The sequence below is a fragment of the Pan paniscus genome, chromosome 1 (genome assembly GCF_029289425.2).
Source record: "Pan paniscus chromosome 1, NHGRI_mPanPan1-v2.0_pri, whole genome shotgun sequence".
Lineage (NCBI taxonomy): Eukaryota > Metazoa > Chordata > Mammalia > Primates > Hominidae > Pan > Pan paniscus.
Window position 1 is genome coordinate 123,843,374 of NC_073249.2, and position 576,716 is coordinate 124,420,089.

Below are 576,716 nucleotides of genomic sequence, written 5' to 3' on the forward strand. Positions count from 1 at the left end.
GTGGATCACATGGGTTTTATCTACTCTAAACTCCTACAGTCCTCATCTGGACCACACAGTTGAGCCGTTGGTTAGCTACCTATTAGCCACTCTATAAATATTTATTGACTCATCAACTGTGTGTGGGATTTTATTGTTTGCTAAGCATTTGCCTTCTGTAAGTCGTATTTCCCCTAATGAAATGTAAATGATGTGATGTTCAGAACATCGTTTTCTCTGTTGATATGTTATCCTTTAATTTTCTCTTCTAAAATATTCAGAAAAGTGGGGAAAACTTTATTTTTTTATTTTTCACCATGATAAAATTTATAGGAATATCTTGAGATCTCTTTTGAGATCTACAGAGAAATGCAGGGTTTATAAAAGTAGTCATCGTGAGAAAAAATGCAATTTTAGTCAATGAAGCTAATTCTAGCTTATAATTTTAATATATTTTCTATTTTTTAAAAAGAATTATTGAAAAAAGAAAGAAGAAGGGTGATGAAAGAAACACAGGCAAGATTTAGAACAGTTCAAGAGGATGACATAAATCACAACAAAAAAAAAGATGTATACTTGAGGTGGAGAAAGAGAGAGAGGGAAGAAAGACCTTGTTATAAAATCTGTTTTAAATTAGAGTGCGGCAAAACAGCCTTGTATACATGGGAAGGAATCTGACTTGCTTTATAAGCAAATACCTGCTATACTTAAATAATATAATATAGGATATATATATTGTACAATTAGAAAAAGTATTTTTATGATATTTAGAAAAATGTCAGAGTGAACCATTATCTAATTTATCAAAAAAAAAAAAAGTAGAAACCGATGCTGAGAAGATTAAGTAGCTTGCCATATTAATTATTGCCCAGATTAGTAGCAGAATTGTGTCTAAAACTCGGGCCTTCTATTATTCAGTTCAGTACATACATATGATTAGCTTTTGGTAGAAAGGATTGTTTTTAATCATATAGTAATTTGCCAGGATAAAGCAGATAGTGATACACATCAATAAAACTGGGTGTGTGGCACTCACATATTTCAACATTTTGAAGCATAACCCCCCAAGAAGTAGTAGGCCAAAAAGCATCCTTGTGTTTTCTTTCTATAATTTACTATAACAGGAAATATGAAGAGTTTTTTTTGAATAACAGACTCTTTTTTAGAAGAATATTTAGAAAATAATTCCCCCCAAATAAATATAAATATTTTTCAACACTGAATTTAAAAAAAGACAAAGAAATTCAGGAGTAAGAGTAGGAAGAAAGCTAGCTCCTGCTTTTTTATGCTCTCTAAAGCAAAATACAACTCAAAAGCATTAAAGAAATTAACTATAAGTCTAAATATTTTTAAATTTTTCAATAAATCTAATTTAATATTGTTTTAATTCTCATAAAAGAGACACACTTTGAAGTAAAGCTTTCAATTTCTTTCTTATTCTTTGCCTATTTGTATCCTGTGACTTTTCTCTAACTTCCGTCTTTTTTGGAGGGGTTGCTCTAATTCTATGGAAATAAAATCAACTCATGAGGAAAAAAAATTATGCAGCTCAGTTCTTTTGAAGTATAAATGTGTCATAAAGATAGGAAATAGCAAATGGCAAAGTTTTTTTTAATTTATTTTTTGCCATCCAACGTGTCACTTTTTTCCCCCTTCTTCTTGCTGGTTTACTAGAATTAATAACTAACATTTGTATAGTGCATTCCAGCTCACCAACTGCTTTTTCACAAGGATTGCTTCATTTATTCTTCACAATAAGTCTTTGGGGTAGCTATTTTTATCATCACTATGCTGCAGACAAGGAAACTAAGATTCAAAGAGGCTAAGCAACTTGTAAATAGTTTTAGAATTCATTATATTAATTATGCAGCCATAAAAATCAAAATTTGGTTGATAATTTAATGACATGGGCAAATACTCATTGAAAAAAAATGTCAAGTTAAGAAAAAATAGCAGGCCACAAACTACATTGAATGAATCCAGTTACCTTCTTTATGCACTTCAAATTTTCTTCAAAAAGCATGCACCAATTTTCACAATATGATTAGGCATCAAATGATTTTTTTTAAATTAATTAATTAATTTATTTATTTTTCTTATACTTTAAGTTTTAGGGTACATGTGCACATTGTGCAGGTTAGTTACATATGTATACATGTGCCATGCTGGTGCGCTGCACCCACTAACTCATCATCTAGCATTAGGTATATCTCCCAATGCTATCCCTCCCCCCTCCTCCCACCCCACCACAGTCCCCAGAGTGTGATATTCCCCTTCCTGTGTCCATGTGATCTCATTGTTCAATTCCCACCTATGACTGAGAATATGTGGTGTTTGTTTTTTTGTTCTTGCGATAGTTTACTGAGAATGATGATTTCCAATTTCATCCATGTTATTGTCTAGCAAAGTCAACATTAACTCCTTATACTATGTTCAGTTCCACCCACTGACCACCAATTTACAGGAAAAAAAATTGATGCTGTAGCTGTATAACCATAAACATACATTTTGGAAAGAATAAACTTGCGTTTGCATATGAATAGGTTAGTTGCTGAATAAAATCATCAATGCTTTCTCCTCCTCAATTATTTTTTCCCAAAAGTCATCTGATTAAGTGCTTGTCAACAGGGGTAGACTAACCAGAGGGTATTCATTTTCTATAGGGAATCATATTTCCCTATTTTCCTGGGAAGTATGCAGGATTCAAAATAGCTAAGATTTACTGAGTAGTTAATTATTTTGTGGTAGGTATTTTATAAAACTCTGTGTATATATGTATATATATGTATATATGTGTATATATGTATATATGTGTATATATGTATATATGTATATATGTATATATGTGTATATATGTATATATGTATATATGTATATATGTGTATATGTGTATATATGTGTGTATATGTATATATGTGTATATATGTATATATGTGTGTGTGTATATATATATATAGCGCCAATAAATCTCATGGCACGACTACGAAAGTAATCTTATTTACTATCTGCTTTTATAGCTGAGGAAATTGAGAATTGGAGATGCAAGATGACCAATCCATGTTTATGGCAAGAAAATGTCAGTGACACAAACCCGGATATTTTTTTCTCCATGTTCTCAAGCTACTAATCCTGCTTTACATAAACTGAAGAATGTATGAGTGACCTTAACTTCTGTGGCCTGAATCTCGGCTAGTAATCTTTATCCACCAGCTCTACTTTGTAATTCTCCTTTATTATTTATTTTAAATGTTTGAATCATTTTCAGTTCTTGGTTCTGTTATGAACTAGATCATTGTTATATACAGATAAACTGTGAATGCATATGTTTGGTGACATTCATTAACTAGTCATTTGGAGAGCAGCAGAATGGCCTGGGGATTAAAACAAATAAAACATTCACATAGTGATACATTTACAATTCTTTGGGCTTAGTGAATCTTGAAATTTTAAGAGTCATTGCATTTTTACATCTTAATTAAATTCATACTGTGGAATGTATAAATAGAAAAAAAATTCTTCAGGCTAAAATATTCTTTTACTCATCAAATGCTGCAGATCATCTTTTATACCATGTGAGTGGACCTTTTTGAAGATGTCCTGCATTCGAGTTTTTAAGGTTGGTGATAGGTTGCCTTGACATTTATCCAAACCATAGTTGAAGAACAATTATCTCCTTATTTTGTAACAGTGACGTTTGACTCTGCTAAACCCTCTCAAAGGGGATAGGTTTAAGAATGTAATGTGTGAAGATAAAAAATGTCAACTGTCATGCAGGAACTCAAACAGAGCAACTGAGGGGAAGTAACTAATCTAAGGAAGAGCATTTTCTTGGCCACTGTATTTTCCTTTCTGTTATTCATGCAAAAATATGTCTCATCGATTTAACTCATTCCATATTTTAATGAATAATTAATTGGCTTCATATAATAATATATTCTGTTATCTACATTAATTTGATATAACATGTGACAAGAATAGCTTTAGAATTGATAACATTTTTCTAAATATTTTACTCATGTTTTTTCTCTGCCTTGGTGTGACTGGCTATGATCACACCTGTTGTTCCCTCACATGCATTCATTTAAGCAGAATAACATAAGTTGCTCAATTTTATGCTTTATAGAAATTGTTTTACTTGCATAAAATGAAATGTTACACTATACCCTGGGACTACTGGGGATTTAAAAATGCAGATGCAGATGTACAAATGTATAAAGTTTCTCATATGTGAGCATTCTTTGGTTACAAAGTAATTCACTCTAGGTTCCATTAAAGAATTAAAGATAACGCTTTTTCTGTGTAGAGTTAATATTTTTGCAAACTAAACATTACAGGTCAAACCCAAAGAATGTGTAAAAGTAAAAATATTCATTGTAAAGAATTGCAAATTATTCATTGCAAGTATTTACTGTGAATAATTTCACTTTTATTACAATGAAAATATTCATTGCAAAGCTATGGAATGCCTTTAGGAGCCAGATATAATAGAAGGGTAGTGAAGTTAGGGCCAGAAAATATGGGTTACTATTTTTTCCATTTACTAAATGTAGGAACCCGGATTTCCTCTGCAGTGTGCATTCTAAAGGCATCTTGCAAATTTTAATAGGATTAATGAGACAATTTATTCATAAACCCTTTGTGAAATATAAGAACATCTAAAGGAAATTAAATATATGCTTTTTGTATAGTAAGTATCATTATTAAGAATGACACTCCAAATGAATACTTATTTGAAGTTTCTTATATTTGCTGAGTTGATATTACGTTTATTACTGAATGTACGCTGTAGATCTGACTTCTTTTTCAAGAGAACAAATTTATGTCTAGCCTCAGAATTGTTATTTTGTTTTACATAGCTTATTTAACCTTATGATGCTATAAGCATTATACTTATTCATATTATTCTCTTTGCATTGGTATCAAAGTATCCTGGAGTCACATTCCCTATTCACCTCTAGCCAGCCTACACTGTCTGGCATGAGTCTTGTATACTTCTATCTTGGCCTTATTGAGTTTGTCTTGGTACTGGTACTTGTAAATTTTTTTCTCATTAGTGGTTTTTTTGTTTTGTTTTTCTTTTAAAATAATTATAAATTCAATGGAAGATCCAAAAATAGAAGAGAAGTCCCATGTACCCTTCACATTTCCCCAAATGGTAATATCTAACCTAACTGCAATAGAGTACTAAAACCAGAAAAAATTTTCATTGGTACAATACTCAGACCTTATTCAGATTTTATCAGTTTTACATGCACTCTATTTTTTCGTATGTATAGTTTTATACATGTCAATTAAATATGTAGAATTATGTAACTACCACTAATATTAAAATATGAAGCTATTTAGTTGCCACAAAAATTTCCCTCAAACTACCTTTTCAGAATTACAGCCCTTCTCCCCTCTTTCGACACTAATCTGATTGTCCTCCTTACAGTTTTATTATTTTGAAAATGCTATATAAGTTAAATCATACAGTATATAATGTGTTGAAGTTGACACTTTTCCTCAAAATAATTTCCTTAAGATTCATCTGTGTTTTCTGAGTATGTTAATCGTTCATTCATTTTTATTTTTATTACTGAGTAGTATTTCATGGCATGGGTGCACCACAGTTTGAAAGATATTAGGGTTATTTGCAATTTTGGGTTATTTCAACTAAAACTGCTATAAGTGCTTGTGTGTACATTTTGGTGCAGATATAAGTTTCATTGCTCTGGGACAAATGTCTAGGAATGGGACTGTTGGGATGCATCATCAGTATATAGTTTTTCAAGAAAATTTCCAAAGCTAGGCTCTGGAATGAACCTGTATGGTCAGCCATTGGAAATGTGAGAAGATCACTTGAGCCCAATAGTTTGAGTTTAGCATAGAAAACATAGCAAGACCCTACCTCTTAAAAAAAGAAAGAAAGAGAAAAAAAAAAGGAAATGAAAATTCCCAAGTTATTTTCCAGTGTGGCTGTGCCATTTATATTCCCACCAGCAATTTCTGAGTAATTCGGTTTTTCCATATTCTCACCAGATTCGGTATTGTCACAAGTTTTTTTCTTAACTAATCTAATATTTGTGTTGTAATATCTCATTGTGGTGGGGTTTTTTTAACTCTTTCTTTTGGATTTTTTTTATTATTATACTTTCAGTTTTAGGGTACATGTGCACAATGTGCAGGTTTGTTACGTATGTATACATGTGCCATGTTGGTGTGCTGCACCCATTGACTCATCGTTTAGCATTAGGTATATCTCCTAATGCTATCCCTCCCCCCTCCCCCCCATCATTCTCATTGTGGTTTTAATTTGCTTTCACCTAACAGTACATGTTGTTGAACGTTTTTTATGTGCTTATTGCTATCTATATGTTCTCTTTGGTGAAATGTTAGTTAAATGTCTTTTGCCCATTTTCTAATTGAAGTGTATGTGTGTGTGTGTGTGTGACGTTTTAAAAGGTCCTTATACCTGGTATGAAGCTGTTTTTCAGATATATGGTTTGAAAATATGTTCTCTAATGCTAGCTTGTATTTTTTATCTTTTTAATGTGATCTTTTCATTTTAAGTTTAATTTATCAATCATTTTCTTTTATGACTTGTGCTTCTGGTATAATGTTTAAGAACTCTTAAAATTTGTATTTCTGTGTGTCTATTTCTATTTCATGTATTCAGCTCTATTGGTCTATGTATATATTATTTTTTAGTGCCACTCTGTCTGATTTCTGTAGCCATATAGTAAACTTTAAAGTTGAGTAGAGATCCATACTACTTTGTTCGTTTTTGATTTTTTTTTCAAAATTGCTTTAGCTATTCTAGTTCTCTTGTCTTTGCATAGAAATATTAGAATAAGCTAATTAATATCTACAAAACACATCGTTCAGATTTTGAAAGAAGCTGCATTATACATATAAGTTAATTTGGGGTAAGTATCAACATCTTTATTGTATTGTCTTTTCTAAATCATAAAACCATATATCTCTTTATATAGTTATATCTTCTTTATTTTCTTTTGTCAGTGTTTTGTAATTTTCAGCATACAAATACTGCACGTGTTTTGTTAGATGTAATATCTATTTCATTTTTTGAGTAATTATAAAATAAATTGCTTTCAATTTTGGTTTCCCTGTGTTTATTTTTATTATATAGAAATATGATTGATTTTTTAATATTAATCTTGTTTCATGTGGCCTTACTAAACTCATTATTAGTTCTAAGAGATTTTTGTTTGTGTTTTGTCTCTTTGAAGATTCCTTGGAATTTTCTATGTAGACTACAATGTCTTCTGCAAATAGGGAACGTTTTATTATTTCCTTTCTTATTGGAATACCTTTTATTTCCTTTTTATTTTTTTCTTCATTAACTGCCTAGGAATTCTAGAACTAGGTTAAATAAGAGTGATGCGAGCTGACATCCTTGCCTCACTCTTGGTTTTGGAGGTGATGCATTCACTCTTTCACTATTAAGTATGATGTTAGCTATGGGTTATTGGCTTTCTTTTTAAACTTAGTTTAGATTATTATTACTATACTGTATGAATCTGTTTTATAACAAGAAAATGCTAAGAAATCTTAAGTTTCAAATTCAGGATAGTAGAGAGTCACTTGCTTCATGACAAAAATTCATTCACTTCCTGATACATGTTGATTTCCTAGTTTCTGAAGAAGCACGATAAAGTAGGTGGTTAAGAGTTTCCATCATAGAGTCAATCTGTCTGTACTTATTCTCAGCTCATATCACCCAGCTTCATCTCTCAAGAGGGATTAAGAATCAGTCTGTGATCCTGGGAAATATATATATATATTATATATTATATATATAATATATAGTGTATATCTAGTATATAGATATACTATATATAGTATATATAGTATATCTATAGTATATATAGTATATCTATAGTATATATAGTATATCTATACTATATACTGTACTATATATTACTATATATACTATACATATACTATACTATATATAGTATATATATAGTATAGATATACTATTTATAGTATATATAGTATAGATATACTATATATAGTATATATAGTATAGATATAGTATAGATATACTATATATAGTATAGATATAGTATAGATATACTATATATACTATATATAGTATAGATATACTATATATACTATATATAGTATAGATATACTATATATACTATATATAGTATAGATATACTATATATACTATATATAGTATATCTATATACTAGATATACATTATATATTATATATACTACATATTATATATACTATAGTATATATAATATAGTATATATAATATAGTATATTATATATACTATATTATATATACTATATTATATATAATATAGTATATATAATATATAGTATATATATACTATATATACACTATATATAATATATACACTATATATAATATATATACTATATATTATATATAATATGGTATATTATATAATATAGTATAGATATACTATATGTATCTCTGTGTATACATATTCTACGTATATCTGTGTATACATATATTATATATATATATCTTAAAATTCACTAGGATTTTTGCTATTAGGTTCTTAATCTATAAAGTATAGAATTATAAAGTAAGAAATTCAGTAAAATATTTTAGTATTTTTTGTTTACAGTTTTTATTTAAGATTACAAAGATATGTACGGTTTAGGTGAGTGGTAAGAAAATCTAATTTATGTAAGTATCAAATATGGTTATGGTTGTAGAATCCCTTTTTCTTAGCAAGAAGCTACTGCTATTACTTGGCTCTAAATAAAGTGTCTTAAAAAGTTATGTTAACTTTTCTCTTGTTCTGTTTTTTTTTAATAGTTTTAGGATGTAATTTTAGGAAGCCAATTAATTATATTCATGAGAAAAGTTACTAACTTCCAATTGGCATATAATATTTGATTTATGATAATACAGACCTATATCCAAAATACCTTCTAGATAGTATATGATTGATTGCCTTTTGTCGATTATGAGCTATTCATTTGGCTAGAGGTCAACAGTAGAACACACAATCTGTCAGGTCTTCTTGCAAGACTTTTATTTTCTGATATGCACATATGACTTTTTTTCCTCAAGGCAAATAATCAGTGAATATGAATGGAATTAAACAACGCTTTTAATAATCTTGTAAAAATTTTGAAATATAGCAGAAAATATTATATGATCATTATAAAAACTATAATATTAGGTTGGTGCAAAGGTAATTGCAGGTTTTACTATTAAAAATAATGGCAAAAACCACAATTACTTTTGCACCAATCCAATACTACATATACTATTGCTGTGTGGAACATTCTAGAAAGCTTAGAACTTTTTAGAACCAAAAAATGTTTGTGGTCATTCTGTTTCTCCCACCAACAATAAAGTAAGAGGATCTGGAGGAGGCCACTCTCCCCTTCCACCAGCAAACAATTGCATATCCTGGAGAAAGAAAATTAATTTTAGGGTCTAGTTATTTCAAAAAATTTTTAAAGATTGGATAAAATTTATTGTTTGATACTCTTCAATCAAATAATTTATTAAAACTGTTATATGACATTGTTTTCCTGACAGATTTAATAAATCTGAGAAATATCCAGAGTGTCTGTAAATTCATAAGTCTTTTGAATTTCTAACTAACTTTCTAACTCATGCCAGTTGGATAATTAGGACAAGTCATGGTAATGCCATTTTGAATATGTAAAAATGAAAAAGGACTTTTTTTCTACATTAAAAAAAAATTCACCAAAGAGAATTAACATAACATGAACTATAAAGTAAGCATTAAAAAATTCACCTCATAGTGATGTTTATCTCTCTTGTTTGCTAATATCAATATTGTATGCTCAATAAAACACTTAATGAAGAATGTTTCCAGATATTTACCATATTTTATAAACACTATGCTAAAAACTTATGTAGATTACTAGTAAATTCTCAAAAACCCTTTGATAGTCTTTCATGCTACATCCAGGATTTTTGAATCTCTGGTTTCCAGAAGCATGGTAAGAATGCTTTTTTACATGCCACCAAGGTTGAGGTGGTGTCACATGATGAGTGCTGGTCAATGCTCTGTAAGTGGAAATGACGTGTTTCACTTCTGGACTGAAGTATTTACTTATGGGACATCTTCCCCTCTGCTGCAGCTCATTACAACTTTTGATAAAATGATTTCTCTATCAAGCTATGTCACAGAGTGAGAAGATAGTATGGAAAGCCCCAGCCAACTCATGACAAACAAGTACCCTGAGGGAAAAACAAACTTTCTTTTTTTAAGCCTGTAAGGTTTATGGGTTGTTTATTACTGCAATCTAAACTAGACTGGCATTAACTGTTCCACTTTGAAAACAAAAATAAATTCCACAGCTAGTAAGAGGACGAACTGAGACAACCTCAGGTCTATTGCAAAAAATACATATTTTTCTCTACAACCTCTTTCCACTCCACGTGTTTTTGCACCAACCCGTGGACTTTCCATCATTAAGTTTTAGAGCCCGTGGGAATACCTCAGTTCTTTTAGTATTGTTGTAGAACCCTAAGGGCATTTCTCTCAGAATGCATTAAAATGTGCTATTTATCTACAGCTTAAATTCATAACTCTGCTACTGTTACAATTTTGCATAAGGAGAGCATTGGAAATTATGTAGAACATTTCATGGTTTTGATGTTGCATAACTTCCAGCTGCTGACCATATGAAGGAGCCACATAAACAATTGCAAACACAAAACAGAGAGTTTTATTACAAAATGTGAACTCTGAGATTGTTCTATTGTGTGAATTCTCAAACTTTTTTGTTTGATTTAGAATACATAATAAACTTTGGCATCGGGTGCTAAGTTATAATGTACAATTCCACATTTTCAGTTTAAAATAATATTTTCATAATGCAAAGATGTTTCATTGCTCCTTTTATCCATTTTTTATTAAAATCAGAAGTTGGAAGAAAAAGTGATTCCTTGTATTGCATCAGTCAACCTAGTTTATACGTAGTCTTTATTCATTTTGCACTGAAATCCTATATTAAATAATGAACTTTTAGAGGTTACTTGGAATGAACAATGATCCAGTTTTCACCATATTTTATAAAACAAAAAATAAAGCTTGGGGCTTACTTTCATAGTTCTGACATAGATAAAGTGATCATTACAATTATGCTGTTTGAGTTTTGTATTATAGCTGTAACTATAGATTTCACTGATTTGTAAAGTATTTTGGTTCCATGCAAAATTATTGATTTTACTTGTGGAAGTGCCAAAAGGACACCTTAATTCAAAATCTAGTCAACAGATTCAGTTAATGTGTTGAATATTCCAAGAAATAAACTAGTTGGATCCAGCCTTCAAACAAGAAGATATATTTATACTAAAAGGAAGTGCTCTAAAAATGGTGTGTTCTAAACCACTATCAAAAGCATGTCTGAGCCAGGCATGGTGGCTCACGCCTATAATACCAGCATTTTGGACGGCTGAGGTGGGAGGATTGCTTGAGCCCAGGAGTTCAACACCAGCCTGGACAATATAGGGAGAACTCGTTGCTACAACAAAATTTAAAATATTAGCCAAGTGTGGTGGTGGTGGTGGTGTGTGCCTGTAGTCCAGCTACTCAAGAGGCTGAGATGAGAGGATTGCTTCAGCCTGGGAAGTCAAGGCTGCAGTGAGCTGTGATCACACCACTGTACTCCAGCCTCGGCAACAGAGTAAGACCCTGTCAAAAATAAATAAATAAATAAATAACATTAAAAATAAATAAATAAAAAGCATTTCCTAGAAGGTAATTTGGATTTTACAAACAAAGATGACTGACTTTGTGTCTTTTGCCTTGTGAGTGATTCTTTTTCTCCCTTAAAAATGCCATAAAATGTTACAATAATAACATCCCTCTAGTATTATTGTATCAAATATAAATATTCTTGGGCAACTAAAAAGGACTATAATCACATGTTTTTTTCAGAAACTTTTAAATATTAAGGGAAAAAGACAGACATAACATAACCTAGGAGGAGACAACATCAAAACATATAACCAACAAGGGCTTAATATTCAGAATTTATAAAGGAAACGTACAAATCAATATGACAAAATACAGGAAACTCCCAAAAAGAGAAAATAGAAATGGTCCTTACATAGAAGAGACCACACAGGTCCAATAAACATAATCATAGAATTCCAAAATTAAACCACAACAGATATCATTTTACACTTACTAGCATGGGATGAAATTGAAAGATGAGCTAATATTATATATTCACAAAAATGTGACCAACAAGAATTCGTGTACATTATTGGTGGAGTGTAATTCATAACACTAACTTAAAAAACAACGTGTCATGATTTTGTAAAATCGAACATGTACATATCATACATTCAAACGATATCAGTTCCAGATATAAACCATAGAAATCCTCTTGCAATATGTTCCAGGAGACATGTACAAGAATATAGAATTGTTTATAATACTAAGGCATTGGAAACAACCCAAATGTATGTCAACCTGGGAAATAATAAATACAATGTGGTAGAGTTACGCATTATGATACAAAACAGCAATGAAAATAAATGAGCCTCATCTACATATATCAAGAACTGCATCTTATAAAATGTAAAGTAAAAAAAGATGCAGAGAATGCAAACTCTCTGATGTGATTTAAATAAAATTACAACACAAGTAAATTAAGCTACATATTATTATGGGACACATATATGTGTTATTAAAAATACAAAGAAAAGCATTGGGAAGGAGAAAAAGTAGTTAAGGATTATGTTTTCAGCTGGGAGGAGACTGGGATATAGGAAATTTTAGAGCCATCAGTATGTTCAGGCTATATATATATATATATACACATATATATGTGTATATATATATGTATATATATTCACACATATATGTGTGTATATATGTATATATATTCACACATATATGTGTATATATACACACACATATGTATATATACACATATATGTATATATATGTGTGTATATATATACACACACATATATATAGTTTTTTTTTTCTTTTTTTTTTTTGAAGCAAGATCTTGCTCTGTCGCTGAGGCTAGAGTGCAGTGGTGTGATCACAGATCAATGCAGCTTCAATCTTCTGGGCTCTAGCAATCCTCCCACCTCAGCTTCCCAAGTAGCTGGCATTACAGGAGCACACAACTACACCTACTATGTTATCATTCTTAGCACACACATAATCCCCAACCCGCACACACACACACAGACACCATGCTGCTTTCTAATAGCAGGATGGTAGAAGAGTTATCAATAATATTTAAAAACGTTTTAAGACCCAACATGTAATTGCACCCAATATAGATCCTGTTCTCTCTCAGAGTCATTTGCTCTTTTCTTGGCTCATTCCTTTTTATTTGCACCGGCCTTCTTTCTATGCTGCCAGTAGTGCTCACACTTTAGGGCTTTTACACATGCTGTTTTCCTCTGCTCAATATTTGCTTTCCATAGATGTTTCAAAGGTTTGCTACCTCATCTGCTTTGAGCACTTACTCCATTATCATCTTCTCAGCAAGGCCTTCACTGATCAATCCAACTAAAACTTCAACTCATTATTATGTGTATGTGGGTATAATTGTTTAAATTACCTATTTCATTTATTCATTGTCTTACTGCTAAACTTTTAGAATGTAAGCAGTATAAGGTCAAGGGCTCTTCTTACTTTTTTTTTTTTCTCCTGTATTACCAGTGCTTATGTCAGCACCAAACACATAGTAGCATTCCTTTTGAATGAATTATTCCTTAATTTCTTGTATTGGCTTAGGTATTAACTTCAAACAATTGCTGCAAAAAAGGAAAATATATAATGAAAAGGAAACTATATGAAATACTTAAAACCCATTGATATTTGTGATTTTAGGAGGAGAAAGGCCCTGTGGGAATGCTTTTATGTGGTATACAAGCAAAAAGATTTCATCTGGCATATAGGGGCATATGGGGCAGAGGGGAAATGAGCAGCCTGCCAGTGTAGTGTGAAGACATTAAAAACCCATTTTGTCTAATTCATGATTGTATATATTACAATATATTCCATGTACTTTTGGGGATGTGCTTTTTGTAAAAGCAGAGCACATGGCCAGAATATTTAACACATATCTAACACAATTTAACACAATTGTGTACATATTTAAAGCATAATTAACACAAAAATATATTTCTCAATAAAAGCAATATATATTGTAATATATACAATAGGTAATATATATCTATATGTAACTTGCAGAAAGCTAAGGATTTCTAATAAACTTTAAAAAAAAATCTCCACACACTTCAGGAGACCCATCTCATGTGCAAAGACGCACATAGGCTCAAAATAAAGGGATGGAGGAATATTTACCAAGCAAATGGAAAGCAAAAAAAAGCAGAGGTTGCAATTTTAGTCTCTGCTAAAACAGACTTTAAACTGACAAAGATTTAAAAAGACAAAACAGGGCATTACATAATGGTAAAGGGATCAATGCAACAAGAAGAGCTAACTATCCTAAATATATATGCACCCAATACAGGAGCACCAAGATTCATAAAACAGGTTCTTAGAGACCTACGAACAGACTTAAACTCCCACATAATAATAATGGGAGATTTTAACACCCCACTTTCAATACTAGACAGATCAACAAGACAGAAAATTAACAAGGATATTCAGTACTTGAACTCACCTCTGGACCAAGCAGACCTAATAGACATCTACAGAACTCTACACCCCAAATCAACAGAATATCCATTATTCACAGCACCACATATCACTTATTCTAAAATCGGAAGTAAAACACTCCTTGGCAATTGCGGAAGAACGGAAATCATAACAGTCTCTCAGACCACAGTACAATCTAATTAGAACTCAGGATTAAGAAACTCACTCAAAACTACGCAACTACATGGAAACTGAACAATAGGCTCCTGAATGACTACTGGGTAAATAATGAAATTAAGGCAGAAATAAAGAAGTTCTTCGAAACCAATGAGAACAAGAGACAACATACCAGAATATCTGAGACACAGCTAAAGCAGTGTTAAGAGGGAAATTTATAGCACTAAATGCCCACATCAGAAAGCAGGAAAGATCTAAATATTGACATCCTAAAATCACAAATAAAAGAACTAGTGAAGCAAGAGCAAACAAATTCAAAAGCTAGCAAAAGACAAGAAATAACTAAATCAGAGCAAAACTGAAGGAGATAGAGACATGAAAAAGCATTCAAAAAATCAATGAATCCAGGAGCTGTTTTTTTAAAAAAATCAACAAAATATATAGACTGCTAGCCAGACTAATAAAGAAGAAAAGGGAGAAGAATCAAATAGACACAATAAAAAAACGATAAACGGGATATCACCACTGATCCCACAGAAATTCTATGAAAATAAACTAGAAAATCTAGAAGAAATGGATACATTCCTGGACACATACACCCTTCCAAAATTAAACCAGGGAGAAGTCGAATCCCTGAATAGACCAATAACAAGTTCTGAAATTGAGGCAGCAATTAATAGTCTACTAACTAAAAAAAAGCCCAGGACCAGATGGATTCACAGCTGAATTCTACCAGAGGTACAAAGAGGAGCTGGTACCATTCCTTCTGCAACTATTCCAAAATATAGAAAAAGAGGGACTCCTTCCTGACTCATGTTCTGAGGCCAGCCTCATCCTGATACCAAAACCTGTCAGAAACACAGCAAGAAAAGAAAATTTCTGGTCAATATCCCTGATGAACATCGATGCGAAAACCCTCAATAAAATATGAGCAAACCGAATCCATATCAAAAAGCTTATCCACTACTATCAACCCAGCTTCATCCCTGGGATGCAACACTGGTTCATATATATAAAGCAATAAATGTAATCCATCACATAAACAGAACCAATTTGAAAAAACCACATGATTACCTAATGCAAGCAGAAAAGGCCTTTGATAAAATTCAACACCCCTTCATGCTAAAAACTCTCAGTAAACTAATTATTGAAGGAACATATCTCAAAATAATAAGAGCTATTCATGACAAACCCATAGCCAATATCATATTGAATGGGCAGAAGCTGGAAGCATTTTCTTTGAAAACTGGAACAAGACAAGGATGGCCTGTCTCACCACTCCTATTCAACATAGTATTGGAAGTTCTGGCCAGGGCAATCAGTCGAGAGAAATAAATACAGCGTATTCAAATAGGAAGAGGGGAAGTCAAATTGTCTCTGTTTACAGATGACATGATTGTATATTTAGAAAACCCCATCATCTCAGCCCAAAAACTCCTGAAGCTGATAAGCAACTTCATCAAAGTCTCAGGATACAAAATCAATGTGCAAAACTCATAAGGGTTCTTATACACCAATAATAGACAAGCAGAGGGCCAAATTATGAGTGAAATCCCATTCACAATAGCTACAAATAGTATAAAATACCTAGGAATACGAGTTACAAGGAACATGAAGGGCATCTTCAAGGAGAACTACAAACCACTGCTTAAGGAAATAAGAAAGGACACAAACAAATGGAAAAAAAATTGCATTCGCATGGATAGGAAGAATCAATATAGTGAAAATGCCTATACTATCCAAAATAATTTATAGATTCAATGCTATTCCCATCAAACTACCATTGACTTTCTTCACAGAATGAGAAAAAAACTACTTAAATTTCATATGGAACCAAAAAACAGCCTGTATAGCCAAGACAATCCTAAGCAAAAAGAACAAAGCTGGAGGCATCACACTACCTGACTTCAAACTATACTACAAGGCTACAGTAACCAAAATAGCATGGCACTAGTACCAAAACAGTTATATAGATAAATGGAAAAGAACAGAGGCCTCAGAACACCACACATCTACAACCATCTGATCTTCAACAAACCTGACAAAAATAAGCAATGGGGAAAAGATTCCTTATTTAATAAATGGTGTTGGGAAAACTGGCTACCCATATGCAGAAAACAGAAACTGGACCCCTTCCTTACACCTTATAAAAAATTAATTCAAGATGGATTAAAGATTTACACATAAAACCTAAAACCATAAAAACTCTAGAAGAAAACCTAGGCTATACCATTCAGGACATAGGTATGGGCAAAGACTCCATGACTAAAACACCAAAAGCAATTGCAAAAAAACCAAAAATTGACAAATGGGATCTAATTAAACTAAAAAGCTTCTGCATAGCAAAAGAAATTATCATCAAAATGAACAGGTAACCTACAGAATGGGAGAAAATGTTTGCAATCTATCCATCTGACAAAGGGCTAATATCCAGAATCTACAAGGAATTTAAACAAATTTACAAGAAAAAACAACCCATTCAAAAAGTGGACAAACGATATGAACAGACATTTCTCAAAAGAAGACATTTACGTGGCCAACAAACATATGAAAAAAAAAAAAAGGCTCATCATCACTGGTCATTAGATAAATGCATATCAAAACCACAATGACATACCATCTCACGCCAATTAGAATGGCCATCATTAAAAGTCAGGAAACAACAGATGCTGGCTAGGGTGTGGAGAAATAGAAACACTTTTACACTGTTGGTGGGAGTTTAAATTAGTTTAACCATTGTGAAAGGCAGTATGGTGATTCTTCAAGGATCTAGAACCAGAAATACCGTTTGACCCAGCAATCCCATTATTTGGTATATACACAAAGGATTATAAATCTTTCTACTATAAAGACAGATGCACACATATGTTTATTGCAGCACTATTTACAATAGCAAAGATTTGGAATCAACCCAAATGCCCATCAATGATAGACTGGATAAAGGAAATGTGGCACATATACACCATGGAATACTATGTAGCCCGCCTATAATCCCAGCACTTTGGGAGCCTGAGGCGGGCAGATCACCTGAGGTCGGGAGTTTGAGACCAGTCTGACCAACATGGAGAAATTGTGTCTGTACTAAAAATACAAAATTACCCGTGTGTGGTGGTGCATGCCTGTAATCCCAGCTACTCGGGAGACTGAGGCAGGAGAATCCCTTGAACCCAGGAGGCAGAGATTGTGGTGAGCCGAGATCTTGCCATTGCACTCTAGCCTGTGCAACAAGAGCGAAACTCCATCTCAAATAAATAAATAAATAAATAAATAAATAAATAAGTTAGTGTCATTTACAGGGACATGGATGAAGCTGGAAACCATCATTCTCAGGAAGCTAACTCAGGAACAGAAAGCTAAACATTGCATGTTCTCACTCATAAATTGGAGTTGAACGCATGGACACAGGGAGGGAAACATCACACACCGGGGACTGTTGGCATGTAGGGGGCAAGCAGAGGGATAGCATTAGGACAAATACCTAATATATACAGGGCTTAAAACCTAGATGACAGGTTGATAGGTGCTGCAAACCACTGTGACACATGTATACCTACGTAATAAACCTGCACATTCTGCACATGTATCCCAGAACTAAAAAAAAAAAAAAAAAAAAAAAAAAAAAAAAAAAAAATCTCCACATACACAAAACCAAACATTTAGGTTTTGTGATTGATACCTTTCAAGGTTTTATTTGGATGAGCTGTTATAAGAGCAGGCCTCTCAGCTACTGTGAAATAAGCACAGGAAATGCAACATAATGATAAGGATCTAAATGCCGTAATGGTTATTCTTTTGCACCTAAATTATGTAGTCACTAGTCATTCATAGAGTCTGCATTCACACATGGCAAACCATAATTGAGAAGCTAGAAGGACTTGTTTGGAGGGTATACGATGAATCATTTCAGGGCTGTAATGATTGAATTGCTGGGCTCAGCACCACCTGCTTCAGTTATCAGAGGAGTCGAGGTGAAGGCACAGTCAAATACAATCAACCTTCTGAAAATTAAATATATGTGAAAAATTACTGACCACAAAGCAGTCTGAACTGTGTAAGTGTTATATAGTTATTGGTGTAGACTAGTGAAACTCTTTTTTTTAGTGACTCAATAGCTCTTTTGTTGGAAAAGTTGCATTTTGCTACAATCATCTTCCAGCGGAGAACTGAGCTTCTGTCCTAAATTTTAAAATGCAATCTTGGAAATGATGTTATTACTTCTGTGTATACTAGTTAAAACTAACTCCAGCAACATTCCAATGACACAATGACTGTATCCACATAATTCTAATATCTACAAATAAATGAAAGCTCTTGATTAATGATTCATGCAGCTAGATACTCAATTTCCAAATATTTGTTGTAAAAATAAAGATAATTGATGATATTTTATTTCATTTTTGAGTCACTTGAACACAATCTAAAAAAAAAACTTCATAAGAAAAGACCATGATACAATTTTTAGTTAAGTGATTGGTAAGAAAGGATTTCAGGACCATATTGTTATTAAAAACTAGAAAGTAAAGGCCCTCTTCTGGTGCTGCTATAAGCCATTCTCATTTGGTGGGAAATCGAATTTCATATTCCTACATATATTTTTTCCTTTCTATTTAAACAAATACTGTATTTGAAGAAAAAAAATCAAGTGTACAATTATTCTCAAGGTAAAATTAAATATTTAAAATCAATTTTTAAATGTTGAAATGTAAAAACAAATATTTAAATATTGGCTTTTTAAAATTAATTATTTAAATACGTTAATTTTTTTTCTTTTTTCTTTTTTTTTTTCTTTTTTTTTGAGGAAGAGTTTTGTTGTTGTTGCTCTGGCTGGAGTGCAATGGTGCAATCTTGGCTCACCGCAACCTCTGCCTCCCAGGTTCAAGCGATTCTTCTGCCTTAGCCTCTGGAGTAGTTGGGATTACAGGCATGCACCACCATGCCCGGCTAATTTTTTATTTTTAGCAGAGACAGGGTTTCTCCATGTTGGTCATGTTGGTCAGGCTGGTCTCGAACTCCCGACCTCAGGTGATCTGCCTGCCTTGGCCTCCCAAAGTGCTGGGATTACAGGCATGACCCACCACGCCCGGCCTTAAATGTATTTTCTAAATTGAAACAATTCCATAAGCTATTGACCAATTTACTAAAGGAACAATTATATTTAATGATGTTTTCCTCTTACTTTGCCCTGATTATGGGATTAAGACTGTTTAACTTAATTCTCCTCTTTTCAAATTGACCTGCTAACTTATAAGATGTTGCAACAAATGGCATATTACTTTCAATAGCAAATATTTTTAATTGTATATTTTTACTAAATTATCATCAAACTAGTTGATCATTTTGAAAATATATAGAAAAAACTGATCCTGTCCTTGTTATTTTTTATTTTGACATTAACTTTCAGAGCTTTATTCTGTCCTTCTCTGCACTAATTTGTTCCCAAAAGGCTGATGCCAATATCATTTAGTCCCCTTTTCCTTTGGCTTCCAGTTAGATTTGGTTAATTCAACCAAATCTCTCAACCTGGACACTATTGACATTTTCAGCTGAATAATTATTTGTTGGGTGGTGGGGATGAGAGGCGTTTTATTCTGTGCATTGCAGGATGTTTATCAGCACCTCTGTCCTCAATCCACCAGATGCCAATGCTCTCATTCCTCCAGTTGTAGCAATTAGAAATGTCTCCAGACACTCCCGAAGATATCCCCACTGTGAACCACTGGGTTAACAAATAGAAGCAATGAAAAGGAGAAGTGGTCTATTGACCATACCCTAGCCCTTGCTAGGCAATAGCTTTTCAGTAGGTCCATTTGTGGCTTCCATCTGGAGATCCTCTTCCAATACTCTGTTTCTCTCTGGGTTCCTGTTAATAGCATTCCCTCCCCTTACCACATCAAGCCTAAGATGGTAGCAGCTTCCCACTGTTGCTACTCTCTGGGTGATTCACCAGCCCTTGTGGATTCCTTAAACCCCCACAATCCTGTAAATGGTTCCTTCATTAAATGCTCTTTAACTACATCCTGTGAATGAGCCACCTATTTCCTGCTGAATTCTCAACTAATAAAATATACCTTTTAGGAGGTGCCTTATATGTCCGGTAAGTACAGTATCCTCTTATTGCTAATTTCAGATTTCTTTCTCTCTCCCTTTTAAAATGCACATTCAATAGAGAAAAGAGTGCTTTAACAACATTTTTACTGCACTGCAGTCTGTACCAAGATTCCTTTTCGGCTTTATATCTTTTTTGTCTTAAGAAAATAGCCATCTTTCTATTCCTTACATATGTGCTAGTGTTCTTGCTCCACATGGTTAATTTCCTCCACTCTATTTATATCCACCTCAAAAGGCTTAGGGTTAATTCTCATGTCCAGAGGAGGTTCTTTTATACCCTCTAACCTACACTGATCTCTTGTTTATCTGAACCTCGAATTGGTCTACAGATAATTGTTATTTTAAACTTAGATATACATGTTACTCACATGGTTCCTTAGCTCCACAGAGGCAGAAATAATTTCCTTTTAACTTATTTATCTCCTTCCCAGGTTCTAACAATGTACAAGGAAAAGATGTTTAATAAGTATTTGTTGATTTTGTCTTTTAAATGATAGCTATCTAAAATGTATTAATTCAGATAAGTAATTCTAAAATTATATTCTTTATTCTTTTTTGCTGAGCACATTGATAATATTGATTGCTTTATTCAAAACTTTATTAAGACTACTTAATGTAAACTAAAATTGCCTGTTGAAAGTTTAAAATGAGTGTCGTTGACGGGAATGCTGAGAAAATAATATTATGAGCAGTGGATATAGGACTAAATAAAATTATAATAGCTTTTAGAAAACATAGCTTAAAATTAGAAATACTAATTTCAATTAGCTGGAAGAGAATAACTTGAAGTTTTCTAACGTAAAGAAAGGACAAATATTTAAGGCCATAGATGTCAAAATTACACTGATTTGATCTTTACTAATACATGAATGTATTAAATTATCACCTTTGTCTTGAAAATATGTGCATTTATTATGTGTCAGTAGAATAAAATAAAATAATTTCAAAATAATCATGATTAATCTGAATTATTACTGAACAGAAAAATTAATGCTCTATCATATTGCATATCAGAGAAAAATTGCTAGAACAAAAAATGTTTAGTCGATGAACAAGCATTTATTGAATATATATTATAGCCCTAGCATAGTAGTCAACAAATGGATTAAACAAAACAAGAAAATCATTGCTTTTGAAGAAGGTATTATCTAGGGAAAACTTTAAATACATTAAGTAATATAAAACACTGCATAATATCTAATAGGTTTCGTATGATGAGTAAGGTGTGGTAGTTGATATCCCTAGCAAGATAACAAACCAATCAGTTGCTAGAACAAAGTATGAGTATGAGCCTCTGTGGCAAGAAGATGGGGTTAGAATGAAGATCAAAAGTTCACTCATTAAGGTGGATCTCTGATCCTAGAAGGAACTTACTCATATGGACCTGATTTATGCAATGGAGGCTAAAGTAGAAATGTGCTGCTTAGATGGTTCAGGAGAGCTTAAAAGCAAATCACAGGCTTGTGGAGCACCTAGACAGGGCCTCAAGATTAATTCTAGACTCTACCTACAAATGAAGATGAAGCTTCTAATAAACTTCCAGATATGATCTGGGTTAGTTCAGAAAATGTGGTGTGAATGAGTTTAGACATAGGATTAGCTGAAGTTGAACTTGAAGACAGAAACAAAAATTAGTTTAATCACTCATTCATTTATTCACATATTTAACTTTTATCAATCAGTAATTTGCTAAATGACCAGCACTTTTCTGGGCACTAAACTTCATCATCAAATACTTTGACACTTACATGCTTATGGATATGGATAAGCATAATTCTTACATTCACTTCCACAGTGCTTTTCCTGTAAGAAAAATTAATTGAAGAAGACTTTAGCTAAAAATATCATATTGAAATTTTTGATATGTCCTTAGTTTGCTCCTGAATAATCTGTGACTTCTGTTTATTTTTTATTATTCTTTTGAGTTTTGAGGGCTATATGAAATCACTATGGAAAATTCTAAAATAAGGCAAATTTGAGTTTTGGTGCTGTTTATTGCCATTTTAGTGGATCCTTGTCTCTATCTTCCATTGAGGCATTGTCCAGTGGGAAGCCAGCATAATGTTAAAAACCTTACACAAATTAAATTTAACACAGTTTATTTTAGCAAAGAACAATTCATGAATCTGGCAGCACTCAGAACCAGAAGTTTAGTGAGCTCTACCCAGAAGCATGAGCAGAGAACTTTTACAAGCCAGACATCAGGCAGAGTAGAGCAATCACCTGATTGGCTAAAGCTAGGCATTTGCCTTATTTGGGTGTGGTGTGATGAGGCATTTACCTTATTTGGTTATGATCTGATCAGTTTGTTGTCTATGATTGGATGAAGCTTACCTGTCTGTGATTGAAAACCTAGCTAATTTATATATATATATGTAATTTATATATATATAAAATTTATATATATATGTAATTTATATATATATAAAATTTATATATATATATATATATATATCCTCCTAAGTTAGGTTTTGATGTGTTTACATAATAAGTTAGTTACAGAGCTTTTATTGTTGGTTTGTTGTTGTTGTTATTTTCCCTATGGGAACTCAAAGCATAGAGACAGCCTCAGCCCAATTACTGCTTATTTAATTTAAAAATAAGAAATAGAAATATTGCAATTTGGGGGTTAAGGTGTATTGGATTTGAATCTTGAGTCTGTCACTAATAACATACCTTGATACTTAAATGCCTAGAGAAATAGATTTGGAAGCTGAGACCATTGTTGAGGAGAAATAAGCATAAGAGTATGTTACTCTGCTCCTCCCAGCCTCTGGAGGCTGCTGGACTCCCTTGAGAAGTCCAAAGACATTAGGGAATCTTTGGGTACCAAGACAAATTTGAATTTTTAACAATAACTTTTTTTTAATAGTGGAACATCCTTTTTTTTAGCTCTGTAATAGGAGCTTTAAAGAATGAAAAGGAAGACTATTGGGAAGAAAGTGTTTTTCTAGATTTTCCAGGAACTATTATGTATCTCTTCTTATTGTTACCCACGATACAACTTCATTGAGTTCTACTCCGCGCAGGCATCTCCGAAAAAGTTTGCAATGCATTAACAAAAATGAAAGTCTTCTTCTGAAGGTGAGGTTTTCCAGACTAGCTCATGTATTTTGTGGCAAAGATTATTATCACACGTCCAGGGCTTTGTTTGCCTAGAGTTAATTCCTGTGGTTCCTGTAGTTGGAAGGCAATCAGAAGAAGTGGGAAAGAGAGATATTGGTCAAGGCTAACCATTATTCAGCAGTAGCAGCAGCTTCATGTGTTTGAAATCACTTTGTGGTTTTTCCAGTTTGATTTTTATTTTCTGTTGGACTAAACACTTGCCACTCTTGTTTTGAAGTTAAGGATAATAAAGAGTAGCGTTCTTGGACATCACATTACTTTAATACCTCATTGTTATAATTAATGTCATCCAGAAATCTTTCAAAAGAAGGAATATATTATAATAACACTCAGGAAAAGTTTACTGTTCCAGGGTCCATTGCAGATTTTTAAGAAGACCATCCTTAGAGTTTTGCTTGCTTTAAGGGAAGGTAAAGTTTCTTCTTCCGAAGTATTTATAGATAATTTTTAATAACCATGCCAATGAAAGCCTGATATATCCTATGTGAATGTGTTACACAGATAACTTCCCCCATCACTAAATCCTTTTTACTAAGATGTCTCGCTTATCAAATAGTTAACTCAAATAACATATCTGTTGGTGAAGTTGGAGTCATATAGGCAGGTTCATATCTGACCTTATGCTCTGTTAGTTATGTGACCTTGAACATATCACCTAACCTTGTGAGCCTTGTTTTCTGATTTGTAAATATGTGACCATTAAGAATTATGAAGGGGCTGATATTTTGCCCTAATTGCAAGCTAACACGTTAACATGCCTCATTTTCATGAATGTTGGCAGAAAACACAAGACTAGAGGATCCAAGAAAAAAGGACATTTTATTGCTCATAGCAATAACAGTAGACAGAAGATCTTCATTTTCTTGTGCCTCATTTGGCACAAAGCAATGCAATTAGGAATATTGAGAATCCAGAGGTATAAGGGACTTTAATATTAAAATTTACTATTTTCCACTATTTTTCTTAAGAACCGTGTTTCATGCCCATTCTTTTTTATCCCTAAATACCATTTGTCTTATTCAGTCTTTCCATATTCTTTTGCCAGAGGTCGCCAGAAAATGTGTCTGTTTTTTCAAACAGAGGAAAGGCTTAGAGGATCTACATATTTCTTATAAACTTCAAAATTTATTAATGTTTATTTTCCAGAGGTACCTGGTGTCTCTAAGTACTAAGACTTAGTGGATTCTTTGACATGAAGGTCTTACTTGTTGGCTTGCTCTCTGAACACTTAGATTTTATTTTTTTACCATCTTCTAAATGAAAGTATCACTTTCCAACCATTTTCTGGCTTCTAGAATTTTATTGATATGAAATGTTTGTTATATCTACTCTGTTTGTTTTTTTCTTTGTAGGTGGATGTCTATTTTATTCCTTCACTCTAATTTAAATAAATTTTCAATAGAATGCACAGATTAGGCCGGGCGCGGTGGCTCATGCCTGTAATTCCAGCACTTTGGGAGGCCGAGGCAGGCGGATCACCTGAGGTGCAGAGTTCCAGACCATCCTGACCAACATGGAGAAACCCCATCTCTACAAAAAATACAAAATTAGCTGGGCGTGGTAGTGCATGCCTGTAATCCCAGCTACTCGGGACGCTGAGGCAGGAGAATCGCTGAACCCCGGGTGGCGGAGGTTGCCGTGAGCCGAGATTGCGCCACTGCACTCCAGCCTGGGCCACAAAAGCGAAAGTCCGTCTAAAAAAAAAAAAGAATGCACGGAATAATAAAAAGTTTCTACAAGCATGAGGTCTATGTTCTGAGACATTACTAGCATTTTTCTACCCTCTCAAGTTCCAAGGTATGTTTGTAACTACAAACCTAACACAAATGGCTCTGTGGTATTTAATTATTTTATCTTAACTTGTTCTTTCTTTTCTAGAGATAATAACAACAAAAAAACTTGTTTCTTTTGCTGTGGAGAACTTGTGACACAAATGTATTTTTTTCTAAAATTTTTAAAGGGCCATAATTACAATATTAAAATATTTAATTGATCTATATATGCACACCCACACACATATGTATACACACACATACATACACACACATATATGCACACCACAATTTCTTCATTCATCTGTCAGTGAACACTTAAGTAGTTTCCATGTCTTGTCTATTGTGAGTAATGCTGCAATGAACATGGGAGTGCACATATCTCTTCAAACTATTGATTTTGTTCCTTCAGATATATATCCAGAAGTGAGATTGTTGGGTTATACGGTAGTTCTATTTATAATTTTTTGAGGAAACTCCATACTGTTTTCCATAACAACTGTATCAATTTGCATCACCACCTTCTTCATAGTATACAAGCGTTCCCTTTTCTCTATCTCTTTGCCAAATTTGTTATATCTTAACTTTTTCATAGCAGTCATCCTAACAGGTGTGAAGTAATAATTCATTCTGGGTTTGAATAACATTTCCTGGTGATTAGTTGAGCATCTTTTTCATGTACATGTTGGTCGTTTGTATACTTATTTTGGATAAATGTCTATTCAAGCGCTTTCTCCCATTTTTAGTTGAATTATTTGTTTTTGATATTTGTTTGTTTGACTAATTTTTGCTATTGAGTTGTATGAGTTTCTTACATATTCTGGATATTAAAACCTTATTGGACATATGGCTTGCAGATTGTATTAGTCTGTTCTCACACTGCTATGAAGAAATACCTGAGATTAGGTAATTTATAAATGAAAGAGGTTTAATTGACTCACAGTTCCACATGGCTGGGGAGGCTTCAGGAAATTTACAATCATGTTGGAAGGTGAAAGGGAAGCAGGCGCCTTCTTCACAAGCCAGCAGAAGGGAGAAGTGTGAGTGAAGGAGGAACTTGCCAAACACTTATAAAACCATCAGATCTCACGATAACTCTCTAACCATCATGAGAACTGCATGGGGGAAACAGCCCCCATGACCCAATCACCTCCCATCTCTCAAAATATCTGTGATGTGGTTTGGCTTTGTGTCCCTCCCAAATCTCATCTCTAATTGTAATCGAGGTGTTGAGAAAGGACTACAGTTTGAGATGAGATTTAGATGGGGACACAAAGCCAAACCATATCACAGATATTTTATTTACTCTATAACAGTGAGGTAAAATTTATTTTCTTTTCATTTAGTTGATTGTTTCTTTGCCTTGCAGAAGCTTTAACTTGATATAGTCCCACTTACTTATTTTTGCTTTTGTTTCTTGTGCTTTTGGTGTTGTATCCAAAAGGTCATTGCAAAGAGCATTGCCAAAAGCTTTTACCTTATGTTCTTTTCCCCTGCTTTTATAGTGTCAGAGCTTGCATTTAAGTTTAATCTATTTCAAGTTAATTTTTATGAGTGATGTACAATAGCCATCTAATTTTATTTATTTTAATGAAGATAGCCAATTTCCCAACACCATTTATTGAAGAGATTATCATGTCCCCATTTTCTGTATTGTTGACACTCTTGTCAAATATTAGTTGACCATATACGCCTGAGTTTATTTCTGAGTTGTTCATTCTGTTGCAATGGTCTATGTGTCTGTTTTTATGCAAGTACCACACTAGCTTGATTACTGTAGCATTGTAATGCACTTTGAAATTAGAAAGTGTGATTACTCCAGATTTGTTCTTCTTTCTCAAGATTGCTTTGGCTACCTTGAATCTTTCCTGATTCAATACAAATTTTGGAATTTTTTTCTTATTTCTCTGAAGAATGCCATTGGGATTTTGATAAGGATTGCATGGAGTCTATAGTTCTTTTTGAGTGGAATGGCCATTTTTATAATATTAATTATATTACAATGTTAATAATGAACACAAGCTATCATTCTATTTATTTGTATTTTCTTCAATGTCTTTAATCAATATCTTATAGTTTCCAGAGTACAGATCTTACACCTCCTTGGTTAAATTTATTTTTAATTACATTATCTTGTTCTGAGTCTCTGCCCACAGTATCTCTGAGTTAAGATCCAGGTATTAGGTGGTCTGCCCAAATCTTAGAGCCAGAATGTGATAACAGTAAGAACTTGATTCTGAATCTTTTTAATTTAAATTTCCTGCTTTTTATGTTATTAAAAAAAACCTATATCACAAAATCTCCTTACCTCATCTTTTTATCTACCTCTACCTCTTTCCATGTATTTTTTGACGTATCTCTCAAATTACATGTGAATTCTGTCTGGGCTACACTCCATATTGGTCCCAGGTTATACATCTAAAATCTTCCATTCTCCATGAAGTACTGAAATTAAGATATTCTGGTAAATACGTATTCCCACAAAGATTCACTGCACAGAGTTTAAATTATATGTGTGATTCTTCTATCAACAGCTTCACTAACTTACAGAGTTAAAACTGTCAATTTTGCCTTCAAAACATCTCTTGAATCTATTCATTTATTTCCATTTTTACCACCCTTTATCTTTAGGCTCACATTATCTCTGCAATGGATACTTCAATTGCTCCTTAAATGGTCTCCAAACACCACTCTGATGCAACTCCAAACTGTTCTCCATACTATATCCAAGGCAAAGATTTTGAAATATAAGTATGATAATTGTTATATTCTGTCTAAAATATTTTGTTGGGTTCTCATTGCTGGTGTAATAACTTGACCAAGAGGCTTTCACATAATTTATCCCTAAGTTATCTCCAAAGTCTTATTGCCCTTGTGCCTCCTCATTCTCTCTCAGTCAAGATACACCAGTCTTCTTTCAGTCTTTTCTACTTTTTTTCTCCCTCCATCTGTGTGTTGATCTCCCTTTCAGAAATATTCTTCCTTGTTCTTTTTGCGTTGATGATTCAGACTCTGAATTCCATTCATTTGAGTATCACTTCCTAGGGACACTTACCCTGGCAAGTGGAAATGTTTCCATTTTTAGCTGTCACAATAGCTACATCTCTTGTGTAGCTCTTACATTTATTATGTCATATTTTCAAGAGATCTGTTTTCTCTAACAGACTGTAAGCCCCATAAAGACATCAGTAGTGTCTTTTGAACATTTGAAAGTACCCAGTGCCCAGGTGAATATATTGCTTAGAGTAGAAATTATTTGATTGCCAAAAAGTATTAATATTCCATGTTGACACACCAATTCCGATCTCATGAAAGTGACACTAATTATATGGCTCTTGCTTCAGAATATTTGGAAGGTCCTCTCTAATCCTGTATAGCACAAGTTTTTGAGTTTTGACATTTCACAAGTTATCTCTGAAGCCTTTGAAATAACAGGAAAAAAATTCAAGACTTCCAATACAGGGGATTTCTCCCAGAAGTAGCTTCTTTTAGAGGCTCTTACCCAAAGTTTCAGAGCTGTTTATTGTACTAGACAGTGGTCTAAATGTACAATTACCATTATCTACCATACTCAGTGTATAGAAAATGTACAGTTCATTTCAAGTTACATCACACCAAGCATCCCTACACTTTGAATAAAGTAGGAGATAAACCTGCCTATACCAACTATTAAATCTATTCTCTTCATTCTCTGATCACATGCTTAAATAAATATCCAGTACCAAAAACAATAATGACAACAAGAATCAACAATCTTCAGACTCTGGACAAAAAGTATCTTAATTCAGACTTGTGGAAAGTACATAAAACACATTTCTCCACTTTTCCAGGTCACAATTTTGGAAAAATAAATATATAACCAATGTGCACTTTAATAACATAAAACTACATGGAATCTGAATGTGGCTCCATAAGACTTTCAGGACTTCCAATGAATAAGCATTTGACTTGTATTTATATATTAAGAAATAATGAGAGAATCTGTTTCTCACAGACTCAGTCTTAAAAAGGCATGAATCCTCAAGGTTGTGCACTTAAATGACCCGGAGAATGAATGCCTCATTAAATTTTGCACTCTAGATGATTGCCTTGCTTCACACTAGTGCTGATGCTGCCTGAATGGCGTCATCGAATGGTATTTTGAGGAGTTTATAAAAGCTAATTGATAGAATTAGTACAAATAGGAATATTTACATTTGAAATTATTCTTGAAGATATAATTTTACTATGTTTGATGGTGAAAGTCAATGTGAACAAGCCTTTTAAAGATAGATAGTTTTAAAAGTCAATAGAGTGATTTCTGCTTCCAATATAGATAGTGTAACAATGATTCAATCTACTCTAATACCTGAAACAATTAAAAACTTAAAAAAATACATGAGGCAAAAGTTTTAAGACATAAAGCATCAGGCAAGAAAGGATAGTGATCGCCGAAAAGTGAAAAACAAATGAAATATGAGTTATTATTATTTCTTATAATTGCTGGGAGAGTTTTTCTGAGCAATGCCATGAAAGTGTAAAGCCAGGTAGAATGAGGAAGGCCCACTAAGTTGAGAAGAAAAAGCTGACAGTCCACAGAGAACGTGACATTAGAGTTTACAGGACAGTACTGGAGATGAGAGATATTTAGAGAGAAAGTGTCTGTTCCTACTAGGGAAACGTAGATCCATGGGACATTGGGTAGAGCATCCCCAAGAGTGCCTTATCTTGGAAGTGGTACAGTGATCAACTATTGTATTGTGACTGGAAGAGTTTCAGGGATATGAGATGTTTAATACTAAAAACAGGACAGTCACAGACAAACCGGGACACTTAGTCACTACAGCTGTGAGGGAATAATTTGCCCCCAACTAATGATAATATCTTATTGCTTAATACATTTTAAACACAACCCCAAATGGTTACACTGTTTCAAAATTACTGTGTCACAAATCAAATCTCAAGAATAAATATATATGGAAATCCTATATCTGACAACATAAAATTTATAAAATTAGTAATTGGAAGCAATAATAACTGATTGTCCCCAAATAATTGTCCCCAAAACAATGTTAGATACCAAACTGCAGGTTGAGAATGCTCAGAGAACACTGAGCAGGATAAAAACAAACCAACAAAAACAGAAACAACGACAACAGCAAAAGTAAGACTACACCTAGGCATATCATATGCAAAGCACAGAAAATCTAAAGTAAATAAGTCTTGAAAGAAGAAAGAGAAAACAAAGCATTAGGTATAGGGAGTCAACAATGAGAATAACATCTGACTTCTGCTAATCATGTAAGCAAGAAGAGAAGAGAGCAAAATATTTAAAATGTTGAGAGACAAAAACAAACAACAAAAAAATCCACCTAGAATTCTGTATTCTGTGGAATTATCCTTCAAAAGTTAAGGAGAGATGAAATCTTTCTGAGACAAACATTGAGGGAATTTGTTATGAGTAGACTTATCTTGCCAGAAAATTTTAAAAAGTTCTTCAGGGATAAGAATAATAGGGAAGAAATATTTCTACATAAAGAGAGGAAGAGAATTAGAGAAGGAATAAGTGAAGGTAAAATGAAACTTTTTAAAATTCTTAATTGATCTAATAGATAACAGTGTTCACAATAATAATATTAATAGCAACAATGTTTTCAATGATTATACAATGTCAATGTATACAAATGACAGCAATGACACAAGGGTTGAAAAGGAGGAATTGGGAATATTTGTACTTGCACTACATATGAAACCGTATGGTGTTTTTTGAAAGTAGATTCTCTTTAGTTGTAAATGTCTATTGTAAACTCCAGGGTAATATTTTTCATTTTTTTGTTTTTCACTTTAAAAAGTAAAAAATAAAGTTTAATTGATATGCTGAGACTGGAGAGATAATGGAATGTTATAAAATGCTCTATTAAAACCACAAAAGGCAGGAAATGAGTGAAAAAAATAGAAACAAAGAAGGGCAACAAAGAAAACCATAACATATACAGAAGATATTATTCCACCTACATTAATCACCATTTTGAATGTCGATGAGCTTTACCAGTTAAAAGACAGAGATTTTTGGAGTGAAAAAAAATAATGCCCAACTATATGTCATCTAAAAGAAACCCATTTTAAATATAGATACACACAATGATAAAAAGGAAAGTAATGGACCAAGATATGAGGTAACGCAATTCAGAAGAAAGCTGGGTAGCTTTATTAATTTCAGAATTAAAGTTGTTATAGAAATGGAAGAGGCTAGACTCTTGTATTAATCTGTGGTTGGGTCTTTTCTAGAATGTTACAAAAAAAGCTAATTGAGTGATAGTGTTGAGAATAGTGGTGAGACGGTGGTTCAGATAAAGAACTATGAAATTTAAGCTAGAAAAGGGAGTATTGCATTGAACAAGAAAGGATTAATGGACACAAAATAAGATGATCTAGGGAATCAAGGTTGGTGTGAAGTAAAATAAACTATAGGAAGAATAGCTTTAAGGAAGAGACAAAAAAACAGAAGCTAGTAGTTGAGATGTTTAAAGTTAACATTTCAAAAAGTGAGCAGTTTGAACATTGAGAAGATCAAGGATCTAGCCATGAAGTTAGTCTCTAGAGATTGAAAAAAAGTAATAAGATTTATTTTTGCCTATGTAGCAGGTGCAGTGCTGGATATATTTATTATATTTTTTTCTATTCATGACAAATTTGTGAGTTTAGTATTACTATAATATTTTTAAAAATTTATTTTGAGGCTGGTTCTCACTCTGTTGTCCAGGTTGGACTGCAGTGGCACAAGCATGGCCCACTGTAGTCTTGATCTCCTGGGCTCCAGTGATGCTCCTGCCTCAGCCTCCTAAGTAGCTTGGACTATAGGAGCATGTCACCATACTCAGCTAAATTTTTTTAGTTTTTGTACACACAGGGTCTTGCTGTATTGTATAGGCTGTTCTTGAACTCCTGGGCTTAAGTTTCCTCCTGCCTCTGCCTCTCAAAGTGTTGTGATTACAGCCATGAGCCACTGTGCCAAGGCTAATATAATATTTATACTTCATTAAAATAACATGATAACATATGCTACATATTATTATATAACACTATATATTAATTATGATAGTTATTATACTACCAAAGAAGAGGAAAAACTGAAAACTGAGAGCAGTATTTTAGATCAGCTGTTTATTTGGATATTACAGTCCTCTAAGATGAAGGCAGAGAGTAAAGTGGAGAGAGAAATCCTAAATTAATTGTGAAATATTTGGTATTCAGGGTGTGTAGCAGTAAAACAAGGAGGAGAGTTAGAAAACCAAGTTGCTAAAAAGTCTAACGCCTGAAATGTGTATGAGTTTTATGTAAGGATGGAGAAGTAATAATCCCTAAGCAGTGGTTGAGAAACAAATAGGAAGTTAACCTCACCTTTTGGTCCTAAGGTATGGAAACTTATTTTCAGTCAGGGAAAAAGAAGAGGACATTCTATGAAGAGGTTGAGGATGAAGGGGAGTTCTTATATCATAAAATAGACTTCATAAGAGCACAATGTAAAGAATATGAAGGAGAGGAGGTTCTGCAAAGAAATGTGTAATGTTAGCATAACACTATGTGAATACAACTTGGAAAGTTAGCAGAGGATGCAGGAAGAACAGCCAAACTCCCTGCAAGGTTGTAGAAGGGTTTCCGTAGTCCCTTAGTGTATGGGTTATCAGTGATATGGCTTCTAAAGTCTCAAGGAAACCAAATACACACCTTTTCTTATTAAAGCCTCCTTTACATTTATAATTGATCCGTGGACGTGAGAAATAAACAATTTCCAGGTTTTGCCTTCTTTATTAAAAAATACAAAAGAAAAAACATAAAACAAAACAACAACAACAACAAAAATAGATTTAGCTCTTTTATAGAGCGAGTTCCTTCAGACTTCTTGTGATTATAAGGAAAAGATCTTGACATCATTCACAGAACTGCAGACCTAATGTGAATAGCCAAATACCTTTGGAATTCTTACTATGTTATTAAGAAAAAAAAGCTACCTTCCTTTGTTTAGTTTGGTTTTTTGTAACTTGCAACCTGAGGTAATTCTTTCCAGTAGAAAAAAACAGAAACAAACTTGCAACCTACATAATTGTATCCAGTATAATTTCCAGTATAATACTTTTTATCCAGTATAATTTCCATGCTCTTTTTAGGGAGTTAATTGTTCCCCCTTTTATACTTTTTCATCTCATATAATTATTTTTTCATACTTGTCTTAGAGTAGTTGTACAATGTATAGTTATTTACCTTCTTGCACAAATAGACCAGGCATTTTTCTAAGTCCTTATCATAGTATCTAGTAGGTTATAAGAAGCCTGTAGATTTGTTGAATGAGTAGATAAATGGTGAGTATAATGGAGACCTATAGGTTGGTCTCCAAGACTCACTTTTGAGAATTGTCTTTCCTGTTACCCATATATGGCTACTATATCAGTTATTCTGCTAAAGAAAATAATCTCAATCCTACACCTCAAATAACTAATCCAGAGATGAGACTCTTCATAGTTTCAGACCTATCATAGCACTTATCTGGGAATTTATAGCATGAAATTGAGACAAAAGGGCATGTGGAATCGTAGATGCACAATCATACTACTGACGTTAACCCAGTGGAACAATTTGTGAATTCTTTCTACTAAGGACCAGAAACTAGCCTAATTCCCATGTTTCCTAGTGCTTGGCTGATTAATATGTCTTGGGATTCGGTGAAATACTGATGACCCTTTCAAGCAAATGTATTTGTGGTCTAAGTTGGCCAGAAGACATTCCTATTCTTCACAACCAAATGAAATTTAGTAATTAGGATAAAATGAGGTACAGTCTGAATATGGGAGAACATGTATAATTTCAATATCTAGTCGTTATTGCACATATTAAGTACAAGAGAACATTGTGAGTAGACATCTGGAAATAAAATATTTTAAGAATTGTATCTCAAGAAGTGGGGTCAGGTGACAAGTTTGAAATACAATCTTAGTTCTAGTTGGGTAAGGAATTTAATGCAAGACTCTACTTAACACCACTTCTTAGAAGTGGAGAGAACTCCCAACACCCAATCCTCAGATAGGCAAGCCCATATATGACCATATAAGCAACTATCACAAAACCACAGGATTTGCCAGGCATGAAACCCAAAATAGAACTCAAGAAATTGAGCTATGAGGCCCACACTCTAACCACTAACACCACTCCCTTCCTAAAGTACATTTAGTGTGAAATAGTTTTTTGGTTTTCTTTCATGCTTGCAGTCAACTAAAGTAGGCTGGAAAAATTAAAAACAGCTCACACACTTAAAAAATGCACTTTTCCTTCCCTTTAAGGACTTTGAAACTAAAAAAATAATAATAATTTAAGAAATTTCATGGACATTAGAAACCAAAAATGTAGTTTTCTACTAATGGAGACCTATTATCTGTACATGAAATTAGACTATTTTTCATCTCTTTGAAAAATAGCGTCTTTTAGAGGTACTGTTCGTAAGGAGCTTATTTTCTTCAGATTCTCTGGTGAGACAAACAGTGACAGGGTAAAATTATTAAAAAATATACAACTAACTTTTACATTTTAAGTTATCTCATACTATTAATGTGTAACATAGTTTTTAGTTTTCAAGAGTAAAGGTAAATAAGCATTTTTCCAAGCAGAGAATTCAGAGGTTAAGGCAGTTTGGTGTCTAGAGATTCAGTAATTCATGAAAGAGCCTCTTTTTTCCCTTTCCATTTCCTGTTTTCAAACTCCTTCCACTAGCACCATTCAACCAAAGAGTAATACTGTGCTTCAGCACAAATAGCTAAAAGTGACATTAATTATTTTATTTATTTACTTTTTGTTTGTTTGGGCAGACTGCCTGCAGACACAGGGACTTGGCGAGCTTCATTGCCTTGTAGATGTGCTAACTTTAATTTCTTTTTCTAACAGAGATGATAGCTTTAATGACACTGACTTAAGTTAAGCAAAAGATTTGACTCCCTTGTGTTAATTGAAAATATTTGTCTAACTCAAGGCTAAGAATTCCAAATAAAATTTTCTATGATCATTTATATATTTATCACATTTTAAAACCTTAGTAGGAAACAAGTGATTAAATATATATTTTTAAATTTCAACAAAATACCAACAACGAATAATTTTGTTTTAGTGTTCAAAAAGACTATGATATTTTAAAATGCTGTTTAGCGCCCATCGTTGCTTTTATTTGTAAAATGTATATCATGTTCTTGTAAGTATACTTATGCTAATATTTAGTAGGATCAAGTGTTAGTAGTCAATTGTAATGCATTTCCTTACTGAAAAATAATGAAGTCTTTTCAAACTAAATATTTTCACCCAAATGGATTTTGTATAGTAGAAAAAGATGTGAATAAAAAGTAACAGATATGAAATTTAAGTTGAACAATCATAAGTAGTAATATTTAGTACATCCTAAACCTGAAAAGGGTCGTTCTAGGGTATGGTCTTTGATTTCCCAGAGTTCATGCCTAGAGTATTTGACTTTGGTGTTTCAAACCTCACATTCTTTTCCTCACCTCAGACCAGCTGAGCTTTCAAACTTTTGAATTCCTCTTTCATAATTTCAGCCTTTCATGGTGCTTTGAAATGCATATTTTCCAGAAATTGAGTATTTGTCACAAAGAAAGAAGTTAGTTTGGTTTCATGATCAGAATTTTTCTGCCATATTTAGACTGTCCTATAATAACTCATCCTTGAAGCAATGGAACTGAATTTCTAGACCCACTTCATCCTAGGTGGAATTTTCCATATCCTTTTGCCTGCTTAGATTCAATAGTTTTTGTAACAACTCTACTTTATTAATTTTAAGGCTTGCCCATTCATCAGGATACATTTAATTTTAAGATAACATAATTTTTCCATTGCAGTTTATGCCTTTATAATATTTTCCACTGTGTCATATTTTGACAAGAGTTTTTCTGAATATGGTAAAGTTAATTTGCCAAACTAGATATCAAAAAACTGAACATTTATTGACAGAGATTTTGTTTTCCTATTTTCTTTTTTAAGTCTAGGAGGTAATGTAATGTGTGGCACATAGTTGTATGTCTGCAATGAATATTTGTTCAATGCCTGAATTAATAGTAAAAAAAAATCTATGGTTTTTTAAAGTAAAATGTATTTTAAAGTAAAATATAATTATTTTTAGTTAAATTTTATTATCTCCATTCCTGTAAATCAGTATCTTTCAATCTTTTCACTCCAAGATCCATGTATGAACTTTCCAAGGCAAATGTGAGAGGACAATTTTATTCCTCAATCTCATTAAAAGACAACTGTGGTATTGGTAGCTTCAGCTAAAACATATTGTACACGTATAATCAACTCCATGTCCATCCTACATGTCTCCAACATAGTTTACAGCTTGTTTTTCATTTCTCCTTCAAACACTGGCAAAAGATATGGGAAAAATACATAATATCACTGTATAAGTACAGTTAGGAAGTACTTCAGTTATTAACCTAGAGATGTACTCTGATCAAAAGGGAAAAGATGATCCCAAATTACACCAAAAGAATGAAGGAAATATTCTAAAATCTCTTCATTTAAAAGGAGTAGTGATACTGTTCTGAAAAATATAGTTAAATTTTCCACACATTTGGTAATATTATCCAAGAAGCTATGCTTCTCAGCCTGATTCTCAAAGGCTTGATTTTGAATGAGTTATTTGTCTAGCCTATAAATTAAATGTCATTCTGCTTCTTTCCTGGAAGATTAGATGAGTTTTAACCATTCCAAGTATTCATATTCTTATAAAATGTTAAGCTTTTCAGCTGAAATGTATTATTTATTTAACATATAATTGTACGTAGATTTTAACGTCATTTATTATTTTAAAGCATGTTTGATACGCTTGGTATATCTAGATGAGACAGAATTCCTTCATGCATACTCACATTATTATCTCCTCATTCAAATTGCAAGTCATGTGTCCTCCCCAAGGTAGTTGAAAAAAGCTTTTATAAAATAGTCTTTATGTCATATATATAAAATATATATATAATATAATTATCTTGTATTACCATATCTGTAGCTTAGTATTCAACAAACTTAATCAAGATGCCTTGATGATCCAAAGTCCTCATGTCTTCCAGGAGTGACCCTATATTTAAATATTCAAAAACATAAACAAGTACTGCCATCTTCCTTGCATATGGAGAAGGGCCTCCAAATATGTATATGGATATCCCTCTGCAAATATTTTATTGGACAGAGAGGGAGTGTACATGGGATACCTCTTGTATCTAAGCAGCCCACTCTCAAACTCTTTTCTAAAGTTCTCTATATTCTCATCAGTACTCCGAGTTGTGTGGCTTTTTCCTTTTCTCCAGCTTTCTTTCCAAGAACACATACCACCTCATTGCCTGCTATGATCAGCAATTTTTAATGTAATATTTCTTCCTTTTTTAAAAAATTAATTATTAGGCATCTTTTTCTTCTTTCTCTCTCTCTCCCTCGCTCTCTCTCTCTATCTCTCTCCCTCATTATACTTTAAGTTCTAGGCTACAAGTGCAAATCAAACAACCCCATCAAAAAATGGGCAAAGGATATGAACAGACACTTTTCAAAGGAAGACATTTGTGCAGCCAACAGACACGTGAAAAAATGCTCATTATCACTGTCATCAGAGAAATGCAAATCTCTCTCTTTTTTTTTTTTTTTTTAAGAGAAAAAGTTCTCACTGTGTTGCCCATGCTGGATTCCATCTCCTGGGCTCAAGGGATCTTCCTGCCTCAGCCTCCCAAGTAGTTGGGACTATAGGCATGCACCACCACGCCTAGCTGACATCCTTGTCTTTTTAAAGGTCCTAACCAGTTCCACCACAAAGAAATATCATGTTGCCTGACATCACCTCATTCTTTGCCTATCATTATGTTGCTGAAGCCTCCACCACTTCTTCTTCTTTCAGGTATAAATCATAACCCCAATTCTTTACTTGATAAATATCTGAGGAAAACCTACTACCACATCTCTGTAGATTTATTAAGAAGACCAAATTAACTCTGTTTTTCTTTAGTCTAAATTGTGTCCAGAAACCTTGGTTTTCAAAATTACAATTTATCTTTATTGTTTTCCTTAAGAAAAGAAACAATCTTACCAGCAAAACTGTAAACTTCTCAAGAGAAATATTTCTTATTATAGATATGGTTTGTTGAATGCCAGGTAGATAGTTATGAAGAATTTATAACATTCAACAATACTTTTTTGAGATAATGGCACAAAATAAAAGGAAACAAAGTAAGTAAAATTATAACTTAAATACACTGAAAGAATATGTTGTGTATTAATTTGCTTTCTTTCCATACTATGTCCAAATAATTTCTGAAATATATTTATTAAACCAATGTTTAATGATTGTCATTAAACATTTTATGTATTTTGATGTATTCCAGTATTTTACAACGTTTATGTAAAATCATATCAAAATTGAAGTTTCTTATTTTGTAATTTGTGAATGTGGAGAACAATGGATCATTAACATTGATAAAATCATTCCATAAACCACTTCATCCTCAGAAAACTGCATTTTACTGAGTAAAATAGACTCAGTTTTTCAGTGTCTATATCTTACAGCAACCCAGAAAATCACTGTGATAATTGCCAAAGTAGTTTCTGGCATAGGGAAATAGACTTGGAATCAAACATTACTCTGTACACTAGAAGTATTGCCAAATTTGTGAGGAAATATTAATAACTGACAATACAAATTTAATGTATTTATTTGATATATACAGTCCCAAGAAGAAATAGATGACTTTTTAAAATATTTTGACTAATTTCACGTTCAAGGGTATATTGCAGGTTTGTTATATAGGTAAACTCATGACTCAGGGGTTTGGTGTACAGATTGTTTTATTACCTGGGTACTATGCATCTTACCTGACAGTTGCTTTCTTTTCTTTCTCAACCTCACCCTCCTCTCAACTTCCTCCCTCAAGTATACCCCAGTGTCTGTTGTTCACTTCTTTCTCCATGCTTTCTCACAATTTAGCTCTCACTTATAAGTAAGAACATGCAGTATTTGATCTTCTTTTCCTGTGTTAGTTTGGTAAGGATAATGGCCTACAGTTCCATCCATGTTCCTGTAAAGGACATGATCTCATTGATTTGTATGGCTGCATAGTATTTCATGGTGTATAAGTACCACATTTTCTTTATCAAGTCTACCATTGAGTAAAGCAGTGAATTCATTTGCACTCCTGCCAGCAGTGTATAAGTGTTCCCTTTTTGCCACAACCTTATCAGCATCTGTTATTTTTTGACTTTTTTATTAATAGTCATTCTGACTCATGAAAGATGGCATCTAATTGTGATTTCCATTTGCATTTCTCTAATGATTCGTGATATTGAGCATTTTTCATATGTTTCTTTACCACATGTATGTCTTCTTTGGAAAAGTTTCTGTTCATGCCCTTTGTCTACTTTTGAATGGGTTGTTTATTTATCGCTTGTATGTTTGTTTAAGTTCCTTGTAGATTCAGGATATTACACCTTGGTCAGATAAATAATTTGCAAATATTTTCTCCCATTCTTCAAGTTGCCTATTTTACTCTGCTGATAGTTTCTTTTGCTGTGCAGAAGCTCTTTAGTTTAATTCGGTTGCATTTGTCCATTTTCATTTGTGTTGCAATTGCTTTTGGCATTTTCGTCATGAAATCTTTGCCAGTTCCTATGTCCAAAATGGTATTTCCTAGGTTATCTTCCAATTTTTTATAGGATTATATTTTATAATTAAGCCGTTGATCCATATGGAGTTGATTTTTGCATAAGTTTTAAAGAAAGGGACCAGGTTCAATCTCCTGCATATAGCTAGCCAGTTATCCCCACATCATTTATTGAATAAGAACTTCTTTCCCTGTTGCTTATTTTTATCAGTTTTGTCAAAGATCAGATGGTTGTAGGTGTGTGGATTAATTTTAAGGTTCTCCATTCTGTTCCATTGGTCTATGTGTCTGTTTTTGTACCAGTACCATGCTGTTTTGGTTACTGTTGCCTTTTAGTTCAGTTTGAAGTCAGGCAATGTGATTCCTACAGCTGTGACACCATTGCTTAGGATTGACTTGGCTATTTGTGCTCTTTTTTTGGTTCCATATGAATTTTAGAATAGTTTTTTTTTTTTTTGTAGTTCTGTGAAGAATGTCATTGGTAGTTTGATAGGAAGAGCTTTGAATCTATAGATTACTTTAGGCAGTATGGACATTTTAAGGATATTAATTCTTCCTATCCATGAGCATGAAATCTTCTTTCACTCGTTTGTGTCATCACTGATTTGTTTGATCAGTTTTTTGCAATTTTCATTATAGAGATCTTTCACCTCCCTGGTTTTCTGTATTCCTAGGTACATTATTCTTTTTGTGGCAATTGTGAATGAGATTGCATCCCTGATTTGGCTCTAGACTTGGGTGCTGTTAGTGTATAGGAATGCTACTGATTTTTGTACACAGATTCTGTATCCCAAAATTTTGCTCAAGTTGCTTTTGGGCTGAGACTATGAGGTTTTCTAAATATAAAATCATGTTGTCTGCAAGCAGAGATAGTTTTACTTTCTCTCTTCCTATTTGGATGCCTTTCATTTTCTTACTTTTGCCTGATTGCTCTGGCCAGGACTTTCAATACTATATTGAATAGAAGTGATGGGAGTGGGTATCCTTGTCTTGTTCCAGTTTTCAAGGGGAATGCTTTCAGCTTTTTCCCATTCAGCAAGATGTTGGCTGTGGATTTGTCATAAAAGGTTGTTATTATTTTGAAGTATGCTCCTTCAGTGCCTGGTTTATTGGGAGTTTTAACATGAAGGAATGCTGAATTTTATTGAAAGCCTTTTCTGCATCTACTGAGATAATCATGTAGGTTTTGTCTTTAGTTCTGTGTAAGTGATGAATCACATTTAGTGATTTGTGTATGTTGACCCAACCTTGCATCCCAGTGATAAATCCTACTTCATCATTCTCAGTATTTTGCTGAGGATTTTTGCATCTACGTTCGAGGTTATTGGCCTGAAGTTTTCTTTTTCTGTTGTTGTTGTGTCTCTGCCAGGTTTTGCTTTAAGGATGATGCTGGCCTCATAGATAGAATTAAATGGGGAGGAGTCCCTCCTTTTCAATTTTTTTGAATAGCTTCAGTAGGAATGGTACCAGCTCTTCTTTGTTCATCTGGTAGAATTTGGGTGTGTATCCACCTGGTCGTCGGCTTTTTTTGTTTGTTTGTTTTTTGGTTGGTAGTCTATTTATTACTAATTCAACTTCAGAGCTCATTATTGGCCTCTTCAGGGATTCAATTTCTTCCTGGTTCAGTCTTGGGAGGATGTATGTGTCCAGGAATTTATCCATTTCTCCTTGATTTTCTAGTTTGTGGGCATAGAGATTTTCATAGTAGTCTCTGGTATTTATTTGCATCTCTTTGGGGTCAAGGGAAACGTCCCCTTTGTCATTTCTAATTGTGTTTATTTGGATCTTCTCTTTCTTCTTTATTAGTCTAGCTAGTGGTCTATCACTTATTAATTTTTTCAAAAAACAAGCTTCTGGATTCATTGATCTTTTATATAGTTTTCATATCTCTAGCTCCATTAGTTCAGCTCTGATTTTGGTTATTTCTTACATTCTGTTAGTTTGGAGTTGGAATTTTTTTTTTCTTTTTTTGACGCTTAAACTTTATCTTCATTTAGTTCTTTATTATAACATTTCATTTGCTTTTTTGTTTTCTATATTTAGTTTTCAACTGAAAATCTAACATGTTTATTGCATGAGAGATATACAATTTGCATGCATTTTTTCCTAGGATGTATCTCATGTGTTGTTTACTGTCTACATCACAAAATTGCCTACATTTGCTATCACTGTATTTTTTGTCTAACCTGGCTGGTGGATTTTCTACTTTCCAGATAAGAATAAGCCTTAGGATTCATCAATAAGCTCTTTACTCTCTACTTATAGAAGGTGTTTAGTCACTTATATTTAGAATTTGAATAAAAATCTTCAACTTTAATGTCTAAATTATGTATTAATAATTTCTGAGGCATTTATGACATGATTGAATAACTTTATATTGAGTAAAATTTAATCAATTCATGAGTGAGTTGACAGGAACCACCTATGACGCTTAAAGCAGTGTTTTGCTTTATATTTTGGCTGTTTTTAAACAGGACCGGAGGCACCCAATGCACACCTAAGTATTTACATATTTCACTTAATTTTTTTGTAAACTTAGCATGGGTGGAACTTCATTTGTCAATATCAATATTGACATTAAAATCAGTATAATTTTAAATTTGTAAAGGTGGAAGATCTGTGAAGCTCAATAGGCATCCCAGAGATTGGCAGCCATTCATGGTACTGTCTCTAATGCCAGGGGTACCAGCAGAGAGGGGAGAAAAGATACACTGGAGTCTCCCTATAGTTTATCTCTCAAGCTCTACTAATACCTATCATTGGCTATACCAGCCAAAAGCTGTTTAATAAAGGAGCTTGAAAAATGATGCCTACAGGGGTCATTTACCACATGAAAGAAAGAGCAGCCAAAGAAATGGATCTGTAAGCAAACATGCCAGAACCAGCACAAACAGAAAGAAGAATTACAGATTTGGAAAGGATGAAACAATGTCATACCTTCATAAAACCCAAGATATCAGTTGAAAACCCATTAAAACTTATAAAACAGTTCTATATTGATGAAGGTTAACAACTGTTGTTTTGTTAATGAATACTAATCAGGGCAATCAGGCAAGAGAAAGAAATAAAGGATATTCAATCAGGAAAAGAGGAAGTCAAATTGTCCCTGTTTGCAGATGACATGATTGTATATTTAGGAAACTCCATCGTCTCAGCCCCAAATCTCCTTAAGCTGATAAGCAACTTCGGCAAAGTCTCAGGAGACAAAAGAATGTGCAAAAATCACAAGCATTCCTATACACCAATAACAGACAAACAGAGAGCCAAATCATGAGTGAACTCCCATTCACAATTGCTACAAAGAGAATAAAATACGTATGAATCTAACTTACAAGGGATGTGAAGGACCTCTTCAAGGAGAACTACAAACCACTGCTCAATGAAATAAAAGCGATGCAAACAAATGGAAGAACATTCCATGCTCATGGATAGGAAGAATCAATATCATGAAAATGGCCATACTGCCCAAGGTAATTTAAACATTCAATGCTATCTGCCCAAGGTAATTTACACACTCACCGCCATCCCCATCAAGTTACCAATGACTTTCTCCATAGAATTGGAAAAAAAAAAAAACTACCTTAAAGTTCATATGGAACCAAAAAAGAGCCTATATTGCCAAGACAATCCTACGCAAAAAGAACAAAGCTGGAAGCATCATGCTACCTGACTTCAAACTATACTACAAGGCTACAGTAACCAAAATAGCATGGCACTGGTACCAAAACAGATATATAGACCAATGGAACAGAACAGAGGCCTCAAAAATAACACCACACATCTACAACCATCTGATCTTTGACAAACCTGACAAAAACAAGAAATGGTGAAAAGATTCCCTATTTAATAAATGGTGCTGGGAAAACTGGCTAGCCATATGTAGAAAGCTGAAACTGGATGCCTTCCTTACACCTTAGACAAAAATTAATTCAAGATGGATTAAAAACTTAAATGTTAGATGTAAAACCATAAAAACCCTAGAATAAAACCTAGGCAATACCATTCAGGACATAGGCATGGGCAAGGACTTCATAACTAAAACACCAAAAGCAATGGCAACAAAAGCCAAAATAGACAAATGGGATCTAATTAAACTAAAGAGCTTCTGCACAGCAAAAGAAACTACCATCAGAGTGAGCAGGCAACCTACAGAATGGGAGAAAATTTTTGCAAACTACCCATCTGACAAAGGGCTAATATCCAGAATGTACAAAGAACTTAAACAAATTTACAAGAAAAAAACAACCCCATCAACAAGTGGGTGAAGTATATGAACAGACACTTCTCAAAAGAAGACATTTATGCAGCCAAAAGACACATGAAAAAATGCTCATCATCACTGGCCATCAGAGAAATGCAAATCAAAACCACAATGAGATACCATCTCACACCAGTTAGAATGACGATCATTAAAAACTCAGGAAACAACAGGTGCTGGGGAGGATGTGGAGAAATAGGAACACTTTTACATGGTTGGTGGAAGTGTAAACTTGTTCAACCATTGTGGAAGACAGTGTGGCAATTCCTCAAGGATCTATAACTAGAAATGCCATTTGACCCAGCCATCTCATTACTGGGTATATACCCAAAGGATTATAAATCATGCTACTATAAAGACACATGCACACGTATGTTTATTGTGGCACTATTCACAATAGCAAAGACTTGGAACCAACCCAAATGTCCATCAATGGTAGACTGGATTAAGAAAATGTGGCACATATACACTATGGAATACTAAGCAGCCAGAAAGAATGATGAGTTCATGTCCTTTGCAGGGTCATGGATGCTGCTAGAAACCATAATTCTGAACAAACTATAACAAGGACAGAAAACCAAACACTGCATGCTCTCACTCATAGGTGGGAATTGAACAATGAGAACACTTGGACACAGGGTGGGGAACATCACACCCCGGGGCCTGTAATGGGGTGGGGGGTAGGGGAAGTGATAGCATTAGGAGAAAAACCTAATGTAAATGACAAGTTAATGGGTGCAGCAAACTAACATGGCACATGTATACCTATGTAACAAAACTGTACATTGTGCACATGTACCCTAGAACATAAAGTATAATAAATAAAATAAAATAAACCTCCAAAAAAAGAAAAAAAAATTGGAAGAGGAAATTCCATTACATGGCAATAACTCCTACTGCTTCCATGCTAATTCCAGCACTTATGACTTTTATTCCTAATCCAACTTTACTCTTATTCTTCTTTTAATACTACCATATGAGTGCGACTACTGCTTCTCTTACCACTAGCCAATGATGGCAATAAAGAGCAAGGGGTGATGAATGAAAAAAGCCTCAATGAAAAAAACAGAAAATCACCTAAAAATTAGAAAAAAATAAAATACATTAAAAACATATCATGTTCTTGGATTTTAAAAACTAAATTTTGCAAAACAAAAATTTAAACTAAATTAGTTTTATTTACTATAATTTCAAGCAAACTTGAGCAAAATGATACCAAAATTTATCTGGAAGAATAAAGGAGTAAAAATTCAAGACACATTTGTTTTAAATGTTGCTGTGATAAGTGGCTAGCCACATGTAGGAGAATGAAACTGGATCCTCATCTCTCACCTTATACAAAAACCAACTCAAGTTGGATTAAGGACTTAAATCTAAGACGTGAAATAGATAAAATTCTAGAAGATAACATTTGAAAAACCCTTTTAGACATTGGCTTAGGCAAGGATTTCATGACCAAGAACACAAAAGCAAATGCAATAAAAACAAAGATAAACAGGTGGGACATAATTAAACTATAGAGATTTTCCACAGCAAAAGGAACAGTCGGCAGAGTAAACAGACAACCCACAGAGTGGGAGAAAATCTTCACAATCTATACACTTGACAAATAACTAATTTCCAGAATCTACAACGAACTCAAACAAATCAGTAAGAAGAAAACAATCAATTCCATCAAAAAGTGAGCTATGAAAATGAATAGACAATTCTCAAAAGAATATACAAATGGCCAACAAACTTAGGAAAAAATGCTCAACATCACTAATGATCAGGGAAATGCAAGTAAAAACCAATATGTGATGTCAACTTACTCCTGCAAGAACGACCATAATGAAAAAACAAAAACATAAATGTCTTCTTTTGAGAGATATCTGTTCACATCCTTCACCCACTTTTTGATGGGGTTGTTTGTTTTTTTCTTGTAAACTTGTTGGAGTTCATTGTAGGTTCTGGATATTAGCCCTTTGTCAGATGAGTAGGTTGCAAAAATTTTCTCCCATTTTGTAGGTTGCCTGTTCACTCTGATGGTAGTTTCTTTTGCTGTGCAGAAGCTCTTTAGTTTAATTAGATCCCATTTGTCAATTTTGGCTTTTGTTGCCATTGCTTTTGGTGTTTTAGACATGAAGTCCTTGCCCATGCCTGTGTCCTGAATGGTATTGCCTAGGTTTTCTTCTGTGGTTTTTATGGTTTTAGGTCTAACATTTAAGTCTTTAATCCATCTTGAATTAATTTTTGTCTAAGGTGTAAGGAAGGCATCCAGTTTCAGCTTTCTACATATGGCTAGCCAGTTTTCCCAGCACCATTTATTAAATAGGGAATCCTTTCCCCATTTCTTGTTTTTGTCAGGTTTGTCAAAGATCAGATAGTTGTATATATGCGGCATTATTTCTGAGGGTTCTGTTCTGTTCCATTGGTCTATATTTCTGTTTTGGTACCAGTACCATGCTGTTTTGGTTACTGTAGCCTTGTAGTATAGTTTGAATTCAGGTAGCATGATGCCTCCAGTTTTGTTCTTTTGGCTTAGGATTGACTTGGCAATGCGGGCCCTTTTTTGGTTCCATATGAACTTTAAAGTATTTTTTTCCAATTCTGTGAAGAAAGTCATTGGTAGCTTGGTGGGGATGGCATTGAATCTATGAATTACCTTGGGCAGTATGGCCATTTTCATGATATTGATTCTTCCTACCCATGAGCATGGAATGTTCTTCCATTTGTTTGTATCCTCTTTTATTTCATTGAGCAGTGGTTGTAGTTCTCCTTGAAGAGGTCCTTCATGTCCCTTGTAAGTTGGATTCCTAGGTATTTTATTCTCTTTGAAGCAATTGTGAATGGGAGTTCACTCATGATTTGGCTCTCTGTTTGTCTGTTATTGGTGTATAAGAACGCTTGTGATGTTTGCACATTGATTTTGTATCCTGAGACTTTGCTGAAGTTGCTTATCAGCTTAAGGAGATTTTGGGCTGAGAGGACAAGGTTTTCTAGATATACAATCATGTCATCTGCAAACAGGGACAATTTGACTTCCTCTTTTCCTAATTGAATACCCTATATTTCCTTCTCCTGCCTGATTTCCCTGGCCAGAACTTTCAACACTATGTTGAATAGGAGTAGTGAGAGAGGGCATCCCTGTCTTGTGCCAGTTTTCAAAGGGAATGCTTCCAGTTTTTGCCCATTCAGTATGATATTGGCTGTGGGTTTGTCATAGACAGCTCTTATTATTTTGAGATACGTCCCATCAATACCTAATTTATTGAGAGTTTTTAGCATGAAGCGTTGTTCAATTCCCAAAAGAAGACATTTATGCAGCCAAAAAACACATGAAAAAATGCTCATCATCACTGGCCATCAGAGAAATGCAAATCAAAACCACAATGAGATACCATCTCACACCAGTTAGAATGGCAATCATTAAAAAGTCAGGAAACAACAGGTGCTGGGGAGGATGTGGAGAAATAGGAACACTTTTACACTGTTGGTGGGACTGTAAACTAGTTCAACCATTGTGGAAGTCAGTGTGGTAGTTCCTCAGGGATCTAGAACTAGAAATACCATTTGACCCAGCCATCCCATTACTGGGTGTATACCTAAAGGATTATAAATCATGCTGCTGTAAAGACACATGCACACGTATGTTTCTTGCAGCACTATTCACAATAGCAAAGGCCTGGAACCAACCCAAATGTCCAACAATGATAGACTGGATAAGAAAATGTGGCACATATGCACCATGGAATACTATGCAGCCATAAAAAATGATGAGTTCATGTCCTTTGTAGGGGCATGTCTGAAGCTGGAAACCATCATTCTCAGCAAACTATTGCAAGGACAAAAAAACAAACACCGCATGTTCTCACTCATAGGTGGGAATTGAACAATGAGAACACGTGGACACAGGAAGGGGAACATCACACACCAGGGCCTGTTGTGGGGTGGGGGGAGGAGGGAGGGATAGCATTAGGAGATATACCTAATGTTAAATGAGGAGTTACTGGGTGCAGCACACCAGCATGGCACATGTATACATATGTAACTAACCTGCACGTTGTGCACATATACCCTAAAACTAATAAAAAAAATAAAAAAAAGAAAACAAAACAAAAGAAAACAACAACATAGATGTTGGCATGGATGCAGTGAACAGGGGACACTTCTACACTGCTGGTGGGTATGTAAACTAATACAGCCGCTATGGAAAACAGTGTGGATATTCCTTAAAGAAATAAAAGTAGAACTAACTTCAATCCAGCAATTCCACTGCTGGGTATTTACCCAGAGGAAAAGAAGTCATCATATGAAAAAGATTCGCATGCTTGTTTACAGCAGCACAATTCGCAATTGCAAAAATATGGAACCAACCCAAATGTCCATCAATCAATGAGTGGATGAACAAACTGTGAGAGAGACATATATATATGCATATATGTGTATATATATGATGGAATACTAATCAGCCATAAAAAGGAATTAATTAATGGCATTCACAGTGACCTGGATGAAATTGGAGAGTATTATTCTAAGTGAAGTACATCTGGAATGGAAAACCAAACATCATGTGTTCTCACTCATAAGTGGGAGCTAAGCTATGAAGAAGAAAAGGCGTAAGAATGACATAATGGACTTGGGGGACTCAGAGGAAAAGGGTGGGAAGGGTGTGAGGGGTAAAAGACTACAAATAGAGTGTGGTGTATACTGCTCGAGTGATGGGTGCACCAAAATCTCACAAATCACCACTAAAGAACTTACTCATGTAACCAAATACCACGTTCCCCAAAAACCTATGGATTTTTTTTCATATAAAGACACAATTTGTTTTAATTGACTAAGTATATTAGGGACTTATTCCAAATGAGACTAAAATGGAATATTTATTCATTCATTTATAAAATATTCAATGAGCCTCTTATTATATGATGGGCAGTCATGACATAGCAAAAGACAGGAAGTTTCTTCTTTTCATGAATCTTGCAATCTGACAAGATAGAAAATAGGCAAGTCAAGAAAAAGTGAATAGTATAATTACAGATTATGATAATTTCTATGGAGTAGATTGTAGGACTCTACTGTAGATAGAATGATCAGGACACTTCTTTTGAAGTAAGTGACATTTGAACAGAGACATCAAGATGAGAATTGAGAATTAGCCAGCCGTTTGCATAACCAAGGGAACAGCATTTTCTTAGTTTTAGCTACATAGTCTCAGACAAATTTCTCAATCTCTCTGTGTTATTCACCATCTAGAAAGTGAGGATGCTATAGGATAGTAACTACCTCTTAGAAATCTTAGGAAAATGCATTATGATATGTGGGGCACATAAAGCATCAAAATAAACACATTGAATATTCAAAAATTATTAACAAGATTTGATAAGAAAATCTCTGAAATTCCACTAAAAATGAAGACATATATGAAAATATACCAAAAAGAAGGAATTAAAAATTATACTTTATATACAATTTATTCTCATTAAGCCATTAAGTATTTAGTTTCAAATGTTGTCAGAATAATTGAATGGGATTATCTCAAATTTTGGAGCAATTGATATTTTGTAAAAGAATTCAGTTTTTATGAAGGCATGTTGGAAACCAGAGAAATCCAGTTTTTGGAACATAACAGATTGGAAGCAGGTATCTGGGGTCTATTATGATCCTTAACACTGAATTTCTCTGCCTATCACCTTGAAATTCATTGAAGCATTCTTTATTTTATCTGCAGAAAAAAAATATGCTGGAAGACAATATTTAGAAACTTGTAACATTTCTCAGTTTTAAATTATTTTGCATACCTCAAGTCTGAATTAGTATCTGATTTGTTAATAAAGTTTTTTTATGGTTTGCCAAAAAGTATTATGATATATACACTTGGAGAAACTAGAATAGGTTATTTTAATGGGAGGTCAAAAACCAAATGTCACCATGTTTCAAGGAATGCTGATATTATTTGAGACATTATTTTGAGATTTTTTTTCTTTGAAGTTGCTAAAATAATAATAATTAAAGGAAAATAATAATATTATATATCCTCTTAATTACAACTGAGAAATCAAACACCAAAAGTAATATACACACAATTCATATATCATTAGGGATTTTTAAGACCCCAGGTCCAGAATGAGGCTTTATGGCATGCCCTTTGCAAGATTTCTGCCAATTTCTGAGGGTCTTTGCTGGCATGATTTCTCTGACACCCAGAAAAGAATTTCTTCTTCCTGTGGGCAACCTGAATCCAATAACATTGATACCGAAGGGATGCAAATGTCATACTATGTCAATTCTGGGCAGTTCACAAAGTCTGAGCCAGCTCCAGAGCTCCCTGGAGAATCATCTGAGTTCTTTACTGCAGTTGCAGAGTAGTTTAACAACTTTGTCAGCCCAATCTCGTGGCCTTCATTCTCCCACAGGTGTCTATCCTGAAGGTAGTCTCCAAAAAACATGGTATAAGCAAATTTGTTTCAATCTGTTGCCTAGGAACTTTAAGAAGGCTGAAATCAGAAATGGTTCAAGGAAGTGGAAACTAAAAAGGGATTTTGGAGTTGAATCATCAGATAGTCATCTGGAAATGAGTACTTTATTACTAGTGGTATGGAAGGCATGATCAATCTCTGGCATGAGAGATATAATTGTTAAAACTTTCACTTGTGATAAACTGAAATTTGAAACTGATGGAAGCAAATACACAGGCAGGTGCAATATCTCAGGTATATCAGATATTCAAGATATGTAAGAACTGTGAAATTGGATGGTTATTGCTGATATAATTGATGTATTAGGAACAAAAGTAAGTCTAAGTGTGAAATGATTAATCACACATTAACCAATTAGGCACAAAAGCCAGAAGGCCTCCTTAGTAATAAATAAAATACTACTATCTCTTTCAAGTTTATGGCAGAAAAAACTGAGCATCAAAACCACAATTGCAAGAGCAGCAGAGTTCCAGAGGAGGTTGAATACTCAATCTGGGAAAGTCTGTTATGCCAGACAGGGCCCTGATTGAGAAAACGAGAAGTGATGAGACATGGGATGGGTATGACTGACTCAATATACCAGATAATTGTGAATCCTCAGATTCCTGCAAATCCTGGCAAAAACTCAAAGAAATGGTGCTGGGTGGATCCTGGAAGCATGAAGAAATATCATCCACATTAAGTGAAATAGAAGTGCTAGAACATCTAGTCTTTGTGGAAGACGGTACAAGAATGTACCAAAAGGCTCAGAGAAATGGAATACTGAAATAGATATACTGCCTGAGACTGGAATACACACCAGATAATCATGTTCTATGTAAAGACACAAGGGACATTCCGTTTACCAAAGCAGTAAGAAATATACTGCTAAGAAGGGCATCGGTATTGCTGAAAAGCTCAACAATAGCAGTCTTCCTTTCAAAAATTTATTTATTTTTTTAACTTCTAAGTTGAGGGGTACATGTGTAGATTTTCTACCTAGGTAAACTTGTGTCATGGGGGGTTGTTGTACAGATTATTTAATCAGCCAGGTATTAAGCCTAGTACCCAATAGTTATTTTTCCTGATCCCCTTCCTCCTTCCACCCTCCACCCTTCAACAGGCCCCAGTGAAAAGCATAATTTCTTAATATGGAAAATACTACATTCTTCATGCTTCCAGGACCCATAACAACACCATTTCTTTGAATTTTTGTGCCCCTCTATGTGTTCAGGTGTTCTTATCATCTAGCTTCCACTTATAAGTGAGAACATGCAATATTCAGTTTTCTGTTCCTGTGTTAGTTTGCTAAGGATAATGGCCTCCAGCTCCATCCATGTGCAGCTTCTCTCAAAGGACATAATCTCATTTTTTTATAGCTTTGGTGTATATGTGCCATATTTTCTTTATCTAATCTATCATTGATGGGCATTTAGGTTTATTCCATGTCTTTGCTATTGTGAATAGTGCTGCAATGAACATACGTGTGTGCATGTGTCTTTATAATAGAATGATTTATATTATTTGAGGGCATATACCTAGTAATGAGATTGCTGAGTCAAATGGTATTTCTGTCTTTTGGTATTTGAGGAATTGCCACACTGTCTTCCACAACAGTTGAACAAATTCGCCCTCTTCAACAGTGTATAAGCATTCCTTTTTCTCCACAATCTTGCCAGCCTTCTGTTATTTTTTGACTTTTTAATAATAGTCATTCTGACTGGTGTGAGATGGTATCTCATTGTGATTTTTATTTGCATTTCTCTAATCAGTGATTTTAAGTTTTTTTAATGATTGTTGGCTGCATGTATGTCTTCTTTTGGGAGTGTCTGTTCATGTCCTTTGCTCACTTTTTAATGCGGCTGTTTGGTTGTTTTATTGTAACTTTGTCTTAAGTGCCTCGTAAATGCTCTATATTAGACTCTGTCAGATGCATGGTTTGCAAAAACTTTCTTCCATTCTGTAGGTTTTCTGTTTACTCTGTTGATAGTTTATTTTACTGTGCAGAAGCTCTTCAGTTTAATTAGATCCCATATGCCAATTTTTGCTTTTGTTGCAATTGCTTTTGGTGTCTTTATCATGCAGTATTTGCCCATGCCTTTGTCCTGAATGGTAACTGAATGATGGCAGTCTTCTATAGTCCAGTACTGATAGCAAAAGATGCTATTACAGATAGTTTTTGAGCTGAGTTCCTTAATACCAGTTTGGTAAGATGTGAAGATAATAGAGGGGAGGTAGTTGTATCTAACTATGAAAAGCAAGGTGAGTACAATTTTGTGACAAGTGGCATAGTTGGAGTTTCTAGTAGAGGTCTGGCCTGCAGAAAGCTATGGAGATGATTAATAAAATATAGCATCCCTAGAGTCAAGACAGAAGGGTTTCCAACAAGTTTATTACCCAATCTATAACAACAACAAAAATCAAGGACGGATGAATGATGACCTCGAGACTAACAACAGCCCTCTCAATAATTCCTTGGCTGGGTTACAGAATAAAACCAATCCACAGACTTAAAATCTCATTAATTCATGAATAGATCAGGACTCCAGGAGGAGAACCATGCAGCACCATATGGAGAAAATAAAATATCAAAAATATTTAAAATATTTATACCTTGGAAACCAAAGTCGTGGATTCCTCCTGCCCCCCTTTAAGAGTGGGAGTATATAGGAGCTAGGTGGTATATGGATATGTGGCCCAGGTCTGAATCCCCCTGAAAGCACTCTGGTAGCCAGTTACTCTATCCTTGAACATGTAATTGTAATGGATATACTTGATCCTTGGCACAACGTCCATATAGGTTCCTTATTCTGTGGTACAAGAGCTATTATAGTAGGAAAAGTCAAGCCCAAGACTAGGAAACTAATACCCTCACAGTCAAGATTATAAAACAAAAGCAATATTGCCTCTTGGTGGTGGGGCTGAGGTGGTTGTAGATGTCCCAAAGCATGCAGTTAGATCTTGGAGAAGGATACAAACTCAGGCTGCAACTGCTGTTTCAGATAGGCATTTTTGTTACAGTAGATTAGTGTGAACCTCAGATACACGGTATGCAGTCATTGATTTTGTGAATTCATTTTTTCCATCCCTATCAGGAAGAGGATTAGGAACCCTTCAAATTCATTTGGGACAGAAAGTAATATATATTTACAGCCTAGACCTAGGGCTTTATGAACTCTCATAACTTCTGTCATAATATAGCCAGCCAGATGATGCTGTAAAATCTGACCATTCTGCAGAATTATGCATTTGTCCACTCTATTGATAACACCATATTAAACTGAGTAACCATAGTGTTAACTATGTTGGAGATCTTGACAAGTCATATGTGCTACAGAGGGTGAGGGATAAAAATATGGAGATTCAGGGCCTGCTGTATCAGTAAAGATTTTATGGGTCTAGTTGCCTGTTTCATGCCTGGACATTTCCTCCAAAGTAAAAGAAAAATCATTTCATGTCATATCTTCCACCACTAAGAAGAAAAGATAACACTTGGTAGGTCTCTTCAAATTTTAGAGGCAGTATATTCCACACTTATGAATGCTGTCCTGGTCTATTCACTGGGTGATAAAAAAAAAAAAAGGCTGCTAGCTTTGGATAGGGCTCAGAGCAGGATAGGGCTCTTCAGTACATCTAGGCTGTGGAGTAAGCAGCTCTGATGTTTCAGCTATAGTAACCAGAAGCCCTTATGGTATTAGAATATCAGTAGTGGCAAAAAAAATGTATGACTTACATAGAAAGCTTTAGTTGAAGAATCTGGAGCCATTTGTGTAGGAATGCAGTTTAAAGATCTTTGTATTACATGTTAATATGTTCAAGAGAACATTCACAGTGAGAGAGACACTAACCTAATTAGACAAAATGATTTGGCCAGTTGACAAAAGCCAGCATCTATAATTGGCTACCCCAGTGCTGGCACAATGAGCCTAATAATAGAAGTACCATGATGACAGAAATTGAGGCTATGTATGGGCCCAACAGTGGACTCCCACTAAAAAAAAAGCAGATAAATTACTTCCACTGATGGTATTCAATCAAAAGCATGACCAGCACTGAGTCTCTCATATAGAACCATCTTTGAAAGAAACCAACCAGCCACTTGGTGGTAAGTTGATAACAAACCATCAGAGTGGCAGCAATTCATCTTGACTGTATTAAATCACATCCATAGGTATAAGTTATTCTTTCCTGTCTACATGGATTCAGCTAGATTACAGAGTATTTAATTTACCAACACAGTATGCATAACATTACATCAGACACAGAAATCCACTTTTCAGCAACAAAGGAGGCTTAGCAATAAACATATGGCAGTGGAATCCACCAGTTCTACCAAATATTGCATCACTAAAAGTTGCTGGCCTAAGAGAGTGATGGAATACCCTTTTAAACTAAGGTACCAACTTGGAATTGACATTTACTGAGTCATAGTAGCATATATACAAAAAAAAACCTAGTAATGTGTGTATGTATACACATACACACGAATATTAATACATAAATCTTAATGCTATATATTCATGTATTTTACATTAAATATATTAAAATATATACAAAAATAAACCTGGAAAAATGGATAAACATAGACTAAACAATAAAATTAAACCTTATTATTATTTCTTAATGGTAAATTTCTTTCCTATGGTATTGACATTTGTTCTCTAAAATATAAAAAAATGGACAATGTTGTCAGTGAGAAATATGTGGTAGAAACTGGTTCATTATTTTTGAAAATCTTGACTTTACTTATTGATATATGAAACATCAAAGATACTGCTCCACATTTAATTTATCTTGATTTCAGTTGTTGTAAGTGGACAAGATCTACTCTCCATAATCAATCACGATTTTCATTTCTTAGTCTTTCATGACCTAATTGTTTTTCTTAAAGTTGGAAATGATCTTGAAAATTTTAGGAAGTTTTGACTGGTATTTTTTAAAAAATGATTTCCAATCCACTAAAAATATTTATTTGGAAGATTTTAGATAGCTAAAAAATTGCTTTCCATTTTTAGGGGAATAGCAATATGATAATTTTGTAAGTAACATGTAGTTTGGGCCATTAAGATTGCATAATAGCAGAAACATTTCCAAAATTCTGTTTTCAAAATGCTCTCTCCATAGTATAACTTTCTTTCTATTAAAAAGCTATTGCTTTCTTAGTCATTATTAAAATGTCCTTTTTACCTTGAAGGGATATTTCAATATGTAAAAATTGATTAAAAATTTTCTTAGATTAAACAGTAATGACAAACTACTTATCATCAAAAAAGTTCAGTAAATTTGAGATGATTTGGGGTGCGTGATAACAGAAAATTATAATTTTAATTGTGCTCATCAATCTCTTAAATACTTTAATACCTCCAATCTTATGAAATATCATATCAGGTGTATTTTTTGTATGTTCAAATAAAACTTTATAAAAACAGGTGGCCTATTGTTTTATTATCCCTCCATATTTGGATGATTCAACATGTTTGTTTTGCACACATTGCAATCAAAGGAGAGGAAGAGATGGTATATTATAGTTCACTATATTTAAACATATTTAAACAGTAACATTATTCTCATTGATGACATCCTTGTGCCTTTCATTTACTACTGCTTAACTGCAATGGTTTCTTTGTGAATAATTTGGCAAACGAATGTTTCATATAATAATATTTCTGATTGTAACTTCAGAATCTTTCTTTTCCTTTATTGATTTCATAACAGGCACACTAAAACAGTTAAACTGTTTTGTTAATAAACATTATTTTATTAAAGAGTATTTTAAATTGTTTCCAATACATCTTGCTTTTATTGACCACACCCACAAAATTCATCCTTGCTGTTTTATTATTGAGGCAGTTCATCTACCAAAATCATAACCTGAGACGTGTTAGAAACATCTGTTCTTTCTTTTAACAGAAAACCTCTGGTACTATGCAATTTGTCTATTTTTTTCTCCAAATCTCTGGCAATATTTTATGTTTTTTTTAAAGTAGTTTCTGTTAAATAAGTACATGTTAGTCTTTGTGCCATATGTTTTCCTAGAAAAATTTGAGCCATTTTTACAAAGTGAGAAAAAAGTTGTACCCAATAGTAAGAGTCTTTTAAAAAATTGAAGTAAGATTCATATAACATTCAATCATTTATTTTAAAATGAACAATTCAGTGGCATTTAGTACAATCACAGTGTTGTGCAATCACCATATCTATCTAGCTATAAAACATTTTCCTTGCCACAAAAGAACATCCCATACTCATTAAGCAGTTACTTCTTACTCCTCTCTCTCTCCAGCCCTTGCCAACACATTTGCTTTTTGTCTCCATGGACCTAACTATTATAGATACTTCATATAAATGAATCATATAGCATGCAATCTTTTGTGTTTGGATTCTTTCAACTTAGCATAATATATTCAATATTCATCCATACCGTAATATATTGGGATTTAATTCCATTTTATGGTTGAATAATGTTCTATTTTATGTATGTGTCACAATTTGTTTATCCATTCCTCTGTTGATAGACATTTGGATTATTTTCACCTTTTGGCTATTGTGAATATTGCTGCTATGAATATATGTATACATGTTTTTTTTAGTACTTCTTTCAATTCTTTTGTGCATATCCTTGAGGGTGAAATTACTGGCTCATATGTGAATTCTATGTTCAACTATTTTAGAAACCAGCTCCACAGCAGCTAAAAAATTTTACATTCTCCCCAGTTAAGAAAGAAGCTCCCCATTTCTTCACACTGCTGCCAATATTAGTTGTTTTCATTAAAAAAAATTATCTGGACAGGCATACACTTTGGGAAGCTGAAGAGGAAGAATTGCTTGAGTTCAGGAGATAGAGACAGCCTGGGCAACATAGCAAGACCTTATCTCTACTAAAAAAAAAAAAAAGCCAGGTGTGGTGGCACACCTGTAGTCCCAGCTACTTGGGAGGCTGAGGTGGGAAGATAACTTGAGCCCAGGAGGTTGAAGCTGCAGTGAGTTATGATTGTGCCACTGCAGTGTGATTGACACAGCAAGATCCTGTCTCAAAATAAAATAAAAATAAAAATAAAAATTATCACCATTCTAATGGTTGTGAAGTGGCACCTCATCAGAGTTTTGATTTGCATTTCCCTGAACGCCAATAATGTTGGACATACTTGTTTGTTCTTCTTGGCCATTTGTACCTATTCTTAAGAGAACTGTATACTCAAGTTATTTGCCCATTTTAAAATTGGTTGTTTTAAAATGGGTTGCCCATTCAAAATGGGTGAAAACTGGGTTGTTTATCTTTGTTGTTGAATGTAAGAGCTCTTTATATATTCTATATTAGATGACAATCAGATATATGATTTGCAGATATTTTTGCTCATTTTGTAGGTCGTCTTTTCACTTTCTTGATAATGTATCTTTTGATAAACAAAATTTTTTATTTTGACAAAGTCATATTTATTTATTTTTTGTTTTGCTGTTCCTGGTTTTGGTGCCATACCTAAGAATGCCTTGGCAAATTCAAGATCCTGAAGCCTACCCTTATGTTTTCTTCTAAGAATTTTTATTATTTTAGCTGTTATATTTACTTGATCCATTTCAAGTTAATGTTAGCATATGATGTGAGGTAAGAATCCAATTTCATTCTTTTGCACATGGATATCCAATCATTTCAGCACCATTTGTTGAAGATAGTACTTTTTCCCTAATGAATGATCTTGGCATCCTTGTCAAAATTAACTGTTTATAAAATATATGGATCAGTTTCTGGATGATCAATTTTATTCCATTGATCAATATGTCTAATGTCACACTGCTTTGATTAGCAAGTTTTGAAGTTGGGAAGATTTTGAGCCCTCCAACACTGCTTTCTCCATATTGTTTTGGCTATTTAAAACCCCTTGCAGTTCTGTATGAAATCTGAGTACCAACCTTTCCATTTCTGCAAAAGAGGCCATTGGAATTTGGACAGGGATATTTGTTTAGTGTCTTTTCTAAACTATTTTTAAAGGTCTGTAACTTCTTTATGTTTTGCCTCTTAAATCCCTGTTTCTTTAGTTTGTGTACAGCTAGTGTTTTGTCAAAGACTTTCTGATAAACCAAGAGGAGACAGAGAGAAATAAAGAGAGGAAGAAGGAAAGGGAGCCAGAGAGATTGTCATCCCAGTCTTTGCAGATTTCTTCTGTGCTGGGATACTCTTTTATTGCTTAGCCAGCCCATTTAAAACTCTACCTTAGCCTTCCCTTCCTTCAAACACTAAGACTAGATGTCAGCCAGGGATAAATGATTTGGGTCTTCTCTGGTCTTTTTCTGAGTAAATGTTTTGCCCAAATTATACGCTGTTGCTTTCTAAATCTCCCCCACAATGTAGAGCTGCTTAAAATTGTTATAATTATTCAAAGAAACACTTTCCTTAGCTTTTCCTTCCAGACTTTGGGCACTCTTATTTTCTTCAACCTTAATTTTTTTCCCTAGGCAGCTGCAGTTTTTTATTGTTCATTTTCTTTGTTTGTTTATTTGTTTACCTTACAATATGCTTGAGGAATGCCTGCTGTTTTTCAGTCCAGTGCGAGTTCTGAGTTAGATAAAATAAAGACAAACACTTCTCATTAATCCTTCAAGTAGCTCCCATACAGGATAACATTCTTTGAGAATGAGATCTGCTTTGCTCCCTCTGCCAGGCACATTGGGAATAGAGGCTGTGCCAGTGGGAGATGAAGCAAATGCAAATAAAAATGCTACACATCCTTCTTTTAATTTTTATGTTCCCTTTCTCTTGATTCAGCATTCTCCTGTTTCTGTAAACCTTTATTTTTCAGTTTTAACAAAGTTGATTCCAACAGTTCTGCTTGGTTTTTTGATCTCTCTCTAGAGAGATAGGCCATTAGATCTGTTTACTCTGCCTTATTTGCTATCATCTTCTAATTCTTCTATGGGTTTTTGTCTTGAGCTATTAAATTTGAAATGTCAAAAGTAGTTTTTAAATATGAGGTTTTTTTAACTTTTGGTAATTACATAATTATCACTAGAAATTAAACATCTTTGACAAAATTGGAGGTTTTTCTTCCCACTACAGATGCTTAACTTACCATGCTTTGAAAATTGCAATAACAAGATTTTAGTTTGCAAGGATCATTATTTAAAAGCAGGAGACACAGGCTTCAATTTATTTGAATGATACATAGTCTACAGGATATTTTACAAGAGAACCAAAATGTGACTTGGTTTACTTTGCTATCTAATAGGTGTAAAAAAATAACAGTTTTCTGGCCGGGCAAGGTGGCTCACGCCTGTAATCCCAGCACTTTGGGAGGCTTAGGAGGGTGGATCACTTGAGGTCAGGAATTCAAGACCAGCCTAGCCAACATAGTGAAACCCCATCTCTACTAAAAATACAACAATTAGCCAGATGTAGTGGCAGGTGCCTGTAACCCCAGCTACTCAGGAGGCTGAGGCAGGAGAATCACTTGAATCCGGGAGGCGGAGGTGCAGTGAGCTGAGATTATGCCACTACACTCCAGCCTGGGTGACAGAGTGAGACTCCGACTCAAAAAAAAAAAAAAAAAAAAAGTTTTCTCTAAACCATATTATTGCTGTTCTACTTGGAGTTGTATACATATGCATGACTCTTGTATTTGCAAATAAAAAGTGTTCTCATTCCTAAGCTTAGCTTGTCGCTACTTTTCTTATTAATGTTAGAATAGATCTATCACATGGATCTATTGTTACATCTATATCATACAGCTATGCATCACTCTTAAAATGCCACGTTAGAAGCCGGGCACAGTGGCTGATGTCTGTAAACCCAGCACTTTGGGAGGCCAAGGCGGGTGGATCACTTGAGGTCAGGAGTTTGAGACCAGGCTGACCAACATGGTGAAAACTGTCTCTACTAAAAATACAAAAATTAGCTGGGCATGGTGGTGCATGCCGGTAATGCCAGCTACTTGGGAGGCTGAGGCACAAGAATCACTTGGACCTGGGAGGCGGAGGTTGCAGTGAGTCGAGATTACACCATTGCACTCCATCATGGGCAACAAGAATGAAACTCCATCTCAAAAACAAAACAAAACAAAACAAAAACTACGTTAGAGAGTAGAGTATCTGTTTGTTGTACTAAATTGGCCAACGTAAAATTTTCTTTGTGTTTTATTGTCATCATAGTTTAATTATATGTGGAAGATTAATAATTTCATGAATTTTTTTTTGACAGAGTTTTGCTCCATTGCCCAGGCTGCAGTGCAGTGGGATGATCTCGGCTCACTGCAACCTCTGCTTCCTGGGTTCCACCATGTTGGCCAGGCTTATCTCAAACTGCTGGCCTCAAGTGATCCCCCTACCGCGGCCTCCTATAATGCTGGGATTACCGGAACCAGCCACTGTGCCCAGCTCATGATTCTAATATTTGTTATATAAATATTGATTTCTCTACATGGGCTCTTTAATTCTTTTTTTGCATCATTTAACAAATATTGGTTATAATTCAGTCTTTTTTTAAAAGCAAATATTTTGGGTAGTATGTAGAAAGAGAATACTAAATCTGTTTGAAAGAGCTTCCAGAGCAGTTGAATAGATTAAAAGTTTAAAATGTAACCAGAATCACCAAAAAATTGGTTTTGTTTCAAGTGGGAGATTGCCATAGTGTTGAGAGAAATGAAATTGAAAATAGTTAATAGGGAGGCATAACAAATTTTAAGTTTTTGTTGATTTTTAGCCTTATATTTAGCTACAATTGGACACTGTCAGTGATGAGTTTAACCCTCTTGAATGAGGTAGACATACTCAGATGTAATTATTATTATTTATTATTATTTTTGAACTATGAACCAAGAAGCCAGTCTTCAGGGCTCAGTCCCACAAGAGTACCCCTCACCTGTAGATGCTGACCACAAGCATAAAACTATGACCCATGCTTCTGGTTAAACAGCTAAAAATTGGGGTTCCCATGGCCCCTTCCTCAGTTTTGATTAATTTGCAAGAGTGGCTCAACAGAACTCAGGAAAACACTTTAATTTACCCACTTATTATAAAGGATATTATAAAGGATACAGATAAACAGCCAGAAGGAAGAAATGCACAAGGCAAGGTATGCATCAAGAGGCATGGAGCTTCCATTTCCTATCTGGGGTGCTACTCTCTAGGCACCTGAGTTAAATGAGGTTATCTGAAAGCTCCACTGCTCCCCAAACTCAGTCCTTTTGAATTTTTATGGAGGCTAAATGAAGGAGGCTTAATGAAGAAGTCATAATTGATTATGTCATTGTCCACTGGCAATCAACACAATCTTCAACTCTTCTTTCCTCTCCAGAGGTTGGGAAATGAGAGTAAAAGTTCCAATCCTCTACTGACATGGATGTTTTCCCTGGCTGACCATCCCCCATTGTGAGGCTATCAAGAAGCCTAGTCCCCACAACCAGTTATCTCATTAGCATATATAAAGGAACTTATCACTTAAGAGATTTCAAGGGTTTTAGAAGGTGTGTGCCAAGAAATGGAGATGAAGAACAAATATGTATTTCACAATATCAAAATTGGTTAATGAGATTTTCATTAGAATATTGATACTGGCATTTGATTCCATTGTTTTCTGTTTAACAGTATATTTTAAGAGAGACATAAACTAACTAAAACACTATTTTATTTCAAACAGAATTCAGAGGAAATATAGATGGCCTAGGAAACATAGATGGCTTCAGCAAAAAGATTTTCAAGATAAGAGAGGATCTCAAGGAAAAAATCAAATCAATAATTCAGCCAATTGCATGGACCTCAGAGTGAATCAAGAAAAAGTCAAGGCTATACCTGTAAAAAAACTTTCTGAAAATCTCATAAACATTTAGGGTATGTTTTATATAACCCCTCAGCTAAACAAAACACTTCCTAAGGGCATGGTTTCAGAAAGTAGAATTGCCAAAATTAGGTAAATGTTTGTCTTAGAAGAATTGTGGATATGGCTTTGAACTCCAATAAGATTTATAGGAAATCCACAAAGGTTTTAAGAACATTTTATTAACAAATGTAACATCAGTTGATTAAAAGGCACAAATATAGGTCAAAATGAAAAAAGGCCATTAAAAGTCTCAACTATTTATGAATAGGAGGAAAGCTCTGAAAGCTACTGAGCTATAAACACAGACCTTTTCTTATGGAAGAAGTTCATCTCACAGGGCATATACAGAACCCAGAAGGTTGAACCAATAACTGTAAAGAATAACAAATTATCAAACAACTCTAAGATAGCATAATTTGGTTGTAACAAAAAAAAATCTCCAGCTCCCATAGAGAACTGGCAAAAGTATCAGGCTGAATTTCGTAACTTATATGGACTGTGATTTCTGTGCCTTCCAGTTCATCCCTTTTCGAATGAGATTGTCCTTTGTGGATGACAGATAACTTGTCATTTTAGTTCACAGATTTCTAGATTAAGAGGAGATGTACCTCCACATCTCATCTACATCTGGATCTTATTCAATCATGAGACACTGTACTTTGAGGCTGATGACATAATTGAATGAAGTTTGGGGGAATTATGAGGAGGTAAGTGTACTTTGCATAGGCTGTGTTAAATTATATCCAAAAAAAGGCTGCTGATAATTCTTGCCATGCCTGTAATTGTATATTACTCTTTTCCTCCTACTAAATCTGGGTTTTCATCATTATTGGTTTTGACCTATGAAATGCTGCAGAAGTGAGATTATACTACTTCTGAGCTTAGCATTAAAGAGGTCTCCTGCTTCTGCTTCTGATTATACTGTCTTGCAGCCCTGAACTAACATTTAGCAAGCCAAACTAGCCTAATAGAGAGATGGGTTCAGTCAGAGTTCAGCACTTCCAGCATTTCCAGCCACCTCAGCTGAGGCACTAGACATGTGAATGTACCTGTCTTTTATGTATCAGGACTAGCCAATCTCCCCCAAGTTCAATGCAATTGCTCAAGTGCTTGTATGATCCTGGCTGACACACAGTGAACAGCAGGACAACTTAGCTCAGCCTAAAAAATCCACAGAATTATGAGAATTTTTTTAAATGTTAGAAACCCAGAACATACGTGCCGAGTGTCATGCTTCTTAGATAAATGACACAGAATTTTATTGGTTACACACACACACACACACACTGAGATGCTGGCAATTTCTCACCTGTAATTCCTTTGTGATGGGTGATAGTTATCCATTGGCTGTTTATAGACCCCCACTCCCCAACTGAGTTTTTGTATTTTATGGTACATCTCCAGATAGTTTTAGTCAAGGTTACCTGTCTCCAGAAGGAAGACCCCAAGTTCTGTAGTGGCCAAACTACTAAGCAATTAAATGGTTCTCCTTGAAGCAAGAAAATAGATATACTTAAGAAAACAAATCATAGAGCAGCACTCCCTTCCTTCAATATTTCTCACTTATAAAGACTGCTAAGAGTGTTTTCTTTCCTGTTTCCATATACCTTCTGCTCATCTTTTTCTTCTACCAATGCCTAGCATTTTCCCTTGAGAGGTGCAATTTTCTCCCATGTTGATTAGTTTTCTTGAAAAAACATTGATATTTTTATCCCCGTTTTAACCTCTAAGATTTTGAACAATAATGTTGTCTGGCAACAATATTCAGGAAAATGTCTTGGCAATAGATTTGGAATAAAAATAGAATAAAAATATCTATAAATGATGAGAATAGAAAGTAGCAAAGGCATTTATACTGAATATTCCTCAGAAATATTGCTACAAAGTAGGTTGGAGTAAAGACTGAACCAGGTTTTAAAAAATAACAAGTATCATTTCTGTTCTGTGGTTAGAGACTAAAATGTTATTTAAAAACAATAAAAAAGTGCTATACATTTGTTCCCAACACTATAATATATATCATTAAATTTTTGGATAATGTTTACATTTCAGTAAAGTGTTTATCTATGTTATCTAGTTAAGTGTTTCTGTGTGTGTGTTTAAAATATTTTCTATCATCACATGATAAATTTTTTTTTCTTTTGAGACAGGGTCTCACTCTGTCGTCCAGGCTGGAGTGTAGTGGCGCGATCTCGGCTCACTGCAAGCTCCACCTCCCGGGTTCATGCCATTCTCCTGCCTCAGCCTCCCAAGTAGCTGGGACTACAAGCACCCGCCACCACACCTGGCTAGTTTTTTGTATTTTTTAGTAGAGATGCTGTTTCACCGTGTTAGCCGGGATGATCTTGATCTCCTGATTTTGTGATCCACCCGCCTTGGCCTCCCAAAGTGCTGGGATTACAGGGGTGAGCCACCACGCCTGGCCAATTAAATTTTATTTAAGTTATAATCTCAAAGATCTGTTGAAGACAGTACTGAAGAATGTAGATTTTATTTTAAAAGTCGTCTTCTGTAAGAAATCACAATTTGCAAGTGATTGCTTACAGAAAGTGATTTTTCCTATGTAATTAATTCACTTATTAATACATTTCTTAGGTAATTGATTTATTAATATATTTTCTTCCTGTGCTAGAATATAAGGTTCTAGAATTTAGGACAATGTCCTATTCAAATATTTATGAAATCACTATCCGTGCATATATATGACTTTTTAGTATAACTATTTTTACTCTTACTACAACATAAATATGTTTACATATAAAATATACACTTTTGAGTTATTATTTGTAACTCCAAAATTTGAAATTCTAAACTGAATTTCTTGATATTTTTTCTGTTGTTATCCACTTATCAAAATGTATTCAGATATCCTGTTGCGGAATTATTGTGTAGAAATAACAAGGAAAGACAATGGAGAACACGGGAAGTAGTGCTTTTTGGTTGTCAATATCAGAGCTCATGTAAGTTTACACACAAACTATACAGGATCCTTATTTTCATGAGATGGTGGAGATGAGGAGGAGACCTAAATTTAATACATCCTATCAACAGAATTGGTCCTGAAGTTTTCAACTGTGACTTAGTAAAATATTGCAATGAACTCCACCCCATGAAATATGTCAAACTTTGTCTTGATAGTTTCACAGGTGGTATAGATGTTTAGTCTTCCTTCTAAATTGGTAGAAGCCCCATGGTATTATCAGTAACATCCTGGAGTTTCAATCCAAGCTTGGGTCTTAGGTACATAGTAATTCATATCTGAAGATCTAATGCTTTAAAATGATGGACAAAATCATTTTAATTGGCACTTTTGTGTTTTAAATCTAAATGAAAATTAAAGTGAGCAACTAAGATAAATGTTACCAAATTCATATGGAGCACAATAAGAAGGGGAAACCAAGACATTGAAAATATAGTATAGAATGAGGATTTCTGCTCTCAAAGAATTTATGTTATACAAAAACAGTTATGTAATACTTGATATGTTTTCCAATTTAGAGAGTTATGCTTTGCAATAGAAGTCCTTGCTTAGTACTTACGGCTTTCAAGATGTTCATGTATTTACAAAATATTGATATAATTATGATTTTATTTCACCTCTTTAACACATTGAATTCCTTTTTTTTTCTTTTTCTTCTTGGAAAATAAAACATGACTTCGGGTTAATTCCAGCATTATTTTATCTTTGGAAATGCATATAAAGCTATAAAATGATTTTAAAATCCTAAGAGAAAGAGAAACCTGAGGTTTGGCATCAGGATAAAAATTGCTCATTATTATTTATCTTTTTTATTCATAAAAATTCATCCACAGATATAACTCGACATTTTGAAAGCTTTAGGTACAATCGATGGCATTATCTTTTAATTTTAAGCTTTATTTAAGAGATTTAAAGAGATTTCATTCATTTTAATATTTAACTTATAAAAATATAAATCAAATTCTAAAATGCATAATTTATAAGAGCAGAATTAATAATGAGAGCAGATGTGTAAAAATATAAATGTTTTCACATATAAAATCTGTTTTGGTATTCCTAGTTTGAACTTTAAGTATCCCAGACCTCAACATTAAAATGAAATCATTAAAATTGCTACATTCCTATCTCATGAAGATGTTATGAAGACTAACAAAAAACCATTAAGTATTTTAAATAAAAGGAATTTTCCTATGCTGGAAAATGCATTTTGTTTTTAACAAAATACTCTTATACTAAATGTTTTTTTTTTGGAACCCAACCATTTATATTTATATGTAATTTTCCAGTCTTTGTAAATTAGACTGTGAAAGCTTTTGAAATAGTATCTATTGTTTGTCCAGCATTTGAAAGTGCAATAATTTCACCATACCACTACTGGCAAAAAGCATAATATTGGGAGGGTTATTAAACACTGAAAATCTGCAAAACAAATTAAGTTGAAGTTATTTAATACAGATGTTTTAAAAATCAGATCTATTTCAATATTTAACCATATTTGCCGGCCTTAAATCTTGTATTTGGCATTTGTTGTGGAATGTATAAGACTCATATAAAAATAACAGAAATATTGCATATGTTTCAGAAAACTATCTGGTGTGAGTCTTCAGATTTTTGATGCACATGCATTTGGTTTCAGACTTAAATGATTAGGTGCGAATGGTGGAGGCATAAAACAATTACGTACGATGTCTAGAAATAATATTCACTTCAAGTCAAGAATACTGTCAAATGGTATCGGGGTGGATCAATCTGTGAAGAAATGATAGAGGTGAGAAAGAGGATCCTACCTATTTTAGAAATAATGTAATGATGTATTTGGTATCTTGTTGCCTTTTGTTATTTATAAAGTAATGTCAAAGGAAAATTAGTGGTACATTCTCATTTAACTATGAAAATTAAATTTAAAAAATTATGAAATTGTTATGAATAAATTCTTAAATTATCCCTTTAAAGATGCTAACATCTCTACCTTCAGCAAACTTATTTTGTTAGGAATAACCAATGTGAATCAAGTCAATACTACTCAAGTGATAGTTGGAACACTATAGAAAGTAAAATATCTTGGTTATACATTAGTAGTGTTGTGGTACTTCCTTTAGTTAACCATTTAGAAAATGGTTTACTAAAACATGTAAAATCCATTCTTCTACCTCTAATAATAGAGGTATTCCTGCTGCCCTATACAACTTGGTAAAAAGCCATGTTACATTTTTTGCTGACACACATTCCCAGGATGCCCTAAGAGCTTAGTAAATGCCAAATGCATTCATTTGAGAAAAAAAGAGATACAGAGAGTAAAGGTATGTTGACAAAAGTCCAAAATATATCTAAGTTTTTACCTTGAATTATTCCATTCTCTATTTCTCCCTTCTATCTTTGATTGGACAATTATGAAAAGGAACTCTAACAGCTTCCTGTGAATATAGCTAACTAAAATATATTTTTAACAGAAATAACATGAACATACAAGGCCATATTCCTTGTTTGTTTGGTGTTCATTTAGATCCAATTTTATTTTAGGTCCTTTTAAACAGGATACATCTGTCATCTCTGAGATGTCTCTTTCAACACTCCAACAGAAGAAGGTAAAAATCTTCTTCATCTGAAGATATTGTTGTATAATGGAAATTGGGCTAAATTTGGATTCCCCTAATGTTCTATAAGTTATTTCAGAGTAATGTTGCCAAAAATTACCCAACCCTTACTGTAAGGTTTTTGTGAGCTAGGCTAGACTATGGAAATAAATTTCTCTGTCCCTCTTCCACCACCACGCTACAATACAATGGCCCATCTGTGAGGTCAGAGAGACTAACTTTACTTTTAAACAGAGACTAATTTCTAGCCACTCATGTATTAGAAAAACTATAAAATGAATGTCAGACGGCTTAGTCATTTCCTTCTCAAAATAATTGACCTAAAGTTCAGAAAAGGGCAAGAAAGGCAAACCTTTAGGCACATTAAGAGAGGGATTACATGCAAAAGCAATTTTGTTTTAAACATTTTAAGTATTTCTGGTGTGTGCAAGAGCCCTCACCCCATAATTTCTCATTCAACAAATCACATTTGATGATGTAATTTTAATTAAAGTAAAACGTTTAGAGAAAATACCTAATTTATATCTATCTATCTATCTATCTATCTATCTATCTATCTATCTATCTATCTATCATCTATCTATATCAAAAATAGGGGGATGAAACATCAGTATGAGAAAAAGGGAATACATGCCAAGTGACTTAAAAGATGATGCACTGTTTATAAAATCATGTTACCTAATATACTTCTTCTTTCCCCTAATTCTAGCTGTAGTAATTTAAGGATTGTTATAGAGCTCTGTCAATATTTTAATACTATTCGTATTAGGGGCATCCAGCTATTGTCAAGGTGTCTTCAGTCTCCCTTTGGTTGTAGAGGTCTTAATGTTTCAAACACTGGTTCTGAGTCCAGCTCCCCTGATTCCTAGAGATTTGTGAAGATGTGAAGGATGGTTTATGGGCTTTTTACAATGTTTCATAAAGTTCTGTGGGCTCTGAAGATTGTTTAGAACTTTAAGTTTCCTTACTTTGACCTCCCAATCCATTGTCAAATTATTATCTCAGTTTCTCTGACAAGCCAATATGGACGAATGGTTAATTTAAAATGCTGCTACAGAAAAATTACTATTTTTTCTCTACTTTTCAAATCCTGTTTTTGAAAATCTTGCCAATAACAACTAATTCTACAAAGCTGAAAAAATTACTTTAAACATCATTATTTGTAAATGTGACAAAATAGGAAAATATCACCGATTGTGCTTCAAACTAAAGACTTATGTCAGGAAAACTGCCTGTTTTATTATATTTTGAATCTACACATAAACAATTAGCAAGGACTGGTTGAAAGATGGCCCAGGAAATGATGCCATTGGAAGTTCCCCTGTGTGAAGTTGAAGTTAGCTAAGGTGCCTCTCTTCTGGCCTTCCCCTGCTCCCATTGTTGTGTAGTATTATCCTTTCTTTCACTGAGTTAATCTCCTATAAATCCATGGGCTGGTTCCTAGGGAGGCTCTAGATCTGGCATCTAGCAACAGGCTACAGGGCTTAGATATAATTATTCCTCACCATGAATTTGCTATGTTTCCTTCTAGAGGCATTCATTGAGACCCAGATTATGCCTAGCTGGGCAGTGGCCAGAGGAATTCAGACCACAAAGTACAGAGAGCATAAGGTGGTAATAACTCTATTCACCCAAGATGCTTTGCCTGAAAGGACCCTTTCACAGCAGTGAGAAGGTCTGAGTTGTGACCAGAAAGTAGGGACTGCTAGATTGACTGCATCATTTCTCACCTTCTAGAACAGTATCAGGCCCCAGAACTCTCAATAAATTTGAGAGCTATTAAGAGACAATTTGGAACACCATTTGTACATGTTGCTACAAGCACCGTAACTCTCTCTGGCTATTGAATTGATTTAGAATTCTGGCAGCTTCACAAATACGTATTTCTAAATTTGCATTCATTTCACTATTTTACATTTGAGAGAAGATGTAAAAAGTAATTTTTAAAATATCCGAAGATTCGACAGAAAAATCAGTTTGTACACAAGTTTGGAAACAGCCAATATATACAAATTTTCCATCTGTGAGACGATGAGGGATAATGAAGATGGTAAATACATATATTTTTACTGTAAGGGTCTTAATTTGTAATTGTGCATTTCAGGTTCAAATGCAATATGATATTAAATTATTTTAACCAACAGTTTAAGGTTGTAATCTGAAGAACTAGTTGATGATATTTCTCTGCAGCTGATATGAGGCATCCCAAACATTCTGCCAACAGCATTACAAATGTCAAGTATTTTTTTACCTGTGATCTAAGAGATAGCTTCTTGATAAGGGAGTAGTTCTTTGTTATGGAGAGTGATATTTATATTGAAGGTATTTTCTAGTTGCTTTCTTCAGTTTATATGTCTCTGTTCATGCTGTTATACCCCTATAAGGGCTCGATCTAGTCTTTGATCACCTTTCTTCCAATTTTAAACTGCATGAAGAGATTTGATATAATCTGATAGATCATGAGGCATATTTTGATGACTAATAGAAAACTGAGTTCCTAAAGATTAGTGGCAGCTGTAGAATTGAACATATGTACCCAGTAAACTTAGTTGAGGGCCTTTAAGCATTTAAATGACTTAAATACTCAAAGTAGGCCCTGGCCAATGCTTCTAGTCTTTGTCAACAGAAAAATGTGTTCATTCATCCAACCCATCTCTATTGAGTGGCTAATGTATGCTGGCACCCTGATGGGCACTGTTCCAGAAAATCTTTGAGAGAAACATCTTAGGAATTATTAACGAACAAAAAGGAGTCAATAGAATGGAATGATTTTAACGTGGAAAAAGTGACTTGGGAATCTATATTCCAGGTGTAAGAGGATTACTTTGAGGATGGGTTAAGTAGAGAGGGAATTTAGAAACCTGCCCTCTTCATTACTCTCACTGTGGAGTGACCACGTTTTTGGCTCCTGAGGCTGAGGGCCAGGGCCAGGCCCTTAATGAGGAGCTGTGGGCCGAGCCTCTTGGAGATTTCTGCTAGTTGCTTTCCTCGCCTTTTCTACACACTCCTCAGTACCCCCTCATCCAGGATCAGAACAGAATCAGCTGGAAAATTAAATTACTCACCCTCTTAATGTCAGCTCCCATAAATTTTTTCCTCCTTCTCCCTCAGAGTACAGTTCAACTCTTTTAAGAGGAAAGCCACTGAATGAACCTAGTGCTGAATTTAAACGTTTAAGAGGTAAACCTGTCAGTTTCAGATCTCCAAAGAGGACTTCCCTACATGCTCTAGGTTTTAACTTCTAGGGTCCCTCCATTCCATCTTCATTCCTTTCTTCTAATTATTGGGTTAAAAAAACAAAAATAAAAACACTTTTCAGAGTAGGCAGCGCAAGGAGTCCACTGGTTCCACGTCTGCCATACGAAGCAGATTTTTGCACAAGGATAAGGTTACCGCTGCCAGCCCAGGACTCCAGCGGTGTGGCCGATCAGGCGCTGGACTCCTCCCCTCTCCCGCCGACCAGCGAGAGGCTAACAGACGGGTGCAAGTAGACAAGTAGCTGTTTTTATTGAATACAGAAGCTCCTTGAAAACTCCGTGTGCTCTGGGGCTCTCCTGCAATTCCTTTCATTCCCAAAGTGCTGGAGCCAAGCACGCGTCCCCCGTAACTCCCTCCCATTTTTTCTCGGGGATTTGGTAGGCGAGGAGGCAGGAGAGGAGTGGGGAGATGGGGGGTGGTTGGTGGGCTGGGCCTGCTCGGAGTCCTCATTCTTGGGCTGAGGGAGGCGGGGGCGGGCTTGGGGCCGCCCCAGAGGCGTGTGATTGGGTCTGACCCTCAGCCTGCTTGTCAGTTTCGCCCTGGGTGGGGGAGCTGGGAGCAGGGAGGGGAGTGGGCGGAGGAGGGGGCTGCCCGGAGCCACTCGTCCAGCCCACTGACGGCATGAAGCCTTTAGGGGCACACAGTACTCTCAGCTTGTTGGTGGAAGCCCCTCATCTGCCTTCATTCTGAAGGCAGGGCCCGGCAGAGGAAGGATCAGAGGGTCGCGGCTGGAGGGTCCCGGCCGGTGGGGCCAACTCAGAGGGAGAGGAAAGGGCTAGAAACGCGAAGAACGCAAACCACCAAATTTAGAAGAAAAAGCCCTTTGACTTTTTCCCCCTCTCCCTCCCCAATGGCTGTGTAGCAAACATCCCCGGCGATACCTTGGAAAGGACGAAGTTGGTCTGCAGTCGCAATTTCGTGGGTTGAGTTCACAGTTGTGAGTGCGGGGTTCGGAGATGGAGCCGTGGTCCTCTAGGTGGAAAACGAAACGGTGGCTCTGGGATTTCACCGTAACAACCCTCGCATTGACCTTCCTCTTCCAAGCTAGAGAGGTCAGAGGAGGTAAGAAAAAATGGATTTGGGGAGGTGGGAGATTGCCGTCGGTCCTACTGCTTCTGTGCCCCTCCCCCCACTTTACCCTTCCTCCCCGCTCTTCAAGGAAAAAAAAAAAAAAAAAAGCAATTCCCTTAAATACAATCCAGATTGTAGCTGCTACCAGGTTGGAATTGGAAACTGGAGAAAGAGATGAATGTAGGCGGGACAATAAAGGGAGAGGAGGTAGGTAGCTGGAAAAAAAGATCTGTCAGGAGGAGAGCCTGCTGAAAATGCCCTTCACCACTTTCCAGCCTCTTTGAAAAGAGGAAAAATATTACCTTGAACACAAGGGCAGTTATACAAAGCTTTTGTTTGAGGCACAGTCTTTAGACTGCCCTTGGAACACATCTGGTTTCTTCAGATTCTAACTAATGGGAATATCTTTTTAAGGGTGAGCTGAGGAGAAAATATAAAGGGTATAAAATGAACCTTGATAAAGTTCTTTGTCTGCAACCAAGTGAGAAGCAGGCTGTTTTAGTTTTGGGGATATAAGAGAAACCAGGGGGCTGAATCTAGAAGATTAGGAACACTCTGTGTGTTTGGGGGGCGGGGGAGGGTCAATCTATTTTAAGTGGACAAAAATTGGCAGATTATTAGGAATAGGTTCAAGATAGGGAGAACACTTTCCCCTGAATTTCAGTGACTCCCCCCACCCCACCCCTCCGCTTCTTCTTGCAGGTTGGACGTGCAGTTCTCTTGGAGAATGATGAAAGTCGCCAAGCAAATGGGGTGGGGGCGGAGGACTAGGGATTGGGAGGGAAGGGGAGGCGGTGTGGGTAGGGTGGGAGGGGAGAGGTAAGGAACAGTTCCTACGTGGCACCACCAAATATTCAATGGCCAGACCTGCTCGGAAGTCTGCAACCCTGTCAGTACCCACGGAGGGAGAGCGACTTCACTCCTCCCCTCCGCCTTCTCCCTCCCTCTTTCCCCCGCCCTTTCCCGAAAAGGCATCTGGCTGGAGCGGTCCGTTAGGTGCCTTAGAATCGACTGGCAGGCGAAAGCCTTTGGAGGTCAGGGAGCCCAGGCAGCTTAGAGTAGAAAGCAAGCTTTGTGAGGAGTGCAGAAAGAAGCTGGGGGATAGGAAGGAGGGTGACTGACGAGGTTGGGTCAAGGGAGATAAAAATGGTCAAGCCCAAATGCGTAGGCTTTAGCAGAAACTTGAGTGTGGCCCTGGGTCTAGATGCCAAGATCTGAGCTCTCCCTAATGAGAGTCAGCCCTCCCGGAGGCCGATCTCTGCGACCAGGTTATTCCTTCCACACGCTTAGTGGCTTTCAGCTTCCCGAGTAGCAGGCAGCGCTAGATTATTCCCTGGGGTGACTTTTCCTGCTAAATACAGCGAAAGTCCTATTAGGACTATATTTGAATTTTGAAAGGAGTTATTATGTTGATTAATTATGTTGATTCATTCATTTCCACATTTTCAAGGATAGATAAGAGTGTCTTTGAAAGTGAAATCCATCAAAAAGTTTGTATTTTACTTTTGGTACCTGGTCACCGGTTGGATTGGTCAATTCTGTCAGCAGTTCTGCCCTCTGCTGGTTTTGTTTATTATTTAGAATTCCTGCGTCTACCGTGGGACATGAGGCCTCTGTAAGTCCCTCTTAACTACAGTGGTACTGGAAAAGGACCCTTGATTAAGGAAAAATGGATATGCCATTTCTTTTTCAGCATGTCACACACGCATGTAAATGAGAATATTGTAATGGCAGCTATTTATTGAAAATTATAGGAACTGAGAATTTCTTCGGCGATGGATGAAATACAAGCTCCGAGAGACACTTTTGCATGGATTCAGGGATTATTTTACTGAAGCTATTTATTTTTATTTTCCACATTGAGCCTTTCTGTGGCGATATGTGAATATTTTTTAATATCAAATTTCTGTACTTTTCATGCATAAATTTTCTATTTTCAGTCTAGCAACATACCTGAAACACTTTTAAACAGCATTCCAGTACCACATCAAATAAATGGTGGGAAAACAACTTTCCCTATTTTTATGAAGCCAAGTAATGATAGAAATAGCAAAGTATAAGGATTAGATTTTGTTGGGTTTCTTCTTGATGAAATGCCCTGAAGGTTAAGTGGTAGTTTAGATATTTATATTTTAAGATTTTGTTATGTGTTTTATCAAGCTGTTTAGTGCTCATTTTTCCTGGGAGGCCACATATTAACATAAATCCACTTTTGTAGGCATTCTTATCCCTTAATTAACTTCAAAAAGGGAATAATAGTATATTAATGCTTAAAAAGAAAACATTGGCTACAAATCCTGAATCACCACACAAGGGAAAAATAAACCCAGTGTCCACTTCTGATAATAACCTTTAGATTTGTGGTTGAAGTAAGATTTTATACCAATTTCTAAATAAAGATATTATATCCCAGCATCATACTATGACATTGATTTCATTGAGGTACAGTGATAAGATTTGGATATTAAGCACAAAGATAATTTAAAACAGATACTACTTTTATATAAAAGTAAAACATTAAAACCTTTAAACATCTGGGTTCAAAACAAAGTTAGACTCTAAAGAAAATAATATAGAGAAATTTCTTGGAAGTGAATGGATTAAAGAAAATTTATGACTTCATACCTAGTCATATTATTTTACTTTGAAAAATCAAACTATAACTTGGAAATATTTATTATACTCATTAAAAATCAATCCTTGCTGTGATTTAGAATAACAAGGTTAAGTGTGATTTTTATAAGTATTTATTTACATTAACTTCAATTTTATGTTTCATATATATGTTTATTTTTAAAGTAAATGATGTATCTCAGCGATTTATTGATATTCTTTGGCAGTTAGTCCATTACTTACTATTCACAGGAGGTGGGGTTTACCTGGAATTCATAGTGACCACACTATGATTATCTTAAGATAGATGAGTTTATGTAAGTGTTTTAAGTAAGAGTTAGACTTAGCTATAATCAACCACTAAAAAAAAAAAAAATCTAATTGAATCACTTTTTACTAATTAAAATTACATTTAACCTTTGGCAGTTAAGCCAATACTGTATCTTGTAAGAGGCTGATCAAACTTGGAACTTTGGAAGCTTGTCAGGAATCGATAGTGAGCCCTGAAAAAGTGTAGTTTTGAGTGCCCAGGATCAGCAGGTGAAATGGTCCTGGCTTCCAGAGTATGTGCTAGTCCAACAATGCAAAGAGATCGAATTTGTCCATTTCGTTCCTTAATCAGAAGTCAGAAACTCAGATATGCTTCTGATAAGAAATGCAGTGTTTGCTAAACTCATTAATATTATGTCTTTCCATTTGTTTTTTAAATTCAAAATTGATCAGGACTATAATAGAGAAAGAATATAGACTAAAGAGAAACACCTTTCTGCATGCTTTACACACATAGCTTCAGTTTAGGTGGCACAGATTCTTTTACCTAGTTGTCCATTCGTTTTGAAATTAAGTTTCTTAATATCTTAAAGTGACAATTTGCTTCATAATTAATACTTAACTGAGGGGATACTTTATAGAAGTTATTCTCTAAAAGGTATTTGTATAGTTTTAAACAAAGTTATGCAGTAGCAAAGTGAGAAATGTATTTGCATAACATAATTGGTAAAAAATTAATATTTTTTCGGTTTTTTATTTTCTTCAATTTGTGACTAAAATAGAACCACACGGTTGTTCATGTTAAGTTATCCTTAAAATACAGCAAAGCAAACATCTCTTTTCAAATTTATGGGTTGGCTTTCTAGCTAAGAAAATTGTATAAATAGTCACCTTTCTTTTCTAAAAATTTGCTTTTTCCTAGGATAAATTCTCTTCACTCTGATTAATTTAGTGAGATGCTGCCTATTTCATGATAACAAGGATTTAAATCAAGTTTGGTTGAGAGTCTCTGTGTAATACAAGCTGAATTTTTAAAAGGTTAAAAAAAGGTGTTTATATACGATTTTTAAAAGAGAATGCTAGCACTAGAAATTATAGAAATTGCTAATCAATCTTACCTTCTCAATAAATGAGGAAACTAAGACACAAAAAGTTGTCAGCTGAATACTCTTCCTCATAAAAATATTCTTGTAATAATCAAGGTTTTTCTGAGTAGAGTGAAGATCTGTAATGGTGATCAAAAGAATTTTAAATAATAGAAGTCTGAGACAATGGAATGAGAGGAGAGAACTTAGTAGTGCAAGTTCGAATTAAAGTTTTATTTTGGATTGTCAAAACACCTGAAACTAATGTAAGTACCTTTTAGCTCAGGAAAAAATTGACATTTAATTTATGGGAAGTACTCACTCTCAATGGACTACCATGGTATCTGTTGTGCAATCAACAACTATTACAAATTTAATTACCATATGTGAAATTACAAGGAAGTAAAAGAGAAAGAATTCCATATACTATCGCTATATTTATTTCCGAAGTCTGAAATTATTAGACCATATATTTGCTAGAGTTTAGATTAGTGAGAAGGTAGATATAGTGAAAATGTCTTATATAAAGAAATTTAAATAGAAAATAGTTACAGAATGAATTTTTAAAATACTCTATTTACTACCTTTGAAGAAAGGTAATTTTTGATCATTTGTATTCTTAATTATGTCATTTTATAAGATTACATCAAAGTAGAAGGCGTAATACTCTATTCATTGCTGGATTAAGAACATAGTTTTGTATGCTCTCTAAAGTTGTTAATAGAAGACTAGGTCCAACTTTGAATTTCTAAGAAGCTTAGAAAATTATATATTTATTTCAAATAAAAAATGGCAAATTTCTGATATTTTCAGGTTAATTTCAATTGATTGGATGACATATATTTTATGTATACATATAGTATGACTTTTATTAATGTCAGATAATCATTATGACACACTTGTGTGTTGTTTGTTTAACAGTTTTTTTTTTAAACAAGTGGCAAACTGAAGAAAAAAATAGGAGAGAAGGTAGTAGTGCAAATTCTAATAAAGGTTTTTATTTTGGATTGTCAAAGTATCTGAAATTACATAAGTATCTGTTAGCTTAGGCATAAATGGGCAGTTAATGTATAGGAAGTAGTCACTCTTAGTAGGCTACCATGATATCTGTTGTGTTGTCAACAACTATTACAAATTTAATTACCACATGTGAAATTGCAGGGATGTAAGGGAGGAAAATTTTGATTTTCTATCTCAAAATTTATTTCTAGAAGTCCAGTCTTCAACTAGTATTCCCACCAAATTAAGAGTCTTTCTGTTTTTAGGGAAAAGCAATACATGACCATAGGGTCCTAAAGATTATACTGTGAAAGCATTTATCATGAGTTTTTATACTCACAATTAACTGTACCAATTTATGTAAATATGGAGTTTAAAAAATGCTGAGATATCTCCATCATTGTATACAATTTTTAAAGATTATGTTTAGGTATTTAAAAGCCAGAATTTTATTAGATACACTTTTATTTTCTCCTTATTTTTGGAGAAGTAATCAAGCGTGGTTGGCGTAATCATTAGGAATTCAAGGCAACTGCAAGTGGGGACTGAGCGTTGGTCAGCATTTCTGCTTTTACTCCTTCACTTCCCTCATGTAATACTGGGGAAATGTGACCTGAGTTGGGAGTGGTGAGAGGAAACCAAACTTTTTCTTTTTTGACCATTCAAGTTTTGTTCCTTAGCAAAGAAGAGAGATAAACGCTGATGTTATAAAAAGTTGCAATGTTCCCTAAGTTCTTTCACTAAAGAGTCAACTTTCAATGCAGTTTTCAGTGTAGCTTTCAGTATACACTAATGCACTTTCTACATGAGGACATATTCCTTCTAAATTCTCTTGCAATTTAATTCAAAACCTAAAGGTATTTTTTTTTCCATTTTAAAATACTTTCAGTTTGAGAATGCATCTAATGTATTTCTTTCTCCTTCCTTCAAAACCCTAATATGGTTTTATTGATATAGGTAAGTGTATTCTTTTATATGTTCACTTGTGTCAGAACTCAACATGAATAATACTAGCTTGTAGCAAAGATGAAAGACAATTTTAAAGTGATTTAGTGAGTAATATCTATTTATCAGTTGCAGTCTTTGGCCTACTACTGACTTGGCTAGTGGTTCTTTAGACATTGGCTGATCACCAGACCTACTGTTATCTGGTAAAATAAACTCTTTGCTTGCTGCGCATGGAATTAGAGACAGTGCTATTAATTTAGGAGAAAGAACTTAGAGAAAGGAAAGGTTATCATATTTCAGAGTAAGAGACCAGCTTAAATACGACTTGACAATTGAGAACTAAAACAAACCTGTGTAAAAGTGCTTTAGCACAATTAACTTTTGCAATCCCCTCAAACCTTCTTTTTTTTTTTCTTAAAAAGCATTTCTTTCTTATTTTAACCAAATTTAATTGCTCTTGAATGGCTCTGTACTGTACAGGCAAATGAAGGTCCCTATTCATAGAACTTGAGCGCACAGAGTATCAAGGGAAGCTTCCTTCCTCTGTTTGACTGGTAAACTGACATCCGGGCTTAAAGGAGTGAACCTTAGACTGTGTGAGGTAGTTGGCTTTCCTTCCTCACTCAGATTTTCACATAGACTTCCTGAAAGGATGACTGCCAGAAAGAGCAGTAGCTGGCTAATAAGAACTCTAGTGCATTTTCATACTTGGTGCTCTTAGATAGCTCTGCACAGAAAGAAAAAAATGTAAATATTGAAGTGGTGTCTGTCTTTCCTTTACTTCTGTCTTTAGAGTCTAAGAGTGGAGCTCAACCTACTGCTGACTGTTACTCTTCCTTTTGCATGCAAATGAATCTTCGATTACTTCACTGGCTTTTAGGATAAGTTTGTTGTCTAAATGGCTTAGAGTGCCCTTCAGGATGTGGCATAACTTTATGTCCAGGCTCATGACCAGCCATTTCCCACCTCCCCAAGCCCATTTCCATTTACCTTGCACTTTAGTGATGTTAAACCTCTTGCCTGTGTTCTCCCCTATCTTTGAACACTCTCCCTGGAATGTCTATCTCATTCTCTTCCATCAGCAAACACCTTCTCCTACTTTATACTTCGAAATTTAAGTAAAATATCATAGCTCCAGAAAACTTTCCCTTATATCTCCAGGTGAGCCCTAATACCAAATACATGCTCAGTATGTATAAGGTTCTGTCATATGCACTTTCATAGAGAATCTTATTTAATTGTGACAGTTTTCCTGTAAGTAAGCGGATATCAAAATACTGATTTTACCCATGAGATAACTGAAAAACAGAGAAGTGAAAGATTTTGCCTAAAGTCACACAGCTAGTAAGTAGTAGACCCAGAATTTGAATGCTGCCAAGCTTTCTCCAAGGCCCTTGCTTTTGGCCACTTGTCCATGTTCACTTTGCTGGGTGTTCTAATGCTTCTACACAGCCTCCTAGGCTTATCTTATGATTATGGTGCCCTGGGGCCTAATATTAATGTACACATCATGCAGCTAAACCACAGAAAATACCAGGTCATTGGGTGAATAACTTGACTGCCTTCAAGGAGAAATAAAAAGAGGTTCTGGTAAAAGGTGATGTTAGAATCCAGATAACTCTTCAGCCTGCACTTAAGTTCAGTGGTAGAGACCATATTACTCTTACCATTTTATGGAAAAACCTCAGCCTCAGTGGTAGTGGAGGATTGAAAGGGGAGTTTCTGGGAGTCATCAAATATTACTTTTGTTCCTTTGATTAACTTAAGGAGAAGCTGACAGATGTATCTGTTAGTATTCAAAGTTCCAGTTGTGGTTGGCTTGGTTTCATTAAGTAAAAGAACTCTTATAGATCATTGCTTGTCCTAATCAGGATCCATTGCAAAGATCATCAGGACTTATTCTACTTTTGGGGATTGGTGTATGGAAGTTCTCTTAACTGTCTTCAGCATAAAAAATGTCAGACTTGATTATCCAAAAGCTTTTTTGGAGTGTAATCAACTGAGAGAATGTAACATCATTATTTTTAAAATTACTCACTTATGTCAGTCTTCTTCTAGGAGTTCCTGGGTGGGTAGTGACTGTGATCTAGTTTTATTTGTGTCCCCAGTGTCTACCATGGTGACAAAATACACAGCATTGATATAGTAACTATTTAGGTTAATTATATTCTTTTTTTACCCAGAAGACTGGAACAAGATTAAAATTGAGTTAGCTTGGAATGGTGTGAACTGAAAGTTTGAGGACCTCCTCAGATTATGCTGTTGGTAGTGACATGAGTAGTGACTCCTCTTTTTTAAATTCATTTGCTAAAAGTAAATAAATTTCAATTTACCTCTAGCTTTTTCATATGGAAAACAGTTTTGCATTCTCTCCAAAGGTGCCGCTGAATATTTGTAGCTACAGAGTGACTATATTACCTCCAAAACTTTGTTTTGTTAATACCTTAAGATATGTAGTGGTATTGACAGTAGCATAAATCATCATTTTACTTTTCTACTAGTGAACAAGAAAGTTTAATCTGAGAATAATATCAATCTGTAAAATCGATCATTGGAAATAGTCCTCTCATATATTCATTATTGAACCTTTCATCTCAGATTGGTATGCTATTGGGGATTAGTTGTCTGACTTTGCTTATTAGCTATCAGAAATAGCAGTTTATCCATATATAATATATATATATATATCCATATATATATAATGTATGGATGTGTGTGGGTACATGTGCATGTGTGTATAAATAAAGTGCTTTATGTTTATTTCAATAAACTCATTCTTCAAGTTAGAAAGTAAATTATATGTTTTATGTATATTGGAATTATTATATTATGAAGTACCATCTCCAAACAAGAAATATATAGAGCTTCAAAATGCTTAATAAGATTAATAGACAATAGTTGTAAAATCCTTTTGGAATATAGTTACATAGTTTTTATACTATATTGCTATCCATGGTATATTTTAGTTACACTAAAATCACTGGTATAGGTATGTTTATCTGCTTTATTTCATCTAGAACAGAATCCATCTAGAACAGAAAGCATCTAAAACAGAATCTACCACATAGTAGGCATTTGATAAAACATTGCTGAATGAAGTGAGGGCGTTGTTGACATTGCTAATGACTTGATTGTCCATAACCTAACCGCCTGAGATGTGATATATAGCTATGTGTATCACCTACTCTCAATGTCTATGGAAGTATCTTGAACCAATTTCTGCTGATATTATTGTGATTTCCTGAGACTATCAGTCTCTGTTTTGGTTCTAAGCCAACCTATGACCTCTACCCTAAGCACTCTCCCACTTTGTTATTTCTGAAAGTAAAAATCCTCTTTGCTTGAGATTTAGATATTGTCTCCCTCTAGAAATAACTTTCTTCGAGCATTGAAGATTGGGGTAGTTAGCCTGGCATAACATTATAAAGCACACTATACTTATCCAAAACTCAAATACTTATCTCAAAATATTTTTGATGGTATAATGAAAGCAAGAAATACATCTTTTTCACCGATGCAAAACATTCTGGCATCTGTCACCATATCTAGAGGAAAATAGCCAGTAAATATTTTTTGAATGAATGAACTCATAAGCAAGATATTTTCAATAAAGTCAAGAGGACTGGGGTCCGTGGCTTAGTATCATAATTATTTCCAATCCTGATGCTGGAAATTTTGATGAAATAGATTTTGTATGACATCAAAGCATAGATGCTTTATAAAGTTTCATAGATAATGTTGATGCAGAAGCAGGGGTTTACAAACCTTCTGTAACAGGAAACCAATATATAAATAAATAGAAATGTATCTGGCCTGTATAACTAGGCACTGGAAGTCAAGTGAAAGGCTATTCATCATAATGTACAAATTATTTGATAAATATGCTATTGCTAAGCAGTAGTGGCTCTGCAATAACTGAGTTGGGGAGATCAACAAATTACAATATAGAAAATGCTTTCTTTTAATCCTTCTCTCCAGAGCATGTAATAAACTAAATGCCAATAAATATTGCTCTTCTCAGTATTAAAGTCAAATGGTTATATTGGAAGTATAATTTTAGTTTTATAATACATCTTTTTTTTTAACAGCCTTGGCTATTTGTAAATTAGAAATGCTGTACTTTTAAAATGTCGTACTCTCAACTAGTTTTTGTTCTTTTCTTCACCATACTCAGAGTTGTGATGCCATTTTTGCTTTCCACTTTCAGGTCAAGCTTTTATGATATAAAAAAGTTCAGGATTGAGTCTGTTCAATAACTGTAAAAGTTAAATGACTATCTTCTATGTTAATCACTGTGTTAAGTGCTGTGGCTACACAGACAATATGACGATCTCTATTCTCATGGAGTGAAAAGCTAATTAATACCTGCAATCATTCATTTACTTATTCAACAAATATCTATTAAATCCCTATTAAATGCTCTTCCTGAATTCTAAACTAATTCATTCATTTCATTGCCACGTTCGACAAGTACAGGTTAAAAGCTCATTATATGCTAAAGGTAGTTGGTGGGCAAAGATAGTTACAATCCTGCCTCGTAGTGATTATGGTCTACTTGAGGAGACAGTAGTTAATCAAATAGTGGTACAAGTAAATATAAAACTACAGCTATGCTAGATGCTTTGAAGGAGAGGTGTGTGGTTCCTGGAGAATACAAAACAGAAGTTTAGTAAAGTCAAAGAAAACTTCCCTGAGAAAGTACCAATCGAGCATTGAATAATTAACTAAAGTGAAGAGGAAAGAGCATTCCAGGAAGTGATGTGAAGGCCTTTATGAAGGGAGGATGACACCATAAGAGACTTGAAGATAGGACTTGGAAAATGGCAGTATGTCTGGAGAAGCAGCAGTGGGGGTAAAACGTGAGATGGTGCTGGGGAAGAAGGCGGGGGACACATAACACAAGATCATAAAGATAGATTTTTCTGCATAGCATGGAAACGTGTCACTAATTAAAAAGTACAAGGAAACTGCCAAGTTAGCAGGGTCAGTGCATACTTCGATATCAACACATAACTAGGTTGTCCCAGTTGATTCCTACCATTGGATCCTCTGACAGTCAGTGAACTGGGGCCATGCTGTTTTTTCTGGAATAGCCAACCCTACTGTCAAGTCACCTGGGGTTCTCAACAGTAATTAGTACATTTAAGTCACACTTTATATGGAGCTATGGTCATGTAGTCTTGCAAAATATACAAGTAAACTTCCACTTTATAAGGGAGTATGAGAAAAATGTTAAAATAAAATCTGCTATAAGACAAAAACATAACTTAGCATTTCTAAACCTTATGTGACTGTTCTTGTTATTACCCAAAGTATATCAGCTTTTAGAACAAAAATTGCAAACAATGATTTTTGTTTCTTAGGATTAATATATGAGGTCATGATCTCTATTTTGATTATTTGAGATGACCAATTGTTTATTGTCAGCATTTTTTTAAGTCTTAAAGTTCTCTTTCAGTGGAAATTATTCAAATAGAATTTTAAAGTAATCATGTCATTGATTGATTAATTGTAGCTCTGGATAGCATTGGTAGGCTGTCAACTCCTAAAGTTTTATTTCTATCCTGCTTTACCCTGAACTTAAGACTTGCATACTTGACTGCCTACTCAATGATTTCTAACAGTATTTATTAAGTCATCTCACATTTAGTATACCCAAAACTGAATTGCAGAACTCCTCTCCTGAAACCTGTTCTTCTAACAGCCTTCTCCATCTCACTCAATGGCAACACAATCAATCATGATGTTCCAGCTACAAATCTTGAACTAAGCTTTACTCATTTTCTCTCTTATCTCCTTTTCTACCTATCAGCAACTCCTATCTGCTCCGCTTTCAGAATATATGTAGAATCTGACCCTTACTTTCTGTCTCAGTCTAAGAAAGCAACATTTTATATCTGGAAAATTGCAGTTACTTCCTCACTGCCTCCTGATTCCACTCCAGTGCGCCTAGAGTTTCTTCTCAACACAGCAGACCCAGTGGTCTGAAAGCATAAAATGAATGGAAACTATCTGCACCTTCCTCTGAATTTTTCTGTAAACCTAAAACTGGTCTAAAAAAAAAAAGTTGATTCAAGTCATCCTTCTCCCCTAACCTTCCAATGGTTTTTAAATCTCATTTAGAATAAAATCCAGTCTCCTGAACATTCCACAGGACCTATACAGCCTGTTATCAGTGTATCCTCACTTTTACTTCTCTGACCACAACTCTTTCACTCTTGTTTTGTCCATGCAGTCAATCTTTTTTATAGCAGTATTCACATGTTCACATAGAGTACATAGAAAGATTTTGGCTTTTATATAATACAGAGTTTAACTTTACAGAGAACTAAATTTCTTCAATCTGAAGTTCAGCTATCTTTTTTTTTTTGTTAACTTTCCATGCTCTCTATCCAAACTGAACAATATTTTCTGTTACACAAATTTACATGAGAAAATATCCAATGTACAAATGAAGGGACTTGAGCAGGAAAGAGAGCCAAAATATTAGGAAGTGGGTATGGGGGATAATTTTTTGAAAAAAGATCCCTTTGTTGAGACATATTTGTCTCCTTGCATTTCCTTCAACATTCTGGGCCAACTATTGTCTCGGGTTCTTTGCACTTGTTTTTCCTTTTGCTTAGAATTCTGTTCTGCAAGAATAGCAGGATAGAGGAGCTTCCTATGACTTTCTAGACTTTGCCCAAATATCATTTTCTTATTGAGGCCTTGCCTGTTCTTTTTATTTGATATTATTTTCCAGGCCTTTGCAACCCTCCCCATAATCTTTTTTCTGATTCATTTTTTCCTTAGTACTAATCAAATATTTTTCATATAGAAAATGGTGGTGCATTTAAAGATACTGAGTTTGTGTTAATTTTCTATGTAAAATGTAAAATTAGATAATTTTAGAGTATAAATGTTGCCTTAAATTATTCAAGCTTTTAGATGTTAGCAGCATCTAGGTCATCTGTATCCAATAATTCCCATAGTTTGTTACTCCATTTTATGCAGTATTAACATACATACATAGTACAGTCAATATAAGAGCCAAATTCTACACAGTAAAGCATTTTTTCTTATTTGATGGACACTATGCATGTTAATTCAGGTGTTCTGAGAAATGACAGCTGTGTAGAAATGGTAACGGCATTTTGTACTTTGTTTTGTTGGTTTAAGAGAGCCATGGTGATGGCTACCTAGAAAGTAGTATTGCCCTTGATCGAAGATAAATTCAGAATCATGTATTTTATGTAGAGTTGACTTTTGACCAACATAAGGGTAAGAGGAGCCAACTCCCTGTGCATTGAAAATCCATGTATAACTTTTGGCTCCCCCAAGACTTAATTACTAATGCCTACCATTCATGGGAAGCCTTATTGACAAAATAAACAGTTGATTAATACATATTTTGTATGTTATATATATTTTATGCTGTATTCTTACAATAGAGAACAGAAAATGTTCTTAAGAAACATAAGGATGAGAAAATATATTTAGTATTCATTAAATGTAAGTGAATCATCATAAAGATTTTCCTTATCATCATCATCATCATGTTGAGGAGGAGGAGGAAGACAAGGGGCTGATCTTTTCTCAGGGATGGCAGAGGCAGAAGAAGTGGAAGGGGAGGCAGGAGACGCAGACACACCTGTGCAACTTTAGGGATATACATTGTAATTGGTGTCTGACTTTTTGCTTTTTCATATCTCTAAAAAATGTTTTCATATGGTACCAATCCTTCCTCCACTGTTTGCTTTAATTTTAGTTACCATATCATAGAAGGGTCTATGTGATAAAAGAAGGCAAACGCAGTCTTGAATAATCAGACCACTTCTGCCAGATTGTCTAATGTCAATTTGTTTTCTGACACTGCCTCTTCTATTTCTTCTTCCCCATCTTCTGACACTGGTTTGGAAGCATTCATCCTCATCAAGTTGTCTTCTGCTAATTACTCTTGTGTGGTGTCTATTAGCTCTTGAATTTTTCCAAGATCCATATCTTGAAACCCTTTGCCCCCACACCTCCACATTTTTTTTCCATATCCACAATCTCTTTCCTGATTTCCTTTATTGGCTCTGCTGCAAATCCTGTGAAGCCATGGATAACATATGGCCACAGTTTTCTTCAGGAGGAATTTATTGCTTCAGGCTTGATGGCTTTCAAGTCTTTCTCTGTAACAATGATGACATCTTCAGTGGTGTAACCCTTCCAGACTTTCATGATGTTCTTTCCATCAGCGTTCTCTTCCATAGCATTGACAGTGCTTTCCATACAGTACCATGTGAGTGAGCCTTAAAGATCCTTATGACCCCATGACACAGAGGTTGAATTAGAGATGTACTTTGGACAACTAGACCACTTGAACACCTTTGTCATTGAATTCATGGGGTTATGGGTGGCCAGGGGCATTGTCCAATATCAAAAGAACTTTAAAAGGCAGTTTATTACTGGCAATGTATTTTCCAACCTCAAGGACAAAATATTGACAGAACCACTCCAGAAAAAGGGTTCTTGTCCAAGCCTTCTTGTTGTACTACCGAAAGACAGGCATTCCTGTTTATCTTTTCCCTTCAAGGCTTGGGGTTAGCAACTTTATAGATAAGGGCTGCCCTCCTCATAAACCTGACTGAATTTGTACAACTGTAGAATTTGCCTATTTCTTCTTACCTTAAATCCTGGTGCTCACTTTTCTTTCTTACTAATAAATATCCTTTGTGGATTTTTTTTTCCAAAATAGGGCTGTTTCATATGCATGAAAAAACCTGTTCAGGCAGCTATTCTTTCTCCTCAGTGGTTTTTCCAATGGTATCTGGGAAATGGTTTGCTGCCTGTTCATCAACGAAAGGTGCTTCTCCTGTTATCTTGACATTTTTAAAGCAGACCTCTTTCTAAAATTATTGAACCACCGTTTTTGGCATTAAATTCTTCAGCTTTAGATTCTTCACCTTGCTTTTGCTTTAAGTTGTCATATAATGACTTCACTTTTTCTTGAATCATATTGAACTTCATAGTTATATAATGGCTTTCTCATAGCCACCCTCACCCACATAAATCTGCATTTTCAATATAAGATTTTAAAAAAGATGTTTTGCAAAAGTTCAAGGCTTTTGCACTTACTGGCATAGATGCAGTGATGGATTCATGGATTTCCTTTCTTTTCTTTTGTCTTTTTCTGTTTTTTTTGTTTGTTTGTTTTTGGAACAATGATCCTTATGCTGGACTCATTTATCTTGAAATGGCAGGCAACCACAGCAGATCTCAATCTACAGTACATATCAAGCAATTCAACTTTGTGTGTGTATGTATGTGTGTGTCATGACTTTTCTCTGCTTCTTGGGAGTATGTGAAACATTAATGGTACTTCAGATAGGTTCCCTGGTGCTTTTCAAGGTTTACAATATCGCACTAAATGTGATGAAAAGCACACAAGAAACGTGAGAGATCACTTTTTACAGAGATAGGCAATTTACTAGAGAGATCCACTGCTCATGTGGAAATGATATTTAAGCAGATACTTGCCACATTTGGGTTCACCACAATAGCAACAGGAGGTGGCTAACAAATGATTACAGTAGTACAGAATGCACTACACTTAATCTTATGCAGTTTTCATTTATTGCTGAATCTTTACGTTTGTTTACATTTCTCTCCACTATGAATGGTGCCATGTGTAATGGTGCCATGTATGATCTGTGTTTGTGTGCATAAGATTTGACAAATTTTGACTTTTTATACTTTATTTGTGTCTATTTTATGGTAGTAAACCATAAAAGACTTGTATCTACATATATTTTGTGCATTCATGACATACTTAACTTTTTCTTAATGTTTTTGATATTTTTAGCCTACTTTGTTCTTCTGGAAGGTTTCTCAAATTGTCACAAATCTCCAAAAATGTGTTTTAAATTTATGTATTGAACCATATTCATACATAACTGGACCTATACATTTCAAACTAGTATTGTTCAAGGGTCAACTATTTCTCTCAATCCCTAAATAGGTTAGAATTATAAATAGGCAACAATGGGATGCTGATACAATTGATTTTGCTGGAAGTCACACTTTTTCATTAATTACACTTCAGAATATTTTACTATGTATTTTTATTGACCTTTCTAATTATGAATTTCACTATGCAGTTCATTTTGTTTTAAACTGGAATTTTCCTGGAATTGTAAGAAAATACATTTACATTTGTTCACTGGATTTCTATTTTCTGAAAAGATAGTACTAATGGGCTTGTTATGTGTTTGGTTTGATGAAATTAACTCTAAAATTCCTAAAACTCCAGGTTACTGATATATATTGTCTTTCTTATGTCGTTCTCAGTTTGGTGCTCTTCACTGTTTGAATATGAAATACGCAGTTTTTTTCAAGGTGCCTATCAAAATCTTAAGCCATTTTATGCCAACATTTGTTTATTTATAGTATTTGTGTGTATATTAGTGTATATGTGGAGAAATATATTAAGTAAACAGAGCATTATTAATGACAATACATCTTAGTTGATTATAAAACCCTTCGGGGAAAATTGAACTCTAAATAGTATTATGGAACACTTACCATGTCCTGTAGTAATTAATGTAAACTATACAACTGTAAGGGCTTCATATATAATCTTACAATTTACTAATGTATTTTAGTAGTTTATTTCTTTAATTTTGCAATTGTGTTGACTACAAAGATTAGATTGTAGCATACAAGTCAAACATCTGGTAATTTCATCCAAAAAGGGTTCTACTGAGGGTAGGAAGTTTATGTAATTTTTATTGGCATTATTTGTGTCACATCATCATTTAAATGTGAACTTCTGTATCTTTTCAAATATGGGAGTATTTAAGTCAATGTGCTTAATTTTCTAATATTTTATATTCATATGTAATTCATGGTTGGTATGTGGAATATATGTATTTACAATAAATGAAAGAACAGTGTCAGAGGAAAGGGTCTACAATATTACATTTTTAAATCTTTAATAAATAGCTTAGATGAGGCCCGCTGTGTTTAAGCTATAGTTATATCAATTTCTATGCAATGCAAAGAAAAAATAATGAAAAGAGAAAAATGCTAATGATATCAGTGTATTAATGTCCGTTTGTACTACTAGGGGGTAATGAAGTGCTGAGCATGAAAATATAGATTTAAGATCTATTTGGTTGCTTAAGCTAAATTCCAGGAAACCTCCTGAGGTTGTTTGCATCTGGAATACAATATGAACATGCTGAAGAGATTGCTAAGCAGTACATAATTTTTATGGATGATTTTGAATGGACATTTAGAGATCAAAACTGTTTAGTATTCTACTCAACTGCAGAGAACTTTCCCAAGGTAGTCTGAGGAAGCAGGTAACAGGAATCAATTTAATTATAGCTCTAGGGAAATGTGGATGGTATTAAAGATGTTCAGAAAGGTAGACATTTTCATGGAATAATAATTTTAGATAATATTTTTATTGAATATGTATTATGCATTAGACACCATTCTATGTTTAAAATTCCTTACAGCATTTAATTCTCAAAATGAGGCTAAATTGAGAAAACTAAGTCTTGGAAAGGTAAATAGCTTATCCAAAGTCATAGAAATAATAACTACTGAATTTGGATTAGTTGTTGGGCAGTTCTTACTGTGGAAACTAGTTATCAATTGTTGTTTATAGGCTTGGCATGTCCCAGTTTTTAGACTCTTTCTTAAGAGCCATCATGATTTTGAAATATAGCAGAATATTAGTAGTAGGAAAATTATAAGAAATAATCAATTTTCTATCCTTTTCTCTTTTGTCAGTCCTACATCTCACTACCACATGCTCATAGTAGCAATACTGGTTTTTTGACTGAGTGGAAGATGGCTGAGAACTTTCTTCTGTATTATTTTATTTTTATTAGTTCCATAATGGTATGCCTCACATATAGTCTGTCATGTGAGGTACGGGTTGAGAATAAGTGACTCTCAAGAAGTTGGGAAAGTATCTACATTAGGAAGGCTACTTTATTATTGTTACTTATTTTATTTTATTTTATTATTTATTTATTTATTTATTTATTTATTTATTTATTTATTTTTGAGACAAAGCCTCGCTCTGTCCCAGGCTGGAGTGCAGTGGTGTGATCTCGGCTCGCTGCAACCTCTGCCTCCAAGGTTCAAGAGATTCTCCTGCCTCAGCCTTTGGAGTAGGTGGGATTACAGGTGCATGCCACCATGCCAGGCTAATTTTTGTATTTTTAGTAGAGACAGGGTTTCGCCATGTTGGCCAGGCTGGACTTGAACTCCTGACCTCGTGATCCACCCACCTCGGCCTCCCAAAGTGCTGAGATTACAGGCGTGGGCCACCGCGCTGCTTCACACCTATATTCTTCCCACACCTGAATCAAACAATGGCAACAAACAAACTTGGAAACCTCTTCAAGTTCTTGGTAAAGGTCACTTGCAATCCTCTTCCTTTCCCATCTCAAACTGGTAGGAAAAATGCTTCAACTATGAGACAGGTTGTGGCTACTCATTTATTCATCCATTAAATATTTCTCCATTGATTATTTACTGTGCTTCAGCTGCTATGTCTTTGCAATTTGATAGTGAATATCAATAGCACTGATGTTCACTGTCAGAGGGTTTACAGTGTATCAAGGGAGGCAGATGTTAAACAATAAATTACATGCTTAACAGAGAGAGAGAAATATTAGCTGATATGAGTATGTAACAAGAAAATCATGACCATAATTTAGACAGATGCTGTGCCTGAGAGCATACAGCCTAGAGCCAAAGACATAATTAAGCAAGCAAACAAAATAGTGTAGGGTGATCTAAGGGGAAATACAAGACACTGGGATCATATAAAGAGGTCACATCATCCTCTTGGATGAGCTAAGAATAAATCTCCTAGAATAAGGCATGCTTAGGTTTACACTAAAAGTTTGACTAGGTCTGAAGCCACCAAGTTTCAACCCTGGCTGCACATTAGACTCATCTGGGAAACTTAAAAAATATGGATGTCTGTACCCAATCATTCTAGTTTATTAGTTCTGGGGTGGGTTCCAGGCATTCATAGGTTTTATAAACTCTTCAGATGATTCTATTGACAGGATTGAAAAATAAGTCAACTGTCCTTAACCAATTGAGGAAGGACTGGAAAAAATCTACAGATAAAGACAGCAAGGTACATTTTAGAAACTGAAAATTATTCCAGTTCTAGTAATAAATGTCAGGATGGGCGAGTCGATAGTTTTTATTGGAGATGGCTCTTGGAGTTTGTGGCAGTGAATGCATGATGAAGATATGATTTTTCTCCAGTGGTCCTCAGCAGCCATGGTGCATCCAGGGATAATCTGGAGAGCTAAATTTTCTCAGTGTTGATGTCTCCTTGGGCAAGCATGGCTGGTTTCCTTGAACTCTTTACTCTCTTTGTACCTGTGCTACCATATCTGCTGTTTCTTTCCTTCTCTTCTTCACTGAGGAACTCCTATTTATCCCTAGGGACTCAGCTTAAAAGGGCTAGGTAGTAGATATTTTAGTTGTTGTAAGCACACAGTCTCTGTTGCAGCTACGCAACTCTGTTGCAGTACAAAAGCAGCTATGGACAATATATAAATGAATGGGTGTGACTATGTTCCAATAAAAACTTTATTTATGAAAGCTGAAATTTCATATAGTTTTCCTGTGTCACAAAATATTGTCCTTTTATTTTTCAACATTTAAAATGTACAATTATTCTTATATCATGTACCATATAAAAATAGGCAGCAAGGAGGTCTATGGGAGGTCTATACCCACAGGCACAGATTTCCCCACCATCATTCGAAGGCATTGTTACAAAAACCAGTTTAGTTCTGACAAAAAAACTCTTTGAAGTAAATATTTTTGTTATTCTCATTGTACTGATATAGGAACGGAGGCCCAGAGTAATTAAGTAATCTGTCCAAGTCACACAGATGCTAAGAGGCAGAGGTGGACTTAAGAAGCAGTCTTGCTCTTTAACACTGTAATGATGCGGTTCACTACTGGTCATGGGAATGTGCAAAGAAGCTTAGAGAAGGAATTAGAGATGAAACAATCAAAGTATTATGATATGTTTCATCAGTAATCTATATGGGTGGTGAAGGCAACAAGGGAGAAAGGATCAAAGACTTGGGATCAAACTGATCAGTGAAAGGGTGGTGGTGTTTAAGAGGTCAATAGAATACAATAAAAAGTACATATTAGGACCTAAAAAAAATTTAATTTCGACACTAGATAGCCTGAGGATTTCAGAGGAAGTTCCTTCCATATATTTTCACATTATCATGTTTCACATTCAACCAACATTTTCATAATCTCTGTGTGTTTGTGTGTGCATACCTGTTCCTTACTAGTTTGCAAAAATTGGCAAAGACAAGGCAAATAATTTTTAAAAAGTATGAAAGGTGCTATAATAGAGGTTAGCAGATCTAACCCAGCTTAGGGAGACAGAGAATGTTTTCTGCAGAAGATGCATTATCAGGTATATTCTTATCCTTCAGGTGAGGTGGAGCTAAGTGTTTGAAACAGAGAGTAGGGTTTATAAAGGCCCAGAAGCAAGCCAGAGAACATGGTGGATTCTGGAAAGACTGAGTTTAGTATGGTAGAACACTGAATGAGGACAGAATGAGGGACTCATGAGAGCTAAGACTGTACATTCAGTGAGCTTAGAGTGGTAGGATAAGTGGGAGTGTCCAGATATCCAAGTTGTATATTCAAGGAATGTGGAAATCATCTGAGAGTCAGTGGGGTTCTTTGAAGGAATTTAAACATCAGAGTGACATGAGACATGGATTTTTGGAAGCTTAATCAAGCTGGTGGAATGAAGATTGATGGGGAAAAGTATGGAACCCAGTTAAGTGGCTATTTTAGTAGCACATTGGGCTCTGATATTCTATTCTCCCGTTTAATAAACCTATAGGTATGCAATAAAGGACAGGAAAATATAATTGAACAAAACATTGTGCTGAATTGGATACATCTGAATTGCATACACATGGTTTGTGCCAGCAGTTGGCAACATAGAGATAATTAAAATATTAAGGTCATTTAAGAATTGCTTTGAATATGGACATTTTACTTTTTTCATATATCATATTTAGCCATAAAATTACTTCTTTTAATCTTTGAACAGTTGCAGTTAGCAAAATATAAAGAATAGCTTTCCCACATATATGTATGTATGCGTATAAAACAGTAGAATCCATTTAATGACAATTTATTAAACGCAATATCTATGAGGATTATGAGATCAAATAACAGGCAGAATTTCAAAGTAGCTTAATTCATTATTTAGTTCACTTGAAATAAAATAAACTTAAGGACTTAATTAATGGAGTTTTACTTTTTTGTAACTTGAAATGCCTTTTTGGGGAAAAAAAAAAAGGCTTGGTTGATACCTTTATTATATGTCTCTACTTGTATTGTTTTTTGAGGAGTGAACACTTGGATAAGGTCATGGTGTTAAAAGATAACGTTGTTGCCGGGCGCGGTGGCTCATGCCTGTAATCCCAGCACTTTGGGAGGCCGAGGCGGGCGGATCAGGAAGTCAGGAGATCGAGACCATCCTGGCTAACACTGTGAAACCCCGTCTCTACTAAAAAGACAAAAAATTAGCCGGGCGTGGTGGCGGGCGCCTGGAGTCCCAGCTACTCAGGAGGCTGAGGCAGGAGAGTGGCATGAACCTGGGAGGCGGGGCTTGCAGCGAGCCATGATCGCGCCACTGCACTCCAGCCTGGGCAACAGAGCAAGACTCCGTCTCAAAAACAAACAAACAAACAATCAAACAAAATAGATACGTTGTAGACTTTGCAGTCCATTTTATGTATTATTTACCTCTGCCCAATTGTGATTATGACAGTGGGGATGCATTTATTTTTCCTTTTCAGAAAAATTACAGCCTTCACAGATGTGTTCATGTCTATCCTCAAGTCTTTATTCAGTTCTACTTTGGAGAATGGCTTCAGAGCAAAAATATAAGATAATTTAAGCAGATAAAATGCTGTGGTTTTCAGGAACATTCTTCTTCAGAGTCATTTATATACTAGAACAAGTAATGAGTTTAGTTTAAAATAAATATGAACATCAGGAATCAATTAGCTGGCCCAAATAACACAAACATATTATTTGTATGTTTTAAGTTTATTTTTGCAGAGTTTTTATTTTGGGGTATAGCAGGGTGAGTGGTGCAGTGGAAGGAGCATAGAGTTGGTATTTACACAGATCTTAAGAGTAATCTTAGTTTGTTCTCTGGTTCTCAAATCTCAATCTGCACAGGAGGGATAAGAACATATGGTTTGTGAGGGTTAATCCCTGTAAAGAACTTAGTCCAGAGACTGGCACATATTAGGCTCTCGCTGGCAGTTATTATGATTAGCATTTTCTTAGTTATGAGGTAAGAGAAAAGAACACATATAAGACAGATATCCTACTGGCTTAAAAACATAGCCATTGCAAGCAGGACTAATGCAAAAAAATGTTCTCGAACATCATTATAATTTTTATATCTCAGGCATGCTGAATGATATTTGGCCAGCATATGGTCTACTCTGAATGTTTTGCTTGTTTTTGAATATAGGTATGAAGCCAATAGAATATAAGTCAAGCAGGTCCCCAAATACTGTTGTTTTGTTCAACTCGTTCAGCGATAATGTTGATAAGGAAAAAAAAAAAGTCCGTTCCCAGTCAGGGCCACTATGTGGCGATTACATGTTCTCCCTATGCCTCCGTGGGATTTCACTGGGCACTCTGGTTTCCTTCCACATCCCCAAACTGTGTACAGAGAATTGCTGTCTCTAAATGGTCCCAGTCTGGTTGAGTGGGTATATGTGCCCTACCATGAGATGGTGTCCTGTTCAGGACTGGTTCCTGCCCTGGGTCCTGAATGTTTGGGTTGGGCTCCGGCCATCTGGATCCCTGAACTGGGATAAGCAGGTTGGAAATGAATGAACAAATGAATGAATGAATACAAATTGTTATCAAATAAAAATCTGTAAACTCTACCATAATTATCCAAATGCACATAATAAATAATGCAGTACAAAAGCACTCAGAGCTCATCATATTTGTGATTGATTCTGAACTGCATGGTGGGAGGACATGCTCGTTACAATTTTCACTTTTCAAACGTTTATACCTTAATTTAACCCAGCACTGCTATGACCACCGTCATTCACTGATTCACCAAAAATTGGATAAATAATTATTTCATTTTTCATTAATCTTTCTTAAATGTATGTGTAGCTCACATTTAGTTCAATGTTCAGTATGAAACGTGTTTTCAGTCTTTATTTAGAAGTTTGGTGGTGTTTTTTGTGATCAGAAATGGACTGTAGGAACTTAACTCTAGTTTATATCAATGAGCCTACGGTCAAATTGGTTTCATTAAAGTTGATTTGCTCAATGTCGAAGTTTCCAAGAGCCTATCGAGGACATTAAGTGAGGACTTACTGTACATTGAGTAATATGGGTTCTAAAGTCTGTTTTAAGATAATACTTGAACTGCATTATTCATGTCCTGACTTGCTTAGTGACTTAAATATATATGTAATTATGGACCAGACAACTTGAAGATCTAAAAAAGATAAAGTGTTTTGTTTTTTTTTCTAAATGGCATATTTCATGTAGTGTACTGTTTTGAAGGTTGATCCGTGTTGTAGCATGTATCAAGACTTCTTTCCTTTTTATGGCTGGATACTTTTGGTTAATCCATTCATCTGTTGAAAGAAACTTGGATTGTTTCCACCTTTTGGCTATTGTGAATAATGCTGCAGTGAACACTGGTGTTCAAATATTTGATTGAGTCCCAGCTTTCAATTATTTTAGGCATATATGTGGGAGTGGAATTGCTGGGTCATATGGCACTTCTGTATGAGTCTACTTAAATGAAAATTCTCGAATGAGTAACTAGAGACAGAAAGTATATAAGAGGTTGTCAGGGGGTAGGAGGTGGAAGGAGTGAAGAGTTATTGCATAATGGTGACGAAGTTTGAGTTGATGAAAAATGTTCAGAAATAGATAATGATAGTTGTACAATATTGTGAGTGTAATTAATGCTACTGAATTGTACACTTAAAAAATCTAAAATGGCAAATTTAATGTTATATGTATTGATCACAATTAAAAATAATAATAGTACAATGTACCAAAAACCACTGTTTGCTTTTAAGTGGGTGTTTTGTATGGTATGTGAATTATAACCTGATAAAGCTGTTTATACAAATGGGTCATACTTACAAAAGGAAAGTTTAAGGTTCCAAACATATTTTATATTGACCACGTCACAGTAGCTACCAAGTACCTGGAATGAATTAGATTTGGGAAATTTATGCTTCCACTAAAAAGTAGCCTAGTTTTACATACCCTAAGACTACAAAAAAAAAATGTGGAGGGGCACAATTACTAAAGTACTCATCTCCAGGGACTTTCAGTCTAAATAATGAAGTATGGAGTAATATCCATGAAGTGACTGGTAAGTTGAGATAATAAAAATCGATAAATTACATATAGATAGATACATACATACACCTTTGTGTGCATATATAAGTACCTGTATATAATTTGTAAATAACTAACTCAGGAAAGCACTGGAAAAGGCATTGTATTGTGCTACCTACTTTTTTAACACCTTTCTTTCAACTTCTCTTGTGTATACAAAATGACTAAGTAGGTGCACATTTTACAGAGTTTACATATAACATCCATTGTACATTTGAATCTTCAAAATCACCTCTGTTTAGATTATGAGTAGTTTATTAGTAACTGTTGGAAAATGAAATATTTACAAATGCTGGCTTTCACTTTAATTCTACATAATGTTATTACTTGGAATTATTAAATATTTTATAAATTGTAATTGAGATACATATGAATGTTTATAAATCATATATAGGAAACTTTAAATTCCAGATGCACATATGCCTATGTACACACACACACACAGACACCCCTTCTGTGTTGCTTAACCATAATTTGATTCCAGATTTGAGATATTTTGAATTTGAGAATGTTGTTATGGTTTATATTACTACCTGCTGCCCCACTCCCCAAACTCCCACCTAAATGTTAGGGAAGCATGGCAAGTGATAAAGAGATTCAAAGTATGAAATGACATACTATCCTGTGTTAAAAATACTCATTGTTATATCAGATCATTGTTCAATTCTGGTTTTTTATTGTTTGCTTATTTTTCAGCTGCTCCAGTTGATGTACTAAAAGCACTAGATTTTCACAATTCTCCAGAGGGAATATCAAAAACAACGGGATTTTGCACAAACAGAAAGAATTCTAAAGGCTCAGATACTGCTTACAGAGTTTCAAAGCAAGCACAACTCAGTGCCCCAACAAAACAGTTATTTCCAGGTATGTTCACTTTATTATTATTATTGTTATTATTACTAAAAATTATTACACTTTTGTTACTACTAAAACTACTTTTAGTATTTCTTTACTAATTTGTATTTTTATCAGGTTAGATAATGCCCAATTATATGGTAAAATGCAATTCTTTCATATATCAGACACCAAATACATTGTGGTCACCAAAGTAATGTAATGAAAATAACAAAAAAATTGATAATTGCCAGTCTTAATTCAACACAATCACATTTCTGTGAAAATATTCTTATTTGAACATTTAGTACTTCATTACTTTATTTGTACATAATATATGGAGACAACATTTTATATCTAGCCTATTTCTACTTGTAATTAGGTAGAGCTTATTCATCGTGACTGGGGTATAGGAGGGAATCTTTCCCCCTAATTAATAAGTTAATTTAATGGGCATTTGAATTTAAACATGCTTAGTGCATGTTTTCCTAACATTAAGGTAAATGTTTCTGTTGAAAGAGATACTTTTTCTTTGCAAATAATTTTGCATTATTTTTTCATGCCGTTCTTATCTAAAATATAAGAAAAGTTAGTCACATCTCACAGTTATCCCTCCTGAAACTAGAGATTTTTTAAAAATATCAGCTGGCAGTTTTTCATAATGGTACTGAAAAGTACTTGCTGAATATTTGTTTTTCCTTCCATGAGAGCACTAATTGACCTAATAACACTAATTATCTAGAAATCATGATAATGTGGAGACAGGGAATTGAGTGGTGAAATGACAATTTTCGAGCCTCATATTTTCAAAGCAGGTAACTTGTTAACTATGCTTGCCTCCATTTGATACATACCAGTTATCTATTGATTGGTCAATTGATGGGTGTTCTCATCCTTATTTAACAGAGGAGGAAACTGAATTTCACAAAGGCTCTCTGACTTGACCAAATTATGTGCAGTCAATATTTAATCTAGGTCTGTTCTGCTCTATATATTTTATATGTCATCAAATGGTCCTTTCTGGCACTTTGGGATCTTCTCAGCAGCAATTTATCATTTAAATTCTTCATATTATCCTATATTATCTCTGCTTGAGAAAATTTGAGTTTCCTATCTTCATATGAAACTGTTTTCTAACAAGAGAAAACAAATATAAATCAAGGGGTTAAAACATTACAAAACAGCACAGTACACTTTTCATAGAAGGACATTTTAAAATATATCGAAATACATTTATTTTGATTGTTCACTGATTCTTCCAATATATTTTCTGTTTTGCAATACTTTGTGGTGAACAAGAACAAACTGAAAATATAAAGAATAAAATGAACTTTTTTTCTGACTTTGAAAATAAAAAAGTTAAAATGATTATTAAATCCATAAAACATTTTAAAAATAGAATTAACAAAATTAAAAGTAAAAAGATAAGCTGCTTTTTCTATTTATGTGCACTCTGCTGCATTTCCTAAAGCATCCTTAATAGAAAAAGGGATGGGAATTTTGAAGAGAGGAAAACAAAGAAAAATATACCAATTAAAAACCTTTAGAACTACTCAGATTACAGGTTACAATTTTTATACTTTGGCTCATTATCTCAGGGTCAGTGTGTTCTGCATTCCATTGTGGTAGTTACTTAAAATCATTAATTTTATATAATTAATTTTAAATACTATATATTTAATTGATAAGAGCCATATAATCAACATTATCTGACTGCTTTCTTTATGATACAGTCTCATATAATTTCCACAATAGTTCAATGGGACAGATTAAATTATTAGCCCAGTCAATGGATGGGAAGGGCAAGTAGGATTTTATTTGCCAAGAACACATAGCTAGGAGATGGTGGGTTGATTCCATATATTGGCTATTATGAATAATATTGCAATAAATATTGGACTGCAGATATCCCTTCAACATACTGATGTCATTTACTTGGGACATATACTCAGTAGTAGGGTTGATGGATAATATAACATAGGAGTGCAGTTATCTCTTTGACATACTGATTTCATTTCCTTTGTATGTATACTCAGTAGTGCGATTGATGGCACTAGCTCTAATTTTTTGAGGAAATTTTTTACTATTTTCTATATGGCTGTATTAATTTACATTTTCACCAATAGTATGAAACAGTTCCTTTTTCTCTACATCTGCACCAACACTTATCTTTTGACTTTTTGATAGTTGCCATTCATACTGGAGTGGGGTAATAGCTCATTGCAGTTTTGATTTACATATTCCTAATGATTAACAATGTTGAGCATTTTTTTCATATACCCGTTAGCCATTTGTATGTCTTCTTTGAGATATGTTTATTCAGACATCTTGTCCATTTTTAATTGGATTACTTGTTTTTTTCTATTGAGTTGTTTGAGTTCCTTACATGTTTTTAATATTAACCCCTTATCAGATGTATAGTTTGCAAATATTTTCTCCTGTTCTAAAGGTTGTCTCTTCACTTTGTTAATTTTTTCTTTTGCTTTGTAAATGCTTTTTAGTTAAATGTAATCCTATTTGGATGTGGTAGGGCTGGGATTTGAGCCAAATGATCTGACAAGATTCAGAACTTTCAATTGAGATACTGTACTGTCTTCCACTTAGTCTATGCCTACATTTATAGCATAAAAATGTATTCATGCCTCTTGCTGTTTTTTCTTTTGTAATATGTTTTAACAATTTCCACTTCATAAAACATCTTTCTGCTACATTAAGTGGCTGCATACGATTCTATTACATACATATTTGTATTTTATTTAATCAGTTTCAATCATTGCAGCTTATTATAAAATTTTATTATTATAAATAGTACTTTGGTGATTTGAAAGTACAATACATTTACACATAAGCATCCTCTCCCCATACATTCTTAGAGGTAGAATTGCTGATCTCCTACAATTGTTTGAACTTGAATCCAAGCCAGACATAATCATATTTCTTTTATAGATTTATACTACTGCCTGTAATAGAATTTGGAATGAATGGATTGAAAAAGGAAGGCCTTGATATTAGGCTAGATATTGTTGATTACACATGCACATACACAATGGTTTTGCAAAAAGACAACTTTTCAACTAAAGGCATCTCATTTCTCAAATAATAATGCTTGCTTTATTTATATGCCAGAGTAGTAAGAGGCTCAAATAAGATATATTTGTAAAACTATTTTGAAAAATAAAACCCACAACTTAATATATGCTGTTTTATAAAAATATAAGTACTCATTACTTAATTATTTGAGATATACTTAGGGTAATTGTTTAACCGATATATTTATATAACAAATGCTTAGTAAGGACCAATGTAGATCAGACTGTATGCTAGATATTTGGCATATGATTGAGAGAGAGAAGGAAAGAAAAAGAGTCTGCCTTCTTGAATTTAAAATCAAGTTAGCCAATTACCTAATTGTTCTGGCTCATAATGACATATGCTTCTTTAGTAAGAAACAATATGCAGTGAAACTGCATATTGTTTGATATTAAGAACTAATCGAAAACTCTTAAGCTTTTAAAGAAACAACAGAAAGAATACGTTTGTAAATTGGGTCATTACAATGCCTCTTTAAAGTGGGAATGTATGGCTACAGACTAGACAAAGACAAAAAATACAAACTTTACGCCAAAATTAGCACTTAAATAAGTGTTTTAAGAGTGGTGGTTATGTGTTTGATATTTACTGGTATCATAATCCTGTTGCCTAAACCAAATTTAATTTCACATAAACATTGTGCTTTAAGTACTTCAAGTGAGTGGCTTTAAAGTTTGACTATAGCTTGGATAAAAATTGAAGAGAAACCTTAATGGAGGACCCCTATTTATTTATTAATCTGTTTACTATTCAAAGTTAGTTGATTTATAAAGGCCATGTAGAAATTTCAAAAATACTACAGTGATCTAGGAATAAAGTAGAAATTGGAAATTGGAAATTTCTAACTCTTTGGCCTTTTCTTCTCAGGTGGAACTTTCCCAGAAGACTTTTCAATATTATTTACAGTAAAACCAAAAAAAGGAATTCAGTCTTTCCTTTTATCTATATATAATGAGCATGGTATTCAGCAAATTGGTGTTGAGGTTGGGAGATCACCTGTTTTTCTGTTTGAAGACCACACTGGAAAACCTGCCCCAGAAGACTATCCCCTCTTCAGAACTGTTAACATCGCTGATGGGAAGTAAGTAACAAAATAATACAATGTTTTAGCTATGCTAAAATCATTTTTTTATTCAGTCGCTTAACAAATATTTATGAAGTGTGATAAGGTTTTTCTAGAGGCTGGTGATAAATAAATGAGCAAAAAATACATAAAGACATAATTTATAGTGTGTACAGGGAAACAATAAACAATGTTTTCAAAATAAATTACTAATAAGTAGTATAGCAGGTGGTAATAAGTGTGAAAGAAAAAGAGAGCAGTAAAGAGGATAGGGTGTGGCAGTGGGGTGGGTAGTTTTAAGAAGTGAGATCAAGCCAAATCCCACTAAGAAAGTGATATGTAAAGAAGGTGAAGTGCATGCCATGCTGTTCATTAAAAGCCTAGTGTTCCAGGAGAAGCAGGAAGCAAATACAGTCTCTGATTCCAGGGTGTGGCCAGTTTGTTCCAAGCAACATCAAGGATACCAGCATGGCAGGAGAAGAGTGGGATGATGAGGATGGAGAAGCAGAGGGAGGCCAGATGGTATAACACATTGTAGGAGGTCGTAAGCACTTTGGATTCTACTCTGAGAGAAACAGGAAGTTACTGGAGGCTTTTTGAGCAGAAGAATGATCTAATTTGACTTACGTTTTACTAATAATATTAATATTGGAGATCAGAGGAAGCATTATAGAGTGCTGATATGTGCCATGTACTAAGGTCTTTATACATTGTTAACTCATTTAGTTTTATTGATTCCTTTAAGAAAGTAATGTTAACAAACTAATTTTCCTGGTAAGGGAACTGAGGCTCAGAGAGTTTAAGTAACTTGCCTAAGTTCATATAGTTGGAAAGTGATAGAGATGGGGTTTGAACTCAGGAAGTCAGGCTTGCACTGCGCTCTTTTGCAAATCATGTCGAATTCTGAATTATGTATTGTGGTTGTTTCCTTTCACTTATGGAGCAGCTAAATAGAAATTAATGCTTATTAAATTTACTCAGTATTTTATCACTGAATCCAGACCTCTAAAAACAGCTTTATCCAAAATAGCACATTTGGTTATAGCTATAAGAAGGAAGTAGCAGTGATCATTGACACTCATTATATTTTTGTCAGGACCACAGAGAAACTCTCAAGTCTCAGTTTTACTGAGACTTTACAACTTTAGGCTTTTACAACTAATTTACATTATTATCCTATAAACAAATTAGATATAATAGCACATTGTGTTTCTTTTTTTGACTGTTAGCAAACTCCACGCTAAGATTTTAATCTATATTTGGTAAATGTAGAAAATATTTTGAACTCATCTTATTATTCACACCTTATTTTTCCTTAATCCTGCTTTCCTAACTGAAAAAAAAACAAAAACAAAAACATCAATTTATTACAGCCCAGCCCACATCCTATTCAAAACTAGCAGGTAGTGTTTACTATGAATGAATCCTTAAAGTAAAACATGAAAAAATAAAAATAAAAAAATGGAGAATGTTCAATAAATATTTTTAATTATCAAACAGAAGTTATATTTACATATATCACAGTAGTAAAATATTATCTTGATAATATGTTGAATACAATTAATACCTAGTAGTATTAATGTTTTTTCATTTGTATATTCCTTCAATACCAATTTATTAAATGCTTACTGTGTGCTACGTAGGTCCTATACTTTTACTTGAGACAGTTAAAACGTGACATACTTTTTGAGCTCAACTGACATAATAATTTAGATGCAAAAATATTGGTATTTAAGCACACTCTGATGTTTTTAAAGAACAATCATGACATTCATCATGAGTGAACATTCATTCCATAAGTATTTATCTATTAGCCACCGCTTGGCTGGCAGTCTGTAGAGCACAGCAGTTGTAGCAATGAACAACCCAGGTGAAGTTCCTCCACTCCTGGAGCTTAAATATGCGAAGTGCTGATAGTTCTTTGAATGAAAATAAATCAAGGTAAGAGATGTAGAGTGTACTATTTTAGATAGGACAGTTTAATATGAATGAATCCTCAAAGTAAAACATGAGGTTTCACTCATGTTTTTTTGAGTGAGGTTGCATTGAGCAAAATCACAAAGGAAGTGAGAGAATAGCCATGTAGGGATGTGGAGAAAGAACAATCCTGCCGGGGTGAAGAACATGTGCAAGGGGCAAAAAAGAGGCAGCCTTGTGGCTGGGATCCCGGGAGTCCAGGGGGCGTCTGAGCTCATGAGGTCGTAGAAGGATAGGGGACCCTCCTGTGAAGCAGAATAATGGCTTCAGCTTTTACTGTGAGTATTGTATTTGATAGTTTTTAAGAATGCAGATCCTTGATCTGACTTAGATTTTTAAAAGGTGGCTCTGGATGCATAAGAGTAGAAGCAGAGGCCAGTTAGGAGTCTAGCTGTGAGAGATGGCAGCTTGTACTAAATTGAGAGATATTGGATTCTGTTTATACTTTTGAATATATGAACTGATAGAATTTTCTGACTATAGGAGTGTGTAGTATGAGAAAAAGAGAATAATTAAGAATGCCTCTAAGGCTAAATGTTAATTTGGTATTTTGAATATTATATATGACACCATGATTATGACATATCATTATCAAAGCCTACATTAATTAAACAAAAATAGCAAGTTTAGAGTTCTAATCAGTTTTAATTATTGAAATTGTTTTTATTTTCTGTTAATGAAAAGAACATACCTATAATACTGGGAATGGCTTAAGTGAAGACCCAGATTTCTTGGCATGAAGTATGTGTAAATTTTACTCTCACTATATTAAGTAGCTCCTTATATAAATCTTTGCTCAATTCAAACCAAGCAGACACCTATGCCAGTTGAATGTTCTAGTGGAAAGACCAAAGATTAAGTGTATATGGAAATACACTTGGTCACCATGCCAAGTCACATGAAACAGACATTTTAGGAAGGCTCCTGCAACTTTTTGGGTATTTTATTTTGTGGATCTAGTCCTAGACACTTCTGGAATATTAATCTAGCACTTTTCATTGGGAAAAAAAATAAAATATAAACCAGACTGGCTTGCAGAATTGAGTGGGCTTCATTTAATGGTTTATGTTAGCACCATACATTGTTAATAAAACCCACCATTTTACAGTATGGTTAGGGAATGTGCGTTTCCAAAGGGCTGGCCATGTCTCCCCAGCCAAGCCTGTCATCACTGCTCTGAATTAGTTGGAGCAGTAGCTGCAGAGTGAATTGAGAGTCTCATTCCACACATGCGTTGACTATGTTTTCTTTCAGTTTTCCACATCTGCCAACCCTGAAAAGAAGGAAAGATACTGTGTCTCAGTCTTGGATCCTGCCTACAGTAGTGATCTATAACTGTCTTGAAATTAAAGTGGAAAAATAATGAAAGCACTTGAAATAAATGTGAATAAAGACAGAGAAGCACATTGTGTTTTACAATTAGGACGTTGACTTGCTCTAGATGGAGCGCTCATTCAATTAGTAGACATACCCTGTTACAGTCAATCTCAGGGGATCACTAGAGCGGATTTTTTTTAAATGGAATTCCACTTTGGAAGAAAGCATTTACGTACTTGGAAACTATTACTTACCCCATATCCCACCCTAATCTCTATCAAATACCTTCATCAGGACACAGTGAGATTAAGCTTTTGTTACTACAACACAAAGTGAAGCAAAGGATGGGCACTTCCTTATCAGCACAGACAGCTAATTCTACTGTGCATTTTATGCTGCTTGTGTCCTTTTGGGTACCTAGTACTGTTGGGTAACGAGTAAGTAGTCACCTGTTAACTGGCTGCTTAATAAATGAGCCTACATTTTTTGTATGATTTTAGCTCATTTTTATAATTTAAAATACACAGCATTTTTATGTGAATACTGCTTTGGCAACCACTGTTTCTTTGAAGCTTACAAAAGAATTACTTGTCTTTTTTAGGTGGCATCGGGTGGCAATCAGCGTGGAGAAGAAAACTGTGACAATGATTGTTGATTGTAAGAAGAAAACCACGAAACCACTTGATAGAAGTGAGAGAGCAATTGTTGATACCAATGGAATCACGGTTTTTGGAACAAGGATTTTGGATGAAGAAGTTTTTGAGGTAAAAATAAATCCAACTCTAAGCTGAATATTGACAAATCAGATGAACTGGGTTAACAACAGTAAAAATATCGCTTTATAGCAATACATTATAAAGCAAAGTTGAAAACTCTAAAGGGTGACCTAGTTTCTTCCTCTGTGAGTATAGTGGTGATGTTTTCTATTGTTCAGTAAGAGAATGACCAGACAATGGTGACCGTAACGCCTGGGAAACATTTACAGGGATTGGTTGATTTGAACACAGACATGCTATTCTCCTGGAAAGGACAAACGGCTTAACTCTTAGTAGTTTGTATTATTTTCTTTGTAGAAAAGAACATTTTCTTCATTTCATTCTATGGGAGGTTAATTTAGAGAGATGCGCAAGTCATATGTTTTGCCTTCCTCTGTTCTTTGTGAATGTTTTTTAAGGTAAAATAGAGATCATATTGCAAAATATAAATTTTAAGTGTTTAAATCCTTTAAAAAATAATGTAAAGATCATGGTAAGATATTTCCATCAAATTATATTTCACTAATTATGATAATCACATTCTTTTAGTCCTCCAATCATTGGATATGACAACTTATGCTTTAACTTTCATTTAGTCACTTTTTAAAAGAACAAATGACCTGAATTCTGACACCATTAAAGGATGCACTCTCGAGACATTATTTATTATTTTTGTGATTGTTTTTAAACAATTTGAGTCGTTTCTTTGTCAAGGTGTAACAAAGTAAAGCTGTGTAATATATTACAAATTAATAGACAGTTTCACCTGGAGATTTGCTGTATTTTTTGATGTGTGACTATACATACACAGATGTGTACACACACATATATATATACAAACATACAGACAGTATGTATTTTTATAAACAGAACAATGTTCATTCAGAGCATCAGCTAGACTATTTCATTCCTGTACTTATAAATATATCCTACAGTTTAGTTTTATTTAAAATTATTATTATAATAAACATTTGTGAAAGTTCCATGTTATTTATTTGAGATGCTATCGTTTCTGACTTTTATCCACTAGTGTGTACCAAAGCCTTTAATTCTACATAAAATATTTTAAACTATCATATCATGCTAGATTATGTAAATAATAAACTGATTCAGGTAGTTTATAATGGTAATATACTCTCAGATATCCCAATATCCAACACTGATTGCATGCACATGATGATAAACAATTATTTATTCATTAGGCAAATAAATATTAATATAATTTCTAATCTTGAAAAGCATTATTTTAAAAATAAAACTATTCATAAACATAAGTTGCATGTGAATTATGAATAAATTATAATTTATTTTTGTAACCCACACCTTATTTTCCAGGAACATAAATGTGTAAGACAAAAGCACAGTATCAGTGGAATTTCTTTCCTTTTTTAAAAATTGATGCTTAACTTTGTAAAACTATATCCCACATTCTGAATCCTGGAGTAACTTCAGCTCTTTAGTTGGAGAAGCTATTAAAACATTAAGAAAAGTAATGTTGAAAGGATTCTTTAATGAAACCCTTAGTGAATATGACAGTGAGTAGTGAAAAATAAGTTTATTAAGCTACTTCGCATCCTAGAGTTTCATGAAACCCTATGAAGTTTTAAATAAAACATTTATTTACTATTAAGTGTAGTTAGTTTTTAAAATGTTAATGAATAAAGAACTTACTCTCTCAGTTTATCTTTTACAATATTTGACCAGTTAAAGGGGAAACAATTTTTACTTAATAAAATATTTAGAAGTCTGTAGAGTAGGAATCTTTGAATTGGATGAAATTTAGTATTTATCTAATTCATATACTCAAACAGCCATCAGATATAAGATTCAGGTCTTACTTTCTAAATTATATTATTGTATGTATATATGAAATTTCAAAAACAATTTGGTCTCTTTCCACTTGAAAATAGCGCATGAAGAAAATAAGTAATTCAAATATATGGATGTTTAGTCCGAATTTAGAAATTTCCACCATTTTGTAAAATTAGTTCATTCTACCTGATGTTAATATCTATTTTCTTAAAAACTTATTCGAGTATGTTTTTCCTTTTATTTTTGGTTTATATTATACCTATATACTTATGAATCTTTGCAAGTAAACACATAGAATTTAAACAAAAAATGACAGGAGATAGAAATTGTACTGTCTATATATTATGTTAGTGTTTCATAAATAGTTGTGACGATGAAGATAATATGATAATACCAGTGATTCATTAGTCTGAAAACTAGAAATGTCACTTTTTCAGACATAGCATAAGTCAGATTTAGTTGCAGATTTGTTTGGTGTATGTAATTTCATGTATACACTGCCCTACATTAATAGAATGGTACTACTATGGTAAAACTATTAAACATGGTCATATTTGAATTTCAATCTAATGACATTTTAGAATTCAACTTTATACAGATAAATGCAAAACTGAAGATGATTTTAAAGTTTGAACAATTATAGTTTACATATTATGCTCATCATATGCTCACCACAAGAAGAGCATATAGACTCATAATTCAGATTTTATAATTTCAGCATAGCAGAGTGAGTATATGAATTGATTTGGGGATGACAAAAATCCTATTTTGAATCCCAGCATATAGCTTAATATTCAACCTTCTCTATATAATTACTCTATATCAGTTTCAAATGGGAAATATAACAGAATCTTCCTCATAAGGATTTATAGAAAAAAAATGAGCTGATGTATGTACAGTCTTTAAGATACTAGTATAAATATATATATATATACACAAACACACATATGTAATATAAATGTGGTTGTATGTTGTTAACTTAATTATCCATTAATGTGTAGTTTTACAAACATTATTATTACTTCTTTTTCTTATGATTTTACAACCATGACATTTCAAGTACTTTTGATATGGGCAACTAACAGTGACCCATCTGTCAGTCAGAAGTCCTCGTGGGTCCCTCTGTCTGTCTGCTAAAAGTCCTCATGGGTCCGTCTGTCTGTGTTCTAAATGAAGTACTTCTTTTCTGGGCTACTGCAATTTTACAAATTACCTTGTAGAGATTAGATACATTTGTCCCCTCTAGACAGAGGTTAACACCTGAGTACAGACCTTAATAAATGGAGTGTGGTCTGATTGAATGAATATTTCCATGCAGGCAAAAAAAAAAAAAAAAGTCCTACCAACACAAATCAACAGCCTTGATTTTTTTTTTCCTGCTAAATAAGATTCAAAGATGTGAGGAAAACTAAATTAGAAAAGTTGTATTGCTTGTATTTATTGTCAATACAATTATTTTTGGAGTCTTTTAAACAGGAAAATTTCCTTATTAAATAGCAAGTTATAGCCATTGCTCAAGTTTTCAAAACATCATTATTTCTGTTTTCTAATATTTTAAAATAATCAAAACAGATTATTGCAGGTCTTTCATATTTTTTAACAAATAGCCATCTTTGGGGAGATTATTTATTTCGTGGAAGCAATGAGTAGAATATGACATATGATGGCTATTTGAGTAGAAAAGCTTTGTGATGGACATTTTGCATTTTTTCAAACTCCTCAGAAAATATTTTGAATTCAATTTTCTGTGGAGAAATCAATGAATAATAATTTATAACAACTATGCTATTTGATAACTGTACAAGGCCTGAAAAAAGTAAGATTAGCAAACTTTTTTGAGATGGCGTTTGAGATGGCCAATACTAAAGCCATCTCAAAAGCCATTAAGAGCTTGATTATTGCTTTATGGTGTCCATATATCTTTTTAATGCATATATTATCCAATATACACACTTAAAAGTTGAATTTTAGTAGACATGGTTTTCCTATAGAACAATGTTATAAGATGGAGATAACCTTTCCATTTATCCACTTTACCCAGTCTAGATGCATTTAGTTCTTGGTCCTTGTGATTTTTTTTCTAAATTTATTGAGTTACAATTGAATCACAATAAACTGCAAATATTAAAAGTATACCATTGGATCAGTTGTGACGTATGTATACAGCTGTGAAACCATCATCATAATCAAGAAAATAAACATTGCCATCTCACCCAAGAGATTCCTTATCATCTTTTTTAATTCATTCCTTCTTCCATCCTAACCCCGGATAATCATGAATTAGCTTTTTATCACTGTAGCTTTTCTGGGACTTTTACAAATGGAATTATACTGGGTGCACTCATTTTAACTTAACTCGTTTTAACTCGTTTTTTTTTCCCTTGTTATTAATAGTATGTCGAATTACGTTGATTGGTTTTTCAAATATTTAAAAACAACTTTTCAATCTTTAGAGGTCTATAGACTGTACTGGTGATGTAGTATGTTGTCTTATTTATATTACATACAATTCAGTTCTTACTTAGTATAATGATCTTAAGATTTACCCATGTTTATTATATTTAATATTATTATTATTATTTTGCTGAGTAGGATTTTAACACATGGCTACACCAAAATTTTTTCATCCATTCTCCCTATTAGTGGGCATTTGTGTTGCTTCCAAGTTATGGCATCTATAAAGCCACCATAAACATTCATGTCTACATTTTGGTTTGTTTGGTTGAATACCTAGATGTGGAATGCATGGGTTATTTGGTAGGTTCATGCTTAACATTAAAAAAAAGAAAATTATCAAACTATTTTTCAAAGTGGCATTAACCATTTTATACTCCCTTCAGCAGTGTATGAGAGTTCCAGTCATTATGTATCCTTGCCAACCTCTGATATGCTCAGTCTTTTTCATTTTAGGCATTCTAACTAGACGCATTGTAGTGTTACATTGTGGTTTTAATTTGCGCTTCTCTCTTGACTGATGATGTCTGCATTTTGCCAGGTTCTTGTGGGCCATTTATGCATATTGTTTTGTGAGGTGTCTTTTCAAATTTTTTGCCCATTTAAAAAATTGAGCTGTTTGTTTTAGTTTAAGGAGTTTTAAGAGTTTATATCCTGCATAAAGATTTTTTGTCTGATAGATGTTTGCAAATATTTTTTTCCAGTATGTGACTTGCCTTTTTTGTTGTTTTCTTATTGGTGTCTTTCCAAGTGTAAATGCTTTTAATTTTGATAAAGTTTAATTTATCAATTTTGTTGTTATGTTTGACACTCTTTGTGTTCTAAGAAACTTTTACTCCAAGATCACAAAGATTTTCTTCTATTTTTAGTATCAGAATGTTGTTGTTTCAGGATTTGCACATGGGTCATGTCCCATTTTGAGTTAATATTTGTGTATGATGTAAGGTAAAGGTCAATGTTCACTGTTTTCTACATAATCATATCCAGTTCACTCAGCACATTTTTCTGAAACGACTTTCTTTTCATGATTTATATTGCCTTGGTCTTTAAATCAGAAATTAATTGACTACCAATTAGTGCACCTATTACTGAACTCTCTACCTTATTATTTATTCATTTTTTTTACTACTACCATAATATCTTGATTACTGTAGTTTTAGAAAACATTTTTAAATCAGGTGGGTAAATACTCCTACTTTTTATTCTTTGTAAAACATTGCTGTAGCAATTTTGGGTCATTTTCATTTCTACACACATGTTAGAATAAGCTTATTAACTTCTACAAGAAGTTGTGGTTTTAATGGGGATTTCATTTAAGCTACAGATCATAATGAAGACAATTGAAATTTTTAAAAATCATGGAGTTTTCTATTTCCTGTACATAATATAACTCCATTTATTTTGGTCTTGTTTAATTTTTTTTTACAATGTTTTCTAGTTTTCAGGGTAAATGTCTTGGACATCTTTAATTTTTTCCTAAGTATTTTTTTTTTTAGTGCTAGAGTAAATGAATTTGTTTCTAATGTCATATTTGAATATTTTCTTCCTAATATAGAAAACACGATTTTTTATATTAACCTTGTATCCTATAGCCTTGTTAAATTCATTTATTAGTTCAGGGTTTTTTTTTAGTGTAAAAAGTTATATAATCTGAAAGTAGGGACCATTTTGCAAGTTTTCTATCTTTATGCTTTTTACTTATTTTTCTTACGGCAATGAATGGGATATACATCGAATATAACTTTTATATATATTGAATATATCTTGTGTAAGCAGGTATTCTTACTTTTTTTTCTGACCTCATGTGGAAAATAATTCAGTCTTTCAGCATTAAGTATGATGTTGGCTGAAAGTTTTCATTGGATGCTGTTTATCAGTTTGAAATTTACTGTTAGTCTTAGTTTCCTAAATATTTGTTATCAAGAACATGTACTAAATTTTATAAAACGCTTTTTCTACACCTATTGAAATGATCATGTGGGTTTTTTTTCCTGTTAGTATGTTGAATTACATTGATTGATTTTTCAAATATTTAGAAATAACTTTTCATTCCTTAAAGGTGTATAGATTCCACTGTAGTCATGTAGTATGTTATCTTATTAATGTAACATATAATTCCATTTTATAAAATATCTTTAAAAAGTTTTAGTCTATATTAATGAGGAATACTAGTCTATGAATCTCTGTATTTATAATGTCTTTGTCAGGTTTTGATAGGGTTATACTGGCTTCATAAACTCATCTGTGCAGTGATCTCTCCTTATCTATTTTCTGAAAACTTTCTTATATTACTGATGTTATTTCCTTCTTGAATACTGGATAGAATTAACCAGTGAAAATTTCAGGGCCCTGAGTTTTCTTTTTAGAATTTCTTTACTCGATACAGGTTAATTCAGTTTTTCTGTTTCTTCTTGTGTTGATCATGTTAAGTTTTATTTTTCAAGAAATTTTTCTAGTTCAACTAAGTTGTTGGATTTGTTCATATAAAGCTGTTTGTAGCATTTCATTATTTTAAATTTTAATATCTTTAAAATTTCTACTGAAAACTACTTTTTATTCTTTATATTAATAATTTGTATTTTCCCCCCAGATCAATAATTTGAACAGGTACTTGAAACTTTTGTTGATATTCTCAACAAACCAGTTTCAGGCTCTGTTAATTGTCACTCTTAACAGACTCTTTTCTATTTCATAATTATTTTTTCCTATCATAGATTTGAAAAAGAAAAATTGTTTCTCTAGCCTCTCAAAGTATAGGGTTATTACTTCGAGACTTGTTTTTTTCCCAGTATAAAAATTTTAAATTACACATTTCTCTCTAAACACAGTTTTAGCTGCATAACACAATTTTACTATGTCATTTTTGATGGTTATTTAGTTAAAATAATTTTCAATTTCTTTTTTTATTTTATTTCCAGCCCACTAATTATACAGTGATGTTTAATGTCTAGATACTTGAGTTTTTCTTAGAGAGCTTATTGGTATTGGTGTCTAATTCTGTTGTCTTCTGAGAATAAATTTGGTATGATCTCAATCCATTTAGATTTATTGAGGTTTGATATATGGTCTAACATATAGTCTATCTCAGTTAATGTAATAATGCCCTTAAAAAGAAAGTGCGTTGTGAAATTGTTCGATGCAGACTTTTATAAATGTCACTTAGATCTTTCCTTATATTTCTTATTTTTTTGTCTACTTGTTCTATCAGTTGTTGAGGAGTGTTAAAATTTTCTACCATAATTGTGTAATTAGGTATCTTCCTTTTCATTTTGCCATTTTTTGCGGCATGTATTGCATTCTCAGGCATGTGCACATTTATCATTGTTAGATCTTTCTGCTTGTCACTTTTTACTGTGAAATAGCTCTCTATCTCCACTAGTATTTTTTGCCTTGACGTCTACTTTATGTGATATTAGAATGGCCACTCCTTTTCTTGTTAACCTACAATTTGAGTGCTATATATATTTTTATGTCCATTTATTTTCAAATTATGTGTCTGCATAGTTAAAGTGTGCCTGTTAGAGTCAGGTTACTGGGGGGCCTTTTTTTATCCCCTCTATAAATTTCTGCCTTTTAATTGGTGTCATGAAACTAATAACATAATTTACATTAAATGTTATGCTAAATGTCATTGATTTATTATTGATGTGGCTGGATTTAAGTCTGCATCTTATTATTTGTATTTTCTTTGTACTCTCTGTTTTCTGATTCTTTGTTCTTCCTTTCCTGCCTCCAGTCTTTTTTTTTTTTTTTTGGTGCTGAGGGTTTATTTGAATATTTTGTAGTATTCCATTTTGTTTTACTTATTGGATTTTTGCTATTTTTTTATTTAAGAAATACTTTTTATAAGAATTGTAAAATTTGTACCAAAATGTTATGATATATTTCTTGCTAATATTGTATCATTGTATGTATGTAATGCAGAAACATTTCAATCTCCTTGTCATACTGATCTTTGTGGTACAGTTGTCATACTTATTAGACCTGTATATATTGAACATACCACCAAATGTTATTTTTGCTTTAAATAATCGAATATTTTAAAGCTTTTAAGATAAAAATATAATTTTATATCTAAGTAAATATTTGTTATTTCTGTTTATCTTTTATTTCTGAAGCTCCATATTTTTCTAGGATACACTTTTCCATCAGTCTAAAAAGTTTTCTTTAACATTTCTTATACAACAGATATGCTACTGATGTATCTCTTAGTTTTCTTATATGTGAGAATGTTGTTCTTTTGCCTTCATTACAGAAGGATATTTTCACTGACCATAGAATCCTGGGTTGACAGTTTTATTATTTTAGGACTGTAAAAATGTTTTGTCTCTGGTCCCTGTGTTTTCTGATGCACAACTCACATTCACATTGTTGTTATCATGTACTTGATGTACCACTTTAGCTGCTATTAAGATTTTTTTTTTCTCCGTGTTTGCTTTTCAATAGATTGACTTCAGTAGATTGTCATAATTTTGTTTTAATTTATTCTGTTTCGGGTTTATTAAGCATCTTACATCTGTAAATGAATATTTTTCAACAAATTTAGGAAGCCTTCACTCTTTAAAGTTGCTACTTTGCTGCTAAATATTCTTATATTTTCATTCTTTTCAATAGTGTATCACTTGCTTCTTGGAGGAGAGTTATAATAGCTGTTTTAAAAACTCTTCCTGAGAGTTTCAATGTCCACCCTATCTCAGGGTTGGCATCTGTTTATTGCCTTTGTTGCTGTTTTTTTTGTTTGTTTGTTTGTTTGTTTGCTTCTTTTCTTTTTTTTTTTTTTGAGACGGAGTCTCGCTCTTCTGTCGCCCAGGCTGGAGTGTAGTGGCGCGATCTGGGCTCATTGCAAGCTCCGCCTCCCGGGTTCATGCCATTCTCCTGCCTCAGCCTCCTGAGTAGCTGGGACTACAGGCGCCTGCCAACACGCCCGGCTAATTTATTGTATTTTTAGTAGAGACGGGGTTTCACCGTGTTAGCCGGGATGGTCTTGGTCTCCTGACCTCGTGATCCTCCCGCCTCGGCCTCCCAAAGTGCTGGGATTACAGGCGTGAGCCACCGTGCCTGGCAAATTGCTGTTGTTGTTAATAAACAATCTTTATTTTAGAGTAGGTGTAGGTTCACAGCAAAGTTGAGCAGAAAGGACGGGGAGTTCCCATATACTCTTTGCCCCACCCCAACATATAACCTTCCCTATTATCAATATCCCATATGAGAGTAGGAATTTATTACACCAGATGAAACTACATTGACTCATCATTATCACCCAAAGTCTATAGTTTACATGTTCACTCTTGGTGTTGTACATTCTAAGAGTGTAGACAAATATGTAATGACATGTACTCACCATATTAGTACCTAAAAGAATAATTTTACTGCACTAAAAATCTTTCTTTCTCTACCTAATCTTCCTTTCTCTACCTATTCATCCTTCTCTCCCTGATTAACCCCTGGAAGTTGCAATTTTTTTTTTTTTACTGCCTCTATAATTTTGACTTTTCCAGGATGTATATAGTTGCAGTCATACAGTATGCAGCCTTTTCAGATTAGCCCCTTTCGCCAAGTAATATGCATTTAAGGTTCTTCTATGTATTATCTTTTTTTTTCTTTTTTTTCTTTTTTTTTTTGAGATGGAGTCTGGCTCTGTCTCCCAGGCTGAGTGCAGTGGCGCAACCTAGGCTCACTGCAAGCTCCGCCTCCCGGGTTCACACCATTCTCCTGCCTCAGCCTCCCGAATAGCTGGGACTACAGGCACCCACCACCACGCCCGGCTAATTTTTTTTGTGTTTTTAGTAAAGACGGGTTTTCACCGTGTTAGCCACGATGGTCTTGATCTCCTGACCTCGTGATCCACCCGCCTCAGCCCCCAAAGTGCTGGGATTACAGGCATGAGCCACCGCGCCTGGCCCTCTTCTATGTATTTTCATGACTGGTAGGCTCATTTCTTCTTACTGCTGAATAACATTCTACCAGCCGGATGTGGTACATATTTATCAGTTTACCTACTAAAAGACATCTTGGTTGCTTCTAAATTTTGGAAACTATGAATAAAGCTACTAGATAATTATGTGCAGTTTTCATGTAGGCATAAATTTTCAAATCATTTGGATAAATACCAAGAAGTGTGATTGTTGTATGAATATGCTTTGTTTTATGAGAAATTGCCAAACTGTCTTGCTAAATAAACCCTTTTGGATTCCCGCCAGCAAGGAACGAGAGTTTTTTTGCTTCACAACTTTTCCAGGAGTTTTTGTCATCACTGTTTTGAATTTGCCCCAAAACAGCCCTATTTTCTTTTGGTATGTTGTGGTTTCTCATTGTTGTTTTAATTTGCAATTCTCTAATGACATATGATGTTGAACATATTTTCATAGGCTTACTTTCCATCTGTATATCTTCCTTGTTGAGGTGTTCAACATATTTGTGCATTTTTAAGTCAGATTGTTAGCTTTTTTATTGTTGAATATTGAACTTTTTGTATGTTTTGGATAACAGTCCTTTATCAGGTATGTCTTTTGCAAACACATGCACCTGCTGTGTGGTGTATTTTCTGATTCTCTTGATATTGTCTTTTCAGAATAGAAGTTTTAAATTTTAATAAAGCCCAGATTATCAATAAATTCTTTCATGGAATATATCTTTGGTGTTGTGTCTGAAGAGTCATCACCATACCCAAGGTTATTTAGGTTTTCTCCTATATTGTCTTCTAGGAGTTTCATGGTTTTGTGTTTTACATTTATGAACCATTATGACTTAATTTTTCTGAACAATTTAAGGTTTGTATTTAGATATTTTTTTGCATGTGGCTGTCCAGTTGTTCCAGCACTATTAGTTGAAAAGATTATCATTGCTCCATTGTATTTCATTTGCTCCTTTTGTCAAAGATCAGTTTAGTATATTTATATGGATCTTTTTCTAGGATCTTTATTCTATTCCATTGATCTACTTATCAGTTCCTCCAATACTACCTTGTATTCATTATTGTAATATTATATTAAGTCTTAAAGTCAGATAATGTCAGTTCTCTGTCTTTGTTCTTTACCTTTAATATTGAGTTAATTGACTATTCTGGATGTTTTTCTTCTTATGAATTTGGAATATGTTTGGAAAGATCCACAAAATAACATGCTGGGAAATTAATTGTGAGTGTATTGAATCTATAGATCAAGTTGAGGAGAACTGACATCTTGACAGTATTGAGTCATTCTATCCATGAACATAGAATATTTTTATTTTTAAAGTTGTTCGATATCCTTCAACAGAGTTTTGTAGTTTTCTTCATATAGATCTTATATTTATTTTGTTACATTTATACCTATGTATTTCTTTTTTGAGTGCTCATGTAAATAGTGTTGAGTGATAAATTTCAAATTCTTCTTAAGAAAATGATTGATGTTTTATATACCTTGTATACACAACCTTGTAACAATCATTTATTATTTCCAATTTTTTTGTCAATTATTTTGGATTTTTTACCTAGACAATTATGTAATCTGTGGAAAAGTTTAATTTTTCTCTTCCCCATCTGAATACATTTTATTTCCTTTTCTTGTCTTATTGCATCAACTAGGACTCCCAGTATGATGTAGAAATGCAATATTAACAGAGGACATCCTTGCCTTCTTTCTGATCAGTTTGAGAAAATTTCCTTCTGTTCCTAGTTTTCAGAACATGTTTTAAAATCATGAATGAATGCTGTATTTTGCCAAATGCTTTCCTGCATCTATGATATGATAATTTATTTATTTTTTCTTTAGCTTGCTGATGGTGATAGTAATTTATTTTCAAATATTGAAACAGCCTGGCATACCTGGGATAAATTCCACTTGACTATGGCATTTACTTATTTTATATACCTTGGGATTCAATTTGATAATATTTTGTTAAGGATTTTTGCATTTATGTTCATGAGAGATATTGGTCTGTAGTATTATTTTCTTTTAATGTTTTCACCTGGTTTTGATATTAGGGTGATGTGACCTCATAAGATCAGTTAGTAATATTCCTTTCGCTTCTATATTCTGAAAAAGGTTGCAGAGAATTGGTATATCTTTTTCCTTAAATGTTTGATAGACTTCAACAGTGAACCCATCTTGTTCTGATGCTTTCTCTTTGAAAGTTTATTAATTTTTGATTCAATCTTCTTATTGGACATAGACCTTTTCAGATTTTCTAATTCTTTATTTATGAGTTTTTACAGATTGGATCTACCAAGGAATTGATTTATTTCATCTAATTTATCAAATTTGTGGGCACAGAGTTTTTCATAATATTCTTTTATCATCCTTTTAATGTCCATGGGATCTGTGGTGATATCTCCTCTTTTTCCTGCCAATAATAATTTGTAACTTATCTCTTACTTAGTTGGCTTAGCTAGAGGCTTATAAATTTTATTAACATTCTGAAAGAATCAGGTTTTGGTTTGGATGCTAATTCTATGGTGACTTTCTGCTGTCTGTTTTATTACTTCTGGTGTAATTTAATTTTCTTTTGTTCTGTTTATTTCAGATTTATTTTCCTCTTTTTTGTTTCGATTCTTAGGATAGAAGCTTAGACAGTTGATTTTAGATCTTTCCTCTTTTCTAATATATTCATTCAATGCTATAGATTTCCCTCAAAGAAAAGTTATATTTTGATTTTTATTTTGTTTATAATATTTTTAAATTATTCCTGAGATTTTGTCTTCAATCCATGTATTAGTTAGAAGTATGTTTTCACATTTCCAATTATTTTGGGATTTCCCAGTTATCTTTCTGTTACGGTTTGAGAGCAGTTATTGGATTATGTATATTTGTTCAAATTTTTAAGAGTTCTCTTTTTGGCCATGAATGTAGTATATCTTGGGGAATGTCCATGTGAACTTTAGAATGATAAGTAATCTGCTGTTATTGGTTATAGGAGTATATATATGAAAATTATCTTTTTTGATTAATAGTGTTTTTAGTTCAACTTTGTCCTTACTAATTTCTGCCTGCTGTAACTTTTTATTTCTGTCAGAATGGTGTTTACCATTTAAATGTAATAGTGGATTCATCTATTTTTCCTTCCATATCTATTAGATTTTGCTTCATGTATTTTGTTAGGTGCATATGCATTAAAGATTTATGTCTTTTTGGTGTACTGACCTTTTTACCCTTATTATCATGTAATGCCTCACTTTATCTCTAATAATTTTCCCTGCTCCAAAGTTTGCACTGTGTGAAATTAATTTAGCTACTCCTGTTTTCTTTTTATTAGTTTTAGAATGTTATACCTTTATACCCTTCCTTTTACTTTGTATGTGTTTTTATATTTAAAGTGTGTCTCTTGTAGACAACATGTAATTGAGCCTTGGTTTTTTTTTGATCCACTCTGACAACCTGTCTTTAATGAGTGTATTTAAATCATTCATATTTAAGGCAATTATATATATAGTTAGAATAATATTCACCATATATGTTATTATGTTCCATTTATTGCCCTGGGCTCAGGTGATCCTTCCAGTACCACCATGCCTGGCTGATTCTTTTCTATTTTTTTGTAGAGATAGGGTCTCACTGTGTTGCCCAGGCTTGTCTCAAACTCCTGGGTTTAATAAATCCACCAGCCTTGGCCTCCCAAAATGCTGGGATTAAATGCATGTGCCGCCTCACCTGGCTAGGTTTTTAAATATGAACTTACACCTATTCCAAGTCAACTTTTAAATAACACTATACTGATTTATGAGTAATGCAAGCGTATCTTATAAAATATTTCAAATTTCTCTCTCCTGCCTTTTCTGTCATTGCAATCATTCATTTTACTTATACATAAGCATATATGCAGTGAAATCCATTATTGCTATTATTATTTTGAAAAAACTCTTATACCTTAGATCAATTAATAATAATAAAAAATATTTTACCTTCATTTATTCATTCTCTGAATAGTTTATGTAGATTTAAGCTTCTCACTTATATAGTTTTTATTATTTCTGAAAAGCTTATTTTAACATTGCTTGCAAGGCAGGCCTACTGGCAACAAATTCCTCAATTTTTGTTTGTCTGAGAAAGTCTATATTTCTCCTTCACTTTTGAAGAATGATTTCTCAGGGTACAGAATTCTAGTTTGGTGGTATTTTTCTCTCAACACTATATATTTCACTTTAGTCTCTCTTTCTTGTATGATTTCTGAGAAGTCAGATGTAATTCTTATCTTCGCTTGTATAGGTAAGTTGGTTTTTTTCCCCTCTGGGTTCTTTTAATATTTTTAAATTTATCTTAGATTTTCTGATATTTGAAAATGATATTCCCAGATTTTTGGTCTGATATTTGAATATTATACTTCTGGAATTTTGGTTTGATGTCTGACATTAATTTGGGCAAATTCTCAGTCACTATTGCTTCAAATGTTGGTTCTATTCTTTTCTCTCTTTCTTCTGGTATTCCTATTGTGTGTAATTACATATTTTGTTGTTGTCCCAAAGCTTTTAGATATCCTGTTTAGTTTTGTATTTCCCAGCTTTTTTTCTCTTTGCTTTTAGTTTTGGAAGTTTTGATTATCACCTCCTCAAACTCAGATTCTTTCCTTAGCAGTGTCTAATTTACTAATGAGCCCATCAAATGTATGCTTCATTTCAATTATGGTGTTTTTTATCTACAGCATTTATTTTTGATTCTTTGTTACAGTTATCATCTTTCTGCTTACATTAGCCATTCTGTTCCTGCCTGTTGTCTACTTTTTTATTAAAGTTCTTAGCACGGGAATCATAGTTTGAAAAATTCCTAGAATGATAATTCCAACCTTTCTGCCATATCTGACTCTGGTTTGATGCTTATTCAGTCTCTTTAAACTGTAGTTTCTTTTCCTTGCAGTATGCCTTTTAATTTTGTGTTGAAAGGTGAACATGATGCACTGGGTAAAAGAAACTATGTTGTTTTATTTTTTTTAATAAGCCCTTAGCTATGTGTTGGTAAGGTGAAACGGGAAGGACTCATTCTATGATTAGGTCTCAGATTTTGGTGAGCCTGAGCCCTGGACTGTGAATTTTATCAGTGCTTCACAGTCCCTCACCCCATGACCTTAGGTGGAACAGGATGGCTGAAGGTGGCTGGGGTTATTTTCCTTCTTCCACATGGAAGACCAGAGGGAGCAGTAGTAGGGAATTTCCTTTCTTTCACACTGAAGGATAATGCTGCACTGCAGTTAGGCACAACATACATTGTTATATCATGCTTTTCTTTATGCTTTGTGGATATTGCTCTTGTTACAAATTGAAAGTTTGTGGCAACCTTGAATCAAGCAAGTCTCTTGGCATCATTTTTTCCAGCAGCATGTGCTCACATCATGACTGTGTCACATTTCAATAATTCTCACAATATTTTAAACTTTTTATTATTATTATAAGTATGGTTTATGAGACCCCAAAACAATTACAACTGTAACATTAAAGATCCCTGATCACAGATCACCATAGCAGTTATAACAATGAAAAGATTTGAAATGTCATGAGAATTACCAAAATAAGTTACAGAGACATGAAATGAGCATATACCATCTTATATATAATAATAATGTACACAATAAGATGGTAAACTTAAGTGATAAATGTTTTGTGTGTTCTGACTGCTCAACTGGCTCAACTGACCAGCTATTCTCAAATTCTCTCCTCCTTGAGGCTCTCTATTGCCTGAGACACAGCAATATTGAACTTAGGTCATTTAGTAACCCCACAATGACCTATGTGTGTTCAAGGGAAAGGAAGAGTCACAGGTTCAAGTGTTCAAGAGTCACTTGAGATCAAAAGCTAGAAATGATTAAGCTTAGTGAGGAAGGAATGTTGAAAGCTGAGATAAGCCAAAGGCCAGGCCTTTTGTGCCCTGTGAATGCAAGAGTTATGAATGCAAAGGAAAATATTTTTTAAAAAATTAAAAGTACTACTCTAGTGAACATATGAATGGTAAGGAAGCAAAACAGTCTTATTGCTGATATGGAGAAAGTTTGAGTAGTCTGATAGAAGATCAAACCAGCCACAACATTCTCTTATGCCGCAGCTTAATCCAGAACAAGGCCTTAACTCTCTTCAATTCTGTGAAAGCTCAGAGAAGTGAGGAAGCTTCAGAAGAAAAGATCAAATCTAGCAGAAGCCAGTTCATGATGTTTAAGGAAATAAGTTGTCTTCACAACATAAAGTGCAATGTGAAACAGCAAGTGCTGATATAGAAGCTGTAGACAATTATCCAGAAGATCTAGCTAAGGTAAATTGTTGGAAGCTGCTACACTAAACAACAGATTTCCAATGTAAACAAAACAGCCTTCTGTTGGAAGAAGATACCATCTAAGATGTTCCTAGAGAACAGAAATCAATGCCTGGCTTTAAAGCTTCAAAGGACAGCTTCAAACTCTCTTGTTAGGGTATAATGCAGCTGGCTACTTTAAGTTGAAGCCAGTGCTCACTTACCATTTTAAAAATCCTGGGACCCTTAAGAATTATACTAAATCAATCCTGCTGTACTCTATAAATGGAACCATAAAGTCTGAATGACAGCACATTCATTTGCATCATGGTTTACTGAATATTTTAAGCCTACTGTTGTGACCTACTGCTGAGAAAAAAAAAGATTCTTTTCAAAATATTACTGCTCATTGACAACAAACCTGGTCACCCAAGATCTCTGATGTAGATGTATAAGGAGATTAATGTTGTTTTTATGCTTGCTAACACAACATCAATAGCCCATGGATCAATAGTAATTTAAACTTTCAAGCCTTCCTATTTAAGAAATACTTTTCATAATGCTATGGCTGCCATAGATAGTGATTCCTATGATGAATCTGGACACAGTAAATTAGAAACTTTCTAGAAAAGATTCACCATTCCAGATGTCAATAAGAACATTTGTGATTCATGGGAGGAGAAGTTTGTTTCAAAATGAGTTTGAAGCATTCAGGATGTCAGTAGGGAAGTCACTGCCGATGCGGCAGAAATAGCAAGAGAACTAGAATTGGAAGTGGAGCTCAAGGATGTAACTGAACTGCTGTAACCTCATGATAAAACTTGAACAGATGAGTTGCTTCTTATGGATAAGGAAATGAAGTGTTTTTTTCTGAGATGGAATCTGCTTCTGGTGAAGAGGTTGTGAATATTGTTAAATGACATCAAAGGATTTAGAATATTATATAAAGTTAGTTGATAAAGCAGCAACAGAGTTTGAAATACTCCAGTTTTGGAAGAAGTTCTACTGTGGGTAAAATGCTATCAAAAAGCATCACATGCTACAGAGAAATCTTTTATGAAAGGAAGAGTCAATTGATGTGGCAAACTTCATCATTGCCTTATTTTAAGAAATTGATACAGCCACCTCAAACCTCAGCAACCACCACCCTAAGCAGTTATAGACACAGAGGTGAGACCCTCCACCAGCAAAAATATTACAGTTTGCTGACGGTTCAAATAATCGTTAGTATTTTTTAGCAATAAAGTATTTTTATATTAAGGTACATACATTTATTTTACACTGAATGCTTTTGTACATTTAATAGACAACAGAATAGTGTAAACATAACTTTTATATGTACTGAGAAACTGAAAAAAATCTTGGCAATATTTTCTTTATTGTGGTGGTCTGGAACTGAACATGCGATATCTTCAAGTTATGCTTGTATTTCCCTTTCTCAAGTTAGGTTAAACTATGATGAAATCCCAGCAGGTTACTCTGAGGGCATGCTTTTTTTAATAAGAACAGAATGTTCTGGTGTTTTCAACATGATTCCTTTTCTCCTCCCACTTCCAGAAGCATGAGAGGAAGTCTTTATGATATTCACTTACAGGCCTTATAGAGCTCTTCCAAGTAAAACTCACAAAAGTGCAGGATTCCCCCATGACTGAGTCTCCTTGGTGTTTTTACCTCTTGGAAGTTTTAACTGTCAGAATATTGGTATTTTCTCTCTCACATAACATAAATTCAGAAGCTATTAGGAGACTCATATAGGTAGTTTTAATTTCAGTTCAATTCCTTAAGTTTTTCCTCAATTGGTTTGGGTCTGTTACACATGCTTAGTTCTGGAGATAGCCTGAGGTTTTTATGGTTCATACAAAAATTAGGCAATTCCCCTCTTCATTTTTCTCATCTCAGATTCCCGTACACTTTCTAACCTGCATTTTTCCCCTAGTTCCTATGTCCAAAAACACAGGGTTTCTTTCAAAGTTTTAGGCAGACAACAGTTGTTCTGCTCAGCTACTGGATTCCACCCTTGGGACAAAACCTTGATAAAATATGAAACAAAAACAAAAACAAAACAAAATAAAACACAAGTAAGTTATACCTGTAGGCTAATTTCTCCAAATTTTGACTCTCTCCTATAATCTGCATAATTTACAGAATTGTCAGCTAGTTGTTTATTGCATTTTGTTCAGAGTTTATAGTTTTCAACAGCAAGAGAGTTGGGCTGTAGCGGGCTTACACAGTCATAGGAGTATTGGCTTTCCCAAGATACGAACGTTTGAAAAGTGTTCATTTCTTATGAAAAATATATACCAGAGGTGTCCAATCTTTTGGCTTTCCTGGGCCACATTGGAAGAGAAGAATTGTCTTGGGGCACACATAAAATACACTAAGACTAATGAAAGCTAGTATTTTAAGAAAGTTTATGAATTTGTTTTGGGCCACATTCAAAGCCTCCTGGGCCTCATGTGGACGTGGTTCATGGGTTGGACAAGCTTAATGTATACCATTAAAGAGATAAGCATGGTACTTGCTCTTGCCTCATCTTCCAAATCCCTAAAATTGGTACAATTCTATTATCTCACAGTTAAGTCTGAATCCTCCTTGCTCTGTCTTCTCTGTGGAACTTCTTTAATTAAGAAAGAAAACAAAATAAGCTATCACTATTTTTAAAAATTAACATATGTTTTCTATCTGGATTTTAAAATATAAAGGTGTGTTCACTAATTATTTCTCTAAATACTATCTTTGTAAATGTGTAGAAGGTCTTCCATAAAATATGAACTTAACAAGCAGAATGTTGGATGTGAGTAGGCACAGATGATAACATAATATTTATTGTTTAATTGAGAAATAAAAGATGAAGGTAAAGGTATCATACAGTATCTAACAAGTACAGGTATGGTTGAATGAAAAAGATTATAATAATGATGAAATGATGATAATTTAAGTATTTGCATTTTAAAATCACACACATGGTAATTAACAATGTTGACTCTGGAGTCAGACAGCCCTGGCTTGAATTTTAGTTTTGGAAATTAACCAGCTCTGAGATTACAGACAAGATATCCAGTCTCCCTGTTTTCTTCCTCATCTGTAAAATGGAATAACAGTGCTATGCATCCCATAGAGCCGTTTGGAAATTAAATTAATGTTTGTTAAATACTTTAATCTGTGTGTTGCAGTATTGAGTGTTTTATGAGTGTTTGCTTTTTTTCTTTTTAATTTTTTTTGAGACAGAGTTTCACTTTTGTTGCCCAGGCCGGAGTGCAATGGCATGATCTTGGCTCACTGCAACCTCTGCCTCCCATGTTCAAGTGATTCTCCTGCCTCATAGTCCAGAGTATCTGGGATTACAGGCATGCACCACCATGCCTGGCTAATTTTGTAATTTTAGTAGAGACAAGGTTTTACCATGTTGGCCAGGCTGGTCTCGAACTCCCGACCTCAGGCAATCCATCCACCTCGGCCTCCCAAAGTGCTGAGATTACAGGCATGAGCCACTGTGCCTGACCTGTGGGCTTTTTTTTTCTTCTTTTTTTTAGAAAAAACAACAACAACAACAACAACAAAACACCCTTTTTTCATTTATTATTGCTGAATTTAAGTGAAAAACACAGATATGGTTAACATAGGAGCCACATTTGGCTTTGTAAAAGACTCAGGTTTATAGTTTATTATTTTAAAGAAGTCTTCAATACCTGAAGGCAAAAGCAAAATGCCATTCGAACGTGGTACTTTATCACTTACTCTTGTTAGAGTAGCATAGAGTCAGCAAAAGAGAAAAGCAAGGAAACTTTGAGTTTACTTATGGGTGTTAAGTTTAATTCTTGTCTGTAGATCTTTGGTTTGCATGTGCATTTCGCAGTGTAGCTGTGGCTTTTTAATTATTGAAAATATTGTCTGGAATCTGTTTCATGATTCATTTTTTGTATAATGTATTAAAACAACAAAATTACTTTCTGAAATCAGAAATTAATGTACAATTTTAACAGAAATAAACTGTGGACAACAAACATTAGGTAAAAATGTGGTAGACTTGATATTCAAAAACAATCCAAGTCCAAATTCAGTGTGACACACAAATTCAATGCACATTAGTGTGAAAATCTCAGGGGATACCACACACCCAGGTAAATTAGAGTTTTGTAACAAAACTAATATAAAGCCTCACTGCATTCACAAACATGTTGAATTTTTTTAATATAGAACAATATGTGCAGTTGTTTTTTCTAAAAGGAGGTTTTATAGTTTTCGTGAAGAAATAGTCAAATGTATTTACATGATAGTATCTTTTAGCAGTATTTAAAACGTAAGATGTTTTTATGGCAATAAGTTTAGCATTTGTTAGATTTTATTAGACTGTGTTAATAATCAATTATTTACCAAATTGAGATTCCACATAAAAATTTTTCTCTTTTGATTTTTGTTTTTAGGAGATATTTAAGTTCCACTACTGACCACTTGTATAAGAGTAGACAGAGCCACGACTTTGATGTAATTCTTTTTTGAGAGTTATCCTTAGCTAAGACTCAAAAGCACATCTGTTTTTGGCTGTTTGGTGTATAATTACATTCTTTATTGCTGCACACTGAATTTGTCAAGTGTAGTGAAAAACAACAAACAAAAATGTGCCACATTATGTATGACCAAGCTTCAGTGATTCTGTAGGGCTGAATTTGAAACGGATTTTCTCAGTTCTCCTTTCTAGATGCTACTGTACTTTACTATACAACAGCCTCAAGGTATCCTGTTGCCAGTCACACCATCTGGAATCAGATCAGCACCATTGTATTGTGATATGCAAATAAAGTCCCATAATTTGGGACTTTATTGGCCTTTTGTTATAATTTTATATTTAGTAGGATTTGTGGCTAAAACTGTTTCAAGAAACTCAATGACGCATTTAAGGCAAATTTAGATTTCTGAGCTCTATAGAGATCCAAAGTACCACTGTTTATATAGGATGCTACTTGTCCTCTAAAAGGGACATTGCCCTGTTTAATTTGGATTTCTGTTTTGCTGATTAGTGCATCATTGGATTAGCTACTGCCGGCAATGCACGATAGTGTTTCATACATTTTATGTTTCCTATTTTACAAATATTGTCTCTGTATTGATGACCTTAGTTTTATTTCCCCCTTTTATGGTCTATTATTAGCCTGCAGTACTTTATTAACTTTTCAAAGAAGAAATCATCTTACATTTGCATTCTTGTTTGTCTGTAATTACCAGGTTGTTTTAGAATTACCTATTAATATACAGCTTCCTTATTGGACTACGTATTTCTTGAGTGCTGGATTTTTATATTCCATTACTTTACCATGCCAGGAGCAACATCAATCCCAAAGTTTGTCATGGTGTTTATAGTTAATAAAGATTAGTAAATGCATGAATGAATGCTTTACCCAGAAATGGCTAAGGCTTTGTTAGAAGTATCAGGGAGAATAAAGGATTGGGAAAGCTGTAAGATAGCGTATGTTATTCAAAAGCTAGGTGTTCACTTAAGTTGATTATTCTCTGTTGAAATAAAATAAACATTATGTGTCAATTGTTGTGCTTAAGTAAGGGATATAGAAACATAGTTGTAATAAAAGACTTGTGTTACATAATAAAGACATAAAAATATTCAAGGGGGGAATAATAACTAAACCCAGAGTAATAAAAATAAAAGGACATTTAAAGGTGAGAACACATGTAAAAGATGAACATTTGTAATAAGCCCAGCAGTTCTGAGAAATGTAATGTGGTTTGGGGGTATTTGGGAGGAGACCTGGGTAAGTGTGTAAAAGCCCATTTGTCTTTTATACCATACTAAGGTGGTTGAACTTTAAACTATAGGCTATGAGAACATTCCTTAAGTAGAGGAATTAAACATTAAGGTTTTTTTAGAATTCTTTTTGTGACAGTGAAGGAGCTAGTTTAGAATTGGAAGAATCTGACTTAAAAAAAAGAAAACATGAATTGTTGAATATTGGTTCAAATAAAAGGTACTTAGAGTAGAGACAAGGCCATAGCAGAATAAATGGAGAAAAGGGTCTTATTTTCAATATGGAATAGAACTGGTAGGTCTTGGGGACTGTTAGGATATGAGAGGTAATGGGAGGGAGGAACTTAATATTTTTGGCCTTTAGCACATAGGTAACAAATAGGTGATATTTACTTTTTACATATACAAACTGTTTAAATTTGAGCTGAATGTAGAGGACTTTAACTATCTTTCATATTACTTATGAACTATGTGTTTTAAACCATGCTTTAAACTAGTAAAAGGCTGTGGGACTATCCTGAGCCAAAGAATCATTTCACCATCTTTTCTATACTTCTTGAGTTTTATAGTAAACACACAGTTAATGTGAGATTGTTATTAGCTAAAAGAAGTGTAATAAGAATATTGATATAGGGAGGAGCCAAGATGGCCGAATGGGAACAGCTCCAGTCTACAGCTCCCAGCATGAGCGACGCAGAAGACAGGTGATTTCTGCATTTCCAACTGAGGTACCGGGTTCATCTCACTGGGGTGTGCCAGACAGTGGGTGCAGGACAGTGGGTGCAGTGCACCATGCATGAGCCGAAGCAGGGCGAGGCATCACCTTACCCGGGAAGCACAAGGGGTCAGGGAATTCCCTTTCCTAGTCAAAGAAAGGGGTGACAGATGGCACCTGGAAAATCGGGTCACTCCCACCCTAATACTGTGCTTTCCCAATGGGCTTAAAAAATGGCACACCAGGAGATTATATCCCGCACATGGCTCAGAGGGTCCTACGTGCCCACGGAGTCTCACTGATTGCTAGCACAGCAGTCTGAGATCAAACTGCAAGGTGGCAGCCAGGCTGGGGGAGGGGCACCCGCCACTGCCAAGACGTGATTAGGTAAACAAAGTGGCCAGGAAGCTCAAACTGGGTGTAGACCACCACAGCTCAAGGACGCCTGCCTGCCTCTGTAGGCTCCACCTCTGGGGGCAGGGCACAGACAAACAAAAAGACAGCAGTAACCTCTGCAGACTTAAATGTCCCTGTCTGACAGCTTTGAAGAGAGTAATGGTTCATCCAGCACGCAGCTTGAGATCTGAGAATGGGCAGACTGCCTCCTCAAGTGGGTCCCTGACCCCCGAGTAGCCTAACTGAGAGGCATCCCCCAGTAGGGGCGGAATGACACCTCACAGGGCCAGGTACTCCTCTGAGACAAAACTTCCAGAGGAACAATCAGGCCGCAGCATTTGTGGTTCACCAATATCCACTGTTCTGCAGCCACTGCTGCTGATACCCAGGCAAACAGAGTCTGGAGTGGACCTCTAGCAAACTCCAACAGACCTGCAGCTGACGGACCTGTCTGTTGGAAGGAAAACTAACAAACAGGAAGGACATCCACACCAAAAACCCATCTGTACGTCACCATCATCAAAGACCAAAGGTAGATAAAACCACAAAGATGGGGAAAAAACAGAGCAGAAAAACTGGAAACTCTAAAAATCAGAGGACCTCTCCTCCTCCAAAGGAACACAGCTCCTCACCAGCAATGGAAAAAAGCTGGATGGAGAATGACTTTGACGAGTTGAGAGAAGAAGGCTTCAGACGATCAAACTACTCCGAGCCACAGGAGGAAGTTCGAACCAATGGCAAAGAAGTTAAAAACTTTGAAAAAAAATTAGACGAATGGATAACTAGAATAACCAATGCAGAGAAGTCCTTAAAGGACCTGATGGAACTGAAAACCAAGGCACGAGAACTACGTGATGAATGCAGAATCCTCAGTAGCTGATGCGATCAACTGGAAGAAAGGGTATCAGTGATGGAAGATGAAATGAATGAAATGAAGTGAGAAGAGAAGTTTAGAGAAAAAAGAATAAAAAGAAATGAACAAAGCCTCCAAGAAATATGGGACTATGTGAAAAGACCAAATCTACGTCTGACTGGTGTACCTGAAAGTGACGGGGAGAATGGAACCAAGTTGGAAAACACTCTGCAGGATATTATCCAGGAGAACTTCCCCAATCTAGCAAGGCAGGGCCAACATTCAAATTTAGGAAATACAGAGAACCCGACAAAGATAGTCCTTGAGAAGAGCAACTCCAAGAAACGTAATTGTCAGCTTCACCAAAGTTGAAATGAAGGAAAAAATGTTAAAGGCAGCCAGAGAGAAAGGTCGGGTTACCCACAAAGGGAAGCCCATCAGATTAACAGCTGATCTCTCAGCAGAAACTCTACAAGCCAGAAGAGAGTGGGGGCCAATATTCAACATTCTTAAAGAAAAGAATTTTCAACCCAGAATTTCATTTCCAGTGAAACAAAGCTTCATAAGTGAAGGAGAAATAAAATACTTTACAGACAAGCAAATGCTGAGAGATTTTGTCACCACCAGGCCTGCCCTACAAGAGCTCCTGAAGGAAGCACTAAACATGTAAAGGAAAAATCGGTATCAGCCACTGCAAAAACATGCCAAATTGTAAAGACCATCAAGGCTAGGAAGAAACTGCATCAACTAATGAGCAAAATAGCCAGCTGACATCATAATGGCAGGATCAAATTAACACTTAACGATATTAACTTTGAATGTAAATGGGCTAAATGCTCCAATTAAAAGACACAAACTGGAAAATTGGATAAAGAGTCAAGACCCATCAGTGTGCTGTATTCAGGAAACCCATCTCACCTGCAGAGATACACATAGGCTCAAAATAAAGGGATGGAGGAAGATCTACCAAGCAAATCGAAAACAGAAAAAGGCAGGGGTTGCAATGCTAGTCTCTGATAAAACAGACTTTAAGCCAACAAAGATCAAAAGAGACAAAGAAGGCCATTGCATAATGGTAAAGGGATCAATTCAACAAGAAGAGCTAACTATCCTAAGTACATATGCACCCAATACAGGAGCGCCCAGATTCATAAAGGAAGTCCTTAGTGACCTACAAAGAGACTTAGACTCCCACACAATAATAATGGGAGACTTTAACACCCCACTGTCAACATTAGACAGATCAACGAGACAGAAAGTTAACAAGGATACCCAGGAATTGAACTCAGCTCTGCACCAAGTGGACCTAATAGACATCTGCAGAACTCTCCACCCCAAATCAACAGCATATACATTCTTCTCAGCACCATACCACACCTATTCCAAAATTGACCACATATTTGGAAGTAAAGCACTCCTCAGCAAATGTAAAAGAACAGAAATTATAACAAACTGTCTCTCAGACCACAGTGCAATCAAACTAGAACTCAGGATTAAGAAACTCACTCAAAACCGCTCAACTACATGGAAACTGAACAACCTGCTCCTGAATGACTACTGGGTACATAACGAAATGAAGGCAGAAATAAAGATATTCTTAGAAACCAACAAGAAAAAAGACATAACATACCAGAATCTCTAGGACACATTCAAAGCAGTGTGTAGAGGGAAATTTATAGCACTAAATGCCCACAAGAGAAAGCAGGAAAGATCCAAAATTGACACCCTAACATCACAATTAAAAGAACTAGAGAAGCAAGAGCAAACACATTCAAAAGCTAGCATAAAGCAAGAAATAACTAAGATTAGAGCAGAACTGAAGGAAATAGAGACACACAAAACCCTTCAAAAAATCAGTGAGTCCAGGAGCTGGTTTTCTGAAAAGATCAACAAAATAGATAGACTGCTAGCAAGACTAATAAAGAAGAAAAGAGAGAAGAATCAAATAGACGCAATAAAAAATGATAAAGGGGATATCACCACTGATCCCACAGAAATACAAACTACCATCAGAAAATACTATAAAAACCTCTATGCGAATAAACTAGAAAATCTAGAAGAAACGGATAAATTCCTCGACACATATATCCTACCAAGAATTAACCAGGAAGAAGTTGAATCTCTGAATAGACCAATAAAGGCTCTGAAATTAAGGCAATAATCAATAGCTTAACAACCAAAAAAAGTCCAGGACCAGATGGATTCACAGCCAAATTCTACCAGAGGTACAAGGAGGAGCTGGTACCATTCCTTCTGAAACTATTCCAATCAATAGAAAAAGAGGGAATCCTCCCTAACTCATTTTATGAGGCCAGCATCATCCTGATACCAAAGCCTGGCAGAGACACAATCAAAAATGAGAATTTTAGACCAATATCCTTGATGAACACTGATGCAAAAATCCTCAATAAAATACTGGCAAACTGAATCCAGCAGCACATCAAAAAGCTTATCCACCATGATCAAGTGGGCTTCATCCCTGGGATGCAAGGCTGGTTCAACATATGCAAATCAATAAAGGTAATCCAGCATATAAACAGAATCAAAGACAAAAACTACATGATTATCTCAATAGATGCAGAAAAGGCCTTTGACAAAATTCAACAACCCTTCATGCTAAATACTCTCAATAAATTAGGTATTGATGGGTCATATCTCAAAATAATAAGAGCTATCTATGACAAACCCACAGCCAATATCATACTGAATGGGCAAAAACTGGAAGCATTCCCTTTGAAAACTGGCACAAGACAGGGATGCCCTCTCTCACCACTCCTATTCAACATAGCATTGGAAGTGATGCCTAGGGCAATCAGGCAGGAGAAGGAAATAAAGGGTATTCAATTAGGAAAAGAGGAAGTCAAATTGTCCCTGTTTGCAGATGACATGATTGTATATCCAGAAAACCCCATCGTCTCAGCCCAAAATCTCCTTAAGCTGATAAGCAACCTCAGCAAAGTCTCAGGATACAAAATCAATGTGCAAAAATCACAAACATTCTTATACACCAATAACAGACAAACAGAGAGCCAAATCATGAGTGAATTCCCATTCACAATTTTTACAAAGAGAATGAAATACCTAGGAATCCAACTTACAAGGGATGTGAAGGACCTCTTCAAGGACAACTACAAACCACTGCTCAGTGAAATAAAAGAGGATACAAACAAATGGAAGAACATTCCATGCTCATGGGTAGGAAGAATCAATATCGTGAAATTGGCCATACTGCCCAAGGTAATTTACAGATTCAATGCCGTCCCCATCAGGCTACCAATGACTTTCTTCACAGAATTGGAAGAAAACTACTTTAAAGTTCATATGGAACCAAAAAAGAGCCCGCATCGCCAAGTCAATCCTAAGCCAAAAGAACAAAGCTGGAGGCATCACACTACCTGACTTCAAACTATACTACAAGGCTACAGTAACCAAAACAACATGGTACTTGTACCAAAACAGAGATATAGATCAATGGAACAGAACAAAGCCCTCAGAAATAATGCTGCATATCTACAGCTATCTGATCTTTGACAAACCTGACAAAAACAAGCAATGGGGAAAGGATTCCCTATTTAATAAATGGTGCTGGGAAAACTGGCTAGCCATATGTAGAAAGCTGAAACTGGATCCCTTCCTTACACCTTATACAAAAATCAATTCAAGATGGATTAAAGACTTAAACGTTCGACCTAAAACCGTAAAAACCCTAGAAGAAAACCTAGGCATTACCATTCAGGACATAGGCACGGGCAAGGACTTCATGTCTAAAACACCAAAAGCAATGGCAACAAAAGCCAAAATTGACAAATGGGATCTAATTAAACTAAACAGCTTCTGCACAGCAAAAGAAACTACCATCAGAGTGAACAGGCAACCTACAGAATGGGAGAAAATTTTCGCAACCTACTCATCTGAGAAAGGGCTAATATCCAGAATCTCCAATGAACTCAAACAAATTTACAAGAAAAAAACTAACAACCCCATCAAAAAGTGGGCAAAGGATATGAACAGACACTTTTCAAAACAAGCATTTATGCAGCCAAAAAACACATGAAAAAATGCTCATCATCACTGGCCATCAGAGAAATGCAAATCAAAACCACAATGAGATACCATCTCACACCAGTTAGAATGGCAATCATTAAAAAGTCAGGAAACAACAGGTGCTGGAGAGGATGTGGAGAAATAGGAACACTTTTACACTGTTGGTGGGACTGTAAACTAGTTCAACCATTGTGGAAGTCAGTGTGGCAGTTCCTCAGGGATCTAGAACTAGAAATACCATTTGACCCAGCCATCCCATTACTGGGTGTATACCTAAAGGATTATAAATCATGCTGCTATAAAGACACATGCACACGTATGTTTATTGCAGCACTATTCACAATAGCAAAGACTTGGAACCAACCCAAATGTCCAACAACGATAGACTGGATTAAGAAAATGTGGCACATATACACCGTGGAATACTATGCAGCCATAAAAAGTGATGAGTTCATGTCCTTTGTAGGGACATGGATGAAGCTGGAAACCATCGTTCTCAGCAAACTGTCACAAGGACAAAAAACCAAACACTGCATTTTCTCACTCAGGTGGGAATTGAACAATAAGAACACATGCACACTGGAAGGGGAACGTCACACACCGGGGACTGTTGTGGGGTGGGGGGAGGGGGAAGGGATAGCATTAGGAGATATACCTAATGCTAAATGAGTTAGTGGGTGCAGCACACCAATATGGCACACGTCTACATACGTAACAAACCTGCACGTTGTGCACATGTACCCTAAAACTGAAAGTATAATAATAATAAAATTTAAAAAAGAATATTGATATATTATTTAAATTATTTTTTAAGTAAGTTTTTTAAGACCTTGATGTTTTTAAAGCATAAACTACTCTTATTTCTGTTTATGGTTTGACTGTATATAGTTCTTAGAAGAGTGGCAGGTATATAGTGAGTGCCAACTAAGTATTGTCTATTATTATAACTATCATTATTACTTGTTCCTTGGATAATTGCAAGATCCTTTTAATTGATCTTTCTGCTTTTGCCATTTCATCTGTTCTCTAAGCAGCATAACTAGAAAAGCAAGTCTATTTCTTTTTTTTTTTTTTTTTTTTTTTTTTTTTTTTTTTTTTGAGACGGAGTCTCGCTCTGTCGCCCAGGCTGGAGTGCAGTGGCGCAATCTCAGCTCACTGCAAGCTCCGCCTCCCGGGTTCACGCCATTCTCCTGCCTCAGCCTCCCGGGTAGCTGGGACTACAGGCGCCCGCTACCACGCCCGGCTAATTTTTTGTATTTTTAGTAGAGACGGGGTTTCACCGTGTTAGCCAGGATGGTCTCGATCTCCTGACCTCGTGATCCGCCCGCCTCGGCCTCCCAAAGTGCTGGGATTACAGGCGTGAGCCACCGCGCCCGGCCAAAAGCAAGTCTATTTCTTTCAAGTAGCACCTGGCCAAAAGAACAAATGAATGAATGAAGTGTGCCACCTCTTTGCTCATAATCTTCCAGTAGCATTTTATTTCATTTGTAAAGTTATTCCAATAGTCTGCAGGACCTTATGTGACCCATACCACACCCTCTGCCTCTCCTGTTAGAGTTTATCAGTGTCTCCTCTCCATGTTGCTACCTGTGGATTGTTGGTTCACAAGGTGTCCCTCACTTGAATATATTAATTAATCTCTTGCCTTGGGGCTGCTTGTGCCATGGGGCCTGGACATTCATTAGTCCTTCTGCCTGGAAAGCTCTCTCTTAGATATAGCATTTTTTATTTCCTCAGTTCCTCAAGTGTCTCTGTCTCAGTGTCTCTTAATCAGTGAAACTTTCCATGATTGCACTTTATAATAGAGTATCCTACTTTCTGACATATATTCCCTATCCTTTATTACTTTATGTTCTTTACAGCATTTATTACTTTCTGGCATACTACATTATTCTTATTTTGTTTCTCCCTCTGGAATATAAGCTCCTAGAATGCAGGAGCTTTTTGCTGTGTCCACAAAATCTAAAATAGTACCTGACATGTAATACTAGTATTTTTTAGTGAATGAATAAATATATTTTCTAGCACTTATTAATTCAAAGGGTATAGGTCATCTATAGCAGACAAGGAAGTGGGAAGCAAGATCTGTTACCTTTTTGTAACCTTTTAATTAATTAAATTTATTTGATGCAATAGAGTCATATTGGTAGTTATGCTTTAGTAAGAATCCTTGTTTAACATTGATAACATAGAAAGTATAAGATAAATGTACAGTTTTTTCGTAGTGTTTTATCCAACTTTTGGCATTTTCTGTAGTACTTGGTAAGCAGATGTTGAATTAGAAGTACATTCAAGTAATATAAGACACTGCTAATTTTCTTAAAGCTGGTTTCTTAAGTTAGTTTTGGGATTCTGCGCAATATAAGGGCTGTGTGGGAAGTAGTTATGTCTGTGATTATATGGTTTCCCTCATTTTTTCCTTTGAATTATGGTTCAAATGCAATCTCTGATGCATTTTTCAATTACACTAAACTTCTAAGCATTTTGGCAACTTTCCTTTATCACAGAAAACAGTTGAGAAAAAAAAATCATTAACTGTATGGGGTGTTTGAAAAAAAAAAACTGGTAAGAGTTAATGCCTTGGCAAATTCAGAATTCTAAGTAGACAGGAAGCATAGGTTTTCAATTAATCTTCTGATTATGGTAGTTACTTCTTAAGAATTTTATGCCACATTTAAGATTTAATTTCAGCCTTGTATATGCAATCAAAAACTCTGCCCAGAGCCACCAGGCTTTTCCTGAAAGCTCTAATATCAAATGTGAGCAGAAGTTTTAGGGTCTAGGGGCTATCTTATGAAAATATTATAGAATGTTGTTAGGCTATTTATTTTACACTGGCACATACTAGGCTACTTACCTAAATGTATTTTTATTTTCTTTCTATTACATTTTTCCTCATGTGTTTGATTTATAGAATAATGACTTTAAGACTCCTGAAACTGGAACTTATTTTTAGAAAAATTATAACTAGAAGTCTGCCACTTAAAGGTTTGTTTTCCTTTAATTGACTCCAAATACTGGAATAAAATATCTTATATTTGTATATACTTTACAGTTTATAAACAGCTTAAATCTATATTAGTTGTGTTTAGAATTTCTGAGGAAATACAAGTAATAGTATTCTTCATTTACAGGTGTTGAAATAAAGTCTTTCAATGGTGAATAAATTATTGGCCAGGAGATCCATTTATTGATCATTTATTGAGTACTCACTATGAGAAGGCCTAGTCCAGGAATTGTGAAAATCTCTGACAACAAAACTGAAAAGTCCCTGCTCTCATGAAGTTTATATTCCAGTGAATTTAATTGAACAAAATAGATTGACTGGTTAAGTAAGGAGCCCAGGCTGTAAACTATACCTTTTATTGTCTTGTAGAGATGCTATACCTTCCTGACATGTGACACACATACTGGTTATTCAAATCCTTAAACTTACTGGTTGGTCATCCAGATATACATATAAAATATATATTTCATATATATGATGTATTTCATATATACATTATATATATTTCATATATGTGATGTATTTCATATATACATTATATATATTTCATATATGTGATGTATTTCATGTATTCATTATATATATTTCATATATATGATGTATTTCATGTATTCATTATATATATTTCATATATATGATGTATTTAATATACATCATATATATTTCATATATATGATGTATTTAATATACATCATATATATTTCATATATATGATGTATTTAATATACATCATATATATTTCATATATATGATGTATTTAATATACATCATATATATTTCATATATATGATGTATTTAATATACATCATATATATTTCATATATATGATGTATTTAATATACATCATATATATTTCATATATATGATGTATTTAATATACATCATATATATTTCATATATATGATGTATTTAATATACATCATATATATTTCATATATATGATGTATTTAATATACATCATATATATTTCATATATATGATGTATTTAATATACATCATATATATTTCATATATATGATGTATTTAATATACATCATATATATTTCATATATATGATGTATTTAATATACATCATATATATTTCACATATATGATCTATTTCATATATATGATGTATTTCATATATATATATATTTATATACATGATACCAATTTCTATTTTAGGTCTTCAAGTAGATGGTGTTTCCCCAACTTCTCATATTCTTTTGGGTTCACTCTGAGTTCCCACAGAAAACAGAACTCTCCTCAGGTAGTTTCAGAAGTTTGAGCAGCGAGGCTGGGAAATCTAGTAATTAGCATTACCTTCCTGAGGACTAAAGGGGCAAGGGGCATAAATACTGGTACAGTGCTCAGTGAGGAGCTGTAGTTCTGTAGAAGTACTTTCTAGCAGTGTCAGTAGTGATAAGGGTCCCAGACTACTGTGACAAGCTAGGAAAGTATGGGGGTAAACGATGCCAACCTTTTTCCCTTCCCAACTTCCAAACTCCTGGTTGTAGCTTCCATGTCTGTCCCGGAAACCAACCTGTGGGAGAGTCTGGTGATGCAGACTTTAGGGGTCAGATTCTTGCAGGCACAGAGTAAGAGACAGAAATGTTAGTAATAGGAATTGGGGTGCCAACAGAGAATAACAGGTATTCCTTTATTTAAAAGAAAAACTGACCACTTTCACATAAATTATGCCAGGAAATTCTAGATAAATCCTCTAATTTTCTCAGGTGAAAGTTATTTCAAATTTCTTATATCTTCATAATTGGAATATAGCAGGTAGTAAAGAAATATGTGTCTCATATCTTATTTATTTGTGTATAATAATCTGAATAACCAGACTATAAGTATTTGAAAAGAGGTTTACTTTCCTCCTATTCATAGTGTCGGCATGATACTTTGCCTCCATAAATATTTATTGAATTAATTGATAGATGAATGATTGGTAAACAGTCAAAGACAAATATTCTCAAAGTAACCTGGCTGTTAAAATCCTTGTACAAGTTAGAATTAAAAGTTATAGGAGAAATATAAGTACTATCTTATTTATAATATATCTTAGCCTATTAACTTGTTATAATACATACAAAAGAAAACATTTTGTTTTGGGAAAAAATATAGCTTTTCCTAAAATAACAAACCTATATTGTTATACAACAATGTTGTATAACAGATTGTTTTTGCCTTCAACCAAAATACAGTTTTTCCAAAATATACCCATATCAGTAGGGAATTCTAGCTTTCAATTTTGAGCAAGCCATCCATCGTTTACTGTTCAACGGATATTGCATGTTCAAGGCACAAACTGACTATATTTTGTAGAGGAAACAGGTTTTCACATTTGACACTAAAACATAATTTTTGTTTTCAGAATTTAAAAAAAATAAAAGGTGTGCTGATTATATTATCCATATGCATACTTTAAAAGTCCTCTCCGAATTACATACTTTATAAAGTAGCTGATTTAGGTTTAAAGAGACTTCAATTCTCTAAAGAATGAATGTATCATTCATTGTTATAGAGGATTGCAACAGAGCAAAAATAAGGGACTATTTTAAAAAGACCTGTTATTTCTGGGATAGTACCACTTTATATAAAATTAAAATAATAAATATATAGAAATGCAATTACCAATTATTTATTTTTATTCTCTGACAGGTATTTTCTCTGAGGGACTTAGAACAGGCACCAAAAAAAAAAGGATGATGCTAAAAATTGATATGTAAAAAGCTGATACCCAAATATCTGGTATTGTGTTGGAGGAATAAACGTGTCAGTTCAACTGTTAACTCTTTATGAAATAGTGAAAATAGTCTATAATTTCTTTCATATTCCAAAAATAACAATTACTTTAAAAATAAATCTAAAATTTACTGCCAAGTTAAATACTATGAAATAAAATGTAAATGTCAAATTCTAATGCTAACTTTGTGAAACAGGCAGTGAAAGTACTACCTAATGCAAAGGCCATATTTGACCTTCACAATGATATTAATTATATGAACTTGTCTTTTGAATCTAAGTGTTAAAATAAAAGTTAATCATTATATGTCAATTCAAAATAAAAATATAAAAATTAAAAAGCACATTAAAAATAAATACTGATTAAGAATTTATCATTAATAATTAGCATTCAAATTGAGATGTGCTCTAAATGTAAAATATACATAATCTTTCAAAAACATGGTAGGAATAATAATTAATAGCTTTTATGTTAAATACAAATTGAAATTATATGTTTTGAATATATTATGTAAAATGTATGATAAAAGTTAAAGAAAAATAAAAATATTACATACTTGTTTCCTTACATATGAATAATTTTTCTCAAATTGATTTTTTAAAAAGAGGTCTCAAAGTGATTTTCGTTTTGTTTTAAAATCCTCTTTAGTATTTTAAATGTTAATTTCAATCATATTATTTTGGACAACAAATGTTTTTAAATGTATCAGATGAATTTATTTTGGGAGGGGGATCAAACTGTGGTAACATTTTAAATGTTAATTATTTAAAGAAACATTGATATGAAGAATCCTTTTGTAATCTGAGAATCATCTCTAAGTATTTTTTAGAATTGTAATTTAAATTTTTACATAAGAGTTTCCTTAAATCAACAAGGAACTAAACATGTTTAGTCTTGATTCACGTTAACATAAACTGATAAAATGAAACAAAGAATACAAAAAAGTATATAATCTGAGATTATCAGAACATATACTTTAATATATATTTTGAGATTAATATCAGAATATGTACTTTTTGAACTATATATTTGAACTCTGTCTATATATAATATATATAATTGGAATATATATAAATGTATACACACATAGTTCAAATATTAGGGGTATGTTTTTCTAGCATTTTTTGTTTTCTATTGTTGACATGAAGTAGGATTACAATATAACTTTATTAAGATGGAATTAATGATACAAACAAAATTATTTTAATCTTTTACTAGCACAATAAAATGTATTTTAAAAATAAGACTATTTTATGGATATTTCTTAAAAATTTGTCCTCTTTAAATTCTTTATTTGTAGTTGGAATGATGCTTTTTTACATTTCTTATTTTCTATTTTCTCCAGTGGGCTGAGGGGTGTCTATGATGATGATACTGTCAAGTGTTTAACTTCTGATTACCCTGTATTCTAGCTACTTGCCAAATTAAATCAGCCAATATTTCTACAGCATCTACTTAATACCGGACCCTGGATATAGTCAGTTATTACTTTTGTTATAAATAAACAAATATCCATTTTGTATTTTTTTTCAATTGAAATGACCTTTGCTCTGTTACAAAGACAGAACTTCAGACGAATTAAAAAAAAACCCTAGTATTAACTGATTTATATTAGTTTTTTAGGGCTGCCATAATAAATTGCCACAGCCTCAGTGGCTTAAATAACAGAAACTTATTTTTTCAAAGTTCTGGAGGCTACCAGTCCAAGATCCAGGTGTTGACAGAGTCGTTTTCTTCTGTCCGAGGGTTCTTGCCTTGGCTTGGAAATGGTTGTCTTCTCCCTGTGTCTTTACATGGTCTTTCCTCTGTGTGTGTTTGTGTCTTCTTACTCCTTTCTTAAAGGAGACCAGTCAGATTGAATCAGGACCATACTAGTGGCTTCGTTTAACCTTAATTACCTTCTTAAAGACCCTGTCTCCAAATACAGTCACAATGTGAGGTATTGGGAATTAGGATTTCAACATACAAATTCGAGGGGACACAATTTAACCCTTAGCACTCAGTCTGGGCAAGCTCATCCTGTTCTTGATAAACAATGAAAAAAATAGGTATAAGATTGCTACAGAAAGAAGTACGGACTGTCATATCAAAGGGAAATTTTCTGCCAATTATTACTGATTCTTGAAACTTGGTTTGGTTTCAATGATGCAATCTGATAGTCTGCAGGTATAGGAGAGATACAGTTCAAAAGTAAATAAAAGTTACTTTCTTAAGTGATAAACTGAACTTACTCCAGAAATGACTGTTAGTTATTGTTCTACTTCTTAGACTTAAGAGATTGATCCTCCAATTTTTTCCTTTTATTGTAGTTCTATTTGAGTAAATGGCTTTGCCATCCTACCATTGCTTACTTGAGAAACTGCAGAATTGCTCTACGTTCCTCTGTAACACTTTGCTCCATCTTTCCTTATCATTCTCGTCTCACTCGATCATCAGCATCCAGTCAGTTTCCAAATCTCACACATATATTTTTTACTAATATATGTACTGTCTGTTCCATCTACTCCATGCCTAGTATGGCTGACTTGGCTTCAATTCTCAACACTTTTATTGAAATCAACTCCTAATTGATTTATCTGACTCCAAACTGGCTGCTTCCAAATTATCCTCCCTTTTGCTGTCAAAGTGATTTTTTAAAAATACAACATTGATCAATCTATTTCATTGATCAGAGTCCTCAAATGACACTCAAATGACATCTTTTGAGTTTCAGTTCACATGTAAGGCTTTTCTTAAATTGGTTCCTAACTTAAAAATAAATATCTACTCTTTACCCTCACTGTTTATCATCACCATATAAGTCCTTCCCTCTAATGTGCTGCATTATATATACTTCTCTCTCTCTCTCACTCTCTCTCTTTTTGGAGAAAGAGTCTGGCTTTGTCGGGCAGGCTGAGTGCAGTGGCAGTGGCGCGATCTTGGCTCACTGTAACCTCCACCTCCCGGGTTCAAGCAATTTTCCTGACTCAGCCTCCCAAGTAGCTAGGACTACAAGCATGCGCCACCATGCCCGGCTAACTTTCGTATTTTTTTTGGTGGAGAAAGGGTTTCACCATGTTGGTCAGGCTGGCTTTGAAGTCCTGACCTCAGGTGATCCACCCACCTCAGCCTCCCAAAGTGCTAGTATTACTGGTGTGAGCCACTACACCTGACCTACGTCTCTGAATTCGTCATACAGTTTCATCCCTCAAAAGTTTTGTTTAAGATGCTTTTTATGTTTAATGCTATTTTACCTCCATCCCCTTCATTAGGCTAATTCCCATTTGCTTGTAACAAATCAAGATTTTTCCAAGAACCGTTTCATAAAAATGTTCATTCTCATTGAGATACCTGTATGTTGCAAGTTAATGGAGACAAGAATGAACTATAGGAAATTTGGAATCTAGTTTATGGAACAAAATTATAGCTGTGTGATTTACTCTTGCATTTAGGGAGATGAAATATCTAATCTTAGATATTTCTGTAGTTTAATAAGGTATATAGTCAATGGTTACATGTTATTTTCCAGATCTTACAAAAAATTGCTCTCTTAGAATAAAAAACTTTAAATGTTAATATTAAAAGTTTAGATCTTGCGAGATTCAGAGTAGAATTGAAAGCCTTGTGGAATTGTGCAGTCACCAGTTGTTAGATTAAAATTTAAGAGAGAAGATCATTTTTCAGTTATAATTGAGCACTGATTCAACATCTGCGTTAACTATTTTAGTTATATCTAAATTTCTTCTGCCTTTTTTGTGATCCTATTAAGTTCCAAACACGTAATCCATCTACAAGTCACATTATTCAATCAGATGGAATTGAACAAGACAGTATCACAGGCTGGTTTTTCATTGCTCATTCTCTAGAGGCAGCTGCTTTGCTGTGCAATTCAGTGGACGCTCAGGCTGAGAACTAACATAAACCAATCACTGGTTGGCTTCACATAAGACAAGGAGTTCAATCTGAAATTCAGATCCTTAACACTAACACATTGACATGTGACCTTAAGACATTAGACCAATATTATTTACCATACTTTTCCAATAAATGTGATTCTTTACACACACACACACACACACACACACACAAAATCTAAATGTATCTTTACTTGTGTATTTCATAGACCATTATGTAATTACATTCATAGCACAGAAAATTGAAACAGCTATGCCTTATATAGACTTTATATATATATATATAAATAAAATTATATATATGCAAACCAAAGTAAAAAATGAACAAAAAAAGTTAGGATATGTGCATTATTTGTTTGGTTTTAAAAGTATGCTATTACTTATATAATTTGATTTTGATAAAAAAATAGATCCTTTTGCAATGCATGTGACATTCACAAGAACATCATCTGTGTAGACAGTTTCTATATAGTTTTCTTACATTTTATTTGCTTTCACTCTACACCCATACTGTCTATAGGCAAACACTATAGTATAAACCCAGTTGACACAGCTGGAGATCACAAAGTAATTGCATCAACTGTACCTTAATCTTGGTTTTGTGGACCATTAAAGGAGGAGGATGCCTTGTATGCTAAAGATGCCAGTTTTACTCAATAACTTTACCTTTTTTAGCTGTGAAAATTTTTATGGCACTATTGAATCTAAATATTTATAGTTCATTCAATCTGTAACAATGCACTTGTTTACAGAGTGTCTTAAAACATGTCATATGATTAACATAAAACACTGTAAAATGCCTTCTGGGAAAAATAGGACTGTAAGTTTTTTATTGAATTTTTCCAGTTTCTTTCTAGTATATTTTATGACTATTAAACACCTGAAATAGGAATTTGTATTGGAAAAGTTGGCAGGATTCCATTTAGTCAAGTTAGGACTGTAAATAGAATAGTAATTACTTAAACCAGCATTATTTAAAAATATATATTATTTAAAAGTACTATAAACATACATGATGCATATATAGATATATATTTATATTATATATAATATATATTTATATACATAAGTATCATATATATATACGATAGCAACTTTTTTGTTTTTCAGCAATAGATTCACTTGATTCATTATAATTTGTATATGATTAAGTATGGCATTCTAGAATTTCTATCCCTGGAAAGGAACTTAGCTATTATCTCTCAGTGCATTCATTTTACAAATGATAAATTAAGTGATGCACAATTCCAAGTAGTTAATGGCAAAGCTAGGAGAAAATTTAGGAAGCAGAGTTTCTAATCAAAACCCTCAGTGATTCCATTACTCAGTCATATTGTCATGTACTCAATAGTGCCTCCTTATTTGTTTTAAATATTAATAATTTTGTATTCAAATTTCTCTTTGCTATTTTTCATTTATAACAATTCAGGTATGGTTACTCAGTGTTCTGAATTGTTCAGTTGGAATTTGAGAAATACTATCAGTATATTTTAAGAACTTGTATTTATTTGCTATGCATCTATTTAAAATTAGTAGGTATTAGACAATATTAGAGATGCTCCTACTTAAAAATAATTTACAAAAAAACTCAGAAACTAAATTTATTAGTTATTTATATTATCTCATGACATGTAAAAATAAATATTTTCAAGTTTAGAAGTACTAATAATACTTATGATGATTTTAAATATGGTTGTCTAGATGAATATTTTCTACTTTTGCTTTATGTTATGCTTCATCATAAATTAAAGAAGATGTTTCCTTATTTGGGTGTTACTAGGACATAATAGCATATTACATGTATTTTTAAAGCACTATTTGAGAGAGTGAATGAATTAAAAACGATTAAATAAAATGAGTAAAAAACTTGCATAAATATAGCACAATCTGAGATATCAGTGGAGATATTTCTGAAGTCCACAAAATTTATCATGAAGATGAATAAACATAATATTTCATTTATGTCAGCACAATTTTTATTAGTGGATGTGTGTTTTTGAGTCATTTTTGTGATGTAATGTTGCTCATTTTTGTGTTGATAATGAGACATTCTAGATGAAGATTAACAGGTAGTTGGCAATAAGAATTTAAATGTCAAAATATGGATCAAAAGGGGATCAGGTTAAAACACTAAAAAGAAGATTTAAAATGAGATGCCCATAAGGAGACTTGAAAGGCTCAAACATTAATCTGATCATGTAGGATACCTGTGTGACTGTCCAGGAAAGACCTGAGGAGAAGGCCCTGCTATTTCAAATATGGTTGACTTTGAGGATCTACCTAGCAAAAAGTGAGAGCTAAGACAGTGTTGTAAACTGTAGGAGTGTTGAAAGTGTTTGCCAAGGCACACAGAAAGGCTCTTGGGATACTAATTGGTTCCATTCAATTCCAAGATTTAAGGAAATCTCACTCTAATCATTTACTCATCATTAACCTAACCAAACAGAGACCTCGTTGGCCACAGGCAGCAAAGACTACTTACTTACAGAATTACTTCAAGGAAATCACTAAATGAACAAGCACCAACAACTACAAAGAAAAATAACAGTAGGCCTGGCGGAAGGCGAGGATAGTATCTGATTTCAGGGTTGTTATTTAATATGTTCAACTTTCAACAAAAATACTTCAACATCATGAGACAGAAAAAAAAAATGAAAATTATGTGCCATACAAAGTAAAAAGCAAAGCAAAACAGTTAAGAGGATCTGTCCTTGAAGAAGCACAGACACTGGACTTCCCCAACAAAGACATTAAATGAACAATTATGGATATGTTAAAAAAACATAAAAAAGATGACTAAATAACTAACAGCAAGTATGATAATGTTGTCTTACCAAATAGAAAGTAGCAATAAAGATATATACTACTAAAAATACTAAATTGTAGTACTGTAGTTGAAAAGTATAATATACAATGAAAAATTGACTAGAGAAGTTCAACAAAGAATTTGAGCTGACAAAATAAAGAATCAGTGTACTTGAAGATAAATCAGTTGATATTATCTACAATGAGAATAAAGGGAAAAAAAACACTTTAAAAAAAGTTGACAGCCTCAGTGCGGGACACCACCGAACATTCCAAAATAGGCATAGTAGGAGTCCCAGAAAGAGTAAGGGCAGAAAACATATTTAACAAAGTAATGACTGAACACTTCTCAAAGTTGATGAAACACCTTAATCTACACGGTCAAGACTCTCAACAACTTAATCTGATAAACTTGTAAAATCTACATCCAGATACATCATAATCAAACATCAAAAAACAAAGACTGTGAGAGAATCTTCAAAACTTCAAGAGTGAAGTGACTGATAACATATAAACGATTCTCATTTAGATTAATAGCTGATTCCCTACCATATACTGTGGAGGGCATGAAGTAGTAGGGTAACATATTCATAGTTCTGGGGGGAAGGGGGAAAGACTTCATCAAAAAATTTTATAGCCAGCAAAACTGACTCTCAAACGCAAAGGAAACAGCCAGGTGCAGTGGCATGCTCTTATAGACCCAGCTAATTAGGAGGCTGAAGTCGGAAGATAGCTGGAGTCCAGGATTTCAATACCAGCTTTGGGCAACATAATAAGACACCATCTCTTAAAATAAAGAAAAATTAAGACATTCCCATATTTAAAAGAATGTTCACTAATAAAGTTCCCTTTCAAGAAATATAAAGTCTCTTAGATTGAAATGGAAGATTACTGGACACTAACTCAAATAAAGAACACTGGTACAGTTATCTGGGAAAGGTAAATATAAAAGATTGTTCTTGTTTCTAATACTTCTCTTTTTAGATTAAAAACAAAATTGCATAAAACAATAATTATAAAACTGTGTTGATAGGCTCATAGTATATAAAGATGTAATTTATACAACAATAATAGCTACAAGGTGGGAGGAGGGATTAGAGCTACATAAGATCACATTTTTGTGTAGGATTGACATGAAGTTAGTATTAATTTGAAAAAGGTTGTAATAAAGTAATAATAATTCTACGAGTAACCACTAACAAAACCTATGAGGCTATAGTAAAAACATAAGAGAAGTAAAATTTTAAAATAGTAAATATCTATTCAACTCAAAAAAAGGCAGTAATGGAAGAATAACGTAATATTAATACAAAGGCAGAAAACGTAGAAAACAAATAGCAAAATAATAAATGAAAACAACTCAAATTTCCAGAAACTGATAAATAGATAAACTGCGGCATGTCCATAAAAGGGAATGTTACTTGAAAAGAAGAATGAAGTACTAACACATGGTACAACGTGGATCAATCTTGAAGACATTATGATAAATGAAAGAAGCCAATTGAAAAAGGCCACATGTTGTATGGTTGAATTTAGGTGAAATGCCCAAATTTTACAAGGGGCCGGGAAAAGGGAAGGATAGAGAGTGACTGACACTGGTTGCAGGGTAACTTTTAGGTGTCATGAAATTTTTCTGCAATTAGTAGTGATGGTTGGACAAGGCTGTGACTGTACTAAGCCCACTGTATTGTAAATTTTAAAAGAATGGATTTTATATTTGAATTAATTAAATCCATTATAATTGATTTTATATGTGAATAGTGTGAACAGCTCAATAACTGTTATTTTTAAAGAAGAGAAATGTAAGCATAGAAATATAAATTTTTGAACCTTAAAAATAAATCCTAATTCTAAGGGTGAGAATGAACACAGTTTTAGACAGAAGAAAGAATGATACAAATAAAAATAAGTGCCAACCACACCACAGGTAGTAACCACAGTATTTACTAAGAAATTGCCTGCTAGGATTAAACATCTTAATTCTGATTAAATAACTTATACTCAATTCTAATTAACTAATTAACTTATTCCTTTCTTGGCACTTCTCACACTATTTGGTTATATCTTTTCAAGTTATTAATTTTATTCCACCTTATGCTATAGTTTAAATATTCTTAACCACTAATTTGCACTCTCCAAAGTGCAAAGATTATATCAAATATGTGTTTCTACACCCACAGGTTCAATATTTTGTGTATAATACTTTCTCAGTAAGTATCTGTTAATAAAAAAATGAATATTGTGGTATAAATGTAGAATGAATTATTTCCACATTCTTTAATTTTTAAAGATTTTTGTAATTTAATTTCCATATTTTTATCAAGTTCTAAATAATCCCTGTTGATAAGATGCAAAGAAAGCTAGAATGACTTTTAAGTTATTAAATATGGAGTTGGGAGTTTTATGAATCAGATTTATGTGCTCAAACTTACAGGGAATTGAATGCTCAAGTTAAATGGCTATCAGCCCAGATATTACTCTAGGCCTGAGTGTAATTCTGAATTAATATGGTCATGACACACAGATTTATATTAAATTAGTTTCATGATGAAATAAAGTCCAGATGGAAGTAGTCACATTATGTCAAGAGCAGAATATTTGGATTTTTCTCCTGTTAGCACAGTTTCCAAAAGCTCTTGAAATTAAAACTCTTTAGGTAATTCTATTATTAAATATTACTAATGTTTTGATTTTATTGAAATCATACAAATTTATTGATAGGTGATGTTTAATGTATCCTTAGGAAATCCTTTTTTTCTTAATATAAATGCATCAAACTCATGCTTTTTTTATTTTTAATTTGGATTTTTCTAGTGTCTTCATTTCTCATTCATCTTTGTAGGTAGGGATTTCTTTTGGTACTAATTTTTCTAACAGAACATAATAGTTGGATCTATATATTTACTCTAAAAATTTCATATAAATTTCCTAACAATAATTCCTTTTAAGCCTATTGAGCTTTTTACTTATTTAGTATTACTATTACGTTACTGTCTTTATATATGCACAGTTTTTAAAATGTGTACTTTTAATATTAGCCTTTTGCTCACATTTTATTTGTTCTTTACCATGCAGTATAAATTACCAATGGAGTAAAATTGAGTTTTGAAAAATGAATGAATGTAGTATAGATTTCCTGAGCCAGAAGATAACATAGAATAACAGCCTAATATTTGCAGCCAATTTGTAAAATAGGTGTTTCTCTTTCAATCCTATAAGACTCTTCTTAACATTGAAATATAAGTAGGTCATTTTTCTTCTTCAAATATTTAAAAATAAACCACATCTCGCTTTGGTATATGTGTACTTTAATATGCTAACTGAATCTGTGTCTGTTTGTTTTTGTTTTTTTTTTTTTTTCCCCAGGGGGACATCCAGCAGTTTTTGATCACAGGTGATCCCAAGGCAGCATATGACTACTGTGAGCATTATAGTCCAGACTGTGACTCTTCAGCACCCAAGGCTGCTCAAGCTCAGGAACCTCAGATAGATGAGGTGAGGAGCACAAGACCAGAGAAGGTCTTCGTATTTCAGTGATATGGACATAGCAGTGCAGTTTTTGAACTTACACTTATTTATTCCATTTTAATTAAACTATGCTTTGTATTTTAATTGTGTTGTAGTATTTCCAGGAAAAAGTGACTTGAATATATTTGGTACTTGTTTTCTTGCTGTTTAAGCATTTTATTACATAAATTTATTAGCAATAGTGGTGCTTCACTTGTATACTGTGTATATGCACATATTCCATTTTGGAGGGGGTGAGAAGAAGATAATATCTAATAGCGATATTTCGACCATTAGCATTTAAATAATTAACAGCCTCAAGATAGAGTAACATATTTTCTGGTGTACATGCCATCTCCCTAGGCCTTTGGCAATGCATACAAATGAGAAAGTGACATTAGAACTATCTTAAAGTTTTCAGGCTGTGTTGAACAATTAGAGGGTTTTTTAAAAAAATTTTCTCATAGGAAAATTTAAAAGCATGTGAAATGGAAGGAATTTAAGCCTCAGTTGGGAGCAAAACTATATTTTTGGATTTTTTTTTGGATTTTGAATTTTTAAGACTTAGAGTTTTAAAAAGGAAGTAGAAATTTGAAAATATCAAAACTGTTCTAAAAATGAATCAGGTAGTATTTTTCTTCCCTTTTAAATGTACTATTAGGTGCCACCATTTGAGTTTTACTGTTTACAATGGGTCAAAATCTTTTATCTTATTGTTAGCTCTGCATGTGAATTCAGGTTGGATTTTTCACTTTCAATGCTAGAAGTATGTTTTTGACACTACTTTACTTTTTAAAGTTTAATAATGAATTCTGTTGCACTGATATTTTCCATGACTTAATGTTAGTTTTTGTTTAAAAAACAGGGTAAAAATTTTAAGAACCTAACAGGAAGGCAAATATGAGAGTGTAAAGATAAATTACTGGGATATTTTATTTACCTGTTTCACAGTTATCATGTACTTCATTCTTTTTATTCTCTCATGATTCACCAAATATGTTTTCTGTGAATTCTGAAGTGATAGATAAAATAATTATCAGGTTTAGTGTTTTTATATGTTAGAGGTTATGTGCTGACTTAATATTAAAATTTATAGCATTTACTGTATATTTTCAAGGTTGATGAGATCTGTTTTGCTCCTTTATAAAGAAAGATAAGGCATTTTATTCTTTTTAGCAACAGATATGGCTCTGAGTTTTGGAAGAAGGGAGGTTTGCATTCTTAATATATCACTTTGAGGTGTTTTGTTCCCATGTTGTAATGCTGTTATGTCAGGTAAGCTGTTATTTTATCAGGGTAATTTGTATCCATCTTCTTAAGTTCATTTAAAAATGAACTTGCCATTTACTATTTTAGTTGTTGACATGTATATTTAACATTCTGTTGAGATGTCAAACTTGGTTTTACTAGAAGCATTTGATGAGAAAAACAGCACATTGTTACAGTAGAAACTGCATGACAATCTGGTTGGGTAATGCAATAATATATAGCATTTTTACCTTTTTTTAGATTGAGTAAGTCATAATGAAAAAGTTTTTTCTTTAAGAAAGAATTAGCTTTCCCTTTTTTCTCTAACTCTAAATTATGTTGATCCTTCAATAATAAGATAAACATCTATACCAGCATCAAAAACTACTTAATTGAATTAGTAAGTAGTGCTTATATTAATTTTAAACTATATCCATTAATATGTCATTATATGATAAAAACACATATTAATAATTCATCTTCAGAAGTTCTACCTATATAAATTAATAATGCAATGTTGGTTGCCAATGAATAAAGAACATAAAGTGCAATATGGAGCATCAGCCATACATGTACTTTATATTACTTAATTGTTCACTAATAAACTTCTGGCATTGCATGTTTATTATTCTAATTTGGATTACTAAATATGTCAATTTATTTTATAAGTCAACCTATTTGCTTTTTTCAGCTTATAATTTTGTCTACTTAGTATCCTCTAAGTAGCATATCCTAATCTATTCTTAAGATTCATATTGTTATATGCTTGACATAACTTTACAACCATCACCATGGAGAAAGAGATCTATAATGTAGACAGATTTTAATTTAATCATAATATCATCACATTTTAATTTTATTTGAACCTACACAGTGCCATTTAAATAGGTGACAAGCTAATATTAAAATTATGATGGAGTTGGGATTTTCTTATCAAGTGAAATTATCTTCCTATCTTATAAAAAATTAGATGTTAAATCTATATGATTCCTTTTGATATTCTTTCCTAAAAAAGGATGAAAACAGAAAATGAAGTGACAATCTTTTATAAAGGAATTTGCAAAACCATTAGCTTTTCAAAATGTATTATCTTTTCACTTAATATGTATCATACATTCATTAGATGCACAGGTTTTTACTGATGTCACCAGTTTTCTTACAAATTATGTAAGAACAAACATTATGACATCTCTGGAAGATCCTTTCTCCTAACCTACTCTAATTTCTGTTAGAATACCGACAAAGTTGAAATTATTCCATTACTGCCTGTCTTTTTGCATATATTTGTCTGATTGATTATAACTAGTTCTTTTTTCTCTACTTGTCTCAAGCCATCCTTAGAATTCCATAATGAGGGGAGAGAATTATCTCCAAAAATATGTTATGAGGCTTTACGTAGCCATGTATATATATATTGCGATATATACTAAGCAATGTCTTGAGTATATTCATGACCACCACACGGAGGAAGCTGTGCAGATAAAGGAGAACCAGGAGTGAATAAGCTCTAAAAGAAAGATGTGCCGGCTGGGCGCAGTGACTCACGCCTGTAATCCCAACAATTTGGGAGGCCGAAGCGGGCGGATCACCTGAGGTCAGGAGTTCAAGAGCAGCCTGGCCAACTTGGTGAAACCCTCTCTCTACTAAAAATGTTAAAAAAAATTAGCCGGGCATGGTGTCAGGCGCCTGTAATCCTAGCTACTCGGGAGGCTGAGGCAAGAGAATCGCTTGAACCCGGGAGGTGGATGTTGCAGTGAGCCGAGATCATGCCACTTGCACTCCAGCCTGGGCGACAGAGCGAGACTCCATCTCAAAAACAAAACAAAACAAAAAACAAACAAACAAAAAACAGAAAGATGTGCTTTAGTGTCTAGGGCAGTTAACATGTTATTTCCTCCATTATTTCATAACCAGCCTGGTTAGTCAACATTTGGAGAGTTTAAATAAAGGACAGAATTATGAAAGTTAGAAGATAATTTGTCCTATAAGAGAAAAACATGATATAAAATTGACTACTTTGGTACAGGTCTGTATATATCCTTGAATAGCAGATTTCAATTAAAATACATTTAAGTTGTCCAGGTTTAAAATTGGCCCTTTATGCGTTTACTTATTGTTTTTGTAATTCATAACTCCTCTTAAGCTACTAGAGCTTATTATTAGAAGGCACTGTGATCACAATTTTCTAAAACATTTGTGGTCAACAGTTCTTTTGCTGGAAGATTAAAAGGGAATGGTTAAAATGCAAAGAGAGATCCAGTTGAGACATAATTGGAATTGTATCAAATACACTACTTAAGGAATTATGTGTAGATTGCCCCTGGAAAATATATATTAAGTATACATATTATATGTATTATCATATATGTTTGCCCTAGGCAATTATATATAAATTGCCCCTGGCATGCATGCATATATATATATATTTTAGAGTTTTAACTTGTTGAGTTTACTGCTTTTTATGCTACATATGACTTAGTGTATTTATTTTTATTAAAAACTGAATTTAACTTATGTTTAATAATATCTATATTCTTGATTGAAAATTAAAATTTTTATAAAGATATTGAGCTTTGGATTTGAGCACATTATTTTGCTCATTATTTAATATGTACAATTGTCTTTTAACTCCCTCTATTAAGAAACATATCTCTCCTTAAAAGCTTTTAATACAGAAGAAATTAGTATAAAATACTATTTCCAATGTGAATTTATTATAAGTATTTTAAGAAAGCTAAGTGTTATGCCTTTTTTCAATAGAGAAAAAGGCAGTAATTTTAAATTTTAAAATTATGTGTTAATTATCAGCACATCTAATTTTGAATCTTTTAATGTCTCACAAGGATTTTGTGCTCTTTTTGATCTTAGGAAAGTCTAAAGGAAATTAGGAATTTCTTAATACATTTTAGATTTTATTTTCCCATTGGTTACAGTATTTCAAATACAGTATATACTTATTTCATATTCTTTGTATTCCCTTTCCCTCCTCCCCTCTTTCCCGTCTCTCAATAGATATGAAAATCCTTTCATACTTAGGAAGACTACTCTCTACATTTTTATTTTTAGATATGTAGCTTAATTTAAAATTCTCATTGAAATTACTGTAGAGCTCTTATAGAGAAACATTGCATAGCAATTTTTACAAATCAAAATTAATGAATATTTGACATCTATGTCCAAGTACATAATTACTGTGTTTCAATTAACATTCCATAATTAAGAGTTTGAATTATTATTCCAAATTTTTTGTTTTCTCGTGATACTAACCACTATTCTGCTCATAGGAAATGTGCTTTGTCACTCCTATGTTATTATACTCTGTATAAGACAGTATAATACTTCTATGTAATACAAAAATAACTCATCAATAACATTAATTTCTTATCTCTTAACATTTACACTATGTAAAAGTTAAGATGGTTCTCACTTTGTGAATAGTATTTTGCCACTAACACAATTGCCTGATATTTTTTCCTTTGCAATGTAGTATGCACCAGAGGATATAATCGAATATGACTATGAGTATGGGGAAGCAGAGTATAAAGAGGCTGAAAGTATAACAGAGGGACCCACTGTAACTGAGGAGACAATAGCACAGACGGAGGTAAAAACAAAGCAGTGCCTGTGTATGTGGTGTCCTGCTGTTCGTCATCCTGTGGTTCCTTATGTTGACTGTTCCTCAAACTTACCATAAACCTTTCCTTCATCTTATTTCTCTGAACCAATAACTGTGATTTTTATTTGACAGTAGCCATTTTGAAGAATGATGTCCATTTCACTTTTGCTTAGCCTTCCTTTCATCTATGCTCTATATTTCCCTCCTCGTTTATTTATGTTTTCCATTCCATCTTTCACCACATTTTACAGAAAAAGAAATCCAATTTCAAAAAGAAGACGAGGACAGTGGCTACTAACTCAAAGGAAAAATCCAAAAAGTTTACACCCCCCAAATCTGAAAAATTTTCATCCAAGAAGAAGAAAAGTTATCAAGCATCAGCAAAAGCCAAACTAGGGGTAAAGGTAGCAAAGAAAAAGCAATCAAGATCTATCCTAGATAAGCTGGAAGATCTCTGATCATGAGTCATAGTCTTAACCCAACTAGATAAATACTCACTTGGCTAATACTATAGCCCAATTAAATCACGATTTCCATATATTTGGGATCACCTTACATGTTTACTAATTCTCTTCTGAATTTACCATTAGGCAAATATCGTTGATGATTTTCAAGAATACAACTATGGAACAATGGAAAGTTACCAGACAGAAGCTCCTAGGCGTGTTTCTGGGACAAATGAGGTAATACGTATAGACAGTATTAAATCACAGTCCCACTTTTTAAATATGTAATTTATTTTGATATACTTCACTCTGGAAGAATCTATAATTTCTCAAACATCTGATGTTTTTATTCTTTTACTAAAGTAAGAGAAACAATAGCAATGGTTCACTGTTACTAAAAGCAGTTCATCTGAAATCAATGCCAATTCAGGTTTTGCATGACTCTTTGCTTCATGCAGATGCTAAATTGATCAAACTGAATTGGCCGCTATTATTTTCTTAATTGCTCCTGGAATTGAGCAAGCTTTTCAACATGTTGTGACTAAGGGTATTCACAACATGTTTCTTCTGTGAGAAGAATCCTCTAAAGTGAAAATTGTATCATCAAAGGATACAATTAGAATTTTACTCCCTCTGATGAATAATCATGCATTTTATGACAGCAAGCATTTTGAGAAAATGTAGTCTTAGTGGACTTAAATAACTATTTACATTTTCAAAGTTGTTAGGAATGTGATATTAATTCTTATTAAACTAATATATTTTAATCTTTCCATTATTTTCTATGAAAATATTTAAGTACATGTAGGTAAAAATTAATCTTCCTGAAATTCATATTTCACATGCATTCTGATCATGAAGAATACAACATACAATTCAGTTTAACTTTGTTAAATATCTGATATATATTTTGGTATAATTTTATCAGGAAATGAATATAAGAAATGTAATTTAGTTTTAAGAAAATTTATGTAAAATGTCTCTCAATTAGGCAAATAGATTTATGTGAAAACACAAAATTGAGAATAATAAATGTTTAGGGTGAGAATGGATTTTAACTTTCTTTTAGATGAAATTAATAATTTTCAAAAAAATGAGTATTTTGATTCAAGATGTCCATTTACCTAACCAAATTCATCCAGCATTTTAGTTCAGAGCTATGATTATAGCAATATTCTCACCATAGATATTATGCAGTCTCTGTAGAGAGCATATACTCCTTATCTAAGAATCCAAAAAAAATTACGGTTATTGGACATTTAATTTTAGTGAAAAATTACTCATCATTTATCTACATATTTTCATTCACAAGATTGTGTAATACTATTATCTAATATTACTCTATCATCTAGATTTACTATGGAATAGAAAATGAGTTACTTAAAAATGAAATTTACAAAATGGCAAGATAAGCCTAGGCAATACAATAAGATCCTGTCTTTACAAATAAATCAATCAATGAATAAGCTGGGCATGCTGGTGCATGCCTGTAGTCCCAGCTACCCAGGAGGCTGAGGCAGGACGATCATGTAAGCCCAGGAGTCCCAGGCTGCAGTGAGGTATGATTGTACCACTCGACTCCAGCCTGGGTGACAGATTGAGACCCCATCTCAAAAAATAAAAAGTAACAAGATAAGTTATTTAATTTGAGCCTCATCATGATCATAATAAAACCAAATATTCACATGATAAGTCGGATTCAGGTTTATTCTACTAGTAAGGAATTATGAGAAAAAAAGGTATCAGTTTTTATCTATGTCTCTGAGGAAGTATTATTGACATAATTCTTACTTTTAAGTATTAATTAATATTTATTCCTTACTTTTCTTGAGAATTGTACAGTGATATTTTATATTTCATTGTCTTAAATGTTGCTAGCTATCATTTATTTTATTTGCTTTAAAGAACTCTTTGGTGTAATACTACTTCCCTACATATGAGATACTCTGCATAATCATTGTAATGATACATCTCTATTTATACTGATATTGGTATATTATTATTTTATTTATGGGATGAGACTCAAACTTATATGGCTTATCCTTTTAGCAAATGTATTTCATAATGATGTTCTGTAAGATTTAAAAATTAGGCAAAGCTGCCAGGGTGTGGTGGCTCACGCCTGTAATCCCAACACTTTGGGAGACCAAGGTGGGTGGATCACCTCAGGTCGGGAGTACAAGACCAGCCTGATCAACATGGAGAAAACCCATCTCTACCAAATATACAAAATTACCCAGGCATGGTGGTGCATGCCTGTAATCCTAGCTACTCAGGAGGCTGAGGCAGGAGAATCTCTTGAACCCAGGAGGTGGAGATTGCTGTGAACCAAGATTGCACCCTTGCACAACAAGAGTGAAACTCCATCCCTCTCAAAAAAAGAAAGAAAGAAAGAAAGAAAGAAAAAAACATTAAGCAAAGCTTTAACTCCATACCTTTTTTATTGTTCAAATCTTAAACTGTGAAGTAAATATGAAATTGACTAACATGTTTTTTCCAATGGAACAAGCAAATACACATGTTAATTCCATGTGAATATTTGCAGTTTATTGGAGAAAGTGCTTTGAAAGCAATATCTCTTTGTACATAGCAATGTACAAATATATTTCTTTCAATGATACTGAAAGCCTACTTTCCAGGTGTTTAGAGTTGCTTGAGTAGTAACAAAATCGCATCCCATCACACGCCATCAAATTGTAATTTAAATGCTTACCTTGCTTTACTAACAATAAACTTCATGTTCCTCAATTCCTTGCAATTTAAATTAATAGCCAAATCCAGTTGAAGAAATATTTACTGAAGAATATCTAACGGGAGAGGATTATGATTCCCAGAGGAAAAATTCTGAGGATACACTATATGAAAACAAAGAAATAGACGGCAGGGACTCTGATCTTCTGGTAGATGGAGATTTAGGCGAATATGATTTTTATGAATATAAAGAATATGAAGATAAACCAACAAGCCCCCCCAATGAAGAATTTGGTCCAGGTGTACCAGCAGAAACTGATATTACAGAAACAAGCGTAAGTTGATACTACGCACTGTGCCATTGTATGTCTTATTTATGAGATATTTTTATGTCCATGTCCATCTTAATGTCTTTTCAGGTTTAAAATGCAGGTTGAATTTTTATGTAAATTATGAATGCCTATTACCACTAGGACACCTTGTTAGATTCTTTCACATGGGAATCTTCAGCAGTTGTATCTTTGGCCGTACTTTTGGAGTCATTATTTGAAAGTAAAATCTTGAATAGAATTGCATCAGAAATTTTGTCATTGATAAAATTAAACCGTAGCTGTTTTTATTCCAAGTAGCAAGTCTGATTTTTTATTTCTGATTTTTAGACTATTTTTTAAATTTAATTTGATGACATTTCTTAATGCCTGGGAATAATAACTGACATCTACAGATGTCATTATAAAACATGTTTATAAGAGGCGATCGTTCAATCTCATTTTAAGATTCAGTATTAATGCTTCTTATGCCTCTCTTTTAATTTTTGCCATATTTAAGCCTTCAATAGGTCTTCATATTTAAAAATATATTTTAATAGGTTGTTTTAAATGTGTTTAGTTGACTAAATTATCTTTTTAAAAACAAATGGCTGGCCGGATGCTTTGGTTCACGCCTGTCATCCTAGCACTTTGGGAGGCAGAGGCGGGCGGATTACCTGAGCTCAGGCGTTCTAAACCAGCTTGGGCAACACGGCGAAAACCCATCTCTACTAAAAATACACACACAAAAAAAAATTAGCTAGGTGTGGTGGCGGGCGCCTGTAGTCTCAGCTACTCGGGAGGCTGAGGCAGGAGAATGGCGTGAACCCGGCAGGCGAGCTTGCAGTGAGCGGAGATCGAGCCACTGCACTCTAACCTGGGCAACAGAGGGAGACTCTGTCTCCAAAAAAGAAAGAAGAAAAAAAAAAAGAAGAAGAAAAGAAAGAAAGAAAGAAATGGTCTTACAGACATTTAGGCTGTTTTGAATATTTCATTCAACAGATAAATGGCCATGGTGCATATGGAGAGAAAGGACAGAAAGGAGAACCAGCAGTGGTTGAGCCTGTAAGTAGTGGTGTGAATGCACTTTAAAGATTGGTAAAATTGCTTATGAGCCACGATTACGTTAAATTATTATGTATGTTCGTGTTTTACCAATGATAATCTTGATGTCCAGATGTTTGCAATTCACCACAAATAAGTAAGTTAATAAGGTCTTGTCTAGAAAGGAGAATTTCAATAAAACAAAACATTATAGAGCTGCAGAAATTCAGAATTTGAAAGTAGCTGAAATTTGTCTTGTCTAATTCTCTCATTTTAAAACTAAAGAACCAGAGATCTAAAGGACTTAAGTAATTTTCCTGAGGTATCAAATGTTTGATCAATGCGATATAATAGGACTTTTAGCTTTCCTACTTTCCAATCCAATGATATTTTTCTCTAATCTCTATGACTTCACATTATTTGAAATATATAACATATATATTTGTTACATATCCAAATTGTGTCATATGATATTTTTTACTTCCTTTTCATCTACAGAAGAACCTCTAATTCACTCCAAATTAATCCTTTAAAATTCATATCAATATTATTACTAATAATATTGCTAAGAAACAGATTCTTACTTGGAAGCAGTTTTGCCATCGTTTCCTGCTAATAAACAATTCAGAAAAACTAATGTATTAGAACTGAAGGTAGAACAACACGAAAATCATTTCAGAAATTGTAAGGACATAAAAATTTCAAAAAAAAAACAGAGAAAGAAAAATGATAAAGAATAAAAAGAGACAATTTTAAGGACCTTGTTGGCCATCTACTCATTACTCCAAAATCATGCAACATGCTCACAAAAAATGTTGAAAATATTTTTTTCAGAGAGAATCAGTCCTTATTATAAAAAGTTTTAACCCCCTTTTTAAATGACATTATAGCTTTTCAGCAGTCCAAAGATGGAGTGGAATCATAAATGTTTTAGAACTGAGTTCTTATTCTGAATAGCTCTTTATTCCTTTGCTTATAAAGAGCTTATATCATATTTATTCATTTTCCTTTTGCCTGGATTTTTCTGTAATTTCCCTGAATTAAAGTGCTTATTTTCCATTCTTTCATTTACACAGCAAATATGTACTAAGTTTCTGTTTTATGCCAGGTATTATTCTGTGGGCTACAAACAAACGAAAAACAAAAAATAAAAAACCTTGGTAGATTGTTTTGTCTGTACTCTTCCTGGGAGCACTTAGCATATTCTCCTTTATAATATTATTCATCTAAATATTCATTTCCACTCCACTCAATTCACACATTCTCTGAGGGCACAGTCTATATCTTCTATAATTTTGAATTTCTTTCCTTCCCTGTGCAAAAACATTTGTAATTAATTTAAGTGGCAAGAATAGATAATTCACTATTTAATATGCAATGATATAGTGTTCTCTTATATTCATGTAATTAAGAGGTTGGGGGTCATATTTCCCTGGTAGAGATGTTCTCTTGTCTTGTTATAGGGTATGCTTGTCGAAGGACCACCAGGACCAGCAGGACCTGCAGTATGTAAATGTTTTAAGATTATTTTTGTCTATTTAAAGTAATCATATATAAGATTTCTATTAATTAATGAGAACATTTTAGACTAATTAGAATATTGAATTATAGAGAAAAACATTTGTTCAGAGGAGCTGGTGCCTTTGAACTGCCTTCTGATTTGTCTATCCAAGTAATACTCTTTAAATTTTGTTTTAAATATTTTTGTGGCTTAGATACCTCTGCATCTTCTAAACTCATTTTTGTCTTTCTACTGAAATATATGAAAGTAAAAAAAGTCATTCTTATTTTCATTGCAGAGGTATAATTACATCTCAACAAATGGAATCTCAACTTCTAGGTAGACTGCAGCTGCCTTATCTATACCTCTGTGTAGAGTAATTATCAGATTCCATTGTGGTATCCTGATAAGGCTGATGTTACTCAGTGTGTTTATTCTCAGGTGATTGCACTGATAAGACCTTGTAAAAAATCCTCTGTCTTTTGTGGAATTAATTAAACTCTTGTCATCTAAAATAATATATGATACTGATGCATTTAAATATGTTTACCCATAAAAGGAAACATAATTGCCTCTAACCTAAATGATTTCTACATGTTCAACTTGGCTATCAAATTTTTGAGATCTAATTTTATGAGTGTTCCATTTCTTCAGTTAGAACTGGGACCAAATATGACCTTAGAGACTTTACATTGGCATATTCTTCTTTCCTGTTTTTCCTTGAAATGTTTGCCTCCACCCTGAGAGCAGCTGAACTAGCTACAAATTGGTTTCTATATGTTGTCTTTTCACAGGAAGATAAATAGGGCAACTGTTTAGAACTCTAGTGTATATTTATAAAATATAAACGAACTCTTCGATAGGACTAGAGTGAATTCATCTAAATATGAATGAGATTAGGAATCTGATTAAGATATGGTGTGTTTCTCTATAGGGTATTATGGGTCCTCCAGGTCTACAAGGCCCCACTGGACCCCCTGGTGACCCTGGCGATAGGGTAAGTGAATGGACATGATATCTCATTACAAATGCATGTCATACAGACTTAAATAATTAAAATGTATTCTACAAGTATAACATGTTATCTTACTGCGTGTGGGAGGGGTAAAGGCAGCATGAATTCAGTGCTGCACAACATTTTAGTTAACATTTTAAATATTATTTTGAAGTGAGGAAAACAATGTGCATTTATCTATGGCATAATTAGTAAGCAAACTTTTATTTCACCCAATATCCATATTGATATGAACTCATTACATTCGGGATTCTGGTCTTCAAATTTGAATTCCAGTCATATTTTCCAGATATTTCCATTTATATTTATTTGGATGCTGACAGAATAAGTTAATAAATCTAAATTCTACTTTGAAGATCAAACCCTGGGTTACATACTGAAATATCTCCTTTGTGTTAAGTCTCTCCAAACTCTTCTCATAAAATAACTTTCCCTTTTTTCCCCACATCCTTGAGTAGCCAATAACTTTCTACTTTTTTTCTTTTGTTCTTTAGAGGATCAGAGATGCAAATAACTTATACTTTTCATATAATTACAATTTAAATAATGTAAAAACTTTTTAATTTAAATTTAATGAAGGAAGATTTTTAACTATTTCAGAAATTCTGGACTGAGTGACAGCTATTTAAGGTCAGAGGACATAAGAAGTGTATTATGCAAACATTATGAAACTTTTTATTTAAAATAAAGTTCATAAAGTTAGTTCTTACATGCTCTGCTTACTTAATTTGATATGTCCAGTTTCTTGGAGACATTTATTTGTAATAGTCATTTTAGTTAATATTTTTAAATCCCACCATATTTTCATAAGACCTTTTTATATTCTGTAATTTACTCACCTTAAACTCTATATCAGGTGACAAATTCATCTCTTTACACTGTGCCTTATAAATAGAGACATATAAATGATCTAAAAATGTAGGAAATATTTTAGTAATAGGAAATTATACCATTCAAGCTAGATTTGTTAGGATTTTAAAAAAATATTTCTTTATAGAAGCCATTATTTGAACTTACTTTAACAGTTCCTTGAAACTTGTAGAGAATCTATTGAAATAATATTATAAATAAAATATAATTTTGCCAATCTAGAATCAATGTTAACACTTTCCTAGGAGTTAACTTTTTATGAGAAATTCACATTTGAAAAGTGCTGCTGCATTTTTTTATATATTGGTTGGGCGCTTTGAGTTATAGCATTTTGTATCTAGTTATTTATTAATTTTTGAATTTACTTGCTTCCCTGCCAAGTATGACATGGCTATGTAGAAATGTCTCCTTATATATATATTGAAAGCTTATGGACATATACCTTATATCTATGAGTCACATACTTATGAACAGATGTATATATTACATATTTAATATTTTCTATATTCATATCCATATCTTGGATTTCTGGACAGCATAGTCACATCTAAACTTCTAAATGTACATGTATGTATGCATGCACACATACATACACTGAGTATATTTAATCAGTAAACATTTAAAATAAATTAGTGATTATCTATGATTAACATTAACATGCTAAAATTAGTCATTATCTATGTTAAAAAGTATCTCTCTTGAAGATAGTATCTATTGTCTATTAAAATATAGTATGTAGTTAAGTATTCTACTAAATAAATACTATTTATGTATCTGTTAAAGAATACTAAAATATACCTTAAACCTAGTAATTTTTAAATAAAACTTTCATTATTTACTTAAATCTGTTTTTATCTAACTGTAAGAACCAGGCTTGTACCACTTGTTTTTCTCACATTACTTTCCCTTAAAATATATGTGAACTCTTCATCTTACACAGTTTTAGGCTGTGAACAAAGTTTGAGCAAAATTTATAGCTTAATTGGATTATATATTAATAACCGAACATTATTAAAATCATCTAAAACCAGTGCAACAGAATAGAATTCTGTCTAGGTATACTTACTAAAAACAGACTAAATAAGGTGGAAAGGGCAAATGCAAATTAGATAAAGTAGACTTATGTTATAAGTTATTCTAGTTCTAGTAAATATTATTTTGATATTTATTTATTTTGGTTATTTCATTTATTTTTCTAGGGCCCCCCAGGACGTCCTGGCTTACCAGGGGCTGATGGTTTACCTGGTCCTCCTGGTACTATGTTGATGTTACCGGTATGTTCTTTTTTATGTTATAGAGATGACTTGATATCTTGTCATCTTTTTTCTGAAGTGTATTGTTGAACCATATTGAAGAGCAATCAACTAAAAACCATTGTACAAGGTAGAAATACTTGAAATTAAGCAGCATTTGTGGAAATTCAGGGAAATTTTACAAAACAAAATTATGGTAAGTATCAATCTCTGCATTAAAACTAAGAATTCATTATTTGATTACACTCTTAGCATCAGAGTTTTTAAGAATATTTCCAATTGTGGTTTATCCTGAGTCACATTATTAACATGTTTTTCATATGTTATTTAACATAACATTAATATACTATTTACCATCTATTATCTATATAGTCATAAATAGTATTTATTTGTAGTGTTATTATTCATTGCTCAAAAATTACTTGCTTTACTGTAAGATTCCTTTGTAAAGTTTTTGTTGCCCTGGTGTTTTGGGAAAAAAATGCATATTTTATTTATCAATTTCAATGTAATGAACAAAGTTTCAAGAAATAATTACTTAGAATGAAAAATTGACTCCTACTGCATTTTGAGTTAAAATGGAGCAAATTTTATAGAGGAATATTACAGAAGATCTGTTTTATAACATAAGTACTTAAGAATGGGTGAACAAAATAAATAAATCACAAGGAAAATTTCCTGTGTATTAATGGATATTCCAAAAATTTTGACAAACAAAATAGAGATTGAGCTGTAACTGTCACTGAACTTGGTATATTTGGAATTTTATACAAATGAATCAATAAAATGGGTAGCATTTGTGCTTAAAAAAAAGTCACAATGGTTTATTCCAGAGGTAAAGAAATTATAGCATTTAAAATTGAAACAGAGTTTCTAGTTTCTTCTTCTACAAATGGTAACCGTAGTGTAAAGAACTTCCAGAAGAAATGGAAAGAGCAAAACCAAAACAAACTAGATCTCATGATTCATTATGGAGTTACTGTGTAATTTTGTAAAATCCCACCATTTTAATAGGTGGTTTTTATCTAATGATCAAAGCACATAATTCAACATGTTTGACAAAGCTAATTTTGAATTTCTTAATGTTATCTCTTCCAAGTTCCGTTATGGTGGTGATGGTTCCAAAGGACCAACCATCTCTGCTCAGGAAGCTCAGGCTCAAGCTATTCTTCAGCAGGCTCGGGTAAGAAAGGATAAACTTGCATTCCCACAAGATGACTCACTCTGTGTCAAGTATATATGTGTGTACATACGGAAGACGCTACCATTATTAATAGAATATTTACTTCTGAATAGTGTATTAAACTTACTTGGAAAACTGCTAAAATTATATTTGTTTTTCTAGTAGTGATGTTTATTAATTGAAAATTATAGTTAGGTAGTTGACCAATGCAATGTTGCCATTATATAATTCTAGCAGTCTCCCACCATAACACGCAAGATTTCTATTTTTTTTCCCAAGAGTATTGATATATTTACACCTAGTGCACCTTATCTTTCACATCCAGTTTTACTCTGCTAACTTATAAGTCAATGATTGGTTATAATTAAGAGAATAAAATTTGAAATACATTTGTTCTTAATTTTCTGGATTATTTAACGTATCATGGATAACACAGAAAATTAAATTTTTTGGACATCATATATAACAAAGAAACCTTCAAATTTCTTACCAACCCTAATCTTTATAATCTGTAGTATTTTTAAAATTTCAATTTATGTTTTTTAGTTTAAAGCTTCCACTACTTGTAGACTTATAAAATATAGAATTACATTTATGTTTTTTAATTAGTTTCATTGAAATTAGAATATACACAAGAAAATCAAAAGGATAGACCAGGAAGGAACTGGAATTCATATAACATTTTTCTTCATAGTATTGGTTTTCTTTTTAAGGAAGAAGGAAATAAAGGATTTTTGGTTGGTATGGATATGGTTACCCACTTTCTAACCAATATAAATCACTTCTGTGATAAAATTTTTATGCATCATGATGAATTTATGCAGCATGTATAAAAATATCTGAAAACATGAGTAAAAATTGTAATTCATCCTCAATATTTGTTTATGTCTTTCCTAAGTCTATTAATCTGAAAATATATCATTATTTGATTGTATCATGTTTAAAGATAATGAAAAATTAAAATATTTGTTTATTAGATTTTGGCATAATGCAAATCTAAAATTATTTAAAATAATTTACTAAAGATTTCTATAACTTATTTTATAAAATATATTCTTTTGAACGATTTTAAGGTAATTATTTGAACTTAAATATTTTATGAGGTCATTGAATTCCTCATTTTATTAGTCCTCTTAACCTACTTGAAAAATAGGTAGCAAGCATTATAATTCAATTTTTCAGATATTTAATCTCAAGGATTAAGAAGTATATTGTCAAAAATCTCATGGTGAGTCAGTAGTGACTTTGGAGATCCTACTGTTTTCATCTCGTGCACTTTTCTAATATGATTTTGCATTTATTTCTGTTGTGGTATTATTTTTGATATCTTTGTGATAAATCTAAGTGTTCATCTGTTGAGCTCTCTAATATTCAAAAGTAGCACACAATACTAATTTAACATCTATCAAATTTTTATCTGTTGTACTGTATGTGTTTCAGCTTTTCAAGTATGCTAATTTCACATTTCTAATATTCAGTGTAACAATAGTGCATGTAATCAGTTTATTATGCGTATGATTATACAAAATAAAACATTCTTCTCTCTAGCATTATATCTGAGATTTGTTAAAAGGCACATATTATCATAACACTTCCTGACCAGTTTTGTTTTATGGTGTCTGGCTTTGGTTATCATAATTTTTCCTAAAATATTGCTAAAAGAATTTTATTTAAAGCCTCTCAAATTGTGCCTACACATTTAAGAGAAAAAGGCTATGCATTATTCTTGAGTAAATTCAGAATAGTAAATTAGCAGATATTAGTTGTTCTAAAATCTAGTTTAACTTTTATTTTTGATTAAGTCATAGCAATATATATTACAAGATTTTATATGTTAAAAAGTTTTTAAAATGTCTGATATTTACCTCTTTTGTCATTCTAGAAATTTGCAGTTCTTCAGTAACCTGACACTCTTTCTAGCATGTAGCTATTAAATCTGTGTTGATCATGTATTACTTAAGGGCAGCTTGTGCAAATTCATATTGTACTTTAATGTGCTCTTCCAGGAGAATATTACTGAATTTGATATATTTTGTTTTCTAGATTGCTCTGAGAGGCCCACCTGGCCCAATGGGTCTAACTGGAAGACCAGGTCCTGTGGTAGGTTACCCCAACAAAGATAATATATGTTAAAATTTTCAAATTAGCAGTTCCCTGTGCAACTTCTTCCAGGGATTGTGCATATCTATGGTTGGTGACAATAGGGTATGTTTTCATGCTTGCTGTTGTTTCCATTAAAAAAAACCCTTCTCAATTCAGTTTTCAGTACATTTTGATCAAAAGGTCTCAGTAAAAAAATTTTAAATTGAATAAATAAAATTACAAATGTAATTGAGTCATATCCAACTATTAATTTCTTAAACTATAAGTATCATTCATTTGCCTAATATTCAGCTTCCAAAATTATGTTTTACATTAAATCCTTGAGACTTAATTTTATATTAAACAAAATGTTTGTTAAAAAAGAAAAATTTATTTGAGGCCAATGAAAATTATGACACAATCTTAGGGCAAGCAAGATACTTTTTAAACTGCAGGTTGCCTCAGTATTCCACAAGGTGCTTCAACTATTAGAGAGAGTATTTTCTCTTGTAGAAATTCTTGGAAATAACAAAGTGTTATTTTTTTCTCACTAGCGTGATAGCAAGCTAAGATATTTCAAATATTTTTGTCTAAAGAATCTTCAAATACACTAGAATATACTAATGTTAAGCGGTGTAGCAGTTCACAGGATTTAAACCAGGATTCTCATTAATTTTAGAATAGATGGATAAATAATTTATATTTTAAATTTTTTTGTATAAATTTTTTTCTGCTATGCTTTCATATGCTCTCATAGACTTTCAAAATATTTTATGAAAATAAATCTATTTACAGAATGTATTATTCTGAAAGTTAAAATCTTGTCTGTATTGTACATAGTAGACACTTGCAGCAAAACTATTGTATTCAAATTTAAATCAAGTACTTTGTCTTCTAATTATTTAGTCTGTTTTACTGACTATATTAGGATAATAGTTTTTCTTCATGTATTTTATCGAAGATTTTATTATGTAGATTTCTTATATTTATATTTACCATAATTTAGTCATAAAATTTTATATATATTTTGCAGGAATATACATTCAATCATATAAGCTCACGGGGAACACATATTCTGATAATATGTTTCATAGAATTTAAATTATATAATTTAACACATTATTAAATGTTTATCATGTATTTTATCATGCTTTGCTTTTCCAAAATACAGTAATATGGCAGATTCTACATCACTTAACCAATGAAATAGAGTTAATTTTTAATTATTTGTTAATGACTCAAATTTACATAACAGGAAAGTAAGTAGTATGTTAGTGTATTATAAAATTTCGAATCAGAAGAATTAACCTAGGTATTTTATTAAAAATAAAACTTTCTGGGACTCTGAACTTAAGACTCTAATGTTGTAGATTCAGGATTGGAACCAGCGACTGTAATTTTAATACGTGCACCAGGTTGATTCCTATGGCCAAAGATATTTGAGAAACAGTGCCATATTTGATTTAATTTACAAATACCAGGCTGGGCGCGATGGCTCGCACCTGTAATCCCAGCACTTTGGGAGGCCAAGGCGGGCGGATCACCTAAGGTTGGGAGTTCGAGAGCAGCCTGACCAACATGGAGAAACCCCGTTTCTACTAAAAATAGAAAATTTGCCGGGTGTGGTGGCACATGCCTGTAATCCCAGCTACTCGGGAGGCTGAGGCAGGAGAATAGCTTGAACCCGGGATGTGGAGGTTGCTGTGAGCTGAGATTGCGCCACTGCACTCCAGCCTTGGCGAAAGAGCTAGACTCCGTCTCAAAAAAAAAAAAGAAATTACAAATATCAGTCCTAGGATATCTAAAACTCTATTATTCAAATAAATTTCATTTATTATCTTGAAAAACACAAGGAAATGGATTCATAGTGGCTAACGGCAGCAATGAGCAAAAACAAGTGAGGCACATTATATTAGCAGTTCTTATTTTCATTAAACAACCATTAAGAGCCAGCCAATTTTCCAGAGACTGTTGGACAAAGAGAAAATATTGACAACCATAAACACATTCTCAAAGTCATAGGCAAAATTAATTAATTTTATCTACTTATCACTTTGATATGAAAGTTTTAGCTTCCTTAATTATTGAAGGTAGGTATTGAGAGAAAAAAATCATATTGTTTCTTTTTGCCATTTCAAAACATGCAAATTTGATGTTTGCATCAAAACATTATTAGTCTTCCAAATATCTCTTAATTCTATAGTCTAAAAAAGTATTCACTAGATTAAGATTTAGAAAAGAAAGTCTACATCGATATTTTGACATCTGTACATTTTTCCTATGAAAAATTATTTTAACCAATTGTTTACATCTAGTTATCTTTATAGACAAATGGAGGACTGTATCATAAAACATGCAGGAAGTGTAGAAAATCTGTTTTTTCCCTATTATTTTATAGTCAATGACTGTGTGACATTTTTTAGAATAAATGTTGGAGCAAAATAATTATAATCTGTTGAGTAGGTAGTGCTTATATACAGAGAATGTAATACAGTCGATTAATTAAAAATAGTCCGTTCTATAATTGCATAATTGCATTCAATTCAGTGATTAATAATCTGATTTAATGTAGAACCCCAGTTTTTCTCTTGTAGAAGTTTATTTGCAATAATTCTTCATTGGAAGTTTCAAAGTCATTATTCTCTTAATTTTAAAGATTAGAAAATTCATGTTACTTGACTTTTTGTATTTTGTGGGCATCGTTAATATTTCTTTTACTTTGGAGTCACCAGGAGACTATAAATTGCTACCATTTTTCAGATTTAGCATAATTTAAATCTCTGTCATACTTTATACGATGTAGTATTTAATGGAATGTGTATGGATTTAAATAAATTAGAATCTTTTAGAACACACAGTATTTCAGCATGAAGTAGCTATAATCACCATGTTTATTTTTAATGTTCTGAAGTTTTTTGGGGATATGTGTTGCCTAGTGTTTAATTTTAAATCTCACAACTTGTTTATAAAGCAATTTTATGTTTTGTTTATTTATTTTAGTACACATGCCAGGTTGTTGTTACACCGTTTACATTTTAGTTATTTTTATTTATTTATTTTTTGAGATGGAGTTTTGCTCTTGTCACCCAGGCTGGAATGCAGTGGTGCTATCTTGGCTCTCTGCAAGCTCTGCCTCTCCGTTTCAAGCAATTCTTCTGTCTCAGCCTCCTGAGTAGCTGGGATTACAGGCACCCGATGCCATGCCCGGCCAATTTTTGTATTTTTAGTAGAGACGGAGTTTCACTATATTGGCCAGGCTGGTCTCGAACTCCTGACCTCAGGTGATCTAACTGCCTTGGCCTCCCAAAGTGCTGGGATTACAGGCGTGAGCCACCATGCCTGGTCACCTTCTTAATTATGTAAATGTATTTAAGAGATGTTTGTTATACAGACTTATTCTCATGGGAAAAAACAAACCAACCTGGGAAAAATGTGTTAACACTATTTCACGGCAATTATAATAGTATCAATAACACCAGGTTCTTGCCATTTTATTATTATACAATTCAGAGTCTAAAAAAATCTGAATATAAAAGCAGTAACATTTTGTCAAGGACTTGACTTTGTCAAATCCTTACAGTATAAATGGATTACATGTATATCTGATTTGGTAATAATGGGTTACTCTACTACTACATCACAGTGTAGTCATAAATAATGCTTTGTGTGTCATCATATGAGTTCTGATAGTGCACACACAAAAGACAATTTCAATGTGATTTCATGAGGTTAGCTTCTGTGTAGTGCTACATAAAATATAGACATTTATTGCACACAAATTGGAATGTAATCAGTATATTGAGAAGAGATATATTTCAATGCAAGTGCTGGAAAATTTTACTGTGTTAATTAATAAGTTAAGGCTAATATGATTAAATATATTTTGAATAATGTTTAATTATTTCAGGTGCAATTGGCAGGATAAAAGTAGTTATGAAATTGCTAAATTAAGTGAAATATCTTCACTTTTTCTCTATAGGGGGGGCCTGGTTCATCTGGGGCCAAAGGTGAGAGTGGTGATCCAGGTCCTCAGGTAAAAAATAAAAATTTGACTTTTTATTCTTGACTGGCTTCTTTGATACAGCATAATTCCTTCGAGAATGCATCAATAGTTAATTTTTTTTGTTCCTGAGTAGTATTCCATTGATATATGAGGGTTTATTTTGAAATTAAAAATTCAGAGAAAACTGATTACGATATTTGGGTGATTCAAGATATAGTAGCCTTCTTTTTTATGTTGGGTTAACTTTGCCATTAAAAGGATGGAAAATGCAGCTTAACTGGGAATCATGTAAAAATACTGATACTAGACTATATGAAAATGTAGGGAGTTTATTTTTTCCCAAAGTTTGTGAACTTTTTGCTCAACACTTTCTTTTTATAAAATAGATGAAGCTGAAAACATATTGCAGTAATTATTTTGGATTTTAGTTTTCCTTGACTCCTTTAATCCAAAAAGAGAAATGTGTTATCAAAGGAAGGATTATTTTCATTAAAAACTAAAAAAAAAAAAAAAAATTGTACTGTTATTGTTGGCCCATGCCTTCGGACTGGAGTTCAGAGTACAGTCTTCTCATTACAAAGCTACATACTCTTTAACCTGTAGACAATCTTTTTTGTTTTTTTTTTTTTTTTGAGACAGAGTCTCGCTCTGCTCTGTTGCCCAGGCTGGAGTGTGCAGTGGCATGATCTTGGCTCACTGCAACCTCTGCCTCCTGGGTTCAAAGGATCCTCCTACTTTAGCCTCCCAAGTAGCTGGGACTACAGGCATGTGCCAGCATGCCCGGCAAATTTTTTTGCATTTTTTCTAGAGTTGGGGTTTCACCATGTTGCCCAGTCTGGTCTCAAACTCCTGAGCTCAAGCAGTCTGCCCTCCTGGGCCTCCGAAAGTGCTAGGATTATAGGAATGATTCACCGTGCTGGGTCTTTAGACAGTCTTAATTTTATATTTCTAGAATGAACATTTCACAGTGATTATAAAAATTATTTATATTTTCAAATTTGGGTTTCATTTTTTTCTACCATGTTTATTATATGCATATTGTTTCAATTAACTTTAAATAGTATATGTAGTTAGTTAAATATGAAGGCCTATGTAATATTTATAGTGAAACTACATTTGACCTATTTTTAGCTGTATACTTTTATTTTAAAACATGTATATCGATCCCCACGAAAAGTATATATTGACACGTTATGGTGTACTGCTACTGAAGAAAAAGATAATGAGAATTTTAAACCTTTAATCTGACATAGTATGGTGCCAGTCAATAATTTGCTTCAGGGATTGCCAAATTGTCCTCCAAAATTTTGCAGCTGATTAAAAGAGATGTGTACCAGGCACTGTGCTAAATTTTAGGAGTATAGTGGGGAAAAATAGGTTAAAAACTTTAGCAGTTCACAATCTAAATGGGAGATTCAAACATGAGAAAAGACCATTACAATCCAACATTATAAGCGCAATGAAAGGAGAAATATCTAGTAAAGAACATCCAACAAATGAGAGAAAGTGAAAGAAAGGGGATTGGAAAGAGAAGAGAAATGGAATGGATAGTTAAGAGTGTGTTCCATCAAGGGAAATGTAAAACCCCAAGGTTTGGGGAATAAAATGTGTAATTATTTCTTTTATTTAAATGTAACCTCATGTCTACATATATAATTAATAAGTGATAAGGGCCGGGCGCGGTGGCCCACGCCTGTAATCCCAGCATTTTGGGAGGCCGAGATGGGTGGATCACAAGGTCAGGAGACCAAGACCATGCTGGTGAAACCCCGTCTCTACTAAAAATACAAAAAATTAGCGGGGCGTGGTGGCGGGCACCTGTAGTCCCAGCTACTTGGGAGGCTGAGGCAGGAGAATGGCGTGAACCTGGGAGGCAGAGCTTGCAGTGAGCCGGGATCGCACCACTGGGCTCCAGCCTAGGCGACAGAGCTAGACTCCGTCTCAAAAAAAAAAAAAAAAAAAAAAAAAAAAAAAAAAAAAAAAAAAAAAAAATGGAGCCATTTAGAAAAAATAGGTATTTATTTGATATGAACCTTTTGTCTTCTGCTTTATCTGAACTTTTACATGGAAATAATTTTCTTGTGTTTGAATGATTAAGGTAACGCTAAGAGGATATTAGTTTCTGAAACCATCTCTCTTGATGCTATTGAGTTTATTGATCAAGAATTCTATAATATGGTTTAATTATGATGTCTTGATATAGGGCCCTCGAGGCGTCCAGGGTCCCCCTGGTCCAACGGGAAAACCTGGAAAAAGGGTATGGCTTATTTTCATTGTGCATTTTGAAGGCATCTGCCATGATCATTAGTTTTATTTATTTATTTATTTTACTTCCTTGCTAGTAATAAAAGTCACTTTGCTTAATCATGCTGTTGGCATTATTAGGGTCGTCCAGGTGCAGATGGAGGAAGAGGAATGCCAGGAGAACCTGGGGCAAAGGTCAGGAGCTCACATATTTTTATATTCACATCCTGTGTGTCAGTTCACTCTGGAAAATTTTATATTTAAAAATCCATTTTCTGAATCTGAGAGAATATTTCGCATTTAAATTGCAGTACATATCTAGACTGGAATTGTGATGATGATGATGATGATGATGATGATGATGATGGTTTTACAGGGAGATCGAGGGTTTGATGGACTTCCGGGTCTGCCAGGTGACAAAGGTCACAGGGTAAGATACATCTATTCCTTTTTTTCCAGGGAATGTTATAAAATATTTTAGAATTGATAACAATTTGCAAAATCAGAAAAAGAAGAAAAATTAATTTTAACGTTTGTGAATCCACTCAATAATCTAATAGATACTAGAAGGAAAATAGGTAAAATTACACATGTGGTATCAGTGTAAGTTCTTTGAATATTTTTAGAAATTATAATATTCCTTTTATGCAAACATAAATTGAATCAGAATCTTTATATACATGTACCTGGAAAATATCACATAAACAGAAGAGCAATGTGGACATTTAATTTTACCTCTAATTTTTTAATAATTCCTTCAACCTTTTCATTGCTTTTTGCCTGTGGACATATACTCAAAAGAAGACATCTGTAGGTGGTTTGTCATTAATACAGTAATGTACTAGGCACTATATTATTTTTGGTGATGGTAAAAACTTTCAGTACAAGGCAAGAACTTGTAATTTGTGAAGGCTAAAGAAACCATGATTCTGAACAGTATTCCAGTAGATAATTTTAGTTGGAAACTATGCAGACAATCTCTCAGAAAAAGATCAGCTTTAGATCTTCACATCTTTCTTTAACAGCATTAATAATGAGAATAAGATAAGCTTTAAGTAAATTGGAGAAGAAAAAAATAGTAAAAGGAAAGAAAACCCTATGAATGTCTGACAGAACATATAATATGTGTCTAACATGTTAAGATCAAGACATAATTGTATCCATTTAAAAAATACCAGATTTCTTTAGTCACCTGAGTTATGCTGATTTAATATAAATTACTTAGAAGTAGAAAATATTTAAGTCAAAATCACCAAAATATATCCATATTTAATACAATCATCAGCAAAATAAGTTTCTGAATAATTTAGCTTAAAATAATTAAATGTCTGAAAACGATTTAAGATACTTATTTTACATAACTTTTGTATTGAAAATTGAGAGAAAATATTATAATTATAAAATATTATTAGCATACTAACATGTAAAGCCAGTTAAAGTTGTTAAATTATGATTTATCTGCAAAATTTTTTGAGGAGGGTAAATAAAGCATATATTTTCCCTGCCAAATGTCCTGTTTTATTTGGTTTGGATAGCTACCTGATAGACTTGTAAACATTCTACTTCTTTCCATATGCTAATCTTATTTGTATTGATTTAACAGGGTGAACGAGGACCTCAAGGTCCTCCAGGTCCTCCTGGTGATGATGGAATGAGGGTATGTTAATACTTCTTTTCTTTTCTTTAAGAAATATTTAAAATTAAAACATAATAAAACAAAATCATGTTGAAATGATACATTGTCCAAATGTTCTATACTCTCATTCATTTTGTCAATGACAGGGAGAAGATGGAGAAATTGGACCAAGAGGTCTTCCAGGTGAAGCTGTAAGCAACTTACTTTTTATTTTTAAGTAATATTTCTAGTTTTTATGACTAGTGACTGGTGTTACACATATAAAAACAATGATAAACCCAGGTAAACATTGCAGTCTTAGCTAAGCTAACCAGATAATTGCCATGCGAAAAAAATTAAAAAGGATATATAGAGCTCCTTTTGTTACAGAGAAAATCTTAGACAATTGAGGGAAAAATCTGTGGAATGTAACATTTCCAGCCAAAAAAGTTACCTTACCTAGTTTTTGTTGCTGTTTCTTTGTTTTGTTTTTTGTGCTGTCATCAATAGCTCCGAAATTTATGTACTGAGAAGAAATGAATCCTATTACCAGAAGAAAAAAAATAATATGTCACTTGGAATATACCAGACATATGGATTATATCACTTTTCTCCACCAAATATTACAAATGAGGAAACTGATCTGGGAAGGTTTACTTGAAGCTAGCTAACAAAATAACTAAACTGGAAATAGGCCTCCTAATTTTGGTTTTAAATTGCTGCATTCTACCTTGTGCCACATTTTAGATCCTTGTCAAGTAAGTTCAAGCAAATGGGAGAGAAATTAGATTATTTTATTGGCTTTTCTAAAGAAGGAAAAGAAGGTGAGCAGGTGCAGGAGGGGGAAAAAGAAGAGGAGAAATCAAGTGTGAATAATAATAATTTAAGAAACCTCAAAAAATGATTTCTGTAATCTGCATATATAGTTACACAGATGATCGTTTTCCTTCCTCAGTGAATGCTGTCTTAAGATGAAATTTACCTAAATGTACAATAAATGAGAATCAGGACTCTTCTATTTATGTAGTATATCTGATTGAATAATAATGTTCAATGCTGTCATTGAAATCAAAAAATGACACAAAAGTGTCTTATTGAAAATATTAAACTGTTTCCTATTTTAAAAATTCCCCAAGTGATTCATATGTAATATTATAGAATCAAAGAAACACAGTTTCTGTACTAAAAACTGTTATTTATTCTGGCTTTTGGATCAGTATAAACACTAGATATTTATGTTATGGACATCACTTTCAGTGTGTTAATAAAAGATGTCCAAATATTTTTATTCTAAAAATAACCTTAGGATTTCTTCATTGAAAGAGGCATGTTATTAGGACATTTTTTTTTATAAAGGCGTGCTTTTTCTTTTTCTCCTAGGGCCCACGAGGTTTGCTGGGTCCAAGGGGAACTCCAGGAGCTCCAGGGCAGCCTGTATGTATTGCTGGAAACATTGAAGATTTTCTAGGGAAAGCTTGTTGCCAACCTTTTAGAGGCCATAAAAGCCCTCAGTAGAGAGCCAAGAGTTTATTGCCTTGTTATATTTGAAGATCTATTGTTGCTGCCTTTCACTTTAACTCATCATTCCCTCCTTTCCTTCTATCTTCCTTTTGATTATCTATCTTAGTGTTTTCATGATACATCCCCAGCATGCAGAGGAAAATGTTGCTAGATTGTCTCCAATGTGGACATGGAAAAGAAAGTATAGGTCTTGTCTCTTCTTCGTTTCCATTAAATCCTAAAATGATTTTTAGTTGCTTAGGGTAGTGAGTATCATGCTATTAGATTAGTCTTTTTGATTTTCTATTTTAGCATCAAAACATATAAACAACCATAAATACTTTTTCTTCATTGCAGGGTATGGCAGGTGTAGATGGCCCCCCAGGACCAAAAGGGAACATGGTATGTAGCAAATAGTGATAAAATAACTCATATTTAAATATAAGCCCTAAGAAACCATTTTTTGTTGTTAAATCTAAAATATAATGATTTATTACATTTTGCTAAGTATATTAGATACAGCTTGCATTAATATTTTGAAATATTTTCCAGAATCTCATCAGGGAAAACTGTTTGAGGGTGGGTAGAGGTATTTTCCAATTGAGAAGAAAAAAAATCTATTGTGTAATATAGCCCATTAAAAAGTTTTTATATTTTCCTCTGGCAGGGTCCCCAAGGGGAGCCTGGGCCTCCAGGTCAACAAGGGAATCCAGGACCTCAGGTAAGTCTAAGCCACTGCAGCTCCTTTGAAATAATGGGGGGAAGATGCTATCTTTCTATAAGAAAATCGACAGTCTCACAATTTTCTATGTAGTCCTAGCAATATTTAAAATGTGAATGTAGGAAAATACATACTTTTCTTTTTTAAAAAAAATTTGAGCAAACTTGCGGAAGCCCCTCTCTTCCCAGGGAAAAATGACTCATTCAATGTTTAGGGAATGCCAGGACTAATAGCCACCTGCAGGAGGGTTCTGAATAGGATCGCATTATAGTCCCTTTGCAAAAAAGAGCAGCTTGTGTAAAACTCCTCATCGTGTTCTAAAATTCCTTGGGGTGTATGGGAATATATACAGATTCTTATAACTCACTATGTACTATAGTGAGCTAATAATTTGCTGTTTTAAAAGCATATTACTGTGATTTGATATCTGATATATGAAATAAATTCTTTTAAAATAGGGTCTTCCTGGTCCACAAGGTCCAATTGGTCCTCCTGGTGAAAAAGTAAGTTACTCCGTTGTTCTCGTAAAGCCTGGTGAACACGTTTGTTTTAGCAATCTTAGGCAGGTATAAGGTCTGCCTTCTGTTTTTGTTAAGATATCTAGATAGCTCAGCACATAAAGAATTAATCTGGAGTTGACATGGAAATATAGTGTGGGGAGATTTCATTCATGTGTTCTTAAACTGAGAATGATAAAACTTCAGTTACCATTTAAACAGCTTCCAAATGTGGCATTCGCAGCTATATTAATTTCAGGAACATACCGGTATGAGTGAATATTTTCTCTTTATTTTAGGTCTCCTTTTCTTTCTCATTATTTTACAAAAAAGTAATTAAGTTTGCTTGTGACAAAAGATTTGTAGGAAGACATGATGAAAGGAAAGTTGTGAAGTTGTCATTGCCATCATATCTCATATATGAATAGCAAATGATGTTCTTGTTAATAACTCAATATCTGGATCAAAACAACAATAAATCTATAATTAAACACATGTCTTTTTCCCTGATCTCCACTGTGAGATTCCTTGAGTAATATTTTGTCCCCTGTAGTCATAGCACATTTCTAGCTGGCTCTTTCCAACAGCTTTTTTCTTTCATTATTGTTGTTGATTTCTACAAACACATTAATTAAAAAAAACTAATAGCTTTATCAAAGTGTAATTTAAACACTATAAATATTCCCTTGTTTTAAGTGTACAAGTGAATTATTTTTACTAAATTTACAGATGTGCTGCAATCTAAGTTTCGGAATACTTATACCACTCCGGAAATAATCCTCGTGTTAATATTCAGTCCATGTTTCCACCCCCTCAGACCTAGCTAACAATTAATTTGCTTTCTGTCACTGTAGATTTGAGTTTTCTGAATATTTCATATGAATGAAACTTATGAATAAATTTATGATTTAATCATATGAATGTGTATGTGACCTTTATGTCTGACTTCTTTCATTTTAGGTTCATCCATGCTGTAGCATACATATATTAGTACTTTGCTCCTTATTTTGTTCTCATAGTATTCCATTGATTGGGTATACCAGGTTCTGTTTACTTTTACTTGGCAGTTGATAGAATAGGTGTAGTTTATACTTTTTCGCTATTCTCCATACCGGTGCTGTAGTGAATAATTGCATACAAGTCTTTGTATAGATGTGTTTTCATTTCTTTTTGGTATATACTTAGAAGCAGAATTCTTGTGTTATGGTAAACTTATATTCAATATTTTGCGAATTCCACTCTTTTCCATATCGATTGTACCATTTTCTCTTCCAAGTAACCATGTATGAGGATAGTCATTTCTGCACATTCTCACTAATGCTTGTTATTGTCTGTCTTCTTGATTATGATCATTCTCGTTGGTGTGAAATGTTATCTCATTGTGGTTGTAATTTGCATTTTCCTAATCACTACTTTTGTTGAACATCTTTTCACGTGCTTATTGGCCATTTCTATAACTTCTTTGATAAAATAGCTGTTAAACTCTTTTGGTTAATATTCTAATTGGATTATTTATCTTAATATTGAGTTGTAAGAGCAGACATATCAGATTTAAGTGGTTTTGAAAGTACTTTTTTCTGTGGATGTTTTAGACATAGCTGCACAGCACTATTGGAAAATGTCCTATTAGTTATGTTAGGTTCTAAAGGTTATTTTTAATATTTAGATCAGGGAGTTTAATCTGGGTCACTCATATTTTAGATTAGTGCATTAAAAATACGCTATATTTATTTTGTATTGCACTTGACACATGCACCTATTAAATTTTCTACCATGATTTTATCATGTATGTACTAGATTATTAAGAGGAATTTGCTCTTAGGAAAAGTTGTTATATCTGAATTACCTGTGCCAAGCCAGATAAAATGTATAATCTAGTTTACTGCATTTCTGGTGGTAAGAAGAGAGCTGTTTTATGTAATACTGCTTCTGCCTCTGATCTGAATATATCCAGCCTGTAGGTTCAAAATCAATCTCTTACCATCAAAAGGAGAAAGGTACTCAAAAATATGAGGAAAACACTTTTTAATGATAATATATTTACAATATAAATGTTGTATTACATCTATATTAAAAAGTAGAAGCTATTACTTTTGTTTTTAATGATAACTATGATTTATTTATTCTGGCTCAAGAGCCTTCGCTTCGAAAATTTGGTAAATTGTAATGTTTAATTGTATCATGGTATAATTTAACATTTTAATACAATTTAACTAATGTCATATGTTTTTACCATCCAAGAGCAATGATTTGTACTAACTTATCATAGCCTGTGCTTTTATTTTTGGTAAAAATATTTCATAAAATTTAAGTTAATTAACTAAAATAGATAATATATTATATTTTTCTGACATTTTTGATAAATATACCAAATACATCCTATGATAAATTGTGATATCTCCTAAATATTTCCTGTGATTTAATTTCTGAGTTCACTCATATATTAATTGCTTAGTAGCAATTGATGTTACATAACTCTCTGAGTCCAGTATAAAATAACAAGACACAAAATAAATATTAGTTAAAGGGGGGAACTTTGAAGACGTGGATAGGAACCTAAGTTCATCCAGATTGCATCGCTGCCACATTTGGTTAAAAAATCTTAATTTTTCAATTTAAAGGTTACTTTTAATTCATTTTTGTTCTATGCTGATTTGGTTGAAATTTTCTTGTAAAGCTGCAATGGCAGGCAATATGAATACAATGATTGTACTTTACTCCCTGAGAATGGAAAAAGCCCCAAAATATGTCCAGCATTTAGGCTTGCTGATGTGTCCTTGACCTTCTCATTGATTCTGAATCCTGGACAATAACTTGATGTGTCAATAACGATGACCTGGGCTCTGGGAACTTGATAAATTTAATATTCTTAGAAGAATGTCTACTTTTCTCCCAAGAAAAGGTCTGATTCTTGTAGTAGTGATTCTTACCATGTTCCAAATTTAGAAATGGTCAGGTTCAATGTGATTTTAAACTCTGTGTGGTTAAACAGGGATTAATCTGTTGAATTATTACTTTATTATTATCTTATTGGGTACCTATTAGGATATGTTCTTTTTACATTAAAATCGATTTACTTTCCTTCATTTCCTATGAATAACTATCATACCATAACATTGCACAAAATATTTTAATAATTAATGGTGTTTCATCAATGTTACTATGTAATTTTTTGAATTAGTACTTACTAATATTATTGAGGGAAATAATACAATCTTTACCTCTTTAATGATATGAATCAATATATTTCTGGCCTATATTGCTTTCCTTTTTGTTCTCTAAGCTTCAGTTTATTGTGGTATTCAAAAACTAATTTGCTAATTTAAAAAAAGACCTATCTAAGATTATAAGCAGGCTAAAACCTAGCATACCTTTGACATGTTAAATTTAGTTTTAATTTATCTTTACATGGCATTTCCTCCAAATAATATATTTAAAAGTTATTTAAATGGTTATTACTTATGAATTGAAGCCAGTGACTCAGGATAAGAATTTCATTCATAGTATATGTACAAGTTAAAGCTTTTTAAAATTATTTTTATCTTTTTAATAAATTTTTTTCTCTATAAGGGACCACAAGGAAAACCAGGACTTGCTGGACTTCCTGGTGCTGATGGGCCTCCTGTAAGTAACAGCTACCTGGTCATTAAAATTTCTTTACATTATCTTTAAAAATAGATTTTACATGTGTTTTAGAAATGATTATATGAGGTTAGTAATAAAAATAAATTGAGCCAGTAATTAAACATTGATCTCTCTAAAATACCTTTTATCATATCACTTCCATATTGCAAAATCTTTAATGAGCTCACGGTGGCTTTTGTAGAAACTCATTTGGCACTCTAAGCCAGAACCTCCCCAGAATCTCATACTTTTTTTCATTTCCTCCTTAACCATTAGCTCCAGGTAAGCAGGTCCACTCACATTTTCTTGCATGATCTAAATTTTCTATCACCTTACCTTTCCCAAGCTGTTTCCTCTCCTAGAAAGCCCTTCCATCTTCTCCTCCTTTTCAAAGTATCTGTTTCTATGAGTCCAGGTGAAGTTCCTCACCATTCATAAGTTTTCTCAGACATCTTTCATGAAAATATCTCAGCCTTCACAGATTTCTTTCTTTTCTAGAAATATAGTAATATTTATTATTTCCCTTTAAATAGTAATAAACAATGAAATTATGTAATCTCTACAGTTATTATATTAAAACATTTGTTATTTACAGATTCTTTTCCTCTTTAAACTACATATGCAGATTTTGTAGTACTAGGATATAAGATTTCTCATCGTACCTTTCCTTGTTATTGAGTATAATTGTGATGTGGCTATACATTTTTATTTACTGAATCTCAATAAGTTGATTATTAACACTGTTAGCATTTATGATCTCGCTGTATTTTCAGATGTCTCATCCACATGTCTTAGTGCCCCTTTGAAGGTGCATGTATGATCATTTGATTAATTTGCTAAATATAAGGCAGATTTAAATACCTTTATGTAAGGCTTTAATTGAGGCTGGGGTTGAATTGTTAATGAATGATATGTATTATTTTATGTGCTTTTTCTAAGCTCTCTCAAATGCATTATGTATTTGAAGAAACTTACATCCATCAAATATAAGCTTGTCATGTTTACTTCCAAATGCCATAGTTTCCAATTTATTTAAAGCCATACACACTGATGCAAAAGTGTTCAATGTTTTTGAAACTTAAAGAGTAAGATCTTAGTAGATTTAATAACAAAAGAAATACTTTCATAGTATTATCAACTATGTTTATATTACATCTTATCAGTGTATGTTTTTGCTAAATATAGGGTCATCCTGGGAAAGAAGGCCAGTCTGGAGAAAAGGGGGCTCTGGTAGGTTCCAAAGTATCCATTTAAATGTCCTATTAATAAATTTCCAAGAGAAAATGCCTTAATTTGGTCATCTCATATATATAAATCACGTTCATATAGTTATTTTGGGTATAAAAAAGATATCTTAGACTACTTTTAATTTTATATCAGTAATTTTAGAAATTAGACTATGTTCTCTCTTTTTAAAAAATATTCCCATGGCTAGGAATACGTGCATATTTTTCATGTGTATTATATATGGAGTAAATGGTAATAATATAAACAATGAAATTGGGCAAGAATTACTCAATATTACTGAACTGCTTATGTAACCCCAATTTTATTATTACTTATTACTTTCTGGTAACCATTATCTAATTAAATGTTAAATTAAGACCAATGGCTATTAAAATATCAAAGTGAAATGTAATATGTGCATATTCAATGTTAGTACTTTAGATTACAGTAGCAGGGCTAGGATCATTTTGTTTACAGTTGTTTTTAATTATTTTAAAACAGCATTAAAATTTCAGCATTACTGAGGAAATTATAAATTGTGATTGATAGAACATTTTATCTAGGTAGACTAGAGAAAAAAACAGCTTTTGGAAGATATATAATTTTGATTATATTCTTGATGAAGTGAATGCTACTAATTTATAATTTTCTATTTGAAATTATCAATCTTGTTAGTTTTTCAATAACTGTCTTTTATAGACATTAGTATAGCATATTTTAGGTTAAAAATCTAGTTATTAATTTTTGAATTGTTTACATTATTTTACATGCTTGTAAGATTTGCCTTATTAGTCCATTTCAATATTGTATTTTTAGTATGAATATATGACATAATAAATTTAGAGTGAGTAGTGCTAGTTACATGTTTTTCTCATCATATCTGTTTCTAGAAATAAAGAGTAAACTACCAAAAAGTCTTTATCAAATATTAGCAGTAGAAAAAAACCATATCCTTGTAGATTAGTTGGTAAAATTATAGTATGTAAATGAGTAGCACTTTCAATTTTTTACACGTATAAGTGGTAATTCATCTATTTCAGGGTCCTCCTGGTCCACAAGGTCCTATTGGCTACCCGGGCCCCCGGGGAGTAAAGGTAACGTTAAATCGTTTTCACATTATTTACTTTCAATGTGAAATATTATATTCACTTAATACTTCTAATTTATTCCACAGGGAGCAGATGGTGTCAGAGGTCTCAAGGGATCTAAAGGTGAAAAGGTAAAATTTAATTGTTTAGGTGGTATTAATTTCTGTGTATTATGTTAACATTTAAATTTATTCAACAGACATTTTATTTCTTGAATATATGAGTGATTACTACATACTACACAATGCTAGTATAATTTTGTATTCTTTATCCTCACAACTTAAAAACAATGTCTTATATCTTGTGATAAGGGTTAAATACCAGAACAGAAACTAAATTATGTTACCTAAGAGAATTAATTCTGCATCCTTTTTCTTTTTTTTTTTTTTTACATGTGCTTAAGTTTTGTTAATCATAGGGTTGGCCTTACGAATGGATTTGCTGCAGGATTTACATGTTATCTAGTTAGATGCATAACATATGAATATTTATTCCTTTTTTCCCTACTGAAATCCCCAAAATGTTTAAACAAATTCAGCACAAAACAGGAAAGTTAGAAGTACACTAAATCAATTGGGGAAAGAGGAAGTCTTTCTATATAGTATTACACACAAATCAATAGTGTTAATGAGAGAGATAAAAATTACAACCAGACAGAAGTGAATGAAAAAATGTACCTAAAACTATGAATGCGTATGGCATCTTTTATAGGGCATTTATAGGTAATTGGCTTTTGCTGAAGAACATGACATTCAGATTTTTTTCAAGGATACATTTAGCAGGCCTGCAGAGCCCCAAATCCTTCAAAGATTATGATGAAATGCAAAGGGAATGACATTACTCAGTGATAGAGTTTAGCTGTATGCCCACCCAAATCTCATCTTGAATTCTAATCCAAATTGTAATTCCCACCTGTCCAGGGAGGCACATGGTAGGAGGTGATGAGATCGTGGGGGCGGTTTCCCTCATGATGTTCTCCTGATAGTGAGTGTGTTCTTAACAAGATCTGGTTGTTTGATAAGTGCCTGGTACTTCCCCTTTCTCTCTTTCTTTTTCTCCTCCACCTTGTAAAGAAGGTACTTGTTTCTCCTTTGCCTTCTACCATGATTGTAAGTTTCTTGAGGATTCCCCAGCCATGCAGAACTGTGAGTCAATTAAACCTCTTTCCCTTATAAATTACGCAGTCTCAGGTAGTATCTTTATAGCAATGTAAAAGCGGACTAATACACTCAGAATCAGTATTGAATTAATTCTTACTACAAAATTTCATACAAAGTTAAAACAACACATAGTTGCATAGCATAAATATTGGTAGGTTTGGTAAGATATACATGGATATTAACTATTGTTAATATCATACTCATAAGAACATGCTCTATTAGACTGTCCTTGCACTGCTATAAGAAATACCTGAGACTGGGTAATTTATAAAAAATAAATTTAATTGGCTTATGGTTGTGCAGGCTGTACAGGAAGCATAGTGGCATCTGCTTCTTGGAAGGCCTCAGGAAGCTTCCAGTGGAAGGCAAAGAGGGCATGGGCATCCTATGTGCTGGGAGCAGGAGCAGGAGGGGGTGAAGAAGGTGCCACATGCTTTTAAACAATCAAATCTCCTGAGAACGCACTCACTATCAGGAGGACAGCATCAAGGAGATGGTGCTAAACCATTCATGAGAAATCCACCCCCATGATCATATCACCCCCCACCAGGTTCCACTTTCAACATTGGGGATTACGTTTCAACATGAGATTTGGGTGGGTAAATATCCAAATTATATCACATGCTAATATTTTTTCAAGGACAGTCATTTATTTTTATAGTTACAATATTATCAAAAGACTTATGTGTGGATTTGATACCAATAGGGAATGGATAACAAAAAGGGATGGATTTATTATATCCATTATACTTTATCTGAAAAAAGCTACTGTTATATACTAAAAGTAAACAACTATGTTGTCAGATTTATTGCATGAAAAAGGCCATGCATTTCGCATTAGCTCACCTACTTAACAGTAATCTCAGTTCATCCTGATCACCTAGATGAACTTTGGAGTACCAGTTGGCTCTCCCTATGGGTTCTGCATCCATGGATTCAATAAACCATAGATCAAAGATACTAGAAAAACAAAAAATTAAATTAAAAAATTATAATATGACTGGGCACAGTGGCACATGCCTATAATCCCAACACTTTGGGTGGCTAAGGCAGTAGAATTGTTTGAGCCCAGTAGTTCAAGACCAGCCTGGGCAAAGTAGTGAGACCTCATCTCTACAAAATACTTTTAAAATTAGCCAGGTACTGTGATGCGCACCTGTGGTCCCAGCTACTTGGGAGGCTAAGGAGGGAGAGTTGCTTGAGCTCAGGAGGTCAAGGCTGCAATAAGCCATGATTAAGCTACTGTACTCCAGCCAGGGTGACAGACTGAGACCCTGTCAAAAAAATTATAGTACAACAATATACAATAATACAAATAAAAAAATAACAACTATTTGTATAGCATTTAGATTTTGTTAGGTATTATCAGTATTCTAGAGGTGATTTAAAGTATAAAGGAGGAGGATGTGGATAGGCTATAAATAAATACTATAGCCTTTTATATCAAGAACTGGAGCATCCACAGATTTCGATATAGGAAGTTGGGTTAGGGTCCTGGAACCAATCACCCCTAGATACCAAGAGAAGACTGTATAGTGTCTCACTGAGTTGACAAAAGAGCACAGTGGTGAGTCAGGTAGGGTTTAACATGTAATTTGTAGGTTGCCTATATGAAAAATAACGTCTCTGTTTAGAATTTTTCTTGTTAAGAAATGTAAGTAACAATGCAAATGTTTTTCTCTGGAATTAGTATCCATCAAGGATTTTTAGAGGGGCTAGGCAGTGTTTAAAAGAAAATTGCCTGACTGGGGTGGGGATGTTGTTAACTGCTGAAACTTGCTAGGAGAGTTGTAAAGTGACAGAGGCAAATAAAATTATAAATGACTAGATATATATGAGGACAAAGCCATACAGGAAAAAAAAATAAGATACATTTTTTTTGTATATAGGAAAGCTTATTAACAATTGCTCATTGTTTTTAGGGTGTATGGTCTCAGAAGATGCAAGTATATATAGAGGAAAATAAGTAAAATTTTAAATTGGGAACCAAAACTTTTGGGTTATTATTTTAGTTTTTCTAGTTACTTTTTCTGAGCCTCATTTGAAGTCTGTAAAATAAAGAAAATTCCCTAAAAAAATTTAAAGATATTTTTCAGCTATGCCTTTTATTCTATCTAATATACCAATCAAGTAGTAAATTATGTTTTATTATAGATTACAATTTAGTTTTCTAAATTATAGATTTAGAGAAACTTTGTATAAATGTTTGTAGAATTTTTAATGGTAAGAATTCTCCATATTTTCAAACTCTGTGAAAGATTAAGCCCTGATGAGTTTTTAATATACCTTATTTATTTCATTTTTCTGAGTATGCAAGATAATTAATCATTTATCTCATAAGAGATAGAAGAAAATGGAAAATATTTTATATATAATGATGTTAATTGTTAACCAAAGGTGATATAGCAAGTTAGTACTCTAATTATGATTAAAATTCTCTCTTTTTTAGCCTTAGATTTGTCTCTTAAGTCTGGAGAAACACAGCTCAATAAATTAGGTGGCATAGATGAATTCCACTTTTATACATCTTCTAAAACTATGTTTTCTTCTTTTTTTCTTCATCTGATAATTTTAATACTAGAAATCTTAATAACTTGATATGTCACTTGCTAAAAAATGACATTTGTTATAAGGAAATACCTAATTAAATCATCTAATTGTTTTTTAAATGTGAATATGCTGAAAACTAAAACATGAGAAAAATAGCCTCCCTGTAGACTGAATTCTCACTTTAAAAATAATTTAAAAATAAAACTCTGTCTATAGTCAGAGTCTATAAGTGATTTTTAGACATAGAGTACAGTGTTCTTTAAACTAAGCATGGCAGCTGTGTAATTATGTTTTTCTCTAGGGAGGAGTAATGAAGACAGTTGTCAATAGCAAGTTCAGTGGTCATTTTCAGCTCTTAAGCCTCTGCCATTGCCCAGTCACATTCAGTACAGAGAGCATCCTGGGCAGGATGGTGAAAATGGCATGACTTTCTCTTGAAAAAAAAAAAAATCCCTGGCATGCTAGAGTTCTTTGAGTATGCAAGATAACAGTTTGAATCTCTTTCCAGGGTTAGGTCTCATATTCACAAGTACCCAGTATTTGGTATTTTCTGGACTTTAATATACCTTGCTAAACTCACACTGAGGCATTTAGTAAATGTTTATTGAACACTGTGGTTACTGAAGGTCCAAAACATGTTTGACACTGGAGACTCACAGGTTAATTAGGCAGGATTCTTGTGTTCGGCCATTTAGCGGAAGGAAAACAACCTATGATCTAGAAAATGCAGGACGGCATATTGTTGCAATAATAATTATTCAGTGAAGGCCGCAAGATGGAGAGGTTAATTTTAGGAGGAGTTCAAGACAAAAGACTGAAGAAGTGAAGAAGGGCTAGATCACGTGGTGAAGGGAAGTGCCTTATATTATTAGCAATTTGATAACATTAGGATATTTTAAAGTAAAAATTGATGTGACCAGTTTTGTATTTTAAAGAGATCATTTTGGCAGCGAGATGTGGAAGCATTTGTGCCTATCCTTCCTAGCTTTGTTTTCATACACAGCCCAAAATGTTCTTTTCTGAAATTATCAAATCAAATTCATTTCTACCAACTGAAATAAAAACCCCTCCATCAAACCCTCCCTATTAACCTCCTGCCTCACCACCCCCTCCACAAGCACCATACATCATCATCATTATCATTATTTTGGCATTCTTCTCCAGACACCCTTTCTACTTCATCTGTACCAAAATAACTGCAAATGTCCCACTTTCAGTTGTTTGTTTGTTTTGTTTTGTTTTGTTTTTGAGATGGAGTCTCCCTCTGTTGCCACGCCTGGAGTGCAGCGGAGTGATCTTGGTTCGCTGCAACCTCTACCTCCTAGGTTCAAGCAATTCTCCTGCCTCAGCCTCCCGAGTAGCTGGGATAATAGGCACCCACAACCATGCCTGACTATTTTTTCTATTTTTAGTAGAGACAGGGTTTCACCATGTTGGCCAGGCTGGTCTCGAACTCCTTACCTCAGATGATCCACCTGTCTCCGCCTCCCAAACTGCTGGGATTACAGGCATGAGCCACTGTGCCTGGCCCACTTTTAGATTTTACTGGTAAAACAAAAACCTCAAAATACTCCACAGCACTTTGAATGAGTAATTGCTCAATTAATTTTATTGAATACATGAATGACTATTTCTTAGTAATTTAATTTTTTTTCTTGAACTTAAGAGATAGTAAGGTTGTTTATGCAACTTACTTAAAAATCTAGGTTTCAATAAGAATGATAGAAAATATTTCCATAGCCCAAATCGTTCCTCTCTTCATTAAATGACTTCGTTTTCACCATTGTTGCTCTGTGTGTATAGTGCTACAATTAGCAATTCTACCTGTAAAGGATATTATTAATTCCTATTTTATATAATTAATTTTACCTGAAAGAAGATTGTAAGATACAGAACCCATTGAGCTAGAAGGCATTTATCTAATGGACATGATTTAAAAAATATATATATAAAATTTATGGGCATAAATTAGTAAATTAAGGGAAAATCATTTTATTCATTCTGTTTGCTACTCCAGAGCTCTTGTAATACAAAGTTAAAATGATAATTAAGTGTTTCCTTTTGTTGTTGTTCTTGTTGTTGTTGTTGGGGGGAGAAGTTCTTGCTCTGTCACCAGGCTTGAGTACAGTAGCACAATCACGGCTCACTGCAGCCTTGACCTCCTGGGCTTAAGCGATCCTCCCACCTCAGCTTTTTTAGTGGCTGAGATTACAGTCATGCACCCACACACCTGGCTAATTTTTGTATTTTTTGTAGAGATGGGTTTTGCCATGTGGCCCAGGTTGGCCTCAAACTCCTGGGCTCGAATAATCTGCCCGCCTCCGCCTACCAAAGTGTGGGGATTACAGGTGTGAACCACCACACCTGGCTAAATATTTACTTTTTATTTGTTTAACCAGTATAGAATACATGTTGTTATGGGAGAATGGTTATTTCCCTCATAAAATAAGATTTAATGAACATATTTGTGAAAAATGTCCTAGGGTAATTTATAGCCAATAAAAGTGAAAATATGAGATGATATTGGGGATCAGAATCTGTGGCTGGAGTTGGAAAAGGGAGGAGGAAGTTTCACAACTACCATGCACATTTCTCAAAAATAATTTTCCCTCGTTATCAGCACATAAATTTTTATAGCAATATTTTAGGTTACTCCAAAGGACTGATTAAACTCCTATTTAATTCCTTTTGTAATGTTTTAGGGTGAAGATGGTTTTCCAGGATTCAAAGGTGACATGGGTCTAAAAGGTGACAGAGTAAGTACAGAGAAAATGTACACCAGTACACAAAATTTAATATATATATATTTTTTCCTTTGCTTATCTTTAAATATAGTAAGCATATGATAAATAAAATGTTTGTACTACCTAACTCTTTACTCATTTAAGTTTTTATACTAAGATTTAGGGATTTTAATTTTTGTGGAGATAGTGTAGTATCAATTGTCTTTTAGATGTTATATTTCCATAGGTTCCATAATAAACATGAGCATGCACGTGCACACACGCACACACACACATGCACACACACGTGTTAGTATTTATACACAGGACATTAGAAAGTTATGATCAAATTACTAGAAGTAATTTGAAAAGTTTGCTCTAAATTTTGTTCATATATAATGAGCTATGCTGCCTGGAAAGTATACGTCTGTAACTTTCATAAATTTTCATTATATGGTGGTGTTCAATTTTTGAATGTAAAAATAGTAGTTTTTTCTAGTAATACATTATAGAAAACAAACAGAAATATTAGTTATCTAAAGCAAATTAAATGCTTTATTGGGAAGATTTATTTTTAAGTAATATGCTAGTACCTAATACATCTGAATAAAGAAGCATTCTATAGAAAATATTTCTTTTCCTAAAATTCAAATGAAGTCTGCATGCAGGATTGGGGGCAATAACATCCATATACAAGTTCTTAAACGTTAAAGATAAAAGCCAAGTACAAAAGAGAGATATTTTTCTTGTGTTCCAAACAGTAATTTCCAAAGCTGCTGACCAATCTTTATTATTATTTTTCCCTCTCTCTATAACACAGATGCATTAAAAGCAATTTAATGTCATATATGATATGATTCAGCTTTTGTAGATTTTCAAATATCAGACTGTATTCAGTTGTTTATTAAATATGAAAAGATTGATTAAGTCAAACACTTTCAAGCCTCTTTTTCATGAACAAAAACATGAGTAAACACACCAAAGTTGAAAACTCTGACTTTCAATAGACTGTAATTTATGCCTTTCAATCTCCAAATATATTTTTGTAACTGCCTGATGGGTTTATCTTGCCTGCTGCCCAGACAGGGCCTATTTATCCAGGCAGGGGAATTGCAAACTCTTTCTCTATGCATACAGTTAGCTGAATAGGAGACTAGAGTTTTATTATTACTCAAATTAGCCTCCAAAAAAATTTGGAGGATAGGGTTTTTTAAAGATAGTTTGGTGAGCAGGAGGCTAGGAAATGAGAACTGCTGCTTGGTTGAGGATGCAATCATAGGGGTATGGAAAATGGTCCTTGTGTGCTGATTCAGCTTCTGGCTGGGGACCATGAGGCCAGTTAAATCACGAATCATGGGTCTGAGTGGAGTCAGCTGGTTGTCAGAAATGCAAAAGTGTGAAAAGACATCTCAAAAGGCCAATCTTATGTTCTACGTAGTGATGTTATTTACAGGAGCAATTGGGGAAGTTATAAACATTGTAACTTTCGGAACAACGGCTGGTAATTTTTTACTATGACTACATTTTAGTGGAATTCACACCCCTCTCATAATTCTAACCTTGTGGCTTTGTATTAGTTTTTATAAAGGCAGATTTGTTTGGGGAAGGACTATCATCATTTAAACTATAAAGTACATTTCTCCCAATGTTAGCTTTCTCCATGCCCAGGAACAATCAAGGGCAGTTTGAAGGTAAAAGGCAAGATGGAGTTTATTATATCAGATCTCTTTCACTGTCATAATTTTTTCCCTGTTACAATTTTTGTAAAGGACGTTTCACTCATAAGAATGTTGTTATTCTGTGCCTCAGGGAGAAGTTGGTCAAATTGGCCCAAGAGGGGAAGATGGCCCTGAAGGACCCAAAGGTCGAGCAGGCCCAACTGGAGACCCAGGTCCTTCAGGTCAAGCAGGAGAAAAGGTTGGTAAATGACTTTAAATTCACTGGTACTCTTGCAGCTGATGTTTCATTATCATTTAAATTTCTTTCAATAACTGGTGTCAGAAATTGAGTTCTTACTACATTAAAGATAAAATGTTTCATTATCATTTTAAATTTGCAACCATTACATTTATGTTTCAGTGTAATATTAGGCAACATTAAAATTTGCCTCCAGAAAGTATTTAGTGATACCTTAAATTTTCTATAATGTACTATGAAGTTAAATTTTAAAAAAAAAGCAAGAAATGTCTATGACAAGTGTTATCACATTATATACACTAAAGCAAAATATAATCTCTTATGGATAGAATTAAAATGATTCCTTTTCTTTCATATATATACATATATATATATATATATATATCCTACATGTATATGTCTATATTAAATAGGGAATTCTGTTAAATTCCTATTAAATACTCCTAAGAGGTATCATTATGAGATGAACACTTCTTTTGTCACTTCTCCTTATTTTCTAGTCTTCTATGCCCTCCTCGGCCATGTGGAATCAGCTACTCTTAGAGTTCTTCCACATTAGATGTTGAGAATTAAAGGATGTGTGATTAAAGGATGAAAGAATCAATGAACGAGGGTCTACTTAAGGTTTTAGACCAAGTAGAATCATCTTTTATTTTTTCCACTTAAACATGCATTTCACATAATAAGTCTATTAAAAAATACTGGTATTCAGGCCCAACTTCAAGAGATTTTAATTTTAATCTGGGCTTGACACAATATCAATATGTTTTAAAACATCCCCAGATAATTATCATATTCATTGTTTGAGAGACACGGGGCATTATGTGTTATGTCAAAAAGATTTGCAACCATTACATTTATATTTCAATATAATATTAGGCAACATTGAAATGTGACTTCATGTTATAATGTAATAACATTTGTCTATGATGACAAGCAAGAACTGTCTATGACAAGTGTTATTACATTATATACACTAAAGCAAAACATCAGTAATCTCTTGCTGGTATAATTCAAATGTTTCCTTTTCTATATGTATATGTCTATATTTTCTACAACAAACATTCCATAATTTATTTTATTTTATTTTTTACTATACTTCAATGCACAACGTGCAGGTTAGTTACATATGTATACATGTGCCATGTTGGTGTGCTGCACCCATTAACTCTTCATTTACATTAGGTATATCTCCTAATGCTATCCCTCCCCCATCCCCCCACCCCACAACAGGCCCTGGTGTGTGACGTTCCCCTTCCTGTGTCCATGTGTTCTCATTGTTCAATTCCCACCTGTGAGTGAGAACATGCAGTGTTTGGTTTTTTGTCCTTGCGATAGTTTGCTGAGAATGATGGTTTCCAGCTTCATCCATGTCCCTACAAAGGACATGAACTCATCATTTTTTATGGCTGCATAGTATTCCATGGCATATATGTGCTACATTTTCTTAATCCAGTCTATCATTGATGGACATTTGGGTTGGTTCCAAGTCTTTGCTATTGTGAATAGTGCCGCAATAATGCTATTTAAGAAAATTACAAATAGAAGCCCCCACCATTCTATCTCAGAAAGAAAATATATGATATAGGTATTAGATAGAGAGTGTGAATAGTCAAAAAGAAAATTCCTCATGTCCTTATGAATCATCTAATGTGACAGTTCTTATTGGGTTTCATACTTTGAAACTTCTACAGTTTCACACTTTGAAAAAACATTGCTAATTGTAAATTAATGAACAATGTTATAGTGATTTGGCAGCAAAAGAAAAAGATCAGGGGAAAACAAGGCCTTATGGGGCGTTTAAACCCTTTCCTTTAAAATGCTCAATGCCAGTGGTTAAGAGGGTATCCTGGGACCTTCCTGTCTTCTTAGGCTCTATCATGTGTAAACAGTCACACAAGCTATTGTGATAAATCAGGAGCTTAAACTACCCCACAGTTCTTTTCTTCTTTAACATTTCATTAGTATATGTTAGTTTATTGAAGTTGCCTATCATCCTATTGAAAATACAAACTTACCGCCAGAATTTATTTTAAAATGACTCTAAAATGAATTAGAGTATATACGTACATTCTAATGTGGTAATTACCAAAGAAAACAAATACTTGTGATCAGAATTAGATAATTTTACTTATCCTGAAATTGATGGTATAAAACAAGCTGTGAAAACTTAATGTATCCAAGGGGACATCATTATAAGTATGCTTCTTAGGGTTTGTTTGATATTTTCCATCTGAAGACTACTTATCTATGCAATGCTGATCATGACCTGGACAACTCTTTAGTTCAATCTGTACTAACAAGGTCATAAACCATGTTCTTAATTTTTTGCCTTATTTCATCCAGTAAAATACTTATTTTTATTTATAAGCTTCTGTTCATCTTTTATCAATGCACATACAAATTTGAACTTGTGTTTATTTTCCATTTTTAGTTGTTCAATGTACATTGAAAATAATGATACATTATGCTTTCTAATGTTTAAGACATTAGTAAATAATATTTTATAAATGAAGTGTGCTTTTGTAAGTATCTTATTAGGGAAATGGATGCACAGTAAAATTCCACATACATATTTTATTCAATTCTTTTTTTATCTTTTTACCTGTGTTTTTTTAAATTAATGTTTTGTTCAGATAGAAATCATAGGGAAGTAAATTGTTTAGGGTAATATTTGAAACCATCTTGTATTTGTTACACATTGTTGGACTTCATTATAACTTAAATTTTGTTTTAGCACTTTCAGATTGAAAGGTAACCTTATTGCACTGGAACAAAATAGTATATTCAGTTACCTGCTTGGAGGAATAAACACTCCACAAAAACCATCATTATTAGCTAAAGCTGTCAACACATATTACATTTATTAGTCCAGATATTTCAACATGTTAGAGTGAAAGAAGAAATTTGTCTTAAAGTTTAATTCTGAATTTCTTGGCATATCTAGGTTTACTTACTCATTGAGAAAAGTTAAGTAACTCATGATCCCTTGTTTTATATTTAGACTGGGGTAAACGAAATAACTTTATCAAAAAGATTTACTCTAGTTGGAGTGATAAAATCTAAATATTGTGCCAGTTACATCAACTAATTTAAAACAGTATTTAATGTTGAAAAACCTTAGAAGTATTTTTAACCAGGCTTTAGAATTCACAAAGAATTGTAGAGTTCTCTTTAAAACCTCAGGGTTCATGTACCTAAAGAAGGCACTATCACTTATATAATAAAGGTTAAGTTAGGCAACATCATAACATTAGAAATATGTTCAAAGCAACAATTTTCTTATTCACATGAAGAAACATAATGAAGGTAAATAATGACAAAAATCTGCAGATCTTCCTTTTGAGTGTACAATATGTGATTCTAATATTTTTAAAAATATTGAAATCATTATATAAACTTAATTCAACTTAAAATATTACTTTGATTATTATATATTTTAACTGTAGGGAAAACTTGGAGTTCCAGGATTACCAGGATATCCAGGAAGACAAGGTCCAAAGGTAAAACAGCTTGATATTTATAGTTTATTAACATTTCATGAAGATAATATTAATCACTTATGATTACCTTACAATTTGTAACATCTCTATATTATGATGAGTACTTAAAAATAATTTCACAAGGAAAATCATAGAGTGTGTGGACGCCTGGAGTGCAGGGAGCTCAAAGAGCTTAGGTGATTATGGATTGCAGTATTTTAGGAGAAGAAATCATGAAACGAAGGCATAATCGGTAATTCTTTGTAATTGGAACAAGAACTATCCTAGTATATCTGGAAGTTTTAACATGGAAGACATTTGATGCATAATGGCTTTTGATTTCCTTTCTATTATCCTACGGGTTTAAATTACCACTTGATTTTTTTTAATTAATACACCTTTCACACTGTCTATTACCCTCATTTCCATGAGTATTTTTTTTTCCAGGGTTGCTATGACAAATCTCCACAAACTTATTAACTTAAAACAACAGAAATTCACTGCCTCACAGTTCTGGAGGACAGAAGTATGAAATCATGGTGTCATAGGGCCATGCTCCCTCCTAGAGTTTCTAGTAAAGAATCTGTCCTTGCCTCTCCCAGCTTCTGGTGGCCCCAGGCATTCCTTGGCTTGTGACTTCATGACTCCAATCTCTGTTCCCTTCTTAACTGGCCTTTTTTCTGTGTGTCTTATTCTCTTCTGTCTCTTGTAAGAACACTCGCCATTGGATTTAGGGACCACCTAGGCAATCCAGGGGGATCCCATTTCCTTAATTTAATAGCATTTGGCAAGACTTTTTTTTCTTTTCCAAGTAAGGTAACATTCACAGATTCCATAGATTTGTATATGGATATAAATTTTCAGGAGCCACCATTCAATTTGCTGTATCACTCAAATCTCATTTTTGGCTATTTGAAGTATACATATTTTAAGCATAAAAAAATATGGTTTTCAAAATGCATATTTACCTCGGTGTACTAATTTTTCTCAAACCTATCATAAAACTTTGTTAAGGATGCACTTGATGCATTCAGTAGTTAAATTAAGCTTGTTAAGTGAATTAATATATAAATGTTGATTATTAATTACAGAATGGTTATGATACAGGAGGGAGACAGAGAAGTGCGGGATAGTTTCAGTTATATCATTCTTTTAGTTATATGTACATGAGATTATATCAATCTATCAGTTTACTGAGTTTGACCCATTCAGGCATAACAGAAACAATAGGTATGGCAAATCCTGTTTCTGTAACATTCTTAAATGTGTGTCTATTCATAAGTTTCACATGTAATTATGGGAGACAAAAATATCCTTTTCCCTGAATATGTAAACTGCATGTCATTGTGTTCCCTCATTGCCACGTGATAACACTGTCTTAGGCTTGCTATACAGCTTTGTCTTACAATTTTTTCATTGAGTTTCCCCAAAAATACTTCCTTGAGTAGCAGGGGATAAATATAATGCTTTTGAACCCTTCTAAAATAAGATTTATGGCATCTGTGATTTAAAAATAATACAGGCATAATTTAAATATTTTCTGGCTGTACTCAGGACACTGATTAATACTTTTTATCATTTAAATATTATCTCTAATATACTGCTCTGTCTCCCAGTTAGCTTCCTTTCAAATGTCAATCATTTTCACAAATATTATCAGTAAAAGAAGCCATTCACTGCATAATCCAGGACCTCAAGCTATCCTTACATCACTTCACGCATTCTTGATCTATTTATTAAGTTAAATTGCAATTGTTTTGTTTTGATTTAAAAACATAGGAATCTGTCACAATATTACATGAATGAGTAGAATTTTATTTTATGAATTTATTTAAAATCCTGTTTTTTTCCTAAGTTCTCTGATCAATAATCTTTGAATTGTTTTTATTAACAAGATGCAACAGAATAACTAAACAGAAATGTTTCCTCCTAGAGGTATCCAACATTTTTTAATCCTTTTACCGAAATGTCTGGAATTTTATTCTTTATTTCTTCATATTGCTTCTCTTCATAACTCATTTATTATTTCTATGATCAAAAAGCTTTTAAGTTTCTCTGTTCTAAAATGAAAAACTGACTGGGACATCAAAGATGAAAGATAGCTTCATATTTTTTCCTATGTGTAAGCTGATAAATTTTGAATAAATTTAAATTTTTTTTTCACTAAAATGAAATGCCTTTACCAGTCTCTTTCAAGCAGATTAAGGCCTGTAATTTGACATCTTATTAATTTCTTAGTAGCAATATAAACCATAAAGGTATTAAAAAGATGTAGCACCACATGTGCTATAAAATGATAGCTGTTTCTAAAATAAAATCTATTTTAAGGTAGGATACCTTTATATTTCAGACAGCATTTTAAAAATTTCACATTTTTAGTTTCACATTTATTGACCGAGCCAATTTCACAATTAATCTTTGACTTTATGGCCTTTGTGTGTTTCCATATAAAAACGGGTAATACTGTTTCATAGAAATTATATATTTTGGTGATAATTCCTTATATGGGAAGCAAAAAATAACATTTCCATATATTCAACTGATTAATTGGTGAGTTGGTCATTTTTCTGCGTTTTCTATCAATTTCCTAGAGTAGAAACTCTACGTAAGTATATACATTTATGAAAAACAAAATTGGTGCATAATATCTCTTTGCTTAAATGAAGTATCTATAAATATGCTTAGTTATCTCTTCTAGTCAGGACAGAACTGAATATTTTTCCCCCCCTCAAAATTTTTATTTTCATACTGTATTATAATCATTTGTCCAATTCCTGTAATAGTCAGATAGTAATACTGTGCTAGACGTAGCTAACTGATTCTGTGTAGAGAAACAAAAGAGATTTTGAAAGCTCTTCAAAATGTAATGAGCAGAGATTTTTTTCCCCAGTACGTAAATATTACACATCCTAATAATTGTTCTCAGGTTGATCACAAGTTAGCTGTATAGGCATGTATTGAAACATACAGGAAAACACGTTATAAAAAACAGCTTAGCAGTGCATCCTTCAGGTTATTATTTTGACTGTCAGCTGCCATAGGGCATCACATACAATTTTATTGACCTGCTTTAATAGCATCATGTAGGAAATACAAATTGCTAGCATCTTACCTTCCTGATAAGTGTGTAATATTCACTACTTTCAAATTGGGAATAGGGCCAAATAGTTACCTCCTGTGAGTAGGTAATACTCTACACCTGGCTATTCCAACTGTACATGCCTGAGAATACAGCTTCAAGACTTCTAAGATTTCACAGTACATGTGACCCTGAGAGGTTGGTAAAAATGCAGATTCCTGGACCTCACTGCCAGAGAGTCTATTTCAGTTTCAGTGGATGTGGAGTGTGCCTTAGCAATCCATATTTTTAGCAACTACTCTAGATTATTCTGATACAGAGGAGCCATGTATCACTTGGAGAAACATTATTTTTAGGGGTATTTCAATGCAAGTGAGTGGATTAAAAAAAGAAAGGAGTGTATTCAAGTCAAACAAGGCTTTGTTATATTTCCCTTAATATATGGGGAAGTTTGTAAAATTTGATGTCTAGTATTCTCACAGAGGCTAGACATTTTACGTATTATTGCACTTAATCCATACAGTGATCTAAACAGGAAAACTCTCCACTCCTTCCTTTTCAGGGTCTCATAATTAACAAGTTGAGCAGCAAGGATGTGAACACTAATCTTCTCTATTTTATGATACAGTGATGAGGGAAGCTAATCACAATCATGATCAACTAAATGAGAAGATAAAAATTTAGATATATGTGCAAGATCATATGGGAAATTTGGTTATTGGGGATTATATTGTATTCCATCTGTAAAATGTGGCCACTTGTAAATGAAATAGTGTTTTTATAAACTTATTTCATTTTAAAATAATTATTAATTATACATTATTATTATTTTTATACCAAGCATTCTTTTTTTCAGTCCCACAAATTTCAAATTACCTGTAAGCTGTGTATTACTGCCCTCACTTTGCAGAAGAAAAATCTATACTTGATGAGCATAAGTAATGTACCAAACTTACTTAGCTGATGCATTTAGCTGATGCATAAGTAACATAAATCTCAAAATTATGTCTTCAGAATTCTAAAAAACAGAATTTTAATGCTTGGGTGCCTGAAATAGACTTTCAGCTAGATATAGTTGTATTCAAATACCAAATCGAAAAAGTGGAGGAAGGTTTTTAGTCTATGAATTGATCCAGTTTTAAAAGTGTAAAAATACTCAACTCAAAAGTGGTAACTATAGACATATGATAATATTAATTCAGGAAAAACATTTTCTAAAATTCCTATTTAAATATTTGACTATTCCTGTTTGTGAAAATAGGATTTTTCTTTAGAGTTGAAGCAAATACAAAGAATTTTACATTGCAATACATTTTCTATAAAATGTCCTATAATTACTGTTTTATAACAAGAGATGAAATAATACTTGATTAATTCATTTACTCAGAAGGTTAAAAACTAAAATGTTTTATCAATTTGTGCTTTCAATGCTTCCAGGATTTCAGATGTCATTGTAAGTTCATTTTCAATTACTTCGATGATATCTTAAAATTTATATATTTGATTTAAATATTAACAGCTGTGTGAAAATCACTCTGTTCCAAAATAAATTACATCTTGTAACTGAAAATGTTAATTGCCATGTTTATTCATTATTTACTTTTATTATTGTAGGGTTCCACTGGATTCCCTGGGTTTCCAGGTGCCAATGGAGAGAAAGGTGCACGGGTATGATATATAAATATGTTTTGAACTATGTATATAAGTGTTCTTAGCTGGACATAGTGGTGTGTGCCTGTATTCCCAGATATTTGTGAGGCTCAGGTGGAGGATTGCTTGAATCCTGGAGTTCCAGGCCAGCCTGGGCAGCATAGCAAGTCTGTCTCTAAATGAATACAAATGAATGAATGAATGAATGATGTTCTTGCATGACTACTCAGTCTCAGCACCAGACTCATAATTTACTGTGATATACTGCATATTGAAATTGAACTGTCTTTGCTAGGGAGTAGCTGGCAAACCAGGCCCTCGGGGTCAGCGTGGTCCAACGGTAGGTGCCTTGATTTAAAATGATGTACATTTTTCATATTGAATTTAGTGTATCAAGATAATTTATTTTTCAAAAATAAAAATTGATTTAGTGTCTTTGGATTTGCCTGGCATTAGTTCGGGTTCATCTTTTGTTCTCATCCGCAGGGTCCTCGAGGTTCAAGAGGTGCAAGAGGTCCCACTGGGAAACCTGGGCCAAAGGTATCACCTGCACTTTTTCTGTTTGGATGTTACTGTAGATTTTTTTTCCAGGCAGATGCTATGAGAAAGAATTCAAACTGATTTTTCTTTTCTTTTCTTGGTGCCAGGGCACTTCAGGTGGCGATGGCCCTCCTGGCCCTCCAGGTGAAAGAGTACGTATGATACAGCCACATAATATAAAATGAAAATTAGTATTTCTGCAGGTATTTAGATTTCAGAGAAAAGATGTATGTCTGCTAATACATGTGCATGTTTATCCGCAAAATCTAGTCTGAATTTAAAAATGCTTATTTTTTAATTTATTCCTCTTCACCAATAAAAAAGCTTAATCAATATGTTCTACTAATTTTGTTATAGAAATGAGAAAAATGTGTGTAACTGGACTAAGATATCACTCTTATAGTCAAGACAAAAATAGATATTTTTAGAATTTTCAATACGCTTGAAACATCTTTGCCCTCTTCTCCACTCAGCTTGCTTTCCATATTGATACTCATTTTGTTCACAGAGCTGGCAGCAAAATTATGCTGGTAAAAAACAAGCTACTAGTAGCCATTAAGCCAGAATCAATATACATTCAACTCAAGATAAAACATCTATTCCAGTAAATAGAATAGCTATTTAGTAAATTGATTTTTAATTGATGTAAGATGTAGCCAAATACATATGAACAAGCATGCCCTTTGTTTGGATTTTTTGGCAAAATATAACATTTTTGTAGCCAGATTTTTAAAAAAGCAATCCTCCTGATATAAGTTTAAGTATTATAATCTGTATTCCTTTAAAAAATTAGAATCATTTCTTCATATTCTATAATAATTTTCAGTATTATGGAGTCAGGTTAATATATTTTTGTATATGATTATTTGAAATGTATAATAGGCATTTTACACAAGACAGAAATACCTTGCAGTGCATAACCTAAAATTGAAAATGAATAATTTTTTATTTGAGTAGGAGCAATGAGCAAAACTTGAGTTTTTATTTGTGACGAAAATGGGAGTAGATAACACACAAGAATAAACATTATTAATTAGAGTTGTGTTAAGTCTTTGGCTCATATTTAATTAATTTTCCGCTAAATGTTTCTCACTCTTGATGAACTGTTCCCAAATTAAGTCTATCCTGTAAATTTTGAGCTCATAAATAATACATTCATTTGAAGTATTTTATGGTCAGTCATTTTAATAAGGGACATTTAAATTAATTAAAATGGCTAAATAATTAAATGGAGTAGAACAATTTAACAAAAATTAGCACAACTGTGAGTTTTGTTTTTAGAGCACCACTGATTCTCTCATGCATTTGGTTTTGTCTTCCAAAATTGTTATGATCAATAATATTTCCTTACAAGTGAATATGCTTTTGCTGATACTGCATTTTAATTTGAAAAACAACAATACTGTCATCCAACAGTATGATTACTTTTCAAAACACTTTGAGAGTGAGACAAGTACCTCTTGGGAATTTTTGTTTTGTGTTGTTGTTTTAGTAATCTAGGTGGCTTCATTTTCAATAAATATTCATATATGTTTTCAATGTCTATACAGGAAGAACATATTTCCTATGTTCCTTGTGGTTGATGAGACATTTCATCCCAAGTATGCCTTCATTTTCTGCCAAGAATTTTTAATTATCTTAAACTATTTAGTTCACGTCTTGAGCACACAGTTGAAAAATGGCAAAAGTAATGCCGTAAAATATTTTCTTCAAAATATATGAGTTGGGGAAAGTTCAGGGAATTAGTTCTGTAGTACCATTGGATTAGAAAATGAAATAACTATTTTTGTCCATTTCAAAGGACTCTCTCATGATCATTATATTTATATTTAACTATATAGTTATACATGGCATGCATATATATGTATACATAAACTTTTATTAAAGTATTCTACAAATTAAATGTAATCCCTCATAATCATAATTTGCAGATCATGGATGCTGGTTATTAAAGGTTAAATATATCTTTTAGTTAGGTCTAAGGTTACCAAATTAAGTGAAAACAAAACAAAAATGGAACAACAGAACCAAGACACCTAGATAAATTTGAATTTTATATAAAGAATAAGTCATTTTTGTCACAACTATGTCTCATGATATTTAGGACATATTAAAATTATTCATTATTTATTTAAAGCTCAAATTTAGGCACTGGATATTTTATCTAGTCATCTGGTTTCAACACCATCTGTACACTGAGTCATTATGGATTTCTTAAAATCCCACCTGGAAACTATTTTGATTATTAGGAAAAGAATATGCCAGCCAGGTGCGATGGCTCACACCTGTAATCCCAGCACTTTGGGAGGCGGAGGCGGGCAGATTACCTGAGGTCAGGAGTTCGAGACCAGCCTGGCCAACATGGTGAAACCCTGCCTCTACTAAAAGCACAAAAATTAGCTGGGCATGGTGGTGGGTGCCTGTAATCCCAGCTACTCAGGAGGCTGAAGCAGGAGAATTGCTTGAACCCAGGAGGCGGAGGTTGCAGTGAGCCGAGATCGCGCCACTGCACTCCAGCCTGGGCAACAGAGCAAGACTCTGTCTCAAAAAAAAAAAAAAAAAAAGCCAACGTTTTCTGTGAAATCTTATAAAGACTCAATTTTTCATTTTTATTTTAAAGTAATGATTTTTGGAATGTTTCTTTCTTAAAAGATTTTAAATTAAAATTGCATTTGAAAGGCAGCAAAATTTTAGGAAGCAAAAACATGACATTTTAAGAAATCAAGAAAATAGTTTGCTACATAACCAAAAGAATACTATTTTTAAAAATTTGTACTTAAAATGGATTTTTATTTAGGAATCATAGTTTCATAGTTTAATAAGAGTTTAAAATTTTGTAAGTTCCTAAGATTTGCCCAGTAGTTTTGGTAGTTTCATGTGAAATCTATTTTTGTTAACTTTATATATAACTTTGAAGTTACTTTTTTAATATAAGATGCTGGTTAATAGTAAAAACTTGTGATGATTTCTGAACTAACATTGGCTTATGAATGGTAATGAGATTTTTCTTGGGAAGGCTAGATTGATAAATAGAAAGAGTAAATTCTATTGAAGGCCAACTTCAGTAAACTCTATTTTTGATTAGAAAAATACATAAATCCTACCCTAAATGTATTACTTAAGACATTTTATTTATGTTATATTTCATAAATCTTCTTAAATAAATGTAACTATTACGTTCTGGGTATATAAAGGATTATCTCTTACCAATTACTTTTTCTGCCAACAATGGAGTCACTGTAATGGGACTTTATGCACTTTTTAAAAATAGGTAAATTTGAGAGATGAATAATATAGTTAATTAAAAATCAAGCCAAGAATGATATTATAATTTTTATTTGGACTGAACGTTAATATCTACACAATGAAGTTATTTTTACCTTATCTACAAAAGAAATTTATACATGAGTAAAAAATATATTGACATCATCCAAAATAAATATATTTTAGATATGGAGAATAAAGGCATCTTCTATGGTCTTTTTGAGATAGTCACATACTTTCTCTTTTAGTTTTAGTATATACGGCTAGATACAGAACAGTGATAGAATAAGTTTTAAAACAGTTTTTTTTTTTTTTTTAGCGGGGCTGTGGAATTGAATTGAATCAAAATATCTTCCTCGTATGAATGTTTCTAGCCAATGTTAAAAGTAAAGACACAGCAGAACTTCTCAATACTTACATGTTCTATTCACTTTTAATTGATATGAATTCTAAATATTTAGTGTTCCTGAGGTAACATTGATGTGATGTGTAGTTTTGAGTAGAAATAGTGTGAAAATGTATCCATTTTACTTTTAGATTAGCACTTACTATCGTGTTGTATTACCATAGTTCTGTCACTGTGATGAAGAAGCTGTATGATACATTGTATTTTATCTATGTAAATAAACCTCAAAGTATAAAGACGCATCTTCTAAGGCATATTGTTAACTTCTCCCCACTGCTTTTTATTTCCAGGGTCCTCAAGGACCTCAGGGTCCAGTTGGATTCCCTGGACCAAAAGGCCCTCCTGTAAGTGTCAGAGCTTCTCTTTCTCTTTCTTCTTTTGATATTTTTACATTTTTGAGAGTCACAGCTTACATTTATATATTTGTTAGATATAATATTGATAAAATCTCTGTAAAATTACAATTGATGTCAAAGAAAGTAGACATTTTTAATTTATAAGGTTCATAGATCATTTCTGAATATAATTTCAACATCTCTCATTAAGTATTTTTTGACAGTATACCGAAGACTAGAAAAACATGAATATCATTCTCTCAGCTGCTCCTTTACTGCAATGAATATAATTGATGACATTACAAGTTGTTATCAACTCTTAAATATTTGGTATATTAGAATTTATCTTTATCTTCCATCATCAAAATAACCTTCTTCAAATATCACTTCCTAAATCCCTCCAACATTGTGATATTACTTAAGTCATGCTAAAATTTATTTATATTAATATTATATCTGTCTCTATAATCCCTTCTTTTTAGAAAATGTAATGAGAATTCTCATTAAATCTTATCCCTTTTATGAAATGTGTTTAGAGCAACACTTGAATGTTCATCAAGCATCTTCATAAAGTTAATTGAAATACTTTGTTTTCATATTTAAATATTTGTGGGGACATAGAACATACTGGGGTCTTTTTTGTTTTTGTTTGTTTGTTTGTTTTGCAACCTCCTCAGTTTCTTTAAGAGAGTGGGAGTCAGCTTACCCACCTGTCTAGAACAGTGGTTCTCAAATGTAGTCCCTGGCCCAGCAGCATCCACAGCTCTTGGGATATTGTTAGAAATGTTTCACTGACCAAATCACAATTCTGGAGAGGGGCAGGGGTTAAGTCTATATTTTAAAACACCCTCTAGACAGTTCTGATGCATGTTAAAGTGTGTGAACTTCTGTGCTAGTCCAGATGAACAATACTACCCATACTTTAATGTGCACACAAATCATATTGGTGAATTATTTATTTTGAAATAATTAAACATCAAATATTAAGACAATCCTTAACTTTTTACAATAATTTTTAGACCCTGCTTAAATTATTATTTTACCACTGAAGAGTTTTGCATTATTACTGCAAAGATATTAGGAAAGTATTGTTATCTGTATTACAAGGTTATAGAAAGATCGATACGTATGGCTAGTGTTAAATATAAAGTAACCTTGGTACTACCTGCATATAATGCTTACCTACTATGTCAGTTTTGCTCCAAATGTAACATGAAGACTCTGCAAAGTTTCACAGAGAAATGAAAACAGTTTCAAAAGTCACTGTATGTATATTTTTATAAACATTCTTATAATTATTTTAAGCTGTATATTAGATTATTGTTTAGGAACATAAAGTTTAGTGACGTATATAACCTCAGTATTGTACCATTTATGTTTGTATGTATTGTTGAGAACTGCTTGGCTCATGTAATATTGTTTCATTGTCAAAGAAACCCATTTGACTCATTTTTTATCAGACTTTTTCAGCCCATTGTGTTATGTATCTTTCAACATGTTTTGAGCCATTGATCGTGCATGCATTTTGTCTTTAAGAGGTATCAGAAGCATAATAAATGCCTACACTTGAGAAGCATGCATTCTAGTAGGAGAGACAAGAAGGAGTATTTCTTTCACTGATAAACAAAGTGATTTTTATACTATGTTTCTCTAACAAGTGAAACATTAGAGCATGAAATAAAAATACCCCATTTCTCTAGTATGCAGTTTTATGCAGTTTGGGACAGAATTGGCTTCATCTGTTTGATATAGAAAGAAGAAGTTGGGGTAGAGAGATAGAAAAAACCTCTTCCTGTAAATTAATTGGTTCATCTCCTTCATCATAGCAGGAAAAAATTTTATATATATATATGATGTATATTCACACAGACATATATATATATATGGATCTAAATATTCCCTTCAGATTCTGTTAATATAATGCCCATATCGGCATATTTTGGGAATATGCAGCCATCCATTTAAAAAACCCATTAACTTGAAATGATTAAGAATTATAGCATGACTAGTATGAGAAACATTCTATTTAGAATAGAAAAAGTCAAAACTCAGTGCCAATGAGAAGTGAGAAAACATCCTTAAACAATTACCTACAAGCTTTCACAGATTTTCTTGGCAAATCTGCATACCCTCATTTAGATGAATTTGTTCTCTCTGTCCTGTACCAGCTGGATAAAAGGGGAAGCCTGGGAAGCCTATTTTGATGAAAAAATTATTACTTTTACATAGATACCGTGAAATTATTTGGTAATTAGTCTGCTTATTTCATTGGTTAATAGTTTGTGGCCTTTATATTTATTTAGGGCTAATTGCTTGATATTAGAAGTACATACTTAAATCAAGAAAAATGATAATGACACCAATTCTTAATGCAGTATATTAACACTACTCCCTCAGTCTATCTAGGAAAGCCATTAAATATTATGTTGCATTCTTCCCAGGATGTGATCGCTTACATCTAAGATCGCTATTTTAAAGTATTATAATATTTTGCAATGAATGTGTTATCTATGTCAGCAAATATGAGATATTTAATCTTATATTTACAGCTTTGTTAAAAAAAAAGTAAGTCTTGTATTAGTGGCAAAGTACATCATTTAAGAAGCACTTTAGTATGGTGGGAAAAAAAGCCAGACATAATTGATATCCTTCAGCTGTCATCCTCTCTATAAAACTTTTATTATTGCCCAGAATTGAAAGCAAGTTTATTGCCAAATTTATCAAACCAGTGATAAGGCACAGAAATTGTTTTATTTGCTATTTTGTAAAACTGGACCTCAATGAAGTCTACTACCAATCAACTAAATACTTATTTCTGTATGTCACCTCCAAACTGAGGGCAAAACTAAGTCTTAGCATTAGTATACACCTAGTAACTGATACATGGGTATGTAATATATGTTTTTTAAAGAAGCCATGGTTAAATGACATCCAAGAATGTTTTGGGTCCTTGGTTAAAAACACTCCAGTTTTGTTTTTTGAAGAAGAGGATGGCAGTAGTAGCCCTGGAAAACCTGAATAAGTCACTGAGCAAGCCATGATGTTGTGAAGTAGCATAACAGATTTTAATTAGAGTTGTTAATTTACAGGGCACCCAGGATGTCAATACAGATGACTTAAGGGAGCAAAGATGGTTCTGGCACCACCAAGAACCTTTCTCCTGAAGTAGCTAGCTAACCTGGAAAAAGTCTCCCTCAGTTGGAAGAAAGCTATTTGAGAAAATGATATTTTGGAACAAAGCCTGTTTTTCATACGCACTCTATAAGAACATATATTAAAAATAGATGTTCAAAAACAATTTTATTTAAATAATTAACATACAATGAGAGGTGTACCTGTTATAATTTAAAATATCATTATTAAAAGAATCATTTCTCTTCATTCATCTAGAAGGGTGATGGTATTTTTATCTCTACCCGTTGACCATGTTTTGAAATTTGAACTTGATACGTAATGGTTACTGAGTAGAATGAATAATCCATAAGGCAGTCTAAAGAAGCAGTTTCTTTCTGCTAAGTATTTAAAATACAGGACCCTCACAGAGTTGTTCACTTTGTTTGTAGTTAATTGCTTCATTTACTTCTTAAGCCATGACAAAGACAGCATCCTTTATACAAAGTGATAGCAGCAGATTTGCTCTGTGGTACTTCACAAACATTATGCTTCCAAGAGGACATTTAAGAAAATCTACTGGGAAAAATTTGTCCTGATGACTTCTAGAATTGAGTATAACATATTGTTTCCTTTACTTGAAAAAATTTGAGAGATAAAATGCCATTTTTTATGAGTTTGTATTTATTTTGCATTCTTGGTTTTTTTTGTTCGTTTGTTTTGTTATGTTTTTTGTTTTTTGAGACGGTCTCGCTCGGAGTGCAGTGGCGCCATCTCAGCTCACTGCAACCTCCGCCTCCCAGGTTCAAGGGATTCCCCTGCCTCAGCCTCCCGAGTAGGTGCGACTACAGGCGTGCGCCACCACGCCCGGCTACTTTTTTGTTTTTTAGTAGAGACGGGGTTTCAGCATGTTGGTCAGAATGGTCTTGATCCTCTGACCTCTTGATCCTCCCGCCTCGACCTCCCAAAGTGCTGGGATTACAGGTGTCAGCCACCCTGCCCGGCCTTCTTTTGCCTTCTTGTCAGTTAGAAGCTCGGATTACCACTAGAGGGCACTATTTCTCTCTGTTATCCAAGTTTTGATGCACCGGGAATTGAATTAGGAACAAATCACCAAAAAGGGGGAAATACTCATTTGTGAAGTGCTAAAGAAGTAATATTTTTCACAAAAACGAAAATACAAACCTTTGAAAATATTATTTTACAAATGATTAATGCAAATGAAATATATTTAAATGTAAAATATTCAGAAAAGAGTTCAACTATTTTATTTTGGTTTCAGCTATAGCTACAGAATTATATTGAAGAGATATATGTGCATATTATCATATATAAAATCAACAGAAGAGCAAAGTAAAATAGCTAATGGAAATATAAAAAGAAAAGAAAATTTTCTAACATGTCACATTTAGACTATAAAATAATTAAATATTTATGACATGTGGTATTTAATATTTGTAATTTCAGGGACCACCTGGGAAGGACGGGCTGCCAGGACACCCTGGGCAACGTGGGGAGACTGTAAGTGACCCTGTTACTCTTATTAAAAATTTCCATCTCTAGCACCTCATCAGTTCATACATAGAAAGCTACTTTACTATGAACATTTCAATTACTAGGTTGAGAAAAATGGAAAAATTAATTCCATTAAGCCTTTTATTGAAATATATATATATATAAATACAAAAATAGATACAGGAAATATACTTCAGGAAATAGGATGTTAGTTGATATGATTGTTCTTATTGTCAATAGCAGCATTTTAAGGATGAGCTGATGGAGAAGACACCATTATTTTTTGGACATCTCCTCAAGATTTTCCCTCTCACTCTTTTCACTGAAGACTGTTTATAGATACATTCCACTCAAACCCATCATCTCTCCACTCTAAAGGCAACAGATTACGAATAGCCATGATCATAATACCACATTCTTTTATCTAGAACTAAGGGATTAAATACTTGCTGATATTGGACCCATCGGCTATAACTGGTTGGGAACTATGTTAAAAGCATCTTTCCATGTGAAATAGGAAAAAGTAAATCAAAAACGGTCACTAAATTTTACTTAAAACCTATAAAGAATATAACAGTAAACAAATTGACTGAACAACTTACCATGTGTATAACAATTTGGGCAGAGAGGAAACTGGCAGCTCAATGATGGTTTAAGAATCCTGGTGAGTTTATTTATTTTGCCCCTTTCAAAATCAGACATCTGGCTATCCCAGTGGATTGTCATTCTAATCAGAAATCATCATGGATTGGCATATTTCCATGGAATCAATTCTTGCTTCTCACCAATGATTACTTTTATCCAGACTTCTCAAGGAAACCACAAATGCAGACTACCTTTGACTATGTGGTTGAAAATCATGTTAGGGTAGGGGGCACCCTGAATACATATTGGAGTTGCATAGCAATGTACTATAATAAATCTGAAATCTGAAAAAAATATGATTTTTCTGCTATGGAGGAAACAATCTGTCAGCAGCCACCCAATTTTGCCTTGCTTACCATGTGGCAATTCTTAGTTTCACCATTTCTTAGTTTTAGCCAGATGAGAAACTTTGGAGTCTTGGATTTCAAAAGCATAATTGAAATATGATTTAGTGAGACCAAAGAAAAAACTGTTTGGATATCCTCTTGGGAAGGATATCTGTATGAGGAGCAGAAATAAACTTTCTAAAGGAGAGTCAACACTCAATTTGCAAATGCATTATCATTCAAATCTTTCAGCCAAATCATTTTTAATGAAGTCATTGTATAACTTTCTGGGAATAACTATAGAATATTCCAAAATGTCTTGTGGGGAAAGGATACCTAGAGAATTACTGTTATAAAGTCCTTTATGTCTATGATTTAATCTGGAGCTTCCACTTCTAACGAAAATAATTATATCACATATAACATTGAGATTTAAACATAGAAGAAAAATAGCATAATGTTTCTAGAATGAATGTTTCTGTTTTGTAGCTTTTCACAGATAAAAACCAGGATTACTTCTGAAAAAATTATATTCCCGATTTCACATCCACTTTAAGGGAATAGTGAATCATCCTATAGCCTCAAAGCTTTCTTTCTCACTTTGTTCTCTGCTGACCCAGATTCAAAGGATTACCTTGTACAGGAGTCACAATCTAGAGTGGGCATTCTTTGCCATATATTTATTATCTTATTTAAATGGAGAAATTTTTGAATTATATTTGAGATTTGTCTCCAGTCAGAAATCCATTAATTAAATGTTTGTTCTGACATCTTACATTCATTTGGGTTGTTTCAGTATAATAGAAACTATTCCCAATTTTTCCTGGTGGCCTTAAACAGCTTCAGAAATGGTTTCTATTATATTGAAATGACCCAAATTTGTCTCAGAAACATAGTGCCAAATGCTGTATTGGTCCTAAAATTGGCTTAGTCTTTTAAAGATTATCAGAATAGGAATCACATTTCTGTTGGATTGTAACAGCATATTTTTCAAACTACCCATGAATATGTCCAATTAATTTCCATTTTCAGCAACTTTGAAAAACATAATTTGACTAGCTATTCTGAATTTAAGTGGCAAGTGTAGTCTTATTACATGACAATATTGAACAAGCACAACTTGTTGTGAGCTGTAAAAGTTTTCCTGTGTAGTTTGTTTGTAAGATCCCCAAGATCAAATGTATTAGATACTTGCAAACACTCTGAATGGATTGAATGAGCAGACATATGGGCAATGCTGTCTTCCAGCTTTCCCAAATCCATCACTCACACAAATGCGCTAGCAGCCAAGACTTCCTCTCTCCCCTTAGGATGTATGAGTGCAAGTCTATGTTGTAATGTTGTCAAGACTTTCTGCAATTAAGTATTGATTTTTAATCTATTACATTTAATTATTATTGCAATATTTTGTGTGTGATTCTTGCTCTCACAGTTAGTAAGACAAAATGCTTTATAAGACTTTTTTAAAAAGTTTGGAATTGCCTTTATATCTTCCTGTTGAATTTAATGATTAAAAATTGGAGGAAGAATAACCCAGACAGAGGAAACAGGTCATACAAATATATGGTGTGTGGCTATTCAGAAAAAGGTGGGAAGATCAGCATGGCTAGAATTTAGGATACATTATCAAAGCAAAGGAAGTAACTGAATTTGCATACTGGGCCCCTATTGGCTAGAACTTTGTCATCTATATGTTTAAAAATGAATTTATTGGCTGGGCGTGGTGGCTCACGCCTGTAATCCCAGCACTTTGGGAGGTCGAGGCGGGCGGATCATGAATTCAGGAGATCGAGACCATCCTGTCTAACACGGTGAAACCCCGTCTCTACTAAAACTACAAAAAATTAGCTGGGCATGGTGGCGGGCGCCTGTAGTCCCAGCTACTCTGGAGGCTGAAGCAGGAGAATGGCGTGAACCTGGGAGGCGGAGCTTGCAGTGAGCCGAGATCGCGCCACTGCACTCTAGCCTGGGCGACAGAGTGAGACTCCGTCTCAAAAAAAAAAAAGAAGAAGAAGAAGAAGAATTTGTTGTTTGGTTTTGTGGGTGATGATTCTGCCTAATGTAAACAAGTTAGTAAACCTTATTTGAAAAACTCAACAATGGTGAAGGAAAGAGGTGATTATAGTTTGAATAAGACAGGTCTACTAGGATAAGAGAGAAGAAGCTGTATTTGAGGGACCTTCTCAGGTGACACATTCAGATAAAATAACTGATTAAGCATGGGCACTGAAGAAAAGTCTGGAATCTGAAGACGCGCCATTAAAAAGGGGAAGAACATAGAAGGAAAATCAAAGGAGAAGATACATTCAGCAAGTTCCATGTTAGGAATGTTGAAGAGAGAGCATGATATACAATTGGAAATTTCTAGTAGGCACTTACTGAGAGAGTTTTAGGGCTCATACTGATTAGAGGTTTATAAATAGTTGGGAGTGGAGGAGTTCATCAGCATAGAGATGGCAATTGTGGTGATGGAGGTTGTTGAGATAATCCAGGGACACACATACATATGTGCACACATGTATATATGTGTTTAGGTATCTGTGTATGTGTGTATGTAAATCTGATAACAGATTTCCAAACCAACTAGTTGATGAAAAAATTAAGCGACTAATATGCTTATAAAATGCTAAATAAATTTTATGACATTTCCCCCCAGAAATGATTGCTTTTGCTATTCATAATGATAGCTCAAACAGAACCCTGAAAGTCTGAATTAATAGATTTTTAAAATAGAAGAACTCTATTTTATTTCCCTGTAGCATCAATTGCAATAATTACAGACTCTTTTCTTTACCGACTTATACAATTTTATTATTGTAAATAATTCATTCATAGTTATTGGGAACATTGTGATACTAACGTGAGACTGCTAGTTCCTACCCATTTTTTTTCTAATCTTATTATTTTCAGTCTGACCAGATGTTGTAGGGAATAAAATATTCAGTTCTTTCAAAACTTCTCCCAATATTTTCTATCTACTTCTCCAGCTGTTAAAAGTAACTTAACTCTCATGAGTAAGAAATTTACCTATCTTAACACAATTATGTGGAATGAATAACCCACAGCCTAGAGAAAAATAAATACCAGAATATATGCCCAGAAGTTTTATTTAGTGAGTATATTCTGCTCAAATCAACCAGATGATATTTTAATGACTGAATTATTTTCAAAATGCATTTATGACTATATCTCCTGAGTTTCTTACAAGAAAGAATATTGATAAATGCTAAAATAATTACTAACTATGCAAAGCATTATTTTAGTAGATCTATTTTTACATCTTGTTTTATGAGATTTTTGGAATACAATAGAGAGAAATGTATTAATATCACAGGCTGTGAATTTACCTTTGTATAAACAATCAGTAAACTGTTTCAAAGAATGTCTAAATCATCATTTACTTCATCCATAAACATTACTGGGTTAAAATTCTGTATGTTGTTTGACCTAGTGGAATGGGGCTAAGAACATATTTTTACTCTAGCTTCATTTATTAAAGGTAATTATTGCCCTACCATGTGAAATATTGAAATGGCAAATTTTGAATTTTAATGAAAACTGAAATAAGTTTAACATATTAAACATATTTAAGCATTTGAAAATAAATATTTTTAGTCAATAGGTGACTTTCTTTTAATGTGACTTATTCAGCTATCTCATAGAATTTTGATTTATGCTTTGTGTTATATGTAGCTTTTACAAATAATACTTTGCCTCCTTAGGGATTTCAAGGCAAGACCGGCCCTCCTGGGCCAGGGGGAGTGGTTGGACCACAGGTATGTTCCTTTGCTTTATTTCCCAAGCAAGATTTATTTTTTGTTTACATTTTAACCTTCTTAAGTTGTGTAAAATCTTCTAAATTTATTATGATTCAAAATGATGTATTTTTTATTTCAGATTGTATTTAAATATATGCAGCTTTCGTACATCAAATGAAACCAACAAACTATTACCTAACTAAAGCAACTTTTCAATTGCCTGTAAGAATAAAAGAGAAGAATAAAATAAATGAAAGTAAATCAGAAAGTTCACACTGAATTTAACACTAAAGCCTGACTATGACACCATCTACTAATAAAAATACAAAGTTCTTTGTAAATAGGTGGGCCATTATCTTTTTCTAGAATTATAAAATGACTTCATGGTTTTGAGTATAAATTAGATTTAGAAATATACATTCTAAAATTTTAATATTTGTAACATATTAGGTGTTTCTTAAGATTTTTGCCTTCATAATAATGAATATCAGAAATAAAATATTAATTATCTTTGAGGATATACAAAATAGTGGAAAAGACAAGTATTTATTTCAAGATAGGTGGCAGAAGAAGTCTCAAAAATTGGTGCAGTATCCTGAGTTATAGTATAAAATAACTACAAAGAGTAATTCATGGTAATAGAAAATAATGTTTTTCTTCCCTGGCAAAGCATATTGAATGGGCAGAACACATTTAGTTTCTGGACTGGAATTTAGCCCCTGCTAATACCAAATTATAACAAAGGAGCAAAAGCAGGTGAATACGTATTTTAATTATTTAATTGGTTTAGTCTTTTCTCTGTCTCTAAATAGTTCTCAACACTGTAACTCACACACATACACACACACATGCACACACGGACACACACATGCACATCCAAACACATACACACACACACACACACACACACCCCCCTAGAGAAACAACAAAACTGCATCTTGTTTTTAGGAATATGTATAACAGAAGCAAAAATGAAGACTCATTGGATTTATTGATTATTTTATTTCAGAGGTTAACCCTGAGGCAAGGGAAATGCGGTGTTATTTTATAGAGTGTGTAAACATGACTACTTACTTGTGCTGAAGGCTTCTTTTTAACTGCTTATCAGTTTTAGTTAAAACATTATACATACTTTCTCAGTAATTAGAAAGCTTCCTCCAAAAATACTTTCATTTTTCCTGTTTAAAACAACTTTATAACTATTTTCTGTGAGAAAATTTAACTAGAAAAATTATTCCTATTATACTTAATATCCATAAACAGAAATGGAATTAGACTCTTAACTAAAATATAAACATCATGGAATGTAACTAAATATTTTAAGACCTCACATCTTTCAAAAATACAATTCTGTTCAATGTGGTCATCTAAAACTTCTGAGACTTGTGTTCTTTTTTCGTTCCCCTCTTTACATGAAGGCATAAAAATACTGGTGTTTTACTGAAGATGCACCTTCATTGAATTACATTTTTTATTGGTCCTTTTTAAGAGAAAAAAATCCAACAGCCTATTTTAAATGTAGCCATACTTTCATGTGAAGGCAAAAGATTTGGTTTAATGGGAATAATATAGATTGCAATACTGAATATGCACCCTTTTCTTTAAACAGTTATGTGAATCTCTGATCATTTTTGTCTCGGTGATAGCTGTTCAATTATGGTTAATTCTGTATTCCTTACTGTTCAAATTCTGGTGTTCAGATAGTTAAGAAAACATCATGTTTTGGATAAATGTTTACACATTAATGTTAAGTTGAGAAATTACAGCAATTATATAATTAAAGAAATTTAAACCTAGAAATGTATACCCAAATTGGGACAGGTATATACCTTATCCAAGATAAATAGTTAAGAATACTTTGCATTTTTAGGAAAAAAATATTTATACTTCATAAGCAAGTGCAGGAACACATTCTCCTGTTTAACAACCTTAGCATCTAAAAATTTTCTCTTTGTTTAACTTAAACCCTTCATTTTGCTTTTTATTAAGATAGAGAGCAACTGATCACCATCCTCTATTTATACATGAAAGCCTGCTATACTCAAGCACCACAAAACAGCACCACTCAGGGGACACGTAAATGACCTGATATTGTTCACTTTGGCATTTGCTGCAATTTAAGGCAGCTGACCATTTGTTACAGCCTTTGGCCGAGAGGAACTGCTGACCCATACTCACTGCCTTCAGGATCCCATGCCACATTCCCTAGACTTTGTCAAATGAATATAGATTAATAGTAGAGAAATTTTCAGTCCATGGAAATTCCAGGGAGAACCACTGGCTTTTTGGGTTCTCAAGGCCCTAAGTTTATTTTCAAGCAGTGATTCATTGAGTGGCTACCAATGTGGTTTCTATGCCTCTTTACTACTAAGCTGATTTGACACCTCATATGAAAAGAAGGAATGGGATAAAACTGTAATTAAAAATCATAGTTTTAATAATACTTGGACTGGCCACACTCTGCAGAAATTATTGTATTAAGCAAAGAAAACATCTTTTTGGACTTTATTTGTGTACTTTCCTTTTACACTCAGATTCTAACCAAGATTATATAAAATCTTTTTAGACTCTTACTTGATATGCTACTTTCAGTGCTTTATGTGAAGTGTTTTGTAGGACATCATGAGAATAAGTGAGGAGGATAAACTTTTGTAAATGTAATAATATTGTTTTTGAGTTTGTGTTATCTTTGCCAAAAATAAAAGAACAATCTAAAGTGATTTTGCTTATCTAATTTAGGGACCAACCGGTGAGACTGGTCCAATAGGGGAACGTGGGCATCCTGGCCCTCCTGGCCCTCCTGGTGAGCAAGGTCTTCCTGGTGCTGCAGGAAAAGAAGGTGCAAAGGTACAACATGCTTCAGAAAACTTTTTTTGGCCCAAAACTTTAATTTATGTTTAACTATACTCACCACTTGTCTACAGATTCCATTTAAATGAATGTCAGAAGATGTGTTAGGAAAATATTTAATGTGCGTTTATTGTACTCCAAGATATTGCTCAACATTTTCATAAGACTGTTAGCTCCATTGACCATAAAATCTTTAATATACATGTAACGTTAAATGTAGGTAGTGGGTAGTTCATTTTAATGCATATGGCATTCCACCCAATATTCTCATCATTAAATAATATTCAAATTTTACTTACAGTAGTTTAGAGGTAATCACAATTTTGTTTGTAGAAAGATGTGTAGAAATTAATCTGTCTTGACGATGTTTATTATATTCTTTAGGGTGATCCAGGTCCTCAAGGTATCTCAGGGAAAGATGGACCAGCAGGATTACGTGGTTTCCCAGGGGAAAGAGGTCTTCCTGGAGCTCAGGTATAATCAATATCTATATAGATAAAGCAAGTGATTCCAATTGTTTATTAGAAGCATTTTTTCTCAGAACTTAAAAAGTGATGAATAATTAAGGGAAGATATGTAAACATATGTATTTGATTATCATTACATATGTGTATATATGTAGTTATGTCTATAAACATTACCTGACATCCTTATTTTACTAATCAGATATCTCCTCCTATTGGTATTCAATTCATATAGATTCATTTTCTTTATTTTTTCACTTTTCCCAGGGTGCACCTGGACTGAAAGGAGGGGAAGGTCCCCAGGGCCCACCAGGTCCAGTTGTAAGTATGATGATAATAAATAGCCAGACAATCATGGTTGCGAATTACAGCTCTTCGTTCATTACTCTCATGCTGTGATTCCACAGTGTGTGGGAGAGAAAATAAACACATGTCAATCAAATCAGTCAATGCCTAGTTCCCACTAATTGCATGCACTAATGAATGCAGAAACAGAAGGGTTTGGATGATTGGAAATATTTGCTTCTGCTTCTGTCAGGAGGTAAAAGGAGATATCTTGCTTCTTACGGTTCCCAAGGAAATAAATCCTCATTATGAGTAATAGAAGCTCATAGTCACGGAATGCCTGGAGAGGCTGTAGTTTGTAATTTTTAGTTCATTTACATCTATTATTTTAAAAGTACTTATAAAATAAGATTTGATTTCTTATAAATTATATTCTATCATTCATTTATTATAAAACAGTTAATTTGTTTATAAGTACTTGATGAGACTTGAATTTGTCAATGATACAAAAAAACATAAGCATAAAAGCATAAAACCCATAAGCACAATCTTATATATTATGCATATTGCTTTATTTAATCAAAACATTATGAAATAATTGGCAAATTAGTAAATATCAGATTTTTACCTCATTTTTTTCTTGAGATACATATCAATCCCTCAGAAAACAATTGAATGTATGCTTCATTTTTTAATAAATTCACCTTTATTCTTATCTGCACACTGAAATTTCACTATAACAGCCAAACTGCCATATTTAGTGTCTTCTTCTCATTTTCTTATTTCACCAATCTAAAAAGCTGAAAGTTGCCTTAAAGGCCCTCTCAACTTCCTTTCACACATTATTCATTAGTTCTGCTTCCAAAATATTTTACTAATTTTTCCTCTTTCTTCATTTCTACCACCACCATTTTGTTCAGACTCTTTCCTCTTCCTTTCTCTTTGACTAATAACATCTTATCTTTTGATTCATTTTCTTATCCTCTTCAGTCAGTTTCACCTATAGAATACTAGTTTAACATACATCCTTAACTATGGCATTCCTCTATCATACCCATCCTATAGTTCCACACTGCCTTTGGAAACCAAGCTCCTTATCCTAGCCAGCAAGTCATCTTCATAGTTCAACCCCAATTGCTATAGTCCTTTTTTTTTCCCTTCATGCCTCCCTTTTAATTCTACCCAACTTAATGCATTGAATGTTGTCTTGCTTCTCAAAACCATGACCTTTTCTATTTTGAGAAGAGTATACTGTACACCTTTCCCCTTCCTCCAGGAAACTCCAGTTTTTCTTTCTCTACTTGACAAAGATCCTACCCAACCATAAAGATAACTCTTAAATGTTAAATCTCTATAAAGTCATCTTTGGATAATTTGCCTCCATTTCATGTATTTGTAAAAATTCCCACACACACACACACCCAGTGACCTTTATTATGTCTCCATTTTTAGAAATTACATTGGAATATAGTTGGCTGTCTCTCGCATTAGGCTGTGAGTTACCAGTATTATTTTGGTTACTCACAATACGGTGCCTGAAGCACAGTAATCATCTCACACTTACCCATTTGAATTATTATGAATACCTAATATTGGAATAAATTTTATATAGCATTACTTAATACTGGGAATACAACAAGTATATCATTTTTCAGATTGATTCACATGATACTTACTCTTTACTTCACTCACATCATATAACAACCATTGACATAATTATGGAAATGTGGCAAAGATATTTTTTAAAGAAAATATATTTTGATAACTGTATTAGACTTCCACTGGAGTTCATAAAATTATGAACATTTTCTAATGTCCTCAAAAGTTAGTGACAGTAGCATTAGCAGCAACAACAACTTAATAAGACAAAAGTTCTTATTTAGATATAGAATCTTCTAAAATTTCAGTAAAATGCAATCCATTTAACCAGACCTTCAGATTCTAAAGATATCTTCTAGGAATAAATGATGTTTTAAGAAAAATGCACACTGAACTAATCATCTGAGCTGTGACTACAAGGATTAAATTGTTTTAAGTTATTTTTTAGGAACCAAGCACTGAAGCTCTCTCAGGGGTTGGGAACAGTTGAAACCAGTGTATTTGTAGGCTGCATACTATGTCCAGGGGATACAATTTTCAAAATGTTAATTGAAATATGTATAGTTACATGTAGAATAACATTAAATGTACTTTTATTTATTTGGCTTCAACTGTGTATTTGACAATTATTACTTACTTTGTTATATGCAACTGAACATCACAGTAGATATTCTTTGAGATAAAATAGGATAAACAATTTTGAAAAGAAATACACCAAAGACTAAATAGCACTGTAAGTTGGTTGGTGATTAAATGCCTAATGACATACAAACAATAAATGTTAATTCTATGAGGGAGGTAGAAAGAGAATATAAATAAGGGGAAGGGCCATGTGGAAAAGGTGACCCTTGAACTTGGCTTCACAGAGTGCAGAAGATTACAAAATCGTTGAAGAGCAAGAAAATATTAGGAAAGAGATGTGATGTTTAATTAGTATCTGTTTTTGCCCAAGTGGGACAAAATTTGGGAGATGGACTAACATTTGTTGAATTCTTGCTAGCATCTAAGCACTCTGCTATTTTACATAATAAAAAACTAAATCACTAATACAACATATAATTACTGAAGCTCTGAAATTGCAAGATGTAGTCATTTGAATATTTGAAATATACAGAACAAGTGGAGTAAACAAATTGAAGTTTTAAGAAAACAAATCTGTCATTAATGTTTAATATATAACAGAGATAGGAGAGAATAGATCACAAAAGTCCAGTGACCAATGTCAACATTGGAGTGAGCCAATGACTTGGGCAATGTGGAATCCAAGGACATTGCAGATGTAGCAAACACGGAGGGGGCGAGGTAGTAGGATTTATGACTAAGATTTGATGTGGGCAGTGAGGACAAGTGAAAACCGAACAATGACCTCAAGCTTATGTCCTTGAGAGAATGACAGTTTGGTGATGCCTTCCATGCCTAGAGCAATTTTACCTCATCAAGAGCAACAACAAACAAAAACCAGAAATATGCACACACAAAAACTTTTAAAACCTCTTGGCAGTAACAAAAAATTACAAAGGATTTTATACTTTGCTAATAGATATGCTTGATAGATGCTCACTGTGTTTATTTGAAATTAATAACCATTCTTATATTCACAAATCAAATATGCAAACATCAACCAATTAAAATTATTCCTTAAAGTTGTTGGAAAAGGATTCACTAAAAGGAAGACACCATACACATTTATTAGTTCCTAACACTATTATTTTAATTGCTGCAGAATCTAGTGAAGCAGTGCATGATGATGACTCAGTTCATAACAAGTGCTGAGCGAGCCTTAGTTTACTCCATTTAAAGTGATTACATCACATAAAATTTGATTTTGAATTTTTTTATTCCAAATGACAGATAAAACAAAAACTGGATGGTTTTCTAGATGTGAAGTATAATTTATCTAGAAAATTAATAATGTCAATTCTTATTTTTTGAGGTTCAAAACTTACTATGAGTTTCCCTTGCAATTAATATTGAAAAAAAAAGAATCAGGAGTAGGGATTTCTTTAAAAGGTAACAAGTTCTGCTTTGCAATGTTAATAGAAAAGGTGATGGCAAAATATTAAAGGGGAAGTATTTGATCAGTTGGTGAGAAATGATAAAATTCTGAGTCATAAGGAATAAAGGCATAAGAACATCTTCTAAAAATTCATTTTATAATGTATATGTCTGAGTTTATATCAATCTTATGTTAACTTTACCTTTAGAATATTGACCAAATAATGGTAAGTGCAAGACAGGAATTCACAGAAACAGAGTGATGAGTATTCAGCGGTTATTTGTATTAAGGAAAAAGCAAAGCAAAGTGATGAGTTCTGAGGAAGAGAATGTGAAGTCTAAAGGAAATAGAAAAGGGAAATGAAGTAATATTGAGAGTTTATTCTTTCAACTCTTATGCTAGGTATTTTATATCTGTTATGCTTATTCTTGCAACTTGGAATGGTAGATTTTTTTTTCTATTTTACCATTCCATATTTAAAGACAAAAGATCTGAGGCTTGAAGAAGTATAGAGCTTGCCCAAATTATCTGGGCAAATATCCATGATAGCACTTTACATAAACTCATTTTCAAGTCATCTTGACCCTTCTAAATCTCTGTGAACAATTTTGTCAAAAGAGAGTGAGAAGAGTTAGTATTTCAACTACCTAGGCTTTAATATTACTACATATTCTCTATAACTATTGCTTATTTTGAATGAATCGAAGATGAAACTGATTAAACTAATATACAGGTTGATTTTTTAATGACAAGATGTTTGTCAGAATGCCATTGAACTCTTAGTTTCTTTCACCTATAATGCAATTCATAAGGAATGTAGTTGTGCTGTGTATTTCTGGATTGCTAGGGAAATAATAAATTCCCTCATTGCACAGGATACTGATGAACTAAAATTAAAAGTCCTAAGCAGAGCTTTAATCAGCTAACCTTATTGCTCACAGTGATATTTGCAAAGTTTGTATGTGTCCCAATTATGTAGCTTATGCACTATATCCTTACTATATGACTCTAATCTGCAAAAAGAACAAATATAATATTTAATTCTAATGTATCCATTCAAGTGTTCTATCTATTCATTTATAAGTATATTTAGTATCTATTCTCTTTATTTATAATCCATTTAGTCTGAAGCATAGGTCGTTATTATGACACTCCATAGAAGTGGATTTACTGTACTCAGGTAGGTCTAGGTGTATGTCATTGACTTATATTTAGAGAAACTTTATTTGTAAAACAAATAAACTAAAAAAATCTGTTTGAAGATATGGGATATTGCTTTATACAGGGTCATCTTTATGAATATCCTTGGAAGAAATCTCTTGCTAACCATAGCTTTAAAAATATTTGCAATTTCTTTTTTTCAAGTATGCTTTTTATAGAATATTAAAAATTTTTTTAAATATTAACTGACTTGGTTTTTTTTTTAGTCAATTTGAATTACAAAACTTAGAATTCTTTTCACTTTGGCTTACAGAAATAATGGAGTCAAAATAGAGACGGTACAGAAGATAATGTTTGATAACTATTGTAAAAACTTTTTGAACACAACTTACTATCAAAAGTACCTATGATATACTTTAATATTTTCTATTATATTTTGTTATAGTTCATATTTTTAAATACTGGGCAAGACCTATGAAATTTACCTCATAACCTACTCATGGAGCATAACCTACAGTTAGAAAAATCCTTGGTCTTGGTATGCATTTTTAGTTTACTACTACTACTGGCTCCATTTTACTTCAATAAAAAGTTATTTGCTTACCTGTTTTCCTTGCTTACCTATTTTAAAATTTATATTGTCCAATATTTTATGCATACTATTTAAGCTGCTATAAGTCTTTTTCTGTGAAAGTACCATAAAGAAATAAATACCAGAAAATATCAGACAATCTATTAAACTGAAGTTATATTGATTCATAAAATGGACCTTCCTGCAAAGAGCTTATGGTTTACTGAGGAGGACAAAGAGCAGATAAAATAACATAGTAAATAATAAGAATATACTAAAAGAACAGAAAACACAAAGGTGAGAACAATGTTTTTTGCCTAAGGAAATTATGTTTGAATTGAAGCTGTAAATAAAAACCAGTTTTATCTATGAAAAGCAGCCTTTTTGTGTGCTAAATTTAGTCTTGAACTGCTCATCACTTTTTGTCCTCTTAGTAAAGAACTAGTATTTCAAGGTTAGGGTTATCTAAAGGTTTTGGTCCTGGGAGTTATTGTATACTGAGGAACGTTCTGTCGTGCTATCACTTATGACAAAATTATACCAATAGGGTGCTGTGACGTTGGGATTTTAAAGTCTAGGAAAACCAAGTGTTCCCTGTATACGTGATGTTGTATCCAAGAACTGGTAACAGATGCCAATCAAATCCAGGGCATGTCTTCTGATCTCAGGGGATGTAGTTACTAAATGGATGTCTTGATGCACACACAAGACAGAAAGTAGCAAGAGACTGAACATCAAGAGAGAAAGGCAGTGCAGCATTTTTCTGCATGATGAACATAAACTGGGTAAATGTTTTCTATGTATGTAAACAGATATATGTAAATATATCATGCAACAAATTCTCAGCTTTCACCTACTGCATATATTTTTATAAAACAAAATCAAGGAAAATAATATTTAGGGAAAATATATTTTCCCTAAATAATCTCTCCTCCAGATATTCTTTATGGTAGAGAACAATCTCATTAACAACAGTTATTTATCTAAAAATGAGATTAAAACAAATATAGTAGTATGTTTTGTAAAAGCCTTCTATCTTTACAATCACATGTATATTTTATCCCTAGGAGTTGTGGAAGTTAACATGCAGAAAGTATATGAAAGGAGCTAGATAGCTGGTACAGGATATATGTCCAGTATTTAAAATTGTGCGGTATAGCGGTCTTTACTGTTTTCCTGTGACTCCTATTATGTGACCATCCCCCCATGATTCTGACTTTATTTTCCTCTTTATTTATTATTTCTTCTTCTTCTTCTCATTGCTTCTCTAAGAGTTCACATTCTCTTCCTATCATAATTCCTATTCCTCTTACTTTTTTTTCTTCATCCTATTTCTGAGAACCTTCTTTTCCTTGGCTTTTACTTATTCTTCAAGCAAGGGAATAACCAAGGTTTAAAAGGATGTCATGTACCGACATGCCAAGTCAGATTCTATACATTTTAAGATAAAGCCCATTTTCTCCATTGTGACCCCGGTAGACCTTAGTGGACTATGATTACATCCAACTAGGGATGAGATAAATGTAGCAATAGTGATGGGGACCAGTGATCAAAATCTGAGGTATTTGATTTGACTTTGATCATCAGAGTCTATGCTTTAAATTCTGATAATTCTTGATAGTTCATCTGAATTTTTAGTTCACGTAATCTAAAATGTATGTCATGTAGAGAGTGAAAGTACTTCATAGTTTTGACATGAAGGTCAACTTCTTTTTTTTTTTTTTATTTCAAGAGGAAGTTTCGCTCTTGTCGCCCAGGCTGGAATGCAGTGACGCAATCTCGCCTCACTGCAACCTCCGCCTCCTAGGTTCAAGTGATTCTCCTGTCTCAGCCTCCTGAGTAGCTGGGATTGCAGGCACCCACCACCAACCCGGATAATTTTTGTATTTTTAGTAGAAATGGGGTTTCACTATGTTGGCCAGTCTGGTCTCGGGCTTCTGACCTCAGGTGATCCACCCGCTTCAGCCTCCCAAAGTGTTGGGATTACAGGCGTGAGCCAAGGTGCCTGGCTGAAGGTCAACTTTTTAAAAAGACAGAGCAGACGTGCTTTTGCCCTCTAGTTGTATAGCTCTGGTTCGTAAGCGCTTTATGTGTTTATGCTTCTATTTTTCTCTCTAGTGGGCTGCATCTTAACTGAATGCTGATGAGGTGATTTGTCTATCACTTTCATTTACTTTACAAATGCTCATCAGAATATGAAACATCCAGTGAAAATAACTGATAAAACATTTATTTTGGTGTTCTCATCTGTGTGAGGGATTAGGGAAATACTTTCTATTCCCATTGCTCCAGGAATATAGACCAATGCTATTGCTTCTTGTTTCATTATCATTGTAAGTTTTAGATGAAGGTGCAGCAGGATTTAGGGGAAGGGCTGCAGAAGGGGATAAAGCTAATACACAAGTAAAGAAAGGTAACTAAGTAGAGAAAGGTAAATTCTTCCTTTTTAAAAACATGTAAATGTTCACTTTTCAGTTCAAAACAAGAGAAAAATGGCATGTTTTCCATAGTTGTTAATATTTAGTACCGAAATAACAGAACACTTATGATATTATGGTCATTGTAATTCATGAAATTAAACAGATATGATTGCCTTTGGGAAACATGTTTTTATTGTCATTTAAATCACATATTAAGCAAATAATATTGCTATAATTTTTAGTCCCTCCTTTGAGTTCTTTCTAGCTAAGCACTTTCAATGTATAAAATATCTATCCTTCTTGCAGAGAGACAAGTATACAAATAGTTAAAAGTTAGGATTAACAATGCCATATTATGAGGAAAAAGCCCTACCCTTCTTTTAACAGGGTATTTTATACCTGTTGTTTTGATATTCATCTATTAATGTATTAAATATGCCATACAATTTTCTGGATCTTAGTTTACTTTTCTGTAAAATTTTACTTCTACAATTATTTGAGATTTTATATCTATTTTTGGAATATATAACTGTTCACTTACAGTCCTCTAACATCTATTACATTTATACTTTTTGACAGGCATTGTTCAAAGAACTTTATTTATATTAAACATGACAAAAACCTGATGACAAACTATTTCTGTCTCTATTATGACAGGCATTGTTCAAATAACTTTAGATGTATCATAGTAAACATCACAAAAACCTGATGACAAACTATTTCTCTCCATCTATGGCAACAAAAGTGGCCCATAGAGAGTTTGCTCCAGATCAGAAAGCTCGTGGTTCCAGTGCTAGAGAGGGAAAGATCATACACTTAATTGACACACTTATTTATGGCATACTATGTGCCAGTAACTACTCAAACTGCTGGAGATCAATGAAAAAAGAAAAAAAAAAAGAAAAATCAAAAACCTCTACCTTTGTGAAGTTGATCATTATCTATTTTACCTATGCTTAAAGACAATCATTCAGTTTAGATATAATAGTTTATTTATCTGACAATTATAAAGTCCCTTGTTCTTTAGCCAGCTATACAGCAATACAAAAATGTCTCACTATATATGCCTACTCTTTATGCAAACAAAAAAAGTATATACACAATGTGAGTTTCTCAAGGGCTGCTTCCTGCCATAATACATTTCATATTCACAATCAAGTGTCCCAAGAGAATAGATTCTCATTAGTGTTGAACATGGAGTTTTTAGTTGAATGTCTAAATGGGACCTTCTTTTCATGTTGGGCTTAGATTTTTGCTTAAAAAACATAACTTCTCCAGTGATTCTGTTGAGATTAAAGGATTCATAGGCTTATTCTTTTAAAGTTGGCATGAGAATATTTAAATAAGATTTGCAAGTTTGCTATGTCATTTGCTTAATGGGTAGGTACCATCAGAGATTTTCACTTTTCATTTATAGATATATAAAATAAAATTATAGCAGAGCATGCTGTTATTACAAACATCTAGGCTTTGAGAGTGTTTGAAGTAACTAATAGAAAAAGAAATTGCAGTTGTACTTTAGGGCATGGATATACATTCCAAAAGTCTCCCCTTGTTTTCATCTGTTGTTTCAAAGTTTATGAGCTGTGACAAGATCATGAGCAATATTTTAACTACAGAAAAGTAATATATTCTCGACACTAATTTTAATGCAGCTTCCACAAGCAAGATGACAATCTGAAATTTAAGCTTATGAATGCTCCAAGGGAGAAATTAAAACAGTTAAGCTTTTAAATAAAAAATAGTATACAGTATCTGGCTGGGCATGGTGGCTCACGCCTGTAATACTAGCACTTTGGGAGGCCAAGACAGGTGGATCACGAGGTCAAGAGATCGAGACCATCCTGGCCAACATGGTGAAACCCTGTCTCTACTAAAAATACAAAAATTACCTGGACGTGGTGGCGGGTGCCTGTAGTCTCTGCTACTCAGAAGGCTAAGGCAGGAGAATCGTTTGAACCTGGGAGGTGGAGGTTGCAGTGAGCCAAGATCGCACCACTGTACTTCAGCCTGGTGACAGAGCAAGACTCCATCTCAAAAAAAAATAGTATACAGTACCTACAAACTACACATATTGCCATAGAGTCAAATCAGCATTCTGTCTCTTCTTGATATACTTTAAAATAATTATTAAAATATTTCAATTAATTTTAAATAATAAACATACTTCGGTATAAATTTAATAAGCATTATTTTCATAAGTAAAAGCCATGGCTTATTTTCATATAACATGTCAATCATAATGCATCCAGTTAAGGTAATATTTATTTTCTTTCATTTTGAAACCATTTCTTACCGGGAAAATATACATTCAATTGCAATTTTCCTGCAAATTTGAAAAATTTCTCTTGATTACATGTGTGTACATTTGAAGCCTAATTTTTATTTTATTTTATTTTATTTTATTTTATTTTATTTTTTTAAGACGGAGTCTGGCTCCATTGCCCAGGCTCTGGAGTGCAGTGGCGCGATATCGGCTGACTGCAAGCTCCACCTCCGGGGTTCATGCTATTCTCCTGCCTCAGCCTCCCGAGTAGCTGGGACTACCACCTACCACCTGCCACCACACCCGGCTAATTTTTTGTGTTTTTAGTAGAGACGCCACCACGCCCAGCTAATTTATTATATTTAGTAGAGACAGGGTTTCACTGTGTTAGCCAGGATGGTCTCAATCTCCTGACCTCGTGATCCACCCGCCTTGGCCTCCCAAAGTGCTGGGATTACAGGTGTGAGCCACCACGCCCGGCGTGACGCCTAAATTTTTAACATGTTCAACATGTTTGCATACATAATAAAAACACAAATGCATTATAGTTATTTAATGCATACAGTCAATATATTATTGTTTGTTAATATGAATTAAGAGACATGGAGATATTTACTACTCAGAATGTAGTGCCAAGTGCTGCATTAATTCACTCCAAAAATAATGGTAGAAAACCAAGGTTCTATAAGAAAGTGTATAAGAAATACTTTGAAGGATTTCATGCTTCTAATTCTCAGGAAAATACAATTTTTTGGTAAGATGGTATATCAGTCCATTTTCGTGCTGCTATAAAGAACTGCCCGAGACTAGATAATTTATAAAGGAAAGAGGTTTAATTGACTCACAGTACAGCATGGCTGGGGAAGCCTCGGGAAACTTACAATCATGGTGGAAGGCAAAGGGGAAGCAAGGCACCTTCCTCACAAGTAAGCAGGAAGAAGTGCCGAGCAAAGGGGGAAGAGCCCCTTATAAACCATCAGATCGCAAAAGAACTCACTCATTGTCAGGAGAACAGCATGGGGGAAACTGACCTCATGATTCCATTGTCTTCACTTAATCTCTCCCTTGACAGGTGGGGATAATGAGGATTATGGAGATTATAAAGCAAGATGAGATTTGGGTGGGAACACAAAGCCTAACCATATCAGATGGTTATTGACCTGGGTCAAAAAAAAGAGGCTGGAATTTTAGTAGTATAGGAAAAGACCAAAGACTTTCCATGTCAGAAGATAAGTGTGACCAAATATTCAGAAGTGAAAATTGGACATATTGTGTTAGAGAGACAGTGAGAGATGTAATATTTTAGGAGAAAATAATGCTCAAAGTAGAATGCTAAGATATAAAGTAAAAAAAAAAAGTCTAAGAATGTGAGTTGAATATTTTCTAGGATGACTGAGGATAAATATATTCTCAAAAAGATGCATTAACCCACACTATTTCAGAGTTCAGCATAGGTGAACTCTGAAATAAGGAGTGAAGGCAGATGAAAAAGTACCATGGTGTCTCCAGTGAAATGTGTTGAAAAATTACCAAAACTGAAAACAGTCCTTTGTTGTTGAAAATTTCAAATAAACTTATAAACAATATGACAAAGAGCAGAGATTTTTTTTTTTCTTTCGAGACAGAGTCCTGCTCTGTCACCTAGGCTGGAGTGCAGCAGTATAATCACAGCTCACTGCAGCCTTGACCTCCCTGGGCTCAGGTGACCCTCCTGTCCTGAGTAGCTGACTACAGGTGCATGCCACTACACCCAGATAATTTTTGTATTTTTATTAGAGAGGGGGTTTCACCATGTTGTCCAGGTCTTGAACTCCTGGCCTCAAGCAATCTGCGCACCTTGGCCTCCCAAAGTGCTGAGATTACAGGCATGAGACACAGTGCCCGGCCAAGAGCAGAGATTCTAATGAATTGTGTAGCAAAGGTCAAATGAACTAAATGAATGATGGAGAATGATTATTTGGATAAAGGAAACAAGCATTTTCATCAATTCCTTTAAGTTTTTTCTTTGTTTGTTTTACACAATGTTCAACCAAAATGAGCTTGTTCTGGTAGAAGTGGCTCTTAAGTGGCTATATTTCTTCCATTTATTAAAATTTAGCACAATTCATTGTACCCATGAGTTGTATGGGTACAATGAGTCAAGGAAATTTTGTTTTCACCATTTATAAACTGCTAAGCATTGTAGAAAATACTTGGTAGTGAATTAGGGCACACAGAACTTGAGTCCATGGTTTTTAACTTAAAAATATACAAGTCATACGGCAATAAAATTATATTGCATATGCAAAGCACTTAGCACAATAATTGTTAATTAGTAGGTATAATAATTGTAAGTCAGTTAATTCTCTTAAAATGGACTTCAAACTTTTGTTGATTCTCCCCTTTTTTCATTCTAGTCTAGTACCCATCAACTTCGCCATAGCCTAATGTGATATCTTCCTAGGGTATTATTTGAACAGTTAGGGTTTAAACAGGATTAAAGAGAGAAAAATTTTATGGCCCGACAAATTAAAATCGCACCTCTTTTTGTATAGCCAATTACAAATAAAATACTGAAGAAGTTAAATTGAATGCTTATTCTAGATTTGATAAAACTAATGGATAGCAATCATTTTGTGAGTGTTAGAAGTGAAATACTAAACAAAATTGTAATATAGTCACCTTATATGTACATTGATCCTCAATAAATCAGTGTTTCAGATTAGTGGAGATTTATGTTTAGTGGTATTAATTTTAACTTGAATAGAATAACCCTAGTTGCATCATGTGTTGTCTTCTGTTGATGTGTTTCTGTTACCAAAAAAGGAGCACTTTTATTGCTGACTTTTTTCTTTCCTCTCTTTTTAGTAATTCAAGGGACACCTTTGCATTCCTCTCAATTCATAGACCTTGCTCTTCTTGCTCTTCTTCTTATCCATCTCCTATACTTTTTTCTTCCTTCCTGACCTCCCTCTCAAAGAATTAGAGGCAAATATTTGTGTTCTTTTTACTCTTAGGGTTGCTCATTTTGAATGTGCAACAGTAGGAGGATTCTATTATTTTTTCTACTGCACTGACTTCTATAATCATTCAACAGGAGTCTGTTACCTGGTTAACAGTAATACAACTTGTGGTTGACTATTTTATTCATAAAATATTTTAATATTATTAAATTAAAAAATACATTGATGAAAGAGTATATATTTATTATCTAAAAAGTACTAACTGCAATTTTCTCTTATAACTATAGCCTCCTCTTTAGTATTTGGAATACTTCATTGGTAAAAATAGAGTTTACATACAACTCATTTATTATGCAATATAAGAATATTCCCTAGATTAGTTTTTGAATATATACTTACTCACAGCTCAAAAATGCCACTTTTGTTTATATAAAGCTCAAATTTCACAATTTCCTTAACTATATTTTTGGCAATGTCTCTCCAAATTATTTCTATCACCTAACTTTAAGATACCCAATAATTACAAACATCGATGTCCTCATTAGAAAGAACCAATGGGTGGCTTTGTCAAGAAATCAGAGTAGAGTCCAAGCTCAGGGTTCTCTTAACTAGTTATATGATTACAGGAAGGACGGTTAACTTCTTTGAACCAGAGATTCTTCATTTTTAAAACAGATGCTACAACAGCTCTATAAACTACCTGGAATTGTTGTGAGAATAAAATAAGATGAAAGTTAAACTGATTTGTGAATTGTAAAGCATTATGTTAATACAAGTTGTTGGTATAGTTACCATTTTTATCACATGTAATTAGTTTCTTGGTTAATAAAAATACAAATTAGAACAAAGTCAATAATGTAAATTTGTATAATAAAATGATTTCTAATATATTGTAGTATAATAGTAGAAAACATAAAGTAATATATTTTCCAGCTTTTATAAATAATTTTCTCTCTGAGTTTTGAAATGATGATGTTATTATCTAAGTATGTTAATTATTAAGAAAAAATACTAACAATTATATTTTCTAATATTTTACATTTAGTTTAAACATAAAATAAAAAGATAAATTGTAATTTAATCACCCCTCTGAGAATCCAAAGACAATTTTTTGTTATCTTTTAGTAACTAAAATTGGAAGTAGAAATAGATTATACTTGAGCTTTACAATACTTAGTATGTATGTTTGCATTTCTTTTATTCTTGTTTTAATAATGTTTTCTTAAATTGTTGGTACAGATAATTACTATAAAAGCAGTATCTGTGTGATTATTTTCTAAAATCTATATATATGAGGTTTTTTAAAAAAGCAAACTAGTTAAAAGCATTACATCTTTTTTGAAACTCAGTTAAAAAAAATTTAAAAACCTAATCAGATTCAAATGATCTCATCAGTGTTCATAAGACCCAGTGGTCCTATAGAACTCTAAGTTGAATTTAATAGCTTATCCTTTGGGAAAACATCCAAACTTTAGGATAGTGATTATCAAATGTTATTTTGTAAAAAATTTTGTGTGTATCCTAATGCAAAGAATTTCTGAACCCATTTTTTTTATTTTGAAACCTTGGTTCAGCACATTTGAAAAAAAGCCTAGAAATAACTTCAAGAAACACTAGTTTAGGGATTGTATTCTGCCAATTCATTATAATACAGGGAGAAATTTATGTAGGAGGTTATTAGATATATTTTTTATAAAGCATTGTGCACAATTATGAACACTTAAATGGAAACAGATAACATTAAATAAATATTAAATACATCTAATTTTGAAGTATTTTTTCATCTCATCAATATTTTCTAACATCAACATCTATGCTTAATATTGGGGCTGGAAATTAGTCTCTCAAATAGTGGATTCAACTGTTTCTCTTTGGGATCTTAAAATTATCTAAACTCTAAATGTTTCTTTAACATAATTTACTAGACTGTAAGAAGCTATTGTTAAATAAGTGATTCTTAAGCCAGTATTACTTTCTTTAATAACAAAATACTTCTTTTCCTGTGTACTAGGGCTCACCAGGAGAACGTGGGTCAGCAGGTACAGCTGGCCCAATTGGTTTACCAGGGCGCCCGGGACCTCAGGGTCCTCCTGGTCCAGCTGGAGAGAAAGGCGCTCCTGTAAGTAATGTCTAGGAGAAAATATATTATGCTGCTACCCTGTACACGTTATAACTTTTTATTCAATAATATTAGCTTTTCATACACCACCGTATTCTCTCTGCATATGTGTCTGGCATGTAAATACCCTGGCTCGTATATGTATAATAGAGAAAATTTCAAATTCAATTAAATGAGATGACATTTTCCCACACTTTATGAAACCGTAATACCTGTGAGGGAGTTGGATATTATTAATGTAAAAGGCTTTTCATTTTGCTTTTTTAAAAAAAAAAAAGTTGTGAGTTTTTTATTGAAGCTATACCTTGCTGCTTTACATTAGAAAAGTGTGAACTTTTTACACCTCTTGTAATACAAATTCAATTTCAAGCATTTCCATAGTCTGTAAATAAGACTCATAGAAAGTAGCTGCCCTTCTCATGTAATCTGAGCTCCGAACGCCAGTGAGTGAGACGGGGAACATCTCACTAATTATTTCATCTAATATCTATTGGATTTTAACATTTTTTGGGGGGGTTTATTATACTTTAAGTTTTAGGGTACATGTCCACAATGTGCAGGTTAGTTACATATGTATACATGTGCCATGCTGGTGTGCTGCACCCATTAACTCGTCATTTAGCATTAGGTATATCTCCTAATGCTATCCCTCCCCCCTCCCCCCACCCCACAACAGTCCCCAGAGTGTCATGTTCCCCTTCCTGTGTCCATGTGTTCTCATTGTTCAGTTCCCATCTATGAGTGAGAACATGTGGTGTTTGGTTTTTTGTCCTTGTGATAGTTTACTGAGAATGATGATTTCCAGTTTCATCCATGTCCCTGCAAAGAACATGAACTCATCATTTTTTATGGCTGCATAGTATTCCATGGTGTATATGTGCCACATTTTCTTAATCCAGTCTATCATTGTTGGACATTTGGGTTGGTTCCAAGTCTTTGCTATTGTGAATAGTGCCGCAATAAACATACGTGTGCATGTGTCTTTATGGCAGCATGATTTATAGTCCTTTGGGTATATACTCAGTTTATATTTACATGACTATGGACTATTCCACTCATTATGTTTAGGTTTCTTTGTTAAGATTTCTTCTCTATTTTTTTTCCTGCTTTTGATATGATTGTATTTTTGAAAAATGATTCTCTCTTCCTACAAGATTAAAACACAAACTGTTTCAGTAAATGTAGATAAAAAGTATTGGCTCTGATACACAAAAATATAAGTTGAATATTTTTGTATACTGGTAAGTATTGATATATAAAATTAAGCTTAAGCTTATATTCAAAAATACTCCTCTATCACTAAGACTTCAGTTTTATCAAGTTGATTTGCTTTCATTGTCTATGCATTTTCTCTAATTATTCTGTGATATTATTCCAATATTTCTGTTTGAGACCATTTTGTGCAGTTATAACAGAATACCACAGACTGGGTAATTTATAATGAACAAAAATATATTGGCTCATGGTGCTGGTGGATGGAAAGTCCAAGATAGTGGGGCCACATCTGGTAAATAACTTCTTGGCACATCATCCCATGGTAGATGGAGAAAGACAGGGCTAGAGAGAGAGAGAGAGAGAGAGAGAGAGAGAGTAAAAAGAAAACAAATTCCCTGTGTTTTAATGAACCCACTAATGCAATAACGGCATTAATTAATTTCATTTTGCCCTCATGGCCTAATCGGCTTTCATTAGGCCCTACTCCCCCACACTGTGGCATTGGGAATTAAGTTTCCAAAAGATGTTTTTTTGGTGACACATTCAAACTGTAGCAAATTAAAAAAAAATGTTTTCTGTAATCCATTACCTTTCAGAAAGAGTTAGAATGTTGGAATGGGCCATGCCACCTGTGGATAGAACTTTTAGGTGACAGAAAAAGCACTTTTAATATGCTGAGAAAATATATTTTATAGTGTACTGTCTACTAGGAGAAGATAGAAAATAGATTCAGTTCCTTTAATACAAATTAATTAAAAAATATAGGGAACACATATTTTGCACAATACACTAAATAATGCATACAGAGAAAATAGACATAAATTGCTTTGTATACAAATTGAGAATATACTAATTAGATAAGTTAATATTTCTGTGAAGATAATATATTGAATGGTAGATTTTAAAGTGGATAAAAACCTTAGATTTATGAAGAATAAGTAAGTTATTGAAATAAAGATCAGAATATCAAAAAACATTGAAACCGATAAGAAATTAATTAGGTGAGACAGATGAAAAATTATTGACATTAGCCTTTGTAAGAGCCAGGATTCAGGCCTGAGTTTTGTTGGTAATTAGTGATATCATAACTAGAGAAGGGAAAAGGGAATGCCTTGCTTCCCCATTCTCTTTCAGTTATCCCAGCCAAGGACAACAACTCCAGCATGTTCATTCCATTTTCTATTAGCCAAAATTAGCTATTTAGAATAACTAAGGGGTAGGCACTGTATTGTTAGCATTATACTTTTGAAGGAGCTGTCTGCTTAGGGACAGTAACATAAAGTGGGTAATAAGAGTGTTCAGTGAAAGGAGTTATAGATATCCACTCAGAGGTTTAATAAAAACTGATGAAAATATTGGGCAAAATGTTATATCTAGCCTTTACTTCTTCCTCTTTTCAAATATAAATTTTAGATCTTACCTCTGCTGAGCAGCTTATCTTATAAAAATGTTATGCAGTTATCAGCAGGTTTACACTTGCATTAAAAGAAAGACAAGATGTGACCTGTGGAAGACAAGCCGTTGGTCTACCTACCCATCAACCCTGCTTCCTAGAATGGAGAAATGTCCTAATTAGCATCCCTATATTAATCAGTTAGATTAGAAACTCTAGGAGGTGGGTCTGGAAAGCAGGTAAGAAGAAAGGGGCTAAAACCTTCTCCAACTTAATTTCATTGATAGAAAGTTTTGATAGGGAAACTGATTCTAATGAAAACTATTAGTTACTGGATGCAAAGATTACAGAGAAGAAGTGATTTTAACTATGCATCTATTTGGGGACAGTTGTCGAAATTGGGGGGAAGAGCTAGATCTAAAACACAGTGAAGTCAATGCACTAACTATAACTGAATTAGGCAATAGCAGTTTGAAATTTTAGGAAAAATACTCTTCAAATACTTATTTACAATTTCTAGCATGTATGTGTGTATAATTGCAGAGAAAATAATCAGTGCCAGAATTGTAAGTCTGGGAGTCATTTAAAATAAGAGTGACGTTTAAAAGCATATTTTTGGATTACCACGTGATGTAGTGTTGAGAGAAAACAGAAGCCTGGACTCAAGTCTTAATGGAGAATTATAATGGGTATAAGTTCTGAAAGCATCTAATAAGAGAGAAAAATAGTCCATGAGGTTTTCTGTTTGTGTGTGTGTGTGTGTGTGTGTGTGTGTGTGTGTGTGTATCTCCAGAGGCATGCCATCAAACAGAACAAGACATAAACGAGTTCCCTTTTGTGGGATGTTGTAAAATATCGAGAATACTGAAATCCGAAAGACAAAGAAATAAAGAGACTGGGATTTTACCTGCTGGGTATTTATACCTTTAGATTAATTCTAAATTGATTCAAAAAGAAAAAAAATTGGACTATAGAGGAGTGGAGTAGGGACATGTAAATCACCTCAAGCAGGGCATGGAACCCATAGAAAAATGAGCCATAGGTGGAAGTACTAATAAGATTGAATGCGTTGCCTCATTATTATTATTATGTGGTGCATATATTTATCTACTTTATCAATAATAAGAAAATAGTCAGTGGAAAAGTTAAGGAGTTAAGGAAATGAGAGTAGACTCAAGTTGCCTGCTTGAAGACAACCAGAAGTGGGTTGGGAGCTACCCCTATCATTTATTTAGTTCATGATTTTGGTTAAGTTATTTAAAATCAAAACCTCTGTTTTCTCAACTCTGAAAAGAAGATGGCCATCTCTGAAAAGAAGATAATCACAGTATTTTGTGAGGACTAGATAAAATTATAGTTCTAAATCATTTTTCAGAATTGTGATAAGTTGTGAGAAGTGTTCAGAATAATCATTACTATTAGTAGTAGTATTATCATTACCATCAGTGTGTGAACCAGAGTGCCATAAAAAAGGATGAAATAATAAACTGAGAGTGAATACACAAATGAGCTTTTGAGGAAGGAGTGATGGATTTTGTGAATTGTAATAAAAGTTGTGGGTGTGAGTATAGGTTAAATATAAGACCATGCCAAATCAAACGAAAGACATGGGGATGTTTAGCTAATTCTATCATTTTTTAAGGAAAGATTTAGTTATTAACGTAAATGGAATGTTAGAAGTGGTGAAATAAAGAACGGTTACAAGGAGAGATGAATGTTTCCAGTAGTTGTGCAGATTGTGGGCCAAGAGATACATAATGGAGGAAGAGTTATGTCATCCTTGAGGAATTATAAATGGCTAATATAAATTTAGAGTGCTGTAGATCTGTTGAATTTCTCCCAGCATCACACAGACCAGGGTCAGAAGAAATGAATGGCAAGTGATTCCTGGCTAGAGATTATGTGTATATAATGAAGGCAGAAGAGAATATATCTGCCTTATTTACAGGAAACCTTATACAAAAGGATTGACTTTTAGAGTTTAAGGCTAGCAAGGGAATTCAAATTAAGGGGAACTATCTGAATTAACTATTGTATTTAATATAGTGAAGTTTGCTGTGAATAGCACAGCACATCCTATGAGTATTGATAGATTTGAAATATCATATTTATTTGAAGAAGATAAAAGGTCTCCAGAGTGACATCAGGGGCATCCTTCTTATAATAATTATGGCATCCTTTTGAAAAACAAGAACATATGAAACCCAGGCAAGTAATAAATTAGTTAACAATTTAATTTTGCCTTATTAATGTTGTTACTTTTGTTGTCATTAATTAAGTAATGTAGCAACAGTTCCTTAAGTGACTACTCTGGTCCACAGGCCAGAGATATAAAATAGAATGCAAAATCAGATGCAATTCCTACCCTCACATAGTTTATTATCTGATAGGGCAATTTGATAATATGCAAAGAATCACTAAATACATATATAATGGCAAACTCAGGTTACTCATATGAATGGAATGTAATAGTGTATGTCAGATTATAGTAGAGAGACCTGCTAGAATTGGGGACTTTCCTTGGACAAGGCATTGATGGTGAGATGTAAAAGATGAGAAGGAATTAACTGTGCAAAGAGTTCTCATAGGGGCATTCCAGGCCAGAGGAACAAAATGTGCTCAGGCAATGTCACAGGAATGGACATGGCATCAGATTTAAGGGACTGAGAAAAATGTCTAGAAGGGTTGGAATGCAGAGAGCAAAGGTTAGGGGAGGCTAGATGTGTTTGGGCAGGTAGCAGGAGCTAGATCATGGTAGGCTGCCCTAAGCCATGAAGTCTTTATCTGAGGAAAAGTAAACAAGTAAATTGATCTAAGAATGTAGGTAACATGATCTGATTGGCTTTCTGGATGCAGTGTGATGAATAGATTGGAAGGAAGTAAGAATACATATGGGGAAAGGCAGGAGGTTTTTTTCAGTAGCTCAGAACAAGGATACCAGTATTATAGAATAAGATGTCAGTGATGGAGATAAAGTCAATATATTCAAGAGATAATTAGGAGATAAAATGTCTAAAACTAAGTCATTTTAAAGGAGCAGGAGATTTTAAGGGAAGTGAGGGAAAGTGGGGTAATGAAAAGGCAAAACCTAATGTCTTGTAGATTCCCAGCTTGTATAACAGAAGGACAGAAAGGACCTCTGAATGCAATCAAGAATATTATCTTGTGCAAAACTGATGAAATTTTGACTTTTAGAAAATAATTTATTTTAAACTACGAAAATATATTTTATCGGAAACAGAAGTTGAGTTCATTATCAAGGCACTTTTTTTAAAAATTACACAGTATAGGTAAATTTAAACATGAAAATAATGCCATTTTCAAAAACCAGGAGAACCAAAACAAACACTTAAAAATAAGAAAGTTATATATGAAACATATAAAGCATATGGCAAAGTTGGACATATGAGCAACTGCATTTTTTGATTTCTAAAGCCTAATACCCATTGCACAGCTATGCCAGTGGCACTAAGGAAGGGGAGTAGAGGCTCAGCAAAGTTTTGCAAATGTAAGGAATCTGATTTGTCAATATACAATAATTGCATGTTTGAAAGAAAAATTCTAAGTTGGGTCCTAATTATTTTTGTGTATCATAGCCTAAGATTTATAAGTGATTTAAAAAAATAGTATTCTTAGTCACAGATGAAGGTAGGGAACATGTATCATTTATTCTTTAAAATGTTTTTCTAAAAAACATTAAACAATATCCTTGTCAAATATAGAAGCTAGATTATTACTCTTGTAGCTGCACTTCAAAACTGTAAAATTAATGATCTTTGGATATTCAATACAGGGAGAAAAAGGTCCCCAAGGGCCTGCAGGGAGAGATGGAGTTCAAGGTCCTGTTGGTCTCCCAGGGCCAGCTGGTCCTGCCGGCTCCCCTGGGGAAGACGGAGACAAGGTTGGTATTCATTATTCGTGTTAGTAGATCCTGTGAAAAAGCTTAATTTTTGTCAAGAATTCTAGATAATTCTAATCTTTATGATTAGGCGCCAGGTGAAAGGTTACCTTTTTCAAAGTTTCACACACATTTTCATATGCTCAAAAGTTTTATTTAAGAGGTTCAGAATTAGTATCTGTTCCATAAAATAGTATGTGATACATAAACAGAAAACTCAATTAAAAGAACAGTGGTAGTGAGAAAAACTAGTAGATGCCAAAATTTATTTATTTTTAAGAATATCCTTCTGAAATGAATATAAAATAAAAAAATTAATTACATGTATATGGTTAGTCCTCATGTCTTGGATATTGTACAATAAGACTTAAGAATGAGCTACATATTTACTTCATAATCCTGTTATCATTTACCAACATGTGAGTACAGACTCTAAGCTCCTAATTCCAAATGTATGGCTGTGTGTTAAATGTTTCAATTGAATATATCATTATAAAATATTATTTAAAAAATTTTAAACCAGCACTCTGATAATGTGCATCATTTTAGCATTTGTAAAATTAGCAGAAAAGAATTTTTTCCGTTATTTTGTTTTTATTTTTATTTGTTACTTTTTTGAGAGATAGAGTCTTGCTTTGTCGCCCAGGCTGGAGTGCAGTGGTGCAACAGGGCTCACTGCAGCCTCAAACTCCTGGACTTGAGCGATCCTCCCACCTCAGCTTCCCAAGTAGCTGAGACTACAAGCATGCCTCACCATGTGCAGCTAACTTTTTTAAAACATTTATTTGTAGGACAGGGTCTCACTATGCTTCCTAGGCTGATCTTAAACTCCTGGGCCCAACCTTTCACCTCAACCTCCCAAAACCTGGGATTACAGGTGCACGACCCAGAACCTAGCTGGTAAAGTAATTTTTGATTAATGTGTAATTATAGATTTTATATATCAGTGTATTTCCATTATCAGTTTATACAGGTAATATTTGAGACAAAATTGATTTTTGAATTATAAATTCAGTTGTAGTATACTTTGAAGTTAAATAGACTTGTCTGTTAACATATTAGTCAATATTAGAAAGCTAGAAGCAGTGGGAACCCAAGATTTTCCATTTTAAACAGTGACATTACACACTAGCATGTAATTATATTAAAGGTAAAATTTAACCGTTTGATGATAATTAAGACAATGCAATAGCATGTTAGAGATAAACTCTAAGTCAAATCTTTCAATTTCAGGGTGAAATTGGTGAGCCAGGACAAAAAGGCAGCAAGGGTGACAAGGGAGAAAATGTGAGTTTCCTACTTCTTATTGAGAGAACATTATTTATTTAACAACTTTTACTGTTTACCATTGATATTTTTATATAGTACTACTTACTTTCCTAGCCAATACTTATAATACCAATACTACATTACCTCTGCAGTTATATAATTCTATAATTTTATATATTTGTGAAGTTTTCTATTTCTGTGATTAAGTAAAGTATGATGATTGTAAGGCCATTATTTATAACTCTGCTATAGCACATGAAAGAGTAACATAATGAAATAGTCTTTTTTGTATGATTATGAGAAATTTTGTATACATATATTTACCAAAATTAACAGTATTACTATGTTCTACATGTATACAAATTGGTCACTCATTCCCATATGTTATAAATACTTATTTTAAAATTTTTCATTTAAATCATAAAACTTCAATATAATTTTGGTTGTTCATTCAAATGGTGTGTTCACTCTTGTCTTTATGATGTTTTTCTTTGGTCACTACCAGTATATATTCTCTTTAAATTATGTATTTAAACATGTTCCTACTTCTTAAATGAAATATATTAGATGATGATACTGTCACATGCTTCAGCACTTCCTTACTAATTTATACTCTCTAAAGAATATCTGTGGACATTATTTTCTAAGTTCTTTATTTTCACTTTTTTTTCCCTTTAAGTATTCATATATTTGCTCTCTGATAGAAACATAAATTGGGGGAGTACAGAGATATGTCCTTCAAGTTTTTTTTTTCACCTAGTATGGAAGTTTATACATTATCCCCAGCAATTTGATTCTAACAGACCAGTCTGGTTCTATTTTGTGATCCATCAGTCTGATGCTTTTAGGGTTGGACTTACTGCCTACATTAACACATAACTGAAAGAAGATTTTTATTAGAATTGATGGAATCCCAAACTGAAGAGTTACCATAGTCCTATGAGATGAATTTTTCTAACTAAAAAGAAAACTCTAGAATGAAAAGAGAAAAAGCTTGCAGTAATAATTGTAGTATTTAATGCATAATTCATTTTTATATGCAGTAAAACAAAACACCAACAAACAGGTGATAGCACTGATACTCCGGATCCATGCTGTAAAATTATGACAAGAAATTGTGTACAGAAAACCGGCTGCATATGTTTGATGCAGTTAGTATTGACTATACATTTACAAAATGTATTTTGGTATCTGCCTTAGTCTGTTTTGTGTTGCTATAAATGAATACCCGAGGCTGGATAATTTACAAGGAAAATAGGGTTACTTGGCTTACAGTTCAGCAGGTTGTACAAAGAAGCCTGGGGCTGGCATCTGCTTGGCTTATGGTGAGGGCTTTTGTACTGTGTCAAAACATGACAGAGAAGGTCAAAGGGGAACCGGGCCTGAACAAAGAGGGACCAAACCCTACAGGAGTGCTGACTTTAAAACAACCCTCTTTCACGGGAACTCATTCATTCCTTCAAGAAACAATTCAATCTCCCCAGAGCAAGAACTCAATCACTATGCAGCTATTCCTGATGGATCCACCTTAAGAACCCAAACACCTCCATTTAGGCCCCACCCCCAACACTGGGAATTAAATTTTAACATGAGTTTTAGTGGGGACAAACCATATCCAGACGACAGCAGTAAATTACTTTAGATTCCATTTAGATTTCGTAATTATAAATAAATACTATTGATTTAATTAGACTACCTTATACACTCGACAGAAGCCACATTTTTAAAAGTTTTATTTACTCCTTAAAAGCAATGCTAAAATGACTGCATGGCCATTATATGGGCCAGCAAATCTCAAATATTTTTGCCTTAGGACCCTTGCATACTCGGAAAGGTTTTTAGGAGCCCAAAAAGCTTTTGTCTATGTGGGTTACTATCATATGAATGAAAGCTGATATATTTAAAATATTTATGTATTGATTTATTTATAATTAAGAATAATAAGCCCAAAGCACTTTTAATAAAAACTAGCTATATTTTTGCAAATAAAAATATATAGTCCCAAGAGTAGCATTGTTACATTTGTTTTGTCTAGCTTAATAGAAGAAGCTATATTCTCATATCTAGTTCAGCCTGTGGTGACATGTTTTTTTGGTTGAAAGCATGAAGAAAATCTAGGCTCACATAAATTATGTAGTTATAAAAGGGAGGAGCATTTTCAGTACCTTTTCAGATAATTTTGAATATTCTTTGATTTTACATAGAAATTTTATAAGTGGTAGTTTTTCTTAAGGGTCAATTGCACAACAGAATTTGAAACAAAAACAGTGAGCTTTTTGTGCTATTACATTATATTCCACTGCTCTATCTTGCACGTTGATGACTATGTTTCATACATAATTTTGTAACATCCTTCATTGATAATTTGGAAATTATTGATTTCCTGGGTAAGGTCCTCAAAGTGTTGACACAATTCTTTATGCAATATTAATATCATAGGAAAATACTTTCAGATTGGGAAGATATAAAGCCTGCAATGGCAGATAAGACATTTCCAAAATTCTAATTTTTGCTTTAAAGTTTGAACGTTATTGACAGTAAATACTGTCAGTTGTTTTCTTTGAAATCCAAGGCTTCCTTTATATTGAATAACATCTGCCAAAATCATACTTATTATTTATAATCACAGTTATTATTTATAACCGATTATTTATAATCACATTTATTATTTATAACTAAAAAATCATAGTTTTTCTGTCAGCCGCTCTTTCAAGTAAAAATAGCGTTCCATTTAAAAGTTAGTGTTCCATGTAAAAGTTCAGCCAGCATTTCAAACTATAATCCAAATGTTTGTAGGGCTTTTTTTTTTTGAGACAAGCACTGTACTTCAGTATGAGGCAAACATACTTTATGTATGTCTTCAATTTGTCAAATGAATATGAAAAGACACATATTCAAGGTCAATATTTAATAATATTAATAACTTTCAAAGCCTCATCAATACAATTACATCCATGACATTCTTAGATGGAACAGCCATTTTTGTGTTGATTGAAAGTATATCGTGGTAAAATACAATAAATGCTATTACAAATGGTAGCTACCAACATGATAAGCGCTAAGTTACCAGCAACTTTATTCACCACGGATTTTACATCATTAGTGCAAAAGTCTATATAGTTAAAGGACAAAAAATGCCTTACTGTTGTTATGAGAAGAGTTATGAACTAGCAGAAGAATCCTAAAAGCATATCAAGAACTCCCAATGGCCCATGAACCAGCTTTTCAAAATCTTGCTTTAACAGTTCCCCCACAAGTAGTAGTTACAATACAGAACAATACAGTTCAATGACAGTTTTATTTCTTTAATGCCTGAACCTTTTATATTGCCTGACCCGTTACTAATGTAAGAAAATGAGACAATGAAGAAATATCTATTCATGTAAGACTCATAATGTCTTTTGAAAACTATTGCTCAAAATAAGAGGTCCTGGTGTACTTAATATATAACAATTAGTTTATATGTGTACGCATATGTGAAAATTCCAAATTTTCATATATTACTACATTCTATCTGTATAGAACCCTCAGAATTCTGATATTCACTCAGAAGACAGTATATAGACAATTTTTTCATGGGCCCTTTCCTAATCATATTTATCTCATTAAAGAAATCTGATACTTTGAAAATTTTCAAATGCGAATCTTACAACTTGATGTCTGATAGCATAGAAATCTATCTTGAAGATTCACAACATTACAAATGAGAGTGTTTTCAACAAATGTCAACTTAAAATTGATTTCAAATGTAAAAGCTTGAGTCTCAAGGAGTAAAATAAATAATGATTGCAGTAAATGCAAAATAATTCTATGTGATGCTTCTTTTTTCCCAAAGGAGTGCAGAAGTGTTTGATCTTGGTAGGCTAAATGTTCTGTTTCATATGGCTGAGGCTCTTCTGGCTTCACTTTAAAAATTACTTATTTTTATCTCACTGCAGGGCCCTCCCGGTCCCCCAGGTCTTCAAGGACCAGTTGGTGCCCCTGGAATTGCTGTGAGTATTCCACATTGTTCAGCAAATCTAAATCCTTACAGCTCCCTGATTAAATTTGTATACTGTCCCATAACCAGTCAATTTTGTGGGGTAATAAGTTTTGTTTGTATGTTTGACATTAAATCAAATTTAAATTATCAAATATAGCTAGCCGTGCTGATTCTTAGAAACAAAACATATTGTAACTTCATTTGAAAGTAAGTAATAATTTGTTGAGAATTCCTTAATAGATAATAATTCAGAAAATTATTTCCGTTATTAGACAGCTTTTACTTCACTTGGTATACAGGATCAAATCAAAATCAGTTATGATCCAGAAGCAAAGAAAATAAGCAAAACAAACAATAGTATATTGGAGCAGATAATGGGCATTTAGTCTACTTTTTACTTGGTTATTCTTAAATACATCTGCTTTGATTAAATTAGAAATGGCCACATTTTTTAATGACTCATATCGTAATGATTTTTTCCAGTTTGTGATAATGTTTCTTTCTCTTCTCTAGGGAGGTGATGGTGAACCAGGTCCTAGAGGACAGCAGGGGATGTTTGGGCAAAAAGGTGATGAGGGTGCCAGAGGCTTCCCTGGACCTCCTGGTCCAATAGGTCTTCAGGTAAGATGATCCTGTCATTGTTTACTCCATCATTTCTACCTACTTCTCACCAGGTTTTCTGGTGGATGTAAAACAAAGTATTTTTTTCTTTTTTTCTACATAAGAACTTGGGTACAATGTTTATCCATAAAGATCATTTTATTTTTAAATGAGCAGCTGAACTTGAAATCATTTTATCATGTATGATTAATTCTCCTGAACATGTATCAGCCCTCGCTCCTGATTCTGGAGTATTTTTAAACCCACCTTAATTATTACACTTCCTTTCTTCACTCCCATTTTGTTTGGAAAATGAATTACAACCTTGCCTAAGTCTGATACTTAAAAGTAAGATAGGAGGAGCCAAGATGGCCGAATAGGAACAGCTCCGGTCTACAGCTCCCAGCGTGAGCGACGCAGAATACGGGTGATTTCTGCATTTCCATCTGAGGTACCGGGTTCATCTCACTAGGGAGGGCCAGACAGTGGGCGCAGGTCAGTGGGTGCGCGCACCGTGTGCGAGCCGAAGCAGGGCCAGGCATTGCCTCACTTGGGAAGCACAAGGGGTCAGGGAGTTCCCTTTCTGAGTCAAAGAAAAGGGGTGACGGACTCACCTGGAAAATCGGGTCACTCCCACCGGAATACTGCACTTTTCCAACCGGCTTAAAAAACGGCGCACCACGAGATTATATCCGGCACCTGGCTCAGAGGGTCCTACGCCCACGGAGTCTCGCTGATTGCTAGCACAGCAGTCTGAGATCAAACTGCAAGGCGGCAGCGAGGCTGGGGGAGGGGCGCCCGCCATTGCCCAGGCTTGCTTAGGTAAACAAAGCAGCCATGAAGCTCCAGCTGGGTGGAGCTCACCACAGCTCAAGGAGGCCTGCCTGCCTCTGTAGGCTCCACCTCTGGGGGGCAGAGCACAGACAAACAAGACAACAGTAACCTCTGCAGACTTAAATGTCCCTGTCTGAAAGCTTTGAAGAGAGCAGTGGTTCTCCCAGCACGCAGCTGGAGATCTGAGAACAGGCAGGCTGCCTCCTCAAGTGGGTCCCTGACCCCTGACCCCCGAGCAGCCTAACTGGGAGGCACCCCCCAGCAGGGGCACACTGACACCTCACACGGCAGGGTATTCCAACAGACCTGCAGCTGAGGGTCCTGTCTGTTAGAAGGAAAACTAAAAAACAGAAAGGACATCCACACCAAAAACCCATCTGTACATCACCATCATCAAAGACCAAAAGTAGATAAAACCACAAAGATGGGGGAAAAACAGAACAGAAAAACTGGAAACTCTAAAAACCAGAGCGCCTCTCCTCCTCCAAAGGAACGCAGTTCCTCACCAGCAATGGAACAAAGCTGGATGGAGAATGACTTTGATGAGCTGAGAGAAGAAGGCTTCAGACGATCAAATTACTCTGAGCTACGGGAGGACATTCAAACCAAAGGCAAAGAAGTTGAAAACTTTGAAAAAATTTAGAAGAATGTATAACTAGAATAACCAATACAGGGAAGTGCTTAAAGGAGCTGATGGAGCTGAAAACCAAGGCTCGAGAACTACGTGAAGAATGCAGAAGCCTCAGGAGCCGATGCGATCAACTGGAAGAAAGGGTATCAGCGAGGGAAGATGAAATGAATGAAATGAAGCGAGAAGGGAAGTTTAGAGAAAAAAGAATAAAAAGAAATGAGCAAAGCCTCCAAGAAATATGGGACTATGTGAAAAGACCAAATCTACGTCCGATTGGTGTACCTGAAAGTGATAGGGAGAATGGAACCAAGTTGGAAAACACTCTGCAGGATATTATCCAGGAGAACTTCCCCAATCTAGCAAGGCAGGCCAATGTTCAGATTCAGGAAATACAGAGAATGCCACAAAAATACTCCTCGAGAAGAGCAACTCCAAGACACATAATTGTCAGATTCACCAAAGTTGAAATGAAGGAAAAAATGTTAAGGGCAGCCAGAGAGAAAGGTCGGGTTACCCTCAAAGGGAAGCCCATCAGACTAACAGCCGATCTCTCAGCAGAAACCCTACAAGCCAGAAGAGAGGGGGGGCCAATATTCAACATTCTTAAAGAAAAGAATTTTCAACCCAGAATTTCATATCCAGCCAAACTAAGCTTCATAAGTGAAGGAGAAATAAAATACTTTACAGAAAAGCAAATGCTGAAAGATTTTGTCACCACCAGGCCTGCCCTAAAAGAGCTCCTGAAGGCAGTGCTAAACATGAAAAGGAACAACCGGTACCAGCCACTGCAAAAACATGCCAAAATGTAAAGATCATCGAGACTAGGAAGAAACTGCATCAACTAACTAGCAAAATAACCAGCTAACATCGTAATGACAGGATCAAATTCACACATAACAATATTAACTTTAAATGTAAATGGGCTAAATGCTCCAATTAAAAGACACAGACTGGCAAATTGGATAAAGAGTCAAGACCCATCAGTGTGCTGTATTCAGGAAACCCATCTCACATGCAGAGACACACATAGGCTCAAAATAAAAGGATGGAGGAAGATCTACCAAGCAAATGGAAAACAAAAAAGGGCAGGGGTTGCAATCCTAGTCTCTGATAAAACAGACTTTAAACCAACAAAGATCAAAAGAGACAAAGAAGGCCATTACATAATGGTAAAGGGATCAATTCAACAAGAAGAGCTAACTATCCTAAATATATATGCACCCAATACAGGAGCACCAAGATTCATAAAGCAAGTCCTGAGTGACCTACAAAGAGACTTAGACTCCCACACATTAATAATGGGAGACTTTAACACCCCACTGTCAACATTAGACAGATCAACGAGACAGAAAGTCAACAAGGATACCCAGGAATTGAACTCAGCTCTGCACCAAGTGGACCTAATAGACATCTACAGAACTCTCCACCCCAAATCAACAGAATATACATTTTTTTCAGCACCACAACACACCTATTCCAAAATTGACCACATAGTTGGAAGTAAAGCTCTCCTCAGCAAATGTATAAGAACAGAGATTATAACAAACTATCTCTCAGACCACAGTGCAATCAAACTAGAACTCAGGATTAAGAATCTCACTCAAGACCGCTCAACTACATGGAAACTGAACAACCTGCTCCTGAATGACTACTGGGTACATAACGAAATGAAGGCAGAAATAAAGATGTTCTTTGAAACCAATGAGAACAAAGACACAATATACCAGAATCTCTGGGACGCATTCAAAGCAGTGGGTAGAGGGAAATTTATAGCACTAAATGCCCACAAGAGAAAGCAGGAAAGATCCAAAATTGACACCCTAACATCACAATTAAAAGAACTAGAAAAGCAAGAGCAAACACATCCAAAAGCTAGCAGAAGGCAAGAAATAACTAAAATCAGAGCAGAACTGAAGGAAATAGAGACACAAAAAACCCTTCAAAAAATTAATGAATCCAGGAGCTGGTTTTTTGAAAGGATCAACAAAATTGATAGACCCTTAGCAAGACTAATAAAGACAAAAAAGAGAAGAATCAAATAGATGCAATAAAGAATGATAAAGGGCATACCACCACCGATCCCACAGAAATACAAACTACCATCAGAGAATACTGCAAACACCTCTACGGAAATAAACTAGAAAATCTAGAAGAAATGGATAAATTCCTTGACACATACACTCTCCCAAGACTAAACCAGGAAGAAGTTGAATCTCTTAATAGACCAATAACAGGAGCTGAAATTGTGGCAATAATCAATAGCTTACCAACCAAAAAGAGTCCAGGACCAGATGGATTCACAGCCGAATTCTACCAGAGGCACAAGGAGGAACTGGTACCATTACTTCTGAAACTATTCCAATCAACAGAAAAAGAGGGAATCCTCCCTAACTCATTTTATGAGGCCAGCATCATTCTGATACTAAAGCCAGGCAGAGACACAACCAAAAAAGAGAATTTTAGACCAATATCCTTGATGAACATTGATGCAAAAATCCTCAATAAAATACTGGCAAACCGAATCCAGCAGCACATCAAAAAGCTTATCCACCATGATGAAGTGGGTTTCGCCCCTGGGATGCAAGGCTGGTTCAATATACACAAATCAATAAATGTAATCCAGCATATAAACAGAGCCAAAGACAAAAACCACATGATTATCTCAATAGATGCAGAAAAAGCCTTTGACAAAATTCAACAACCCTTCATGCTAAAAACTCTCAATAAATTAGGTATTGATGGGACGTATTTCAAAATAATAAGAGCTATCTATGACAAACCCACAGCCAATATCATACTGAATGGGCAAAAACTGGAAGTATTCTCTTTGAAAACGGGCACAAGACAGGGATGCCCTCTCTCACCACTCCTATTCAACATAGTGTTGAAAGTTCTGGCCAGGGCAATTAGGCAGGAGAAGGAAATAAAGGGTACTCAATTAGGAAAAGATGAAGTCAAATTGTCCCTGTTTGCAGATGACATGATTGTATATCTAGAAAACCCCATTGTCTCAGCCCAAAATCTCCTTAAGCTGATAAGGAACTTTAGCAAAGTCTCAGGATACAAAATCAATGTACTAAAATCACAGGCATTCTTATACACCAACAACAGACAAACAGAGAGCCAAATCATGAGTGAACTCCCATTCACAATTGCTTCAAAGAGAATAAAATACCTAGGAATCCAACTTACAAGGGATGTGAAGGACCTCTTCAAGGAGAACTACAAACCACTGCTCAATGAAATAAAAGAGGATACAAACAAATGGAAGAACATTCCATGCTCATGGGTAGGAAGAATCAGTATCGTGAAAATGGCCATACTGCCCAAGGTAATTTACAGATTCAATGCCATCCCCATCAAGCTACCAATGCCTTTCTTCACAGAATTGGAGAAAACTACTTTAAAGTTCATATGGAACCAAAAAAGAGCCCACATCGCCAAGTCAATCCTAAGCCAAAAAAGCAAAGCTGGAGGCATTACACTACCTGACTTCAAACTATACTACAAGGCTACAGTAACCAAAACAGCATGGTACTGGTACCAAAACAGAGATATAGATCAATGGAACAGAACAGAGCCCTCAGAAATAATGCCGCATATCTACAACTATCTGTTCTTTGACAAACCTGAGAAAAACAAGCAATGGGGAAAGGATGCCCTATTTAATAAATGGTGCTGGGAGAACTGGCTAGCCATATGTAGAAAGCTGAAACTGGATCCCTTCCTTACACCTTATACAAAAATCAATTCAAGATGGATTAAAGACTTAAACGTTAGACCTAAAACCATAAAAACCCTAGAAGAAAACCTAGGCATTACCATTCAGGACATAGGCATGGGCAAGGACTTCATGTCTAAAACACCAAAAGCAATGGCAACAGAAGCCAAAATTGACAAATGGGATCTAATTAAACTAAACAGCTTCTGCACAGCAAAAGAAACTACCATCAGAGTGAACAGGCAACCTACAAAATGGGAGAAAATTTTCACCACCTACTCATCTGACAAAGGGCTAATATCCAGAATCTACAATGAAGTCAAACAAATTTACAAGAAAAAAACAAACAACCCCATCAAAAAGTGGGCGAAGGACATGAACAGACACTTCTCAAAAGAAGACATCTATGCAGCCAAAAAACACATGAAAAAATGCTCATCATCACTGGCCATCAGAGAAATGCAAATCAAAACCACAATGAGACACCATCTCACACCAGTTAGAATGGCAGTCATTAAAAAGTCAGGAAACAACAGGTGCTGGAGAGGATGTGGAGAAATAGGAACACTTTTACACTGTTGGTGGGACTGTAAACTAGTTCAACCATTGTGGAAGTCAGTGTGGCGATTCCTCAGGGATCTAGAACAAGAAATACCATTTGACCCAGCCATCCCATTACTGGGTATATATGCAAAGGATTATATATCATGCTGCTGTACATGCACACGTATGTTTATTGTAGCACTATTGACAACAGCAAAGACTTGGAACCAACCCAAATGTCCAACAATGATAGACTAGATTAATAAAATGTGGCACATATACACCATGGAATACTATGCAGCCATAAAAAATGATGAGTTCATGTCCTTTGTAGGGACATGGATGAAATTGGAAATCATCATTCTCAGTAAACTATCGCAAGAACAAAAAACCAAACACCGCATATTCTCACTCATAGGTGGGAATTGAACAATGAGATCACATGGACACAGGAAGGGGAATATCACACTCTGGGGACTGTGGTGGGGTGGGGGGAGGGGGGAGGGATAGCATTGGGAGATATACCTAATGCTAGATGAGGAGTTAGTGGGTGCAGCACACCAGCATGGCACATGTATACATATGTAACTAACCTGCACAATGTGCACATGTACCCTAAAACTTAAAGTATAATTTTAAAGAAGTAAGATATTAGAAGGGTCCTTTCATAGGACTCATAACAAGATAAGTTAGTACTTCAGATTGATAGCAATAGGAGGAACACGAAGTCCCAGGCAGACAGGGGCGGATCTGGAGACACTTTCGCTTCCTTTCCCTGGAGAAACTCGACCTATGACTCTTTACTTTCAAGATGGCTAAAAAAATTGAAAGCATTTTGAGAAATGGGATCCTGCCAAAAGCAACTGCCAACAGCACATGTTAAACAACTAATAGGTAAAATAAATTAACAGTCGATCATTTAAGATCGATTATTATCATTTTAAAATTGTAATTTGAATTTTATGAAACATATCCAGGAAAATAAATATTAAATTGTAGAACACTACAGCCTCTGTTCAAATATATCTTAAAATTGGACTCTTAAACAACATGTTCCAGAACAGATACCTTCTATTCTGGGTTTTTGTTTTTTTTTGTTTTTTTGAGACGGAGTCTTACGTTGTCACCCAGGCTGGAGTGCAGTGGCATGCTCTCGCTCACTGCAAGCTCCGCTTCCCAGGTTCATGCCATTCTCCGGAGACGGGGTTTCACCGTGTTAGCCAGGATGGTCTCGATCTCCTGACCTCGTCATCTGCCCACCTCAGCCTCCCAAAGTGCTGGGATTACAGGCGTGAGCCACTGCGCCTGGCCGTATTCTGGGTTGTTTTTTTACCTTCCACTTGATGTTCACTGCTTCCTACAAACCTTGGAAACGTTGAGCTTTTTTCTTCCACTTGCTTATTCTGTCTCTTCCTAGTGATCCACGGAAAGATTATAGCATTTTGTCTTAAATGATATTGAGGTCCCACATGAGGGTAACTTATGGTATATTATTTGTATTAGAAATGGTAAATTAAGTCATCTAGTTCACTGAACCTAGAAATTTGTGAACTTGTAGAAAAGCCTATGTAAATTGAATTTATATAAAAAATTTGTATCTTTATTTTTATAAATATGATTATAAAATTACTGTTTTGATATTAAATAGCTTATGTGCATAATTACACAAATTGCATCATGAACACAATATAATGAATTATTACTGTTAAAACACTTAATAAATGTTTATCAGATAACAAGATTTTTTATTTATCTCATTTTAAGGTCAAAATAATTCTTTTTAAACTTGGAGAGTGCAAAAACTTCACTTTCATATTTGTCATGTTTAGGTTATACTTGTTAGACAATTATACATAAACAGTCATAAGTACCACATATCAATATGTGTGAGAAGCATACATATTTGAAAACAAGGCATTAAAATTAGATTGTCAATGGGTACATTAATATTCATTTTCTTTTTTTATTTGACTACTCTGAATCCTATAAAAGTGTAATTCAGAAACAGTTCTCATGATTAAAGTAGGTGTCTTGTAGATTATATTTATAAAATATTCAATAAACATCATCTTCATTTCCACGAAGTAAGAAATGTGCTCTTTGATGAGGGTGACTCAAGAAATCAATTCATTAAAAAAAGTGATTGCATTTTCCCACAGCTACTTCTGTAAATCAGGAAACTGAATGATGCTAATGTAATTAACATGTTCACAATTGCATCTGCCTCCTTTAATTGAGTCTTCATGGCAGAATAGATATTAGCAATTATAATAGACATAAATAAAATAATCTAATATTCAGGTTACATGTCTTGATTTTTCAATTTGATGTTTACTGTCATCTGCATATGAAGGATATACACACACACACATATATGGAGTGAGAGAGAGTGTGCATTCTTGGCCTAACTTCATTTTTCAACTCATCATTTAAGTGGCAATGATTTTAAATTGACAGACCTTAAAACAGAATCTCTCCATGCATAAATTACCTCTTCGGAGAAAGGTAGGACATTTCATGAGAACGGATTAACCCTAGAGTGCTTTTCAGAGTGTTTAGTTCCATGCAACAAGAGATTTTGACTCATTGTGTCTCCACTAATTGTAATAATAATAATTTTTTGTCTTAATCAATACAAACTATGATCTAACTGAATTAAAAATAAATAAATTTTTTTCTATCGGGATATTTTTATTGAACTAATTGGAATAATTATATGCATTAAAAAGATGAAAATACACAACTGGGTTTGTAATAAAAAAACTGTGAATTAATATTGACATACCTTTTAATTTGGGGATACTAAATTAGATGCACTCTATCCTAAAAGGGTGTGAAAACCTGGACAAAAAATAAGGAATGTAATTTTAAATTTATGGTGTTTTTGGAAACTTAATTATGTTTAAGTTGCAGTGTATGCTATTTAAGAAAATGGTGTTAAAGTGAAATATTTATTTAAACTGTGTTAAAATATACATGCATGTTTAAGAATTTAAGTTTATGTGTTTCATCAAATTCAGATTTTGAATTTCTGAAATTGACTGATTTAGAACCTAAAATTTTTTGCAGTCACCTACAAGTAATTTTTAGGTCCATAAGATCTGAGAAATACTACCTGTCTTTTTCTTCCAGAAACTTCACTTATAATTCTAGAAACAGTCATCAGATGATGGTAACAGTTTGGGAAGTATATATAGCAGTCTCTTTTCTTAGACATCTTACTGACATTTGAGAAAAAAATGAAATTCTGGTACATATTTTTTGTTACAAATTAGTAACTAAGATTTCCTCATAAAAATGAATATATGCCACAATTAAACAAATATATAAATATATTCAGTAAAGTTCCTTCTTTACAAACTGAAAGTCATGTGGATATAGTAGGTTATAAAAAAAATTTTGTGGATCATTACCAGCATTGAAAAAATGAAATAGAACAGGATAAGGTAAAATAGAATGAAAATATCAAAAGCTATCATCTATGCAAAAGGCTAAGTACTGCTTTTTTGAAACTCATGTTTCAGCTACTTTACATGCGCATGGTTAGGGAGCATTAAGTAAAATACATTTTTCACAGTGGCTCACAGTCAAATAATATTCAGCAATTACAATGCAGTGTCAAGAAGTCAGTAATGTCACGAAAGTACTAGCAGTTATTTAGAGCTTTTACATTGTATTTTTATGTCTAAAATAGATTACATCTAAAATATTATGCAAACATTAAAAATTAATTATGTATAGCATATATAAGATGTATTAATATATAAATAATTATACACTAAAAACACGAAAAAATGAAAAAAATCCATAATCCTACAATATTAGAAATGATTACTATGTTTGCTATTTGTCTGATAATTAGCATACCTATTCTACCTACATATTTTACAGTTAAACTTATGCATATTCATTTGTATTTTTTATTTGTTGTATATATTATTCATGTTTAGAGTATTAGTATCACATTAATAGTCACATAACATTCCACTACTTTATGTAACTGAATTTCTTTAGTTCTTTTTTCTAAGATTAAACTTTTGGACTGACAGGATTTTCAGTATCATAGCTACTGTTAGCAAGAAACATTTTATTGAATGTAGCTATCCTTATTAGTTTATTTTCTTAGAGTTCATTCATTCAACAAACATTTTAATTTTTGATTGCTCCTCTGCTAGTTCCTAAACAGTTAACACCTAAAAGATCACTGATGAATGCATGCCCCAGAGTAGTTCATGACTGTAAATATACACAAAAGTGACATAAGAAAATTTATAAATGTACAATTGAAGTATGTACAAAGTATTGTTGTGACATGAAAGAGGAAATAATAATCTTCATGGAATAATTTTTGGGAAGATTAAATAAGTAGTCAAGAACTAAAATAATTTTTCGGTGAAGACATAGACAGATGAAATTTGAGTGCAATCTTTCTGTCTTCCTTTATACTGTAACACAGAGCTTTTCCTAAATAGCAGTTACAGTGCAATTGAATACAATGGAAATAGATTTGAAAGAATTTTTTTGTTTTTTGGAGACGGAGTCTTGCTCTGTCACCCAGGTTGGAGTGCAGTGGCACGATCTTGGTTCACTGCAAGCTCCACCTCCGGAGTTCACACCATTCTCCTGCCTCAGCCTCCCGAGTAGCTGTGACTACAGTCGCCTGCCACCACGCCCGGCTAATTTTTTTTTTTTTTGTATTTTTAGTAGAGACGGGGTTTCACCGGTGTTAGCCAGGATGGTCTCGATCTCCTGACCTCGTGATCCGCCCGCCTCAGCCTCCCAAAGTGCTGGGATTACAGCCGTGAGCCACTGCGCCCGGCCTGAAAGAATTTTTCAAAGTATAATATAGTAGGTTTCATGGGCTCATTGATTTGTAAGATTCAGAAATTGAATTAACAGGTCAAAAATTCAGAAGATATTTATAACCTTTGAAATGTATTGGAATATTTATTTTACCAGACTGGTACCTAACTATAAAAACCTCATATACTAAAATATTTTGGGTCAAAAGATTCCAGAAATCTGTACCAGGGAAGTTCTATATATTATTTGTACAGGACTGAGCAAATGGTTGGGTGTTCATAAATTCCCAGATCAAATTAATATTTAGTTATTATAACTAAAAATAAACAATATAATATTATACAAAACATAAATTTTATTTGTAAATGTAGGTGTAAGATTTTATCACATGTGGTCAACATTTGCATAGTAGGTATTTTAACAAATGTTAGTATCTGAATCTTAATTTCCATGTTCTTATTGAACTTTATACTTGATTTTATCTTAGAAATTGACCAAACTTTTTTTTTAAAGACATGAGTGACTTTTATTATTTTTCTATTATATTTTCTTAGGGTCTGCCAGGCCCACCTGGTGAAAAAGGTGAAAATGGGGATGTTGGTCCCATGGTAAGTTTTTATTTTTGGTGTTTGATGGGTATGTGTCATATGCATGGCAGTCACTGGTTTGTAAAGTATTATGTGTTCTTTCATTACTATGTATATATTATTGAGGTGTATATAAGCAACTGACATGATTTAGTTATATATTAGTCTTTAGCTCTGGATTTTGATTTGGAGCAGGTAGAGAATAGGTAATATTGACTCAAGATTTAGATAATTAGCAATTTATACAGAATCAAAAATTAACTACTTTGAAACAAATTCTTAATTTAATAATTCTGTCTTAATTAGAATGCTATGACTTATAATTATTTGCATTTATTGATTCTGGCTCTCTAAGACCTGAACTGAAAATTTGAAATGCATATAATTGTTTATGAAGCACTACCTTAGATAAGAAAATAATTAGCAAAGGTCATTGAAATCCATAATGAAATGTGATGACTGCATGTCTTAAGTGGCCCTTTCCTTCAACATTGCCCCCAATTTTCACTTCCTTCAAAATACACATTTTGAAATTTTAACACTTGTCTGTTAGGTTTTATTCTCCTTAGGAATTACACTCAAATCTATTATATTCTTTGAAATGATCCGTATCATCATTAATAAACCTAGATATAAGAAATGCATAAAAAACTTTGCTGGCCGGGCGCGGTGGCTCACGCCTGTAATCCCAGCACTTTGGGAGGCTGAGGCGGGCGGATCACGATGTCAGGAGATCGAGACCATCCTGGCTAACACGGTGAAACCCCGTCTCTACTAAAAATACAAAACAAAATTAGCCGGGCATGGTGGCGTGTGCCTGTAGTCCCAGCTACTCGGGAGGCTGAGACAGGAGAATGGCGTGAACCCAGGAGGCGGAGCTTGCAGTGAGCCGAGATCGCGCCACTGCACTCCAGCCTGGGCGACAGAGCAAGACTCCGTCTCAAAAAAAAAACCACTTTTCTGATTCAAATAACTGGTTAATACTTCCAAGCAGTAACAGATACATAGCAAGTTCCTTTCCAGATATGGTTACCATCGTTCCATGAATCATTGATATATTCTTCCTGATTACACGGTAGTAGATAATAACAGAAAAGCTTTTCAACCATGGCATTAGAATAAACTGAGATCTTTTAAAAATACTAATGTCCAGTGAAATGTACTAATGTACAGTGAAAAACAAATTCGCTGTAGACTATTTTAATCACAACTTTGAGATAGGAGTTTCTGGAATCAGTATTTTATAAAAAGTTTTCCAAGTTAATTTTACTGCACTGTCAGGAGAGAAAATCTTTGTTTTATGATGAAATTAAATAATTATTCTTATTTCTAATTCTAGCATATAGAACCTAAGAGTTGACATAGAAAAAGCTAAAAATACCTATCAACAAAAAATACTTCTATTGAGTTAATGAATTCTAAATCTATTCAAGCACCATTTATTTTTCCAACTTTACATTCTCTTTATGTTGTAACATATTCTAGCATGAAATATATCTAGTTATATTGTGAACACATTATACCAGACAGTAGCAATAGGCTTTCTTGGCCCATTTTCTAATCAAATTGTTTATCTTGAAATCCTAATTTCCTCATAGCTATGTGTAAAGGCTCATTTGCTAACATGATGTTGTATCCATGAAGGATGACTTATAACCCTGATATGCTTCACTAACTATAGTTTTTGCAAGCTTAAACTTCTTTTAGATTTTTCAGTCATAAAATGAAAATGTTGGAAACACATTTGAATTTGGTCTTTGTAAACCTCAATATTTCTCTCTTACAGGGGCCACCTGGTCCTCCAGGCCCAAGAGGCCCTCAAGGTCCCAATGGAGCTGATGTAAGAACTCTGAAATATATGTTAATTATTTTGAAGTTATATAGGTATTGTTATTTTATGGCAGATGCTCTTTGTGAGTTATAACAATATTAAACTATTGTTTAATATTAAGTGGTTAAGAACTCAAGGGTCACCTGTTCACTCCACTTTATTATACAATGAAATAAATGGAATTTATAGTGAACAAATCATGGAAAATGTAACAAAGGTACACATTTTCCATTCAATAGATATTTACTGGTGACTGAGAAATGTTATAATGTTGTATATATTAAAATTACTACATTGTTCAAACCAACATACTTAGACTGTGCCTTGCATATGATAACTCTTATGCATTTGTTAACAGTGGCTTTCATGTAAAAGCTTTGCATTTTGTATTTTCAGACTATATAATGTTACAGCAATATGTGCGTGATAGGTGCAGCCTTTATCATGTAAAATGTTTTCTCTTAATTGTATAAAGATGATATTCTCCAAGCTTAAAAATTATTTTAATGTTATAAGATTTTGAAATATAATGCCATATTTATCTTACTGTTACCATTAATGGATCCATGGCTTTGATGATATTTTTCCTTCTGGCCAACTTTTCACAATGAAGAAGTCTATGTTTCCTTCATGTCTCTGGTCTTCATTTTCTTCATTATTTAATATCTGCTTTAATTCTGGCAGGCCAGAACTAAGTAAAAATAGACTAGAAAGAGAGGAATTAAAAGAGTTTTTAGATTTTCATTCTTCTTAGGTAATTTAAAAGCTAAAAGATGTTATAAGGGGTTTGTTTCTTGCCTAGATTATGTAATTCTTAACCAGGGTCATAATTTTGATTCACTACAAAATCACCGCCTAAAACCAATCTGACTATTCTATTGGCAAAGAGATTGAAATTATGTTTCAGGAATCAACCAGAGCTTGAAAGTCTCCTGCTTTATCTTCAAAATTATAGTGAATTTGAAAATCAGTGTAATATATTCAATTATTTGCTTTCCAACACATTTGACAATTCTATTAAGCATCATTTAGTCTCATTCTTTAAATGACTAAGAATACTCATGCATCTATTTCTCTTCTTTGAGAACAACTAGACATATGTTTACGAATGCATTATTTTAATAAGAATATGGATAATTACATTCCTTTTTCTACACTGCAGGGACCACAAGGACCCCCAGGGTCTGTTGGTTCAGTTGGTGGTGTTGGAGAAAAGGTAAATATGTTAGTGACACACAGTTTGAAACTGCATGAATTAAGAACTGTAATAATATTGGGTAGTAGTTTAAGTGCTTCTAGTATGTGTGTTTCTAAGCCTTTTACATAGTTATATGATTCACATGTCATCTAGTAGTTGCAAAAATTAAAGTTGAAATGATTTTGCAATATTATGTTTTGGTTGCCAATTATTTTATTGAATGAGTGCAGGTATTATTTTCTTTAAGCAGGAACCTCACAATTACGGTGTCGTTAATATCCACATTTATAAGCTGAGAAAGCTGAGCCCTAGAGGATTCCTGTAATTTCATCAAAGATTTTCCTTAGAAAGTAACTAAGCTAGGATACACTGCAGTCCATGAATGTCTAGTAATAGTACTCAAAATAGAAGAGATTGGTTGATGTAACTGACTTAAAGGGAAAAAGGAATCCTGCAAGCCACAAAGGAATGAATCATTCATTTTGTTATATTTTGAGTTATATTTTCTTTTTTTTTTAATTTTTTTTTATTATACTTTAAGTTTTAGGGTACATGTGCACATTGTGCAGGTTAGTTACATATGTATACATGTGTCATGCTGGTGCACAGCACCCACTAACTCGTCATCTAGCATTAGGTATATCTCCCAATGCTATCCCTCCCCCCTCCCCCCTCCCCACCACAGTCCCCAGAGTATGATATTCCCCTTCCTGTGTCCATGTGATCTCATTGTTCAATTCCCACCTATGAGTGAGAATATGCGGTGTTTGGTTTTTTGTTCTTGCGATAGTTTACTGAGAATGATGGTTTCCAATTTCATCCATGTCCCTACAAAGGATATGAACTCATCATTTTTTATGGCTGCATAGTATTCCATGGTGTATATGTGCCACATTTTCTTAATCCAGTCTATCATTGTTGGACATTTGGGTTGGTTCCAAGTCTTTGCTATTGTGAATAATGCCGCAATAAACATACGTGTGCATGTGTCTTTATAGCAGCATGATTTATAGTCATTTGGGTATATACTCAGTAATGGGATGGCTGGGTCAAATGGTATTTCTAGTTCTAGATCCCTGAGGAATCGCCACACTGACTTCCACAATGGTTGAACTAGTTTACAGTCCCACCAACAGTGTAAAAGTGTTCCTATTTCTCCACATCCTCTCCAGCACCTGTTGTTTCCTGACTTTTTAATGATTGCCATTCTAACTGGTGTGAGATGATATCTCATTGTGGTTTTGATTTGCATTTCTCTGATGGCCAGTGATGATGAGCATTTTTTCATGTGTTTTTTGGCTGCATAGATGTCTTCTTTTGAGAAGTGCCTGTTCATGTCCTTCGCCCACTTTTTGATGGGGTTGTTTGTTTTTTTCTTGTAAATTTGTTTGAGTTCATTGTAGATTCTGGATATTAGCCCTTTGTCAGATGAGTAGGTTGCGAAAATTTTCTCCCATGTTGTAGGTTGCCTATTCACTCTGATGGTAGTTTCTTTTGCTGTGCAGAAGCTGTTTAGTTTAATTAGATCCCATTTGTCAATTTTGGCTTTTGTTGCCATTGCTTTTGGTGTTTTGGACATGAAGTCCTTGCCCACGCCTATGTCCTGAATGGTAATGCCTAGGTTTTCTTCTAGGGTTATTTTCATTACTAATACTCTGACCTATCCTTGTCACTTGTCAAAATATTTGGCATGAACCACAATATCTGGGATCAGAATAGCTTTTTTTTTTTTCTTGTGAACATGATTTCATTTAAAAGTCTGCTCTTCCTTTTATAAAAATGTCAAAATGATTCATTGATTTCTTATTTATGCATTCATGCTCACTTCGTAATAGAATTTTCAAGAAAATTATCATTGATATTTGCTTGCTTTAAAAAATAACTACCAATTTTCAGAAAGGGAAGAATTATATTTATAACATCATATATTATGCAGTGAAAACACTAAAAAATTCCTTAATATGCTACTTGTTAAAAGATATCTGCAGTGTAGACTTACTCTATTCTTAAAAATGATTTCCTTTCTTGGTCTCAAGTTTTTTTGTGTATTTTATATTATATTTAAATTTATTTCTTTTAATTAAAGCATTTAATTCTCAGAAAAATGTAGTAAGATTAGATTATGTTATTATATTTTGATATCTACTTCAGCTTGACACCTGTATTCTAGTATTTTGATTATAATCGTTATTTGATTAAGATAATTTTTAACTCATTAGATAATTCTTACTGCATTCTTTGATTGACTGCCTTCTTTAATATATTCTTAAATTTAAAGTTGTGTGTTGAAACTGTTCCAGTAGTTGGTGTTGAAACTGAAAACACATTTTTCATTCCATTCAGTTGTCCTAGAAAACATTTTTCATCTTGCTTAGTCTCCTATGGGAGAGCACTTGTCTCTGAGGATATCATCACGTTAGACAAAAGGCACCAAGGCACACACCTTTTCCTCTTCTCTTTGCATCATCTCCTTTTGGCTCTAATGCTGACTCAATTGTTGTGGGAGCTAGTCTCTAGGATTATTAGCTTTTATCGGCTTATCTTGTTTCCTAAAAAGTTTGAATGCAGAGGGAAAGTTGTCATTATTTCAGTGCTACTCTTGAAAATAGGCATGAATGCCAGATGTTTAGTTCTGAGAAACTTCCTTCCACATTGTTTCCATTTAATTTAAAGCCTATGTATATTATAGTAACACTTTGCCAACTTTGACTCTTATGAGAATAATTCAGTCAATCTGAATCATTTTGAATCAATCCCAGTCAAAATGAGTTACACTAAAAAACAGTTTTAATTTTGCTCCTTTCTTTTGATTTTTTTTATGTGACAGCATGATAGAAGCAGAATTCTAACCTTCGTTTTTTTGTTTGTTTGTTTGTTTGTTGTTGTTGATGTTTTTTTTAATCAAGGATAGTATAATTTCTAATAGATTACAAATTTCTAACATCAGCTTTGATTCTGGCTGAATGTATACCCATTTCTATATTGGAAAATTTATTTCCAGTCACTGACAATGAAGAATTAAAAAACCAGTATCTTTTAGTCACGTTGCATTTTGTCTAAATATATTTAACCTGTTCTTCATGTACTGTAAAATTGCTATAAATAACTTTAGCACTTCACTAATTTTGTCAATACTTGGAAATATGTCAGGATATTTTCTTAAGGTTTATACATATTTTATAACTTTGTACATACAGAGTAATTTGTTGTTCTTTCTGAAAAGATATGTACCTAAACAAGTGCTTTATATAATGAGGTAAATAGTTACACGATAAGTAATGATGACTTCATAATCTAACATCTCCTTCATATATCAGTGCTCTATCATAAAACTTATATTAATTATTATTCTTCAGAATGAATAGTTTGTAGCATTGTGGTATTAGGAATATAGACTTAATTTATATAACATTAGTCTTGTTGCAATGATTTATTGATTTGTGATTTTGTCCCACCTTCCTTTTAAATGAAACATTTTAGATAAATTTTACATTTCATTTTAACTAATTGTCATTTTACATTGTGCACACTTGGATCTAACATACTAAATGGTAGTTTTCATATATTTTGGACAAATGAATATTAATATATTATTCTAAAAATGAAGAAACTTTGTAGTAAAAAGCTCATAGTTTTTTTGAAGCAGAAGATATTTTAAATTTTTTATCACCTCAGCATTTATCATTAGAAAGCACATACATAAATTCTAAGATTATTTAAACCTATCTTTTTACTACATATCATTTCACTCATTTAATAAAAAGAAAATAATCTTTTCACAATATCCATAAATTTAACTTTATAGTTGATAAGAACGAAAAGAGAACAATAAAACATATAGAGGGTTACTACGAAGTATTTCAACTATTTCTTCTGCAGTTCTAACTTTCTGTGATGTTACCATGAATTAATGTGGTACATAAGAAAACATTTTGGTTATTTCTTTTGCTGTGCAGAAGCTTTTTAGTTTAATTAAATCTCATTTGTCTAATTGGGGGTTTCTTTTGCCTGTGCTTTTGAGGTCTTAGTCATGAATTATTTGCCTAGACCAATGTCCAGAAGAGTTTTCCCTATGTTTTCTTTTAGTATTTTTATAGTTTCAGGTCTTATGTTTAAATTCTTGAATCCTTCTTGAGTTGATTTTTGTATATGGTAAGAGATAGGAGTCTAGTTTAATTCTTCTGCTTAAGGCAAATCAGATTTCTCAGCACCATTTATTGAAAAGAGGATCTTTTCCTTTTTGTTTTTGTCAACTTTGTCAAAGATTAGTTTGCTGTAAATATGCTTTTTTAGTTACTACAGCCTTGTAGTTGAATTTGAAGTCAGATAGTGTGATGCCTCCAGTTTTGTTCTTTTTGCTTAAGATTGCTTTGGCAATAAGACTCTTTTTTTGGTTTCATGTGAATTTTAGGTTTTTTTTCTAATTATATGAAAAATGACATGTTCAATGTACATGCTCAATAGACTTATCATATTTCTAAATAAATATTTTAACATGGACATTTTACAATTGATTTCAATGCCAAACTACTTGTTTCATTTTTAAGATATGAATATCAGCTCTTGGAAATATCACTAACATATCATTACATTATACTGAGATAGATGAATGATACCTCTCTTTATAAATAATATAAATGCAATTTTTTTTGTAAGAGTTATGCAAAAATTCTGGAAGTATTTGCTGTTCATCTTGAGAGATGAAATAATTTACACATCACACTACTTATAATAAACTCTTGAAAAGTACTTGATGTCTCCACCATTAAGTGGGTAATTTAAGAATTTAAAATATTTGTATATTCTCAGAGTAAGAAACTATGTACACAAAATAGTCTCTGCCCTGAAATTATGTTTGTATGGAATATGACACATTTATTTAAGAGCAGTGGATTTGTGTCAGGAATATCGGAAATATTAGAGTTAAAAAGTAAGGGAAATTTAGGCCTCACTTCTTTTTCAATTTAAAAGAACAATTGCCACCTCACAATTGCTGAGACCACTAGTGTGACTGATTTTGAGTGGAAACATGGTAAATGAATGTACTGTGTTACTTAAATGATTACTTGAACAAGATGTTATATTTTTGTGCATTTTGAATTGTGGGGCATTAGCAACAGACTTTCATAGCTAAACCCTACTAGTTACAGAGATTGATTTATTAGTCCACTGGGCTAGAAAAAAAGCCATTCATATCTAAACAGGGAGATAATAAAGGCTATCACATTTATGTGTATACTCAAATGGAGCAATTTTAATTAATGTCTAAGTACCTTTACATATATTATAATTATTGTCTTTCCTCTAAGTTCTTTAGATTCCTACTAAACAAATCCTCTAAAATATCAACATATGTACCAGCAAGTCATCTGTTGATTTGTTGTAGTTAAGATAAATAAATTTACATTTTAGCAAACAACAATTTGAAAGTGTTCACTCAATAAACTTTATTGTAATATGAATATTGACACAGTGCAAATACATAATATTTTAGGAAACATGCATATATCTGTTATGATGGTTTTGTGGTAATCTGGATTAATATGCCAACTATTAACCAACCAGTGACAACTACAGCATCAAGCCTGCATATTTCTGTCTACTCACCTGAGAAATAAAAGCATTGGAGTCACTGATAGAAAAATTTATTTTTGTTATTAAAGCTTTTCAATGCCTTTTAAATAATATTTAAAAGGGGCTAATCTAAAATGATATGATAACATTTGAATTTTACAAATGTAAAAGATCATCTCTGTATTCTAATACTAATTTGATCTTCTCTATATAGGGTGAACCTGGAGAAGCAGGGAACCCAGGGCCTCCTGGGGAAGCAGGTGTAGGCGTAAGTACTGTGTTATTGTTAACATAGTGTATTATTGGTTTGGGAATTTCTTTTACAGCATTACAAACATGTAACTTAACTCTTAGCTGTGGTTTGAATTTTACTTTCCCTTCCCAACTCATTAAGGAAAATCACAAATACAAAGCCTTGTTTAATAACTTTGGATATCTCTACATATGTGGATTCATAAACAAATTGAAAAAATATCATATTTGCTGAAGTTAGAACATGAAAACTATGGGCTGTTTACTGTATACATTCCCTTTGATGAACTGTCCATAAAAGGAACAAACAAAGAAGTCCTGCTGCCTTAAATAAACATGTATCAATTGTTTTAGGACTATATTATTCTAATTAGTTTAAACCGTGATTAAATTTGCCCACCAGGAAATATTTGACAATATCTGGAGACACTTTTGGTCTTCAAACGTGGAGGGTTGGTATCCAGTTAGTAAAGGCCAGGGATACCATTGGACTTCTTAAAGGGCAGAGAACAGCTCCCTACAGCAAAAATTGTCCGGCCCAACGTGGTAAAACCCCGTCTCTACTAAAAAGTACAAAAATTAGCTGGGCCTGGTGGCGTGTGCCTGTAGTCCCAGCTACTTGGGAGGCTGAGGCAGGAGAATCGCTTGAACCTGGGAGGCAGAGGTTGCAGTGAGCTGAGATTGTGCCACTACACTCCAACTTGGCGACAAAGTGAGACTCCGTCTAAAAAAAAATATTGTCTGGCCCAGTGTGCCAAGGTTAATAAACTTTTATGCAAAACTTGTAAGATAACTCTTCTTTCCTTCTTCTTTTTTTTTTTTTTTAACATCGTTTAGGGTCCCAAAGGAGAAAGAGGAGAGAAAGGGGAAGCTGGTCCACCTGGAGCTGCTGGACCTCCTGGTGCCAAGGGGCCACCAGGTGATGATGGCCCTAAGGGTAACCCGGTAAGTGAGTTTGGTCCCCTCTAATGTGGCATTTATGCCAAACTCACCTTGGAGCTTTTCTTAGAAAGATTTGAAATCCTGAGACTCTGGAACATAGTTGGTAAATCTGACTTTTCATCATTTCATATATTCATAAGCATTCTCAATTGAATTAATTCTTTAGAAATTTTTTGGCGGGAGAAGAGAAATATTCTCAGCAGATTTTGTCATGACTTTAACCTCTTCACCTCCAGAATGTCATAACTTTATAAAAATTTATTTTTCATTTATTTCTTTTTCTTTCAAAACGTCATTCTAGGGTCCTGTTGGTTTTCCTGGAGATCCTGGTCCTCCTGGGGAACCTGGCCCTGCAGTAAGTATCAGGGAAAAATTAAGAAATTATTTTGGTAGGAATGTTTCCAATTTCTGTATTGTTAATAAAGAAAAAATCTAATAACCTAAGTGAACTCCCAAAAACAGAAAGAAAAAGAAAACATAAAATGTAATTGCAAATGCAGGAAAATCCATATAGTTGGAGACTATTGCACCAACATTAAGTGATTAAGCTCTTCATGCAACATAGGTACAACAGTTGGATTAGATTCCTAGACTTTGATGGGTTGTAAAAACAAATTATCTGAGTAGCATCATTATTGTTATTTCAAAGTTACAGGATCTTTGCTTTTCTGTTTCTCTTCTATAATGCAAATCCTATTTCAAACTGTACCGTATTTGTTCATGGTGAAAGGATTCACTGACATTGTATACTAATGACATCTTCTTTCTTCCTTATATAAAGAGCATGCTGGATTTTAAGTCTGATATATTAATAGTAGCAGTTTTACAAAATTTTGTGCGGAGAGTGAGAGGTACCACAATATTTTTTTAAAAAGGTTAAAAGAATATAATGATTTTACTTGTCCATCTGATAATTTTTCTCAAGAGATGGCCTAACATACTTTTTTCCTGATAAGTAGTGTGATTTATTGATACTGAGATATATCTTGCTTCATATTTTATTGCCTCTTACAGGGTCAAGATGGTGTTGGTGGTGACAAGGGTGAAGATGGAGATCCTGGTCAACCGGTGAGTAAATGCACTAATTTATTTTTAAGTTTTTACATAGTCTCAAGGCATTTTAATGAGATAATTAGAAGTAATTAGCCTTTGAAAAACATAGCTCTATGTATATGCACTTTTTTGAAAGAATTATCAAAAAAATTTTTGAATTCCCATTAAAAGTCAATCTTACATGGAGTGCTTCTTATTTGATGTAAATTAATAAACAGTATTTATAATAAAAAGTGTAATCATATCATACTAATAAGGTTGTCACAATATATCAAATTCAGTTATCTATCCATTGTGTTAAAAAATTAAAATCACTAATAATACTAAAAGCAAAGTTATTTCCAATCATTAGCAAAAGTTATTATCCCATCATTAGCATGAATTATTTTAATTGTGAACCTAAATGAACTCTCAACATAGTATAGGCCTTTTTAAAAAAACTTGTGAATGATACAGCAGTGTACTTTGACCACATTTAGTTATTTAGGGAGAAAGTAAGGGAGGGAACTCACTTTAGGAGCCAAAGACAATGGTCCCTCAACACAATTTTGTCTCTGGGGCCATTCCCACTAGATGCTTTGCTATCACAGATACAGGCTTATTCTGCATAGACAGACCTGTGGATCATATCTCAGCATGCGTATTAGTCCATTCTCATACTGCTGTGAGGTACACAAGAATGGGTAATTTATAATGGAAAGAGGTTTAATTGACTCACAACTCTGCATGGCTGGGAAGGCCTCAGGAAACTTACAATATGGTGGAAGGCGAAGCAAGCATGTCCTTCTTCACAAGGCAGTAGGAGAGAGGAATGCAAAGTGAAGGGTGAAAAGCCACTTATTAAACCATCAGATCTTGTGAGAACTCATTCACTATCACAAGAACAGAATGTGAGTAACCACCCCCATCACTCAATTACCTCCCACTGGGTCCCTTTCAGGATACATGGGGATTATAGGAACTACAATTCAAGATGAGATTTGGGTAGGGACACAGCCAAACCATATCAGTATGTTATATACAACTTGGCATAGAATGTTAGTGTTGTACAAAAATAAATTTAAAAGTAATAGTATTATGTTTTCACATATTTATGTGATATGAGCAGAATTATTAACCATATGATTATATTAATTAGCATGCCTGTTTAATGCTTGCCAGATATAAATTAGCACTTTTTAATAGGACACAGTTTTAAATAAAGAGAATTTGATTCACTTTGTTCTAACTATAAATAATTTTATCGTATAAATTTACCAGCTCTAACTATAAATATCTAGAGGGAGTTTAGGTATCTGAAATAGGGCTGAGATTTTCCAGGAAATATTGACATGTGGAAATGAAGAAAGAGGGTTGGTTTCCATCCAGATTTTGAAAATTTATGTGGGCCACAAAATAATATCCAATTTTGTTAAAGGTATTTTTTCACATTTTATAGGGTCCTCCTGGCCCATCTGGTGAGGCTGGCCCACCAGGTCCTCCTGGAAAACGAGTAAGTTTCTTTAATTCTTTATTTGAAACATATGCTCATTAGTCACCATGGATAAATTTATATAATGTGTGTAAGCTGCAGGCAACATGTTATAAGAATAATGAGAAATATCATAAATCCTAAAAACAATTTTTAAATATGCCAAATAATAACTAAAATAGAACATATTCTAACTATTTCACTGTCACAATAAAAATGAGAAAAACAACTTCTACTTAAAGAGCTTTCCACTCCTCTGTGCTTAGAGCTCCCCTTTGTACAAATGTAGTAGATTATTATAAAAGACTTTGGTGGTATCCTGAACATTAACTCCTATTGTAATACATGGGGATGAGCTGTCAAAAGTCCAGTGCTAGCTTAAAACATTGTAAAAACCTGAATGCATCAAAGAAATGAGCTGAAATGAGCTCAGGAATCAGTATATAATGTTAAATTGCTTTACACTGTCAAACTTCTCTGACTCGGAAACAGTATTTTAATGATGTGCTATAGCAAAATATAAATAAATAGATATTGCTGACAATATTGGCCACAGTAGACCCTAGGAGATTTACTTTCCTGTCCTTTTCTCATTGATGCATTCTTTTCATAATAAAGCAATCTCTGCAGACCTGCCTCTTACAGCAGCTATCTCACTTTAGCGTGTTCTTCTGTACCACCTGCAGTCTATTTTCAAACCGGCACATGAGTAAAATATGTGATAAACATCAAAATATATTTATGAGGCTGACTCCCTCTTCAGTAATCCAAAGTCACAGGGCAATTAGGGCCACTGCTGTTTTCTAATGGTATCTTTATTTCAGGGGAATTTTTCACACTGAATATCTTCACATTAAACATAGAATGTGAATGGGTTTTACTTTTGTCTCTCAGCAATACAAATTTGAATCAATATTTACAAACATTTCTCTTTGCCAAAAATATATTTAATTTATAATAAAACTTGTCTCTGAAAACAATTTGCTCTTCATTGGCCAAGTACATTTTCTTACATTTTCTTTTATTATTATTATTGTGTCTACAACCCCAAAGCATGGTCTCAGTGTCAATAGATTTATCCCCAAACAACCATGGGGCTATTATTCTTAGAAAGTAATTGGAAAGTGTACATGATTTTTGATATCCATTGCCTCTTTCTGCTTTAAGTCCAGCTGCTCATAAAACTGTGATGCACAGCTGTCTATTATACTATTTCAGACCTTTTGGAAGAATAACTATAAAAAACATCCTTGAGAATGAGTTGAAATACTTCTTGGAACAACAGGAAATCATTTTTTTTCTTTTTTCTGGCCTCAGATGGTGGGATGCTATATAATGTGGTTAGTAGAACAATGCAGTCACAATAGCTGGCTTTCAACCCAGCTTCACCAGTTATTACCTGTATTACGTTGGGCAAATTGTGTATTTTCTGTTTCTCAGAGGACCTAACACCTACCCTAGGGTTGGGTTGAACATAAGATAAATCATGTAACACACACACAAAAAAATCACCTCATAACTGTTGCTGTGTTAGCACTGAGTTATGGCATAGTTATTAAACACTTCTGAGCACAGGGATAATCATCATACAAGTATAAAGTATGATGCTTTTAATATAAGCAAGGAAATTAAACCTTGCTTCAAAATGTGGTAGCAGCTAGAAAAAGAGAGACTATATCAAAATTGATTTTAAATATTCTATTATATATTGGCAGCTTCTCAGCTCATTTCATTACTCAAGTCAAACTCTCAGCAAGTGCTATCTAGTCTAGTTTCATTTTAAAATATGTCAAAAAAGTACATATTTATATTTTTTAATAAATTTAAGTAATTATCATTCGATATTTGAGATGAAGTATCTTAACATGGTAACAGAGTTATAGAATGTATTTGTTTCTTTAGCCATTCAGTGGTGGGTCACATGAATTATTCATTTTGAAAACAACTGAATATTTTTGAAAAATTTTTTAAGTAATAGAATAAAATAACCTATTAAAGAGTATTAATGCAAACATAAAAAAGAGACATATATGTGTGAACCAGTAAATCTCATGAGCCTTTTAGTATAATAATATGACCCAAAACTTATATATAAACCTATAACTATCACATAAAAATATTATATGTTAAAACTATTAAACTGTTGTATGAAGCTATTTTGACATAATAATGTTGACGCTATTGATATAAACTTTCAAAATATTTTCAGTCATATTTACTAATTTTAAAATCATGATAATATAATGCAGCAAATTTTTATTCTTTATTATAACATATTTTAAAAATATATTTGTGTTTATTACTTTGGAATGGATAATGATCGACAATTATAATTTTAGTGAGTAACTCAGACTTCTAGGAAGACCTCCCCCCAATTCTGGAATTGAGAAAATATCATAGAAAAGTCAATACATATTCAGATTTATATTATATATTTGCTCTACAACACCGAAGTAGTTTTGAGTAAGAGAAAGTCCATGTATTTACATTCTTATTCATTTACATCTGAGTTGGACCTCTGCAATTTCTAGTTAAAGGAGATATAATTTTAAAACATGAGTTAATTGCTGATTCTTAATTCCTGTCTCTTATAATGAAGGATGCATTTTCATATATTAGAAATAATCAGTTATAATAAAATATAGTAGTATATTAATGAAAATATAATGTACAAAAAATTTTGTTATTTGTTCCTTCAAGAACATGAAGCATCCTTTTTTAGTACATTTAGTGTTGCTATAAACGAATACCTGAGGCTGGGTAATTTATAAAGAAAAGAGGTTTATCTAGCTCACAGTTCTGCAGGCTCTACAGGAAGCATGATGTCAACATCTGCTTCTGGTGAGGGCCTCAGGCTGCTCCCACTCATGCTGGAAGGAGAAGCAGAGGGGGTGTGTGCAGCGATAACAAGGTGACAGAGGAAGCAAGAAGGGGCAGCAGAGGTGCCAGGCACTTTTTAACAACCAGCTCTCTCAGGAACTAACAAAGTGAGAAGCCACTCACACCCATCCTGGAAAGGTATTAATCTATTCATAAGAAATCCATCCCCATGACTCAGACACCTCCTATTGGGCTCTACCGCCAAGATTTGGAATCAAATTTCAACATGAGGTTTGGAGGGGAGAAATATCCATAGTATAGCAATAATCAATAATTATTTTTCATCCAAAATTAAAGATTACATGATACTGTGAAATTGTAAGCAATGGGTAAATTTTTCTTTAGATATAAATGCCAAATACAATTAGAAAATAGAAAAATTATGTTACTCTCATTCCTGCCAATATTTCTAACTAGACAACATTGTTAACTCCCCTGATTAAAATGTATTTAAAAATCCTTAAAAAAAAATAAAATTATGGTTAAGTGGATTTATGAGGTGGGTAAAAAATAAGAAATTAAGATAATTTACTTGCAAAGTTATACTTGATTTTTTATATAGATATATAGGCAATGGTCTCGTTGAAGAAAAAGACCAGAAAATACCTAAGGGCATATGTAAACCTTATTTGTAACAAATTGGACATTACACATCAATGGAAAGTGGATAGACTATTGAAAAAATTCTGCTGGGAGAAATGATTTTCTATACGGAAAAAGATTAAATATACCTCATCTAGCTCATTTAACAGAATTCAGTTCTAATTGATTTATAATCATAAATGTCAAAGGTAAACTTTGAAATATTTTACCAAAAATTATTTGAGGGTAATTTTTTGACCTCCAGTCATAAATTCTTATCACACAGGTGTAATCAGAAAGGAATAGATTGATGTATCAAATATATGACCATTAAAATTTCCTATTTATCCAAAAATACTTAGAAGACATTGGAACAAAAAGATCCGATTAGGAGAAAATATTTGTAACATACAGGAAACATGCATAGAATAATTTGTTAGAGTATCTAAGTATTTCTTACAAATTATAATAGCAAGAAAAAACAATAGAAAAAAATATGCCAAAGGCATTAAAAAGTATTTGACACAAATACCCCATGAAACAAGAAAAAATATTTGTAGAAATCAGGAAAGTGTGTACCAGAAATTACATTGAGATACTATATCACATACACCAATTAACAAAAATGTACTCTGACAAACCAAGTATTGGGAAGAATGTTTTCAAAAAACAGTGAAGATTATTATGCACGGCTGTTTTGAGTTACTGGGTACTGCCACTTTAGGGAAATAGTTCTATGTTACCTAATAGAATCTAACATGAACTTTTTCTGTCATCTGGTAATTCCATTTCTTAGCACATATCCTAGATGACATTTTGCACATATCCACCAAAAGACTCAAGGAATAATGTTTTGTTATCCTTGTTAATAATAACTGTAGACAATATAAGTTAATTGAAGTATATTAATAAACTAAAATTTTGTATGGTAATAAAATAAATGCACTACAGATGCATGAATAACATAGATGAATCTCAAAATCTAATATTAAACATTAAGCAGAATAAATATGTGTATGTGTATATGTATGTGTTGTGTGTGTATGTGTATATAATGTTGAACTGGAAAATATATATTACATTATTTCATTTATATAATATGCAGAACTGTTACAGATATGTTTAGCATTTTAACATAAGTGGTAAACATGATAAAGAAACATAAGCCAATGATTAACAAAAATTTAGGATGGTAGTTACTTCTGTGGAAAAAAAGTGGATTGCAATTGTTACGAGTGGTATGTAGGAAACTTCTAAATTGATGATACTGTATTATGTAGTGCATTTAGGTTGAAAGCCTACAATAATATAACATTGAGTCATTCTAGCATATGTTCTTTAACATTATGAGATAGTACATTAGTTGAGTTCCCTTTGATTTTTGATAAATTATTTTTAAATAACCTCATAAAAATTTTAGCACTGTTCTATCCTCTCTTTTTAAATTACAATTTATAGAAAGATGATGAGCTATTTTAATCCATTCTGGTCACTTTGTAAACAAAATTAGAAGGCTTTGTATTCATGAATTAATAATAACATGAGAACGGTGGTGACTATGCATTGCTTACAAAGCTATTCACATTCATTTTCATATAATAGAAAAATCAACCTTAGGTCAGCCCGACTGAGCATAATATGCAGGGTTTTCTCTTTTAAAATATGGCAACAATAAATTGAAACTGAAAACCATTTAACACGATATGTTAAATTGTTTTCTATATTAGGTTTGGATAAACTGGCATGCTTAATTGCTTCTTTCTGTTTTACATAATAATCTATTTTCTTCACCAGAGTAAAATATATTTTAATGGTGTGAAAAATTACTCTTATGTCAACAATCTTATTACCAAAACTATGATTTGTTCTGATTTAACACTAGCAATTAATGTTTGCACCATTAATTTACAGCCTACAGCACTAGTTAATTTAGTCAATAACTCTACCTCAACATAAACAAATAGGTGGTTTAGCTTGAAAAAAAAGAAAAAAAAGAAAAAAAAATGGAAACACAGGTCAAGTGCAGTGGCTGACACCTGTAATCCCAGCACTTTCAGAGACTTAGGCAGGAGTATTGCTTAAGCCCAGGACTTTGAGACAACATAGTGAGACCCTCATCTTCACAAAAACTTTTAAAAATTACCGAGGTGTGGTGGCGCATGCCTGTAGTCCCAGCTACTTGGGAGGCTGAGGTGGGAGGATTGCATGAGCCCGAGAGGTCCAGGCTGCAGTGAGTCATGATTGTTCTACTGTACTCCAATCTGAACAACAGAGGGAGACCCTCTCTCAAGAAAACCAAAAGTAAACCCAAAAACTGAAGCCCAAATTACTTACTAACATTATTTGCAACCTATAAACTGACACTCCTTTTATCTTAATTTCACTAAAAAGTAGAGACCAGAATGCTGTTGCATCAGAATCAGACAGAACTTGTTTCAAATCCTTGCTACCTAAAAGTGTGACTTGGGATAAGTTAATTTATTTGAGTCTCAGTTTTCTCATTTAAAAAGCGGTCATAATAACTAATTTACAATACTGAAGTGAGGACTAAATTAAGAAAATGTATATTTAAAGCACAAAGCCTAATGCCTGAATCTATCAGAATCTCAAACAATGGATGTTATTATTAAGCATTGAATAAGGGTTTCAAATTGTAGTATCATTTATAAACTAAATAAACCTATTATTAAATAAAATATAAAATAAGGAGTAAAATATTTTCTTCTAATATCCTAGCTGTATACATGAAATGATAGCTCGTTAGCAATAAATTCATGGTAAAGTTAGTTTTGTTTATTGTTGATTTTGCTTTGTTGTTTGAGTTCAGCGGTGACCAATACTGAACTAACTGGGTGATACACATACAAAAAGGATATAGAATATTAATTAACTGCACTTTCAGAGTATAGTATATTGTGATTTTAAGGAAATTTATATTTGTAATACTAATATAAATTGGTTATCCCTTGGTGCAAATTCATGTGACATATATGGTAAAGAATTTCCTATGAGAACAATTACCAAAAATAGAAGCATTTAAACTCATGACAACTTCATGTATATTTTAATAAAATGGATTTGTCAAACAGTAGATATTTAAGACCAGTTTAAGAAATAATAAAGTTATTAAACTATGAGTCAACTCAGAAAGAGGTATTTGGTCACACCCACGATCCCAGCCCTTTTTTTTTTTTAACTTATATGGGTGCTTTAGCAACTCAGGGTACAAATAAAGGCACCACTAATTTTCCTTCCTCCCTCCCTCCTTCTTTTCTTCCTTTCTTCCTTTCTCTCTCTTTCCTTTTTTTAAAATTTTTATTTTATTATTATTAAACTTTAAGTTTTAGGGTACATGTGCACAACCTGTAGGTTTGTTACATATGTATAAATGTGCCATGTTGGTGTGCTGCACCCAGTAAGTCGTCATTTAGCATTAGGTATATCTCCTAATGCCATCCCTCCCCCCTCCCCCCACCCCACAACAGTCCCTGGTGTGTGATGTTCCCCTTCCTGTGTCCATGTGTTCTCATTGTTAAATTCCCACCTATGAGTGAGAACATGCGGTGTTTGGTTTTTTGTCCTTGTGACAGTTTGCTGAGAATGATGGTTTCCAGTTTCATCCATGTCCCTACAAAGGACACGAACTCATCATTTTTTATGGCTGCATAGTATTCCATGGTGTATATGTACCACATTTTCTTAATCCAGTCTATCATTGTCAGACATTTAGGTTGGTTCCAAGTCTTTGCTATTGTGAATAGTGCTGCTATAAACATACGTGTGCATGTGTCTATAGCAGCATGATTTATAATCCTTTGGGTATATACCCAGTAATGGGATGGCTGGGTCAAATGGTATTTCTAGTTCTAGATCCCTGAGGAATTGCCACACTGACTTCCACAATGGTTGAACTAGTTTACAGTCCCACCAACAGTGTAAAAATGTTCCTATTTCTCCACATCCTCTCCAGCACCTGTTGTTTCCTGACTTTTTAATGATCACCATTCTAACTGGTGTGAGATGGTATCTCATTGTGGTTTTGATTTGCATTTCTCTGATGGCCAGTGATGATGAGCATTTTTTCATGTGTCTTTTGGCTGCATAAATGTCTTCTTTTGAGAAGTGTCTGTTCATATCCTTCACCCACTTTTTGATGGGGTTGTTTGTTTTTTTCTTGTAAATTTGTTTGAGTTAATTGTAGATTCTGGATATTAGCCCTTTGTCAGATGAGTAGGTTGCAAAAATTTTCTCCCATTCTGTAGGTTGCCTGTTCACTCTGATGGTAGTTTCTTTTGCTGTGCAGAAGCTGTTTAGTTTAATTAGATCCCATTTGTCAATTTTGGCTTTTGTTGCCATTGCTTTTGGTGTTTTAGACATGAAGTCCTTGCCCATGCCTGTGTCCTGAATGGTATTGCCTAGGTTTTCTTCTAGGGTTTTTATGGTTTTAGGTCTAACATTTAAGTCTTTAATCCATCTTGAATTAATTTTTGGTAAAACTGGCTAGCCATATATAGAAAGCTAAAACTGGATCCCTTCCTTACACCTTATACAAAATTTAATTCAAGATCCCAGCACTTTGAGAGGCTGAAGCAAGAGGATCACTTGAGCTCAGGAGTAGGAGATCAGCCTGGGCAACATGGTGAAACCCTGTCTCTACAAAAAAATACAAAAATTAGTCAGGTATGATGACATGAGCCTGTAGTCCTAGGTACTCTGAGGCTGAGGTGGGAGAATAGCTTGAGCCCAGGAGTTCGAGGCTGCAGTGGGCCAAGATAGCGCCACTGCTGTCCAGCCTGAGCAACTGAGTGAGACCCTGTGTCGAAAAGAAGAAAGTACTGTACATAAGTGAGATCACTCTGTTTATACACTGTACATATGTGAGGTCACTTTGTCTATACCACAGGTGAACACAAACATCTAATCATAGAAGGGTATAATGCAGAGTGAATTCTATGAATTGAAACTGATTTGAGAATACTGTCACCACAAACCTTTGAGTTCAATATCTGATGCAGCAATCAATTTAATACCACTTTTGTGAAAATAGCAAAAGCATATTTCTATGCAGTAAGGTAATATCTGTTCTACAGGCTCGTGCTTTGGTTAAATACAGATTTGCCTTACAGTCTGTTTCCCTTTAGTCCATCTAGAAATGTTAATCTTAAATTAGGTTTGTATATATTTTGTGGAAATTGGCATTTCTCAGATCCTTACTTTCCCACTGTGGAAACAATAAAAAAGTCACAATTTTTTTCTATAATATCTTATGGCGGAAGTAGCAATGACAAGAAATGTGTTCAAAAGTATTACCACTTTTTTTCTGTGATTGAATCTTACGCATGAATGATAATAAAACTTCCTAACAGAATATTGATCACGATGTTGTAAGTGGCAGTGATACTGAGAAAGAAAATTCTAATGGTTATTAATCAAGTAGGAGAATTACATTATCATTCATAGTACATGTACTTTCTGTCATGCATTTGTAATACTTGAGAATGAATGTATATTTCCTTAAGGGACTGGAAGATTTGTACAGCTTGTTTCAATAAGCCATGGACTTTTAATACTAAAGTTATCATTTTAGCTAGTTCCATGTCCTTTTACTGAAAAAAAAATCTAGAGCTGACCAAAATAATTTAAGCATTATAACCTGAAAATGCACATATTAAATGGAAATTTGAATTCGGCTCATATTGCCAAAGGGAAGTTCACAATAAAAAATTAAAATGGTAACTGTTGTTATTAACTGGTTATAATGACAGATGAAGTTTTAACTTATTATGCACACACACATCATATATATAATATAGTATATATATGTGTGTGTACCTTGTATATGCATGTACTATGTGTGTGTATATATATATGCACACACATATAAAGTATTATAATATATATAGTATTAATTCAAATTTCAAATTCAGACATTTTCTTTTACAAAATCCTTTGAAAAATTCTAATATAAATGTATAGATAGAAAGTACATTGTAATAATAAAATAAATTATAAATCCACTTAAAATTTCTGTGTGGTACAAAACAGTGCCTTCCAAGTAAGGTCATTATGAAAACAAGGTCTGCATTTAATTTGAGAACCACTGCAGAGATTATATACCTTTCTAGGAGATTCATAGTTCAAGAGGAGTATTAAAGGTTCTAAAAATTTTGAATCAAATTTATTTATTTTTAAACTATTTTAAATATTAATGTTTTTAATACTTTTGGGAAAATTGTTCTAATTTTTTAAAGTGAGGAAACAAAAATTCTTGTTCATTTAACATGTTCAAAAATGTCTGTTTATCCAAATAGCTAATTGTATACTAAATTTGGCAGTTTATTTTGCTAATATTAAAAAATCAAGATCTCCATATGCCAAGTCTCTGCCTTTCTCCAATTCTCTTTTTTCCTCCCTAACTCTCAAGTCACCACATACTCATGCACCCTAATATTCTGCCTCATAGCAAGACAAATGCATAGATGCTTAGCTACTGGCCTAAGTGAACTCTTAGCAGGTCCATAAAGACTATCATGTACTTTCCATTCTTATTCCTTTAAGCATGCACGTGAGTGATCAGAAGGTAAAGTGTTAGAAGAAGCCATCCCTCTCTCATCAACTCACACTGTAAGATTCAGATCAGAGTCTAGGTTTTTAGGAAAATCCTCTATACTGCCAAACTGGATCATTGTACCTATTTTGTACACTGATCTCATCTTTGTTTATTTTAGTGTTCTATTTGTTAATTTTTGTATCTGTGTTTGTGACTAAATTCTGTGAATTTCTTAGGGATTTGATTTTACATGTTATTTATATGTATAACACATTCTGGAATATAAGGGATATTTAAATGTTTGTGACATGAGTGGAAAAATGATTAAATTACAGAATCATACTGTAAAACTTGAATAGTGGAAAGAAGATTATATTAGATGCTTTATATGAAGAATAGTTCTCTTGAGTAGAAAAATCTGTTATCACAATAACTACTGGTGGAGAATTAACTAGGCCCTATTTTAGTGTGTTATGTTTTTATGAGGTATTTTTCAATAAGAACACTCATTACTTCATGAAAGTGCAGCAAGAGCTCACCAGATTAAGTTTCTGCCCCTTCGTTTATGCAAACATATGAGGAATAAATTATTGGGACAACAATTTGTCCGTAGGCATTGTCTTTGTTTTGTACTACTATAACAGAATAACACAGACTCTGTAATGTATAATAAGCACAGATTTATTGGCTGAAGGATGGGACATCCAAGATTGAGTGGCCACATTTTGCATGGGCCTTGTTGCAGTGTCATACCATGGTGGAAGGACAAGGAGCAGACTTGAAAGAGCAAGACATCAAATTCACAGCCTCAGTTCTTTTTTTTTTTTAGACGGAGTTTTGCTTTTATTTCCCAGGCTGGAGCACAATGGTGCAATCTCGGCTCACTGCAACTTCTGCCTCCCGGGTTCAAGCGATTCTCCTGCCTCAGCCTCCCGAGTAGCTGGGATTACAGGTGCCCACCACCACGCCCAGCTAATTTTTTGTATTTTTAGTAGAGACGGGTTTCACTGTGTTGGCCCAGCTGGTCTCGAACACCTGACCTGAGGCGATCCGCCTGCCTTGGTCTCCCAAAATGCTGGGATTACAGGAATGAGCTGCTGTGCCTGGCTGCCTCAGCCCTTTTATATTTATTATTAATCAATTCATGAGCCCTCATGACCTTAACACCTTCTATTAGGTCCCACTTGGCTTACTACTCTCTCAGGAAAAGTATATCTGCTTTTGTCGTCATTTTTCTTATTTTTTTGTCATCTGGAAAACATATGAGGAATAAATAAAATTGGGAAAAACGAGAAAAAGAACAGAACAAAGTCATTTAATAAAATTTTTACTATGACAGATATTTGTTCACAGAAGGAAGAAATTATTTAGGGACAAGAAGCCCTTTATTTTAATCACAATTTAGTTGCTGTATTGTCATTTAGTTATGTTAAAATTCTCTGGGCTCTTCTAATACTGATTTTCTTTCTCCTTGGAAGTAAAGGTGATATTTTCCTTCCGATTTTAGACAATAGATGGCTTGCTTTTTTAAAAGCCATGTATTGATATATCTTTTCTACTATAAACTTCATGTTTGTAAATGCAATCTTTTCAGGTTAAGCCCACATATCATTATGTTACTAGTTTAAGGAAAAACTGTCATTGAATAAGGAAAAGCTATTATTTCATTGAATGTCATTATTTCTATTTCCCAAATAATAATCATTATTATTGTTGTATCTACTTTGCATATGTTATTATTTAATTTAAAGATCACACCAAAATAATTTCTGGCTCAACATTTTAACAATAGAACAAATTTGAAATTCATGGCTCAACACAGAATTCCTTTTGCTTAAATATGAAATTTGAAAGATGTCCTTTGAAGTTGTAATGTATATATTATTATTAGCATATTGATTCCACCTCAAGAGATTACCCATAGAATTTATACATTTTTTATCTTTGGGTTGAGGTACAATGAATGTCTAATAATAGATAGTTATAGGAATGATATTGAGAAAATCATTACTAATGATGTCATCATTGACTCTTTCTGAGATAAAATGAGTTCATGGAATTGAAGTGCTTGATACTCATTTTATTCATCTTTACTTTGTGTGTAAATTCATGGGGTACACGTGCAATTTTGCTATACTGATATTACATTGTGATGAAGTCTGGGCCTTCAGTGCATCCATCACTGAAGCAATGCACGTTGTACCCTCCAAGCAACCTCTCATCATCCACCACTATTGATACTCAGTTTAAAATACGATATAAAAGGCTGGGATATATTCACCATTAAAATATTAATATGGCATCTGAAAAGGAGCAGTCACCCTCCTGCCTCACCTTATTCTCACCAATTAACACCACCATGACTACTCTCTGCAACCACCAACCCCAATCTCAGTTAATGATTTTGAGCACAATTTATTATGAAAATTAAAGTAAATGAATGGAAAAACAAGACAGTCTGAGGGAAAAAAATGAAAAGCAGTTTCTTAGAGATCATTAAGTTTCTTTTTCTGTCATTCTGTACTTATGCTTTTGGATGGCATCTAAAGTGTAATTTTTTTTCAATTTTACTTCTAATATTAGGATTTAAAAAGTGATATTTGCTTTCATTTTACCTATTTATGTGAATTGCATAGTTCTCAAAAATGAAAATACTGTGTCTGTTGACTATCATAATTTAAAATATTGTGTTTCTTTAGTTGTTATGTGATCCTGTAAGAATGCATGAACATATACATGTTCTAAGATTAAGGAAGGGGCCATTCTTAAAACACATATGAGAATAAAAGTAGAATACAAGTAGATATATTAAATTAATTTCTAATAATAAACATAAATGATATATCAGTATTTAACACACTCAGGGTGGCGATTTTAATTCATCAGCATTTCTTTAAAAACTTTATTTTTACTGCTTTCTTATATTGATGTGAAGTGATTGTAGTATACTTAATTCGTGCTGTTTTTCAGTATTCTAAGAGGAAGTTTGTACATAAAATGGGTTTTGATTTTCGTTATTATGTTTTAAACCAAATAGTGATAGAAAACTACAATTTATTCATCTGTTACAAACTGAAGTTTAGTGTTTGTAAACAAGTGCTCATTAACATTACTTTTATATGTGATACATATTTTACAATAAATCTTATGTCTATAGGGTCCTCCTGGAGCTGCAGGTGCAGAGGGAAGACAAGGTGAAAAAGGTGCTAAGGTAAAAAAAAATAATATATACATTATATATATAATATATATATTATATATAAGGTATTATATTTGAAAATTTCATGCATAAACTGATCAACTTTTTTCAGTACATTTAATAAAATAATAAAAGTATTTTCTCATCACTAATGTGCTCCCATATTTTACTTTCTAACAGGGGGAAGCAGGTGCAGAAGGTCCTCCTGGAAAAACCGGCCCAGTCGGTCCTCAGGGACCTGCAGGAAAGCCTGGTCCAGAAGGTCTTCGGGGCATCCCTGGTCCTGTGGTGAGCATCTGTGTTAAAAAGATGCCATTTTGAAAATAACATTTTTATTTTAAAAAAATTTTGAATGAAGGTGCCTATGTTAGCATTATTTCATAAGTTATCATGTGGATAATTTTGTGGGAATTCTGTAAATATAATGTAAAAAAGATACTCTTCATATATTTAAGTATATCATTTATTTAATAAGTTCATGGTGAAACACTAACTTATAAAAAGAAAATAGAAAACCAAATTTTAAAATTTCAGTTATGTGAAATGTTTATATATATACCTATGTGTATATATATATATATATATATATAGGTGTGTATTTGAATATAGACATATACACATAGTAAAGACACAAAATTATTTACAATATTTGTAGATGTCCTCCGTATGGCGGAACTGAAGGGTGATATTTCCTTTGTTTTCTTATTGTTTTTCTAAAATTTAAAATAAATAAATAAATATGTATTATTTTATTAATTTTAAAAATCAATCATTTTTATTTTCTCTAGGGAGAACAAGGTCTCCCTGGAGCTGCAGGCCAAGATGGACCACCTGGTCCTATGGTGAGTAAGATCTTTTCAGTCATTTAAAAAGTGAGAATTTCTAAAACAAAATTGTTTATTAGCTAGAATTTTTGACATTTTAGTTTATAAATAGGTTTGTATTTTTTCTAATAGTCCAAGAAGTATATTATTTTGTCTTAGAGGAAAGTAATCCTAACTGATAGGTATATGGAAAATAAACCACTTGATCAGAAGATTTGTTTCTTTCTTATGCACTTTGGATGAAAAAAAATATTTCCACTCTGAATGAAATGCCACTAATGATCCAGCCAGTGTTTTTCCTAGTCTGTATAGTTCCCTAAAACGCTTGCAGTTACACTTATTTTCCTGGCATTTCACTTTAAAAAGTATGCTGGCACCGGCATAGAGTGATTCTTTGACCAAACAAATTGTTCTCTTCATGAGTCATACAGGCTGAAACATAAAACAATAAAACCCAGTGAAAAAAGATATGGCTACTGTAACACTGAAGCTTGGTCACTATCATTAAGTCTGTGTGCAAACAACATGCTTGAGAAATGCAATAAAGTATTTTGTTGACTGGGATACTATTCATAGGTGGAGTTTATTATAGGATCCGAGGCTATACTTGATACAAATTTGGGCAAAAAGTGAGAATAAAAGACTTGCCCTTTAAAATAATTCCTTACTAGGTAACTTAGTTGCTATATATATATATAATATGTATTTCTTATGGTTGAGATTTTTCTTTCTTTCTTTCTTTCTTTTATTATTTTTTTATTTTATTGTATTGTATTTTTAAATTATACTTTAAGTTTTAGGGTACATGTGCATGGATGAAATTGGAAAACATCATTCTCAGTAAACTATCGCAAGAACAAAAAACCAAACACCGCATATTCTCATTCATAGGTGGGAATTGAACAATGAGATCACATGGACACAGGAAGGGGAATATCACACTCTGGGGACTGTTGTGGGGTGGGGGGAGGGGGGAGGGATAGCATTGGGAGATATGGTAGAGATTTTTGAGTGTCATTATGCAGTAATAGTTAAGTGTGGAGTGATTAATCAAAATGGCAAATCATACATATAGCACACGTATGTGTGGTATTAGTTAAGTCCTTCTATATGATATTTTAAAATTTATTCAAATGCCTTTTATCATAAATATATTAATTATCTCAGAGATAGAAACATACGCACAAAGCCACATCACAACTGGGATTCACAATTCACTCAGGAAAAATTTTGGTTATTCCTTTTAACAAAGATGCCACAGCATCTTTGGTATGCAAAGCATACCTACCAAATATTTCATAAGTTTTAAAGAGATTATTTAAACTTTCACTGAAGAATTTAAAGATCACTTATTTAGTAACTAGATAAAAGTTATCAAATTTTGGCAGATTTCAAACAGGAGATGATCAGTTCTGCCTATTATCTCATCAGCTTAGGAAAAGGGCCCCGGCTGAAGCAGGAGCAGCTCCACATCTGTACCATTACTTATGAATATTCTCCTTAGATATGATAAACTCATAACTGCCCAGAGTCAGAGCCTGGAAGGAAAAAATACCTTGCCTTAATGTCACTCTAAAATTTGCCAGAGATTTTTTCTTGTTATTTCAGATTTTCCAGTAAATATTTTGACCTTTCTGCAGATGAAATAAAAAGCGCCATGCTGGAGATTTCCTTCAGCTAATATTAAAAATAAAACCTTCTGACATACCACCTGATTTGGCATACAAACTTTTGTATTTTTGTCTTTTAAATAAATGTGAGTTTACAGTGCAAGAGGACAGAATAATTTCCAAATCCTTTAGGTAAAGTGGAATGATAAACATCAGAATTGGGCTGCATGGGCACATTCCATTCTGACTGCTTGTTTTATGGCGAGTACTTATGATGTGAATATAATGTGTAGTTTTTTTCATAGCTTTAATTAGTCTTGACTTGTGATATGTAATCTCAATGAAAATGCTACTTGGTCTTCATGAGGTGAGGATGGGCAGATAAATCATCTTCAAAATGCCATTTATGGCAATTTAATGAGCCTTTCAACTCAACTAAGAAAGATCTATTTTAGTAGGTAATTTTTAAATCAGAATGAGAAGTAACTTATTATGGTTACTAGTTAAGGTTATCGACTCTAGAGCCAAACTCCTGGGTTCAGAAACAATCACTACCACTTACTTGGTGGATGACTTTAGGAACATTACCTTTTTTTTTTTTTTGGCTTTAAGTTCTTCATTTATAAAATGGGAATATTGCTAGCCTCTATCCAGTGATATTTCTAAAGTTTAAATGAGTTAAATTGGGATATGGATATCTTCTACCCCATGGGGTTCTTAAGTTAATTAAATGAATTGCTTGTAAATCACTTGTATATCACCAATTAGCACTAGTAGCACCAAATCAAGAATCATTAAATGAATGAAATGATAAATATGTTGAAAACCAATCAATTTTTATATTCTTAGTGGAAAGTAACTAAATTTGACCTCATTCACGCATGTGTGTCATCAATAAACCTTATGCAAGTTGTTGACTATTAAAGCAAATGGAAGAGATCAACAAGTACAATTATATTTACAAAAGTTAGAGTGTTAACATGTTAAGTACTGTGATAGACTCAAGCAGAGGATACTAGATATACACAGAGTTGGACCATTTAAATGTAATTTCCTCTAGGGACCCTTCCCTGTTTAGAAATCTGATATGATTATTAAAGAAGGAACAGAGAGGTGTAAGTGTGGATAACACAGTGGCTGTGAGATTAACAAGATTTGGAAATTCATAGAGGTTTCTATTAATCTCTGAAATTAATCTGCGTGAAAGCTATAATAATAATACTTTATCCATGATGAATTTTTTCCTCATTATAACATATATTCACATCCATATCCACATCTACACAGGCTTCAATTTGCTTATCACTGGAGTTCCACAAGTACCTATTGGGTCTCTTTTCCCCTTCTAGAAGCTGCCTGTAACTACCTACTGTATTGTTTCTACTGGTGAGATAAAGCTACCAAGACATTCCCCTTTTCCCCACCTTTTAAATACAACCTAGCTGTACAGTAAGTACAACTTACCTACTTTCATCTCTCCAGATTGGCAGCTACCTACTTAGACAATTGAAATATCTAACAGAGCATCCATTACACACATAGATAAGTTTAACAATTTTATAGGAAGTTTCTGGATATGAAATTCTTTGGGGTAGAGTAAAACAAACTGATTTTTTAAACTCTTAAAATGATTTCTGCTTGGTGTCTGCCCACACTATGTTATCAGCTCTGCTAGAGTCAGATGTGATATAGTATTTATTTTTTACTTGAAAAAGTACATATTTCACATGGTAAAAAACTTGTTTGTAAACATGAATTCAACTTATATTTACATTTGTATATGTGTATGAGTGTACACACACACACACACACACACTACAAATGTATACTTAGATCACCGTATGGAACTGAAGATTGACAAATAGCACATAAGGGTTGGGCATGGTGGTTCACGCCTGTAATCCCAGCTACTCGGGAGGCTGAGGTGGGAGAATAGCTTGAACCTGGGAAGCGGAGGTTGCAGTGAGCCAAGATCACACCATTGCACTCCAGCCTGGATGACTGAGCGAGACTCTGTTTCAAAAATAAAAAAGATAAATAGCACATATGGAAGCTAATCAAAAGCTAAGGATGATGATCAGCCTATATAAATAACTCTATTGGAGTTTGTTTTTTTAAGTGGGACTCTGCTACAGTCGGTATAATATAATTTTATTAGGGTTTCTTAAAGGATTTTTAAAATTTTCATTAGAATTTTGTATTGGTTGAATTATACTACTATTTTAGTAGTCAACCAACATTAAATGGGAATAAGACTGAATGTTTCAGTATTTATTTATTTATTGAGACAGAGTCTCACTCTATCACCGGGGCTGGAGTGCAGTGGCACAATCACGAGTCACTACAACCTTGTCCTTCTAGGCTTAGGCGATCCTCCCGCCTCAGCCTCTCAGTTAGCTGGGGCTACAGGTTTGTGCCACTGCACCAGGCTAATTTTTGGCATTTCTAGTACAGATAGGTTTTTGACAGTTGCCCAGGCTGCTCTTGGACTCCAGGGCTCAAGCGATCCATCCACCTCTGTCTCCCAAAGTTCTGGGATTACAGGCGTGAGCCACCAAACCTGGCCAATTGAGTGTTTTAAAGAGAAGAATGAAGATGTCTAAATTCTACCCTCTGATACAAAGTCAAAATTAAAATGATTTAGTCACTTTTAAAACTAAAATGTATTTGATTTTTTGAAGTCAGAATTAACATCTGTCTTAGCTTTAAGGTTTTATTTTGTTTTGTTTCGTATTCTTTTAAAACTCTATTTGTTTTAATGCAGCTGAAAAATTATTTAGCATTTATGTTCAAACAAGATTATTTAGTATTATCACACATTTCTGCTTTTGATAACAAAATGTTAAGTAAAATATCTGATCGCATTAGTTTTTAAACAATAAAAACTTAAAAGATAGGATGGGATACTGAATTAGAGTTTATTTCTTTAATGCTACATTTAAGTTATCTGTAGACAAGGGTGATATTGGTAACATTCCACAATGATTAAAAAGGTTTAAATAAAAAAGCGTTTGCTTTTCACCAGATTAAATATTATTCCACAATTTTATATTTTAAATAAAGTGTAGGATCTGCAGTTTCTTTAAATTTCAATGAACTAGAGTTTTGAAATGCAGATCAAAGCAAATATTCCAGAAAGCATAATACTGCAGGGGAAAATGTTTGCTTGTGTATTCTAGACACTTAAGAATGTATCATCCCTGTTTTCCTTTTTACTTTATTACTTATGAATTATGTATTTCCCTGGGGGTTTTCAATTTACAATATCCGAAAGAGAAAAATAGAAAATATGTATAGTTAGAATAACATTTTTATATGCAGAGTTGATGTTTTTGATCTGTTTCAGGTTCAGAGGGTTATTTATAACTGCTCTCAATATCATACCAATTTCTATTTCCAGCTGATGAAAATAAAAACTGATTTTATTTGTCAAATTCATCTTTAGATGTAGTTTATAATGTTACGAGAGATTATTAGCTTAGATAAATTAATATTCATTATCTTCAACTTCATGAATAATATTTATGGAAAGGATTTTTAATGCATTTAAAACACAAATAATGTCTAATATATTTTTCACTAAGCTTGAGCAATTAGAATCACTAGTAGTTCTTTTCTTGCCATTTTAGCTTTTTCTATTAGAATGGGATGAGAAAGTTGACAGGTATTTATCTGCAGCATATCTAAAACTAATGATAATAATTCAAATTTATATTATGCTTCACTGTTTATACAATTTTTACTATGGAGAGCGAAGCCCCAGTAATGGGGAGATAACTATATACTTGAAAGTGAATTTGACAATTTCACTGTGGTCTTTTTGTCTGAGATTTAACAGGGCGGGATGATTGTTTATTCTTATACAAAAGAGAATGTAACTAAATTCATATAAATTTGACTCTGAGGATTAGTAATTTTCTCCTTATTAGAAGATTATTATTAAGCATATCTACACTTAAAACTGCATGTGCTTGTATGAAAATAACTTTTGTCTGTTGTTAATTGAATAATATAGGGAAATTGTCCACTTTAATACTTAGAGAATTCCAAATTCAGTTATGAATTAAAAAACATAAATATACCTAATAATAGTCTAAAATACCATTGTTACACAAGGGCTAATTTATATTAACACTATTCTTGCTCTTTCCTGATATTCACAGTTTTGGTTTGAGAAGCAGGCTTCAGAAACTAAAGAACAGGGAGGGCCCATCCTCATTCATGCAGCAGCTCTATGAGATAGGAATTGTAGTCCCCAGCTTGTAGATGAGAAAACTGAAGCTCTATTTGTCCAATTAATTTAAATAGCTAGGAAGAGAGTTTGGTATCTATGCCAGACCTTATCTATTCTGAACCCCTACTTTTCCTAGTACATCATACTGCTTGGATCAGATCCATAGTTCTTAAGGCTTTAAATTCACAAAAATTATGGACCAGGATATAATGTGCTTTTTTTACACTGAAGAAATAGTGTTTCCAGATAGAGGAAAATATTACTCATGGTAGCCTTGTAGAAGATACAATAGTGGTGACTCATGATGTACTTTGGTAAAAGGTTAAAACAATTTGCTGTCATAGAGCCATGATGAAAATTATTACTGAAATTATAATTGAGCTAATTGAATTCTCTCAAAATAATTCTAATTCATAGAGAAACCATATGAACAGTTTGCTTTTGTTGCTCCGTGCCTTAGGACTTGCGGCAAGCAGTAGTGACATAGTGACATATCTAGGTTATCGTGGCCCTAATTTCATGAGTCACATATAAATCACTTTTTTAGCATCAGTTTCATTTCCAACAGCATCTGTTGCCTGCGTAGTTTCACTTGTATAATTTCACAAGGACTGTATTTTGTGTTGTCTTCAAAATTGTAGTACAACAATTTGGCTTGTTAGTGTGGTGTGTTTTTGTGTTTTGTTTTTTTTACTTTTTCTAGCGACAGGGTGTTCCTCTGTCACCCATGCAGGAGTGCAGTGGTGTGATCTTAGCTCACCAAAGCCTCAAACTCATGGGTTCAAGTGACCCTCCTGCCTTAGCCTCTCAAGTAGCTGGGACAGCAGGTGCACACCACCAATTATTCTAGTTTTTGCTTTTTTTTTTTTTTTTTTGTAGACAAAATGTCTCACTGTGTTACCCAGGCTGGTTGCAAATTCCTAGGTTCAAGCGGTCCTCCCACCTCAGGCTCTCAAATTGCTAGGATTACAGGTGTGAGCCATTGTACCTGGCCTAGAGTATAACAATTTATAGATAAAACAGTTTGTTCGAAAGTCATCGGTATGAAAATTTCCTTGGGCGGGGGGCAGGACAGAGTTGGTTGCTAAAGTCATGCCATAATAGAATATAAGTTAAAAGGATAAATGTCTTAGTCTGGGACTATTAAAAACGTTAAATTATTGAAATAGAAGTATATTTATATAAAAATAAATTTCTTTATTAATTTCATAAATCATTTAGATATGAGGTGCAATTTAGAAATTACAGCTGAAAGTACCATCTTGATGTAGTTTGTAACGTCTTATACTTTAGCTTAGAGAAATTAATAGTCATGATCTCTAATTTCTTCATGAATAATATACATGCAATATTTTATTGGGATTATTAAGTATTCTTAGTATATGTCTCTCTCCAGTAATCATAGTGAAGGACATCTGATTTCAAGAGAACAAAGAATAAGAATTGAGATCAGAATTCAGAAAATTGGCCATGGCCTAGAAGAATTACAGAGTTCCATGTTTTAATTTAGTAATATAGGAATTATCTTCTTATTCTATAGAATATTATTAGGCAACCATTCTAACATATACAAATAGAGGTTGTTATTTAAATACAAACCAAACAGTGTATTAAAATTTTGTCTATTTTTTTCCTGTGGTTATCAAAAATCTATTGACTGTTCAAAAGTTTATTGAGTTTTTTCAAAAATGTTACTAAAAATATCATAAACTTTTAAATTCGTGTAACATAAAAATGTTTGAGAACTGGATATATAATTTGGAAATCCCTTCTAAAACTAGTGTACTTAAAAATTGACACATTATTCTTAATTGAAAAGCCATATAACCATATTCTATTTCTAACTTTACATTCATTTAATCAAAATCATCAATATTATGGTTACAAATTAAACCATAGTGTTTTAAATATATAAATTTACTTAGAAGCCTTAAAAATAAAGCAACATTAATCATTACTATTTTCAACTCCATATTTTCAAAACCAAACTAGGTCTGTGACTAGTTATAGGATTCTCTAATTCATACCTACTCTGTTTTAGTTTTTGGGTTTTTTTTTTTTTGTTATTATTTAGGGACCTCCTGGCTTACCTGGTCTCAAAGGTGACCCTGGCTCCAAGGGTGAAAAGGTGAGAATAAAAGAATGTGTTATTAATAAAAGAATATGCTTTTATATACTAATAGCCCTGCTTTTGCAGATTAAAATAATTCAAAAGAAAATTTCAAACAATATCTTCATTCTAACCCTGAAAAAAGCTTCAATCCTTAGCTTCCCAGATGTATGTAGAGGGGAGAAAATATGCAAATAGTGAAAAATGTGCTGGAATTCAGTGCTATATCTTCTCAAGGTTCCATTATAGCAACCATATGTACAAAGCATATGGTTATACTAAAATAACTATTCAGAAAATAAACAGACTGAATAACAAAATATCTATTTTTATGTTTTTAAATGTGAAAATAAAAATTTTAAACTAGAAATATCTTTCAAATACTAATTTGATGTACTAGAATTTATGCTGAGTTGCACCAAGTACTTAGAGAAATTAGCCTTTTTAAAAATGGTATTATTATTGTTTGGATTACTTTTAAATCTTCAAATGCCTTTTAAAGACTGCAGAGTCTCTGAAGAATAGAAATTATTTCATATTAAATGAGATGCCTATTAAAATAATGAGTTTTCTGTTATTTATTCAACTTATATTATAGGAGATCATTATTGGTTTAGAGATTCCTCAAATGGAACACTTAAAATGATATTTTTAGAAAGCATTTTGTTTTGTAATATTTCCAATGCTTAATAAAGCCCTCACTTAAAATAAGCAGTAAAAGATCCAGTTAGGTGATGAGAAGGAGATTCTTAACTGTATATTTCATTCAGAAGGGTATTTTAATGTTGTTTTATCAGCATTGTTCATTTTTATGCTTTAGAAATTTAATGTGCAAATATTTTATAACTAAAATTTTATGAAGATAGTAATGTACATGTTATTATTTTTTTTCTCTGCCTTTCAAAGGGACATCCTGGTTTAATTGGCCTGATTGGTCCTCCAGGAGAACAAGGGGAAAAAGGTGACCGAGGGCTCCCTGGAACTCAAGGATCTCCAGGAGCAAAAGGGGATGGGGTGAGTAAAAATATAGGTTATTTTTTCTACTCATTTCCAATAATACACACACACACACACACACACACACACACACACACACACAGTCCTTTAAGTATGATCAAAGAAACAATTGAGAGTGTCTTAATTCTAATTTGTTTAAGTCAGTAATGTTCTTAAAAAGATATTTTTATTCAACCCTAGAGTAAATAAATTTTAAGATATTTAAGTTAGAAACCATAAAAATTACAGTTGAGTATTATTTAAACAAACATGTACTAAATTCCCATCACCTGTATATCATATTCTGAGGGATAAAGGAATATACACATAAACACATATAGATTGAAAACAAAAACCTCATTGATATTGTAGCAACATAGGAAAAATTCTGATTATTTTGCACAAGTTATTTTTTAGATTCACCATGGAAAAATGTTTAAGCCATTCATAAATATTTTTGCATTCTCTAAATTTTACAGTGTATGCTGTTATGGAAATATTGAAAAGTTATGAAAACATGAAAATGAAATAGCTGAGAAAATCCATTTAAATTGGCTGATTCTCTCTCTAGGGAATTCCTGGTCCTGCTGGTCCCTTAGGTCCACCTGGTCCTCCAGGCTTACCAGTAAGTACAAGACAAAATAACCTTATAAGGTAGGGTTAAGTTACAAATATAACAAAGAGATACAAATGCTCCAGATTTTTATCTGTGCTTTTGCATTTGCATTTTGTAGGGTCCTCAAGGCCCAAAGGGTAACAAAGGCTCTACTGTAAGTAGTTTTCCCTTTGACAATTTAATTTTGCATTGAAACCTATTTAATTGCCTCTTCTTTATTTATGTCCTCTCTCTTCTTTCTAACAGGGACCCGCTGGCCAGAAAGGTGACAGTGGTCTTCCAGGGCCTCCTGGGCCTCCAGTAAGTACATGTTAACAAGAGTGATGTTCTGACAGTTCGCATCTGGAAGCTGCCAATGATTTCTCTGAATTTATAAGACAGACAAGAAGCACATTCTGTCAAAAGTGCTGATTTTATAGGAAACATTATATCATTTAAGTAATCAAGTCTACATGCCAAGACTCAAATTTTAATTGATTTCACTCTTCAAATATAAATACCTTAATTGTATATTATAGTCTTGTTTTTATTAATTTTTCAGGAGAATCATATACTATTTTGTCACATTAATGAAACCAACTTATTTTATGCCATAAAGATACATTTTTACTTGACTCTAGGAATAATGACAAAAATTCAGATGCTTTACATTTTTTCCTAGTGCATTATAAAGATACTAATAAAAACAATAGTAATAGCTACCACTTTATTAATACTAAAATGTTCTAGGCTTCACATAACTAATTAAATGGTAGAATTAAAATATAGGTCCATGGGAAAGAAATGTTATTCTTCTTTCTTGAGCTAAAATCTTTCCAACTATATGTATACTAGTTTGCTAGGGCTACCATAGCAAAGTACCACAGAGTCGGTGGCTCAAACCACAAAAATGTATTGTCTCCCAGTGTTGGAGGCTAGAAGTCCTAGAACAAGGTGTCGACAGTGTTGGTTCCTTCTGAGGTCCATGGCGGAAGGGTCTGCTCTGCACTTCTCTTCTTGGCTTGTGGTGGCTGTCTTTCCCCTGTGTCTCTTCACATTATCTTCCCTCTTTGGGTGTATCTGTGTTTAAATTTCTCCTTTTTATAAGAATATCACTTATATTGGATTAGGGCCCACTCTAGTGATGTTATCTTAACTAATTATATTTTCAGTGACTATATTTCCAAATGGGATTACATTCTGAGATACTGAGAATTAGGACTTCAACATTACAAATTTTTGTGGGATACAATTCAACCCATGACAATATGATAACTATTTGATATAGCTCTGCTCGTAATGTAAATTCAAGTCTGGTTGCATTGATTTTAAGTTTGTTAATTTATAATGATTTAAGTCACACATATTTGAAGCAAACTAATGTGTACATATTTCTTAAAGTTTAATGTTTTATAATATAAATTATCATCAAATATAATAGACAGTTGATTAGATAGCTCAATAGCTTTAAAGTGCTGTTCTAATCCTCAGAGACTTTACAATCTAGTTGTGGAGTTAGGGCATATAAATGATGACTAATTAATAAACAAGAGACTAACATATGTAACATATCTACACAAATCTGTGCTATATTATTATATAGATAAAGGGCGAGAAATCATCTAACTTATTCACCTACCTCAATATCTCCACCAAGTTCATCATAGAAGAATCTATGATGTTTATATATTTATAAACTTATCCTATAGCATAAATTTTGTAGCTAATGAAAAGCTAAACCAACTAATTTCTTATAACAAAAACATAACCAGTAATAATTAATATCTGCAGAATATTCCACTTTATGAAACAATTGCTCTCACATTATCTTCTTTACAGGGTCCACCTGGTGAAGTCATTCAGCCTTTACCAATCTTGTCCTCCAAAAAAACGAGAAGACATACTGAAGGCATGCAAGCAGATGCAGATGATAATATTCTTGATTACTCGGATGGAATGGAAGAAATATTTGGTTCCCTCAATTCCCTGAAACAAGACATCGAGCATATGAAATTTCCAATGGGTACTCAGACCAATCCAGCCCGAACTTGTAAAGACCTGCAACTCAGCCATCCTGACTTCCCAGATGGTATGTAAATAATACATGACAAAGCAAATGTACCGAGCCCCTGAGTTTCTGAGGTGCATTGGCAGCTCATTCATTCTAGTTAAATGTTTAATACAGTCTCTAAATAAAATGAAACAGTTATTAATTATCTTCTAGACAGAAAAAATCATTTATACTGCATAAATCAAGATTTGCTTTGGAAAATCCTTGTCTGTTAAATGGGATTTTATTAAATTATGACAAGATCATTTTTGGATGATTACAGCTAACACAAATGTACTTTGCTTGTAATAACTATCACAGAATGGATACTGTGTATACACACATGTGTATATTGTAGTATGATTACTAACTTCATGTTAATGTGAATACTTACATTAATATGATTATTATTTTAGATTAATATGAATAATATGGATATGTGTAAATAGCATAACTGATGTATATTTGATCTATCAGTTTGGCAATGATTTGGTGAACAGAATATTAAGAACTGGGATAGCTTGGGGCAAAAATGTATCTTTAATTGATCCACAGATATTCCAAACAGCTGTGAATAGCTTACTTACTAATAACAATTAGGATAATTCATCATACCAACTCTTTGACAAAACCTTTATATACCTATTGGTCAGAGAAAGAAAGTTTCAGGTTGCTAAGTTAGTTGACTAAACTCTTACAATTATTAAAGTAGCAAGGGGCAGATCTTCATCTGATTTTTAAATTTCCCACTGCATGTTGAACTATTTTGTCTCCCCTTTACTCTGTAGAAAATACTGTTTTGCACTACCAGTCATATAATGTCAGTTATAACTGTGATCTAAGTAACTCAATGCAGATAGAAAAGTTCAATGTAGTTCAGAAACAGCCAGCATAAAAAAAAGGATGTCACAAAGATCTTCTTATCTTAATCAAGCATAGCCTGTTAAAGGTAAAACACAGGTAATTATTAGCGTTCCTATACAAACTGGTATCTAACATCTTTATGTTTATAATATGTTTATCTGAAAAATATACATTTAATTTAGTGATTTATAAGGAGATTTACTTTTAACTGGTATTATTTAAGCAAAGGATTTAGATGATTTAGATAATTCAATGTTATATACTCCTAAAAACCATGTAAGATACATCAAAGGTTCACAGTGGTTATCTCTACTTGGTAAAATCTTAGATGATTTTTTTTTTATTTCCTTGTATTTTTTTCCTGGGAATTCTAATTTGTTTCAGACATGATTATATTAATGGTATAATCTGAAAAAATATAGATGTTTTTGTTAAAGATATTAAAGTTATGCGACTATTAGAATACTTTTCCTGTTTATATACAAGTAGTAGCAGAAGATAAAGCAGGTTGATATTGCATTGTTTAGAGTTCCAGCACCAAGGTAAGCAATTTGAGCTTTTAAAATATTAAAAGTTCATAACCAGTGGACTTATATAATTCAAATATTTGAAATGAAGTGGCAGCATGAAAAACAGTTGGAAGTATAAAGGTAGAAAGAATTCGATTCCTTTCCTTCTCAGTATAAAGGTCAAAGCTGCCACCCCTCTAAAAAAAAAAAGGTTAACAAGAGAAAAGTATTAAAAATGTATTTGATTATAGTTCAACATAACATAGGAGCCTTCAGATTCAAGCTCAAAAGATACAGAGGAAGCTGTCTGATTTTATGCTTAGGTTCGATAAGGCAGGGACAGCTGTGTAGAAATGCAATATAATATTGGACAAAAAAAGGGTATGAGCTAATGATACTAATCTGAGTAGGGAAACCTAGTAAGGCCTTCTGTTCAGATACTCCCTGGCCTGTGTTGTAGTATTCCATCCTCCCAGGTACGGGGTAGAACCCCTCTGGAATAAGAGTTTTAATTTCTTTATGGCCAGCTGTTACACAGAAAGGTGGGTGAAGGTTATGTTAGCAGTGGCAAATCCATATGGTATACTAAGGGTTGTAGGAGTGACAGTTTATTAAAAAGTTTTAGAACAGAAATGAAAGAAAGTAAAGTACACTTGGAAGAGGGTCAAGCGGACGACTGGAGGGCTTCAAGTGCATGGTTTGACCTTTGACTTGGGGTTTTCTACATTGGCATGCTTCTGAGGTTTGCATCTCTTCTCGCCTGATTCTTCCCTCGGGGTGGGCTGTCCACAAGGGCAGTGGGCTGCCAGCACTTGGGAGGGGCCACACACACACATTTTGTTTCCTGGAGTTGTGCGCATGCTCACTTGAGGCGTTTTACCCTTACCAGTTTAGTGTTCCCAGAGGAAGGTTGTTTACCAGTTAAACTCCAACCATTTGCATCTTAGTGCACATGCTTGAGCCCAGTAGCCCACCTCCTGAGATCGTATAAAGAAGCTGCTGGTCACCAGTTTCAGGTGTTTTCTCTGAGGGAAAGGGAGACGGCCATTCCCTGGCACCAGCTGCAACCAATTGTTTTAGCGAGACAGTTTAACAACTGCCTGACCTTCATCTGATGGTCGCCTGACATTCCTGGTGGGGTTGGCGGGGCTCTCCTGCCCTGTTTATGTCTGACTGACTACCTACTATAACAGTTACAGTAATATGTTTAGGTTTTATAGCTGGCTTTGCAAAAAAGGGGTTCTGGTTTCTATGATCCACTTTGGGGAGGAGGGATTCTAATTTCCATGACTTGCCTCAAGGGAGAATGAGGGATGAGAGACAGGAGGGCAGAGGTCACAGAAAAACTGATTCAGAAGCTTTCACGTTGGGGTATCATTTTTTGAGCCCCAATAGAAGGAAGCAAAGTAATGTTTATATGTATATCACTTTTGGCTCCTAGTAACTCTTGTTAACTAAAGCCATATTGTCTGTTATCTAAAGAATAACTTTGTTACTCCCACTATTTTCCATGCTTACTCACATAACACCAAATGAATGGTGATGATTATTCACATAATAAAGTGTGTTCTGCAATATTTCAGCAATGGCATTAATAGCAGGCTGCATTAAAATATATAAAGTAGTCCTTCTTAGGACCCCCCTTCAAAGACAGAGTACATTTATTGCAAGAAGTTTTTTTTTTTATAAAATAAGGCAGAGGTATGGTCTCTGAGGCTAAGTAGATACGATATCACCTCCATTGTTACAAATGAAGAAACTAGGAAGAAAATATATTGATTACACTACTCAGATTACTTAAGTAGTAAATAATACTTATGAGATTTGGAGTCAAGTATATCTTATTTCAATATGCATGCAATTTATTACACAGGGATAAATGGAATGTTAATATTTGAGGAGATGATATTTAAGTTGAAACCAAAAAGTGATAGGCATGAAAAGAATTTTAAAAAGGTATTCCAGGTAGAATATATGGGGCATTTGCAAAGCTTTGAGGCAGACAAGAGAAAGTATCACTCTTTATTAAGAAACGTACCCCAATATGCCCAAAAGCTTAAAAGGCAAAAGATCTATTAATATGTATTTTCCTTATTTCTCTTTCTAACAAAATTTGATATCTAATGCATTCAACAATGATGTCAATGAATTTTTATATGACATATTTTTTGCTACCTTCTAGGTGAATATTGGATTGATCCTAACCAAGGTTGCTCAGGAGATTCCTTCAAAGTTTACTGTAATTTCACATCTGGTGGTGAGACTTGCATTTATCCAGACAAAAAATCTGAGGGAGTAAGTACCAATCTGTTTTGGTGGTGAATGTTGTCAGTTCCTGCCATGTTTTGCAATATTGAACTAAACAGGAAAATTATACTGTCATATTTTCATTTATCTGCTTTTCTTACAAAATAATTAGAGTACTTCATTTGCATAAACATGAATAAGCACCAAATTGATGCACAGAGTTAACAAATACTTCTCTTCTTTATTTTTTACCCAGATGTATTCTTTCTGCACCTGCTTGCTCGCTAAAATTCTATGGATTTCCATGACACAGCACAGCTGAATCTCAAATTTTAGTGCCACTAAAGTGTTCTTCTGCCCAATTACCACATCAGAGACCTCACAGCTGCATATTACACCCAAAATATCTAATTTTATAAAGAATTAAACTTTTATATACAAGTCTTTTCTGCACTTACATATTTTTTAAATATTTAGTTTCTTTAAACAAATTCTTTAATTTTTACCTAACATTATTACCAGTATACTGAGTTCTGTCTTCAAAGCTAAATGCAAATCATTAATGTAAAGAAAGTTTGTTCACGAGCATAACTATATTCTCCAAACATTTTATAAGTGGACATTTTGTCTTTATTGGTATTCATGTAATAAATCTCATTCTTCCTAGTAAATGGTGTGGACAGTAGAGGCACAGAAACTCCTTAAGGCAAAACAAGTAGCTTTATGTGTGACTAATGGTTTTGGGAGAAAAGTTAAGTTTCTGAGTAAAGAGTGGGTAGTAAGGGCAGGAGAAAAAACAACTTCCATCTTCCAACCCTACTTGGCATGTAATGAAGCACAGTAAAGCTCCCCTAGCCTCCAGAGAAATGTGGAAAAACAGAAAATGTTTCTTACACAGATAACTCGAGTTCCCTATTGTGAAGACTTATATACCCTTTGCTGTTCTTCACAAAGCAGAACAATAAATGCAGATCTATCAGATTCTAAATATTCTAACCAGCAGGGAGTAATTCAGGTTGTTTCCAGTCAGTGCCTTTCACACAGTATCTCTCCTTAGCTACTGGCTAAATACTTTCAAACATGTTCCTTGGCTATGGAGTGAAGATGGTACCTGCCTTGCTTGATGAAGCTGACTGACATTTTGAGGATTTCCTTTGCAAAGGGTTTCTGAGTGTTCCACCAATGTCCCCTATAACCCTTATTATGCCTATACCAGGTTGTCTTTCCCCTTTTCCTTTAGAGCTGATAAAGACAACAAAAAGGAAATGACTCAATCTTCACTACATAGAATGTACAGGATCTATCTCAAATTTTTCTCTTTGTCTCATTTTGTATAATCTAATTTGTGTCATTTTAAAACGATTTTAAGCACTTTATTTTCTTAGTCTTACTGAAAATGAATTATATGTATATAAAAATACTGTTTATATTGTAAATTTTCACCTACTCACTAACTTTTCTGTTCCTTTGCAACAGGTAAGAATTTCATCATGGCCAAAGGAGAAACCAGGAAGTTGGTTTAGTGAATTTAAAAGGGGAAAACTGGTATGTTATTACCTCAACATGAAACGATTTTTCACGAACTCAAGAAGTGACATTCTGATTATGTATTTCTGGACTTTAACAGTGAAAGTCTAAATTATGCTAAATGAGGATTCCCTGTGGTCTCTAGTTTGTTCCACTTAATATCTCTTAGGCCATTGTGGTATCTTAAAGCAACCTAACATTTTTGTATAAAAGTAAATGGAAATATGCTAAATTTATGGAAAACAAGGATCAAATCATGCATACAATTTATTAAGTACCTGAGATAGACATCATAAAAATTGATTATGTTAGAAATATCAGGTATAAAGAATATATCTACTTAATATCTTCCTATTATTTCACTTTCTGTCTGCTTGAAACCTAATTCCTTCTTTATTCTTCATATCAATAAGTTGGAATGTGCAACTTTTTCTGATTGTTCTGGCACAAATTTAAAGATTTCCATACAATTACCAGTTCATTTCAATAATTTTCTAAAGATATTTTAAGTTTAGATGTCAAAATTAAATTAATCTTTAAAAGGTGTTTAATCATATATGTGTTTAAAGTATTTTATTTAGAAGTTATTGAATTTAAAGTGTTTTCCAGTTATCCAGATAATTATTCAGTTGTTTAATTTTCTTTGAAAAGCTATTATTTTCCATTTATGATTATTTATACAGTTATTATTTCTATACAAACTCATGCATATTAACCACTTTTATTGACACTCTCCACTGGAGTTATAATTCTCTATTACAGTCTTCAAGTTGCATATTAAATATCCATATTACATTATTATCTTTGTATAAGTTTAAAAATATATACAGATAGAACTCTATGTGTGTGGATTGAATTTTCCCAGTAGACTTTTTTCTTCAACCCCCAAGAATACTCATGATCTGACCTACTATTCAGTAAGAACTAAGTAAAATCTGTTTTAAGGAAGAAAGTAACAAATAACTGCCTTTACATTGACCTAATCTATAATCTAGGTGAACATCTTAACCTTTTTTTTTCAAATTTAAGTGTATATGTTACAGCTGAACTCAGATATTTTTATTACCAAAAATAAGACAATTTATAAAGATGATATGAGACAGTTGCTAATAAATTACAACTGAGACTATTTTCCTGCTATAATTTCAGAATAAGTATTGACTCAACAAATATTAACTTGCCTTGTCTTGCACATTATGCCTGCTGCTGGCAATACAATGTTGAATACACACATCATCTAAAAATAGATAAACAGGCATTTCTGAAAATATTAATAACCTTTGAGGACTATAGCCCCAAAATGAAAAGTGTAGGAACATGTTTACAGATTTGGGTAAAGTTGATACATTTTGAAATGTTTGAAAGGAATAGTCAAAATCAAACAACATAAAACCAGCTAATCTTTGCATTATTCTGAGATTCCTTGGTTTTCATTGTTCCATTATTTTACCAATTTTTTTTCAAAAAGATACAGAAATATATTGAAACATTTCTTGGAAACTAAAGCATTTTTTATAGTGTTTACTGTTTAGGAAACTAAGACTTAGAGATAAAGTGGTTTTTTCAAAGATAAGCAGTGGCTACCGTAACTTAGGTGGGATACAATTCATAAAATCTTGTCTCTGGGTCTTCTGACCCTCAATGTACACTTTTTTCCGTTAGGTTAAGGTGGGTCTTTTGATTCATCTACATGCTTCTGGCATCACAGTTCACTGTCTGCAGTGATTTAATTCTTTGTAGCATAAAAAAGGAAAAGAGTCATTAGGTGTCTTTTTATTCCTTTATTCCTAGCTTTCATACTTAGATGTTGAAGGAAATTCCATCAATATAGTGCAAATGACATTCCTGAAACTTCTGACTGCCTCTGCTCGGCAAAATTTCACCTACCACTGTCATCAGTCAGCAGCCTGGTATGATGTGTCATCAGGAAGTTATGACAAAGCACTTCGATTCCTGGGATCAAATGATGAGGAGATGTCCTATGACAATAACCCTTTCATCAAAGCACTGTATGATGGCTGTGCGGTGAGTATAAGTTCTGCTTGTCTCCCTTCACAGAGATGATAGGCAGCATGTCACCGTTTCAGTTGGTCCTTAGCCAGATTTTTCTCATGAAATGGACATCAGTTGTTATTAACATTTGATGCTTAATCTTGACATATTAAACTATGGTATGTGAGAAACCAGTAATGTTAACACACACACAGTTATGCACATAGACACTCTGAAACATTTTTAAAGGCATAACAGAAGGTAATCTTGGATTATATGTTATTTTATTCTGACATTTGAATCATATCACAGCTAGTTATTCCTAAAATGAAAAAGAAAATAAAAAAACTTATTTCATTTGCCTCCTTATTGGTGATTTTAAAATGACAGATAAAGGAATCACCATTATACCATTTATAATATCAATAATTTTTAGCCCTATATTTTGTTTATAAGAAGCTTGTTAATTTGTACTATATCAGTTTGAGATCCAGTATCATTATTGTTATCTCTATCTTATAGAACTACCTTGTTCACACACATAAGATTTTATATAAGAAAATAATAAATAGGTGCCCTAAAATGTTCATTGCTTTAGCTGAGTATTGATGACTGAAGAGAAGTCACAATTGTAAATAAGTAAGTTCATGTTTTCATCAAAATGAGTGGAGTGCAAGTAAAATGAAGAAGAGAGAATAAAGCAAATGAATGGAGCAAGAGTTGGGAAAAGCTTTTCCAATATAGTTTATTGTTAAATATTCATAAAATTAACATATAGCAGAAGAAATTTTTTTGACATTTGACCTTGTGTGTTATAGTTCTGAACCTGTATTCAACTTTTTCTGTAAGAGAATTTGACTATGTATATCTTAACTATAATGGTAAAGATGTATTATTTATACTGGAGGGGCTGGGTGTGGTGTCTTACCCCTGTAATCCCAGAACTTTGGGCGGCCGTGGTGGGCAGATCACCTGAGGTCAGGAGTTCAAGACCAGCCTGGCCAACAAAGTGAAACCTCATCTACTAAAAATACAAAAATTAGCCAGGCATGGTGGCACATGCCAGTAGCTCCAGCTACTCAGGAGACTGAGGCAGGAGAATGGCTGGAAACCAGGAGGCAGAAGTTGCAGTGAGATCACTGCTCTCCAGCCTGAGCAACAGAGCAAGACTTCATCTCAAAAAAAAAAAAAAAAAAAAAAAAGAAAGAAAGAAAAGAAAAAGAATATATATATATATATATATATATATATGAGGATTCACTACCAACATCAATTTTCATATTAAATTGTATTTATTAACTCAAGACTCTTTTTAATTACGAAATATATAGCACTATCATAGTTAAGTAATTACAGCTAAATATTAAATGTACTAATCACTATTCAAAATTTAGAACTGTATCAGTGATAAGAATTATTACATAGATAATAGAAAATTTGTTTTTCTATTATCTTCTCTCTCAGCTTCTTACCTCCACTCAGAAGCCCAAGAAAAAATAAGATGCATTTAAAAATATTAAAAGATTGTATAACTTTTTATTTCTGCTTTATTTTACAGTCCAGAAAAGGCTATGAAAAGACTGTCATTGAAATCAATACACCAAAAATTGATCAAGTACCTATTGTTGATGTCATGATCAATGACTTTGGTGATCAGAATCAGAAGTTCGGATTTGAAGTTGGTCCTGTTTGTTTTCTTGGCTAAGATTAAGACAAAGAACATATCAAATCAACAGAAAATATACCTTGGTGCCACCAACCCATTTTGTGCCACATGCAAGTTTTGAATAAGGATGGTATAGAAAACAACACTGCATATACAGGTACCATTTAGGAAATACCAATGCCCTTGTGGGGGCAGAATCACATGGCAAAAACTTTGAAAATCATAAAGATATAAGTTGGTGTGGCTAAGATGGAAACAGGGCTGATTCTTGATTCCCAATTCTCAACTCTCCTTTTCCTGTTTGAATTTCTTTGGTGCTGTAGAAAACAAAAAAAGAAAAATATATATTCATAAAAAATATGGTGCTCATTCTCATCCATCCAGGATGTACTAAAACAGTGTGTTTAATAAATTGTAATTATTTTGTGTACAGTTCTATACTGTTATCTGTGTCCATTTCCAAAACTTGCACGTGTCCCTGAATTCCATCTGACTCTAATTTTATGAGAATTGCAGAACTCTGATGGCAATAAATATATGTATTATGAAAAAATAAAGTTGTAATTTCTGATGACTCTAAGTCCCTTTCTTTGGTTAATAATAAAATGCCTTTGTATATATTGATGTTGAAGAGTTCAATTATTTGATGTCGCCAACAAAATTCTCAGAGGGCAAAAATCTGGAAGACTTTTGGAAGCACACTCTGATCAGCTCTTCTCTGCCGACAGTCATTTTGCTGAATTTCAGCCAAAAATATTATGCATTTTGATGCTTTATTCAAGGCTATACCTCAAACTTTTTCTTCTCAGAATCCAGGATTTCACAGGATACTTGTATATATGGAAAACAAGCAAGTTTATATTTTTGGACAGGGAAATGTGTGTAAGAAAGTATATTAACAAATCAATGCTTCCGTCAAGCAATCATATGTATAATTTTTTTTCTACCTTATCTCATCTCATTGTTTTCAGTGTGCTTCAATAATGCAGGTTAATATTAAAGGTGGAAATTAAGCAATTATTTATGAATTTGTGCAATGTTAGATTTTCTTATCAATCAAGTTCTTGAATTTGATTCTAAGTTGCATATTATAACAGTCTCAAAAATTATTTTACTTGCCCAACAAATATTACTTTTTTCCTTTCAAGATAATTTTATAAATCATTTGACCTACCTAATTGCTAAATAAATAACATATGGTGGACTGTTATTAAGAGTATTTGTTTTAAGTCATTCAGGAAAATCTAAACTTTTTTTTCCACTAAGGTATTTACTTTAAGGTAGCTTGAAATAGCAATACAATTTAAAAATTAAAAACTGAATTTTGTATCTATTTTAAGTAATATATGTAAGACTTGAAAATAAATGTTTTATTATTTCTTATATAAAGTGTTAAATTAATTGATACCAGATTTCACTGGAACAGTTTCAACTGATAATTTATCACAAAAGAACATACCTGTAATATTGAAATTAAAAAGTGAAATTTGTCATAAAGAATTTCTTTTATTTTTGAAATCGAGTTTGTAAATGTCCTTTTAAGAAGGGAGATATGAATCCAATAAATAAACTCAAGTCTTGGCTACCTGGATTGGTCATTTTCTTTCTTAAATAGGTTCCAAATTATTCTCAATTTCAGATAAAGCTTTTGATTCTTTCTTGACCATCCAGATTAGAATAGTTTTACACTTCTGAACAAACATATTACCATTCAGAGATAAGTTGTCTAAATCCCCCACATGCATAAGATAGTGAAAAGAACATGGTAATACTAAATTTATAAAATAAAGGTAGTTTATACTCAAAATTTCAGAGATATTTTTGTAATTAAATATTTTACATAATGAAAGTATAGCAATAACAGAATATTTTGCATATTAGCCTGCATCAGGGATGCAGTGTTATCCATTTAAACCAAATAAACTTTAATTTGGCACTCAATAGAATGAATAGATAATGGAATGTCTATGCTTTTATATTCTTTCCATGTATGGATATAGTCTTCTTCAGGACATCAGGCTTTTTTCTCTCCCTTATGATTGATGTAATCTAGACAAAATAAAGCTCACCAGAATAGAAAAAAACCTGTTAGATGACATTTTAATCCTGGCCCCAGCAGGTATGTTATTCATATGAAAAATACAAAGAATAGTATTGACCTTGAAGGCAGGGTAAATCATGGACTTAGTGCACATGAAATTTGATCTAACTTTCTTTAAGAAATAAAACTACAAACACAAGGTACAGAAGTGACTATAATGAGTAAAGATATTACAACAAATTATTATTTTTATTAAAAAGTTAACACAAAAAAACAGGAAATCTGGGAAAACAATGTTTTTTTCTTTCTGAAACACTTCTGTGATTTTTTAATATTATATTCTTGGCTGCAGTCTCTTTGAGTGCCTCTTTATAAGAGATTTCATAATTTAACTTCCTATAGAGTAAGATACTCTAATATGCAAGGTGAAAAAATGTTTCTTATTGATACCTTAGAAATATTTCTGTTTCATGTCTTGTTATTGGTAAGTATTATAAAATTTTTAGATTATTTAAAAATTTAGGAAAATCTCTATTACATATATTTCATATGCACTACAAAATTTGTGAGAAATTTCCACAGACTAGCTTCTGATTCTGTTTATTTCAAATCTTGTTTCTCCTCCACTGCCTATAGATTTTATGTTCTGGGCACCATAAAACACATGTATGCTATGGTACAAACTCAGTCTTCTTTGTGGTCATCATAACATATCATTAGTTCATTCTTCCATTGCTATAAAGAAATACATGAAACTGAGTAATTTATAAAGAAAATAGGTTTAATTGGCTCATGGTTCTGCAGGCTGTACAGGAAGAATAGCAGTTTCTACTTCTGGGGAAGCCTCAGGAAGCTTCCAATCATGGCAGAAAGCAAAGTGAGAGTGAGGCGTCTCACATGGCTGGAATAGGTGCAAAAGAGAGTGAGAGGGGAGGTGCTATACACTTTTAAATAACTATATCTCATGAGAATTTACTATCACAAAAACAGCCCAAGAGGATGCTGGTAAACTCTTCATGAAGGATCCACCCCCAGGTCCAATTACATCACACTAGGTCCCAGCTCCAACACTGCGGATTACAATTCAATATAAGATTTGAGTGTGGACACATATCCCAACTATATCAGTGGATGACAGGGTTATTCCAGAAAGCCATTTACACTAGGATTGCTGGCATTAATATACATAAAATAATGACAGGTTGTATAATTATACCCCATCATGTAAATATAGTATACAAACCCCAAATAAATGAATCTATATTTGAATTTTCTCCTTGCTGGCCCCTTCCACTCTACCTAACAAAAGGCAAAATCACAAAGAGTAGTTGCAGTGGTAAAACAATGTTCTTAACTAATCATGGTCAATGTTACTCTGGCAAATTTTACTAATAATATGACCATGTAAACATATTTCTAGGAGACCTCTCAGGGTCTTAAATGGAGCCCATGCAAAAGAAGTGTCCTGGAGCTTAAGCTTTATGAGTTTCATGTTAAATAGATGGCTTCATACTGGATAACTGTAAAACATATGAGTTACCTAACACAATATCTGGCATATATCAGCTATAAAGAAATTGCTGCTGCTCTAGATTTCTTTGTGCTGCTATTATCACCATAGTATAAGTCCCTTTCTGAAATGTAGCTATTAACACCTGTGCTACCCAATATCGTATAATTTTTATAAAGATTTCATTTTAACAAAGTAAATATTATACAAATTGCATGATCACAGAGACCCAAATCATCAAAGAGAGTTACATGCAAGCTTTACAAATGATTTGCAAAAGATACCAAAAAAGAGCAGCAGCCTAAGGCATTTTAAATCCAGCAAGTCTGAATTCACCAGACATAGCTTATCAAATCTTCTTTTTCTATATATACCAAAATGTGTTTTACTTGCCAGAGGATGATTTTAATAGGTCTTGGGGGTCTCTCAACTTTGGTACTTTGCTAGTTTCATATCCCTGTACTGGCTGTATGATTAACCATTGCTCAGTACAGCTGCAGCCAGGAGATCCATAGATTGCAGAATTATTTACAGAAAATTTTTTTAAAGAAACATATCTCACTTAAACCATTCCAAGTTCAGTAAGCTGTACATAGCAACCCATGCAGAATCCTCATTCACTATTCATCTAATAAATCCAACTGTCAATATTTAGAAGGAGATGGTTCAGGGTTAAAAAAGAAACAATATTTTAAAAAATTTACAAATCCATGGTTAACTCTTTCCTAAAACCACAACGTGAAATAATTTCAGAAATGTTTCATGCTATAGTAACTGTGACTTATTTTACAATAACATTATAATGGGAGTTCTGTCTATAATACTATAGGTATGAGATAAACAAAACCATGGGGATATGGTTTGGCTGTGTCCCCATCCAAATCTCATCTTGAATTCCCCCTTGTGTGAGAACCCAGTGGGAGGCAATTGAATGATGGGGGCAAGTCATTCAAATGCTGTTCTTGTGACAGTGAGTAAGTCTCGCGAGATCTGATGGTTTTAAAAAGAGGCATTCCCCTTAACAAGCTCTCTCATTTTTTGCCTGCCACCATCCATGTAAGATGTGACTTGTTCCTCCTGCCTTCCACCATGATTGTGAGGCTTTCCCAGCCAATTAAAGCCCATTTTAATTGAACTGTAAGTCCAATTAAACCTCTTTCTTTTGTAAATTGCTCAGTCTAGGGTAGGTCTCTATCAGCATCATGAAAACAGACTAATACAATACCTTGATACCAGTGAAGTGGGATGAAATGATACCTGAAAATGTGGAAGCAGCTTTGGAACTAGGTAACAGGCAGAAGTTGGAACAGTTTGAGGGGCTCAGAAGACAGGAAATTGTGGGAAAGTTTGAAATTTCCTAGAGACTTGTTGAATGGCTTTGACCAAAATGCTGATATGGTCTCAGATGGAAATGAGGAACTTGTTGGGAACTGAAGCAAAGGTGACTCTTGTTATGTTTTAGCAAATAGACTGGTGGCATTTTGCCCCTACCCTAGAGATTTATGGAACTTTGAACTTGAGAGAGATGATTCAGGGTATGTGGCAGAAGAAATTTCTAAGCAACTAGCATTCAGGAGGTAACCTGGGTGCTGTTAAAAGCATTCAGTTTTATAAGGGAAGCATAGCATAAAAATTCAGGAAATTTGCAGCCTGACAATGTGATAAAAAATAAAATCCCTTTTTCTGAGGAGAAATTCCAGCTGCAGAAATTTGCATAAGTAACAAGGAGAGGAATGTTAATCCCCAAAACAATGGAGAAATGTCTCCATGTATCCAGGGCATGTCAAAGAGCTTCATGGCAGCCCCTCCCATCACAGGCCCAGAGGCAGAGCAGGAGAAATGGTTTTGTGGGCCAGGCCCAGGGTCGCCATGCTGTGTGCAGCTTAGGGACTTGGTGCTCTGTGAACAAGCAGCTCCAGCTGTGGCTGAAAGGGGTCAATGTAGAGATTGGGCCTTGGCTTCGGAGGGTGCACGCCCCAAGCCTTGACAGCTTCTATGTGGTGTTGAGCCTGTGAGTGCACAGAAGTCAAGAATTGAGGTTTGGGAATGTCTGCCTAGATTTCAGAAGATGTATGGGAACTCCTGGATGCCCAGGCAGAAGTTTGCTACAGGGGTGGGACCTTCATGGAGAACCTTTGCTAGGGAAGTGCAGAAAGGGAATATGGGGTCAGAGTCCCCCACACAGAGTCCCTACTGGGGAACCACCTAGTGGAGCTATGAGAAAAGGGCCACTGTCCTCCAAACCCCAGAATGGTAGATCCACTGACAGCTTGCACTGTGTGCTTGGAAAAACTGCAGACACTCGATGCCAGCCTGTGAAAGAAGTCAGGAGGAGGGCTATACTCTACAAAGCCATAGAGTCGGAGCTTCCCAAGACCATGGGAGCCCACCTCTTGCATCAGTGTGACCTGGATGTGAGACATGGAGTCAAAGGAGATCATTTTGGATCTTTAAGATTTGACTGCCCTGCTGGATTTCAGACTTGCATGGGGCCTATAGCCCCTTTGTTTGGCCAATTTTTCCCATTTGAAATGGCTGTATTTTGTATTTATTTATTTTATTTATTTATTTTTTTGAGATGGAGTCTTGCTCCATCACCCAGGCTGGAGTGCAGTGGTGTGATCTCGGCTCACTGCAACCTCCACCTCCTGGGTTCAAGTGATTCTCCTGCCTCAGCCTCCCAAGTAGCTGGAACTACAGGTGCCCACCACTACGCCTGGCTAATTTTTGTATTTTTAGTAGAGACAGGGTTTTACCATATTGGCCAGTCTATTCTCGAACTCCTGACCACCCTGTGATCTTGTGATCCGCCCATCTCAGCCTCCCAGAGTGCGTAAGCCCCCACACCTGGCCGGAATGGCTGCATTTACCAAATGCCTGTACACTTACTGTATCTAGGAAGTAACTAACTTGCTTTTGATTTTACGGACTCATAGTCAAGGAGCGACTTGCCTATTCTCAGATGGAACTTTGGACTGTGGACTTTTGGGTTAATGCTGGAATGAGTTAAGACTTTGGGAGACTGTTGGGAAGGCATGATTGGTTTTGAAATGAGAGGCCATGAGATTTGGGAGGGGCCAGTGGTGGAATGATGAGGTATGGCTGTGTCCCAACCCAAATCTCATTTTGACTTCCCACATGTTGTGGGAGGGACCTGGTGGGAGGTAATTGAATCATGGGGCAAGTCATTTCCATGCTGTTCTTGTGACAGAGAATAAGTCTCATGAGAGTTGATAATTTTAAAAAGAGGCATTCCCCTGCACAAGCTCTCTTATTTTTTGCCTGCCACCATCTATGTAAAATATGACTTGCTCCTCCTTGCCCTCTTCCATGATTGTGAGGCTTCCCCAATCACATGGAACTGTAAGTCCAATTACACCTTTTTCTTACATTGCTCAGTCTCGAGTAGGTCTTCATCAGCACCAGGAAGATGAACTAATACACCCTGATTCCTATTCTAAAATTACCTCTATATGTCCATGCAGAAATAATTAAGTAGCCTTTCTTCCCACAATGTGATGATTTCCTTTTTGTGGAATCTAAAAAGCAAACCTTACATCTCAGTAGCAGGTCTCATTCCAGTGATAACACAGTATAAGCTATTGAGTTGACTGACTTAATTCACCCCATATTAGGGTGCATGGTGTAACTAAAATATTTGGCTGTTTTTCAGCTCATAGAGTGAAATGATTATTTCTGGGGCCCAAAGGAAGATTCACATGAAATGATGAAAACTTCTTTGCTCAACCCTATGTGGGATGTCCAGACTTTGAATTAAATAAAACAAATCCACTACTTACAGATCCCTCCAGTCACTGTGGTTCAAAGGTCTGTGCAACCAATTCCTTAACAACACAGGTTTTTGTATCTTACCTATTTCTGGGAAATAAAATAAAACAAAATAAAAATAAGACATAGTAAATAAATAGTTTAAGCCACTAAATAAAAAATTGTTCCCATAGCTACCATTCAATAGGTAAAAGTATTTTCAAGACTCTGAAAGTTTTCATGTAATTTTTATGTAACTTTGATGTTTCTTATCTATGTAGAAAGAAACTAAGCTCATTTGTTAGATAACATTACTATCTAGTTGTCTTCACAGTTTTGATGTTTTAACATCAATACTTGACATGGTTTGGCTATGTCTCCACCCAAATCTTATCTTGAATTGTAGTTCCCATAATCCCAACATTTTGTGGGAGGGACCTGGTTGGAGGTAACTGAATCATGGTGGTGGGTTTTCCAGAGCTGTTCTTGTGTAGTGAATAAGTCTCATGAGATCTGATGGTTTTATAAAGAGCAGTTGCCTTGCACTTGTCTCTCCTGTCACCACATAAAGAAGGATGTCATTGCTTCCCATTCCACCATGATTGTAAGTTTCCTGAGGACTCTCCAGCCATACTGAACTGTGAGTAAATTAAGCCTATTTCCTTTATAAATTACCCAGTGTCAGGTATGTCTTTATTAGCAGTGTAAGAAAGGACTAATATAGTAAATTGGTACTAGTAGAGAGGGGTACTGCTTGCTATTAAGATGCCCAAAAATGTGGAAGTGACTTTAGAACTGGGTAACAGTCAGAGATTGGAACAGTTTGGAGGGCTCAGAAGAAGACCGGAAGATGTGTGAAAGTTTGAAGCTTCATAGAGACTTGTTGAATGGTTTTGATCAAAATGCTGATAGTGATATGAACAATGAAGTCCAGACAGGTGGTCTCAGATGGAGATGAGGAACTTATTGGGAACTGAAGCAAAGGTGATTCTTGCTTTGCTTTAGCAGAGACTGGCTGCCTTTTGCCCCTGCCCTAGAGATCTGTGGGACTTTGAACTTGAGAGAGATGATTTAGGGTATCTGGTGGAAAAAATATCTAAGCAGCAAAGTGTTCAAGAGGTGACTTGGGTGTTTTTAAAAGCATTCAGTTTTATTCATTCACAAATATATGGTATGGATTTGAAACTTATATTTAAAAGGGAAGCACAGCATAAAAGTCCAGAAAATTTTACACCTGATAATGTGATTAAAAAAAGAAAAACCTATTTATCTCAGGAGAAATTCAAGTTTGCTCCAGAAATCCACATAAGTAACAAGGAGCCAAATATCAATCACCAAGACAATGGGAAAAATGTCTCCAGGGAATGTCAGAGGTTTTCACAAGAGCCCCTCCTATCACAGGCTTGGAGGTGTAGAAGGAAAGAATGGTTTCGTGGGCAGGGCCGTTGGCCTTGCTGCTTTGTGCAGTCTTGGGACTTAGTGCCTTGCATCCCAGCCATGGCTAAAAGGGGTCATTGTACACCTCAGGCCATTACTTCAGAGGGTGCAAGCCCCAAGCTTCGGCAGCTTACATGTGGTGTTGGGCCTGTGGCTGCACAGAAGTCAAGAATTAAGGTTTGGGAACCTTTGCCCAGATTTGAGAGGACGTTTGGAAATGTCTGGATATCTAGGCAAAGGTGTGTTGCAAGGTCAAAGCCCTCATGGAGAACTTCTGCTAGGGCACTGCAGAAGGGAAATGTGGGGTAGGAGCTCCCACTCAGAGTCACCACTGGGGAACTTCCTAGTGGAGCTCTGAGAAGACGGCCACCATCCCCAGACCCCAGCATGATAGATCCACTGACGGCTTACACTGTGTGCCTAGAAAAGCCACAGCAACTCAACACCAGCCCGTGAAAGAAGCCAGGAGAGGAGCTGTACCCTGCAAAGTCAGGGGGTGGAGCTTCCCAAGAACATGAGAACCCACCACTTGCATCACTGTGACCTGGATGTGAGACATAGCGTCAAAGGAGATCATTTTGGAGCTTTAAGATTTGGCTGCCCTGCTAGAATTCAGAGTTGCATGGGGCCTATGTCCCCTTCGTTTTGGCTTATTTCTCCCATTTGGAATTAGTATATTTACTCAATTCTTGTACTCCAGTGAATCTAGGAAGTAACTCACTTGTGTTTGATTTTATAGGCTCATAGGTGGAACTGACTTGCTTATTCTCAGATGAGATTTTGGATTATAGACTTTTGAGTTAGTGCTGAAACAAGCTAAGATTTTGGAGGACATTTGGGAAGACATGATTGGTTTTGAAATGTGAGAACATGAGATTTGGGAAGGGGAAAGGACAGAATGGTATTGTTTGGCTATGTCCCCACCCAAATCTCATCTTAAATTATAGTTCCCATAATCCTCACATGTTGTGAGAGGAACCTGGTGAGAGGTATTGAATCATGCGGGAGGGTTTTTCCCCTGCTATTCTCATAATAGTAAATAAGCCTCATGAGATCTGATGGTTTTATAAAAGACAGTTCCCCTGCACACATTTTTTTGTCTGCCATCATGTAAGATGTGCCTTTGCTCCTCCTTTGCTTTCCACCATGATTGTGAGGCCTCCACACCCATATGGAACTGTGAGTCCTTTAAACTTGTTTTTTTTTTTTTAAATAAATTACCGAGTCTTTTGTGTTTCTTCATAGCAGTATGAAAATGGACTAATACACTAGTGAAATAAATAAGAATAAAAAAAATAATAACACCAACTCTTAAAGTATTATCTGTTTAACTAAAAGTAAAAAAGGGATATGACTAGGGCAAATTGAGGTTTCATTGTAGATTTTGGATTAAGTTCTTGAAAGTCTCTCACAATTTTTAAGTAAATATTTTCTAAAAATATATTCAGTGGGTTTTGAATCATGGAATAATGGAATGTCAATGCCAGAAAATATGGTCGTCATTTGTTCATCAATTAATCAATGATCAATTATATGATTTAGCATTGTGATGTGTCCAGGTTTCTAATAAAAAGAAGTCAAGTTCACAAAGGAATTATGTTATAAGTTGTCTATACTATATCCTTATTAATAGCCTAATGGAAGAGATGCATCCATCCCATCTATAAGAAAAGTTTATTATCAAGTTTCTGACTATACAGAGATTCACAGACCTGGGAAAGGAATAACAGCCAGTTTATAGGTGTACATCGTAAAGATGATGGTAGGTCCCCAAGTGTTTGTAGGGTTTAGATGAGTGTGTGTGAAGGAGAAAAAGAAGATCACTTTAAATAGAAAATCCATGAAAGTATTCCAGAAGCATAAGCAGGGATAGCATATGAAAAGGACAAGAACTTTGATGAAACAGCAGTCAGTGAAACAACACAGGTGATGGATTGCCAAGGTCTGTATCTAGGGTTGGGTTATAATGGCTTAAAATCACACAAAAGAGTCTGCATATTATGCAACATATAATGAAGAATGAATGTTAGTTCTTACGTAGGACAAAGTCACAATGGAAGTCGTGTTGAGAATGACAATGTTGGCAGATTTTTCAGGATCTACCTAGTGGACATTCTATCCATGTTGAATGAATCTGTGAGATAAGTCAGATAATGAAGACTAAGTGCCAAGAGATTGTTGAAGATGTTTCAGTGGATGATAAAGCAGATTTGTATTATGGTAATAAGACATGGATTATTTAAAACGAAGAAACAAGTATAAATCTTTTTTTTTTTTTGAGATGGAGTTTATCTCTAGTTGCCCAGGCTGTTGTGCAATGGTGTGATCTCGGCTCACTGCAACCCCAGTCTCCCAGGTTCAAGCGATTCTCCTGCCTCAGCCTCCTAAGAAGATGGGATTACAGGCATGTGCCAGCACACATGGTTAATTTTGTATTTTTAGTGGAGACAGGGTGTCTCCACGTTGGTCAGGCTGGTCTCAAACTCCCGACTTCAGTTGTTCCATCTGCCTCGGCCTCCCAAAGTGCCCGGATTACAGGCATGAGCCACCGTGCCTGGCCATAAATCAATTTTTTAAAATACTTTTTAAATAATTTACAAATATTTCAGGGTCATTCACCAGACACATCTTAAAATAGTTGCCCAGCCTTTAAGAACTTATAACAACATAGAAATCTTATTTTTACTAAAATCTGAAAAGTCAACAAGTCGCAATGAAATAAATGATATCTGGCATAACTCTATTGCTTGACTTTGTATCTTCTATTGTAAGTCATATACTATTGTAGAAATTACATATGAAAATAACTTCCAATTACTTAAACAATAGATACTTACAATGTTTTGGGCCAGTTGATTGCCTCATATAAATAAAAGTTTGTGTACATTATCAACCGTAGAAGAGGTGCATTTATAGAGTTATTAATTGCTAAAATTTAGTTATATACTTTTGTCTGCTAATGTTAAAATTTTCCTAAGTAAATATTGGCACACAAGGAATAGCTAAATAAACTGTAAGCCTTGGACATAATTATGAATTATTTATAGGAATAATAATATCTAGTTCGAAAAAGATCAGAGCATTATAGCCAATAACATTTTTTTTGTTTTTAGTAGAGATGGGAGTCTTGCCATGTTGACAATGACTGGTCTTGAACTTCTGTCCTCAAGTAATCTTCCTGCCTTGGCCTCCCAAAGTACTGGGATTATAGGTGTGAGTCACTGCACCTAGCCTCTACCTTTTTTACACAAGATTTACTTTTCAATCTACTGCCATTTAAATTATCTTCTGAACTCTTTTGAAAGTTTTTGACATCACAAATAAAATATTTACCTAATCCAATATGCATATTTTCAGAGATGACAATTTATCATGTCAAAATCTGCTCCCCCTTCCTGTGCTCCTTATCTCACTTAATGGCACCACCACCCACTCTTTTGCCTGGGCCAAAGACATCTGGAGTAATTATCAGTTGCTTGCTGTTCTTTCAAACCAGTCATCCATTTCTGTCAATTATTCTTACGTATCTTTCAGACCTCTTCCTTCCTCTTTATCTTCATTACCACTGAAATCACCTTTGCGAAAATAAGAGTGAGAAAATTATAACAGTGAAAGAAATCTGACCTAGCCAACTCCATCTTGCCTTTAGCCTCCAAATTGCCTTTGGCCATTCCTGGGCAATAGCCAAGCAAACTTTGGAAGGAAGTTAGTCTAAATAATAGCTCTTTCCAAAACTAAACCACCTTTGTAAAACTAATGAAAGATCACCAGATTAGGAGGGTGAGAAGGGCCTGATATCTGCCCAAGATACAGGCATAATAAAATGATTACCAGCCATTATTCTGGAGGTCACAAGATTTGCAAATTCTCTAATTCCCTCTGTAAATAACATTACTACTGTAGAACCTAAGACTGACCTTTTGTGATGTGTTTTCAGGCTTTTGCGTTTCTGACCAGATGGTCCCAAGAGGGCCAGTGACATCTCTGTGACACTCACCCTGAAGGGACTCAGCACTCAACGACCATTTCCACACCACTATGATTGCATTTTCAACCAATCAGCAGGACTCATACCCTAGCCCTCTGCCTGCCAAATTATCTTAGAAAAACTCTAGCCTCCAAATTTTTGGAAAGGCTGATCTGAGTAATAATAAAACTCTGGTCTCCCTTTTAGCCAGCTCTACATGTATTAAACTTTCTTTATTGCCAATTCCCCTGTCTTGTTAAATCAGCTCTATCCAGGCAGCTGGTGAGAAGAATCCATTCGGCAGTTACACCGCTGCCCAAGTTTGGGTAGTAATGATTATTCACTACACAATTTTAAAAGCCTTGCTATGTGATTTTTTACTTTCTTTATTTCCAAATCTAAGCTCCATACACAGTTCTCTCCCATATAGAAAATTCCTCATTGGCTTCCTATCACCTACCACACTGACTTTCACTTATTCTATTTTACCATGTGTAAAACATTCATTTCACAACCACTCCTTCTCTCTTGTTCTCTTATCTATAGGCACTCCACCCAAAACTGAAATAACATTTTGAAAATATATTAATTGTGATTCATCCTGGTATGTAATATTCCATTTTATGGCATTGTATTTTATTTCAGAAAATATTAGTTGTACTCATTAAAGTGATCAGTTATTTAATCTAGAAAACACTGGTCAATGGAATAGATGTCAAACACATTATATTGTTGAATAAGGCCACCTGAGTTACATTCCTTCCTATTCTGCCTCTGTCCAAGTTGGTTCACTCTGGTCTCCTATGTCTAAGTACAATGTAAGTTGGCATTGTGATGCTAGTTGAATTGTATGACCCTATTGCGTGTAGATAGATTTTACCTAAAATATGTTCATTGCAATGTTCTATCCAATATCAGTTAAAAATGAAAAGAATATACATATTTGCTATTAATAAATTGGTTTATGAAAAGGTTAGGTACATCTGCAGCTTGAATAATAAAGTTGTTAAAAAATCAAGTTTAGTAAATTTAATGACATGGGATGCTATTAGTAATGTACTTCTAAGTGAAAAAAATCTAAGTCTAGGAAACATTAGTTTCATAAGTAATTTTGCATATATTGAAGACAAATGTTGCTTCTTTTTGTATTTGGTTATTTTAATCATTTGAAGTCACTAGGAACAAGCTACACAAATACCCAAGCCTTGTCATGGAAATTAGTTATTTCCATATTAAATTTTCAATTGTAACACAAAAGAAGAGATGAATCATTAAATAAAAAACTAAAAGCAGAGGCTCTTTAGGCTAATTGTAGTTAACTTCATTCAAATAGAGTAGCTGGAGGCAGGCTCAGTGGTAGGTTAGTATCATATACTGCATCAGTTACTGTGCAAGCCTTCCCAGCAAGTATCATTCACAGTAATGCAGATCTGTATCAAAATTATATGCCTTGTATTCAGAAGCATTAGTATTACTGAAGTCTCCACGTTGTCTTTAAGTAACACATTTGTGTAACAAAAGGAAAACGGATGTGCAGATGTACAGATCTTTGAAGAATCACAACTAAAGAGCCCAAGGGAGAAAAGGCAGATACCATTTATATTTTCTCTTTTCTTCTTCACTCACTAATTTCTACCTAAAATTAATGTATTCTGTTTTAATGGTTAATATAGACCTAAAAGAAAATTACTTGATTACTGATGAGAATTGTATTAAAACGACCTAAGATTACTATTCTCCTTTTTTTTTTTTTTGAGACCGAGTTTCACTCTTGTTGCCAGGCTGGAGTGCAGTGGCACAATCTCGGATCACTGCAACCTCTGTCTCCAGGTTCAAGCGATTCTCCTGCCTCAGCCTCCGAAGTAGCTGGGTCTACAGGAACGCACCGCCACACCCAGCTAATTTTTGTATTTTTAGTAGAGACGGGGTTTCACTATGTTGGCCAGGAGGGTCTAGATCTCTTGACCTAGTGATACACCTACCTCAGCCTCCCAAAGTGCTGGGATTACAGGCATGAGCTACTGCACCCGGCCTATTCTCCTATTATTAACAAACATATACCCATGACCATTAACTTACTCAAATATTCAAAATTTATCTTATTCTTGGTCCCCTAACAAAGTAAAACAAAAATTATCCTTGGAATATTTATCCATATTTTCATAGTTTTTATATATATGGGTGTGCCTCTTACACTCATTTTATAAGATCCTTCCCTGCTCAGATGGCACATCCTGTAAAACAACTGTGGGAAGGATTTAGTTTAAAATAGAGGATAGGTATAATGAAGCACTATGAGTCTGGCAGAAAGCCAGGGAGCAAGACAGGAAAACGTTCAATTTGACTTTGTCCTTGATATGCCATGGAACTGGAGCATGTAGAAAATCATACTAACTGAAAGACCAAAGTCATCTTAATGCAAGTTCTTATCAAAAATCCAAGCTGCTTTGTTGTTCATATTTTAATCATTCAAAGCAAAGCCTTTTTATTTTTTCTGAAAGTTTCAAAAGTGACCACACATTTTATAGAAATGTTTTTCAAACTTCCCATTCTTTGCACCACAAATGACTAAGTATATTTTAACAAACTGATGAAAAGAATGGGTTAAAAAATTGCTTATTTGTGCCATAAAAATCACTTTAGAATTATTTTAAAAGAAAGTTGCAAGAAGTTAGCTATAATACTTGACAAAAAGCCAAATAATTTCTTAATTTTCCCCATCTTTTTTTACTTGCAATTCTATGTTTATTGCAGCACTGTTCACAATAACAAAGATATAAAATGAACCTAAGTGCCCTTCAATAGATAAATGAAAATGTGGTATATATACACAATGGAATATATACACAATGGAATATAGGAAAATGTGGTATATATACACAATGGAATGCTATCTATCCACAATAAAACAATGAAATTCTGTCATTTTCAGCAACATGTATAGAACTGGAGGTTATTGTGTTAAGTGAAATCAGCAGAAACAGAAAGACAAATATTTAATATTCTTATTATATGTGAGAGTGAAGAAAGTTCATCTCATGAAGATAGAGGGCAGAGTAAAAGATACCAGAGACAGGGAAGAATGTGGGTTGGGAGGGAATTATGAGAGGTAGGAGGGAATTAAGAGAGGTTGGATAATGGGTAGAAACATAAAGTTAGATAGAAGAAGTACATTTTAAAGTTAAATAGCAGAGTAGGGAGACTATAGTAAACAAGAAAGTGTTGTATATTTCAAAGACTTGAAATGTGTTCAACACATATACATGGTAAATACTCAAGGTGATGGATACCCTAAATGCCCCGCCTTGAACCATTACACATTCTATGCATATAACAAAAAAAATCACATGTATCAACTATGTATGTATAAATGTTATATATCAATAAAAAATAGTGTGGCTACACTTCAAGTGGCCTGACTTGGTTTTATGACCACCATAGATGTTAGTAATTGCAACTTTGGAAAAAAGTTTTAGTATTATTTCCCTGGAAGACCAAGTCTGAAGCAAATATTTTAGGGTGCTTGCAAACCCAGAAAAGTAATAGTGAAGGAAAAGGTAGCATGGGAGGAAAGAAAGAAAAGCAAATGGCCAAATTGGCCAGAGCATCATCATAAAGTACAGCTGATTTCTTGTCAAGCAGCATTTCTCAAACAAGACTTTATGAAAACCTAGGACCTCAGAATAATTACTAGAAGTGGAAGAGAATTTATTCACCAGCTCCTTTCCATCTCCTATCTCTCATAAGTCAACATTTACCCCGTTGAATATTAACTCTCCCCACTTTTCCAGGTTTTATTCCCTGGCCTCTGAAGGCAGCTCCTGGAAAAGCTGGATCAGTGCAAGAGTAGCAGCAGCATTCATCACACATGCTGTAAACTGCACAGTGAGTCAGCGAGGAAAATCTGGCCAGTGGCACTATTTATTTGCTGGCTGGAAGCTGAAAATGTCATTAATCTGATAAGGTAAGGTGGGCTATATCATGGGTTCTGAGAAGGTCGTGTGATGTCTTGAACCTTAGTAGTAAGTAAGCATGGAATGGATGGCATAAATGAGGTGTGCAATGATAGTCATGAGACTATCTGACTGGACTCTGAGCAATATGGGGACAGGTTGCCACATCAGACTCAGTTGAAGAAAATATGAGTGCTAAAATGATATAACGTATGCCACGATGGTGCTGACAGAGCACTATGAGCTTCTCTCCAGCAAACAGCAAAGTCGTCATCCTATGGCCTATAAGATTGTGATCAGTTCAGACCTTCCTGGAATGCCAATCAGTTACCTTGAGCCGAAATCTATGGTCATGGGAGTGTATGCATGCATGTAGACTAGGACCTGTATATTGGGGTATTATCATTGTAGCTTGGCTCACATGTCTGTTTTTTATTAATTAATATAGCTAAGGCTATTGACCATTTAAGGAGAGGGGCATTTACAAAGATCCACATATGGAGGACATAGTAGGTGAGAGATGGGAGTTGGAGGAAAGCATGATGGGAAATGGAGAAATAGAGAAGAGGACAACAAAAATAATGAACATGAAGACTTTGAGGAATAAAGAGAGAGATGTAAAAGAAGAGATAGAAATGGAGGAGGGAGCCAAAAAATGTACACACACACACACACACACACACACACACACACACAAATATGCACAAAAGGGAACAGAGAGACATATGGAGGGAAGAATGAGTGAAAAGGACAGGAAGGAGGCAGAGGTAGATAATGAGATGATCAATAGCACAAGAGAAAGAAAAGATGTGTTGGTATGCTGATCACTGCTCAGATGATTGTATGTTCCCCTAGTTTCTTTGTTTTGTTTTGTTTTTGTTTTTTGTTTGTTTGTTTTTTTATACTCTAAGTTCTAGGGTACATGTGCACAACATGCAAGTTCGTTACATATGTATACATGTGCCATGTTGGTGTGCTGCACCCATTAACTCGTCATTTACATTAGGTATATCTCCTAATGCCGTCTCTCCCCCCTCCCCCCACCCCACGACAGGCTCTGGTGTGTGATGTTCCCCTTCCTGTGTCCAGGTGTTCTCATTGTTCAATTCCCACCTATGAGTGAGAACATGTGGTGTTTGGTTTTTTGTCCTTGCGATAGTTTGCTGAGAATGATGGTTTCCAGCTTCATCCATGTCCCTACAAAGGACATGAACTCATCCTTTTTTGTGGCTGCATAGTATTCCATGGTGTATATGTGCCACATTTTCTTAATCCAGTCTATCATTGATGGACGTTTGGGTTGGTTCCAAGTCTTTGCTATTGTGAATAGTGCCACAATAAACATATGTGTGCCTGTGTCTTTATACCAGCATGATTTATAATCCTTTATTTGCAAGGTTTTTCAGTTTTCTCTTCATATTTTTATGACTCTTTCATTGTAAAACTAAATTATTAGTATTCTAGTCTGAGTTCATTCTTAAATCAATTTCCTATATATTCTTCCTTATTGTAATCATCTACCTTCACTTCCAAATAGGCTCACAAATATTTCAATGAACACCACTATTGCTGTCCGATCTATTTTCCTTCAATTATTCAGATTGTCACTGGCAGCAAATCCATAGGGGTCTGCAGCAACTTCAATTCTTGTCTCCTCAGAAAAAAATAATTTGACTGAGGGGCAGAAAGCAGAAGGAGAGATCAAGGCAACTTTTAGAGCATGAGTGAAAGTTTAAAAACAAACTTTAGAGTAGGACTGAAAAGAAGTAAAGTACACTTGGAAGAAGGACAAGTGGGTGACTTGTGCACAGTTTGACCCTTGACTTAGGGTTTTATATGTTGGTATGCTTCTGAGGTCTTGTGTCCCTTCTTGCCTGATTCTTCCCTTGAGGTGGGCTATCCACATACACAGTGGCCTATTAGCACTTGGGAGGGGCCACATGCACAATTTGTTTACTGGAGTTCTGTGCATACTCACTTGAAGCGTTCTTCCCTTATCAGTTACCATTCCTAGAGGAAGATCATAGACCAGTTAAACTTCAACCTTTTGCCTCTTAGTGCACATGCTTGAGCCAACTTGCCCAATTCCTGAGCTCTTACTGGGAAACTGCTGATAAAGTTTCAGCTTTTTTTAATCTATTGGGAGACTGCCTTTCCCTGGCACCAGCTGGGACTAATTATTACCTTAGAGAGACAGTTTAACAACTTCCTGACCATCACCAAATGGTCCACTGACATTCCTGGTGTGTGTGTGGCTGGTGAGGTGGAGGGGTGGTTTTGGGAGGAGCCTTCTCTTGCTCTCTTCTCATGCCTATCTACCTATTGTAACAAAATGTTAGTTTGTTTTCTCTTCTACCACAATAATGCTGCCTAACAAACAATTGAAAAACTTTGTGGTTTAAATATGAAGTCTTTGTGCTGGATGGGAGACTGTTCTGGCCTGAACCAGGCTAGCTGACCTTGGTTCAGCTTGTTCATGTGTTTGCTGGCAATTGGTTGATCAACTAGAGGCCAAAAATAAAGAATGCCCTTGCCTGTGTGGGTTTCCTTCACATGGCAGCAGGCTAGACCACATCTCTTCAAATGGTATCACAATGGGAAAAGAGAGAAAGGGAGAGAGAGAAAGATGATGAGACATGTACACAGCCATTCATTTGAGGATAAGGGTCAAAACTGCTTCACTGTTAATTAGCAGACTTTCTATTGGAAAAACAAGTCACAGGCCATCATATTCACTAGAAGAAAAGAAATAATAGTCTCTACCTCTGAATGGGAGGAGCTGAAAAGTTCCATTGCAAAATGCACGAATATTGGAAGGACTGAAAGATTGTGATGATATCTGGATTCTATCATAATCTTTGTCAATCTCATACTCAAAAAATTTTTACATATTTAATATCCAAAAACTGCTTCTATCTGGCCTAAGCTTTATTTTTTTAAATCTTTTCTGTTTCTTCTCAATGTGTTTCTCCTCCCTGAGTCAGAGCATCTATTCACTCTGACATGAATATGCCTTCCATTTTGGTTCTGTGCTCTTACCCATATCCTCTAACTTAAATGCTTTTTTTCTTTTTTATACTTACCCAAATTCTATTTTTATTATTCAACTTTATTTCTATTAAACTTTTATTTTTATTAAAGCCTCAAATGTTTTCTGATTACTCCAATGCTTATTGCTATTTTTATTTTTGAACTCCTACAGACAAACATGAGGTCTACTTAATTTCAGCCCTTGGTTGCATAGTTGTTTATGTCATATACTGCTCTTTAATGAGTGTTAGTTTAGTCTACCCAAAAAGAGTACAAATGTGTATCCCTCACAGCTTAAAAATCACTTCTAATTATATAATAGGTATGTTATGGGTTGAGTTGTATCCTACAAAAATTCACACATCCAAGTCTTAATCCCAGTATCTCATATGTATTTTATTTGGACACAAGGTCTTTAAAGAGATAATCAAGTTAAAACAAAGTAATAATTGTGAGCCCTAATCCATTATGACTGAAGTCCTTATGAAAACGAACTTTGGACACAGAGGCAGATACACATAGAGGGAAAACTATGTGAAGAGACACAGGAAGAAGACATTCATTTACAAACCAGGAGAGAGGCCTGGAACAGATCCTCCTCCCACAGCTCTCAGAATTAACTAAGCCTGTCTATATCTTGATTGTCAACTTCCACCTTCTAGAAGTGTGAGAACACAAGTTTCTGTTGTATAAGTGCCTCAGTTTGTGGTACTTTGTTACAGCAGGCCTAGAAAACTAGGTATTAAGTAAATATTGTTTGAGTAGATAAAAGACACATTAGTATTAAGCAATAACCCTACATTCTTAGAAAAGAGAGAATTTTATTAAATTGCTAGGAACTTAGAATTTTTGGATCTCACATTCCAAATGCATAACACGAGATTTTGCTTTCAGTGTGTATCACTCAAAATTAAGCTAGTAACAGGTAAACTAGTTATGTTCCCTATTCTTATTTCTTGGATATGAGGAAACACATGCAGCAGGAAAGAAAAAGGTGACTAACAATTACTGAATTTCGAGAGTAAAGTGGATTGTTTTGCTCTGTGCAACTATAAAATGGTGATTGATGAACAGGTGCTAAATGTTAGTGAAGTATATGAGATTAAAAATAAGAGTAAGAGTGTACAAAAGTGTATGGATGCAGCTAAGACATATGTTCTTTTACTTCTTTTTTTGGATATCCAGTGGTGAATGAGACAGACCTATTCCTCACCTTTGAGACTTCAAAGATAAGCCAGATGTAGGAACAAAACGGCTGATTAGAAGCAGCTGCAGTCCACAGCACTCACAAAGAGAAATGAAAAAGGGTGAGTGAATTCAGCACCTTCAATGGAAATATCTATGTTCTTGCATTGGGAATAACTAGGTGAACAACTTGACCCATGGAGAATAAAGAAAAGGAGGGGGGTGACAAACCACCCAGGAGTGGCACAGAGCCCAAGGAACTGCCACCCCAAGCCAAGGGAAGTGGTGAGTGATAGTGTGACCCCACTCTGTTACAAAGTAACAAGCTAACCTCATGATGACAGGATCAAATTCACACATAACAATACTAATCTTAAATGTAAATGGGCTAAATCCCCCAATTAAAAGACAGAGAATGGCAAGCTGAATAGAGCACCAAGACCCATCGATGTGCTGTCTTCAAGAAACCAATCACACATGCAAAGACACACATAGGCTGAAAATAAGGGAATAGAGGAAAATTTTCCAAGCAATTGAAAAACAGAAAAATGCAAGGATTGCAATCCTAGTTTCTGAAATAACAGACTTTAAACCACCAAAGATGAAAATAAAGACAAACAAGGGCGTTAAATAATGGTAAAGGGTTTAATTCCACAAGACGACCTAAATATCCTAAACTTAAATACACCCAACAGAGAAGCACCCAGATGCATGAAGGAAGTTCTTAGAGACCTACAAAGAGACTTAGACCCCCACACAAGAATAGTGGGAGATTTTAACACCCCACTGTCAATATTAGATAATTAAGACAGAAAATTAACAAAGATATTTAGGACTTGAACTCAGCTCTGGATCAAGCGGACCTGACAGATATCTGCAGAACTCTCTACCCCCAAAACAGCAAAATATACATTCTTCTCATTGACACATGTAACTTACTGTAAAATTGATCACATAATTATAAGTAAAACACCCTGAGCAAATGCAAAAGAACTGAAATAATAACAAGCAGTCTCTCAGACCACAGAGCAATCAAATTAGAACTCAAGATTAAGAAATTCACTCAAAACCACACAATTATCTGGAAATCGAGCAACCTGCTCCTGAATGACTTTTGGATAAACAATAAAATTAAGGCAGAAATCAAGAAGTTCTTTGAAACTAATGAGAATAAAGATACAATGTAACAGAACCTCTGGGACGTGGCAAAGACAGTGTTAAGGAGGAAATCTATAGAACTAAATGCCCACATCAAAAAGCTAGAAAGATCTCAAGTTAACAACCTAACATCACAACTAAAAGAACTAGAGAACCAAGAACAAACAAATCCCAAAGCTAGCAGAAGACAAGAAATAACCAAAATCAGAGCTGAACTGAAGCAGATAGAGACATGGAAAATCATTTAAAAAAATCAATGAATATAGAAGTAGTTTTTTTGAAAAAAATAATAAAATTGATAGATTGATAGCTAGACTAATGAAGAAAAGAAAGAAGAGTCAAGTAAACACAATCAGAAATAAGAGGGATATCACCATCGACCCCACAGAAATACAAACAACCATCAGAGAATACTATAAACACCTCTATCAACACAAACTAGAAAATCTAGAAGAAATGGATAAATTTCTGGACACGTACCCTCCCTCCCACAGCTGAACCAAGAAGAGGTTGAATCCCTGAATATACCAATACAAGTTCTGAGATTGTGGCAGTAATAAATAGTCTACCAAGCAAAAAAGTCCCAGGATAAGATAAGACAGATTTACAGTTGAATTCTGTGTCTGGAATTGGTGGGTTCTTGGTCTCACTGACTTCAAGAATGAAGCAGCGGACCCTTGCAGTGAGTGTTACAGTTCTTAAAGATGGTGTGTCCAGAGTGTGTTCCTTCTGATGTTCGGATGTGTTCAGAGTTTCTTCCTTCCAGTGGGTTCGTGGTCTCACTGCCTTCAGGAGTGAAGGTGCAGACCTTCATGGTGAGTGTTATAGCTCTTAAGGCGGCATGTCGGAAGCTGTTCATTCCTCCCATTAGGAGTTGTTCGTCCGTCCCGGTGGGCTTGTGGTCTTGCTGGCTTCAGGAGTGAAGCTGCAGAACTTCGTGGTGAGTGTTTTAGCTCTTAAGGCGGCACGTCGGAAGATGTTCATTCCTCCCATCCGGAGTTGTTCGTCCCTCCCGGTGGGCTTGCGGTCTTGCTGGCTTCAGGAGTGAAGCTGCAGACCTTCGTGGTGAGTGTTACAGCTCATAAAGGCGGTGCAGACCAAAAGAGTGAACAGCAGCAGATTTACTGTGAAGAGTGAAAGAACAAAGCTTCCACAGAGTGTAAGAGTACCCGAGCAGGTCTCCACTGCTGGCTGGGGCAGCCTGCTTTTTTTCCCTTATCTGGCCCCACCCACATCCTGCTGATGGGTCCATTTTACAGAGAGCTGATTGGTCCATTTTGACAGGGTGCTGATTGGTGTGTTTACAATCCCTGAGCTAGACGCAGAGTGCTGATTGGTGTATTTACAATCCTCCAGCTAGACGTAAAAGTTCTCCAAGTCCCCACTAGATTAGCTAGACACAGAGCACTGATTGGTGGGTATACAAACCTTTAGCTAGTCACAGAGTACTGATTGGTGCAATCCCTGAGCTAGACACAGAGCACTGATTGGTGTGTTTACAAACCTCTAGCTAGACATAAAAGTTCTCCATGTCCCCACATCACTCAGGAGCCCAGCTGGCTTCACCTAGTAGATCCTGCATGCTGTAGGGGGGGCTGAGCTGCCCGCCAGTCCCGCACCGCGCGTCCACACTCCTCAGCCTTGGGCAGTTCATGGGACCGGGCGCCCTGGAGCAGGGGGCGGCGCCCATGGGGGAGGCTCGGTCAGCGCCGGAGCCCATGAAGGGTGGGGGGAGCTCGAGCATGGCGGGCTGCAGGTCCTGAGCCCTGCCCCATGGAGGGGTGGCTGAGGCCCGGCGAGAATTCAAGCGCTGCGCGGGCGGGCCGGCAGTGCTGAGTGACCCGGCGCACCCTCTACAGCTGCTGGCCCAGGTGCTAAGCCGGTCACTGCCCGGGGCCGTTGGCGCCAGCCGGCTGCTCCGAGTGCGGGGCCCGCTGAGCCCGTGACCACCCGGAACTGGCGCTGGCCCGAGCGCTGCGCGCAGCCCCGGTTCCTGCCTGCGTCTCTCCCGCCACAACTCCCCGCAAGCAGAGGGAGCCGGTTCCGACCTAGGCCTGCCCAGAGAGTGGCCCCCTCAGCGCAGTGGCGGGCTGAAGAGCTCCTTGAGCATGGCCAGAGTGAACGCCCATGCCGAGGAGGCGCTGAGAGCGAGGGAGGGCTGCTAGCACGTTGTCACCTCTCAGAAGGACATGAGGTAATTTATCTCAGTGGCTCTAACGTTCATTAGTAGCCCAGGAGGGTGTCTGTGGGTAAATGATCTTTGAGACCCCCAAGTTATGTAGAAAATTTCCATCTGAATGGCAGTGAGAGAGAGAAAGTGCATGAAGAAAGGGAACATAATGATTACATTATGAATCTAGTGGAAAAAATCTTGGCAGACAAAAAGTCTGAGTAGAATTTCCTTTTTTTTTTTTTTGGAGTATTGCTGTGAGAATGTTTTCCTCTTCCTCTCACCACACCAAAAAGTTCTGTAGTGTAGTTCTGAAACATTCTGTTAAACAGACTGCAGCTCCTGCAGGCTGCTGCCCAACCTGGCCTGACACATTAAGAACAAGAAATAAAATAGTAAGACATGCCTTAGAGACTTGCTTAAAGTTCTGCAGTGAGAAGCACAGATCTGTCCACTAAAATTGAAAACCCAAAGCAGTACTTCAGAGATAAAACAATACCAGAAAGAGAAACAAGCTATCATCAACAGAACAATTTAAAACATCTGCTGACGATTTAGTCTCACAACTCAACTTTGGCAGAAGAAAATTCAATATTGTTCAATGAAATAAAGTATTGAGGGAAATAAAATCCCAGTGCCTAATATAACAATAGTATTAATGTCTGCAGATTCTGTGTGACAGATGCATTCAGCTGCCACTGCAGAGGCAGCTGCACAGCAATATACCAACTTGAGGCATAATAAACTATTCAGTATAGACAGACTCATTCCCAAGACAGAGTGATTTGGGCAGATATCCCATGTCCTACTCTTTGAGGGAGTCCTGCCCTACTTCCAGCAGTCAGCTGGACAATGATTATTTGAGCCAGGGGGAGCTGTTTGCCAGATGGAGCTGAAAAACTACATGAGACATGATTCCACCATAAGTTGGCCTAAATTGTTCTGATTTCCAAAGCCGCTAAGGGATATTACTATGAGCCACGGGAGAATTATTTGCATGAAAACCCCTAGAACCCTTTGTAGAAATCATTAAAGAGATTGTAGTGTAATAGAAGTCTTTAATTGGTGACCAAAGAGCCAAATCTGGCACTCAGACCTATGTTGTGTGGTCACATACACCTTTTATTTTTTTAACTTTTTAATTAGATGCTAACCTCTAAAAGCCTGAATTTCTGGCTTCTCTTGAAAATTTGGAGAATCTGATAAAATGAAAAGTGCCCACCGCATCTGTTAGATAGGGGCATGCATTCTCTAATTTGCTGTGTCCTCTTGCACTCGCTGTTGTTTTGCTTATATTTGGTTTGCTCCAGTTTCATTGGTCCTTGTAGGCATTTGAGCCCTAAAACAGAGGACAAATATTTTTAACAAAAGCAGCAAAAGAGGATAAATATTAAGAAATATTGATCAGAGAAGAAATTTGTTTTCCAAGAGGAAAGCAGAAATTATGATATATTAATAAATCCAGTAGAAATTGGGCAGATCAGCCAGTTATTGTGGAAACGGAGTCAGATCTCATGAGAAGTAATTGAAATAACAAAAAAGGTAAAACAGGCTACATTATGGGATGGCTTACACTCTTTCAACCAGAATAGCGAAGGCAGTCACGAACCAAGTGAAGATGCTGTCAAAGTAAAATCTTTATCAAAGCTCGCCTGTATTTAGGATCTCCTCTCTGGTTTGATCTTATACAATGGCATCATAAAGAAAACATATTTTGCAAATGAAGTCATTAATAATTTGAGGATGGCTCATCCCTGGTTGAGATAGCTCCACATTGAATATCTGAAGAGGAATGTGGAAAGAATTTGTGTCAGAGGCAAAGAACAACATCATGAAGAACATCTGACTTACATGCCAAAGAGGTAACCTGAGCCTCGATGCTTCAGATGGCTTCATGGCACCGCTGTGATCTTGTCAAACTCAAAAAATTACTGATGTTTATAAAGAAACCTCTGAAATCTGGAGCTCAGCCCTGAAATAAAGCAGAGAGATGCTCACTCTCCTGGGTTCCTGTGTAAGGGTTTGAAGAATGTAGAGACAACTTCTCAGACTACTCTCTCTGTCCTTACCATCATCCTGGAGGGCTGGGCTGTCCAAGAACATAAGAACACAGACAACAGCATAGTATATAAACTGACTGCTCCTAGACTCTGAAACACTGAGCTTCAAGGGCTCTGAGGATTGTGCCCTTGGACTGGAACCATGCCCCACACAACCACCTGTGCTGATCTAGAAAGGATGTTACATTCAATTCACTACATTTTATTTTTTACTAAATCCCCTTTAAAGATTTATTGAACGTGTTGGAGAGGAAGTTAGATAAACAAGAAAGTCTTTTAAAACTCTTCTGAAAAGTCAAAAGAAAAAGGCAGATCAGTCAAGTGCGGGGCCTTACTACAGGGATGGGGTTTGGCTTCCCCCACCAAGTCTCCATTAATACCACAGTGGGAGTGACCTGATTACTCCTGGGCAAGGGTAAAAGTCCTGACTTCCTAATGGGCCTCTGCCACCACTCCAGTAGAGACAAGGGGATGCCTTGTTACTTTCCTGCCAATTAGGGGCAGAAGTTTAGGCTTCCCATTGGTTTCTATTGATAACACAGGGAAGAGCTCACTGCCAACAGTGGAAATGAAAGTCCCAGCATCTTCAGTGGCTATGTCTGCTATCATCCTTGCAGGGATGTAGGGAGCTTTGTTACAGCCTCACAAGGATGGAAGTGTGTGATCCTCACTGAGTCTTTCTTGATGTCAATAAGGTGACACCACCTGTTTTCAGTTGGAGTAGTGCAGTTACTATGTAAAAATTTTTGGCCTTGCTAGGCTCCTCCTTTTCTGGCCCTGTACGTAGAGCGAATAAACTTTTCTTTGGACTTTTTATGTCCATGTCTGTTGGCATTTCTGGGTTGCCAGCTTCTTCAACTCCAAATTTGGAATATATGAGGCAGAAAGAAAACCCAAGTGTTACAGAACAAATAGTGTCTCCCAAATAGTTATGTCCACTTGGAACCTCAGAATGTGCTTTTATTTGGAAATATTGTCTTTGCAGATGAATTCAAGTTAAGTTGAGTTTATACATGATTAAGGTGGACTCTTATCCAATATGGCTGGAGTCCTTACAAGAAGAGAGAATACAGAGGTACAAAAATACAGAGATTGTAAAGGGAGAAATAAAACCATTCCTATTTGCAGATAAGATGGTTGTCTGTGTAGAAATTCCAAAGGCATCTACAAAAATAAAAAGTAAAAAATGTCAAACTAATAAATGCATTCAACATGGTTGAAGGATGCAAGATTAACATAACAGCAATCTATTGCTGTATACTAGCAATAAACACATAGACATCAGAATTGAAAATACAGTACCATTTATAACTGCTAAAAATAAAATATTCATGTGTAAACATAACAAAACCTGTACAGGACTTGTAAGCTGAAAACTACACAACACTGATGAAAAAAATCAAAGGTTATTTATAAAAATGAAGAGAAATACTGTAGTCATGTATTGAAGTATCAATAAAGTTCTCAATTCTCAAAAATTGATATATAAGTTTAATTGAGTTCCTGTAAAAATCCAAGCAAGATTTTTTGCAGGTGTGTACAAGATCACTCTAAAATGTGTATTGAAAGCCAAAGCCACTAGAATAGCTAAAATAATTTTGAAAAAAATAAGAATAAAGTGGGACAACTGCTCTTTCTGATTGCAAGACATTTTTCACTATAGTAATCAACACTGTGTGTGGTATTGGGAGACTAGACAAATAGATCAATGGAAAAGAATAGAGAACTCAGAAATAGACACAAATTTGCCCAATAAATTTCTGATAAAGGCACAAAAGTAATCCAATGGAGGAAGATAGCCTTTTCAGCATATGATGCTGAAACAATTGCAAATAAATAAATAAAACTTGTGCTACATCTCATATCTTATACAAAATTAACTCCTCCTGGATGATTGACTAAAATATGAAATGTAAAACTGTAAAACTTAAGAAAAAAGAAAGGAACTTATCTTTATATTTATGTTTTCATTTTTTAAAATTTTAATTTTGGTGGGTATATAGTAGGCTTCTATATCTATGAAATACCTGAAAGCTTTGATTACAAGCATACAATGCATAATAATCACATCATGTAAAAAGGGGGTATCCATCCCCTCCAAGCATTTATCTTTTGTGTTACAAATAATCCAATTATACTCTTTTACTTATTTTAAAACCAATAATTAAATTATTGTTGACTATGGTCACCCTAATGTGATATTAAATACTAGGTCTTATTCATTCTTTTTAACTATTTTTTTTTTCTATCTGTTACCATCTCCACCTCCCCATCATCACCTCACTATTCTTCCTAGTCTCTGATAACCATCTTTATACTCTCTATAAGTTCAATTGTTTTGAATTTTAGATCCCACAAATAAGTGATAACATGCAATGTTTGTCTTTCTGTGCCTGGCTTATTTTACTTAGCATAATGACCTCCAGTTCCAATCATCTTGTTGCAAATGACGGGATTTCAATCATTTTTATGGCTGAACAGTATTCCATTGTGTATAAGTACTACAATTTCTTTATCCCTTTATCTGTGATGGACACCTAGGTTGCTTCCAAATCTTAGCTATTGTGAACAGTGCTACAACAAACATGGAAGTGCAGATGTCTGTTCAAGATACTGGTTTCCTTTCTTTTTGGTGTAAGCAAAGCAGTGAAATTGCTGGATCCTATGGTAGTCCTATTTTTAGATTTTTTTTTGAGGAACCTCCAAACTGTTCTCCATAGTGGTAGTACTAATTTACATTCCCACCAACAGTGTTTGAGGGTTCCTTTTTCCCCACATCTTTGCCAGCATTTGTTGCCTGTCTTTTGGATATAAGCCATTTTAACTGGAATAAGATGATATCTCATTGTTTTGATTTACATTTCTCTGATGATCAGTGATGTTGTATGTCTTTTCATATGCTTGTTTGTCATTTGTATGTCTTCTTTTGAGAAATACATATTTAAATATTTTACTGATTTTTAAAATCTATTAAATTTTCCGTATGGAGTTTGAGCTCCTTATATATTTGGTTTATTAATCCCTTGTGAGATGGGTAGTTTGCAAATATTTTATCTCCTTCCGTGGGTTGTCTCATCACTTTGTTGACTGTTTCTCCTTGCTGTACAGAGTCTTCTTTAACTTGATGTGATCCCATTTGTCCATTTTTGCTTTGGTTACCTGTGCTTGTGAGGTACTGGGCAAGAAATGTTTGCCCAGGACAATGTCCTGGAGAGTTTCCCCCATGTATTCTGATAGTAGTTATACAGTTTGGGTTCTTAGATTTAAGCCTTTTATCCATTTTAATTTGATTTTTGCATACAGAAAGAGGTAGAGTTCTAGTTTCATTCTTCTACATAGAAATATTCAGTTTTCCCAGTACCATTTATTAAAGAGACTGTATTTTTTCCATTGTATGTACATTGTTGGAAACTTTGTTGAAGATGAGTTAACTGTAGGCGTGTGGATTTGTTTCTGGATTCTCTATTCTTTTGGTTTATGTGTCTGTTTTTATGCCAGTACCATACTGTTTTGGTTACTATAGCTCTGTAGTATAATTTGAAGTCAGGTAATGTGATTCCTATAGTTTTCTTTTTCTGTGTGCTTAGAAGACTTTTGTCTATTTTGGGTCTTTAGTGTTTCCATATAAATTTTAGAATTTTTTTTTCTGTTTCTGTGAAGAATATCACTGGCATTTTGATAGGGACTGCACTGAATCTGTAGAATGCTTTGGATAGCATGAACATTTTAATAATATTGATTCTTGAAATCCATAAACATGGAATATCTTTTTATTTTTTGGTGTCCTTTTCAATTTCTTTCATCAATGTTTTATAGTTTTTATTATAGGGATCTTTTACTTTTTTGGTTAATTACTAAGTATTTAATTTTATATGTGGCTATTGTGAATGGGATTGCTTTTTTTATTTCTTTTCAAGATTGTTCACTATTGGCTTATAGAAATGCAACTGATTTTTGGAATGTTGATTTTGTATCCCACAACTACTCAATTTGTTTATTAGTTCTAACAGTTCTTTTATGGAGTCAAGGTTTTTCCAAATATATCCCTGCAAGCAAGGATAATTTGACTTCTTCCTTTCCAATTTGAATGCTTTCTATTAATTTCTCTCATCTGATTTCTCTAGCTAGTATTTCCAGTGTATGTCAAGTAACAGTGGTGAAAGTTGGAATCCTTGTCATGTTCCAGATTTTAGAGAAAGGGGTTCCAGTTTTTCCCCATTCAGTTTAATACTAGTTGTGGGTCTGTCATACGTGGCTTTTATTATGCTGAGATATATTTTTTCTATATCCAGTTTTTTGAGAGTTTTTAATCATAAAAATATGTTGAATTTTATTAAATGCTCTTTCAACATCAATTGAAGTGATCATATTGTTTTTGTCCTTCATTCTGTTGATATGATGTATCACACTGATGATTTGCATATGGTGAAGAATCCTTGCATCCCAGAAATAAATTCTACTTGGTCATAATGAATAGTATTTTTAATATATTGTTTAATTTGATTTGGTTTGCTAGTATTTTGTTGAAGATTTTTGCATCAATATTCATCATGGATATTGGCCTGTAGTTTTCTTTTCTTTTTTTTTTCATGTGTTTTTGGTTTTGGTGTCAGGGCCTCACAGAATGAGTTTGAAAGTATTCTATTCTCCTTTGTTTTTTGGAATAGTTTGAGTAGGATGTTATTAGTTAGGTATTTGGTGGAATTCAGAAGTGAAGTCACTGGGACCCAGGCTTTTCTTTAGTGGGAAATTTTGTATTATGGCTTTGATCTTGTTACTTGTTATCGATCTGTTCAGAATTTAGATTTCTTCCTGGTTCTATCTTAGTAGGTTGTATGTGTATAGCAATTTGTCCATTTCTTCTAATTTTTTTCCCAATTTATTGGCATGTAGTTGTTCATAGTATTCACTAATGATCCTTTGAACTTCTGCAGTATCGGTTGTAATGTCTGATGTCTCCTTTTTCATCTCAGGTTTTATTTATTTGAATCTTCTCTATTTTTTTCCTTAGTCTGGCTAAAGGTTTGTCTATTTTGTTTAAATTTTCAAATAAACGAACTTTTTGTTTCATTTACCTTTTGTATTGTTTTTCTTCAATTTTGTTTATTTTTGCTCTGATCTTAATTATGCCTTTTCTTCTACTAATTCTGGTTTGGTTTCCTCTTGCTTTTCTAGTTCTTTTAGACACATAAGTCGATTGTTTCTTTGAAGTTTTTTTTTTTTCTTTTTTGATGTAGGCACTTGTGGGTATAAACTCCTCTTAGTACTATTTTTGCTGTATCTCATAGGTTTTGGTTTGTTGCATTTTCATAATCATTTGTTTCAAGAAACTTTTCAATTTCTTTCTTAATTTCTTCAATGACCCACTGGTCATCCAGAACCATGTTGTATAACTTCTAAGTATTTGTATAGTTTCCAAAATTCTTCTTGTTATTGATTTTCAATGTGGTCAGTGTAGATGTTCACTATTATTTAATTTTTTGAATGTTTTATGACTTGCTTTGTGACCTAACATATGGTCTATCCTTGAGAATGATCCATATGTTGAGGAAAAGAATGTGTATTCTGCAGCCATTGGATGAAATGTTTTGTAAATATCAGGTTTATTTGGTCTATAGTGAAGATTAAATCCGATTTTTTTTGTTGATTTTCTGTTGGAAAGTATGTCCGTTGTAGAAAGTGGGGTGTTGAAGTCTCCAGCTATCATGATATTGGGGCCTATCTCTCTCTTCAGCTCTGATAATATTTGCTTTATATATCTGGGTGCTCCAGTGTTGGGTGCATATATATTTATAATTGTTGTTATCTTATTGCTTAATTAACCTCTTTATCATTATATACTGTATTAGGCCATTCTTGCATTGCTATAGAGAAATACCTGAGACTGGGTAATTTATACAGAATGGAGGGTTAGTGGGCTAACGACTTTGCAAGCTGTATAGGAAGCATGATACTGACATCTGCTTGGCTTCTGGAGAGGCCTTAAGAAACTTACAATCATGGCAAATGCAAAGAGGAAGCAGGCATGTCACATGGCCAGAGCAGGTGCAAGAGAGCAAGGGGAGACGTCTCATGCTACACACTTTGAAATGACCAGATCTCAAGAGAACTCACTCTCTATTGCCAAGAGAGTACCGAGAGAAATGGTGCTAAACCATTCATGAGAAATCTGCCCCCGTGATCCACTCACCTCCCACCAGGCCCCACCTCCAATATTAGGCATTACATTTCAATATGAGATTTGAGTGGGGACACACATCCAAACTACATCATACAGTGACCTTCTTTTCCTTTTCTTTTACTTTTTGCCTTGAAATCCACTTTCTCTGACATAAGTGTAACTATTACTGCTCTTTTATGGTTTACATTGGTATGGAATATCTTTTTTCATCTTATTTTCAGTCTATGTGTGCCTTAATAGATGAAGTATATTTATTGTAGGCAACAGATTATTGGGTCTTTTTTTTAATCCATTCAGTCACACTATGTCTTTTGATTGGTGAGTTTAGTCCATTTACATTTAAGTTATTAAATTATTATTAAGTGTATTAATAATAAACTTAATAAGTAAGAACTTTTATTATTGATAAGTAAGAACTTATTCCCGCCATTTTATTGATAAGTAAGAACTTATTCCTGTCATTTTATTATTCATTTTCTGATCTTCTCTTCCTCCTTTCTTTTCTTTCTGTCTTTTAGTAAAGGTGATTTTCTCTGGTGATATGATTTAGTTTCATGCTTTTTATTTTTTTATGTACCTGCTATATGTTTTTTGGTTAGAGGTTAAAACGAGGATTGCAAATACTATCTTATAACACATATTTTAAGTTGATTACAACTGAAAATATTTTGCATATACTAACAAACATACAAACAAGCAAGAAGAAAACTAATAGGCTCTACGCCTTAATTTTATCCTTCATTTTTTTCACTTTTTGTTGTTTCTATTTATATCTTATTTTATGGTCTATGTCTTGAAAAGTTGTTGTAGTTATTATTTTAGAATGGTTCATCTTTTAGACTTTCTTTTTAAGATAAGAGTAGTTTACACACTACAATTACAGTGTTATAATATTCTGTATTTTTCTGCATGCTTACTATTAGCAGTGAGTTTTGTAGCTTCAGATGATTTCTTTATAGCTCATTAATGTCCTTTTCTTTCTGATTGAAGTACTCTCTTGAGAATATCTTGTAGAATAGGTCTGGTGTTAATTAAATCTCTCACCTTTTGTTTTTCCTTCATGTTTCTCACCTTTTGTTTCTCCTTCATGTTTGAAGCATACTTTTGCCTGATATATTATTCAAGGGTAAGCTTTTATTTTTTTTCCTTTAGCACTTTAAATATGTCATGCCACTCTTTCGTGGCCTGTTAGGTTTTCTTCTATGGAGAAACTGGTGCCAGAAATATTGGATCTCCATTCTCTTGCTGCTTCTTGGATCCTTTTTTAATCTTTGACCTTTGGGAGTTTGATTATCAAATGCCTTGAGATTGTCTTCTTTGGGGTAAATCTGCTTGGTGTTCTACAACCTATTTGTACTTAAATATTGATATCTTTTTCTAGGTTTGGGAAGTTCTCTCTTATTATCCCTTTGAATAAACTTTCTACCCCTATCTGTCTACCACCTCTTTAACACCAATAACTCTAAGATTTGCTGTTTTAAGGCATTTTCTATGCTGTAGATGTGCTTCATTTTTAATCTTTTTATTTTATCTCCTCTGATACTGTATTTTCAAATAGCCTGTCTTCAAACTCACTAATTCTTTCTTCTGCTTGATCAGTTCTGCTATTAAAAGACTGATATATTCTTTAGTATCCCAATTGCATTTTTCAGCCACAGAATATCTACTTGATTATTTTTAATTACTTCAATTTCTTGTTAAATTTGTCTGATTTAATTCTACATTCTTTCTGTGTGTTATTTTGAATTTCTCTGAATTTCCTCAAAAGAGCTATTTTGAAATCTCTGTATGAAAGGTTACATATCTCAGCTTCTCCCCCTGGTGCCTCATTTAGTCCATTTGGTGAAGCCCTGTTTCCCTTGATGGTCTTGATACTTACAGATGTTTGTCTCTGTGTTACCATTGAAGAGTTAGACATTTATTGTATTCTTCTCTGTCTGGGTTTCTCTGTATTTGTCATTCTTGGGAAGGCTTTTCAGATATTCAGATTGACTTGAGAGTTGTAACCTAAGCTATATCTGTTTTAGGGTTTACCTTATGCTTAGTAATGCTGTGGTTCTTGCAAACTCATAGAAGTCCTGCGTTGATGGCCTTGAAAAAGACCCAGAAGAATTATATGGATTACCAGGCAAAGACCTTTGTTCTCTTCTCTTACTTTTCCCCAAACAGAGCCTCTCTCTCTGTGTTCTGAGCCACCTGAAGCTGGGGCTAGAGTAACACAAGCATCCATGTGGCCACCAGCACTAGAATTTCACTTCGTTAGATCTAAAGCCAGCACAGCACTGGGTCTTGGCCAAGGCCTTGGCCAAGGCCTGCTGTAACCACTTTCTGGTTACTGCCTACGTTTATTTAAGGCCCTAGGGCTCTACAATCTTCCCAGGTGGTAAAGCCAGCCAAGACGGTGTCCTTCCCTTTAGGGCAGTGAGCTCCCCAAGGTACTGAAGAGGTCCTTGATGTTCTATTATACTATGGCTGAGCTGGCACTAAAACCACAAGACAGAGTCCTTCCCACACTTTCCTCCCCTTTTGAAAGGCAGAGGAGCCTAACCCCTTAGCCACTGCTGCCACAGACCCACAGAGAGTACTGTGAGACTACTGCCAATATTCCCCTAAGGCCCAAGGACTCTTCAGTCAGCTTGTGGTGAATTGTACTTGGCCTGGGACTCACCTTTCAGACCACTGGGTTCCCTTCAGGCCCACAGCAGGTCTAGAAACAATGTGATGGAAGATTATCTTTGAAATCTGAGGCTGGACATCAAGTTATTAAACATGATTCCAAAAGCAGCATGATCCATAAAAGAAAAATTTTGCCCATTTTTAAATTGGGATTTTTTTTCCCATTCAGTTGTTTGAACTTCTTATATATTCTGATTATTAATCCTTTATAAGATGGATGGTTTGCAAATATTTTCTTCCATTTTGTGAGCTGTCTCTTTGCTTTTTTTTTTTCCTATGCTATGTAGAAGCTTTTTCACTTAATGTAATTTCATTTGTCCATTTTTGCTTTGGTTGCATGAGCTTTTGAGATCTTATTCAAGAAATCTTCACAAAGACCAATGTCCTGTAGTGTTTCTACAAAGTTTTCATCTAGTGTTTTCTTAGTTTCAATCCTTGGATTTAACTCTTTAATTCCTTTTGCTTTGACCTTTGTATATGGCATGAGATAGGATTCTAGTTTCATTCTTATGCATATGGATAGTCAGCAATCCCAGAAAAATTTGAAGAGACTGTCCTTTCCCCAGTGTATTTTCTTGGACTTTTTTTTTTTTTTGACAGCGTCTCACTCTGTCACCCAGACTGGAGTGCAATGGTCCAATCTCAGCTCACTGCAACCTTCACCTCCCGGGTTCAATCTATTCTCCTGCCTCAGCCTCCTGAGTAGCTGGGATTATAGGCACGTACCACAATGCCCAGCATTTTTGTATTTTTTTAGTAGAAACAGGGTTTCACCATGTTGGTCAGGCTGGCCTCAAACTCCTAAACTTGTGATCTGCCCACGTTGGCCTTCCAAAGTGCTGTGATTACAGGTGTCAGCCACTGCACCTGGCCTTCTTGGCACTTTTGTCACAAAATAAGTTAACTGTAAATGCATATAATTCTGGGTTCTCTATTCTGTTCATGTGTCTATTTTTATGCTACCATGCTGTTATGACTCATATAGCTTTGTAGTATAATTTGAAGTGGGTTTGAATAAACATTTATTAAGGGAAGATATACAAGTGACCAACCAGTATATTAAAAAGTCCTCAACATTACTAATCATCAGAGAAATGCAAATCAAAACTACAGTAAGATATCATCTCACCCCAGTTAAACTGGATTTTATCTGAGGGACAGGTAATAACAGATGCTGGTGAAGATGTGGAGAATGAGGAACCCTTATATACTGTTGGTAGGAATGTATCTTACTATAGAGAACAGTAAAGAGATTCCTCAAAAAGCTAAAAATAGAATTACCTTATAATCCACCAATCCCACTGCTGGTATATATCCAAAAGAAAAGCAATCAGTATATTAAAGAGATATGATGCAGCCCCAATCCCTGTTGCACTGAACAAAGAGGGACGAATGTGGGAATAAAGATAAAGATAAAATAGTATATTTGGAAGAAGAGGTCAGGGGGCTCCTTGCTTCTAGTGAACAAGGGCCCTGAGCTTTTTGCTCCCTTCGTGTTTATTGAGTAAAGGAGAAGGGGAGAAGGGGGTGGTTGTCAGACAGCTGCTTGATTCAGTGCGGGCTTGCATGGCTGCATTTTCTGAACAGTAGTCTCCAGATGTTCCAGTAGATAACCTCAAGGAACATGGCTCCAGGGAGTGATTGCACTCAGCATACGTTCTGGCGGCAGGAATAGTCATGAGTTTGCCTACACCCTGCATTAATGATAAACATTTTGCTGTTTGATCATATTGCCTCCAGTGGAATGATGAGTTAGTCATGACCCATATGCCTTTGGATCCTTACATTTCCCCCTTTCTGTTTATGTATTAATTGAATGAATGTAAGGCCAGGCTGGACAGCTCTCATTTTCTGATTGGCAGTCCATCTGATTTTACAGACTACAAACAGAAAACAGAGACAAAATAACATTATTCCAAGAACTGCATATGAGATGTTAATGTGGTGCTTTATGTAGGTCCAAGGATTAAGGTTCTTCAGGCCTTGCTGGAATTCTATCCAGTCTTCTAAAGAAGGCTGAAACTCTTGAGTTTGCTTACTTAAATAAGGAATTCTGTTTTGTAATTTGCCAGTATCAAAGGTGATGTTGGGTGTGAAAGCTCCCTGCAAATGGGCTTTCACAAGGTCCCATGGATACTCACTTTGGTTATATTCTAAGTTGGTTACACAAATATGAGTGTGATTAAAATAACAGCACAGTTGCTGTTGCAATTGTAAGATTTATACTTGTTCTTCTAACCCTAGAACTGTGGATTTCAACACAGCCACTTCAGTTTGTAACTCAGTGTTAATTTTATTCTGAAGTAGCCACACTTGGTTGGCTGTATGTGTCCAGTTCTCTATGTACTGAGCCGTTTGAACAGAACTATGCAAAGCTACAGAGGACATCACAACAGAAGTTATTAGTGTGACCAAGGAAACAACAGCAAATATTATCATGCCTAAGGCTCTACGGGCATGATGAGAAGGCTGAGTTAGAAGTAGTTTCACGAAGTGCAAAGCAGGGGTGGCAGCCTAAGGCTTGGACAGATTAATTGGAATCCATAGCCCAGGGATGCAACCCAAAATTATTAAGTAGAGATATTATGTGTCTGCAATGTGCTATGATTAATGCAGTGATATAACTGGCAAGATTTACAGTTCAATTGGGTATTGTTTACCTGGAGCTGGTCCTTCTTATCTGCCAAAAAGACATAAGGATTAAAAACAAAAATCATAAATTGAGTGGTGATATTCTTTACAAATGTAAGGTTAAGACTGTGTTGCTTACTATTGCTATTATTGCATAGTATCCCAACCTAGATGCTGCCATTCATAAATGGGAGTGCTGCCTTCCATAGTGTCTCTTGGACTGGTCCTTTCTTCCCTAGATAATGCCACTGAGGAAGAGGTGGGCTAAAGCCTGCTTTTGCCAAGCAATCTGGGCAGCAGACTGGGATTGGATCCCGGTGTAGTATAAAGAAGCAGCATTAAAAGTTTGCCACTAATGCCAGTGAAGTTTGTGCCATGATTTCTGATTTTCATCTTTTCCATATAGTTGACCTTTAGGTCGCCAATCCACAATGTCTCCAGTTAACATAGATTGTTTTCTAGCCAGTGGGCCAAGACACTGGTTCCATGGAGCAGGGTAGAAACTATCGAAGGGAATCCATTCCATGTAGTCAGCACAATTGGGGCGATTGGACTGGGAATGGTTGGTTAGCATACCAATCACATTAATACAACCAAGACTTAATAGGTACATGACTTTTCCATAGCGACTCAACCATTCTTGAGCTTGAATTATAAAGACAGCTATGGTTGAGTGACATCTTTGTAGTGTCAAGGGAAGTCCTTCTTGTGGGGCGGTATAATTAATGACATTGTTCTGAGAGTCTAACTGTTCTGTGTCAGGGGGAGTTAGGGGTCCTGGAGTCCACGCTCCCTGATCATGATAGATCTCGGGGGAGTGTCACTCCAAAGTACAGTTCATACTACTGGGGGATTGAGAACATATGCCCAATATGCTTTTGCCTCTGCACAGGGAAAACATACTGCACAGGACATTGTGGCTAACATGGCCAAGAACATGGAATCAGGGGTTTTTGCTTGGCCTTGTTGCTCCAGTAGTTTCTCAGCTTTCTGTTGGTTTTCTTGAGTTGCCCCCAGCTTATGGTGATTGATGTCATCGTGACTCCAATTGGCCTTCTCTCTGTCTTTGCACTCAGGCTCAGCTGGCTCATGGCTTGTACAAGAGGGACTAGGCCCATGGTTGGCCACCCAGGGTTCCTCCAGTCTCCCATGGTCGCATGAACCTTGAGGGCACCCACACAGTTTGTCCATCTCCTGTAAAAACAAGCATACCCTCATCCCCACGTTAATAAATCCACCGGACCTTTCCATTATCCTTCTTCTGGGGATTTCCATACATTTTTGGATAAACATTTTTCTTTTCCTCTAACACTTTCCAATGTCTTTCTGCTGGAGTCTTACCATCCGTATCAGGAGTCAAAAAAATTAAAGTAAATAAGGCTAAATATAGTTTTGTTTGAGGTGGTAAATGGTCTCCTATTCCTCCTTTCTGTTTATTCAACATACGTTTTAATGTTTGATGTGCCCGCTCTATAATGCCTTGTCCTCTAGGATTATAAGGAATTCCTGTTTTATGGGTTATAGCCCAAAGCTGTAAGAAATTTTGAAAAAACTAACTAGTATAAGCAGGTCCATTGTCAGTTTTTAATTGTTTAGGAATCCCCATGTGAGCAAATGATGACAGACGATGTTGCTGTACATGACCAGCTGTCTCAGCTGTTTGGCATGTATCATGCAGCATATGAGAATAACTGTCCATAGTCACATGAACATAGCTAAGCTTGCCAAAGGCTGCGATATGTGTAATATCCATTTTCCAGATTTCATTTGGAGCCAAATCTTGTGGGTTACAGCCTTCTACAGGTGTGGCTCCAGGGACTTGCTGGCAAGTAGGAGAGGCTTGTATTATAGACCTAGCTTGGCTGCAAAACAAGTGAAACATGCGAGTAAGAGCAGAAATATTTTGGTGCAGTAGCGCATGAGAGGCTTGAGCTTGCTGAAACACAGATCCAATCAATTTATCTGCTTTATTACCTAGAGATAGTGGTCCAGGAAGTTGTGTGTGAGAGTGAATATGAGAAATATGAAAAGGAGCTATGTAAGAGGGAATAGCTTGTTGAAGTCTTAGAAACAAGCAGTTCTGTTTCTAGGGTACATTTAATTGTAGCAGTTTCTATGTGACTGGCTACATTTAAAAAAAATCATCTGAATCACAGACAATGTTGATAGGATCTAAAGCTATGAGCTGTAAAACCTGAATGACTACAATTAACTCTGAGCTGAAACCCCAGAAGTCATTATTGTTTGAGTATGTTTAGGTCCATAAATAACTGCATGACCTTTGGAAGAGCCATCAGTAAAATAAGTCTGGCCACCTGAAATAGGCTTGTGATGAGTAATCACAGGAAGAATTAAAGAATGGACTTTATAAAACTGCAAAATTTTGTCTGAGGGTTAGTGGTTGTCTATTATTCCCAAGAAGTTTGCAAAAGTGATTTGCCATGCAATTGACATTTCCCAAGCTGTGGCCTGTTGCTAAGTGTCTAAGGGAACAATAATTTTGTCTGGATCCTATCCCATAAGCATCTTTGACCTATGCTTATCTATTGTCACAATTTGTGTAATTAAAGAAAGATAGACTTGCAAGGTTTTGACTGTTTGATTAGGTAGAAAGAGCCACTCTATTACTGTTACAGATTTGTCTAAGCATTGGCCTAGAAGTCCTGTTGGAGAGCGGGGGGTAGGAAGAACAAACTAAAGCAAAGGTTGGTGTGGCTGTAGCCATGAGGAATGTCGTTATTGAAACATCTGCTCTATAAGCTGTAACTCTGCTTTGGCCTCTTTGCTCAATTGCCATGGGGAATTTAATGAAGAATCTCCTTGCATGGTTTAACCTGTCTTTCCAGGTATTGATACCAGGTTAGAGTTTCCTTGTAGGAATTTCCCTAAACCTTTTCCACTCTAATATCCCATGTCTTCAACATTTTAAATCCTGGGTTATCAAAGTTTTTATTTGTAAGTCTCATATCCCATGCTGTACTTATATTTGCAACATAAGGCTAGAAAGTACATGATTATCCATCCGGACCAAGACAAGGTAAAATCTCAGCACTCTATTGAACACTTTGAACTGCTCCTACTCCCACTAAGGATGTGGAGGTTAGTCTGAGAGACTATGCTGGGGGACCAGTCCTTACAGGATATTACTGACACATCAGCTCCTGTGTCCATAAGCCCATAAAATTTCTTTCCTTTAATTCTTTTTTTAATTTTTATTTTAAGATCGTGTTAGGAAGATTTGAAAAAAATCGTACAGAGAGTTTCCATATACCCTTCATTCAGTTTCCCTATGTTAACATCTTACATAACCAATGCACTTACCTCTGAGAAACTACCATAGGCACAATGCTATTAAACTACAGATTTTTTTTTATTATACTTTAAGTTTTAGGGTACATGTGCACAACATGCAGGTTAGTTACATATATATACATGTGCCATGTTGGTGTGCTGCACCCATCAACTCATCATTTAACATCAGGTATATCTCCTAATGCTATCCCTCCCCCCTCCCCCCACCCCACCACAAGCCCCGGTGTGTGATGTTCCCCTTCCTCTGTCCATGTGTTCTCATTGTTCAATTCCCACCTATGAGTGAGAACATGCAGTGTTTGGTTTTCTGTCCTTGTGACAGTTTTCTGAGAATGATGGTTTCCAGCTTCATCCATATCCCTACAAAGGACATGAACTCATCCTTTTTTATGGCTGCATAGTATTCCATGATGTATATGTTCCACATTTTCTTAATCCAGTCTATCATTGCTGGACATTTGGCTTGGTTCCAAGTCTTTGCTATCATGAATAGTGCCGCAATAAACATACGTGTGCATGTGTCTTTATAGCAGCATGATTTATAATCCTTTGGGTATATACCCAGTAATGGGATTGCTGGGTCAAATGGTATTTCTAGTTCAAGATCCCTGAGGAATCACCACACTAACTTCCACAATGGTTGAACTAGTTTACAGTCCCACCAACAGTGTAAAAGCATTCCTATTTCTTCACATCCTTTAATTCATACTACACAGATGGGTCTATTAGAGGCTATGAGTTGGGATATATAGATTTCTCATGTAGTTGTGCTCCAAACTCTTTATTTCCTCATTTCTCCTTTCATGGAGAAGGGTGTAATTTGCAGGGAATAAGCAATAGTTGAGCAATATATTCTTCCAGTCCAAAAACCTAAAGATTTTGTGACATTAAAGCTACATGAATTTCTCCTTCATAATCAGAGTCAGCTACTACTGGGACTACAGTAATGTCTTGCAAGTTAAGGGGCTTTTGCCTGAAATTAGTCCTGCTGGTAAAGGTCCGCAAATGCCAGTGGGAACTTTGGTAGGTTTGTCTCCTCCAACTAATGTAATTCTTTCTCTGATTAGGAGATCTAGTCTTGCACTTCCTGGTGTTCCTGGGGTGAGGGAATCAATGTTTCTCCTGGGACCCAATCCTGAAACAGGGTTGTGGCCTGGACTGGGAATGCCCTCATTGTTTGTGGGGCCTGAGTCCAGGCCCCCTTCTCATTTCCCGACAGGGGGGTGCTATTTTGATGAAATTTTGAGCAGCATTGATTAGCCCAGTGATTTCGTTTGTTACAGCGAGGACAGAGTCCTGGCATTTTTTTCTGCTGCGGGGTGGAGGAACTACATTATAAAATCCTTGCTGTCCTCAGATCTGGTGGCATTCCTTTTTAAATGTCCAGTTTTTCCCCAGTTATAACATTTTCCCATTTTAGAATTTGACCCTTGGCTCTTTTTAGATTTGTCAACTGCTAAATTAGTCATTGCTTGCACTAACATTGCAGAGTGATGAAGCTCAGTTCCTACATCCTGACAAGCTCTGAGAAAATTTTCTAAGTTTTTTGTACACCTCATTGGTGCCAGTGCACATTTACAATCCACGTTTGCATTCTCAACAGCTAAAGTTAAGGTTAGCATTTCTGCATGAATGGTATGAGGAATCTGAAGCTTCACTGCCTCTTGTAATCTTGTGAGAAAATGTGCATAGGGCTCCTATGACCCTTGCATGATACATACAAAGGATTGTCCTGGAACTCCCTCTTCTGGAATTGTGGCCCGGGCACATTTAGCAGCCTGTGCACAATGCTGATAAGCAGCATTTGGGATTGTCATTTGATGTTCTAGGTCTGAATAAGGGCCATTACCTAACAGCATATCCTCTGTAATGTCTTCCTGTCTGGCAGCACAATTCTGTCCAGCCTGGTCTGCACACATTTCTTGTCAATTTAAATTCCATGGCAGATATGCACTAGCAGACAAACAAGTTTGAGCAAATGTTTTACATCAAAGGGTAGAAGGCACATATCACCAAACACAGATTCTAGCAATTCTAAAGTGAATGGACTCTTTACTCCACTATTAACTATACTAGCTTTTAATCTCTTCAATAACTTAAACTCTAATGAGGTGTGTTTATAAGTATACTGCTGTGGATTATTTGGATCAGGCCTTACGGAAATAGGAAAAGCACAACATCCTAAGGGCTCTCCAGCTATGGCAGCAGAGCCTAAAATTCTTTGTATTGGTGTCCCTATTTTTGCTACCAAAGGAGGCGGTACAGATGTTTCTGCTATTGGAGGGGGAGGTATAGGCCAATTTTTATCCTCCCTTTTCTGTTTTTTTTTTATTTTTATTTTCAATTGGTGCTGTTTAACAGCAGATTCTTTCAGATTTTTAGGCTCAGAACATGACTCCTGCTGTCCAGCAGAATAAGAAGGAGACAATGGCAGAAGGACAGTACAAACTAAACTCCAAGTGGAGGAAACAGAAGGATCAACTTTAAGACCTTTTTGATGAGGCCATTTTAATCCTTCTCTTGCTCTGTCCTAATTTTCCACATCAAAACTGCCTGTCTGTGGAAACCATGGGTTATGCATAATAACCTCCTGCAGAAGCTTGGTTAGTGTCTGCAAATTAACCTGAGTTCCAGACTGTCTCAACAGAACTTTAAGCAACTGCACATAATGTTTTTCTTCAACAGACTAATTATGCCCCATGTTACCCTGATTCAGAAAACTTCTCGTTCCCAGTACTTCTTTCCAGCACTGACCTTATATCATTCCCAGTACCTCTTTAGGGCACTGAACAGTACTTCTTTAGGGCACTGTACTTATATCTGCTGTTGGCAGACTCCTTCCGAGGTCCCCGTTCATCTTGTCAGTTTCACTTCCTCTGCTCCAGCGGACCTTCTTCATTCGCGTCCTTGAAGTCCCTGTTCAGGCACCACTTTGATGCAGCCCCAATCCCTGTTGGACTGAACAAAGGGGGACGAGTGCAGGAATAAACATAAAGACAAAAGAATATGTTTGGAAGAAGGGGTCAGGGGGTTCCTTGTTTCTAGTGAACATGGGCCCTGAGATTTTAGCTCCCTTTGTATTTATTGAGTAAAGGAGATAGGGAGAAGGGAGTGGTTGTCAGTCAGCTGCTTGATTTGGTGCAGGCTTGCATGACTGCATTCTCTGAACAGTAGTCTCCAGATGTTCCAGTAGATAACATCAAGGAGCATGGCACCAGGGAGTGATTGCACTCAGCATACCTTCTGGCGGCAGGAGCAGTCGTGAATTTTCCCACATCCTGCATTCATGATAAACAGTTTGCTGTTTGATCATATAGCCTCCAGCAGAATGCTGAGTTGGTCATGACCCACAGGCCTTTGGCCCCCTACAGAGATACCTGCACTCCCATGTTTATTGCTACACTGTTCACAATACCCAAAATATTGAATCAACCTAAAGCCTATTAACAGGTGAATGGATAAATAAATGGTGATACATATATACACAATGGAATATTATTTAGCTTTAAAAATAATTAAATCCTGTCATGTCATGTGCAACAACGTAGATGGTACTGGAGGACATTATGTTAAGTGGAGTAAGCCAGACATAAAAACAAATATTGCCTGCACTCACTCATATATGGAAGCTAAATAAATAAACTCATGGAAATAGAATGATGGTTACGAGAGGCTGGGAAGTTTAATGAGGAAGAAAGGATTCAAATGGGATGTTTAATGGCTACAGAAATACAATTAGATAGAAGAAATAAGACCTAGGGTTTGGTAGGACAATAAGGTTACTGTAGTTAACAAAAATTTACCGGCTACAATTAGTCATTACTGGTAATGTTAGAAACAAAATGCTTGCTCCTCGATTGTTAGAAGTAAAATGCTTGTTCCTCAGTGCTGCAAAGAAATAGCACTCAAACACAAAATTTTTCAGCAAGGCAATTTTTACTTCTTTTTTTAATTAGTATTTATTTTCTTTTTAAATTTTTATATATTTTTTTTTTATTATACTTTAAGTTCTAGGGTACATGTGCACAACATGCAGGTTTGCTACATATGTATACATGTGCCATGTTGGTGTGCTGCACCAATTAACTTGTCATTTACATTAGGTATATCTCCTAATGCTATTCCTCCTCCCTCACCCCACCCCACCACAAGCCCTGGTGTGTGATGTTCCCCTTCCTGTGTCCAAGTGTTCTCATTGTTCAATTCCCACCTATGAGTGAGAACATGCGGTGTTTGGTTTTTTGTCCTTGCGATAATTTGCTGAGAATGATGGCTTCCAGTTTCATCCATGTCCCTACAAAGGACATGAACTCATCATTTTTTATGGCTGCATAGTATTCCATGGTGTACATGTGCCACATTTTCTTAATCCAGTCTATCATTGTTGGACATTTGGGTTGATTGCAAGTCTTTGCTATTGTGAGTAGTGCTGCAATAAATACACGTGTGCATGTGTCTTTATAGCAGCAGGATTTATAATCCTTTGGGTATATACCCAGTAATGGGATTGCTGGGTCAAATGGTATTTCTAGTTCTAGATCCCTGACGAATTTCCACACTGTCTTCCACAATGGTTGAACTAGTTCACAGTCCCACCAACCATGTAAAAGTGTTCCTATTTCTCCACATTCTCTCCAGCACCTGTTGTTTCCTGACTTTTTAATGATTGCCATTCTAACTGGTGTGAGATGATATCTCATTGTGGTTTTGATTTGCATTTCTATGATGGCCAGTGATGGTGAGCATTTTTTCATGTGTCTTTTGGCTGCATAAATGTCTTCTTTTGAGAAGTGTCTGTTCATATCCTTCACTCACTTTTTGATGGCGTTGTTTGTTTTTTTCTTTGTAAATTTGTTTGAGTTCTTTGTAGATTCTAAATATTAGCCCTTTGTCAGATGAGTAGGTTGCAAAAATTTTCTCCCATTCTGTAGGTTGCCTGTTCACTCTGATAGTAGTTTGTTTTGCTGTGCAGAATCTCTTTAGTTTAATTAGATCCCATTTGTCAATTTTGGCTTTTGTTGTCATTGCTTTTGGTGTTTTAGATATGAAATCCTTGCCCATGCCTATGTCCTGAATGGTATTGCCTAGGTTTTCTTCTAGGGTTTTTATGGTTTTAGGTCTAATATTTAACTCTTTAATCCATCTTGAGTTAATTTTTGTATAAGGTGTAAGGAAGGCATCCAGTTTCAGCTTTTCACGTATGGCTAGTCTGTTTTCCCAGCAACATTTGTTGAATAGGGAATCCTTTCCCCATTTCTTGTTTTTGTCAGGTTTCTCAAAGATCAGATAGTTGTAGATGTGTGGTATTAATTCTGAGGGCTCTGTTCTGTTCCATTGGTCTATATCTGTGTTTTAGTATCAGTACCATGCTGTTTTGGTTACTGTAGCCTTGTAGTGTAGTTTGATGTCAGGTAGCGTGATGCCTCCATCTTTGTTCTTTTGGCTTAAGATTGACTTGGCAATGCGGGCTCTTTTTTGGTTCCATATGAACTTTAAAGTAGTTTTTTCCAATTCTGTGAAGAAAGCCCTTGGTAACTTGATGGGGATGGCATTGAATCTATAAATTACCTTGGGCAGTATGGCCATTTTCATGATATTGATTCTTCGTATCCATGAGTATGAAATGTTCTTCCATTTGTTTGTATCCTCTTTTATTTCGTTGAGCAGTGGTTTGTAGTTCTCCTTGAAGAGGTCCTTCACGTCCCTTGTAAGTTGGATTCCTAGGTATTTTATTCTCTTTGAAGCAATTGTGAATGGGAGTTCACTCATGATTTGGCTCTCTGTATGTCTGTTATTGGTGTATAAGAATGTTTGTGATTTTTGCACATTGATTTTGTATCCTGAGACTTTGCTGAAGTTGCCTATCAGCTTAAGGAGATTTTGGGCTGAAACGATGCGGTTTTCTAGAATACAATCATGTCATCTGCAAACAGGGACAATTTGAATTCCTCTTTTCCTAATTGAATACCCTTTATTTCCTTCTCCTGCCTGATTGCCCTCGCCAGAACTTCCAACACTATGTTGAATAGGAGTGGTGAGAGAGGGCATCCCTGTCTTGTGCCAGTTTTTAAAGGGAATGCTTCCAGTTTTTGCCCATTCAGTATGATATTGGCTGTGGGTTTGTCATAGATTGCTCTTATTATTTTGAGATATGTCCCATCAATACCTAATTTATTGAGAGTTTTTAGCATGAAGGGCTGTTGCATTCTATCAAAGGCCTTTTCTGCATCTATTGAGATAATCATATGGTTTTTGTCTTTGGTTCTGTTTATATGCTGGATTATGTTTATTTATTTGCATACGTTGAACCAGCCTTGCATCCCAGGGATGAAGCCCACTTGATCATGGTGGATAAGCTTTTTGATGTGCTGCTGGATTCAGTTTGCCAGTATTTTATTGAGAATTTTCGCATTGATGTTCATCAGGGATATTGGTCTGAAATTCTCTTTTTTGGTTGTGTCTCTGCCAGGCTTTGGTATCAGGATGATGCTGGCCTCATAAAATGAGTTAGGGAGGATTCCCTCTTTTTCTATTGATTGGAATAGTTTCAGAAGGAATGGTACCAGCTTCTCCTTTTACCTCTGGTAGAATTCGGCTGTGAATCCATCTGGTCCTGGATTTTTTTTGGTTGGTAAGCTATTAATTATTGCCTCAATTTCAGAGCCTGTTATTGGTGTATTCAGAGATTCAACTTCTTCCTGGTTTAGTCTTGGGAGGGTGTATGTGTCGAGGAATTTATCCATTTCTTCTAGATTTTCTAGTTTATTTGCATAGAGGTGTTTATCATATTTTCTGATGTTAGTTTGTATTTCTGTGGGATCGGTGGTGGTATGCCCTTTATCATGTTTTATTGCATCTTTTTGATTCTTCTCTCTTTTCTTCTTTATTACTCTTGCTAGCAGTCTATGAATTTTGTTGATCTTTTCAAAAAACCAGCTCCTGGATTCATTGATTTTTTTGAAGGTTTTTTTTTGTGTCTCTATCTCCTTCAGTTCAGCTCTGATCTTAGTTATTTCTTGCCTTCTGCTAGCTTTTGAATGTGTTTGCTCTTGCTTCTCTAGTTCTTTTAATTGTGATGTTAGGGTGTCAATTTTATCTCTTTCCTGCTTTCTCTTGTGGCATTTAGTGCTATAAATTTCCGTCTACACGCTGCTTTAAATGTGTCCCAGAGATTCTGGTATGTTGTGTCTTTGTTCTCATTGGTTTCAAAGAACATCTTTATTTCTGCCTTCATTTTGTTATTTACCCAATATTCAGTCAGGAGCAGGTTGTTCAGCTTCCATGTTGTTGAGTGGTTTTGAGTGAGTTTCTTAATCCTGAGTTGTAGTTTGATTGCACGATTGCACTGTGGTCTGAAGGACAGTTTGTTATCATTTCTGTTCTTTTACATTTGCTGAGGAGTGCTTTACTTCCAACTATGTGGTCAATTTTGGAATAAGTGCAGTGTGGTGCTGAGAAGAATGTATATTCTGTTGATTTGGGGTGGAAAGTTCTATAAATGTCTATTAGGTGTGCTTGATGCAGAGCTGAATTCAATTCCTGGATATCCTTGTTAACTTTCTGTCCCATTGATTTGTCTAATGTTGACAGTGGGGTGTTAAAGTCTCCCATTATTATTGTGTGGGAGTCTAAGTCTCTGTCTAGGTCTCTAAGGACTTGCTTTATGAATGTGGCTGCTCCTGTATTGGGTGCATATATATTTAGGATAGTTAGCTCTTCTTGTTGAATTGATCCCTTTCCCATTATGGAATGGCCTTCTTTGTCTCTTTTGATCTTTGTTGGTTTAAAGTCTGTTTTATCAGAGACTAGGATTGCAACCCCTGCCTTTTTTTGATTTCCATTTGCTTGGTAGATCTTCCTCCATCCCTTTATTTTGAGCCTATGTGTGTCTCTGCACGTGAGATGGGTTTCCTCAATACAGCACACTGATGGGTCTTGACTCTTTATGCAATTTGCCAGTGTGTGTCTTTTAATTGGAGCATTTAGCCCATTTACATTTAAGGTTAATATTGTTATGTGTGAATTTGATCCTGTCATTATGATGTTAACTGGTTATTTTGCTCATTAGTTGATGCAGTTTCTTCCTAGCATCGATGGTCTTTACAATTTGGCATGTTTTTGCAGTGGCTTATACCAGTTGTTCCTTTCCATGTTTAGTGCTTCCTTCAGGAGCTCTTGTAGGGCAGGTGTGGTGGTGTCAAAAATGTCTCAGCATTTGCCTGTCTGTAAAGTATTTTATTTCTCCTTCACTTATGAAGCTTATTTTGGCTGGATATGAAATTCTGGGTTGAAAATTCTTTTCTTTAAGAATGTTGAATATTGGCCCCCATTCTCTCCCCGTTTGTGGAGCTTCTGCTGAGAGATCAGCTGTTAGTCTGATGGGCTTCCCTTTGTGGGTAACCTGATCTTTCTCTCTGGCTGCCCTTAACATTTTTTCCTTCATTTCAACTTTGGTGAATCTGACAATTATGTGTCTTGGAGTTGCTCTTCTCAAGGAGTATTTTTGTGGTGTTCTCTGTGTTTCCTGAATTTGAATGTTTGCCTCCCTTGCTAGGTTGGGGAAGTTCTCCTGGGTAATATCCTGCAGAGTGTTTTCCTACTTGGTTCCATTCTCCCCATCACTTTCAGGTACACCAATCAGACATAGATTTGGTCTTTTCACTTAGTCCCATATTTCTTGGAGGCTTCGTTTGTTTCTTTTCATTCTTTTTTCTCTAAACTTCTCTTCTCCCTTCATTTCATTCATTTGATCTTCAATCACTGGAACTCTTTCTTCTAGTTGATCGAATAGGCTACTGAAGCTTGTGCATTCATCACATAGTTCTTGTTCCGTGTTTTTCAGCTCCATCAGGTCCTTTAAGGACTTCTCTGCATTGGTTATTTTAGTTAGCCATTTGTCTATTCTTTTTTCAAGGTTTTTAACTTCTTTGCCATGGGTTCGAACTTCCTCCTTTAGCTCGGAGAAGTTTGGTCATCTGAAGCCTTCTTCTCTCAACTTGTCAAAGTCATTCTCCATCCAGCTTTCTTCCATTGCTGGTGAGGAGTTTCATTCCTTTGGAGGAGGAGAGATGCTCTGATTTTTAGAATTTTCAGTTTTTCTGTTCTGTTTTTCCCCCATCTTTGTGGTTTTATCTACCTTTGGTCTTTGATGATGGTGACGTACAGATGGGTTTTTGATGTGGATGTCCTTTCTGTATGTTAGTTTTCCTTCTATCAGTCAGGACCCTCAGCTGCAAGTCTGTTGGAGTTTGCTGGAGGTGCACTCCAGACCCTGTTTGCCTGGGTATCAGCAGCGGAGGCTGCAGAACAGTGAATATTGCTGAACAGCAAATGTTGCTGTCTGATCATTCCTCTGGAGGTTTCATGTCAGAGGGGTACCTGGCCATGTGAGGTGTCGGTCTGCACCTACTGGGGGGTGCCTCCCAGTTAGGCTACTCAGGGATCAGGGACCCACTTGAGGAGGCAGTCTTTCCGTTCTCAGATCTCAAACTCCATGCTGGGAGAACCACTAGTCTCTTCAAAGCTGTCAGACAGTGACATTTAAGTCTGCAGAGGTTTCTGCTGCCTTTTGTTTGGCTATGCCCTGCCTCCAGAGGTGGAGTCTACAGAGGCAGGCAGGCCTCCTTGAGCTGCGTTGGGCTCCACCGAGTTCGAGCTTCCTGGCCACTTTGTTTACCTACTCAAGCCTCAGCAGTGGCGGGCGCCCCTCCCCCAGCCTCCCTGCAGCCTTGCAGTTCGATCTCAGACTGCAGTTCTAGCAATGAGCAAGGCTTCATGGGCGTGGGACCATCCAAGCCAAGTGCAGGATATAATCTGGTTTGCCATTTGCTAAGACCACTGGAAAAGCACAATATTAGGGTGCGAGTGACCTGATTTTCCAGGTGCTGTCTGTCACAGATTTGCTTGGCTATGAAAGGGAATTCCCTGACCCCTTGCACTTCTCAGGTGAGGCAATGCCTCGCCCTGCTTTGGCTCACGCTCGGTGCACTGCACCCACCATCCTGCACCCACTGTCCGACAAGACCCAGTGAAATGAACCCGGTACCTCAGTTGGAAATGCAGAAATCACCCGTCTTCTGCACCGCTCACGCTGAGAACTTTAGACTGGAGCTGTTCCTATTCAGCCATCTTGGAACCCCCTCCCATCAATTTTTACTTCTATAGAAGGGTGTGACTCATGAATGGAGTAATGGTGAGAGCACACCTGAGCAAAGGAGGGGAAGGGGTTCATATTCCTGCATCATAGGGTCATTTCCTTATTGGCTAGGGTTGGACCACACAGTCTAAGCTAATTCCAATTGGATATTTTAAAGAGGACAGGGGTATGAGCCAGAGTGGTGGGGTGAATAGTTTGGCGGGAAAGACAGTTAGGAACAGGTAACTAAAGGTGACTTAGGTCAGAGCAGGTGACCAGGGGTGGCTCAGTTCAAAACAGATGACTGGGATGAGTCAGGACGGAGGAGATGCCCAGGGGAACAGATGCGAACTACTGATTAAAACTGGCTGTTTACTGAAACTTCGAGGAAGTTAAACTTTAAAATAGAGGACAAAGAACTGAACATACTGACATACTGATTCTTTGAAGAGAAGTCTAGAACTCATTGTATCCAACAGTAACAATAATTTACTAGCTAACAATATTGGTAGCACAATAAGGTGACTATCATTAAAAATAATTTTGTATATTTCAAAATAACTAAAATGGTGAAATTGGAATATTCTAATACAAAAAAGATAAATGCTTGAAATGTGTATATCCCCATTGCTCTGATTTTTTTGTTTGTTTTTTGAGACAGAGTCTCACTCTGTTGCCCGGGCTGGAGTACAGTGGTGAGACTTGGCTCACTACAGCCTTGACCTTCAGGTTTTAAGTGATCCTCCCATCTCTCAGCCTCCCAAGTAGCTGGGACTATAGATGAACACCATGACACCTGGTTAATTTTTACATTTTTTGTAGAGATGGGCTCTCGCCATATTGCCCAGGCTGGTCTCAAATTCCTTGGCTCAAGTGAACTGCCTGCCTCAGTCTCCCAAAGTGCTAAGATTATAGGCATGAGCACCACACCTGGCCCCAATTACTTTGCATTGATCATTACATATCCTATCAAAATTGTACATGTGTCCCATAAATATATACAACTATTATGTAGCCATAATTAAACAATTTTTAAAAATAAAAAAAGAACAAGTATATTTTATAAAAGTTAAAAACCTTTGATCTGTGAAAAATCTCATAAAAAGAATGAAAAGACAAGTCACAAAGTGGGAGAATAAAGAGACAAGTCATATGTTCAACAAAGACTAGTATCTAGGATACATAAAGCACTCTCAAAACTCAATAGTGATAAAATGAACAATCCAATTCAAAAATGGCAAAATACATGAAGAGATATTTCACTGCAGATGTTATGCATGTGAAAATGAGCACTTATACTGTGTCAACACTGTTAGCCATTGGTGAAATGCAAATACACACCATAATGAGCTATTACTACATACTCATCAAAATGAAAAATAAAATAAAATAACGGCACCAAATACTGGTAAGAAATCACAGTAACTGAATGACTCATACATTATTGGTGTGAAGGTAAAATTTCACAGTCACTCTGGAAAACAGTTTGTCAGTTTCTCAAACAAAAATTAAACATGCAACTACCATAAAACCCAGAAACTGCATACCTAGGTGTTTATTCCAGAATACTTAAGACTTGTTTTCACACAAAAACCTGAAGACTAATGTTTATAGAAGATGTTTTCATGATAGGTAAACACTGCAAACAACTCAGATGTCCTTCAATGGGTAAATGTTTAAACAAACTGTAATACTTCCACACCCTGGAATACTATTATGATAAACAAAACAACCTGGATAAATATTCAGATAATTATGCTGAGTGAAAAAAAATCAGTTTCAGAGTTTATACACTATATGTCTCCATTTATATATCAGACTTGTAATAATATAATATAGGTCAGTGATTGCCAGGAATTAAGTAAGGAATGAGAGTGGGAAGAAATTTTATGTGCCTATGAAAGAGAAACATGACTGACCCTGGTGATGGCAATGTTATGTATCTAGACTGCTTTAATGTTAATATCCTGCTTGTAATGTTGAGCTATGATTTTCCAAACTGATACTATTTGCGAAAACTAGTTAAAGGGTATGCAGGCTTTCACTTTATTTTTTCCTACAGCTGTATATGTATCTACATTTTTAGTACAATAAAAAATTTTAAAATTAAAATTTCAAATTTTTCATAAAAAGCATAATACTGAAAATAAGATACTTATGTACTCCAAATTTAACACATATTACTATCACTTCATACAACAGAGAAATGATAAGCTATACAGAAATATTCATATCCCATCTTCCTATGTCTCTTCCTAAGTTCCTTGTACATATGGGTGTACATTTGTTTACAAGCATAGATAATAACTACAAACTATAAATAACATTGCTTAATCAATTTTGATTAGGTACAATATGCAAACAGTAAAATTATTCAATTTAAATGTAAAGCTTCATGAGCTTGAGATAAATAAACCTATGTAATCTCCACCCCAATCAAGATATAGAACATGTCTATCATCTCAAAACAATTTTTTTTTGCCCCTTTGCAAACCATGTTCTTTAACTCTGGCTCCACAAATCCTGTGTAATTTTGAGTATCATAAATATTTACATAAACTTACCATACAATATATTTTTGAAACTCAGCTAACACCAGAACTACCACTTTTCTCTTCGTGTCTGATGTCGCTCAATCTCTTTCTCACTTTTTCAATATGGCTGTGTACTTGTGACTTCCTGAAAAGCTTCCTGACATTGGAGGAAAAGATTTCACTTTTTCTTGAAGGAATTTTAACACAAGCATTTTAATTAGAAGTGCAGAAAATGTTTATCTGTGGAAAAGAGAAAACAGCTCACAAGTTGGGATACTAGGAGAGCAGAGTCTTTCTGTAAGATCTTGTTTAAAGGCCTGGAGCTGGAAATCTGGGATGAAACAGTGTTGAGAGAGCATGTTGTCAAATTTATGGTAAAAATATTGAGATAATTAGAACAAACCAAGGAGCTCCACTTTTACCTGTCTGTCACTGGGTCATTGTTGCCCAGGGCATTCTGGCAGCAGAATGAAAGTGAAGATAATATAGTAAATAGAGTGAGATCTTTGCCAAACCCATAGGAATCCTACAAAGGGAGGGAAAAGAAAGGCCTTATTTGGCCAGGTGCAGTGACTCATGCTTGTGATCCCTGCACTTTGGGATGCCGAGGCAGGCAGATCATGAGGTCAGGAAATCGAGACCATCCTGGCTAACACGGTGAAACCCCGTCTCTACTAAAAATATAAAAAATTAGCCAGGTGTGGTGGCGGGCGCCTGTAGTCCTAGCTACTGGGGAGGCTGAGACAGGAGAATGGCGTGAACCCTGGAGGCGGAGCTTGCAGTGAGCTCTGATGGCGCCACTGCACTCCAGCCCTGGCTACAGAGCGAGATTCCATCTCAAAAAAACAAAACAAATCAAAACAAAAAACAAACAAAAGGCCTTGTTTTGCTCTGCTGTTAATGGACAGAGTAATTGTAAGTCTTACTGGGGTGACAGAGACTGGAGGCAGACCCCTCTCTTGATTACCACAACCAATCTTACATATTATGACATAAGAAAATGCTGAGAGTTAAATATATTAGCCAAGAATGTACAATCATTAAGGTAAAAAATCCCTGGAAGATGACCTGGATCCTGCTTCTCTTCCTCAGTTGAGAGATTCAGTGTGGATAGAGTAAAGAGGATAAAGGAGAAATTAGGAAAGCAAAATGACACTTCTACCAAAGTAGTTCTGCCTTCCAAGATAACATAAATCACTGGAAAGAATTCCTCTCTAGGTACTTTAAACCAAGGGGAATCAAATAAATGCCCTTTTCAGTAATGGAGGGGATTCTATTGTAAAAGTTTTTTCTTCATTAAACTCTTATGGAAAATTGGACAAGAAAGAGACTTGCTATAAGTTGAAGTTTAAAAGTTAGAACTTAAAAAAAAAATAGCCTTGCTAAACTGATTTTCTTGTAGAGAAAGGCTTTGGCCTTTAGGCTTCATAGTTTATGAACCTGTACTGAGATAAAATGGGGCAAAATATGAATTTAGAAATTTCATGGGTTATTTAAGCTGGAAGCATAGCTTTTCTACTAGTGCAATATAAGATAATATATTTTTTATATTCATCCTAAAAATTGGTAGGTGGATCTGACCTATATAGAATAAATTTATGGAACAATAGAGAAATATGGCAGTGAGAATTCTGAGTCCCCTTTACCTTCACCCCTGGTGTTATATAAGTATAATCCCATCCTTTGTGTGTGTGGCAGTAGCCTCTGTTTTGCTTGTAAATGTTACAATATGGCAAAAGTAATAGGATATCACTCACTTGATTGGACACTTTATATGGCAAAGATGGTAAGATGTGTCTCCCATGATTACCTTATATTATATAAAATTTCATTTTAGCAGACTGGCAAGCAAGAGATTCTTCTGCTGCTCTTTAAGAAGCAAACAAGTATGTAGCAAACTGCTTATGAGACAGGACTACACTCACAGAACTGCAAGGAAATGAATTCTTCCAATTTGAATGAACTTGAAAGTAGAGTCTTCCTAGTCAGTCCTCCAGATAAGGATGCAGTCTACTTATCACCTTAATTGCAGCACATGAGACCCTAAGCGGAAGATCTAGTTAAGTTATGCTTAGACTTCTGAACCACTGGCATTGTGAGGTAGTAAACGTATGTTAATTTAAGCTGCTCAGTTTGTGATAATGAGATAAGCCATATATCTAGGGTGAGTCAACTTAGAAATTCAATTGCTGAGAATTCAGGCTGATAAAATTAAAGTATTTGCATTAAATGGCTTATTTTAAATCACTTTTCTTTTATAGCATAAAATAGCAATAGATGATTTGTTAAGAAAGAGTAGTGATCCACTAAAGAGGAGAAGAAAATATTGGCAGGTCAATATAATGTGAACAATATCTGAACAGTGATTATCAAGCAGTTTTCCCTTAATTCTGAAAGAAAAGATGATTACTGGATATAAAAAAATGTTTAATAGAAAAAATGAATTTTAGTATTTGATAGTATAGTAATAAAATTATAGTTAAAAATAATTTACTGCACATTTCAAAATAGCTAGAAGAGAAAAATTGTAATATTCCCAACACAAAGGAAAGATAAATATTTGAGATGATGGATATCCCAACCCTCAGTTTTCTCATTATACATTTTACACATGTATCAAAATGTCACATATATCCAAAAATATGTACAACTACGGTATATCAATTAAAAACCAAAAAAATGTTAAAAGCATTGAAATCAATTTTTCATTCATATTTTCATCACAAGATCACAGCTCCTGAGGCTTCTGAATTACTGAGATCCAAATAGACTACCTTCCACATTTTCTAACAAAAAGATGACTTTATGGATTTACAATTGAAATTTGCTATATTTACTGTTTGAGAAACTGTATATATGTCAATATTTTTAGTAAGATGATGCAGATATGTTGCATAACTAAGAAAATTATAGTATACAAAAAATCTTTTAAAATGAAGTAGGGAAAAACAATTTTGTTAAATGTGGTTGTTTTCTAATAACTAATCTTTTTATGAATGATCATAGTCTTTTATCTATATGGTGATCCTTCCATTACAAAGACGCAAAATTGAAGGTTGTCAGCCAACCGTATTTCATTTCATTCAAATTTTGACGTTTTGCACCAAATGAAGTGCTTGCAGAATTGTAATGTGCTAAATCTGATTGGGCTTTTATATGAGTTTGTATAAGGAACAGGACCACTTGTAAGTCACATAAAGGTTGTTTTATACAAACTTTTGGAATGAATTTAAAATTTTATACGACATAATTTTTGTTATTCTAAATTTTTCCTTTTAAAGTTTTCTAATACTCTGATTTGGAAAAATTGAGGTAATATCATTAAACATAAGGATACTGTAAAACAGTAAAATGGCTAGTGATACAACAATGAGCAATGACTTTAAGGAAAAACTATTGCAATGTAGAAAATAGGTATGAATTAAAATAGAGTGTACTTCAAACAGAGGCAGGTAGAGGAGAGTTTTAGACAAAATTTGCAATTTGTTTATTAAGTATTTGATGACTCTATTACACCAGATGTTTTAATTAGTAGAGAAAAATGATTTTGGTGGGAGGAAGAGTAAGATTTCTTTTCCTTCATTTTCAAAGTACTAGGGTATCATCATGTTCTGCAAACTCTGGAGCCAGTTGAAGAACAGATGGGTTAGACTTCAAATTAAAAAAAGGGGGGGGGGCAACCGCAGACGTCAATATCTTGAGAGTCAAAGTCGTAATTTAAAAATACTTATTTTTAAAACATACAGGTAGCTGCAGGTGTTAAAATTATTGACAAAATTGAGGTTTGTAACTGTGCACATGAGAGTAGAATAAAACAGAGCCTGATGTCTGATGTGATAAATATAAATAAAATATAAATCACATTTATTAACAATAATTCATGTTCTAATAATTGGATTTTTTTCCATCTGAGATAATATCATTAGAAAAGGAATCTTCTACTTGAGTTGGAAAAACAGTAGGTGGAATTCAATACCAGAGAAGGAGCAAAGAAAGGACGGGCAGCAGGACAGCAGTTTATTGAAGGGAGGATCTGAAAAGAGCAACAGAAACAAGAATGGCCCACAACACAACATGAATGTGCAACAAGAGATGTTTCCAAATCCAAAGACCAAAGCTTTAACAGTGTGAGAGGAGGCATTCAGATACTTCTTCACTGCTTGCTCTACAGAATTAACTTTGGGAGAACACAATGAACATTGTGAAATTTATGGCATTGGTGAAAACCGGTGAAGGAACCCCTATGGGTGAAGGAGGAATATGAGGTGGAACAGTGCTACAGTTGGAGTGCAGGTAAAGACACTGAGCAGGCCAAACTAGTGAGACCTAGGGACACAGTGTCTACTTATGACTAGGGCTTAATAGGAACAGCAGAGAATGTCCCTTCTACACTCTGCCACCAGATTAAAAATTAATGAGTATCAGGTAACAGAATAAAACTCTTAGAAGAAGACCAGCATAAGAACAAAACCCTGGAGAATAAACCTTTCTAAGGCACACAGCAAGGATCTAAAGCTAAGAGTGATGCAGAGATGATAAAACCATCCCTTAACGTATATATGTTATCACTATTGGAATTTGATAGCTCTGCTGTGCTGAGGGTAACAGTAGCAACAAAATAATCCTAACCAAGTGCAACTCCTGGCCTCATACTAGCAGAAGATCTATCAGAAGTAGAGGCATGGCGATTATTTCTAACTCACCCCCTACAAGTCCCACAAGCAAGTTATTTAGTTCTGTTTCTACTGTCATATATGAGATGTCAGGCTTCCTTCAGTAAAATATTACAAGATTCATAAAAAACAAGAAATACAAAAACACTGCCAGGTGTTTGTGCCAAGACACAAAAATAATCAACAGAACCAAGCAGGTATATGACACTGATGTTGGAAAGCTCTAAGTAGAACGTTAAAATACATATAATACATATAATAAAGGTCCTAATAGAAAAAGTGGACTGTGCAATTTTAGATGAGTAATTTTAGCAGGGAAATGGAATATATAAGAAAGAAACAAATGAGAATGCTAGAAACAAATAAAAAGTAGTGACAAATATCAGAAATGACTTCAACAGGCTCTTTTGTAAACTCAACAGAACAATTTAAAGATTCAGTGAGCTTGAAGATAGGTTTTTTTTAAAAAGTGAGAAAATAGAACAGAGGATCCAAAGGCAGCGGGACAATATCAAATGGTCTAATAAATGTATTCTTAGAATTCCAGAAAATAAAGAGAGGAAGAATGGGGAGAAGAAATATTTAAGAGAATAATGGCTGCAATTTTTCCAAAACTAGTGAAAGATATTAGACATACACATAGGCCTATCATATTCAAACTGTTGAAAATAAATGAAAATGATAAAAATGTACAGGCAGCTACAAAAAAAAGATACAAATCATTGAGATGATCAAAGAGAAGAATTGCAACAGAAATCTCATCTGAAATTATGCAAACCAGGACACAGTAGTTTGGTGTCTTTGAAGCACTGAAACAAAACAAAAACAAACCTGCAGAAAACATTCTATATCCCTTAGTTTTCAAAGTGAAGGAGAAATAGCTACTTACACACACACATAACCTGTGATGATTTACTAGCCAGTAGTCCTGCACTACAGAGGCATTAGGGAATTTCTTCAGGCAGAAAGAAGATGATGCCAGACAGAAACTTGGATATACAAGAAATAAGAAAAATTGATGGATATAAAGTGAATAAAGACAAGCATAAAATCCAGTTTCTTTTAAAATTTAATTGCTCTAAAATACCTATTTTATTTTATTGTACTTTATGAGATAGGCTATAGCTCTGTTGCCTAGGCTGGAATACAGCAGTGTAATCAGCTCACTAGAGCTTCAAATTCCTGGGCTCTGCCTCCTGAGTAACTGAGACTAGGCATGCTACAACTCCAGGGTATAAAGTAACCCTTTATAAAGCAAAATATTGAGATTTTGTAACATATATGATATAATATATAAACATAATGTTATATATATAAATTTTTTTGAGGTGAAGTCTCATTCTGTTGCCCAGGCTTGAGTGCAGTGACATGATCTCAGCTCACTGCAACCTCTGCCTCCCAGGTTCAAGCAATTCTCCTGCCTCAGCCTCCAGAGAAGCTAAGATTATAGGCAAATGTCACCACGCCTGACTAATTTTTGTATTTTTAGCAGAGACAGTGTTTTACCATGTTGTCCAGGCTGTTCTTGAACTCCTGACCTCAGGTGATCTGCTCTCCTCAGCCTCACAAAGTGCTGGAATTACAGGCATGAGCCACCATGCCCAGCCCACAGTGTAATATATATTTAAAGCATCTGTTAAAGTAAAATATATGACCACGGTGCCACAAGGATGGAAGGGAATAATTGGTATATTCAGTTCTGAGCAGTTTACTCTACAAATCAAGAGTATAATGTTATTTATAAGTAAAGAGTGACTTATTAAAGATGTATATTTTAAATCCTAGGACAACCAATAAATTTTTTAAAGTAAGAAATAATGTCAGTAGTAGAGACAAAATAGAATTTTTTAAGAACTCAGCTGAGGAGAAGGCATTAATTCTCTGTTATATGCATTTATTTATTTTGCTTTCTACATTTATTTCAACTTATAGGAACACAGTTTTGCAATGATTTATTTCCTAATGTTTTCCTAAATGCCTTTCTCCATAAATTATAAGTTGTATGAGAGCTGGAGCCATATATGTTTTTGCGCCTCATTGTATCACAACAGCCTAGACTGTACAATAGGTTAATTAAGTATTTGTTGAATAAGTGAATAAAATCTAACTGCCTTTGGAAGCAGTTTTCTCTCTCTCCAATGCCTTCGGTCCATTTCACTGGCTGGACAAGGGTTCCTAAGCTTTCAAGACACTATTCACTAGCTCCTTTTGTGTCTGCAACTGCCCATGCATACAACACTCTTACTTAGAACTCACTGTATTAGTTTGCTAGGGTTGTCATAATAAAATACCACAGACTAGGTGGCTTAAACAACATAAACTTATTTTCTCATAGTTCTGGAGGCTTAACTCAAGGTCTCAGTATCTGAAATCAGTGTCCACAGGTTTGGTTTCTTCTGAGACCTCTTCTGTTGGCTTGTAGATGACCACCTTCTCTCTGTGTCCTTACATAGTCTTTCCTCTGTCCACATCCCTGTTATCTCTCTGTGTACTCAAATTTCTTTTTTTTTTTTATAAGGACATCAAGTAGATTGGATTTGGGCCCACTTTAATAACCTCATTTTGAATTAATCACCTCTTTGAAGGCCCTATTGTAAAAGACAGTCACACTTTGAGGTGTTAGAGATTAGAGCTTAAACATGTATATTTTAAAGGGATGCAGTTCATTCCATAACACTTTTTGTCAGTGCTGAACAAAACAATGGTGGAAGATAGGGTGGCCTAATCGTGAGCAAAAAAGTGGTCTCTAATTTAATGGAGTTTGATACAGTTTATTGAGGTGATAATTAGGTAATCTAGTATAGTCATGTGTGGCTTAACAACATAGTTACTTTTTGAAAAAAAGCATTAATTTCACCATTGTATATACTTATAAAATCTTAGATGGTATAGACTACACACCAAAACTATATAATATGGCCTATTCCTTTAAGCTGCAAACCTGTACAGTATGTTATTTTACTGAATCCTGTAGACAATTGTAAAACAATGGTAAGTATTTGTGTATCTTAACACAAAAGTACAGTAAAAATACAGTATTATGATCTTATGGGACAAATGTCACATATGGAGTCTGTCATTGGCTGAACTGTTATTATGTGGCATAAAACTGTATTTGCAATACAGTGATAATAGTGCAAACAGAGTTAAAATCTTCTGATGACATCCAAGATATGAAGAGACAGAAAACAATTATTTCGAATGACTATAACCTTTTTCTAAACGTTAGGCAATCACAATTAGAAATTCTACTTGTTGGAAAGTATATAACTTCATATTTTAATTTCCCCATTTTGTTTTTTAGCAACAGATATTGCCTAATTTTATGGAAAAATGATTAACTAGCATTTGCAAAATTAAGTACATAATGAGTTTTTCATGTGCTCATTTGGTAGGTTTAGTTTAATTTGTAATTACTGTGTACACAAGTATACTTTGTAGAAGCAGCTGAGATTTGATGTTGCACATTAGTTATAATTATTATGGTAAAAGTAGCTACAAAAAGAGTTATAGAGGCATAAGTCTTTCTTGAAATCATATGCTAAGGATTCCAGCATATGTATGGATAATTGGTGTAATCACATCTTTAAAAAATACTCTATCACCTAATATTTCCTATGTTGGAAAGAACAACCCTACATACACTGCTGGACTATTGGAGGGGAGGACGTCTTCCTTTTACCCCTCTTCTCAGTTTTTGAGGTACATAAACAATGATATACGAAACTTCTAGATTGCTAGTGCATTCTAGGTTCCAGTTCTACACAGGACTAAAAATACCCTTTAAGTGAAGTCTAAGTCATAAGGGTGACTCTCAGAAAAAATACAAAACAAAATAGAAAGAAATAAAGGTGAATCAATAAAAAGGAAGTCAAACTGTCACTGTTTGCTGATGATATGATCGTGCACCTAGAAAATCCTAAAGACTCCTCCAAAAAGCTCCTAGGACTGATAAACAAATTCAGCAAAGTTTCCAGATAGAAAATGAATGTACACAGATCAGTAGATCTGCTATACACCAACAGCAACCAACCTGTTAATCAAATCAAGAACAAAACCCCTTTTACAGTAGCTGTAAAAAATAAAATAAAATAAAACACTTAGGAATATACCTAACCAAGGAGGTGAAAGACCTCTACAAGGAAAACTACATAACACTTCTGAAAGAAATCATAGATGACACAAACAAATAGAAACACATCCCATGCTCACAGATTGGTAGAATCAATATTGTGAAAAATGATTATAGTGCCAAGAGCAATCTACAATTTCAATGCAATTCCCATCAAAAGAGCACCATTATTCTTCACTGAACTAGAGAAAACAATCCTAAAATTCACATGGAACAAAAAAAGAATCCGATAGCCAATGTAAGGCTAAGTAAAAAGAACAAATTTGGAGGCATGACATTAGCTGATTTCAAACTATACTGTAAGGCTATAGTCACCAAAACAGCGTGGTACTGGTATAAAAATAGGCACATAGGAACAGAGTAGAGAACCTAGAACCTAGAAATAGAACAGAGTAGAGAACCTAGAAATAAACCCAAATATTTACCACCAACTGATCTTCAACAAAGCAAACAAAAACATAAAATGGGGAAAGGAGACCATATTCAACAAATGGTGCTGGGATAATTGGCAGACCATATGTAGGAGAAAGGAACTGGATTCTCATCTCTAATCTTATACAAAAATCAACTCAAGATGGATCAAGGACTTACATCTAAGACCTGAAACTACAACAATTCTAGAAGATGACATTGGAAAAACACTTCTCGACATTGGCTAAGGCAAAGATTTCATGACCAAAAACCCAAAAGCAAATGCAATAAAAACAAAAATAAATATGTGGTACTTCATTAAACTAAAATGCTTTTGCCTGGCAAAAAGAACAGTCACAAGAGTAAACAGACAATCCACAGAGTGGGAGAAAATTTTCACAATCTATACATCCAACAAAGAACTAATATCCAGAATCTACAATAAACTAAAACAAATTAACAAGAAAAAAAGAAGCAATCTCATCAAAAAGTGGGCTAAGGACATGAATAGACGATTCTCAAAAGAATGTATACAAATGGCCAACAAACATATGAAAAAATGTTCAACTTCACTAATGATCAGGGAAATGCAAATCAAAACCACAATGTAATACCACCTTACTCTCACAAGAATGGCCATAATCAAAAAATAAAAAAAAATAGATATTGGCATGGATGTGGTGAAAAGGGAACACTTCTACACTGCTTGTGGAAATGTAAACTAGTACAACCACTGTGGAAAAGAGTGTAGAGATTCCTTAAAGAACTAAAAGAAGAACTAACATTTGATCCAGCAGTCCCACTACTGGGTATCTACCCAGGGGAAAATAAGTCATTATATGAAAAAGGTACTTGCAAATACATTTTTATAGTAGCACAATTCGAAATTGCAAAAATGTGGAACCAGCCCAAATGCCCATGAATCAATGAGTGGATAAAGAAACTGTGGTATATGTATATGACGGAATACTACTCAGCCATAAAAAGAAATGACTTAACGGCATTCACAGCAATCTGGATAGGGTTGGAGTCTATTATTCTAAGTGAAGTGATTCAGGAATGGAAAACCAAACATTATATGTTCTCAGTCATATGTGGGAGCTAAGCTATGAGGATATAAAAGCATAAGAATGATACAACGGACTTTGGAGATCCAGGGGCAAAAGTGGGAAGAGGGTGAGGAATAAAAGACTACAAATTGGGTTCAGTGTATACTACTCGGGTTTTGGGTGCACCAAAATCTAACTCATGTAACCGATTACCACCTATGGAAATATTTTTTTAAAAGAGAGAAATGAACAAATTTTGATTTAGTGCTATGGAAAAAACTATGTTATTTTTACTTTTGCACAACCTTTTCTAGTCAACAATAAACTTAAGGGATCACATGAAGTTCCATGAATAGCAACTAAAGTATAACATTGTTATGATTTTTTTCTAAATGTTTAGAATACATTACTTACATATCTCATTTGTTGGAAGGATTGTAATTTTCTATTTATTTCCTCTAATAGGATTAAGCTTGCGGAGATTTTGATTATTTTCTTATGCCAGTTTTTGTAGAATGCATTTATCAATAAATTTAGTTTTTTTTGAATTATCAAATTTAGTAGCACAAATTTGTTCATAATATCCTCTCAGAATTGTTGAAGCTTTAAGTAAAAAAAAAAACAACAAGATATTACAAGGAAAAAACACTAGGGGTCTATATCTATCATGAAAATAGATTAGTACTAAAATATATTAACAGAATAAATCTAATGATATTTAAAATAGATAACATATTATTACCAAGTAGAGTTTATTCCAGGAATACATGATATGTAAGGAAATTTGTAGTTTTAAATACCTAGATTAGAAAAGAAAATTCATTGAAATTAATTATCTAAGTTTCTACTTTAAGAAAAGAAGAGATAATTTAACCCAAAATAAGTAGAAGGAAGGACACAATAAAGATAATGGTGTGAATCAACTAAACAGAAAATAGGCAAAAAGTGAGAGAAATTAACAATTTCAAAATTTGTTTCTTTGAATAGGTTAATACAAATTTTAAAACACTAGCAAAATAAAAAGAGAAATTATCAATATTAAAAATTAATGGAATTATTATTAAATATTTTGCAGAAATTCAAAAGACTTCAAGGGAATACAATGAGCAATTTTGTACTATGAATTTACCAACTTATGAAAACAAGAAATTTTTCAAAAAACATTTTACAAATGCAGACATAAATAAAAACCCGAATAGCCCCATATCTAGTTACTTATTTTAAAAATTTTATTAAAACTTACCTTAAAAATAAAAACAAACAAAACCTCAAGAATCAGATATTTTTAGGTGCTGAATACTCTTAAACATTTAAGAAACTATTACACTAAGGCTTTAAGAAAACATAGGAAACATTATATGTGCCAACATGCTTATTGAGGCCAGAATAACCTTGATATCAAAACCTGACAAAAACATTTAAAAAAAGAATAGAACAATTTTTATTGTTAGATGAGTGAGATTTGTTAATTTCTTGGATAATCCTAAGAAATAAAAATATAATATGTAACTTCCATGTTAGTAGAGAGGAAAAAAGACAGAATTGAGGAAAAATAGCCCAAGAGAAGGGAGAAAAACAAATGTAAAATAGATCAGAAGAAATAACAGAAATAACACAGAATATAAATACATTTCTCATTATAGCAAAAGTAAATTAATTAAATGTTGCATTTAAAAAAAAGCAAATCAAAATGAATGAAAAATCCAAGGCATACTATATATTTCTATGAAATTTCACTTAATGCAATGATCTTAAAATATAAAAGAAGTAAAACCATTCTTGTAAACTGTATAAAATTAATCAGGAAAAAGGAGAGTGGGAGAAACAAAAATAAACCAAGCTTTCAGCACATTCAGCGTTAATCGTTGGGTCATCTTGCTCTCTGACCTGCTTCCTCATAGCTGTTTGCTACCTATTGCCCCTGAATCACATACACACTGTCAGAAGATTATAGTTCCCCTTAACTGCTCTTAGAGATAACAACTTGAACATTATGACACATTAAGTCTTCCATTTGAGATATTCTTTAAGGTCTTGCATATCAGGGAAAGTACTGATATCACCTGCTCTTGGGGGCTAGCGCGGTGGCTCAAGCCTGTAATCCCAACACTTTGGAAGGCCGAGGCAGACAGATCACTTGAGGTTAGGAGTTCGAGACCAGCCTGACCAACAAAATGAAACCCCTCTCTATTAAAAATACAAAAAGTAGCTGGGTGTGGTGGCGTGCACCTGTAATCCCAGCTACTCTGGAGGCCGAGGCAGAAGAATCGCTTGAATACAGGAGGCAGAGGTTGCAGTGAGCTAAGATGGTTCCACTGCACTCCAGTCTGTGCGACAGAGTGAGACTCCATCTCAAACAAACAAAAACAAAACAAAAATCAAACAAACAAAAACCCCGTGAACTGACTCACCAAAAAACAAAACAAAACTAGTTTCCACATCCTGATGATTTCATCCTCCTTAAACTGACCAATCAACAACAAAAAGCCCAATTTTCCAGCTCCTCACCATCCAGGAACCCCTTAAAAGCCCCAGCCCAGAACTCCTTGGGGAGATGAATTTGAGGGTTTCCTCCCATCTCCTTGCATGGCCATCCTGGGATGGTTAAATTCTTACTCTGCTTCAAACCCTGTTGATGTGGTTTGTCTGTGTCCCCACCCAAATCTCATCTTCAATAAACCTTATTCCTTTATAAATTACCCAGTCTCCAGTAATATGTTTATAGCAATGTAGGAAAAGACTAATAGACAAATACATCCTGCTGTCTCAGTGTATTGTTCTGTTATTGGACTGTTGGTCTTGTAACAGCAGAGACTTAACAGATTTTTTTTAAAAAGACAATTAATAGTGTGAAGAGCCCTCTCAAAGAACAAAGAGACAGAGATTTGAATATGGTTAGATATTTTACCTAAATGTTAATGAAACACCACACCAACAACCTTATTATTTTTATTATCTTGATATTTTCTGATATTGATTTTGTAGTAAATCTCAACCTATTTTGTACATATATATTAGCAATATCTACCCAAAATTATATAAATTATGTAAGTTTATGCAGCACTGTATTTATGAATAGGAAAACTTACTGAATATATTCATAATTATTAATAGGAGAATTTCTCCTAGTAGCTATCACACCATAATTGTAGTATAATATATAGCATAATGTAATTTGGCTCAAGGCATAGAGAAAAATACAAATTGAACATAAGAAAGAATGCGGAGACAGACCTGTGCATCTATGAATACTTTATATAAGTCTGAAGAGGCAGTGCTAACCACTGGTAAAGAACAAACTTTTTACAATAAATAGTTTTGAGATAATTATAGCAAAATTGCTATCCAGTCACATAAAATCTATTTAGTCTTCCTTCTGGAACACAGGTTATATTCTCCAACTTTTCTACATTTAGGTGTGGCTCTGAACATGTCTAAGCTAAGGAATATGAGCCAAATTAATGCATGTCACTTATGACCTAAATTTCGGAAAATATGGTAGTTTCAGCACATATTCTTTGTCTTTTTTTTTTTTTTTTTTGCAGACCAGGTACAAAAAATGACAAGACCCTAGAGGATAACTTAGCCACTTGAACCTCTTAATCAACATATGGAGAGAAACCTCATACCGACTTGTATAGGACTGATAATAGGAGAAATATTTTCAGGAACATGAAATTGAAGCAACAATACAATACAGTAACTTGATTAATAATTTTATAAAATAAACATTTGAGTCTCTGATTGTCCCAAGTATTGGCAAAGATGTGAAACATTCATACTCTGCTGGTGGTAATATAAAATTGGTATAGCTAATTTGAACATTAATATAATGAATAAAAATGCTAGAAAATAATATAAATTAATAAAGTGAACTAACAACACCTTCACACATTGTGGATTTATCCTAAACGTAAGTAATTTACCATAGTAAAAAAAATTAAAGGAGTAAATACATTATAACTTTATATATTTTTGACGTATATATGAACTATATTTATGTATATAGACATATCTACAAAGAGACGTAAGGGATATTGTTTAAAGATGCAGTTAAACAGTAAAACAATAATAAAAAACTATACGATGTTTATTCAGAAGTCAGGAGAGCATTTACTTCTAGAGAAATAAGAGGAAACACTGATTAGGGATGGGCAGAAAGGAGTGTCTTGAGGTGTTGGCAATATCTGTTTCTTATTGTGCATGACTGTTACACAGGTATTTGCTTGATAATTACTTGTATAAGTTATACGTGATTTTATGTGTTTTTGTGTGTATGATCTATCTCAAAAAATAATTTAATTGGGTAGATGAACATACATTTTCAAAGACTGTATTAGCTGTGTCTGCTATCAAGAATATTATCTTCTGACTGTCAGATGGCTGAGAAGTAAACTGTAATCAGGGTGTTGATTCCCAAGAATGAAAGGAAAAAATGGAATAGGCTTTGGTTGTGGGGAAAAAATCACCATAAAATCTTGTTAAGTTATAGACAGGATTATTTGTGCCTACCAATTGCAACATCTTATTGGGAATTGTTAATGGATAAGCACTGATGAGTTTCCTAGATGCTATCTATACCATGGTACCTTCTATTTATGTATTTTTTATACATCTTCCTGTTGCTTATATCCAGATTTAAGGATATATCTTACCAAATTGATAACATTGAGCAGCACTCATATCCTCATAAAGAAATTCATTTACATGCAATGTTCTAGTGTCAATTAATTCTTCAGATGGCTGATGCATTCCTTATGATGACCTTCGCAATCACAACTGATTGGATTAGAAGTGGGCATTTGACTCAAGCCAGCTAATACATAAGAGGCAGTCTATGCGCCCTAAAGCCGAGGATTCTGAACAATATTAGTCTGTTTTTTACAAGGCCCAAATGATCTTTACTCACATAATTTTGAAATTGGAATATAAAAGAATGAGATTGAAATAAGAAGCAGAAGCAGAGAGATAACGAGGTTAGTTGCTGAGATTTACCAATATGAAAAAGTGTTGGAATAAAAATGCTGATTGAGAGACATGCCAAGTGGTAACTAAAAGATCTGTCAAGTTCCAGGCAAAATCATACTTACATCAATTCATTATCATCATGTGATAAAATCTAAATTATTGGTCTAAGTGTATAATGGGGTGGTTCTAAAACTATCTTTTCCTTTGTTACTAAAACACTTAAAATGATTTGTGTTTATAAACATGACCAAGTACCATGAGTAAATTTTTAATAAGTAGTAGCTATGATATCATGTCTCAGAATCATCTCAATAATTTGGAATCACTATAATTGTACTTTGAAAGGAACAATAAAAATTCAAATAAGCCTTGAAGATCGGATGAGAAAAAAATATAAGAAATAAAATATTAGGTCTGCTTGGTGCAGAGCTGAGTTCAATTCCTGGATACCTTTGTTAACTTTCTGTCTTGTTGATATGTCTAATGTTCACAGTGGGGTGTTAAAGTCTCCCATTATTATTGTGTGGGAGTCTAACTCTCTTTCTACGTCTCTAAGGACTTGCTTTATGAATCTGGGTGCTCCTGTATTGGGTGCATATATATTTAGGATAGTTAGCTCCTCTTGTTGAATTGATATTTTTACCATTGTGTAATGGCCTTCTTTGTCTCTTTTCATCTTTGTTGGTTTAAAGTCTGTTTTATCAGAGACTAGGATTGCAACCCCTGCCATTTTCTGTTTTCCATTTGCTTGGTAAATCTTCCTCCATCCCTTTATATTGAGCCTATGTGTGTCTCTGCATGTGAGATGGGTTTCCTGAATACAGCACACTGATGGGTCTTGACCTAAGAGACATCTACAGAACTCTCCACCCCAAATCAACAGAATATACATTCTTCTCAGCACCACACGGCACTTATTCCAAAATTGACCACATAGTTGGAAGTAAAGCACTCCTCAGCAAATGTAAAAGAACAGAAATTATAACAAAGTGTCTCTCAGACCACAGTGCAATCAAACTACAACTCAGGATTAAGAAACTCACTCAAAACCGCTCAACTACATGGAAACTGAACAAACTGCTCCTGAATAACAACTGGGTACATAACGAAATGAAGGCAGAAATAAAGATGTTCTTTGAAACCAACGAGAACAAAGACACAACATACCAGAATCTCTGGGATACATTCAAAGCAGTGTGTAGAGGGAAATTTATAGCACTCAATGCCCACAAGAGAAAGCAGGAAAGATCTAAAATTGACACCCTAATATCACAATTAAAAGAATTAGAGAAGCAAGAGCAAACACATTCAAAAGCTAGCAGAAGGGAAGAAATAACTAAGATCAGAGAAGAACTGAAGGAAATAGAGACACAAAAAACCCTTCACAAAAAACCTGAATCCAGGAGCTGTTTTTTTGAACAGATCAACAAAATTGATAGAATGCTAGCAAGACGAATAAAGAAGAAAATAGATGCAATAAAAATGATAAAGGGGATATCACCACCGATCCCACAGAAATACAAACTACCATCAGAGAATACTATAAATACCTCTATGCAAATAAACTAGAAAACCTAGAAGAAATGGATAAATTCCTCGACACATACACCCTCCCAAGACTAAACCAGGAAGAAGTTGAATCTCTGAATACACCAATAAAAGGCTCTGAAATTGAGGCAATAATTAATAGCATACCAACCAAAAAAAGTCCAGGACCAGATGGATTCACTGCAGAATTCTACCAGAGGTACAAGAAGGATCTGGTACCATTCCTTCTGAAACTATTCCAATCAATTGAAAAAGAGGGAATCCTCCCTAACTCATTTTATGAGGCCAGCATCATCCTGATACCAAAGCCTGGAAGAGACACAACAAAAAAGAGAATTTTAGACCAATATCCCTGATGAACATCTATGCAAAAATCCTCAATAAAATACTGGCAAACCGAATCCAGCAGCACATCAAAAAGCTTATCCACCATGATCAAGTGGACTTCATCCCTGGGATGGAAGGCTGGTTGAACATATGCAAAACAATAAACGTAATCCAGCATATAAACAGAACCAATGACAAAAACCATATGATTATCTCAATTGATGCAGAAAAGGCCTTTGACAAAATTCAACAACTCTTCATGCTAAAAACTCTCAATAAATTACCTATGGATGGGACGTATATCAAAATAATAAGAGCTATCTATGACAAACCCACAGCCAATATCATACTGCCTGGGTGAAAACTGGAAGCATTCCCTTTAAAAACTGGCACAAGACGGGGATGCCCTCTCTCACCACTCCTATTCAACATAGTGTTGGAAGTTCTGGCCAGGGCAGTCAGGCAGGAGAAGGAACTAAAAGGTATTCAATTAGGAAAAGAGGAAGTCAAATTGTCCCTGTTTGCAGATGACATGATCGTATATCTAGAAAACCCCATCGTCTCAGCCCAAAATCTCCTTAAGCTGATAGGCAACTTCAGCAAAGTCTCAGGATACAAAATCAATGTACAAAAATCACAAGCATTCTTATACACCAATAACAGACAAACAGAGAGCCAAATCATGAGTGAACTCCCATTCACAATTGCTTCAAAGAGAATAAAATACCTAGGAATCCAACTTACAAGGGATGTGAAGGACCTCTTCAAGGAGAACTACAAACCACTGCTCAATGAAATAAAAGAGGATACAAACAAATGGTAGAACATTCTATACTCATGGGTAGGAAGAATTTATATCATGAAAATGGCCATACTGCACAAGGTAATTTATAGATTCAATGCCATCCCCATCAAGCTACCAATGCCTTTCTTCACAGAATTGGAAAAAGCTACTTTAAAGTTCATATGGAAACAAAAAAGGGCCTGCATCGCCAAGTCAATCCTAAGCCAAAAGAACAAACCTGGAGGCATCACACTACCTGACTTCAAACTATACTATAAGACTACCATAACCAAAACAGCATGGTACTTGTACCAAAACAGAGATATAGATCAATGGAACCCAACAGAGCCCTCAGAAATAATGCCGCATATCTACAACCATCTGATCTTTGACAAACCTGATAAAAACAAGCAACGGGGAAAGGATTCCCTGTTTAATAAACGGTGCTGGGAAAACTGGCTAGCCATATGTAGAAAGCTGAAACTGGATCCCTTCCTTACACCTTATACAAAGATTAATTCAAGATGGATTAAAGACCTAAATGTTAGACCTAAAACCATAAAAACCACAGAAAAAAACCTAGGCAATACCATTCAGGACATAGGCATGGGCAAGGACTTCATATCTAAAACACCAAAAGCAATGGCAACAAAAGCCAAAATTGACAAATGGGATCTAATTAAACTAAAGAGCTTCTGCACAGCAAAAGAAACTACCATCAGAGTGAACAAGCAACCTACAGAATGGGAGAAAATTTTTGCAACCTACTCATCTGACAAAGGGCTAATATCCAGAATCTACAATGAACACAAACAAATGTACAAGAAAAAAACAAACAACCCCATCAAAAAGTGAGTGAAGGATATGAACAGACACTTCTCAAAAGAAGACATTTATGCAGCCAAAAGACACATGAAAAAATGCTCACCATCACTGGCCATCAGAGAAATGCAAATCAAAACCACAATGAGATACCATCTCACACCAATTAGAATGGCGATCATTAAAAAGTCAGGAAACAACTGGTGCTGGAGAGGATGTGGAGAAATAGGAACAATTTTACACTGTTGGTGGGAATGTAAACTAGTTCAACCATTGTGGACGTCAGTGTGGCAATATCTGAGGGATCTAGAACTAAAAATACCATTTGACCCAGCAATCCCATTACTGGGTATATACCCAAAGGATTATAAATCATGCTGGTATAAAGACACATGCACATGTATGTTTATTGTGGCACTATTCACAATAGCAAAGACTTGGAACCAACCCAAATGTCCAACAATGATAGACTGGATTAAGAAAATGTGGCACATATACACCATGGAATACTATGCAGCCATAAAAATTGATGAGTTCATGTCCTTTGTAGGGACATGGATGAAGCTGGCAACCATCATTCTCAGCAAACTATCACAAGGACAAAAAACCAAACACCGCATGTTCTCACTCATAGGTGGGAATTGAACACATGGACACAGGAAGGGGAACATCACACTCTGGGGCCTGTAGTGGAGTGGGGGAAGTGGGGAGGGATAGCATTAGGAGATATACCTAATGTTAAATGATAGGTTAATGGGTGCAGCACACCAACATGGCACATGTATACATATGTAACTAACCTGCATGTTGTGCACATGTACCCTAAAACTTAAAGTATAAAAAAAAAGAAATAAAATATGACACCACTATATGCCCTAAAGATATTAAAAACATAATTGGCATATTGGCAATTGTTAATAATATGTCAATATTTTAAAAAATAGATTGACAATTTGATTTCATTGAAATTGATACAAATGAATTGTATGTCTGTTAAAGACCAGGGCAGTGTATATAATTCATGGAGTCCAGTTCAAAATGAAAATGCAAGATTCCATGTTCAAAAAGAAGGAAAAATTGTCATTATAGGTACTAAAATATCATACCTTTTCTACTTGGCACTGATGGCTTTTAATTTGCTGTTGAAGTCTGTGCCATCTTTATCATGAGAATACTGCTGGGGCACGTGCAGATCCTCAGATGCCCCCACATGGACCTACTCTGTAACTTGAAATGCACACACACACACACAGCCCACTGACTGCCAGCTTTCTCCTCCTGCCAGCCACTAGTTAACACCCTTGGCAATCCCCTTCCCCAAGTGCTCACTGCCCCAACCAGGGTGGTCCAGTGAACCCTAATGGATTGTATTGTTAAAGCTGGAAACATTCAGTAATTTGATGAGAGTCAGTTGAGTGTTTTTCCCATGATGAGCCTGTAAACATCCTGTGGTGCTGTACAAGGGTAGGCAAATAGATTAATAGAATAGCGTACAGAGTACAGGAACAGATTCACACATATACAATTACTTGAGTTATGAAAGAAGTCACTACAATTCAGGGGAAAAAGTATAGTCTTTTTATACTTTTTCAGATCAACTCACTGCAGTGTAGTCTACCCTCCATATCTGGAGGTTTTGAACCTGAGAATTCATCTAACAGCTAATAAAAAATATTTGGGATAAAAACAATAAAAATAGAAATAAAACAATAAAAACAATACAAATTAAGAAACAATATAGTATAACAACTATTTATATAGCATTGACATTGTATTTGATATTATAATCTAATATGAGATTATCATAAATAATCTAGAGATAATTTAAAGTATATGGGAGGATGTGCGCAGGTTATATGTAAACACTAACCCATTTTATATAAGGACTTGAGCATCTTTGGTTTTTAGTATCTGTGGGGATTCCTGGAACCAATCCCCTACTAGTGCTGAGGAATGACTGTATTGGAAAAATTGAATCTTGGTCCTTGCCTCAAATTTTAAATAAAAATGAACTCCGGCTCTTAAAATATAACATTAGAGAATATCTCCATAGGCTTGGAGCAAGCAAAAATTTCTTAAACATGGTAAAAGGCTCAAACCATTAGCAAAAATATTGATAAATTGGACTTTATTAAGAAATAGGAAAGTTTGCCTAATAAAGATATTATTAAGAAATTGAAAGGCACATCTCAGAGTGGGGAGAAGATATGTGCAATATCTGACACACTACTCATTCAGAAGATATACATGTCTCTTCTAAACTAATAAGGAAAAAAACAGAAGCTCAAATTTGATTTCTTTATAGATTTTTTTCTTTTTTTTGAGGCGGAGTTTCACTCTTGTTGTCCAGGCTCCAGGCTGGAGCGCAATGGAGCAATGTCAGCTCACTGCAACCTCCACCTCCCGGGTTCAAGCGATTCTCCTGACTCAGCCTCCCGAGTAGCTGGGATTACAGGCACCCGCCACCACATCCGGCTAATTTTTGTATTTTTGAGTAGAGACGAGGTTTCACCAAGTTGGCCAGGCTGGTTTCAAATGCCTGGCCTTAGGTGATCCACCTGCCTCGGCCTCCCAAAGTGCTGAGATTACAGGCATGATTCACCACGCCTGGCCCTCTTTATAGATTTTAAACAGGCATTTTAATAGATATGCAGATAACCCATTATATGAAAAGGTGACCAATTTTATTTACTATTAATGAAATGAAAATGAAAAGTATGATAAGATACTTTTGAATACTCCCTACAATAGCTTATATAATCTTAAAAATTCCACAATATCAGTTGTTAGTTAAGAGTAATATACTGTTGATAGAATTGTAAATTAGTAAAACTACTTTGGAAGATGGTTTTAATTGATATGCTAATATTTCACAATTCCCATCCTAGATATATAACTACCAGAAACACATACCTATGTACACTAAAATGTATGTACAAGAATGTTCATAGCAACAATGTAATATTTTCAAACTTGTAGGGAGGGCATATGTTGTAGAATTAATAAATAAATTCGGTACACTCATTAATGGAATATTTGAAAACAAGTAAACAACTTGTTGCTACATGCAGAAACATCGATGAATCTCACTCATCTCTAATATGTCAAACATAAAAGAGTGCATATCAACTGATATAAAGTTCACCATTGGTGATAGAACTAAGCATAGTGATTACTCAGTGGGAGATGGGGGTGAACGGAGAATGGGAAGTAGGGAGCTTCCTGGGTGCTAGTACTGTTCTATATGTTAATCTGATTGTTGGTTTCTTGGGTATTTTCATAGAATAATATTACACTGACTAAAGAAGAGACAGGTAAAATGAGTAGAAAAATTTATAAAAGTAATAGATATGTAGAAAAATAATGAGAAGACCTCACATATATCTAATAAGAAATTGAGGAGAGAAGGATAGAAAGGAAGGCAAAAAGACTATGTTAAGAGAAATAGTGACAAAATTGTGATGAGATAATTTATTATTTCTATTCAAAGAAAAATTGAAATCACATCTCATACATAGTATCAATTCTCAGTGTACGAAAAACTATAATGATGAAAAACAAACTTTGAAACATTTAGAAGAAAATATATAAGACCTCTGATTTGGAAATATTTTTTGGCCAAAAATATTTTTGTTTAAAGAAAGACTGAAAAACACAGCAGTAAAAGAAAATGATTATTAAAATCTACGACATTAAAAGTAAAAAATGTCTCTTCAGCAAGGACTTACATGTGAAAAACAGTGATTGGCTGTAAAAAGATATTTTCAACAGATTAAACCAACAAAAGTTTGGTATCCTAAATGTGTAAAGAATTTTTGCATGCCAATTTGAAATAAAGTAATGGACTATCCAATACAAAAATACACAAGACATGCAGAACACAAAATCATAGAATAGAAAACATAAACAAACCAGAAATATGTGAGAAAATGGATCCCTGACAATTTTAAGAAGTAACTTTACGACCTCTGAGCTACTTAACTCTAGATTTCTTTTACTCTTTTGATATAATCGGTTGTTAAATTTTTCTAATTGATGTACCCAATTCTACTCTTGAGAACACATGTAATTATGTAACAATAATTTAAATAATTTATGGAATTTATTAACCTCTATTTATCTCTCCCACTCATTCACTGGAGGATTCAATGGAATTGTAATATTCCAGTTTTTTTTAAAAAAAAACAGAGTAAATAATGCATAATACAAAATTTGACAAAGTGGACAGTAAGGGTGGTAGCTTTTTATTGTCTTTTTATTACCCTACAGCTTTCTGTATTCTTGAAACAGATCATAATAAATTAATACCAACATTAAAACAGATTATAATATTGAAAAAAATAAGGGAAGAACAAGACAAATGTGTTGCGGCAATTTTACCCCTGCCAAAACCTGATTACAGGAACTATACAAGTTCAAATGTGTCAAAAGATAAAAAATTATAATTAGTATTCCTATCGATTCTTCACAACTCTTTAGCAGAGTCTGCCTATTTTAACTGTTGTATTTGTAATGCAGACTGTGCCTTGACAGATACTAACAAAAGTAAATCAGCAAACTGATTCTCCTTCTTCTTTTCCAACCTTAGGCTCCAGGCAATCAAAGAAACTATGAACATCTGCCTGGATTCTGATTGCACTGTTCACTGATTCAGTGCACCCAAATAAGCAACAATTAGTCTGTTCAGCATGTGTCAAAAGACCTGTCAAGTTAATTCAAATTAGGACAGGATAAATTGAATCCAGCTGGCATCTTGCATATTTGTGTGCAAAGTTTAAACAAGCGTCAACTGTACTATGTTATCTTTTATTTACAAGCAAAACAAGAGCATATTGTTACATAATTCCAGAAATAACTCTTTCTCACCATAATTTTGCTTACCTCATTTTCTAGATGTATTTTCTTGGGTTGGAACAATTTTTAATGTATTTGAGCAGACTTTTGTATTGAATCTGGTTAAAATGTTGTCTGCCTTCTTATACGCATTCATTTTATTTCCAATAATTAGCTCCAAGGTACAAAAATGAGTTTCAAAGATTGAGATGTGTAAAAATTATGCTTATAAATATGAGCTCTCTTTGGTCAAAATTAGGCATTTATTTCTTAAATTTTTAGAAAATGTTAATGCCTTTAAGTGGTCAGGTGATAGATTTTCAACTTACTTATTGAATAGCAATCTGCAGTATCAATTACCTTTGTACCTTTAAACTGAATCAGAGTATCTGAATATTTAGAGAAATAAACTTTTAGGAACCTGACAAGCTTACAGCAGAAAACAGAATGATTGCATTGGCATTAATTATCTTCTGTCCCATTTTTTTCATTTAGGAAAATATCTTCCTACAATGCCCCATGTTCCATCTCTGTTGATGTTTGGTTGGAGTAATGTAGATGGTCACCAAATATGTTGCACTATTGATTTTCAACAGAAGAGCTCCACAGTGCTATTATCTGTAAGTAATACTCCAGTTGAAACGTAACTTTGCAAAAAAAAAATAGAAAATTGATTTGCCAAGCTCTTAAATGTTTACTTTTAGTGACTCATATTCTCCCACTTTTGACATTTCACTAGTGAGAGAGGGAGAAGGAGGCTGTGAGAATCTGTGGTTCTGACTAAATTTGGAAACAAGGAGAACTAAGAAAAGATGAGGATGAATTATATCAACATTTAAGGAAATATAAAACAATATGGCCTATGATTTAGCAGAGAAAAAGTTTGAAATAACAACTAATAATCATTTACCAGGATGCTTGCAGGTTTGGAGATCAGCGAATGTTTGCCAGAATGCTTGGGGTCTAACAGATCTCCACTTCCACAAATTAGAAATACATACTCTGGTCCATATGGGCTAGGGCGTTAGAGAGACTTCTCCCCTTCTTTTCATCTAATTTGAATATCAAATAAACACTAGGTTGGAAAAAGGCACTGCCTGGCAGGATGAGACTTTGTGCGTGTGCGTGTGCGTGTGTGTGTGTGTGTGTGTGTGTATATATATACACACACATATATATACACATACACATATATATACGCATCCACATACATACACACCTATAACACACACACACATATAGATATACGCACATATATGTGTGTGTGTATTAATATAAGTTTCATCTGTTAAAATCGACATTGAAGAAAAAATATGATAAGAAGAAATACTAACATAATTCCCAAATGGTTAAAATATGCCAATAGAGGCTTTCTGCTAAAATCTGCTATTAGCAGGAACCTTGGGACTATTTCCAGTAGCTGTAGCCTGGAGCAGAATTTTCTGCCTTTAAAGAGGCCTGGTGCAGCAGGTTAGATGTCTGCTTTTAGTGTGATAAGGCAAAGATTTCCTTTGTATGGAATTATCTGATACTAACACTGTGTGTGTGAGTGTGTGCATAACATTTTCATCACATCATTGGGTGCCTATGTGAAGATCCAACCAGAGAAATATGGAAATTCAGTTACATTGAATTTTATTGAATATCCAGTTTCAGCTCAAAAGTTCTGCAATCATTGCTTATTTTCAAGCCACATAATCTTTTATTTACCTCATCTTTTATTTTAAGAAACTTGTGGAGTGTCATGTTAGTTTGGACTCTCCCATGAAGATGCTATTACACCTCCTAGATGAAAAATACATAATCTGATTGTTTTCTTTAGAATTATGTGACTTTAAGAAATGTGAGTCTTTAGTTACAAGGATGAGTATACATAGTTCTAATCAGTATGTTGTCAGATTTATTCAGGCACTATTTTATTTTATTTATTTTTTATTATTATACTTTAAGTTCTAGGGTACATGTGCACAACATGCAGGTTTGTTACATATGTATACATGTGCCATGTTGGTGTGCTGCACCCATTAACTCTTTTAATGCTAAGCAGTAGAGTTCAGAACCAAAAGATGAGTTTAGAGATGAGTTTCACAAAGACATTTGTTTCTGATTTTAGTTTGAAGGTCACATTCATAGGCTTACTCTTTCACTCTTCTGAGAGACACCTCAGTCCATCTGATTGGGTTGTGGAGAGGGGTGTTTCTTAATCATCCCAATGTTCCTGCTGAGAGCTGAATCTGCTCATCAATAATTTCTAAAAACTAATGTCTGGAGGGTACTTACTCTGATGTTTGCCACACATTCACCCTTGCTTGCTTCAGAAATATTCGTGGGCCTTGGAGATGCTGGGCTAAGGTAAAGGAATAATATGGGAAGAGAAGAAATTATATAAACTTTTTTTCTATTTTGTTATGTTCATCCAAATATATATACCCCTGCTTTGATAGCCGGTGCGATAGAAGCTCTTAAATCATCAGTCCATGAAAGGTGAAGAGAAAGTAGACCTGCAAGATATGTTTGCCCCTACTGAGCTCAGTTGCAAACAGAGCTATTCTGAAACACCGTTTCCATGATGTGGGTAGAAAGGCTAAGGTGAATAAAGTACTCTCTTGTCTGTAAATCAGATGGGCCTTAGTCTTCTCCTGAGCTATTTCCGTCATGCAGGAGGGCGTGAATATACATAAGAGAAAGAGAAATGGATTGTATCTTGGGCAGGGATTTTAAAGGAAGCTGTGTGGATATTTAGCCTCTTCAAACCTCTTCTCCTTCTCTCAGTCTCTTTTTATCAGGACCTTGTGGGTATCCTTGTTTCTGTACTTATTTAATATTTATTTTGAACCTAAAAACAATAATTATATTTATCTCTATTATCATAGCCTTTATATTTTTTGTCCGATAGTTCAGTCTTCTAATCCTTTTAAGTTTATGTCATCAAAGATATTAGCTATCTCAACCGAAACTTTGTGTCAGCAAGAACTGCAGTAGCCACACCTTTATTCTTGACACAAAAATCACAATAAAAATGTTTGAACAGCCCTATGTCAAACTCAGAGTTTTCTGTCACAGCAAAAAAATCTTCATCTTAATTTAAGCTAAATTTACATAAAAACTCTAAAAATCAGTACTCTTTACAACTCTATTTTTTTAATAAACTATAACTATATATATGTGGTCTATAAATTTATTTATTTATCTTGTCTACAAGTTTATCTTGCAAATGTTTATCGAATAACTAAAATGAAGAAACTCTCTCTGTGGGGGACATCTGCTCTTTGACCTGACAGATATCACTTGCCTGACTCCTTGATAAATGCCCTCGTGTGTTCCATCAGAGATTACTCCTTCCCCGTTTCTGTGGCACTGGAGAGCCTGTCAATCCAGGCCTTTCCTGCCACTCCCTCACCCTGCCAAGAGAATATGACCCAATCCAGTCCACTCTTCCAAGATTGGAATTTATTTTAGAAACTAATTTCAACTTATAAAAATAACAGAAATCATGCACAAATTCTGTTCACCTAGATTTGCTGAGGGCACCACACTGGTTTCATCACTCATTCTCTAACTCTGCGGACATCAATATTTTTTTTAATTTCAGGAGTAAGTTGCAAAGACATTTAACACTACATACTTCGGTGTAATTTCCTAAAAAAAATCCCAGAACATTGTAGTACATAATCTCAGCAAAATTATAAAATTTCAGAAAATTAACAGTGACTTACTAATATTATATAACCTATAAGCCTCATTAAAATGCCACCAGTTATTCTGTGATCCAATCCAGTACCACATATTGCTTTAGTTGTCTTGTCTCTTTAGTCTCATTTAATCTAGAATATTCCCCCTACATTTCTTTGTGACCTTACACTTTTGAAGAGTTCAGGGCAATTATTTTGTAGATTTCCCCATAATTCCTAGTTGTCTGATTTTCTTTGTAATGAGATTCAGGTTAGGCATATTTGCCAGGAGGGCCACAGAATGTTGCAGTGTTCTTTCAACCACAACATGTCAGAAGGTGCACTATGTTGCTCCATTACTGGTAATATTAAATGTGATGACTTCCTTAACTTGGTGTCTGTCTTCTGTCTCCAATGTAAATTACTAATAAGCATCTTGCAGGAAGATACTTAAAAACTATGCAAATATTCTATTTTTATCATTCTTTTATCATTATATCATTAATAGTGGCATCCATTGATGATTGTTGTCTGAACAATTACTGCTTTTGTGGCCTCCAAATAATATTTTGTTTTATTTTTATCATGTTTTCTGCAAAACATTCTCCATATCCATTTATTTGTAGATTGATTACAAATTAATACACACTAATCCTATTCTATGGATTATAATATGTCACTATAATTATTATTGTTGCTCATATTCACCAGATTTGAGCAACAAAAATAATTTTGTGGGTGCAATGGGATCCTCTTCAAGCTGGCTTTCCTGTCCTTTTGACATGTTTTCATCACTTTTTGAGCAATTTTTAATTTTTTGCCACCACAATATTCTAGGATCATCTTTCAACCATTTATCATCTTCTCTTTTATTAGAATGGGATATTATATATTTAACCATACGTTCATATGATCCCTCTAATTTATATCGAACTGGATCATATTAATTCTGACCTGTTTTTCCTTTCCACATTTGCAATTCTGTTCTATAATATTGAGAATCCTGGCTCTCATATCCAAAAAGTACTTATTTACTTTCTTAATTTTAGAATATACGTAAAATAGCTTCAGAATTTTTAGCCCATTGACAGATGAACTGTATATAATGCAGGCTAGTCCATTTAACTCACATTTAGAAATTGCACTCTGAAAAATTATTTTAAAACTTTGGGTAAAATTTAGTCCCTCTCATCCTCCTCAAAAATATCCTTAATAACTTCTAACTAGTGTTATCTCCCCTCCTAATTTTCTTTAAACTTTTTATATACACCTTTGCATCTTAACTGCATGAGTACACCTTGTTTTTCTACCTGTAGAGCAATCTAATTCATCTCCTAAACTTATTCTTCCCTAAGAAACACAATTGACTGTTGACTATTTTCTTCACCATTGAAAAAGCCATCATTTAACAAGTAAAATGAGATATACAGCAATATTTACCTGTAACCAAGTAATCTTCTAAAATAAACTTTGAAACATAAGTGGGCAAAATTAATTATTCATATCTTCCTAGAATATAATGACATCTCTCCAAAAACAAGCTTTTAAAAATTATTAGCATTAGCTATTATAATAATGTGTGACATTACATGTTTCCAAAACTGGTTAACGTATATTGATAAATTATTATACCTTTGAGTTGGCAGTGTTAAGTCACAGCAAAGCTCACTATAAAATAAAGCAAAACATCAGTATTTTTAGTGTCATGATTTTCCTTTTTCTGTAGTGTTGTGCTATATATTAAGTATTTGGAAAGGTGATAATCTCCATAGCAAGTTCTTCCCACTCCTCTGCCCAGATATCAGCTAAACAGTTGCTAAATGCTCTTAATTTTTTGCCCCACAGATTGAAAAGACCACTGCCTAGCTCTTGCATTTTACAGTGGAGCCCCAGAATGAACTTCTGAACACAAAAACAGAACCCCTAACCTAAGCCAAAGTCATGTTGTTTTTTCTTCTGTGCTCTTTAATTAAAGGTTTGAATTTTTGTTGTTTAAATAGTAAAACTGATGAATATACGATAAACTAAAATTCCATTTGATTTAATGAAGATACTGAAATATCAGATGATACTGAAAATAATTGTGTGAACTATTCACCATCTGACTGGTATGTTCTTATAATAGTTTTGTGAGATTGAATTTGATTCAAAGTACTTATAAACCTAAATTGCAATACACATATTTCCTTTACTGACCACAAGCTATGGGAAATAAACTAAGTTAATATCCAGAGATAAAATTACATTTTACAGGCATGAGTGCCATTTAGAGATATTGGATTCAGCGAATCTTTAAGAATGCTATCTTAACTGAAATGATAGTAATATAGTCCTCTAAGCAAACACTAAGATGAGTCAGTCAGTTCTACCTTGGTTGGATTGCAGAGGAATTATCTAAGTTTTCTCTCACTTCAATTTGAAGCGTTAGGACAGTCTTCCTCTTTACGGAGGAAGCTGCCCTCAGGTGTCTTTAGCACTTATTGCTGTTAACAAGAATGTGGGCTACCTTAATCCACTGTCAAAAAAGATAAGAGAGAGATGGTACAGAGGACAAAGAGAAATGCATAAATATAGAAGAGGTTATCATTAAAATGAAAATTACAAATAGTGGATGCAATTTTGTGTAAATGAACTTTCAAATGAAAAACAAATATACCATTTCAAATAGAACATTTCAGGAAGCCAGTCACACAAAACATGACACGGAAAGATAATAACTTTTTTAAATTTTTCTATTTCCTTATCTAGAATATTGGTTATTGACTAAGAGGTCTGAGTTATTATGCATCAAGAGAGTCGAGCATGCTCTTGGCCTAAATAGATGGGCTCAGGTGAATTAGTATTATCTACTGAGCTTGACGTTTATGGGATATTAGTTGACAGGTTGGCTTTATTATCAGATTGTTTTTAAAAACTGAGATGAAAAAATTGGCAAGCATAATATTCTTGGTCACTTCAGAGCTCATTTTAACACCTCCAGTCTTACTCATTAATGCTGACTTTGACCTTCAATCTAAAATTCTATGAGTCTATGAATCTTTCTCTTCATGATAAAATATAAAGCTGACCCTGTATTTCATCTTCTATGAAATATGTTACTGCACACTGTGAAATGAAATTATTTTCACCTTATGATCATGATGATGATTTTCCTGATGTTAGTTAAGTTGCAAATTCTGGAGCAGAGACATTTGGGGCAGGACTTTATGAGCAAATCTATTGATAGTTTAAAAAATCAGCAGAATAATTCAGATTAATAAAAAGCATTCTTTTTCACTTCATTTTTTCCTTTATACTTCCATCATCCTTTGTTTCTAACCATACCACTATGCTTTACAGTCTTGTTTCACGACTTGAGTTGGATTTTTACGGAAAAAAAAAAACTTACATTTTTTCTTCTCTTATTCTATGTGTGTATTTCAAAATAAATAACATGATTTAAACAAGAATAATACATTAATTGGAAACAATAAATGTCATGATGAAGGCATTACTCATTCCCCTTTTTTAAAGGCTTATTGATGCTATAGTGTTAAACAATTCCTAAAAATGTTTCATGCCTCAAATTATGAGCAGCAAGTTCCTGAGTTGGAATACTTTCCTGCCAGACTTTCATCTTTGGTGAGTATTTCCCAGTTGTTTCTGAAATTACTCCCTCTGAGGATATTGTTGAAATGTTGTACGCATTGCTGCTTGTCGAAGCCAAGAAATGATGCAGAGCTGCTCACATGAGTTCTTCTAATTGTTCTTGTACTAGCAACTGAGGAATTCCCACAGATGGGTTTATCATAACACTTTGTTAGCATTTTTGTATAACAACTGCCTTTTCATCCTAAGGAAACCCTGGAGGAAAATACAACATTCAGGAATAGGGTTTGAATATTAATTAATTGATGCTTCAAGTAGGAAGCTTTGTTTTTTAATCTTCTAAATGCACATAGTGAAATTTGTTTATAAAATTTAATTTAACCTGCTTTAAACTATACACAGTATGTAGATTTTTAGTGAAGCATTTCATTTGTATTTAATAATTTCACTTCAGAATTTTTTACTTTGTATCTGCTAAACTATAACATAAGTTTGGTGTTATCATTAATATTCCTAATGAATGTCTTCAAGGTGAGTTTTGATTAGTTTTAGGTTTTTCAATAAAGGATTTACCAGCCCCAGTAGTATAAATTATTAAATTAGAAAATAGCCTATTAACTAGGATTTTGGTTTGCTGGTTTTTTTAAATGAAAGTGTGGTGATTATTTTAGCGGTAAATATTCTTTGTATAATTTGTTGTTGAAACTAATATTAAAGTTACTAAGGACCTAAAAAATGGTGTTGAATAGTGAGTTGTTTTCACAACCTTGGCACATTTTTTGTTATGATTTATAATAAAAAATAAAATATATCATTAATATTGATTTAATTAGGTGCATACTTTCATAAAGGAACATTTCAAGTTTCAAGTAGGTGTCCCTGACACAGTGATCCACAGTCCATTTTTGTCTGTCATTGATTGAATTCTGTTTTTGAAACTAATCTATTTTTGAGATAATAGGGAAAATAGTTTTAACATTGACTGGATCCTTCATTTTTTTGTTTTCTTAAGGTTTACTGAAATTATTCTTACCCTATGTTTCATATTTGAGATGTTAATAAATGCACTACATTGTTTAATATGAAAACTGAATGTTATAACTTATCTGATATTTTTATTCTCTCTTTGTGGAAAATATTGATTGCTTAACACATTTTCCAATAACCTTTATAGTTAACCCTATTAATTTTAAAATCGGTTAATTAATTTATTCATATTAAGGGTGTGCTTTTTATTTGTTTAATTAATAATATTACTTAATCAGTTATATTATTTTATTATTTGTGTTAGCAATACAACTGTTAATGCACAACTTTAAAAAAGTGGTAAATTTTCTCATATCATCAGTCCTTACTTGTGATACTTATCTTTCTTGTCTTCTAGGGATATAGACAGATGTTCAAAGTAAAAAACAAAACAAAACAAAAAAACTTGAATTATTCTGAAAATTATTAGCATTTTCATTGTGTCTAAAATTTATGATAATCCATATTATTCAGTATGGAAATTGTAAGTAATGGGGAAACACTACTTTTCAGATGAAACCCAAAACTTAAAGCCAACTAACTTCAATACAAAAACAAAAAACAAAAAGTAAAAATAAGAATGCAATAAATTACCAATTTCCAGCTATAATGTTACAATGGTTAGACTATTGCCAAGTTTTAAAATATTTATATCCCAGATTGGTTCATTTCAATGGAACATGTTTGATTTCTAGAAGCCTCTTTGATATGCAGGCTTAAGAATATTTCATAGAGTGGTATCAGACAGAGGCTGACCAGAAATGGTGGATAAAATAGCAACCAGGGGGCACTGCAGCTTTATGAAATTACCTCAAAGATTCAGATAAAATCTGTTTTGAGATTTCTTAAGGGTTTAAATATGATTTACAGTTTACTATAATGTAATTTTGAGAGACCTTGGAAAGAAGGTTTTGGTAGGAGTTTATCTTAAAAATCAAGTCAGACTTTTCTTAATTGTATAGTTTTAAAACATGAATATTATTTTAAATGCTCACATAATTTTAAAAGGAATGATCTTTTATTTCTTATTATTTAGGAGCTGATTCTCAGGAACCTAGGGATTGGCAAATAAGATTAGAATTTTAATGTTCTATTGTATTTAACCTATTTGCAAAAACACATATTTCTATGAAAGAAAAGACTAAAGTATAAAGTTAAAATTTTTCTTTGAAACATGTGCTATTTAGGACATTTAATATGTTCAACTCAATTTAGATTACATCATTATGTTGAATTGTATAGGAAAATATTTTATATTTTGTAAGGAGACCCCCTGAAACTATTGCTACAGAATAAAAGATGAAATGCTCCTGATTATTGTAAATACAAAATTGCATGCAGGATTGTGTAAAGACAATGCCAGGTTGGAATGCCAGAATGAGCCAACAGCTCATGATGTGCTTTCTCCTGCAGAGAGCCTATAAATGGACATGCAGTCAGGGAGGTTTCACATCACCAAGATTCCTATCCCAGAAAAGCAGATGTTCATAGCTCTGGGAATGGAATGTGACCCTTGTGGAGAGCCTATAAACGGACACATGAGGGGCGCCTGTCCATATGGATAAGATAGGGCTATAAACGCCCTCATCTTGCCATGGCTCTTCTAGGCCTCTTTAGCATTAAAGCATACTCCCTTCTGAGAATTTCTGGTCTAACTGGTTGTCTAGCTTCACGTCCTGTTTCTATGGATTGTTTGTAACCAGCTTTTGCTGCAACTGTTACTGCTGATTAATATCTTGCTAATCATAGATTATGGAAAGACTGTGTTTCTGTTTTAAGGCTCTGTTAGAAATTACTGATGCACACACTATATTGTAAATTCTTATCTCTGTGTACTGTACTACTGCATACAGATGTTATGTTAAAGAATTACTTCATCCCCTTGTGACCATCTCACCTCATAATCAAATGACCCTAAATCCCTCACTAATCTACCCCCACCCTCACTAAACTTAATAATAAATGCTGGTATATCCAGTGCACTGGCGGCACCACAGGACCAGAAGGTGGTGACCCCCCTGGACCCAGCTTTCACTATCTTGTGTGTGTCTATTATTTCTCGACCTGCTGATCTGCCTGGGAACAAAGAGAGAGCCCAGTTGCATTGCAGGCTGCTGGCCAGATCCCACGCCAGATCTTTCATTAGTCCATATTAGAAGACATTGAATAAAAATCTAAGCAGTCATCTTTTTCAAGACAAAATAAATAAAGAAATAATTATTTAAAACATTTTCCCAGAACAAGCATAAATCACAAATTCCAGGGGTAATGTTCCAATATTATATGTTATTTTAAACTTCATTAAAGTATCAAGTTAGTGTGTATATGTGTGTGTGTGTGTGTGTGTGTGTAATGATAACCATATTAGTTTAAAATTCTGAATAAATAAAAAGTACTACGTGGCAACATAAATAACTGTTGGTTTCTTTAAGTGATGAGAAATCAAGAATCTCATTCTGCAATTTCAATTACTTGGGCAGTTGGATATGGACTTTAGTTACCTCAGCAGGGATATCAAAGTAACTACTCACCTTTGCTTTTGAACTCTGAGCAAAGCCTGCATACCACTGATCAGTCATAGATCGATCAACCTACCATTTTCTTTCTGATATCTCTACCTTCACTTTTCTACAAACCTCCAGAGAAGTCAAAGCAACCACAGTGCTCATCTTATCCTCCTCCTTCAGCACTGTTTACATACAAGACCTGAAATTCTTATGTATCTATGTATATATAACTGCTGTAATCTCATTCTCATAATATTCTGTATTTCATCTTACCTCCCCCTTACTTCCATCTTTTGGGAGAGACAAGGAATCATATTTATAGAACATGTTAATGTTGTTAAATTTACCATTACAGTTTTGTAATTTGTATCCTTCAGGTAAGAATCCTTAATTCTCATGTTCATCTGAAGAGCTCTAAAAGTCTCTTTAGTTAGAAAACATGAGCTCTATCTTAGTATATCTGTATATATTTGATAATGTACTTTATATAGAGATTTATATGATAATAAAATAAGTAGAGCAGACATTATTGGTGCCAGATGCACTCAGATCCTTTTATTGCTTCTATAAGCCATACTCCCTACTTCTGTGTGCTTTCTTTGTAGGCTTGCATCTGTAACTTTCTTCAGGGGAATGTTCTTGTACTACTGAGAGCTGGCAGTATTTGGGAGTTTGAGAGCTTATGTCCCTCTGGGTGGCCTTAATCAGTGACTGACTTGTGAGTGAATTTGAAAACCCAACTCTCTTGCTTTGGGCAGGTCAAACAATATTACGTATTTCACTTTTCACCAATTTCTTTTGGGAGCACGCTTTAATAAATCACTTGCACACATATCCTGCCACAGGATCTGCTTCTAGGGAATTTGTCCTGAGACAAAGAGATGTTCTATAGCTATTCAAAATAGTATTAATAAAAATTACAATCATACAGAAAAATATTTTCATATAGATAATCTATTGAGTGGTTGGGGTGTGTGTGTGTGTGTGTGTGTGTGTGTGTGTGTGTTCTTGCATAGAAAATAGACTGGGGAGGACTGTACTAGTATTTGGGACTTCTGGTTTGAGAAACAGGGTTGACTGAAATAATGAAGAATCTTGTGTCCTAATATAAAAATACAGAATGAAATGTTATTGAAATAAATTAAATATATACTTGTCATGAAAAAGGAAATAGAAAATTCCCATGTGTCAGAAATATGTATATGTTAAGCCTATTAGTGGCAGGAGGCAAATATTGAGTCCCTTCCATCAATTCCTATTGATTTCATGTGAAAACTCACAACCTCAGAACTTCTCCTTGACAGAAAGCTGAGTCTAGCTTCAGTCTGCTAGTATAGTTCAAGAATCATCAAGGAGCTTATATGAAAAAATAAAAAAGTAAGAGGAGATTTATTTAAGAAACTATAAATAAATGAGAAGCAAATAATCTGATAAAGAATATTTTTGCAGTTTGACTTCTTTTTTAGGAAGCAATCTCTGTCATGAGTAGCATATTTTTGGTTTATTGGGGAAGATACCTAGAGTCAACTCTTGTGGAAGGGTGTTGGGGGTGGGGGAAGCAGGATTAAGGCAGAGAGAAAGGTTGACCTGTAACACCATCTGAAAAGAAGCCTCCACTGATTATATGAGGAGATCAGAAATGGGGATCATCTTTCAAAGTTGCCCTAACTCAGGTGAACAAGCCTAGACTCTATATCCTTTGATGATTAGTCATTTAATGCTGGATGTCCCAGGAAGAAATAGCTTTAGATCAGGTGGCTCTCTTCAGCCAGGCAATCCAGATAGGAGTTCAGCAGCTAAAAACTGTCTACTTGCAACACTTCTAGCAGCTGGAGGAAATAAGTCACTTCTAAAGGGGAATCTAAATAGAGTATGATAGGATAATGCACATTTCTATCAAAAATTCAAAGACAATTTCCAGCTAAATGATGAAAATGTACAAGTAGTCGTTTCATAGTAAAGGAGAGGTGAAAATATGTGGATATAACTACTTTATTACCCTGAAGGTAGTAGTTAGTAGAACAAGAAATATTAATTATTAGAGTTAGAAATAAAAACTTAAAAGTGACATTACTCCAAAGAGACAGAATCAACCACATATCTCTACTTTTTTGTCTTCCATTCAATCGTCAACCCTTTTGAATATTCATCTTTTTTCAAACAAAATGTTTTCCCTATAGCTTCTATTTTCTCAGATCCAGTAGATTTTTCTTGGGCCTTGGGCTACTTGATTTTCCTGGCATGTTTAAAACTGCCAACTACACCTTTCTAGAAAGGTTCTTCTCTCTTGCCTTGGGTGACCCAACTCTCCTTGTTCTCTCTTACCCATTCAGATATTCCTTTATGGACATATCCTCATCTTACAACTCCATGATGTCTTTCTTGGCCAATTGCTTTTTCAACTTTGCAGCTAGCTGGTGTAGAAGCAACCATTCTCATCTATATGCTAATGACTAGCAAATCTCTGTGGTAGTCTTTGTCCTCACTCCAGGCTTTAGATCTGTTTAGTCAATTGCCTCCTTATCACCTTCAAAATCCTGTAGTCACATAGAACTCAGAATGTATAGGACTAAACTCATATTTTTTCCCACTCGAATCTCCTTTTTCTACACTACAAAATTAATTATTGGAATATAAATTTGGACCAAACTACAGAGAAAGTATCCACTTAATGACACATCCCTCAATGAATTCAGAACTGTTTTTAAAGTTCAGGAAATTAAATTTAACATAAGAGCTCATTTATATCTGTTTGAAATCTGATCTTAATTTCATATTAATAGCTAAATTAATAAATGATTCCCCTATTGTCTTTGAGGTTCAAATGATATAACAGGCTTTGTATAAATAGTTTTTTAAGAAGACTTGATGATTGACATTCCCCAGTGAATTTTCCATTAGATAAATAAAGAAGAAGCTGGGCATGGTGGCCCACACCTGTAATCCCAGCAGTTTGGGAGACCAAGGCGAGCAGATCACTTGAGGTCAGGAGTTTGAGACCAGCCTGGCCAACATGATGAAACCCCATCTCTACTAAAAATATTACAAACATTAGCTGATCATCATTGTGCGTTCCTGTAATCCCATCTACTCAGGAGGCTGAGGCAGGAGAATCACTTGAACGTGGGAGTCGGAGATTGCATTGAGCAGAGATTGTGCCACCACACTCCAGCATGGGCGACAGAGTGAGACTCTATATCAATTAAAAAAAATATATATATATAGTGAAATGTCTTAAGTCTTTATTCCTTTTTCACATGTTGTATAATAAAGATAGATTTGTGCTTTTTAAATAGCACATAGAGTTGAGAGGTCTTTGAATCAAAGGTTATACACATCATGTTTCAAGGTTCTTAAAAATGTCAGCTGACTTCCTTATACTCACAAATTGAATACATTTTTGCATATATAATTGGGAAAGTGAATTATGGTCTACATTAGTAGCTACTAGTTCTACTAGTAAATACCTTATACGTAAGGTATTCCTGGAGGCAATCAATTCAAGTTCTCTGAGTAGCAATCTCAGAACTGTATTAACAGTGACTTAAATATACATTGTTTTGCAATGGCTTACACATACAAGATTTTATTCTTTTAAAATAATCCTGAATGTAATCATTCCCTCGCTGATGTGGCAACTCAAGAAAGTTATCAGATACCTAGGGCTAGCTCCTATCCTCAGGATAAACTCATAGTCTAAGAAGGTTTGACATTACTCAAGAGCTTCATGCTCCTCCCATTAAACATTTTTCCTGAAGCCTGATACAACACTCCTAATTATATTTCTTTATCCAAAGCTTAGTAATGTGGCCATTTTTCGTTGCAAGAGAGTCTGGAAAGTTTTGTCTGTAAGTTGAGTGCATTGTTTGTCAAAATGAACTATTTTTCTAAAGCAAGAAGAGAAAAGGGACCTGAGAGGCAGCTAGCATTCGAATACGTGATTGAATAATTACACTATTTAGGTCTGTTGAAATTGAGCCATACATTTCAATTTCCTCTCTAGTAAAGTGTTCAACATTATCTTTGGATTGTGGCAGACCATTACATTTAGCCAGAAGTAATATGTGGGAAAGGAAATGATCTGACAATCCTAAAAGGCTCCACAATTTAATTTGTGTACTTTCTAGCAGATAATTTACAGATAAAATAGTACACAGCAAATGAGCTAGAAGTAATGCTACTCAGAAGAAATCCAAAATACATTTAAAATAGTTTACTGCAAAAGCTACAAAAACATTTTAAAGATACAAAAAATTTTTGATGAGATAATGAATGATCAAAATGTCTTCAAATCAGGAGAAATACTGATATGGTTTGGCTGTGTCCCCACCCAAATCTCATCTGGAATTGTAATTCCCGTAACCCCCATGTGTTGTGGGAGGGACCCAGTGAGAGGTAATTGAATCATAGGAGGGATTTCCCCCATGCCATTCTTGAGATAGTAAGTTTTCATGAGATCTGATGGTTCTATATAAGGGGCTTCCCCTTTCACTTGGCTTTCATTTTTCTCTCCTTGCTGCCACCATGTGAAGAAGAACATGTTTGCTTCCCCATCTGCCATGATTGGAAGTTTCCTGAGACCTCCCCAGCCCTGTGGAACTGTAAGCCAATCAAACATTTCTCCTTTATAAGTTACCCAGTCTTGGATATGTCTTTATTAGCAGCATGGAATGGACTAATACAGTAATCTGATACCACAGAGAGTGGGGCGCTTCTGTAAAGATACCTGAAAATGTGGAAGTGACTTTAGAACTGGGTAACAGGCAGAGGTTGGAACACTTTGGAGGGCTTAGAAGAAGGAAGAAAAATATGGGAAAGTTTGGAACTCTTTAGAGACTTGGAGGGCTCAGAAGATGGGAGGATGTGGGAAAGTTTGGAAATTCTTAGAGATCTGTTGAATGGTTTTTACCAAATTGCTGATAATGAAATCAAGGCTGAGGTGGTTTCAGATGGAGATGAGAAATTTGGAAACTGGAGTAAAGGTTACTCTTGCTATCCAAAGAGACTGACAAGATTTTGCCCCAGAGATCCATGGATCTTTGAACTTGAGAGAGATAACTGAGAGTATCTGGTGGAAGAAATTTCTAAGTGGCAAAGCATTCAAGAGGAAGGAGAGCATAAAAGTTTGGAAAATTTGCAGCCTGACGATGCCATAGAAAAAAAACTTCATTTCCTGGGGAGAAATTCAAGCAGGCTGCAGATATTTGTTTAAGTAACAAGGAGCCAAATGTTAATCACCAATAAAATGGGAAAAATATATCTGACATGTTTCCAGGGCATATCAGAGACCTTCACAGTAGCCCCTCCCATCACAGGCCTGGAGGCCTAGGAGAGAAAAATAATTTCCTGAGCTGGGCCTAGGTCCCCTTGCTCCATGCAACCTTTGGGACATGAGGCCTTGCATCCTAGCTGCTTCAACACCAGCTGTGGCTTGAAGGGGCCAATGTACAGCTCAGGCCATTGTTTCAGAGGGTGTAAGCCCCAAGCCTTGGCGTCTTACATGTGGTGTTAGGCCTGAGGGTGCACAGAAGTCAAGAATTGAGGTTTGGGAACCTCTGCCTTGGTTTAACAGGATGTATGGAAACACCTGGATGTCCAGGCAGAAGTTTGCTGCAGGAGCAGAGCCCTCATGGGGAACCTCTGCTAGGAAAGTGTGGAAGAAAAATGTGAGGTTGAAGTCCCCACACAGATTCCCTACTAGGACACTGCCTTGTGGAACTGTGAGAAGAGGGCCACCACCTTCCAGACCCCAGAATGATAGATCCACCAACAGCTTGCATTGTGTACCTGCAAAAGCCACAGACACTCAATGCCAGCCTGTGAAAGCAGCCGGGAGGGCGGCTGTACCCTGCAAAGCCACAAGGGTGGAGCTGTCCAAGGCTGAGGTAGCCCACCTCTTGTATCAGCATGAACCGAAGGTGAGACATGGAGGCAAAGGACATTGCTTTGGAGCTTTAATATTTAAGTACTGCCTCCTTGGATTTCAGATTTGCATCAGGCCGGTAGCCCCTTTGTTTTTGCTAGTTTCTCCCACTTGAAATGGGTGTCTTTACCCAATGCCTTTACCCCCATTGTACCTAGGAATTAACTAATTTGCTTTTGATTTTACAGGCTCATAGGTGGAAGGAACTTTTCTTGTCTCAGATGAGACTTTGGACTCTGGACTTTTGAGTTAATGCTAGAATGAGTTAAGACATTGAAGGACTGTTGGAAGGGCATGATTGTGGTTTGAAATGTGAGGACATGAGATTTGGGAGGGGCCAAGGTCGAATGATATGGTTTGGTTGTGTTCCCACCCAAATCTCATCTCAAATTCTAGTTCCCATAATCCCTATTTGTCCTGGGAGGAACCCAGTGGGCGGTGATTGAATCATGGGGGCAGTTTCCCCCATGCTATTCTCATGACAGTAAGTTCTTATGAGATCTGATGGTTTTATAAGGGGCTTACCTCTTCACTCAGCTCCCATTTATCTCTCCTTGCAGCCATCATGTGAAGAAGGACATATTCCTCCCCTTCTGTCACGATTGTAAGTTTCTTGAGACCTCCCAAGCCCTGTGGAATTGCGAGTCAATTAAATCTCTTTCCTTTAAGTTACCAAGTCTTAGGTATGTCTATTAGCAGCATAAGAATGGACTAAAACAAATTCTCAAGCAAGCATTCTTTTCATTTGTTTTGAGTTTTGTGTTTATGCAAGATTTAATTATGATCAGGCAAAATTTTTATAAAATACAAATGTTTAATGGACATTCCAGGCTATATAGTGGTTATTTCTTATATAATGCTTCATAATGTCAGTGACAAAGTAGGCTGAACAAGAATCAGTCACATGGAGATTCAATACTGGGATGTATAACTTAATGTCATTGGTACATCTGAGTGATATATTTTCTACTTTTTTCTACAGCACTTTTTAAAAATTCTGTCTCTATCATTCCTTCATTATCTGCCTCTCTTGACCTTTTCCTGATTTCCTAAACTAGGGCCCTCTTATTTCTTGTCTTGGTTTTGGCTTATTTTTCAGAGAATGCACAATTTTTCAGATGAAAGTTCAAGCAGAAATGATTCACAAATAACCATAAGTGCAGACTCCCACCTCTCAATTACATATTCTTTTTCTCTTGTTAAGAATAAACAATTCTGGGATGTTAAATGATGACTCACAGTCTATTCTCATCATTATTCTGTCTATAAATTTGTAATAAAAATGAATGCATATCATTAAGACAGCTAAACCACCTCCTTATCAAAAAGGCAGAAAAGCCCAGGGCAAGTTGGTTTTTATTTATTTATTTATTGACAAATAAACTAAATATATAGTCTAGGTAGACTTTTTTATTTGTGAAAGTAATTTTTATTTCATTTTTTTAGATATTCATTAGGCACCTTTTATGACTTTTAATTGGATAAAATTGACTATATGATTAAAGACAAGAGTTACTTTGTTTTTCTTAACACTCGCTGCACATTAATGTTTTTCTATGGATTTACACAGATGGAATAAATAATGCCAAAACACTCTTACAATTATCTTAACAAAAAGATGATGCAACTTTTAAGAAAAAAATCTATTAAAAAGCCATTTGTTCTCTACTAATTTCTGATATGGAGTTATTAGTAAGCTGTATCTATCATTTGTAAATATCATGTATAAATTCAAAGTATTGAAAAAATTCTATAAGAAATAACAAATTTCAGTTTTGAATTGCAGAATGACCTTGTAAAATCTGTAAATCATAATTTATTTCTATGACATAAATGATACATATGCCACCCAAAACACAGAAATCTGTATTCATAGTGAAACAATAAAACTAAATGAATGTTTTATACACAAAATATGTAAATTTTATTTATTTTTGTCTGTCCTTATTTACTACATAACTCAGTTTTTTTTTCTTTTTTTTAATTTTATTTTATTATTATTATACTTCAAGTTTTAGGGTACATGTGCACAATGTGCAGGTTAGTTACATATGTATACATGTGCCATGCTGGTGTGCTGCACCCATTAAGTCATCATTTAGCATTAGGTATATCTCCCAATGCTATCCCTCCCCGCTCCCCCTACCCCACAACAGTCCCCAGAGTGTGATGTTCCCCTTCCTGTGTCCATGTGTTCTCATTTTCAATTCCCATCTGTGAGTGAGAACATGCGGTGTTTGGTTTTTGTCCTTGCGATAGTTTACTGAGAATGATGATTTCCAATTTCATCCATGTCCCTACAAAGGACAGGAACTCATCATTTTTTATGGCTGCATAGTATTCCATGGTGTATATGTGCCACATTTTCTTAATCCAGTCTATCATTGTTGGACATTTGGGTTGGTTCCAAGTCTTTGCTATTGTGAATAGTGCCGCAATAAACATACGTGTGCATGTGTCTTTATAGCAGCATGATTTATACTCCTTTGGATATATACCCAGTAATGGGATTGCTGGGTCAAATGGTATTTCTAGTTCTAGATCCCTGAGGAATCGCCACACTGACTTCCACAAGGGTTGAACTAGTTTGCAGTCCCACCAACAGTGTAAAAGTGTTTCTATTTCTCCACATCCTTTCCAGCACCTGCTGTTTCCTGACTTTTTAATGATTGCCATTCTAACTGGTGTGAGATGGTATCTCATTGTGGTTTTGATTTGCATTTCTCTGGTGGCCAGTGATGATGAGCATTTTTTATGTGTCTTTTGGCTGCATAAATGTCTTCTTTTGAGAAGTGTCTGTTCATATCCTTTGCCAACTTTTTGATGGGGTTGTTTGTTTTTTTCTTGTAAATCTGTTTGAGTTCATTGTAGATTCTGGATATTAGCCCTTTGTCAGATAAGTAGGTTGCAAAAATTTTCTTCCATTTTGTAGGTTGCCTGTTCACTCTGATGGTAGTTTCTTTTGCTGTGCAGAAGCTGTTTAGTTTAATTAGATCCCATTTGTCAATTTTGGCTTTTGTTGCCATTGCTTTTGGTGTTTTAGATATGAAGTCCTTGCCCATGCCTATGTCCTGAATGGTAATGCCTAGGTTTTCTTCTAGGGTTTTTATGACTGTAGGTCCAACATTTAAGTCTTTAATCCATCTTGAATTAATTTTTGTATTAGGTGTAAGGAAGGGATCCATTTTCAGCTTTCTACATATGGCTAGCCTGTTTTCCCGGCACCATTTATTAAATAGGGAATCCTTTCCCCGTTGCTTGTTTTTCTCAGGTTTGTCAAAGGTCAGATAGTTGTAGATATGTGGTGTTATTTCTGAGGGCTCTGTTCTGTCCCATTGATCTATATCTCTGTTTTTGTATCAGTACCATGCTGTTTTGGTTACTGTAGCCTTGTAGTATAGCTTTTAAGTCAGGTAGCATGATGCCTCCAGCTTTGTTCCTTTGGCTTAGGATTGACTTGGTGATGTGGGCTCTTTTTTGGTTCCATATGAACTTTAAAGTAGTTTTTTCCAATTCTGTGAAGAAAGTCATTGGTAGCTTGATGGGGATGGCATTGAATCTATAAATTACCTTGGGCAGTATGGCCATTTTCATGATATTGATTCTTCCTACCCATGAGCATGGAATGTTCTTCCATTTGTTCGTATCTCAAAATAATAAGAGCTATCTATTACAAACCCACAGCCAATATCATACTGAATGGCCAAAAACTGGAAGCATTCCCTTTGAAAACTGGCACAAGACAGGGATGCCCTCTCTCACCACTCCTATTCAACATAGTGTTGGAAGTTCTGGCCAGGGCAATTAGGCAGGAGAAGGAAATAAAGGTTATTCAATTAGGAAAAGAGGAAGTCGAATTGTCCCTGTTTGCAGATGACATGATTGTATATTTAGAAAACCCCATTGTCTCAGCCCAAAATCTCCTTAAGCTGATAAGCAACTTCAGCAAAGTCTCAGGATAGCATTCTTATACACCAATAACAGACAAACAGAGAGCCAAATCATGAGTGAACTCTCATTCACAATTGCTTCAAAGAAAATAAAATACCTAGGAATCCAACTTACAAGGGACGTGAAGGACCTCTTCAAGGAGAACTACAAACCACTGCTCAATGAAATAACTCAGTTTTACAAAAGTAATAGGGATGAGATAAGACTATATGCTAAGGATTGTGGCCTCTAGCTGCATCCATGTTCCTGCAATGGACATGATTTCAGTTTTTATGGCTTTGTGGTATTCCATGGTGTATATGGCACCTAGGTTTATTCCGTTTCCTTGCTATTATAAATAGTGCTGCAATGAACACACAAGTGCATGTGTCTTTTTAGTAGAACAGTTTATTTTCTTTTGGGTATATATCCAGTAATGAGACTGATGAGTTACCTAAGGTATTGATTTTGTTATATAACACAACTACCAGTTTCCTTTCTATTCATACACAAACACACATATTTGGAAACATGGTCCATAGGTGGAATTGTATTGCAAACTTGAATGAGATTTAAAATGCAATTGTTGAAATGGCAACAAAAAAATAAATAAAAAGCTAAGGTGTTTTGATATATAACTTAAGTTGTGCTTTGTACGTGGCAAATTTATAATGATCCTTCCTTCACACTGAAACATTTCATCCTATAAAAACAGATAAGATTATTAGTTTTACTTTAGTCACTGTCTAAAAATCATTCTTTTAACAAATACTTATTTGTTAAATATATGTTTCTGAGTGCCAGAAGGATCTCCAAGTGCTCTGGATACAGTAATTAGTGAAAACACAAATATACACACACGCATGCATGCACACATACACACATCACTGGCTTCATATAACCAACTCTAAAAGGAAGAATAAGACAGTAATGAATAAAATATAAAATAAGTTTTGTTAAATATTAGGAAGTGATAAGTGTGACTGAAAAAAGAAAACATAGAGCAGTATAAGAGGATCAAGAGCTCCAGGATGAGGGAAGATAGATGCAAGTTAGAACTGTTGGCAACTCACTAAATTAAGGGAAAAAGTCAAATTTTAAAATTTTAAGATAATGAAATTTAGAAACAATGCATGAAAGACTACACTCCATTTCTATATAGTACATTGACCTATATCTAGAGAAAATTATAAAAACCCTTATTTACTAAGACAAATATTTTGTTTTTTAAATGTGTTATATCACCCTAAGTGCTCCAAATCAGGTTCAATTTGAACATTAAAATTTTGTGAACATTAAAATCCTGTGAAGTACAATTTTCTGGAAAATCTTCTTTAACGAGTCAACTTTTATCTTTTTTATTGCAGAAAAATCTATTTTGACAATAGACTACACTAAACATAATTTATATAACTGAATGATTCCATAAATATTAATCCATTTCTTGGCTCTTAATTGTATTTTCAAAATAACTTGTCAAAATATTTCATGTAGGCAATTTTTATATGTCCTTAGAGAAAAGCACCTTGGAAGAAAACACTACTGGAATTTTAAGTAATGAAAATCAGTTACAAACAAGAAGTAAAATGAAGGTTAAAAAGCAAGTAGTGATTAATGTACCTGGTAACATCTTTAAGAGGTGACTCAATCTCTCCCTAAGTAGTCAGCATGTATTTATGAAATGATAGAAAGGCAATCAAATGTGCATCACATAAAAAATAAAGAACATCACCCTTATTACAATTAATTTTAAAATAAATGATGTGAATATTGAGTTAAAATTAAATAAAGAGTTTGCATTGTTTTTCCCTAAGAAATGAGGTTCAGCAGGCCAGGCGCAGTGGCTCATGCCTTTAACCCCAGCACTTTGAGAGGCCAAGGCGGGTGGATCACCTGAGGTCAGGAGTTTGAGAGCAGCCTGGCCAACATGATTAAACCCCGTCCCTACTAAAAATACAAAAATTAGCCAGGCATGGTGGTGTGTGCCTGTAATCCCAGCTACTCCAGAGGCTGAGGCAGGAGAATGGCTTGAACCCAGAAGGCGGAGGGTGCAGTGAGCCAAGATCACACCATTGCACTCCAGCCTGGGCAACAAGAGGGAAACTCCGTCTCAGAAAAAGTAAAATAAAATAAAATAAAATAAATGAAGTTAAGCAAATAAAGGCCATTAAATACTTAAACAAGATGAAATACAAATAGAAAATAAACAACTTATAATAATTATAATAGTGTTTAATAGTAATTATAAACAAAAAACAACAGAGGGCTGAGGGACAGGTTGTGGAAAAAACTCAGGGTCAGTATCAATCATTCCTTTACTCATCTAAGTACCTATCAGATAATGTCAGGTAATATTCTAAGTTCTGTGGCTAAAGGATGATCAGTGCATAGAGAGCTCCTGACACAATGAAGACTGTGATCATGGATTTCATTCACTAAATCCAACAGCCATAAGCAATCACTTTCAGTTGCCTAAGGTTGAGTATTTCATCCAGTCCAGACCCTTTGCGTTTGTTCTGGAATTCCTGGAGCATGAATTCCTTTAGCTGGAAAACAGCTGTGTTGGCTACTCCTGGATAACAACTTGACACTAATTACACATAGTGGATTTTGGGGTCTATGTTGGCATTATCTCATATTTATCTGGAACATTCGGGAATAGCTATCTTTAGGCCAGCATCCTTGGATGATGGTCGAACAGGAGTTTTAAATCAGTGACTGGATCAATAAGGAGGGTGAAATTTGCGTCTACATGCATCTCAACTATTTGTTTATTTATTTATTTATTTATTTATTTATTTATTTATTTAAGCTTTCTTGCCAGGCTGGAGTGCAGTGGCACGATCTCGGCTCACTGGAAGCTTCGACTCCGTAGTTCAAGTGACTCTCCTCCCTCAGCCTCCTGAGTATCTGGACTTACAAACATGCACCACCACACCCAGCTGATTTTTGTATTTTTAGTAGAGAGAGGGTTTCACCATGTTGGCCAGGATGGTCTCGATCTTCTGACCTCGTGATCCACCTGCCTCAGCCTCCCAAAGTGCTGGGATTACAGACATGAGCCACCAGGCCCAGCCCATCTCAACTTTTTAAAGCCCTTGTCTCTTGTTCTTTTTATTTAGTCAACACCTAGTTACTTCACCTGCCTCCACCTGCCCCACAGAAACTGGAAATAAAAGGATATTTAACTATTTCACTGAAGACTTTCTTTTTGAATCTGTTTTTCCCTCTCTGGCATTTGTAATCAAGAGTTTGGGAGAAAGCTGACAAGGTTGACCAGATGCCTAGCTCCTGCTGAGATCTCCTCTGGTGCTCTGACAGATCAAAGAAAGACACTTTGAAAGGCAAATGCATGCTGCACAGCACCCCTGCAGTGACTGATGGGCTCTGGCACCTGCTCTTACCTTGTGTTCCAGACAACTGAGAGCTAGTGGCTGGCAGAAGGGCGTGAGCTCTTTTTTGGCCCATGGTTCAGGAGAGCTAAAATTTACCTGAGGCCCATGTCTACTGAAGACTTCATAATACATTTCTGAATCAAATATGCAGCTTTGATAGAACTTTGCACTTTTTGATCAAAAGCAAGTGGTTTGGGAACTTTTGCAAAAGTATATCCCATCTTTTTATATGCAATAGTTTATTGGTTATATAATAAAATGATACTACTTTGGGTTTTAAAAAAGAAACATTTGACCTAAATGGTCACTATTTTTTAAAAGAAGATAGATTTTAGGAAAATAAGAGAATATAGGGTAAAAATGAAAACAAAAACTGATACTATGATGTTATATGAAAATAATAGCTTATAAAGTTATAATGGAAATAATAACTACACACCCCCCCCACACAAAGACAAACACGCATGCGCGAGTGCAAAAATATATGATCAGCCTGGACTTTACCCAAATGAAAACTATGATTGTGAAATTGGTAAAATTCTGAACCATTTTTTCTCCATTTTCCAAAACCTTTTAATGTTATTATATTGCTTTTTATTCTGCAAACAAGTATTTACCTCGAAAGAAGGTATGTGATTTATACATTTTGAGGTGTATTTTTAAAAATCTTTTATTTTGCAAGATTTCAAATTTTTAAAAATCAAAAAATAAAATATTATAAAAGTAATGCAAAAACATTAAATAAAATGTTGAAAATATATACAACAAACACAACATTGGTAATCTCAGCAAAAAGAATAAAACAGGCAATTAACATTCGTGAATTTATTTTTTCTCCTATAGTATATCCAAATAATTGTTATTTCTCTTTGCTTATTATTTACCGTTTCGTTCATCCCCAATTTGGCCATGACAGGAATAGTATTAGATTAAGGATCTGTCAGAGGCACGTGAACCAGAGCAACTCCATCTTAAATAGGAGCTGGGTAAAATGAAGCTGAAACCTACTGAGCTGCATTCCCAGATGGTTAAGGCATTCTAAGTCACAGGATAAGATAGGAGGTCAGCACAAAATACAGGTCATAAAGACCTTTCTGATAAAACAGGTTGAAGTAAAGGAGCCTGCCAAACTCCACCAAAACCAAAATGGCGACGAGAGTGACTTCTGGTCGTCCTCACTGCTACACTCTCACCAGCTCCGTGACAGTTTACAAATGCCGTGGCAACCTCAGGAAGTTAACATATATGGTCTATAAAAAGGGGAGGCATGAAAAATCCACCGCTTGTTTAGCATATCACCGAGAAATAACCATAAAAAGGGGCAACCAGCAGCCCTCAGGGCTGCTCTGACTATGAAGTAGCCATTCTTTTATTCCTTTACTTTCTTAATAAACTTGCTTTCACTTTGCACTGCGGACTCACCCTGAATGCCTTCTTGTACCAGATCCAAGAACCCTCTCTTGGGGTCTGGATCAGGACCTGTTTCCTGTAACAGTTCTGGCATAATAAAAAACTGTCAGAAATTAAGTATATGAGATGGAGAAAATAGTGCTTCATTTCCTCACTACCTCATATATATTTTTCATGAAACTAATTTAGAAAAGTAAATAAACTGTAGTGTATCATAAACACATACAAAATGGAAATCTATTATATGTCAAAATTTAAAGAGAGTAGTATAAGAATTACCTAAAATAACAACCGGCAAAAAGTAGATATTTTAGATTTCTTCTCTTTTTCTTGTATAATTATATAGCAAAATAAAATATATTTTTGTATCTCTCTGTAATGTTTTTAAAATGGAAATATCTCCATAGGCATATATATATGTGTATATATATATGTGTATATATGTATATATGTATATATATATGTGTATATATGTATATATGTATATATATACATGTATATATACATGTATATGTGTATATATGTATATATGTGTATATATGTATATATGTATATATACATGTATATATATACATGTATATTTACATGTATATATGTGTGTATATATGTATATATGTGTATATATATGTATATATATATGTGTGTGTGTATATATATATATATATATATATGCACTTCCTAGGTGAAATCTATGACTTGACATTATTGGCATCATGATTTAGCAAAATTTACTCACATATCTATGTAGTTTCCCAACATTTAGTTGTATTTTCATTAGATTTCTTTTAGGTAAAATTATTTGAATTATTCAGTGGACAGATAAATATTAACTGCAAATATTATAGTTGGTGTTGAGTATATGTGATGGAGATTGTACATCTGATCATAATGGCTCCATGATTAAGCTAATCAAGAAAAGGGTAGTGTATAAAACAAAGGAGGTAGGCTACCAGTGTATCACTAATTCAAGTTTTAAAATTTTTACATGGTGCTCTTCCAATTTCCTGTCTGGCATGTAAAAAGCTATAAGTCACCGCTCCATCTTTACATCAAGTAAAATGACAAACCACTTAAAAATTAAGAACTCAGGTCGGGCGCAGTGGCTCACGCCTGTAATTCCAGCACTTTGGGAGGCCGAGGCAGGTGGATCACGAGGTCAGGGGTTCGAGAGCAGCATGGCCAACATAGTGAAACCCCGTGTCTACTAAAAACACAAAAAATTAGCTGGGCCTGGTGGCGGGTGCCTGTAATTCCAGCTACTTGGGAGGCTGAGGCAGGAGAATCGCTTGAACCTGGTAGGCGGAGATTGCAGTGAGCCGAGGTCGCGCCATTGCACTCCAGCCTGGGCAACAAGAATGAAACTCCGTCTAAAACAAAACAAACAAACAAACAAAAAATGTTGGCCAGGAGTGGTGCCTCACGCCTGTAATTTCAGCACTTTGGGAGGCTGAGGCGGGTGGATCACCTGAGGTGGGAGTTCTAGACCAGCCTGACCAACATGGAGAAACCCTGTCTCTACTAAAAATACAAAAAATTAGCCGGGCTTGGTGGTGCATGCCTGTAATCCCAGTTACTTGGGAAGCAGAGGCAGGAGAATCGCTTGAAACCGGGGGGCAGAGGTTGTGACGTGCGGAGAGCCCGCCATTGCACTCCAGCCTGGGCAACAAGAGAGAAACTCCGTCTAAAACAGTAAAGTAAAATAAAATAAAAATAAAATAAAATAAAATAAATGAAATGAAATGAAATGAAATGAAACTCTTCTTAGATCCAACAAAAAGCTGGAGTCACAGAGCTATCTGCTGCTCCTAATATTGGAGAGCCCAACAGGTGAATGCAGAGAACTGCAGCTTGCTGGAGCGGAAACCCACAAGCAAAAGCAACACGGGGAACCCACATTGAGGTAAGAAAACCTGAACTATGATGGATTAATTGCTGGAGGCTTAGCAAAAACAAACCTGAGAGATTAAAAATTCAAAGGTGACCCAGATATTTTGAAGCTCCACACTTTTGTGAGTCTTATCAACAGACCAGATTCTCACAATTCATATTGAAAAAATATCCCCTGCTGCTTCTAGAAGGGGAGAAGAAAAAAAATCATTTTGAAACATGCCAGAGCATTCTGTTTTTCTTAACAAGGTCTGACCTCAGTAGAAGCTATTTAACCAGACCCTAAACTGCTGAGGTTTTATCAAAGTCTAACATGAAGGGAAAGAAAATACTCAACTCCACTCGTCTCTAGCATGTGGAGAAAAGGAAATATCCAAATCCAGCCCACTCTAGCTATCTTGTCCCATTGAAGGGAGAAAAAAATGAGATTTACATGTGAAGTTCACAGTCCGGTGGTATAGGCTCAATAAAACTGAGAACTATTCATAGAATTGTAAAATGCTTCTCTCTCCACATCTAACTATCACATCTTACTACCACGTTATTAAAGATCTACTGATAGCAATTCCTTTAACCCAATAAATCATGTCAAACTGTTAAAAAAATTTACAAGCAATACTAAAAAGCAAAATCAAAATAAAAAACAGTTTGAAAACAGAGCAAACATCAAAAACACGTGTGGGTACAGTGTTGAATATGAATTCTATCTTCTTTTTCCATAGGCTATTGGGGTACAGGTGGTATTGGTTATATGAGTAAGTTCTTTAGTGGTGCTTTGTGAGATTTGGTGCACCCATCACCCGAGCAGTATACACTGCACACTACTTGTAGTCTTTTATCCCCCCGACCTTTCCCCCAAGTCCCCGAATTCCACTGTATCATTCTTAGGCCTTTGCATCCTCATAGCTTAGCTCCCACATATCAGTGAGAACATACAGTGTTTGGCTTTCCATTCCTGAGTTACTTCACTAAGAATAATAGTCTCCAATCTAATCCAGGTCGCTGCAAATGCTGTTAATTCATTCCTTTTTAAGGCTGAATAATATTCCATTGTGTGTGTGTGTGTATATGATACACATATATATCATATATATGATATATATGATATATATGTGACATATATGATATATCATATATATCATATGTATGTGATATATATGATATATATAAGAAACCTGTGATATATATACATATATGATATATATGATATGTATGTATATATATCGCAGGTTTCTTATCCACTCGTTGATTGATGAGCATTTGGGTTGGTTCCCTGATTTTGCTTTTGCAAACTGTGCTGCTATAAACATGCAAGTGTAAATATGTTTTTCTGTATAATGACTTCTTTTCCTCTGGGAAGATACCCAGTAGTGGGATTGCTGGGTCAAATGGTAGTTTTACTTTTAGATCTTTAAGGAATCTCCACACTGTTGTGCAGAATAACCACACTGTTTTCCATAGTGTCTGTACTAATTTACATTCTCACCAGTAGTGTAGAAGTGTTCCCTGATCACCACATCCATGCCAACATCTATTTTTTTTTATTTTTTTGATTATAGCCATTCTGGCAGGAGTAAGGTGGTATCCCATTGTGGTTTTGATTTGCATTTCCCTGACATCAGTGATGTTGAGCATTTTTTCATATGTTTGTTGGCCATTTGTGTATCTTCTTTTGAGAATCGTCTATTCATGTCCCTAGCCCACTTTTTGATGGAATTGTTTCCTTCTTACTGATTTGCTTGAGTTCATTGTATATTCTAGATATTAGTCCTTTGTTGGATGTATAGATTGTGAAGATTTTCTCCCACTCTGTTGATTATCTATTTACTCTGCTGACTGTTCCTTTTGCCATGCAAAAGCTGTTTAGCTGAATTAAGTCCCGGCTATTTATCTTTGTTTTAATTGCATTTGCTTTTGGGTTCTTGGTCATGAAATCCTTGCCTATGCCAATGTTTAGAAGGGTTTTTCCAATGTTATCTTCCAGAATATTTATAGTTTCAGGTCTTAGATTTAAATCCTTGATCCATTGAGTTGTCTGTTGCATAAGGTGAGAGATGAGGATTCAGCTTCACAAAAGACTGCTGAAAGAAATCATAGATGACACAAACAAGTGGAAACACATCCCATACTCATAGATGGGTAAAATCAATATTGTGAAAATGACCGTACTGCCAAAAGCAATCTACAAATTCAATGCAATACCCATCAAAATACCACCATCATTCTTCACAGAATTAAAAAAAAATTTTCTAAAATTCATATGGAACCAAAAAAGAGCCCATATAGCCAAAGCAAGACTAAGCAAAAATAACAAATCTGGAGGTATCACATTACTTGATTTCAAACTATACTATAAGGCCATAGTCACCAAAGTAGCATGGTACTGGTATGAGAATAGGCACATAGACCAATGTAATGTAATAGAGAACCCAGAAATAAACCCAAATGCTTACACCCAGCTGATCTTCGACAAAGCAAACAAAAACATAAAATGGGGAAAGGACACCCTTTTCAACAAATGTTGCTGAGGTAATTGGCTAGCCACATGTAGGAGAATGAAACTGGATATGAATTCTGTCTAATGGATATGAATTCTGTCTAATGGCTACATTGCTAATTACTGCCACCACAGGAAGGTTGAATAGTGCTCAAATCTATACTTACTGCACATGTGTATCTCTTAGGAATTTCTCCTTTGTCCTCTTCTCTTCTTATCAGTGTGAGCTGGCAACATTCTGTTAGTTTAACTACCAAGTGAATAGCTACTAGCGCATCTTACGGGGCGTTTCTTTCTGCATAGGTACGTCCCCCTTTCTCTGGTCATATCTAGCATGCACGTTTTGGATGGTCTGTGGGGTGTGAGATTTACAGACCTCCTTTTTTCAGGTGCTTTCCCTCCTGCTCATGTCTAGCTGTCTAATATATTCATGTTAGAATAAAAAATAAGAATACCCAAGTGCCTTTCAAGATGACTAATGCTATAAGAATAATGTATTTTATTAAATATTGTATCAGAAAACAATTTTAAATTTTAAATTTTAAATGTTTATCTAGCTATGTTAATTAGTATCTCATTGTTCAATGCTTCACTGAGTCGGCTCTTCATGCCTCTGAGAACTCTTATTCAGCTCACAATTTTTTCTTCTTTATTTCAAACTATATAGTAATATTTAACAATTTGTTGCTGTTATAAAACTTGTCCAACTTGAATTTCCAAAGTAAAAATAATTGAGGCATTCTGTTTGCTTATTAACTGAGTGGATCTTAACCTTTCAAATTTCCATAGTTTCTGAGATCCTGGCTTCCTATTGTGAGGCAGGATTTTATCACTTATAGGAATGATGAAAAATCCCTCCAATCATGTAAATACTTCCCAGGAAGTGAGCTCAATATGACAGTGAATGACCATTCTGCTTTTTTGCATCCCTGGGAATTCATGGTTTTCTAAGTCCACTGTGGGCTCCAGTTAATAGATACAGTGAATAATGTTTGCTATCCTTTGGCATCATTGCCTTTACAGAAAAAGAAAAAGAACTTGGTAACCCTATATAACCCATATTTGCCTGGCTTGTTTATGTCATTCAGGCATATGAGTAATACATCTATAATTACCATATTAAGCCAAATATATTTCTTTCTCAGGTATAGAAGTCCTGAATTTTATCACTTTATTGGAATTTTCAGTTAAACTATAATAAATCAGCCTGGGCAACATAGTGAGACCCCTGTCTCTGCAAAAAATAAAAATTTAGCCAGGCTTGGTGGCACATGTCTATGGTTCCAGGTACTTGAGAGGCCGAGGTGGGAGGATAGCTTGAACCTGGGAGGTTGAGGCTGCAGTGAGTTTTGATTGTGCCACTGTGCTCTAGACTAGTTGTCAGAGGAGACACTGTTTTAAAAAATATATACATATATGTAGATAATGGAAAATACATTTTACATATATTATGCAATATATATAATTATTGTATACCTTGTAAAATACAAAACAATTATAAAAATAAAATCACCAATGATTTTCCACATAACTTTTCAGGCAGAAATTAGATTAGATACAATTATCAATTACATGAATCATACTTCCAGAAATGTTAAAAGTTTGATAGAATACATTGTTTCCTCTGACTGTTATTATTAAAATGTAGAAATACTGATTTTATTCATACCTATATGAACAGGTAAATTGCCTGAGTGAAAACATATTTTGTATATATTAATATCTAATATTTTGTTCTCCAGTTTCCTTTCAAGATTATTATCCGAATTTACTACGCTTTGAAGCCAAATGTGAATTTCAACTCTTAGAATGGATGATAGTGAAATAACAACTTTATTATGTTTTTATAACAATGCTTAAGCAGTATATACTGATGAGCAATGAGTATAAATGCTTTTAGACCATGATGATGACAAATGCTTTAGATGATTGTCATGATGATGGTAATGAAGACAAGTAATGAAGATAAAATATTCTCCTGGTGTGTCCTTTTCTGACAAAAGTAGCATCAAAATTCAATGGAAGGTCATTGTGAAAATAAGATCTACCTTCCATACAAAGGCTTTGACGTATCATTTATAAAGCAGCTTAAATATCATTTTGCTTAATTAATAATCACTTGTTCAGACAAGATAGATAATGTTTATTTCTATTTTTTTCAGGTAGCTTTTCTACAGCAAAGGATCGTTGAAAGGTAATCCCAAAGATGAAAAAAAACTCACAAGTTTGACATTAGCAGACTAGACTAAATGCAAGTCAGGCCTTGACAGATATCTATGACCTGATTTACTGATGATATAGAAAATTTTAAAAAGCTTAGGTATTTCACTAAAACAGTTTTATAGGCCAGGCACTGTGGCTTATGCCTGTAATACCAGCACTCTGGGAGGCCAAAGCAGGAGGATCGCTTGACCCTGGGAGTTGGTGACCAGCCTAGGCAACAAGGTGAGATCTCGTCTCCACAAAAAAATAAATGAAAAGTCAGCTGGTCATGGTGGCACACACCTGTAGTCCCAGCTACTCAGGAGGCTGAGGGAGGAAGGATCACTTAAGCCCAGGAGTTCAAGGCTGCAGTGAACTAATGATGGCACCACCGCCTTCCAGCCTGGGTGACAGAGTAAGACTCTGCCTCTAAAACAAACAAACAAAATGAAACAAAACCAAAACCCCAGCTTTATATCTCAGATGCAATTCAATTTACAGAGTAATGCAGTCTTTATCTATTTGAATTGAGCGCAAGAAGCTAAAATATTCTCTTTTTTTCTCTAGGCATTCATGGTAGTTTATTTGGGTAAAACAGTCAAATTATCACTCTTTTGAATGTCATATTCTAGCTTATCCATAATGTATAAGGAAGTTTGTTTTTCTACTGCATCTCCTGTTCCTCCCATGTGAACAAATTTTGAATCAGCTATAATAAAACAAAGCCTTTTTCCATGACCACCTGGTAATTTCTTATACCACATTTGTCATTACTATATTGAAAATTTAATTGCAGGGCAAAACATAGTTCCTTCGTTCCCCATAAAAGATAATGAGATTTTCAAGGAGAGTCTGTGATTATATTAATTGAAAGCTCTTTTCTTTGAAAGTTAAAACAACTGTAGCTTAACATCATCATCCCTTTAAACACATTAACTCATTAGAAAAAAAAAGGAATGGTAGCCTTGAGCGTGCATTACAATTACATTTGTAATGTATCTCTAATCATTCACAATGGATTCCCTGATTAACTAATATTGCTAAATAGTTGGCATCACATACATACATCATTAGCAAGATGAAAAAAACTAAGCTTAATTCCATTTTATATTTACATCAACAGCTGCCAAGTGTCTTCCACCAATCAACCTTGACCTACAATTAGAACTCTTCAGTTTTGTAGTGGAAAAATAAGGACATTCAAATTTCAGGTGAGTGAACTTAGATGAGTCTAAACTAAAATAGCTCTGATGTATTCTGTACCCCTCAAATTAATTTTTATACTAGGTGGGGTTTCATTATTTTCCTTGAATTAGAGTGTTCTGGTTAACCAATCGCCATGCTGACTACATTCTCTACCATCTGATATGGTTTTATTTAACTTTGTGTTTGCCAGTGTACTATCCTGATGACATAACCAAATATCTTTTTTTAAGACTTACAGTCAATATAGGGAAGCAAATATTGAATCAATTTGATTTAATTTCTTTCCCTTGTCTTCTTTTGGCTTTATAACTGTATGAGATTTATTTTTTACTTTTATATTTTTGCTTTCACACACCACTCAACATTCAGTACAAGAAAGAACATTTCACTTCTCATAGCAGATGGGTAGGGAGTTTTTGCCACACACTAAGCAATTCTTCAGAAGATGCTAACTGGCTATCCTATAATTCAAATCAATTCTGACACTACTACTTGAAATTAGATTCAGATCGATCCCACAGGTTAAGCTCAGTTCTACAAGATTGCCCCCCACTTCAGATGCCAATCATAAGTAGTAGGTGGCTATCTACTCTTCTAACTGCCAGCTATAAATCACGGTTCCCATGACCCTCTCCTCAGGTTCTATTAATTTGGCAGAATGGCTCACAGAATTCAGAAAACACATATGTTAATGTTTATTGTATTAACAGGGTATGATAAATGCTATAGTTGAACAGCCAAATGAATAGAGGCATAGGAGGAGGTCCGGAAGGAGCCTGAGTGTAGGAGCTTCTGTCTTCATGGAGTTGGAGCATGTCACTCTCCTGGCATTTGCCAACCTGGAAGCTCCCCAAACCTTACAGTTCAGGAATTTGTATAGAGGCTTAATTGCATAAACATAATTAATTGACTCCATTTCTAGCCCCTCTGCCCTCTTCAGAGAATGGGGAATGGGGCTAAAATTTCCAAGCTTCTAATCCTGGGTTGGTCTTTCTGATGACCAGTCCCCATCCAGGAGCCCACTATGAGTTGTTTCATTAGAACAAAGGATGCTTCTATTGCCCAATAAATTCCAGTAGATTTAGCAGCTCTGTGTCAGATGTTCCTATCATTTAGGAAATTACAAGTTCTTAGAAGCTCTGTGTCAAGAACGAGGGTCAAAGACTAAATATATTTTTTTAAAGTTTATCCAAGAACCCTTATTGCTTATATATAGAAACAGAGAGAGAGATTGAGAGGGGAGGTGTAAAATAATGTTGCATAGTAGCTATTTTACATGCTTAGTCCATTATGGATTATGTACCACTTCTGATGTATGTACTTCAAAAATAATTTAAATACTCAACTTTACATTCAGAATCCTTTCTCAGCTTGTGAGAGTAGAATGAATCTATTGGCATTTAGGTTCTTGGTTTCCACAAATGGTGAAAAAATGTTACAAGGTTAATAGTTGTTCATATGCAATTTATGAACAAAGAAATACTAATTAAAATGTTTAGTGGTCAATATTGAATAGGTCTACAAAACTAGAAAAATTAATTTATTAATAGCAATATAATGTGTATAATTATATATGGGGAAATAATGAGCTAAGTATGTAAAATAACTACATAAGCTGTGAAAGCTTAAAAAAAGTTTAAAAGTTTATTACTATGTCTAACTTATTCATGTCCTGTTATAGATTGTCTACAATAGACTTCTGCCACAGTCAATGAGGTTATGACCCTGTACGTAATAGGCTCTTCACAAAGAAGTATTGACTGGCTGACAAAATATTCTTGTTAATTTACTTCTCTATTTCTATTTCATATTCTGTTCCATAAGCCCAAATATAGCTCAAATTTACAGGATCATATCCAATAATTATTCTATAATAGCTGCAACTTGAAGATTAGGTTCTATTCCTGAAGAAACGTATAATTTAAAGCAATATCAAATACAAGTTTTAAAATAGACAAACAGTTGCCTCTGAATCAACACCATCTTGCCACTAGTATGTCATACATATTCATTTGTTGACCTGGCCTGAGTGTTCTTCACTGGAGAATTGCCTGGTCCCACCATGCTTCTCTGAAGTTTGTTTACCCATTTGCTTTGGTTACTGTACCTTTCTACATCATGACTGCTTGTATAATTGAAATCTGTTGTATAGTTTATCTCTGGTATATGCATATATTTTGTTTTCAACTGCTTACTTATAAGCTAAAAATTACTCCGTCTTTAAATTTTTGCCTATTTATTTTTCTGTCTATCTTGGTGCATCAATCTCTATTATCCAATGCTATAGCTGCTGCGGGGCTGACAGAGCTTCTTAGCATGGCTTCACAAACTCCACCCACCATCAAAGATAAATGATGTACTTTCATTGGATCCATAGTATAATAAGACAAAAGTTTACTTAGAAAAGTATCACTGTACATGTTTATGTATAGTTTAACGAATATTATGGAGAAAGAATAAAATGTCTAAAATTAATAAAAAAAGAAATATTTATCTTCCAAATTTATATGCGTTTGTAACAACATACAAAATATGGATTACACACCACTTGTGACATATGTACTTTAAGAATAATTTAAATACTGAAATTAAGAAATACTGGTAAACATTTATCAACACCACACCAATTCCAATGAAGTGTTTCTCAGCATTTCATGGACATCTTAGTAAAATGGAAAAATCAAATAATCACCCATATGTTCCATATCAAATTGCTTTGCCTCTGCTACCAAGAACACTATGAAAGTGTATCTAATGTCTGTGTAAACTAGTGATGGTTTTCTGCTATTCTGTTGATGCAAAAGTAATTGTGTTTTGCCATTGAAAGTAGTGACAAAAACCGCATTTACTTTTGCACCAACCTATTACTTTAGGCAATAACGTGGGTGTAAGAAATTTTACATCACTTATAGGGAGGGAAAAATGCTAACTTTTTTCTTTGACATCTAGCTACAGTGTTACAACATATAATCATCTTATTTAAATATTCTAGTTGCCTTTTGATTACCACTTTTATTTGTTCATGAGCATTGTCAAAAGTGTATTTTATGTCACAGAATACATCCTTCGAAGAATAGGATGTGCCAGGATCAATTGCTAAGCTGAAAAGCTAGCAGTGACCAAAGAACACCAACAAAGAAACTCAGCCTCCAAAAGAGAAAAGTCATTCTGACATAACAGCTACAGAACTGACAAGTGTTAAGGACAAACATATTAAAATTTTTATGCTTTCAGAGTCTATGATACTTCTTATTAATTGAATAATTGTTTTGTTTAGAGGAAAGTAAGTACTGTCTTCTTGTGCATGAGGGGACACATGAAGTGAGGGGGCTTAATATCTGCCTTTTTTCATATAACATTTAATTAATAATGAATCTACAAATTAATTTTGTTGGTTCATTTTTTTTTCTGTGTAATACACCACCCAAAAACTTAGTAGCTTAAAAGCACCTTTTATTTACCTCACGATTCTGTGGTTCTGAAATTTGGGCTGGACTCAGATGATGAAGACTTCTGCTAAACTTGACTTGACTCACTCACCAGCCTGTGGTCAGTTGACATGTTGGCTTGGGGCTGGTTGGTCTGAGGGTCTGAGGCATCTCATGTCTGCTTTTTGCAGTCTCTCATATCTCAAAAGCCTAGTCTGAACATTTTTACATGTTTCTCAGGGAGTTGCAAGAGCTTGAAAAGAGGAAAAACGCCATTCACAAGTGTTAAAAGCAAGTCATATGGTCAAGGCATAGGTGAGTATGGGAGACCACACAATGTTATACAGTAAAGGAATGTGGACACCAGAAGGAGAAAAATTTGGGGACCATTGTTGCATTTCATCATATACTTCATGAATGGTGCTTTCTTTGAAATAAACTATTCAGGCAGCTGTAGCTTGCCAGTTTTTTTTTTTCTGTGTAAAATCAATTAAAAGCTGGATCTTATAGGTCTTGACCCCGATGCATACTCCTGGATGTACTACCGACCAGTTATGTGATACTAGGTAAGTAAATTACATGTTCAATTTATAAAATAAACATTCTAAATTCTATGGCCCCTATGGCCCCTTGAAAGTCTATTTTGATTTCATAAATTATTTCATCAATACTTCCCATAGGCAAAATTCTTGTATGTAAAATGGGGACACTACAAATAAGCATAATAACTGGATACTGATATAAAGGAATTTGCACTCTAATATTAATCATAATAGCTACATATTAAAAACCTCTATTACCATATATACTCTCACTTAGTACTTGTAAAAATCCTGCCAACCAGTTATTTATTTGAATTTTACATATGAGGGAAAGAGGAACATAGAGAATAAGTAATTAGCTTTAAATCACATGTCTATTAAGTGATCTTGGCTTAGATATGGACCCCAGGTTCTTAATCACTACATTATATTTACTCTGAGCCTAATGAACAAAACAAAACATAAAGACAGGGTAGAATAAATTCACAGCAGTTAATGCACTTCAGAGCTCAGATAAGGGAGTATGAGTCAGGAAATGCTTGCTATGTCATTTCAGTTATGAAGTAGGATTTAAGGAAACTGAGGCTTAGAGAACTTAGATTAATTGTCCTTTGTAGGAGTGAGAGAACATATTTAACTTTAGTTTAATATGAAGAAGACTTTCTTTGGGGAAAGAGTAGAATTTTTTCTCTAGAAAAAAAGACTGGTAAAGATAGCACTTGACTTTAAATATTGCCCTGAGTAGTTTGAACTGATTTTTGTCCAAGAGGCAGTGAAGATGCATGGAATGTTTTTAAACATAGCACTTATGTCACAAAAGGTATTGATTAATTTGGCATGACTGCCTTTGAGGCCAGGATAGTTAAAAACTGATTAAAATATCTTGGAAAAGCGTTTCTCAAAGTGTATTTCACAAAACACTAGTTTCTAGAGGTTATAAGAGGTTTTTTTTTAAGTTGCTATGTTGAGATAAGACTGGGAATTTTGGATTAAACAAGTCAAAGAGGTTTCTTTATTGGAAGATATCTCTGCTAATGAGTATGTTAAATCTCTAAAATGGGGCAAGGCATGTGGCATTTCTAAAATATATTTAATCATAGGAAGCCCTCATTTCTTTGAAGAGACTCTAAAAGTGCAGTGTTCCTCAGAATACTTCTGAAAATGCTGACTTGATTATAAGTGATGGAGAAAGTAGCAATGGGGAGAGAAAAGAAATTAGAAATGTTTCTTTTGGTAAAAGTAGGTATGGTAGGATTACCGATTTGTTTAGAAAGGACAAGATAAAACAATATTAAAAATAGATCCACAATTTTGAATTTAAATAAAGAGGAAATGAACTTTAAAAAATGATGGCTGCTTGATTAGATGAGGCAGGTGGAAAAGGAGACTAATTCAGTTTTCATTGAGGAATCTGGGTACCAACTAATTTTATGAATATTCTCTTTATTCATTCTTTTCTATGAACCAGCCTGTACTCTACTCCTGACATATACCTCCTTGTGAAGTACGCATGATTAGAGTAATATTCTTGCACTTTTTTCTTATTACTTACCCGTAGTAGGTACAGAAGTGTGGGACAACAACTCCTTGATGAGTTTGAAAGTTTTGGTCAGAGGCATGAGGATATGCCTATGTAAAGTAAAAGGATTGTGTTTTCATGGACAGACCTTTGGTTTTCAGTGCTGTACTGTTAAGCATTAGAAAACCTCTTGCAGCAGTGTGTCATATTGAAAATACTATAGTTGTGCCAAGACAAGGTCTTGTTCTCTAATCTAGAGTTTTATAAGTATAACAATTTATATTTTGATTTCCACTTAACTGTCTCTTTTATCCATCTCTCAACTGGTTAGAAGCTGAGCAGAGGAAGCAGGGGGATTATTCACTGGCCTTCTGGAAATACAGATGATTCCTATGCCATGGCTTCTGGGTTTTATACCTCCTCCATTCAAGAGACTAGTTTAACCTGAGACCTGAAAATTTAAACTGCAAAGTCACAGGCATCTCTTGATGTATCATTTAGGTTAAGTGTCTTTCTCTAGTTCGGAAGGCAGAGTCACTTAGTACAACTATATCTACTCTGGGTTATTATACAAATATTGATTAATTTAGCATGACTAGATTTAAGGCTAATTTATTGTGAGCTCAAAAGGAACTCTATGAGGTTGGAATAACCTGAGGGAGACCAGTAAATAGATTTGGATATTAGGAAAAAGTGAGGGCAGATTAGCATTAGTGTATATCAACTTAATACTGTACCCTTAAGATTTCCTTGTATGTTGTGTGGGTCTGAGATAGAAGCGAGGCAATATGGATTACCATAAATTTATCATTTTACAATGACAATCACTAACTCATTGGAAAACATGAAAGCTGTAAAATATTCAAAACTATCTTGATATGCAGGCTCAGTTAAATCTTTTTCTGTAAAAACCAAGATCTCACTCTTTGTCTGCTACATACGCCCTTTCAAAAGTTCCTTAGGTCTTTTACCCAAGATAAAACTAGCTATACTATCTTTAGCTCTGCCTCTAATTACTATTTATATATAGCTTTTCACTTTAAAATTGTATAAGTAGCTCCTAAATTGAGAAACCAGCAGTAGTACATGTTCTCAGCTAACTCATAGCTAGCTTCAAACTGTGCCTTGGCTCACCCAACCATTGTCATTGGAAGAAGACAAATTTTGAGCAGTACTCATTATCTCATTTGCATTTTTACAATGTTGCCCGAGATCACTGATCTAATGTACTTTACTTCTCATCTACCAAAATTAATCCATTTCCTTCTATTATTCAATGCTTCTGAAAAGTTAATGTGTATCTTTTATTATTTATTTCTTCCCTTTAAAAAAGCCTACTCTGTATATTTTTTATATTCCATTTTCTTAATTGGTATTCATCGTCAATGTAACATAATATTACATTATCAATGCTAATTTGTAGTGTCATAATACCCTTTTGGACATGATATTGTTAGCATACCCAACTGCATTGCCTGTAGAGCAGGCATGTACCAGTAAAGAGGAAGGCTAGGCCTTCCCTAACATTAAGCAATCATCCTGTACAAAGTAGGTTTTCAAAGTGCATTTCAAAAATTCTTTTATAATCTGGAAAAAATCATGTTATCTTGTTTTTGAAGATGGATGTTGACAAACATAATAATGGATAAAACAAAAAGTACATGGTATCCTGAAAAATATTTTATTACTGTGATATGATCTTTAAAATAAGGAAACTATAGAAGACTTCCTAAGGATATTTGTTTTCATACTACAACCAGAAAATATGATGTATATTTGATATTCTTCTTCCTGCCAGTTTGTCTTCGAGACTGTTCTGGTGCTTCAAGCCTGGGGGGTAATACAGGAAGCAATAGTGTTAGGAAATTTGCATCATGATTCTAACTCTAAATCATGGAAAAATAAATGGTGAATACTACATTTTACAAGCTGTCACATCGATTGGCCATTCTCTATCCATATAAGCATGCTTTTCACTTGAAAAAAGCAAACAGTATTTTGAGGAAAAATTTGATGAACTCTGCCTTACGATATGAGAATCAGAGGGTAAAATGACTATTATTAAATGGTCTTACATCTGGGGAAAATGTACCTTTCTAAAAATTGATCAATTGAATAAGTTTGGTAAATTACTATCTAGAAATTTATTATGTATACCATGACAAGGATTGAGTAGTTCCGTTCATTTTTGCCTTATGAAAACATCCCAGAAATTGAAACTTAATATCAAGGGAGAGCAATGCAATAATTCAGGTATATTTGTGATAAACCATTCAGAAACACCCCTAAAACTATGGATTGTTCAGTTCTTCAGTTCTCTAAATCTTGCTGAAAATTGTATCTCAAATAACTTCATGCAAATTAATGTAGTTCTAACAAACTCAGGCATTGACATCTCCAAGAATGATTCCTTTTCTTTTCCGTGGATTGTATTAATGACAACTGACAAGTTGTCATAAAAGATTTTCCTGATGTCTTCGGTGCATCCAGTGTGGGGACATATGCACTAATCAGTGTCATCGTTTGAACTCCCTCCAGCCTCAATTTTAATGTCTTAAGCCTGAGGCTGACCATATGGCTCAAAAATAAGTCTTTTCACCATCTAAAAGGTCATAGTCTATGTTTAGCTACATTTTTAAAACTGCTTTGAGCTTATGACTTAAGTACCTGGGTGACTTTCAGAAATGATAAATCTTTGCTAAGAAAAAAGTGACTTGTTTAATGAGACACAAAATAAAGCAAGCCAATATATCCAAATACATTTTACTGTGTTGGAAAAACATATAAGTGGTAGAAACCCATAATTTGTGGATATAATTCTATTTTCACCTGTAATAAAAAAGAATCCAAATTATCAGTGATAAATTTCTAACTCTAGGAGAATTTAAATGAAGGCACTGTGGCATTTACTTTTCAGTCAGCTTGCTTTTATCATTAATAATCAATTAGAAAAGCTAATATAATCCGTATTTTTAAAACTCAATGTCCCAATGGGAACTACCACAACCATAGATTTTGTAAAAGTTGGATGATTATATTCTCACTTCAAGTTCTATTAGAAAAATAAAACCCCTTTTTTCATATCCTGGGAACTATTTATTTAACCAAAGAAACATTGCAAGAATTGCAAAGAACATGTTCTTACTCTCAATTTATTTATGCTTCAAGAACTTAAGAAAAGTAAAATAAAATAAATAATTTTTCTAAAAATTAATATGTTTAAGGCCTTAATCACAAAGATTAGATTAATACTTGACTAAATGCCCAACTTGTGTCCAGGATTTGAAAGCCTTTAACCTAATATTTCAGATACTCCCAATCCTTGATTCACTTGACTAAAGAAAGCAGCAACAGTAGACATACTTTCTTAAATCTGTAGATGGATATGATTTACACAAAATGTCTATCCTCATTATCTACAGAACTGCAGCTTCTTAATTTCCCTACTGTCTTTTTGCATTGTTTTCCTGATTCTCTGGCATACTCTGTTCTTGTAAAAGGCTCACGGTGATACACATCAAGGGTAGAGATACTGATCATTGTCTGGTTCTTGTCACAAATTCCCACAGGAGCTGATTCTCAAAGACCTAAGACTGCCTCAGTAAAATCTAAATTTAGTTCACTCCTCTGAAAGCTAATTTTATTTCTAGCTTCAGACACAGTTCTTGGTTGCCTTACTTTTATTTTTAAACATATTTATTCATTTTAATTGTATTTAAGTTGTACAATATGATATTCTGATGTATATGTATATGTGTATATAATGTGTGTGTGTGCGTATACGTATATGCGAATGTTGCAGCCATCATGGAAAACAATATGAAGGTTTAACAAAAAATTATAAATAGAACTACCATATGACCCAGGAATCTCTCTAATGAGTCTATACCCAAAGAAAATATAATCAGCACCTTTGAGAGGTATGTGCACTCCAATGTTTATTGCAGCATTATTCACAGTAGTCAAGATATAGAAACATTAGGTGTCCACCAAAGGATAAATGAATTTTAAAAAATGTGGTACATATACACATTGGAATATTATTCAGTCTTAAAAGAATATATTGCCATTTGCAACAATATGAATGAACTTAGAGAACGTTAGCTAAGTGCAATAAGCCAAACACAGAAAGAAAAATACTGCATGACCTCAATTACACGTGGAATGTAAAAAAGTCTTACTTTTCTATTGGCCAGTCGTTATCCCCCTACCATGCATAGTGGCCATGTCTGCAAACAGACCATAAATCCAGTACAAAGATGCCTTTAAGAATACATTTTAAGATTATTTCCCCAATTCTCTGAATATATAAATGTAATTTTAATAATACATATGTTTTCATAGGTAGATAAAAGGATGTTCCCCCTCATGAAAAACAAATAGGTTTTATCAACTATTGGTATTCCCTGTTTATCTTAAATCAGGGCAAGATCTACGTGAAGGAGAGCATATTGTATCTGTAAACGCTTTGTTAGGGTTTAATGGTTAAAAACACTTTTTTTCGTTTTTTTTTTGCTGTTGCTATTTAAATAAAAACAACTGTCTACCAGCATTTCAAGTAAGTTAACAGGCAAACAAAACATTTCACCTGTTGCTGAATATTTATTTTCTGCAAATTTTCATACCTTGTGATCTTAAGCATGAATGTAGTCTGAGACATGGAAAACAACTTTGAATTTTGTTTTATAAATAAATATTTTTATTAAAGTATTAATACTTACAGAAAATCATACAAATTAAAATATAAAAGTTTGATTAATTATTACTAAATTAACACAACTGTTCATCTGCATCCAGAGCAATAAACATGAAATTAATGCCAGAAAACTCCCCTAGGAGCTGTCCTAATCACTTCTCTCCCTTTCCTGAAACCTAACCCATTCAAATTGCTAATATATCAGATTAATTTTGCCTATTTTTAAACTTTACATAAATAGAATCGCATGGCATGTAGTATTTTGTGTTTCTGTCTTTTGCTTAACATTATGTTTGTAAGACTCATCCACATTGTTTCATGCAGCAGAAGTTTGTATATTTTCATTGCTTCAGAATATTTCATTATATAAATAAAACAGTTTATATGTTATAGCATACATGAATTATTTGGTTGTTTGTAGATTTTTAGCAATTAAGCTAAAGCTGCTATGAGGATTCTATACATATATCTTGGTCCATAAGTATTAGTCTGTTTTCACACTGCTGATAAAGACATAGTCAAGACTGGGCAATTTACAAAATAAAGAGGTTTAATTGGACTTAGAGTTCCACATGGCTGGGGAAGCCTCACAATCATGGCAGAAGGCAAGGAAGAACAAGTCACATCTTATGTGGATGGCGGCAGGCACAGAGAGAGAACCTGTGCAGGGTAACTCTTCTTTGTAAAACCATCAGATCTTGTGAGACTTATTCACAATCACGAGAACAGCTGAGAAAACCTGCCCCTATGATTCAATTACCTCCCACTGGGTCCCTCCCACAACACGTGGAATTTAATATGAGATTTGGGTGGGGACATAGCCAAACCATATCACCATATATATTTAAATTTCTATCGAGTATGTTTTTAGAATTAGCATTTCTAGGTCATACGATTTGCATTTATTTACTTTATGAAATAATGCCAAATATTATTTGAAAGTGCTTTTATAATTTTAAATTCACAACAGTAGCAATGAGATTTCCAGTTGCTTAATGGTATCCTTGACACTTGGTGTTTTTATTCTTTTGAATTTTAGCAATTCTTTGGTGAGTAGAGTTGATCACATTTTTATTTTAATTTACTCCTTGCTGGACAACTTTGCCCTGACTTGCTCAGTTAAGGAGCTGTGCAACAACCTTCCAAGTACCTGAGTGTGTAACTTATTGGGTTGGCCAAGGCTGGTAAAGCTGTTGGAATGAATATTGATTCTAAGTGTTAAAATAAAAATTTTTGTATAGACTTGTAATTTTTCTCTCGTGGCATTCCCTTAGAAATGTTCTGTGTCTATCCAGCACCCCGGTAGGCCTGGTTGGGTTTCTAATCCTCCTTAACCACTTATCTCTCATATGAGAATGTGTAAAATAGGAACACATGCTCTACCTCCATTTAGGGACTTGCTTGGGATATAGAAGAGACCATGTGTCTCAGAGCTGTGAATGGCTTATTATTATTTTTTATTACATTGAAATCATGACGTGTGTAAACTTTAAATATGCAAATAAATTTTTAAAAGTCTTCGTGCATTCTTAAAACATACTAGGTTATCCTCTTTTGTGTAGAGTGCTTCTTAAAGTCCACTGTGCATTTTTCTATTTGGTTGCTTATTATGTCTTAGAGTTTGCTTTATGTTCTAGATTTGAGAGCTTGGTAGTTATATGCATTACCAATATCTCCTCCTTTCTCTTTTATTCTCTTAATTGTTTCTATTATTGGTGGGAAGTCTATAGTTTTAATATAATGTAGTTTAACCTTTATTTACTTTATAATGCATGTTTTTAATTACTTGTAGAGGAAACCTTTTTTACCATATCATAAACATATTATTTCATATTCTTGTTTAGAAGCTTATTTTGGTAATCATTTAAACAGATGTGAGGGAGGGATTAAGATGCCTTTTTCCCATTTTATTCAATTGTTTCCTCATGTTTTAAAAGTATGTCCTTTCTAATTCTAGAGTTGTACCTTAGGTATAAGCAATTATCCATGTATGCGGGACCCTTTTCTGGACTCTCTAGTGTGTTCTATTTGCCACTATTTTAAATAATATTATGCTATATTAATTACTACATTATGATAGTCTTGATATGTGGTTGAAAAAAATTCCTAATTTGCCCTTATTCCGGATTATTTTTCCTACTTTTGACACTATATATATATACACACACACACACACACACACGTATATACATATATACACATATATATACACACATACATACACATATATACATATATACACATATATATACACATATATACATATATACACATATATATACACACATATATACATATATATATATATAGTAATTTTCCCTGAAAAAAAAGTTGGAATTTTGAGCGGTAGTGAAACAAATCTATTGGTCAATTTAGAGAGTGTTGTCTTTAAAATACCAATCACTTCAATTCATTAATATTGTATATCTCTCACTTAATTTAGGTCCTTTTGATGTTCTTCCTCAAATTACCCACTTTTTTTTCTTCTTTTCCTGGCTAGAATGATCAATGTAATAATAAAAAGAAGTGCAAAAGTTGTCATTATTGTATTATTTCCTTAAGACAGAGGAAAGCTTCCAACATTTCACCATTAATTATGATTTTTCCTGTAGCTGTTATTTTTTAAATACCCTTCATCAGGTTAAGAACAATGTTTTTTTTCCTAGGTTGCTGAGTTTTATTACATTGATGATGATGATGACAATGGTCACAGCTATTAAGTTTTATTAATTTTTTAATGAGAATCTCTTGAAGATAAATCAATTTTTCTTCTTTATTCTAATTGCACACTCTTACTTATCTTTTATTTTCAAAAGACTTTCACAACGCTAAATATTATCTTACAATATTATATGTCATTTTTTATCCTAGTGTATAAATATGGCATTTCTTGTTTAGCTTTTTGAAGTTTAGATTGACTTCTTTTTTTTAAATAACACACACAAGAAAACACCTCTATCAGTATCCTGTCTTATATAGTTTTGTTCAACTTAAAGTTTCTCTTCAAATAATTTTTTGATATATTCAATCTTAACATATTTATTCTTAATTCTTTAGGTACGTATTACCAAATTTTTCTTTATAATAATTATATGAGCTTAATGTATTAGTCTACGTTACTATAAATAAATATTTGAGACTGCGTAATTTATAAAGAAAAGAGGTTTATTTTACTCTCAGTTCTGCAGGCTGTACAAGAAGCATGGTGCCAGCATCTGCCCCTGGGGAGGGCCTCAGGAAGTACTTACTCCTGGTGGGAGGCAAGGGGAGCCAGCATGTCACATGGTAAGAGGGGTAGCAAGAGAGAAATGGGAGGTGCCACACTCTTTTTAACAACCAGCTCTCATGTGAACTAATAGAGTGAGAACTCTTTACTCTAGGGATGATACCAAGCCATTCATGAGGTATCCTTCCCCATCACCCAAACAACTCCCAACAGGCCCCACCTTCAACACCAAGGATCACTTTTCAATGTGGGATTTGGAGGGGACAAGCATCTAAACTATATCACTTACCTTTCAACCAGAAGTGTCTGACAGCACCTATTTTTTCTCCCTTTCACTAGTTATTGCATTTAAAAATACTGTTTCAGCCTGCTATATGAAATTGGTATCTCATTTTAATTTTTATTTTACAATAGACTTTTTAATTGGAAAAAATATAGATATACAACTATTATTCCCAGGTCTATTAATATTAAAGCTTGGTTTATGAAAGTAATATATCAATAAAATAGGAGATAGAACAGCTTATTGTCTTAACCTAGGAGGGGTGATGACCTCACTATAAAAAGCTTCTAAGCACCAAATACTTTCAGTATAATTCCAAATAATGAATAATTTTTTTGTAAACAATTATATAATATGTAAATTACATAAGCAAAATTGCTTTTCCATCTTAACTTACCTGCAAATAGAATTACATCATAAAATTATGTTTAATATACACATGTCAAATCCCAAAATACCTGAAGGTATAGTCTCTTACTTGTTACGGAGTACTTTTAAGATTTTATATGAAAGACTTTTGAGTGATGTATTCTTTGAATTTCTATTAATAATAATGAATTGTTTACATCATTTACAATAGTCAGTCTTGTCCTTCTGTCATGAAATGCTTCAATTTAGTCCTTTTATTATTCTCAATTTTCTGGTCACTTCTGCTATTACTTCATAGATGATTTCACAACAGAAATGCTGAATACACAAATTTATCTTTCATTGGTCTCTAACCACAGATAATATCCATGTATTATTTTGCATTTTGTGTTAAATATGATTTCTTAAGTACAATGTTATCCTCTATCTGCCTCCACCAAGATGCAGCAGAATAAAGTTAATAATTTATAACTCCATCCAATTTAGAAAAATATTTTAGAAATGGTCCCAGGGGCTTGCTTCACAGTGATTTATATATAATGTTGATTTCTTGCCTTCTATTTTAGTGAGGGTAAATAGGATGAGATGAGTTTACCACTATTGTATTTAATAGACTTCTTTAAATAGTAAAAGATATCTATTGGTTGCTACATGAGGTGTATAAAGAGTGAAATTTTTATTATTTTTAGGTACTCAGTTCAAAGATTTTTTTCCTCCGCCAGCATGCAAGTCCTCGACTATACGATCATAATTTTAGAGATACACTTTATAAAAGAAAGTTAATGAAATCATAGCAAATACATTTTTTTTTGCCTTTACTTCAATGAAGTGAAGGTCATTGTGATGAAGGATCATTTCCTAGTTGTCATGATTATGCCCACCTAGCCTGGTATTTTCTCTAATCATGTTTTTGGTTTTCTCCTGAGATCTGTTTATCAGAATTGAAGAACCTGCCTACCAATCATTTGATGTATAACCTTTGGAGCCTCATAAAAATAAAGTACTAACTTGCCTCTAGGCATGCTTGGAGAATATATTACACAAAGCCAAACTGATTACTATTTGTGGCCTTAGGAAAGAGCCTAGTAAAACCTCCATATGATTCACAAACTGTTGAGACAATTTCTTCGTTTTATATATGGATAACACATGGCTGTCTCTAACTCTGCAGTGTCAGCCAAGGTATTTTAAGTTATTGCCAGAAGAGCCGTTGGCAGAATAATTTTAATAGCTTTCAGTTTCGTTACATGATTGAAGACTCTTGAACATGAATTTCTACTAAAGAGTAAATTTTACAGAAGTAGTTAGCAATACACAGGGGTTTGTTTTTACTAACTAAATATACGTATATTTAATACTTTTTAGGGTTTTTGGCCAAATCAGTGTGTATATAACTTCTAGATATATATTTTAGTTACTCTTACTTACATGAGTTGTTGTAGTCAGATAAAGGTATTAGACACTTTAAGGAATACTTACCCTAAGGTCTTTTTCTGCTAAATTAAAATAGAGTTGTCCCATCTTTGACTTCCTTTGGTATTTGAGTCTTCTTGTTGTTAATAGCAACAAGAGATACAAATTGTGTGCACCAATTTACACACCCACCAGCAAGTTATAAGAATTCTAGTTGCTCTATATTATTGCTAATGCTTGGTGCAGTGTTTCTAATTTAATCCAGGTTGGTAAATTTCTTTCATCACTTTTGGATTATAATTTGCATTTTGTAAACCATTAATCATGCTCAGCAATATGTTGTATCATTTTCACCCTTATTTGGATTTTCCATTATCAGTTGATTTGTTTTTATTTTTCTCATTTATTTATGGAATTTATCCATACAAATCTTCAGTGTCTTGCCTTTTTACTTTCTTAATGATGCCTTTTAATGAATAGAGCATCATACTTTTTGTGTCGTTTGTCAATGTGTTTGCTGTTTGTGCTTATTACAGCATGTTGAAGAATCTGTGTATATATACATATATATATATATATATATATATATATATATATATATATAAAGATATTTTCCAGTGTTTTCTTATGTAGGCACTTGGTTTTAACTTTCTCATTAGATCTATAAACCATCTTGAAATTATTTGTTGTATTGTGTGAGGTAGTGGTCAAGATGGATTTTTTTTCATACATACATACACATACCCATTGAGCCAGTATTTGTTTGCTGACAGAACCATAATTTCCCAAATACATTATACTTACATCTATTTTATAGTCAGTTGACCGTATATGTATGGACATTTCCTTGATTCCCAATTTTTTTAAAAGTATTCTGTACTAGCTTGAAGAGAATACTGTGATTTACTGCAGATATATAATAATTCTTAATATTTGCAAATGCAGTTTCCCCTGAGTTGTCCTTTATTGTCTTCAGAAATTTCTACACTTCTTAAATTTCTCATTTTCTTATAAATTTTAGAATCACCTTGTGAATCCACCTACCATTTTCCCACACACACAGAAAAACAAAACAAAAAACAACTTGCTGGGATTTTAACAGGGATTATACTGGATCGAGATCAGTTTGAGAAGAATTAACAATTTATTACCTGTAAACCATGGAAATTTTCATTAGGTTTTCCTTAATTTCCTTTCTGTCACATCTTTTAGGGTCTGCACTACCTTTATGAGCTGTAACACTCACCACGAAGGTCTGCGGCTTCACGCCTGAAGTCAGCGAGACCACGAACCCACCAGAAGGAAGAAACTCTGGACACATCTGAACATCTGAAGGAACAAACTCCTGACACACCATCTTTAAGAGCTGTAACACTCACCGTGAAGGTCCATGGCTTCCTTTTGAAGTCATCGAGACCAAGAACTGGGCACCTCTTGGTGACCACTAAGGGACTATCACCTATGGCCAAGTGGTGAGTACCATCAGACCCCTTTCGCTTGCTATTCTGTCCTACTTTTCCTTAGAATTTGGGGGCTAAATACCAGCACCTGTCAGCCAGTTAAAAGCGACTAGTACGGCCACCGGACTAAAGACACGGGTGTCAGGCTTACTGGGAAAGGGCTCTCTAACAACCCCCGACTCTTTGGAGTTGGGACCGTTGGTTTGCCTAGAACCAGCTTCCGCTTTTCCTGTACTTCTAGGCTGAGCCGAGGATCAACAGAGAGGAAAGCCATTCAGCTCCGGGGTCCTGACAACAAGTTGGTTGTCCCTGAGGCCATGATCGGAGCTCTCAAAGTCATGTCACCCAAGCGAGACTCACCCATCTATCCTATCTATCCTGACCCTTGCTTCCTGGGTCCTAATGCCTGTCAGACAAACTTCCTCTTGCCTCTCTTCTCTGAGGCTAGTCCCGCTTCTAAAAACCATTCCCTGCCTCTGGTGCTTTTTTAGTTTATCCAATAGGAATGATTCCTAGTATAAACTTCAGGACTTTATTCCCTTCTTTAGGCACCTTGCCTCCCTCATCAGAAAGACTTAATTTTTGCCCAAAGCCCTGTCGGGTGGGCAGACCAACTATCCTTTTAGTATCCCTCCTCAGACAAGCAGGCCTAACAAAGGCTATTCCTGAAGCTAGGATATGGGGAGCTTCAGAAATGTTATCCTTCCTATTCAAGTGAGGACAAAAGGTGTCACTCTTCCGACCCTGGAGATCCCTTCCCTCCCTCAGGATATGGCATTCCACTTCATATCTGGGGCATAACATCTTTATAGGACAGGGGTAAAGTCCCAATACTAACAGGAGAATGCTTAGGACTCTAACAGGTTATCGAGAATGCGTCGGTAAGGGCTACTAAATCTGATTTTTCTCAGTCCTCTTTGTGATCTAGGAGGACAGGCAAGGGTGCAGGTTTTCAAGAATGCATCAGTAAGGGCTACTAAATCTGACCTTCCTTGGTCCTCCTTGTGGTCTAGGAGGAAAACTAGAGTTTCTGCTGCTGCATCAGTGAGTGCAACTATTCCGATCAACAGGGTCCAGGGAATGCTGCAGGTTCTTGGGCAAGAGGTGTTTATGCTGCTACATCAGAGAGCACAACTATTCAGACCAGCAGGGTCCAAGGACTGTTGCGAGTTCTTGGGTGGTGGTGGGGGGACAAGCAAACCAAAATCGTGGGTGGTTTTGTCTTTCAGATGGCAAACACTCAGGCATCAACAGACTCACCCTTGAAATGCATCCTAAGCCATTGGGACCAATTTGACCCACAAACCCTGAAAAAGAAGTGGCTTATTTTTTTTCTGCACTATGGCTTGGCCCCAATAATCTCTCTCTGATGGGGAAAAATGGTCACCTGAGGGAAGTATAAATTACAATACTATCCTGCAGCTTGACCTTTTCTGTAAGAAGGAAGGCAAATGGAGTGAAATACCTTATGTCCAAGTTTTCTTTTCATTGAAGGAGAACCCACAACTATGCAAAGCTTGCAATTTACATCCCACAGGAGGACGTCTCAGCTTACCCCCATATCCTAGCCTCCCTATAGCTCCCCTTCCTATTAATGATAAGCCTCCTCTACTCTCCCCTGCCCAGAAGGAAACAAAGAAATCTCCAAAGGACCACAACCCTCCCTACCCCCCAGGCTATCAGTTATGTCCACTTCAAGCTCTAGGGGGAGGAGAATTTGGCCCAACCTGGGTACATGTCCCCTTCTCCCTCTCTGATTTAAAGCAGATCAAGGCAGACCTGGGGAAGCTTTCTGATGATCCTGATAGGTATATAGATGCCCTACAGGATCTAGGGTAAACCTTCTATCTCACTTGGAGAGATGTCATGCTATTGTTAGATCAAACCCTGGCCTTTAATGAAAAGAATGCAGCTTTAGCTGCAGCCCAGGAGTTTGGAGAGAGCCTGGTATCTTAGTCAAGTGAATGACAGAATTCACTTGTCCCCAAAGAAAGGGACAAATTCCCTACTGGTCAGCAAGCCATCCCCACTAGGGATCCCCACTGGGACCTCAACTCAGATCATGGGGACTGGAGTCACAAACATCTGTTGACGTGTGTTCTAGAAAGACTAAGGAGAATTAGGAAAAAGCCCATGAATTATTCAATGATGTCCACCATAACCCAGGGAAAGGAAGAAACTCCTTCTGCCTTCCTAGAGTGGCTATAGGAGACCTTAAGAAAATATACTCCCCTGTCACCTGACTCCCTGGAGGGTCAATTGATGCTAAAAGATAAGTTTATTACCCAATCAGCCGCAGATATCAGGAAAAAGCTCCAAAAGTGAGCCCTGGGCCCTGAAAAAAATCTGGAGGCATTATTAAACCTGGCAACCTCGGTGTTCTATAATAGGGACCAAGAGTAACAGGCTGGAAAGGAAAAATGAGAGCAGAGAAAGGCTGCAGCCTTAGTCATGGCCCTCAGACAAACAAACCTTGGTAGGTCAGAAAGGACAGAAAACGGAGTAGGCCAATCACCCGGTAGGGCTTGTTATCAGTGTGGTTTGCAAGGACACTTTAAAAAAGATTGTCCAATGAGAAACAAGCTGCTCCCTTGCCCATGTCCACTATGCCAAGGCAATCACCGGAAGATGCATTGCCCCAGAGGACAAAGCTTCTCTGGGCCAGAAGCCCCCAAGCAGATTATCCAACAATAGGATTGAGGGTGCCCAGGGCAAGCACCAGCTCATGTCATCACCCTCACTGAGCCCTGGGTACGTTTAACCATTGAAGGCCAGGAAATTGACTTCCTCCTGGACACTGGTGTGGCTTTCTCAGTGTTAATCTCCTGTCCCTGACAGCTGTCCTCAAGGTCTGTTACCATCAGAGGAATCCTGGGACAGCCTGTAACCAGGTATTTCTCCCACCTCCTCAGTTGTAATTGGGAGACTTTGCTCTTTTCACATGCCTTTCTTGTTATGACTGAAAGTCCCATACCGTTATTAGGGAGGGACATATTAGCCAAAGCTGGAGCTATTAACTACATGAATATGGGGAACAAATTACCCATTCGTTGTCCCATGCTTGAGGAGGGAATCAACCCTGAAGTCTGGACATTGAAGGGAACAGACTCAAGCTCCAGCCTTAAGCCTTCCCACAGGACAAAATTTCTCTTTATATATCACAGAGAGAGCAGGAATAGCTCTTGGGGTCCTTACTCAGATTCATGGGATAACCCCACAACCAGTGGCATACCTAAGTAAGGAAATTGATATAGTAGCAAAAGGCTGGCCTCACTGTTTACAGGTAGTTGCAGCAGTGGCTTTCTTAGTGTCAGAGGCTATCAAAATAATACAAGGAAAGGATCTCACCGTCTGAACTACTCATGACGTAAATGGCATACTAGGCACCAAAGGAAGTTTATGGCTATCAGACAGCCACCTGCTTAGATACCAGGTGCTACTCCTTGAGGGACCAGTACTTCAAATACGCACATGTGTGGCCCTCAACCCTGCCATTTTTCTCCCAGAGGATGGGGAACCAATCGAGCATGACTGCCGACAAATTATAGTCCAGACTTATGCGGCCTGAGAGGATCTCTTAGAAGTCCCCTTAGCTAATCCTGACCTTAACCTATATACTGATGAAAGTTCATTTGTGGAGAATGGGATACGAAGGGCAGGTTATGCCATAGTTAGTAACAGTACTTGGAAGCAAGCCTCTTCCCCAGGGACCAGCTCGCAGTTAGCAGAACTAGTAGCACTTACCTGAGCCTTAGAACCGGGAAAGAGAAGAAGAATAAATGTGTATACAGATAGCAAGTATGCTTATCTAATCCTACATGCCCATGCTGCAATATGAAAAGAAAGGGAGTTCCTAACCTCTGGGGAAACCCCCATTATATGTTACAAGGAAACCATGAAGTTATTGCATGCAGTGCAAAAACCCAAAGAGGTGAGAGTCTTACACTACCAAAGCCATCAAAAGGAGAAGGAGAGGGGAGAACAGCAGCATAAGCAGCTGGCAGAAGCAGGGAAAGATCAGCAGAAAGGAAAGAGAGAAAGAGACAGGAAGTCAGAGAGAGAGAGGAAGAGATAGAGACAAAGAGGGAGTCAGAGAGAAAGAGACAAAAAGACAAAGTAAAAGAGACAGACAGAAAGAGAGAAAGAGACAAAAAGTCAGAGAGAAAGAGACAGACAAAGGAGTCAAAGAGAGAGACTGAGGAAGTGACAGAGAGACAGAAAGTCAAAGAGAGAAGGAAAGAGAGGAAGAGACAAAGAGGGAGTCAGAGAGGAAAAAAGAGAGCGATAGAAGTAATAAAGAAAAAACAATGTACCCTATTCCTTTAAAAGCCAGGGTAAATTTCTGTCTACCCAGCCAAGGCTTATTCTTCTTATGTGGAACTTCAACCTATATCTGCCTCTCAGACAGTTTGCAAGAAATAACGAAATCTGTCCTTGCTCTACAATCCCAAATAGATTCTTTTGTAGCGGTGACTCTTCAAAACCGCCAAGGCCTAGATATCCTCACTGCTGAGAAAGGAGGACTTTGCATTTTCTTAGGGGAAGAGTGTTGCTTTTACGCTAACCAGTAAAGGATAGTACGAGACACTGCCCAGCATTTACAGGAAAAGTCTTCTGAAATCAGACAATGCCTTTCAAATTCTTATACCAACCTCTGGAGTTGGCCAACATGGCTTCTCCCCTTTCTAGGTCCTGTGATAGCCATTTTGCTATTACTCGCCTTCGGGCCCTGTATTTTTAACCCCCTTGTAAAATTTGTTTCCTCTAGGATCGAGGCCATCAAGCTACAGATGGTCTTACAAATGGAACCCTAAATGAGCTCAACTAACAATTCTACCGAGGACCCCTGGACTGACCTGCTGGCTCTTTGACTGGCCTGAAGAATTCCCATCTGGAGGACACTACAACTGCAGGGCCCCCTTTTCACCCCTATTCAGCAGGAAGTAGCTAGAGTGCTCATCACCCAATTCCCAACAGCAGTTGTGGTGTCCTGTTTAGAGGGGAGATTGAGAGATGAAGCCAGCTGGACTTACTGGGTTGAGCGAGGACTTGGAGAACTTTTCTGTCTAGATAGAGGACTGTAAATGCACCAATCAGTGCTCTGTTTCTAGCTAAAGGATTGTAAATGCACCAATCAGTGCTCTGTGTCTAGCTAAAGGATTGTAAATGCACCAATCAGCACTCTGTAAAAACCCACTAATCAGCACTCTGTGTCTAGCTAAAGGATTGTAAATACATCAATCAGCATTCTGTAAAAATGCACCAATCAGTGCTCTGTGTCTAGCTAAAGGGTTGTAAACGCAGCAATCAGCACTCTGTAAAATGGACCAATCAGCAGGACATGGGTGGGGACAAATAAGGGAATAAAAGCTGGCTACCCAAGCCAGCAGCAGCAACCCACTTGGTTCCCCTTCCATGCTGTGGAAGCTTTGTTCTTTTGCTCTTCACAATAAATCTTGCTGCTGCTCACTCTTTGGGTCCGCACTACCTTTTTGAGCTGTAACACTCACCGTGAGGGTCTGCAGCTTCACTCCTGAAGTCAGCGAGACCACGAACCCAACAGAAGGAAGAAGCTCTGGACATATCTGAATATGTGAAGGAAGCAACTCCGGACACACCATCTTTAATAGTTGTAACACTCACCACAAAGGTCCGCGGCTTCATTCTTGAAGTCAGCAAGACCAAGAACTCACCAGAATGAATAACTTCCGGACACAAAATCTCTCTCCCCACTCCCAGTCCACAATAATTATTCAGCTGATTCCTATTTTTATAGATTTGCCTTTTCCAGAATGTCATATAAGGTGCTCATACAGGATGTAATCTTTTGTGTCTGGATTCGTTCACCAAGCATGATGCTTGTATTAGAAATTTGTTCCCTTTTATTGCTGAATAGTATTTTATTGTGCTAAAATATAACAATTTGCCATTTATCAGTTAATAAACATTTGACTTATTTTCAGTTTTTGGCTCTTCTATGTAAAGCTGCTATATAAACATTTGTGTGGACATACAGTTCCTTTTGCCTTGAGATAGTAGGTCATATGGTAAAGTATATGTTTAAATTTATGAGAAACTGCCAAGAAATTGTTTGAAGTGGCTGTACTATTTTGCATTTCATCAGCATGTATAAGGTATTCTTTCAGTTGCTCTGCTTCCTTGCCAGAATGTTGTAGTCTTTTAGTTGTTTTGTTTATAATTTTTAACCATTTTTACAAGGGCGTAGGATACCTAGTTGTAATTTTGATTTTCTTTTCCGTAAACAGGATATTGAACATTGCTTCTTGTGCTTATTTGCCATCTATGTCTCTTGTTCGATAAAGTAACACATCAAAGACACTTTGATGATTTATTGAGTTGTTTTCAGTTTTATTGTTGAGTTGTAAGAGTTCTTTATATATTCTGGGTATAAGTTTTTTTTAACAGATATATACTTTGTAACTACTAGTTCACAGGTCAGTTATTGAATGTGGGGTGAATTTTATCCTCTGTTTAACTCCATTCATGAGGTGCAATTATACAGTGAGCAACTCTAAAATGTACCTAGTGGCAAATGGCTATTTCTAGAAAGGTAACCCTTACAAAGTTTATGATGCTGTAAATTCCTCTTGAATGTGCTTTGCTCTGAAATGCATTTGGGGATAATTTTTTTTGTTTTCTTTTTATTTTAAATGCTCTTGAATAAATGGAGTTTTACAAATCAAATTGCAGGATAAAATGGAAGGAAAGTATGCCTGGTAACAGGAACAAAGAAGGCAGAATGAAAAAGCATATTAACAAGAAAGTTTTGCGTTTTTAAACTACTAACTAATTAATGGAAATTTGACCCAGTTATAGTTACAACTTCAGGGAGTAATGGCATTTGGATTGATACCATTTTTCATAAATAGAAATTTATATACTGTTATATAAACCCATGTCTTATGACACGTGTTAAAAATGTACTTGTGGTCAAATGCTCAACTTAATGACCTAGTGACTCATGTTAAAAATATGATACTTTAAATATTATATTTTACTATTTTATATAAATATAAGCCTACTTCAAAATTACAATTCCTTTCAATACTAATTACACTTCTTATAAAATCACTTTCCCTTTTTTAAACCTTGATAGGTTTTTATTGTAATTTAGGGTATTTTTCCTTTGCAACAGAAATTTTAAAATTAATTTGTATTGCTTATTTTATTTAATGTTATGACTAAATCATGCAAGAAATTTTTTGCCACCTAGCTTACACATTCTGGCTAAAATGTATTTTTTCCTACGGACTAATTAGCTATTTCAGAAAAATAAAACTAGGCAAGGCATCTTACAGAAGTATTAAAAGCCAGATATTCAATTTTCAAATTACTGAATATTTAGTCAAGTAAAATAATATTCTAATTCTAATTCTAATACTCTAAAAGAGTGTAAAGAAGAATGCAAATTGATAATTTTCCAGGAATAAACATAACCTATTAGTTTAAAGGAAATATGCAACCTGAGAGGTTGTATATTTTTATTTCTGTATGTACTGTCATGTTGTATGCTACAATTAATAACATAATTTATAAGATATTTACCTAAATAAAAGTAGGTACTCATATATTTAGAGTAATATTCTTTTTTTGTTTGTTTGTTTTCGAGACAGAGTCTCGCTCTGTTGCCAGGCTGAAGTGCAGTGGTGCTATCTCGCTCACTGCAACCTCCACCTCCTGGGTTCAAGCGATTCTCTTGCCTCAGCCTCCCAAGTAGCTGGGACTACAGTTGCCTGCCACCGCGCCCATCTAATTTTTGTATTTGTAGTAGAGGCGGAGTCTCACCATGTTGGCCAGGATGGTCTTGATCTCTTGACCTCGTGATCCAGCTGCCTCGGCCTCCCAAAGTGCTGGGATTACAGGCATGAGCCACCGCGACCGGCCTAGAGTAGTATTCTTTAAACTTTAATTCCCCTTGACATACCCTAGATAGAGGTTTTACACCCCAGTAAATTTAAAGACATATGCTTAGTTTCAATAAAGTTTGAATATCAGATAAACTTTTTGAAGCATAAGTATGTCCTGTGCAGTGTTGAGACATACTACTCTGAGATCTTCTCAATTCCACGCACAGTCCTATAGCTGTTCTTTAAATACCACAGGCATATTTACATTAGGGCCTTGTCACTTTCTGTTTTCTCTACATTGAATGTTCTTCACCAGAATGCACTCCTTTACCTTCTAGTCCTCAGTGTGAGACCCGCTCTGACCACTCTATTTGAAATTGCAACTCCCCTCTGACCTTGCTCTATGATATAATTTGAGTATTTGTCCATGCCCAAATAACATGTTGAATTGTAATCCCCAAAGTTGGATGTGGGGCGTGGTGGGAGTTGTTTGAATCATGGGGGCTAATCCCTCATGGTTTCATGCTGTCTTTGAGATAGTGAGTTCTTGCAATATCTGGTCCTTTAAAAGTGTGTGGTAACTCCTCCCCAACTCTCAGCCATGTGACGTGCCGGCTCCTCTTTCGCCTTCTGCCATAATTGCAAGCTTCCTGAGATCTCGCTAGAAGCCCAATAAATGCAAGCAACATGCTTCCTATAAAGCCTGCAGAACCATGAGCCAATTAAACTTTTCTTTGTAAATTACTCAGTTTCAGGTATTTCTTTAGAGCAATGCAAGAATGGCCTGACATACTTTTTCTGTTTTTTTCTCATAGTATTCATAAAAAATGTTCTCATGCTTATAATTTTACTTATTGTTTATTGACTATTTCCCCTTGCTAGAATGTAAGATCCATGGGGGTCGAGAAATTTATCTGTTTTGTCCATGGTTATATTCCAAGCACTAAGAACAATGACTGTCACTTAGCAAACACTCAGAAATATTTATAAAATGAATGAATGAATGAATGCACAAATAATGATCTAAACACTTACATGGAAAAATTTTGGCCTCTTGGCTGGAAGATATGTGGGTTTGCACAGTGCATAGAAAAATTAATGTTGCTAATCTATTAGAGTAAGATCAACAATATTTGCATATGCATTTATTTGAGTCCCATACAATATTTTTATGATGGAAATCGAATCATAACTCAATTTATTTTCCATAGCTGCTATTTTTTAAATTAAGGCAAAAATAGAGTGACAAAGCATATTTCCCTTTAGTGACTATATGCCTAGTAAAACTTTGTAGTGAATTGGGCATATTCTCTAAACTACGTGCTATTGAATTGTCTACTATTTTAGATGGTGCTTTCTTAAACACTAGTATCAGACCACCTATGTAAGCAATCTACTGGTATACCTTTATTGATTAACCTCTTTTGTTGAAACTGTAGGGATTTTGAGAATCTTCACAACATTTCACAGTGTTTTTCTCGTACAAGAAATATGCATATCAAGTACTAGTGTAAGGAATGTTTTTACTACTCCTGATAAAAATAGCATTAAAATATTATGAAAATGTTGCAACACATAAGTAAGCATAGTCTTTTTTGCACTGAATGCCAAAAACTCAGAGCCAAATTTATGCCATAACATGGCCATGGACTAACATATTAATTTTCCTGATCCTAACTTCTAGGATTATTCATTTATTTTTAAAAAGCCTTCTGATGTAAATGCATGTGTTTACACTATTTTAAGTGTTTTCTGAAAAAAAAAGTAGAATGGCACTAAACAAATAAAATAAATGTAAAAGAGTATTGTTTCATCTAGCATTTCCCCAGCAACTGCCTGTGCTCTCCCATCATAAGCAGGTATTAGTGCTGCCAGGCCCACTGTTCATCCCATGCACTCCCAGTGTTGTCCTACAAATTAACCAGGGGATTTTGTGCAACCCTGTGGAATATAACAATTACCACGAATCAGTCTGCATAATTCTAAAATTGCTAAGGAAGTGAGAATCTCATAAATGTTCCTACCAGTTACATAATTTACATAATTTCAAACCTATTGTGAGCTATATAACTGTCATTCCAACAAGGTGATTGAATTAAAATTACATCCAGTAAGACGAGTGAGGCCTGACTTCTCATTGGTTTTTGATACACACCTAGTCTTATATTGTTTTGAGTGGGATGTTTATCTATTCAAGAAATAGCTACTGTAAATTTTACTTGTAGTTAAAATTGAATGTAATGGGCACCTCTAAACAATTTTAGACACAAATTGGTTAAATCCTATTTTTCTACTGTCCTCTTCCGTTTAATGTTTTCCCTTATGGATAATAATGCCTTTTTTTATGCAATCTCCTTTTGCTAGCTAGAGCTGGTAAACTAAACCCTAAAAATCAGGTATTTTAAGGATTTTATAAACCTTCAAATTATTATTATTGTTATTAATTATATATTAACTATTATAAATTAATAACATTTTGTTAGTAGTATTTGTTGTTACTAAGGCAAATTTTTACCCTGAGATTTAGGATGTATGACTTAGATAAATAGAAACCTTTCTTCGCTTATTAATAAAAAATTGTGACCTCCAAACCATAATCCATGTTTATAAGGCTTAATTTTTTAAAAAAATCATCATTTTTCCTTAACATTCTCCTTAACTTTTAGAAGTCATATTCAAGAAAGGGGCTGAAACATTATAAATTAACATGAATTTATTAAGGGTTTATGTGTATTATTATAAACTGTGGATAAGAACAAGTACATATTAAATATTTTCAAAATCTAAACTTTTAAAAATGTGAAATCACAGATAAAGTGGTTAATTTTCTACTCAACTTGCTACAAAATAACAACTATAGTGTTTTATTCTAAGCATCTCCACTCAATTTTCTCTCACCCACTGCAGTATCATATCAAAAATCTAATCAATTGTTGAGTATCAGAGATCACTAGGTCGTCTTTCATTAATTAAGAATTGGCTTACCAGCTGGCCAAGATTCTTCTCATGTTTTCTGATAGGTAACATATTTATGGCATAATGTCAAAATTGCTGCCTTGAAGTGTCATTTGATCTAGTAACTTAGGACACAACTGTGCTCTCAACCCAGTGTTTCATTATTTCCCCATGTGTAGAATTATTATTTTACATGTCTCTTCATCTCTCAATTTAAATGTGAAAACTATCCTGAAACTCACAGGCAACTCATTGGTTCCTCTTCAATGCTCCAATAATGCTGAATATGTATTTCTATTTCAGTAGTCATGAAGCTGTATTTTTAATTAAATATATTTATTTAATAACGAATGGAATACAAAGCGCTTCTGTGAATTGGCTAAACATAAATAAGATGAGACCCTTATCACTGAGATAGCCACAGTGACATGAAATTATTTTTATGTTTATTTACATAATTAAATTCTGATTTCATTGTAGCTAGGTATCATCACGTATTTTTTTTTCATGCTTGTGGCATTAACAGGTTGCCAGACACATTCAGTAAATAAAGATATGTATGATTGGAAATGGAGAAAGGAAGCTAGCTGAAATCATTTCACAGGGGTTAAAGTTGATGAAGACAGCTTTACATCTGAGAGCATTTGAACAAACAAAGTTATACTTGGAGGAAAAGGGGTCTTATATACAGCCTATTGCATAGACAGCCATGACACTGTTTAAATGAGCACAGCTTCTCCACAGTTACTCAGCAAAACACCCACAAAACTGAAGTTTTAAAATGCAAAATGTATATTTAAACAATCAACTTTCTTCTCTGCAAGGCCTGACGTGAAATTCATGTTTGTCTTTCTTACTTCTATTGCCACTGGATGGGGCAGTGAAAATCTCAAGAGCATCCACAATCCAGGCAAGCTAGAAACAGTCCTGCATCTAGTAGGCTAAATAGTTAAGATGAGACTTTCATTCATAGGTAGGTCAGAGTATAATCGTCTCCACAAAAATTCTGGTTTATGTTTTTTGTTTGTTTCTTTGAGTCTAATCGGGATCTGGTTTTTCTTCAAGCCAAGTCAGAAAATGAGAGCAATAAAATGCCTTTCACAGTTTCTATTGTCTCTGGGAGCAACTCCTTAAGCTTGCTAAAGCTGTTTTCTGTGTCTTTTATCCCAAGAACCCTAGACTGATAGCATGTAACAATAAAAGAGGGAGGTAGCCAGCTTTTTAGAGATTGTTTGAGGGGGAAATGCCTCCACAGAAACATGTTAAAATCTCTCAAAAATCATCAAGACTTAAATAAAACGTTATCAGGGTTTTGCCAGTTCAAACCGAAGTGGAATAAGAAAGAGAGCATAGGATGAGAGACATCCAGAACAGATCAGATTAGAAGCCGTTCTGAGAGAAGAAACTAAATATTTAAATTAGAATTGTGCTGTGTACATCTTACAGTTATTCTTAGACAAGTGTATAAAGTTGCACTGAAAACATCCTTTACATATAAAACCCCTTCCTACTGTTATATTGATTTGATAATTCACAACAATGACTCTGATCTTTTCATAAAAACTTGAGAAATCCTCATAAATACTGGTGGAGGTAGATTTCTGGATTGGGTTGATGCTACTACTATTTCAATCAATATTTTTCTGTCTAAGGCATCAAAAACCAAACCAACCACTCTATACTTTGCAAGATTTTGCATAATTTCTGACTGGATATGCTACAGAATATATTCGGAAAAAACAAGTGTGAGAGACAGGGCCTATTGAGGACTGTTTTCTGTCAAATTTAGTGGCCAATCTAGTGCTATAGCCTCACTAAGAAAATAGCATTTAGAAGCAACAAGGCAGATCACAGCTCACTGAATGTGCCAGAGGAGAAATGGGTATAATGCCTGTGATGCAGGCTTGCACAACATTATGATCACCATCCCATAAAAATTTTTGCCTTATCTTGCTTATTTTACAACTTCTCTACTGTTCTTTTTATCAGCCCCAGAAAGTGTCTTTTGAATTTGATTCAATAAAATTGTTTAAATCTAATGCTGCTAACAGGAGGACTAAAGGATACAGTCACAATGTTTGTGCACAAACACAGAAATATGACAGTGTCTTGTTTTCCTTACAAATGTTTTTACAAATGCAGAAGAAGACATATATTAAAGCGGTTTATAAGACTTGTGAATATTTGTTTCATGCAGTTCTCACCAGAGACTCCTTTAAAAGAAAGCAAAGCAAAAGATAAGGCTAAAATATGCCCAAAAATCTACTATGTACCCTTCTACATTCAACTTTGTAGGCTCTGGTTTAAGGCAAAGTGTTAATACCTAATTAGTCATTTAGAATTTCGTAGATGGTTAGAAAAGACAGAGAGGTGAAAAGTGAATAAGTGAATCGGATTGTGTAGAAAAACTAAGAATAGCATACAGATCCAGATTGGTGCACTTCATAGCCTTTTATGTACATTCTATGCAGTGAATTTTACAAGTTTCTGTTTTAAACTTAACCACAGTCAACACAATATATTATTTACAGTTGCGATTGAACATAGAAGTGAAAGAAAATTGTCTTGTTTACAGGCATTTCATTACTGGGGAATAGTTCTCTTCATTTATTTATCCTGACTTAGTAAATAACTGAAATGATTTACTGTATTTAGAAATTATCCCAAGAAAAAATTGGAAAAAATCTGTCTAATCACAGTTGATGTGATTTATACAATGAATGTTTACCTATAATAAGATAAACAAGAAACTGTGTTTTATTATTATAAGAAAATAAACATTTAGAAATATATCTGAACTAATTGAATTGGACCATTTTGACCTATTTATTCTCAGTATTAACAATATTTCAACCACTAATCATAATACAACAAACAACAAAACTTTAAAGATAATTCTAATTTACAAATAACAAACTTTTTTATATATGGGTTAAAAAGCAAATGTTTATTATTTATAATTTTACTACACTAATAGGAATTATTTACTATTGGTGAGTTCAGGACAATTTTCAAATTACTGAATATTTAATCAAGTAAAATAATATTCTAAAAAAGTGTAAAGAAGAATGCAAATTGATAATATTCTGGGAATAAGCATAACCTATTAGTTTAAAGAAAAAAATTGGACTATATTTTTGTTTTGTTTTGTTTTGTTTTTTGTTTGTTTGTTTTTTTGAGACAGAGTTTTGCTCTGTCACCCAGGCTAGAGTGCAGTGGCAAGATCTCGGCTCATTGTAACCTCCACCTTCCAGGTTCAAGCAATTCTCCTGCGTCAGCCTACCTAGCAGCTGGGACTGTAGGAGCACACCACCCCACCTGGCTAATTTTTATATTTTTAGCACAGACAGTTTTTGACCATATTGGCTAGGCTGGTCTCGAACTCCTGACCTCAGGTATCAGCCGGCCTTTGCCTCCTAAAGTGCTGGCATTACAAGTGTGAGGCTCCACGCCTGGCCTGTACTATGTCATTCTAACTAGGAAGCATTAACTGAGAACAAATAGAGAATTATAAATATGAACATTGTTGCTGTTATGATAAATATGCCCACACTATGCTTAATGGAATTCAATTTTACCTTTAATATATATGAAACAAAAAGATAGTGACCTTTCTTATCCTCTGTAATCTTCATCCTCTGGGATAAACATATCATTGGGTGAAATATAGGGTTCATTAAATTTCTTCTGCCCTTAGGTATAGAATGACTGAGCAGTGAGGTGCATACACATGTAGGAAGTGTGTGTGTGTGTGTTTTTGTGTGTGTGTGTGTGTGTGTGTGTGTGTGTGTATTTGTGGTTGCATTTATTTGTCAGAGTTTACCCTAACTGCTAGTGATCTCTAGAAAACTAAATAGGCTTCTTTTTTTCTTTTTCAGAGCACATATACAGCAACTATAGGATTCTGCAGTTCTATACCTTTGCCTCAATCAATACTGTGGGTGTTTCCTAAAATCTCATCAAAAACCACAAAACATTTTGAAGGAAAGCTATCTTGTTCAGCTTCCCTTGAGTGTGATTTGAGTCCTTCAGGCTTGCCACATCTGCATATCTCTGTCCGGCAGCAGCCATCCCCTTCAAAGAAGATAGAAACATCAAAGAGCCCAAAAGCTCCAAAATAATCAGGAGGAAGGTGATTTTTAGGTCTCTGAATAGCATTAACTCACTTCTTTAAGAAATGCCACGGGTAGCATCTCTAGAGTCTTACCTAACTTAAAAATTATACCTACTTGAGGAAGAAAAAAAAAGACAGTGATTGCTGAATTTATTAGGGTGGTCTTCCTAACCTCAGAATACTTTCAAATAATTTTTCATGAATGCTAAAGGAACAAATCTAGGATAATGAGTAAATAGAAATAACTCCATTATTCTGCCAAATCTTGTTCAACAATTAGAAAAACTGAAGCATTCTTCTGGAAAATAACATCGGATTAGTTTGGAAGACTATGGTATATTTTCATTAATTTAAATTTATAATTAATTCTTAAAGCTCCCCTCAAATTTGAATTTATTATATTATTGCAGTTTTGTGTTCTAAATATTTGCTTGAATTGGTATTGCGCTTCACAATGTAGATTTTTCATTCAGACTCTTCAACTGTTGCTGAAAAATTATTGATGTCTGATGAAGATCTTGATTCTTTTACAGTTCTATATGACATAATCAGTATAGAATTTATAATTGTCGGTAAGGTACACTTAATAGAATTTTTAAAGCATTCTGGATTGTTCAGTGCATTTGAAATCACTACGTCATAGGTGAAAATTTTTATCAATTGGAGAATGTACTTCATTACTACAAATGTCACCTTTGAAATATCAAATTAAAATCTTTGGATAAATCATCATTTCTAACTCCTGTCCTCTCAACCAATTTTCTGCTTCTCCACCCCATCCCCCATCCTAATTTTTTCTTCAGAGGCAAGTGGTTATCAGTGTCTTCCTGAGGCTTACTAACTTTACTTTCTTCCCACATGTACCTTTTTATTAATTTTTTAACTTCCCTAAGCTTTGTTTTTCTCTCATAAGTAAAATAAGAATGACAACCCAATCATTGCTATGAGGATTAAGTAAGGCATTTGAAGCATGCAGCATGATATCTAACCCCTAATATTTGGTCAACAAATGAGCTAGTTATCCAATCAACCAAGGAGTGTTACATTTTTCTTTTATTTGTGTCTTGGTTCTGATGCTTTGTTTCTAACTCTATTAAAAACAAATTATTTTAAGCCCTTACTAGATCTCCTGCATTATTCTACTAGTTTGCTAACCAATCTATCTTTCGCTGTCCTTAATTGTTTATCATCTTTCTGAAGCAAATATCTGACTTTATCACCTTCTGCTTTTGTGTGGCTCTCCACCATCTATAACCATGGTCTTCACCTCCTCTCAAGATATTCGTATTCACTTCTTTATAAATTATATACATGGCTTACTATGTTGTAGAAGTTATAAAACATATACAAAATAGAAAATAAGATGAGATACAAATAATCAGAATCCATTTTTCTATGGGCATTCCAGTGAATAATCTTGTATAATCCTTGTTGGTCACATTCAAATTTAGAGACTCCTGATTGCTAGTGATTCAAAGTTCCTTAGTAAGCACTTACATCTTTATACCATATTCTCTTTGTCTTTCTCTACCTTTCCCTTAAACATTGTGTTCCAGCAATTTGGGATGATTCATGGTCTGTACATGCCCATCTGTTTCTATTCTGGGTAATTTTCCTACTTACTTTTCTGGAACACTCTCTCCTTGCTATAGGGGAGATCCGTCTTCATCCTTCAGTAACCTTCTGTTGCCCCTGCCATATGAATAATTTATTATTCTTTCCTCAGTATTATATCTTTATGTTATGCATACTCCTAAGGCTGTAAATTTTCCACATTATTTTAAATTATGTGTTTACTTATTTGGTCAACTTTCTAGATTGAATTTGTTAAAGGTAAGAACTTTTTTTCTCTGAATTCTCTGATAATTATAATTCAATAAACATGTATAAATTAAATCATTCAATACATATTTTTTAAACTAAATTGAACTATTTGTGAGATTTCCTACAATCATTTGCATGTTATTGTACACTCATACTTGACTGAATGCTGAACTCCTGTTCATTATTTAATACTCAGATCAAGTATTGACTCTATGATACCTCCTTTGAACTTCCAAGGTTCAAGATGGAGTTGATTTTTCTTTCTTTGAAGCATCCCTTTTTTCGTATTTACATATATAAGTACTTATCTTATTTGATTGAAAATATTTAATTTAGATATCTGGTTTACACCACCCTCTCAAAACAAAACAAAACAAAACAAAAAAACAGCTAACTTTATTCAGGGCAAAGGCAGCGTACCTAGTTTCTGTTTGTTTCAGTGATGATTTATTGATTGAATCAATAAACAAATAACCAGAAACAAATGATTAAATGAAAAGGCCACTAAGTGATAACTGAATAATTCAAAATTCATTGTTTCAAATGGTCTGATTTCTCTGTCCAAAATACTAAGAGTGTTTCAAATGTCCCACAAAATTTACTTAGAAAAGGAAAGTATTTTGATCTTCTGGAGTCAGGTGAACCTAAATTCTTAAACCTTGATATTATAACGTGTGCATAATACATTTTCAACATTTATTTCCTTAACGTGTGAATGGAACTCAGAACATACACATATTTGAGTTAGAAAATTGAACTAAGCAAACAAATAAAATTATGCAAAATTTGTTCTGTTAAAATATTAGCTTCAAATAAAATCATCATTAGTGAGATTCATTATAACTAATTATGTAATATTCTTATTCACTTAATCTAAATATGTTTGTAGTAGACACATCCATCCTATTGCCCGTTATAATTTTTAAAAGGCATATGCAAAAATGAGATTAATCTATAACCCAATGAGAAATATATTACAACATAATGCTGTTCAACCTTTTTTTCTCAAGTAGCTATAAAAGTGGCCACTGTGGCCGAATGCCATATTTCTTAACACGCTATTGGTCATGTCTCATATAATATTATAGTTCCTGGTGGGCACTTTAAACTTAACTAAAATGTACAGTTTTCTACCACTTAGAAAATAAATCTGACATGCTATAATTCAAATATAAGCACCCTCCTGGTGGCCATCAATAATTGATGATGCAGAGATAAAGGTCTTTTTTTTCAAATTGCACCTGGTGAAGGACTATTATCTGGTAAAAACTGATGATTTACTAAATTCAGCTACCTCATTATTTTATCCTCAACATACAAGAACTTACTGCTAGTATTCTAGTATCTGAACATATGTTGATGTATCAGGTTGCTGCCTTGGGGTGCATCAAGTTTAAAACCACTCTTTGGCCAACTGACTTAACTCTTCAGTTCCTCAATTTGCTAATCTATAAAAGAGGATGATAAGCAAAACTTTTCTCATAGATTTTTGTGGAAATTAAATGATGGATTTATAGAAAAGGACGTATTTATTAATTTCTATATATTGACAGCACTGAATTCAAATCACCATGCTTGTTTGCATTAAGTAGCAAGTGAATAGAAGAGAAAGTAATTCTAGGTTGTTTATATCAGATACATGTTTAATGCATTTCTCCACTAATGAACAGTCACAGACCTTGAATCTTAGACTCTGATTAATGGCTTTTGAAAACTGCAATTAACATAGTTAAAACTTTGATGAATAGGTCTACAGTTATTTTCCTCTGGATTGATTTATTGTTAGATTTTTGAAGATGCTGGCCTCCTGAGACCTCATAGTCTAGGGTGATAGGTGAGATTTGTCAAATCCTGATCTCCTTCCCCATGGAAGAAGATTAGAGATGCCCAAGACAAAAGGACATTGTGTCCAGACTTTGAGCTACTGTAGCATGAAGGAGCTACTGTAGCTACTTTAGCAAATCAGAAGGGAAGGCAAGAAAGCAAATGGGAAGTAACAGTGACTGGATATTGGAACAGAAAGTTTGACTGGCCATGGATTGCTGCCAAACTTGGTGGGTAAATTGTACATTTTTCTTTAAAACCAGCAAAATATCATGGCTTTTATAGATGTGGATCATGAATATAGCCAGGGGTGTATGGTAATGAAATTACCATACAAAATATAGTTACATGTCCCTGATGTCAGAGAGAAGGTGTACAGCCCTATTTTATTTCCCCTTGGGAAACAAGTCACTCCTCAAAGAAGTTTCATTGCTGGATTGATGTCTGACAGGCAAAATAGATGCTATTCCATGATTTATCTTCTCACTTCTGAGTCTACACTGACACATCCATTAGCACACATTCATTTTGCCTACTATCAATCAATTAGTGCTTCATTCTCTTAAAGACCAGCACCTCCAACATGTAGGCTTAATCCTATCTCCTCCTACCTTTGTAAAGGTCCTTTCAGGAAAGAATAGGTAACTGCGTCAAATGTTGCTGATACATTTAAGAAAATATATAAGAAATGTTTCTTTCTGTGAAATCATACTTTCCTAGTTTTCATCCTGATTCTTATATTGGGCCTTACTGAAATCTTCTTTGGTCTCTTTCTTACCCAAGTTTATGGAACTTTCTCTGTGTTTAGTCTTGAGTCTCCTTACTATACATCATCAATTCCTGCAATTCTTTATACCTTGGCACATCTTGCCAAGCATGTGCACCTTACCACCTACTGAATATTACTATATTGATTGTTTTTCTTGTAATTTAAATAAAGTGTCAGACCATTGTGATCAATCTTCAACAACTCTCCCTACTCCAAAATGCTTTTTCTTTGTTCCTAACTGCAATAACTGTCAAAAACATCATTGCTTGCTCAATCTAGAGAGCCAGGAGTCATTCTCAAGTTTTTCTTCTCTTCCCTCACAAATCCATCACAAATCCTTGTTACTCTACTAGAGAAAAATCTTACTTCATCCACTTTGGTTCTACACCACTGCCATTAAATTTTAAAAGTTACCATCATCTCATATATGTGCAGTCTTGAATTGCTCTATCTACTTTCACTCTTGCTTCCATCTAATTCATTCTCCAACTAGAAGTAATAACTAATGTAAGACATGAATTTGAACATGGCAGTTTTCTGCTAAAAATGTCTAAGGGGATACTTATTATATTTGAGAAACAGAAGTATCCAATAATTTAAATGACTATTAAGATTTTTTTTAAACTGGCACTCTATTTCCCAAGTTTCAATATAATCCCCTATAAACTCCCACCAAATAATACTTATCTTTGCCTCATTGTTTCCTCTTATTGGCATTTTTTGAGGACCCTCCAAAAATTAGATCCTCTATAATCTTCTCTCATAATACCTGTACTTTTGTTTCATAGTTCAATCATAGTTTGTTATTATGTATTTGTATAATTATTTGATTTATTTACAAGTCTTTGAATGTGATTATATTTGGTTTCTACTCTACTGACATTTTCTTCAAGATGGTATTTTGCTTAGTTTCCAATTTCAACATAATTGTCATTAATAAATATTTTTTGAATTAACAAGTAAAACAAATTACAAGGACAAAACTAAAATACACTATTCAACTATGCACTCCCATAGTTTTCTTTATCGCAAAACTTCGTTTGCTATTTCTCCTTGGTTTTACCAATCCTCTTGTCTGTGTCTTATTATTGATTGCTCCCTCTAAGACTACATTTTTGAATAATAGGACATTTTAATGACTATATTTACATGATGCTAAGTGTTTGAATTTGATGTTTGTCAATAACTGCTTTAAGCATCAAGCTCTATGTAATTGCAACAAATCTTTGTCAACTCATTTCTACAGAGATTTTTTACCTTCTATTTATTCTATAAAATGCTTTCTGTCATTTTACTTACTAATCACGTCTCGTTCATCTGAGTGCTATGTTCTGTGCATTTCAAGACACTATGGAAATACAGAAGGCAATGAAATTATTTATGTTTGGTGTCTAAGCTCAAGATGACTCTCCCCACCATGGAGTAAAATAGGAATACGATACAACGTCCTTAATCTGAAACAGCTGAGGATTATAATAGAGCTCAAGGATGCCTTAAATATTTTGCACTTATTATCATTATACAAGTAAAAGCCATGAAAATGGGATTTTAAAAAACGGCTTCTCAATTATTATCTTTGGTTGGTTTTCTGTTCTATGTCCTCTTATATCTGTCTTAGTTTTGTTTGTGCTGCTATAATAAAAAATACCATGGACTGGGTAGTTTATAAAAAAGAAAAGTTTATTTCTCGCAGTTCTGGAGGCTGAAAAGTTCAAGGTCAATGTACTATCAGGTTCAGTGTCTGGTGAAGGCCTGGTCTGTGCTTCCAATGTGGCACCTTGTTGCTGTGTCATCTGCAGGGGATTTGAGGGGAGAACACTGTGTCTTCACATGGTACAAGTGCAAAAGGGAGAAAAGAGTCACTGTATGAAGTCTCTTTTATAAGGACCTTAATCTCATTGATGAGGAAGGAGGCCTTACGACCTCCTCAAGGCCCTAACTCTTATTACTATTGCACTGGAGATTCAGTTTCAATATGAATTTGGTAGGGGACACAGACGTTCAAAAACATGGCAATCTCTTTATCTGATCTTTATAAAATATATCTATTAGTTAGACTCCAATATATCTTTGGTTAGAAATTCCATATTCTAGTGGATACATAGACATGAAATCTGACTTTAGAATAATGTTGACAGTCCAGTAGTTATTTTTCTAGGTAGATTTGTCTTCTGATGAATGTCTGAACATTTACCCTTCATATTATCTCAACTTTTTGCCTTTACACAATATTATTGATAATTATTTCTACTTCCATAAAATACTTATGTCTTTAATTTACTCTTACCATTATCACAATTACAAATTCTAATGCAATTGCATTTTAACTTTTCCTAAATTAATTAAAATGTCACAATATACTTAATAGACTACATAATATAAACAGAATTTTTCACAGATAAGAAACAATGATTACTTATTTTACAATCCCAAGCATCAGTCTTAGTACCTGTCATAAAAGATAGGCTCAATAAACATTGATTGAATGAACAAAAAAAAAACCAATTTTAAGCAGTTATTCAGATAATTTTTTATTCTCACAAAACAACTTTATTTTTATATTTATTTTTGACAATGGAAATTGCTCTCTTGCTGAGTGTAACACATCCACAGTTACCACTAAATTATTGATTTTTATATCATTTCTGATGATACATTCTTTATAATATCAAATTACTCAGGAAAAGTAACGTTACTGTAGTTTTCACAAAGCAAATGTACTTGGCAAACATTTCCCTTTTCTTTATTTCAGCGACTCATGGACTGAATAAAATAAAATGTTCTATTACTCTCCCAATTATATCAAAAGCACACTTTTTGTTTATAATGCAAGCTTTCTTTGAAACATAACAAATTTTGAAAAAAAATCTTTATTTTCCAAGTTAATAATTCTGATAAAAAATGTTTAATTTTGACATTTAGGCCACTCTTAGTGGTATAAGGTTGATGAACATCTGACAGTGCTGTAAAAAGAATGCAGTTCACACTAAAATCACTAAAATGAAGATTTATATATACATCATAACATTACTCCTCCTGTATCATAATGATAAGTTCTGAAACTTACAATTCAGAACTTATGAAAGAAGAATTCTTTTCATTTTTTGATATCCCTTCCGTATGAAGAGAATTCAATTAATGTAACATGACTGTCCTCTCTCTTCTCTTTATCCCTTAGGAGGAATACAATATCCACCGGAGTTATGTTTGTTAATTCTCAATTTCTGAAAGCAATCAGAATTTGCAAAGCAGGCTTAAACTAAATAAATGACCAAAAAAGAAGAGAAAATAATGAAAACAGAAAAATAAAGATTTTTCAGAGAGAAAGGTAAAATGACTTGAGGTATTAAGGTGATAAAATCAGCAGCATGTATGTTGTTTGTGAACGTATAAGGGAGGAATTGATTTGGAAGTTGGACTTCAAGCTTGAAAGAAAATACAAAGAAGTGGTTTGGTTAGAAAGGAAATAAAATAATTTGAGACAAATAAAGTTTGAGATATTTGTGAGGCATCTGGCAAATATGTTTTACAGGGGATGTGAGTCTAACATTCAGGGATAAAGTTCTAGGCTGGAATACATAGTTTTGCAATAACCAACAAATAAATGGTAGTGAAAATTATGTCACTGGATGAGAATGCCAAGGTATGATAAAGGGAGTTGAGGAGGAGCCTTGCAAAAATGTGGGAAAGATAGAGAAGGAAGAATCAGAAAAGGAAACAGAGGATGTAATGGTAGAGAAAAAAATAGGAGAGAATAATGCAATTAAAGAATCTATACTTTTGCACAAATACAGAGGGCATGAACAAACATACTCAAGTCCATCCCAGATAATTAATTATATGATTCTACAGTAAGGCATAATCCAATAGACATATTCATATTTCCATGGTGTCATTTTTGAATTTAATTCAGAATTTAGAAAGAATGTATAAAATAAGCCATCCTGAAACTGTGTTAAGTTTAAAAGAACCTTTATGTCTATCCTAAATAATACTTGAAAATAATTTTAAATAAAGAAAGTTCTACTTAGTTTACAAAGTCTATTAATGTATTTGAAAGCAAACTCATAGAGCATGTAACCTACAAGAATTATTTCCTTGAATTGTGATTTTTCCCCTGTTAAATAATTTTTAAAGATATTTACTTATTCTTTCATTCATTCACTTATTTTTTTAGAGACAAGGCCTCCCTCTGTCATCCAGGCTGGAGTGCAGTGGCACAGTCACAGCTCACTTCATTCTCCACCTCCTGGGCTCAGGAGATCCTCCCAGCTCAGCCTCACAAGTAGCCAGGACCACAGGCACGTGCCACTACACCTGGCTAATCTTTTTAACTTTTTGTAGAGAGGAGGACTTGCTATGTTGCTCAGGCTAATCTCTAACTCTTGGTCTCAAGCAATCATCCCACCTTGGCTTCTCAAAGTGCTGATATTAAAGGCATGAGCCACCAAGCCTGGCCTTGCTACATAATTTTTGAAGTCCCTTTACCATACACTGGAGAGCCTTGAGGATATGTTGCGAGTGTTCTGAGTCAATACATCATTTAAGAAGAAGCATTTAGCTGTATTTAAAGTTTATTTCTGCCACAGTTAAATATTAAGCAACTCATTTGGATGTGAGAGCATGGATTCCTAAAGTAAGTTTATGTCACACTATGAACTTTTTACTCAGTGTGTGCATTTTGGCAAATGGCTCATGGAAATGTTTTCATGACTTATTTTCCTCTCAAAATGGAGGTATAATGGTAAAAATATTAGACTGAGAGTTAAAAAAACTAGAGTCAAATCCACACTGTATCACTGTCACTCTCTATAATATGGTAGAGAAACCACTTACAATGGTGAACTCTCTTTAAAGTGGAAATAATGCAATGATCTATGTATTTTATATATCATATCCATTAAAAATGAATATACTTCTTTCAAGAACTCCAATGATTCAAGTATGCTATATTGTTAAAAGAGGTACTATATTGCTTAAATATATATAGAGAGGAATGCCTTCACAGCTATGTAATATTAATGTAGAGGAAAGCTCATATATTCAGTTGGTTGGTAGTTTTAGGTAGTTCAAATGGAGAATTGTATCCATTATTTTTATAGTTAATGAAAAACAGACACTTTCCTCAATCCTTGTGAAGTTTTAAAAATAAATTCTACATATTGTATTATTATCTGTAAAGGTAACTATGATACATTTTGTTACTTTGTTGGCTTGACTTTGCCTGTCATTGAGTAAATACATATGAATGTACATATTGTTCATATCTTTACATCTTTACATTGTTTGGCTGTTTGCTTTTTTTTTTTTTTTTTCAAATGTCCCAGCCTGTTTATGAGGATTCTGGAGTGCTAAAGCTTTAACTGCTGCCTGGCAATGAAATAGAATATAGGACGATCACTCTTACTTTTACCTTGGTTTATTAGGATTAAGAGCAATACATTCTGCTAATTTATCAGTATTAAAGTCTACCTTTTTTGCATGCTGTGAATGTAGTTGACTTACTGAACAATACATCTCAAGTAATTTTATGGAAGTAAATTGTCTTTGTTGAATAAGAACGGACATTGCTATTTATCTGTGATTTTTGCTAAGGATATTTGCTAGTCTGATAAAATATAAGGCACTCTACAAAATTCTTTTGGGGTATTAGAATTATGGAAAGAACCAAGGTATATGGAAATGGATATCCGAATTATTAAAGGTGCAATAATAGGTTTTTTACTTTGCCAGTTTATTTCTACTTTTAGTCATGATGACAGATTCTTGATTACTATCCTAAATTAATCTTTGTTAGTTGTTTAAAACATTAACTTGAGAATTGAACTAGATTTCTACCTTTCTTAAAATGTAGACTTATAGCAGTTTCAACATATTTTTAAATGTTCTATTTGTTTTTTCTTAGCACTATTCTGTAGAAATCCTACTTTCTGGAGAAAATTGTTCCACACATTAAGATGCCACATGACTCATAAAAAAAATTACCTTACCCAAAGCTGGAAAAGTTTACAGCAAAGGCTTCAGGGCTTACCCTTGGGAAAAAGAATAAAAATGTAGAAGGAATTTTTCACTACATAATATTCTTTGAACATGCTTGTAATTAACCAAGTTTGGATATTTTAAGATACTGTGCTATGCTAATCTATAGTGGCAAAACATTAAAATTAATGACATAGAAATGCTGTGAAACAAATTTTTGTAATTCATGCAGTATTTGTCAATCAATTCTTTGTCATTATTCTGAATGATGAAAAAATCTCATATAAAAATATGAAATTATAAATATAAAGAAAATTCTTTCAACCTAATATTTATGTATGTCAATATATGTCTTGGAGACAGAGACCCAAAACCATAACCAATGCTTTTGCTATGGGTTGACAAAAGACGTGCAGTTGACCATGAAGTACTTTACAGAGACAGTAAAGAATAAAAGCTTAATGATCAATGTAAAGAAGAAGAGATTCACTGACAGCAAGGAAATCATTCAACTTGACAGTTTTTCGCAGATAAAGCAGCTTAAAAACACTCTTAGTAAATCTTGTTGGGTAAGCAGCTCAATATCTATCAATCTTTAGAAAAGGGTTACATAAAGCCTCCTGAGATATATATATATATATATATATATATATATATCAGGAGAGATATATATATATATATCAGGATATATATATATATATCAGGAGATATATATATATATCAGGAGATATATATATATATATATCAGGAGATATATATATATATATCAGGAGATATATATATATATATCAGGAGATATATATATATATCAGGAGATATATATATATATCAGGAGATATATATATATATATCAGGAGATATATATATATCAGGAGATATATATATATATCAGGAGATATATATATATATATCAGGAGATATATATATATATCAGGAGATATATATATATATAATCTTCATACTATATATATATATAACTCATACATATATATATCTCCTCCTACATATATATATATAACTCCTCATACATATATATGTGTGTGTGTATATATATATATATATATAGAGAGAGAGAGAGAGAGAGAGAGAGAGATCTCTAAGGAAGAAATACATCTCAACCTATACTTATGAGGACAGCATTGCCTTACTAACAAGATCTGAGCTGGGCACACAGTGGCTTATGCCTCTACTCCTAGCTACTGGGGAGGCTGAGGCAGGGGAATCTCTTGAGGCCAGGCTGGACAACATAGTGAGATCACATTTTTGAAAAAAAAAGGAAACAAAACAAAGCAAAGCAGCAATCTGCTATATTAAAAGAAAATTGCAGACCAGTAGGCTTCATAAACACAGACCAAAACTGTTTAATAAAATATTAGGAAATTAATCACATGTATGTATAAAATGGGTGCTACTTCATAACTAAGTGCTGCATAGTAAAGGGATTAGAATGGTTCAAACTTCAGAAAACAATTAATGTAATTCACCATAGTCACAGACTAAAAAAAAAAAAAAAATCAATGAGTACCTCAACAGATGAAAAAAAGCCATTTGACTAAATTAACATTCATTGTGGATAATCCTCATTACACTGGGAATAGAAAGGAACTTGAAACTGGTAAAGGGAATATCGGAAACCTGCATTTAACATTATTCTTTACTGTAAATGATAATGATTTCTTTATAAAATCACAAACAATTCAAGAACGTATACAACTTGCCACTTTCATTCAACTTTTACTAAACAAGTATGATATGGCAGTGTAATAGGGCCAATACATAGTTTATATGACACTATTATACTAGAAAGTGCAATATAGCAAAGTAAAGAACAATAGATTGTTTATAGAATTGAAAGGAAAAAAAGAAACAAAGTTGTCTTCATGTATTGACTACATGAATTGTCTGTAGGAAATCCTAAAATACTAACCCAAAAAGTCACCAGAACAATTATATGAGTTTAGCGAGGTCTCAGAATAAAAGGTGAATATATTAAAATTAAATGTTTTGTTATAGGCTAGCAATGAACAGTTAGAAATTTAAGTTAGAACTAAATGTATATCAAATGATGAACAGATAAATTGTGGTATATTCATATGGTGAGATAGTATTCAGCAAGCCATGCAACTGATTTATGCAACAATATCAATGAATATAATAATAGCATTATGCTACGTGATGATAGAGGTCAGAAGAAAATAAATACAGTTTATTTTAAAATATGATATCTAGAAAAGCAAAACTACAGGGACAGAATCAGATCAGTGGCTGACAAGGGCTGGGTGAGGAAAGGAGATTCACTACAAAGTAACAAGAAGGAATATTTTCAGGTTGATGGAGATGTTTTCTATCTTGATTATGTTGGTGGCTCCTCACTGTGTACATTTGCCAAAACTTATCAATTTGTAAATATAAAATTGATAAATTTTAACTTATATAAGTTATTTCTTAATAAAACCTGACAATAAAAAAAATTAGAAAAAAGTTAAAAAAATTGAGCAACTTGATATAACTTTACTACTTAATATATGGACTATGCATTCTACTTTATCTGTTACAGAATTTTTGTCAGATTCATAATATAGCCTTTTATGTGCTCCTTGGATATTTACTTATGTTTTCTGTGAACCCATAGTCTTCTAGGATGGTGTTTGCAATTTGTAGGGGAAGAGGAAGGGCTGGTGGTAAACCTTAGGTCACGATTGGATTGTATCTTTCACATCGAGTTTAGAAATCTTCATATTCCTCCTCACTGGATATTGCTTTTATGTAAGAATGATAATGTGTGCTTGTAATCACCAAGCAGACAAACTGTGAATGGAGAGCTAAGGGAGAGACTTGTTGTGGAATCTACTTGTTGTCTGATCTCTGGTTCCAGCTGATTAGTGCTGCTGTCCTGCTTGCCCAGAACAGTCTCTCTCTCTCTCTCTCTCTCTCTCTCTCTGTCTCTCTCTCTCTCCCCCCTTCCCCCCACCACCTTTTATTGGTAGGTGGTTAGGTAATGATCTGCCAATGGCAGTGCAAGAAAGATAAATGAATCACCAGTATAAAATTCTTCCCCAAATATCGCCAAACTTTCTATGACATCTCCAGAATTATATTATGAGACAGAGCTAGTGGATCATATTACTTCACTTTTTTCTTGAAAAGAAACTGTACAAGCCCTTGATTGGAAAAAAACACTGTTGAAATTGGGTTAAACTCCTACTGTAGGGAGGTTAGCTTTCATTATAATAAGATTGTTGAAGCATTGTGTACTGATATGACAAGGTAAATAGTCTCTAATAAACTTACTCACCTATCTTAAGTATTTAATATTCCTCATATTACTTTCTGTGGTTCAGAATATTTTAGAAGAATTTAAAGAAGCTAATAGGATTTAAAGATAAAACTCAAACTATATTGCAAAGATAGTGTTATTAGAATTTTGTGACTAATTTGCTGTGCAATAGGGAAAGTGTGGAATTCCCGAAAGAAGTCTAAGCACATATATTCTAAAGTCTGGAGTCCTTTCTTATGTAAAATGGTTGTTAATTAATTAAAACATCTGCCTGACAGTGACCTCTATTTCTCTTAAGTCGGATCTCTTAGCAAAGCAAATTTTATCATTCCCTAGACTCCTGACTGGTTTTAAAATATACTCCTGTACTACCACAGCCACATCTTTTTACCTGGCTTTAAGTCAGAATATAAAATACCATACTTAATAATTTCACAAATTCAACACATTTTTCTTTTTTTCTTTTCAAGGCTCTCAATATTACCATGACCTTTGCTAAAATAACTTAACCTTTCCTCTAAACAGAGTATCTAAATGAGTTCGTGCTACCTTTCTTATATATAAATAAAGTCTTCTTTGTCCCAAACCTGTAACTATACTATGGAAATAATACACTAAGGAACCTCAGCATTCTTTTTCATTATTAACAGATAAAATGCAGCACATTGAAATAGATATCTTTTTTTTTTTTTGAGGTGGAGTCTTGCTCTGTCTCCCAGGCTAGAGTGCAATGGCACAATCTCGGCTCACTGCAACCTCCACCTCCCGGGTTCAAGCGATTCTCCTGCCTCAGCCTCCGGAGTAGTGGGATTACAGGCACCTGCCACCATGCCCAGCTAATTTTTGTATTTTTTAGTAGAGACGGAGTTTCGCCATGTTGGCCAGGCTGGTCTCAAACTCTTGACCTCAGGTGATCCACCCACCTCGGCCTCCCAGAGTGCTGGGATTACAGGCGTGAGCCACCACGCCTGGCCATATTCTTCTTTTTACAGTGTGATGCTTTGAGATTTATTTTTTCAAAGCTCAAAAGCATCATTTGAAAAGTTGCTTCTTTACTCACCTAATTGTGAATATTATTCCTTCCTTCCAATCTACAATACAGGCAGATTTATTTACATTCTTGTGATTGAAGCCACATAAGATTTTGATTTCAGGACTAAGGTTATGTCTACATGTGTCCTGTAGATTCTAGGTTACGATTAAATTATTTCTGCCACCTTAAATGATTCTATAGTATCATTAAAATGTGACTAAATTTCAGAATTAGAGAAATAGACAATGAAGAAACAATACTTAGAATTTTAAATCTTTGTAATAATCTTAATTTTCAATTTTTTTGAAGTTTCAATAAATTCTCTGCTAACAAAGATAATGCTTATAATTGAAAACACTGTCAGTGGTATTATAGGAGAAAGTCAGGTGAATTATAAAATAAATTTACTTCTACTAAATTTAATTTTAATAAAATGTCTTAAGTATACAAGAAAACATTAAACATGTATGAGTGACTACTGGGGAAGAGATAGAAAATTAATTTAATGTTATATTTTTAAATTCCCAAGGACAAGCCTCTAGGCTGCCAAGACACAAGAGATTTAGGTCAGAAAAGACTGTCCCCTTTCATCAGTGGGAAATCCCAATGTGAGATTTTAACCATGTCTCCATGGTTATTGGGATATCCCTTAGATCCAACACATTGAATCACCCTTAGTGGATTATATCAAAGCTGGCAAATTAAGACTCTGAAATGATTTCTGAATTTTCTTTAACAACAACAAGATAAAGGCCTTTCATTTTAGAATATCAGTTGTTTGTTCAATTAGAACACAACGTGAATAAATCCCATGACCTTGGATTGTCAATGCCATGAGACTGTGTCCATTTTAAAAATGAATATTATAAAATATTATATATAGAACAGTGCAAATCAAAATTAGACCTTGAGATACTTGAAGGTGGGCTGGGAAGCAGTGAACTCTGAAATTAAATTGCCTGAATCTGAAGTCATTTTATCCCTAATTGTCATGTGAACTTGTGAAAATTACTTAATCTCTCTGTATTTCAATTTAAAGTACTATTAATTTTAAGGTCTATACCTGGTAAAAAGTAAGATGATAAGGAATGTTCTATTATTTAGGTTAATAGAATTTACAGATTATGTATGAATCATTTGTACAGTTGTCATGTCGCTTACTGTTTCTTACACATAATAAGTTTAATATAATTTCAAAACAAAAATTAAAATGAGTTCTGTAAGAAATATTTTCTAAAATTAATAATTTGGTTTACTTGTAAGATTTTTTGTTATAGTGAGCAATTTAAATGCTTTTCAAAAATACTTCAAAATAAGTAGTGTACAGTCAATTGGCCAAGCTACATATAGCTTATTATTAAAATTCTACTAGTTCTTATGCACTGGTTGGGAGTCTGGAAGAATAGTGGTATTCACACACACACACACAGACACACACCACATGCATATATACATATATTATGTGTGTGTGTATATATATGTGTGTGTGTGTAAATATTTATTTAGTCCTCACAAGAATTTCTCAATTCAATTCTGTTTAATTGATGACACCATTTGAACCCTACAAATGTTAAGTACTTTCCTAATGTTTCATAGCAGTTAGTGAAATAACGTGAATTTAAAATCAATGCAATCTAACTCTAAAGTCCCTGCTATCAAATATTTTTAAATATTACACTTTCCACCTCATAGATAATTTACACAAATGGAGGTTTCGAGCAAAGAAAACTGGCACAGGTTTTGACTAAAGTAAGTTACTGAAAGGAAGGAAAAAGTAAATCTTATCCAAAGTTTAATTTTCACAAGTTGGTAGTAGAGCCAGAATGCAAACTCAAATTCCATGTCTTTTCTATTCGATCCTTATACTTTATTTACCTCATACATATATATACACACACACACACATACACATACATATATACATATATATACACATACATATATATACACATACATATATGTGTATATATACATACGTATGTGTATATGTATGCACATACGCACATTATCTCTCATATATATGTATATATACATACATATATATGTGTATGTATATGTATGTGTATATATATAGGCACATACACACATTTTCTCTCATAGATTTCAACATTACCTTATTAGGAAAATTCTAGTATAATCTCCTTTTTATATTTGAGGTAAATAAAGCATGGAAAGGACATGGAATTTGAGTTTGCATTCTGGCTCCACTACCACCTTGTGGAAAACTTAAACTTTGGATAAAATTTACTTTTTCCTTCCTTTCAGTAAGTTACTTTAGTCAAAACCTGTGCCAGATTTCTTTACTCAAAATCTCCATTTGTGTAAATTATCTATGAGGTGGAAAAGTGTAATACTTAAAAATATTTTATAGCAGGGACTTTTGAGTTAGATTGCATTGATTTTAAATTTACTTTATTTCACTAACTGCTGTGTAACATTAGAAATGTACTTAACATTTGTAGGACTCAAGTGGCCTCATATATTATATGTGTATATATGTATATATGTATGTATATATGTGTATATATATGTGTGTGTATGCATACACATATATATGTGTATACATTAACAACTATGCCTGCCACATAATAAGTATTCAATAAATAACTACTGATATATCTTTAAATTTTAATTATACCCTGATTTATAAATTGACTTTGCTATAAAATAGCTAACTTTTTAAATTCAGAAGCTATTCTGAAAGATGTCATTTTTACATTGAAACATATTTATGTACTGATTTGATATGCATATGATAAGCTGCACTGAGGGAGGGAAGCAAAGGAGGACATACATTCTGGGTAGCAGTCTGTGTGTCAGTAGCATCAGGAACAACAGAGATATCTGAAGAAAAAAAAAGCAGCATCTCACCCCCAAAAGAGTCCAGATACACTGGGCAGTACAGTCCAGAAACATATGCTCTTGAAGGATGTGTACTGGAGTGGAAAGAACAAGGGTAACATTGTTTTATTACATTTAAGGTACGCTAAAAAAAATGTGGTAGGGAAGATGAGAGCCAAGTGAAACCAGTCATAGAGTTGTCAAGCAGATCTGAGAGATATTAGGGTGAAGGTGGTTGGGAAGGCAGAACAGGACCAAGTAACAGGGTGTGGACAGAATATTGATATTTGTGATAGCAGGAACTGACATAGAAGCAGACAAATGGATCCAGAGTTTGAAATGGCTCAGTTTTCATTCAATATAGGATGACCAGCTTCAATGGTGGTACAAGGTTTAAGAGTCTCATAGCCAATTTGAACAGGATGTGATGTTTCCTAAGTCAGAATTGGAAATGAATGAGTGAGGAGGGGTGGCAAGACAAGTGCTTAGAAAATAGTAAGTAGCATAAAATGGTAACTACAAACTATGTGGGAGAAAGTGTAACTTTAAGAATGAGAACTACAATCATTAGTCAGGAATAGGAAATAAAATATAATCAGATACAATTTCTGGAAAGACCTGAGGCAAGGAATCCAGAACCACGACTATGAATGGTCAACTTCCAATTTGAACAAATTAAGGTGAACAAATGCCCCGGTCTTCCTAGAAATTTCAGGTTTTAGAATTAGAAGTCCTATGTCCAGGAAAAGCCTTCAGGCTCAAACAAACTATGTTGATTGGTCATCCTAAAATTATGACTAATAGACAATACAGAAACATGTATGGTAGCATAAAGACAAAGGCATGCCCTGGCCAAAGCCAAAGAACATCTGGTACAAAAGTGCCAGTGATAGAAATATTTCCTCTGTAAAAGAATTATGCCAGAAATTGGGACTGAAGTTGATTCCAGTTGTGAATAGAAGTACTTGTTTGTGCAAGAGTTTATTTACTTGTTCATTCATTCATTTATATTCCAAAGATTAAGAAGGCATAGGAATGAATGTCTCATGAACATTCAAGAGATGGGTAAGCAAGTGAGAAAAAACTGAGTGAGACACCAGATTGAAAAGCCAGAAACTAGTAAAAAATATATATCTGAATTTAAGATCAGAGATATTTTTAAAATTAGTATTTGGACAAATCTATAGAACTATATAACCACAATCATAATCAAGATATAGAATATTTCTAACATCTCAAGATAATTCCTTAAGTTTGCTCACAACAGTCCTTGCAAACTTTTCTAGAATTCATGTAAGTGAAAACACACATTCTGATATCTATTTTTGCATAACAAGCCATCTCAAATGTCAATAACATATAACAATAACAATTATTTATATCACTAACGAATTTGGGCAGAGCTCTATTTGACCACATCTGGGAAGACTTGAAGATCCTCTGGAATCTGGAATCATCAGAATGTTCTCTTCCTCTCTTGTCTGGTAGTTGAGGCTGGCAGATGGCTAAAATTTGACTCTAACCTTGTGATAGGAGTGTCAAAGCTTTTGCAGGCACGTTTTAACAGACACAGGACTCTTTTGGGTCTGGCTTTCTTTTGTTCAGCAGAATACATCAGAAATTCATCTATTTTTCTGTGTGTACATAATTGGCTCCTTTTAGTATTTTATTTCACAGATAAGACACAATCTGTTTATGCATTCATTTGTTGATGAATATCCAAATTGTTTCTAGCCTAGGGTTTTTATGAATATAGCTACTATAAGACTTACACAAATATTTTGTCTGATTTTTTTTATTAAATAAATATAGTAAATGTATGCAGTAAATGTCTCCTGAGTCATATATTAAATGTATTTTTAACCTTATAAGAACTGCCAAATTGTATTCCCAAATGGTTTACCATTTTGCGGTTTCATCAACAATGTATGCGAGTTTCAGTTCCTGCACATACTTCCCAGAACTCAGTATTGTGGATGTTTAACAGTATCTAATTGCGATTTTCAGTTTTGTTTTCATGAAAACTCATGATGCTGACTGTTTTTCACCTACTTTTGGCTATCTTCTTTTTTTAAATGTCTGTTCAAACCTTTTGCCAAACTTTTAATGGTCAGTTTCTCTTATTATTAAATTATAAGGTCTTTGCATATTTTGGATACTAATTATTCGTCAAATAGAAAATGAAAATGAAAATATTAAAACAGAAAACATTTTCTTCCAGTCTGTGATTGTCTACACATTTTAATGTTATCTTTGGTGATTAGAAATTTTTCAATATTGATAGTCTCATTCATTTTTTATTTTGAATTTTGCTTAATTCTGATCTGAAAAATTCCTGATAAAACCAATATGGCAATAATTTGCCTTTATATTTTCTTCTAGAAAGCCTACAGCTTGAACTTTTTATTTAGATATAATATTCTTTTCAAAATAATCTTTGTATATGGTGTGAAGTTGATCATTTTGAGGTTCATTTTTCTCATATGGATATCCAGTTTTGTCATCATCATTTAAAGAAAATATCATGATTTTATTTGAATTTCTTTGGCACTGTGAAAACCACACACACACACACACATACATGCACAAACACACATTATTTTTTGATGCTCTAGTTTATTTCATTGATTTGTACATTTCTTTATATGTTTACTCTTACACCAGTACCACACTGTACAAGTTAAGGTAGTTGAAAATTAACTATTAAATAGTGTTTAAAATTGTTTTTGGCTGTTCTAGATCATTTCCATTTCCAAATAAATTTTAAAATCGACTTGCCAATTTCTACCAAAAACAAAATTCCAACCAGCTTTTGATTGGGCTTGTGTTGAATGTCTAAATCAATTTAGAGAGAATAGAGATAATGTCCCATTAATGTATTGCTAATTTTCAAATATTTGAGGATTTTCCAATTGTTTTATTTTGCTTATTTATAATTTAGTTCCATTTCAGTTAGAACATATATTCTATATGATGTTAATGTTTTAAACTTTATTGAGAGTCGTTTTATGTCCCATCTTTGTGAATGTGCCACATGGACTTGAAAATAACATAGAAGTGTCACTGTGGAGTAGAGTCTTATATATATGTCGAATAGGTTAAGTTTGTTGACTGCAGTGTTCAATTCTTCTGTATCATACTGATTTTTTGTCAACCCATGATCTCATTTTCTGAGAAGAGTGTTGAAATTCAAACCAAACTGTCATTTGTGAGCTCTATCACTTTTTGTTTCATGTATTTTGAATTTGTTGGTACATAAACATTTAGTATTTTTATGTTTTATTTATACATAGGCTATTTTTTTCATTAAAAAGTCCATCTTTATTTCTGATAATATTTTTTGTTCTGAAATCTATTCTGTCTGCTATCATAATTACCACTCCAGCTTTCTTATGATTAGTATTTGACTAATACATATTTTTCATCCTTTCACTTTCCATCTACCTGAGTCTTTTTATTTAAAGAGTATTTCTTATAGGAAGCATTTGGTTTTGTCTTACGCTTTTATTCATTCTGACGATATGTGTTTTATTTGGAGTAATCATGTATATTTACTCTATTATCAATGTATTTTGGATACATCTACAATATTGCTATTTATTTTCCCTTTCTCCCATATTTTATTTCTCCTGTTTTATTCCCATTTACTACCTTCTATATTTAGATAAATTGAACATTTTTAATTGAATCTAATTACATTTCATGTCCTCTATTTAATTATTAGTTAGACCTTATTTGTGTGTGTGTGTGTGTGTGAGTGTATTTAACCTAGGTTTAAAATATTTATGTCTAGCCTATCAAAATTGACTTTTTCACAGTGATATAGCACTTTATCTATACTGTGAAAAATATACAAAAGTACACATTCACTTACCTTCTCTCATCTTTTGTCTTGTTGTTGTCATACACTTTACTACTATTTGTGCTATATTCTTCACAATACTTCATTATTACTTTTGTTTTAAACATTCAATTGTTTAAATAATTTGAATAATATATATTTTTCATTTTTATCATTTGTTGTCCTTTTTAAATGTAAATTCATGTTTCCATTTGATTTACTCTTTGTTTCAGTTTTTTCAAAATTGCTTTAATTTTTTAATAGTTTCCAGTGGGGTAAATTCCCATAACTTTTGCTTTTCCAAAAAAAAAATTTTCTTTTTTTAAAAAAAAATATTTTATCTATATATAGAGCTCTAGGCTGATGCTTTTTTTTCTTTCCTCAATTTTAAAATTTCATTCTATTGTTGTCTTGTTTGTATTGTTTATAACAAGAAGTCTGTATCTGTATTACATTACGCCTTACATTTCTTCTCTTTAAAAATTCTTATTGTTTTAAATGTTGTCTATTATTGGTTTTGAATAATTTGATTTTGATATACTTGTTAGGGCTTTGATTTTGTTTCTCTTGCTCAAAGTTTTTTTTCCTTTTCTTTTTCTTTTTTTTTTTTTTGTTTCTTGGAACTGTGAATGTGTAATTCTGATAAAAAAACTGGAAAACATTTGATAATTATTTCCTCAAATATTTCTATAATACTCTTATTTTGCTGTTCCATTTTATATATATATTACTGCACTTGATATAGTCTTTGAGGTCAATAAGAGCGTATTTGTTGTTTTAAGATTATTTTTATCTCTATTTTGGATAGTTTCTATCGCTATGTCTTCATTTTCACTCATCTTTAGTTTGTTGTTTTGATACGGTTTCTTTCAGCTCTTGGAATTTCATTTATTCTTTTTACCCTATTTTTAACTCGGCTCATTTTGTCTATGTTTACTTTTACGTTCTCTAGCATAAGCAATTTCTACTGATTTCATCATAATCATTTATGTGCCAATTTTTATTGACTGATTTTTCTTGCAGTTATGATTTACATTATTTTACTTCTTTGGATATCTAGTACTTTTATTGAATACTGGACCTTATATATATTAAATTGCTGATGATCTAAATGTCAATTCTTCCTTTTAAAAAGTGCAGGATTCTGTTTCAGAAGGCAATTCAGTTGCTTGTGCATCAGCTGGATCTTTTAGTATTTATTTATTTATTTGTGATAGCTTCACTTTGTCACCCAGGCTGAAGTGAAGTGGTGCAATTACAGCTCATTGCAGCCTCGATTTCTCAGGCTCAAGCAATCCTCCTACCTCAGCCTCTCTAGTCACTGGGACAACAAGTGTGCACCACTATGCCCAGCTAATTTTTTTCATTTTTGGGGAAGTGGGGTTTCACAGTGTTGCCCAGGCTGGTCTCAAACTCCTGGAATCAAGCGATCCTCATGCCTAGGCCTACCAAAGTGCTGGGATTACAATTGTGAGCCACTGCTCCTGGACTCTTTTAGTATTTTAAAGCTATATTATGGCAAATCTTGGTTAGCTTTACTACACAACTACTTTTCCTCTACTGTGTCTGTTATTTTCTGTGGTGATCTTGATAGATGCAAAGGAACAACAATGATGCTATTGCACTAGAGAATCAACCTATCTCAATTCATTGATTCTTATGTAAAAACCACTGAGAAATAGGGACATTTGGGCTCCAGAGGGTATCATTGAACCCACAAGGGAAGGGATAAAATTGTTTAAAAGAGAAAGACCAAATGAGTGTGAACCTCAGGGGGCGTGACTTACCAATGGCGTGTGTGAGAGAGATGTTTGGCTATATAAGTAGATTTGTGGATTTTTTTTTTTTTCTTTTTTGAGACAGGATCTCACTCTCCCACAAGCTGGAGTGCAGTGGCACAATTTCAGCTATCTGCAATCTCTGCCTCATGAGTTCAAGTGATTCTTGTGCCTCAGCCTCCCAAGTGGCTGGAACTACAGGTGTGCACCACGACGCCTGGCTAATTTTTGTATTTTTAGTAGAGATGAGTTTCACCATGTTAGCCAGACTAGTCTCAGACTTCTGACTTAATATGATCCATCTGCCTTGGCCTCCCAAAATGCTGGAATTACAGGCATGAGCCACCACGCCCAGCCAATTTGTGGATTTAATCAATGACTTTTTTTTATATAGAATCCTTTCTCAGTGGCAACTCTAATATTTCAAATTGTAGCATCCATTCTGGTAAAAGACTGGAGATTGGAAGAACTGCGATGAACAGGTTAAGCTTGCTCAGAGCGAGGACAATGGCTTTTTAAGTCATATCTATTTTCTTCTTCACCTTTACATTAATAATGCTTCTAGAAAAACATAAGGCAAAAGGTAACTTCAGAAGCAGCAATTTCCTTGCTTTTCCTTGCTCTTAGCAGTAATTTCCATCTCTATTTCAGTAGGCAAAATTATGATCCCATACTAGCATCTCATTACTTCATTTCTAAAACTCACACATTGGAAAATATTCTGTAATAAATCCTTTGTAGGGACATGGATGAAATTGGAAATCATCATTCTCAGTAAACTATCGCAAGAACAAAAAACCAAACACCGCATGTTCTCACTCATAGGTGGGAATTGAACAATGAGAACACATGGACACAGGAAGGGGAACATCACACTCTGGGGACTGTTGTGGGGTGGGGGGAGGGGGGAGTGATAGCTTTAGGAGATATACCTAATGCTAAATGACGAGTTAATGGGTGCAGCACACCAGCATCGCACATGTATACATATGTAACTAACCTGCACATTGTGCACATGTACCCTAAAACTTAAAGTATAATAATAATAAAATTAAATTAAATTAAATTAAAAAACTATTTTAAAGAGAAGGCACATGTGTCCCTTTATCATATATGCCTCCAAAGAATTCAGGAAGCTTATTGACCCAAATCTCATTTCATTTTCCCAGGAATAGGCGCTATAAAAATCAGTGCCAGCTGGGAGGTCAGTAGCTGTTGTTAGCTTATCAAATATACTTTTGTATTCATTATTCTGCTATTTCTTGCTCATATAATTTACCAATAAATAAGAACTACTATTAATTATGTATTTCACCAAACAGTTTGAAATAGCTTTTCCCAAATTTTGAGTTGTACTGGAAATTCACAAATCTGTTAGCTGACTATATTTTCATTAAATAAGCAAAAATTATGAGATTACATACTCAGTGTTTAGAACCTATAGATCCAAGTAAAATAATCATCTTACAACTTGTGGCATCTGTGGTCATTTCAGAAGGCTTTACAATATATTCCAAAATGATAGGTACAAACAATGCTACAGAGATACAAAGATAGACAGCTATCAAGATGTTGCATATTGAAGGGTGTTAATAAAGAAAACCTGATTTGATTTTTCTTCACAGGAATTTAAATTTTTATTGCTTCTTTTGAGCATAACACATTATTTCCAAAAGACTCCAATCCAATCCATGTAAACTAGGACAATTAATGTAATTGTATATTAGATCTAATTTAACTAGAAATTGAAAGTGAGACTTGTGGTTGAAAATCAATAAAAAGAAAGAGAGAGAGAGAGGAAGGAGAGAGAGGAAGAAAGGAAAAAGAAAAAAATAAAGTAAGCTTAAAGGTGGCTATCCAAAAAAATACAGCCAAACACTGCCAAATTCAGAGTTATTTACTCTTGTTTTTGACAGTGCTGACAAATTTAATTACTGTAGCACTCATTTCATCAAATGTCACTCCATGAGGAAAGAATGCAACATCATATAATTATACTCATATAATTATTTCATCCATATTAGTTTTAAAAATTAATTTGCATGCCAAACTCTTCTATTTTCTGATGTTATTGATCTCCATAGTCACACAGAAAAAAATACTATGGAAGATTATCTTAAAAATTGTACGCCGTAGTGTGACAAAAACCTTTTCTGTTGTTGTTTTTAGATAAATGCATAATTCATTTTTGCAGAGGTTTTCAGATAATGTGGTTTCAGATAAATGAGGTTGTTAGAATAATGACTATCTTAATACCATATATTTTCAATGTTTTTCTCATTTAGCTGACAACAGCGATATGTATTTTAAATGTTACTGACAGGAAAAATCTAGCAGAGATCTTTGAAAAGCAATTCTCTGTCTTATTTATTTGAGAAACTTTCCAGAAGAGGTTAACCTATAAGAATCTGAGACTTGGGTCAATTTTGTCTGTCTTAAATGTAATCAAAGAATCACAGCCTTCAAGTTCAAGGTTAGTCATTCAGATAATTTAGAGGGCAAGCTTTCATTTAGTTTTCTAGTCCAGTGCTCCTTCCATTTCTTCAGGAAGAAAATTGTGTAAAAAGAAATAGGGAGAAATATTATGAAGTCAGTTACTTTGAGAAAGGTTGCAATTAAAGGTCTTACTCTTTATCTGAACTCCACCAAGAGATTTCCTATTAAAAACAAGATGAGGCAGTTAACAATAATAGTAATAATAGATATTTAAAAATATTTAATATGCACAAATTATTTTATTTAATTCTCTCAGCAACCCCTTGAGGCATGACAGAGAAGTTAATTAAGTCACCCAGGAGTCAGAATTCAAACTCTGAATGTCTCACTTCAGAACCTACTATTTCAATCACTAATCCATACTTCAGATAGAGATGCTCTTGGCCCTTGTCTCAAAGACCAAAACTTACATCATGTCTCTAAATAACTAACATTTTCTTCATCTATTTGACTTCCTGATTTGGGGCTTTTATTTTCTTTATCCTATCATTTAACCACTCCTCTATGTCTTGGAGAGTTTCATTTAGTACTTATTTTATATGCCCCAAATTCTGACTCCTGGATAATTCTGTCTCTTATAGTTGCAGATCTTTCACTCATAACTTGTATTCTCCAGATTGCATGACCCAGGCTCAATATTTTCCTTCTTTTTTTTAACTTTTATTTTAAGTTAAGGGTTACATGTGCAGTTTGTTACATAGATAAACTTGTACAATGGGGATTTATTGTACAGATTATTTCATTACCCAAGTATTATGCTTAGTACCCATTAGTTATTTTTCCAGATTCTCTCCCTCCCCCGACCTTTGACCCTCCAGTAGGCCCCAGTGTGTATTGTTCCCCTCTATGTGTCTATGTGTTCTCATCATTTAGCTCCCACTTATAAGTGAGAACATGTATTTGGTTTTCTGTTCCTGTGTTAGTTTGTTAAGAATAATGGCCTCCACCTCCCTCTATGTCCCTGCAAAGAACTTGATCTCATTCTTTTCATGGATCCATAGTATTCTATGGTGTATATATACCACATTTTCTTTATACAATCTATCATTGGTGGGCATTTAGGTTGATTCCATGTCTTTACTATTGTGAATAATACTGCAATGAACATACATGTGCATGTATCTTAATAATAGAATGATTTCTATTCCTTTGAGTATATAGCCAGTAATGGGATTGCTGGGTCAAATGGTATTTCTGTCTCTAGGTCTTTGAGGAATCACCACACTGTCTTCCACAATAGCTGAGCTGATCTACATTCTCACCAAAAGAAGTGTTCCCTTTTCTCTATGACCTCACCAGCATCTGTTATTTTTTGATATTTTAGAAGTAGCCATTGTGACTGGCGTGAGATGGTGTCTCATTGTGGTTTTGACTTGTGTATCTTTAATGATCAGTGATGTTGTTGAACTTTTTTTCATATGATTGATGGCCTCATGTATGTCTTTTTTAAAAAGTGTCTCTTCATCTCCTTTGCCCACTTTTTAACAAGGTCGTTTGCTTTTACTCCTGTAACTTTGTTTAAGTTCTTTATAGATTCTGGACCTTATACCTTTGTTTGATACATAGTTTGCAGAAAATTTCTCCCATTCTGCATGTTGTTTACTCTGAACAAATAAAGGGCATCCAACTAGGAAGAGAGAAAGTCAAAATATCCCTGTTTGCAGATGACATGATCTTGTATATAGAAAACTCCATAGGTTTAGTCCAAAAGCTTCTTAAGCTGATAAACAACTTAAGCAGTCTCAGGATATGAAATCAATGTGCAAAAATAGCTAGCTGACATTCCTATACACCAAGAACAAGCAAGCTCAGAGTCACATCAGGAATGAAATACAATTCACACTTGCTTCACGAAGAATAAAATATCTAGGAATACAGTTAGGGAGGTAAATGACCTATACAAAGAGAACTACAAAACAAATGAGAACACATTCCACGCTCATGGATAGGAAGATTCAATATTATTAAAATGGCCATAATGCCCAAAGCAACGTATAGATTTATTGCTGTTCCTATTAAACTACCACTGAGATTCTTCACAGAACTAGAAAATCCTATTTTAAAATTCATGAGGACCCAAAAAAGAGCCCAAATAGCCAAGGCAATCCTAAGCAAACAGAACAAAGCTGGAGGCATTACACTACCCAACTTCAAACTATACTACAGGGCTAAAGTAACCAAAACAGCATGATAGTGGTACAAAAACAGACACATAGGCCAACGGACAGAAGAGAGAATGCAGAAATAAGATCACACATCTACAATTATCTGGTCTTTGACAAAATTGACAAAAAAAAAAGCAACAGGGAAAGGACTCCCTATTCAATAAATGATGTGGGATAACTGGCTAGCCATATGCAGAAGATTACAACTTGGACCCCCTCCTTACACTATGTCCAAAAATTAATTCACGATGGATTAAAGAGTTAAATGTAAAACTCACAACTATATGAACCCTCAAAGACAACCTAGGCAATACTATTTAGGACAAAGGCACTGGTAAAAATTTCATGGCAAAGCTGCCAAAAGCAATTGCAACAAAAGCAAAAATTGACAAGTGAGATCTAATTAAATTAAAGAGCTTCTGCACAGGTAAATACTTTTCTAGTTGAAAATTTAGTTCAGTGTGTTCACCTGAAGGAACTTCTGTTCCAACCATTCATAAATGTCCTCGTGTGTCATTATGAACCAGGAATCTGTGTGTCAATAGTCTCTCATTCAGTATGGTATGCTTCCACCTAATGAACCCACTTCCATGTTGAAAGCTTCAAAAATTGATTTTATTTCTACTCTTCTTATTGTAGTGAAATATTATGGCATGAACTTCTAGATAGATAAACAGAAAAACTAACAAATATATGTACACAAACATCTCTATCTACGTTTCTCATATATACATACTTTTCAAGAAACACATTATTTTAAAGGTAACCATCGTACAGTGCAACCTAAGGATACACATTGCTTTCAATGAATGATATCTGTCATTTTAAAACCAATAAAAATCTTTTTTAAATGATGATAAATAAACTTCCAGAATCTTTTTAAGTAATGTGCAAAAAAATGAAGAGCCTTAAAATCAGATACTGTTAAATGTACTAATAAATGCTAGTTTTCTTCTACATAAAGCTTTGCATGTTTTCTCTTTCTACAGTTTCTATTTGATTATTTAAGTATTATAATCTCAATTCCTTTGGTAAAAGGAATGGTAATATAAAATTTTTACTATAAATATTTATTAAATATTAATTATGGATATTCTGGTTCAATGAATAATAATTATTCCAGTTGGGATAAAAATCCCAACGAAGAGGCCAAATCTGGATGACAAAACTGACTTTATCAGCAGGTATTCAAAGCCTTTCTCTCTCGAGTATGTTGTCAGATTTTTTAGTGTTGTATACCACTCAATCTGCATATCTGTTCTACCATTAAAGACTTAAACTCTTAGGAGGTTGTCTCTGTCCTTCTTCAGTCAGGGAATTCTATATACTTAGATCCATGAGTTATGCCCATCTTGGCAGGAAATTTGTACCCCTGACCTCCGAAAAAGTCTGTAAGAAGCCAATCTGATTTGTATGTATGGCCAAGTAATATTTAAAGTAATTTTTAGCTCTGATAAAATATCTTATTTACCAAAATAGCTTAAAAAGGTAAAAGAATAGTTGCTCACAGGAATTATAATTTTCCGTAATTTGATATATGATGCCATACCATTAATTTCTTGGCCTCTTAACTCTTTGACCTCAATTCCAGATTCCTTCCAATTAAGTCAGTTAATATTACAACACATATGAATCTGTTTCACACCCAACGTTTCAAATCAGGATACTTTCTCCATGTCTGAAATGTTTTCAAACAAGTACTTCTGTGTAACTCTTATCTTTTCTCTTGGTCTGTCACATATTTTGTTGTCATATACAGTCAGACGCCATACATTATTGACAGTGGTCCTATATTATAATGGAACTGAAAACTTTCCATTGTTTAGTGACATTGTAGCCATTATAAGATGCAGCAAAATTATTTAATTTTTAAATAAATTTAGTGAAGCCTAAATGTACAGTGTTTATAAAGTCTATAGTAGTGCAAAGTGATGTCCCAGGCCTTCGCATTCATTCCCCACTCAATTCCTGATTGTCATGGTTAATATTCGGTGTCAACTTGACCGGATTGAGGGATACCTAGGTGGCTGGTGAAACATTGTTTCTGAGATTGTCTATGAGGGTGCTGCCCGAGGAGATTGGCATTTGATTCAGCGGACTGGGACAGGAAGAAGACTCACCCCCCAGATTGGTGGGCACCATCCAATCAGTTGCCAGCATGGGTAGAAAAAAGCAGGCAGAAGTGGGAGAAGCAGCTTACTGAGTCTTCCCACTCATTCTCTCTCTTCTCTTGCTGGACACTTTGCTTCTGTTTCTCCTGCCCTTGAACATCAGACTCCAGGTTCTTCGGCCTTCGGACTCTGGGACTTGCACCAGCAGCCTCCCGAGGGCTCTCAGGCCTTCAGCTTCAGACTGAGGGCTACATCGTTTGCTTCCTTGGTTTGGAGGCTTTTGGACTCAGACTGAGCCACTCCAGGCTTTTCTCTTTCCCTAGTTTGCAGATGACCTATCATAGGAATTTGACTTGTAATTTTATGAGCCAATTCTCCCTAATAAATGCACTTTTATATATACATATATTCTATTGGTTGCATCTCTCTGGATACCTTGAGATGTAGCTTTTTTAATGTTTAGATATATTTAGATACACAAACACTTGCCATTGTATTGCAATTGCCTACATTATTTAGTACAGTAACATGCTATACAAGTTTGTAGCCTAGGAACAGTAATACCATACAGCCCAGGTGTGTAGTAGGCTACACTATCTAGATGTTAAGTACAATCCATGATGTTTGCACAGTGACAAAATTGCATTAAAACGTATTTCTCTGAATATAGTGATCATCATTAAGCAATGCATGAGTACAATTACTTATTTAATTATCTCAACATAACACACCCAATGCTATTAAGAGTGCCTTAGGCTGGTTGCAGTGGTGCACACCTGTAATCCTAGCACTTTGGGAGCCTGAGGCTGGTGGATCACCTGAGGTCAGGAGTTTGAGAACAGCCTGGCCAACATGGTGAAACCCTGTCCCTACTAAAAATACAAAAATTAGCTGGGCATGGTAGCGGTCGCCTGTAATCCCAGCTACTCCGGAAGTGAGGCAGGAGAATCGCTTGAACCCAGGAGGCGGAGGTTGCAGTGAGCTGAGATCTCGCCATTCCAATACAGCCTGGACGGCAAGAGTGAAACTCTGACAAAAAAAAAAATAATAATAATAAAAAATAAAAGCCTCAATTCCTTTTATATAAAAGAAAGAAAAATTTATTTCCCTTATTAAAACTCATTCATTTGTTTCTGCAACTATCTGCTCTCATCTCCTCTAGAGTGGAGGGGTGTCATAGAACTTACCTACCTTATTTTTGATTTACATCTTTAGTCTCTTTGTGAACTGTAAGTTCTTTCACACATTTATCTATACACTTTATAACTCTTGGGATATGAACAAAGCAGACAGCCCCTCTAACCACTCTGAAAGTATTCACATTCTTTCTAAAATAAACAATTGCATGATATTCAAATCCATCAACTTAAAAAAATAAATGAAAACTTTATTTTTTACTTTACTGTCAACTTCTCAAATCTATGAGTGATTATTATCTTTTTTCTCCTTAAATAACATACTTTAACAAGTTTTTTTCATGTTTTCATAATTATTGTACATAAGGTAAATAGTGAAAATAATCCTAATGTTACTGTTTAATATTTCCAATCCTTCAAGAGCCTTCAAGTATTTTAAATTTGCAAATTAACCAGAATTTTTCATCATTTCATTCTTTAAAAGTTGATAGTATTTTATTTCATGTGCTCTTATGATATATATACTTTTTGGCCCCAAAAGTTTAGAAAATATATTAGAATAAAATTTTGTAGCCATGATCTAAATGTCACTATCTTATGTTAAAGTAAGTTTTCAAACAGAAAAGATGATTAAATTTAAAAATTATTTTATTTTTTTTTATTTTTATTTTATTATTATTATATTTTATGTTTTAAGGTACATGTGCACAATGTGCAGGTGAGTTACATATGTATACATGTGCCATGCTGGTGTGCTGCACCCATTAACTCGTCATTTAGCATTAGGTATATCTCCTAATGCTATCCCTCCCCCCTCCCCGCACCCCACAACAGTTCCCAGAATGTGATGTTACCCTTCCTGTGCACATCTGTTCTCATTGTTCAATTCCCACCTATGAGTGAGAATATGCGGTGTTTGGTTATTTGTTCTTGCGATAGTTTACTGAGAATGATGATTTCCAATTTCATCCATGTCCCTACAAAGGACATGAACTCATCATTTTTTATGGCTGCATAGTATTCCATGGTGTATATGTGCCACATTTTCTTAATCCAGTTTATCACTGATGGACATTTGGGTTGGTTCCAAGTCTTTGCTATTGTGAATAGTGCCGCAATAAACATACGTGTGCATGTTTCTTTATAGCAGCATGATTTATAGTCCTTTGGGTATATACCCAGTAATGGGATGGCTGGGTCAAATGGTATTTCTAGTTCTAGATCCCTGAGGAATCACCACGTTGACTTCCACAATGGTTGAACTAGTTTACAGTCCCACCAACAGTGTAAAAGTGTTCCTATTTCTCCTCATCCTCTCCAGCACCTGTTGTTTCCTGACTCTTTAATGATCGCCATTCTAACTGGTGTGAGATGGTATCTCATTGTGGTTTTGATTTGCATTTCTCTGATGGCCAATGATGGTGAGCATTTTTTCATGTGTTTTTTGGCTGCATAAATGTCTTCTTCTGAGAAGTGTCTGCTCATGTCCTTTGCCCACTTTTTGATGGGGTTGTTTGTTTTTTTTCTTGTAAATTTGTTTGAGTTCATTGTAGATTCTGGATATTAGCCCTTTGTCAGATGAGTAGGTTGTGAAAATTTTCTCCCATTTTGTAGGTTGCCTGTTCACTCTGATGGTAGTTTCTTTTGCTGTGCAGAAGCTCTTTAGTTTAATTAGATCCCATTTGTCAATTTTGGCTTTTTTTGCCATTGCTTTTGGTGTTTTAGAAATGAAGTCCTTGCCCATGCCTATGTCCTGAATGGTAATGCAGGGTAATTAGGGAAGAGAAGGAAATAAAGGTATTCAATTAGGAAAAGAGGAAGTCAAATTGTCCCTGTTTGCAGATGACATGACTGTATATCTAGAAAACCCCATTGTCCCAGCCCCAAATCTCCTTAAGCTGATAAGCAACTTCATCAAAGTCTCAGGATACAAAATCAATGTACAAAAATCACAAGCGTTCTTATACACCAATAACAGACAAATAGAGAGCCAAATCATGAGTGAACTCCCATTCACAATTGCTTCAAAGAGAATAAAATACCTAGGAATCCAACTTACAAGTGACGTGAAGGACCTTTTCAAGGAGAACTACAAACCACTGCTCAATGAAATGAAAGAGTATACAAACAAATGGAAGAACATTCCATGCTCATGGGTAGGAAGAATCGATATCATGAAAATGGCCATACTGCCCAAGGTAATTTATAGATTCAATGCCATCCCCACCAAGCTACCAATGACTTTCTTCACAGAATTGGAAAAAACTACTTTAAAGTTCATATGGAACCAAAAAAGAGCCCGCATCGCCAAGTCAATCCTAAGCCAAAATAACAAAGCTGGAGGCATCACACTACCTGACTTCAAACTATACTACAAGGCTACAGTAACCAAAACAGCATGGTACTGGTACCAAAACAGACATATAGATCAATGGAACAGAACAGAGACCTCAGAAATAACGCCACGTATCTACAACTATCTGATATTTGACAAACCTGAGAAAAATAAGCAATGGGGAAAGGATTCCCTATTTAATAAATGGTGCTGGGAAAACTGGCTAGCAATATGTAGAAAGCTGAAACTGGATCCCTTCCTTACACCTTATACAAAAATTAATTCAAGATGGATTAAAGACTTAAACGTTAGACCTACAACCATAAAAACCCTAGAAAAATAATTTTAAATTGCTTCTGCAACTGATTTACCTCTTCAAAATGTACATGTAAAGTTTACAGACATACTTTATCTCTAAATATAACTGTACATATGGAATAAACAACACCAGAGTTGATGATATCACTATTCTGTCTTCCCTTTATTCCTGGGTATGACAATGGCTTCTAACAGTTTGCTTTACTATTCCATTAAACCCCCACTACCATGCTACATATATTTTGCCATATTAGATATTTTTATAATATTATTTTCAAGCTATTATTTTCCCTTCAATAAATATTAATAGTTTCTTTCTGCATAGGTTGAAGTTAAAATTCTTCAGATTTGCATTCAAAGCTCTTCCCAATCTTATCTAACACTGCTTATCATTCCAAGCATATTTTCCACTATTTTCCCAATGTAGATTTTCTAATAGAATATAGTGTGTTTTGCTTATAATATCATAAATATACTATTCTCATTACAATTTCTGCAATATTTTGGTACTGTTACCCTCAAATTTCTAGTCATTCTTTACATATTTATATTTGTGTAAGTTTATTCTACCTTTCACCAAACATTCTTTGTATCATAGTCTGTGTTGGCTATTCTTCAAATAGTCCATATGAATAAAATGGCTTTTTCCCTCAAATATCTCATAGTCCACTAGAGAAGCCATATTCATATAGATAAGTGCAGTACAGTTGACACTGCATACATAAAGGTAGGGGAAATATGGAATAAAGAAAGATTAAATCTCCATGCGGATGTAGAAACGTTCAGAGAAAACTAGCTGAACTGCAGATTCTTGGGCCCATCCTGAAGTATTGTGATGTTCCATGCTGGGGTTTCATAGTTATTGCAACAAACTTAGAAAAAGTTTCCTGTTTTCTTAGACAAGAAATAGATGGCCTGGTACCTAGGATGTATTGCACACCATCACAAGTTCATCCTCTAATGGCAGTCATACAAAGAGTTACATGCAAAATGCAAAATATAGATGAGACATGTATCAGCAATGTATAATGATATTTTGTTTGGAGTAGGATGAATCTCGAGAGTGGGTTGTAATAAAAAATGAACTAATGAATAGTGTTTTCAATACCAGTTTGTTAACTATTTAAAGAAATTTACAAAGTTGATAAAATCTGAAAAATAGTCTTGAAATCTTTGTTATTTGCCTTAATTTTCTAGATTTAGGGTGCTACTCTGTATCTTACAGGGGATGGTAGAATTACATTTTAGGATGCTAAAATGTAATTTCATTTAGCTTTTAAATCGAGATAAAACCTAATGACAAACTGGCAAAACAATAGATTTTAGATAAAAATCTCTAACTAAGTTTTCGTAGAATAAGCATAATTTATTGCAGTTTTTTTTAAAAAAATCCCTACAGATTTCTACTGTCCTTGGAAATACAACCTGAGTTGTAAATTGATTCAATAATTTCCAAGTCAAGCAATAACAACCTGCCAATTGTTGCAGATAGCCAAGATGTCCTACTTTTTATTTCTCAATTAAAATTATGTCTGTAATGTATTATCTCTATATTTGTTTTACTATTTTTCTCTTAAAATATGTTATCTATAGTTGGCAAAGTCTATCTGGAAATATTTTGGAAAAATCACTATGCTAGTGTACTCAAAGAAATGACTCTACTTTTTATACTGCAATGTCTACCATGGCAAATGGCTGCCATGCCACAGTGAGAAAAGACTGGCAGTAACATTATTTTAAATTTTTCCATAATGTCAAAACATAACATATTGTATTTCTCTACTTTAAGAGGCAATTAAATACTTTTGTGATAGGAATAATGACTTCATCATACTGATGATGCTAACATCTATCATGCTGTAAAACATTTCAAAGTTTTGACAAATATTATTTTACTAGGTTTGTCCAGCAATCTTGCCAAATTTTTTTTTGTAAATCTCATCTTTAAAATTAAAGATACACACATGGAAGTTCAGCATCACAAATATAGATGCATATGGCCAATGACTGGTGAAGAAGCTCAGATCATTGCATATCTATTAAAAGTCAATTTGATAACACCTGGCTTCACTTGCTTGCATGTAGATGTAGCAATGAGGTCATTTCAGGGAGAAAATTCATAAGAAACTAAGGCCACTTTTTTCCTACAAATGCAGGAAGACCACTGCTTATGTTTCTATTGGAAATAGGGGCATCATTTAAATTAATGAAGGCACACAGTTATTAATTCCTGAATTTCAGAGTTTGCCATTTTGGGTGCTATTCATCAACATACACTCTTTTGTACATCAAATTTGCTTACTCATAATATTTTTCTCGTATTTTTTTCCTATCCTCTGTTCAAAATATAAATGAAATCAAATTATATCCATAATTTTCACTAGTGTCTATTCTTTCATTGAACCATTCTCTTAGACTATGATTGCCTATGTGATATACTTTCTTGAATAAATATCATCTTCTCAATTTTACTGATATGAATAATTACACTATAAAATTTTCTCCCATAAAAGATCATGTAACATTTCCAAGTTCACTGCTTGAAATACAGACTGAGGAAAATGTGATTTTGGTAGACAATACCTATTATAATTGTTCATATTGCTAATTACCTGAAGATAAGTTTGAAAAGATAAACAGAGGCTTGAAAATGTAAATCATTGTTTGGCTTGCTAAAAAGTTTGAACTTCATACTATAAACACTGAAGATCAATGAACAGGTTTAACGAAAACAGCAGGATATGACATAATCAGATTAATACAGTTGTATTAATCCAGTTGGTTCAGATATCTTTGACACGATTTGGGCAAAGATGAACACTGATTTAGAGAGGGCGAGAGTGGAAAGCAGAAAAAAAACACCATACATACTAGTTAATTTTAAAGATAATAATATTTTGATATGGGATAACAACAGTATGAGTAAAGAGGGAGAAACAGTGTTGGAAAGGCAAAACTTTTCTTCTAGCCTCTTAGGGTCTCTGGCTGGACTTGAGAATTAAATCAACATAAAACAAGCTAACAGGAAATAACACACAATTTTAATATTTACATGTAAATGAGAGCCTTCACAGGAAAAAAAGAAGATCTAAAAAGCACTTTGGCCTATGTGCTTATGTACTAGGATGAACAAAGAGGAATAACTGTAAAAGTACCTAAAATATACAGGGAGGCTAAAGGAAGATAAAGGTTATTTTAACAATATTTGTTTGTACAGATTTCTCTCAGCCTTGATTTTCCCATTCTGTTGGTAATATTATTTTCCTCTTGGGAGAGGGAGGGCGTCTTTCAAAGGTGAGTTTTATTTCTTGCTTTCAGAAAGAAAGGGTGTAGTCAGAGCACCTTTCTTGAGTCTGCTGTTTGTCAGCTGCCTTTAACTCAAAATAATTCTTATGCCAAAGTGGCAGACTTTAAGGTACATATTCTATCCTTCCACAGTTTGCTGAGACCTTAAAGAAGATGAATGGATTATTGGGATTGAGGGTTGAGAGACTGTGTGGAGTGCAGCATGGCACAGTTTGGAGTTTCACTGTGCTGGATATAGCATATGTTGAGTTTGGGATACCAGTAAAACGTCTAATGAAGATATCGAGTAAAGAGACAGATATATGTGTTCAAGGTCAAGTCAGAGATCAGAGCTAGGATTTTAGAAGGACCAATAATTAACATATGGCTTCTAGCTCTCTTGTTGAGATCAAGGAATTGCTGTTTTCTACAGACAAAATATAAACAATAAAAATTGTAAATATAAGGACAGTATATTATAAAAGCATACCTACAAATAGCCATTTGCCTTGGGCAATTCAGTTACTTAAGCTATTTAGTTTCATATTAAATAAATCAAAATTATGAAAGGGACAAAAGTACCTACTTATAAATTAGATTAGCAAACATCCATTTAATTGGCAATTTTGTTTTACAAAGTAGGTTTGTTTGGTGCTCTTGGACTCACATGAATATTTCATGATGTTGCATGTATTTATACATCTGTGTATTTGATTTATTCATTTACTGCTGCAATTATGGCTCTCTTTTAAATGAACCCGTCCATGGGTTTTAATTTTTTCAGGTTTGAATGATGGAGGTAAAATTTAACAAACAGTTTGTAACAAGCTAGACTCAAAATCACTCTTTCTTTTAATAATAATAATTCCTCCTTGACCAATACAATGCTCCTCACTGTTCTCTTAGACTAGGATGAGTTTCAATCAAAGATACTATTCAGTCACTCCTACATAATAGGGTACACTCAGGTTTTCTGCAACAATTTTCAATAGTTTTAGGTGGGTAATAAGTATGTAGTGCTCTATCCATGATTTATGTTCCTTTTCCATGGAGTAAAGTTGTTGGTTGGCAATGGCTTCCATGATGTGACTACATTTCCCATCCACTTTTGCTTCTGAGTGGGGCAGAGGTGTACGGGCATATGTTATGATGAACACTTCCAGGCTGAATAAACCTTTAATTCTGTCATTCACACACTTTATCTTTCCCATCTACTGGCTGGATATTGATCACTTGGGTGAGCTTAGAAGCCACAGATTGAATATGACGAGAGACTCCATTAGCCTGAGTCATGGATGGCTGCACAGAGCAGAGCTTCCATTTACTTTTCCAGGGTGATAAATAAATTTCCATTTTCTTTAACTACTGACATTTCATGATCAACTTGTTAGAGAAGCTATTTGGCTATTTTAACTTACATAATACAACAGAGCATTCTGAACCACAGTCTGTACCTAGCTTAGGCCCTTAAGTTCAGTCTTGTATTAAAGATATCCTCAGACCCAGTCATTGAGAAAATACCAGTCTAATTCTGTTTGCAAATCAGGATTCCTTAGCATCAGAGTTAAAAGTTTCTTTTAAAGAAATATGGAGGGAGAAGAAAAGAGGTTCTTTGGGAGCAGACTCTGTAGTTAGTTCTCTAAAGGTCATATCACTTATCTCTTGTAGAAACTCTGAGATATTCCTCAGTAACTCAAATAAAATAAAAGCTATTTTAAAGATAAAGAAACTGAACATCAGGCTGTTTTGCTGAAAGTCACATAGCTATTGTCAGAGTTGAATTTTGTACCTAGAATTGTACAACCCACGATGTTCTTTCAATTATATCACACTGATTTTTAACAGATGTAACTCTACATTTCTATTTGTCTGGACAACTCTACTACTTCTTAAAGAGACAAAAGTAACTGCAGAAATTCATTCTTCAACAAATATAAGCTCAGAGCAAATATTTCAATGTATAAATGATGATCATTCAAGGAGACTATAACCCATAGGAGCAACCGTATATAGCAGTGTAGTTTATTTGAAAAAATGTGTGTTTCTGTAAGATGCAGCCATGCCTGCAATTTTGCTATTATGTATATTTGTTGGCTACAAGTTTCAAAGGTTTAGAAAAGAGCAATCCCATTTGTATTACTGTAGCTGCACATATCAATAAAAAGTCTCCCTGAAGATAATAAAAAAGCTAGTGAAGATTGAAAAACCCTCTCAGAAATACAGATAGAGTCATTTGGGGTCACCTGTATTGTCAGGGAAAATATAAATGTATTTGAATGCACTGAATCTGAGAGCACTTATAAAATAAATGGTAGGAATATAAATTTGGGGCAAAAGGGTCATTGTATCACTGAAATAGATAATCTAGACCTGCTTTTTGTTATACCCTTTGTGATATTATAATGGTTGAGAATAATTCGAAAGTAGCCTTATTTGGTATTGAAGATGGTTAGTGGAGCACATTTTATTTCACAACAAAGCAGACATACAGTCTTAAAAATTCACCCTCGTCTCTACTAAAAATACAAAAGTTTAGCTGGGCCTGGTGGCGGGCGCCTGTAGTCCCAGCTACTCGGAGAGGCTGAGGCAGGAGAATGGCGTGAACCCGGGAGGCGGAGCTTGCAGTGAGCCGAGATTGTGCCACCGCATTCCAGCCTGGGCAAAAGTGTGAGAATCCATCTAAAAAAAAAAAAAAAAAAAAAAAAAAAAAAGAAAGAAAAAGTCACATATCTGAAACTGAGCTATTCAATAACATACTGGTATGTCCCCTAAGAGGGAAGAAATATACAAGAGATGGCCTCTGGGTCCTTGAGGAAGACATTCCTGGGTTTTAATATGGGCAAAAGACTTTTAAAATAAATTTATATTATTTCAAAGGGGCAGAAACAGAATTTACAAACCAAGTTTTCTAAAGAAAATGCTCTATAAAAAGGGAGGTCAGGGTGTAGAGTCAGAAAGGAACCTATCTAAAGTTTAGTCAAGCTGAGTTAACATTAAATCTATTTTGGTCACCTCAATCTTACCCTTGCTTCTAAGTTCAGATTAAGTCACCTTGTTCATGACACCAAAATACTATTATGGTGTTTCTTCTTCAAAATGTAAAAGCCATAATAAATATCTTTACCTGTTAAACATAAAATTCATTTGATTTAGAAAATCTAGTAAAATGGACAGAAAACCTTATATGCATTTTTTAAAATGAGTCTGGATTTAGGTCAGGATAAATTTATTCCAAAAGATGATTACAATAAAGATGAACAATTGTAATGGCGAGAATGCTCTGATAGCAAGATTTACAAGTATCTCGAGGGGTAGACAGAAAAGGTAAAGAAAGTAATGCTGGAAAAACAGGGTATAGGGGAATAGGATGAGGAGATGGTGTAATAGGATGGCCAGCAAAAAATGGGGTTTGTTCTACACTCCAAAGGCTACTGAAGCTCCCGATGCCTCCTTAAAATTAAGAGTGGACACATTTCATTCTTTAAATGTGGACATTCAGTTTTTCCAACACCATTTATTGAAGAGATTATCTTTACTCTATTGTGTGTTGTTAGTGGCTCTGTTGAATATTAGTTGACCATATGTGCTTGGATGTATTTCTGGGCTCTGTATCCTGTTCCACTTGTCTGTGTGTCTATTTTTATCCTAATTCGGTATTGTTTTAATTAATGTAGCTTTGTAATATAATTTGAAGTCAGGAAGTGTGATGCTTCCAATTTTTTTCTTTCTCAAGATTATTTAAGCTACTTGGATTATTTTATGTATATGTATATCAAAATGTCATACTGTAAGCCTTAAATATATGCAGTTAAAAACAACAACCAAAGTAGCTAAAGTTCAGTGTGGAGGAAGGAGAGAAATCTGCATGAAACTTGGGCTAGTTACAGTTAGAGGACATTTTATCCAGATTTATCAGGATGAACAAAGAATTCAGCCAATAATATATGACACAGAACAAGAATATCAAGTGTCTATGTATGGCTTTTTTATAGGTAAATAAGCCAGTCATTTGCAAGTATTATCTAAATCAAATAGGGAAAATTGGTTCTTTGAAATAACTTATTTCTTAGGACACAAAATGCTGGCAAGGTGCATTAGTCCATTCTCATGCTGGTATGAAGAAATACGTTATAAAGGAAAGGTTTAATTGACTCACAGTTTCACAGGAGTAGGGAGGCCTCAGGAAACTTACAATTATGGCAGAAGGGGAAGCAAACATGTCCTTCGTCACATGGCAACAGGAAGGAGAAGAATGTGAGTCAAGCAAAAGGGGAAGCCCCTGATAAAACCATCAGACCTCTCGAGAACTTACTATCAGGAGAATACCATGGGGGAAACCTGCCCCATGATTCAATTATCTGGCACCAGGCCCCTCCCATAACACATGAGGATTATGGGAACTACAATTCAAGATGAGATTTGGGTGGGGACACAGCCAAACCATGTCACAAGGTTTCTCAACCATAGTTGTTTTCCAGGGGCACAGGCTCAGATAAATTTCAGCATTTTAATATTAAAGGCCTAGCTATAAGAATATAATAAAATTTGCCATTTGGTATTTGAATTCACAAATTAATCAAGAAAATTAAATCTATAAAAAATTATCCCACTTCCATACATGTTAAAAGTAAATAAACCAATAAATATAATTCCTACTTCTAATACTACAACCTTGGAGAAACTAAAAAAAAAATGATCATTAGGACTCTTTCCAAAGAACAATACCTGTATTGGAACCTAAACATGTCTAAGTCCTAGAACATTTGGAGGTGGAATTGCATTGATCTAGTTTAAGTGAGGCTCTGAATTCCAAACAATTTTCAAATTTTCCTCTACCTTAAAAGCAGCTACGGGACCTGATAGGGATAGGAAAACTGAATTATAATGTGAGGTGGAGCCTTTAAGATCACTTCTGACAGCATCCATCTTCAAATGCTTAAATTTTCATAAAATATTATTTCTATTTATGTCTTTCATACCACCTAGCATTCCCCTAAACATTCTTCTTTGTCTTTAACCCATAGTAAAACTGTCTTTATCCCAAACTATAGCACCAACAAAATTTTAGTTCATTATCAGGTAAGGAATGCTTGTTGTTAGTTGTGTAATTGTTCTTAAATATCTTTAATTCTTGCATCTTTATATTAATTTTTATATGTTTGTGCAATGCTTTGCTTATTAGGTTTGAAATTCCTTGAATACAAGGGTTTCTTTTTAACTCTTTTTCAAAGATCAGTATAGTGATTTGACAATTGTAAATTGGGAACGTATTTATTTTCTAGTTCTTACGTATTTATTTTTTGTAAATTTGCTTCATTCGTATTACATTTTTATATTTTCTGATATTTTATCAATTTATAAACTATATTATTTATAAGCATGAATTATTCAAAGGAATAGGACACTAAATTTTATTTAATTCAATTATCTCATTTTATTGATGAGGAATTTGAGGTGCAGAGATCAAGCCTTTACCTAAGTAACTAGCTTGTTGGCATATAATAAAAAATTTTTATGGTTACTTAATATAAATATTAGGTTTCATCATTCTTCAGATACTCAAAGAAATTTATGACTCTTCTGGTGGTTAAGGGGTATTGACCTAGATAATTTCTGAGGACTTTCATAATAACATGATTAACCACAAGTGCTATATTTCTCTATTATATAAGTGAAGTAACAAGATAACTTTAAGTAATTCAAAATTTAAGTATTCAGGTAGCCTAGTTCAAAGTCTCTGGAAACATTGAATTTTAAAATTTATATTTATATTCTACCTTTAATGAAATCATTGTTACATAATATATATTTCTGCACAGACCAAAGTGCTTTAAAATGATAAGACATAAAGGAATTTTTGCAGGATCCAGTCTTTGTGCCACAGATAACCTGATGTAATCTTAGTCACAAGAGATGCCAGACAAATTCTTTTGCATCAGTAGGATACAGGAATAATTTGAGAACTCGTGCAAGCACAGGAAGACATATTTCTTTTCAGAGGAGCATAATTAGATATTTGCATGTAACATTTAACCCTTAAGTATGTTTTTAACCCAATTACTTAAAATTATCTAAACTGCTTATTCCACCATAAACTAAAAGTAAGTATAGTCTTTGTTTTCAAAGAGCTTACAATTTAATCTTCTAATCAAATTTGTGAATAAATAATTATATTACTGGGTAAAATAAAATTAAGTAAGAAATATAAGTATATACACACAATTTGTGCATTAAACAAACAGTTCCGCAGAATAAGCAGTTCAGAAAATATTATCAAACTTAAAAATGGCAAGATTTGATATTATTTGCTTCTATCCAGAGACATTCTTTATCAACATGAAACATTTGAGGAAAAAAAAGAAACAAGGAAACAAAAACAACAAATATCTCTACAGCACAGAATGTCTTAATCAATAGTCTAACCTCTTAATTATAAAATTTTAAGGATAACACTGATTAGTGGTTCTGTAAGCATTTTGAGTTTTTAGATTGTGTGTTTGTGTGTGTGTCTGTGTGTGTGTAGAACTTCATTAGAAAAATATGTATATTAAGAAAAGAATTTGCACACAATTATTGCTATTCTTCATTAATTCCAATGAATGTTAGATTAATAACCACTCAAATAGCCTGGATAAATTATTTAAATTTTCTGAGGTTAGTTCAGTTTTCTATAAACACTGGACTAGATTAAGAAAGTCTAATTTGGAATGCAGGACAAAAACCCACTTTTCTTTGGTGTTTTAATAAAAAACTTCCTTGTGATCTTTATTCTTTAAGAATAAGGTTCTAGTGAGACTTTAGTACAGGGTTAAAAGAAGATTATCTTTAATTCCACCTTTGAGTTTAAGTCACAATTAATTTTTTCAGCTGAGAATTGTGAGATATAAAGTTGAAAATTTGCAGTCTTTGTTTTCAAAGAGCTTAGATATAATCTTAGAACCAAATATGTGAATAATTATATTACTGGCTAAAATGAAATTAAGTAAGAAAAATAAGTACATTCCATATGATGTGGAATCATAAAAGAGTGAATACTTTTGCTAGATATTTTGTAAATAATTAATAATGAAGGTAGTAAGAACATTAGTTATTGAAATACATTCATAATATATTGTTGGGTGAAAAGGCAGGTTAAAACAGTGTATGGGATGCAGAACATAATATTTATAAAGAATTAATATATGACTCAGTATTTAAAAAAAAATTTCATGAGAGCCCAAAACAAAATGCTCACAATGGTTATTCTCTAATCAAATAATGGATTATTGTTATCTTATTTCTTGTTATGTGTATTTGTAATTGCCTAGAATGTATATTTTTATTTGTGTATATGTATATATGATAACTTTATTAAAAAATTCATAAATCCCATATTTTAAAAAAAGTAGACTCATACATTCAGCACTAAAGAAAAACAGTTCCAAGATTGTGTTTAAGGACGTGAAGAAGATTAGAAAAAGCCCACCCTAAAATATGCCACTTTAGCTTAAGGATTATTTTGAGCCAAGGGCAATTGAGAAGCATTAGACCCAGGAAGAACTCACTGCCCTTCCTCTTTTTGCCTAAAAATGTGGAATAATTTTCTCTTGGTGAAGTTGAGTTGAATTTCCATTTGTAAATGTGTTACCCTCTTCGTTAATAGGAAAGCAGCAACCTTGTTAAACAACCTTTATGTATCATATGTTTCCTAGTCATCTTTACACAGTTTACTAACCTGAGGAGCCAAGGCCCTTTTCATTGTCTAGTCATGTCTCCATATACAACTGCTCTTCCTTTGATAGCTCTTTTCATTGGTCACCAATGTATCCCCCTTTTGGGTTTTCACTTCTTTTCTATGAACTCCGCATGCATGTAAAAATATTAAATCAAATAAAATTTGTATGCTTTTTCTACTGTTAATCTATGTTTTATCAGTTTAATTAGTAGGACTGAGCTACAGAATCTAAGAGGGTAGAGAAAAAGTTTTCCCCTCCCCTACAAGTGCTTTCAGAAATGAACCTTAATCCATAACTTGCACTATATACAAAAATTCACTTAAGATATGCCATAAACGGGGCGCAGTGGCTCACGCCTGTAATCCCAGCACTTTGGTAGGCCAAGGTGGGCCTGAGGTCAGGAGTTAGAGAGCAGCCTGACCAATATGGTGAAACCCCATCTCTGGTAAAAATACAAAAATTAGCCGAGCATGGTGGTGGGTGCCTGTAGTCCCAGCTACTCGGGAGGCTGAGACAGCAGAATTGCTTAAACTTGGGAGGTGGAGGTTGCAGTGAGCCAAGATCGTGCCACTGCACTCCAGGCTGGGTGACAGAGCAAGACTCCATCTCAAAAAAAAAAAAAAAAAAAAAAAAAAAAAGATGTGCCATAGATCTCCATGTAAAACAGAGAACTTGAAAATTTCTAGCAGAAAACATAGAAGAAAATCCTTATGACCTTAGGTTAGGAAAGGATTCCTACATATATTACATCAAAAACATTGTTCATTATAAAAGTTAAATCAAATTTTCCCAATATTAAAAGAAATCCTGTCATCAAAAAAGTTGGTTAAAAGAATAAAAATACATGCAACAGACTGGGGTAAAATATTGACAAAAAAATATATTTTGTGTGAATTTTTATCTAGAATATATAAAGACATCTTAAAAATGAAATTTTTTAAAATTAAAACACCAGTTTAAAAAATACAGAAAAATTTTAAACAGACACTTTATCAAAGAATATATGCTGGTTGTAAGTAAGCACAGAAAAAGGTACTCAGCACTATTTGTTGCTAAGAAAATGGAAATTAAAAACACAATAAGCTTTATTCCACATCTATTGGAATAGTAAACTGTCAACACCAGATTCAGGGGAGGATGCGAAGCAACTAAGCCTACCATAGATTTCTGGTGGGAATATAACATGGTACAACTACTCTGAAGACATTTTGGTAATTTTCTAAAAAGTTAGATATACAGTTACTATATGACAAAACATTGTGCCCCTAGGTATTTACCCAAGATGTGTAATTGTTCAACCAGGCTCCTCTTGCCTGCTACCCTGAAAAAATCCTATACACTGAGAATAGCAGGTGTTGCAGCAGGGAAAGAGTTTACAGGGTCAGGTAAGCAAGAAGAACAGGAGATGGTTCTCAAATCCTCCTCTCCAAGAATTTGAAGGCTAGGTTTTTTAAGAGTGATTTGGTGGGCAAGGGGCTAGGGAATGAGAAATGCAGGTTGGTTGGGTCAGGGATAAAATCACGGGGGTATCAGAACTGTCTTCACACAACTGAGTCACTTCCTAGGGGTGGGAAGTCACAATTCCAAGTGGTATCTCTTGGTCTGCTGAAATGCTAAATCTGAAAAAATCTTAAAGACCAGTTCTTTACATTTCACTATAGTGATGTTATCTATAGGAGCGGTTGGGGAAGTTATAAATCTTGTGATCTTTCATCACATGACGCTCAAGTAGTAGGCACTAGAGAAAAGCAAGCTAAGCAAGTAAAGGCAGTTTATTGTTTATGCCTGTTTTCAGCAAAGTCCAGATCCCTGTCATAATTCTAACCTTGTTTTATGAATGAGGCTCCAATCTCCAAGCAAGGACGGGAGTCAGTTTTCTTTGCCTCAAATTTTAACTATAAACTCCTTTCATAGTTATCTTGGTCTCTGGACTAGAATAAGAAACAAAACAAAACAAAACAAAACAAACAATAATGTAGCCTGTGAGGTGGGAAGCAAGATGGAGTCAATCGTGTTAGATTTCTCTCATTACCAAGCATTTTGCAAAGGCTATTTTAGATGGATAAAACCTAGAATGCCAATATTTATAGCAGCTTTGCTAATAACTACCAAAACCAACAATTAAGTCATATGTCCTTCTACTGGAGAATGAACAAACAATAACTAGTATATCTGTTCAATGGAATAGTACTCAGCAATACAAGTAATGAACTGTTCATACAAGCAATAACATGAATAAATCTCTATTGCATTTGCTAGTTAAAATACCCAGATTTAAAAGACTGAATATTGTATAATTCAATTTATAGAACTCTCTGTAACAGGCAAAACTATAGAAATAAATTATCAGTGCTTACAGTTAAAAAAATTCAATGTTTGTTAAATGGTAAGAAAGACTATTTGGGATTATTGCAACAGGTGTCAAGACTATCGCAGTGGGGGAGAGTGACACGGCTCAACTCCAAAAACAGAAAGGAAAAGGGGATATTTATAGACAAGGAGCAGATTGACAGTGGTGATTGGTGGGGGAAGGTTGTCAGTGGAAAATTACTTTAAAAAGACATCAAAGGTAGAGAAATTATTTTAAAATGACTTACCAGTACTCATGTGGAAGGCAATGCAGGTTGATCCAATGTAAAGGGCAAGAGGCTTTTTTCTAAAAATGACTTAGCAAGATTCTTGCTAAAAAAGGAAAACGAACATTTTTTCTACACTTACACGTTTCTGATACCAAATGTGTGTATTTTACACACCAAGCAATTCTCCAAGTCTCTGAAAACACCAACTGGCTGTTCTCCAATTTTATGCAATTCTAACACTAACCTCCTGGAGTTAGCAGATATCCCACAGGTTAAGAACTCAGTTCATCAAGATTGCCTCCCAGCACACCTTCAGGTGTCAGTTGTAAATAGTGGGTCTTCAAGTTACTAATATTCTGTCCAACTTGGCTACAAATCAGGAATTCCCATAATTCACTCCTTAGGTTCACAATTTGCTATAATAGTTCACAAAACTCAGAGAAATATTTACTTACGCTTACCAACATATTAAAGAATATAAGGAATGCAAATAAACAACAAGGGGAAAGGACACATAGAATTTGGCCTGAAGAGTTCCCAGCACAGGAATTTCTGTTATGTGGAGTTGGGGTGCTTTAACCTTCCACCATGTGGATCTGTTCACTGACCCAGAAGCCCTCTGAATCCCATACTTTGGAAATTTTTGTAGGCTTTATAACATAGAAATAATTGATTCATAGCACAATCTCCAGCTCTTCTCCCGTCCCCAAAGGATAGGGTGTGGAAATATAAAGTCTAAGCGTCTAATTGTTTTTTGGTGACCAGCTTCCATCCAGAAGCCTGTTAAGAGTCCTTCCATTAAAACATAAGATGTTCCAATCACCAAGGAAATTCCACAGGATTTAGGAGGAAGCTATGCATCCAAACATTTTGCATTCTGTAATCCTGCAGAATTATCTCCACAAGAATGCCACCAAGACTTACAGCTTATGTCTTCCAGAGTAACATGTCCAGTTGCACTTGAGTCTGCTTGAAATGTAGTGAGGTGGCCAAACAGCCCTGTGCTGTAATGTGGTGAGGAGAGTCCTGAGCCAGCTGTGGACAGTGAATCCATGCCCTGGGCCTGGCCCCGGAAACCATTCTGCCCTGCTAGAGCTAAGGGCCTGTGATGGAGAGGTAGCCTTAAAGATCTCTGAAACACCTCTAGGATTATTCTACTATTGTTGTGATCCTTTCTGTCTCTACTAATCTCCTTAGCAAATGGGCGCTTGGCCACATCCTTGGTTTGCTCTCCAAAACTCACTGTTTTACATTTTACATGGTCATGATGTAAATTTTCCAAACCTCTACTATTTCTTTTTTAACCATAAATTCCACCGTTAAGTCATTTATTCCTTCTAATATATTACCATATGTAGTTAAAAGTAGCCATACAACTGCCTAAATGCTTTGTTCCTTAGACATTTCTTCTGCTAGATATCATAGTTCATTGCTCTTATGTTCTGCAGTCCATAAAGTCCTTGGGCAAGAACACAATTCAGCCAAGTTCTTTGCCACTTTATAACAAGGATGGCCTTTATTCCAGTTTCCAATGTCTTGTTCTTCATTTCTGTCTGAGAACTAATCAGGATGATCTTTACCATCCATATTTCTACCAACATTCTGGTCACTACTTAAGTAATCTCTAAGAAGTTCTAGACTTTTCCTGTATTTCTTCTCTTTTTCTGAACCCTCACCAGAAGTGGCCCTAATGCTCCATTCATGGCAATCTAGGCTTTCTCTAGCCTGCTCCTCCAAATTCTTCCAGTCTCTACCCACTACCCAGTTCCAAAGCTGCTTCCACATTTTCAGGTATTTGTTATAGCAACAGCCCCACTCCTTGTTACCAATTTTTTATCATATTCCACTTTCTTCTAACAGAATACTACAGGCAGGGTAATGTATAAATAAATGTATTTCTTCTGGTTCTAAAGGTTGGGAAGTCCAATATCAAGGTGCTAGCATTTGGCAAGGGCCTTCATGCTGTATTACCCCATGGTGAAAAGAGCAAGAGAGCATGTGTGAGAACAAGAGAGTATAATGGACAAACTTTTTTTTCATCCAAAACTCACTCCTGTGATAACTAACCCACTCTTTCCATGAAGGCATTAATGAAGGCATGCAGGCAGAATTCGAATGACCTTCTCACCTTTTAAAATTATCACCTCATAATAGTCACAATGGCAATTACATTTTTAGATGAGCTTTGGAGGGGACATTCTAACCAAAGCAGTTAAATTTTGTATGAGTCCAGCTATATGGCATTCTGGAAAAGACAAAGCTATATAAACAGTAAAAAGTACAGTGGTTGCCAAGGATTTTGAGATGGAAGAGTGTTGAGTAGGCAGAGCACAGAGGATTTTGGGGGCAGTGAAAATACTTTGTATAACACTGTACTTATGGATACATGTCATTACACATTTGTTCAAATCCATGAAATGTACAACATTAACAATGAGCCCTTATGTAAACTATGAACTTTGGGTGATTCCAGTGTACCAATGTAGGTTTAGCAATTGCAAAAAATGGACCACTCTTGTGGGGAATGTTTCTAATGAAGTGGGTGTCTTAGTCCATTTCAATTGCTGAAAGACAGTGTCATATACTAGGTGACTTATAAACAGAAATGTATTTCTCACTTCTTGATTCATAGATGACTATCATTTTGCTCACATGGTGCAAGAAGCAGGGGACCTCTCTGTGGTTTCTTTTATAAGGGCACTAATTTCATTAATGAGAGCTTGGCTCTCGCAACCTAACCATCTTCCAAAGGCCCAACCTCCTAATACCATCCCCTTGGGGGTTACCATTTTAACATATGAGTTCAGGGGTTAGACATAAAGATTCAGTAGATTGCAGGAAGCTATGCATGTGTAGGAAGAGGGACTAAATGGGAAATATTTGTACCTTTTGATCAATTTTACTTTAAATCTAAAACTGCTTTAAAAATTAATCTTGAAAGAACAAAAAATATTGAAAATTAAAGTACCATGTAAATAGAGTATAACTAATGGTTGGACGACAAATTATCATATATATTGTAAGAGGGGATTTGAAAATGCTCCTGGAAATTGTACTGGATAATGTGAATCTCTTCCACACTCAAGTTTCAAGATTTTAAAATCTTTCAATCGAAGTAAAGAAATGAATACATGCTGCTGGTTTATCAAATCCTCTCCAGTGGAGAGGAAACACAGCAGACAGAAAATCACGGAAGAGAACAGAGAATAAAAATAAGCTCAGATAATATTCCACTGCATGGTACCACATTTTCTTTATTCATTTACCTGTCAATGAACATTCAGGTTGTTTCCACATTTTAGCTATGGTTAATAGTGTTGCAATGTACATGGGAGTGCTACTATCTCCTTGAGATACTGATTTTAATTATTTTAAATACCCAGAAGTAAGATTGCCAGATCATATGGTAATTCAATTTGTTAATTTTTTGAGAATCCTTCCTTTTATTTTGGTTCAAAAATATTATGTGAACTAGGAAAGAAGAAAGGAGAAACAAAATTTAAGCACTTTAGTGCCCTATTTCCTGGGAGAAGTTTGCAAAAACCACCTTTTTACTGGGAGAAGAGTATAACAATAACACATTTCTTTTACCCTGGAGTTACTGCTTATCGTTTGATTCACTTATCTTATTTTCAATGTTATAATAAACAAAAAGCTATGAATACATGGTAATACATGGTAAAATATCAATGAAATTATTAGAATAACCGATGTTAGGTTTGACATTTTTATCCTCAACAAGTTAACCAATTATCTGAATAAGAAATATTTGATAAGTGAATTTGATTTATAAATTGAGTTTAAAATATTTAACTCAATTGTGAACAAAATATTATTCAGTAGAGCATTATCAGAAGCTTCACTCTTATGATTCCTAAACACAATGATGAATTATCACTTATCATCTAATCTTGTGATTGTTTTTGTATCATACCAACACTTTTTAATGTAAACAGATATTGATGTAATCTCCCTTCTTAATGACTTTTTATAATTAGAGGCATCATATTATTCCTGACAACTATTTCTTCCACTGAGGCATAATTGGGAATTTTTTCTTCTAGAAATCAGTGTTAATTTGCTGCCCCATCCTTTCATTATAGTTCACTGAACTGTGTTCTCAGTACTTCCTTCTCTATTTTTAATACTATACAACCCTCCCAACACACATTTTAAGGAGATAACACACTTGAGTTTTTATAGTCAATCAAAATATATTTCATGTATCTAGCACAGTGCATAACATAGAATAAAATGCCATTTTAATAATGATTTTTTATCATGACAAAAAATATTCTGAATGACAGCTCGTGAAAAAAAAAAAGTTATCCTCAAAGAGGAGGTTGTTGTTCTATTCTCACATGGTCAGTACTCTCTAACTTCCATCTATACCTCCTCAGAATCATGTTACAACTCCCAAAAACTTAGTGGCCTATAAGGGATATCAATAATATATAAAAAGAAACTTGTTTTTAGTAGGCATTGAGAACCAGATGCAGATATAGTAGAAACCAATTTCAAAACAGCCTATTTAATGTAAATTTAACATCACAAAATATTCACTATTCTCTAATGTAGCTAGATTTTATTAATATATGGATATTAAAGTTTATAGTTTGAATTTAAATCTTTGCCATTATCTTTAATGATGGAAAAATAATAACATATAATTTCCAAAATTTCGTAAGACCCAAAATATTTTTAAATTATTTATTAATTTAAAGTAATCTAGCTTAGGCTATGATAGAGAACACCACCAACCAAAAAGATGGCCAGGTACAGTGGTGCATGCCTGTAATCCCAATACTTTGGGAGGCCAAGGCGAGTGAATCACTTGAGGTCAGGGGTTCGAGACCAGCCTGGCCAACATGCTCAAACCCCATCTCTACCAAAAAATACAAAAATTATCTGGGCATCGTGGCTCGTGCCTGTAATCTCAGATACTTGGGAGGCTGAGATGAGAGAATCGCTTAAACCCAGGAGGCAGAGGTTGCAGTGAGCAGAGATCACGCCACTGCATTCCAGCCTGGGTGACAGAGTGAAACTGCGACTCAAAAAAAAAAAAAAAAAAAATTAGCTTTCCTTCAAAAGACTAAGAAGGCTGAGGATGTGTATAGATGGGTAGCCTATAATATATAATTGGTATTTCTGCCCTTCAGAGATACAAATTGAAAAAGAGAAAACCTTACCAAAAAACTCCAACTCTAAAATACAATAAATCCATGAAAAGAATTTGTTTTGAAGGTCTCCAACCAATTAAAAATATTTTTAAAGATGTTAGAATAATGGCTTTGAGTCATGCAAACCTATACATTTGTCAGAATTCATAGAACATATACTTTAAATTTGTGCATTTCATTGTATATAAATTTCACCTCAAAAACACAAAGAGAACTGTAAACAAATATGGAACTCTAGTCATTCCTATGCATGCAGGAGTACTTAAGGGGAAGTGTACTGCTGTCTGCAATTTACTTTGAAATGGATATATTAATACAAAGCAAATTGATGGATGGAGAGAGGGATGAATGGATGGTCAGACACAGATTAAGTCAGGCAGAGTAAACATTAATGTGAGAATATAGGAGGTGTGTATAGTATATGGGTTTCTACTGTACAATCTTCCAAGTTTTCTGATGCTTGAAATTCTTGTAATGAAGTGTAGGGGAGAAAAGTACCCTAAAATACTGACAATTTTTGGAGCTGATTGATGAGTATATGGGAGTTCTTTATACTATTCTCTTTACATTTGTATATATTTGAATATTTCCACAACAAAAATTAAAAACAAAACAAAACAAAAGACTAATTCCAGTTAGTTGAGGAGATAGGTCTAGATCCCTAAATTCTGATTCTTAGTCTCATAGTCTTTAAATTTTACTTGTCAAGTGCTTTCATATATATTTTCAGGATAATTCTCTGAGTGTACCAGTATGTTATTATTAAACTAATTTTACCAAGGGAAACTTGAGACTTAGAACAACCCTGTGATTTCAGCAGGATCACACAGAAGGCACTGATTATGGGGATTTACCTCAGAAAATCTTCTAAGACATATCTGTTTCATGAAACTTAACATATTCAGGCTGAGTTCAGTGGCTCCCTTTAAGAGACTGAAGTGGGAGGATTGCTTGAGGTCAGAAGTTTGAGACTAACCTGGGTGACACAGCGAGACCTTGTTGATACTAAAAATTAGCCAGGCATGGTGGTGTGTGCCAGGTATTCAAGAGGCAGAGGCAGGAGGATTGCTCAAGCCCAGGAGTTTAAGGCTGCAGTGAGCTATAATCATGCCACTGCACTCCAGCCTGGGCAACAGAGTGAGACCCTATCTCTAAAAAAAAATAAATAAATAAATAAATTAACATATTTATTTTTGCTGAGGCTTCTTCAGTACTTGTACCTCATCTTTCTGTATCAGTTTGAATTAGGTCCATCTTTAATTTGCTAAAGAAGGAAAACTCTTCCTTTCCCCTCCTAGGCTTCCAGGGAACTAAACTGACAAAAGACAGGTTAACAGAAGAAAAGCCACACAATTTTTATTAATATTTGCATGCATGGGAGTTCACAGAAAAGAAGTAAAACTCAAAGAAGTGGTTACACTGGGGGGCCTTATCTACCTTTACAACAAAGGAAAGAAGGTACAGTAAATTTTGAGGAAGTGATAAGGAAACATATGAGGGAACTAATGGAAGATAAGGGCTGGTTTATCTTAGGTTGGAGCAAAAGTAATTGCAGTTTTCACCATTACTTTTAATAATAGCCATTATTTTTAATGGCAAAACCCACAGTTACTTTTGTACCAACCTGATGGTTTCATGCAAACTCATTGTGATGTTGATTCCTTGTTTTTGATGATTAGAGTTATTCTTCTCTTCCTGGTATTGAGAAAGCACCTTCCTCAACAGCAAATTATGCTCTGCCTTTATGCAGAGAAGAAGAAGGCAGGCAGTTCTTTTTGCATCTGTTGGTTCTCAGTTGCTTTCAGCTCAAAATAATCTTTCTGCTAAGGTAACATATTTGGAGGTGGCATACTATGGACTTCTTCAATATAATATAAAACAAAGTCACAGTGACTTAAATACATAAAATTCATTATATAGTTACTGCTTGGATTTTATGGTGTTTCACATTTCAAAGACCCAATCCTTTCCATGCATCTGCCCTTAGCACTGACTTCCAACTGCAAGGGCACTCCAGGATCCAAGATGGCTCTCAGAATGTCAAACTTCACACCTGCATTACAGTCATCAGCAAGAAGGGAGGGAGAGTGAGCAAAAGACACTTTTCAGCTAGCTATACCTCTTTTAGGGAGCATGTCTTGAAGTCTCACTCAACAATTTCAATTCATATTGAAAAAAAGAAGTTAACGTGCTGTCACTTACAGATAGATAAAGATGCAAGAGGTATTAGGAAAACAGTCTTGTAGCTGCAGGTATTGCTACTCTAAAAATGAGGAACAGTTACCAAAAGGGAAAAGAAGGAAAGAAAGATAAGTAACTCTGCTGAACAATTTCTATTCCATTCATTTCAATGGAGTAGTAGTATTTCATTCCAATCTACTCCCCATCACCATTCATTCTATTTTTTGTGTCCCCCTGGAAGACTGACTTACACAAACTGCATCATGAGCACACACTTACCCTCTGGTTGCCAATTAGATTTAGCCAGCAGGAGAAACTAGAAAATTGAAAGACGGAAGTAGAAAGTAGTAAGTGGTCTGGGTATTTATTCTCCATGCTCCCTTCCTGCCAGCCTGCTATTTATTGGTAACTGCATTCAACTTTTTAAGATGACAGCTTCTAGAGGGGCACTTTTCCTATAGTTACAACTGCCTTCAGGCCTAGAATTGATCATAGCTCTCTGCACCACAGACTGAGTGGCTCAAAGAAGAGAAATTTATTTTCTCACAATTTGAGAGGCTAGAAGTCTGAGATTAAGGTGGTAGCAGTGTTGGTTGGTTTATTCTGAAGCCTCTCCTTGGCTTGCAGATGGCTGTCTTCTCCCTATGTCTTTGTCTTTACATGATCTTCCCTCTGTAACCACTGGTGTTCAGATTTCCTCTTCCTGTATGGTTTCCAGTCATATTGGAATAAGACCCACCCTGATAACCTCATTTTAATTTAATTACCTTTTAAAGACCCTATTGCAAATACAGCTACATTCTGAGGTCCTGGGAATTAGAGCATCAACTAATCTGATGCTCTAGCATTGACTAATCTGAATCTGGAAGAGGGATGTCACACAATTCAGCTTGTAACAAGTCCCTTTAATAATGTTTCCCCAATTACGTTTTGTGAGTGTTCCACCTGTTCTTGCTGGGATGTTGACTAACAATCTCTGTCTTAATAACAGTGTTTCTCAAACTGTAATGTGCATGCAAGTTGCTTGTTAATCCTGATAAAAATTCGTTCTGATTTAGTGGGGAGAAGTGTTAATATTTTGCGTGCTTCCAAATGATGTCATTGTAATGCAGCTCATCATGAGTTGCAAAGCACTATGCTATTTTTTAAAATTTCCTAGCTGTTCCTATGAGTGATTACTCCACTCAGTTGGTCCTTTCTTACTTTGAACTAATCTGGCCTATTACCTTGAGGCCAATTGATGTTTTCCATTTTTCTGAATTTGTTGTAAATATCTCAACATGAAGATTTTTGCATCTTCATATAATGGAACAGTATTGCCTAACTTGGTGGAAAGGTGAGTTCTGGTTAACACTGTAGTTCAATGTAACATAGATAATATTTTGTTATTAGTGTCTTCCCAGAATAACATTTTAATGACTTTTCACTTCAATTTTTCTTAAGTTGTTTACACTAAAATGCATTGTTAGTCACAACACTATAAAATTTATGAATTAAACACATTGGCATTTCCTAGACTCTTCCTTTATTACAGCTCATTAGCACAAAAGTAAAATTAATTTAATTTGGGCTTTGAGATTACTATCAATCAGTCCTCTGTTTCTAAATAACAACTGAGAAGAGGAATGCTGCTGCAAACCTTTATATATAGATGCTATATATTACATATAGCTGGATGCTATATATAATGTTAGCAGAACATACCTTTATATATAGATATGGGCACACTCTTTATACTCATTATCTTATAAATTTAATAATTATTGATTAAATAAATACAGGAATAGATAAAATACTGATTTATGGATTAAAAGAGCAAGATGTATTTACAAGGTAGCTAAAAATAAAGGTGAACAAATACTTAAGAAACATCTAATTACATTGTTAAGGGTACTAAGAGGTTTTCTAAAGAGTTTATGTTTGATGGTATAATAAATAAAGTCATTCGATTTTTAGGTTAGAAGTACACACTTTCTGTGGGAGACCCTTTCCTCAGGCCATACCAGCTTGTATTAAAACATTGACAGAAAAATGGTAAAAAGATGGTAAATTTGTCTTCAGCTATGCCAGCAGAATGCAGGGCCAGCATTTCCCATACTCTCTGGCTAAAAGTAGCCTGAGTGTTTCTGCATGCTCGTGAGAGTCGGCATCATAGTGTTTGCCAATCCCCCTATTTATTTACTCTTTAGACTCCTGATGCAACTTTTGCTATTTATCAAATGTTTGATAAATTCTATATTGACATCTCAGAGCTTTACTCTCATGGCTTTGAAGTGGTAGAATAGCACAATTACTGGAGAATTTACTGCTGCCTTAGGCTCTGACTCCATGAAGAAAATTATGATTAAAGAAAAATGAGTAGAAAAAGATAAAGCTTCAGGGCAATACCACTGTACAATATATACTGTCATTTTTCACACTTGCCAGGGACAGGTTACATCATCCAAAAGATAAAACAAAATTAGCTATATTAATCACATAATCTTCTGATTAAACTTACCATTTACTCTATGTAGGAATATATTTCAGGTCCTGAAAACAGAAAAATCCATGTCCCTGAAGCTTCTTACAATATGGAATTATATAAGGTGGTGAGTAGCATTATTATCTGTCCAAAAGAAGTTATTCAATGAATACACATTTATTTACATGTTATTTAATTAATTAGAATAAATATAAAAATATTTTAAATAATTTCTGTGTAGCCTAAAGATTTATAAATGGTTCTGTAAAATCAATTTCACAAAGAAATAAAACATCTCAATTTTAAATATTTAGTGATCTTGCTCAACTGAAATTTAAAATTTAGAAGGTCTAGACAAGTAAATGAGTTGCAGTTCTTTCAGGCTTGACATCTCGTTACTGTGGGCTAAGGATATGGCTTCACAATTGCCAATATTTTCCCTAATGAGAGAAGCAGCTATTGTGAAAGTCACTAGTCTTAAGTGATACCAATAGATAAAAAAATAATTTGAGTGCAAGTATGCGCAGTAGCATTCTTTTACTGTGGGAGGGGCAGACCTGCTCTGACAATTTTTACTGAAGTTTCATTTATTGAGAAAGACAATGTCTTAGTTGTTGAGGGGGAATACAACTATGAACATGCCATATCTGGAGGTTACATTAAGGTAAACATTTAATAGACATGATGAAGCATTTGTTCCCCTGAACTCAACAGTTTATTTTAAATTAAGTTACTTGGACTTTATAACATTGTTATATTCACATTGAAAATTATACTCACTCCTTGATATGGTTTGGTTCTTTGTCCCCCACCAAATCTCTTATAGCTCTCACAATTCCCAAGTGTTGTGAGATGGACCTGGTGAGAGATTACTGAATTATGGGGGCAAGTCTTTCCCATGCTTTTCTCATGACAGTGAATGGATCTCGGGGATCTGATGATTTTAAAAACAGAAGCTGCCCTGCATAAGCTCTCTTTTTGCCTGCTGCCATCCTTGTATGATGTGACTTGCTCCTCTTTGCATTCCACCATGATCCTGAGGCTTCCCTAGCCACATAGAACTGTAAATCCAATTAAACTTATCATTTTTTTTTTGTAAATTGCCCGGTCTTGGGTATGTCTTTGTCAGCATAGTTAAAATGGACTAATACAGTAAATTGGTACTGGTAGTGGGGTGCTGCTGAAAAGATATCAGAAATTGTGGAAGCTACTTTGGAACTGGATAACAGGCAGAGGTTGGAACAGTTTACAGGGCTCAGAAGAAGACAAGAAAATGTGGGAAAGTTTGGAACTCCCTAGAGACTTGTTGAATGGCAACATTTTGCCCTTGACCTAGATATTTATGGAACTTTGAATTTGAGAGAGATGATTAAGGGTATCTGGTGGAAGAAATTTCTAACCAGCAAAGCATTCAAGATGTGACTTTGGTGCTGTTACAAACATTCAGTTTTAAAAGCGAAGCAGTACATAAACGTTCAGAAAATTTCCAGAAATTTGCATAGGTAATCAGGACCCAAATGCTAAATCCCCATTTTGGGGATTACCATTTGTAAGCCCCATTTTCCCCAATGGGGAACATGTATCCAGGACATATCAGAGGCTTCAGAGCCACCCCTCCCATCACAGACCCAGAGGCTAAGGAAGAAAAACGGTTTTGTGGGCCAGGCCCTGTGTCCCTGTCTTGTGTGCAGTCTAGGGACTTAGTGCCCTGTATCCCAACTGCTCCACCCATGACCAAAAGGGGCCAAGGTATAGCCCGAGCTGTTGCTTCAGAGGGTAGAAGCCCCAAGACTTGGCAGCTTCCACATGGTGTTGAACTTGCAGGCACACAGAAGTCAATAATTGAGGTTTGGGAGCCTCCCCCTAGATTTCAGAAGATATATGGATATGCCTGGATGCCCACGCATTTGCTGCAAGGGCAAGGCCCTCATGGAGAACCTCTGCTAGGGCAGTGCAGAATGGAAATGTGGGGTCAGAGCCCCCCCACACAGTCCCTACTGGGGCACCACCTAGTGGAGCTGTGAGAAGAAGGCCACTGTACTCCAGAACCCAGAATGGTAGATCCACCAACAGCTTGCACCGTGAGCCTGGGAAAGCCACAGACACTCAATGTCAACCCGTGAAAACAGCCAAGAGGGAGGGTTTACCCTGCAAAGCCACAGGGGTGGAGCTGCCCAAGACCATGGCAACCCAATCCTTGCATCGATGTGATCCAGATGCAAGACATGGTGTCAAAGGAGATCATTTTGGAACTTTAAGATTTGACGGCCCTGCTGGATTTTGGACTTGCATAGGGTCTGTAGCCCCTTTGTTTTGGCGAATTTCTCCCATTTGGAATGGCTGTATTTACCCAATGCCTGTACCCACAATATATCTAGGAAGTAACTAACCTGCTTTTGATTTTACATGGTCATAGGCAGAAGAGACTTGCCTTGTCTCAGATGAGACTTTGGACTGTGGACTTTCGGGTTAATTCTGAAATGAGTTGAGACTTTGGTGGACTGTTGGGAAGGCATGACTGGTTTTGAAATGTGAAGATACGAGATTTGGGAGGGGCCAGGGGCAGAATGATATGGTTTGGCTCTGTGTCCCCACCCAAATCTCCTCTTGTAGCTTCCATAATTAACACGTGTTGTGGGAGGGACCTGGTGGGAGATTATTGAATTATGGGGTGGGTCTTTCCAGTGCTGTTCTCATGATAGTGAATAGGTCTCACAAAATTTGGGGGTTTTAAAAATGGGAGTTGCCCTGCACAAGCTCTCTTTTTGCCAGTCACCATCTATTGGGAAAGAGAACAAACTAAGAACAGTGAGGTTGGGAATTAAGGCATCAAGAGAAATCCTGGGACAATGAAGGCAACAGGGCAAAGCCTTTGGGGTTGTATATGTCTGTCTAAGTTTGAATTCTGACTTCCTTAGACATGTAAAAAACTGTGTGATATGGAGTCATTTAACATTAAAGGTCCAGTTCTCCCATCTACAAAATGAGCATATTCATATCCAACTGGGTATGTGTAAGGATTAGCACAGAGTAGATGTGATAATATCAGCCAATAAACATTTAGGTTCATGAATTAGACATCACATAAGTTGTAGTAACATGACTGTCAAAGGCTAACAGCCAGTTTATCTAGAGAGACAGATACATTATGACACAAAGCAACAGACAATATCAGATCAATAGAGTAGGTTAAGGTAAAGTGATTCAAATTGAGCTAACAAAATTGTGTGACTGTCTTATTATAGGCCATGACAAAAATCCTGGGAATTCTAAACGTTAAACTCTTTGTAAATCCTTGTGAAAAGAAGATTGTCAATTGAAACTATAACTGCATGTGTTTATGTATAGCTCCAGATAAAATAAAAACATATGTAGCTTCACATATTCATTAGGTAATAATAATTGTTAGTATCTATTTTTTGCTTACTGCACCCTAGGCAGTTCTTGAGGATTATATTTACATTGGCTTATCTAATCAACTCCTTCCCTTCTAACAAACTAGTGAGGTAAATATGATAAAATTCCCATTTTATGGCTGAAGAAATTGAGGCACAGGGCCAGGTGTGGTGGCTAACACCTGTAATCCCAACACTTTGGGAGGTTGAGGCGGACAGATCAAGAGCAGCCTGGCCAACATGGTGAAACCTCATCTCTACCAAAGATACAAAAAATTAGCCGGGTGTGGTGGCGTGTGCCTGTAATCCCAGCAACTCGGGATGCTGAGGCAGGAGAATCGCTTGAACCTGGGAGGTGGAGGTTGCAGTGAGCAGAGATAGTGCCATTGCATTCCAACCCAAGCGACGGGAAGACTCTGTCTCAAAAAAAAAAAAAAAGAAAGAAATCGAGGCACAGATAAGTTGACTGAGCCAGTATTTGAAACTAGCAACTTTAACCTTGGGCCCACTTTCTTGATTAAATCACTATTTCACTTCTCAAGAAAATTTTGCATATCAGTATCTCTAAACTCAGTTCATATTAACTTTATTCTCATGCAGTTACTTTTGTTGTTAGGTTCTATATTAAGAAGACTGATAAAATATTGTTTTTAATATGTGGACTTAAATCTAGTTATTCCTTATAATATATCTTGGTACTAAATGTGTGGTCTGAAAGAGATTAACTTTGTCTATTTTATTTCAATGAATAGCTGTCTATTAGGGGAAAAGAAAAAAACAAGGTAAAGTTCTACATAAGCTGAACAATATAAGTGTACTTGTTAGTCTGATCAAGTCTCATTATTTGTATATATGAAAAAAAACAGTATCCACAGTTATGTGATACATAAAAGAATGCAAAATGTGTGATACCTAACAGATATTGGAGACGTATTGTTTTATACAACAGAACATTTTTCTTGGTGAAAGCAATTTGATGAATTAGGAATTGCCAGAAAAAAAATGGTCTTATCTTACATAAAATTGCCTTAAATATATAAAACCCTGCTGTATCCTTCTCTATTTCAAGTATGTAATTTCTAATATATATTAGAATACAGTTAATGGCCAACCTCTCCTTAGCACTAAGAGAAACATACTATTAAGTTAATTATATTCATACCTCCTTTTCTAATCATTCTTAGCTGTGAGCAAAAACCTCTGTCATTATATCATTTATCAACAATTCCCCTTAAAAGAGACAATCATTCTTCCTGACATGTATTAGTTAACTTTTAAAATATAGTCTTTCTAATGACAGTTAAATTGGCATCATAAAATTCTACTTTGTGTAATGGAATACCTTTAAGAAAATTCTGTAAAAACATTCATTTCATTTATTTTTATAATTAATTTTTCTTTCATGGGAGTGATACTTTCTACGCATTTATCCAAATTCAGGGGTGATTTTTTTTTGTGAATGCATAATTCTATCAACTTAATGAACTGAATAGCATTTATTTAACCTATTATCATGTAGTATGTCTGACTTTTCTAGCATTGCCATCTTATAAATTTATATGATTATTTTAAAATTTCTTATTTTTCCACAAAAAGTAGAAAAGAGAAAGGAGACTACGTATTTTGTGTAACTTTATCCACCACAGTGCTATTCGTGGAACAGGCAATCAAAAAGGGTTTAAAATAAAGCAGTAGTATAGTTTAAAAATATCCATAGTCACAAGTATAGATTCATTATTACATTACCTTAATTCTCAGTTACTTACCTCCTTATGATATTCCACTTAACTATTCTCACCTCATTTTTATCCTACAATCTCCTTCCATTTCTTCATGGTTTTGTGTTAATAATGGAAACAGGATAGCTAGCTCCTATTAAAACCATTCTTATGTAGAACTACTTAAGGAATGCTCAATGCCCCAGCAGAGTTAAGGTATTTCTATATAGGTCTATTAGAACTAAAATTCCTATTTTATTCACCATTCATGCTTTAGGTGTGTTAAATAGTAGGTTATAAAGCAAATTCATTAATTAGAATGATAGCACACATTAAATCACTTTCAACCATTAGTGCTTCATCATGAATTGAGATATGTAATTAGCAGGCCAATAATTTAATGAGGCTTTGAAAATATAGAACAAATTAGGAGTGACATTTAGCAGTGAGAAATCAGTAAGGCAAAGTGCAGATTATGTCGTGTTCCAAATGAAGAGAATTTAGGTTTCAGTAACAGGATAGTGAGAAAATGAGAGGGCATAGGAGACTTCTGGTTGACTTTATTAGGGATTCTCTAGCTGGTTCCTCATTAAAACCACCTACGGGACTTTTGAACAATACAGATGTTTGCTCCCCTTCCTTATCAGATGTTAACTGAATTCATCTCAGGTAAAGCCTCATCTCAAGGGGGCTTTCTGTGTTAGTCCTTCCCAGTAGGTTGCAATGTGCAACCAAAGCTGAGAATCCTTTTAGATGAAGATTTTCTACAAGAGATCAAAAGAGGTTTAAAGAAAACACGTTTGTTTATTTTACAATTTTTATCTAGGATATGCCTTAGATGAGAAAGTTCACTGCAATTTGTTTCCCTTAAAATGCCTTACAATGTTTCTTTTTTTCACCTACTTAGCTGGATAAAACAGTGATTGTGTGACTTAAGATTGGCATGTGGGACCAAGTGTGGTGGCTCATGCCTGTAATCCCAGCAATTTGGGAGGCCAAGGTGGGTCAATTATTTGAGCTCAGCAGTTAAAGATCAGCCTCGGCAAAATGACAAAACCCGGTCTCTACAAAAAATACAAAAATTAGCCCCATGTGGTGGTGCACACCTGTAGTCCCAGCTACTTGAGAGGCTGAGGTGGGAGCATCACTTTAGCCTGGGAGGTAGAGGTTGCAATGAGCCGAGATCATGCCACTGCACCTCAGCCTGAGTGACAGAGTCAGACCCTGTCTCAAACGAAAAAAAAAAAAAAAAGACAGGCATGTGATATGCTCTCATAGTTGAAGTAGCTAATTTGATAAATTCTAGATATGCCAACAAATTATTTTTTAAAACTCTTAATTCATAACTTGTTGTTCTACTGATAACAATCATATTCTTGATAATTGAATAATAAATATTTGCACAGTTTATAATCTTTAATGACTGTATATTATGTTACATTGTAAATGCTATTGTGTTCAATCCAATAAAATACAATAATATTTAAAGAAGTATTTTTAGAATTCTGTATTATGAAAAATTTTAGGTTTTTATTATTTAGTTTAAAATTTTTAAGTAAGAAATGAAAAGTACAGAAATAAGAACATATACAATTTTACTTGGGGCCAACAAAATGAATTAATATGGCTAATTTCATCCTGCTACAAACAACTGACAATGCAATATGCAATATGTGTCTTAAGTCTGCATATGAAAATATGTGATATAGCTTGAAAATTAGAAACAGAACACTCAATATGTCATAAATTCTCATTACAACCACATATATAAACAGATATGGGAAAATAGCCTGGAAATAAAGAATTTGTGAAAAACAAAGATAACAGTTCTCACTATTCATCTGTTCTTAATCTGTATCTCATTTCCTGACACTTTTTAGAGGCAGAATATTAATGAATTCTACAATCAATTTATCAACACAATTTGGCCATAAAGAACGCTTATTTATTTTAGAAGCTCGGTTTTCCAAATAAGTTTGGAAACTTGTACACAAAAGCAGTATGTTAGCACAAGGGAGAATTCCACAGCCTGGATACATGGCTTTATTTGAAACAGTTTCCCCTGTTAAATGTGCCTGTCATTTCTATTTTATCGCAAATAAGAGTATCAAATAACTCCATTAGGTCTAATCTTAAGGTAGCTTTCACACAGTGGATATCATTTAAAGGCATAGATTTAATTTAATATGTCTTTTACCAATTCTCCTCCATTTTTCTTTGAAATTCACCTGCCCCTATCTACGTGAATTTCAAACATTTTAACTCAAAGTTGTTCAGTATAACCGTAATGTGAGTAACGTACAGACCTAAATTTTCTAGCAGTCAAACTAAGTTTTAAAAAATGTAAAATTACTTTTTTTTTTTTGAGACAGAGTCTCGCTCTGTCGCCCAGGCCGGAGTGCAGTGGCGCGATCTAGGCTCACTGCAAGCTCCGCCTCCCAGGTTCACGCCATTCTCCTGCCTTAGCCTCCCGAGTAGCTGGGACTACCGGAGCCCACCATCACACCCGGCTAATTTTTTGTATTTTTAGTAGAGACGGGGTTTCATCTGTTAGTCAGAATGGTCTCGATCTCCTGGCCTCGTGATCCACCCACTTCAGCCTAATTACTTTCAATATGTTTATTTTAATCATTTAGCCAAGTCTTACCATTTTAATAAGTAATCAATATGCAATTATTAGGAGCATATTTACATTCTATTTTTTGCACTAGGTTACAAAATCCAGTGTGCATACACTTTCTGCACATTATAAATCAGACCATGCAATTTGAAATGCTCAATAGCCACTTGTGGACTAATGGCTTTCGTATTGTTCAGTGTGGCCCAAACCTCTTTAATAGTCTATTATGTAAATCAGACATAGACATCATAAAAGTGGGATTGTAAATCTTATTACTTACATAGTAATAAGTTCATTGTATTACCTCCAGAACATCTGATTAAAATTTTTTATGTGTGGGTCCCTTAGATTGATATAATTCTTTTTATCATAAAATACCTGAACATAGATTGCTTAATTAAAAAATAAAAATACAGATAGATGGATAGATAAGTAGATCACCATTGAATATCTTTCAATGTAGAGATTAAAGTCTAGATAGTACATTCGCCAATAATGTTTAACTTTTAACCTAATTATACAATGCCCAGAGGAGTAAAGTGGAATATAAGTGCTCCCATTATGATGATGATGATGATGACTATGGTGACAATGATTATAATTTTCTAACAATGAATTGATATGTTCTTTAATAATAGGTATGACATCCTCATATAATGCAAAAAGGCTACCTTAAAACTTCGCCTTCACTCCACAGTGTTATAAAAGCCATCCCCTGTTGACTCAGACAAACTGTAGAGTGGATCATCTGAAATAATAGAATTTAAACTGTTTCTTGAAACTGGTACTTTCTGATTCCCTATACTTTCACAGTAAGTTGTTCTGTCCAACATATGCCAGCATCTAAACAAATACTATTTTATATTGTTACCACTTCAAAGTGTAAAAAAAATACCATTAATAAAAATATCTCTCATTTTTATGTGTATTGCCCCACCCATGGGACACTATTCACACCTGAAGGAGTAAAATGATGTCTTTCACAGTGCTGTACCTGTAGGATATTGATCAACTACACACCTATACTATAAATTTTCTCTAAGGCAATTCTATTATATCCCAAGGTTTCTCTTTAGTTTGCATAAAGAAATGAATTATGAATAAAATGGTGGGATTTTCTCATAGGAGAACAAGGTAATTTACAGTTCAGCCGCAGTGCTACAGTTTAAAAACAGCTATTTTAGATAAAACATGTAACCAAAGTCAATGCAATAACAATCTTCTAAAAATGTTTTGTTCTATTTCTTCTACAGAAGTTATAGGTGTATTTTGTGGAAAGCAAATTTGTTGAGATGCCAAAATATAATATTGTAGGCATTTCTAGAAGAAAAATAACTAATTCTTGAAAAATATTTTATCATATTCAACTCAGAGATGGGGAATTTTTCTTCTACTTTACGTGAGAATTCTTGTCTTCCAAAATATTTTTATTAATAGCACTCTGTATAGATATAAAATTCATACATTCAATCATGACTTAAGAAGGCTTTCAAAATTTCATTTTTCCTATTTGTAGTGGGAATAACATTAAAACACACTACTCAATGTTTTCAAGTTATTATGAAAAAGTGTGTTTCTATCGATGAGTTGTAACTAACACTTTTAACTTTATAGTCCAAGCTCCATGATGGTTACTCATTGAACATAGATTTATAGTGTCTCATATTACATGTCAAGCAATGTGCTTCAAATTGTGACATAGTCAATAGCAGAAAATAGTGTATTTCTTTAGAAGGTTTATATAAAACAAAAATAATTATAATACAATTCATGGAATCAATTTTGAGCCCTTACTTGCTGATGGACACTATCTTTACTGTTTATACATTTTATCTTATTTAATTCTAAAAATAGTCTTTTAGATAGATACCATTAGTATAGAACAGCAGAAAACTAAAGTGTTCAGAAATGTTAAATACCTTTCCAAAGGGCAAGCACATGAGACAGTCATGATTTACACCCAAATTTGTTTGATTTGAAAGTCCATATTTGTAATAGCTATAGTGAAAATAAGCTTTGCTTTTGAAACTGTCTAAATGTGAAATGCATTTTACAGATGACATTTATTAAATCTTCTAAGAATACCATGGAATAAGTAAGTAATTTTGCCCTCTTTTAGGGATGCTGCACTGATATTAAACATAAGTTGAATATTAAATGATGCTTAGGCATTCCCTGGAAGGAAAAATGACTAGACATTCCAAAGAGTTATGTATCCTTAGAGACACAAGCTTGCTTAGGAACAGTTATTCAATGGTGACTAAAGGGTGTGGTGTACAAGTATACAACTTTAATGGCAATTAAGAATCAACTGGGGCAGTAAGATAAAAGGCTGTCAGCTAGTCAGGAAGAAATGCTTATAAAATAAACTAAATCACTCTTGGTGGGCATGGAGAGAAAGAGAACATGTAAAAGTAGAGCAAGACGTAGTATGTGGGTGACAAAATGAGTTTGATATTGAGTATGTTAAATTTGAGTTTGCTTTAAGACATTCCAGTGAAGATGTATAGGAGCCAGTTGTAAATAAAAGTCTGAATATCAGGAGGGAAATAGGAGTTGGAAATCTGATTTGGGAGTCATCAGCATGTAGGGCTGATTGAAATAGCTAAGGAAAATAATGGAGAGTGACACAAGTGCCTAACTTATTATTCACAAGTTGATAACTAGGCTATGGATCAACTCACTAAAAATGTATTGCTTTAGCTTCCAGAGCTTAAGGCACATCAAAAGAATGACATAAAATGAGATGGAGATTAATACTCTAAAAATGTTCCTGAAACTAGAAATTTAAGGCATAGAGGAAATGATGGAATCATTAGCACAACATTCAGTAAAAAATAAGTGTATAAATATTACCAATCTATAAAACAGAATTTATGTAAACAGTAATATTTTCTGGAATATCCAAAATAAGTTTTAAATGAAAAAATCCAATTGTTTAGTATGAAAATTTCAAGAATTGTACTTATTCCATAAATAAGACACACTTGTAATTTATTTAAAAACAAAATGCCTGTGTAAAGTACATAACTTTAAATTATTGTATGCTATACAAAACAAAACCAACCACCATCACAATAGCAATATGACCTCTGAAATATTTTTCAACAATGACAGACAACATAGGTCTCCTCGAATCTGCTTCTCTACTAGGGAATTATTATTGGGTATTTCTAGAAAATGTAGTAAAACAAATTCTTAAAGCTTGCCATAGATAATCTACATAATCTCATCAGTTACTGTTTTCTACAGAATCATATTTTCTAACAGATTTTTTCCCCTAAGTTTAGCTCTTCTTTCTGGAGTTTGTATAGGAACATGGTCTGTCATCATATCAGGAGAAAGTTTAAAAAATTAATTGCCAAACCTACTCACCTAACCTATTGTAACTGTAGGTGTTTTACCAAAGGCAGTTTACTTTTGACTTGATGAAAATATGACTTTCAACCCTCAACACATACATAATTATGTCTCCACTTATTTTAGTATATTTTGTAGAATTATTTCAAAATTAAATAATTATGTGCTGAATATGTATCTAATGGAAATTCAGCAATCAGAAATCACAATTTCACAAATTACATAGAAATAGAAAATTCAAAGCAGATCAAAAGATATGAAAAGTTTGGGTTGGAAGTAGCATAGTGATAATGAGCAGTTTTATGGTTTGTACCATTTGTACTTAATCACTTTGACTTTGACTCATTACAACTGATATTCTATATATTTTAGTACACATAGAAATTCTAATATTCATAGCTTCCCCAGATTTATTTTTAATTTTTTGCACATTTTATACTTATAAAATTTAAAGTCTGCAAAAGCAATGCCAATAAAAAATTTTATATTCTTTAAAAATGAATAAATACTTCCAATGCTGAAAATATTTTTATATCAAGTATTCAATATTAATTTTGTTCTAAAATGAATAGGACTTGCATATTACTGAATGTGTTTTCCATATAGAAATTAAAATCAAATGATAAATATTAATTTTCTTTGTTGAAGGTCTTATGTAAATAGAACTACAAAATTATGAAGAGCAAGCTATTTCTAGATACTTACTTCTCAAAACCGTGCCTGTGACTATATTTTGGGCATGAATGACATAATTTAATGAAAATTGCCTTATTATTAAAAATAAATGCAGAAGCTCATCACAAAATGTGGAAAATATATCTCTGTATATGAGATAAAATATTTTTGTTTAATTTTTCTTCCTCTGTATTCTTTTTGTCTTACTACACCCTCCAGCAAAACTCCAGAGTATTTTGCAATTGAAGTCTACAAATGTGAGCATTTGCCGTGAGTTTGGATGTATTACAAACACACATCGACAGAAATGAAAAATAAAAATAAGTTTCCTAGTGGATCTTTATTCACCCTTTGTTGTTGTGGGACTATGGTGACAGCTCTAATATCAAAGCTGAGTCATTCTGGAATGACAAAAACAAGAATTCCTAATAAGATCCTTTATTAGATTTTTTGAGTAATCAGCTCTCCTCTCCCCCACAAAGTAAACTCACTCCAGTCAGATTCCTTCAAAAGTATCATGCTACCATGGCGTCAGCTCAAACTTCAGGTCCAGGATCTCCTTCCTTAGCTAAATCAAGTGCAGTTCATATCTCACAATTGTGTAAGTCAAGAATTTGGACAGAGCTTAGCCAAGGTGGTTTTTCATCTCCATTTGATTCGGATCGAAACTAATCGCTGGAATTCAACATGCAGATGAGCTAGTCTAGAGGATCCAAAATAGCTTCAATCATTTTATGAAGCATTACTAGTGGAAAGCCTGGGCTCATTTGGAACTTTTATACATGTTAAAACAAAATTCTAACTGTGAGGCCATTAGACTGGAGTGGCAATGGCACATTAAATTCCTACATGACGCCGGGCGCGGTGGCTCACCCCTGTAATCCCAGCACCTTGGGAGGCCGAGGCGGGCACATCACGAGGTCAGGAGATCGAGACCACCCTGGCTAACACGGTGACACCCCGTCTGTACTAAAAAATACGAAAAAATTAGCCGGGCGTGGCGGCGGGCGCCTGTAGTCCAAGCTACTTGGGAGGCTGAGGCAGGAGAATGGCGTGAACCCGGGAGGCAGAGCTTGCAGTGAGCTGAGATCGCGCCACTGCACTCCAGCCTGGGCGACAGAGAGAGACTCCGTCTCAAAAAAAAAAAAAAAAAAAAAAAAAAAAAAAAATTCCTACATGAACAAGACAAAGCCCAATGTAAAACGGAATTGAAACCAGAAACTGCACCAATCAGAGACCAACGAACCTCTAACTAGACACTTTCCACTCTAACCAATAAAAATTGTTTTCTGTCTTGCTTCTGAAAATACTGTATCAATGTTTCCTCTCTTGCCTGTCTCAGCAGAGTGTTAGCCCCTTTTGGTCAGATGCTGATCCAATCACTTAATAAATCACTGAATGCTCAACAAAACTTTTAAAAATGTAAATGGGCTTGTTTTTCTTCTATCAGATGGCATATCTGCTTATGACCTTTCCAGTATGCTGGTCTTGAGGTACCCAGAATTGTTGTATATCAGCCCTCAACTTCCAAAGATATATTCCAAAAGATAAGATATGGTGCTGGGAACTAGTACAGCATGACTTCTGCTATTTCTCTTGGTCAAAATAAAGCCCAGTCAGGTTTGAAATGAGTGCCAAACAGTTTTATGGACATTTTTAGTAGGCCACAACATTCATATAATAACATCTGGTATTAATAGGAAGGTATTCAAAGGAATCTTCAGTCTTTCAATAAATAGGAAAATGATGGCTGCTAAGAAGCCTCTGATTAACCACGTTTGATGTAGATGGTAAGATTTCCTTTGGATCTATACAAATCTCGGTTGGTATCCTGGCTTTGCCATTTGCTAGTACTTTGACTTGATTATCTTACATTTTACTCTCTATTTTTTTGTCTGCAAAATTATGGCAGCAAAACTTATTTTACATAATATTTGTATTAGTCATAATGATCTGTGATAAGGCATAACGTAGTACTTGGAGCATAGTTAACATTTCATGGCTTGTCACAGGTATTATAATTGAATTTTTGGTATATTGTTAGTAAAATTACAGGCAATTCAATCCAGGAGTGCAGTTAGAAGAGAACAAAACACTAATTTATGGTGAAAATTATGCTGATTATGTAATTCAGTGTAAAATATTATATTATTAATACATTTAAGAACTAATAACTTATGACATTTTAAAGCTGCTAAAAACTAAGTGAATTTTAGAAGCTATTCTTTGGTGATGAAATAATTCTTTCAAATTAATTTGTAAAGCTGGAACTATTTTGAAGCTATTTTTTATGAGGCGGATATTGAAGAAGATAAGTTCATTAAGCCTTCACTTACATCCAAGATAAAAAAATTTTTAGGTATCTTCCTGGATGCAAATAAAGCATCCTCTAAATTATACAGATTAAAAAAAAACAGATCACTATAATATTTTTGGGCATTGAAACTCTAGTGTCAAACTTTTTCAGAAGTTTTAAGGCTACTTTCTAAACTTAATTTACATAAAAACATTTTAAAGTCCTACTTAACCCTAATGTAATGTTACTTCATTCCCCCAATAGCAAACGCGGTGCAGCTCATGGTAATTGGCATGAAAAGCCTCTTACTCTGATTATACTCCTTAAGTGTTTTCAAAGAAATCAACTTTATTGGAAAACAATATTCTAAGAAATGGCTTAAATGTTCCTTTTGCTAATGCTACTTGAATGCTATTGGTCCTAAAGGAAAAACTTAAAGAGTTATAAAAAGTTAATTAGATATGGCACATGCAAATGATTATGATTACTTAATTAGCAGTATCCCTTAAATAGGCACAATATGTAATCTCATACGTAGCTTAATGGCTTTGTTATTAATCAATTCTTAATGTAAATAGTTTGAAGCTCTTGTTGGTTTGTAATGTGCATTATAAATAGTCCCTGTGGGAATCACAACTTTATTTCATTAAAACTCTTGCCTGCTGCTAATTGCTGCTAGGAAAATATGAACAAATTAATTGTGTTTTAGAAGCCAATGAAGAAATTTATAGGCTTCTGCGTTGATTTCTGGAGACTGCTATGTTGTAGATCATTCTTCCTCACTGTGATAGAAAATATACAGTAGCAGGCAACACTGACCTGTTTTAAGTCAGTAACACTTAGTAAATCTTACCATTACAGATACTAAAAAAAAAAATTAGTAAGAGATTAGTTGAAAATGCTGTTTATCATGCCAGCTGGGACACAATGTAAATTTATGTTATGGGTAATTAATTTGTAAATTTTAATGACTTTTCTTATGTGACACAAACATATCTTTAGCAAAGATGATTGATGAACACTAACTTGGTTAATATTTTTAAGGAGATACATATATATAATTTTTAAAAAAAAAATACACATATAAATATAGTCATGCTTGTTGACAACTCCTCAATAATCTTTAATTGTTACAAATGGCCTGTCCAAAATGTACCACATAAGATGGATTTAAAACCCCAAATACTAAAATGCTGGACCGAAAGGGAAGTATTTGCTATGAATAAAGAACACTGGCTTCCAAATGTAGATTGATACCAATGAGAAAATACCCATTTATATTTTTAGTTGATTATTGGAGTCTTAGCATGTGGTTTCCACAATATTTTAGAATAATAAGATCATTTGTAAACAGAGGAAATGATCAGTAACAATATAGGCAGAGAAGTCTTCATACTATTAATAAAATAGTGTTTATTTAACATATTTTATTGTCTTGGATTGTATTTGTACCCAATATTTGTTGATCTTGTTTTTATTTTTCAATTACTTAATAATGGAATAAAATTATGATTTTTCACAACTATGTGTTATACTGACTCTTATGATATTGTTGTTAAATTGGCTGCACACATTACCAACAATCTGTGTTAAAAATACTCCTGCAGTCTATGAAAAACCAAAATACATATATAAATTAGATTCATGAATGCAACATCTTAGTTAAATGGAGGAGGTGAGAAAATCTTTGTTAAATGTCAAATATATAGTGTAAATCCTTTAGTAAAATAAGATGTGAGATGCAGTACAAGTAATTGTGTCTACTTGTACAAGTAAATAAATTCAAATAGAAAAATTTTGTCATAGTGACAATTAAAAACTTAAATTTATATATATATATATATAATTCTAAAAAGTGGTTAAACAAAGACGTAACTCAAAAATGAAAAGTGTAAAACAGCTACACTGTGAACAGTTTATCTGTATTTATCATGTCCCCAGTCTTTTCATCTGAACACGATAGGGCTATATGCACACTATAGTGTATCATTGACATAGGAGTCTTTCGGTGCCGCTTTGCCAGCCAGAAATCTCCATGGCTGGCAGTGACTCTGTCTGAGCTTCACTTGGGCCTGCTGGGCTCGCTTCTCCCACTGGGCCCAGCAGGCTGCTCTGGGCTCATGCTACTCACCGGGATCCTGCACCCGCCAAGGCTCTGTGCTCATCCCATGGCTGGTACGGGATATGCCGCGATAAGCTTCCACCTCCGGCGTCAGTGTCTGGACTATAGGGAGCCTGCAATGCCTGAAAACTTGGAGATGGCAGAAACTGCGGAGCCCCAAGGAGTGTTACAGTTTTCGTTCAGGGAGTCTGGAGGTCTGAGCCCCTGTAAAATGTTACAGGTCTCGTTCGTTCTCTCGCCTGCAACTTGGTGAACAAGGGCATGCCACAGCTCAGGTCTTGCCGCCTTCTCCGTGAATAGGGGTGTGTGGTGCCCAGTGATCTTTTCTCCCATAGCTCTGCGAGGAGGAACACAGGTTACAGTTCTTTTCATATCCGCAGTTCCAGGTGCCAGGTTCTTGTCCTGCGACCAAGAGGATTTTTTTTTTTTTTTTTTTTGAGACGGAGTCCCACTCTGTCGCCCAGGCTGGAGTGCGGTGGTGCTATCTCGGCTCACTGCAACCTCCGCCTTCCAGGTTCAAGTCATTCTCCTTCCTCAACCTCCCGAATAGCTGGGATTACAGGCTGCCACCATCACGACCTGCTAGTTTTTGTTTGTTTGTTTGTTTTTATTATTATTATTTTTAGTAGAGGCGGGGTTTCACCATGTTGGTCAGGCTGGTCTCGAACTCCTGACCTGAAGTGATCCACCCACCTCGGCCTCCCAAAATACTGAGATTACAGTCGTGAGCCACCGCGCCCGGCGGAGAAGAATTCTACTGAGTAACAGAAAAGCTCTGGACAAGAAGAGGGGACCCAAAGTGGGCAGCCCTCCGTGGGAGAGGAGGCCGGAAAGCAGGTAGCAGCCATCTGTGAGGCTGAGTCCAGGGTTTATACGTGCTCAGAATGGAGGCGTGCATGCTGATTGGTCCTTGGGCAGGTCTGGAAAAAGCACCATTTGATTGGCTAAAAGGCATCCAGGAAGTAAAGAAGTTCTTACTCCGGTGACGGGCTCCACCCAAAACTGGTAGGTCAGTTTTCAGGTTTCAGACTGTCTGTGGCTTGAAGTTTGGGTTTTACCCGGCACTGTCCCGTTCTACCAAGGAATTTATCTGTCCCCTCTTGCTATTGAGAGGTGACAGCGTGCTGGCAGTCCTCAGAGCCCTCGCTCGCTCTCGGCGCCTCCTCTGCCTGGGCTCCCACTTTAGCGGCACTTGAGGAGCCCTTCAGCCCACCGCTGCACTGTGGGAGCCCCTTTATGGGCTGGCCAAGGCCGGAGCCGGCTCCCTCAGCTTGCGGGGAGGTGTGGAGGGAGAGGCGCCAGCGGGAACCGGGGCTGCACGCGGCGCTTGCGAGCCAGCTGTAGTTCCGGGTTGGGCGTGGGCTTGGCGGGTCCTGCACTCGGAGCAGCCGGCCGGCCCTGCCAGCCCCAGGCAATGAGGGGCTTAGCACCCGGGCCAGCGGCTGCGGAGGGTGTACTGGGTGCCCCAGCAGTGCCGGCCCACCGGCGCTGCGCTCAATTTCTCGCCGGGCCTTAGCTGCCTTCCCGCGGGGCACGGCTTGGGATCTGCAGCCCGCCATGCCTGAGCCTCCCACCCCGTCCGTGGGCTCCTGTGCGGCCCGAGCCTCCCCGACGAGCGCCGCCCCCTGCTCCACGGCGCCCAGTCCCATCGACCATCCAAAGGGCTGAGGAGTGCCGGCACATGGCGCGGGACTGGCAGGTAGCTCCACCTGCAGCCCGGGCGCAGAACCCACTGGGTGAAGCCAGCTGGGCTCCTGAGTCTGGTGAGGATGTGGAGAACCTTTATGTCTAGCTCAGGGATTGTAAATACACCAATCGGCATTCTGTATCTAGCTCAAGGTTTGTAAACATAGCAGTCACTACCCTGTGTCTAGCTCTGGGTTTGTGAATGCACCAGTCGACACTGTATCTAGCTACTCTGGTGGGGCCTTGGAGAAACTTTATGTCTAGCTCAAGGATTGTAAATACACCAATTGGCACTCTGTATCTAGCTCAAGGTTTGTAAACACACCAATCAGCACCCTGTGTCTAGCTCAGGGTTTGTGAATGCACCAATCGACACTCTGTATCTAGCTACTCTGGTGGGGCCTTGGAGAACCTTTGTGTCCACACTCTCTATCTAGCTAATCTGGTGGGGACGTGGAGAACCTTTGTGTCTAGCTCAGGGATTGTAAACGCACCAGTCAGCGTCCTGTCAAAACAGACCACTGGGCTCTACCAATCAGCAGGATGTGGGTGGGGCCAGATAAGAGAATAAAAGCAGGCTGCCGAGCTAGCAGTGGCAACCCGCTAGGGTCCCCTTCCACACTGTGGAAGCTTTGTTCTTTCGTTCTTTGCAATAAATCCTGCTGCTGCTCACTCTTTGGGTCCACACTGTCTTTATGAGCTGTAACACTCACCCCGAAGGTCTGCAGCTTCACTGCTGAAGCTAGCGAGACCACGAACCCACCGGCAGGAACGAACAACTCCAGACGCGCCGCCCTAAGAGCTGTAACACTCACCGCCAAGGTCTGCAGCTTCACTCCTGAGCCAGCGAGACCACGAACCCACCAGAAGGAAGAAACTCCGAGCACATCTTAACATCATAAGGAACAAACTCCAGAGGCGCCACCTTAGGAGCTGTAACACTCACAGGGAGGGTCTGCGGCTTCATTCTTGAAGTCAGTGAGACCAAGAACCCACCAATTCCGGACACACTATCACCTTTCTTTTATTCATGTCTTGTACCTTTTAGAAATCTTTTCAGTTTAGCATGGGGGTTCCTGATTTTGTTTGAATGTTTTGTGGGTGTTCCAAAATTTATATAGCTAATGCTTTAGTGATGAGTTTTAATTTCCTATATTGTATTCTGATTTATTTTATTTATTTGGTTTTTTTTTTTTTTTGAGACAGAGTCTCACTCTGTTGCTCAGGCTGGAGTGCAGTGGCACAATCTCAGCTCACTGCAACCGCCACCTCCTGGGTTTAAGTGATTCTCATGCCTAGGCCTCCCAGGTAGGTGGGACTAGAGGTGCACACCACCACACCAGGCTAATTTTTCTGTTTTTAGTAGAGACAGGGTTTTACCATGTTGGCCAGGCTGGTCTCGAACTCCTGGCCTCAAGTGAGCCGCCTGCTTCAGCCTCCCAAAGTGCTGGGATTACAGGTGTGAGGCACTGCGCCTGGCTGTATTGTGATTAATTTTAAGAATAATCATGTTGTACATATTATTTTGCCTGTATGTAGGTATATCTCTAAGAAAAAGTACTCAGCATACATTTTTCTAATTATGAGTGAAGATGAACGATTTTAAAATGTGTAAATATCATCCTAATTTACCCCCACACGTGTGTGTGTGTGAATTATCCATTCGCTGTCCTTGACTCACATTTTCTCCTTGTTAGATTTTCTCTTTACAATTTTTAGTGAGATTTTATACATTAACAAATATTAGTCATTTTCGATATGTTACATTTTTCTCATTTTTAAGTATATTTTGTTTATGTTTGTTTTTTCTATTCTGAGGTTTTCAGGTTTTAAAAATAAACTACATCATGGTGTAATTTAGTTACAGTAAAAATGAAGTAACTAAGTGTACAGTTAAATGAATTTTTATAAAATGTATAATTGCCACAATAATCAAGATATAGAATATTTTATTTAATACAGAAAGTTCCTTCTGCCCTTTCCAGAAAATATTTCTGCCTCTTATTCGGGGCAACATGGATCTGTTTTCACTCACTATATATTAGTTTTACCTGTTCTAGAATATCCTATAAATGGAATAATATTGTATATACATTTTTATGTATGGCTCCTTTTGATCAACAATGCTTTTAAGATTCATTTGCCTTGTATATATTAGGAGACTTTTGTTTTTATTTTTATTTTTGTTTTCACTTTTTACTACCAAGTAGTGTTTCGTTCTGTGTATGCCAAGTGTGTTTATCCATTCACATGCTGAGTGTTCCCCAGATTGTAAGTAATATGAATAAAGCTCTTTACATGAACATTTATGTAAAGTTGTAATGTGGGCATTTGTTTTCATTTCTTCCAGTTAAGTATCTAAGGGTATTATTCATGTGTCATATAGTAAGTATATTTTAACTTTCTAGGAAAATATCAACAGTTTCTAAAATGGTTGAACCATATTACACATTGATATGTCAGACTCTTTGGGAGGTTAATTTTAGACATTTAAGTAGGTATGTAGTGATATCTTACTTGTTTTTAATTTGCATTTACACAGTGACTTTAATTTTGCTCATCTTTTATGTACTTATTGGTTATTCATATATCTTCTTATGTAACATTTTCATTCAAGTTTTTTGTCCATTTTTAAATTAATTACTTCTTATCGAGATGTAGTAGCTCTTTATTTTTCCTGTATGCAAGTCCTATTTCACGTGTGTGTATTGCCAATAAATTGGCTTGATTTTTTATTTTCCTGTCAATATTGTTTTAAAAGTAGAGATTTCCATTTTGATAAAGTCTACTTTATTGTTTTCTTTTATGTTTTTTGCCTTTTATGTCATGTTTAACCTCTCTTTGTTGACTTCTATAGGAAAGGGAAGACTCTTTCTGAGGGTTTGATAACTGAGGCTGAAATAAACAGTCATCAGGCAAATTAACAGGAGAAAAAGTATAAAAATATATTATGTGCATGAAGGAATCTCAGGAAAGAAAGGCAAATACCCCCAAAACCCAGTAAGATCTTGAAACCTGTACACCCACTTCATAGGAAAGGGATAGTAGAAGCAGGCAACTTAGAGGAGAGAAAAAGATTTTTTGGAAAGATGAATGAGCCCTCAGAAGATCAAGTAATGATCTATGACAGTCTTTCTGGTCCTGCTGCTGACCTCCAGACTCTGCTTCTGTGATAGGAGTTAATCTTCCCTGGTTGATGAGACTCCCAGGGAGGGGACTTATGACAATTGTGGTCCTTTTCGAGAATCTATCTTTAGGTAAATAAGGAAAATTCAGAGAAGCCTCCCTCCCTTTTCCCAAATTTGCTGTTCTCGGAGTGCTTTCAGTTTGAATTAATCAGCATACCAAAGGGGCACAGTTTGGTGTAGCATTTCTTGCACTCCTTCACCTCAAAGTCATGAACAAATTTCTCCTATATTTATTTCTCTCTATTGTTGTTTTGTAGGTATATATTTTTAATTTATAGAAATGTATTATTTATTTATTCTATTACTATTTTCATGAGCTTCTCTAATTTTAGTACTTATTCATGTTATTATGCACATGTCTGTCTCATTGCTGTGATTGTTTACTACTTTAGGAAGTGCCTCCACCAATAAGAAGTATTTACCAATGAGAGAGTGTCTGTGTACTCATAGTAGACTATAATTTTTTTTTTTCAGATCTACAAACATCTATCTCTAGTGGACTAGATGGAGCCCCACATATACTGTTACAGTGTTATTCTCACAGCCCTTCTAAAAGAAGTAAAAAGCCTTAGACACCTATCCCTTTCTACCTATAACACTCAGAGCCAGGCCAATACTATCTGTTTTAAAAACTAGCATAAATGATCTTATGATCTCCTTCATTCCTAATTCTATCACTCACCAGAAGAATCCACACATTCCTAGGGTACTGTCTCATATCTTGCCTTTCAATTTCCACTTGTCTCCTTCCATCCTTTCTTCTGTCCCCATCTTACCTACTCCTCATTTATGGAAATTTCCCTTCCCCCGTTGAAAAACAATTATTTTAAGAAAAAAACAATTGGACAACAGCAGAAAGCCCCATATCCTCATCCCCTTCTCTAAGCATTTACTCTCTTGAACCAGCCAAAACTTTAATATCTTCTGAGATACTAATTTTCTTGTCCTTTTTAAAGAGTGGGTAATTTTTTATCCTGTAATCATGAACCTAGATGCAAGCAAGGGGTCTTTCTTGCTTCACAGTTCTGATACCAGAAAGGGTGATCCAGACCCCAAGAGAGGACTCTTGGCTCTTGCACAAGAAGGAATTCAGGGCGAGTCCATAGAGTAAAGTGAAAGTAAGTTTATTAAGAAAGGAAAGAAATAAAGAATGGCTACTCCATAGGCAGAGCAGACCCAAGGGCTGCTTGTTGGCTATTTTTATGGTTATTTCTGGATTATATGCTAAACAAGGGGTGGATTATTTGTGAGTTTTCCAGGAAACGGGTGGACAATTCAAGGAACTGAGGGTTCCTCCCCTTTTTTAGACCAAATAGGGTAACTTCCAGATGTTGTCATGGCATCTGTAAACTGTCATGGCACTGGTCAGAGTGTCTTTTCACATGCTAATGTATTATAATTCATGTATAATGAGTAGCGAAGACCACGACAAGTCACTTCCGTCGCCCTCTTAGTTTTAGTGCGATTTGGCCACTTATTTACCACATGCTGTTTTATCAGCAAGGTCTTTGTGACCTATGTCTTGTGCTGATCTCCTATCTTATCCTGTGATTTAGAATGCCTATCCTTCTGGGAATGCAGCCCAGTATATCTCGGCCTTATTTTAATCACCACCTATTCAAGATGGAGTAGCTCTGGTTCAAACGTCTCTTACATTTCCACTTCCAAACTGTCCTCTCTTCCTCTTCCGCAAATACTCCAAGCACTGAAATTTTGCTCATACAACTATGTAACTACTGCCAATTCTTTTTAGTGATCTGTGCACATCCAGGTCATCTCTCTTTTCTATCCACAGTTTTATCTCCTATCTTAGTATCATATTCTATAACATTACAACAATCTTCATTTCTGAGATTCCTATATTCATATTGAGGGCCACACCAACATCTTGGCTCATGTTTCTTTGAACTTCTTTCCTCCAATATTCTCGTCCTATTCTTGTCCTTATTCTTGTCTTCATACCTATTTTAGCCAGTTACCCACTGAACATATCCCTAGATCCTGCTGTTATCAATATCTTTAACCCTTCCATGTACTCAATTTCAATGATCCCCTTACCAGTTCAGCACATTCTTTCTTATAGCTAACCCTGTCAGGTACAAGACTCCAGCAGTCTTTCAACCACAATGGACTTCCAATCCAATAATCTTAAAGCCTCATCATTGACTTAACTCCCTCCTTATTGAGAAAAGTTCCATAGTCCAACATTGTAACCACTCCCTAACACGTATCTTCAATTCTTTCTCACCTTTCTCACTTTCTTGTAACTTCAACCTGATTAAATTTTATTCTCGCCTTGCAAATTTTATTCATCCTCTGCCTGAGAGTCTTAGAATGCTCTTCCATTGGATATCTATAAGCATTGCTCTTTTGTTTCTATAAGACTTTGTAAAATTTTATTTCCATAAGATCTTCTTATTCCGCTGTTTAAATAAGGCAGTACTCCTTCCTTCTCGAGTTTTCTATTATCTCCGTCTCCTTGTTCTGCTGTATTTTCCTCCATAAAAGTTAATAACAAAATAAAAGTTATTACTTTCTAAAATGCTACATATCTTACATATTTATTTTCTTTATTAGTTATTTTTTGTTTTCTACACTCTCACACACAGGATAGAATATGAGTTCTAGGTCCCCTTGTGTGTGTGTGTGTGTGTGTGTATATATATATATATTTTTTTTTTTTTTTTCCACTGAGGTATTTTCAGTTTCTAGAACAATTCTTGGTTCATAGAAGTAACTTAATGAATATTTTTAAAATGTATTAAATGAATGAATGAACAAAAACAAATTGTCTCCAATAACTGTTGCTTGTGGCACAGGTAGCCATAACACGAACACAATTGTGCCTTTCTGTTTTCCAAGGTTGAAATAACTCCTAAATGAAAAAGTTTGTACTAAAATCCCAATAATATGTGTAAAATCTATATTTTTTTCCCTACTATTTTGCCTTAGGAACGATTTTATTTCATTTGATGATTAACTGTGAAAATGTATTTTCTCCAGAATTTTCTGTATGTTGGACTTTTATCAAAATGTTATTACCACATACACATTTCTTATAAATAGAGTAGAGAGACTGAACAAGAAAACTTGTGACTCCAGATCTCCAATTTTCTATAAAAGGAATGGATAATGAGATGAAATAATACCATGTATTCTCAGATTACTTTAGAAAAGCAGAGATAATTTTGTGAAATAAAATTTATGTATGTTCTTTTCTAGGTAATATGATTTGCTATTATTGCCCTATTGAGATTTTAATAAGCTCTTGGAAGGTAAGAAAGTTTGTTTTTAAATTAAAAAGAGTGCTATTTGTCTATGTTCTACAGCAAGGTACTCTGCTGCAGCAATTCACTTTGTTACACAATGCTCACCACAATACAAACCACTATTACAGATATAATACCCAGATGATACAAGGCACAGTAAACCAGGAGGTTTAATGTTTTTGATCCCATGCATGTCAATTTCTGCTTCATATTTTCACCTATTATGTGGTGTATCTATGTGTAATTATATAGCTGGTAGTGTTTTGATTTAGGTTTAACATAATTTCATATTAATTTTGTAAATTTCTCTCCTGATTGCTAATTAAAACATGCCAGTGATTACCCTGAAAGATATTAAGTCAGCATGAGGTGATCAAATATTTCTTTGGAAACTCAAAATATTCATTTGTGCTAACCTAGGTGACTCAGATACCACCATATTTATTATTTTCTTACCAGTCCTAAAAACCTTTATAGAATGTGAAAAAAATCATATACAGTTTCTAAAACTTTTGCAGATGTTCATCTTTCTGGCAGCAGTTTCTTCCTGCACAAATTGAAAATGCTATTTAATTTTAAAAGGCAATATAAACAGACTCCAAAAAAAAAGTTCTCTTAATCATATAGAAGGGAAAGCTGGTAGTGTTTTTATCAAGTCTCATTTTACTCCTTGGTTACTAAATGTAGCTAAGATGCCAAATTGATTTCTGTACTGTAAAAGCAAAATATTAACACACTTTTTCCCCATAAGGATGGATTAGTTCTAGGTATTAAAATTTCAAGACATAAAGTTCAGGATACTTAAGTATCATTTGAGATAAATAGACATCTTTGGAAAATAGACAAATCAAATTTATAATTTTCTCTGAGTTTCAAGAAAAATTTAATTTTGGTAATCTCAGACTAAATAAATTAATATTGCTACCAGAATTGAAGAATTGGGTCAAATTTAACTTACAGTTCTGTTGATCATTGACTAATAATTCTTAAAGTATCCTTAACCATGTGGAAGGCTAAATAATAACGCTCAAAGGTCTCCAGGTCCTAGTCTCTGGAACCTGTGAATGTTACCTTAAATGGCAAAGAGAGACTTAACCAGATATGATTAAGCTAAGGATCTTGAGATGGGTCGATTTTTCTGTATCATTCAGGTAGACATTGAATGCAATCACAGATGTCCTTATAAGACAAAGGCAAAGACAGATTTGAAACAGATAAGAAGGTCACATGGCTGAAGTAGACAGAAGCAGATGAGGCAGAGGGGAGCAGAGTCAGAGAGAGGTGAGACTCTGCTGGCTAGGTGCGAGAAGTCATGAGCCAAGGAATGCAAGTGATGCAACTTCAGAATCTGAAAATGAGAAGGAAGCATACTTCCCGAGAGCCTCTGGAGAGAGTGTGGTCCTGCTGACATTTTGATTTTAGCTCAATGCAACTGATTTCAGGTTTCTTATCTCTAGAGTATAAGAGAACAAATGTGTGTAGTTTTAAGCCACCACATTTGTGGTGATTTGTTACAGAACCCCTTAGGTAACTAATGCAAAAAAAAGTGCCTGAAACACAAGAGAAAGATATAAAAGGCATTCAAATAGGAAGAGAGGAAGTCAAATTGTCTCTATTTGCAGATGACATGATTGTATATTTAGAAAACCCCATCTTCTCAGCCCAAAAAATTCTTAAGCTGATAGGCGACTTTAGCAAAGTCTCAGGACACAAAATCAATGTGCAAAAATCACAAGCATTCACGTACACCAATAATAGATAAACAGAGAACCAAATCATAAGTGAACTCCCATTCATAATTTCACAAAGAGAATAAAATACCTAGGAATACAACTTACAAGGGATGTGAAGGACTTCTTCAAGAAGAACTACAAACCACTGCTCAAGGAAATAAGAGAGGACACAAATAAATGGAAAAACATTCCATGCTCATGGATAGGAAGAATCAATATCATAAAAATGGCCATACTGCCCAAAGTAATTTATAGATTCAATGCTATGCTCATCAAGCTACCATTGAGTTTCTTCACAGAATTAGACAAAACTACTTTAAATTTCATATGGAACCAAAAAGGAGCCCACATAGCCAAGAGAATCCTAAACAAAAAGGACAAAGCTGGAGGCATCACGCTACCTGACTTCAAACTATACTACAAGGCTACAGTAACCAAAACCACATGGTACTAGTATCAAAATGGATATACAGGCCAATGGAACAGAACGGAGGCCTCATAAATAATACCACACATCTACAACCATCTGATCTTTGAAAAACCTGACAAAAGCAAGCAATGAGGAAAGGACTCCCTATTTAATAAATGGTGTTGGGAAAAGTGGCTAGCCATATACAGAAAACTGAAACTGGACCCCTTCCTTACACCTTATACAAAAATTAACTCAAGATGTATTAAAAACTTAAGTGTAAGACCTAAAACCATAAAATCCCTAGAAGAAAACCTAGGCAATACCATTCAGGACATAGGTATTGGCAAAGACTTCATGACTAAAACACCAAAAGCAATGGCAACAAAAGCCAAACTTGACAAATGGGATCTAATTAAACTAAAGAGCTTCTGCACGGCAAAAGAAACTATCGTCAGAGTGAACAGGCAACCTACAGAATGGGAGAAAAATTTTGCCGTCTATCCATTTGACAAAGGGCTAATATCCAGAATCTACAAATAACTTAAACAAATTTACAAGAGAAAAACAAACCACCCCATCAAGAAGTGGGCGAAGGATGTGAACAGACACTTCTCAAAAGAAGACATTCATGCAGTCAACAAACATATGAAAAAATGCTCATCATCACTGGTCATTAGAGAAATGCAGATCAAAACCACAATGAGATACCATCTCATGCCAGTTAGAATGGTGATCATTAAAAAGTCAGGAAACAACAGATGCGGAGAAATAGAAATGCTTTTACGCTGTTGGTTGGAGTATAAATTAGTTCAACCATTGTGGAAGACAGCGTGGCAAGTCCTCAAGGATCTAAACCAGAAATACCATTTGACACAGCAATCCCATTACTGGGTATATACACAAAGGATTATAAATCATTCTACTATAAAGACACATGCACACATATTTTTTTTGCTGCACTGTTCACAATAGCAGTCTTGGAACCAGTCCAAATGTCCACCAATGATAAGCTGGATAGAGAAAATGTGGCACATATATATCGTGGAATACTAGGCAGCCATAAAAAAGGATGAGTTCATGTCCTTTGCAGGAACATGGATGAAGCTGGAAACCATTATTCTCAGTAAACTATCATAAGAACAGAAAACCAAACACTGCATGTTCTCACTCATAGGTGGGAACTGACAATGAGAACACATGGACACAGGAAGGGGAACATCACACACGGGTCTGTCAGGGGGTTGGGGGGGGCTAGGGGAGGGATAGCATTAGGAGAAATGCCTAATGTAGATGACGGGATGATGGGTGCAGCAAACCACCATGGCATGTGTATACTTATGTAACAAACCTGCACATTCTGCACATGTATCCCAGAAATTAAATAGATATATTTTAAAAAGTGCCTAAAACAGTAGATTTCAGTGTGTAATCAACTGGAACAGGAAGACTAAGTCTGTAATCATAAAAAACAGGTGATATGAATACAGATCAATTTTGAGTCTAAGTACATGACATAAATTTGAGGAAAAATGTTTTGTTATTAGGATCTTATTAAATAAAATATAAATATAAAATTTAAACTTTAAAATTTAAAGTTTAATAATTGTACATGTTTAATAATTTAAAGTTTAATAATTTTGAACATATACAAAAGTTTGATAATTATATATGTTCCTGTAAGTTCCTTCTTTTGACAAGAAAAAACATTATATGCACTTTTTTTTTTTTTGTTTTGTTTTTTTTTTTGAGACGAAGTCTTGCTCTTGTTGCCCAGGCTGGAGTGCCATGGCGCGATCTCGGCTCACTGCAAGCTCCGCCTCCTGGGTTCACGCCATTCTCCTGCCTCAGCCTCCCGAGTAGCTGGGACCACAGGCGCCCGCCACCACGCCCGGCTCATTTTTTCTGTATTTTTAGTAGACGGGTTTTCAGCATGTTAGCCAGGATGGTCTCAATCTCTTGACCTCGTGATCTGCCCGCCTCGGTCTCCCAAAGTGCTGAGATTACAGGCGTGAGCCACCGCGCCTGGCCAATATGCACATTTTAAATGCAATTCTATTTCAACTCTATGTTCTCTTTTCCTGTTAAGGAGACCTCAATTTTCTTCGGAGCCTATTTCCTAAATCAGATAAATATTATTATATAAGAGAGGATATGATTTTAGTGGTAACAGCAGTAAAATAAATATGTAATCATTACTTTCCTACACAAGCAGGACACTTTCCATCAAGAAATATATTTATTTTTAATGCCACTAGGAAAGACAGCAGCTAGACATTACTGAAGTTTCTCAGTGTGGGGCCCTACTGTCCTTTATTCATGGTGTCCATTCCATACCAACCTCTTGATGTTACATATTTTGGCTACCTGCCAATGGCTAGGCTTTCTGAAACTTGGAATTTTATTTTTCTATCTGGTTAGACTTGTGAAGGCAACTACCATATTCCCTATGATACAAATAATACCAAATATATTTTTAAAAATTCTCTATGCAATTGACTTCTTATAATTTATATTTCTCCATTTTTTTCATGCCTGTGTTACATTTAGTTGCTGTCAAATGTAAATGATACTTAGTTTTTCTACTGCAATATGGAGAGTTTTGCAGAACGATTTTCACTTTTCAAAAGCCAAATTTTACTACAGAAGGCATTGTAATGACTTTAATTGTGGTTTAAATACTTTAGAATTATTTCTAATGGTTGTGGGTATTTCAGAGTAAATAGCAGCAAGTATGTGTAGAATCCTAATGTTGGATAAAGAGCTATGACTCTTGTTTTAAATGCTTAGTAATAATCAATAAAAATTATATGCATATATATGTGTGTGGGGGGTGGTAAATTGCCCAGAATTAAAAATAATTTATTTATCTACCTTATGTTTTCAAGACGATTTTAATAAATCTTTAATGTTACAAATTATCTTCACTTCCATTCAATATATTCATAATTTTATTGTGAAAGATTCCATTTATAAGTCTATTTCAGTATCTAAATGTAAAACTACAAGGCATTTACGACTATTTGTTCAACAGAAGAGAAAAATACCCCAGAGTACCTGTTCTCATGATGCTTGCACTCTATTCAGGCTAGAGAAACAAGAAAGAAAAAAATGCACTTACTAACAGAAGGATCTAGTAAGCTCCAGACTAAAAAATTTAAGGCACAATTTAATGGGAGCTCAAAGACTTAAATTCTCTCCAAAATTACATTATAATCTTTTGCTTGAGAACATAGATTTGAGGCTGTCAAAGTCAACCTCTTATGAAGTAAAATATAATCATGTGGCTCGGTTACATTCGCTAAAGAGTGAGCAGAAATTATGTATGCAATCTTCTAATCTAGCCCTTAAAAAAGTGAACAAAACTAAAGCCTACCATACTCTTGTTGTTTTCATCCTCTTTTTATCTTTTCACTAGCAAGGATGGAGAGGACCCCAGTAAGCTTAGAAACCACATATTGAAAATGGTGTCATGGTTCCACTCAGCCTAATACTCTGAGCAAAGATGTGGAGGAGTGTTAAACTGGCATGGTCATCATAGAGTGAACAAAATATAAATGTCTGTTGTGTTTGAGGCACTTACATATCAAGTATGTTTGATGTATCATTGCAGTTACCCAAGGTAGAGGGAGTGGTATTTTATACAGGGTAGTTGAAGAAGTCTCTCTAATAAAGAGAGGCTGAGAGAACTTAATGAAGGGAGAGACTCACTTATGTGTCTATAAAAAGCAGAGTGTTAACTGTCAGAGGAAGAAATTATTGCAAAGAAGTGGAGGCAGGAGTATTTTTGAGAAAGCACAAGGAGGCTAACATTACTGGAACAGTAGACACAGGTGGGAGAAAGTGAGGTCAGAAAAGTACCGTGTGGCCATATCATATTGAGCTTTGAAGGCTGTGATAAACTTTTAGGATTTTATTCTGCATAAGACAGAAAGGCAGAGATATAATACAATCTAATCCTATTTAGAAAATCATGAGTCCTATGTTGATAATTAAATGTAGGCAGGTGCATGAACAATTTAAAGACCATTATGGTATTCTAATATAAGCACTTAATGTTATAATTTTCTTTCTGAACTCCACTTTAGTTGCATCCCATAAACCTTGATATGTTTTTTTTTTCATTTAGTATAATCACAAAAGCAGTATCCTTTGAGACTTTTTCTTAGGTGTAGGCACTACATAGGGATTTGTTGATTAATTGCTAAATGTCTAAGGGGATATGACAGATGCCTTTATGTCGCTGATTTTGGTTTAATCTATAGTTATCTGAGGATGCCCTTTGTATGATATCTATTCCTTTAAATTGTTTAAGATTTGTTTTGTGGCCCAGAATATGGTCAATTTTAGTGCATATTTCATGTATACTTGATAAGAAATCTTATTCTGTTGTTAAGTGGAGTGATGTACGAATTAGAGTCAAGTTTATAGATAGGTTTTTCAGGTCTGGTAGTTAGGTAGACAGACTTTTCATATCTTACCAATTTTCTGTCTATTCATTTGATCAATTACTGAAAGATGAAGGTTGAAGTCTCAACTTGATTATGGAGATTTCCTTTTTCCTTTGTATTCTATTAGATTTGCTTCATATATTTTTGAAGCTCAGCATGTAAGTACATATGTTTTTAGGATTTTTAAGTTATTCTTGGAAAACTACTTTTTTTATAATGTAATGTCCCTCTATATTATTAATAAAATTCCATATTCTGAAGTCTACATCATCTTATATTAATAGGGGCACTCTAGCTTTCTTTAAATTAGTATGTGCATGGCACATTCATGAGAGGTTTGAGAAATTTGGGGCTTGATCAAGGAAAAGATATGACCATGACATGGCAGTTTATTTCATCACTCTTTGACAGGTTTGTATTTTATGTGGGATGGGAGGGGGGATCTCTTATGACAGAACATAAGTCTATTCAGAGGCTTAAGTGGGGTTGCTACAGAAAGGGAGGAGGGCTGGGAATTTTCCTAGGGGGAAGGGGTATCAAAGATGGGACTTACGTATCCAGATGATGTGACTCAGCCACATCCAGAGGGCAGCAGTGGTTTGGGGGTCTTTATGGCATATGGCTTATCTATTGCTGGCAGATGTGGCATGACGTTTTACAAAGTATTCAAAATAAGCAGGCTCTAACTAGCTAAAAATTAGCTTGTTTGGGCTGTTTTAAAAATAACTGGATGTGTAAATATTTGTGTTTGGCACTGGCAGGCTCTTGAGCTAATGGGTTGCAGCCTGCAGTGAAGAAATAAACAACCTAGTGGCCAATGTTCAGAGGCCATTATTTTGCCACATTTATATAACAATCCATCCATGGTTCCATGTTGCTTTATAATCTAAACTGTATTTTGTTTTGTAGGGCTTAGATGGAGCCAGTGACAAAGCATTTTCATAACCCAGAATTCCATATAAGATGGGGCACAAACTAGGATTTCAAAAGTATTCACAGCCAGTCTATTCACCTAATGGAGGTAGAATAGATTAGAAACAGAAATGACTTTTTGATTTGTTCCATCTCTTTAGTCAGCAGACTGATATGATAGTTCTGGTGCATGTCATTAGCTACCTATAAAACTTGGTGATTGTTGTTGTACTCACATGCAGCAAGATGTGTTAACAAGTACCCAGATCTTTTCTCATGTTGTTCTAGGGCTAGATCCTTAAGGACAGACTGGGTCTCAGGGTGAGAGAGAAGATGCATGTTTTCTCCTCCAAGGGAGAGTTGGTTTCTCCTTCTTAATCATTTTGTCTGTTTTGTTCTTATTGCCTTGTGGTGGACGCCAGGCAAAAAGAGGGTAAATTTTCCCAGTCCCAATTGTGGTGACACCATGTTGCTCTTTTCTCTAGAGGGCAACAGTCCTCTTCTCCAGGGTCCTCCCCTCCAGTTCATCTTCTCTAGGAGTTTGGGTTCTTTTCTTCTCTCTGATTGGCATCCTGGTGAAAAGCTTCTGTGAGCAGGGCCCAGCACACGTCTCTTGGTTTGTAGCATTCCTTCAGTAGGATAGCCACTTCCTTTGAAGTATTGAGAAAAGGAGGAATATAAACTTCCTTAATTTCATCTTTTAAATAATGCATTTCTCAGCTCAGTCCAAGGCTTTGGGTCTCAATATACTCCCCAGAAAGCAACTAGAATGACACCATCTCCAGTAGTATATCCAAGTAAGACAGTAGCATCTGCATGCTATCTGCTTACAAATGTGTGCCACTCCAGCTGCACTTAAGAAGCCAACCCTTGTCTGTCATCTATGTCTTGTAGGTTCATTTACCTGCCATTGTAGTCCCCAAGGAAAGGACTCCTCTCATTTCAGCCAAATTCAGCAAATTGCCAGCATAGCCAAAGGAGCACCTCCTGACGTACCTTGTTACTGTGTCTAAGATGTCCCACCCTTTGTCCAGAGGCGTGTATTCCTCCTTTTCTATTCAGGCTCATAAGTGCCTGTTGCCTGCCAATTTAGGAACCCGTGAAACAAAATACACAGTGGGCAGTTTGAATTACTACAAAAAGCAGAGGTAAGAACACAAGAAAATGAAATGTTGATGAAATTGGATAAATATATGAAATAACATTCCAGTAACAATAGTGATTAACATATAATAATAAGATTTCCTTGTAGGAAGTTTGTCAGGAAATTGTAGAAAGATTAATTTTTTATAGTAGTTTAATCAAATTACCTTAAAAATTCCCTACAACAGTGACTCTAGCAATTTGCGAACAATTTATATCAAACTTTGAATTATGTCATTAGTTAATAATTAAAAAATAAGCAATTGTAAATAACACACACTGAAAAAGAATGTGATTATTATCTCCAATTTATTGATTTCCTTAAAATGTTGGCACTATAGTGCTTTCTTTGGCCTTTTCTTCTTATGTTTATACTACCTTATCATTTTATTTTATTTTATGTTTTTATAATTATTATACTTTAAGTTTTAGGGTACATGTGCACAATGTGCAGGTTAGTTACACATGTATACATGTGCCATGCTGGTGTGCTGCACCCATTAACTGGTCATTTAGCATTAGATATATATCCTAATGCTATCCCTCCCCCTCCCCCCACCCGACAACAGTCCCCAGAGTGTGATGTACCCCTTCCTGTGTCCATGTGTTCTCATTGTTCAATTCCCATCTATGAGTGAGAACACGTGGTGTTTGGTTTTTTGTCCTTGCGATAGTTTACTGTGAATGATGATTTCCAATTTCATCCATGTCCCTACAAAGGACATGAACTCATCCTTTTTTATGGCTGCATAGTATTCCACGGTGTATATGTGCCACATTTTCTTAATCCAGTCTCTCATTGTTGGACATTTGGGTTGGTTCCAAGTCTTTGCTATTGTGAATAGTGCCGCAAGAAACATACGTGTGCATGTGTCTTTATAGCAGCATGATTTAGAGTCCCTTGGGTATATACCCAGTAATGGGATGGCTGGGTCAAATGGTATTTCTAGTTCTAGATCCCTGAGGAATCGCCACACTGACTTCCACAAGGGTTGAACTAGTTTACATTCCCACCAACAGTGTAAAAGTGTTTCTATTTCTCCACATCCTCTCCAGCACCTGCTGTTTCCTGACTTTTTAATGATTGCCATTCTAACTGGTGTGAGATGGTATCTCATTGTGGTTTTGATTTGCGTTTCTCTGGTGGCCAGTGATGATGAGCATTTTTTATGTGTCTTTTGGCTGCATAAATGTCTTCTTTTGAGAAGTGTCTGTTTATATCCTTTGCCCACTTTTTGATAGGGTTGTTTGTTTTTTTCTTGTAAATTTGTTTGTGTTCATTGTAGATTCTGGATATTAGCCCTTTGTCAGATAAGTAGGTTGCAAAAATTTTCTTCCATTTTATAGGTTGCCTGTTCACTCTGATGGTAGTTTCTTTTGCTGTGCAGAATCTCTTTAGTTTAATTAGATCCCATTTGTCAATTTTGGCTTTTGTTGCCATTGCTTTTGGTGTTTTAGACATGAAGTCCTTGCCCATGCCTATGTCCTGAATGGTAATGCCTAGGTTTTCTTCTAGGGTTTTTATGGTTTTAGGTCTAACGTTTAAGTCTTTAATCCATCTTGAATTAATTTTTGTATAAGGTGTAAGGAAGGGATCCAGTTTCAGCTTTCTACATATGGTTAGCCAGTTTTCCCAGCACCATTTATGAAATAGGGAATCCTTTTCCCATTGCTTGTTTTTCTCAGGTTTGTCAAAGATCAGTTAGTTGTAGATATGCAGTGTTATTTCTGAGGGCTCTGTTCTGTTCCATTGATCTATATCTCTGTTTTGGTACCAGTAGCATGCTGTTTTGGTTACTGTAGCCTTGTAGTATAGTTTGAAGTCAGGTAGCATGATGCCTCCAGGTTTGTTCTTTTGGCTTAGGATTGACTTGGCAATGCGGGCTCTTTTTTGGTTCCATATGAACTTTAAAGTAGTTTTTTCCAATTCTGTGAAGAAAGTCATTGGTAGCTTGATGGGGATGGCATTGAATCTATAAATTACCTTGGGCAGTATGGCCATTTTCATGATATTGATTCTTCCTACCCATGAGCATGGACTGTTCTTCCATTTGTTTGTATCCTCTTTTATTTCATTGAGCAGTGGTTTGTAGTTCTCCTTGAAGAGGTCCTTGACGTCCCTTATAAGTTGGATTCCTAGGTATTTTATTCTCTTTGAAGCAATTGTGAATGGGAGTCCACTCATGATTTGGCTCTCTGTTTCATTTTATAATAAACAAACGTTTCTTTTACGATTGAAAAATTCAGAGAGATACAAAATTTGAAGTAATCACACCTTATTAACTTAAAAATATACCATATATAAAAAACTAATACACAAAAAATTATTAAAACTGATAAATTCAGTAAAGTTACAGGATACAAAATCAACAAACAAAAATAAGTACCAGTCCTATATACTAACAGCAATCTATATGAAAAAGAATCAAGAAAGAAATCCCAATTACAATAGTTACAAAAATACTTAGAAATAAGTATGGCTAAAGAAGTAAAATATATTTATAAGAAAAAACTAGAAAACACTGATGAAAATAATTTAAGGGGACACACACACAAAATGGAAAAATATCCTTTGTTCAAAGATTTAAAGAATTAATACTGTTAAAATGTTTATACTCCCCAAAGCTACCTCCAGATTCAATGCAATCCCTATCAAAATACCAATGACATTCTTCACAGAAATTTAAAATAAAATCTTAAAATTTGTAAAGAACCACATAAGATCTCACACAGCTAAAGTAATCCTGAGCAAAAAGAACAAAGCTGGAGGTATCACACCATCTGATTTGAAATTACACTACAAAGCTATAGTAGTTAAAATCACATGGTACTGGAATAAGAAAAAAGAATAAACTAATGAAATAGAATAGAGAACCCAGAAATATATCTATGCACTTACAGTAAACTTATTTTTGACAAAGGTGCCAACAACATACCTTGGAGAAAGGACAGCCTCTTTAATAAATGGTGATAGGACAACTGGATACTCCTATGGAAAAGAATGAAACTAGATCCACATTTTTCACTGTATTAAAAATCAACTAAAATCAATTAAAGATTTTAATGTAAGACATAATCCTAGGCCGGGTGCGGTGGCTCACGCCTGTAATCCCAGCACTTTGGGAGGCCAAGGTAGGCGGATCACGAGGTCAGGCGATTAAGACCATCCTGGCTAACACGGTGAAACCCCGTCTCTACTAAAAATACAAAAAAAAAAAAATTAGCTGGGCGTGGTGGTGGGCGCCTGTAGTCCCAGCTATTAGGGAGGCTGAGGCAGGAGAATGCGTGAACCCGGGAGGCAGAGCTTGCAGTGAGCCGAGATGGCGCCACTGCACTCCAGCCAGGGCGACAGACCGAGACTCCGTCCCCCCCCCCAAAAAAAAAAGGCATACTCCTAGAAAACTACTAGAAGTAAACATTGAGAAAACAGTACAGTACATTGATCTTGGCAAAGATTTTTGGGGTAAGTTCTCAAAAGCACAAACGAAAAAAGCAAAAATAGACAAATAGGGTTTCATCAAGTAGAAAAGCTTCTGAACAAAAACGAAACAATTAGCAAAGTGAAGAGACAACCTAGAGGATAGGAGAAAATATTAGAAACTACCTATTTGAAAAGAGATTAATAAACAGAATATAAAAGGAACTCAGGCAACTCAATAGCAAAACAACCAAATAACCCAGTTAAAAAACAGGCAAGGGACATAAACAGACATTTCTCAAATGAATGCATACGAATAGCCAACAAGTAAATGGAAAAATGCTCAACATTATTTATCATCAGGGAAATGCAAATCTAAACCACAATGTGATATCATCTTATCTCAGTTAGAATGGCTATTGTCAAAAAGATTTTTTTTAAATGACAAATGCTGGCAAGGATGTGAAGAAGAAATAGCAATGCTCTTACACTCTTGGTGGGAATGTAAGTAAAAGAGCTACTATGGAAAACAGTATAGAGGTTTCTCAAAAGACTAAAAATAGAACTACCATATGATCCAGAAATCCCATTCCTGGGCATATATCCAAAAGAAAGGAAATCAATATATTATAGACAGTTGCTCTCCCATGTGTATTGCAGCACTATTCACAATAGTCAAAATATGGAATTGAACTAAGTGTCCATCAATAAATGAATGGATAAAGAACCCACAGTATATATACAAAATTTAATTTTATTCAGCTATAAAAAATAATAAAATTCTGTCCTTTGCAGCAACATTGATGGAACTGGAGGACATCATGTTAAGTGAAATAAGATAAGCTCAGAAAGACAAATATCTCATGCTGTCACTCATATGTGGGAGCTAAAAAAAGTAGATATCATGGAGGCAGAGAGTAGAATGGTGGCTACCAGAGGCTGTGAGAGGAAGGGAGGATAAAGAGAAGTTGGTTACTGGGTACAAAAATATACTTAGATGGCATAAATATGTTCTAGTATTCAACACTACAGTAGGAAAATTAAAGTTAGTAAAAATTTATTGTATATTTAAAAGCAGCTAGAAGAATTTTAATGTTCCCAACACAAAGAAAAGATAAATGTTTGAGGTGATGCATATCCTAATTACCCTTATTTCATCATTATACATTGTATACACATATCAAAATAGTACGTGTAACACCCAAATATGTACAACTATGATATATCCATTAAAAATAAAGTCAAATACAGACACACACACACACACACACACACACATATATATATCATATATTATGTATTGTTTGAGTATTATCCCCAAAGAATGTACTTTTACTTGAAAGGGTAAGTAAAGTAAATTATATACAAGTTCTCTTGAATTTAATAAATCCTTTGCAAATGTGAGTCTTCAACCAAAGTTAGTAAAACTTTATACCATACTTGCTTTGTACCAGGAGCCATTATAAGTATTTAATATTTACAACAACCTTGTGATGTAGACACTATTTTTTCCCTGCTACACAGATGATTAAATGGAGTAAATGGAGGCATAGAGAATTAGAATAACTTGCTCGGTCATGCAGTTACTGAACACTAGTTGTGTCTTAGGAGCCAAATTTGAGAATGTATGGTTTTAATCCACTCTTCCAAACTATCTCCCTATAACAAACATATCGATTGCAAACATTTCTATTATTATTTAGAAATTTATACAATAATTTCATATAAATGACATCTTTTAATTCTTACTACTACATTGCTTTATTCACTCTAAAATAATAATGTGATTTTGAATGTCTACTATTGCTACTTAATGTGCTGTTGCTCCAGAGTATTAAAATCTACGGCTAATAGCCATACAACCTTGCAGATATTTGAGGTATTTGCAATATTATAAACCATATTCAGAATATTCTGAAGGCAAATAGAATTTTCCCCACTTTATAAATAAGAAGCCTGAGTCTCAGAGTGTTTAGAACATTTTCTGAAATCATGCAGACAATATATTAAGTGGGATTGCTGAGATTTGAACTGAGTATTTGTGAAACTGGTTTCAGTCTTTGCACTGTATCTCAAAATTATCCAAGTTTTTATCCTTTTTAAAAGATACTCCATTAAAGATTTTCATTGTTCATCAGTGCTCTCAGAACTTGCTCAAGGAAAAACATAACTGTAATAATCAAATATAAATTCCAGGAATAATCATCTCCTTTATATCATCCTCTCTCTTCCCTCCACCATAAAGGTGTGGTCCAGAATGTATTACATACATAGCAGTTTAAAAATTATGCTATATTTCCTCACCTTTATTCCGATTTCACTTTAAGGTAATGCTGATGCATTCTGCAGGTGCAGATATCATATTACGTGTTTAGTAGTGAGAACCAATCTCTACCTAAAGGAAGTCCTTGAGAAGTTGTTGATAATGTGTTTTTTATTATGAACACTTTTGTGCTAAGTATTTGAATCTTGAACATTTTAGAATTTGCTTCCAACTTGGTGTTTTATTTATTTATTTGTAAAATTATATGCCACTCAGAGCATAAAAAGAATGATTAAATATCAATTTGAGCCAGTTCTAGCCAGTGGTGCATTCTTCCATCACAGTGTGCAACCATGTGCAACTATGACTCTTGGGTAAGAGCTCCCAGAGAACATTTGATGATTGAATTTGTGCTTATCAGATTGAAGTTTGAAAAATGTAGTGCTAGTAGATTGATTTTTTTTCCAAAAAGCACATGTAGATATATTAGAGGCCAAGTTGGAACCAAACACATTAAAAAATAGCTTTAGAGGCAAAACTCACTATTTACAGGCCATAAAACATCTGGTTCTTTAAAATCTTAAGCAAATGCCTTGATATATATGAAATTTGTACAAGTGAAATATGTGCATTTATATATGTGCTAATTTTCTTCTGAAAATACTGTGCTGTTTCACTTTATTAAAATAAGAAGAAAGAGAAAAAGAGAGAAAGAGAGAAAAAGAGAGAAAGAGAAAAAGAGAGAGAGGGAGAGAGGGAGCGACAAATGAAGGAAGGAAGGAAAAAAAAAAGAGAGATCAAAAGAGAAGTCATAGCTAGATGTCCGAAAAATAAAGTCAGGGAAAATATTTATAATTTGGATTTTCACAGATAAAGAAAAACTGAATTCCTGATTACTTTCTTTCTTTCTTTCTTTCTTTCTTTCTTTCTTTCTTTCTTTCTTTCTTTCTTTTTTTTTGAGACGGAGTCTCGCTCTGTCGCCCAGGCTGGAGGGCAGTGGCGTGATCTCGGCTCACTGCAAGCTCCGCCTCCCAGGTTCATGCCATTCTCTTGCCTCAGCCTCCCTGGTAGCTGGGACTACAGGCGCCCGCTACCACGCCCGGCTAATTTTTTTTTGTATTTTTAGTAGAGACGGGGTTTCACCGTGTTAGCCAGGATGGTCTTGATCTCCTGACCTCGTGATCCGCCTACCTCGGCCTCCCGAAGTGCTGGGATTACAGGCGTGAGCCACCACACCAGGCCTCCTGATAAATTTCTAGTGCAACATAATGAAGTTAAAAATATGAATTCGAAAGACAAACTACCCAATTATTAAGCCCTGCTCAACTACTTACTAGCTATATAATTTAGACAATATTCTCTTTACCATTCTATAAAATGAACCTAATAAATATTTCTGCCTTATATTTTAATAAAGATTAATGAAAATATATGTAAAAGGCACTTTTACACTTCTTGGCATATAATTAACAGTATAGAATTATTTTCCTTGGTAACTGTCTTTTGTCATGTGGCTTGAAGCTACAAATTCTACCCTAAATTTTCATGGCTCAGAGTTATTTGAGAAAAAGAAAAATACATGCGATTCTTTAAAATAAACGAGTCAACAGTATAGGGTGCCACTGCTTTTATTCAACATTGTACAATAGATACTAGCCAGTAGAGTAAGACAAAAAAAAAATTAAAGGTGCATAAGGATTGCAAAGAAACAAACTGATTCGCAGGTGATACAGATTTAAAGTCAGTATTACATATTCAACTCCAAATATATGTATCAATATATGCAGTTATAAATTTAAATACATCTTAAAATATTATTTATAATAAATAATAAAATTTAAAGTATGCAGGAATAAGCCTAACATATTTTCCAGACCTAACTGCACATAATTAGAAAAATTTTTGAAAGACGTTTATGGAAACCTAAATATTCACGAATGTGAAGAGGAAATACTAAAAATATATCAATTCTATTCAAATATAGTACAAGATGAAAGCATTTCCAAACAAAAATCCAAAGTATTTTGTGAGACACTTTTCAAGTTTATTGTAATATTTATATATGTAGAAAAGACCTCAAAATAGCTAACACATTCTTGAAGGGGAGAGATTTCATAGGGTACTTTACTAAAAATCAACTTACTTAAATATGTTACTAACTGTTAAAGATGATCAAAAAATGTTTTGCTTTTGATATGGGAAGAACAGGAATGTAAATTCACTTTATTGCCCTGGAGATATATATGTTCAGCTCTCACAGGATTCTTCATCACTTTGGTACATTCAAGTAATGAAAACATGTTAATTGGACTTGGTAAACAGAAATTAGTAGACAGATTAGATGCCTATATATGGACCAAAGTGTGGATTGTTTGAAGTAAAACAGTCTGGGGCATGTGGTAAGAACAAAGTCGCCATGTGTTGCACTCTCTATCATAAGAAAGCTTTTGGTGAGCCTTAGATTTTGGAGATAGGTTACGCCAAACTAAGGGATACTCTTTCAACCTACTTATCATGTAACTAAAAAGTGGGACCCAGAGTAAAAGAGGCCTCTGTAGAAAGTTTAGGTTTCAGTACAAGATGTCTTCTCTCTGTGCCATACCTTCCAGGAAACTGATGGTGTCAGAGATATCACAATTGTAAAAGATGCTGTGTACATATGTCTCTGGTAATCCCAATAGCAGAGTTCCAGGAAGGTTATAGAGAAAGGCAATGCCATCTGTGACAGACCCCTGGTGTGCTAGTGGGTATTAGTAGACTGAGTTCCTAAACATGGGACCTGCATTTACCATGTTGAGTAGGGTATTACTTTATCTACTGCAAAAAGCCACAAGAACAAAGAAGGAATTCGTTGTTCAGTGGAAATGGCATGATGAGAATTGGACTTGAGTAGTTCAAGACGGTGTGTGTAAAATTACATGATTAGGTGGCCTGAACTTTTGTGATGTTTATTCATGCTGTATTAACATCTCTCCAACTCATACCTATGATTTATTGGAACTTTTCTCCACCTGGCCAGCTTCCTAGATGGCCATATTCTATGGCTACCTAAAAACAGATGTCTGCTGAACTTTAGTTAGGAGTGGTCCTAAAGGACAGTGTGAAAAGAAACTGCTCCCAGCACAACTGTGAACAATATATTTATTACTAAATTCATAGGGATTAAGAACTGCTCTGGAGTATGGCTAATGCTGAATACATTGACTGGGTTTTTCAGGGGCAAAAAAAAAAAAAAAAAAAAAAAACGATGAATGAGGGCAAGCAAATTCTGGGAAAGAGACATCTGGAAAGAGGCATCTATAGGTATTGCAGAGTTTCAATATTTTTACCCATAAAATTGCATCCATCAAACCACAAAGGCAGCACTCAAGAGAAAAGTGGAAAGGGTGATGCACCCTCCTTCTTTGGTCACACCAGTGATTGCATGATGGGCCTATGAAAGTTGTGGCCGTGGCCGCAGTGATGGAGGCTTTACATGGGCCCAGTAGTCTCATCTAGACTGTCAAACTACTCCAACTACTCAGTGTCCAACCACTGAGCAGCAGAGACTGATTCTGAGAAGCACCATCATTCAGAATGACTATCCTGCTTCTTTAAGGTAAGGAGATTATATCTGACTCCTTCTAGAGATTTTTCCTTTATAGCTAATACAGTTGTGAGTTTGCCCTCCATTGCCACAGTACTGGTGTTGGCACTTTTATTTAAGGGCTTACACATGCCCTGTGTATTGCTGTGATATACCACATAAAATTGCCTCAGGTTAAACTTCATATTTCAGCAAAGAAGGTTCAATATAGATGAATGATGATGGAATCCAGAAGAATCAGGAACTGGACTTAAAAACATGGTGGTATAGACTGGTAATGTTCAGCTAAAACTTAATAACCTATAGGCAGGGGTGCTGACCTCTAGGATGGAGATATATGAGCTGAATCAATAGCTAATATATGGTCATATATTACCAAAATCTATAGGACATTGAGCCAAGAGCCAAAGGGAAATGTATGATTAGGCCTTTTCTCTATCATTCCTGCTAACCCATGTGCAGATTTTTGCTTCAAAACTATAGGCTCCATTTGATTAAAAATCTTGGTCCAGTGGCTCAGTGGAAAAATAAAACCAAACCAAAACAATTATTTTATGTGTATAAGTAATTGATAATTGTCGTGATAAGCATGAAAAGTTACTCTTGTGACTATAAAATGAGACAGGGTATGTGTGTGGAGTTCACTTGGCCTGTTCCCTGGAGTACTTCCCTGACTGATGATAGCGGCAACCGGACAATTTTAGCAACCACATTGCAACAAGAGCAAGTTAACCAAAGTCTCAAACTCTTTGGGGAGAGTGACATGGGTCATGTCACAAAGCAGTCAGCCTTGACTAGCCAAAATTCTAACAAAGCACAAATGAAATCTAGAATTAGTAATAAAGGAGAGAGGTGATGAATAGCAGTTATGTCCTCAAGGTGGGTGACTGGAGCATAGATTGTTGCTTGTTTTGCAAACTGTCTTGTATCTTTGTAAACAAATAATGTGCCTTGCCACCCCTGGTGATATACTGGATTTCACAGAAGGCATGAGTAAATCTGAATGATGCAAAAAGTAAACTGTATTGGATACCTGTTGTGTGTGTGCTGCTTTCTTCAGATTCTTTTCCTTTGTTGTTATTTTAGTCACTGCTATAACAAATAATTTTAAACAGACTTCTGCCACTTTTGCTCAGGTGCAATCTATGTGCTTTGCTAAATATAGCTTCAACGATGTCTGGCTTCTTACCTTGGGGCTAACCTTTGAGTTACCCATGGGAACCATTTTGCCATTCCTTCATGTGTAGCTTGTGTGGAATGGTTACTCCTATAGGGCAACCCTTGACCAATAACTACGGAAGCTGAGGGACAAGTGCTTTCTCCTTTCTTCCCATTGGCAGAGAGTTATTTTATATATATATATATATATATATATATGCACACACACACATACACACACACACACACACACACACACACACACACGCACACACACACACTAAGGCTTCTCAGAAGTTCCTGGAGATAAAATACCCAATTAAGTATGGGTGGCAAACTCAGTAACTCATTTCTCTATTGGCTTTACTTTCTCTGCTTCATTCCCTCTGTTCTTCATTCCTATTCCCTGAGTTATCTTCTCAAGGAAACTTTTTGAAAAGGAGCCCTGTTCTTAGTTTCTACTCTTACAGACAAGGTAACACCCTAATACGATAACATTTTGCCAAGCCACCAGTTGAATGAACATAGAGAAAACTAACAATTTGTGTTTTTAGTGTCTTAAGCTTAACATTTATTTGGTGATTCAAATATTATTTATTAATTAAAGGTATGTGTAAATGTGCACATATATTTTTATATAGGTATGTGTATATGTGTACTGGTTCTCTCTGTCTCTCTCGCACACACACACGCACACACACACACACACACAAAGCTTTTAGCTACTGGTTTAGAGGAAAAGGTTTAAAAATAAAATCAGAAGAATTTATGCCCCTAGAAATGTATAAGAAATCTGATCCAATACATAAAATTTTAATTTAGGAATAGGAAATTGAGAGTGATAGACATTTTCCTAACTTTTAAAAATGTGTACTATGTTTATATTTCTTTAGGCATGTTCACCTGCAGTCTTTAGTCTACGTAATAATCTATTTTAAATATTGTTTGCATGCATTTATGTTAGATCTAGTAAAGGTTTTGTCAGCTTAAAATCATATATGTAATTAGCATTGCATTTTTTCTCCTTCATGATACTTTGATTATGTTCATCATACTGAAGCACATTTAAAGTCCAGAAATTAATCTTGGTCACACATTTTGGTCATAATTTTATTTATAATTTACAAAAGAAAAATAAAAAACTATTATAGTGCATAACTGTAAAATGTCAAATTTGGCAGTCTAATGGATCAGAAAATATAAAGGGATCTTACTTGTTCAGTATCATAGAAAAAATTATGAATTTTACATATTTTTCCAGACAATATAATTTATTTTCAGTACAAAATAATCTTAACATATCCATATCAATTATTATCTTAAAAATTAGTTGATTTTTTAACATTTATTAAAGAAAGTATTTCAAACATAGTTTAAGCTTTTCAGGTTTTCTTCATTTGAAACATCTATTTTTCCATCACCTTTAACCTCATTGTCATCATTTAATTCAGACCATAAATGACTAAAACATCATGTATAATTTTCCTTGTTCATTTCTCTTTGTCTACCATCTTTAATATTTCTCATCCTCAAAGTCATATAATATATGCAGCTCATTAAATTTTGTATTCAATACAATTATGTTTTGCATTGCTTTTGGTATTTTATGTATATTAATTTTGACTTTTCAACATACAACCACATAATAAACTCTTAAAGGCAAAAGTAATATCTTTCATTATTTAATAGGTACTCTATTTTTAAATCTTGGAACAATACTGAATGTATCTTTTGAAAAATAAGCATTTTTATGTTTAACTTAATTACAGTCATAAAAAATAATTTTCTATCCTATACTAGCTTCATATGTGTAGTTTCAAACTTTCTAAAGCCAGAAAACCCTTTGATCAAATGAAACTTACCTTTAAACAGGATAATTATAAGCATAACTGCTCCAGTTGAAATGGGTTAAGGCTAGCAAAGTCATACAAATGTCTCTTGCTTTCAGTCAGCTGGCCTGAGATGTGTATTGAGTTTCAAAATGTTTTTTCTATAATATGTAGTCTTATTAAATTCATATAATGGCTTATTAAGTATTTTAGAATTGAAATAACCATATAAAGTATTTCCTATGATTAGTGTTTATGATTTACCACTTATAATGCATAACAACTGTATTTCAATGATACTTTAAGATATGTTTTGGATAATTAGGGGGATTAGAAACAGAAAATCATCAATCCTACCAACATTTATTAAGCACCTTCTACATGCTTTATAGGCTCTGGAATACAGCAGTAAAGAGAACAAAATGTCCCAGTCTTTATTCTCAGGGATTTTGCATTTTGGAGGAGAAAACAAGCACAACACACATGATATCAGGGGTAGTCAGGGCGACAAAGGAAAAATGAAGTGAGGTAAAACAGGTATAGAGAGATGGAGAAGATGAAGCTGTTACTATTTTTAATAAGATAATTAAGTGAAGATTTTCTGTAAAGATGAATTTGTGTGGAAATTTGAAGATACTGACTTAAAATGTTGCCTGCTTATGTTAGAAGCTGCTTTATTTCTGTTTTATGCATTATTGCCTGCTATGTTATAGGTTTAGTGGAGGCGGTTTTATTATAATCATAGCTTAAATGCTTTCAAAGTTCCCCTTGATTCCAGTCTGATTCCATGTTCAAGTGATAAAATACTCCAGAATCATGAATATCCACTTAACGTGTTTTAGAAAGATATGTGAAAGCTATAAAGCACCAGGGTTCTTATAGAGGGATTACTGTGTAAAGCTTCAGGATTGAAATGTAGCATATTTAATTCCTTATTTGTTCAATGAAATGAAAAATTGTATAATAAAGTGGTCCTAACTATGTGTGACGAGTATACATCAAACTGTTTTCTTTTGTTATGAAGTTAGAGTAAGAACTTAGTGTTTGTTTGTAGTAGCTCATCCGCTCAAGGGTCCCATGATTTGTCATCATCACACGATGCAGTATAGAAGTTGAACATTACCAGCTTGAAGCCATGCTCAAACATAATGACAGTGGTTTATGTTTATAAATAATCATTCTCTTAGCAATTCAAAGTCCTTCATAGATCTTTCTCATGTGTTCATACAACTTTAATGAAAATTTAAGAGACTGCTAACCACTCTCTTTTCTCCCAGAGACTAAAAGTAAGGCACAGTCAGGTTAGCCTCATTGCCTCAGGTAAGTCAACCACTTAGTAGCAGAGCTGAGAATAGAACTCAGCCTTCTGACTTTTTCCAAGGAGCAAGTTTCAAAACCTTGCTTCACTGGAAGAAGAGTGTGCTTTTTGTCATTCCCAGAGGCAGAAAGCTAAAAATAAAAGATTGCCTATGTCAAAATCTTGCTACCTTTACAAAGGTTAGCTTTCTCGTGGTTCAAAAAATAGGCTTTAATATTTTTTTCTTTTTTTAAAATGAATCCAGAAACTATAAGAAAGTCTTGGCAAATCATGGATCTAGACTATTCTTTTTATTTCTAATATATCAATGTCAATATTTTTAATAGAGTCTACATGGCATTACCCTAGTCATTATTCATTTAAAAATACCAAAACAAACAAACTTGCTAATCCAATCTGTAAAATGGCCATGAGTTTAATTTTGCAAATGTTATTGAGACCTATTTAATAAGAGCGGGATATCCATCAAGAGTCATAATGATATTTATAAAATATGTATAGCTGCCTAGTCTACTTAAAAGAAACATCCAGCACAATCAGGGCAATAACTACCTTTTTATAAAACATTATTACTGTTCTATTAGTGCCATAAACAAAGTATTGTGCTACTCCAGTGAAATGAACATTATTCACCCATTGGAACCAGCAAAGATTCCATGAAATGCTAATTGAAACTTGGATTTTGATGGGCATATATGAGGGATAGTAGGGAACTTCAAGAAAAAAAGCATGGTGTGCAATCTGCCACAAAAATGGGATGAACCCTAGCAATTGTTGCTGTCAGCAAGATGTCTAGGTGATGACTACTACTTTCTTCTCTTGCTTTGGCCTGCTAACTGGTTCTGCTGCCTTCTTGAGAGCACACACCTTGAACTGCTGCTGGCTGGCTACGATGCTCATCAGCTCATGTTGGGCTTGCACTTTGAGCACTATTCCCTTGTGCTGCTTTGTGCTGCGTATGCTGAGTCTTAACAATTCTCTGTTACAGATTTAACTGATCAAAGTCAGGAGTTTCAATAATTGGTGTGTAGGGATAGGGATATGTGATTTGGGCCCTTCTTAAAGTGTTCCTGTGTTGTCTGTATCTGCCTCTACTTATCTTTATGTTTCACATTGAATTGTGTGTTCTCATTCCAGCATAAGGAATACCTGACACTAGCCTCAATGAATGATGTTTATTCTGTGAGTATTAGATGCGTATCTAAACCAGTTATTGGACTCTATTCTGTACAGCACTCAGGAGAAAGAATGATGTACTATGCAACATGTGGGTTCATCAGGTGCTCACTTATATATGGGAAAAGTGTCACCATGTGGTCAGTGTGAGAGCCACATTCCTAAAAGCAGCTGAATCACTAGGACCCTATAAAATGTATTTGCTGTTTCTGCTGCCAAACACAGTATGTGGCATTCAAACTTCTTGGGATTTCCTAGAAATACGTAAGTTCAAAGAATGACTGAATATAAGGGTGCATGTGAAGGTGGAGTGCACAATAAAAGTAATAACAGGGATGAAAGGAGAAGTTACCATCCATGGTAAATAGTGTGCCAGACACTGGAAACTAGTATAAGATCATTGAAAGTCCTGCAAGCTAGACTAAGGGTTTAAGATATTACTAGGAAATGTTGAGCTATTGAAATGTTCTGAGGAGAAGTGAGTTTTAGAAACATTATGTTGCTGTGTTGGCATACTATATTTGGATCTCCAATCAATCAACCAACCAATCCATTTTTAACAGGAATAAAAAAAGTCTTGCCAAATTTAGAATCATTGTTTTACTCTACCTGGCATGGTAGTTACACAGAAATTTTGACAATCTGTCTGAATTAAAATTCAGGCTCCGCTGATCACTATTGTGTGACCTCGGGAAAGTTACTTTATCTCCCTGCTCTCAGGTTTTATCATTTTTAAGATGGGGATAGTTATTACACCTGCCTCTTATGACAATGGTGACAATTAATTGATTTAATATATTTAAGACATTTATAATATGTCTTATAAAATAGATTTATAACTGTGTCTTACATATAGTAATCACTGGTAAAAAGGTCACTTAAAAATATTTAATAAGTAATATCCATTCAACAAATATTTATTGAGTGCATATCTTTTAGGTACCGTTTTAAGTTCTCACAATATGGTAGTGAACAAACTGATGAAACAAACAACAGAAACACAAAACTACCTTCACGTACTGTTTCAAAATAGTTGTATTTTGGAGCATTTGGGAGGTTTGAGAAAATACAGGAGAATTTCGAGTTAAAGCCTCATCATAGACTTTTGCTGACACGTTGAGCTGCTCAGCCCCCAGACTTTTTTCCTCTTGAGAGGAGTGCCCAGTGTGTGGGTCTTTGCAGGAGACCTACTATGAAGTTTGGATGTTTCTATATATTCCTCCTTTCTCCTCTCTGGCAGCTGAAGCACTGTTTCTCTCAGTATGATGCTCTCACCAGGAATAAAAAGCCATACATTTGAAGATTATTTACTCAGCAGGCAGTGCAGTTAAGAGTCCAGTGGTGCCCGCAGTAGCGGTAGTTCAATGTTAGCAGGGCTGGTGGCAGCACTGTGTGCATGACAAGACAAGACACTGATTGTTTTATTAGCTGGTTGCAGCTCCCTTTCCTGTCTTTCAGATGGAATCAGTTTCATTTTCTCCAAATGTTAACATACAAACAAGCAAATAAGCACATAAAAATTGAGGCTACACTTTAGCTACCTCGAGTCCAATGGTCCATAGCCTTGTAGCCAAAAATTGTTATCCTGATTTCCCTGAAACACTAGCTTTTACAATAAACAAAACATGAAATGTAAGCTTTTTGTCTTTGTCAGCATAATTCAGTGAAATTAAACCAGTCAGCTACAGACAAATCAGCATAGACAGCTGTACTTTCCCTAAAAGGAATATATGTTTATAATAGCCAGTCACAGTGAAGATCCATGTACTTCTTCATTTATGCTTTATAAGCTGCACTAAAACTGCTGAGAGAAGAGCTGTTTTGCATTTCTGGTTTGAAATCTTCCAGTTTGTGAACTGTTCTTTTGCATGCATAATAAACTATAACATTTTTCTAACTTTGATCTGATTTTAGTTTTGACACAACCAAGGACCTTAACTTGCATAAGGCTTTGATGGTAGTCAAATCACTTATTATAAAACAGCTACTAGAGTGAAGTCAGAAGGAGGCTTTAATTCATTCAACCAAAATATATAAGCAGCTTCTCTGAGCCAATCACCATAATTGAGCAAAAACAGATATCATCTCTGCCTTCTTTAATCAAATATCATACATATAAATGTAAAATTACAGCTATAATAACTCTTTAGAAGAAGAGGCACATTATACATGATTACTTAAAGCAGGAAGATTTGACCTGATCAAGGATGTGAGGGCAGGCCTTTCTGAGATTTTGACAACTGACTGGAAATCTAATGGTTCTATCATTAGCCAAAAGAAGGCAAGATAATGGTACTCCATTGACAGGGCACTGTCTACAGATCATAGTGATTTACAGAGTGAGACTAGAGAAATAAGTGTGCACTGTATTCAGGAGCCAGTGGATTTGGTGCAAGATATTTTGGCCAAAGTAATCACTTTCCTCTAATTCAGGCAAGAATTGATAGCAGCTCAAGTTATACATTGAAAGTCATGGCAAAAACTGGAATTACTTTTGCACCAACCTAATTCTTTTGGCATTAGAAAGAAACAGAAAGATTTGAGATAAATTTAGAAGAAAAGCATTTAGAGAATTTGGTTCTGGCTTAGATGTGAAGATAAAGAGGAGGGACATATTCAGATCGCTTGTTTGTTTCTGGCTTACCTAGGGTAGCAAGTCATCTGAATTCAACTGAACACAGAAGTATGAACTTGTTTGTTCGTAGTGATGTTAATCACTGAAAGAACAGTCATGGAAAACACCACTTTTTGGTTAATGATCATTGTTTTAGTAATGGGCTTGTTGAGTTTCAGGATCTTATAGGTATTCCAAGTTTATCAAATAAGTAGTTGTATTTATTAATCTGGTTGTCAAAAAGAGCTCTAGTTTGAAGATACAATTTTATCAATTGTATGGGTCTAATTTAAGAAATAAGTGTGTGTGAGGCAGCCTAGGGAAATAATTTTGAATGAGAAAACAAAAGAGGCTAAGATAGCAAGTGCTGGCCAGGATATATAGGAAAGAGAACCCTTGTGTGCTATTGGTGGCAATGTAATTAATACAGCCACTATGGAAAACAGTATGAATATTCTTCAGAGAACTAAACATAGGATTGCTGTATGATCCAGTAATCTTATTTCTGGATGTATATCCAAAGGAATTGAAACTAGTATGCAGAAGAGACTGTATGTAGTATGCAGAGAGCCTGTACTCTCACTTTCATTGCAGCATTATTTACAATAGCTAAGAAATGAATAGAGCCTAGGTGTCCATCTTCAGATTAATGGATTTAAAAAACATGTTATACTTATATACAGTGGAATACTGTTCAGCCTTCAAAAGGAAGGAAATTCTGTCATTTAGGACAAAATGGATAAACCTAGAGTACATTCTGCTATGTGAAATAAGCCGGACACAGGAAGGCAAATACTGCATGTTCTCACTTATATGTGCAATCTAAAGCAATTGAACGCATAGAAGTCAAGAGTAGAATGATGGTAACAAGATCCTGGAGGAAAGGGGAAGAAAATGTTAATCAAAGCATACAAAGTTTCAATTAGACAAAGAGGAATAAGACCAGGCACAGTGGCTCAGACTTGTAATCCCAGCACTTTGGGAGGCTGAGCTGGGAACCCAGGAGTTTGAGACTAGCCTGGGCAATATAATGAGACCCCATCTCTGCAAAAACAAAAATACATTGTTTGGGTCTGGTGGTGCACACCTGTAGTCCTAGCTATGTGGGATGCTGAGGTGGGAAGATGACTTGAGCTCAGGAGGTCCAGGCGGCGGTGAGCCATGATTGTGCCACTGTACTCCAGCCTGGGCAACAGAGTGATACTGTCAAAAAAAAAAAAAAAATGTCAAAGAGGAATAAGCTTCAGTAATCTATGGTACAAAATGGTGACTGCAATAAATAATAATGCCTTGTATGTTTCAAAATTTCTAAAAGAGTAGATTTTACATTTATTTCACCACAACAAAAAATAATAAATATGTGAAGTGATGAATTTGTTGATTAGCCTGATTTAATCATTCTACATTGCAAGCATTATATCAAAACATCACACTGCACCCTATGAATATATAAAATTATTATTTATTAATTATAAAGTAAAAATAATTGTTCAAAAAAGAAACTAAAATTCACTTTAAGAATTTCCAACTATTAATGGTAAGTAGAGAAGACTGAATGATCCCATGATAAAGACTGGGAGAATGTGATGGGATTATTTTTTTCTCTTTTGTCCCAGATTTATTTATAAAATGAGTGGCCTGAAGATATCTGATACTACTCAACTATCATTTAATCACTAAGGAAAAAATTTATGCTGTTTTCTTTCATCTCAGAGCTTGATGATTTTACAGGAAATCTTTTTTATGTCTCTGCATGGTTAAGGCTTTATTAGTAAATTTCACTGGAACTTTGGTTAATGGACAAACCCTGGAAATTAAAAGATGACTGAAGAGGTATTGACAACTCTGAAGAGATTTGTGTATCTGGAATTATGAGTTTGTCTCTAAAAGGAGAATAAAACTAGGAACCTTGAAGACGGTCCAGAATATGTAAAGCCAGAGACACTTATCATCCTCTTTTAGACATTTATCTGTTTACATTTCAATGGTAGGAAGCCAGGGGTTTTTCTCTTCTCCTTCCAGGGAGAATTTGTAGTATGGAGATATGTCCCTCTCTCAGGAGAGGAAAGGGGCAACATATATCAGCTGCCGTATTCATATTTTGGGCTTCCTCTCCTGTGATGCAGAGGTGTAAGCACAGAGATGTACATCTGGCTTTCATGGGATCAAGCCAGAAGAAGGAAAGACTAAGGCAAGGGCAACCAATGCACTGATCACTGTAAGAAACAATATTTAGAAAAATATGAATAAATTTACATATTAAAACTTACCAATTTCCATAACATTTGTTGTTTTTGGCAGCACAGTTGACCTTTAAACAACGTGAAGCTTAGAAATGCCAACCTCCTGTGGAGTTGAAAAATCTAAGTATTGGGAGCCTCTGCGGCTCAAACTGGTTGCCCTGGCACTCAGGGAGGCAAGGCTACATGTTCAAGGCCAACCTGTTCAACATTGATTAAAAAAAAAAAAAAAACAACTTTAAATAGCAAAGACTTGGAACCAACCCAAATGTCCAACAATGATAGACTGGATTAAGAAAATGTGGCACATATACACCATGGAATACTATGCAGCCATAAAAAATGATGAGTTCATGTCCTTTGTAGGGACATGGATGAAATTGGAAATCATCATTCTCAGTAAACTATCGCAAGAACAAAAAACCAAACACCGCATATTCTCATTCATAGTTGGGAATTGAACAATGAGAACACATGGACACAGGAAGGGGAACATCACACTCTGGGGACTGTTGTGGGGTGGGGGGAGGGGGGAGGGATAGCATTGGGAGATATACCTAATGCTAGATGACGAGCATGGCACATGTATACATATGTAACTAACCTGCACATTGTGCACATGTACCCTAAAACTTAAAGTATAATAATAATAAATTAAAAAAAGAAAAATCTAAGTATTATTTTTGACTCCCCCAAAACTTCACTACTAATAGCATACGGTTGACATGAAGCCTTACCAATAACACAAAGAGTTGATTAACACATATTTTGTATATGTATTATGTATCATATACAGTATTCTTACAGTATACAGTATTTTTACAATAAAGAAAAAAGGTTATTAAGAAAATCACAAGGAAGAGTAAATATATTTACTATTCATTAAGTGGAAGTGGATCATCATAAAGGTTTTTATCCTCGTCTTCACATTGAGTAAGCTGAAGAGGAAGAGGAAGAAGAGCAGTTGCTTTGCTCTTTCAGGAGTGGTAGAGACAGAATAAAATTCACATACAAGTGGACCAGTGTCATTCGAACCCATGTTGTTCAAGAGTCAACTGTACTTCAATATATATAGTTAGTCCCAACAGAGATGGAACTGATCTTCAGAATGGCAACATATAAAATATCTTAAAACTTTCTAACCATCAACCATATATAATCAGCCATATATGATCTCACACTACTTTGAACCACCATGATACATCCATCATATTTAATGGTGCTTAACTTATTTTTCCTAATAATATACCACTGGTACATTCATAGCGGTCCCAATTAAAATCATAAGCTAATTGAATATAAGAGCTATATCATATTTATTTAAACATATTACTAGGACATTGTTTTACCACAATGAATATTTGTATAATCTAATTGAATTGACAAGTTTTTATGTGATTTTAAAACCTACACATGCAGCCCTGAGGTTAAATGTATAGGTAACAGGTTACTCATATAGAAAGGCTTACCCTCCCTCCTCTCCACACATCTCCCATATGTCTTTCTTATTTTCATGCATCTGTCCAAACCATTCCTTTGGGAATATTTAGAAGACAATTTCACTTCATATGTATATAAACAGGGCTTGAGATTGTTGAATAAATTTACTATTCAGAAAAAATCATTGCTAAAAATAATTATAAATTATTACATTAGTCATATGAATTACTCCATGAATATTTAAGACTTCTGAGAGGTAACTTTATTGTGTCTTTCCCAAAAGATAAGTAATTCAGTTTTATGAGGAAACAGTTTTCTACAGAGAAGAAGAGTAAAGAAGAAAGAATATTAATAGTTTTTGTTTCTTTCCCTTACTTCTGGGAATCTTATGTATATGCTTTCCACAATACTTTAGTTGAAGAGATGCACGTGTAGTAATTGTAAGAAGTGGTTTGGCACTCAATGTTCTCACTTATAAGCCTGCAGGCTTAGGAGAGTTTCAACAAACCAGGCGTGGAAGGGATCCACCAGCACAGCACAGCTGCTCTAGCAAAACGTGACCAGACTGCTTCTTTAAGTGGGACCCTGATCAATTCCTTCTCACTGGGTGAGACCTCCCACGTGGGGACCCCAGCTACCTCCTACAGGTGTATTCAGGCTGACAACAGGTTTGTATCCCCCTGGGATGAAGTTCCCAGAGGAAGGGGTAGTCTGCCATCTGTGCTGTCTCACAGCCTTCACTGGTGATAATTCTGTGTACTGGAAAATCTGAGGTGACTAGGGTCTGGAATGGACCCCTGGCAAATTGAAGCAGCACTATGGAACAGTGACCAGACTATTAATAGGGAAAATAAAAAACCCAAATCACATCCAAAGGTCAGCAACCTCAAAGACCAAAAGTAGATAAGCCCACAAAGATGAGAAAGGATCAGCACAAAAATTCTGAAAACTCAAAAGGCAGAGTGTGCTCTTTCCTCCAAATGACAACACCTACCAGCAAAGGTTTAGAACTAGGCTTAGGTTGAGGTGGCTGAAATGACAGAAGTAAACTTTATAATGTGTATAATACAAATTTTGCAGAGCTAAATAAGCATGTTGGAACCCAATGCAAGGAAGCTAAAAATCATGATAAAACAATGCAGGAGCTGAAGATAAAATAGCCAGTATAGAGAAGAGCATAGCTGACCTTATAGAGCCGAAAAACACACAAGAACTTCACAGTGAATCGCAAGTATTCATAGTAGAATAGACTAGGTGGAGAAAGGAATTTCAGAGCTTGAAGACCAGCTTTCTGAAGTAAGACAGACAAACAAGAACAGAGAAAAAAGAATAAAATAGGAACAAAACCTCTGAGAAATATGGGATTATGTAAAAAGACTGAATCTACAGCTGATTGGGGTACCTGAAAAAGATACGGAGAATGGAACCAATTTGGGAAACATATTTCAGTATACGATGCAGGAAAACTTTCCCAGCCGAGCTAGAGATGCCAACATTCAAATTCAGAAATGCAGAAAACCCCCACAAGATACTCCATGAGAAGATCTTCCCCAAGACACATAAACATCAGATTTTCCAAGGCAGAAAAATGTTAAGGGCAGCCAGAGAGAAAGGCCAGCTCACCTACCTAAGGAAACCCATTAGACTAACAGCAGACCTCTCGGGAAACCCTGTATAGCAGAATATATTGGGGGCCAATATTCAATATTATTAAAGAAAAAACAAATCCAATCCAGAATTTCTTATCTGGTCATACTAAGCTTCATAAGCAAAGGAGAAGTAAAATCCTTTTTAGGAAAGCAAATGTTGAGGAAATTCATGACCACCAGATGTGCCTTACAAGAGCTCTTGAAGGAAAAACTAACTATGAAAAGGAAAAGCTGTTACCAGTCACTACAAAAACACACGAAACTACACAGACCAATGACACTATAAAGCAACCACGTAAACAAGTCTGCAAAATAACCAACTAGCATCATGATGACAGGATCAAATCCACACATAACAATACTAACTGTAAATGTGAATGAGGTAAATGCCCCAACTAAAAGACACAAAGTGGCAAGCTGGACAAAGAACCAAGAACCAAGACTCATTGGTATGCTCTCTTCATGAGACCCATCTAACTACAAAGATACACATAGATTCAAAATAGACAGATGAAGGAAAATTTACTGAGAAAACATAAAACAGAAAAAAGCAGGGGTTGCAATCCTAACTTCTGACAAAACAGATATTAAACCAATAAAGATCAAAAAAGACAAAGAAGGGAATTACATAACAGTAAGGGATTCAATTCAACAAGAATAACTATCCTAAATAAATATATGCACCCAATATAGAAGCACCCAGGTTCATAAAGCAAGTTTTTAGAGACCTTAATAGAGACTTTGCCTGCCACATATTAATAGTGGGAGACTTTAACACCCCACTGACAATATTAAACAGATCATCAAGAAAGAAATTTAACAAAAATATTCAGGACCTGAACTAAGCCTTGGATCAAATGAACCTGTTAAGTATCTACAGAGCTCTCCACCTCAAAACAAAAGACTGTATGTTCTTCATATAACCACAAGGCACTTACTCTAAAATTGATTGCATAATTGAGAGTAAAATGCTCCTCAACAAATGCAAAAGAACTGAAATAATAGCAGTCTCAGACCACAGCACAATCAAATTAAAACTCAAGATGAAGAAACTCACTGAAAACCATAAAACTACATGGAAATTGAATACCCTGCTCTTGAATGACTTTTGGGTAAATAATGAAATTAAAGCAGAAATCCAGAAGTTTTTTGAAACTAATGAGAACAGATACAATATATCAGAATCTCTGGCACATATCTAAGGCAGTGTTAAGAGGGAAATTTATAACACTAAATGCCCACATCAAAAATCTTGGAAGAAATCAAGTTAACAACCTAACAGTCCCACTAAAAGAACTAGAGAACCAAGAACAAACAAACCTCAAAGGCAGTAGAAGACAAGAAATAGCCAAGATCAAAATGGAACTAAAGAAGATAGGGACATGAAAAGCCATTCAAAAGATCATTGAATCCAGAAGCTGTTTTTTTAAAAATAATAATAAAATAGAACACTAGCCAGACTAATTTTAAAAACTGTTGATTCTAATAAACACAATAAAAAATGAAAAGGTGGCTATTACCACTGACCCCATAGAAATACAAATAACAATCACAGAATATTATAAACACTTCTATAGATGTAAACTGGTAACTCTATAAGAAACGCATAAATTCCTGGACACACATCCTCCCAACACAAAAACAGGAAGTAATTGAATACCTGAACAGATCAATAATGAGTTCTGAAATTGAGGCAGTAATAAATATCCTACCAACCAAAATGCCCAGGACCAGACAGATGCACAGCTAAATTCTACCACATGCACAAAGAAGAGCTGGTACCATTCCCACTGAAACTATTTCAAAAAATTAAAAAAGAGGGACTCTTACTTAACTCATTCTATCAAGCCAGCATCATTATCATACCAAAACCTGTAAGAGGTAACAAAAATTTCAGGCCAATATCTTTCATAATCAATGCAAAAATCTGCAACAAAATACTGGAAAACCAAATTCAGCAGCACATCAAAAAGCTTATCCACCATGACCAAGTAGGCTTCATCCCTGAGATGCAAGGTTGGTTCAACATACACAAATCAATAAATGTGATTCATCACATAAACAGAACTAAAGGCAAAAAGGCAAAAAACACATGATTATCTTAGTAGATGCAGAAAAGGCTTTCAATAAAATTCAACATCACTTCATGTTAAAAACTCTCAACTAGGTATTGAAGAAACATACCTGAAAATAATGAGCCATCTATGACAAACACACAGTCAATATCCCTATTAAATAGGCAAAAGTTGGAAGCATTTCCCTTGATAACTGGCACAAGGCAAGGATGCCCTTTCTCAGCTATTCAACATAGTATTGGAAGTTGTGGCCATGTCAATCAGGCAAGAGAAGGAAACAAAGGGCACTCAAATAGAAAGAGAGGAAGTCAAATTATCCCTGTTTGCAGATGACATAAGCCTATGTCTAGAAAACCTCATCATCTCAGCCCAAAAGCTTCTTAAGCTGATAAGCAAACGCAACTTCAGTAAAGTCTTAGGATGAAAAATCAAAGTGCAAAAATGCTAGCATTCCTGTACACAAACAGCAGTCCAGCTGAGAGTCAAATTACAAATGAACATCCATTCACAATTGCCACAAAAAGAATAAAATATTAAGGAATACAACTAACAAGGGAAGTGAAGCACCTCTACAAGGAGAACTACAAACCCCTGCTCAAAGAAATTTCATGCTCGTGGGCAGGAAAAATCAATATTGTGAAAATGGCCATACTGCCCAAAGCAATTTACAGATTCAATCCTATTCCCATTAAACTACCACTGACATTCTTCACAGAACTAGAAAAACTATTTTGAAATTCATATGGAATCAAAAGAGAACCTGAATAGCCTAGGCAATCCTAAGCAAAAAGAACAAATTTGGAGGCATCATGCTACCTAACTTCAAACTATGCTACAGGTCTGCAGTAACCAAAACAGCATGATCACTGGTAGAAGAACTGACACATAAACCAATGAACCAGAATGGAGAACCTGAAATAAGAACACACACCTACAACTATCGAATCTCCAACAAATCTGACAAAAATAAGCAATAGGGAAAGGATTCTCTACTCAATAAATTGTGCTGGGATAACAGGCTAACCATAATCAGAAAATTGAAACTGTACCCCTTCCTTACATTACATACAAAAATCTACTCAAGATGAAATTAAAGACTTAAATATAAAACCCAAAACTTTAAAAATGCTAGAAGAAAATCTAGGCAATACCATTCAGGACATAGGCAAGGGCAAAGATTTCATGACAAAGATGTCAGAAGCAATTGCAATGAAAGTAAAAATTGATGAATCAGATGTAATTAAACTAAACAGCTTCTGCACAGCAAAATAAACTATCAACTGAGTAAACACACAACCTACAGAATGGGAGAAAAATTTTGCAAACTGTGAATCTGACAAAGGTCTAATGCCCAGCATCTATATGGGATTTAAACAAATTTACAAGAACAAGACAAACAACTCCATTAAAAAGTGGGCAAAGGACACAAACAGACACTTTTTAAAGAGGACATACATGTGGCTAGTAATCATATAAAAATAAACTCTCAGTATTACTGTTAAAAAAGCAAATCAAAACCACAATTGGGTACCATCCCACACCAGTCAGAATGGGTATTATTAAAAAGTCAAAAAATACCAGATGCAAGCAAGGTTGTGAACAAAAAAAAAAAAAAAAAAAGGAACATTTTGACACAGTTAATGGGAGTGCAAATTAGTTCAGCCATGTTAGAAGACAGTGTGGTGATTTCTCAAAGATCTAGAGACAGAAGTACAATTCAACCCAGCAATCCCTTTACTGGGTATACACCCAAAGGAATAGAAATCATTCTATTATAAAGAAACACACATGAATATGTTCATTGCAGCACTATTCATTATAGCAAAGACATGGAATCAACCTATTTGCTCATCAAAGATAGACTTGATTTAAAAAATGTGGTACAGCCGGGCATGGTGGCTCACGCCTGTAATCCCAGCACTTTGGGAGGCCGAGGTGGATGGATCATGAGGTCAGGAGATCGAGAACATCTGGCTAACATGGTGAAACCCCGTCTCTATTAAAAATACAAAAAAAAAAAAATAGCCAGGTTTGATGGTGGGTGCCTGTAGTCCCAGCTACTCGAGAGGCTGAGGGAGGAGAATGGTGTGAACCCAGGAGGTGGAGGTTGCAGTGAGCCGAAATCATGCCACTGCACGCCAGCCTGGGTGACAGAGCGAGACTGTTTCAAAAAAAAAAAAAAAAAAAAAAGTGGTACATATACACCATGAAATAGTATGCAGTAATATAAAAGAATAAGATTATGTTCTTTGCAGTGACATGGATGAAGCTGGAGACAATTATCCTCATCAAACTAATACCAAAACAGAAAATTGAATACAGCATTTTCTCTGTTATAAGTGGGAGGTAAATGATGATAACAACACATGGATACATAGAGGGGAACAACCCACACTGAGGTCTACTGGAGAGCCGAGGGTTGGAGGAGAAAGAAGATCAGGAAAAATAACTAGTGGATACTAAGAGGCTTACTACCTGGGTAATAAAATAATCTTTACAACAAACCCCCATGCCACATGTTTACCTATGTAACAGCTGTGCATTCTTGCACATGTACCCCTGAACTTAAAAGTTGCTTTTTTTAATACAAGCCTACTTTACCTGTATCCCATAGATACTGGGATGTTGTTTCTTTGTTTTCATCAGTTTCAAATATTTTTTTTTTATTTCTGCCTTAATTTCGTTCTTTACCCAAAAGTCATTCCCAAGCAAGATGTTTAATTTCCATTCTATCATATGGCTTTGAGTGCTCTTCTTGGTATTGATTTTTATTTTCAATGTTATGTGGTCAAAGAGTGTGGTTGGTATGATTTGGGCTTTTTAAAATTGGTTGAGAATTGCTTTATGGCTGAGCATGTGGTCGATCTTAGAGCATGTGCCTTGTGCAGATGAGAAGAATGCATATCCTGTTTTTGCTGGGTAGAGTATTCTTTAGATATCTGTTAGTTCTGTTTGGTCAAGTGTCAAATTTAGGTCCTGAATATCTTTGTTGGTTTTCTGCCTCAATGATCTAACATTATGAGTAAGGTGTTGAAGTCTCCCAGTATTATTATGTGGTTATCTAAGTCTCTTTGTAGGTAGGTCTCTAAGAACTTGTTTTATGATTCTGGTTGCTCCACAAGGGTGTATATATATTTAGAATAGTTAAGTCTTCTTGTTGAATTGAACCCATTATCATTATGTAATGCCCTTCTTTGAACTTTTTAACCATTGTTGGTTTAAAATCGGTTTTGTCTGGAATAAGAATAGCAACTTCCTTTTTTTTTTTTTTTTTTTGAGACGGAGTCTCACTCTGTCGCCAAGGCTGGAGTGTAGTGGCACCATCTCTGCTCACTGCAAGCTCTGCCTTCTGGGTTCATGCCGTTCTCCTGCCTCAGCCTCCTGAGTAGCTGGGACTACAGGCACCTGCCACCACGGCAGGCTAATTTTTTTTTTTGTATTTTTTTAGTAGAGATGGGGTTTCACCGTGTTAGCCAGGATGGTCTCGATCTCCTGATCTCATGATCTGCCCACCTTGGCCTCCAAAAGTGCTGGGATTATAGGCGTGAGCCACCATGCCCGGCCCATTTTTCCTTTAAATTTTTTTTTTTTTTTTCTGAACAGATCTTTCTCCATCCCTTTACTTTGAGCTTATAGTTGTCATTGCATGTGAAATGGGTCTCTTGAAGACAGCATACAATCGAATCTTTCTTTATCCAACTTGCCACTCAGTGTCCTTTAAGTGGGGCTTTTAGCCTGTTTACATTCAGAGTCAATATTGATAGGTGAAGATTTGATCCTTTCATCATGTTGTTAGCTGGTTGTTATGTAGACTTGATTAGATAGTTGCTTTATATTGACAGTGGGCTGTGTACTGTGGTGGCAGGTATCAGTCTTTCATTTTCATGTTTAGCACTTCCTTAAGGATCTCCTGTAGAATAGATCTGGTGGTAATGAATTCCCTTAGCATTTGGTTGTCTAAAAAAGATTTTATTTCTCCTTTGTTTATAAAGCTTAGTTGGCTTGGATATGAAACTCTTGCTTGGAATTTTCTTTCTTTAAAGATGCTCTAGATAAGCTCCCAATCTCTTCTGGCTTGTAAGGTTTCTGTTGAAAGTCTGCTATTAGCCTGATGGGGTTCCCTATGTACATAACCTGCCTTTTCTATCTAGCTGCCTTTAAGATTTTTTTTTTATGTTGACCTTGGCAAGTCTGATGACTGTGTGTCTTGGGAATGATTGTTTTGTATAATATCTTGCAGATGTTGTCTGAATTTTCTGAATTTGCATGTTGACCTCTTTAGGTAGGTTGGGAAAATGTTTGTGAACAACATATCCTCAAATATGTCTTCCAAGTTGCTCGTTGTCTCTCCATCTCTTTCAGGTATGCAAATGCATCATAGGTTTAATTTCTTTACATAGTCCCCTATTTCATGGCTGTTTTGTTCATTCTTAAAAATTCTTTTCTTGTTTTTCTCTGTTGATTTGAAGGTGAATTCATCAAGTTCTGAGATTTTTTTTCTCAACTTTGTCTATTCTGTTAATAATGCTTCCAATTGCATTATAAAAATCTTGTAGTGAATTTTTCATTTCTACAAGTTCAATTTGGTTCTTTCTTACAATGGCTATTTAATCTTTCAACTCTTGGGTTGTTTTATTGCTTTTCTTGGATTGGGTTTCAATCCAAGCAATTCTCCTATATCTCATTGAGCTTCCTTGCCATCAAAATTATGAATTTTATGTCTATCATTTTGGCCATTTTAATCTTGTGAATAAACATTGCTGGGCTTGTGTTGTCATTTGGAATTAAGAAGATACTCTGGCTTTTAGAGTTGCCAGAATTATTGTGCTGATTCTTTCTGATCTGTGTGGGCTGATGTTCCTTTAATCTTTGAAGTTACTGTCCTTTTAATGGGGCTTTTTGCTTTTATATTCTTGAATAGTTGCTGCAGGTTAGTGCACACTGGTGAAATGGTGAGAGGTTCATTGGCAAGTGTGTACCAGTTGAGTGGTGGTGGGTTCCTGCATGGATGCACACCAATGGGTTCCTGCATGCATACACACCAGTGGGTACCTGCATGCATGCACACCAATGGGGCAACATGGGTAAGCTATAGGTGAGTGCACACCAGTGGGTGTCCATCGGCAGAAGAGCTTCAATGGGAAAATGATGGCTACCAGAAAAACAGCCATTGTGATGGCCACTGGCAAGCATTTCTCTGGGGCAGCTGAAGTTGTGCAGCAAGTGCGTGCATTCAGCTGGCACCCTGGAAGAAGCTGGTGGACAGGAAGACATTCAAATCAAACTGTACCTTTCTCTCAGCAAGACAACCCTTCTCTCTCCAGGTTTGGCAGCTAACAAAGTCTAAAGCCATTTAGAAAGGCATGGAGAACTTTGGGGAATGGGCACCCATGGCCGTGTTCCACTGCAGCCATTCCCATGACATACCCTCTGAAATCCACAAAGACTGGAGTTATCTTTCTACCAATTCTCCAGGTACTTCTCTCTGTAAAGTCAAACATCCATAGGCTTTGTAGGGTCTCCCATAGCTAGGATCCCAGAAGTATGGGGTGAGAATGGGCTGATGTATGCTTATTTCACTAACCCTTTCCCTAGGGGCCACTCAGGGCCAGAAACAAATCCTGGTGCTTGGCAATCCTGCACAGGGTTCCCAGCTTTCTCCCCTTTCAGCCTCAGGGTCTGTGTTCTCCCTGTGTTTACTCAATGCCTTTTTTTCTGAAAATCTGTTTGGAATTTGCCAGTCTGCTTGATGGTGTGGCCTCTCTTGGTAGGAAAAACTCTTTTTGGCTGCGTCTATAAAGCCATCTTGGCTCTTCCTCTCCTCAAATAATTTTAGAAACGCTCTTTACTTCTTCAATTGCAAGAGAATATAATTTTGCAATTTCTTTTAGACCCATCTTGGGACTCTAGGATACTGTTAATACATTACCTAACCAGACTACTTTTACTGCCAATAGCACTTTTTTAACATACTGGAAAAAAAAAAAAAAACCAGCTCAAACTTTGGCCCAATCTGAGGATTTCAATGCCTTCTCATAAAAAAGTAAATAAACATAAAACATCTATCCATACTCTCTCTGCATAAGTTTTCTATATATAGAGCCATTTATGACTGTACATACTTTTACTGAATGGTAAACTCTACTATAAACTCTTTTGAAAAAAATTTGAGCATTGTTACAAGATAAATAATTCATAAATTAAATTAATACTTGTCAGTCTTTTTCTACATGCCAGACATTGAGCTTGCATTTTAAACAGAGAAACAGGTAGCAAACAAATGTATAATATGAAAGGGGTTGATTCATGTTATGAAAAAAAAACACAGAAGGATTACTTAAGGAGTGATGAGATACATATAAATATTTATATACATTTGTCTACATAAATTACTTGGAATTTTTCTGCATAGAATGTTTGTCTAGTTTATATGTATAAAGGTGTTCATAAAATAATCTAATGCTTGTTTAGATTTCTGTGGATCAGTGGTGATATCCACCTTATCATTTCTGATTGTGTTTATTTGAATCTTATCTCTTTTCTTCTTTATTAGTTTAGCTGGCAGCCTATTTTATTATTTTTTTCAAAAAAAAAGCTCCTGAATTCATTGATATTTTGAGTGGTTTTTTTGTATCTCTATCTTTTTCAGTTCAGCTCTGATTTTGGTTATTTCTTGTCTTCTGCTAGCTTTGGTATTTGTTTGCTCTTGGTTCTCTTGTTCTTTTAGTTTTGATGTTAGGTTGTTAACTTGAGATTTTTCTAATTTTTTAGGTGGGTATTTAGAACTATAAATTTCCCTCTTAACACTGCCTTAGGTATATCCCAGAGATTCTAGTATGGTGTATTTTTGTTCTCATTAGTGTCAAATAACTTGTTGATTTATGCTTTAATTTCATTATTTATCCAAAAGTCATTTAGAACCAGATTATTCAATTTTCATGTAATTTTATGGTTTTGAGTGAGTTTCTTAATCCTGATTTCTAATTTGATTGTGCTGTGGTCCAAGAGACTATTATGATTCAGTTATTTTGCATTTGATGAGCAGTGTTTTACTTTCAATTATATGATTAGTTTTAGAATAAGTGCCACGTGGCTATCAGAAGAATGTATATTCTGTTGGTTTTGGGTGGAGAGATCTACAGATTTCTATCAGGGCCACTTGATCTAGGGCTTAGTTTAGATCTGTTTAATATTGTCAGTGGGTGTTAAAGTCTCCCACTATTGTGTGTGAGTCTATGTCTCTTTGAAAGTCTTCAAGAACTTGCTTTATAAATCTGGGTGCTCCTATATTGGGTGCATATATATTTAGGATAGTTAGCTCTTCTTGTTGAATTGAACCCTTTACCATTAGGTAAGGCCCTTCTTTGTCTTTTTTGACCTTTGTTTATTTAAATTCTGTTTTGTCAGAAACTAGGATTGCAGCCCCTGCTTTTTTTCTTTTCTGTTTGCTTGGTAAATTTTTCTACATTCCTTTATTTTGAGCCTATGTGTGTCATTGCATGTGAGATGGCTGACTTGAATACAGCATACCAGTGGGTCTTGTTTTTTCATTCAACTTGCCACTCTGTGTCTTTTACTCAGGGCATTTAGCCTGTTTACATTTAAGATTAGTAGCAGTATGTATATTTTTTTTCTGTCATCATGATGTTAGCTAGTTATTTTGTAGACTTGTTTATGTGGTTGCTCTATAGTGTCACAATTCTATAGTGTCACAGGTCTGTGTACTTCAGTGTGTTTTATAGTGGCTGTTAGTTTTTTCTTTCCATATTTAGTGCTTTCTTTGGGAACTCTTGTAAGGCACATCTGGTGTTAATGAATTCCCTCAGCATTTGCTTCTCTGAATAGGATCTTATTTCTTTGTCTATTATGAAGCTTTGTATGGATGGATATCAAATTCTGGGCTGGAATTTCTTTTCTTTAAATGTTGAATATTGGCCCCCAATCTCTTTTGGCTCATAGAATTTCCACTGAGAATGCTGTTAGTCTGATGGGCTTTCCTTTGTAGGTAACCTGGTCTTTCTCTCAAGCTGCCTTGAAGAGAATTTTATTTCATTTTGACCTTGGGGAATCTGATGATTATGTGCTAGGAATGATCTTTTCATGGGGTATCTTACGGGGGTTCTCTGCATTTCCCGAATTTGAAGGTTGGCCCCTGTAGCTAGGTTATGGAAATTCTCCTGGATGACATCCCGAAATATGGTTTTCAAATTGGCTCCATTCTTCCCATCTCTTTCAGGTACCCTAATCATAGATTCCATCTCTTTACATAATTTTATATTTCTCAGAGGTTTTGTTCATACCTTTTTTCTCTATTCTTGTCTGCCTTTTTTATTTCAGAAAACCAGCCTTGAAGCTCTGAAATTATCTAATCCCCTTAGTCTATTCTGCTATTAATACTTGTGACTGAATTATGAAATTCTTGTAGTGTGTTTTATCTCTATCAGGTTGATAACGTTCTTCTCTATACTGGCTCTTTTGTCTGTCAGCACTTGAAATGTTTTATCATAAATTTTAGCTTCCTTGCATTGGGTTACAACACACTCCTTTTACACAGTGAAGTTCGTTTCCACACACTGAAATCTACTTCTGTCATTTAAGCTATCTTTGGCTAAGCCTGGTTTTGGACCATGGCTGGAAAGGTGATGTGGTCATTTTATGTCTGGAATTGGTTCCTTCCGGTGGGTTCTTGACCTAGCTGACTTCAAGAACGAAGCTGCGGACTCTCACGGTGAGTGTTACAGTTCTTAAAATGGTGTGTCCGGAGTTTGTTCCTTCAGAAGTTCAGATGTGTCCAGAGTTTACTCCTTCCGGTGGAGTCATGGTCTTGCTGACTTCAGAAGTGAAGCCACAGACCTTCACAGTGAGTGTTACAGCTCTTAAAGGTGGCACATCCGGAGTTGTTTGTTCCTCTCAGTGGGTTCGTGGTCTTGCTGACTTCAGGAATGAAGCTGCAGACCCTCACCGTGAGTGTTACAGCTCATAAACGTATTGCAGATCCAAAGAGTGACCAGCAGCAAGATTTATTGGGAAGACCAAAAGAACAATGCTTCCACACAGGGCAAGGGGACCTTAGATAGTTGCTGCTGCTGGCTTGAGTAGCCTGCTTTTATTCCCTTATTTGCCCCTCCGACATCCAGCGGAGTGGTCCATTTTACAGAGCACTGATTGGTCCATTTTACAGAGTGCTGATTGGTCCATTTTGCAGAATGCTGATTGGTCCATTTTTACAGAGTGCTGATTGGTGCATTTACAAACTTTTAGCTAGACGCAAAGCACTGATTGGTGCATTTACAACCCTTTAATAGACAGAAAAGTTGTCCAATTCCCCACCCGAACCAGAAGCCCAGCCAGCTTCACCTCTCAATTTGACAGAAAACAGGTACTCTGGGATTTTGAGTTTTCAACATTCTTGTGTTGATTTCACAAGAGTTGCTAACTTTTGGATGTATTTATTTATTTATTTTCCTTTCAACCGTCTGGCCACTTTTGGGTAGGGAAAAACATATTACAAAGTGTTCATATATCTCTTTGTTGTTTCTTAAACTACATGTTAGGATGATTGGATGATTGGGAGAAAATCATTTCATTAAAGTTTCAGTATGGAAGTAAATCATTAAAGGAAGTTAAGTATCAGTTTATAGTTATTTTCTCTGGCATGTTTTTTGTTTGTTTTGTTTTTTGTTTTATTTGGTTTTGAGATGAGTACTCCTCTCTCTTGCTTAGTTCCTAATTCAACATCCAAACTACAGGATAGAGTCATGTGAACTGCTGGCATTTAAAAAAAGATTTCCTTCTTCCCAATCACTCAAATTATCTTATCTGCTATTGTTAGTTCTAAGTGTATCTCATTCAGTTCTCCTGAGAATAAACCTCTTGTTCCTTGTCTTGTCTCAGAGACATGCATGTACTCAGTGTCATTTTGAGAGCAAGAATGTTCTGGTTTGATGGTTCCAGTCTTTCAAAAGACCCCCCTATTTTGAGACCTATACTTAACATATGACTCTATCAACTCATTAAAGATTTGTCTCAGCTAAATCAGTTACCACTTGTCAACCTATGTTGCAAAAATTTGTTAAAATCTGTAGTCAAGTAATGAACCCTGACCTTTTCTCTTTATGCTTATGACTTAATAGCATTTTTATTTCTTGCAATAATTTTAGTAGGATCCTAGGTATGAGAAAGAAAAAATAGGAAAATCAAGTTGCTATCTTCAGTTAGAAGCTTCTGATCAGCTCTATTGTATGGTTAACATGAATAGTCTCTGTATCCGTTATGTTAATTGTATTTAATCATCACAAGTCTGGTATATAGGAATTATATTGCACCTGTTTTGTAGATGTGGTATCTGAGGCTCATTCAGGGAGTACAGGATTGTGGAATGATTATTATCAGTTTGCTTTTCTCTACCCATACCAGTTCGAAACTTTTTCTAGTCTGTTCTTTGCCTTAAGAATTGACTCCTGTGGAATGCATCTCACTTACTGCTTCCCTTTGGTTAAGTTTCATCAGTGGAAGCAACTGGTAAATTAGAGTTTTTACCAGTTGGACTCTCCTCCAGATTGTACAGTTTTTTCCAATTGGCCTCTCCTCCACATCCTCCTTCTCCTTCTAGAGCTTCTTCTCTTTTTCCTCCTCCTTCTGTTCTCCAGCTCCCATAGAAATGAATGGCTTACTGCAGTTGCCAGTCTTGGATGCTTCGACATCCCTTACTGTTTGTGCTCTTTAAACCTGCCCACACTTTACAAGTGATATCTTTTTTCACGTCCTTTTATGTGAAACAACTATGTTGAATTTTGTTTCCCAATGAGGCTTCCCTCATAAGGAGGTAAATCTTGATACAATTCTTGCTTTTTCTTACTCCATAATCCAAATTCTTTTTTCTTTTTTTTTCAAATTCTTAAACACTGAACTACATTACTTTATCTTGCACTATAGACTCACAGAGTTCATTAGACACTAATTCAAATGTAAAAAAAAATTAAAGATATGTGTATGGGTATAGAAAATCATATCACATTCAACTAAAAAAGCATCTAGAATATGTCTTCACCAAACATTTAAGACTCAAATTGTGAAATCAAATGAAGCAACTAGAAATATACAAAGCGGTTTCAAAATTTAGCCATATTGTTAAAAACATCTATTATGTACTTATTAGAGGACTTGAAATTATAGCACTGAGAGAATTGTACAGCTTCTGTGCAAAGATTCTGTGTAATGTGAAGAACTAGAAGGGACAAGGCAAAAATGTTTTCTCCCCTGATCCAAAGTTCCTAGCTTACACCCTCCTAATTCATCTACCCCAAGCATCTCCAGTCACAGCATTTGTGGATAAATGAAATAGAACAGATGGTTTAGCTGGTAAAACTGTTGCTCTAACTCTATATAGAGTTTGAGTTTCCTTATCTCTGTTCTTCTCTGAAAATACTGGATAGGTTATGTGCAGGGCAGACTATTTAAACCAACTGTTTTTAAAAGACAGAGTCATTTTTCTCCTCGTCAATTTCCACCCTTTCTCACATATTCCATATCATGTTTTCCATCTGTATAAAATACTAAGGCTCCTTTTTTTTCTTGGGATAGACTATCATGCTTGGACCAAATTAATCTCAGAGGAATATTTAGATTCCAATAACAATACAGATATTTATCTGTGAGAAAGGCATATAGTGCAGGTGCAAGGTTCAGTTCCTGCCTACTAAGAGGTTCTAATCTAACTGTGAAATTCCTCCATTATTTATTTTTCTAATTCACAGAAATTGCCTTAATTTGGTCCCATTTTGTTTTGTTTTGTTCTTCTTAGTTTAGATTATCACAAAAATATATTGTTATTCTTTCACTCTGCAGCTCTTAATCCTTCCATTTTATTCCTATACTGAGAGATAATTAGTGTTCTAGCAGGCATATAACATAATTTTCCACCTCCAGACAGTTCTGATTTATTGGGAGTGGTTTTGTAGTATGCTGTGTTAAGCAAACAATGGTTGAGTGGGAAGGTATGTTAATATTTATTGCCAAAGTTTGCCAATATTATCCAGTGCCCAGTGACACAATGACAGCATTCAAAATACATGTTTCCATTCTTACCCTAGAATCTAGTCACATTACAGTTCTGCCTTAAGGAGGTGGGATAGCATAATGGTTAGGATTTGGAGCCAGGCTTTCTAAGTCCAAATTCTAGATCCATCCCTTGCTAGTTTTATTGAATTTAGTCTCAGTTATTCAAGCTCTCTGCCTCATGGTCATCATCTGAAAAATGACGGTAATACTTGTATCAATTGGAGAAGGTTGTTGTAAGAATTAAATTAGTTAATATGTGTAAAAGCAGTACTTAGAACACACTAAGTACAGCTTAAATATTTGTTGTAATTACTATTCATACAATATATCTGCAACTTTTCTGTCTTTCTTGGTGAAACTACTATGAAGAATTTTTCTCCATTTCTCTATTCAGCAGAGCCTTACCCAATTTCTAAGAACCATCTTCAATGCTAACTTACCAGATCACACAGTCAATCCAAAGTCTATTCTTTAAGTCTCTGAAAGATTTTATTTCCATTTCCATTTAAAGTAGTTGTATTCTGTTTTGTACTTTCCCAAAACTTCTTAGGCAGTAGAAGCTTTTCCTTCTTACACTGTTTTTTCATTAGAATTATATGGCTGCATTCCCACTATTAGCAAGCCTCTTTCTTAACAACAAAATTGTGTTGTTGCCTTCTTAATGACATAACATTGTTGTGCATTTCATGTGTCATTAAATCATGATCTTTTTCAGCATGAAGGCAAAAACCAGAGATATGCTTCAAAGAGAAGCATATCTGTGTGTTTTTATAATTTTAGCAAATTATGTTTATATAATCAATGTATATATTTTGCTCACAAAGCATATGTTTTCATCTGAATCGCAAATGCTTTTTGTGCTCAGATAAAGCACTGCTAATATTTAGGGTAAGAGAAATGAAAATGCCATTACGTTTGGTTTGTGTTTAATATGTCTCTCCTATCTCTCTTTTACTCTCTCTTTCTCCTTACTACCACATATATATTATAATCTTTAATTGGACCAATTATTAAATTATTTCAAAAAGAACAAACTAAAGCCTTATTTCATTACAAATAAATTAAGAATTAGGAGACAATAGAGACTGACAATTCAATACCAATAGATAATTGATAAATACTAAAGAAATAATTACATTACAGCATACTGTTCTGCTAAAACTAAGCTGTATCTGTGACTTTAAAATTTGATTTAACTTATGTATAAAAGAAACAAAGATTTGACATTTACAAACAGAGAAACAGGTGCTGTCAAATACTCAGTAATGTATACAAGTGGATGTTTTCAAGGAGATACTGAAATAAATGAATTACAATAAAGCTGGGAAAAATATTAAGTTAAAAGAAATAAATGTTAGATGTATATCTACTTGGAAAATACAACATTCCAAATAAAAACTTAAGGGCTAGAGAATTTTGAGAAGAAAGAAAGAAAGAAAATGAGTAGAAATTTAAAGAAGGAAAATAAATGCGGCAAACGCTGCTCCAGCTGCAAGCTTTATCTTCTCATTGCCTTTCCTTCTGTGAGAATTCCTCTTTTCTTCTCTTATGAGAAATCTTGTCATTGGATGTAAGGTCCAAACTAATTCAGGTTAATGTCATTTTCAGATTCTTAATTACATCTGCAAATAAACTATTCCAAGACAATGCCAGTGGATGTGCTGAGATCATTGTTCCAAAGAACAGTATCATTCAGCAGTGACAATCTAAATCAGAAATTCCAAGTCTTTGCTTTTGCTATACCTAGGCTTTTTTATATAGCAATTTATTTTTAGATTTCACCTTTCTTCTCTCATGAAAGTCTATCAAGCACCTAATAATTTATGTAGTTAGAAGGCGCACGATGAGTCCCAACTAGTTGTAGGTAATTTGCATTTTTAGCATGAAAGTAGAGAACCAATACCCTGATATTCTGCAAAGACATAGATATAACTGTTGGAATTTCATACACATTATCTTATGCCATCTTCAAGAGTTCTTTAAGTCACAAGTACCTATATTTTTCAGAAACTACATACTTTGCCTTGATATGTAATTTTCATGTAACTTTACTTATGACTGTTCAAACACTCTAAACTACTAGAATACATGCTTGCACATTTTGTATTCCTCTAGTATCTATGTATTATGTGTATATAGTTAATTAGAAAAAAACTTGTGGGTAATATTCCACAAAGTACTGACTATTTTAGTACAGAAATGACAAAATCTACTTAGTAGTAACAAATTTATATTATTTGAAATGTCCAATTTTAAGTAAATTATCTAGAATTTATGACCCCCCCAAAAAAGTGACCAAACACTTTTGTATAAATAAATAATTTCAGGTAGTTTGAAAATAATTTTTATTCTAATTTTATAGACAAACTAATGTTAAGAGAGGTAAATAGCTTTACCTAGATGATTACCTAGATTTTATTTATTTATTTATTTATTTATTTATTTATTTATTTATTTGTTCATTTTGGGACAGAGTTTCTCTCTTGCTGCCCAGGCTGGAGTGCAATGGCATGATCTCGGCTCACCACAACCTCTGCCTCCCAGGTTCAAGCAATTCTCCTGCCTCAGCCTTCTTGAGTAGCTGGGATTACAGGCATGCGCCACCATGTTGAGCTAATTTTGTATTTTTAGTAGAGACAGGGTTTCTCCATGTTGGTCAGGCTGGTCTCGAACTCCCAACCTCAGGTGATCTGCCTGCCTCAGCCTCTCAAAGAGCTGGGATTACAGGCATGAGCCACCGTGCCCAGCCCACCTAGATTATTTACCTAGCCGGTATTTTTATGTATAAATAGAATCTAAAATTGCCTTTTCCTATATATTCTGTTTTTGCTTAGTATTCTTTCTATTTGGCATGTGGGCAGTATTTGGGATAGAGAAGAACATTGACATATAGGCATTAATTTTTAAAAAATAATTGCATTGGTCTTTCTTCTTCATTAATATTACTTGTCTATTCATAAATATGACAACATTATAACATTAGCTATAACGTTATAATGAATAAAATGTTATCTAAGAAATGAGATATGTTTCTAGGGTATATTTTAAAAAAATGTATATGGATGTCCCCGGTGTGTGATGTTCCCCGCCCTGTGTCCAAGTGTAATGGGTGCAGCAAACCAACATGGCACATGTATACATATGTAAAAAACCTGCACGTTGTGCACATATTAAGTTAAAAGATATAAATGCTAGATGTATATCTACTTGGAAAATACAGCACTCCAAATAAAAACTTAAGGGCTAAAGAATTTTGAGAAGAAAGAAAGAAAATGAGTAGAAATTTAAAGAGGAAAATAACTTAAAGTATAACAAAAAATATATATATATATAGATGTCTCATGAAGAGTATCCTTATTCAATTCATTTGCTAAAAGTATATTTTAATTAATTTAAATATATTTAGAAACAAAAATATCTGACATTTGATAGGGCATGTATTAATTTTCTAGGGCTACCATAATAAATTACCATAAATGAAGTGGCTTAAAACAACAAAATTTATTATCATATAGTTCTGTAGGCTAGAAATATAAGATCACAGTGTAGATAAGGGTGGTTATTTCTCTGAGGGACAGTGCATTTTATGCCTGTCTCCTAGCTTTCAGTAGCTTCCCATAGCCCTTGGCCTTTCTTAATTCACAGATGCATTACTCTAATCACTGCCTTTATCTTTTCATTGACTTTCCTTCTGTGAGATTTCCTCTTTTCTTCTCTTATAAGACCTCTTATCACTGGATTTAAGGTCCAAACTAATTCAGGTTAATGTCATTTTCAGATTCTTACTTACGTCTGCAA

The 576,716-nt window shown here is 34.5% G+C and overlaps 1 protein-coding gene and 1 long non-coding RNA gene across 6 annotated transcripts; both read left to right on the plus strand.

The window, feature by feature from the left end:
- Nucleotides 1-71,459: 71,459 nt before the first annotated feature.
- Nucleotides 71,460-305,159, plus strand: COL11A1 (collagen type XI alpha 1 chain). 3 transcript variants are annotated; one of them, XM_034932204.3, is made up of 67 exons: nucleotides 71,463-72,847; nucleotides 97,933-98,100; nucleotides 102,028-102,241; nucleotides 106,119-106,281; nucleotides 150,292-150,420; nucleotides 155,548-155,700; nucleotides 155,887-155,979; nucleotides 158,514-158,768; nucleotides 159,744-159,806; nucleotides 161,249-161,290; nucleotides 162,221-162,283; nucleotides 164,371-164,445; nucleotides 165,524-165,607; nucleotides 167,651-167,707; nucleotides 171,669-171,722; nucleotides 173,896-173,949; nucleotides 174,078-174,131; nucleotides 174,313-174,366; nucleotides 175,540-175,593; nucleotides 175,719-175,763; nucleotides 176,932-176,985; nucleotides 177,409-177,453; nucleotides 177,719-177,772; nucleotides 178,231-178,275; nucleotides 181,840-181,893; nucleotides 183,079-183,123; nucleotides 184,161-184,214; nucleotides 184,295-184,339; nucleotides 190,621-190,674; nucleotides 192,451-192,558; nucleotides 196,008-196,061; nucleotides 200,734-200,787; nucleotides 201,065-201,109; nucleotides 201,256-201,309; nucleotides 201,417-201,461; nucleotides 205,270-205,323; nucleotides 209,893-209,946; nucleotides 214,634-214,687; nucleotides 217,409-217,516; nucleotides 217,904-217,993; nucleotides 218,251-218,304; nucleotides 233,235-233,342; nucleotides 239,744-239,851; nucleotides 241,082-241,135; nucleotides 245,056-245,109; nucleotides 245,613-245,720; nucleotides 256,786-256,839; nucleotides 258,605-258,658; nucleotides 259,812-259,865; nucleotides 265,636-265,689; nucleotides 266,511-266,618; nucleotides 266,917-266,970; nucleotides 267,630-267,683; nucleotides 269,107-269,160; nucleotides 282,309-282,362; nucleotides 282,531-282,638; nucleotides 283,139-283,192; nucleotides 291,093-291,146; nucleotides 292,035-292,142; nucleotides 292,696-292,749; nucleotides 292,859-292,894; nucleotides 292,987-293,040; nucleotides 294,559-294,808; nucleotides 298,325-298,437; nucleotides 299,866-299,934; nucleotides 301,708-301,941; nucleotides 303,467-305,159. In XM_034932204.3, exons 1-67 carry the CDS (start codon nucleotides 72,742-72,744, stop codon nucleotides 303,611-303,613), a joined length of 5,457 nt encoding a protein of 1,818 aa, XP_034788095.3. In that variant the 5' UTR covers nucleotides 71,463-72,741; the 3' UTR covers nucleotides 303,614-305,159. The 3 variants fall into 3 exon arrangements, 2 of the variants coding, with proteins under 2 accessions (XP_034788095.3, XP_003808542.1); XM_003808494.7 differs by lacking the exon at nucleotides 155,548-155,700 and adding an exon at nucleotides 155,168-155,284 and having other exon boundaries at nucleotides 71,464-72,847; XR_008626073.2 differs by lacking the exons at nucleotides 155,548-155,700; nucleotides 292,696-292,749; nucleotides 292,859-292,894; ... (4 more) ...; nucleotides 301,708-301,941; nucleotides 303,467-305,159 and adding exons at nucleotides 155,168-155,284; nucleotides 286,134-286,233 and having other exon boundaries at nucleotides 71,460-72,847; nucleotides 292,035-292,117.
- Nucleotides 305,160-327,189: 22,030 nt separating this feature from the next.
- On the plus strand, nucleotides 327,190-437,080 carry LOC117974857 (uncharacterized). 3 transcript variants are annotated; one of them, XR_008626074.2, is made up of 7 exons: nucleotides 327,190-327,817; nucleotides 381,365-381,489; nucleotides 412,866-412,897; nucleotides 414,029-414,116; nucleotides 417,780-417,854; nucleotides 430,800-431,059; nucleotides 435,816-437,080. It is a non-coding gene; the product is annotated as an uncharacterized LOC117974857 (long non-coding RNA). The 3 variants fall into 3 exon arrangements; XR_008626077.2 differs by lacking the exon at nucleotides 417,780-417,854; XR_010110785.1 differs by lacking the exons at nucleotides 430,800-431,059; nucleotides 435,816-437,080 and adding an exon at nucleotides 418,050-418,105.
- Nucleotides 437,081-576,716: the final 139,636 nt, after the last annotated feature.

Bases quoted from the DNA above. Each gene is read 5' to 3' on its own strand.
- COL11A1 (XM_034932204.3), top strand. From the start codon at position 72,742: ATGGAGCCGTGGTCCTCTAGGTGGAAAACGAAACGGTGGCTCTGGGAT. The intron at 167,708-171,668 runs GTAGGTTACCCC...TTTTCTCTATAG, and splicing joins CTGGAAGACCAGGTCCTGTG to GGGGGGCCTGGTTCATCTGG. The intron at 171,723-173,895 runs GTAAAAAATAAA...GTCTTGATATAG, and splicing joins GTGGTGATCCAGGTCCTCAG to GGCCCTCGAGGCGTCCAGGG.